The sequence below is a fragment of the Capricornis sumatraensis genome, chromosome 12 (genome assembly GCF_032405125.1).
Source record: "Capricornis sumatraensis isolate serow.1 chromosome 12, serow.2, whole genome shotgun sequence".
NCBI classification, from domain to species: Eukaryota; Metazoa; Chordata; class Mammalia; order Artiodactyla; family Bovidae; genus Capricornis; species Capricornis sumatraensis.
The window spans coordinates 35024280-35493791 of NC_091080.1; the positions used below are offsets into that span (position 1 = coordinate 35024280).

General features: G+C 42.1%; 2 protein-coding genes across 8 annotated transcripts; both read left to right on the forward strand.

The window, feature by feature from the left end:
• The first annotated feature begins 44008 nt into the window (after positions 1–44008).
• Positions 44009–82804, forward strand: SOHLH2 (spermatogenesis and oogenesis specific basic helix-loop-helix 2). Its single transcript, XM_068984352.1, has 11 exons — positions 44009–44470; positions 57207–57421; positions 66335–66396; positions 66477–66581; positions 70407–70506; positions 72187–72297; positions 76683–76830; positions 76998–77089; positions 77736–77857; positions 81160–81416; positions 82784–82804. Exons 1-11 carry the CDS (start codon positions 44009–44011, stop codon positions 82802–82804), a joined length of 1695 nt encoding a protein of 564 aa, XP_068840453.1.
• A 43523-nt stretch (positions 82805–126327) lies between these two features.
• DCLK1 (doublecortin like kinase 1) lies at positions 126328–461581 on the forward strand. 7 transcript variants are annotated; one of them, XM_068984416.1, is made up of 17 exons: positions 126328–126703; positions 149464–149810; positions 309917–310016; positions 366933–367049; positions 384815–384909; positions 400076–400160; positions 402820–402928; positions 409906–409963; positions 410964–411083; positions 414860–415006; positions 427600–427733; positions 429747–429824; positions 430216–430312; positions 432805–432885; positions 443252–443365; positions 448470–448543; positions 461417–461474. In XM_068984416.1, the coding sequence occupies exons 1-17, from the start codon at positions 126328–126330 to the stop codon at positions 461472–461474; spliced, it is 2190 nt and encodes a 729-aa protein (XP_068840517.1). The 7 variants fall into 7 exon arrangements, with proteins under 7 accessions (XP_068840517.1, XP_068840516.1, XP_068840523.1 ...); XM_068984415.1 differs by lacking the exon at positions 448470–448543 and having other exon boundaries at positions 461417–461581; XM_068984422.1 differs by lacking the exons at positions 400076–400160; positions 402820–402928; positions 409906–409963; ... (7 more) ...; positions 448470–448543; positions 461417–461474 and adding exons at positions 369722–369730; positions 385948–385950; positions 388801–388857.
• Positions 461582–469512: the final 7931 nt, after the last annotated feature.

The window sequence follows — 469512 nt, forward strand, 5'->3', positions numbered from 1 at the left end:
TTTTGTCTTCAATTATAGGCTGGTTTCTAGTTTAAAACTCTTTGGTTATTAAGTAAAATATTGGTAAATCAAAAAGTTTTTACAACTCATCTCAGTAAATGCTAAAATATGTTTTTAATAAAATTAATCTTCCTTATTAAAAGATATTTCTATTTATCTTGATGAGGCATAATACTTAATGATGGAATGCTAGAGGCATCCTCATTCCTGGAAAAAAAGCACAGATGCCACCTGCCACCATTAAAATTTAATGGTGTTAAATTTAATGGTATTAGAGAAGACTAGAGTCCCTTGGACTGCAAGGAATTCAACCAGTCCATCCTAAAGGAAATCAGTCCTGGGTGTTCTGGAAGGTGTCCTGGAAGGACTGATGTTGAAGCTGAAACTCAATACTTTGGTCACCTGATGTGAAGAGCTGACTCCTATGAAAAGACCCTGATGCTGGGAAAGATTGAGGGCAGGAGAAGGGGACGACAAAGGATGAGATGGTTGGATGGCATCACTGACTCAATGGACATGGGTTTGGGTGGACTCCGGGTGTTGGTGATGGACAGGGAGGCCTGGCGTGCTGCGGTTCATGGGGTTACAAAGAATTGGACATGACTGAGCAACTGAACTCAACTGAAGGTTCCAGTCAAGCAATAAAGTATGAAACAGAAATAAGAGTTATAGCTATTAGATAGGAAGAGATAAAATTATTATCATTTTAAACTTTTATAATTTGATATCTATAACTTTCCAGAGGATCAGTGGAAAACTAGTACATTAGTGAAAAATTAGAAAATGGTTGAATACAATAGTGGAAGAAATTTTTATTAAAAACATTTTGTGTAGCAGTAACCAGCTGGAAAATAGTCTTTTAATATTGCACAACAGTTCCAGCCTAAATCATCAAATATCTGATAATATCCTTGATAAGAAATATTCAGGATCCATATGAAGAGAAAAAAGAAGACTGTGACTATAATGAGGTAATAGCCATTCAGCAAGAATTCTCACTTATTTAACATGAGAAATTTAATACTGGAGAGAAACCCTAAAATAAAATGTAATTGGAGAAGTTATTAATGAGGTTTTATAAGAAGGATATAGACTTTTTCTATGTCAGAGAATTGGATTTTATAAATGTGCCCATTCTCATCAAATTAATTTACTCTTATTAAAACACCGAGCTGTTTTTTCTTAACTTCAATAACTGACTCTAAAGTTAATTAGGTGCATAAATAGACATGGATAACTGATAAGTATTTGTGTAGCGGGTGTCAACTGAAAAAAAGGTGTACAACTTGAGAGTTGTGAGTTAAGTTTTATTTGGGGCAAAATGAGGACTGCAGCCCAGGAGGCAGCATCTCAGATAGCTCTGAGAGACTGATCCAAAACAGCAGTGGGGGAAAGTCAACATACAAGGTTTTGGTGAAGGGGAATTCAGTGCCATGAAGCACTCATTTTACAAAAGGTTTTTGTTAGTCATGAGGATCTGATGTCACCATGAAGGGATTTAGTGCTTCTCTAGATATGAGGAGATGCAAGGACTGAGATCATAAAAGTGAGTGAAGTCGCGCAGTCGTGTCTGACTCTTTGCGACCTCATGGACTAGTAGCCTCCAGGCAAGAGTACTGGAGTGGGTTGCCATTTCCTTCTCCAGGGGATCTTCCAGACCCAGGGATAGAACCCGGATCTCCCGCATTTGGGCTCCCGCATTTGGGCTCCTGCATTCGGGCTCCCGCATTTGGGCTCCCGCATTTGGGCTCCCGCATTTGGGCTCCCTCATTCCAGGCAGACACTTTAACCTCTGAGCCACCGGGGAAGCCCCAACAGAAATCATAAAATCTGTTCCTAAAAACATCCAACTCTCTAAAGACCTGTCCCACGAGATTCCCTGGAGCACAGAGTGCCTCACTCCACTCTGAACTCCCTCAGGGCTTGTTGAATAAAGGTCAACAGCTATGGCAGCATGGGTTCAATCTCCGTAGAGGCAGATGGCAAATGCCTTTGTTCTTCTCTTGTTGGCAGTGCTCTTGGTAAGTGCCAATTTGTAGTTGACACGGGGTTGGGGGACTCCTGTAAAATAAAATAAAGCTATAATGACTAAAACTAGAAACAAATCAGTAGAATAGAATAGATAGTGTACCAGTTTGCTAAAGCTTCCATAGCAAAGTACTGTGGACTGGTTTATTTTCTCACAGTTCTAGATACTGGAAATCCAAGATCATGATACTGGCAGAGTTGGCTTCTTCTGAGATCTCCCTTCTTGGCTTGTATTCTCTGCAGTTTCAGTTAGAAAACACTTAAGTCCCAGTGGATAAATACAAGTAGAGAACATAGAGACAACTCATAAATATAGAAAAGGACCCAAATTGTTTTTAAGTTAAAGAAATGTGTTGCCTATCAAAAAAGTAGAGTTTTTTTTGTGTTAAGTGAAATAGGAATGTTATACTGTACTGATAGCAATGTAGTACTACCCTTTGGGAAAACAATTTTGCAGCAAATTTCTAATGATAAAAATGATAATAACAAAACCAGCTAACTTCTATAGCAATTTCTGTGTTTGCTGCACTGTCTTAAGAATTTCACATTTAATTAATCCTCTCAATACCCAAGAGGGTAGGGACTTTAATTATCCTCATTTTACAGATGAGAAATTGAGGCACGGGAAAGGTAACTTCCTCAGGATCACAGAAAGACACTAGTAAATGGTGGAGACATGACTTAAACCCACTAGTCCTTCTTTGGAGATGTTTTTCCTTATGGAGTCTCTTGAAAATTTGGTTAGGGGGACAACTTTACCCAAAGGAGATACTCTTTGCACCATACTTCCCATTGGGACATATTGGTATTTTTATTCATGTAATTCTCACTGTTTGAATATTCTTATTCTCTGGCTTAGAATAGATGTCATTTCCCTCAAGAAGCATTTTCTGACCCTCTTCAATCTTGATCTCATTTCTCATTCCCTTCTGCCACCTTCCAGGTTGCATGTCCTTCTCTGTGTTCCATTACATCCAATTAACCAAAGACTCTCACAAATGTTCTGGCTGTATGTCTCTCTACTCTCCATGCTTCCTAACTGTCCTACTGCTGATTGACAGCAGAGACTATGTCTATTTTAGTTTTGTATCCCTCGTGCCTTGTATAGTGCCACATAGTAAGCTCTTACCTTCCCTTGTTAACATTTTCTTATTTTACAGAGTTTTTTCAAGTTAATATAACTCCATCACTGTAATAAATATAGTGAACAACACAGACATGAAAGTGTATGTAGGGTCAAGTTTCAATTTAACTATGTTCTTTTTAACAATTAAAATATTTGGCATTGTTGTTTAGTTGGGCTTTGTTTTGTTAACATGCTATCTCTCTTTGGGGGAAAAAAAAGTCCATATTGGAAAGGTAGGCCTCCACCTAATATTGTCTTGCTTTATGAACTTCCTCCTTTAACGTCAATTTTGACCATAAATCAAATTTCCAGTATTTTTCAATTTTTGGTGTGATTTTGCTTTTCACTGTAGTGATTCTAGCCAAGATCCCTCTTGAGATTACAAAGCAGTTTGATTTTTCCCCTCCAAAGTACAGTGCTTGTTTTTTCTTTGAGTTTAGAGTTACCATAAAGGCAATGGTTTCATGGAATTATTACTCAGGGTTCTTTTTCTCCCAAGAGACACAGATGTTTCTGCTAACCTTTTATCCTCATAATCTGTATTTTAATAATGACTTGTTATGGGTTCATCTTAGGCCTTGATAGGTTGGCTGCTGTTGTGCTCAAGGTCATGGATCATCTTTTTTGGAGTCATGTTTGTTGTGATTGTTTAATGACACCACCACATCTCTTATCTGGGCTGTTTTCAGATGGCTCTGGACGTTCCTTAGTATCAAGATTATTTCCAAAATTTGCCATTTTGAATTGTTAATCTTATTTCCAGTCGAGAGCATAATTTAAATAGTATTGCATTTTAAAGACAGATGAAGAGTTATTTTTCAAGAAATTTTGCAAAAACATTGCAAACCTCAGTATATTCAATACTTTTGGCTTATCACAGAACAAAATGTGGTAGGGAAAATAAAACTCAGTGTGCTCATTTTTTTCGGAAAAATAAAACAGTTGATAGTAGGAAATTGACCAGATATTGGGGGTGAGGGCGGCAATATTGTTATGTAGCAAGAAAGCAAAAAAGTTGTTAATTTCCGGTCTTTCGAACCTCCATCCACTTGTTGAGTATTTGGATTAATGACTTTGGACTTGGGTATGGGAGGACATTCCTTCCCCATCTCCTTGTAGACTACATTTGCTTAGAGATGAGGGTGAGGGCAGGGTTGTGCAGCATTGAAGACATTGGCAGTGATGTGAGCTAATGTCTTTCTGCTTAGACTCCTCCATCAACTATTGTGTAGCAGAAATTGCCTCATATATGTAAAGAACATTTAAAGTTTAGAAACAAGCTATTTTTTTCTCTCTTTTACAAAGTATGACTTTCCAGACTCAAAAACAAAAAAAAATTAGCTTTGAGCCTTAAAGCTGAAAAGGAGCATTGTGTTTGTATGTGTGTACTTCTATTTTTTCTTTTAAGTATTTAATATTTTCTTGAAAATTTTTAAATCTCATTCATGTCTTATTTTTAAAATCTTTGGTTTATTTTTTTTAATTTTTAAAAATTTATATATTTTAAATGAAATAAGGATGAATATTTTTAATGGTAAAAATACAATTCACAAAGAAGATAGACATCATGAAAAGGAGCTTTTGATTCTAGGCTGTATCCTCCTCCTCTGCCTAGAGCAATAGGACAAATAGATGTTTTGGCCTCAATAGCCAAAGGGATTTAAAGAAAACTGCTTACAGATAAGAAAAGATGCTTGAACAGGTGGTTAGATATATAAGTAGTGTTACCATAGCACAGAGGTTAAGAGGACACACTTTCAAGTCAGAACAAACTGGGTTGAAACCCCAGTTCCTCATTTATCAGCTTTGTCACCTTAAAATGTTATTTGACATCTCAGCCTGTTTTCCTTATCTGTTGAATGGATAACTAAATGTTTGTAACTAAGGATTGAATCTGTTAATATATATAAGGCACTGTGTGCTTTTAACACAGCAAACACATAATTTGTAGTTGTTAAATGGACTCAGAATTCTTTTGCAAAGAAAAAAAAAAGAATATTAGATTGGATGAGAGGCTAGTACTTTTTAGGCTGTAACACTGGGTTTGGCGAAAAGGTTTGTTCGAGTTTTCCATAACATCTTATGGAAAAACCCAAACTTTTTCGGCCAACGAATTATAGTTATTTCAAGTTCTGAGGAAAGAAACGTGGTGCTGATATTTCCTCTAATAGAATTCCTTATAAATATACACAAAGAACTCAAAGAACAAAAAAGGGCGGAGAGTGAGCAGACTAGGAATCACAGCATAGTGTGAGGTCCAGGCCAGTGGGAACCTGTGAGTCTGCCGTCTACACAGATCCTGTCTAACAGAGAGTCCCTCCTTAGACGTTAGTTCACTCTGGTGCGTCTGTGTTACTAATAAAGCCCAGTATAGTGACAGAGTCAGGCTGAACTGATTAATGTTGTTTTCATGAATAATGAGAGATGGTGAGGTGATCTTGATCCTGCCCCCCTTTTCACTCAGGTGGTGAATGAAAAACTCATTAGGAGACACAACTTGAACTAAATTATCAACTAGAAAAGCAAATTGTTTCTCTCAAAGAGAAAATGGAAAAAAATTGTGGAAGTCCTTCAGATATGGAAGCAGCTATATATATGTATGTTTCATAAGTTGAGTAAAAACTGATAAAAGAACAATTACTTATATTTGCTTTGTTGTAGACAGGCTGTCTTCTATTTGAGTCTATGAACAGATGCCAGTGGTGAGTAAAAGATGGTTAAATAAAAGGAATAATTGAAGGAAATTATGTATATTTCCTGCCCCCAGGCAGATTCTACACAAAATTTTAAAGGTCCAAATAAAATACTTTGTTCAGTGGAGCTTTTCCTAGGATGTAAGGAATCCTATACATACGGCCTTGATCTCTCCCTTATAAACTTGAACAGAGATTCTGTTGCAAGTACAAACAAAATGGAAGTGAAAGGATCTCAGTGGTCAGGCTGCGGGAGAAACTTGAGTGTGTCTATTCCTTGCAATCTAAAAGTGCCTGTGTGCTGTGTGCTAAATCACTTCACTCATATCCAACTCTTTGTGACCCTATGAACTATAGCCTGCCAGACTCTTCTGTCCATGGGATTCTCCAGGCAAGAATACTGGAGTGGATTCCATTTCCTCTTCCAGGCATTGAACCTCTCCCAGGGATTGAACCACGTCTCTTCATGTCTTCTGCATTGTCAGATGGATTCTTTACCACTAGCGCGAACTGGAAATAGCTCTCTTCGTACCCATCAGTTCCATCCTAGTTCCTCTAGAACACACACACACACAGACACACACAGAGACACACAGACACACACACACACACACAGACACACACACACACACACTATGTATAAAATCTAACAAAGAACCCTTTCAATTACCTTACTGGGCTGCTTTACCTACTTCGTTTGTTGGTTGCCTAGTGACATTGTTTTTCCTTTGAGAGTTAATTTTCAGTTTAGTTCAGTAGCTCAGTCATGTCTGACTCTTTGTGACCCCATGGACTGCAGCATGCCAGGCTTCCCTGTCCATCACCAACTCCCGGAGTTTACTCAAAGTCATGGCAGTTGAGTCAGTGATACCATCCAACCATCTCATCTCCTTTGCCGTCCCCTTTTGCTCCTGCCTTCAATCTTTCCCAGCATCAGGGTCTTTTCTAATGAGTCAGTTCTTTGCATCAGGTGGCCAAAGGATTGGAGTTTCAGCTTTGGCATCAGTCCTTCCAATTCAGGACTGATTTCCTTTAGGATGGACTGATTGGATCTCCTAATTTTAATCCCTGATAAATGAATTTATGTTTTATACTTTACAGAGCATATTCATTTGCATTTCATTCATTCAAATATTTTTGAATATTTGTTTAAAATGTAGAGGAGGCCCATAACATGACTTATGTTGAACTCTTGCTGTTTTTATTGCAAGAATACTCAGAGAAACATGAAAACCTTGTAAATAAATCAAGGGTACTGTGCATAAAGATGAAGATACAATACTCAACTAAATTGGCAGGACTTAACATTACTCTTAATAGTAATAATAATTTGTCCTTAATTAAACATATGTATATAATATGCAAATTAATTTCATATGCATTATTTCTGTCTTGCAACCAACCCCATGTTATAAAATTTACTATTGTTATTTTAATATATGTGATTCTAAGCTTAAAGAGTTTGATTTACCCAGTTTCATACATCTGGAAATGTGGATTCAAATTCTCTTACTCTTAAACCCATGCCATTTAACTCTGCTGTACCAACAGCCCTGTGATACTGCTGATCAGAAGTAATGTGTGTTTTAGCACCTGTGGTAAGGCACTAAGTGCCTGCTGTATTCCTGGGCATTTATGGAGAGTACTCTGAATAACTGCAAACCTTTAGCGAAAGGTATAGAAAAATCGTCTACTTTTGTTAATGAATTTAGGGATAAAGTAACTTGTTTTGCAAACCTGTTATGTACAATCTAGAAATACCATTGTGACTGTGTTTTAGAAAGTCAGGAAAATAATATGATTTTGTTTGTTTGTTCTTGTTTTTTATTGTTGGAAAAGTGGCCAAGTTGTTTTCCTCTGCCATGGAGTCGTAGCTCCATCTTGTGGTATTTAGAAATTGCTGCAAGGGCTGTTTTAAGTTTAGTGTTTCTTAACTGTCGGTAGAATTTTACTACTGCCTACAGAATATAAAATATCAAGAACTGCCTACAGAATATAAAACGTTCTGGCTTCCTTCTTCTAGCTAACCCACCCCTAGTCCTAGCTCAAGAAAAGAGGGCATCTAGCATTATGGGAGTGTGACATGAGAGAAGCCTGCAGCACATCCAGGAGGGTTTCAGCAGCTTCCTCATTGCCACCCCAGACTCTGTGACATACTCATGTTCACGAAAAATGCATCTATTTCCCTTGATGAATTGCTGTTCTTGAAGAAAATGTCATTCTCTAAGAAACAGAGAACTATATTTATCTTCAAAAGAACAAAAAAATGTTAGAACCAAGAGTGGGGCCACATACTAAGTAGAAAGGAAAGATAATAAAAGTTCAGGCTGTGAAGGAACTGACGCTCTCTATTCTCTGGGTAGGTACCCTGAGTATTCTGGTTTTCTTACACAGTGGAATTCAGGAGGGGTTTGTCTAAAGAGGTGGGATTAGGAATCTAGCCAGGGAGCTGGTGCTGGAAGTAGCCAGTGAAAATGAAAGTCGCTCAATCGGTTCCAACTCTTGGTGAATTCTCCAGGTCAGAATACTGGAGTGAGTAGCCTTCCCTTCTCCAGGAGATCTTCCCAACGCAGGGATCAAACCCAGGTCTCCCGCACTGCAGGTGGATTCTTTAACAGCTGAGCAAGGGAAGCTGAACAAAGGAAGCCCAAGAACACTGGAGTGGATAGTCTACCCTTCTCCAGCGGATATTCCCCACCCAGGAATTGAACTGGGGGTCTCCTGCATTGTGGGCAGATTCTTTACCAACTGAGCTATGAGGGAAGTTGGAAGTAGCCAACTGCTAAGCAAAAAAACTTGGGATCCTAGAATCCTGCATCCAGTCAAGAAATCTCTCTTTTCCAAGGACAGTAGAGATATTGTCTTTTTATTTTATTTTATTTTATTTTATTTTATTTATTTTTTAACATGAACCCCCCTCCCACCTCCCTCCCCATAACATCTCTCTGGGTCATCACCGTGCACCAGCCCCAAGCATGCTGTATCCTGCGTCGGACATAGACTGGCGATTCAATTCTTACATGATAGTATACATGTTACAATGCCATTCTCCCAAATCATCCCACCCTCTCCCTCTCCCTCTGAGTCCAAAAGTCCGTTATACACATCTGTGTCTTTTTTGCTGTCTTGCATACAGGGTCGTCATTGCCATCTTTCTAAATTCCATATATATGTGTTAGTATACTGTATTGGTGTTTTTCTTTCTGGCTTACTTCACACTGTATAATCGGCTCCAGTTTCATCCATCTCATCAGAACTGATTCAAATGTATTCTTTTTAATGGCTGAGTAATACTCCATTGTGTATATGTACCACAGCTTTCTTATCCATTCATCTGCTGATGGACATCTGGGTTGTTTCCACGTCCTGGCTATTATAAACAGTGCTGCGATGAACATTGGGGTACATGTGTCTCTTTCAATTTTGGTTTCCTTGGTGTGTATGCCCAGCAGTGGGATTGCTGGGTCATAAGGTAGTTCTATTTGCAATTTTTTAAGGAATCTCCACACTGTTCTCCAAAGTGGCTGTACTAGTTTGCATTCCCACCAACAGTGTAGGAGGGTTCCCTTTTCTCCACACCCTCTCCAGCATTTATTGCTTGCAGATTTTTGGATCGCAGCCATTCTGACTGGTGTGAAGTGGTACCTCATTGTGGTTTTGATTTGCATTTCTCTGATAATGAGTGATGTTGAACATCTTTTCATGTGTTTGTTAGCCATCCATATGTCTTCTTTGGAGAAATGTCTATTTAGTTCTTTGGCCCATTTTTTGATTGGGTCGTTTATTTTTCTGGAATTGAGCTGCATAAGTTGCTTGTATATTTTTGAGATTAGTTGTTTGTCAGTTGCTTCATTTGCTATTATTTTCTCCCATTTAGAAGGCTGTCTTTTCACCTTGCTTATATTTTCCTTTGTTGTGCAGAAGCTTTTAATTTTAATTAGATCCCATTTGTTTATTTTTGCTTTTGTTTCCAGTATCATAGAGGATCCTGCTGAGATATTGTCTTATTCTTTATATAAAAACCAATATTTGTGAGGATCAGACATGTACCATTTGTGTAATGCAAACATTTTGGTTTTATGTTAATATTAGGTTGATAATCAGAGAAAAGGGCTTAAACTAGTTGTTTTTGTTTGTAAATTTACAGACACTTTATCCTTGTTGTAGATTGCTTAGTCTTTTGGAGTAACCTATACATGCATGCTTAAGAAACTGATGTTTCTTAGTTTGAATACTGATTTTGAGTAACATCAAATTGCAAGTTTGCTTATGAGCAACAAAAGGATGAACGCTGCTTTTGTCGTGAAGGCTACTAGAGATATATAAAACCAGTACACATAGTGCCTGACAGAGTGAGCTGCATGTTAGTTCCCTTCCTTCCTTCCTTTGATAAAAGAGAAGTATAATTTCATTGAAGCAAGTCTGTTGTGAAATTAACCTTGATCCACTTGAAGGAATAAGGGCGAGGGCAAAGCCCAGAGATGTGCAATCTGACTTACTAAGCTCTGCTGTCATACAAGTTATGAATCTTCTGGTACCTTCTTAAAGCTCTGGTAGAATTCTGTGGTTTTTTGTACCTGTCCAGATAGCAGGGACCTCTGTAGGAATTTAATGCTTCAGATAAAAAGTGTAGAACCTTTACTCCTCTTGGGCTAGCTGGGTTATACATTTTCTAGCCCCTTTTGTTTGCATCCACTGGAAACAGAACCTAGAGCCTCCCTAATGTTCCAAGAATTTTCAGGTGTGTCCCACAAAGATCTGCAGCCTTTCCCTGGAAAGCTAGAATCTGTTTTAAGTGTACCAAACAACTAAATGTTAAGGCTATTAGGCTGTTTCACCTCTGATGAGCACTAGCTAGTTCTCAGGTTCTGACCTGGCCCTCTGGGTTTCTTCATTAATCTCATTTAGGTAGGTTACGGAGCTGAGGATGCACTATGCTCTTTATCAGAGCTTGATGACCTCCTCTATGCAGCCCCACAGATGGTTCCCCAGCAGTATGCTGAGCAATCTTTCAGTGCTTTACGGTCATGACTAACATTTGGCAATGCGTGCCTTCTTTCCTAGGTTAGCTTCCTTAGGCCAAGTCAAGCTTAGTACCCATGACACTGCGCCACACACAGAAAGAAGATTGGCTCCTCTGCTTCCCAGCGTCCCTTTACTGACCAGCACTGCCACATCCTTAAGCTGCTAGCCAGTCTATCAAGTTGTGTTCTTTAAGTTTCAAACTCTGTAAGAATCACATGGATAATGTATTGAAAGTTTACGTTTTGGGGTTTACCCTAAGAGATCCTCATTTCATAGGTCTAGGGTAAGCCCTGAACACTAGTATTTTTAGCAAGCATTTCAATAGGTTCTATTGCAGAGCACAATTTGAAGGAAAAATAAAAAAGATTTGGGGAATTTATATCCCTCAGAGAAAGAGCAAGACAGCCTGTCTTGTGACAAGAGTTACTATAAAGTTTTTATCACCAAGTTTCGCCATTTCCCTATGGCCCGCTCTACTGCAAAGTGGAAGTCCTAGTCCTGACACATTTGGAATCATGAAATCAATGATCCCTTATCTCAGTCTGGGCTGCTATAAAAAAATAAAAAACACACAAAATGAGTGGTTTTTAAGCAGCAGAAATTTATCTGTCACAGTTCTGGAGGCTGAGAAGTCCAGGATGATGATGCCAGTGGATTCAGTGTTTGCTGAGGGCTCACTTTCTGGTTCATAGACGACACCCCCTTGTTGTGTCCTCACATGGTGCAAGGGGTGAAGGAGATCTGGGGCGAGGGGGTCTATTTCATAAGAGCATTAAGCCTGTGCATGAGGGCTCCACTCTCATAAGCTAAGCATCTCCCAAAGGCCCCCATCTCCTGACCACCACATGAGGCATTAAGATTTCAGTGTATGAGTTTGGGAGAGGGACATTCAGACTGTAGCACCCCTATTTCTCTCTGTTTATAATTTTCCCCCAGTGTCCTCTCCTTTGTTTTCCACTACATCCAAACAACTCGGACCCTTCAAGGAAACCTCTTGCCAACACATGTGTCTGTCAATCAGATGGTTAGAACACAGGAGATTCTGTTCCTAAAGCCAACAAGATGGGCTGGTGGTGTGAGGCACAAGGAAGGGGGTGTAGAAACAGAAAAAAACATTCTTTAGGAAAATATTTGGTCCACCTCAAGTGTTCTCTGCAGGACTCTTGGTCAGTCTGTTAGAAAATCAATTCATAGAAAGACAATTTGCCAAAATCCAAATCCTTATAATTTGTTCTTCTATCTTAAGGCATTTTCAGGAAGGTTCAATTTGTTGAAAATGGTCTGTAGAATCAATATGAGGTATTCTGTCACAGACGTCACCAGATTTGTGTTCTCCCCGAAGATCAGAATGGTTAATTTGGAGACAAATGTAACCTCAAATCAGAAAAGTTAAAACAAATTTTATATGTAAATCTATTGTAATAACAACGTTGTCCACCGGGGGGCGCATGACAAGCGTGCAGAGCGCTGTGTTCATTGTTACAATTGCCTTCCTTGAGAAGTACGGCATGTCTACAAGTTGTAATTAACTGTTTTCTTAGGGTTTTCTCTTGTAAACATTCAATAGAGTGATTTTTCAAGCTTGTAGTTTTTATATGTTCTTTAGTATAGCAATTACCATTATTTAGAAAAATAGGTGGTTAATACTTTGGCCACCTGATGTGAAGAACTGACTCATTTGAAAAGACCCTGATTCTGGGAAAGATTGAAGGCAGGAGAAGAAGGGGACGACAGGGGCTGAGATAGTTAGATGGCATCACCGACTCAATGGACATGAGTTTGAGTAAACTTCAGGAGTTGGTGATGGACAGGGAGGCCTGGCATGCTGCAGTCCATGGGGTCACAAAGAGTCAGACATGACTGAGTGACTGAAATGAGTTGAGGTGGCTAATAGAGCCTCTTTTCTACTTGGGATAAAGGAAAGGGACATGAAAAAAATCTAAGTATGTTTGATTTCAGGTGTGTAAATATACCCTGAAATTTCTTATTCTTACCCGTTGTTTCAGTCTTCTGTTAGAAGGTGACTTTTTACAAACAGATTAAGAGATGAATATAGGTGACGTATGATATTGCTTGCAATGCTAAGAACTGACTAGTTTCAAAAATAAAACAAAACAGCTCTTCCATAATAGGAGTAGAATTAATTGTGTGTGTGTGTGTGAGATTGGGGGGAGGTGGGGAAGGGGCATAATTTCTAGTGGAGCCTTCAGTTTAGCTGTAGCTTTAGTATACCTTTCCAAGCTGCAGTTTTCTAGCATGTGACCACTGATTATATAATCAGATAAAACCAGCTCTTTGGGAAGACCAAGAACTTGTGAGTTTTCCAGTGATTTGGATGTGATGCAGTAAGAGACTGTGTGCCTTTGATAAAATCATTTTTAAATACTAGTTTATTTTGAAGTCAGTAAAATAAAGAATCAAAATCTAGAATGAACCTTAATATTATTGTAGTATGACTTTATAATTTTTAAAGGATTTCCAATGTGTATAATAATTTTATAAATGGAATCGCAAATGTCTTGCATTTAGTGGTCCATGACTAATGTAGTTTTCAGAAAATCCAGTATTTGTCCTCATTTTCTCAGCTCACTTCCCCTTGCTCTACTCCCAGAAAACCAGCAGCCAGGATTACTCCTCACAGCATAGGAAATTGGGGGGTTCTTCAGTTGAGAAACTAAAATGCCCTTAAGAAAAGCAGTCAGTGTGTCCACCCAGAGAATGTATCTCACAGACTTCCCAGCACAGGGAGGTTCACTGACTGAGGACCCTTGGTGTTGGGCTTCGAAGTCCATCACTGCTTTTCATCAAGACCACACCTCCCACTGTTCCTACCGCGTGGTCAGATGCAGGGGGGATACCAACGCAGACGTATTCCTGGGAAACACAGTTACCCCATTGTTGGTAACTTTGCCAGACTTTGCTTAGGCGGCTGCCAGCCTGGGCTGCTTCCGCTTTCTCCTGACCTCTCTTTCTCCCGTTCACGGGGGCTCACACTTGCATTACAGTTGACTGCTTTCCCAGCCCTCTCCTGCCCCTTTCCTGTTTCCTTTCACACAGGCATTTCTAATAATGGACCATTTTCACATCTAATCCCATCTTGGTGTCTGCTTCTTAGAAGACCACATCTACAGCTAGTGGTACTGGGGGTGCTATGAGAAAACAGGGGTAACATGAGATTTGGGCCTGGCTCACTTACTGTGTGACAGCCAGAAGGTGCTGTCCTGATTAGTAGGTTGGTGCCAATGGGGCCTGGCTCATTGTGGCCATTCAGTTGCTAAGGACTTCGCTGATGGCAACCATGGAAAATGTTCTTGTGGAGGAAAATACTGTGAAAGAAGCCATGATGCAGGCATTTGGAAAATACAGGATTATTACCAAGTTGCATTTTCATCCTTCATAAGGATAATGAGCGTCTGAGAATAGTTAGTAAGCCCTTAATACCTAACAGTGAGAAGCAGAGAGCCTTGGTGTGGTTGTCTGAAAGAGGCTGTCTATACAGTAGTGAAAGGGCAGCCACAATAGAACAGCAGGGCTGTCCAAGCAGGCCTGCTGGGAGGGGCAGGGCCCTGATGGGAAGAGCCATGGATCCTAAACCTGTGGCAGGACATCTGGATGACTGCCCACCACGGCTCTATCCCTCCACCCGACTGGGTGAGCAGAGGCAGAGGCGGCCCACCTCGAGCTCTGGGAAGGGCTGGAGCATTCATAGTCCTGGAAGCTGCTGCACAGGCCTCTCGCCAACAGGGCGACCATCTTCCCCCTCTGGAGCTGTCCCCACCTCTTCTCCTGGCTGCCAAGACAATCAGCGAGGGTGTTGTTCAACATCTATAAGTTTTAAAATTAAAAAGTTAAGAACAGAGGAGTGGAGGCTGAGGACAGTTAGCCTAGTGAAAAGCGTGAGTCTTTCCTTATTTCCCAGAGCTGAACCAATTTTTAGATCCAGAAATCACCGACCAAAGAAGCGGCTGGGTTGCTAGAAGGAAGGACCCTGCAGTAGCAGTCCAAGTACGTATCATGACAGTATCTCCAGTCTGCCCCTAAAGAGACCTCTAACCATGTGCCCAAGTGTCTGTACACTGCAGGAAAGGAAATAACCAGGATGGGGGTCTAAGCCTGAAGTCCAAATCACAGTGGGCCATGTGCCCACAGACTCACCTAACCCCACAGTGATGATTTTCTCAGTCCCTGAATACCTAATGAAATACATGTACTTGGCAGTTGAAGTTAACCTTCCATCACGCCCTCATCTCTGAAGTAAAAGCTATCATGGTGCAGAAAACCAAATAGAAATGTGGGAAATGGTGCCTTCCCCTACCCAGGCCAAAATTGCCAAACAAAAATAATTTCTTATCCCAGGGAAGACAGCAGAGGGCTTAACATAGCTCTGTTTAATTTGCCAGTCTGACCTCTGTAAACCCTGGGTGTATCTTAGAGAAAGACTGTAGGTTACTGCAGACTCAACCAGTTAGTAGCCCCATATGTTTTGCCAGGTGTGGTATCACCGCTCAAGCAGACTAGCAGTCCTTCAGTGTAGGGTGTGCAGCCACTGCTTGGAGAGTATACTCTCCATTCTGACCAATTTGTGGCTTCTGGTTTCAGTTCCAGTTATGTATAGTGCTTGGAAGTCATCGATCTTGTCACCACAACAGCAGCAAAGATGGGTAACCTGAAAATCAGTGACTCTTCTTTACTCATTAAAAAACTGAATTTGCAGAGCAAATTCCCACCCTGAAATCTGTATAAACAGACAAATCCAGACAGGCATTGAGATCTGCTTAGCCTAGTATACAAACTGATAGGAACACTTAAATGGTAATTGTGATGCATTACTGGAGGAAGTATAGGCGCATCCATTATGAAAGTTGGAGACTTAACACCCCCCTGTCAGTAACTGATAATCAAAAAGGCAGAAAAATCAATAAAGATACTCAATAGCTTATCTGAATAGCACTATCAGTCAACTCAATCTGTTGACATTTATAGAATGTTCCATCCCACTACAGCAGAATACAGATTCTCCTCAAGCTTGGGTGTAACATTCACCAGTGTAAAGAACATTCTAGGCACCCTATTAGACTCTGAGCTCCATGAGATTAGGGTCTGAGTTTGTAAGTCTCACTGTGGAATCCCCCGCACAATGCCTGACACACAGGAGGTGCTTGATGAATATTTTTTTGCATAAAGGAATGAATTGTAAAATTGGGAGACAAGACAAGAAATCAGATCATCATGGGAATAGCACCAAGATATAGTCTTAACACAGAGAAAGCAGATGGAAAATACTTAAGCCTCAAAGGTTAAAACTGCAAACCCACACTGACAAATAACAGAAATCATCCTTTTATTGTAGAAACAACCACTTGATTAATATTCCTAAACCCCTGCTTTCATCATATCACTTCTTTAATAACTTTCAATAGCTCTGGTGTTTCGACTCCTGAACCTAGCATCCTAAGCCTTCTCTAACCAGGACCTTGCCCAGTTATCTTACCTTGCCTCTTATTAATTGCTCAGATATTTTGCTTCAGCTCTTGAATTTATCTATTTCCTATCTACATTTCTTGTATGAGCTTCTAGAGTTTTGGACCGTATCTCATTCATATCTCATTAATATGAAAATAATTTGTGTTCCATTTGTTTATTTGTAAATTAATTTCTTTCAGTATTTCAAGTGCATTTTTTCCATTGACCCAGTATTAAAAATGATTAGATTCTATTTACATCTCTAAAAATGTATTAACAAATGATGTAAGTGAAGCGTCTTACTACAGAAAGCCAAGCTGGGAATCCTTGGAGCAAGGGTCTATGTAGCAAAATTTTGGACTACATCCATCACTCCCTGATTGTCCCTTCAAAAACTCTTATTTTGGAGCATTGATTTACTTCATAAGGGTTTAATTTTCTATAGAGAACTCAGTGCATTTATGCTCTTCTACTGATAGGGCTTTCATTGATTTTCTTCTGGAGCAAGTTTGTGTTTGGAGGCATGTATGTATGTGTGCATGCTCAGTCGTGTCCATCTCTTGCGACCCCATGGACTGCAGCCCGCCAGTCTCCTCTGTCCATGGGGTTTTCCAGGCAGGACTATTGGAGTGGGCTGCCATTTCCTCCTCCAGGGGGTCTTCCCAATCCAGGGATCGAACCCGAGTCTCCTGCAATCCAGGCGGATGCTTTGCCGCTGAGCCACCAGGGAAGCCTGTATTTAGGGGTGGGGGATTGGAAACCACTTAGGACACCAGTGCATAAGTTTTGAAGACAAGTAATGGCTGCCTGAGGAACACCACTGACCATGTTTAACAGAGGTAGTCAGCAAACAGTGGAGAATCGCCACTTCTAAAGGATTTGTTTCAGCATCACTGCTATTTTTAGATGCTAGAACTTGTCCTGTTACAGCTGACCTAATTATTCCCATTAATACAATTTGTTTACACTTCTAATAATTACCAGCAAGTATCTAAGGGAAAATCAGTAAGTTTTTAGAGAATGAGCTGAATTTCAGGAGGTGGGTATGAGCTCTAAAGTAACTTGCAGTTTTGCTTTGTGGCGATTTAAATCAGCTGCTTCCATTTTTATTTGAATGTTTCTTTTAATAGATTCGGTGACCCAGATCATGACCAGCAAGAGCTGTGTAGAATTCGACTTGGAGATTTTTAAATTTAATGTGTCAGAATATGAGAAATAATGGGAGTTATTGGGAAAGATCAGTTATTAGTTTAGGAATTAACATTCTAAACCCAATCTGTGTAATGCATTATTGTTCTGGTGCTTGGCTAACCCTTTTCTCCTCTATGCTGTTCACCTATTTGTGGTGATGGGTTGATGTCGTGGCTTCCAGAACTATTCTACTCTGCCATATTTTCACAGTTCCCTTGATTATCAACTTTACTGCCTGTTCTTTTTATTTATTTATTTATGGCTGTCCTGGGTCTTCATTGCTGTGTGGGCTTCCCCTAGCTGCACCAAGTGGGAGCTTCTGTTGTTGTGGAGCATGGGCTCATGAGGGCCCTGGCTTCAGTAGCTGCGGCACATGGGCTCCACAGTTGCGGATCCCGGGTTCTCGAGCACAGGCTCAGTAGTTGTGGCACAAAGGCTTAGCTGCTCCATGGCATGTGGGATCTTCCCAGAGCAGGAATCAAACCCATGTCTCCTGCATTTGCAGGCAGATTCTCTACCACTGAGCCACCAGGAAAACCCCTACTGCCTGTTCTAACACTGTACTTTAGTTACCCTGATAGCAATTGTATGAATACACACATACAGTAATCATTTAGTGTGTATTGTCTTTGGAGTCAGATTACCTGGATTCTAGCTCTTCCATTTACTAGCTCTGTGCCTTTGGGCAAGTTATTTAAGCTCTATCAGATGCAGTTTTCTCAACAGTAAAATGAATATATTAGCCATCTCCATGGCTGTAATAAGGATTAAATAATCTGTGGAAAGCACTTAGCACAGTACATGTATTATTGCTGAAAAGGTACATATTATAGACTTTTGAAGTCACAGAATGATATGGAATAGAAGGAATTTGCCAAGGAAGAAATTGGTGGTCCTAATATTTAAAATGTGAGTGCATGTAAGAATACTGTTTATACTTTCAGAAATCCTTAAATGCGTTACTTAAACAATTAGAGAAAAAAGGAATCTTGAAAATCAAGTGAAAGACTATGCACTGAGACTGGAACAAGAGTCAAAGGTTTGTTTTTATTCTATGCTAAGAAATTCCTTTGGAGCTGCCATGATTTTTGGTATGTTATTAAAAACATACTATATAATTTTCCAGTATACTTACAAAACTATTTTGTATACTATTTTAAAGAAAATAGAGACATAAATTAGCAGTGGTCTTGCTAGTATTGTAAATCTTCTTTGATACCAGTTTCTTTACTTTTATATCTTTCACATAAGCTTGCCACAGGACCAACAATGAGCGCTGTACATACCTTGCTAAAATGTCTCAGGTAACTTTTGTTTCTTTATCTTCAGTTTTTAAGAGGTACTATAAATTATGTTTTTCACTTTTCTAGGTTTTTTGATTGGTTTGGTTTAGTAGAGAAGCAGCTGTTGGAATTAAAGGAGGAAAAGTACCAAGTTTCTTTATATGGAAGGTGAAAAAGAAAATACATAACTTTTATAAAAAGGTAAAAATAAGATATATGTTTCCCAAATTAAGTTTATATTTTGTGTGCTTGTTTCTTTAGTTGTTCCTTTAGTTTGATTTGTAATTACTAGACTTCAAACAAGTAGCTATCACTCCTGTGTCATGAAAGTCAAGGCATTACTGCTATTGCTAGAAAGTGTGTACTTACAAGCGGCAGGACAGGGAAGTGATCAATGAATTATGAAAGACATTGCACATACTTTCCACAGTTTTTCATTTCCTTTTCCATTTTATTTATGATGTTGTTGGTATATAGAGTTTTTGTTTAGATGTTGTCAGAGCTATCTTTTATTTATGGCTTCTTATGTCATATTTTAAAAGACTGTCTTTGTCTCAGAATTTCATAACATTCATCACATCTCTTTAGTACTTATATGGCTTAGTATTTGATATTTAGGTATTTAATCCTTATTAACTATTTGATATATGTTTTCAGGTTAGGATGCAAATTCAGTTTTCAATGTGCATCATTTGAATGGAAGTGTCCAAAAAGGGATAGGATGTATGAATCTAAGAGAAAAAAATAAAAGATCAGGATTGAAGCAATGGATTTAGAACTTATTAGCATATAGATAGTAAATGACCCCATGTGAATGAATCAGCTGCATCAGGGAGCATACACAGGGTGAAGAGATAGTCTGAGATACAGTCCTGAAGAGTTTCAGCAGTGATAGCCAGGGAAGAAGAGCCAAAAAGAAGGTCAGTGTCCTCAAGACATAGGTACATGAGACACTGAGGTAGAGGACCTTGAGGACTGGTTTTAACATAAAAGTAATCAGCTGACCACTGATTTGGTGTTTCCAGAGGCTCAATGAAGGGACTGGAAGGAAGGGAGTTAGTTTTGGGAATTGGAATCGAGAATGGGATGCACAGAACAACTTGAGAACGAAAGTCAGGGTGAGGGGTGAAGGCAAGCTTGGACTTCTAGTGCCAACGAAGGTAAGTAAGAAATTGAGACAAAATTATGGTCTCTTACCCATGAAATGGACAGTCAGTCCACCTTTTTTAGTCCTGAATGCTTGGCTAGAAGCCCTGCTTCCTCCTGCTGCACCGGCATCCAGGGGCCTTTCCTCAGACCACACACTCTATCTTCTCAGAATATGCTGTTTCTCCTACATTCCAGTTCTGCCTCCTTCAAGGTGTAGCAAAATGCCCTCTCCTTTATGAGTCCATGATATGATGAGAGGTCACAGACTTTGGAGTCACTGCAAACTGGACTCGAATCCCAGATTTGTACCTACTGTGGTGTGACCTTTGGGGGCCTCAATTTCTTTCCTCCTCTGTAAAAGGGAAGTAGTTGGAGTATCCTGCCGGGGATTTGTGAGGGTCTGGAGATATGATGTATATAAAGTGCTGAGTGAAATGCCTGGCGCATAATTGGTTCTAAATTCCAATAAACAGTGAATATTATTTTCCTGTTTTTCTTTCTGATCTCCCTAGCCCCTCCCTCTGTGACAGGGGCATCAGCATTTCTACTTGCCTTAGCCATCCTCCTTTAGCTTTGTTTATCTGAAAAAAAAATCATTTGGGTGGAATAACTCCTACTCTGATTATACAGGATCACTGAAATACAATCAAAGCCTATTTTAACAGCTTCCCAGGAAGATGTTAATCCTGTTTCCCTGTATAAATGTTAATAAGGATTTTTCACTCCAGAGTGAATTGTTAATCTTTATAGTCAAAGATCGTTCTGACTATGTGGATACTATAGTGACTGGAAAGGTCAATGAATGATTTGCCATTCTTTCCATGCTGAATACATAAATAATTGATTCTTTAGTAGATAACTAGAGCTGTTTGCTGAGTCTGCTATTTATATTTCTGCTGGCTTCACAGTTTTGGCTGAAACTGAGTTTCCACATCTTAGGATTCTTCCAATTTACACCATATATGGACAGTAGGGACATTGCTTTTTAAGAATATACAGGCAATCTAGCCAATATTTTATAGTAACTATACAGTATAAAGCAAAATGAAGTGAAAGTATTAGTCATTCAGTTGTGTCTGACTCTTTGCAACCCCATGGACTGTAGGTTGCCAGGCTCCTCTGTCCATGGAATTCTCCAGGCAAGAATACTGGAGTGGGTTGCCATTCCCTTCTCCAGGGAATCTTCCTGACTCAGGGATCAAACCCAGGTCTCTTGCATTGCAGGCAGGTTCTTTACCATCTGAGCCACCAGAGAAGCCTCCCAAATGCAGTATAACCTGTAAAAATTGTCAATCACTGTATTGTACACCAGTACAAGAAAGAAAGGAGAAAAAAAGATATACAGGCATACCTAGGAGATACTGCAGGTTTGATTCTTGATCATCACAATAAAGTAAAACAAATATTACAATAAAGTGAGTCACATGAATTTTTTGGTTTCTAGTCCATATTAAATTTTTTTTACACTGTAATGTACAGCAGCATTATATCTAAAATACGGTATCCATACCTGGTTAGGAAAGAGTTAGTTGAGAATTGACTATTCCTTAGGACTTCCTTGGTGGCTCAGATGGTAGTGTTTGTTTACAATGTGGGAGACCCGGGTTCAGTCCCTGGGTTGGGAAGATCTCCTGGAGAAGGAAATGGCAATCCACTCCAGTACTGTTGCTGGAAAATCCCATGGACAGAGGAGCCTGGTAGGCTACAGTCCATGGGGTCGCAAAGAGTCGGACACGACTGAGTGACTTCACTTTCACACTTTCACTTTCCCTTATCTCTGAAAGCAATCAAGAAATAAGAGGATAAATGCTCAACTATTTGTATTTCAGATCTCTGGCTCCTACCAAGTTTCTCAAAGGAAACAGATGGATCAACTGCATAAAATGAAAGAGAAGCTAGTGAAAACGTAAGTCTAGATCTTTCCTTTCTAATTAATTACATTCAAATGTGAATGGTACTCACGAAACAGGTGTCCATTATATTTTGGAAACTTAACTTTTATAGCAACAATGTAAAATAGCAGGTGGTAAGATAACTTAGAGAAGTTTGTATTCTCCATTTACTATTTATATATATCTGGTAGGTTCCAGAAATATTGTTCATCATCAAACGTGATATTATTTTCTAAGCTAAAATGATACTGTTCCCAAGTAGAGCTTAGAACTACACCATTAACAACAAATCCAATTTAATGATCTGCCTTAACATTTTAGTTGTACTACTGTGGGTGAGAATTCCTTAGATGAAATGGAGTAGCCCTCATAGTCAACAAAAGAGTCCGAAATGCAGTACTTGGATGCAATCTCAAAAATAACAGAATGATCTCTGTTCATTTCCAAGGCAAACCATTCAGTATCATGGTAATCCAAGTCTATGCCCTGTCCAGTAATGCTGAAGAAGCTGAAGTTGAATGGTTCTATGAAGACCTACAAGACCTTTTAGAACTGACACCCCCAAAAGATATCCTTTTCATTATAGGGGACTGGAATGCAAAAGTAGGAAGTCAAGAAACACCTGGGGTAACAGGCAAGTTTGGTCTTGGAGTACAGAATGAAGCAGGGCAAAGGCTCATAGAGTTTTGCCAAGAGAATGCACTGGTCATAGCAAACACCCTCTTCCAACAACACAAGAGAAGACTACACATGGACATCACCAGATGGTCAACACTGAAATCAGATTGATTATATTCTTTGCAGTCAAAGATAGAGAAGCTCTATACAGTCAGCAAAAACAAGACTGGGAATTGACTGTGGCTCAGGTCATGAACTCCTTATTGCCAAATTCAGACTTAAATTGAAGAAAGTAGGGAAAACCACTGGACCATTCAGGTATGACCTAAATAAAATCCCTTACTATTATACAGGGAAAGTGAGAAATAGATTTAAGGGACTAGATCTGATAGAGTGACTGATGAACTATGGATGGAGGTTTGTGACATTGTACGGGAGACAGGGATCAAGACCATCCTCAAGAAAAAGAAATGCAAAAAAGCAAAATGGCTGTTTGAGGAGGCCTTAAAAATAGCTGTGAAAAGAAGAGAAGAGAAAAACAAAGGAGAAAAGGAAAGATACACCCATTTGAATGCAGAGTTCCAAAGAATAGCAAGGAGAGATAAGAAAGCCTTCCTCAATGATCAGTGCAAAGAAATAGAGGAAAACAATAGAATGGGAAAGACTAGAGATCTCTTCAAGGAAATTAGATACACCAAGGGAACATTTCATGCTAAGATGGGCTCGATAAAGGACAGAAATGGTATGGACCTAAAAGAAGCAGAAAATACTAAGAAGAGGTGGCAAGAATACACAGAAGTACTGTACCAAAAAGATCTTCACGCCCCAGATGATCACGATAGTGTGATCACTCACCAGACATCCTGGAACATGAAGTCAAGTGGGCCTTAGGAAGCATCACTATGAACAAAGCTAGTGGAGGTGATGGAATTCCAGTTGAGCTATTTCAAATCCTAAAAGATGATGCTGTAAAAGTGCTGCACTCAATATGCCAGCAAATTTGGAAAACTCAGCAGTGGCCATAGGACTAGAAAAGGTCAGTTTTCATTCCAATCCCAAAGAAAGGCAATGCCAAAGAATGTTCAAACTCCTGCACAATTGCACTCATCTCACACGCTAGCAAAGTAATGCTCAAAATTCCCCAAACCAGGCTTCAACAGAACACGAACCATGAACTTCCAGATGTTCAAGTTGGTTTTAGAAAAGGCAGAGGAACCAGAGATCAAATTGCCAACATCCGCTGGATCATGGAAAAAGCAAGAGAGTTCCAGAAAAACATCTATTTCTGCTTTATTGACTATGCCAAAGCCTTTGACTGTGTGGATCACCACAAACTATGGAAAATTCTGAAAGAGATGGGAATACCAGACCACCTGACCTGCCTCTTGAGGAATCTGTATGCAGGTCAGGAAGCAACAGTTAGAACTGGACATGGAACAACAGACTGGGTTCCAAATAGGAAAAGGAGTACGTCAAGGGTATATATTGTCATCCTGCTTATTTAACTTATATACAGGGTACATCATGAGAGACGCTGGGCTGGATGAAGCAGAAGCTGGAATCAAGATTGCCGGGATAAATGTCAAGATATGCAGATGACACCATCCTTATGGCAGAAAGTGAAGAAGAACTAAAGAGGCTCTTGATGAAACTGAAAGAGGAGAGTGAAAAAGTTGACTTAAAACTCAACATTGAGAAAACTAAGATCATGGCCTCCAGTCCCATCACTTCATGGAAAATAGATGGGAAAACAGTGGAAACAGTGGCAGACTTTATTTTTTTGAGCTCCAAAATCACTGCAGATGGTGACTGCAGCCATGAAATTAAAAGACGCTTACTCCTTGGAAGGAAAGTTATGACCAACCTACACAGCATATTAAAAAGCAGAGACATTACTTTGCCAACAAAGGTCTGTCTAGTCAAGGCTATGGTTTTTCCAGTAGTCATGTATGGATGTGAGAGTTGGACTATAAAGAAACCTGAGTGCAGAAGAATTGATGCTTTTGAACTGTGGTGTTGGAAAAGGCTTTTGAGAATCCCTTGGACTGCAAGGAGATCCAACCAGTCCATCCTAAAGGAAATCAGTCCTGAGTATTCATTGGATGGACTTTTGTTGAAGCTGAAACTCCAATACTTTGGCCATGTGATGCAAAGAACTGATTCATTAGAAAAGACCCTGATGCTGGGAAAGATTGAAGGTGGGAGGAGAAGGGGATGACAGAGGATGAGATGGTTGAATGGCATCACCAACTAAACGGACATGAGTTTGGGTAAACTCTCGGAGTTGGCGATCTATAGGGAGGCCTGGAGTGCTACAGTCCATGGGGTCACAGAGAATCGGACATGACTGAGTGATTGAACTGAAGTGAACCTTTTAGTGAGCAAGTATGGACACTGAAATAAACATAGGCATCAATGCAGTTTAAACTATGTTTTCGTATGTGAGTAAAAAATAATTTAGGATGAATGAAGAACAGAGGGATATTTTAGGAGTTTAGGAGGTTATATCTACACATGCTTTTCTCTGGTCCGGTACTAAGTACAGAAGAAATACTCAGGCAATTCTTGTCTTCTATAACCTTATCTCATGCAGATAATATATTCATATATAACTTAACAGTATTAAAATTATAAGCAAAGATATAAATTATCTATAGATCAGAATTCTTCTCAAACACAGGCACTCAAAGTGCACGTAGTATAATAGGTTTCTTTGGTGGAAATTCATAGAATAGCAACGTTCTGTTCAGTATTTGGCTAGATGGATAAGAATTATTTATTCTTCCTTGAGTAATCATAAATACTTGAAGTGTACAAGATAATGAATAATCAATGGAAATACAATGGAGTTAAAGCATTTAAGTAAATTGTAGAAAATGACTTCCTTCTGAAAAATGCTGCACTTCTGTGTTGAGAGGACCCCAAGATGACTCCCGTGTTCAGCGGTTCACTAGAACGACTCATAGGACTCAGCATCTATTTGTGCACACAGCTAAGATTTATTACAGTAAGAGGATACAAGCAAAACCATCAAAAGAAAGAGGTGTGTGAGATGAAGTTTGGAGGGAACCAGGCACAAGCTTCTAAAAGTTCCCCCAGTGAAGTTTCACAGAAACAGTTCTTCCAGCAATGAGCTGTGAAGGTTGATTCCAGGGGCCCACATTAGATATTTAGTGCCCATATATTTGCTGGCCATTTGTATATCTTTTTTGGAGAAATAGCTATTCAAGTCCTTTGCCCATTTTAAAAAGCTAATGTTTGTGTTATTTTTGTTGCATTATAAGAGTTCTTTATGTTTCTGGTTATTGGACCTAATCAGATAAGTGATTTGCAGATATTTTCTCCTATTTATTGGTTTTTTTCCCATTCTTGATGATGTTCTTTGAAGAAGACAGTTTGATTTTGATGAAGTCCAATTGATACTGGCTTCCTAGGATTTATTTTCTCAGTTGCTTGTGTTTCAGGTATCATATCTAATAAATCATTGCCTAATCTGAGAACGTACAAATTTATACATATTTTCATCTAAGAGTTTTATAGTGTTAGCTCTTTTTCAATCCATTTTGAATTAATATTTGTAGAGGATGTGAGATATATCTAATTTTAGTCTTTTGCATGTGTCTATTCAATTATTCTAGCATCATTTGCTGAAAAGACTATTCTTACTGAGTTGATTGCCTTGGCATCCTTCTAAAAATTAGCCATAAACATATAAATTTATTTCTAGGCTCTCAGATCTATTCCACTGATCTGAAAGTCTGTCCTTCCACCAGTACCATTCTGTCTTGATGACTATAACTTTTCATAAAGTTTTGAAATCAATGAGTGAGTCCTTTAACTTTAATCTTTTTCAAGATTGTTTTGGTTGTTCAGAGTCCCTTTATTTTCCATATACATTTTAGGATTAGTTTGTCAGTTTCATCATAGGAATTTCACCACAGAGCTGAGGAAAGAGTGGAGTAGGGCAAGTTAAATAGCTACAGAGTTTAGTATTCTTACTGGATTTTGCCATGGGGGTGTGTGTGGGGGGGTGTGTATGTATTAAATTCTCCAGGATTGCTGCAAGCCTTTAGTTAATTTCTAGAGTTCTAAAAACTTGCTTCTGAACATTTTTTTTTGTAAATTGTCTTCATTTTTTTAAGGAGGAAATTATTTTTGGGGGGTTCCTATTCTGTTATTTTAGCTGACATCACTCCCTGAGTAAAATATTTTTAAGCACCTGCAGGAAATTAAAGGTGGCTCTTCCTTTATCAAGTGAGCACATGGGGAAGTTGTCCTTATAAAGACATATAAGTCAATGAGGGAAAGACAGTCTTGTGGAAATCCAAGAACAGGAATTCCAAAATAAAACTGGATCCACAGATACTAGAAGTTGAATTCAGAGAAGCCTTAAAGATCTCAGCAGATATTCATGGATCATCACTTTAGTGGTTTGCCATATTGGATAGTAATTCAAGGCACAGACTTTGAACTTTGACTTCATGGATTCAAATTCCAGATCTACTTACTTACTATATAACCTGTTTCTGTCTTCTGTCAGAGCTAACAGAACTAATGATAGTATCTGTATCATAGAGATTTTGTGAAGTTGATAATGAGTAAATAAATAAAATTTAGAACAGTCCTTGACTCTGATTATGAGCTCTAAGAATGTTGCTAGTATTATTTGTAGTATAATAGACCACTAGTTTATTCTCTACTTCATTTTTCTTCTCATTACCAACTGCCAATTTTACTTTCTACACTTTTACATTATAGACTCTAGTATATATCATAGTTTCAGTTTTATTGTAATTTTAGGTCACGCATCTTTGGCTTACCCATGGATTCTTATTTCCATCTTGTCCATGCTCTACCTCATGGATTGTATTTTCTTAGCTTTAACTCACATTTCCAGAGATAAGCATCAGATTAGTCCATCTCATCCCTCTTTGGACAAAACTTTCCACATTAGGCTACCTCATGGGCTACTTCTAGGCCTTTGGATTATTTGCCCTTGAAGGAGTTGTCTCTGTAACTTGACAAGATGATATGATATGCTGTAACATATGGCTGTTTAGGATTATACAGTAAACAGAAAATCTGCATAGAGAGATTTCTCTGTGAAGGACTGTGGGCTGGGGGAACTAGGAGAACTAGGTAGTTCACCCCATGTGACATACTAGTGTTTTTGTTGCATGCAATGGTAACTGAAAAATCATGATTAATGCTTATCTTATTTCAGGGTAAGATGTAATTCAGTGACTCAGAAGACAATGAATACCATGAGAGGACCAGTAAAAAAGATTTCAAGATCAAGCCGTCTTTCAAAACTCAATCTGTGATTCCTGAACTGGATAGTTTATATTTCTTCCCTTTTTTCATTTTAATATTTAACTTGTGAAGTTAACGTTTCACATACTTTTCAGGGAATGAAATAGATAAGAAAGAGCTATCAATCTTATCTTTAGCTTTCCTTCTAGAAGTTTGTTCTTTTGTCTGTATGAAAGTAATTTTCTCAGGTGACTATAAACCATCTAATAGCATTCTTATGATTTTTAAAATATCCTAGTAAGCCTTAAGGTTGGCATCATTACACTTGCTTTTAATGATATACTCATGATCTGTTCTGATAGTAACATTGCTATTTTATTTGGATTCTAGTTAGCTGTTAGCTGAAAATGTGAGTTCATCAGAACGTTTTTGCTATTTTAGGCTATATCATGTTCAGCTTTTTAAAACTCAAGGTTTAAACAAAGCTGGAAATCAAATACATTTTAGACTTTAATTTGAACTATCATGGTGTTGTGGAAATAGCCTTCAATCAGGAATCAGCTTGGGTATAGTTACCACCCTGCTGTGAGCTTAAGAGATCTGGGGCAAATTCTTTCACCTCATCTTCATTTCCCACATCTGTAACTGAAGCAAACTATACAATTTCTAAGGTTTCTTATCATTCTGGAAAGCCAGTACTTATTCAACTGCAAATCCTGCCACTTAACACATGGCAGTTTAAGTCATTCTATAACGTGTATTAATTTATGGGGATGGCCTAGTTCTTCGGGCCATACTTTGGCCAAGTGTTCACAATACTCAAGTCTAGAGTGGAAATAGAACAGGGTATGAGAAGTGTTCTTTTAAGGCATTAAAAAAATTTATGAATTTTCTTATTTATATTTAGATTGTTTTCTTACTGTCACCTATGTCTGGAAGATACATATGATTTATTCCCCCTGCTTAATAAGTTAAATTATTGGATTTTATAGAAATCATTCAGAGGTAAGTATAGTTTCTGGTATTCTTTCCTTATATCTGGTACCAAAACCTAAATTATATTCAGTATCACCAATAATGGATGCCGAATGCTTTTCTCTAACTATTTATAGATATTCACTTTCTTTAAATTAGAATACATACATTTCATATAGACAAATAATTATTCTATGTGACTTTAAAAAGTAATGCAGGGAAACATAAAGTAACTTCCTGTAAATTATTCCAAATAGAAACCATTTGGAAATATTTTCACCCGTGTTTAAGCTAGCTACAGATATATCAGGTACCATGACTCATTTTATTAAATAATTACTAGATACTACATTTTTATTTATTTACTTCTGTATACACTATTTCTAAAAAGGATTGTGTTACCTTTTACTAAATATAGAGATATATCTATAAATTGAAACAAGACCCATAAGGTGAAAGACAAAAATAAAAGTTAATTTTGCTAGATTCCCAACTAAGAAAAAGCTCTATTTTAAGCTTCCTAGTAATCAGCACAAAGAAAGAGTGAATTACACACCTCTCTCTTTCTTTTTTTTAATGGAAGGGAAAAACAAGTTGAGAAAAAGTTATACTTAATTCTGAGCTCTGAAGATAATTTGTCAATCAAAGTTGCAATTATTTACTGAAATAATCAGTATAAAATTTATACTTTGGGGTCTTTATTTAATTTAATATTGAAGTATGTATTAATATCAGTATTGATGTTTTTTTGAAGTGGTCACAATTCCTGAAGCAAAATATCAGTAAACAATGTTTATTTCAAAAATTTTAGCACCTATAAATGTATTACAAAATGTTAAAAAGTACCATTTATAAAAAAAAATGTTGCTGTAATTAAAAAGGCAGATATAATGAGTAATAATGAGGATGTGGAGGAACTGGAACCCTCACACACTGGCCAAGTGTTCACAGTACTCAAGTCTAGAGTGGAAATAGAACAAGAGTATGAGAAGTGTTCTTTTAAGGCATTAAAAAAATTTATATCCCCTCATGGGGATGTAAAACTGCACCACTGCTCTGAAAAGAGTCTGTCAGTTCCTCAGAAGGTTAAACATAGAGTTACCATGTCACCCAGCATTTCTACTCCTCTGGATACACCCCAGACAAATGAAAACCAAGGTACACATACAAATGTGTACACAAGTATTTATAGCACTCTTCTACATAATAAATATCCATCAGCCGATGAATGAATAAATAGATTCTGGTATATCCAAAGAATGGAATAGTATTCAGCAGTAAAAGGAATGAAGTACAACATGGATGGACCTTGAAAACATTATCCTGAGTGAACAAAGCCAGTCACGAGAGATCACATATTATATAATTCCATTTATATGAAATGTCCAGAATAGACAAATCTGTATGGACAGAGAGTAGATTAATAAGTTGCTGAAGGCTGATGGGGCTTCAGCATCAGCTGAAGGGGAGGGTGGGTAATGGAGAAGAACTGCTAATGTGTATAGGGTTTCTTTGGTGGCTGATGCAGATGTTCTAAAATTAATCATGGTGATGGTTGTACAACTTCATGAATGAAGTAAAAAATACTGAAAGCACTTTACATGCGTGAATTGCATGTAGTGTTATTTATACTTTAATAAAACTATTATTAAAAAACAATTAAACATATGTTAACCTTTTAATATAAACTGGCAGATGAATTTTAATAGGATTTTATTTGATCTTAGAAAATATGATCTTAAACATTAAAATGGGGTCGCTAAGAGTCGGACATGACTGAGTGACTTCACTTTCACTTTTCACTTTCATGCACTGGAGAAGGAAATGGCAACCCACTCCAGTACTCTTGCCTGGAGAATCCCAGGGACGGGGGAGCCTGGTGGGCTGCTGTCTGTGGGGTCGCACAGAGTCGGACATGACTGAAGTGACTCAGCAGCAGCAGCAAACATTAAAATGCATTGTCATTAGTGCCATTGCTGAGTCAAGAGTATATTTTACCATAATTTTCGAACGAAGAAGCTCTTTCAGATATTACACTAGTCAGAAGGACAATGAAGCTTATATACTACTTCCCAGTATTTCCTTGACTTCTTTTGAATAATCCTATCTTGTTTGATAACCTTGTAGAAATATTAATAAAGCATCTTTTGACATTTGACTAGGGTTAGGTTTTTCCCCCCTAATTTATAGAGAGCTATATAGGTTTTGTTTCAAAGACATTTTCTAGTTTTCATCATCTTCGTTAGTTTTATCATGTATAGCTGGAGATTCCAATATGAAGTTACCTATATCAATTTTAGTACTGTGATGGTCATAATCCACTGCAGAAGAAATTATTTTGGACTAAGAATTATGTCTTGCAACAGAAGCTTAACACTTTTTGCTTTGTGTACCAAGTGAGGGCCTGTCTAGACCGTATATAACATGTCATTTCTTGGATAAATTGAGTAATTGAATAACAGTTATTTCAATGTGTAAATAATATAGAGATTTTTATTTTTAAATAGCAGAATAATAGACTTGTGACAACAAAGATACTGCGATTTTGGTATTTAAAGAGAGTAAGCATACCAGAATACTAAAAGCTGCTATTAAAATCACTGTGTGATTGAGATATGAAAGTATCTTTAAAATATAATATAGGACTTCCCATGGCTCAGACAGTAAAGATCTGCTTGCAGTGCAAGACACCTGAGTATAATCTTTGGGTCGAGAAGATCCCTTGGAGAAAGGAATGGCTACTCATTGCAGTACTCTTGCCTGGAGAATTCCATGGCCAGAGAAGCCTGGAGGGCTGTAGTCCATGGGGTTGCAAAGAGTTGGACACAACTGAGTGACTAACATTTAAATAATAAAGGTGTATTTAAATGCAAGATCATACCATTTTGACAGTAGAACACTATTTTTAAAACAAGTTAACATATTAATCCAACTTATGAATTAGAAAAAAATCTTGAATTTATAGAGCATCCTTTTAACATTATAAAGCAATTTCATGTTTCTGTATCAATTACAGAGAGTGTGTTACTATCCAGAGAGCTACCCAACAGTGAGTTTATTATCATCATTGAAATTGTTCATGCAGTGGCTAGGTGTCCCTTTGTCAGGGATGTTACAGAAAGGACTCTGCAGTTGGATGAATTTGATGACTGCCAGTATTGCCTGGCAAATCCCATGGACAGAGGAGCCCTGGAAGGCTGCATTCCATGGGGTCGCAAAGAGTTGGACATGACTGAGCGACTTCACTTCCATGCATTGGAGAAGGAAATGACAAACCATTCCAGTGTTCTTGCCTGGAGAATCCCAGGGATGGGGTAGCCTGGTGGGCTGCCATCTCTGGGGTCGCACAGAGTCGGAAACGACTGAAGCAACTTAGCAGCAGTAGCAGCAGCAGTATCCCTTCTGCTAAGATACTCTGATTCCCTGTCCATTCAGTCAGTTCATTTCAGTTCAGTTCAGTCGCTCAGGCATGTCCGACTCTTTGCAACCCCATGGACTGCAGCTTGCCAGGGTTCTCTGTCCATCACCAACTCCCGGAGCTTACTCAGACTCATTTCCATCAAGTTGGTGATGCCATTCAACCATCCCATCGTCTGTCATCTCCTTTTCCTCCTGCCTTCAGTCTTGCCCAGCATCAGGGTCTTTTCCATTGACTTAGTTCTTCACATCAGGTGGCCAAAGTATTGGAGTTTCAGCGTTAGCATCAGTTCTTCCAATGAATATTCAGGAGTGATTTCCTTTAGGATGGCCTGATTGGATCTCCTTACAGTCCAAGGGACTATCAAGAGTCTTTTCCAACACCAGTTCAAAATCATCAGTTCTTTGATGCTCAGCTTTCTTTATAGTCCAGCTCTCACATCCATACACGACTACTGGAAAAATCATAGCTTTGACCAGATGGACCTTTGTTGCCAAAGTAATGTCCTGCTAATTTTAATATGCTGTGTAGATTGATCATAGCTTTTCTTCCAAGGAGCAAGCATCTTTTAACTTCATGTCTGCAGGCACCATCTGTAGTGATATGGAGCCCAAAAAAATAGTCTGTCACTGTTTCCATTGTTTCCCCATCTATCTGCCATGAAGTGATGGAACTGGATGCCATGATCTTAGTTTTCTGAATGTTGAGTTTTAAGTCAACTTTTTCACTCTCCTCTTTCACTTTCATCAAGAGGCTCTTTAGTTCCTCTTCACTTTCTGCCATAAGGGTGATGTCATCTGCATATCTGAGGTTATTGATATTTCTCCCAGCCATACTGATTTCAGCTTGTGCTTCATGCAGCCTGGCATTTCTCATGATGTACTCTGCATAGAAGTTAAATAAGCAGGGTGACAACATACAGCCTTGACCTACTCCTTTCCCAATTTGGAACCAGTCTGTTGTTCCATATCCAGTTCTAACTGTTGCTTCTTGACCTGCATACAGATTTCTCAGGAGGCAGGTCAGGTGGTCTGGTATTCCCATCTCTTTCAGAATTTTCCACAGTTTGTTGTGATCCACACAGTCAAAGGCTTTGGTGTAGTCAATAAAGCAGAAATAGATGTTTTTTTCTGGTATTCTCTTGCTTTTTTGATGATCCAGTGGATGTTGGCAGTTTGATTTCTGGTTCCTCTGGCCTTTCTAAATCCAGCTTGAACATCTTGAAGTTCACAGTTCATTTTCTGTTGAAGCCTGGTTTAGAGAATTTTCAGCATTACTTTGCTAGCATGTGAGATGAGTGCAATTGTGTGGTAGTTTGAGCACTCCTTGGCATTGCCTTTCTTTGGGATTGGAATGAAAACTGACGTTTTCCAGTCCTGTGGGCACTGCTGAGTCTTCCAAATTTGCTGGCATATTGAGTGCAGCACTTTAACAACATCATCTTTTAGGCTTTGAAAGAACTCAGCTGTAATTCTATCACCTCCGCTAACTTTGTTGATAGAAATGCTTCTTAAGGTCCACTTGACTTCACACTCCAGAATGTCTGGCTCTAGGTGAGTGATCACACCATCATGGTTATCTGGGTCATTAAGATCTTTTTTGTATAGTTCTTCTGTATTTTCTTGCCATTTCTTCTTAATATCTTCTGCTTCTGTTAGGTCCATACCATTTCTGCCCTTTATTGAGCCCATCTTTGCATGAAATATTCCCTTGGTATCTCTGATTTCCTTGAAGATATTTATAGTCTTTCCCATTCTATTGTTTTTATCTATTTCTCTGCATCCCTGTCCATTATCAGACCCAAAAATGGCTTCTGAAAATATATGTTAATTGTGTCTTATAGGTTGTGTATCTGTAGACTGTAAATATGGACTTTCAAAAATGTTGTTGCTTTACCAGTGGCCAAAACTAGCAAAATTAGGAGTAATATTATTATTGTCCATTCGTTAAATGTAAACTAAAATTAGATACCATTTTTCATCTATAAAATAAACAGTGATTTTCAAAAAGACAATTTTCAGTGCTAATAGAGCTGAAGTTAAGAAGTTCTTAACTTCCCTGGTGGCTCAGAGGTTAAAGTGTCTGCCTGCAATGCGGGAGACCTGGGTTTGACCCCTGGGTCGGGAAGATCCCCTGGAGAAGGAAATGGCAACCCACTCCAGTATTCTTGCCTGGAGAATCTCATGGACGGAGGAGCTTGGTGGGCTACAGTCCATGGGGTCGCAAAGAGTTGGACACGACTGAGTGATTTCACTTTCCTTTTCCTTTAAGAAGTTCTAATACACTGCATTTGGGAATATAAATTCATATAATTCTTTTGAAAGACAATGTTATATTGACTTAATGTTTGTATTTCTGGTAATCAAGTCTAATGAAAAATCCTGCACACAGAAAATATACAAGGACAATTACTGTGTCAGTATTGTTTGTCATACCAAAAAATGCACAATTAAAGGGAAATGCATAAGCGGACTGTGCTTCTTGCACATGGTTAAATATTCTGCATTGGTTAGTATTTGCTGTCTTATATTAAAATTATTTCTTCTCATATATCTCCATTCTGACATACTTCAGTGTACTTTATCTCCAGCACTTTAATATAATGAACTCTTTTATTTATCATTTGTCACCAGTTAGCTTATTACCTAGTATATGTGTATGCCTAGTACAGGCACACAATACATTTTGTTTGATTTCAATGGAGTTTGCAAAACAGATCATGAGGACTTAACGTTAGAAAGTTAACACAGTGATGCAAAGTCATACATAAAATATGATTTTAATTATTGGAAAATATAGGAGAGACTACAAAAATGGGGCTTTAGTCTACTGAAAGTGCCAAAAATGTGTTCTGTTACACAAATTTACTGTCCAGCTCTACAGAGGAAGATGAGGTAGGCTCCAAGTGATGATTCAGAAATAGGTGAAGAGGGAGAGTGCCTTGTGGAGTACTAGAAGGGAGCATGTTTTAACAATCTGTTTAACTTAGGAAAGTTTACATAACTTTTCTGTCTTAAGTGTCTTCTCTGCAGAATGAAGATGGAGCTAATTGATTTCACAAGAAAAATTGCTAAATTGGACAGGATGCTGGGGGAAAACCACCCATAAACTAGGACTATCACAGTCACCTTACTTATTATCCCAGAATCTCTAAAACTTCCTTGTATCATTTCTCTGTGTCCTTCCTTTTCCAACTTCCTATTCTTGGGTCAGTTATTTTACATTTTCAACCTTTGGGACATTTATTTCCATATTTTTAAATATGTGCAAACTGTTCTCTTGATTAAGTTTTAAAACATTATCGATTGACTTTGTTATTATAGTACATAAAAATTTATTTTCTCTTTTTATCCTTTTGCTACTCCCCAATATAAAAATCACAATTTTGCATAAATCTTGAAAAAAAAAAGAACTAATGGATTTCAAAGGTACTTTTATGAGTATGTGATAGGAAAGAGGAATTTGAGACAATTTGAGACAATTCTGATATCTTAATGTGGTAGAAGTACTAAAATCATGTAGCAAATCCATTTCTCTTACCTTGCTAGCTCTCATTTGATTATGGGGTACATGGAAAGTAAATCTTTCTGTGAGGGAGTGACTATGTGAAATTACTGAGATTTGGATTTTACTTGTTCAAGCAGCCTGTGCTCACTAATATAGTATCAAACAATATTTTTAGTAAAGCTTACAAGTCTTTGGATATTGTTTTCAGCAGATAATGATATCTTTCTTTGAAACTACTTAAAATAAATTCAGCCTTTTATTGATAGTGATGGCCCCTGCCCTGCCTGCATCATTGAGTCGGATTCTAGAATTTCAGTTGGTATTTTTAAAGCGATTCTAACTCAGTGTATTTTCTAGTCCACTGAACAGACCAAAATAATTTTCTTTCTTTTTTTTCACTAAACAGAATCTCTTGCTCTTTCATCCATTGGTTTCTAGGATACTGCTCTTTAAGTGAAAGTTGCTTAGTCATGTCTGACACTTTGTGACCCCATGGACTATATAGTCCATGGAATTCTTTAGGCCAGAATACTAGAGTGGGTATCCTTTCCCTTCTCCAGGAGATCTTCCCAACCCAGGGATCAAACCCAGGTCTCCTGCATCGCAGGCAGATTCTTTACCAGCCGAGCCACAAGGGAGGTTCTTTAAAGCCTTGTGCAAGTGCCAAATACAGGTTGGACCCAAACAACCGTGGAATATAGCCATCTGTGTCTGAGGGGAACCCATAAGCACTTCCACTCAGAAAAGAAGACCGCACACCATCTCTGATCCATAACATTCATGGAACATTCCATTTATGGAATCCTATTAATGGGGTAGGTTCCTGGATCAGGCTGTGATTCTGCTTCCTGATAGGAGTATCCTTGTTTATTTTTCTCAATGGCCTCTAACTCTACTCCCTGAAAGATTCTTCCCTTTCAATCTTCTTGTTCATATTTGAAGTGGGCTTTGGGGGTTAGACACCCCCTTTGGAGATGCACAGCTTTTAGAGCTCATTTTCTGTTAGAACAAACTTGGGTTCCCATAGACAGTGGCTTCTTAGTTCAAGTAGTCAAAAGCCTTTTAGTCCACGTTTATGGTTTCTTGGATAATATAGCTCTATTAAAATAGTAGTCAATTCCATGTATAATAATGACAGTTTTAGAGCAAGATTTGTTTCGTTGGCCTGTATCTCTCTACCTACCAGATGGCAGTTACCTTGCATCTATGGTTGGGCATAAGTTAATACTCACAGTCTAATCTTTGCCATAGGCTGTCCTGGTGGCCTCTTGTTGCATACAACCGTTCTAGGTCTTATTTCTTGTTTTTTAGGTCTAAAAGTAGTTGGCCTTTCCAATCCTTTCATGCCCCCAAATTTCTGGGCTCTCCTTGAGACACTCTCTATACCCTGTTCCTTGCAAACTGGGTGATGATATCCCAAGTTCATTTTTTCCTTCTGCCTTGTCAAAGGCAGCCAGTAACATCAGGCATGCATCATTATTAGTTTTCCCATCTTTTTTCCTTCACCCACAGCTTTGGAAAGCACTTAATCTGCTGTGTATAATAGGGGTCCCCAGACTTGGTGTCCCTCCCTCCCACTGTTACTGCTACTGCTAAGTTGCTTCAGTCGTGTCTGACTCTGTGTGACCCCATAGACGGCAGCCCACCTGGCTCTCCCGTCCCTGGGATTCTCCAGGCAAGAATACTGGAGTGGGTTGCCAGACCTGCTAAGTTAATGCCATGCCAGTTGTTTTAGTATTAATATTTTGTTAATACAGCACTTAATTTCAAGTTATCAATATCTGCATTATGACTATAAGAAACAACTCTAGACCTCAGGGGCTTCACACAGAGGCTTATTTTTCTCTCAGTACAATCCAATCAGGTTTCAGCAGTTAAAAAAAAAAAAAGGATAAATAATATTTATATCTTGAAAGACAAAGGAGACCAGGAATGGTAGAGGCACTTCAAAGACTTCAGAATTATTGAGTGTCTGTTAGGTTGGGTGGTAGGTGCATATACACTCATATACTTTATGTTGTACATCTATTACATACATATATGTATGAAATTTTTCATAATATATAAAAATTTCTCCAGCTGACTTTAACTCATGTTAGTATACATGTAAGTATTTACAAGGAAAGTGTGAACATCATTTTTTTCTCCTTCACCTCATCAGCCACCTTCACAATACCAGGGACTTCTTTAAGATTGTCTAGTATGTTTGTGATGTAGAAATTCCACAGGACTTTAAGTCTGCAGTCTTTGTGGCTTAAAGGAGGCTGTGCGGCTTTGTAACTACTGATCTCCTCAGGCAATAAAGCCATAATCAATGAAGCTTCTGTTAATGGTTCTGCTGTGTGGTTACCTGGAGGGACGCCCTCAGAACTATCTCTGTGGCAGTGCCTAGCCTCACTCTGGACCTTGAATGATGCAGTCCCCCTCATCCATAGTTAGAGTATCACTTTGGTTTAGCTCCACATTTCCTAGTAAAGACTTGTTCCATAAAACTAAACTCTGTTGTTGAAAGTATATTGGTATACTGGACGATGAGAAAACTGTCACATCTTAGTGTTATCGGCTGCAAGCCATCATTAAAAGTTGATCTATTCTTTGACCTTCATCACTGCCTAAGAGCAATGGTTCTTAATTCACTGGGGAAAACATATTTACTGATCACCCTCTATATGCTGCATGCTAGAATACCAAGTGTAGTAAAGAAATGGCAACTCACTCCGGTACTCTTGCCAGGAAGGTCCCATGGATAGAGGAGCCTGGTAGGCTGCAGTCCATGGGATCGCTAGGAGTCGGACACGACTTCACTTTCACTTTTAACTTTCACGCATAGGAGAAGGAAATGGCAGCCCACTCCAGTATTCTTGCCTGGAGAATCCCAGGGACGGGAGAGCCAGGTGGGCTGCCGTCTGTGGGGTCGCACAGAGTCAGACACGACTGAAGTGACTTAGCAGCAGCAGCAGAATACCAAGTGTAGTAAAGAAATCTCTGTGAATAACTATTTACAATAAAGTCAAAATGTGTTATTTTATATGTATAACTGGACCACTTTGCTGTACACCTGAAACTAACACATTGTTAAACAACACCAGTATAAAATTTAAATTAAAAGTTATTTTAAAGTTACTTTGTATTATAAAGATTATTTTTTTGTTTTTTTCCTCCTAGCATTTCAGTGGCTTAGGCAAATACCAAAGCTTTTTAAAATTGATTTTTATTGGAGTATAGTCGATTTACAGTATTATGTTAGTTTCTGTTGTAAGCAAATCAAGTAGAATCAGTTATACGTATACAGTTATTCTTTCGCAGATAACCATTATTTCCTGTGTTCTTAATGATTATTTTTTATCATATTATTTAAAGGAATGTTATTTTAAAGCATATACTATTACAGCTGAAATTAGGAAAAGAAGCAAAATGAACTGTTTTGCACCCAAACAAAACAATCTCTGCCTTATCATGCTGCTTAACAATGAATTTTAATTTTTGAAGCAGAGATGTCCGACAAAGTCGGGAATACCTTGGGAATTTTCCTGTTGTCTTCCCAAATTAACCACCAAAGGGAAGTTTGAGACAGAGAGTAGCATGGCAGAGCCCCCAAGCCAGGATGAATGAGAATGTTCAGGGGTAAGTGTACTAATAAACTTTACACTATGCAGCTGTCAGAGATGAGCCTTCAGGTTGGGAGAACCAAGTGAGCTAAACAAAGGCGGCATGGGAACAGAAAGGGTCCTAGCCTCTTTGACATAGGGATAACAGGGAGAGTTTTTAGGCTGAAATCAGAACCAAGGGATAAATGAGTCAGCAGCTGAGGAGGGTCAGAAGGGATATCCAGCATGGTGTCTAAATCAATGAACTTGGTTCACAGTGGTCACTGGCCAACGTTGTTCTGTCCTTTGAAGGTGGCTCTGGGCTTCTCTAGGCTTCAGGTGATTCATCCCTTCAGCACTGTAGTCTCAAGAAAGAGGCCACTTTGTCTGGTTGTGGGGATCCTATGCTGGGGAGAATCCCAAGACACTGTCAGGGAATCCTGTTCACTTTAGTTTAATCTAGTTAACTTGATTAAAAGCTGAATCTTGAAAGCCAGATAGGGGCAAGAGAATGTGTGCCCTAGTGCCTCACTGAGGAATGAGAAGTTAATTTGATAAGCAGAGGAGCCTTGCCCACTTTAAATGAGGAAGGGATGAGATTAGAACTGACCTATCCACATTTCCTGTGCCACCACCAACACAACTGATACCAGGCCAACTTTGAGATACCAAGCTTGTCATTTTGGCACCTGCAATATTTTTTTCCTTTCCTCTAAACCTTGTCTTTTTCTTTCCATGATGAAATGAGTGGCATTATGAAATAAAGGACTTGGAGGCAGAAAGACTGGAGTCCAAGTCAGTGTATACCAATCAACTACTGAAATGACTTTCATTCATTCATTCACATATTTAGTGCCTGCTATATAGAGCCAGGCATTTTTCTAGGCCAAGGTGATAATAGTGAATGATACAAATTTCCTCTTCCAGAGAGGGGAGAAAAAGAAGTAAAAACATATATATGCTGTATAACATTAGAAAAATTTTACAAAGAAAAATGGAGGGGTTAGATTCTAATTGGAGTATCCACAGAGATGACATCATAACAGAAATCTACATGAAATGGAGAAACCTGGGGAAGAGCATTCCAAGCAGAAGGATGACAAGGGCAAAATATTCTAGCTTTGCACTTACCTGGTATTTTAGGAAGAAGAGGTCATGAGAGGTCCTAGGAATTTTAAGAGATAAGGTTAATGGAGTCAGATGATATAAAGCCTTGTTAGACTTGGAAAATAATTTAAAAATTTTTTCTGACAGAAGGGTTTTGAGAAAGAGTTAATACTCTGACTTTTATTTTAAAAGATTATTCTAGCTATTCTATGATGAACTGCCTGAAAGGAGATGGGGGAAAATGGCAAAAGTGGAAGCAAAGGTCACCTTCCTTTATAAAAATACCCTTGTTTACAATTCTGTAATGGAACTTAACAGTCAAGTTATGGTACACTCTTGAATTCAATATTCCAAAATATTGCAGGCACAGTGTTTAAAAGTATATGTATTTTAAAAGTGAATTTAGTGCATCTTGGAAGGAAAGTTATGACCAACCTAGATTGCATATTCAAAAGCAGAGGCATTACTTTGCCAACAAAGGTTTGCCTAGTCAAGGCTATGGTTTTTCCAGTAGTCATGTATGGATGTGAGAGTAGGACTGTGAAGAAAGCTGAGCACCAAAGAATTGATGCTTTTGAAGTGCGGTGTTGGAGAAGACTCTTGAGAGTCCCTTGGACTGCAAGGAGATCCAACCAGTCCATTCTAAAGGAGATCAGTCCTGGGTGTTCTTTGGAAGGAATGATGCTAAAGCTGAAACTCCAGTACTTTGGCCACCTCATGCGAAGAGTTGACTCATTGGAAAAGACTGTGATGCTGGGAGGGATTGGGGGCAGGAGGAGAAGGGGACGACTGAGGATGAGATGGCTGGATGACATTGCTGACTCGATGGATGTGAGTCTGAGTGAACTCCTGGAGCTGGTGATGGACAGGGAGGCCTGGCATGCTGCGATTCATGGGGTTGCAAAGAGTCGGACACGACTAAGCAATTGAACTTAAGTATAAAAAAAATTAGTAAAAATGATTGAAATCAGTTAAGTCTCTGGCTTTCAATCTCTGTGGTTACAATCCTACTTATTTAGGAGAGCATTCTTTGGGCCTCAGCATCTTTAAACAGAAAGGACAACAGGTAATCCCTAGGTTCCTATCAAATTCTAAATTTCTCTGATTCTGAGAACAAGCCAAGTATAGAACAGTTTCTAGAAAATATCTGGATGGAAAATTTCCACATATTTTAAGAATAGATTCTTCACGAGTTCATTTGAGGAGACCATGTGTACTGTACTACTTACAAACCTATTTATAATTTGAATATTGTGAGAAATACATAATTATAATTTAGTTTGGGTGGAAATAATGTAATGCATATAGCATATGAATGCTAATAATTTTAAATGATTGGAAAACTTTTCTAAGAGGAATTTGAATTGTTAATTTTGAGTATGTTTTAAAATATATTTCTCTATATAGAATTATTCTATTATTTTTTGTATATTTTATAATTCTTGGTATTCAGCTTTCCATCAAGAATATGACTAGCATATTGTTACTCTAGGGGACCATAGGAAGAGTTCGTCTGTCCATTTATCTCTAGTAGTAAAAATGAGTATGATTCAAGAATGTTAATGGTGAAAAAGAAGTTAAATGGTTTAAAATTCTGTGTTATAATTCAGAAGGTTTATAGTAGAGCCTCTCAACCTCAATGCTAATGACATTTGGGGCCAGATAATTAATTCTCTGTTCTGGGAGGCTGTTCTGTGCACTGTATGACGTTTAGCAGTATTCCTGATGTCTGCTCATTAGATGCTAGTTGTGACAATGAAAAAAAAAATACCTCTAGATGTTGACAACTGTTTCTTGAGAGACAAAAATTGCCCCCAGGGAGTGTCATTTCGTTTCCATAGATGCCTGGTCATTTACAGAGTAAGCTTCTTTCTTTTAGGCTATTGGAAACTTCTCAAATATCTAAATTCATTCTTATGGAACTTGTATTCTTGTATTCTTGGTACTGAAGAGTTTTATCACCTTTTTGCTTCCTCCAACACAGGAAATGATTACTTCCTCTTGCATAAATTTTGTCATCATCCACTCAAATTTTTTAAAAAGCAATGACTGTGTCAGTTTCCCCAATAGTTTCATCACTATTAGCATCAGACTTGCTAATCTAGACCTTTAGGTCAATGATAAACTTGATTACCAGACTGGGGAAGGTGCTTAATGCTGTCTCAATTCACCCCTACCTCAATGCCTGGGGATGAATTCACCTGTGTTATTATTGGGCAAGCTAACTGCTTCACAAATGTTTAGCTGAACACTCTTAGTTCCTGATTAATTGGAAAAACAATAGAGCCAAAATTCAGTTCAGTTCAGTCACTCAGTGTTGTCCAATTCTTTGCAACCCCATGGACTATAGCACACCAGGCTTCCCTGTCCATCACCAACTCCTGGACCTTGCTCAAACTCTTGTCCATTGAGACAGTGAGGTCATCCAACCATCTCATCCTCTGTTGTCCCCTTCTCTTCCTACTTTCAATCTTTCCCAGCATCAAGGTCTTTTCCAATGAGTCAGTACTTCTCATCAGGTGCCCAAAGTATTGGAGTTTCAGTGTCAGGATCGGTCCTTTCAATGAATATTCAGGACTGATTTCCTTTAGGACTGACTGGTTGGATCTCCTTGCAGTCCAAGGGACTCTCAAGAGTTTCCTCCAACACCACAGTTCAAAGGCATCAATTCTTCGGTCCTCAGCTTTCTTTATGGTCCATTTACAGCTTTCTTAGTATCTATTGAAACTATCTTCCAAAAATTATGCAGAATGATCCCATCAGAAATTTGTCTGCATTTTCTTTGCATGAAAACCACGGGCAACCACTGTTATATTTTTGCTCGCTGTCATGATCTAAATCAGAACCCCTCCACCATCTGCTCAGGAAACAATAGGCTTGCCCAGAGATGGGAGGTGGTGGGTCAAGTCGAGCACGTGTGTATTATGTGTTCAAGTAAGATCACGGGTCTAGCCAAATACAAAGTGACATTCCCCCCACCCCCAACTTTTTAGCAATGAAAGAAACCAATAACAGTGATAAAGACAAGAGGAAGGATCCCTCAGGGGTCGGGGCACTCAGTGGATCTCAATAAAATATCTAGCAAGGCTGAACAAAGCAGGTTTCATAGCAGCCACCACCTGGAGATTTCTTGCTTGAGAAACGAGGATGATATTTGTTGTTGACTCACAGGACGTTTCTCAGCAGTTTGGAAAGAAAGCACCATAGTCAGTCTTCACCATCCCTATCCTTGGAATAGTATAGGGATCCACCATCCCTTGGTCTTGGAAAAAGAAAAATCCAGTTGCTAATTCCTGATATTTAAACTTGAAAGCATTTCCATAAGACACTGAAGACTTTTTAGACATGTCCTTGCCCCAGGCCTGAGCTGTGTGAGGTTCCGGGGAAAAGGAATGGAACTTTTGGTGGACTGCCCTAGTGACAGGCTCTCCTGAGGGCCCGCAGGGCACCTTGGGGCGGCCCATCGCCATCCCCCCGGTTTCCCGGAAGTACCCCTCCCACTCCGACCTGGTCCTGCCGAGACTTGGAGCCAGGACGGGCGGCGGGGCCACTTTAAGGGCGGGCCGGGGGCGGGCGCCCGGCCGCTGGGGGCCCAGAGCCATTGGCGCGGGGCAGGCGGCTGACGAGGCAGGCTGGCTGCCAAGCTCCTCCCGCGGTGAGGCTGCTCCAGGACTCGCACGTGCGCAACGGGCCATGGCGGCCTCAATTACCGGCCCAGAGTTCGGCCAAACCCCAGGGCAGGTAAGAGGCTTAGGAGGAAGGGGAGGCAGCTGCGTTTATAACGGCGCGTCAGCAGGCGTGGGGCCCGTCGGGCGGTACAGCCCCGCTGGGTGCAGGCGAGCTCGTCGCGGGGACGGCCCGGGGGCCTTTGCGCGGCGCGAGCCAGTCCAGGACGCCTCCCTGGCAACCCGGCCGGCTCCTGCCCACCTCGAGGTCGAGGACGCGCTCGGTCACCTCAGGAGCGGAGGCCCGAGGAGGGAAGGGGACCAGGCCGTGTTGTCGTCACAGAGTCACCCCCTCGAGCTCTCGACGCTCGCCCATCACACTCATTTTCGGGGCCCCGGACCACCGGTGGGGCGACCCAAGGGCGAGACGTCTTGGGCTAGTGACCAGATAAAACGGGAAAGGCAGTTTTTATGTTTTCACCTGAATCCTGTATACAAAAGTTGATTAAACACGTTTCAGTTTGGATATGGAGACTTTTAGTCACCATCTTGAATACGGGAAAGTTTATCTTCAGGTCTCTAGTCTGCACAACTCGGGTGCCTTCTTTTTTCTTTCACTTTGCTCACTGGCGGGGTGGCCGGAGTGTCCTTGCACGCCCCCGACCCCCAAACCAGCTGACGCCTGTCGAGACCGTTGCCATTGGTGGGAAAAGACGGCTGCCCTCTTTCCAACATCCTCCCACCATCCTCCCACCCTATTCACAAATCTGCCCCTACCCTGGCCTCGGTGGGGCCGGGGGCGCACCTTATTTACCATATCCTCGGCAGAAATGCAGAATCATTTTTGTGACTCATTTTCGATAGTAATGAAAGGCGATTAGCAGCTCACCAGGAAGGAAGCATAAGCTAAACCCCACCCCACCCTAGGAAGCAAGGCTATCTGGCGTTGACTCTCTTCTATTTCACGTCTTGATAAATGTGAGAGGGAAACCTGGGCGGTGTCGAGTTTTGTACCCCTGAGAGTGTTATGCATACTCCAGTCTCTTCACTCCTTGAGAACAAGCTTTCTGAACCGAATTACTACCACTTGGAAGTGGACCGTGTTTAAGAGGTTCCTGTAACTTTTTCAAAATGGAAGCACCTATCGGGCTTCCCTCGTAGTCTAGTCGGTAAAGAATTTGCCTGCAATGCAGAAGACCAGCGTTCGATTCTTGGGTCGGGAAGATCCTCTGGAGAAGGAAATGGCAACCTATTCCAGTATTCTTGTCTGGCAGGCTACAGTCCATGGGGTTGCAAAGAGTCGGATACGACTTAGCAACTAAAGAGAGATTTAAACTCAGGACAAACAGTATTTTGGGGGAGTGTGATTCGGCAGAGCTGCACACAGTGGAATTCTGAATAAAATATCTGATGCCCAAGTAGTTAGTACATAGATAATTGTGGCTTTCCACCCTTAAGAGACCCCGAAGCCCCAACTGCACCCTTTGAGCAGCTTGCTCATTTCTCCAGCTGCTGCTGCTGCTAAGTTGCTTCAGTCGTGTCCGACTCTGTGCGACCCCATAGATGGCAGCCCACTATCTGTCCCTGGGATTCTCCTGGCAAGAACACTGGAGTGGGTTGCCATTTCCTTCTCCAATGCATGAAAGTGAAAAGTGAAAGTGAAGTCGCTCAGTCGTGCCCGACTCTTAGCGACCCCATGGATTGCAGCCTACCAGGCTATTCCGTCCATGGGATTTTCCAGGCAAGAGTACTGGAGTGGGTTGCCATTGCCTTCTCCGATTTCTCCAGCTAGAGCTGCTTAAAGCCCTGACTTCTGGGGAAACTGGTGGCCAGCAAGCGCCCTAGTCAGGGCATGAGCCCGCCCAGTTCCTGCTGATTGTCAGCGCTGCTCCCAGTGATGAGTGACATAAATAACAGCTCACTAAAATGCAGGAGCCATTTGCTTTAAGCACTTAAGCACCTGCTGTTACTAATTAAGGGTTTAGCCTGCCACAGATTGCAAATGGAAATCCAGTGTTTTAAAAATGGCAGAGACTGGCGTGCCCTGCCTGATCTCAGTAATCAGAGTGGATGAAGAGCGTGGGTGATGATGGTGTGGCATTGTAAAAAACTGCCCACACTTAAGGGAGCTACACCAAGGTGTTTATCCCTGAGTGCTGTAATTAAATGCTTTTTATTTTCTCTTTGAATTTTCCAACCTCCCGCAATGAATATGTATTGCTTTTGTTAAAGGAGTGCAGTAAACAATTCAGATAGGAAAAAAAAAATTTCACCAAATGAAGCCCAGCATCAGTTCAGGTTGTAATGCTCACAGGTGAAAATCTTAGAGGTACTAAAGGCAGTTTTCCAGAGCTGAATATACGAGAACGTTTTATTCATTTTCCTTTTATTCTTATCAGTGGATTCTTCTCATCACCTGTGCTCATATTACACCATCAACAAGATATTTTTAACTGTATAAATATTCAAATTTAAGCTGATTAGAAGCTCTTCAGTTAATATGAGTTACCTGGGGACAGTGGGGCAGTATTCTGATCTGATTTAGGAACGTGCTGATTTTGTAGGGCAGAGACGGAAGCTTTTGGCAGGAGAGCGAATCGGTTCTTCTCAGTACTGGTTTATTTCCTGCCCCTCTGTGTCCTGTTACAAGTTACAGAAGGGCCCATGAGGGGTACTTTGCTTCCTCATCTCTTTCAGAATCTCTTTCTACCTCTCCTCAGTTTTGCCTCAGTACCTGGGTTCTGCCCATCAAACCTCGCTCTTGACTTTTCTCCACAAGACTAGCTGAGGAATTCTAGATAACTTAGAACTGAGCCTTTGAGCAGAATATTGCGGTGAGAAGCATTAGAGCTAGCCAAGAAAGGGTTCACGTTAGTAACTGATACACATTGTTCAAAACTTAACTTGCATTACCTGTGGCTTAAGTAATGAAGACAGCAGTTTGGTTTAGGGCTATTTTCACTGCTTGATGTAGACACATTTTCCTTTTAATTCTACTCTCCCCTTCCCATCTCCTTGATTTGATGAGTTCCATGTGCTCAAATTTGGTGTTACTTGGGATCATTGGGCACTACTACCACCTGCAGGGCATTGTACAAACATTTCTCCTTAACAACAATCCTGTGATTTAAGTATTATTACCCTCTCGGCCAGATGAGGACTGCATAGGTATATTACTCAGAGATGCTAGTTAGTGACTGAACAAGGCAATGGATGCTGTTATACCTACTATGAAAGCCTTTGCTGCAAACTATCAAGATATTAAAAAAAAATATGTTGTATATTACCGCATATATATGAAATCTAGGAAAATGGTACTGATGAACCTATTTGCAGGGCTGGAATAGAGATGCGGTCGCAGAGAACCCATTTGTGGACACACTGAGGGAAGTAGAACATGGGATGAATTGAGAAAGTAGCATTGACTTGTTTACACTATCATGTGTGAAATAGCTAGCTAGTGGGAAGCTGCTGTACAGCACAGGGCGCTGAGCTCAGTGCTCCAGTGGGGTGGGGTGGGGGGTGGGAGGGAGGACCGAGAGGCAGGGGGTATATGTGTGCAGACAGCTGACTCACGTTGTTGTACAGTAGAAACTAACACAACATTGTAAAGCAGTTATACTCTAATTTTTTTTTTAAAGGATCAGTAACAGCTTTAGTAGAACTGATCTTCCACTATTTGCCCTGTGTTGCAAGGATTAAAAGCCATTCTTTCTTAATAGCAAAAAGAGAAAAAAAAGATTCCTAGGATGTAAGAGAGCTGGTCTGTCTGTTCACCTTGAATTCCCAGCACAGCATCTGCCGTGGAGTAGGGACTCAGGAAATACCAATGGTGAGAGTACTTGGACATCAACTATATTTAAGCAAATACAATAAAAGTGGCAGGAGGTCTTAAAGGAGAAAAGAAACTTTACTACTAGAAAGGTCTGCAAGTGGTTCATAGCCCAGGACATCCTAGTTGATACGTGTTTTTTAGTATAATTAATAGCACCCCCTTTGTTCTCATGAGTGTCAGTTTGGAAGGTAAATTAAATGGTCACCCCATATGTAGCAGGCACGTTACTTTTGGACATTCATAGGTTGCTTCAGTTAACCTGGTTAATTGAAAAATGAAAATCTAGTTACTCATTTTAGGACCCCTTGTTAATGATTGTTTCACTGCTTGGCATTTGGTTCACAAGGGATTGTAATGGTATAAAAGAAACCCTGTGTCCCAGTGGAGATTCACAAATACTCTTCACTCAAAAGCATCATGGTGGCTTAGAGTCCCACTTCCTCCAAGTATTAATGGAAATGAAGAATGTTGACAAAATTAAAAGGAAACACTCTAAAAGGGTCCTGATACTCTCTACTGTAGAAATTCTAGATTTCAGAATTCACTTAAGAGTGTTAATGCTGTCTTCTTAGAATGTAGGAGGACATGAAGCTGGTGACATGAGTTGATATTAGGCTTTGAAACGCCTAATATCAAATAATGAATTGTTACTCTGTTTAAAATAGAGTGGGGCAGGAGAGTGGGATTGGCTCATGATGATCAATTAAGCACACCTATCGACATTCCGGCCTCCCCAGTCTACCTGGCAAGAGTTGCTTAACAGTGTGCTGATACCTTTAGCAAGTAAATATTGAAAAGACAAAAAAAAGCAGAGGTGGTATTCTAAATCAGAAGTCCATGGAGACATATATTCAGTTCATTTCAGTTCAGTCGCTCAGTAGTGTCTGACTCTTTGTGACCCCATGAACTGCAGCATAGCAGTCTTCCCTGTCCATCACCAACTCCCAGAGCTTGCTCAAACTCATGTCCGTCAAGTCGGTGATGCCATCCACCCGTCTCGTCCTCTGTTGTCCCATTCTCTTCCAGCCTGCAGTCTTTCCCAGCATCAGGGCCTTTTCCAAGGAGTCAGTTCTTTGTATCAGGTGGCCAAAGGATTGGAGCTTTACCTTCAGCATCAGTCCTTCCAATGAATATTCAGGACTGATTTCCTTTAGGACTGACTGGTTCAATCTCCTTGAAGTCCAAGGGACTCTCAAGAGTCTTCTCCAACACCACAGTTTAAAAGCATCAATTCTTCAGCACTCTGCTTTCTTTATAGTTCAACTCTCACATCCATACATGACTACTGGAAAAACCATAGCTTTGACGAGATGGACCTTTGTCAGCAAAGTAATGTCTCTGCTTTTTAATAAGCTGTCTAGATTGGTCATAACTTTTCTTCCAAGGAGCAAGCATCTTTTAATTTCATGGCTGCAATCACCATATGCAGTGATTTCGGACCCCCCCCCCCCCCCCCCGCCACAAAAAGTCTGTCACTGTTTCCCCATCTATTTGCCATGGAGTGATGGGGCTGGATGCCATGATCTTAGTTTTCTGAATGTTGAGTTTTAAGTCAACTTTTTCACTTTCTTTCACTTTCGTCAAGACGCTCTTTAGTTCTTTGTTTTCTGCCATAAGTGTGGTGTCATCTGCATATCTGAGGTTATTGATATTTCTCCCGGCAATCTTGATCCAGTTTGTGCTTCATGCAGCCTGACATTTCTCATGATGTACCCTGCATATACGTTAAATAAGCAGAGTGACAATATGCATCCTTGACGTACTCCTTTCCTGATTTGGAACCAGTCTGTTGTTCCATGTCCAGTTCTAACTGTTGCTTCTTAACTGTTGCTTCGTGACCTGCATGCAGATTTCTCAGGAGGCAGGTCAGGTGGTCTGGTATTCCCATCTCTTGAAGAGTTTTCCACATTTTGTTGTGATCTACACAAAGGTTTTGGCGTAGTCAATAAAGCGGAGGTATACCTTTTTTTGGTATTCTCTTACTTTTTTGATGATCTAATGGATGTTGGCAATTTGATCTCTGGTTCCTCTGGCTTTTCTAAATCCAGCTTGAACATCTGGAAGTTCACAGTTCATGTACTGTTAAAGCCTGGCTTGGAGAATTTTGACCCAAGCTTGTCTGTGAGTGTCCAGGAGTCTCTGGTGGAAGCGTGGGAGGGTGCTGTCCTGCTGCAGGGTTGGGGGCACTGAGTATATAGCACTGCCTGCATGGGACCTTTTGAAAGAGGTCGCCATTATCTTCATTACCTCCGCCATAGTTTGGCCTCAGGTCAAATAACACAGGAGACCCAGTTTCGATCCCTGGGTTGGGAAGATCCCCTGGAGAAGGAAATGGCAACCGGACTCCAGTATCCTTGCCTGGAAAATCCCATGGAGCTTGGTGGGCTACAGTCCATGAGGTCTCAAAGAGACAAGACTGAGTGACTTCACTTCTTCACTTCAAATAACTGGGAGGGAACACAGACCCACCCTTCAGCTGAAAATTGGATTAAAGATTTACTGTGGGTGGCCCCACCCATCAGAACAAGACCCAGTTTCCCCCTCGTCAGTCTTTCCCATCAAGAAGCTTCCATAATGGCATTCTATCATGTATACTATCATGTAAGAATTGAATCGCCAGTCTATGTCTGACGCAGGATACAGCATGCTTGGGGCTGATGCATGGGGATGACCCACAGAGATGTTATGGGGAGGGAGGTGGGAGGGGGGTTCATGTTTGGGAACACATGTAAGAATTAAAGATTTTAAAATTAAATTAAAAAAAAAAAAAAGAAGAAGCTTCCATAAGCCTCTTATCCTTCTCCATCAGAGGGCAGACACACTGAAGACCACAATCACAGAAAACTAACCAATCTGATCACATGGACCACAGCCTTGTCTAACTCAGTGAAACTATGAGCCATGCAGTGTAGGGCCACCCAAGATGGATGGGTCATGGTGGAGAGTTCTGATAAAACGTGGTCCACTGGAGAAGGGAATGGCAAACCACTTCAGTATTCTTGCCTTGAGAACCCCATGAGCAATATGAAAAGGCAAAAAGATAATGACACTGAAAAATGAAGTCCTCAGGTCAGTAGGTGCCCAATATGCTATTGGAGATCAGTGGAAAACTCCAGAAAGAATGAAGAGATGGAACCAAAGCAAAAACAACACCCAGTTATGGATGTGACTGGTGATAGAAGTAAAGTCCAATGCTGTGAAGAACAGTATTGCATAGGAACCTGGAATGTAAGGTACATGAAGTGAAGTGAAGTGAAGTCACTCAGTCGTGTCTGACTCTTTGCGGCCCCATGGACTATAGCCTATCAGGCTCCTCTGTCTACGGGATTTTCCAGGCAAGAATACTGGAGTAGGTTGCCATTTCCTTCTCCAGGGATCTTCCCTACCCAGGGATCGAACCCGGGTCTCCCACATTGTAGGCGGACGCTTCACCATCTGAGTCACCAGGACAGGTAAGATACATGAATCAAGGCTAATTGAAAGTGGTTGAACAGGAGATGGCAAGAGTGAATGTTGACATTTTGGAATCAGCAAACTAAAATGGACTGGAATAGATGAATTTAACTCAGATGAGCATTATATCTACTACTGTGGGCAAGAATCCCTTAGAAGAAATGGAGTAGCCCTCATAGTCAACAAGGAGAGTCCAAAATGCAGTACTTGGATACAATCTCAAAAATGACAGAATGACCTCTGTTCATTTCCAAGGCAAACCATTCAATATCACAGTAATAATGCTGAATAAGCTGAAGTTGGACGGTTCTATGAAGACCTACAAGACCTTCTAGAACTAACACCCAAAAAAGATGTCCTTTTCATTGTGGGGTACTGGAATGCAAAAGTAGGAAGTCAAGAAATACCTGGAGTAACGGGCAAATTTGGCCTTAGAGTACAGAATGAAGCAGGGAAAAGGCTAACAGAGTTTTGCCAAGAGAACTCACTGGTCATAGCAAACACCCTCTTCCAACAACACAAGAGAAGACTACACATGGACATCACCAGATGGTCAATACCAAAATCAGATTGATTGTATTCTTTGCACCCAAAGATGGAGAAGCTCTATATAATCAGCAAAAATAAGACTGGGAGCTGACTGTGGCTCAGACATATATTAATAACAACCAAATGCAGTGCTTTGTCCTTAATGGGATCTTGATTTGAAGAGGATCTGAACATTAAAAAAAAAAAAAAATCTGCAGGAAAGCTTGAAATTTAGAAAGCAGATGGAATCAAATTGCTACTAAAACAAAAGTAGAAAAAAACCCCACACCTTAAAAGACATGGAGAAGAGAAATAAAGCCCAGGTAAAACAATTCTAGTGACAGTCCAGGCCGAATGTTTGCAGAAAGGAACATGAAATGGGCCCAAGGGCACTTCCCTGGTAAAGAATTAGCCGTCTGCAGAACCCTGGGCCAACTGGGACCCTGGAGTTCTTTACTCGGGACTCCCCCTTCATTCCTACTACAGCCAGAACATGGGGCTTACAAGCCAAGAGCCAGACCCAGGCACTGCTTTTTCTAAAGAAAATGAACTCTATCTGAGTCATGGGCTCCTGGTATTGGTAGTTTCCAGATGTCTATAGCTGACAAGAATGGAAGGAAAGCCAGCTCTCTCTACCCCGGAGGGGAAAAAAAAACCAAAGTGCTTGGTTTTTAGAGTAAAGCCCGCCTTTATTTAGACAAATAGCCAGTCCCAGTCTCGTTGCTGTCCAGCCTTTCTTCCACCATCCCTCCCACTCACATCAAGCCCACAGTCGGTGGTTCCTTTAAAAGATATAGTAACTGGGGAAGCAGACCACCCCACCTTCAGAGAAAACTGCTCACACTGTTTCAACTGAGTCTTTGATTCATATTTATGTTTGGATAACCAAGAATGGCAGACAGCTGTTCCAGGTATAGGTGATAAAGGTGGTAGGAAAAACTTTTAAAATTTATAATTTGTATCTTTAGAGGGGATATCATATCCTAAAAATTTCAGACTATGATCAATTATCGAAGGAAAAAAATATTAGAAATGAGCAATTCACATTAAATCTGGTAAAAATCTTTAGAATAGGACTAAAGCTTGAGCTACTAATATGAACAATAAACTTAAGTCTCTCAGAAGCTGAGGCATGAAAGATCAATTTAGGATGCCCAGCATCTAACAGACTGTTCCTAAGGACAGAGACAACAGGAGGAAATGACCAAAGAAATAATAGAAGGAACTTTCTAGAGCTGAAGATCCATTGAGTGCCAAGGGAGCTGAGTAAGGCCCATACCCAGACACATCCTAGAAAACAATGAGTCCACAGCATGAGAGGAAAGCACTAAAAGGAAAACAAGGCAGCCTTTTCTTTTCATTAGCAACTCTGGATGCAAGAAGGCAGTGACCCAGTATCTTCAGAGTTTAGAGATAAAGAGATTCTAACTTGTTAGAGTATTTTGATTAGAAAACTAGCATTGAATTGTGAGCCCTAATGCCACCAAAGAACATAAATAAGAAGTTTTAACTCTTAACATTGTAGGAGCAACAGGAGGGAAAAGGAAAATTTGCTCAGCCTAACAGAAAGCTTGGGGAAAGAGAAACAAAATTATAGTGAATGGAAAACCTGAGATAACAAATGAATAAGACCATTTAACACTATCCATGTAACATTAACTAGTGCCATTAATGTAATTACTTATTAAAAACTTAGTAATTATATATAAAAAACATCTGATGGAAAAAACAAAAATTCAAATATATGTTACTTGCAAAATTCATACAAAATCAAAATGATAAGGAAAGCCTCAAAATAAGGGGTGCAAAAAACTAACTGCTGAGTATCAGAAAAAAATAAAATTTCAGATGAAAAGCATTAAAAAAATAGATATATTTTATATATAGTTTATTCTCAATATAATTAGCAATATATGATAGTTATATGTTAATACATACTGAATAAACATAGATCACTATATAGTATATATGAAGTATTACAGTTATGTATTTGTATGAATATATGACATTATTAGGAACTTTAATGTACCTAATCCATAGTTATACACAGAGTCCATAGTTATACACAGAGTCTGTAGTTAGACAAATCGATGAATTGACAAACTATATTTAGAGAGGGACAATTTATACATCTGCTTCATAAACTGAAAAATCAAGTAGACCTAAAGTAAATGAGACAGCAATGAACAAGTTTAATCTGAAAGCTATGTAAAGACTATATGCCCAACGGAAATATGCAGTTTTTTTCAAGTATCCATGTAACATTGCTGCTGCCGCTGCTATCCATGTAACATTAAGCATCGTATATTAAGTCACAGAGAAAATACCAACCAGTTCTAAAAAGAAGTCATGTTGGGTACATCCACTGATGACAATGCACTGAAACAAGAAATGAGTCCATAGCCCCCAAAATTAAAAAAAGAAAAAAACCACTAACCACCTGACAATAACTTTGTTATACAGGTGTTTAAAATAACACTTATTTTACTAGTAAGCAGTAAGGAACAAGAAAGGCAGTCTAAAACTTAACTTTATAAAGTGACTTCAAGCCGAGATTTCACAGACAAGTTTTACTCAAACTTTAAAGTGATAATTTCTTCTTTTATAAAATATTCAAGACCATGGAACAGTTTTGAAGCTTTCGATTTCTTCAAGGCTGGCATAACCTTGATACCCAAGCCAGATAAGTCAGTACCATAAAACAAAATTATATCCAGTTTTACTTATGAACATAGATGCAAAAATCTAAAATAAAATAAAGGAATCTGTTTGCATTAAGCATAGGTTTATCCCAGTAATTCAATGATGACTTGACATTAGGAAATCTATTAATGTAATTCACTAATGGGTGACAGGAGAAAAAAATACAATCATGTTGATACTGAAAAAGCTGTTGATAAATTTTAACACCCATTTCCGATTTAAAATTCTTAGCCTCCAAATAGAGAACTATTTAACTTGGCAAAGGGTATTGACCTTCAGTAGTGGTGAAATATTCCCATTATAGAAAGTCAGGAACATGACAAGCATGCTCAGTTCACTACTGCTATTTACTGTTGTTTTGAATGTCCTGTGTGTGAGTGTTAAGTCGCTTCAGTTGTGTCCAACTCTTTGCAATCCTATGGACTGGAGCCCTCTTGGCTTTTCTGTCCATGGGATTCTCCAGGCAAGAATACTGGAGTGGGTTGCCATGCCCTCCAGGGGATCTTCCCAATCCAGGGATCAAACCCACATCTTTTATGTCTCCTGCATTGGCAGGCAGGTTCTTTACCACTGCCGCCTGGAAAGCCACCTGGAAAGCCCTTTGAATGTCCTAGCCATGCTTTAAGATCAATAAGTAAAAGACATAAATTCTGGAGACAGGGATAAAGATGTCATTTTTAAAAACTATATGATAACCTATCAAGGAAATCGAAGAATCAGCTAAAAAATATTGGAACTAAATGGAGAGTACCTTAAAATACTTGAAGCAAATTCCTTATACAGAATTTGATAGTGCTTCTCTCTGTCAGGTATAATCAATCAGGAAGTATAGTGAGAAAATATATCTCTTTTACGTTGATTCTGAAATCTTGAAAAATCTGGGAATCAATGTGTGAAGACACTTGAAAAATCTATGTGAAGATAACTAGAAAAGTGAAGCTCCAATATTTTGATGATCTGATGTGATGAGCCGACTCATTGGAAAAGACCCTGATGCAGGAAGAGACTGAATCCAGGAGAAGACTGTCCTAGAAGATGAGATGGTTAGATGGCATCACTGACTCAACGAACATGAGATTGAGGAAACTGAGAGATGGTGAAGGACCGGAAATCTTGGCGTGCTGTAGTCCATGGGGTTGCAGAGTCAGACATGACTTAGCCACTGAGCAATAACAAGAAAAATGAACAACATAAGACCGGATTTCTCTGAGTCATACTTCCTAAATAGGGAGATGTAATACCATAATGATAGTCCCTAATTAATCTTAAAAATAAATGCCAACCTTAATCAAAATTTTAACAGGACTCCTTATGGAACTTGACAAGCTGATGATAAAATTCTGTAGGAAGAAACATTGTGAGAAAATATCTAAGGACAAAATAGAAAAATAGTAAAGAGGCAACCATATGCTCTAGCAAATATAAAACATAAAGAGCTAGTAATTAGTGTGCTATTAACCAGGAATAGGCAAATAGATCAATGCATCAGAATGAAGTCCCCCCAAATTTACATACATACATACTTATATAATACATATATATGGCATTTGAACTATTAAGAGAAGTTTAGCTTATTCATTAATGCTGTTCTTTGACATTTTAACTGGGTTGTATTTAATGTCCGTATAGAATAAAGCACAGAAATGAAAGGTGAAGATGGAAATTCTATTTTTTCTAACTAAATGTGCTTGAAAATATCCCCAAATGAAAATAAAGAACATTTTTTATTCCTAATCTTGGAATTTGAATAGCATGTATATTCCATTCAAAGAAAGGATTTGGTTTGAGTATTTCTTAGAATTGGGGGATTTAAATCTTTCTCTGTTCTTTGGCATGTGTGTTTCATCAAAATCAATGATACATTCCAATTAAACTGTTTTAAATGAAAAAAAAATAATATTTTCTCAACAGCACGACTGCAAAGGCCATGCTATTTGCTAAACTATCTTTCTGGAACCTTTGATGAAGTATTAATTTTCTATCTAAAAACATTTTGTTTTCTACTAATAACTTTAATTTAGATGTCCTCTAAATAGTAATCATTTAAAATAAGCATATAAACTTGTATAAACAAGCAAGAAAGTAGTATTAAGAGAGAAACAAATTGCTAAGCACCTAATAAATGCTTTCATCCAGGACATTCAACATCTTCAAGTAAAAATTTTGTGGCGAGTTCTTTCTCAAATATGAAACTTGTACATTGTAATCACTCTTAAATAAAAGCACATTTTGTACATATATACATGTATATACATATGTATATATATATATCTATGTGTGCACATGCACACACACACACATATATATACACACAAATACACACATAAATCATGTGGAAGAGGCACCAGCATGGTTCTCTCATTAATAAACAGGTTTTCCAGCAGGGTGGACAATTGGAGAACTGGACCAAAAGAATCTTATCTGTTGTTAATAGGATGAGAAAGAGACTTGTAGGACAACCACAGTAGAATGGTATTTGCAAGCAAAACTTTTAAAAATAGCATGACTTTCAAATCTGTTCAATACCTAGGTTCTAAGGACATGAGATGAATAGCTTCTGCCCTTGATGTATGCTTATAGTTGGCCATTCAGTCCAGCTGAATAGTCAGTCATTGGCTGTTTGTAACCTTTATTTATTTTCTCATACATGGTGACTTGTTCTCTATGCCTAGACATTGTGTGTCTGCTTTTTTTCCTTCTCTTTCAGGCAAATATAGACCTCTTATTAGTGGGCGATGTCACAGTTCATTACCTGGCTGATACTGTACAGAAATTATTTTCAAATATAGCAAAAGTCACCATCATCATTAGTGATGTGAAGAAGGCAGCAGCACTTGTGGATGACTGCACATTTGACATGGTTTTCCTGAAGCTGACTTCTCCACCAACTGCTGAGGAGCTGGAAGTGGTCAAATTAATTAGGTAAAATCTTGACTCTATATCTTTAGAATAGTTTTTATTAAAACTTGCTTCTATAAAAATCCTTAGAAGATGATACTATTCTACTTTAATTTTTAAGGTGAGAGATATTTTCAAGGGCAAAATCTCTATATATGCCTTTGTTTCTACGGCCAGTTTGGCATACTATTATAAGAATTGTCATTTTAGCTTCAAAAGTAATAGGTGAGGGTATAAGAATTAATTGGTCATAGAAATTTATTTGGTATATAATGCTTCCCTTAATTTGATAGGCACTCCATTTTAATAATGATGTCATTAGCATGGCATATCTTTTCAGAGTTCATGAATTGTTATAGCAGATACTAAAGCAGATGACCACTCTGGGTCATGATGGCTGTGGGCTGAAGGTGTCTCTTTCAAGAAATGTCCTGATGTGAAAGAGCCATGAGGCTCTCTGTATCCACTGAGTCCAAGTCAATACCGATTCCATTACTCTTGTTTAATCCAGCAGATCCATAGATGTTCTTCTGTTTGACCCACTTCTATCTGGAGTCTAGAGGTGAAGAGTTAGGTTCTTCCTTGCCTGATTACATATGATTTTGAGTCATTTAGGATGTTTTTAAACAGGGTTAGGTGAGATTGAATGTGTTTCCCTTCTGTGAGAAGACTCAATGAAGAGTAATTGCAAATAAGATTGATATATGTTTAGGGACTTCTCATCATTACAGGAGAGGTCTTTCTAGACCAAAGAAGAAAGTTCAGAGCAATACTGTAATCCCAGAATGAAAAGGGGCAAGAATATTACATTAGGAGAAAAGAAAGATGGGACTGGGAAAAAGCCAGAGCCGCTGGTTACTTGTTAAAGACAAGACAGAAGACAGACCCTGCTCCTGGGGTCTTGGAACTTTTGATCTTATGAATTTCGTTGGCTTTCTACTCAGAATATGAACTAAACAAACCAGGCAAATTACCTCAAATAGGATTTCACTTCCAAAACATAGTGTGTACAATCTTCTTTCTGAAGATATGCCTATTTTACTAATACATCTTTTCAAAAAGGCTCCTAAACATAGAGTACCTCTCATTGAAGGTGCATAGTAGTATCTCACTTATATAGCATTTTAAGGAATTTACAACAGCTTTATGACAGCAGGGCTTCATCCTTCCTACTCAGCAGATTAGAAACCTGAGGCTGAAGTGACTTTCATGAGACCACATGGCTTGTGTTCACACAGCTCAGACTAGAATTCTTTATTCTTCCCTTCCCGTTCTTTCTTCTAAAAGTCTGTAATGATCTGGCTGTTTACACCTCTGAGATCCTGTAAATGCCAAACTTACTCTAAACTAAACATATTCTGGAAGAGCAGTGGACCAGCTGGGTGGCTGACCTCGCTTCATTCCAGGGGCCAGAGTCTAGCCGTGCTCCTCCAAAGGTGGTAAAGGCCTCATGTATGCACATGATTGAGGCTACATTTTGAACAGGATAAGATTAAAGTTACGTTGAAGAACAGGCTTTACATCTAGTCACAGTTGTTAAAAGCTTCAGGGACAGAGGAGAGAGCCTCTGTGTGATCCTTCCCTCTGTGGATTCTTTCTCTGCTCTGAATAGCATAGCGTAAGATGTGTTAGCAGAGAGAAGAAGGCAGATAAAGGAACTATATATACAGACATGTATATGATAGTTCGGTTATTTTGCTGTAAAATCATTTTTTTGAAAAAAAAAGATAATTTGTCGAGTACACTTGAATTTGGTTTTCTCTCTCTCTTTTTTTTGGTCTCATTATGTTATTCTCAATATTCAGTTTAGGTATTGACTAATACTAGGTATTCCGTATTTTGCTCAAGGTATGGGTGTGTGAGCATACCTCAGAAGGACCATGAGTCCTAACTTTTGTGTTCCTCTTTGAAAAAGGGACAAAGCCTTCTTTATCGTAGCTTTGTGTTTCCTGATACTGACCTCAGCAGCTGGAAATGTCTCTGAAATTCCCTTTCTTGTCCTCAGAACTGTTATGACTTTATGACTTATTTATACCCTTATGGACCATGTTTATATTTTTGAGGCTATACGTTTTCTTAGGATAATGAGTCTCATGAACATCTTGCCCCATTTATAAGGCATTAAATCTTTATCTTTCCTAGAACACTTTATCTCATGAGTTTTGGGCTAACGTTAAATGACTAAGCCAAGATAAAGGGTTTCAGCTTAGCTTTTATATGCTGTATTTTGGATTTTTCCCCTTAGAGCTTTGTTGTTGTTCTGTTATATCTCAAAATCTGGATAGGTTCAGGAAAATATAGAAGTATTTACCTTACTCATCTCTCTTTGGGCACTTACGTGCCCTGCCAGTAAGTAAAGAACTGGTCCATGTGTATTTTCAGTGTCAGAGCACATGATCACAAATGTATGTATATCTATAATACATATCAATGTCTATTGAAAATAAGAATGAATGTACTCTGTTAGCTATATAAACTTCTTTTAGGATAAAATGCAAGCCAGCTTATTAAAAAGATTTTAAAATTTATTCTTACAGAACTGTGGTTTTGGCCTGGGACTAATCATGAAACAGTTTTAAATATTCATAAAAATAATAGTACTTTATACCCTGACATCCTCAAGAATGATGGCACGTCTCGATTATAGGTTGACATTTCTAGTTGAGTTCAGTTAAGTCAGTCATGTCCGACTCTTTGCAACCCCATGGACTGCAGCACGCCAGTCTTCCCTGTCCATCACCAACTCCTGGAGCTTGCTCAAACTCATGTTCGTTGAGTCGGTGATGCCATCCAACCATCTCATCCTCTGTCATCCCCTTCTCCTGCCTTCAATCTTTTCCAGCATCAGGGTCTTTTCCAATGAGTCGGCTCTTCACATCAGGTGGCCAAAGTATGAGAGCTTCAGCTTTAGCATCAGTCCTTCCAGTGAATATTCAGGGCTGATTTCCTTTAGGATGGACTGGTTGGATCTCCTTGCAGTCCAAGGGACTCTCAAGAGTCTTCTCTAACACCACAGTTCAAAAGCATCAATTCCTTGGCGCTCAGCTTTCTTTATAGTCCAACTCTCACATCTGTACATGTCTACTGGAAAAACCATAGCTTTGACTAGACGGACCTTTGTTGGCAAAGTAATGTCTCTGCTTTTTAATATACTGTCTAGGTTGGTCATAGCTTTTCTTCCAAGGAGCAAGCATCTTTTACTTTCATGGCTGCAGTCACCATCTGCAGTGATTTTGGAGTCCCCCCCAAAATAAAGTCTGTCACTGTTCCCCCATCTATTTGCCATGAAGTGATGGGACTGGATGCCACAATCTTAGTTTTCTGAATGTTGAGTTTTAAGTCAACTTATTCACTCTCCTCTTTCATTAAGAGGCTCCTTAATTATTCTTTTTGATCTTGATGTCATTTCATGAATACATTCTTATTGAGCCAGATGAACTCAGATACCACCCAGTGGTAAAGTATTTTAAGATGATCTCAAGATTCATATTCTTGGTTCCAGAATTTCAGGAGTGTTTGACCCTTGGCACAGGTCAGTTCTCAAAACTGAGCCAAATTCAGAAGGCAGACACTTGGTAATTCAGATGCATCCAGACACTCTGTCTTACAAAGGCCAGGGCAGAACATCAGTGTATGTTGCAGACTCATCCACTGTGCTTGCATCCTCTTTGGCATTGTGATATTCCAGTCCATGAACTCTCTGAGGTCCTTCAAACTGTTGTGATTCTTGTGAGCTCAGAGCAGTACAGCAATAGGGAGGGAACACAAAATGTGCTTCCATCTGCTCAGTCAGCAAATCAGGTTTGATTCTGTTTCATTTTTTCCCATATAGATCCAGTTGTCTGATCAGTTAACTTATTACTTCATTTAGGAAACCCAGTCTCGTGAGCCACAGGTTGTCCTGTTATGTTCCCAAATTCCAGGACATCCTTGACTTGTCAGTGCTGCTCAGAAAATCCGATTAGCCAGTCTGCATGACCTGAATTCTTGACAGTAAACACTGTAACAACAAAACATCTAAGTAGTTTTTCTGAAAGCATTATTCATAAACATAAAGTCATGGAATAAAAATTAAAAAAAAATAAAAACATTATCCTATAAGAACTGGGGAACATTCTAGATGTTTATTGTTTCTAGCATCACGTCATCTGGTGAACCGGACTTAGGGTTGCAGCAGAAATTCTTCTGACAAAAAGCACACTGTGAGCAGGGAACACCAGCCTTCACTATTGACTGGAAGAAATCATTGCATTTTATTGCAGGAGCCCTATTAGTAGCAAGTAAACTCACAGTTTTCATATTTATAGAAAAACTCTTAATTTTCTCACGAAAATGCTTGCTGTTTTAATTAATTAATAAATGATATTACTTGTTACAAAGACCAAACTAGACCATGCCAGGTTAATTTGATTGCATTGGGCCCACAGGCAGCATAATGGAAACAGTTCTGAGAGAGGCTGCTCCTCAAAAATGACACTGGCTTTTGTCTTTTGAAATCCTTGTGCTATAAAGGAAGTGCATTTTAAAATGTCCCCTGGCTTCATATGGACTTGAAAGAACCTTTTGGTTCTCCTATTAGACGATAGATTTCAGAGGCCAGCTGGGCTTTCCTGAGGTTCTTCGATCATCAGAGTGTACAACTCAGCTCAAAACACCTTTGTATGATCTTTTTATTTTTTTGTTCCAGCTACCAGGGACTGGACTTGGAGATGGGGACCAGACTGGGGTGGGCACTGCTTCAGGGTGAGCTTATAGCAGCCTCCAGTTGCAGAGGTTGCTGGAGATGGACGTGTAGGGATGGACACTAGAACATCAACAGCCAGTCTTGTGTACGGAGGAAGCATCATGTCATTTCAGCAGTGTATGTGGTGAAACCAGGGGAAATAAAGTATCCCCAGCAAGCTGCAGATGTTTAAAATCTCAGGAGACCTCAACTCTTAAGTGTTCGTAAGGTCTCAGAACCTGCAATTTGGCTTTGGCAAGTGAAAGAAGTGGTATCAGTTGAGGTGGAGGAAGGAGATTTTTGTTGTATTTTGGTGTTGCTTAGTTTTGCATTAAGGAACATTCATTTAGTGGAAAGAGGACCTTTTTTGGTGACCCTGGATACTAGAAACTCTTTCAGCTTATTGATTTGTACAGAATGTGATTGAGAAGCTGATCTGTGGACCAGAGTGTTGGATTCTGGGAACTCTATTGATTGCTGGAGTTCCTGTACAATTAGGGCTCCACCGGCAGGGGAAGTGTTTGGGTTGGTAATTGATTCTGTTCTCTTGACAAATCCAGGAATTCCAACTCCGTTTGTAAAGCTTGAAATTCATCAGGGTATAAAAATCCATATATCCAAATCTGACCTGTTTTCTAGTCAGTAAAATCAATTGAAAAGTAGAAATAGGATTATTTCTAAAAGGAGAGAATCTGCTTTTTAAAACTTCTCTAATTCTAGAATATTTTAACTTACCATGATGTATTTTTTCATGAACCTGGAAAGTGTTTTTTATTTCAAAAGTTGGCCTAAACTACCCACTAAGTTTCTATCTGTTCAGTCCGTTTGTGCCTCCCACCTCATCCTGTTAGCCATACCCCTGGTATACTCTACACTTTTTCATCACTTACAAAATAGATATGAAAAACTTACATCATGGCAGGGGTTATTCTCTCCTCCTCACCCCCACTGTACACACTGCTCCCCGCCGTCCACACCGTGCCCCCGCCGTCCACACCGCTCCCCGCCGTCCACAGCACACTGTGTGCTAATGGGCCTTTCTTAGTGTCACATCAGTCTGTGGTCGAATTCTACCTTCCCTCCCACACTTGCCTGTTTTGACAGTAGAACAACTTAGCTTTTCATTTCCTCATAGAAACCATATTAAGTTTCCTCTCTTCTTTCCTCTCTTCTCTTTCAGCCCACATTCTCTTTCAGAATTCATAGCAAAGAGTCAACCCTGAATAGATCTCAGTAGCGTGATTGTCACATTTTAGCAATATCCTACTTGTTTGACATAATTGACTTGGTAAATATTCTGAATCATTTAAAGAAAGTTCTTAGTATGTCTCAATAATTTTTTCTCTGTCAACTCTTGCCTGGATAGCTTATACTGTGGTCTCTCAGATGTATTCTGTGCCATCTTCTGTCAGTTCACCCCATTGTAGGCAGAGTAGTCTCCCAAAAATTCAAAGATAATCATGTTACTCCCAAGCTTAACAGTTTCCATTGTCCATCTTATTTTACTTTTTGCTCATTTTAATGAAATACCGTATCTTTAACTTGGCCTAAAAGGCCTATTATAATCAGACTCCAGCCCTGCCTCCCTGTCTAGTCTTGTCTTAAGTGTTTGTCCTTCAGAAGCTCTGTACTAGAGCCATCCTGGACTTCTTTTACTTTCTGGAATTCACTTGCTCGTTGCACTCCCAGGCCTGCACATGTGCTGTTCCCTTTCCAGAATGCACTTTGCTGCTTGTCTGCTTCCCACTCTCCCGCAGCCCCTGCCTTTCATGTGGTTGCTCCTAGCCAGCTGGAGTTTCCCTGCCTGAAGCTGCAGAGCAGGTTGGTGCCCAGGCCGTGCTCCCCTCAGACCCCATGGCTTTCCTTTGCAGCACTGGGCACAGAGTCGCCACTGAATTACTCAGCTACAGGCATTTGCTCAGTGTCTGTCCTCCCCAAAAAAGTGTTGACTCCACAAGGACAGGGACTGGTCTTTCTGTCTGTTCATGGTATCCCCCAGAGCCAGCACAGAATTTGGCACACAGTAGGTTCCCAGTATGTATGGCTTAGATCTATATTCTATGTGTAATGTAATTTGGAATGTAGAATAGAGTATGTTTACTTTCAAATGCAGATATAAGATGACCAAATATTATTCATTGGGGGTTCTTCCAGGTCTTGTTTTAAGGAATAAATAATAACCATATATATGGCCATATACTAATAAATGATGCTTTACATATTTAAGAATACTTTGTCTTCAACAGTTTTAGCTGTTCTCTTTAAAGTCAGGTTCACAGTATTATTCTTCATGGGAAATCATTTTCTTTTAGCTAATATCAATGCTCAGTATCCACCAAAATATCAGAATTCCACCTTACTGAATTCCTAAGTATAGTTAACAATAATGCCACAATTTTAAAAAAAAAAATCATGTTGGAAATCTTCAAGTGTATTAGAGAGAATAGTACAGTGAACTTCCAAGTGCCAATAATATTAATAGTTATCAATATACAGCCAATCTTGTTTCATACCTACCCTCTCCTACACCTCCTTCTCCAGCCTCCCATCCCTACTCACTGGTAGGTTATTTTAAAGGCAAGGTGGATAATTTTAAAGCAAAGCTAAGACATCATTTCCTTTTATCCATAAGAACTTGAATAAGTACCTGTCTAAGATAAGGGATCTTTAAAAAGCAATACCAATAATCACACCTAAAAAATTAATAACAGTTCCTTAGTATTGTCAAAAAGCCAGCTGGTGTTCAAATTTCTCTTGTTTATCTTATGATTTCTTTTTTAAACTGTGAGTTTTATACAAATGGAGATTCAATTTTCCTTTCCTTTTGATTTTTTTCTTTTTATCTTCTCTCTATGTGTTTTATAAAGGGGCCATTTGTCTTTTAAATTTCCCACATTCTGATTTCATCCCCATAGCATCTTAAAACAGATTCCTCTTTTTTTTTTTTTTTTAAATGTCTTGTAAACTTGTAGTTAGGTCAAGAATCTGGATAAGGTTTTGGCTCTTTTTTTTTTTTTAAGTGAGAATAAAAGTGGTCCATGTTACATTCTACCTAGTACATGAGTGGTATTTTCAAATACCTGAGCTGTATTCCTCAAACTATCCAGATCATCAAAAACAAAAGTCAGCAAAACTGCCACAGTGCAGAGTAGCCCAAGTAGCCTGATCACTAAATGTAGTGTAGGATGATGGATAGGATCCTGGCATAGGAAAAATAAGTACATTAGGAAAAATAAGAAAATTGGAATAAAGAATGAGCTTAAATTAATAATAATGTATCGATGTTGGCTCATTAATTGTAAGAAATTTGCTAAACTAATGTAAGGTGTTTGCAGTATGGAAAATTGGGTTTAGAGTATATGGAAAATCTGTTGTCATATTTTTTTCTGTAAATGTAAAATTATTCTAAAGTTAAAGGTTTATTTTTAAAAAGTCACCTCTCTCTCACTTACCCCTTGCCCAGTTTTAAACAGCCTGGCATTAGTGGTTGCTATAGAAATGAACTGTAAAAAGACTATTCTTATTAACAGAGTGAACTCCTGCTTGGAGAAGCCAGGGTTTTGACTAATGACTCAGAATTTGGATTTTCTTGCCCATTAAAAGGGAACAGAGAGGCTAAAGCATCTATTATATATAAAACTTTAAACAGAGCAAGCATGAGTTTCAGAATATCCCCTTCCCTTGTATTTTTCAAATAATCTGTAACTCTACTGCTCACCTCAGCCACACACTGCAGAGCCCTCTTCATACAATTGCATGAAATCAAAATGCAACATCTTGTAAATTGAAAGAAAAAATCCTTCTTATCAGTAGGGCTTCCCTGGTGGCTGAGGGGTAAGAATCCATCTGCACAGGAGATGCAGGAGACTCGGGTTTGATCCCTGGGTCAGAGAGATCCCTTGGAGAAGAAAATGGCAACCCACTCCAGTATTCTTGCCTGGAAGATCCCATGGACAGAGGAGCTTGGCGAGCTATAGCCCATGGGATAGCAAAGAGTCTAAACATGACTTTGCAACTGAACAACAGCAGTCTTTTCCCTCACTGATTTAAGATGCTGCTGTCAGTAAATTTCCATATTAACATCACCATTTTAAATTCTGATGAAATAAAGAAAGTCACCCTAGTGTAGTTACTTCCTAATAAGCTAAATGTATGAATCCCAAGTTTTTTAATGTTGATTTTGCTTCATTTTAAACTTCTTTTTTCCCTTTCAGATTTGGTGAGGAAAAAAATACACATTTGCTGTTTGTTTTTATAATCCCTGAGAATTTTAAAGGTATGTCCCTGTTGGGTATATTATTTGTTTTTCCTCCAAGTAGAAATCATAAGGTCAATATTTAATACAAAGATTCTTAGGTTGTGTTTCAGGGCACGGAGCTGATATTGCTTTAACCGAACCACTAACAATGGAAAAAATGAGTGTTGTGTTGAAATACTGGAAAACATATTTCTCACGTACTGGTGAGTGGAAAACAAGTTTCCAAAGGTTTGAAAACTTGTAATTAAAATTCTATGAGAACCGTTTTTATACATTTGGTTTTCCACTGATACCTTTTAAATGTTGACAATTAACTGCAGTCTCTATAGTATAAGGACCTATAATCCTTGTTTATCATAGTCTGAAGAAAACAACACACAAGAGACAACACTATACATGGGCATCACAGATGGTCAACACCAAAATTAGATTGATTATATCCTTTGCAGCTGAAGATGGAGAAGCTTTATACAGTCAGCAAAAACAAGACTGGGAGCTGACTGTGGCTCAGATCATGAACTCTTATTGCAAAGTTCAGACTTAAATTGAAGAAAGTAGGGAAAACTACTAGAACATTTAGGTATGACCCAAATCAAATCCCTTAAGATTATACAGTGGAAGTGACAAATAGATTCAAGGGATCAGATCTGATAAACAGAGTGCCTGAAGAACTACGGATGGAGGTTGGTAACATTGTACAGGAGGCAGTGATCAAGATCATCCCTAAGAAAAAGAAATGCAAAAAGGCAAAATGGTTGTCTGAGGAAGGCCTCACAAATAGCTGAGAAAAGAAGAGAAGTGAAAGGCAAAGGAGAAAAGGAAAGATACACCCATCTGAATGCAGAGTTCCAAAGAATAGCAAGGAGAGATAAGAAAGCCTTCCTAAGTGATCAATGCGAAGAAGTAGAGGAAAACAATAGAATGGGAAAGACTAGAGATCTCTTCAAGAAAATTAGAGATACCAAGGGAACATTTCATGCAAAGATAGGCACAGTAAAGGACAGAAATGGTGTGGACTTAACAGAAGCAGAAGATATTAAGAAGAAACGGCAAGAATACACAGAAAGCTATACAAAAAAGACCTTCATGACCCAGATAACCACAATGGTGTGATCGCTCACCTAGAGCCAGACATCCTGGAATGCAAAGTCAAGTGGGCCTTAGGAAGCATCACTAAGAACAAAGCTAGTGGAGGTGATAAAATTCCAGCTGAGCTATATCAAATCCTAAAAGATGATGCTGTGAAAGTGCTGCACTCAATATGCCAGCAGATTTGGAAAACTCAGCGGTGGCCACAGGATAGGAAAAGGTCAGTTTTCATTCCAGTCCCAAAGAAGGGCACTGCCAAGGAATATTCAAACTACCACACAATTGACCTCATCTCACACATTAGCAACATAATGCTCAAAATTCCCCAAGCAAGGCTTCAATAGTATGTGAACCAAGAACTTCCAGGTGTTCAAGCTGGATTTAGAAAAGGCAGAGGAACCAGAGATCAAATTGCCAGCATCTGTTGGATCATAGAAAAAGCAAGACAATTCCAGAGAAACATCTACTTCTGCTTCATTGACTACGCCAAAACCTTTGACTGTGTGGATCACAACAAACTGGAAAATTCTGAAAGAGATAGGAATACCAGACCACCTGACCTGCCTCCTGAAAAACTTATAAGCAGGTCAAGAAGCAACAATTAGACCTGGACATGGAACAACAGACTGGTTCCAAATTGGGAAAGGCTGTATATTGTTACCCTGCTCATTTAACTTCTATGCAGAGTATATCATGCAGGATGCCAGGCTGGATGAAGCACAAGCTGGAATCAAGATTGCCGGGAGAAATATCAATAACCTCAGATATGCAGGTAACACCACCCTTATGGCAGAAAGCAAAGAAGAACTAAAGAGCCTCTTAATGAAAGTGAAAGAGGAGAGTGAAAAAGTTGGCTTAAAACTCAACATTCAGAAAACGAAGACCATGGCATCCGGTGCCATCACTTTATGGCAGACAGATGGGGAAGCAATGGAAACAGAGACTTTATTTTTGGGGGCTCCAAAATCACTGCAGATGGTGACTACAGCCATGAAATTAAGGCACTTGCTTCTTGGAAGAAAAGCTATGACCAACCCTAGATAACATATTGAAAAGCAGAAACATTACTTTGCCAACAAAGGTCCATCTGGTCAAAGCTATGGTTTTTCCAGTAGTCATGTATGGATGTGAGAGTTGGACCATAAAAAAGGCTCAGCGCCAAAGAACTGATGGTTTTAAATGGTGGTGTTGGAGAAGACTCGTAAGAGTCCCTTGGACTGCAAGGAGATCCAACTAGTCAATCCTAAAGGGAATCAGTCCTGAGTATTCATTGGAAGGACTGATGCTGAAGCTGAAGCTCCAGTACTTTGGCCACCTGATGTGAAGAACTGACTCACTAGAAAAGATGCTGAGAAAGATTGAAGGCAGGAGGAGAAGGGAACGACAGAGGATGAAAATGGTTGGATGGCATCACTGACTCAATGGACATGAGTTTGAGCAAGGTCTGGGAGTTGGTAATGGACAGGGAAGCCTGGCGTGCTGCAGTCCATGGGCTTGCTAAGAGTCAGATACCACTGAATTAAACTGAACAGAACTGCAGAAAACAAGTGTGAATAAAATAAAGGGAAACATGTTCTCTACCTGTGGAGAAAGTTTGTCTTCAAAGGTTTAAAGTGTGTTGCATAAGGACAAATGCAATGTTGTAGTTAAGCACAGGGTATTTTTTTTGTTTGTTGTTTGTTTTAGTAGCTGCTAAATCATTCCTTAGTCATTTAAATGGACTTATTCATGCTTTGTCATTGTATGATTAGGTAAAAACGAGTGCCATTAACCTTGAGTCTTGTGCTTTGGTAAACACTTGTATATTAATTATTTTACTTCTTTAAGTTGATAGAGTGGTTATCCTTTCTGTTTTAGATTTTTATTGTGTGTTACTTTCTTTTTTGTTTCTGTTTTTTTTTTTTTTAGATTTTTATATACAGATAATTGGTTTCAGTGCTTCATTGAGACCTTACATTTCTAAATTCTTCATCTATACTGTATTATGTGTATTTCCAGCATCTGAACACTTAAGATAATTAAATTAGTTTTAATATGGCTTGTAAAAGGGCAGACTCCAATTTCTGAAATTAAATTCCACTGGAATCATTGTTGATCAGTGACTATTTATGGTTTTTCAAAGCCTGGGTTACAAGCAGGAATCTATTTAAATTAAGGTATTTTTCTTCAAATGGACGTGGAAGACACTTTTGGGATTGCGATGGATAAGCTCATACTCCAGATGATGCAAGATTCAGTACACCTCTCATTTTTTTTTTAATGTTCTTCATTATGGAGGGAAGATGAGTGAGTCTGTTTTGTAACATTCTAATGGCTCCCAGCCACTGCAAGTGTCAGAGTTCTTCCTTGGAGAGAAATGGTAACCCTTCTGGACCAGGGTCCTTTGGTAATCTCTTCTCATTTTGGTTCTCATTGGAAGTAGAACAGCTGCTCATCTCCACTTGTCTAGCACATTCCTGTTGGTCATAACCACATCTCACCAGTCATCTCATCTCTGCTCTGAGGATAAGCAGCTGCAAGACAGCAAAAAAAGAATAACCCCCAAACCAAAAAACAACACAACCATCAGATGCTTTATTTTGACAATCCAGCTGCTTGCTGAAGACTCATATGCATTTTCTGCCTCTGACATTTACCTGTAAATAATAAATAAGCTCAGTTGAATGCATTTTAAGCACACCTATCACTAATTAGTAAAATCTGGTTAAAGGAGGCTGCTGTGGAGTAAGCGTTATGTAGTGTTGTAATTTTGCTTTCTCACCCGAGTTGTTCATGCTTAACAGGCTGAAATCTATAAATTACTTTTTTTAAAAGCACTGCTTTGTAAAATCTATTGAGTGAAACATGACAACTGTTTTTGATTAGAGCTTGCATGTGTGATTAACATCATCCCCGCCAGTGATTTTATAATTAAAATGGTTCCTTTTTTTAATTTGCAGTTAAGAATGAAATTTCTGTGAAGCCTGAACAACCTGAGTTGCCTCTGCAGAAGTCCTGCAGTGAACACCTGGGATATTTTTCTACTAATGTATTTGCTTGGTTAGTTTTTTTTTCTTTTCCTTCACTTTTTCCTAATAGCAATTTTTACTGTGTACGTTTCATTAAAAAACGTTTCTGGAGGGTTTATTGATTGTGGAGCAGCAGCTCCAGTGCTGGGGTTGATGCAAAACAAAGTATCTGTTTTGTGGAAGAAGGATACAGCTTGTTCTGTATTTCAGAATCCTGAGCTGGCACTGAGGGTGCATGTGAAAGAAATATCCATCTCAGTATAAGGAAGCAGTCCACCACCACAGGGGAGCAGGTTGAATTGTCAGATAGTAACTTACCCATGGGGCTTCCCTGATAGCTCAGTTGGTAGCTCAGTTGGTAAAGAATCTGCCTGCAATGCAGGAGATCCTGGGTTGGGAAGATCCACTGGAGAAGGGATAGACTACCCACTCCCATCACTGGACATGTTCAACTAGAGACTGGGTTAAATAAAAGCAGTGATGTTCAGACTTTTAAAACAATGGAATCCTGAGCTGTTATCCATCGGCTGCTATGCTTTTCCCCAATGTCTTTTCCTGAACTATCACCCTGTTTATTGAAAATGACTCTTTAAAGACAGTCTCTCTGTCTGTGTCCCTCTGGGATATTAGAACTGGCCTTCAAACCTGCAGAGGCTAGGCCATTGAACTGAGGGCCATTTAAAACCCTTTCAGTTCTAACACTGAATGCTTATAAAAATTCTATATGCGTGAATTTCTTTGTTTCGCTTGAAGCTGATTTCCAAGGCGATTTTTAAATAGAGCATTTGACTATAAAGAATGGACAAAAGTGCTGAGGATTATGGGTGATGGCAGTAAGAAGTCTGAGTCACTTCCAGAATTTGTAGAATGTGACCATCTACTATTTTGTACAAGGAGGAGACTTGGCAACCAGTAAGTGTGGTTAAACCAGGGATACACTTACTTCAGTAGTGCAGAGTTAACAGCAGCTTTCTTTATCTTACTTAAGATTTTAACCTCAAAAAAAAAAAAAGAGAGATTTTAACCTCAAAGAAATTTTCTGTGTTAAACTTTTTTCTGAGAGTTGAGGTTGGGAAGGGTTTTGGAAGGCTTGTGTTACTTAAAACTGCTTTTTGAGCCCTCCTCATCTTGTATCTTTGTTTTTCCTCACAAGCCTATAAAAGTAAATTTTCAAATGAAGTCATTTGAAAGTCATTTTTTCATCTTCAAATGAAGAAGATAATATTAATTTGTAAGTTTCTTAGGGAAATATATTTTTTAAATCAATTAAAATCAAATCTAGAAAAATGGTAGAGCCAGAAAATATCCATTAAATGATGCATTTTTACATGGAGGGAAACTGCAGCAGTTGCTGATCAAGCTGGAATAGTGTATCTTGGCCTTCTCCTCCTCTGTGCTGTTTTCCTGCAGTGCACCTTTAGATACAGTCATGTAATTTGGAATACTCATAATCAGTGAGGTTAGAATATTTTAGTACTGTTTGTATTTGTTATTAATCGGTATCTTTTAGAATTTTGGATTGAATTTATGATAATCTTAATAATAAATTCTTTTGAAATAAGATATTCTGTACCAGTTACATAAGGTAAAATGCTTTGATAATTAATGCTATCAAAGCATTTACCATTTGGTTAATGCTTTGGTGATTATTTTACAATTGCCTCATAATTTTCCTTTTAAATATATGGTACAATTTTTCTCTTGTTTCTAGCTCTGAATCTCTAAGAAACAACATTGGATTTGATTTAAAGGCTCCATTGTCAAATTTTGAGAAAAGGAAAAAGATTTCTCTTCTTCATTCAAGCAAGGAAAAGCTGAGAAGGTAAATTTTGATACAGCCTCCCCCCCTTTTTTTTTTTAGCATTATTCCTTTGTAGGAAGAAATTACTTTCGTGAATTTCATAGTTTTTTATAGCATTGTTAAAAGTTAGTGTGAAGACTTCTCTTATGGTCCAGTGATTAACAATCCGCTTGCCAGTGCAGGGTACGTGGGTTTGATCCCAGTCCGGGAAGATTCTGTGTGCTTCGGAGCTACTAAATCCACGCACCACAACTACTGAAGCCCGCATGCCTAGAGCCCATGCTCCATAACAAGAGAAGCCCGGGCACCAGAAACTAGAGTAGCCCCCACTTGCTGCAACTACAGAAAAGCCTGCAGGCAGCAACAAAGGTACAGCATGGCCAAAAAAAAAAGTCGTCACTGTGAAACTAGTTTATCTGGCAACGGAAGATATGCTACTCACTCATTCTACTCATTTAGCCATTCAGCAAGTAGGTGTGAGTATAATGTGCCAGAATATGATTGGAGAATTGAGATAAGAAATAAATTGTTGCCTTCAAGGAGGTCTTAGCCTAGTGCTCAGACAGACGTCTAACAAAAATATTTAGGAACAAAAATGCATAAAATACATGTGATATCTGTACAGTGGTCACTCAAGATATTGCTATGATAAACTAAAAACCTAAGTCTTGCATTATATATAATTATGAATTAAACTATTTATGTTATTAAGACATCAGTCCTCACTAAACTGAAATACAATTCAAATCTAGGTAATATGAGTAGTTTTTTGTGTTTTTTTTTTGGGAAAAAGTTGACAATCTAATTCAAAACTGTATGGAAAGGGCTCTGAATATAAAAGACCTTAGAATAAAGCAATCTTGAAAACATCTAACAAAATTGGAGTGTGTAAGGTACCTGGCTTTAAGACCTAGTATACAGCTACATTTATCAATTATTTTACTAAAGTGAAGATGGACTGATAGATAATATAACACAATAGCCCAGTATTAGACCCACATATTTTGGTCTTTTGATTTTCAGCAAATCACCAGAGCAAACAACTTGGGGAACAAAAGTCTTTTCTGTAAATGTTGCTGGAACAACTGGACATCCATATGAAACAAATGATGAAACTTGACCGCTTACTCATATCATGTGAAAACTAATTCAGCATGGAGTATAGACAGGGCTACTGTATAAAGCTAGAGCTGTAAAGCTTCTAGAATAGGACTGTTCAGTAGAACTTTCTGCAGTGTTAGAAATGGCCTGTATCTGCTGTCCAGGAAGGTAACTGCAAGTCATATTATTATTTGAAATGTGAATATTGCAACTTAGGAAATGAATTCAAATTTTTATTAATTTTTTATGAATTTATATTTAAATAGATTAATGTGGCTCATAGGTAATGAACTGAAAGCTACAGTTCTAGAAGAAAATAAAGGTTAATGTTTTCACTAGCTGAGGGTAGGCGATTGTTCCTTATGACACAGAAAGCAATAACCACAAAAGAAACAGAATTAGGACTCCTCAAAATTTACAACTTTTGGTTTCGTAAGACCCCACTCAGAAAATAAATATGCAGACTACAGACAGGGAGAAATGATTTGCAAAACAAATATATTGATAAAATACTGATACTAGAATATATGGAGAACTCCTAAAGTTCAATAATAAAAAGACCTGCATAGGTAAAGTATTTGAACAGACACTTCACAAAGGAAGATAAAGTGCCTAATAAGCAGTGGAAAAAAATGCTGAATGTAATTTGTCATCATGGAAATGCACATTATAAAGCATGAGATACTACCACATATACCTCAGAAAGTCCAATATTTTAAAACTAAAACTGACAATGTTAAATGTTGTCATAGATTTAGAACAACAGGGATTCTCATACACTGATGGTAGGAGTGTAAAATGGTAGAATTTGGGGGAAAATTCTGCCAGTTTCTTCTAAATTTGTAAAATAGCCCATTGATTCAATTTCTGTACATTTACTAAGAGAAATAAAAATGTGCATTCACAAAAAGATGTATAGAAGATCTAGTAGTTTTATTCCTAATGATCAAAAATTGGAAATAGTGGAAGTGCTGATTTAAAAGAGCCTGAATAAATAAATTGTGGCATATTTATACTTTGGAATGCTATTAATAAAAAGCAACAAATTACTGATATAACAGATGATCTTGGATAAATCTCAAAAACATTATGTAAGTAAGAGAAACCTTACATAAAAATACACATGTGAAGTTAAAAGAGAGGCAAAAATTAATGTGAGAGGGAAAAATATCAGAAATGTGGTTGCCTTTTACGGGGGATGAGACTGACTAAGAAGGGACAGAAGGAACTTTCTGGAGTCATGAGAATGTTAATGAGGTGGTTTGTGTCACACAGCTTTGTGCATTATCAAAACTCATAGAATGGCACCCTTAAGATGGGCGCATTTTATGTGACTTTTACCTGAAAATAAAATAATTTTAACTGTAGCTCATAATATGTTTAGGGGTTTAGTGTACTGAAGTCTGTAATTTACTTTGAAATACTTCAGTGTAATGAAATGGATTGATGTCTGGCCAGTGGGATGATTCATATATGACAAAGCATGGACAGTAACTGTTCACTGTGGACTCCAGGTTATAGGTATTTAAGTGTTCCCTGTACAAATTCTTAATTCTTTCAGCTTTTAAAGAATAAGAATTTTTAATTCTCTCAGTCTCCCTGTATGTTTGAACATTTTCCTAATGGAAGAAATGTTTAATATGATTTTTCACTATAAAAGTGATATGTGCCCCACAGATGCTTGGGAAATGTAGAAAATAAAAGGAAGAAATAATATGTTCTATAGTCCAACACTCTAGAAATAATGACTAATTGACACTATTGTCTCTTTTGGCCCTAATGGCTGTAATCATATTTTATATGCTTCTTCTATCTTCTACTTATATCCTATAGAAATGCCCTATTTTTTCCCAGTAGGCTTTATATCCTTTCCACGTCCAGATAATATTCTGCTGAACTAATATCCTCTAGCTTACTTAAGCATCCACTTATTTTGTGTCTTTAGATTGGTTTACCTATTTTACTGAAAAGGAAAGTGAAGTTGCTTATTCATGTCCAACTCTTTGCGACCCCATAGAGTGTAGCCCTACCAGGCTCCTCCGTCCACGGGATTTTCCAGGCAAGAATACTGGAGTGGGTTGCCATTTCCTTCTCGAGGAGATCTTCCTGACCCAGGGATTGAACCCGGGTCTCCTGCATTGTAGGCAGACGCTTTACCGTCTGAGCCACAGGGAAGTCATTTTACTGAAAGGCTACCATAATGGATATCATTCTACAGAAAGTTTATTCTGTGTTTGTGATCCTTATAAGTGAAAGTACCCTATGGAAGGGTGTATGACCTTTCAAAGCCCTTCATCCATGTGTCAAATTGTTGACACTTCCACCCCTTTTACAGAATCATCCCTGATACATTTCCACAGAACCCCCAAAGCTTAAAGTCCAATTAAAATACCACCCACTGGTCTGGAATATTTGAGTCATTCACTGGCTATATGTCAAAGTGGATTTTTTAATCCATTTATTTTTGTCATTCTGAGGTTCAGAAAGGTTTAGTAACTTGCCTATATCCCAGCTAGAAACTGGCAAAGCTACCCTTTGATCCCACTTATTGTCAGTATGGCAGTATTCAGCACAAAACATGCTTAAGAATGTTTATTAAATGAAAACATGGATAACTGAAGGTTCCAAAGGCTTCGGTCAATTTGGTGTTACATTTCCTATGTATTTCCCTTCAGAACTACGAAATACTTAGGTTGGTTTCTTTCTGGTATGAGCCTGGATGTCGTTCTCATTTGCATATCAATTTTTTTGTTTTGCTCATGTGCCCGCCTTGTGTAAAGGAAGCAGGCTTTTGATTTTCCTTTCAGAACATATGTAAAGCCTATGTATTTCAGGATGCTAGTTGTGTGTTGTTGGAAATGTGGTCCGGATCAGAGTGACGGGACTATCCCAGGGACTCTGTCTTCCAGTTGTCTCTCGTGTGGTCACAAAAGGATTTACCTGTGTGGTGTGTGAGTCTCTCCTCTGAGGGTTGCGTCGCCAGTGGGTTTCCATAGGCAGAGGGGGTGTTCTCTGGTGTCCTCAGTGTCCGGGCATCCTGCACACCCACAGGGATGAGTGAGCTGGGTTGCCATTAGCACAGACACTATACTTGGCAGCATGTGAGCTGGTGCCCCATGAAGCTGGGATTCCAGGGGCCATGGAGGGGCCTGCTGGCTTGTGGGGACATGGTCTTTCTCTGAATCGGACATCAGAAAGGGAGAGGCTGGTTCCTTTATAAACAGACCCAGGAGGAAGACTGTTTGTCCTTGTGACAGGAAGAAAGTAGACTTATTATTCCTTACTTGTCACACTTCTCTGCTTAGAGAACGAATCAGGTATTGCTGTGAGCAGCTGCGCACCCTGCTGCCGTATATGAGGGGGAGAAAGAATGATGCAGCTTCCGTCCTCGAGGCCACAGTTGATTACGTGAAGTTTGTCCGGGAGAAGATCCCTCCAGCCATCATGGCCCAGGTATGCAACTCTCAAGCCCTTGAATTTTATCCTCGTAGACAATGCTTTAATGCTGCAGTTTCCTTTCTTTCTGTTTTATAATTGGAAATGTATGTCTGTTTGTATATTTTGAAAAACATCTATAGCTATGTATTGATAAAGTAGGTCTCTGTCTGTCTGTTTCTTAGATTACAGAAGTACTTCAGAGCAATAGGAGATTTTGTAAGAAACAACAAATGCCCATCCAGCTATCCGTCCCAGGCACGATTATGGCACAAAGGTATGACAGTCTGAATCTTGTGAATCCAAAGTTGCCTTGTTATTTTTCTCTGATATTAATGCTAGAAATAACACAGGCACTGAACCCACCCATACTGAGAACTCGGGCATCTACTAAGAATCAGTGAACTTTTCCCTTTGTTGATGTGCATCATTGAATTATAGTGGATAAAATATATAATAGTCTCAGGCCTGGGATCCCTTCATGACTTGACTCACTCTTAACTTCTTTTGTTGTTTCTTTAAACCAGACTTCACAAGTAGTGCCTGTGGTGACTGACAATGCATTTGTGGCATGATAGATTCTAGCATTCCTCTGTGACCAGGGCAATCCAGCCTCATTTTTTTTCAGTTAGGAGTCTTTAAAGAAGTTTCTAGTGTAAAAGGTGGTGTGCCAAATGAATGCTTCCTAATTTAAATTGATTAGAATATGTAATCCAAGAAGAACTCTTAACAAGGAAAAGTAAACCTTTCCTTCATGTCTTTAATCCCCATCCTGAGTCCTAGTCTATGCTTTGCTCTAATATTTAATACAGAGTTTATCTCTGTGCCTTTTAGAACTCGAATGACAGAAGAGCAGTTCAACTCAACAGTGTTCATATCCTCCTCTTTGAGAAATGCCTAAGGAATGTTTTTTGTCTTCTAAGGGAAAACAGTGCGCTGAGCAGCACTCACTCACCTGCGTCAGGCATCAGAGTCCTGACTGATGAGCACTTGAATGTGTACTCTGCTCCTGCCTCCCAGGATGCTGTGGATGAAGCTGTGAGAGGTGAGCTCTGCCCGCTGCTCTGCGGCTGTAGTATATGGGGGCTTCGGGGCGTCTCCTGCTCAGCCGGGGCTCCTGTGCAGCCACTGCCATAACCAAGGGATGAGCTGTAGCTGGAAGATTGCACCCGGGGTCCTCTGGTGCTGTCTGCTGGAAGGACACAGCTGGCCACAGGCATTTGAATAGTGTTATCCCAGAGGGTGGGCTGAAAACTGACTGTCATCACCAGAAAGTTCATGTTGCTCACAGATGACAAGCACACTAGTGACTGTGTGTATTATGTGAGTAGAATCTAAAGCGAGGGAAGTATTCATGTTAATTCAGTGCTAAGAGTGTATAGGCAGACCGCAGATATATTGTGAGTTCTCTTCCAGGCCACTGAAATAAAATGAGCTTCGCAATAGAGTCACACATTGTTTGATTTCTCAGTGCATATAAACATTATGTTTGCACCATACCATAGTCTGTTAAGTACATGATAGCATATGTCTAAAAAAGTCATATGCAGGCCTTAATTTTAAAAAGTTTCATTGGTTTAAAATGCTAGCTGTCATCTGAGTTTTCAGCGAATACTAGTAGTGATAGCAAAGATATGACACTGTCATTGAGGTTGTGTACATATTGTGGGGACATAATGGAGACCCAGGAACAAATGGGGTTACTGGGATTGATGTCAAAAGTCAAAGGAGAAAGGGGCCCAAAATAGGACACAGCCCTCCTTGCTCATGTATCAGCCTCAGGGTGTTTGTTAGTCCTTTTAGACTTTTTTTTCCTGACATAGTAAGGAGGGAAGGAGAGAAGGAAAAAGTAGCCATGAGCCATGGATAAACTGCTTAGAGTAGCTCTGGCTGAATGTCACAAAGAGTGATTAAATCAGCCCAGATTAGATCAGAGAGGGGCCAGGCCACAGGCACATGCCTGTCAGTGTTACTTCTTACACAGACAGTACTTCTGCATTTTCACTCTTCATATCCTGCAGAATCTCTGAAACACTCTCCTCATGCTGTGCATTCAGGCCTTTCTGTGCCGCTGGATCTCTTGGTTTTGTATCACCTAAAGTAACTGGTCCAAGAAGAAACAAATCCACCAGGACCATAGGCTTATGTCAGGTTCAGGCTGGAGGAGACCTTGAAGGTCATTGAACCAAACCCCTCATTCTGATTTTATTTATATACATTCTTCTGTTTGAAAGCAGTATTAGTCCTTTACTAAAAACCCGCTAGTAGTAGTCATGTACAGATGTGAGAATGGGACCATAAAGAAGACTGAGAACCGAAGAATTGATGCCTTCAAATTGTGGTGCTAGAGAAGATTCTTGAGAGTCCTTTGGACTGCAAGGAGGTCAAACCAGTCAATCCTAAAGGAAATCAACCCAGAATATTCATTGTAAGGACTAATGCTGAAGCTCCAATATTTTGACCACCTGTACTGGGAAAGATTGACAGCAGAAGGAGAAGGAGGTGACAGAGGACGAGATGGTCAGATAGCATCACCAACTCAATGGACATGAGTTTGACCAAACTCCGGGAGACAGTGAAGGACAGGGGAACCTGATGTACTGCAGTCCATGGGGTTGCAAACAGTTGGACATGACTTAGCAACTGAATAACAAAACCCAGCTAACATAATAACTTCATTTTTTAATGTATTTCTTTCAAGTCTTTATATATATGTTTATGTGTGTATATATATATATATTATATATATATTTTTTGGTAGTAGTACTATAGTAGTAATCTTCTGTAGTATTGGTCTTCCCAGTGGTCATGTATGATTGTGAGAGCTGGACCGTAAAGAAGGCAACATGCCAAAGAATCAATGCCTTTGAACTGTGGTACTGGAGAAGACTCATGAAAGTCCCCTGGACAGCAAGGAGATCAAACCAGTCAGTCTTAAGGGAAATCAACCCTGAATACTCATTGGAAGGACTGATGCTGAAGCTGAAGCGCCAGTATTTTGGTCATCTGGTGCAAACATCTGTCTTATTGGCAAAGTTCCTGATGCTGGGAAAGATCAAGGGCAGAAGGAGAAGAGGGCGTCAGAGGCTGAGATGCCTGGATGGCATCATTGATGCAATGGACATGAACTTGGGCAAACTCTGGGAGATGCTGAGGGACAGGGAAGCCTGGCCTGCTGCAGTCCGTGGGGTCACAAAGAGTTGTACACGATGGGGCAACTGAACAACAACAACATAGTAGTAATCATATCGGACCTCCAATTTTGTCTCTGACTTTTTTACTTAACGTTGTGTCCTGTACGCTTGGATTTTGTATTATGCAGCCTTTATCACCAGTTTAATGGTTTTAGTAGTTTATCCAATGATTTAGAGAATAGTTTTCTTGCTACATTTAGTGTTTCCAGGTTTGTGGGGAAAGTGATTTTATACATAGCATTTCAGAAAATGCATCCCTGTATATGGATTTTTCTCTATTGTGGACTTTGCCTTGGGCTGGATATGAGCACATGTGTAGCTGGCCATGCATGTTGCAAAATGGTTTTTGAAAGACAAATGGAACAGTTGGAATCAGTTAAGTCTTTCAAATTGCACTTTCACCACTTAGGCCAGTAAATTGAAGGTTAGAGAAGTTAAGTGGCCACCTATGATCCCCTGCTTTCTGTGATAAATCTGACCTGTAAACCAGAAGTGCTGATCTTAGTCAGCGTTTAGACTTCATTAAGTAGCTTTTACTTGTCCTTTTCCATAAATTTATGTACACTTTTGCTGAAATGATTTTTTTCACAAATATTCCAGGTCCATTTGTATTTAAAGTCTATATAAAATTATATTCCTTTATTTTCATTTCTGTTAGTGTCCAGAAGAAAATAAATATTCACAGCATACGGACTACATTGTTAACATTCACTATATATTAAACATTTTTTTCTGCCTTCTAGTTACTGTACAGAAGAGAGCGATACAACAGTATAACCCACTCACTGATGGAAAAATCAGTGACCAAACTATTTGTGGCTGAATGGAGTTTTTCTTTCCAACATTCTTCCTTGCTTCATAGAAATGGTCACTTTTTATGATGAAAGACACACACAGGCATACACAGGCAGAGAGAGCTGATGTGTCTCTAAAATCTCTGTCTTAGAATGACAAGTGAACACTAATTTATAGTGTTTGTATTACACTAAATGTCACTACCAAAAAGTTTACTTTGTGTTTTCATCAGCATTTGAGTGTAGCAGTATCTTAAGTTTGTACCGTGGGGAAATGAAATAGAGGGTGATTTATTTCAGATATAGTAGTTCAGAGTTACCAATTTGCATATACTGATGGATACTCTCTTTCATTAAAGGTCAGTCCAGCTCTGCATCAGAGAACGCTATCGGTGCTGTGTATAAAACCCGAATCCCCAGCACAGCTCTGTCTCTTAATTCCTTCCATGCTGTCAGATACTATTCTAAAGTGGTCCCTTCCTATGACGCAGCTGCCGTAACAAATCAGAACACTTCAGTGCGTTTCCCAACAGCTGTAGCCAAAGTCTCCAAGTTTCTTCCTCAGCACTGCAATTCTGTGTTGGGCCAGGCGTGCACAGCACACTCCAACTGTCTGGTAAGTCTCTTGGGATCTGTGGGTCAGACCGGGCTCTTTCATTCCAGCCCGCAGGGGCCCCTGACCTGCGTTTTGTTGCTGATGCTCTGGGTTAGAAATCTCTCGGACTGGGACCATGGGAGGCAGCCCAGGCACTGGTGCTGCACAATGGCTCTCTAGGTACCCACAGTCAGTCTGGATGTGGCCCTTGCTGCTCTCACCGGAAGTGACCTAATGGAACCTAATCTCCTTTAGCACCCCTCCTCACTGCTCCCCACCCCACCAGCCTCATCCTCTACTGGTCCCATGGCGGGGTTCTGCTTTATCTCTAGGCCCCAGTCACTTACACTTTATGAAAACCTGTTCTTGAAATGCCAACCAGGCTGGTTTCACATCCCAGGTGTCTGCATACCACAGATATTTATTGAGCACCTACTGTGTTCCAGCATTCTGCTAACCACCGAGAATGGAGTGTCTAGACCACGATCCCTGGGTTGCTGAAGCTGAGTCTCATAGGGTGCAAACATGGAAGCAGACAGTGGTGATGTGCATTGGAGCATGTAGAGGGAGACCCCAGTGTACGCAGGGTGACGCAGATGTGGGCAAGGTTAAGGACAGCATGTCCCTGGAGGGAGTACTGACTACGCTGAGATCTGAAGAGTGAGAATTAGCCCAGGAGAGCAGTTAGGAATTGTGAGTGAGGAAGGGAAAAGCATTCCAGGCAGATGGTTCAGCATATATAAACAGTGGTATCTTCATTTTGGGCAAGAATTGTCCAATTCCAGAGAAAGACCCAAACCAGACTTGCCTGCTTAAAATAGACTCTCATAACCTTAATATAACTATCAGTACTTTTGCATATTAATAATAATGTTTTGAGCACTCAGTAAGTAATGTGTCAAATACCGTACATGTTAATGTGGGTTATCTGATGAACCTGTGACAGTCATTTGAGGTAGGGACATTATTTCCATATGACATCTATAGAGTGGGAATAATAGTGACTTTCCCAAAAAATAATTATAAGAAAACTATTCTAAAGAGCATTAGACATTTTAAAGCATGAAGTATCTACAGATATAATACTGTTGCTAATAATCATTAGTATACCAGTCCAAAAACTAGAGTAAATTTTTTAAAAAAAGGGTTGCAACATTATTTTTTTAAATTGTGACCTACACTTAACTGTATGAAGTTTTTGTTGGAGAATTGTTTAGTAACTATGAATAATACGTATTTTAAAACCTGCAGGCATATTCACCTAAAGAGTTCATGGTTTTACAAATTATTTCCTAATGCTTGAGGACGTAGAACACACATTTGTGTCATTATGAGTAAGAACAGGCCAGTATTCAATTAATGTGTTTTTTGTTTTTTCACCTTTGCAGCAACAGTTTTGGGCGTATTAATAGCACATGTTTGAAATTCACTCTAGACCACCTATTGGGTGCCGTTTGACAATACAGGAAGAATGGAACAAAGAATGATCTTGAAAGCTACACCCAGAGACCTAATATCAAAAGGGTTTGCATTGTATGGCTTCTGATAAATGTGGTTAAAGCTTCTGCAGGTAGAAAGACAGGCAGCAAGAGTGCTAGCTAGCCATAGGCTTTTATTAATACTTAGCTTCATACACACTTGGATCTCCCCCAACCAAGGTGCTCTAAGAACAAATGGCCTAGGTGACCTGGACACTTTTCGTTCTCAAAACACATTCCACAATTTATGCAAAAAGTACATTATAAAGAAGATCCACAATTTATGCAAAAAGTACGTTATAAAGAAGATCCACATAGTGCATTGATGTTGCTAAGTATAGATAATGCAACTTGATTCTTATTTTTAGTATCACTGTGAGTTACTGTCACTTATTTCTAGGTGGTATCTTTTCCAAATTTGGCATTTTAGAGCACTTCCTTCATTATTCACACTAAGATACCTTAACTTGAGAGATGTGTTTACCTCCTGACTTGACTACTAATGAATAAACTGACGTGCTTATCTTTGCATTTCACCTTCCCTTGAGTGAAATGAGAACTAACATCTTTCTGGATCTTTAGTTTCAGATTACAGATTAGCAGATTTTCCTTTGTTTTCCATCTCCTTCTCCCTGTGGGCATTAGGAAAGATGGTTGGAAATAAGGGGAGAAAAATGTTTGTTTTATATTTCACTGAAATGTTCTTATGCATACGTTTTATTATTAAAGGAAATATTCAGTTCTGATACTGAAAATGATAACCAGTTTTTGTTCTGTTTAATAAATACGTGTTCCCTCTTTTAGTAGTGCTGTGTAGGGAAATTAATTTTACTAGAGTTTTGAGCAGTTTAAAAATTAGGCATAGCCTACATTTCATGTTAAAATGTATGACTTTTCTTTGAGGATGGCAAGATGATGGAATTTGTAGATATTTGGCAAACTTGATAAAGGAACTAGAAGTTTCTAACTAAGATTCTGTGCTTTTAATTATAAACGTGTGCTTGACTCTTGCTGTTGGGAATAGTAATGGCTTTGACATTGTAGGAGAACCTGTTGAGCTGTTTTGAGCACTGGGATGACTTCCTGTGTTCACAGATGGTCTTAGTTTATACTGGGACTTGTTCTTTGCATCAGCATTTCCCTCAATACATGCATGGACCATGAGACACAGCTGTGGCTTGGAATTCTATAATACCTAGAAGGGTGACACACACATCCTATCCACCTGTGGTTGGCAATCCCCCTTTTTTTTCTGTTTCTACATGAAGACGAGGCTGCCAGATTCCTTTTTTTCAGTGCTGGTCCCCATGATCCTTCATGCAAGTGTCCAAAATCACTTCCAATACATGAATTTTATTTTTAATAAATTATGCTCTTCTGACTAAATTCAGCTGTCAGCTGGGGTGGAAAGGTTAGTTGGGCCTCAGCTTGTAAAACTAGAACATAATTTTGCTTTGTAAAGTCAGGATGACTGGTCATGAGACAATTGCAATGTTGTTTTCACAATGAAAAAGGGGCAGAGAGTTTGCTGAGAAAAAGTGGCAGCGTGCAGGTTCACACTGATGGTTACAGCAGTCCCTTCCCCAGATAGGGATCAGGGGCAGAAGCAAATGTTTATTGAGCCCTTTCTGTGGCCCAGGCAGTTTAGGAGATACACCTTTGAGGAGAGGGACTTAGCTGTACTAGTCTCTAGACCCTCCATGTCAGCCATCTGGCTGGTTAGATGGATGGATGAGCAGGTACTTGGATGGGTACCTGGGGGAAGGAGGAGCCAAGAGGAAGGAGGCATCTGAACATGGGTGATGATCCTGAGAAAGGAAAGCAGAAGACATGGTCAGGCACTTAGGGACCCACTTGAAGTCAAAAGAGAAGGAAGAGTAGAAGTAGATGCTTAGCCATCTGTCGGTATAGCTTTTACAGAGAGTGTATCGCTACTCTGTTTACACTTATTTCCTGCCCCTCAGCCATGCTTTTCTAATAGATGAGTTGGATGGTCTCCCAGCTTACAGACATGGCAGTAATGGGGAGGGTTTTCAAACAAACTGTTGTCTGTTCAATGGAGAACAGTCAGATGTTGAACAACTCAAAAATCATTCCATTATTTATTAACTTTTCTCTATTTATTTGGTAGACTTTGTCTTTTTTTTTTTTTAAGACTTCTTTTTTTTTTATGTGGACCATTTTTTAAAGCCTTTATTGATTTGATACAATATTGATTCTGTTTTATGTTTTGGGATTTTTTTGGGCCCCGAGGCATGTGGGATCATAGCTCCCAGCCCAGGAATTGAACCCACACCTCCTGCGTTGGAAAGCAAAGTCTTAACCACTGGACTGCCAGGGAAGTCCCATGATAGGCATTGTCTTAAATGCTGAGAAAACTATATAAGGCATTGTCTTTTTTTTGTGTTCTATATATAGGCATTTAGAATCTGCTGGGAGGGACAGGTTGGCTGGAACTGTAGTAGAGTTTAGTGAGTGCTATGCAGGGGGAAATTATGAAGGTCTCAGAAGCATCGCACACAGCATTCTGGGGATTCACAAGAGGCTATGGAGGTGGTGATGTCTGTGAGTGTGTGCTAAGTTGCTCCAGTCATGTCAGACTCTGTGCAACGCTGTGGACTGTAGCCTGTCAGTCTGTGCTCTCCTTTAAAACTGGTAGTGAGTGACATGACCTATCTCTTGAGCTTGTTGTGAAAATTAAATGATAAAATATGTGAAAGCTCTTAGAACAGTGCCTGGCACATAGTAAGCATTTAATACATATTAATTCATCATATGATTGTCATCACCACAACTATAACAGTGACTAAGCTAAGATTTTAAGGGGCTGTAGGCATAAACTAAGCCAAGCCATGGAGATTTGGGGACTGGTTCAGGAGATGAGTTTTTAGGCAGAGAGAACCTCATTTGTGAAGGAACAAAGGGAAAAACAGTGTAACATGCCTGGAGAAGTGAAGGCGATTCTGTGTGGCAGTGAAGAGAGTTCAGGCGTGGGCTCGAGGAAGAATGGAGCAGGGAGAGACAGGCAAGGGCCATTTAACGTTGCCCTGTTTGCACTCTGACTAGTCCTCATTGTTGTCATGGTATTGATGTCATCAGATTTGCATTTTAGGGTGACCATTCTGGTTTTGGTGAGTTAAGGCCAGAATGAATCAAAGCGGGGCTAAAACCAACTTGGCAGGGGAAGGACTGGCCTTCAGACAAGAGATGGCCTGAAATAAGTCACTGGCAATGGGAATGACAAGAAGAGGCAAATTTGGTTGATATTAAGAAGGAAGAATTAGTAAGAGGTGGTAGATCATCCGATATAGAGGTTGTGAAGGAGGGCAAAGTAGTAAGAATAACACCCAGGTCCTGGGCTTTGGTTGCTGGACAGATCACACTGAGCTCACTGGGGGGACACAGGGAAACGAGCATTTGGAGGGATGGCGTTGGATGATGACAGTTTCATCTGGGAATGTGCTATGTTGGGTGCGTATATGGTATCCTAATGGAGGTGGCCAAAAAACACTCAGATCTGCGCACACAGAGAGGCAGGGATTAGAGTGAGAGATGGTTTAGGGTGTCTTCATCCTGAGGTGGGAAAATGTGGCTGGAGGTGGGGATTCAGTCGTTAAATGGTGGCCTGGGTGATGAACGAGGGCCTTCTAACCCTGCAATTCTATTACAGTTCATCATAAGAAGTCACTCGGTCAGGCCCCAAGTGTCGCATGACACTGCAAGTTACCAGTTTTGAGACATGGGTAGAATTCTAAGGCAGAGGGTACAACTTGCTTGTGGTGGCTGTGTTTACTGTTTTATTTATTTTTTCTTCTAGTTTTATGGAGGTGTAATTGACATACAACACTGTATAAGTGTAAGGTGTACAGCATAATGACTTACATACATCATGAAATGATGAGGACAGTAAGTTTAGGGAACATCCATCTTCTCATATAGATAACGAAGTAAAAAAACAGTTTTCCTTGCAATAATGACTCTTAGGATTTACTCTCTTAACAACTTTGATATATAACATACATCAGGGTTATTTATATTAATCATGCTGTGCATTATATCCCTAGTGCTTATTTATCTTATAAGTTTGTTCCTTTTGAAACCACCTTCATCCAATTCCCCCCTCCCCAACCCCAGTGAGAAATTAAATTTCTCTGAATTTCTGGCTTCTGAAAAATTTAAAACATAGGCAATACTGGATGTATTTCTGCTTTGGCAAACTAGCAGCACATTGCTCAGGTAAGTAGTACATGGCCCTTTATATTGGGCATCAGGTTCCTTCTAGTCACATCTCACCCAGCTTGCTTCCTTCATTGAAATGGCTTGCCCAGTCCCTATGGGTATTCCAGTTTGTCCCCCACACTTGCGGGATGGAGAGTGGCAGCACATTAAAATATATATTCCCAGGCAGCGTATCCCACGGTCAGATTGGCAAGCTTGGTCATGGCAGTACCAAGGAATTCACATTACAACAACACTGCTCAAGATGTTGCTGGCATATGATTACCCTCCTTAAAAACACCCAGGGCACACAAACGGATGCAGATGCCCAGAGGGGACATGAAACAGAATGTAGAAAGTGAAAGTGTTAGTTGCTCAGTCATGTCCAACTCTGCGACACCATAAACAAGATTCCTCTGTCCATGGGATTCTCCAGACAAGAATACTGGAGTGGGTTGCCATGCCTTTCTCCAGGGGATCTTCCCAACCCCGAGGTCAAACCCTGAGTCTCCTGCACTGCAGGCAGATTCTTTACCATATGAGCCACCAGGGAAACAGAATAGACATAGTAAAACGTCATCAACTTCTAAACCTGAAGCGCTTGTGGATTTATGGAAACCATGCATCTGGGGGCTCCTGTCTCAGAGGCTCTGGTTCCATAATTCTGGAACAGGGCCCAGTAATCAGCATAGAATGATTCTGATGCACTGCCAGGTTTGAGGGCCACTGTTAGATTTATTAGTCGGTTTTCCTTCTCCAGGGGATCTTCCTGACCTAGGGATCGAACCCAGATCTCCTACACTGCAGGCAAATTCTTTACCAACTGAGCTATGAGGGAAGCCCGCTCTTAGATTTATAATGTGCTAGTGAAGTGTCTTGAGAGCAGATGTCAAGGAACGAAGCAGGAAGAACACAGCCTCCCAATTTCTGAAGCTCATGGGAGAGGATCATTACTGCCTCACTGGGTGATGGAAAAAGGTTTGCTAAGGAGATGAGTTTCAGAAACTGCTTTGGTAAGTTAAAACGATGATCAGGTCAGAGCATAGCTATGGGGCAATTCAAAGTCTCCGGGAGAGGACCCAGGGATGTTTCAGTAGAAATAACTAAGAAGAGTGAAAACCACGAAAGTGAGGTCTGCTTGGCTCACTTGCGCTTATCTTGATTGCATAAAAATTTATATGAAGGGAGGTGCTTTCTCAAGTTTATTAAATGTTTATGTTTGTAAAAGTACAGGGATTGTTAAAAGCAGAAAGCCCCCTTTTCAAGATAACTAACACCAGGAAACATCTCATGTCTCTGGATACTTATTATCACAAAATCCCTGAGACCAGATCTGAGCCTTTGCAATTTTCTATCCCTGGTGTTTTCCCCTTTGCCTATCTCCCTATTACATGGAATGAGGAAACAGGAAGCCCTTGGTTAATCAGGTATCAAGAGCTGCTTTCATCGCTATGGAAACGTGACACCCCTGTGCAAGACAGAGAAACCTCTTATCTCTGTTTTTCAAGTGGGATTTTTAACATCCCAGAATAATATCCTTTCTGAAAACAAAAAACAGGAAGATACACACACACAAACACAAAACTGCATTACATAGTATGTTGTATGCTGCTGAATTTTACTCATCAAACTCAAGAAAAAAGCATTTTTCATTTTTGCTCAAAGCAAACATTGTTTGAAGAAGAGGTCAGACTGTAAACTAGGTGGGCTTGAGTACTGCAGTGAAATAGACTTCTAATGTGCACAGATAACACTGGTTCTGAAAAGATGTCTGCTAAACCTTCTATCCCAAGAAGTCTTTGCAGACAGAAATTCCTTTCCACTTCTCACTTCCCCAGATAGGCTATGTGAGGGTGTTGGCAGTGGTGTGTTTTCTAAAACACTGAATTCCCCCTCCTGTATCCTGTCTCAAGCTATTTTCTTGTGTTCTTCAAAATAACCAAAGTTTTAAAAATTCTGTGACTTAGGACTTATGAGACTCCACACCATTTTTAAATCTCCAATAACAGGTCTCAACTTGGCAAATACCGTGAAAACTCCTTGCACGTTATTTTCTCCGTAAACCTAAAGTTAATCTCAGTGTTGGGCTGAAAACTATGGGGAAGTGGGAAATCTCTCCCACAGCCATGTATATATTAGGACAGGTTCACAGAAATAAGAATAAACTCACCCCCGCCTCCGTCCCCACCATCTGTTGGTTTGGACTAATACTAGTTATCTCATGTTCTGGTATTCTAACATTCCCAAATATGTTGTTTCTAAAGCATTAAGAGTAGGAAAATCCATAGGAGTTTCCCTGTGGGATTACTAGTTTTAATACTTAAAGATTTTATTTACTATAATAAAAAGGTGGCCAGCGTGGTTGAAGCATTGATTTTCGTCACCTACTGGAGCACTGTGACTGAACTATCCTTCATGACATTTAACTAGTGAAATAATGATTTAAGTTGCTAGGAATTCCCTGGCAGGCCAAGAGTTGGGATTCCATGCTTCCAGTGTGGGGGGCTTGGGTTCTGTCCCTGATCAGGGAACTAGAATCCCACATGCCGCGTGGTGTGGCCAAAAAGAAAAAAATGCTAAAGGATTTCAGTGTGAAAAGAAGTTAAACTCTTACTGGGTTAGTGAGTCAGGACCTGGACAAAAATGCCTCGAAGCCATTGATAAAAGTTAAGAGAAAGAGTTAGATACCAATTTTTTTCTTTAGAAAAATCAATTTTTGAAAAGTTTAATTATGAAAATATCCTCTTGGCATTGTTGTTCTTACTGTTTAGTCACTAAGTTGTGTCTGACTCTTTTGTGACCCCATGGACTGTAGCCTCTACCAGGCTCTGTCCATGGGATTTTTCAGGCAAGAATACTGGAGTGGGTTGCCATTTCTTTCTCCAGGGGATCTGCCTGACCCAGGGATCAGACCTGGGTCTCCTGCATTGGCAGGCAGATGCTTTACTGCTGAACCACCTGGGAAGTCCGTCTTGGCATAAAAAGACTTTTTAAAGGGTTAATCCTAATCTTAGGCAACCAAGAAACCACTGCAGAATTTACTTGGAGCTCCAAATACTCCCCAGCTTTCTTGAGACGGGTGAGAAGTGTTGTATGCGGAGAAGGGAATTCCTTTCTTGACCACCCATGCCCTCACGCTGTGAAGCAAGAGCTGAGTTTCAAAGTAAATATTATTGCTGGCCAGGTCCTTTTAAAAAACCTCCCCACAGAATCTGACTGGCAGAGAATGTGTTTATTCTTAGCCTCAGCTATCAATTCTCCCTAAAATGGAGAACCTACAACAAAAGGGGCAATAAAAACTCAGCTGTCAGGGGCGGGATTCCGTCAGCTCCAGAAGCTGGCCCAGGGAGATCACGTGAAGGGATCTGCCCTTGGCCCTGGTCCAGTGAGGCTGGGAAAAGGATCCCACTTCTCCAGCCCAGCAGCCGGTGATGTAAATTAACTCTCCCAGTACGCACCTCCTCCGGCCTGGTTTCTGGGAGGGGAATGTGAGGGTGCTTGTAGAAATGATTTGCTTATCCGAGGCCCAAAGTAGTTTGCAAAAAGAAGGTGCCTGACTGCCTTAGAGAAAGAGAGTAAAAAACGTTAAGTCTCCGCTACTAGGATTGGCTTTCTGTCATCTGGGTATTTCGTTCAAACGCTAATCAGAGTTCAAAAACGCTAATCAGATCCCATTCGCCAGGCCAGGTCAGGCTTCCAGCTGAAAATTGTTTTTCACTGTCTACACACAGACATTGTGCTCCCAGTTAGACAAAGGCACAGCTGAACGCTGGTGATTGCGATCCTCCCCTGGCCGGGCCAGGCTCCCGAAACACAACCCTCCTGCTGCCATCTTCCTGGTCCTTATGGCCTCCTCCTCCACGCCTGATGCCCTGGCTTGCTCGTTGGCTCCGGGCACTGGGCACCTACACGTGGGCCCCTCGGCCACCCAGAGAGAGCGCTTGGCGTCCTGGGAAGAGCACGCAGTTAGACGTGCGAGCCACGTGATCCTAGCGCAGTTCCACCTCTTCTTAGCTGCGTGTATTTACATAAATTACCTCTTCGGTAAAATAGAGGTAGCGGTAATCCTTGGGAGGATGGAAGATAATGTTTATCAGGTTCCTGGCCCACAGGAGAGCTCAGCCGCCCCTGCCCGCAGCCTCCGCCCACCAGGACGGCATGCCCAGCAGGAGGAGAATCAGCTTTCTCCACGTGTTGCAGAGCATCCTTCCCAGCTGTGCGGGACGCTAAACACGGAGGATGCTGGGCTTCCTTTGAGCTGTGGGGCTCCTTTGGCCCCTGACCTGTGACATATGAGGTCCTGACTCCTCTGGGGCAGGATCTTCCCCCGCCAGCCTCAGGTGGAGCAATATAGAAGCAGGAAGGGAACAAGAGTTCATGTGGCTTCTCCTTAGGCTGCTGAGCCCGAACCAGCATTGGGGATCTCCAGACCCCAATTGCCCTTCCGTCACCCCAGCCACAGGGGCTGGCCTGCGTGAGAAGCAGCAATAGATTTGAATTGGCACCAAGGCTTCTGGGCTTTACTCAGGGATCCTGAGAAATCATTTTCCTCATCCTACAGAGGAGAGGTTGCCTGACCTCTGGGATCTAATGCCTGACGATCTGAGGTGGAGCTGATGTAATAACAGTAGAAATAAAGTGCACAGTCAATGGAATGCCCTTGAATCATCCCAAACCATCCCCAGCCCCCGCTTCTGAAACCAGTCCCTGTTGCCAAAAAGGTTGGGGACCACTGCGCTAGAGCTAATACCTAACTTGCCTAAGCTAGTTAGGCAAGAGCTAGAGCTCTAGAGCTAATACCTAAGTTTGTTCTGAGGATTTGAGAAAAGGCATGGGACCTGTCACTAAGGATAGCACCTTTCCCGTGGTCAGAGCTCAGCAAATAAAATGTCTGTTTCATCAGCCTTGCGGGTCCTAGTCCACAGGCTGTGCTGTGTCCCAATTTGCTGAAAGCTTGCGTCTCCCCTGGCGCATCTCCCCCCTAACTTCCACTTCCCTGCCTCTTCCACAAACACCAGCAACAAGCATTCATCAACGGTTTCTTTTGAAATAATATGTTAATTTGTGATAAAGTGGTTTGGGTTTATAAAATCTAAACCAAAACTATATAAAACAGTAAAAAATCCCTCTCCCTTCTTTTGAAATCCTACTCTTTGGAGGTAATCACCCTTGACAAATCGGTGAGTTTCCTTCCAGACTTACAGAAAAACGTGAGCTGTGCGAATGGAGAAACCTTGAGATTTATAGGATTATGATCATATTCTCTTGTTCTGCACTCCTCCCCACCCCCTCAACTCATTTGTGGACATTTTCATGTCTGGATATCAAGACTTCCATCCTTTTTAATACTTGACATTTTATAGTCTGTGTTTCAGACTACCTCAAAATATATTTAATTTTCCAATGACATGAATTTAGGGGGTTTCCCCCCATATTTAATTTTTACAAACATGTCAATTGTGTCTTTGCAGAATTATGAAAATATATTTGCATGACACATTCAGCCAACAAATATTTCTCAAGTACCCTCTGTGTAACAGACCCTGTTCTAGCAAACTCCCTAACTTCAAGAAGCTTAGGTTCTGGCTGGGGCGGGGGTAGGGGAATGCATAAAATAAAATGCCACATGTCAGTTGGCTGTGATACATACCTGAAGGAAGGAAGGAACCTGGGGCAGGGTAGAGCTGGGATGCTATTTCAGACAGGGAGGACACAGGAGACTCTGAGAAGCTGGCATCACTTGGAAGATGAGCAAGCCGTTCTATGATCTGAGATGAGAGCATTTAAGGTAGAAGGCACCGGGACCACTAAGGCTCCAGGTGGGAACAGGCTTGTGTGTGAAGAGCAACAAAGGAGGCTCATGAGGCTGGCGTGGAGCGAAGGAGGGGTGGGTGGAGAGCGACACGGTGTCCATCCTCAAAGTCCACTGTTAGGACTTTGGTTTCTTCCCAAAGGAAGGGAGAGCAGAGGAGGTATGGAACCCAGTGTGCATTATGAAAGGACCAGTCTGAGCACTGGGCAGAGCAGGGACCAGGAACAAAAGCCAGAGAAGATCAGTGAGATACGCTTTAGGCAAGTGAGGATGGTGCTTTATCTTGGGTGGTGAAAAGTAGTTAATGAAAATCCTGCTTTGGGAGGTCTGGTGAGCACAGAAGCTGGATTGGGGTGGTGGTTCATGGTTTTAATCACTCAGTTGTATCCAACATTTTGCAACCCTGTGGACTGTAGCCCATGAAGCTCCTCTGTCCATGGGTTTCTCTAGGTAAGAATACTGGAGTGGGTTGCTATTTCTTTCTCCAGGGGATCTTCCCTCAGTCAGTCAGTTCACTGACTCAGTTGTGTGCAAATCCTTGTGACCCCATCGACTGCAGCACCCCAGGCCTCCCTGTCTATCTTTAGTTCCTGGAGCTTACTCAAATTCATGTCCATCACATCAGCGATGCCATCCAACAATCTCATCCTCTGTGGTCCCCTTCTCCTCCCACCTTCAATCTTTCCCAGCATCAGGGTCTTTTCCAATGAGTCAGTTCTTCGCATCAGGTGGCCAAAGTATTGGAGTTTCAGCTTCAGCATCAGTTCTTCCAATGAACACCCAGGACTGATTTCCTTTCGGACGGACTGGTTGGATCTCCTTGCTGTCCAAGGGACTCTCAAGAGTCTTCTCCAGCACCACAGTTCAAAAGCATCAATTCAAGGATTTGAAAGATGGTGGACGACGTGGACCAGCAACCAACTACCAACACTGTGGAAGAGCCCCTGGATCTCATCAGGCTCAGCCTGAATGAGCAAGTCTATGTGAAGATGAGAAATGACAGAGAGCTTTGAGGCAGGTTACATGCTTATGATCAGCATTTAAATATGATATTGGGAGATGTGGAAGAAACTGTGACAACTATAGAAATTGATGAAGAAACATATGAAGAGATATATAAATCAACAAAATGGAATATTCTGATGCTCTTTGTTTGGGGAGACAATGTTGTGCTAGTTGCCCCGCTGTTGAGAGTTGACTGATATAAGAGTTTATCATGTGGAAAATGAGCGATACTGTGTGATTGCCTCTTTGAATGTGAAAGATACTCAAAAGAGATATTGATGCACATTTTGATACTAAGAAATAACTAAGAATTCTTCCACTCCTGAAATAAGTTGATTTGTAGATAACTCAGATTCTTCAGCTAAACAGCATTTTATTTTTCTCCAACCCTTCCAATAAATGTGATCACCGTGATACAGAGCTTTTTCAGGAGTTTATTTGCTCCACTGTTTTTTGGACAATTTCTGGGTTTCTTCCTTTAAATTAAATTTGTCATTTTCTTTTTTCGTTTTTTGTGTTTTTTTTAAGCATCAATTCTTCGGTGCTCAGCTTTCTTTATAGTCCAGCTCTCACATCCATACTTAACTACTGGAAAAAACCATACCTTTGACTAGGCGGACCTTTGTTGGTCAAGTAAAATCTCTGCTTTTTAATATGCTGTCTAGATTGGTCATAGCTTTTCTTCCAAGGAACGAGCATCTTTTAATTTCATGGCTGCAGTCACCATCTGCAGATCTTTCCTACCCAGGGATTGAACCTGGGTCTCCTGCATTGCAGACAGATTCTTTACTGCTGAGCCACCTGGGGAGCCCCGGGATTAGAGGGTTCCATGAGAAAATGGGAAGATGGAGAGAAGACAAAAGCAGACAGCTCTCCAAAGTGGGTGTTGAGGCCTGGAGTGGTTGCTGGGCGCGTGTGGAGTTAGAATAGGGTTTTTTAAGGCAGGAGAATTTTTTTAATTTATTTTTAATTGGAAGATAATTGCTTTACAGTGTTGTGTTTCTGCTGCACAACAGCGTGAATCAGCTGTATGTATACATATACCCCCCTCCCTCTTGAGCCTCCCTTCCCACCCACCCCCCAAACAGGGGAAATTTTTGCATGACCATATGCCGATAGAAATGATCCTATAAAGGATGAAAGATTTATACGGAAGAGAAATGAAGGGTAATTGCTAGAGCAAATGTTCTGGAGTGGCCAGAGGGTGGTTCAGGTGAGAGCAGTGCAGCCAGTGGTGGGTGATAGAGGGGAGGCTGCCCTCTGCGCTCTGGTGCAGGAGTGATTACAGATGTGATGGTGGGAGTCATGGAAGGTTGAGAGGAGAGGAGGGAGTTTGAAGTGATTTTCCAGGAGAGCAGGAGAGGGAATAAACCCTGCAGCGTGGGGTTGCTGTGCATGAAAGGGTTCACTTGAGGAACACAGTCGTGAATCTAAAGTAAGACCAGTCAGCATGTGTTTGTGTGTTGTTCTCCAAGCGGATCTAGCTACCTGGTGGCTATCTGAGTTGGCAGAGATATAACTGGACAGTTGCACTGAGCAACAGAGAAGGTGGGGGCTACGGAGTGGAAGGAACATGCCAGAATCACTCAGACAAAGAACTAGAGAATTTTGGCCAGGAAGGAGGACGGGAAGTATACCTTAACGGGACCCATGCATCGAGGTCTTGGTCCTGTCTGGTTAAAAAATCACTGGAGCCGGGCACCAGATAAAGCAGTAAGACTAAGGGTAAGGTAATAGTGAGAGCAGGTCTAGTAGAGGTGAGAGAGGGGTTACTCAGGGTCCTGAGTGGGGAAAGGGTGCTATTACTGGTGTAATGACAAGAGTACTTTCTCGTTTGTGGGAAAGTCAGGTGTGATTATGAAAGGTTATTGAGAGAGCACACACACCAATAACTGCAAGACCTCAGTTCTCCAGCCTTGGCAGCAATTGAGAATCCCATTCATATGAACCTTCCAGAAAGCAAATATGTAAAACATGTTTTATTTTAATAATTCTGATAGGATTCTTTCTAATGGCCAGTTAACTGAGTAGCTTCAGTCATGTTGCTGAGGGATATTGTATTCAGTACTTGAATAGAATATGGGCAGGGAGCGAGAGACAGAGAGGGTGAGATAGAGAATGCGTGAGCACATAAAGGAATAATTTACCATCAGCCAATATTCTCAAAAACCAGCCATTTCCAGGAAGTTAATAAAGTTTTCACAAGGTAAAAATGTTATTTTAATAAATGTAGGAAGAGGACTCAATTATTCGCTGATCTTGTTTACTTCCACTCAATAGCAATAAGCAGAAACTAATGTCTGAAAGATCCTGAAACACAGTAAGAGACTCAGATTAATGTAACCCCAGATTTAGGGCTCAGAGCCGAGGAGTCAATGCCAAGTCGTGTATGCGCCAAGAAGGAGGGAGGGAAGTCCTTAGGTTGATAGCCTGTGACTGGATCCAGATGAGCCTCCTCTAGAACTGAGTGGTGAGTGCTCTCAAAATCAGGGAGGATAAAGTCGGCATTTCAAGGATGTTACGGGAAAGCAGATTATCCCAGAAATAATGATGGGCCCACTGCTAGCTCTCTGGGAGGAAAAAAACAGCACTAAAGCTTTATTCCTACTTCACTCAGCAAAAGTAATTCCTAATAAAGATTTAGGAATTTAAAAACTGAACCCAAAAGTCATTAAAGAAAACAGATGAATGTTTTTGTAAACTTGAAGTGATGACTTCTTTGTTTTTTTATCTTATTGTTAATTGGATGATAATTGCTTGACAATGTTGTGTTGGTTTCTGCTGTAGTGATGACTTATTTTAAAGAATAGCAATGAGGTCCAGACCCATGTGATTAAACACACACACATACACTGTATAATTTTTCATGTTTCTTGAACACTGTAAATTTTCAATTATGAGTCACAAGTGGCAGGTTTCCCTAAAATAAAATAAAATAAAATAAAATAAGCACCTCTTTAAATCAATAAGGAGAATACAAGTAGAGAAAAATGGGCAAAAGTCATGTACAGCATTTCATAAAGATGAAACGTAAAGGAGGTGAATATATGAACAGATGTGTTCACTAGTCATTGATAACAGTGAGCTATTTCTCACCTACAAGATTTAGCAAAGATAATAAACATTAACACAGTGTTGTTAAGAGGGTGGGAGAAAACTGTCCTAGGTGTGGAAAGGAGCTTGAATTTGCATCACTTCTTTGGCAATGTCCATAAAAATTTCAAATGTACATGCTTTTAATCCCACAGTTCTATATCTAGGAATGCATTGTAAGTTCAAGACTTTCTTCTCCTCCAGATGGGCCATACAGAACATGAGAAGGGCACAAAAATACAATTTTCTTCCTCCTATTACAACACAGAATTGCCCCTTCTCTATAAATTGAAACCAACTCCTAAAGAGAGGTAATAATCTCTCCCACTTTTCCATGTCATTTAATACAGTCACCACCAGAAGTCTAAGCTTCCCATGTTCCTTTCCCACCGTTTTGACATCCCCAGTGGGGACCCGGGCACTCCCTTACCCTGAACCCAGGCTCCTCTTAATAGAATTCAGTCATTGTCTGATCCTTTGTACTCTACTGTGCTGCTTTCTAGACTTACCTTCTACTCCAGTCCTGGGTCTCATCCCCTCTCGATGAGGATGAGAGGCTAAGTCCCTTTAGCAAGTACCCCCTCCCTCTTGAACACTGGAGAGTCCTTCAGACAGGGTAGATCCCATAGCACAGTGAACATATCTCATTTTAACAAACCAACTCAAAAAATCTTTTGACTTGACCTCACATTCTTTCAGTTAGTGCTCCATTTCTCTATCTCTGTTAGAGTAAAGCTTCTTGAAAGAACTGTTTCATGCTTTCCATCTTCACTTCCTCACCTCCTATTCTCTCTCTGGCAACTGTCTTTTTTTTTTCTTTTCGGCCACGCCATACGGCATGTGGTATCTTAGTTCCCAGACCAGGGATCAAACCTTCGCCCTCTGCAGTGGAAGTGCAGAGTCTTACTGGACCACCAGAGAAGTCCCTCTCTGGCATGTATTTTTACTGAAGTATAGTTAATCTACTAGGAGGTGCACGTAGAGGAAGTATACAACTCAATGAATTATCATAAAGTGAACACACTACGTGCAGACCCCCTGAGCAAGAAATAGAACACTGTGCGCATGTCAGAAATCTTGTTCCCTTTTCTTCTCACTCCTCCAAAATAACTACTATTCCCTCCTCCTCCAAAATAACTACTATTATTATTTTTAACACATGGTTTTGCCTGTTTTTGAGAAAGTGTTTTGCAGTAATGCCATGCGTATTTCTTTGCCATGTTTTCTTTTGACCAACATTGTATATGTGAGATTCACTCAAGCCGTGGAGTCGAGGTTAGTTAGATCACATAGGGCCTAAGAAATCCAGGTAAGAATTTTAAAAAAATATTTTTTTTCCAAAGGGAAATGAAGCCCTTGGAAGGTTTTAATAGAGGAGTGACATGATATGATGTTTGCACAAGAAGGTTCACTTGACTTCTACCCTAAGAACAGACTGTGGGCTGTAGGGTGAACGTGAAACCAGAGACACTGGTTAGGAAAGCTGTTGCAACAACCCAATCACACTATTAAATTCTTCAGCTTTAAAAATAAAAGGCATTTTAGGTCAGTCCCTCAGAGGAGCTAAATCAAAGCAGTAATAAACGGAGCTCAGTGTTGGACCTGCAATAATGAGGCCAGCTATCACAGTTTAGGCCCAGAAAATAATTAACACCTTCACAACAAAAGTAGCCACTGGAAGCAACTGTAATTTTCAAAATTAAAATAGGATAATTTATGGCTGAGAATAAATAGAAGCATTGATATTTTGAAACTGTGGGTCTTAAAAGTAAATACTTCATCAAACATAGAAATCAAACCCAAGGCTAGAAAAATCAATCTAATTTCAACTCCAAGGGGGAAGGATGGTATAGTAATGACTCATCAAAAGCTAATTGATAGGCAGTATTAAAGCTATGGATTGCTTAAACATACATAATTGGAGATACAGTAACACCCTGTCCAGCTGTAAGGTTTTGCATATGATTTACATTTATTCTTGCTATTCTCAGCACTTATGGTATCACAGAGATTTGTCTTCTAGGTACTTGTTTTCAAATGACTCAGTTGAAATCAGGGATTACCTGTGGCTGGATTCTCAGCTATAACTGCACATTTTTTCTTGGTCCTGATAATCCTCATCTTTTGAAATGGAAGCTTTAACACTTTTACTTAGATTGAAATATTTGGTTCTGTGTTGGTTTTCACAGCACTCTGGGCAGAAAATGGGACTGGTCTTTGTCAGTTTCAAATCTAGGAACATGACAGACCCCTATCTTAAACTTATACAAAAATGTACTCAAAATGCATTAAAGACTTGAACATAAGACCTGACACTGTAACACCCTGGCAGATACGTACGGATGAGCAACTCAATATTGGTTTTTGCTCTGAGCTTTTGGATTTGACAACAAAAGCTGCGATAAACAAATGGGATTACATCAAACTAAAAAGCTTCTGCACAGCAGAGAGAACCATCAGTTAACTGAAAAGGCAACCTATTTGGAATGGGAGAAAATATTCACAAACCATATCTAATAATGGATAATGTCCAAAATATACAAGGAACTCAAAGCTCAATAGCAAATAAACAAATACCCCAATTAAAAGATGGTCAAAGTATCCCAAGGAAGATATACAGAAATGGTCAGGTACATGAAAAAAATGTTCCAGATCACCAATCATAAGGGAAATGCAGGTCAAAACCACAGTGAGATATATACTTACACCAGTGAGGATATCCATTATCAAAAAGACAAGAGATAACAAATGCTGGCAAAGATGTGGAGAAAAGGGAATCCATGTACACTCGGAAAACCACATGTGGTTCCTCAGAAACTTAACACTTGGACCACCATGTGATCCAGCACCCCCGCTTCTAGGTGTACATCCAAAGGAAATTCATTCATTGAAGGAGATATCTGTATTCCCATATTCCTTTCAGAATCATTTACAATAACCAAGGTGTAGAAACAGCCTAAGTGTCTAAGTGTCAACAGTGAAGAGATGCAGAAAATATGAAATATTTTATTGTTGTTCAGTCACTAAGTCGTGTCCAACTCTGTGACCCCATGGACTGTAGCCCCCAGGCTCCTCTGTCCATAGGGTTTTCCAGGCAAGAATACTGGAGTGGGTTGCCATTTCCTTCTCCAGGGGGTCTTCCCAGGGGAAAATCATCCCAGGGATCAAACTGGCATCTCCTGCATTGGCAGGTGAATTCTTTATCACTGAGCCATCAGGGAAGCCCTATGTATATCACCATATTTTATAACTGAAATTTGCTAAGAGAGAACTTAAAACTTCTCTCTAAAACAAAGGTAAATATGTTAAAATCTAGGAACATGGCAGATAATACCAGACCATTTCTCTGTCCACTGCAGATAATCTGTCTGGAATAGTAGCAACAAGATTTATTTTTGTGGGGTAGCCTGGGTGCCTGCCTCATATATCGACATTAAAGATTAGAATTGTACCAAATGTAGTTTTCTCACTCATCTACCTATTAAAGACTTATTTCTAATGCATATATCTGGGCATTTTACTCTCAGCTTCTACCACCTGTGAGGAAATGCTCCCCTTTGAGGCAAAACTCTTTAAAAATGTTTTATTTTTTGTCCCAAATTTCTCTTTTGAATTCTCTCTAACACACGCTTCTGCCCCCCAGAATGGTCTTGTCAAAGTAACCAAGAGCCTCGGTGTTGCTGTCTCTATAGCAACTGCTCAGAATATTTATTTTTTCTACCCACCTACTGAAGACAATTCCTTTGCCTGTATCTTCTTATAAGAAGAGTGATTCAGACAAGAGTCTGAAGCCAGGCTGCATGTGAAATCCAGCCTCCATTATTTCCTGGTGGGGACTATGAACAGGTTACACTTCCCTCTCTGTCTTGGCTTCCTGATCTGTGAAAGTGAGGAGTTCGGAGAACCAGTCTCTCAAGGTTGTGGTGAAGTTAAATGAGAAGACAGGCCTGGCAGACAGGAACTGGGCATTATGTGTCAGCTATATCATTGTTGTTGGTGGTGATGATGCTATCATTGTTCTCATCTGAGGCCAGTGGGCGAAAAGAAGATCTGTGCCAATAGATTCCTGCCCGTGAACCCTTCCAGTTGAGCCGCTGCCATTGCTTCTTCCGCAGGCTGCTTTGTCCCATTCCTTGCACCCAATAACTGTGGGCACCAATCAATACCTGTGTGTGAGATGAGGGCACCAATCAATAACTGCGTGTGAGATGAGGCAGGGGAAAGTGGCTTTAAGAGGGGGAGGGTAATCACTGAAAAATGCTACCATTAGATTGGCCTATCGTTTGGAGTCTCTAGGAACATTTTAAGCTTTGCAAAGGCAGTGAGGGTGCCCTGTATTTCTTCTGAGCCCCTGCACACCGCTGTCCTTAGGCAGCTAAGTCAGCAACCCTCAATCTCTTTTCTGTCAAATCACACAATGGCTGCCGTGCACGTCGGCTCTCAAGGGGATACTCAAGGTTCATTGAAATTCCCAACACTGGAGCGAGTGGTAATTTCATCCTGTTCTCTTGCTATGAGAGTGACAATAAGATAGGACAGGTTAGTTGGCTCCAATTCACTTTTTTTAAAAATAGATAGTACGCAAGCCTACCTTCACTGTTCGTAATAAGTTACTTTGGACAGTCCGCAGTGATCACCTCCACCATTTTAACAAGCAACTTTCTGGGTACGATCTGATGGAACAGTGATGCCAGGGAGCTACAAGGAGAGCAGAGGAGGAGAGTGATGTTTATTCATGTTTCCCAGCAAGTCTTACGGGTCCTTTCTTTCCAGCTTGACCCTCCTGCAGGACCAAAAAGTTTCGTGCCAAAAAGGGCTTAAAGGTCTTGGTCTGTCTCTTTAATAGATTGCAGCTGCATAGAAGACAATGTTCAGGTGAGAGCAGTGCTCTCAGTGGCTGGAGTCCAAGATAGAGAATAGTCCCAATGTCTTCATGATGCCAACTTTTGAAAATAATGTTGGACAAAATTTTCCTGCATAATTGGGATAGGAAGCAGATGCAGAATAATTATGAAAGGGGGAGGTTTGGGGGAAGGAGCTGTATCAAGCCAAAGGAGAAGATGGTGAAAGGGGTTGAAGATCAATGAACATACTGTGCAAAAGAACACAGGCCTAAAGAGAGGACTCAGGGTTAAAGCGAAACAAGAGTTCAACTCTTTTTTTCTTTTACGTTATGGTTTATTACAAGATATAAACAATACAATAGGACCTTGCATATCTATCTTACATGTAGTGGTTTGTAACTGTTCATACCAAATTGCTAATTTATCCCTCCCCTCAGCCCTTTCCCCCTTTTGGTAGCTGTTTTCTATGTCAATGAATCCCTTTCTGATTTGTAGCTCTTCCCTGCTGGCTCAGATGGTAAAGAATCTGCCTGCAATGTGGGAGATCCAGGTTCAATCCCTGAGTCAGGAAGATCCCCTGGAGAAGGGAATGACAACCCACTCCAATATCCTTGCCTGGAGAATCCCATGAACAGAGGAGCCTGGTGGCCTACAGTCCACGGGGTCGCAGAGTCAGCAACTAACATTTTCACTTTCTGATTTGTAGATAGGTTCATTTGTATCATATTTTAGATTCCACATGTAAGTGACATCATATGGTATCTGTCTTTCTCTGTTTGACTTACTTCACTCAGGATGATGAGATGATCTCTAGGTCCATCCATGTTGCTGCAAATGGCATTATTTCTTTCTCTTTTATAGCAGGTTAATGTCCCATTGTATGTATGTACCACATCTTCTTTATCCACTCCTCTATTGCTGGACTCTTAGGTTACAAAAGCTGAACTCACCAACCATTCCTCTTCCTCTCTCTTCAGTTCAGTTCAGTTCAGTCGCTCAGTTGTGTCCGACTCTTTGCAACCCTGTGAATCGCAGCACGCCAAGCCTCCCTGTCCATCACCAATTCCTGGAGTTCACCCAAACTCATGTCCATTGAGTCAGTGATGCCATCCAGCCATCTCATCCTCTGTCCCCTTCTCCTCCTGCCCCCAATCCCTCCCAGCATCAGGGTCTTTTCCAATGAGTCAACTCTTCGCCATGAGGTGGCCAAAGTATTGGAGTTTCAGCTTCAGCATCAGTCCTTCCAATGAATACCCAGGACTGATCTCCTTTAGGATGGACTGGTTGGATCTCCTTGCAGTCCAACGGACTCATAAGAGTCTTCTCCAGCACCACAGTTCAAAAGCATCAATTCTTCGGCACTCAGCTTTCTTCACAGTCCAACTCTCACATCCATACATGACCACAGGAAAAACCATAGCCTTGACTAGATTGACTTTTGTTGGCAAAGTAATATCTCTGCTTTTCAATATGCTATCTAGGTTGGTCATAACTTTCCTTCCAAGGAGTAAGTGGCTTTTAATTGCATGGCTGCAGTCATCATCTGCATTGATTTTGGAGCCCCCAAAAAATAAAGTCTGACACTGTTTCCATTGTTTCCCCATCTATTTCCCATGAAGTGATGGGACCAGATGCCATGGTCTTCGTTTTCTGAATGTTGAGCTTTAAGCCAACTTTCTCACTCTCCTCTTTCACTTTCATCAAGAGGCTTTTTAGTTCCTCTTCACTTTCTGCCATAAGGGTGGTGTCATCTGCATTTCTGAGGTTATTGATATTTCTCCCAGCAATCTAGATTCCAGCTTGTGCTTCTTCCAGTCCCGCGTTTCTCACGATGTACTCTGCATACCAAGCCAGAAAATGCTGTCATCCCTGACTTCTCTTTCTCTCATACCTCTGAGTTTCACAAGCTTACTAGAACCTGACCACTTCACCCCAGCTCCCCTGCACCCATCATGGTCCAGTCACCAGTATCTCTCACCTGGGTTATTGCAACCAACCTTCTAACTGGTCTCCCTGCTTCTGCTCTTGTCTCCCTACAATCTGTCTTTTTTTTTTTTTTCATAGAATAGCCAGATGACCTTGTAAATATTTAAATCAGATGTCATCCCTTTGCAAACATCCAATAGCTTCTCATCTCATTCAGTAAAAACCAAAGGCTTTATCTCGAGTCTGAGAGACCTTGTGTAACTGTGGTCCTTGTACCCTTTCCAACATCCTCTTGGACAACTCTTCCTCTCTATCACTCTGTTCCAGTCTCAGTGGTCACCTGGATGTTCCTTGAACAAGCCCACCACAGGAACTCTGTGTTTCTAGTTATTTTTGAATGAAGTGTTTTATTCCCCAGATTTGCTTGGCTAACATTTCATTCAGGTCTCTGCTCTAAAGTTCCATCACCAAAGAGTGCTGGCCCTTCTTTATGGGTGCCTCGATCCTAGGCATTCCTTCAGCAGCCAATGCCTGTGAGAAAATTGGCAATATCAAAATTTCTAGAAGGTGTTTTATCAGCACCTAAAATGGAAAGCTTCTGTCTCAGAGATTGAAGATAAAATATTTGCTCATTGTCATCAGTAAGTACATTGTTCCTTCTCTGCTTCAACTTCCTTCTTCATGGTTTTAAAGAAAGGTAATTTGGGAAATTAACTAGGGAAATTTGGCATTTAAATCCACTTTTTCACATAGCTATGTATTCTTGTAACTAAGGTCTTCCACACTGGCCCTGATTGTATTTTTATCCACTCTTAGTTCCAGAGACCTTTAATTACAAAAGTTACCCAGGGAAGCACAAGGTGAAGGTGATTGTATTGATGAGAAAGAAAACAGCAAATTAATAGAGCTAATGATTTGGAGTCTAAGATATTCAAGAAGGTATTTTTTCCTCCCCACTTTAAAAACATAGGTAGGTGTAATGTTATGTGGAGTTGGGAAAGTCTTAACTTATTCTTACAGTTTAAACTCCCAGGGCTATTTATTTATGAGGCTTTAGACATTTTGTATGCACCTCACTCAATCACGTGGTGAAAATTATGCTCGGGTGTGAATATCTGCATGACCACGCATCCCCTTCTTGTGTTCTCACAGACCTTTTGCGTCTCAAGGGAGATGAGCAGCTGTTGCGGAGTCTGATGAGCCCAGATCTGGGTGAAAAGAGCCCCAAAGAGGCCCTGATGGGGACAGAGGGAAGGCACAGAGGCTGTTTCCACATGGGAGCCTGGGGGAAAGTGTAGCACATGGTCATTGGAGCGCCTCCCACCGCTGGGGTGTGGCTCCCTGGCACGCTCCCTGGCAATGCTCAGTGCTCTGCTGGGGGCAGGGAGGAAGTGTGACCCTTCTAATGTGTCGTGCCCTCTGCCCTTGGGCCTGACAGCCAGGCTCCCAGCCCTCCCATTCCCCCACCATTAATATTAATATTAAGTTCATTGTCCACGTGTGAGGCACATGACCCAGCTCTCCAAGCAGCCTGTGAATCTACTGGAGATTCCCTTCACAGTCTGCTTTTGTATCTAGAAATCCATTAATGGTTATTAAAGTCGTAGGTTCAATTCCTGCCCCTGGGCCTGGGGAGAGTATTATAGCTCAGTAAACCAGTGCTCCAGGCTTCCCTGGTGGCTCAGACAGTAAAGGATCCGCTTGCAATGTGGGAGACCTGGGTTCGATCCCTGGGTTGGGAAGATCCTAGAAAAGGAAATGGCAAACCACTCCAGTATTTGTGCCTGAAGAATCCCATGGACAGAGGATCCTGGAAGGCTACAGTCCATGGGGTTGCAAAGGGTCGGATATGACTGAGCGACTAAGCCCAGCACAAAACAGTGGTCCAAGCAAGAATCATTTCTTTCTCTGCCCCCCGGGCGGTAGTATCATTCTCTCTCTTTTTGTTTTCCCAAATAAGGAGGCTATGACAGAATACAACTGTAGTGGCTGATCATGGCCTGACTGGGGAGACTTCCATGTTAGTTACTACCAACAGGTTGAATGCCAGCAATCTTCAGCTTCCTCAGTTGTAAAGAAAGAAAGAAAGTGAAGTCGCTCAGTTGTATCCAACTCTTTGTGACCCCATTTTGCATACTGGAGTGGGTTGCAGTTTCCTTCTCCAGGGAATCTTCCCAAACTAGGGATCAAACCCAGGTCTCCCGCATTGGAGGCAGACACTTTTACTGTCTGAGCCACCAGGGTAGTCATCAGTTTTAAAGGAAACATTTAAATAAGTTGTTGACGTTTGAGTCCCTTTCTGAACACCTACCAAATTACAAAAATTGAGGAGGTTTCTCAGACTGAGATCAGTAGCAATTCCATCTGCAGTTTCCAAACAGCAGTGTCCTCTTCAATGTCAGGGAAAATTAACTGTGGTCGATTTGGCAGGTATCTATCTATTTTGGTAAAAATTTTACCATCTTTTTTTCCCCCCCTGTTAAGTATTTCCCACGCATTTTTCTTATGTAAGCTTAAAACAGCTGTGTGAGAAGTATTATCACTTTCATTTCAGAAATGAGACAAAACAAGATTTCTATAAGTTTTCCAAAATTTTAGCACCAGTGAGTCTGGTATTTGAACACATTCTATGTGTAATTGACACTGGATAGGTTTAATTCTTATTCAGGATCAGAATTCGTTATCTAATGGACTGTCCATACTTAGTCCATCTTCAGACTTTTATTCACTTTTCAGTTTGAGGATTTGACTCTTTTATAGGTGATTGGAGGTATCAAACTATACCATTTTAAATTGGCAGACAAAACAATAAAAGGTTAAACAGGAGAAAAGGGAGATTAATGGCACTGGAAATGAAAAAAATGCAAAATGCCTACTAGAACAAAAATTTAGATCTTTCCAAACACCAAAAGAAGCATTTAAAAGAAGCAAGGAAGACACACCACATAAAGAATAGAGCAAGGTGAATGTAACATAACACACATAAAAATAATATAACAGAATTGAGATCCAACGAATCAATCAATAAATATGAGTGGGTTTAACTTACCTATTAAAAGAAAAAAATTCAAATTGGCTCCTAAAGCAAAGCCCAACACTGTACTATTTATAAGGAACATAAAGAAATGGCAACCCACTCCAGTGTTCTTGCCTGGAGAATCCCAGAGATGGGGGAGCCTGGTGGGCTGCCGTCTCTGGGGTCACACAGAGTCGGACACGACTGAAGCAACTTAGCTGCAGCAGCAGTAGCAGCAGCTAGAGCACCTGTGTTTTAAGCCAAACTTGTGGACTGGTCTGTTTAGACTCCACTCATTATGATGGTCTCTTGTAGAATTACTCAAACGGAAGTTTGCAGGTCCCCAAACAAAGAGATGGGAATACCAGACCACCTGACCTGCCTCTTGAGAAACCTATATGCAGGTCAGGAAGCAACAGTTAGAACTGGACATGGAACAACAGACTGGTTCCAAATAGGAAAAGGGGTATGTCAAGGCTGTATATTTTCACCCTGCTTATTTAACTTATATGCAGAGTACATTATGAGAAATGCTGGGCTGGAAGAACCACAAGCTGGAATCAAGATTGCTGGGAGAAATATCAATAACCTTAGATATGCAGATGACACCACCCTTATGGCAGAAAGTGAAGAGGAACTAAAAAGCCTCTTGATGAAAGTGAAAGAGGAGAGTGAAAAAGTTGGCTTAAAGCTCAACATTCAGAAAACTAAGATCATGGCATCTGGTCCCATCACTTCATGGGAAATAGATGGGGAAACAATGGAAACAGTGTCAGACTTTATCTTTTTGGGCTCCAAAATCACTGCAGATGGTGACTGCAGCCATGCAATTAAAAGCCGCTTACTCCTTGGAAGGAAAGTTATGACCAACCTAGATAGCATATTGAAAAGCAGAGATATTACTTTGCCAACAAAAGTCCATCTAGTCAAGGCTATGGTCTTTCCTGTGGTCATGTATGGATGTGAGAGTTGGACTGTGCAGAAAGCTGAGTGCCGAAGAATTGATGCTTCTGAACTGTGGTGCTGGAGAAGACTCTTGGAGTCCCTTGGACTGCAAGGAGATCCAACCAGTCCATCCTAAAGGAGATCAGCCCTGGGTGTTCATTGGAAGGACTGATGCTGAAGCTGAAACTCCAATACTTTGGCCACCTCATGGCGAAGAGTTGACTCATTGGAAAAGACCCTGATGCTGGGAGGGATTGGGGGCAGGAGGAGAAGGGGACAGAGGATGAGATGGCTGGATGGCATCACTGACTCGATGCACATGAGTTTGAGTGAACTCTGGGAGTTGGTGATGGACAGGGAGGCTTGGCGTGCTGCGATTCATGGGGTCGCAAAGAGTCGGACATGACTGAGCGACTGAATTGAAACATACTGCTGCTGCTGCTGCTAAGTTGCTTCAGTCGTGTCCGACTCTGTGCAACCCCATAGACAGCAGCCCACCAGGCTCCCCCGTCCCTGGGATTCTCCAGGCAAGAACATTGGAGTGGGTTGCCATTTCCTTTTCCAATGCATGAAAGTGGAAAGTGAAAATTGAAAGTGAAGTTGCTCAGTTGTGTCCAACTCTTCGTGACCCCATGGACTGCAGCCTATCAGGCTCCTCTGTCCATGGGATTTTCCAGGCAAGAGTACTGGAGTGGGTTGTCATTGCCTTCTCTGCCCAAACATACAGAGAGATGCTGAAATATCCTGTGGTATTTATTGCAGCATTTCCTAGAAATATTTAAGACTTTTAAAAATCCTACAGTATCCTTATTACAGAGCCCCATGGGGGACATTCCTACCTTGCTTTTATTCTCAGAATAATTTTATGTTTTTTGAGTAATGTGTTAGTTTTCATCTTACAGTTAAGCATGACTCCTGGGAAGCTTGGCCACAAGTATCTCCATTGGAAACAAATGCATGTCATTATTTTATTGTTTTAGCCTCACCACTATTTTATTTTACATTATCACCTATGCTTTTCTTTCATAATTACCAGCTCTAATTTTTTTTTAATTGAAACAGAATTGACCTACAACATTATGTTAGTTCCAGATGAGCAACATAGTAATTCATTATTTCTATACATTACAAATTGATGACCATGGTAAGTCTAGTTACCATCTGTCACCATAGAAAATTATTACTGTCACTGACTGTCTTCCCCATGCTGTACACTTCGTCCTTGTGACTCATTTATTGCATAACTGGAAGTCTGTATCTCTTAATCTCCCCCAGCTATCTCACTCATCTTCCCACCCCTCTCCCCTTTGGGAACCACTTGTTTTTCTCTGTGATTCTCCTTCTGTTATGTTTGTTCATTTGTCTTCTTTCTTAGATTCCACATCTGATGGAAATCATACGGTATTTGTCTTTTTCTGTCTACTTACTTCACAGCATAATCCCTCAAAGTCCATCGCTGTTGTTGGAAACGGCAAGATTTCATTCTTTTTACAACTGAATAGAATTCCATTGGTGTGAAGTTTTCTTTTTTTTTGACGCTTTGTCAGACAGAAATTGGTATAGAGTGATGCTGGTCTCTAGATTGAGTTGGGAATTATTCCCTTCTCTTCAATTTTCTGGTAGAGTTTGTATAGTATTAGTATTATTTCTTCTTTATCTGGTATAATACACCAGTGAAGCCATCTAGGTCTGGAGTTTCTTTGTGGAAAGTTTTTAAAGTACAAATTCCATTTCCCTCATAGGTAAAGGGCTATTTAAGTTATCTATTCTTTACAACGCTTTGGTAGTTTATGTCTTTATTGTCCTTCTGTTCTAAACTGCAGGCTTTGTGGACATAAAGTTGTTAGTAATAGTCCCTTTTTATTTCTACAGTACCTGTAAAGTCCTTATTGCTATAACCTTTTGCATTCCTGATACTGGTAATTTGTATGTATCTTCTCCCTTTTTTCTCATGGTTTCTTTAGATGTTTACCATTTTATTGATCTTCTCAAAGAACCAGCTCTGGTTTCATTGATTTTCTCTATTGTTTTGATTTTCTATTTTATTAAAAATAAATAAATAAACTTTATTTCTATTAATTTTCTAATCTTCATTATTTATTTCCTTAGGTTTTATTTTGGGAACCTAGTTAGAAAGACCAGGGGTATCATGTAGAATTTATAATGAAAATTAATTCCTTTTGTGTATATAGTTTTAGGAATAAAATTGACTTCTTAGAGAATAGGGCTATTTGCTACTTTATTAATTGCTATATTGAGAAGAAATGACAAGAAGAAGCATAGTATTGCAGTTTGTATAGCTTGTTCTAGGGTTGTATAAAGGCTATGCATACCTTCCAGATTTAGCATCCTGAATCTTTTGAGCTGCCTTTTACCAATGTGATGAATCATATAATTTCTACAATAGCTGATACTAAGAAAAAAGGAAATAAAGAACAAATTGCTTTCAGGGTTTTGGTAATTTCTTTACAAATACAATAACCGTTGTAGGAAAAATTATTTGTCATGCTGACATATTAGTTCAATTCTAGCTGTGAATTATTACATTATGTGACTCCACCCTTGAGAACATTTCTTTTTTGTTTTTCCTGCCCAGTTGCTTTTTATTCACCTTTCCTGAACTGCATTTGCTTTCTAAGTATTTTCTAGGCTTAATGGTTTAGTAGAAGGAACTCTGACTTTTGAGACAGATTTGCTCCCAAATCCTTAATCTGCCACCTTATAATTATGAGAACTTTGGAAAGTTATTTTATTTCATAATGAGTCCAATTTTCTTAATAAGTAAAAATGGAACTGAAAAGCTTATGTCAAAAGAATTGTTGTGAGGATTAAATGGTAGAATACATATTAAGTGGTTGTCATATAGTAGATTCTTACTAAATGTAATGCTCTTTTTCATTGTGTAATGATGAAAATACATTAATATAATATTTTGATTTGAAGCTATGATATAATATATTTAGAAGCTTGGATTTACTCTTTTCTAATAAATGTAGCTTCCATCATTACATGTCAATGCTTTTGTAAATTTCAACCTAATTTCAATCTCTTTGAAACTGATAATTCACACTTAAAGTTGAAATCCTGAGATGGTTCCTCATACTTGTTGCAAAGAAAGAATTTAATGTGTAAGTAGACTGATATGAAGCCAACACAGTTGGTGAATTATGCCTTCCTAATTGTATTTGTACAGTTATATCAAATATGAAAAAATAGAAAGGGGGAACATGACATTTACTTTTATATTACATGCTCCATAACTGGGAGGTAGAATGGAATTAGAACATACTCTTTTGTCAGTCCTTCACTCTTGCTTCCTGTGGTCACTTCCCAAATGACTTTAAACCTAAATTCTAACTATTACATCATTTCAGTTGTCTTCATCCATCCTTTACTGAGCATCTGAATTAGACACCCAAGCCACCAGAAATCTTGTACTTCCCATCTCTTATTGTAGCTATTTTGTTGACAGTCAGTTACAAGCTCATGGGTTTTGGCAGAACATTTCCTGTGGTTACATGAAGTACATATTTTCTTGCTAGCATGTGACTGGGGACCACTCTCAACTTTGAAAAACCAGAGTTCTTTGCACAGGTAATTCACAACATGGCTATTTGCTTTGTTCTAGGCTGGTAGGAGAGCCCTGCTGAAGCTCTAGATCTCTTTGATTTCTGTCTATGACTTCTCAAAGTCAAAGTGTTAGTCACTTAGTCATGTCCAACTCTAGGTGATCCCATGGACTGTAGTCCAGGCTTCTCACTGTATGGGGTTTTCTAGGCAAGCATACTGGAGTGGGTTGCTATTCCCTTCTCCAGGGGATCTTCCCAACCAAGGGATCAAACCTGAATCTCCCCCCGTTGCAGGTAGATTCTTTACCGCCTGAGCCACCACAGACGCCTGTCTGTGACCCCTGCTGCTTCTGCTAAGTTGCTTCAGTCGTGTCCGACTCTGTGCGACCCCAGAGATGGCAGCCCACCAGGCTCCCCCATCCCTGGGATTCTCCAGGCAAGAATACTGGAGTGGGTTGCCATTTCCTTCAATGCATGAAAGTGAAAAGTGAAAGTGAAGTCGCTCAGTCGTGTCCAACTCTTAGCCACCCCATGGACTGCAGCCCACCAGGCTCCTCCATCCATGGGATTTTCCAGGCAAGAGTACTGGAGTGGGGTGCCATTGCCTTCTCCATCTATGACCCCTAGATCCTCTTTAAAAGGAACCTAACTGATTAGGTCAAGCCAACCCACACTCAACAAGTGGGGATTATATTGAGTGTGTACACAGAGAAGCAGAAATCTTGAGTGGCATCTGAGAATTTTTCCTAGCAGAAGTTCTTATATTTATCTTTTAAAAAACTTATGTTGGTTTTATTTTGTTGTTTTCTTTTTAACATCTGATATTAGATGTTTAGTTCACTGGTTTTCTAATGTGTTTTCTAAGTGAGTGTTAGTTGCTCAGTCATGTAAAACTCTTTGCAACCCCATGAACGGTAGCCCACCAGGCTCCTCTGTCCATGGAATTCTCCAGGCAAGGATACTGGAGTGGGTTTCCATTTCCTTCTCCAGGGGATCATCCCAACGCATAGATTGAACTCAGATGTTCTGCATCGCAGGCAGATTCTTTACCATCTGAGCCACCAGGGAAGCCCCTGTCTTTTCTAAAATCCATAATTTTTTTTATTTGAACAGTGTATTATTGAAAGTATATTTGACAAGTTTTAAATGTATGGGTTTTTAAAATTAATTTCCCTATAATAACTCATTTCTATCTTAAATGCATTATAGGAGAGAATAGTGACTATATGACATCAATACTTGGGAATTTGTGAATTTTTTCCATTTTCTTATTATAATTCTGTCAATTCTTGACTTATATCATTGAGATCATATTTTGTTCATACCAGCTCACAACCAATGTATGTTCTTGATCAATTGAGTCTTCATCACTAGAAATTTTTAGCTAAAATATTTTCATCTGTGACCAACATATAATCTTATTTTATATATGTTTGTGTTAAAATATACCTTATTTAATGCATATTGTTGAAACATTAACATTGAACTCAAGCCAACAGCACTGTAATCCAGGACTGAATGAAGCTTCCTTAATATGTGGATTTTCTCCAAAGGCACATCACGGCCTTCGTGCTCATAGGGACACTAGACAGCACTTAGGCACTAAGCTTGGGGGACATTTTCAATAGCAAAATCACCAGCAAAAAGCACAAAAATGGGGAAAATGTGGTACTAAATAGACTGTGAAAGGACACATGTTTAGACTAAGAGCTGAAATTTGATGGAGGGTCATTATACTTGACCTCAGCTGGGAACATCTGTGCAGAAACTCAGATATTTTGCCATTCTGTGCATGGCCATGAATGACAATGAAATTGCTACAAATATTGATTTTGGATTACAAATAGATTTTAGGCGGTAGGCAAATTTGCAAATATGAATTCATGAACATTGAGGATCAACTGTCGTTGGTCTTCTTTTTTGGTTTACGTGTGGATTTAGTTTAAGTTTTTGATACTGTTGGCCTCATAAATCTGGGCTTAATGTCTCTAATCAGTTCTTCAAAAAGCTAACCCATATCTTCTGCCATACAGACATATCTGCCATATTGGCAGAGGATAAGATGATTAGATAGCATAACTGATTCAATAGACATGAATTTGAGCAAACTCCAGGAGATAGTAGAGGCCAGAGGAGCCTGGCATGCTACAACCCATGAGGTTGCAAACAGTCAGCCATAACTTAGCAACTAAACAACAATAACAAAATATCTTCTTTGGATATTCCTTTTCCCATTCTCTTCTGAGACTCTATTTAGATGTTTTTTCTTTAAACTTTTTACTAAATTATTATTTATAACTCAACTATTACTTAGTATCTTTTGTCTCTTCATTTCTCTGTGTTGCATTGTGAGCAATTCTTTGGATCTCATTTCCAGTTTGTTAAATCTTTCTGTAGTTGTACAAATTTGCTAACCAAGCTATTGCTCAGTTGTTAATTTCAGTTATTTTATTTATAATTTTCACAACCTGTTTTAGTACTTTTTTTCAAATACTCTTGGTCATTTTTTAATAATACCCCACTCTTTGCTTGCAAGCTGTATCCTTTCTTCTACATATATATATATTTATATAACCCATTTAGATAATTACTTTGATTCTGTCAGAAATCATTTTGATTCTGATTCTATTTTTTTCTTCTTTTTCTAGTTCATACTCACGATGCCTTCTTAACTGATATATTTTGTGATTTTTCTTTTAACCCTAAGCCTATATTCTTTGAAGTTTATCAGTGGTGATCTTTGAGGCTGACGTTGAAGTTGGATTTCTTCAATGAAGATCTAGTCTGCTTCTCCTAAGTGCCTGGGCACCATTTTTAATTGAGAACTCGAAGGCTTTGGGGGCCCTAGGAAATTTGACTTTAGGCCACAAACCTACATGAGACCCAGCTTGTGTATCTAAATTCTTAGAAAATTGTTTCCTCCCCCGTCCTTGGCCCATCTCTTGCTCCTTGAACAAGCCGCTTCCCACTCAATTTTCAAAAGACTATTTCTTCTTGGAATCAGTCTTCCACTTGTTACTGGGTAACTTCAGGTCTCTTCTTAAATGTTACTTCCTCAGGGAAGAGATGCTCTCTCTCAAGCTCTTTGTTCTTTTCCCTCATGGTACTTAGCGATATTGGAATTAAAGAATTATTTGTGTAAGGGGTACATACCATCCTACTCTCTAGAGACTCAAGGTCATGGGCGGGGGACTTGCAAAGGTACCTCGTGGTTGTACTGCTCCTTCCTAGCACAGTGTCTGGTACATTGAAGACACTCAAAAATTATTTATTGAATGAATGGATGAAGGAATGGAAACTTGTGAGTGATTTACAGTGATATCCATAGATATCCAGGATCTCAAAGTATCAACAGAGTCAAGGATATAATCCTAAATATAAAAATGTGAATTTTAGCCATCACCGGTTCTCTAGATGCTTATTTGCTGTAGAGAACATATTCTTCTTTGCTGTAGCTAATGCAGCCTGCTGTGACCATGATCTGTTGAAAGCTTTTATCCATACAAGAGGAGGATGTTGGTGTGGTATTGATCAGGTTGACGGGAGGCTGGAGGGGTCACTGGCGTGTGATGGTGACATAATGTGTCTGGAAGGATCTCGCTCAACAGGTTAGAAAGGTGGATCCAATACAACACACAGTTTAACAAGGAAGATACAGAGCACTGGACTTAGGCCCTGTGAATCTAACTGAACAAATACGAATTGAGGGCCCTTAATTTTGGGCTCCAAAATCACTGCAGATGGTGACTGCAGCCATGAAATTAAAAGACACTTACTCCTTGGAAGAAAAGTTATGACCAACCTAGATAGCATATTCAAAAGCAGAGACTACTTTGCCGACTAAGGTCCATTTAGTCAAGGCTGTGGTTTTTCCTGTGGTCACGTACGGATGTGAGAGTTGGACTGTGAAGAAGGCTGAGTGCCGAAGAATTGATGCTTTTGAACTGTGGTGTTGGGGAAGACTCTTGAGAGTCCCTTGGACTGCAAGGAGATCCAACCTGTCCATTCTGAAGGAAATCAACCCTGGGATTTCTTTGGAAGGAATGATGCTAAAGCTGAAACTCCGATACTTTGGCCACCTCATGCGAAGAGTTGACTCATTGGAAAAAACTCTGATGCTGGGAGGGATTGAGGGCAGGAGGAGAAGGGGACGACCGAGGATGAGATGGCTGGATGGCATCACGGACTTGATGGACGTGAGTCTGAGTGAACTCCGGGAGATGGTGATGGACAGGGAGGCCTGGAGTGCTACAATTCATGGGGTCGTGAAGAGTCAGACACGACTGAGCAACTGAACTGAACTGAACTGAACTGAAGAGCCAAGCATGTGAGACACACGGAGATCTTAATTAACTGGATGAGTCAACAGTGCAGCACGCCTGCAGGCACACTCATGTGGTCTTTGGCTGCTTTAACAGAAGCAGCGTGCAAAGGACAGTTGAAGTCGTGGCAGACGCCCATCACCACCCGGGTCCAGAGGCAGGTGTCGAGGGAGGTCTTGACAGCTGCCCACCACTGATGCTTCCAAGCCATGTCGTCTGGGAAACAGTTGAGGGGCTCTGGGTTCCTAGTGAAAGTGGAGCAGAACTTGGTAGAATACAGTAGGGCTGCCAAGGAGAGGCAGGGCCCATTAGATCTGTCCTCTGTAGATCCAAAGAGAAGAGCCAGAACCACCAGGCAAATTTGAGGGAAGCGATTCTAGGTTTTAACTTGAGGCTCTGCCGACAGGGGAGTGGGTTGTGCTTAGCACCCCGTTCCTAAAGGAAATCACATCGGAAAGTGGGATGTGAGCTTTGGGAGGCTCTCTGTCCCCTTTGGGAGGGCCTCTTGGGGTGGCAGAGTCCCTGGCTCCTTTGTACTGGTCCAGAACTTGTGTAGTTGGGACCCATATCATCATGTCTGACGTGCCAAGCCAGAGAGAAACGGCCAGTTAAAAAACTAGTGTTAGAGATTTTTGTCCATCATATCTAGAATCCCCTGATCTATCCTAACTCTCAGAGGAGAACCTCATTTCTCTTCTGAATGTGCCATGTTCAGAAGCAGCCGAAGGGAGGCTGAAAGGCCCCTTGTGGTGGCAGGTATTCATGCACAGGGTGGTGAAAACCAGACTGGCTGCCACAAGGCCCCTCATCAGGGAGTTGCTTTCATTCAGGAAGAAGGCAGAAGTAAGTGTTCTGTAATTAGAGGCGATTAGGGAACGCTGTGGGAAAGGCCATAAAGATCCTTTACCAGATGGGAAGAAATACAAAGGACAATTAAAACGACGATCATATTCTATAAAACTATTTCCCACTGTTGTGGTGGGCATGAATATGCTGGGTATCCCAACCCAGGAGCATGGCATGTCCCAGAGGACATGTAGAGGGCTGCATGGTCCCAGAGGAGGACTGAAGAGAGATGATGAACAGGGCAGAGTAAATTCCCCCTCCTAGAGGGAAAAACAGGAAGTGCGTCTTATTGCTAATATCCCTTATTCTGTAAACCTCTTTGAATCTGCATGATTAAGCACATTTTCTATGAAGAAGCCAATAAAAGGTATCTGAAAAAAGAAGTGTCAACTAAAAATTATTATTCTTTAGTTCTCTTTATCTTTCGTAGCCTCACCTGAAAACTTAATTTCAAGAAAGAAAATGAAAAAGCACATTTAGATCAGATTGTCCATCAACTTTGTGAACGAGCATGAAGGGCAAATGTTCTCATGAAAAGTCTTGCTCAGAGAGGACAAGCTGATGGTACCCATCACTACAGAAAGCAGTGTTCATGAAAGCAAGAGTTGTTCTCGCTCTGTTACGAAATAATAAATCCATTGGTTAAAAAATTGCATTTTTCCAGAAGAGATTACACTTCATATTAGAATTTGGTATTGCTTTATAGGCCATAGCGATTGGAAAATTGACTTGAATCTTAAACACAGGAATTTTTAAAAAATGGAGTTGGACTTGAGATTTATTAGCTACATGACTTTGGGCAAATGAAGTAACCTCCCTCTGCCTAAATTCCTTCATCTCTTAGATGAGGATAGTAACGCCTACCTTGAATGGTTCTTAGGAGGATGGAAGAAGAAAATGTACAAAAGTCCCCCAGCACAGCAAAAAGCAAGCACTCAATTAAGAGGTGCCATTGACAAAACAATGTCCAAGCCATCATCATCTTGTGGGGTGCAGCTCTGTAGCTGGTCAGAGCAGCAGCTGGGGTACACAGCTTGAACAGCATTAGTTTTAGGGAGTTCCAATGAGATCTCTGTTGCCTTCAGATTTTCATGGAGAAAAGGATGGATTGATTCCAGTCATGTCTTTGATCAGTACCCTGGTGATGTATAGAAAGTAACATCAGTTTTTGAAAATTATCTGAACAAGGAGTTTCCTGGGTTAAATTTCATTTCAATCAGGAATTATTACTGAATAGGAGTTAGATATGCCACACTGGAATAATTTAGGCACTTCTATAGTTACCTGGGGGCTTCCCGGGTGACACTAGCAGTAAAGAACCTGCCTTCTGATGCAGGGGACACAAGAGACATGGGTTCGATCTCTGGGTCAGGAAGATCCCCTGGAGGAGGCCATAGCAACCCACTCCAGTTCTTGCCTAGAGAATCCCATGGACAGAGGAGCCTGGTTGACTAGGTTGCTGCAGAGTCAGACATGACTAAAGCGACTTAGGATGCAAGCAAACCCTCTTCAGTGGGTTTTTTGCCTGGAAAATCCCCTGGACAGAGAAGCATGGCAGGCTAGTCTGTGGGGTTGCAAGAGTCAGACACAACTGCGTGACTAAGCACAGCACACATAGCTACTTCCATTAGGTTACTGGCTACCATTTAGTGCCAGCCTGCTATCCTGACTAAATGATATGACCAAAGTATAGTGGCTGATCTATTCAGTGTGCCCATCTATTTACTTATCAGTTACCCTGGTGTTGTGAAAGGGTTAATAATGCTCAACAGTTTCTAGTGAGAGCACATTACAACTGAGAGGATCAAACTCAAAGGTGTTTCTTTGGACATTATCTGCATATCCCAGGTTGAAGAGCTAGGAAAGAGGAAAGATATGGTTGAGTTACTTAAAGTGCTTAACAAATGACCCTGACAGAATACCCATAGGGGTTAGGAGAGGGAATATATTTCTTGGTTTAGCATTTTGGCAGAAATCACTTGGCATCTGCCATTGGAAAGATAAACAGAAACTCTTATTTCCCTTCTCATAATACACTTGGCTCCTTACTTTCTTCACACTTACCCCTTGGCCTCGTTTTGATTAGAATTTGAAGGAGCAGTCTCAGTACTTTGCATGTAGTTAATTTAGTGAGTTTATTGTACTCATCCCTGGGCTATTCAGAAGTTCAAAAATAAATATGCAGCACTTGTTGAATATGTAACATGCATCTCATTTGAGCTGCATTTTATAACAAATGGTAATTATTTAGTATTTACATAATACTTCGAAAGTAATTCAGAATAGCTCTTATTAATAATAACTAGTCAAATATACATAATGGGCTCAGCTGACAGAAAAAAAATTGATTTTCCATTAAAAGGTGTAAGCTCAGGCAGAGAGAGAAATACCTGTGTATTTGTGTATGTGTGAGTACTTGGGACAAATACACGTCTCAAGGGGCTTCCCAGGTGGTGCTAGTGGTAACCTGCCTGCCAAAGCAGGAGGTATAAGAGACCCAGGTTCAATCCCTGGGTTGGAAAGATTCCCTGGAAGAGGACAGGGCAACCCACTCCAGTATTCTTGCCTGGAGAATCACATGGACAGAGGAGTCTGGTGGGCTACAGTCCAGGGGGGTGGTATAGAGTCGGACATGACTGAAGTGACTTAGCTCACACACACCCACACGTCTCAGGGGACATGGCCCACGGTCAGGAGATTAACTGGACCTGAATTCAGGAAGCCCACTGAACCAGGCTAAGGTTTCACGGAAGTCTGCGACCTGATCCCACTCCTTGGACTTTTGTGCAAAATCTGGAGGAAGCTGTGAGCAGTCTGGGCTCTGAGAACATTCCTGCTCTGGGAGGGAAGGCTTATCTGAGTTCATGGGGCTTTCCAGCGCTGACCACCAACCTTGGCAGCCACGAGGTGTCCAGTAGCGAAACTTGGCCTCTAAGTTATCAAAGGCCTGCTGTGACATATTCAGCTCCAAGCAGAGGTCACAGTTTCAAGGATGACTCAAGTCCCGGGTTCCAGTGGAGTTGATGGGTGGGATCTATGCGCAGATCTGGCCCTTCCCAATTAGGGGGCCTGAGGGTGACACTCGTGTCTGTAGGTAGGGAGGGTCTGGGGATGGTCCTCGCGAGAGATGCTGCATGGATGTATCCTGGGTGAGAACTGATGACAAGGCCATCACGTTGGCTTCCACAGTTCTGGGAATGGCGTCAAACCATGAGGTCACTTAGAAGTGTGTGTACCCTGAGGGGAGAAATGCCCCTCCTCCCCCGACGCCCGGCCTGCCCTGAGGAGGACACACCTCACGTCTCCGCCGTGCACGTTTCCCGGTTCAGACCCGGTCCACGTTCTCTCTCCCTGTCCCCAGGTCCACCACCGACAGCCCCCTGTCTCCAGACACCCACTCTCGGGGCCCGGGAGGTCAGGGCGTTTGTCCAGCCAGACGCACCGAGGTCGCGGGGGCAGGCTAGGGCGCGGGAGGCGGGGGCCCGGGGCGCAGCCGTGGTGGGTGCGCCCGGCCTGGAGGGGCGGGGGCGCGGGGCGCGCGCGCGGAGGAGGAGGAGGAGGAGCGGGGCGGGCGAGCGAGTGAGCCGCAAGAAAAGGGAGCGCGCCCGCCGCCGCCGCCGCCCTCCTCCGGAGAGAGGCAGGAGTGAGGCTGTGCGAAGCGCCGCATTTCAATGAGGACCGGCCAAGGCGCATCCCTGCTCTAGCGGCTGCAGCCCAGACGCCCGCGCTCCTGCCGCCGCCGCCCAGCCCCGGCCCCGCAGCCCCGCGGCCCGGCCGCGCCCAGCCCGGCGAGGACAGCGCACGAGGCGGCCCGAGCGCGGCCACAAAGACCCCCGGCGGCGTCTCTCCGCGGACCGGTGCGTGATTTGCCTTCGCCCGGGGAAGGGAGCAGTGGGGAGGGCCGGCCGGGGCCGGGCCGAGCCTGCTCCTCCCGCAGCCGCGGGACACCGGGGGAGCGCGGGCACGGGGGGCCGGTGGGCGCCCCCTCGGCCGCCGCCGCCCCGGGCGCCCTCCGTTCCTCGAAAGGCGCTGCCCGGTCCTGCCCCGGCCGGGGGCGCTGTGTGCGGGCGGCCCCCGGGCCGCGGGCACCTGCCTCTTTTGTCTGGTGCCACCGCCGCGCTGGAAACGGGAGTCGGGCGAGCGGGGCTCCCGGCTGCCGCGTTGTTAGTGGAGAACCAGGGCGAAGGGCCGGGCGAGGTGTTGGTCATTGTCAGAACTGGCCGCGGAACCCGGACCAAGTCTGCGCCCAGAAGGAGTGGCCGGGCCAGGCCTCTTATTGTGTGTGCGCTCTCCCGTGGGCCCGGAGGGTGGAGGACGAGGGTCCGTGCATGGTGGTGGGGGAGCAGGGTGGATGTAGCAAGTACATTTGCGGGGTCTCAAGTTCCTTCGGGGACTGTGAGGCTGCCCCCTGTACAAATTAGTGCCCGCAGTGCTAAAAAGCCTGCGGAGAGGAAATGGCATTCTCCTCCTAGTGGGAGCGCACGCACAGCCCCGCATTGCCCCACAAAAGGGGCGGCGGTGGAAAACCGGGTTTGCTCCGAATCACTGCTGGATTGGGCGGGGAGATGCTTGTGGGAGATGGAGCAGATGAAAGGTCTCGTTCAGACCGGCTTCCTCTCCCGGCACCTGTGAACGTGGGTCCAGATTTAGGGAGCACACGCGTTCGGCGGCCACGCCGCAGGGTGTTCTATGAATACGTTTTATGAATGTTCCTAAATATATCTCCTTTCCCCGGGAAAGTAGGACAGCGTTTTAAGTATGAAATGTCGCATGAATGCGGGTCAGAAAGGATTCTGAGAGAGGTTATGTGTAGAACATTGTGAAAGGTACGCTCGCATCCTGTGATAGAGCTGCGTCCAGGGTGGTGCATGCACTCTGAAGGTGTGTGTGCGCCTCGTATTGCACGCCTGTCCATCCCCCCCCACATCCTAGTTCTACTGGCAAAATGTGCCTTGGAATTTTTAGGTCCAGCATCTATACAGATTTTATATAAATGTATTTAGAAACATTTATAAACACGGTGGTCTTTATGCCAGATTCTTTCTTGGTCTGTGTGATGTGTGTGTGTGTGTGAGTGAGTGTATGAGTGTAATTTGTGAACAGGAACTCATGTGCTCATCTAGAGAAGGATGAACGCAGAGGTTCTTCATGATGGTGAGAAATCCCACAGAGAACCATCTAAAACGCTGATTTCTCAGCCTGGCAGTGTTTATAGGAAAATCTCTTGATAAGAGCCAGGCTGGTGTCTTCCCCACCCAGGCCTCTATGAGCTCCCTGGCTCAGGCCATGCAGTTACTTTCATGGTATCAGGACACCCCTGTGCCCAGGCCCTTGGCCGCCTATGGTCTGTGACCATGTGGCTTAGTGCTCCTTAGCTGGCTTCCACAGAAAGCAGGGGAGCCGTGGAAGTCTGGTGAATCTTCCCCAGGTGCTCTTGATTCAAATAAATGACTAATCCATTGCTGAGCGAGGGAGAGAACACCTATTTTAATGCCACACATAATATCTGGAACAGGAGGATGTGTAGTGTGGTTTTTGACATTCATTTAGTGGTAGCTGTAGCCTTCAGAATGATTTCACTGGGAGTGTGGTTTTTCTTTGTCACCAACATCATTGCTTACTTTGGAGCAGGCTCAGTGAAGGGAAGTAAAAGATCTTGGCCCTGCTGTGGTTGAATGCTTGATCCACTTTGGGAAATGTACAAATAAAACAAAATCAACTTTTCTGTTCTAAATCGATGTTTTTTTTGTGTGGGGGTGTCTGGTGTGGAATTCTTGGTTCTAGAAGCCTTTCCCTCAAGGGGATTCCAACAATTGCTAAATCATTTGACCCTTGCCAATTACAAATCAACAAGAGCCCCTTGGAATTAGATTTGCACTCTGGCAACACAATTGTACCATCCTTTCCGCATGTCCTGTGTATTTCAGTTTATTTGGATTTGAGACGAAACACCTAGGGTAGGAAGAATTTTTTTTTTTTTTTAGTTGCTAAGTCATGTCTGACTCTTTGGGACCCTGTGGGCTGTAGCCTGCCAGGCTCCTCTGTCTGTGGGATTTCCCAGACAAGAATACTGGAGTGGGTTGCCATTTCCTCCTCCAGGGGATCTTCCCAACCCAGGGATCGAACCCATGTCTCCTGTGTTGGCAGGCAGTTTCTTCACCACTGAGCCACCAGGGAAGCCCCAGGAAGAATTATCACTGCCTTTAAAAATAAAATCTTCAACCACCAATCCGGCCTTTATACTTCACGAAGTTTGAGGAACCTAGTGGATTGGTATGACTGTTTGAGTACTGGCAGCATCATTGCCCCAACACACACTCCCTTTTGGAAGACAAAAGAACGCCTTTAAAAACAAATAATTAATAAGCGTAGGAGCAGTTATGATATCATCGGGAAAATATTTGTTCTGTTTACTCAGTTACTAGCTATCTGAAGGATTGGATAGCAACTGATACTTGTTCTGAAGTTATCTAACTTCAGAATCAGTGAAACCAGTTCATACTTACATATGGCAAATATTTTTCTGGAAAATGCCAATTTATTTTTATTTTAATAAAGTTATTTTATTATTGTTAATTAATTTATTGGCCTTGCCTCACTGCATGTATCATCTCAGTTCCTTGACCAGGGATTGAACCCTTGCCCCCCTGCATTGAAAGTGCAGAGTCTTAACCAGTGGACCACCAGGGAAGTCCCTGGAAAATGCCAGTTTAGGCTGTCTGGGGTATTAAGTGGCATGGGGTAGTTTTCATGTCTGGAGGAAAAACATGCCCTGAACTCCTCACTCCGGATTGAATTCCACTGCGATGCTCTTCCCCCCGCCCCGCCTCAGGGTGCGCAGCTGGAGACGTTGGAGGCCGATGACCTGCCTGGTCTCAAGCACACGGAGTCTCTCTGGCAGTTTAAGTGGTCTGACCAAGAGGAGCAAAGGCTTTCAAAAGCCTGCTTTACATGTGATGAGCAGCCGCTGGCAGGGGTCTAGGCCACTAGAACACAGAGCTCGGGTCAGAAAGGAGGCGGCGGGGGTGCCAGCCTCAGAGTCAGCTGGAGTACATCCGGGTTCAAGTCCCAAGGCCCTCAGTTAGGACTTTGGCACATGGATACAGCCCATACTCACCCTCAGTCACAATAACGTCCCATCCCACACTGGACTGTTGTGAGGTCTAGAGGGCATTTTTAGCATGTTACATAGCAATTGATCGCCACTTAACAGTGTCAGGCACATCACAGACATCCGATAAATGTGAGCTTTTTCCACTCCATGCATTTCAGAAGTGCACAGTCTCTGGCAGCGCATGAAGCTTTTGAGCACGAATTTTTAGTCGCTCTGAGTGGATCAGAGGTCAGTTTATGGAGGGTGAAGAAAAGGTCAGGGAGGCTTGGCAGGGCTTTGGCATTTGGGTTGGTTTGGATTGACCTTCAGAACGGCGACATCGTCGTCATGGTGGGGTTTGGGGGGCACTGATAAAGTTCTAACTCCAGGAGGCGGTGGAGGACAGGGAATCCTGGTGTGCTGCAGTCCATGGGGTCGCAGAGTCAGACACGACAGAGCGATTGAACAACAACATAAAGTTCTTGCCCCCAGTTTTCATTTCCCTTATATTCTGTTTCAGTGTGCCTGAAATTTTGTCATTAAGACTTCTTTCTTTGAATGCTGAGGTTTTCCCATCTTCTAGATTGTCCTATTAAAACACAGATCACCTGTGAAGGGCAATAGCACGAGCCTTTGTCAGCTAACCCCTGAGCAGGGGTGAAATAATCCCATGGGCAGCCTGCCCATGACCCAGCTCTGTCCAAAGTCAAATGGAACTGTGGGGGCACAGGTGTGCCTTCCAGAAGGTCCTGACATGGAAATGCTGGAGGGTCAGGGGTGGGCACTCATTCGGATCCCCCCTTGCTGGAAAGGGGAGATTCTCTTCCTACTAGTTCTTCCCGTGACAGAGTCAGGAACAGAAAAGCAAATTTTATTAATTAAAAATATAGTCTAGACATTACCCCAGGTGTTTCATGTGTATTCAGTTATTTAATAGCTGATATTAACTGTGAGGTAGGTACTATTGAGTTTCCCATGTGTGACGGAGGAAACCGGGGCTTAATGATGCTGAACAAGTAGATTTCTCCGGGTTACATACTTTGTTCTGGATCAAGTCTGGATCAGCGTCTTTAAGCCTCTGTTTCCTCCACACAAAGACAGAGAGAGTCTTAGTGGAAAGAAGGGCCAAGTGCCCCAAAGAAGAAGTAACTTTGATCCCTTTTTGGTTTTATTTTGTTGTTGCTTTTCCTTTTCTTTCTCCTCTTCCATCCCTCCCTCCTTCCCTTTCTCCCCATCTCTTCCTTTTTTTCCGCCTTTTTTAAAATCCACCTTATCTGAAGCATTAAGTATAAGTAAATGAGTTACTGTGAGTCAGCTTTTCAAGTAAATTTCAATTGACTATGTAGGAAATTCCCAGGTGGTACAGTGGTAAAGCATCTGCCTGCGATGCAGGAGAAACCAGTTCAGTCCCTGGGTCGGGAAGATCCCCCGGAGAAGGCCTTGGCAACCCACTCCAGTATTCTTGCCTAGAGAATTCCATGGACAGAGGAGCCTGGTGGGCTACCTTCCATGGGGTTGCAAGAGTTGGACACGACTTGGTGACTAAATGACCATGTAGGAAAATCGCTTTTAAACCTATAGATATGTTTGCTCTTGGTCTGGTCATGGAGACTACAAACACTGGGTAAAATGTTTACAATCTGACTTTTAAAAAAAAAATATTCATTCATTTATTTTTTGCAATATCGGGTCCTAGCTGCAGTGTGGGGGATCTTCCTTGCAGCCTGCAGGCTTCTCTCTAGTGGCGCACGGCACCTGGAGCCCGTGGGCTCTTTAGTTGCTGCATGTGAGCCTAGTTGCTCCCCAGTTTGTGGGATCTTAATTCCCTGACCAGGTATCGAACCCGCATCTCCTGCATTGGAAGGTGGATTCACAACCACTGGACCACCAGGGAAGCCCCTAAAATCTGACTGTTAAATGTTACCTGTCCTCTTTTGCAGAGAAGGCCGTGGGACCCCACTCCAGTACTCTTGCCTGGAAAATCCCATGGGCAGAGGAGCCTGGTAGGCTGTGGTCCATGGGGTCGCTAAGAGTTGGACATGACTGAGTGACTTCACTTTCACTTTTCACTTCCATGCATTGAAGAAGGAAATGGCAACCCACTCTAGTGTTCTTGCCTGGAGAATTCCAGGGACAGGGGAGCCTGGTGGGCTGCCGTCTATGGGGTCGCACGGAGTCAGACACGACTGAAGCGACTTAGCAGCAGCAGCAGCCCTCTTTTGATTCCTGGTCCACCCCCACTGCTGTGTGTTTTATATTTAGCCCTGGACTGATGTGAAGGCTCTTGTGCTACCTGCCATCAGGATTAACCTGCAGGGAGCCTTGGAGTCAGACAAACCTGGGTCAGAGTTCTTGGTTCAAGCATTTCTCAACTATATTATTTGGAGAAATTTGGGAGAAATTTTTCTGTGTCTCAGTTTCTTTATCTGTGTATGGGGTTAATAATAAATAAACTTTGAAAGGTTTGTTGTGACTATCAGAAATAAGAGCGGTTCAAAGCCAGACGTTCTAGGTGGTCAACACATACCAGCCGTATTCTAACAAAACTGGGGTTGATTAGTACTCTGTTTCCACTGCGTCTGCCTTTCCTAAATATTTGTCTTTTCTCTCCCAAGTTGATCACTCGTATGAAACATATCATCTGTTATAGCAGTGTTCCCATTGGCTGTTCTCAAGCTGAGCCTTCCCAGTCTGGATGCTAAAATAACACCTGTGTGTGGCTGTTTGTGTTTCTGTGCCTCCCAGGTTCAGCTCTAACCGCAGTCATGTCCTTCGGCAGAGACATGGAGCTGGAGCATTTTGACGAGCGGGACAAGGCCCAGAGGTACAGCCGAGGGTCGCGGGTGAATGGGCTGCCCAGCCCCACGCACAGTGCTCACTGCAGCTTCTACCGCACCCGCACGCTGCAGACCCTCAGCTCCGAGAAGAAGGCCAAGAAAGTGCGTTTCTATCGAAACGGAGATCGCTACTTCAAAGGGATTGTGTATGCCATCTCCCCAGACCGGTTCCGATCTTTTGAGGCCCTGCTGGCTGATTTGACCCGAACTCTGTCGGATAACGTGAATTTGCCCCAGGGAGTGAGAACAATCTACACCATTGATGGACTCAAGAAGATTTCCAGCCTGGACCAGCTGCTGGAAGGTGAGCGCGGGGAGAGGCCTCCCAAGGGACCCTGGAGGGTATGGCCTCGGTTCCCCAAAGTTTGTATTATTCTCAGCATTTCTTGTTTGAACTCCAAGAGCTAACATCTAGTCTTGTGGGTGTGGTCCTTGTATGTTACACATTTGGAAGTTCACATGGCTGTACAGTAGTGTAAAACAAAACAAAACCTAGTAACATTAGATCAGGTAACTTATATAATGGACTGATGGAAAAACTGTCTTAATTCTATAGCATCCTCTCTATTTTATCTCATACCCATGCTACATTAATTTTAAAAGTCCATTTTTTGTATCTTTATTCAAATGGTTCATATTCATTGCTAGCTGCAAATTGAACTTTTGCTCCCACATGTCTGCCAATACGTGAACTGAAAATAACTAATGATTCATGAAAATTTTGAGTTGAAAGGAATCTTAGATAGATATCAAAACTATTAATTTTGATCACTGTAGACCAAGGCCTGAAAATTCAAGTGATATATGTCTATGGTTACATGATAAGATAGTGGTGATGTTGGATCAAAAAATTAGGTTTGTTGGCTATTCTTTCCAGTATGATACATTTACATTTTAAAATTATTCTGAGGTTTGACTAATTCTAAATTTAAAGGATTGTTGTCTTTCGATGGTATTTGAGGAATTAATCTGCTCAGTTTATTTTTATTAAGTTTAACTGAGGTTAACAGTCATTATCTGTTTTAGACATTTCAAGTGGAAATAAGTCTTCCCAGGTGGCTCAGTGGTAAAGAACCCACCTGCCAGTGCAGGAGGCATGAGTTCCATTCCTGGATCAGGAAGATCCCCTGGAGGAGGGTGTGGCAACCCACTTCAGTATTCTTGCCTGGAAAATCCCAAGGACAGAGGAGCCTGACGGGCTACAGTCCTGGGGTCACAAAGAGCTGGACATGACTTAGTGACTGAGCACTCCCCAGTGAGAATAGGACTATCTGGGTCCACAGCTGAGACCTGGTGTCTTATGCAAGCAGAGTAGGTTTCCTTCTCTGGAGTAGTCTATTTCAGGACTGATCCCATTTGAACTGGGCGGAAGTCTCTGATCACCTTAGAAATCATGTGAAGCAAAATAATTTGGAGAAAAATACTGGGATTAAATTCATGCTGAGAGGTAAACGATCCTCTTTGGAGAGTAGATTTTTCTAAGTTGAAGTCTCAAGGTCCTGATGAAGTAATAGCACACAGGAACACGGAAAAGGACGTTGAGAAGGTGGGGAGAGCTTGATTTCACCCTGAGTTTATCCCTACTCCAGGTATATTTGCCAGGCCCTGTGGTCCATCTGGACCGTGGATGAGTGCCATGCCCTGACTGCGCACAGGCAAGCACTCTGGTCCTCCTTTGAAATCAGAATTTGTATGTGATTCAAGGCTCAGGGCTTCCTCTGTCTTGCTCCCATTTCTCTTCCCTTGATCCCATGGCAGGGGTGCCAGTCCACTCACAGTTTGACTGCACTTGAGAGAAGCCTGGGTTTGGTGTATTTATTTTGTGGGAATTCACTTCTCTTTTCGATGACTCGTCACCCTGCCAAGATGCCTGCAGACTTGGCCTTTTTCCTTCTATTCAGATGCTGGAACTTCCAGTAAATTAAAGGGGAAGAATGAACATAAAACCTTTCTGTTATCAGCTTTGATTTTTGCGCCCTGTCCTTTTCATGACCTTGGAAAAGGCAGAATAAATAATACAGTGAGATATTTCAGGGGATCTGGATAAAGATCAACTGCAAACTCAGGTGTGTGCCCAGTCACCTAAATCGTCACTTTAAGGGCTGATGGTATTGTAGGGAAGATATGCCAGAATCTCAGAGCACCTTCTTAGATATCCTGGGCTTGGCAGCCTCTGGTCTAGAGTCACTTGTGCAGCATTTCCTGGGAGGGGGTACCTCAGTCAGTTTATCACCAAGGATTGATCTGTACTCAGAAGTAGCAAAGATATTCCCATGATTCCCATCGACCAGGGAGAGGGTATGAGAGGTGGGACATGACAGTACTTCTTATCCGGGGGACCAGCAGGATCATGACATGTTGCTACCATCTTCTTGGTCAGTTTTTTAGTACAAAAGAATGCCTGCCCCAAGAGACTGCTGTCCTGAGCGGTGATACTAATGATCGCTCACAGATACGGAGCATGAGTATGGCGTATGTGAACCTATTTCATTCTTACAGTGAGCCTAGGAGGTAGGCACTGTTCATCACCCTCATCGTAACAGATGAGAAGAATGAGGCACAGTGTGCTTAAGTGATCTGTCAGGGCCACACAGCAAGAATGAATTGGGATTTGAACTCAAGAAGGCCGATGCCAGAGTCTGATCTCTTAACTGCCACTGACATAAGATACCGAGTAGGGTATTCTTCAGTTCAGTTCAGTTCAGTCGCTCAGTCGTGTCCTATAGTGGCCTTTTAAAATTGAAGTACAGTTGATTTACAATATTGTGTTAGTTTCTGGTGTACAGAAAGCTGATTGTTACATATATATGTGTGTGTATGTGTACACATGTATACATATAAAATATTCTCAGTGGCTCTTAAATGAAATATTACTGTATTGGCTTCTTCTTGAAAACAAATGTTTTTTAACCTCGACTTAATTCCAAGAGTAGCAGATACTGCTCCCAGAAACACTTTAATATTCTCATTTGCCTCCAAACACTTTTCTCCTCAATCAGTTTGAAGTAACTGCAGATGGAATAATCTGATGTTAAAAATTCCTTTTTGGAAAAAAATACTTTTCTGATTAAATAAATGGTAACATCAGTAAAGTAGGTAAGTTTGCTTATTGACTGCATTTAAAATTTTTTTCAGTTTTAATGCATTTTTTTCATCTGTAATACTGACAATTAGCAGGCAGCTGCACTTAGTGTTGAAATAGCTGGAAATTCATTTAGATTTGCCTCTTTGTCAATTACGTTTTTGCTTACTCTGATAAAATGCAAGCCATTGCTTCATATTCATCGTTAGGTTCCTAGCTCCCACTTTACATACTAATTTTATGTAAAAGTCAATGCATGTTATTAGCGTCTCATTTCTCCTTCCATTATAATGATGTTTTAAATTAAATCATTTTAGTGGGAGCAGTGACAAGTATATTTGACTTGTAATTGTCTTTTGTAAGTTTGTTTGTTCTCACTTATCTCAGACTAGAAATCCTGACAATGACATATGTGAGTTTCTTTATTTATAATGGCTAATAGTCAGTTTCACTATTTAACTATTATTGTGCTTAAAAAAATGCCTAAGTTTAGCCAGCCAGGAATGAGCTGGCTCTTAGGCTGAAGTATGATTATATGAGTAAGGGTATGTGTGTGTGTTTGTGTGTGTGTGTGTGTGTGTGTGCGCGTGTGTGTATGTGTATGAGTAAGGGTGTGTGTATGCATGAATGCAGGATTGTGTATCTATTTGTGCATGTATGTTTATGTATGCACACATGCACACACATACACTTCAGGGTAGAACATAGATGACACTCCTAATTGTTTGCTTTCAACATTGCCTTTATATGTTTGAAAAAAATCGTGATGCTCAATAAGGAAAGTTGAATTGCAGGTCTATTCCTGCAAGTGATTCAATATTGCCTCTTTCTACCCAGTTTTACAGTGTTTATATTCCACTGTAGGTGTGAGGATGTTGTAAGGATAAATGAAGGAGGAACATTTAAAACCTTTGAACTCTTAGGAGAAAGATGTAATATTATATACAACATGATATATAAATCCCAAGCACTGATTGATTGACTGTTTTTTATCTGATGCTCAAGCATCAGGGATGTGTGCTGAAGAATAGGTGCTCCCCTCCCTCACACTTTTAAATAGACTTTTATTATTAGTGCAGTTTTAAGTTGGGGGCAAAATTGAGCAGAAAGTACAGAGTTTTCCCATATCCTGGGGAACTCCCTGGTAACCTCAGCTGGTAAAGAATCCACCTGGAATGCAGGAGACCCTGGTTCAATTCCTGGGTTGGGAAGATCCCCTGGAGAAGGGAAAGGCTACCCACTCCAGTATTCTGGCCTGGAGAGTTGCATGGACTGTAGAGTCTCTGCTGCTGCTGCTGCTGCTGCTAAGCTGCTTCAGTCGTGTCCGACTCTGTGTGACCCCATAGATGGCAGCCCACCAGGCTCCCCCTTCCCTGGGATTCTCCAGGCAAGAACACTGGAGTGGGTTGCCATTTCCTTCTCCGATGCATGAAAGTGAAAAGTGAAAGTGAAGTCACTCAGTCGTGTCCAATTCCTAGCGACCCCATGGACTGCAGCCCACCAGGCTCCTCCATCCATGGGATTTTCCAGGCAAGAGTACTGGAGTGGGGTGCCATTGCCTTCTTCCTGTATAGTCTATGGGGTTGTAAAGAATCGGACACGACTGAGCAGCTTTCCCTTCCCATATGCTCTTGCCATAAACAGCCTTTCCCATTATCACCAGAGGGGTATGTTTGTTACAGTCGATGAGCCTACATTGACAGGTCATTATCATCCCAAGTCCATAGTTTACACAAGGGCTCACTCTTGGTGTTGTACATTCTGTGGGTTTGGACAAAGGAATAATGATGTGTATCCATGAGTGTGGTATCATACAGGATAGTTTCACTGCCCTAAAAATCCTCTCTAATCTGCTTATTCATCCCTCCATGCCTCAATCCCTGGCATCCATTGACCTTTCTACTGTCTCAGTAACATCCTTTAATATCCTGTGTGAATGAAGAGCCAGAGTTTCCTTTAAGCAATAGGGTAGAAACACGCAAGTGTGCTGTCTTCTGGATATGAGTAAGTTAATATGTACATGACATCTGCACGTATTAGAAACAAGTCCCTGGGTTCCTGGGCTCCCAAGCTGTGACATGCTGTGACATGCCCCCCCACGCCCCTTCCCTCCCCCACCACACCATGGGCACAGCTTGATTCCAAATCCCCAGCCTAAGGGCTTTTCCCAAGTCCCCATCAGAATTAATCTCTCAGGAATAAACCCATACTTCACCCCAAAGTCAGGGAATCTCTCCAGTCGTGATTTCCAGGGCCCCCACCTCTCTTGGCAACTTTCCCCCGACATGTTGTTATCATCTATCAGTACTTTTCCCCTCTAATTTTCTACCTGACTCTATGCCTCTCTCTGCTCTATTTAAAGATTTTTTTAAATTTAAGTTTTGAAAAACTGTAAAACATGCCTGTCTAAAATCCCCCTGTGGCCAGTAGTTAACTAGTTTTTTGAATTTCCATCCTCTCAGAGACACCAGTGTTTGTCAAGAATATGCATATCATTTGCCTATAAGTTAACGTTCCTTGCTCACACGTTGGCACTGTGCTTTACACGCTTAACCATATACCCTAACATGAGTCCAGAGCCACTGCAGTCTTTTTCCTAACCTCAGAGTATCCCTCACACAATGTGCCATTGTTTAATTTAACCAGTCTTTTAGCTATGGGCCTCTAGGTTGTGTCCGAACCTTTGTTATTAGAAACAGTTTTGACGGGAATATCCTTGGATGTTAAGTTTTCCACTCATGTAGGGGAATATGCTGTTGCTGCTGCTAAGTCACTTCAGTGGTGTCTGACTCAGTGTGACCCCATGGACGGCAGCCCACCAGGCTCCCCTGTTCCTGGGATTCTCCAGGCAAGAACACTGGAGTGGGTTGCCATTTCCTTCTCCAATGTATGAAAGTGAAAAGTGAAAGGGAAGTCGCTCAGTCGTGTCTGTCTCTTTGCGACCCCATGGACTGCAGCCTACCAGGCTCCTCTGTCCATGGGATTTTCCAGGCAAGAGTACTGGGGTGGGGTCCCATCACCTCCTCCGATATCCGGAATAGGGAAGTCTACAGGGACAGAAAGTAGATGCACAGGCTCAATTCCTAGAAGTGACATTGCTGGAGAGAGAAGTACAGGCATTAACTGTTTAAGAGCTATTGGAAAATTTCTCTTCATAGAAGTGGTACCAGTTTGTCCTCCCTATTAGTAATGTATGAGAGTGGCTGTTTTCCTATGAGACAGTGTGTTACCAAATGTTTTGTCATTTGCCAATCTGTTAAGAAAAGCATGTACCCTCTTATAGTTTTAAATTTCATCTTTCCCTGTCTATTTTTTTCTCCATAGCTTTTGTCCATTTTTTCTACCAGGTTGGGGTCTTTTGTTTTTATCTAATTGACTTCTAGAATTTTTTTTTTATTTTTAAGATATTAGCCCTTTGTGATACTAATTTCAAGTATGTGTTTTTCCAGATTGTCCTGTAGTGATTTTGTTTATTGTGGGTTTTTTTTTTGGGGGGGGCAGATTTAACAAAATTATATAATCAAAATGGATCAATCTTTTCATTTATGGCTTGAATTTCATGCTTCTTGTCCTCTGGATTCAGATTATAAGATTGTTGCTCTCCTTTTCTTCTAATGTTTTTATGTTTTCATTAAAAATATTCTCATGGAAGTTGTATTAGTATACTATTTGAAGAAAGGCTTCAGTTTTACTTTTTGCAGGATGCCTGCCTCATTTTTAAGAGTTTTAGTTTTGAAATTAATTTGGACTTAATAGAAGTGTCACGGAGATGGCAGGTCACCATGTACCCTTGACCCAGCTTCCCACGAGGGACCATCTTGCACAGCCAAGGCACAATTATCAAAGTAAAAACTAACTTGAGAACAATCCTGGCAACTAAACTATGGGCTTTATTTGGCTTTCATTAGTTTCTCCATTGGCCTTTTGTTGTTGCTGTTTCAGAATCACACATTGCATTTATCTTTATTATTTTTTTTTTGAAAAATCTTAAAAAACGTTTTACTGGAGTATAGTTGCTTTACAGTGCTGTGTTAGTTTCTGCTGTGCAGCAAAGTGAGTCAGCTCCATGTTCACACATATCCCCTCTTTTTTGAGTTTCCAAACATTGCGTTTAGCTATCCTGCCTCCTCCATCTCCTCCAAGCTCCAGCAGTTCTTAAGTCTCTGTCCTTAATGACTTGACAGTTGGAAGAGTACTGGTCAGTTATTTTGTAAAGTGTCCCTCAACTTGGGGGTATTTACCTGGCGTTTAGGTTGAAGTTACACATTTGTGGCAAGGATGCCCCAGAAGTGAAGCTGTGCCCTCCTTGGGGCATCGTTTCAGGAGTGCATGATGTGGCCTTGCCTTGTTGCTGGTGAGGTTAATCTGTTGGTTAAGGAGTGTCTGCCAGTTATTTTCACTCTAAAGTTACTCTTTTCCTCTTTGTAATTAATAAATATTTTGATGAGGAACTTTGTGGCTTTTAAAATAACTTTTGCCTCTGAATGTTGGTGTTTCTTGCTGGGTTTTGTCTATACCAATGATTATTAAGGTGTTCAATGAGTGACTTTCTGTTTCCCTCTCGACTTGCCTCACCTTTAAACACTTCCTTCACTTTCCTGTCTTTGCATTATCTGCTGTGACATCATCAACTCCATCATTTTTACCACTCTTTTAAGGCCAGTTAGGAGAAGGCAGTGTACCCCGCTCCAGTACTCTTGCCTGGAAAATCCCATGGACGGAAGAGCCTGGTGGGCCGCAGTCCATGGGGTCGCAAAGAGTCGGACACGACTGAGCGACTTCACTTTTCACTTTCATGCATTGGAGAAGGAAATGGCAACCCACTCCAGTGTTCTTGCCTGGAGAATCCCTGGGACAGAGGAGCCTGGTGGGCTGCCGTCTATGGGGTCACACAGAGTCGGACACGACAAGCGACTTAGCAGCAGCAGCAGCAGTCCCAGATCAGACCTTTCTTCATCACTTCAGTTACCTGGATATATTCACCCTCTTTGTGGTGGTTCTGTAGCTACGTCCTGCCAGATTTTTTGCGACCCCATTGACTGCAGCACGCCAGGCTTCCCTGTCCTTCACTGTCTCCCAGAGTTTGTTCAGACTCATGTCTGTTGAGTCGATGATGCCATCCAACCATCTCATCCTCTGTCGTCTCCTTCTCCTGCCTTCAGTCTTTCCCAGCATCAGGGTCTTTTCCAGTGCGTCGGCTCTGCGTTAGGTGGCCCTCTCATCCTGAGTCCTTTCATCGTGTCACATACAGATGTAATCCCATTCTTTAAGATTATTCGGAATTGCGCCTTCTTCTCATCTCTGGATCCTGTTAAATGGTGTCACCATCTGACTCAACATCACCCTTGGCTTCTCCTTTTCTTCATCCCACAGATGCAAGCTGTCGCCATTTACTGTTCATCCTTAAGACGCCTCTTCAGTTTGCTTGTTCCTTTTTTTACCACCATTATTATATTTTTGAGTTCTCGATACTGTGTTTAAAATGTACTTTTTTTTTTAACTGATGGAGTAACACATTTTTATGCAGTGAGCATTATAGAAAGCTTTGGAAGATGCAAAAGTTTTTTAAAAAGTAAGTAATAACTCCTCATATTCCTGCCACTGACTTCTGTCATCTCTTCCCTGTACTGTTAGGCCCCTAAGCTAAAAGCATACACCTTAGTTTTTCTTTTTCAGTTTGTTTTCTCTTTTCTTTTTATAGCATCTGCATTTGCCCCTGCTTTCCATTACTATTACAACCTCTGTTTTTTCTTGGAGAATAATTGCTTTACAGTGTTAGTTTCTGCTGTACAACAGAGTGAATCACACACACACACACACACACACTCACACACACTCACACACACTCACACACATATCCCCTCTCTCTTGAGCCTCCCTCCCACCCCTCTATCCGAACCCTCTGGGTCATCACAGAGCCTGGAGCTGAGTTCCCTATGCTATACAGCAGCGTCCTGCTGGCTATCTCTTTTACACATGGTCGTGTGCGTATGTTAATCCTAATCTCCCAGTTTGCCCCTCCCTCCCATTTCCCCTCTGTGTCCACGTCCTTTCTCTGTGTCTGCGCCTCTATTCCTGCCCTGTAGACAGGTTTATCATTTCCCTAGATTCCACATGCATGTGTTCATATACAATATTTGGTTCTCTCTCCCTGACTGACTTCACTCTGTATGAGTCTCTAATTCTATCTGCACCTCTGCAAATGACCCAATTTTGTGCACTTTTATGGCTGAGAAATATTGCACTGTATGTAGGTACCACATCTTCTTTATCCATCTTAGGCGAGGTCCTTTAGGACACGTGTCCCACACAGCAGGCTTCAAGCCAGTTTTCTTGCCGAGACGCCAGGCTACAGGCGAAGCATTTTCTGTCGCACTTTGCTTCGTGTCCACAGAGGATACAGCCCACGATCTTTATCATGTTTCTCTCTGTGGCTCCTGCGCTTCTGTCTATTCCGGCCTGTCTCCCGTGACCCACTGATCTGGGCTCCGCTGCTCTCTTTCCTCCTGCTCCCCCACCTCTGGGCCTCCCCACTCTCGGCGAGGACGGCACTGGTGGGTGCCCTCCTGTGGGTGCACGGCCATGCCATGGTTAAGCTGGGGGTGGCCCTGAGCAAACTGCCTTGCTCCTTGTGCGTCCGTGCGCCCTGGGAGAAGAGGTCTATTCGTTCTTAGCTCATCGAGTCATGGTGAGGATTGCAGGTCGCATTGCATGGGTTTCAACAGGATCTGCTGATGGCAAACACTCAACCTGTTCTGCTATTAGCATCTCCCTGCTCGACCCCTCAGCCAGCAGACACGCAAGTCTCTCACAGTCTGAACAGTCCTTGGCTTCGTCCTGCTTACCTCTCAACCACGAGCTCTTCCTTCATGAGGAATATTTGCATTTGCTGTCTCTACTTCCTCAACTTCCAGTCATACCTCAGCTCCTTAGTTAGCATCATTACACTTACTTGTTTTGTATCAGTGTTTCTGGACATCAGGGAGCTTGTTGGAGGCCTCCGTGTTAGCATGGTAGTGGCAAGAATGCAATAAATATCACTGAAAGAAAGAGGAAAGAGAGGCCGAATGGATGAATAAATGAATGAGAGCAACCTGGCATCACTGCCCAGCTGAAGTGGCCGTTAGGAGGCCACACATGGCTTCCTCATGGCCTGGCCGGTGGTCTGTTAGGAAACTTCGTTTTCTCCGCTGTTGCTGGAGCGTCAGATGCTGATGTCTGGGTCCCTCCCATCCGCGTCCTCACCTCCCCCTTGCTCGCCATGGCCCCAGGTATCTGATCTCTCAGCTCCCTTCAACGGCCCCTCTGTCTCTGGGCGCTCTCTCAGTGCTGGCGTTGCCCTGGACTTCACCCTGGCCAGCTGGGTGGGGTCTCTCTGAATATTTTCTTTAGTTCCCATAACTGCAGCTACCCCATGCATCCCCTTCTCATACCCTGGATCTATATTTTTAACTTCTTGCTGGAAAATCTCCAACCAGTTGGCTCCTAGGAACTTCACATTCGATTTGTGCACAACCAAATTCATTTTATTCCTTACCGTCTAACCCAGACATGTTTCCTTCTCATTTGACGTATTATAATATATGGAGAGTTGGCCAAAATAGAAGTTTCAGTGGCATCAATTCAGTGTTATCTTTGACTGTATTCCCATGAGGCTAGCATCCAGTCACTTGCCAGTTCTTCAATCATAAGTTGATTCTGTCTGCTAAGTACTCCTCATAGCAGCCATTCCTCTCTGTTCCTAATGGAGATGTGTAAAGTTTAGCTCTCCAGCTTCTTGCTTGGGCTATTAGAATAACTTTCTAACAGGCATCTTGACTTCTATCTTCCCATATCCTGCTTGCAGCCCTGCCTTCACACGACAGCCAGTGTGGTCTTTCTAAAAAGCTGGGTCTGGGGGACTTTCTGGAGGTCCAGTGGTTAGGACTTGGCCTTCCAGTCCAGGCGTGCAGGTTCTATCCCTGATAGAACATAAACAACAGAACCAATATCGTAACAAATTCAGTAAAGGCTTTAAAATAAAATAAAACCTCAATTCTGATTATGCATGAAAACTTTGGTGCTATAGCCTACTGCAGTCTTAGCCTAACTTGTTTGTCCCTGGAATGATTTTTATTTTAGCCTTTGAGAAAGACAGGTTAATATCCAACAGACGATCCCCTTTACTGTACTGTTCAGCAGAGCATATTATTATTTTATTTTTATCTGAGATGCTGTCTTCTTTTCTGCTAATGAGAATCTCACCCTCACTTCCAGGGCCAGCATGAATTCCATTTTTTTCTTTATTGATCACACAGTGGGAAGTGGGAAATGATTTCTTTCTCTTCTGGATTAGGGTTGCCTGGACCACTTCTTTACCAATTATCACTTATTGTCTTGTGGTGGAATCTTTTCATATGCACATCTTGCTCGCAAAGCTCTTTGAAGATAAGGTTATGACTTAAAATTCTTTTCAGGTATTATGCCCATCATTGAGAATTTAGGAGGTTGCTTAAATTTTTTTGATGTCATGGCTGCTGCTGCTTGCATTTGTTGCAGTGTTGCTATTTGTTGCTCTGTTATTTACTTAGGAAAAATTTTTAGCGATGAGAATATTTTCATGGTTCCAAATATAGTTTGCCATGTTGCTTTCCAAAAGGGTTGATATCAATTTATAGTGTCCCTAGTGGCATTTTCTATATTTTGTTTTTATTCTTTGTCATATATTTTAGTACCTAGTATTTTTGTAAATTATAAAAGGCTGTGCATACCATATTAACCCACTGTTGTATTATAGGTCATCCGTTTGTTTCCCTCTTTTTATTTTAGCTTCTCTAGTTTTCAGTTATATCAGTATTAAATTAAAAAATGTGTCCCTCAGTTTTTCCTTTGTTATATTTTTTGCTGCTTTATATTTGAGGAGTTGACATTTTCCATAGACCTGATATACACATTCACATTTTATTTTCAGTAAGCTTATCTTTATGTACTACCATATGATGAAAGACTTCCATGGAAGAATGGTCTGTAAGTGCCTTTGGGAATCTTTTCTCTTGCCTTTGATAGCTCCGTCAAAATCATCTTCTTAAACCAGCACCTTCCAAATAGATTATGACATGTTTTTGTGTACATCTGAGATAGGTTTATAAAATATAATATCCAGAAGGTACTTTATGATATTTTATTTCATAAATTAGGTATTTCATGTAATTTAACTCAGTTCAGCTTTGGAGATTTCAATATACAGTTGAATCTGTCCCAGATTTTACTGTAACTCACAATAGTGAATTTTAATTTCCAGAGTTTTCAATAAGGAAGTTTTTACTCTGGAAAAATGGCATGCGTTACCCAAAGCCCTCACTTAAGATACTTTTGAACATGCCACATTCGAAAGTGGCATCCTAAAGGAGGTGGCAAGCAGCTTCAATAATGTGAAAAATGAAGATTAGGTCATTTTCAGACTGAGGTCAAGTTATGTCATAGTTGGAATTTACAAGTCTCAACCCTGAGCCTGTGAAAAACCTCTACCAATAAGGAAAAACAGGGCAAACATCTAGTATCTCCTAATATGGACTCTTACGGAGAAAGACCTTCCTAGCTGACTTCATAGGCCTGGTTACCCAGATTACTCTAAGTTGTCCATAATGACTTCGAGAATTTCTCTTATGTGCAAATTCTTTAATCTTATAATGGGAGCCAGTGGCCAAGCAGCATTAACTTTGCAGATTTTTTACTAATAAATTTTGTTAGAGAAAATTTATTTCCATACTTTAAAGAATAGCAAAATATAATAATTTTAAAACGCATGTGTGATTTTTTTTTTTTTGAAAACAAACAATGACTCTTTGGTACTTTTGCAATAATCTAATATGCTTACACAGAAATTATTCTCTTTTCCAAAGTCCGAAAATACTTAAGACTTTCCAGGAAAAGTTACTGTGTTCTGATATTTTAGGAGTTATTGGTCAGATCCAAACATAATTTAATGCTTCATTTCCTTACCTTTTTTTTGCTTAACTGTTATTTTCTTTCTTTCTTTGCTTAACAGAAAATATTTGTTCTTTGGGCCTTTAAAAATACCATAGCTGTTCAGATGGATGCTGCTTCTGCAGTTCCCTTATGTTTATCACCAAATACTGAGTAGAGTTCTCTGTGCTACACAGTAGGTCCTTGTTGGTTGTTCGTTTTATATATAGTAAAAGGTCAGTTTTCATTCCAATCCCAAAGAAAGGCAATGCCAAAGAATGCTCAAACTACCACACAATTGCACTCATCTCACACGCTAGTAAAGTAACGCTCAAAATTCTCCAAGCCAGGCTTCAGCAATATGTGAACTGTGAACTTCCTAATGTTCAAGCTGGTTTTAGAAAAGGCAGAGGAACCAGAGATCAAATTGCCAACATCCGTTGGATCATGGAAAAAGCAAGAGAGTTCCAGAAAAATATCTATTTCTGCTTTATTGACTATGCCAAAGCCTTTTACTGTTTGGATCACAATAAACTATGGAAAATTCTGAAAGAGATGGGAATACCAGACCACCTGACCTGCCTCTTGAGAAATCTGTATGCAGGTCAGGAAGCAACAGTTAGAACTGGACATGGAACAACAGACTGGTTCCAAATAGGAAAAGGAGTACGTCAAGGCTATATATTGTCACCCTGCTTATTTAACTTATATGCAGAGTACATCATGAGAAACGCTGGGCTGGAAGAAGCACAAGCTGGACTCAAGATTGCCGGGAGCCTTATCAATAACCTTAGATATGCAGAAACACCACTCTTATGGCAGAAAGTGAAGAGGAACTGAAAGCCTCTTGATGAAAGTGAAAGAGGAGAGTGAAAAATTTGGCTTAAAGCTCAACATTCAGAAAACTAAGATCATGGCATCCGGTCCCATCACTCCATGGGAAATAGATGGGGAAACAATGGAAACAGTGTCAGACTTTATTTTGGGGGGCTCCAAAATCACTGCAGATGGTGACTGCAGCCATGCAATTAAAAGACACTTACTCCTTGGAAGAAAAATTATGACCAACCTAGATAGCATATTCAAAAGCAGAGACATTACTTTGCCGACTAAGGTCCGTCTAGTCAAGGCTATGGTTTTTCCTGTGGTCATGTATGGATGTGAGAGTTGGACTGTGAAGAAGGCTGAGCGCCAAAGAATTGATGCTTTTGAACTGTGGTGTTGGAGAAGACTCTTGAGAGTCCCTTGGACTGCAAGGAGATCCAACCAGTCCATTCTGAAGGAGATCAGCCCTGGGATTCCTTTGGAAGGAATGATGCTAAAGCTGTAACTCCACTACTTTGGCCACCTCATGTGAAGAGTTGACTCATTGGAAAAGACTCTGATGCTTGGAGGGATTGGGGATAGGAGGAGAAGGGGATGATAGAGGATGAGATGGCTGGATGGCATCACGGACTTGATGGACGTGAGTCTGAGTGAACTCCGGGAGTTGGTGATGGACAGGGAGGCCTGGCGTGCTGCGATTCATGGGGTCGCAAAGAGTCGGACATGACTGAGCGACTGAACTGAACTGAAATGAATGTGTGTATGTTGATGTTCACTCTTGCTGCCTCCTGTTTGACCACTTCTAATTTACCTTGATTCATGGACCTAACATTCCAGGTTCCTATGCAATAATGCTCTTTATAGCCTCAGACTTTACTTCCATCACCAGTCACATCCACACCTAGGCGCTGTCTTTGCTTTGGCTCTGTCTCTTCATTCTTTCTGGAGCTATTTTCCCACTTTTCTCCAGTAGCGTGTTTGGCACGTACCAACTTGGGAAGTTCCTCTTTCAGTGTCCTGTCTTTTTGCCTTTTCATACTGTTCATGGGCTTCTCAAGGCAAGAATACTGAAGTGGTTTGCCATTCCCTCTCCAGTGGACCACATTTTGTCAGAACTCTCCACCATGACCAGTCTGTCTTGGGTGGCCCTACAAGACATGGCTCATAGTTTCATTGAGTTAGACAAGGCTGTGGTCCATCTAATCCGTTTGATAAGTTTTCTGTGATTGTGGTTTTCTTTCTGTCCATTCTCTGATGGATAAGGATAAGAGGCTTATGGAAACCGGGAGAGACTGACTGAGGGGGACACTGGGTCTGATGGGTGGGGCCATGCTCAGTAAATCTTTAATCCAATTTTCTGGTGATGGGCGGAGCTATGTTCCCTCCCTGTTGTTTGACCTCAGACCCAACTATGTTGGAGGTGATGAAGACAATGGTGACCTCCTTCAAAAGGTCCCATGAGGGCACTGCTACACTCAGCACCCCTGACCCTGCAGCAGGCCACTGCCAACCTACGCCTCCACCAGAGACTCCTGTATACTCACAGGCAAGTCTGGGTCAGTCTCTTGTGGGGTCACTGCTCTTATATCTACTACTGTGGGCAAGAGTCTCTTAGAAGAAATGGAGTGGCCCTCATAGTCAACAAAAGAGTCCAAAATGCAGTACTTGGGTGCAGTCTCAAAAATGACAGAATGATCTGTTCATGTCCGAGGCAAACCATTCAGTATCACAGTAATCCAAGTCTGTGTCCCAACCAGTAATGCCAAAGAAGCTGACTTTGAATGGTTCTGTTATGACCTACAAGACCTTCTAGAACTAACACCAAAAAAAGATCTTTTTCATCATAGGGGACTGGAATGCAAAATTAGGAGGTCAAGAAACACCTGGAGTAACAGGCAAGTTTGGTCTTGGAGTACAGAATGAAGAAGGGCAAAGGCTAATAGAGTTTTGCCAAGAGAACCCACTGGTCATAGCAAAGACCTCTTCCAACAACACAAGAGAAGATTGTACACATGGACATCACCAGATGGTCAATACCAATATCAAATTGATTTTGCAGCCAAAGATGGAGAAGCTCTATACAGTCAGCAAAAACAAGACTGGGAGCTGACTGTGGCTCAGATCATGAACTCCTTGTTATGCAATTCATACTTAAATTGAAGAAAGTAGGGAAAACCACTAGACCATTCAGATATGACCTGAATCAAATCCCTTATGATTATACAGTGGGAGTGACAATAGATTCAAGGGATTAGATATGATAGACAGAGTGCCTGAAGAACTATGGACAGAGGTTCATGACATTGTACAGGAGGCGGTGATCAAAGACCATCCCCAAGAAAAAGAAATGCAAAAAGGCCAAATGGTTGTCTGAGGAAGGCCTCACAAATAGCTGAGAAAAGAAGAGAAGTGAAAGGCAAAGGAGAAAAGGAAAGATACACCCATCTGAATGCAGAGTTCCAAAGAATAGCAAGGAGAGATAAGAAAGCCTTCCTCAGTGATCAGTGCAAAGAAATAGAGGAAAACAATAGAATGGGAAAGACTAGAGATCTCTTCAAGAAAATTAGAGATACCAAGGGAACATTTCATGCAAAGATGGGCTCAATAAAGGACAGAAATGGTATGGACCTAACAGAAGCAGAAGATATTAAGAAGAGGTGGCAAGAATACACGGAAGAACTGCACAAAAAAGAGCTTCATGATCCAGATAACCACGATGGTACGATCGCTCACCTAGAGCCAGACATCCTGGAATGTGAAGTCAAGTGGGCCTTAGGAAGTGTCACTACAAACAAAGCTAGTGAAAGTGATGGAATTCCAGTTGAGCTATTTCATATCCTAAAAGATGATGCTATGAAAGTGTTGCGCTCAATATGCCAGCAAATTTGGAAAACTCAGCAGTGGCCACAGGACTGGAAAAGGTCAGTTTTTATTGCAATCCCAAAGAAAGGCAATGCCAATGACTGGTCAGACTATTGCACAGTTGCACTCATCCTACACGCTAGCAAAGTAATGCTCAAAATTCTCCAAGTCTGGCTTCAACAGTACGTGAACTATGAACTTCCAGATATTCAAGCTGGATTTGGAAAAGGCAGATGAACCAGAGATCAAATTGCCAACATCACAGAAAAAGCAAGAGAATTCCAGAAAAACGTGTACTTCTGCTTTATTGATTTTCAAAGCCTTTGACTGTGTGGATCACAACAAACTGTGGAAAATTCTGAAAGAGATGGGAATACCAGACCACCTGACCTGCCTCCTGAGAAATCTGTATTCAGGTCAAGAAGCAATAGCTAGAACTGGACATAGAACAACAGAGTGGTTCCAAATTGGGAAGGATGTACATGAAAGCTGTATATTGTCACCCTGCTTATTTAGCTTCTATGCAGAGTACATCGTGCAAAATACCAGGCTGGATGAAGCACAAGCTGGAATCAAGATTGCCGGGAGAAATATCAATAACCTCAGATACGCAGATGGTACCATCCTTATGGCAGAAAGCGAAGAGGAACTGAAAAGCCTCTTGATGAAATGAAAGAGGAGAGTGAAAAAGCTTGCCTAAAACTCAACATTCAAAAAACAAAGATCATGGAATCTGGTCCCATCACTTCATGGCAAATACATGAGGAAAATAGAAACAGTGAGAGACTTTATTTTTGGGGGCTCCAAAATCACTGTAGATGGTGACTGCACCATGAAATTAAAAGACACTTGCTCCTTGGAAGAAAAGCTATGACTAACCTAGACAGCATGTTAATAAGCAGAGACATTATTACTTTGCCATCAAAGGTCCGTCTAGTCAAAGCTATGGTTTTTCCAGTAGTCATGTATGAATGTGAGAGTTGGACTATAAAGAAAACTGAGGGCCAAAGAATTGATGCTTTTGAACTGTGGTGTTGGAGAAGATTCTTGAGAGTCCCTTGGACTGCAAGGAAATCAAACCAGTCAATCCTAAAGGAAATCAGTCCTGAATATTTATTGGAAGGACTGATGCTAAAGCTGAAGCTCCAATACTTTGGCCACCTGATGCAAAGAACTGACTCATTAGAGAAGACCCTGATTCTGGGAAAGATTGAAGGTGGGAGGAGAAGGGGACAGCAGAGGATGAGATGGTTCTATAGCATCACCAACTTGATGGACATGAGTTTGAGCAAGGTCCAGGAGTTGGTGATGGATAGGGAAGCCTGGCGTGCTGCAGTCCATGTGATCGCAAAGAGTTAGATACAACTGAGCACCTGAACTGAATGTGTGTATGTGTTAATCCCAAACTCCTAATTTAGCCCTCCCTACCTCTTTCTGCCTTGATGATAACAAGTTTCTTTTTGATATCTGTGCTTCTATTTCTGTTTTGTATTTAACTTCATTTGTATCTTTTTTTTTTTTTTTTTTTTTTTAGATTTCATATATAAGTGGTATGATATGATATGTGTCTTTTTCTCTCTGGGGCTCTTCTGGTGGCTCACCTACCTGCAGTGCAGGAGACCCAGGTTTGATCCCTGAGTCAGAAAGATTCCCTGGAGAAGGAAATGGCTACCCACTCCAGTTTTCTTCCTGGAAAATTCCTTGGCCACAGGAGCCTGGCAGGCTTCAGTCTGTGGGGCCACAGAGAGTTGGTCGTGACTGAGCAACTAACATTTTGTCTCTCTGGCTTACTTAGTGTGATAATCTCTATGTCCATTCATGTCGCTGCAGATGGCATTATTTCATTCTTTCTTATGGCTGAGTAGTATCCCATTGGGTAAATATACTACATTTTTTTTTAATTCATTCATCTGTGATGGACATTTAGTTTGCTTCCTTGTCTTGGCTGTTGTAAATGGTGCTGCCATGAACGTTGAGGAGTATGTATCCCATTCCTGGGATATAGTCAGAGAAAACCATAATTCAAAAAGATACATACACCCCAATATCTTGCTATTTTTGAATGGCCTTTAACACACGTACCTTATGTTAGGTCTTAAACTAAAGCTGTTGATGATTCTGTAATCAAGAAATATAATCTTGACTCTATTCCCAGTTAAGGAAGAGATTAAATCTCTTCCTTAGAATCTCTTGACTCTATTCCCAGTTAAGGAAGAGATTAAACCCTGGCTATCCAAAGCCATTTAATCAAATCAAGACTGTTTTGCCTATTCAGAACAATTGCATTTGTTAATTTCCCATTATCAATGATATTAATACATTAATTAAAAAGCTTTTTTTTTTTTTTTTTTTTTTACAAAATCAGAAGGCACACTCAAACTTAATTTAACTGCATTGTGACAGAGGCTATGTCTTCTATTGGGGAGAAGTTTGGAGTTATGATTAAAATAAAAGGACCCAAAATGTGAGTCAAGTAAATTTAATATAAATCTATTTGTATAATTTAATGGAAGCTTATTAATACACAGAACCCCATCTTGGCATTTCCTGAATTCCTGAATCATGAAATAGATTCTGAATGACATCGCTGGATACTGCGTGACTTCGAGTTTAGTGCTCACTCCTTTCTCTCCCTTTAGCTGTCACTTTCTTCTTTCGTCTTTGTTCTTGTCTCACACACTTTCCCAAGATTTTATTCCAGTCTTTGATGAGCCAGAGAAGCCCCAGAGTGACAGCACCGGTTAAACACAAGTTTCCTCTCCCTGTTGTTACTTGAACCAAGCCAGCGTTACTTTCTTTAAAATTTTTTTTGTTTTACCATGTTGTGTTGGTTTCCTCCATAAAGCAGCGCAAAGCAGCCATAGTTCTACATACATCCTCTCCTTCCCTAGCCTCCCTCCTCTCCCCGTTCCTGTCCCTCTAGGTCATCAGAGACTGGGCTCCCTGTGCTCTACAGCAGCTTCTCACCAGACGTCCATCTCACACCTGAGGGTGTGTGTGTGTCGATGCTACTTTCTCCATTCACCCCACTGTCTCCCTCCCGGACTGTGCCCACAAATCCATTCTCTGCATCTGCATCTGCCTTCCTTCAGCATTACCTTCTCAAAGTTGCCATGCTTTCAGAAATTTTCGAAGTGCTTTGTTTAAGAAGGTGTAAAAAAAAAGTATTTATTTTCTCTTTCAAAACATCCATTCCATACTATTATGTGAATACTTTAAAATTCCTCCCTTTTAACATTTTTTTTCCTAAAGTTAAAAATTATCCTTTGTTGAAATGTAAACCATTCCATATTTTTGTTTTGATTTTTTTTTTTTTAATTTGACTGCACTGTATGGTATGTGGTATCTTAGTTCCCCTGGCGGAGATCAAACCTGCAGCCCCTGCATTGGAAGAGCAGAGTCCTAACCACTGGACCACCAAGGAAGTCCCCTTTTTTTTGATTTTAATTGTTAGCTTAATACATGAACCTACACACAATCAGATAATTTCATATCTCCAATTAGCACAGAATTCTTGCAAAGACTGATTTTGTAAGCTGAAGCCTGTGTGCCTTGTTGGGGTACCCTTGGGGCATCCTCACACTGAGATGGCTCGCAGGCTGTGTCTACTGGTGACCATAGCAACAACGAACACCGTACGGTATAATACCTGCTTCCTGCACAGTCAGTGTAGCGCAGCCTCGGGTGATTCTCACTTGTGTAGCAGTCTTGCATTTGAGGTCACTTTGACCTTTCCTATCTAACTTGATTGTCACTAAAACCTGGTGAGATGAAAGTGGCCACTAGCATAGCCTTCACCTGCCTGGTGGACAGGTTCCCGCTGAGAAGACTAGGGGACGGACATGCCCGAGTCACATGCTGGGAGGCCAGGTCCCCAGCCTAGAGTTCCAGTTCCCTTCCCAGCGTGACATTCACGGTGTCTCTCCACCAAGCCTGCAGAAACAGTGCTCTTGTGGCAGCCTCCATGGAGGTGGTGTTGATAGCCACGTCATTGTTGTTTTAGTTGCTAAGTTGTGTCCCACTCTTTGTGCCCCCATGAACTGTAGTCAGCCAGGTTCCTCTGTTCATGAGATTTCCCAGGAAAGAATACTGGACTGGTTTGCCATCTCCTTCTCCATGATATCCACATAGATTTTGAGAAGAGCATAGTTGGAGCCAGTAACAATCGACTCAGTGACTGCTGCTGCTGCTGCTAAGTCGCTTCAGTTGTGTCCGACTCTGTGCAACCCCAGAGACAGCAGCCCCCCAGGCTCCCCCGGCCCTGAGATTCTCCAGGCAAGAACACTGGAGGGGGTTGCCATTTCCTTCTCCAATACATGAAAGTGAAAAGTGAAAGTGAAGTTGCTTCAGTCATGTCTGACTCTTAGTGACCCCATGGACTGCAGCCCACCAGGCTCCCCCGTCCCTGGGATTATCCAGGCAAGAACGCTGGAGTGGGTTGCCATTGCCTTCTCCAATGCTCAGTGGCTAGAAACGTGGTTTACTAAATTTGTACTATTTGTACCACTACTAGTGAGACATAATGCATAAACACATATTGGAGCAAAGTAAATGTTTGATAACGTGCATAATTGTGCTTTTCTATTTTTGAAACACTGGTTCAGTTATTTTTATGTGAATACCTATTCCATGGCCTTGGATGCTTGCACTGTTAATTTAAAAATAGGACAAGGATTTAGATAAAAGTAAATGGGCTGTGTAGGATTAGTCCTAGCTTACTTTACCTGCAATTAGGAAGGCTTTTTAGCATTTTTACATATTCCCAGGTACAAAGACTTACCCAGAAAAAAGGCCATTTTAATTTCAAAATGCTTTGACCTAAGTTTATGAAAATACATGTAGAATTAGTCATTTTATAATTGGTCATTGCTTGGTATATGTGTTAACTTTTTATGTGATCCATATCTATTTAATAGTCTGAGTGTCCATAGTTCTTTTATTCATTAAACAAACATCGGGTACCCCAAGGTGCCAGGCACTGGTCTGTCCTGTGTGCTGTGTATATATTAGCAAACAAGGCAGTAGAAAACCCTGCCAAAAAAAAAAAAAAAGTTTGAGTATCTTCATTAAATGAGTCTCTGTTAAGGAATAATTTTTAATAAAAATTTAACTTTATACATTTATTTTTTCAGCTTTGTTGGGTTATGATTGACAAAATTGTAAGATATATACAGTGTACCTTATGACAGTTTTACACATGTGTGTGTGTATATATATAATTGATATATGTGTGTGTGTGTGTATATATATATATATGAAGGATTCCTCCTATCTAATTGACACATTCGTCACCTAAAATATTTTTCTTAGTGTGAACTTTGAAGTTCTGTTCTCTTATTGAATTTTGATTGTATTATACGGTGTTGAGGCTTCCCTGGTAGCTCACCTGGTAAAAAATCCACCCATAATGCAGGAGACCCCGATTCGATTCCTGGGTCAGGAAGATCCGTTGGAGGAAGAATCGGCTACCCACTCCAGTGTTCTTGAGCTTTCCTGGTGCCTTGGCTGCTAAAGAATCCACCTGCAGTGCAGGAGACCTGGGTTCGATCCCCGGGCTGGGAAAATCCCCTGGAGAAGGGAACGGCTACCCACTCCAGTATTCTGGCCTGGAGAATTCCATGGACTCTATAGTCCGTGGGTTTGCAAAGTGTTATCAAGTGCAGTCACCATGCTGTACGTTAGATCCTCAGATCTTTTTCATCTTCTATAATTATTTTAAAATCACTTTATAAAGCTTGTATGTTGACCACCCTCAAAATGTTTTATCTGTAAACAAGTATGACATGTGTGTGGATCACTGCGCATGGCTCTGTGAAGATGGAAGAAAAGGAATGGAGATGTTCTGCTTGTTATTGGAATTTTACTTAACTTTACAAAATGTTAAGCAAACACTCCCATCAAACTTATAAATTACACAGCTATTTTTAGAAGCAGTTTTCTGATCCATTTTCTGTTTTTAAATGATCTCAGGTGGCAAATGTCGGTTCCTCTGATTTTGACGCTTTCTCCTAATATAAATTTACCTAAATCCCCCCAAATACTTTCTATCTTGAATTCAATTTCATGTGTCTCCAAGGGCTATTCAACATCGATATTTCTGTCACCAAAATGAAGATGAAGAGAGGGAGAAAAGATAATTTCTCCCCCCTTGAATACCAATCTGTTGCTGACAGAGCTAGATTAGAAGTCAGAAATCCTTTTTCATTAATTATTAATCATGCTCCCATTGTTTAAAAAGTCACAAGTCATGATCACTTCCAAGTATCAAGAGAGCAGGAAAATTCAGAGAGTGGGACAAAGGGAAAGAGTTTAGCTGAGTGTAAATTTCAATATGTCCCTCTCCTCCTTAGGAGAGAGTTATGTGTGTGGCTCAATCGAACCCTTCAAGAAGCTGGAATACACCAAGAACGTGAACCCCAACTGGTCGGTGAATGTCAAGACCACCTCGGCTTCGCGGGCGGTGTCCTCTCTGGCCACTGCCAAAGGGAGCCCTTCGGAGGTGCGGGAGAATAAGGATTTCATTCGGCCCAAGCTGGTCACCATCATCAGAAGTGGGGTGAAGCCACGGAAAGCCGTCCGGATTCTCCTCAACAAGAAGACCGCTCACTCCTTTGAGCAGGTTCTTACCGACATCACTGACGCCATCAAGCTGGACTCGGGAGTCGTGAAACGTCTCTACACCCTGGATGGGAAGCAGGTAAGTGGTGGTGGGGGGCGACAGTGGTATGGCCTTGACTTTATGCACAAGAACCAGGGAGTTGGGGGGTTTCTGTGGCATCGAGTGGGGACCTGAGATGTACATTCTACTGATATTGATGGGCTTGAGTCATCTGGTCAGCAGATACATAGCTGTTGTCCTCCAGCCAGTTCAAGGATAGAGTTAACACAGGATTACCTTAGTAATCAAGTACAAATATAGACCTCCGAAGCTTAAATGGTTACTCAGAGATTTCTACTTTTCCTATTATTAATTGCTTAACCTGCTGGTGCTTTCTCAGCCATCTGTGTTCAGTTCGGTGTGTAGTCATGTCTTTATCATCACTGCGAGTAGGACTGAAGTGTGGAGGTGAACTCTGACCAGTAGAGAAAAACCCAAGTCCTTTCTGTGACCTCAATGATATTTCATAGTTTTATGTTTCAGTAATGTTCATAAGCAAGATTTATTTACAGTTTATATATTTCTGGGTACATATCTAAGGAATGAAATATTTCCATCTGGATGGCTCTTAAGAGGCATATTTCTAGAATATTATACATCTTTTATTGAAAACATACTTTCTGGATTCAAATGAAAGAGGGGTTTCTTTAGCTGTGGAATGTACATCGGTCACTTTGGGTGAATGGACATGTTAATGTGCATTGTTCAGATGAACTTAAATGAAGGCTTGTGTGGACTTTTGCAAGGATTTAACAGAACCGTGATGGTGAGCTGAATAAAGAACACTGATATATGACATACACACAGAGAAATTTGTTGATCGTTCAAAGTTTACCAGTGTCTTTTTGTTTCGGATTACAATTTTCAGTAAGCTATCTTTACTTGAAATTTAGTTTTTATCATGGATCTGTCCACATGCATTTTATAAATTGAGATATAATTAAAATGATTTGTATAAAGAGTACATAGTAAAAGTCAAAACTAGATTCATAAATTAAAAGATTGATCTTATTAAATAGACTCTTCCAAGTTCTTGAAGGCGAACACATTCAAACTTGATGAATTAGAAATAGATGCAAATACTAGAGAGTGTTAGTCATGAAAAAATTACTCCCCTAGGGATCCATTCAAATGCTCTAAATTATAAATTCATTAGGAGAAAAAGGAAGATCTGCCAGTTGTTCATTTATATGCACCAGTCTTCTGCTTGTCTCATAAAACTTACCCCACGTGTCATGTGGGTAAGGAATCTTAGAAAATCTCCAGTCGTCTAGATCTAGGTGGGTGTAGCCTGAATGTCACCATATATCAGGGATCAAGAAGTCCGTGGCTACCTTGTAAATTACAGCAGCAGTAAGATGGCAAGGTTCACATTTAAACACTTAATCCCTTCCCTTTGTAATGAATTACTCAGCTGTCTTGAAGATCTGCATTTTGGTGATTTTTTTCAACATTGGAGTTTACCTGTTTTCATAAAAATAAAATTTACAACAAAGAATACATAACTGATAAATCTTTCTCCTCTCCTCCCGCTTCAGAACTTTTGGGTTCCAATTTGTTACACACTGAGTCAAGAAAATCAGCTTTAATTATTTATGCTAAATTTTGCCATCAACTGAGCGTTTATTCCAAGAATGAATTCCTAGAAGAGATATCATGATGTTCTCATTAGCCTTCATCTTTTTAGGATTTTTTATCTGGTGTCTGTATTTTGTAATAGCTATTTTGTTAATGCACCACATGTAGGTCTGATCTCCTGATGTGAAGCAAAGACGATCTACTGACACCAGCTTGTGGTGAAGGGAAGCGTAGCGTTTATTTCAGGGCAAAGCGAGGAGAATAGGCAGCTCATGCTCAAAAGACCCCAATGCCCTCATGGCTTTTAGGGAAGTGTTTTTAAAGGCAAAGTAAGGGAGAGGTTCTCAGGGTGTGTGATCAGCTCCTGTACACCCCTCTAATTGGTTGGTGGTAAGTAACAAGTTGGTATTTTGGAAGCTAATGTCATCAACTTTCTGGTTGCAATTGGTCTGGGGTCTATGTGCTGGTGGTAAGTTTGCAGGTAACTTCTTCAATTAGGTGGGATCTTTAGTGTCTGCAAACCAACTCAGGAATATGGTTTAGGATATTATCTATAGTCTTTGAAGAGGGATTAAAGGTTTATGACATTGTTTTACGGCTAAATTATTCTTCTTTTGTCTTGCATGACTGCTTTCCTTTGTTTCTGCGTTTTGTCACTTCTCTGATTAAATTCTGTTTGGAAACTTGGGGAAGACCTAAGAGACTAAAGCTTTTCTAAAAGCAAGAGGGAGGGGACATGGGAGTCTCTTCCTGGAAGGCCCTGCTGGGTCCTGCTGGGTTTCAGTTTTTGCTGTAGTTTACATGTAAATAATGGGAAAGAATCCAAAGTTTAATGTTAAAAGACCAGAATTCAAATCCTGGTTCAGCCACAGATTTTTTAGCAAATCGCTTAACTCAGCCTCACTATATTCATCAGTGAAACATGGATAAAAGGATCACCTCTGTTTCACAGAGTGCTGGTGGGATCAACTCTGATAAATAAGTGAAAGCTGTTTTGAACTATAGTAATAACATATATGCATGCTCAGTCATGTCCAACTCTTTGCAACCCTGTGGACTGTAGCCCTCCAGGCTCCTGTCCATGAGATTTTCCAGGAGAGAATAGTGAAGTAAGTTGCCAGTTCCTTCTCCAGGGGAATCTTCCCGACCCAGGATTCAAACCCACATCTCCTGCATTGCAGGTGGATTCTTTCCCACTGGGCCACCTGGGAAGCCCATCAGAATAGCAACCCTAGTTTTATTGAACATTGTTCTAAATGCTTTGTATGCATTTGGCATGTTTACTGCTAACAACTCAGTTATTATCCCCATTTAACAGATTAGGCCATTAAGGCACAAAACTTGTTAATAAAAAACAGGTCCAAGACCGGACAGATATAAATGGTAGAGCTGGGATTTGAACTAGTTTCTCTCCAGAGCTTGCCCTCATGGCCACTGAAGCACAGCAGATGATAGTAAAACCAGAGATGCAAGTGTACTGAAAATGAATTTCCAAGTGAGTAATCTGTACAAGGGATATCATCTGAAAGTTTTCTGTTACGAATTTTCCCCGCTTCAGTCGTCCTGCTGACTGTCGTATCTAGCTCTTTTCTCGCAGGGCTGATTCCGGTCACCATTGTGGCCTTGCCTCTGTTGAGGCATGTTCTCTTCAAAGCAGGAGCAGTGAAAAGCTGCAAAGGAATCGGATGATAAAGTGGAAAGAGTGAAAGAGTATAAAGACTTTGTGCTTGGGTTCCCAGTAGGAACAAAGCTTCCTTCCTTATGGACCCTAGGAGTCTTTAGAATCTTTTTTGTTCAAAAGAGAATCTGCCCCCGCAAGCAGATCTCCCCCCTCCCTTTGTGGGAGGGATTCTTTAACAGCCAAGGCTGTGACCAAGGCTTGATAAGCCTCTGAGAAAAAAAGCACTTCCCTCCAAGCCTTCCTGTGACGTGACACTCTGACACAGTAGGGTGGCACCCTGTGCTGCCAGGGTCTCATCCTGCCCACCGTGGCATTGGGGACCACATGCTGTCCATGGGGCATCACCCTTAAGATCGCTTGTCTGCCTTTTTTTTAAATAGTATTGGGTTTTGTATCAAAACCCAATGCCCAGTAAAGCTTTTAAAGGTTTTTTTTTCTTTTTTTTTTGTAGCAAGGAAATAGAATTGTTTAAATAATTAATACTTTGAGTGCTTTGGATAATGGGTAGAGGGGAAGATACACAAGCAGGAACGGCTTTTCAGATTGCCGTCAGGCAGCCTGCAAGTGAATTTGTGGGAAGGAAACTGGGGACTCTGGGATTTCTGACTGTGGAACGGGGGAGCCCGTGCCGGCTCAGGGATGGGCACTGACAGGTGTGGACCACATGGCCTTCTCACTTGATCTCCTTGCACATCAGCCTCTTGGCTTTGCTTTAAGCCCTAGCCTATGAGTTCATTGGCTCAGACAGTAAAGAATCTGCCTACAATGCAGGAGACCGGGGTTCGATCCCTGGGTTGGGAAGATCCCCCGGAGAAGGGAATGGCTACCCATACCAGTATTCTTGCCTGGAGAGTTCCATGGATGGAGGAGCCTGATGGGGCTACAGTCTATGGGGATGTAAAGAGTCGAAAACAGCTGTGAGACTTACGCTTTCATTTTTCATGAGTTCACTGTGCAGTGCTTTTATGAGGTTTCTTGGCTGAGATCAGGAGATCAGCATATTGGAAATGCTGTCCTGTGTAGAAGGCATTCTGCAGAAAGCTGCAGTTTCCCTGGATGGCTGTTGTGGTTCACGAGCAGCCTGTTTGTGAGTGAACTTTTTCTAATTATTTCAGCTCCATTCTTTATCCAGAGGCGTAGAAGCTCCAATTAAAGGTCCCCACAACCTCGCCACCCCCTCCACACACCTTTTAGGGGGTCTCTGCTAACCAGGTGATCAGGCACTTTTTCTGGCATAGCTGGGGAGGTCAGAGATGGTGTTGCATCTTACTTTCAGTCATGCCTTATTTATCTGGGCACTGATTAAGGGCTCCCAAAGAAGGACGGAGGGCATTTTCTAGTTGAAGGTTAAAATCACATCCCTTTTCTCCATATTCAAGGGAGGCTGTGCAGGCTGCAAGAGTCTTGCAGGGTCTGGATGTTGGGATTCTTCTGTGGGTTATTCTCTCACCCTGCTGGGCAGCTACTTCCAGAGGTCATTTGTGTGTTGTGTGCTAGGTTGCTTCAGTTGTGTCTGACTCTTTGTGACCAGATGGAACTGTAGCCTGCCAGGCTCCTCTGTCCATGGGATTCTCCAGGCAAGAATCCTGGAGTGTGTTGCCATGCCCTCCCCCAGGGGATCTTCCCAACCCAGAGACTGAACCCGTGTCTCTTATGTCACCTGGATTGGCAGGCGGGTTCTTTACTGCTAGCACCAAGTGGGAAGCCAGAGGTCGTTTGAAGTGTGACTAATTTTTAGGTGATTAAAATAAGCCCGAAACGTACACGCTTTGCTGAAAAGATGCACTTGCATGTCTCCTGATTCCTGTCTTGGAACAGCTAATCAGGCTGTCTTGAACTGCTAAGTCTTCGACATCTGTGATTACTGGATTCTGGCTTAGAAACGTAAACAACTGAGAGGCTTAGAACAGCTAGTGCCTAAGCAGCAATTTATCCTGTACAGATCATAGATAAGGCTCTTCCCAGTGATCTCCTCTCCCCACTGAAATATGGTCATGAGAAACCAGATTGCTCTTTAAGTAGGAGATATATGCACATTCCCGTCTTATCTACTCTTTGACATTGAAGATCTACATAGAATAGCAATATAATTTAGTATCAGAGGAAAAATTTACTCAGGGATATTGTATTTTTATCTTATAGGCATTTCACATAGGTCATGCACTTTGTAAAATCCGCCATTGCTGGAGTGAGCAAATAACTTATTTTTCTCCTAATATGGAAAACACTGGACCAACAGCTGAAGCAGAGGTGCTCATAAACCGGTTTAGATGGTAAGCTGAGAGCAGACATCGTAGCTCCTCTGTTAGTCCGTTAGGGCTGTGATAACCGGATGCCACGGACTGGATGGCTTCTATACAGAAGAAGTCTATTTCTCCCAGTCTTGCAGGCTGAAAGTCCAGTGTCAAGGTGCCAGCATGTTTGTTCTGATAGGAGCTACTTTTCTGGTTTTGCAGTGCTCTCATATGTTTTAAAGGGGCTGAGAGCTCTGTGGGGCCCTTTCATAAAAGGGTGCTGACCCAGTTCATGAGGGTTTCTGCCACAGGACCTAATCACCTCCCCAAGCATTTCCCCTCCCAGTTGAATCACCTTAGTGGTTAAATTTCAATGTATGAATTGACTGGGGTCAGGGTGGACCCAAGTATTCTACCCAAAGCCTTGTAAAGGAAATCCCAGTTGCTGTCAATAATGTGTCTTTTCTGCATCTTTTGATCATTTATCCCCTCACCTGCTACAAATGTAAAGCCCCAAAGATGCTTATAAAGTCATAATATTCACTGCATTTATTTTAGGTAGTTAGTATATGAGTTTATTGGCATTCAGGAAATGGTAATATCATCAATAAGAATCGATCAGTTAGAAATTCCAAAGTGGTCTTTGGTTTTTTTTTTTCCTTTTGGTTTTTAATACCTAATTCTAATCTGAAGGAAAAAATATTTGATTCATTCTTGAGTTTAGAGACTTAGAATAGTTTTTCTCTGTACAAGTCATTAGTAAAAAAAGCGGTATACATTATTACCACATCTGACCTTGGCTGTAGCATCTAATGAGCCTAGAAGATGTGAAAACCAAAAGTTTCTGAATGAAAAGCAACAAATTTAGGATGTGAAAGGATTTGGTTGGACTGGAAACAGATTCATCTGGTGTTGTTTATAATAGCAACTTTTTTTTTCTTCTAAGTTAAAACTTCTGTGACAGCTCTAAGTTTCTTAAGCATATTTAAACCCTCATCCTTGATATATAGATTTTTTTACTGTTATGATTTGGTATATTATCTGTGGTATGAAAGCGAAGTTGCTCAGTCGTGTCCGACTCTTTGCGACCTCATGGACTGTAGCCTGCCAGGCTCCTCTGTCCATGGGATTTTCCAGGCAAGAGTTCTGGAGTGGTTTGCCATTTCCTTCTCCAGGGGATCTTCCCATCCCAGGGATGAAACCCAGGTCTCCCGCATTGTAGGCAGATGCTTTACCATCTGAACCACCAGGAAAGATGCCATCTGTGGCATGAAAGTAAATGTAATACCTTTTAGTATTTTGTTTCCACAAATGATGTTAAAAAAAAACCAGTTGATACAAATATTTTAGCTTATTACAATGTCAAATTAAAATTTCCTGTAAAAAGTCAGAGCACGCATTGAGACATCCTTATGACTTGGCAGAGGTCTGAACTGCTGGAAAATCTTAACTGTTTTCACAGAAGAAGGAGCTTAAGAATCACTGTGACACTTCATTAGGGAATTAAAGTGTCCAGAATGGAGTGTGCTGTTTTAGGCTCCATACCTTTTGTTGATTTTCCAGTGCTCTTGCCTGGAGAATCCCATGGACAGAGGAGCCTGGCGGGCTGCAGTCCATGGGTTTGCAAGAGTCAGACACGACTGAGTGATTTGGACTTCACTTACTTTACAGGATTTATAAGCTACATCTCTCCTTGTGTAGCTTTTAGTTCCCCCAAGTTGGAAAGAGTTAAGTCCTTGTCTTCCATTCTTAGCTGCTCTGATGGTGTAATTAATTACGGGTGCCTGCTGTGGTGTATATTTTAAGGCTTCAGTTGGTCTGGGCAAAAGTCAGTTTTCTGGAAATGGAATTCCAGTTTGCTGTCAAATGAATTCCAGTTCCCCAGTGGCCCCCTGTTGAACTGAAGATGTGCTGAAGCCCTCCCTCCCGTGGGGGTGCTGGGCATGTTGGGGGCACTTTGGCAAGTCGGGGAGGGGGCCTTTGGGATCACCTATGCTGACTTCTGCTTTTGCAATGTCTGGGAGTCTGAGTTGGCCAGTGAGCTTCCTCAGCCCTGAGGGAGCATGTTGGAATGAGGGAAGGCACTTGGATTTTCACATCAGCTGGGCCTGAGCTCAGATTTCAGTCTGAAAAATCCAGCTTGATCCAGTTTCTCATGCAGGCTTGGAAACCTTCCTTCCAGGCCTAGATGAGAAACTTAAGTGGTTAGTTAAAAATCCTGTAGTATATATTGAATTTACTTGTAATAAGGGAATTTGCTTGCATATTGCATATGTCATGTAAGTGTAGATATATGCAGTGATATAATATAGAAGAGAAACATTAGTTTTTATAGACTCATATCAAACACACAGTTCTAAACTGACCGTCTTGTGGTCAGGTCTGCCTTGTACTGCTGGTCACAGTGAAATATGCCCTCCCACTGGGAAGTTTAATTCTCTGATACTCCTCCGTTTTCTCATCTGCATAACGGGACTGATGGTAATGCCTGCTGTATAAGTTATTGTGAGGATTAAATGAAATAATGTGTGACAAGGTTAGCATTGCCTTAGGTACTCCACTAGTGGTAGTTTATAACCCCAAAAAGCTAAAGGTAAATTGTTTTTTGTTTTTGGAAAACAATTACATTTTGAATGTGATGAGGGAACTCATTATTTAAAATTACCCTTTAGGGACTTCCCTGGTGGTCCAGGACCTACAACTCTGTACAGGGGGCCCAGATTCCATCCTTGGTCAGATAACTAGATCCCACATGCCACAATTGAGAGCTCGAACACTGCAACTAAAAACGGTCCCACAGGCCACGGCTAGGACCTGGTGCTGCCAAATAAATGAATAAATAAATATTTGAGAAATAAACAACAAAGAAAAACTTGCTTTAAGAAATAAAATTACCCTTTAATAATAATTACTTATTATATCTACCTTTGTAAATGTGTCTGTTCACATGAAGATGCTCCATGGTGTTGGCCAAAAAGTTCCTTTGGTTTTTAAGTAAAAATAAAAACACATTTTTCATTTTCACCAAGAACTTTATGGAACAACGTATTCACCATTTTGTTCCACTACCTTCTGCCATTTTTCAGACTACTTCTTAATTCCATCTTCCCAAAACTTTTTATCTTTTTGAGCAAAGACCTGTTCCAGGTTCCTTTTTACAGTCTTCCAGGGAATTGAATTTTTTTCCATATAAGAGAATTCTGTAAAGACCGAAATAAGTGGAAATCCAAAGGTGCAATGTCTGGTGAATATGGTGGAAGAATCAGAACTTCCCAGCCAAGCTGTGACAGTTTTTGCCTGGTTGTCAAAGAAACATGCGGTCTTGGTTATCCTGATGGGAGATTATGCATTTTTTGTTGACTAATTCCAGACGCTTTTCATTGAGTGCTGCTTTCAGTTAGGCTAATTGGGAGCGGTACTTGTTGGAATGAATCCTTTGGTTTTTCTAGAAGGAGCTCGTGTTACAGGACTCTCTTCCAGTCCACCCTATGCACAACATCGTCTTTTCTGGATGGCCTTTGGTGTGGTTGTTGGTGGTTCATTTTGCTTGCCCCACCATCTCTTCCATTCCATGTTATTGTACAGTTTACACTTTTCATTGCCCATCACAATTTGTTTTTAAAACAGAACATTCTTGTTACATTTCAGTAGAGAATATCACATGCAAAATACGTTTTTTTTTTTTCTGCTTAACTTATGTGGAACCAAAATATCAAAGAGATTAACATACCCAAGCTGATGCAAGTGATTTTCTGTGCTTGATTTGGATATTTTGAGTATATTGGCTATCTCCCACATAGTATAACGTTGATTGTTCTAATTTAATGTCTCAATTGGATTGTCGTCAAATTCCACTGGTCTATGCAACTGGAGCATCGTCCATCGAGAAATCTCCAGCAAGAAACTTGGCCAACCACTTTTGACATGTTCATCAGTCACAGCATCTTCTCCAGACACTGCACAAATCTTTTTGCATTTCAGTTGCGTTTTTACCTTTCTTAAAATAATAAAGCATGATATGCTGAAAATGTTGCTTTTTTCTTCCATCTTCAATATTCAAATGGCTACGCAAAAATTCACCAATTCTGATAATATTTTTTAAAATGCATGCCTATATGACAGCTGCCATAGTACAATCTAAAAAATTGTTTTGAGTGAAGTTAAAGACAACTAAGCTTCCCTGGTAGCTCAGATAGTAAAGAGTCCGCCTGCCTGCAGTGTGGGAGACCCAGATTTGACCCCTGGGTTGGGGAGATCCCCTGGAGGAGGAAATGGAGACCCACTCCAGTCTTCTTGCCTGGAGAGAATTAATTCCATGGACAGAGGAGCCTGGGGGGGCCGTAGTCCACGGGGTTTGCAAAGAGTTGGACACTACTGAATGACTAACACTTTCACTTCACAAGTGCTGCTAAAGCCATGTTATGGATGAAAACATAAGGAACTTTTTGGTCAACCCAATATAAAGAAAAGAGCATAGAATTTGAATTGAGATGCTTGTAAGATCCAATCCTGACTTTACCATGCATTACCTGTGTGTCCTTTGTCAAGTCAATGAAACTCTCAGAATCTCAATTTGCTCTTTAAAATGGCAATAAAAACAGCATGCCTCATAATATTGGTGGGATAATTGAGAAATAGGTATTAATATATAAAGCCCTAGCTTGACATAAGGTAAGTCCTATATAACTATTAATATTTAGCCCTTCTGCCTGCTATCTTCAAATTCCAGGCTTTCTTAAAAGCACAGGACACTTACAGTTGTATAATATTGTTGATGTAGAATTGATGATTTTGCATTGTTTCCATTATTTGTGCTGTAACTAAACTGCTAACTGTTCTATTTTTATCCTTCCATTTATTGTCAATCAATTGTGAGTGTAGCCTAGATATTATATTCTTCCCTTTCTTTTTAATTGTGCGTTATTAAACTTACAAACCACTACACTCATGCAGTAATATTTACATTATTATTGCTGTCATTGGCTGAACACCTTCCCCATGCCCAGTGCCATGGGCTACTTGTTGCATGTCTGTCCATCACATTGAATCATCACCACAGCTCTGAAAAGCAAGAACCTGATTATTTCTCAAGATTATTTCAAAGGTGGCCTTGTCTAAACATTTCCTGATTTCGCCATGTAGAACTGACAGCTCCCTCTCCAGGGGCTCCATCAGTCCATTGTAGACAGCTCCACAATTCTTGATGACACTGTCCTGTTGGCAGTTGAGGTGCCCACCTCTCATTTCAGAACTTATAGGATGAGGGTAGGGAAGGTGCCCTGTCAGCCTCTGAATCTCTAGGGCCTGCCCTGGTAAATGCTTGTTCAAGAAATGACTGAATGACTAGACCTTTGGCCAGTTTGCCATGACATACCCCTTTGGTGTTAGCTCATTGCATCCAGTGTTCTGCAGGGCACAGATCCTGGCCATTTAGGACCTGATCACTCACCCGGGCTGTGCTTCTGTTTAGCACTCAAGGTTGGTGCTGCCGTCTGCACTGAAACCACAGATTGTAAGGGGCTCATCACGGCTCTTGTTTTCTAGCTCCGACACCTGCATCATTAAAGACTCTAGGATAATTAGACAAAAACTCATCTGCTAATTTTAGAGCATTTTCTCTATTGAAAGGACTTTTATTACATGGGGAAACAATAGATACTCTGCTCAAAAATTTTCACCGTCTGAGTCTGGAAAATTGCTTGAAATCTTCCTGACATCGCCTTGTCCATCCAGAGCATAAAGAGAAGAGCTAATCAATACATTCTGTGGATTTCAAAGTTGGTGATAGGCCAATAAGAGACTGGCTTGAAGAGCATCTGGCCCAATTACTGCACAGACGCAAACCTGCAGTGTTCAAGGGCATTCGCGGGGCTGAGTACAATATGTCGCAGCAGATTTTTCTGATTAGTTTAAATCCTGGAAACTAAATTAAATAAAAGGAGACAGTTTCAGAAATTAAATGGAACTTTAAAAATCTGATTTTAAATATGAACTGTGTTGTAAACAAATGCCATGGAAACAAAAGGACAGATGGGAGATTTATGTTCTAATTGGCTTTTTTCCATGGTAAGATCAAGGTACGATTGTTGTAAAGAATTTTGGAGCAAGTGGGAAAATATTAAGATAAATTAAAACGACCTACAGTCTCATTGACGAGATGGCTCTTGTTGAGAATTTGTCGTGATTTTTGCTTTTTCCTTAAAATATAATTCAGTTCCTACCCCAAATCCAATTTGGTGTCTTTCATTTGTGTACATTCATGTGAGAAGGTGTCTTGAACCCGTTCCTCCTCTAACTGTGGTATTTTCTTGCCCAGTGTAAGATCCTTGGAAGGCGAGTTCTCCACGGTGCTTTCTTCTCTGGTAATTCATCAGCAGACCATCTCCCAGCTGGGTTCTGACTTACGGCCGAGTTACAGGGTTCCAAAGTCAGACTGAGAGGCAGACATTCTGTGGAGTCGTGACTCTGGAGTTGTTGTTCAGTGTAATTGGTCATTGGAGGTTAAAGTATCTCAGAATCCAGCCGCCCTGCCTAGACACTTCTTGGAAAAAAACTTATCATCACATTTCAAAACCTGTCTGATTAAAAAAAGTGTCCTGTTGTTTCATAAATATGAGATCATTCAGGCTTTTTAGGTCAGTTGGAGCTCAGTCACCAGGATCCTTTACGAGTGTCTACCTGAGGGAACAACACCAGAAATTCTCTGCCTGTGTTCCATCTGCTTGTGTTACAGATCTGAGCTTGGGTGAGACCAGAGCGTCCTGGAGAAAGGAGACAGTGCCACCCTTTTAGTTGCAGTTCAGTCGCTCAGTCATGTCCAACTCTTTGCGACCCCGTGGACTGCAGCATGCTACCCTTATTAGATGCTTAATGTTTATGAAATGATGTTTCTTGATTTTAGCTCATGGCTCACATTCTGGTACATAGAATCACATAATTATAGGACTAAGAGTGTCCCTATGAGAGATCTTCCTATTCTCTCTTTTTCTCTCCTTGGAAAACCATAAACTAAACTTATTTTAGCAAGGTAGAAAGATAAAATCAATGTTTTATTTAAAATAAGTCTCCTAGAAAGAAAACAATTCAAAGGTAAGCATTATCTTGAAAAAAAAAAAAAAGAGAGAGGGGAGACTGATGGTGTTTCACAGTAATACTGTGGGAGCTAGTAACTAGTTATACAAAAGAACAGGCTGTAGAGAGTCCTTCTGTCTCCTCAGTTGTATGCCCCATGTGTCAGTCACTCAGTCATGTCCTACTCTTTGTGACCCCGCCAGCCTCCTCTGGCCATGGGGTTCTCCAGGCAAGAAACTGGAGTGGGGTGCCATACCTCCTCCAGGGGATCTGACCCGGGGATCGAACCCACGTCACTGGTGTTGCTTGTGTTCTTTAAAACCTTGTTACCAGGAGTGTTTAGAGGATGGCAGCAGCAATGCCACCAGAGAGCCTGTAGAAATGCAAACACTCAGGCCCCATCCAAGACCTACTGCTGAATCGAAACAGTATCCTCATGGGACTCACGTTCACATGAAAGCTGGAAGGACATGGCTCAGGTGACCGGACAGTATGAACAAAGCATCCGAATCTGAAGACCTAAAGCTGAAAAACCCAGGCTATTACTCAGTAGATGGACACTCATTTTAGCTGACTTAGCAGTTTTATTTGCATCCTCTCAGTGTCAGTATTAACATCAGGTGGCAAGGTATGATTGCCATCAGCAGAGTTCTGGGTAGCAGCCAGTCCATTTGTGAAGTGAGTGCCCCCTGCAGTCTGGCCTCGGTGGGCTGCCTGCCTGTGTGTGGACGATGGATGACTTCCTGTTTGGAGAATAAATGAAAGTTAAGAGATGCAGGGGAGACTGAATGATCACTGTGGAAATGCAGATCCTGATGGAGGGTTTAATGTACATGGTTGCTGCAGAGTCCATATGTGTGCTTCTCTTCATGGGTTGAACACATTTAATATTTTCCTCATGGTCCTTCTGAATAGCTTCCATGGGGATGCTTGGAAGTCATTAAGTGATGTCAGGGTGAGTCCCTACACATGAGAAATTTCTCAATATGGAAAATGTCCAGAAGAATACAGGGACATTTTTAATGCATGCCGGAAATGGAGGGACAACTTTTGGAAATAATTTCTAGCTAGCATACCTAGGAATTTAGTGGCCAAGGGTCTTTGGTATCACAGACCCAGCTGTTGAGAACCACCACAGTGGATGGGGTAAGCTGGTGTGAAGTGCTCACCTAGTAATCAGAACTGGAGTCATTTTCTTCCAATGCAGCCTGGGAGGCCAAGAGACTGGGGAGACATATTTTACTTAATTTATCTGTCAGCTGCCCTTGACTGCACACCACTTAGGGCAGACGTGGCTCTGCGAATAGCCGCACAACATCTAGGGAGCCCATCATCAGGAAACTTTTGAACGGGAAGGTCAACTCTTATCTCTGGAGTTAAAGCTCCAAATGGGGAAAGAAAATAATAAGCTCTGGAAATAAGTGGGCCACGGAGAAGCAGTACAGATTCGTTTTTGTCACTGGTTGATGCTATGGCCCATGGAAAAAATAAAATTGTGTATTTCTCAGGCCTTTTCAGGGATTGGTATGCTGGGAAAGGAAAAGAGGGCATGTTGGCCATTTTTGTTCTTTTTTTTTTTTTGGTTGGAAACGTCGTTTTCTTTTATAGCAAAAATGTTTTCCACTTTGTTTGCATTTCATCTCAAATTGGCAGATTCAGCCACTGTGTATTTAAAAAGTATGTCCTTGTATTAAACTTTGTTTTTTTGCAGTTGGCAACAGTTATTTAATTTTATAGGACAAGAGAAAATCTAACGATATTGTATATTGATGCCTCTGAGCAAGTGGAGGAAGTCGAACCGAATCCCATTATATTGCATGGTGCCCGTGATTGATCGTTGTCATAGAAACAGAGGTCTGTGCCAGTGTCTGTTAGATGGGTAGGCTATCCACAGAGTCGCTTTTGATTTTGCCAAACTGGAGCAAGAGTTTCACGTGGATTCTATTGAAATGGTCCTGCTTTAACTGTTTAATTCAAATGCCCTCTCATATTGAGAATATCCATGTTCTCATAGATTTGTTAGATTAGCAGACATCCATGGAGCATGGGCTTGTGCCAGGAGTTGGGATGATGTCAGTTTTCTCCTGTTGGGTGGTGGGGTGGGGGAAGAATTCCTCACAATGGAGTCCTAAGCAGAAGGATCCCTTTAGGACCCCCTCAATTCGCTGCTAGAGAAACTTGCTTTCTTATGCTTGTATGTTCATAGTAAGTGTTCGGAGAAGGCAATGGCACCCCACTCCAGTACTCTTGCCTGGAAAATGCCATGGACTGAGGAGCCTGGTAGGCTGCAGTCCATGGGGTCGTGAAGAGTCGGACACGACTGAGCGACTTCAGGTTCATGCATTGGAGAAGGAAATGGCAACCCACTCCAGTGTTCTTGCCTGGAGAATCCCAGGGACCGCGGAGCCTGGTGGGCTGCTGTCTCTGGGGTCGCACAGAGTCGGACACGACTGAAGTGACTTAGCAGCAGCAGGAAGTGTGCTCAGTCATGCCCAACTCTTTGCAGCCCTATGGACTACAGCCCACCAGGCTCCTCTGTCCATGAGATTTTCCAGGCAAGGATACTGGAGTGGGTTGCCATTTCCTTCTCCATGTATGTTCATAAGTACGTGTTGATTGGTACAGGTAACCTTGCTTGAGGATGTCCTTGCATTGTTTGGAAATATGACTGTTGAGACACTCTTAAGCAGCAATGGCTTTATATTTTAAATAGCCGAAAGATATGTTCTACTTTGTTCTTTAATTAATAACACTTCTAGCACATTGAGAATATGAATAATGTTGAAAGCCTACTTCTGTGTACCAGTGTACCAGTAAATCGCTTTACATTTAAATTAGTCCCTGTCCTCAAAGCTTGTGACATATTTTAGAAGCTTTGAAAATAAATGGTAAATGAGCTAGCCCTCAGTTTCAGTAGCTGGCACTTTCCCAGGGAGGTGCACTGGCAATCAGATCTGTAAACTGACCATTCCTTTCCTTACTTCAGTTGACGTGAGAGGGGAGCTATTTCCAAGATTTTATAAGAATATCACAATGTATGAGAACCGATTTGGGCTATTTTTACTCCACATGTGCATACTCGGGGGCATAAAATAATGAAGAGAAGGACTAGAGGAAAGGTTGACGTGGTTTTGAGGGTCAGCAACAGTAATGACACCTTTTTTTTTTTTTTCCCAAGGCCTTAAAATGACTTTTTTCAGAGAGAAAAATGAAGCCTTATCCCGTGTATTTAAGTTAATGCATGTCTCTATTTCCGACGCTCCATCCTCTGCAAGGACCTCACTGTAATGACTCCACTGTAAATGGATTCTGCTCATTTGACTTTTTCTTTGTCCTCTTTGCCTAATAATTTGGTGTAACGCAAATCAAAGAAAAAGTGTCAGACCAGTCGGGAATGTTAGCACCAGCTCTGTGCCAGTTTATGAGTGATAATGCATTGTGTAATGAATCACAAGTTGGAAGATATTTGCTATTGCAACAGCTGGAAAGGGTTGGCATGAGCATTGCTGAGTAATTGGGTTTCCAGGAAGGTAAAGAGTTAGAGCTGTCCCTGGGTGTGAGACTTTGTAGAAAAGAGAATAAAATCATCTCTATATTGGCCCTAACTCAGGGGTAATAACATCAGCAAGAACACAACAGCAGCTAGCATTTCTTGAATGTTTACGCCAAGCACTAACTAAGAGAGTTCCCTTTTACCATATTGACAGTATTATATGGTAGACGCTATTGTTATCTCCAGTTCACAGATACTGAAACAAGGGAAATAACTGGTCAACCCAACTATGAAAAAGCACCTAAGACTCTTTTACAAAATGATCATAAAGATTTACATCCCTGACAGTTGGAAGAAGAACATTCTTTTTTGGTTTTCTTCCTTTCTTTCTTTTAATTGGAGTATAGTTGCTTTTTACTGTTGTGTCAGTTTCTGCTATACAGCAAAGTAAGAAAAAAAAACATTTTTAATGGAATGAATCACTCAGAAATGCAACCATTTTATAGAAAGTATTGTTGAATTTTGAAACATGTCAACTTAAAAGTTTGTAACTTTATTAAGGCATAATTTGCATACATAAAATGTACCTGCTTCAAGTGTAGCAGTTAGTGATTTCATACATTTATACAGCTCTGCAGCCATCGCACAATCCAATATTAGGACGCTTTCACCACAGAAGGTTCCCTAGTGCTCATCTGCAGTCATTCCCCGCTGGCCCCAAGACCGGGAATCACTGAGCTCCTTTTGTTGTGGTTGTTTAGCTCTTTCATGATATTTGCAAATGTTTTTTTAATTAATTAATTTTAACTAGAGGCACTACAATTTTAATATTGTAGTGCTGTGTGCCACACATTGACATGAATCTGCCATGGGTGTACATGTGTCCCCATCCTGAACCTCCCTCCCACCTCCCTCCCCATCCCATCCCTCAGGGTCATCCCAGTGCACCAGCCCTGAGCGCCCTATCTCATGCATTGAACCTGGACTTGCAATCTATTTCACATATGGTAATATACATGTTTCAATGCTGTTCTCTCAAATCATCCCACCCTCGCCTTCTCCCAGAGTCCAAAAGTCTGTTCTTTATATCTGTCTCTTTTGCTGTCTTGGATATAGGGTCATTGTTACCATCTTTCTGAATTCCATATATATGCGTTAATAGACTATATTGGTGTTTTTCTTTCTGGCTTACTTCACTCTGTATAGTAGGCTCCCGTTTCATCCACCCCATTAGAACTGATTCAAATGTGTTCTTTTTTAATAGCTGAATAATACTCCATTGTGTATATGTACCACAGCTTTCTTATCCATTCATCTGCTGATGGACATCTAGGTTGCTTCCATGTCCTGGCTATTATAAACAGTGCTGCGATGAACATTGGGGTACACCTGTCTCTTTCAGTTCTGGTTTCCTCACTGTGTATGCCCAGCAGTGGGATTGCTGGGTCGTATGGCAGTTCTATTTCCAGTTTTTTAAGGAATCTCCATACTGTTCTCCATAGTGGCTGTACTAGTTTGCATTCCCACCAACAGGGTAAGAGAGTTCCCTTTTCTCCACACCCTCTCCAGCATTTATTGCTTGTAGACTTTTGGATGGCAGCCATTCTGACCGGCGTGAGATGGTACCTCATTGTGGTTTTGATTTGCACTTCTCTGATAATGAGTGATGTTGAGCATCTTTTCATGTGTTTGTCAGCCATCTATATGTCTTCTTTGGAGAAATGTCTGTTTAGTTCTTTGGCCCATTTTTTTATTGGGTCATTTACTTTTCTGAAATTGAGCTGCAGGTGTTGCCTGTATATTTTTGAGATTAATTCTTTGTCAATTGCTTCATTTGCTATTATTTTCTCCCATTCTGAAGGCTGTCTTTTCACGTTGCTTATAGTTTCCTTCATTGTGAAGAAGCTTTTAAGTGTAATTAGGTCCCATTTTTTAATTTTTTGCTTTTATTTCCATTGCTCTGGGGAGTGGATCATAGAGGATCCTGCTGTGATTTGTGTTTTGCCTATGTTTTCCTTTAAGAATTTTATGGTTTCTAGTCTTACATTTAGATCTTTAATCCATTTTGATCTGCTTTTTAATTGCATCAACCTTGAAATGCTGACCCCGTCCTTCTGTGGGCTTCCCAGGTGGCACTAGTGGTAAAGAACCCACCTGCCAGTGCAGGTGACGTAAGAGACGTAGATGCGATCCCTGGGTCCGGACGATCCCCTGGAAGAGGACATGGACCCCCACTCCAGCATTCTTGCCTGGAGAATCCTATGGACAGAGGAGCCTGGCAGACTACAGTCCATAAAGGTCACAAATGGTGGGACATGACTGAAGTGATGCCACACAGCACATCCTTCTATATGCATTTAAAGGAAAGACTTTTTTCCACCTTTGAAGTAGTTTGTACAATTATGGGCTTACTAAATACATCATTTTTTAGCCTTTATTATGATCGTTCTCCTCTCCAGCTGAATGGCACTGGGGCTTATGAGGGTTTTATAAGTAACTTGTAGCAGAGAAGATGCTTCAGTCTGTTTCAACGCAGTGAACTGCTTATTGTCTTTGCACTTTCTGCACATATGGGATTTCTGAATTAATTCCAAACTTAGACAACTAGGAAAAGCATTTAACGTTCATGGCAGGATGGAATAACAATTATCGTCCTCTGATGCCCCAGGGGCGCTCCCCAGACGTCTATTCTTCACTCCTGCTTCTCTCTGCTCCGTTTGGAGGTACTTTCTCTGCTTCAGTCCAAAATACCATTTAGAGGCTGATTAGATTTCAAATTATATTAACATATTTTAAGCTGTATATCTTTTTGCTTTTTCATGGCTAAAATATGCTTTCCATGTGCTTTGTCTGTTTTTTTGGGTGAGATCCAATTATTTTGTAGTCTCTCCCCTTCTCAAGGCGGTTTTCCCACTTGTCCTTTCATCACTTTACTATTCAAGATCTTTGAGGACTTTTTATTATTATTATTATTATTATCCATTTCTTTCTTCTCAAGGAAGAGGACTTCATTGTGAATTTCAATATCCTGCTGTACAGTACAGCTGCACCTGGGGAAACTGTGCATTGAGCCATCATTGAGTGCCTTTGTAATTCAGTGTTCAGATACTGCTGGCTTTTGGATTCCAGAGAAATTTGTGTGTTCATTATCTATATCTATGTCTGTATCTATTTATGTCTGTGTATCCCTTTTCTTTATGTTCAAGGCCATCTCTAAGCCGAAAACAATGCTTGGTTTCCTCTGTGAGGCTTCTTACGGGGTGAGGAGATGAAGCTGGTCCCTGGCCAAGACCCATCTGAAAGCTGTGGGCTTCTTTCTAGGCACAGTGCTGAGGCTGATGAAATGCTGAGATTGCTATCGGTTCTCGCTTTCTTGTCTCCTTCTTGGTGATCTGTTCATCCACAAAACCAAGGATTGATGCTTTGCTGAGAATCATGTATAGAAGACCCTTTTTAAAACCAGTGGAACCAGTTGGCAGTTTTTAAAGCTCCCCATTTTGGCTGGTGTCTCACATACTAAAGCGAATATGTAAGTTGCTCAGTTGTGTCTGACTCTTTGTGATCCCATGGACTGTAGCCCACCAGGCTCCTCTGCCCATGAAATTCTCCAGGCCAGAACACTGAAGTGGGTTGCCATTTCCTTCACCAGGGGATCTTCCCAACCAGGGATTGAACCCAGGTCCCTGCATTGCAGGCAGATTCTTTACCGTCTGAGCCACCAGGGATATTGGTGAATGGTTTTTATCATGATTTCCTTTAGCTAAAGCTGACAACTGAGAATAACAATAACAAAATGGAAAAAAGTATTGATTCCAGTGATTTAAAGTGAATCAAAACCCTGTATCTCTTTTAAATAGATATTTTATTTTTGAAAAAGTATTTGTATTTATTTCTTTGGCTTCATTGTGTCTTAGTTGCAGCATGTGGGCAGCTTGGTGACGTGTGGGTTCCGGAGCATGCAGGTTCTGTAGTTGCCCCACGGCAGCCCCCAGTTGGGGATGGAGCCTGTGTCCTCTGCATTGCAAGGGGCATTCTTAATAACTGGACCACCACTGAAGTCCCTGGACCCTGGACCTTCAACTGAAGTTTTCTTGTTTTAGCTCCAACATGCATGCTAAGTCACTTGATTATGACTGACTCTTTGTGACCCAATGGACTGTAGCCCACCAGACTCCTCTGTCCGTGGAATTCTCCAGGCAAGAATACTGGAGTGAGTGGCCATGCCCTCCTCCAGGGGCTGTTCCCGACCCAGGGATTGAACCCACATCTCTTATGTCTCCTGCATTGGCAGGCGGGTTCTTTAACTCTAACAGTGGCTCTTAAATCTGGGGGATCATATTCTCCTTTGAGACTCTTATGAGTGCTGTGATCCAGGGAAGCTGTCCCCAGGAGAGTTACACTTCACAGGTGAGCTAACACTCCCTTTTTCTATTATGTGCTCATCAGTGTTCCATCTTTTTATTCTTGTGTCCTTTTGAAGGGAATTTATACATCCTTGATATTTACTCATCAAGTGACAGAAATGAAATCTTTAGACCTCTTAGTTTCCTGGCGTTTAGTAGTGATTTTCTTGAAGCAACCTGAAGATTGAGCCCAGAAAGAGAGATTCGAGGGTCAGTTCTGCCACCTGTGTCCTCTCATGCCTTTGATTACCAAAAGAAATTTCTGGTTCTTAACAAAACATTTCCCATGCATAATTAATTATTCAGTTCAGTTGGACATGGGAATTTGCTTTCTTTCACTGGTTTCTTTCTCAGAATAAGAGTCTGGTGCTTCTGTACAAAGGAAGCCACAAACACACGGTCCTTGTTCGGATCACCCTTACTTCCTTTTTTCTCCTCCTTCCTTTCCTTTACACCTTAATTTTTACCTCCTTAATTTGAGCTTTTAGTTCATGTGAGGTAATTTCATTTTTCTTCTCATTTTTTTTTCACTTTTAGAAAATCATATTCCTGGCATTAAATTCTCCCTTCTTCTTCATCATGTTGGCCTGGCCAGTACATTTTCAAAATGGTAGAATGCTTCCAGCTGATGATTCTCGAGCCCCTAGCATACCCATGAGTGTGTCCCAGTGGTGGCATTTGTCTTATTATCTTGAAAAAAAGACTACAAATATAGGAACTTCCCTGGTGGTCCAGTGATTAAGACTGTGATCTCGGAGTGTAGGGCCACAGGTCCCATCCCTGGTGGGGAAACTTAAGACCCTCCTTGCTAAACAAACAAAACAGAAACAGCAAATACCCCCACCCAAAACTAGAAATCTAACTGTTGCTCAAGTGTTTTTCCCCTTAAACAGGAATCAGAGATAACCTGAGTGTGTATCAAGCAGCCACCTTTGGCGGTTAGTGGAGATCAGGCCCCATGACCCATTTCTCGGCTGGCCTGTCAACTCAGCGGAACACCACAGGCTTTAACATGATTTTGATTATTATGCATCTTTAAACTGATTTTGTTCTCAGCCATATATTGTTCAATTTATATTCATAATGAACTATTGGTTAAATATAGGAAATTAATAAGGGGCAGAATACTGCCACTTTTTATTTAGGTGTTTCTGATACTTAAAAAATAATAGTAACAAAATATAATGATAATTTTTATCAAACTTAGTTTTTAATGACTCCTCACTTAGACTGTTGTTAATGAACAAGATGGTTTTGGTGCAAAGTGTACCTCAGGTCACAAAAAGCAATTATTTTTTACATTAAAACATGTATTTTGATTTGTTTACATTTTAATATATATTTGATGATAATACTACATAATATATAGTCATTTAAAAATTTTTTCATGATCAATCATGTATTTACCTTATACATTAAAATTACTTGAAGATATATAACATAGGTTGATTGGGAAGAACAGACTTCATCTTTATACTTCATAAGTATTATCCAAGTTCTATTTATGTCGTTTCCAATTTAAATGGAAATGTTTCATTTAAAATAGCTATTGTTCAAAATGTCGAAATTATTTAAAAATTCCTCAGGATATTCAGGAGTTTGAATAGTGCTATGAAGAGATTCTTGGAGAAAAATTGGAAGCCTGGATACCTGAATTATAGAGGGGTGACTGAGGTTGGGGAGCAGACAAGAAGTTTGGGAATATCTTGGATCAAAGTGCCCTTAATAACATGGTACTTGAATTTTGTCAGGCATTTGGTAAATGTTTGTTCTTTTAAGGTGTTTCCATTAAAGATATTTATTTATTTGGATGCCTCAGGTCTTAATTGTGTCACTTGGTATTTTCGTTTTGGTGGCGAGACTCAATAGTTTTGGCACACGGGTTCAGTTACTCCAGGGATGTGGGGTCTTAATTCCCCAACCAGGGATCGAACCCCATTCCCCTGCATTGCAAGGTGAATTCTTAACCACTGGCCCACCAGGGAAGTCCCAGGAGTTTACATTTCATATATGGTAGTTTACTCATTTAGCGTTGTTTTCATTTAAAAAATGGAAGTCCTCGTACAGTATATGGAAACTTTAGCTGATAACTTGTAGCTGCTATGGAACCCTCCTCCTGGAGATTCATTATAGGAAGATACTCCTTCCCCAATCCTGGGACCTAGTGTTACTGAAGGAAGTGTTGCTTTTACCCGCATAGTGACTTCTGTCAGTCTAAGTGAAAAATATGCCTACATTCTTAGTCCAGGAACCTTCTTAAATAGTTTACCGATCCATTCCAAATAAGGTACATGTTGCTGACTTTAAAAATCACTTGTGCACGCCTTCCTCCAGTCTTTCAAACAGTAGGTAATACATAAACCAGTTACATGTTTCAGGTTAGATACAGAGGAAGGAGTTTCAAAGACAGCTCACGCCCCATTGTGTTGGTGGTCTGGAACACCACGCTTGCTTCTCTTACTCAGGGAGGCCCAGTTATCGAGGATGTGAGGGCTCCTCTGGTGGCTCAGATGGTAAAGATTCTGCCTGCAGTGCAGGAGACACAGATTCCATCCCTGGGTTGGGAAGATCCCCTGGAGAAGGGAATGGCTACCCACTCCAGTATCTTGCCTGGAGAATCCCATGGCAGAGCCTGGTGGGCTACACAGTCCATGGGTTCTCAAAGAGGTGGATACAGCTAAGCAACTAACACACACACGTATCAGTGATGTGAACCACGCCTTCCTCTCTAAAGCCACTTTTTCTCTTGACGTGTCTTATTTTCAGGGTCCCTTTTATTTAGTTCATGTGTATTTTGTCTGGTCTGGACTCTTGACCAGTAGACATGGGATACTTAGAAGGCAGAATTTGTAGAATTCATTGTCTGTTTGGATGTGGGAAGGAGAAGCAAAAGTGAAGAAAATGCAAGGGAAAGAAGAGGCATCTTAGATGCAGGAGGCATGTGTTTGGGCTGTAATGTGGGGAACGGTGAGGTTAAATGTTAAATAATACAATCTGCATAAAAACTGTGGACATATCCTCAACAATTTTTGTATGTTGATTACCTTATATGCATTTTAAAATGTATTCCCCCACCAGCCTTTTGAGGTAAATTCTGTTTTTTGTTTTTCTCTTATAGATGAGGAAGCAGATTTAGAGGGATTGTGTAATATGTTCAAAATAACCCAGCTAGAAAATAATTCAAAGGCCAGAACTTGATTACACTATTGCCTTCCAGTGGGAAAAATGAAGCGAGTTTGGAGTTGTATATAGTCGACAGTATCACATGCTGCTAAGCACATCACACTGTTTTCTTTATCTGCCTTGACTCATATATGTATTTATACCTCTGGGGAAAGAAATGGTGCAGACTAACTTATAAACATACAGAGAAGCAAGCAGATGCTGCTGCTTTGAAGTTTGGGTTGTCATTTTTCTGCTTGCGGCCAAATGTAGATTGAAAGTTGAAGGTCAGGCGGTTGTCACAGGACAAGATATCGTGTGCCAGCCATTGAGGTTACAAAGATGAGTAAGGTCCTGTTTCTGCCCTGAGATGCTCCCAGGACAAGGCAGGAGACCAGCCTTCCAAGGATGGGTTACAGTGCCATATGCTAAGTGCTGAGTCCCATTACTGCAGAAGAGGGGGCCACCCATTGGTTTGGGGCAGTAAGGAGGCTGAGAAGCAAGACAGATATGATCACAATATCCTTATTCCCCTCCTCTGCTGTGTCGCAAAGTTTCCCTTTGTCTCATTAGAAACCCGAGCATCATCCAGACACCTTCCCTTTCTCTGCACTGTCCCCATATCCAGCGAGAGCTTCGGGGTGCCCCCAGGAATGCTCTGAGAATCCAGTTCCCCGCCTCCAGGCTCCCACACTTGGCCTGGCCCTTCTCAGAAGTTCCTTCAGTTCAGTTCAGTTCAGTCGCTCAGTCGTGTCCAACTCTTTGCATCCCCATGGACTGCAGCACGCCAGGCTTCCCTGTCCATCACCAACTCCTGGAACTTACTCAAACTCATGTCCATCGAGTCAGTAATGCCATCCAACCATCTCATCCTCTGTCATCCCCTTCTCCTTTTGCCTTCAATCTTTCCCAGTATCAGGCTTTTTTCCAAGTAGTCAGTTCTTTGCATCATGTGGCCAAAGGATTGGAGTTTCAGCTTCAGCATCAGTCCTTCTAATGAATATTCAGAACTGATTTCCTTTAGGATGGACTGATTGGATTTCCTTGCAATCCAAGGGACTCTCAAGAGCCTTCTCCAACACCACAGTTCAAAAGCATCAATTCTTTGGTGCTCAGCTTTCTTTACAGTCCAACACTCACATCCATACATGACTACTGGAAAAACCATAGCTTTGACTAGATGGACCTTTTTAGGCAAAGTAATATCTCTGCTTTTTAATATACTGTCTAGGTTGGTCATAGCTTTTCTTCCAAGAAGCAGGTGTTTATTAATTTCATGGCTGCAGTCACCATCTGCAGTGATTTTGGAGCCCAAGAAAATAAGTTTGTCATTGTTTCCATTGTTTCCCCATCTATTTGCCATGAAGTGATGGGACCAGATGCCATGGAGCTTTTTGAATGTTGAGTTTTAAGCCAGCTTTTTCACTCTCTTCTTTTATTTTCATCATGAGGTTCTTTAGTTCCTCTTCACTTTCTGCCAAAATGTCATCTGCATATCTGAGATTATTGATATATCTTCCAGCAATCTTGATTCCAGCTTGTGCTTCATCCAGCCTGGCATTTTGCATGATGTACTCTGCATATAAGTTAAATAAGCGGTGTGACAGTATACAGCCTTGACGTACTCCTTTCCCAATTTGGAACAAGTCCAGTGTGTCCGGTTCTAACTGTTGCTTCTTGGCCTGCATACAGGTTTCTCAGGAGGCAGGTAAGGCGGTCTGGTATTTCCATATGTTTAAGAATTTTCCACAGAAATTCCCTAGCTGATCTCTGCTTCCTGCCTCTGTCCCCTCCACGCTGTCCTCCGTGTTGCCTCCAGAGGGCGCTCTCTAAGACACAGAGCCAATGAGGTCATCACTCCCCCTATTTTTGTCAGAACGCAGCCAGTAAAACTCCAAGTTGTGGACTCGTTTTCCCTGTCCACCCTCATTTCTTCCCATTTCCCCAGGCGCACCCTAAGTCTCAGTTCCCCAGACAGCTTGTGTTTTTAACCTCCAGTTTTCGTAGTCCCATTCCCTCTGTCTGCCTGATATGCCTTCAGTCTGGTTTTTCTGGGGCTCCTCTCATAAGGCAGTTTCTCTGCAGCATTTAGGTACTTTCCCTGCCAATGGAAAAGGAGCAGCCCCATCAGGCCAGAGGTCCAGCATCTTAGTGCTGTGAGAATTTTCCTCTAGAAAGCCCTGAATGTTCAGACCTCAAGATAAGTATTTTCCTTTTTCGTCTATATCCTTCACCAGACCAAGAAATGTTGACTGATTTTTCTTACTACAACAGTAAACCCACAACTGTTAATGTCAGCCCATTCTGAGATAAAGCCTGCTTTATAGCGCATTGCCAGATACCTGACCGTTTACAAAAAGTGCAGTAAATTTTAAATGTAGTAGTAGATGGTCAGCCTAATGTCTATTCCTACCAAGTACGTGGCACATTTGGGGACTCTCGTGGTCGAAATCTCGATCACTAACATGTGTTAACCTCCCCAGTTGACCTCAGTCATGATTCATCACTGGCAGAATGGAAAGCTTTGGTCCTTTCGTGTTGCCAAGTGGAGAAAAAAGCTTGTACCAGAGGAAACAAGACTCTTTCTTGTTTCTATCAGACACAAACTGGGCTAAACCTTATTGGAGTGAGGCAAGAGTCAACGCCTCCCCAAAACAAAAAAGGTAGTTAGGGAAATTCAGTGACCAAAACTACCTGTTGTAGGTATTTTTGTGCAGAGAACAAATTTTTAAAAAAAGAAAATTAAAATACAATTAAAAAAAAGGATATCTTTGCCAGAGAGTTGAGGTGGAAAGAGGAGGCGGAGGATATGGGGTTTGGAGCAAATAAGAACCTTTGACAAATGGACAACCCTGGCTTCCTGTTGGAAGACGGTCCTGCAGAGAAGGTGTTGAGAGCTGGGAAGCATTGAGAATGTGCTGGGAAGAAATGTATGCAGACTGACTAGGAACCTGATTCTGCTTCTGAAAGTCGTTAGAGGTCTATGAACTGCATTTAGCATGCGGGCGTCCCCAGGCACTGGGCCTGTCCTGCTGGGTTTATAATGTAAACCCTGGGTCGAGCAGGGGAGAGCTTTACCTGTTATTCATAAGTGTATAAGATAACACCGAGGAGAAGCAATTTGAAGCAGGCCAGAAATCAGGCCTATTGAAGATTTTGGTAAAATTAAAACCAGTTCTTCTAGCATGGGCATCCCCGGTGACGCAGTGGTAAAGAATCCACCTGCCAATGCAGGAGACGCGGGTTCCATCCCTGGGTAAGGAAGATCCCCTGGAAAAAGAAATAGCAGCTCACTTCAGTATTCTTGCCTGGGAAATCCCATGGATGGAGGCTTCTGGCAGGTACATAGGGTCTCAAAAGAGTCAAACCCAAGTCAGCAATTAAACGGCAACATGAAGCATAAGGCTGATTTTGGTAAAAGCCATTTTAAAATGATTTCAGACCCCATCCCCCCCACCCCCACAGGAAACTTGTGTTTATAAATAGCCCCAGTGATAGTCAGTAGATTGAGAGTGTTCTTGAAAACTATAGAATAAAAATGTATTTCTTTGATTGATTATTGATATTTCATCAATTTTTTTACTGGTTATTGATGTCTCGTCAGCTTTTTTAAAGTATTCGCAAACATTACAATCCATAGGAAGCTTGAAATAGAGAGTAGAGGTGGGAAGGAATGTGATGTGCTGAGCAAATGGCTGCACTAGGAAAAAGTAAGGCTAAGAATAGTGAGCATTCTCGAGCTATTATGAGCTAAGACATAAATGGAAATGTGGTTGTCATGGGGCGTCTTAGCAGTGGGAGAAAGGAGCTGGCTTTGTCAAGAGGGACAGCTACTTTCCTAGCACTGATGTTTCAGATTCTGCTGCCTCAGGATCTCCAGGGCCTCTGGGAAGTCCTGCACGTCCGGCAGCCCCCCACTCAGCTGGCCTGGGGGCAGCTGGGGCACCGATGCTGCCCACCCCCCTGCAGGGCACACTCCCCCGTCTGTCTTCCCACCTCTTTCCCGGGCTGTGTCTCCCTGCCCTGCACCACTTCCCCCCACAACGTGGAAAACAGCTGGCCTTTCATTCTTCACAGCACAACTCAGGCCAAAAATGATATTTAACAAAAGTTTCCAGATGCCTTTTACATTAAAAAAAAAAATTTGGAAAAGCTGCTCTTGAAGGCCAGGGTCAAGTTCGTCTCTGGCACGTGGTAGCTGCCAGCTCATCTGCTCATGATGGGGGTGCTCATCTTTGGATCTGGTCATCCCCCCTGGACTCCAGCCTCAGCCCTGAGAGCCAACTCTCTAAGCTGGATCAGCCTGCAGAGGTGAATTTGAGTCTTCAGTTATGAAGAAACAGGAAAACTCCATGAAACTGTACCATTTTCCCACATCATGGTTGTTTTTTTTTTCTTTTAAAAAAAAAACAACACTGTTGTTTGGATCCAGCTAAAGCATCCTTTATAAATGGGCACTCCAGTACTGCCCAAGGGCTCCCTTAAATTTTGTGCTAAAAGCCGAAAATGCAGGTTAGGTGTTTCTTGCTCTCTGGCCTCTGTCCCCCTTCACCTTATCTCCTGGGGGAAGTTGGTCATCACTCCTGACAGAGTCCTGGGACAGGGTGTGCCCCCAACAGTATGGGGGTCTCTGGTATTTACCCTTGCCTCCGCCAGCCCAGCCCCTGCCAGATGAAAGGCAGTGAGGAGGAGACAGGAGCAAACATCATCTACCAGGAAGCCCCGCAGTGGAATAGAGATATCAGGATCCTTGGGCAGGCCCCGTGTGCCTGCATCCGCGTGGCCTCGCCTTCCAGCCCCATCTTTGTGTGTCTGTATCTGCCATTAAGCTACAGGTTTCTTGTAATCAGAGGACGGATCTTATCACGTGTCTGTGCCCACCAATGTATGTCTCTTGGAGGTGCTCAGAACTGATTATCAGTGTAATGTCCTAACACCTCCTGATTCAGTTAATCGCAATGTGGTAATCACAGGTCCCTTTATAAAGGCTTGTGTTTCTTGTGGCAACACCTTTGCTGAAGATCAGTGCCTTCTTTGGTTGCAAGCTTGGCATCCCACTTACAGAAACATGCAAACACACTCTGTCCCTCAGCATGTTTCAGAAGCTGAAGTAGAAGGCATTCAGGTCATCCTACGTAGACCTCTCTGGCGACTGATCCTCTCTCCCCACATGCTTTCTTTGGACTCCTGAGTTTAGGTGAGGTGTTCTAGAGCCCAGGGGATTAAGGGTTGTACAGAAGTGTACTCCAGAGGGCTAGTGCAGGGAGTGTTTCAAGGCAGAGAAACAGCGCCTGGCACTGACATGGTCTGTTCAAGAAGCTAACTAAGTAATGCTGATAATTGCCAAATAGTGCTGTCCGATGAGTAAACAGTGTCACTGGTTGCTGAGTTGAATGGGGAAGATGATCTGATTGGAGCTGATGAAGGGAGAGCATTTAATACCTTGCATAGAGCAATAGTAGAATTTTCTTACTAGAAGCATCCAGCCTTGTGCTAAGTGCCATGAGATTTGGTTTGGGTAGAAATTTTTCTTGAAGTATTTCTTCAAACAAGTAATGCATTTTATTACTGGATAGCTAATTGAAAATACATGCTTGCATGCATCGACTGTTTGTGACCCCACGGACCATAGCCCTCCAGGCTCCTCTGTCCATGGGATTCTCCAGGCAAGAATACTGGAGTGGGTTGCCATTTCTTCCTCCAGGGGAATCTTCCTGACTCAGGGATCAAACCTGCATCTGGTATGTCTCCTGCATTGGCAGGTGGATTTTTTTTTTTTACCGCTAGCGCCACTTGGGAAGCTCCCAACAATATGCAAATGAAATATTCTCTTTTAGGTTCCTATCTGTCTATTCAAAGTTGCCCAAACACCAGGATAATAGGAATCCAAAGGAAGAGTGAAGGGAAGGAAAGCTTCAGGAGTCTGTGCCATAGTGCCCTTGAGATGTCCATCATGTATCTCTCTCTCTGGTTTGCCCTTTTCAAATCTTCTCTAGCAGCTGGCAAGCTGACTGTGCTTAATGGCAGACTGTAGTTTTCTTGGTTTATCCCAACTGTAATTTCACTTGATAACATCAGGATATTGATAGTTGTTTCCTCAGTTTTAAAGGATAATTTAGGGACTTATTTTTGATGAACGATGGTAGGGTAAATACAGAAAACATGAGCAGATATGGGAACTTTATGGTTGAAGCTTTAAAGATAATTATAGATGGACTCTTGTCTCTTCGGGGCACTGGTACAGAGCTGGCTTCTGCCCTTTGTTTACCCTTAGTAATTTTTTCCTTTGTTAAAGCAATTTGCAAAATATGTACAGTATGGTTTCCTTCATACTTAAAAAGTTTAGGAAACACCACAGCAAATTGATGATATGTTACCTGAAAGAAAGAGGGTGGGATTGGACTCTAAAGCAGTGGTTCCCAACCTTTATGGCACGCGGGACTGGTTTCGTGGAAGAGTTTTTCCACAGACTGGGGTGGGGATGGTTTGGGGATGATTCAAGGACATTGCATTTATCGTGTACTTTATTTCTATTATTATTAAATCAGCTCCACCTTAGATCATGAGGCATTAGATCCCGGATGCTAGGGACCCCTGCACGGATTCATTTGCTTTGTATCATTTGATTTGTTCACAATGTAAACCTACTGTAAGTATAAAGATAAAAGTATCCAAAGACAACTTTTAGAGCGTGTAGTCTTCTGTTTCAAGCTCCTCCTAGGGAGGGAAATCAGTAGAATTTATTTATATAATTTTGAGATAAAAACCACATTATTTAAAAATTTTGATAAAGAATATTACTTTGGGAGCCCTCAGGCATATTAATATAGTACCCAAGTTTATCTCAAAATGGATACTTAAAAATTCAGTTATTAAGAGTTTATCTTTGGCAATAAGGTGATAATTAAACATTTATTTTCCTCCATAGATGATATCTATTTGAAGGTTTGTTTTCAAACTCTTACCTTTTTTTCTAAATGTGAACCATTTTAAGTCTTTATTGAATTTGTTACAATATTGCTTCTGTCTTTTTATGTTTTGGGTTTTTAGCCCCATGGCATGTGAGATCTTAGCTCTCTTAGGGGTTGAAACCATACTCCCTGCATTGCAAGGCAAACTCTTAACCACTGGACCACCAATGACATCCCTCAAAGTCTGATCTTGATTTATGCAATCATATGACATTTTTGTGGAGAAGCAATGGTACCCCACTCCAGTACTCTTGCCTGGAAAATCCCATGGACGGAGGAGCCTGGTGGGCTGCAGTCCATGGGGTCACTAAGAGTTGGACACAACTGAGCAACTTCACTTTCACTTTTCACTTTGCATTGGAGAAGGAAATGACAACCCACTCCAGGTTCTTGCGTGAAGAATCCCAGGGACGGAGGAGCCTGGTGGGCTGCCGTCTATGGGGCCGCATGGAGTCGAACATGACTGAAGCGACTTAGTAGTAGCAGCAGCATGACATTTTTGAAAAGGGAATGATAATTTTTAATGGGAAAGCTATATATGTATGTCTATCCAAGGAAAAGATTTTAAAAAACAAAAGTAGATTCCATGTAACAGTAGTAGGGAAGACCACTTTGCATTGGCTTGTTGTTAATCTCACATTGGTTTTCACACCTTATTTGGTTTTCATTTTTCTTAACGTGACATACTAATGGCTTGCAGGTAGTCTTTGTAATATTGATTTAGTGGGAACATAGAGAATAATAGCTGAATGGTTGTAGCTTTCATGAGTGTAATTAGCTTCTTATAAAAGTATAGTTCTGCAGAAAAGATCTGGATATAGAGTAACTATTTCCAGATTTGGGCTTTTATCCCTTGCCTTTTATAAGTTCCTTCTACTTCTGTGCTTTCAGCTTAGTGATTCTAAGATTTCTGAAGCTTCAGGTTTGTTTCCTGTCTCTCCCTTTTAGCTGTAACTCTCAGCAGACTATGGAGATTTAGGTGCATAATTTCAAAAATTTCATAAATTTTGAAAGACTTCTGTAAGATTTAATTGCTGTGCCCAGTGATGCATATCAGTCATTAGAAAAACCTGACATCCTGCTGCTGTCCCTTGTTGTCCAGTTTTAAACCAAGAATCACTAACTGTCTAGGGAGAAAGGCAATGGAGAAGATGCATCTAGCGACTGTATGGTGACCCTTGCATCTTGGCTTTTTCCTCACTCTTCATTCTGCCAGAGAACTCTCATTCATGGATGTTTACTGACATTTCTGTGTATGTTTGTAATGCCGCAAGGATTACTTGACTTTTCCTTTGTGATAGTCTAACCCTGCATGTCCATCTGCCCTTGTCTATTTTTAATGTCAGGGGACAAATAAGTTTAGTTTTCTTCCTTTCGAAAAAACAGTTGTTTGAGAAGTCTCGGTTGGACCCATCTCTGTGCTTTTCTTGAACATCCTAATTATGTTGCAAAAATAATAACAGCACAGAGACTTCAAAATCCAGGAGGAAATGAACCCATTGACTTGGAGATACATATATATGTAGATATATATATATATATGTAGGCATAGATATTTGTACACACACACACACATATATATGGTCACTTAGAGGATCAGGGGTAGAGATAAGAAGCTGCACTATGAAGTACCACAGCAGATGGCTCATAGTACATTCTTAATAAATATTTGTTGAATTAAAAAAAGGGAGAATGAGAAAATTCAAGGGAAAATGTCATTTCTGAAGGGGTTCTGTGTATCGTTTATTTGTTATATGGTGACCTTACAGATTAAATGAGATGTGGACAACGCAACTGTATGTTTCTTAGAATCTATTCCGTGTCTGATCTTGGTGAGTCACGTCTGTGATGTTTACAGCATCTACATTTTAATGATTTCAAGGGTATTAACTGACAGCACAGGCAGTAGGCTTTTATTACCATTTACAATTTCACTATTGTCATCTGGACGGCGAATGCTGCCACTCTAGGCTGATCTTCCAGACCAGGGACTGGAGTTGAGCTGACGAGGGACCCCACAGAGTCATCATAAAATGGAGAAGTTGCAGAGACTCAAATCCATGCATTAGTTAAAAACAAGCTAGAAATTCCCAGCATATTTTAGAGAACTTCCTAGCCGTTTGACATCACTGACTGACACACTAAGTGTCTGACAGAGACCATTGAGGGCTTAAGGCCACCATCTTGATCTGTTAAGATGACGCAGTGTTTTCCTCCTTAAATGACATCCTTTCTTCTTATGTCCGAATAAAGAATGGATTCTTTACTCTTCAAACTGCCCTTTCACAAGGACTTTTAAAATATCAGTTTGGAACGTGTAAGTCCATTGTTTAACACTGAATGGATGGCTGGGGAGTTCAACTGAGATTTTAGAGATTCTTATGCTCAAAGGATTAAAAAAAATTTGTTTGTGTGTGGTCAGAGCCTATTCCTTGTAACTGTAACTTTGATTCATCAGATTCTGAGCAGCTGAAGCAACTCTTGCCTGTTTTCTGATGGTGGCCATCTGCTATATTCCCTTCTTATCTGTGGGACCAAGAAAGCAAAGTGAGAGACGCAGAAGAGAAAATGCTAGATCGGTAGCTGGGGCTCATCTAGCTCAGGTGTTTGTCTAGTTCAGTGCATGGATTTCACTTTTTTTATTTTAACTTTTTAAAGTTTATTTGTCTGCACCGAGACCAGCTGTGGCATGCAGGATCCAGTTCCCTGACCAGGGATCAAACCGTGGCCCCCTGTATTGGGAGAGCAGAGTCTTAGCCGCTGCAGCCCCAGGGAAGTCCTGGATTTGACTATTTTTTATATGGAAATATTTAAGTAACTTTAGTGCTTTCTGTCGATTTTGTTTCAGTGATGTTGGGAAACTGTGCTCTCATAGGGTGGTTGAACCAAGAATTGTAACTGTTCTGCTGATATTTCAGGAGAGGAGGCCTTTGGAGAGTCCATCAGGCTGTCTTGATGCAATATGTCTGGGAAAGTGGCTCCTTAGTACATGTCTTAGTCATTGTTAAAATAGCAACGCTGGAGATAAGGTTTTCTTAAGAGGACAGGTTGCACGCTGTCTGCGCTCTGTCCTCCCGAGTTAATGCTGAGCCAGAGCCCGTTGCCGGTGGATCCTTCCAGTTCTCCAAATCATTTAGGTCTGAAGGCATTGCAGTTCGTCACTCCAGGTGACTGGAGCACCTGGAATCTTCAAGGAAAGAAAGTTTTCACTCAAGAGTGCCTGTGTAAATCAGCCTCTCTGCTTCATTTCTACAGTCTTTCTACTGAAGTTGAGTGCATGTTTGATTTTTCCTGGAAGAAGCAAGAGAGGATATTCAAGCAATGGCTCGACACGCTCCCGTGTCGTTGGTCGTGCCTTTGTGTGCCTTCGAGGTCTAGGTGGACGCAGGAGGTAGAGATGGCGGTTGGATTCCAGTGCTTTGCACCCAGGCACACAGGGTATAATTCTGGAACAATGAAACGTTCCAAGAATGCCGTTTCTGTGAAGTGAGTACCTGCTTTTTAAGACCTCATTTTCTGAATAGGACTCTGAAATTGGAACCAAGAAAATCTGCACTTCAATGCCACCCATTAGCCGCCCTCTATTCTTTTGAACTGTGGGTGGTCTTCTTAAGTATATTTCAGCATACTTCTTTTCTTTTTTAATATGTGACTTTGAATTTCGTTCTGCTTCATTACATCTTTTTTTTTATAATCTGACCAAAATGTTACTTAATTATGTGCCAAGTAGTGGGATTGTGTCTTCAAAACTCACATTGTTTTTGTAAGGCTTTATAATATTAGACTATATTAATGAGATGCTAGGAAATATTTTTTGGGAAAATATACTTACATCAAATTAAATTCTTAACTTCATTGTGTTAATAATCAGTTAATTCTGATATTTCTTTCTCTTAAAAGTTACTTTGATTTTAACTTTTTAATTACTGTTATACCAAATTTCGCTCAGTTGTGTCCGACTCTTTGCGAACCCATGGACTGTAGCCTACCAGGCTTCTCAGTCCATGGGATTTTCTAGGCAAGACTACTAGAGTGGGTTGCCATTTCCTTCTCCAAGGGATCTTCCAGACCCAGGGATTAAACCCGGATCTTCGGCATTATAGGCAAACGCTTTACCCTCTGAGCCACCAGGGAAGCTATACTAAATTCCATATGCACCAAAATGGCGATTTTGTGATGAGTGAGGTCAAACTTCTCTCAAAAGTCTATAATTATTTAAAGCATGATTTTCAGCCTTGCACTTTTGACATTTGGGGTCACATAACTCTTTTTGGGGGGTTTCCCTGATGGCTCAGATGGTAAAGAATCTGCCTGCAATGCAGGAGACCTGGGTTCGATCCCTGGGTTAGGAAGATGCCATTGAGAAGGGAATGGCTACCCACTCTAGTATTCTTGCCTGGAGAATCCCATGGACAGAGGAGGAGCTGTTCTGTGCACTGTGTTTGGGAGCAAATTTTAATTTTCCTTCCTTTGGGAAACAGAATATTTCTAATAGTCTTGTTGGATGTTGAGTACTCCAGTCTGTAAAACATGAAGTTGGACTGATGTCTCCTTTTCTCTACTTCTCTTTGCCCTTGAATTCCTCATGCTTTCTTGGTCTTCATGCATACGACCTGCAATACTCCATGACCATAGTCTCGATGCTACATCACTGCCATTTTTCACAGGAAAGGGTATCATACCCTTTCCTCCATCAGGGACTTGTTGCAGCTCCACAGAGTGACATTCTAGGCACTTCAACAGTTGCCCTCACGTGGCCTCATCTCTGCACATGGATTTTGTTAACCAGAATGGGCTTTTCTGCTTCAATGAGGCACATAGGCCACTTCATGCCATGTGTTTTGACACCCTGTCCTGTTCCTTTGTTTGCTTTCTCTCCCTGAGTGCCCCTTTCCTCAGAATGGTTGTCCATCATTGTCTGCTGTTTCATCTTCTCCAAATAACCTTCCGAAATGCAATGCGTCACATTTTGTAGAAGGGATGTGTTCCTGAAGACCTAGGAAAAATTCAAAATTCACAAAGTTCAATCCTGATTTTTCTCTTAGGAAATGATTCACATTATATAAAATTGTATGCACAAAATGACAGCCTTATTAATGTTTTATACCACAGCCTTTCACGTTAAAGTAAGGCCATTTGGGAACCCTACCAAAAGCTAACCTGAGTTCGTATCAGCACTTTGCCTACAGTTTGTGGTTTTTACCAGCCATTTGCTCCAAAACATTCTGAAAACTTTTCAGTATATCCAACTTGTAGGCTATTTGTATTAATAATTTGATTTAAAAAATCATGGTTTTCTCGTGGCCAAGATAAAAGGCTAGTGGGAGAGTTCTGCATGGTTGAAAAGAAGCTAGTGCAGATAACAGATTATTGCCAAGTTGGAGGAACTTCAGTTACATACCCCAAGTCCTGATCCTATGAGCATCATTAAGATGCTTTTAACACACTTTGATCTGTGTGTTAGGAGAAGACATAAGGGGTAGACCTAATGTCTTGGTGAGTTTGGACTGTTGTAACAAGACATGATAGACTGGGTGACTTCAGCAGCAAACATTTATTTCTTAGAGTTCTGGAGGCTGGGAAGTCCAAGATCAAGGTGCCACAAATTGAGGTGTGGTTGTTACTGTTCAGTCACTCAGTCTTGTCTGACTCTTTGTGACCCCCATGAACTGCAGCACGCCAGGCTTCCCTGTCCTTCACCATCTCCCAGAGTTTGCTCATCCTCGTGTCTGTTGAGTCGTGATGCCATCCACCCATCTCATCCTCTGTCGCCCCTTCTCCTCCTGCCCTCAGTCTTTCTCAGCATCAGGGTCTTTTCCAGTGCCTCAGCTATTTGTACCAGGTGGCCAAAGTACTGGAGCTTCAGCTTCAGCATCAGTCCTTGCAATGAATATTCAGGATTGATTTCTTTTAGGATTGACTGGTTTGATCCTGCTGTCCAAGGAACTCTCGAAAGTCTTCTCCAGCACCCCAGTTTGAAAGCATTAGTTCCTCTTTGATACTCAGCCATCTTTATGGTCCAACTCTCACATCTGTACATGACTGCTGGAAAAACATAACTTTCACTATATTGACCTTTGTCGGCAAAGCAATGTCTCTGTTTTTTAATATACTGTCTAGGTTTGTCATAGATTTTCTTCCAAGGAGCAAGTGTCTTTTAATTTCCTGGCTGCAGTCACCATGGGGAGCCTGCTTTTTGTCTCCCAGATGTACACTTTCTCACTGTACCATCACCTGGCAGAGGGGGGGAAGCTCTGGGATCTCTTCATCACCATATTTTTGGGGCACTAATCCTATCATGGGGACTCCACCTTCATGACCTTGTCTGAACCCAGTTACCTCCCAAAAGCTCTACCTCAACAGTAGGGATTAGGGTTTCAACATATGCGTGTTGGGGAGGCGCAACATTCAATCCATAGAACCTATTTACTAATGCACTGGTTGGTGAGAGAATCTGATGGTTATGATTTACTAAAATAATTGATCAGAGCTCATATAGTCATGGTAGAGTTTGTGGCTTTGCTAGTTCTCCATTTTTTCCCACTGTCAGTTATGTGATTATTGGCTCAAATTACAAACCAGTAATTCTGAAGGAAATCAACCCTGAATATTCATTGGAAGGACTAATGCTGAAGCCGAAGTCCCAATACTGTGGCAACTTGATGTGAAGAGCTGATTCACTGAAAAGTACCCTGATGCTGGGAGAGATTGAAGGCAAAAGGAAAGGGGGCGGCAGAGGATGAATGGTCTGATAGCATCCCTGACTCCATGGACATGAATCTGAGTAAATTCTGGGAGATCGTGAAGGACAGAGGAGCCCGGTGTGCTGCAGTTCATGGGGTCACAAAGAGTCAGACATGACTTAGCGACGGAACAACAGCAAAATTATTGGCTGGGCCAATAACTTGATGGTATTGATTCATGGGAAAATGACATGGGTTTTGTTAAACAAATTGAGCCAACCAAGTATTAGGACTTGTTAAAGCCAAAATAGAACAGGGACACATGTAACAAGATGTGTGGTCCTCCTGGTGGGGGTGTCGGGGGTGGCAGTTTGGGGAAGAGATTGCATTCCTCCAAGTGGCCAGTCTGTGTTTGCAATGCTGGCCCCGTCTGGCCCTCCTTCTACTTTCTTTCATTATACCTTGCTTGTGCCTTTAGTATAGTAATCTTTTTATTGTTATTTTTCTGTTTTTGTGTGTGTGTGTGCGGTAATAGACTTTTTAGCTGCCAGAGAACAAGGACTGTCTGTTCATTTCTACCCTCTCCAGTGGTTGACACTTAACATTCTGAGAGTAAACATTTAGTACATTGTCTCAGTGACCCATTTCTAAGGGGTTGCTGGCAAACCAGCATGCATCCAGAGGGGGACAAGCAGATTGCTGTGTATTCTTGAATCCCTTTTACACGAGGAGCTGATGAAGCTGGAGTTGTTTAGGTTGAAAAATAGTGGTGTTTGCGTTTTGTAGTCCAGATTGGACAACACAGAGCAAAGCATTGTGGTTAAGAATTAAAAGCAGTGCGACCTTTGGCAGGTCTCGGTGTAAATTTTGAAAATTCAGAACAGGGTGAGTCCCTCCTTGGCTGGTCGAGAAGCGCTGGCAGCTGGCAAGGTGCTGCTCCAAAGTGCTGAGGCAGCAGCCACTCTCTCCTTTACTCTCCTCCTTCCTCTCACTTTCTCCCCTTCACCCCCACCTCCCGCCCTCCATAGACGACCTTACAGGAGGATCTTACCTATCTTATAGACATGGAAGATAAGGTTAGAGGGTTAAGTGGTTTGTTTGAGATTTCTTAGGAAGATGTGAAAGAAGGAACTGGATCTGGGTGTCTGTCCATTATTCTTTTTTGGACAGGATAATTGTCTTCAGACATTTGAGAGGGTGTCATGTAGGAGGTGGAGGAGACTTAGAGAGCATCACTGAGTCTGTGTATATTTGCTCAGTCGTGTCCGACTGTTTGCGACCCCATGGACTATATAGTCCATGGAATTCTCCAGGCCAGAATACCAGCCTTGCCCTTCTCCAGGGGATCTTCCCAGTCCAGGGATCAAACCCAGGTCTCTTTACCAGCTGGGCCACATCGCATCACAGGGCAAAACCAGGGCTGATGGGTAGACATTAGCCATGTGAAGTGGAAACAGCAGAGGCGATCTGAACTTCTAACCTTGGAGCTGCTTTTGGAATCAGCAGTTTCCCATTATTAGGAAAGTGTTCCTGCAGAAACTGAGGGATCAGAATAATAGCCAAAGGGGCTGGAACAAGGGGATTTCCTCACTGGGAGAGAGAATTGTACAAGATGTCTCTAAGTCTCTTCCAAATTTAAAATCACATTATTCTTGTGTCTCTTTCCTTTCCTGGGTGGAGTCAGCCAATCACTGAATTAATATAATTACTGCTGACACAGGAACGGGAAGTCTTTATATTCCACCAGAGAGAACCAGGGTTTGAAAAGTTGCTCTCCCGTTAGACTATGTGGAGGGGGAGTTGTCAGGACGACATAATCAAAGTGGTGCTTGAGAGTAGAGATGGAAGGAGAATTCAGATGCTGTCGGAGCTTTTTTAGGATTCAGAAAATGACAACCCATGTTAATTTTCAGGTTTTTTTTTTTTTTGAGAATTGGGCAGTCAGCAGTTTTCAGGAACTGGTTTCATCCAGTAGTGCAGACTAGGGAGGTAGAGATATTTGAAATTAAGGTGTGTGATGGTTATGAATGCACCCATGATTACTTGTGTAAGTTCTGCCTGTTCCAAGGAGACAAGAGAAAGGTGATATCTTTCACATTATTAACCTACTGAACTGTACACACATCATTCGGCATTTCTTTGTATAAATTTTGAACCGCACCTTTCTCTTTGTTAAAGGTTTTGTCTTCCTACACAATTTCTATTCATTCTGTTTACTCTTAAGAAGAAAGTAGTCTTATGGATTAAAAAAAAAAGTGTAATGAAGATAAGAAATATCCTTGAAGTGAGGGGTCAATAAGACAGTCTTCACATTTATTTAATGTCTCTACTGTTCTTTGACTGTTATTCATACAGTCTCATTTAATTCCTATTAATTCTGTCCACATTTTATGGAAAAGGATGTGAGGTTCACAGGTTAAATAACTCACCCCAGGCTCTGCAGTAAGGAAATGATCCATCTAAAAAGGCAGACAAATAGATATTTTTATAGAAATGGCTCATTCACTCTCTCTAAAATCATTTAGGAGCTCTAAATTATAAGGCAGTTGGTGGCATATGGCATATGCTTGATTTCCCAATACAGTCAGTCAGATGTAGCTTGTAAGTAATCCCTGTATTTTATTAGTTGTATCCTCATTTGTATTTTCCCTTCATTGTGGGCGCCTATCTATTACTCCCTACACGAGAAACATGTGATATTCAGGAAGCCGTAGTAGTAACATTAAAAGAACTAATGGAAATGAACCTGGCAAACAGACCTACTTGTCTTACACAGGAATAAAATCAATAGAATTCTGCTTGTGAATTGGAAGGAATTTACACTTGGCAGATGATTCTAAAAAATATTCTTCACCTTCAAGAGCAAATCTATGTTTTAAAAACACAAGTTTTTGATGCTAGTCCTCCTTAGAATCTGAAAAAAGATACAATTCACCACCCTTTCACAGAAAGATGCAGAGAACGAGAGATAATTCAGTGTACTTTAAAAATGCGTTTTCTTCCTTGAACATTTAAAAATAAAATATTTGCACCATATCCCTGGCAGGAATTCAGTAGCAATGATAAGAATAGAGTCACCTTCTGTGTCTAACGTAGCCTTTACAGTGGCTTTGTTTCATAGTTTCATAAATTGGGCTTTCTGGTTTCCTTGGCAACCCAGTTGTCGACATTGGTTGCTAAGGAGCAGCTTCGGCTGCACAAAGCAGAAGGAGCTGAGTCTGCTACTGGGTGACTTCATCCCTGGCAGTGACAGGCGGTGGGGATCTTAGTGCTTGTTCAAGTGAGGCCTCCATCTTGAGTTTCCTCCTGAAGGATTCCGATGGCTTTTCGTGACTTGTGTTATTCTGACAGTTACGAGGAGGTAGAGGCGCTCATGGGAACTGAGAGTCGTGCAGCCTGCACAGCGTCTAAGTTCTCAGCTCTGTTTCATCAATCACCTGATGTCAGTGACTTAGTCAACAAAAGAGAATCTATTGCTGTAGTTACAAGATACCAAATAAGCCATCCTATCTTCTTTCTTAAATGCAGCAGAGGACACTTGAGAAAGGAAGCCAACTGTTCATCTTTGCAAATCAATGTGAGAGCAGGACACTGATGTTGGATTTCAGCTAAAAGAAGTAGAGATTTTCATGAACTTGAACCATGACCAAATGGTCAGTCCAGTTAAAAATAACCCACCGTCTTGGCTATTGTAAACGGTGCTGCAGTGAACATGGGGTGCACGTATTCTTCTGGACTACGTTTTTCTCCGGATGTATGCAGGAGTGGGATTGCAGGATGATATGGTAGCTCTATTTTTAGTTTTTTATGGAACCTCCATTCTGCTCTCCACAGTGGCTGATTGTCAGGCCCAGTGAAGTCAGAAAAAGGGAAATATTGTATGATACCATTTATAATGTGGAATCTAAAAAAGTGATACAAATGATCTTATTTACAAAACAGAAACAGACTCACAAACTTAGAGCAAGAACTTTTGGTTACCTGACAGGGGAAGGAAAGTTAAGGAGTTTACATGTACACCCTGCTATATTTAACATAAATAACCAACACGAACCTACTATTCAAAAAATAAATAAATGAATAACATTGGCTGTCAAAAAAAATAACTCCCAAACTGTAAACAAATTTTTCTTTATCAACAGGTAAGAGATACTGCAGTTCTTACAGAAATACTTTGCTAATTGGGTGTATGCATATTTTTGAATGTGACTTTATAAACTGTGATCAGCATGGTAATTTGTCCATAAATCTCTGTCGTGGTCAACGTGCCCATGTTTTGGGTGCGTGTTGCATGAGGACATGAGTGATGCGTGAATCTTTGAGGTTAGAGGTAGAAGGTCCTTGTGTTCAAAACAGGTGCTCAGGAAGAGTGTAAGCGCCACTTCCACAGGTCAGGTGTGAGCTCGGCGTCTGTCCTTCAAACTGTCAAGCCCGGAGGGCTGATGAGGGTTATGGGGAGTGTTAATAGAGTGAGGGAGTACCACTTCTCCTCCTTGCTTGGTTTTGGATGGTCACATTCTACAAGTTGGTCATCTGGTATTAATTATCTTTTGGAGATCTTCAAATACAGACAGTTTAGCTTTGGAAGCCCATGTAATGAAGTAGGCTGGTGATCCTCTTTGGACACGTGAGTTATGCTCTCTGAGCCTCACATTCATTATCTGTAAAGTGAGTTGGTAATAATACCACAGGCTCCTCTGTCCATGCGGATTCTCCAGGCAAAATAGTGGAGTGTGTTGCCATGCACTTCTCCAGGGGGTCTGCCCAACCCAGGGATCAAACCGGAGTCTTCTCCATCTCCTCCACTGAAGGCAGATTCTTTACCTCTGAGCTCACTGAGGAGCTTGATAACCCGATTCAGACCAAACCCTTTGTAAGAAGTTAGAGCTGATACTTAGAGCGTAAAGCATTGTGATTCTGTTTTAAGACTCATGTTCCTCTGAAAGGGCACTCACTTGATTCAGTTCAGCCATTTTATTGAGCATCTAATACGTTAGTGATTTTTCTGGATGTTGGGGGTAGGTCTGTGAAGAAGGTAGGAGTTCAGTTTCAGGTGCGCTAGGTGTGAGATCTCTGTTAGATGCTGACAAGGCAGTCGATTCAAGTCTGGAATTCAGATGAGAAATCTGGGTTGAAGATATAAATTAGGAGGACATTTGCATGGAGTGGTAGTATTTAAAACCATGAAACTGGATGAACTCACCGAGGAAATGAGTGTCAGTAGAGGAGAGTTCCGTGAACTGACCTTAATTTTGGGGTGCTCCGAAAAAAAAAACAGACCAAGGGAAAGAAAAGGCACCACGTGGAGAAGGCAATGGCACTTCACTCCAGTACTCTTGCCTGGAAAATCCCATGGACAGAGGAGCCTGGTAGGCTGCAGTCCATGGGGTCGCTAAGGGTCAGACATGACTGAGCGAATTCACTTTCACTTTTCACTTTGACGCACTGGAGAAGGAAATGGCAACCCACTCCAGTGTTCTTGCCTGGAGAATCCCAAGGATGGGGGAGCCTGGTGGGCTGCTGTCTGTGGGGTCGCACGGAGTCGGACACGACTGAAGCGACTTAGCAGCAGCAGCAGCAGCAGAGAGAACTGAGACGGGATAACTGGCTTTGAGAGAAAGCCAGCAGCTTGGGATATCCTGTAAGCCAAGAGAAGGCAGAGCCAAGAGGACTGAGTGACACCTGGGCGTGCACTAAGGGAAGATATGTCCCGAGAACTGATTGAATGCACTGACCTAGAGGCCATAGGCAATCTTGACAAGAGCAGCTCAGTGGAAAAGCAGAGTCAAAACCTGATGTAGGTTTGGGCCTTTAGGGAAATAATGTGAGGGGAGAGATTGGAGCAAACATAGCCAACTCTCTCAGGAAGAAATGGGGAGGAAGCTGGTGAAAGAAGTAGGATGATAAGGATGGATGGCTTTCATCAGATATTTGAATCTGCAAACATTGGGCCTTTGGTCTATGTCCACAGATTTAATTTCTTTAGTTTCTTTGCTGTGCCTGTCGTGATGGCCCATAATCATTAGTATTTTGTTTTTTGAGTTTTGATTTGCAAGTTCTCAGTTTCTACAACAAAATTAAGATATTGTGTTCCATATGGATTATTTAACATAAATATTTCCCCTGCAATGCCAAAGCAATATAGTCTAGTGGTTAACACCATGTACTTTATGTCATTCAGCTGAAATCTGAGTCTCAGTTCTCCTCCTTCTTAACCATGTGAGCTGTGAAATTAATTTAGTTTTCCTTAGCCTTGGTTTTGATTTTTTTTTTTTTTCACCTAGCAAATTGTTGTTGTTCAGTTGTAATTTGTGTCTGACTCTTTGCAACCCCATGGACTGTAGCACTCCAGGCTTCTCTGTCCTTCAGTATCTCCTGGAGTTTGCTCAGACTCATGTCCATTGAGTCGGTGATGCCATCCAACCATCTCATCCTCTGTGGTCCCCTTCTCCTCCTGACCTCAGTCTTTCCCAGCATCAGGGGCTTTTCCAATGAGTCAGCTCTTCGCATCAGGTAGCCACAATATTGGAGCTTCAGCATTAGTTCTTCCAGTGAATATTCAGGGTTGATTTCCTTTAGGATTGACTGGTTTGATTTCCTTACTGTCCAAGGGACTCTCAAGAGTCTTCTCCAGCACTACAATTCTGGTAGCAATTCTTCCCTCGTAGAGATGCCATGAGTCTTAAATGAGCTGTACTTGCTCATGCATGCTCAGTCATGTCTGGCTCTTTTTGACCCCATGGATTGTAGCCCACCAGACTCCTCTGTCCATGGGATTTTCTGGGTAAGAATACTAGAGTGGGTTGCCACTGCTTGCTCCATTAAATTAAGTAATACACTTAGAACTTTTAGGTCAGCACTAATACCTATGTAAACTTCCCAGTAAAGGTTAGCTATTATTGTAGCTATTAAGTTATATTCTGACATGAAATAACATAAGGTAGGACAAGGTGACGGCACCCCACTCCAGTATTCTTGCCTGGAAAATCCCATGGGTGGAGGAGCCTGGTAGGCTACAGTCCATGGGGTCGCAAAGAGTCAGACACGACTGAGCACCTTGACTTTTACTTTTCACGTTCATGCACTGGAGAAGGACATGGCAACCCACTCCAGTGTTCTTGCCTGGAGGGAGGATGGTGGGCTGCCGTCTACGGGGTCACACAGAGTCGGACATGACTGAAGTGACTTAGCAGCAACATAAGGTAGGAAAAAATAAGAGGTTGGGAATTGACCATACTTGGGTTTCTACTCCATTTCATTACTGTCTATACATCTTACTTAACACTGCTAAATTTGTTTCCTTATATCTAAAATGAAGTTAATAATCCTTAACACAAAGAAAATTAAATGATATATTTATAAAATTACAGCGTACCTTAAAAAGTACCATACAAATATTCATTTCATTTATTTAAAAAGAAATTCTTTTTTTAAATATATTTGATCTCTTCCATTAAATTTGTGTACTAAGAAAGAAAAAATCTTAATCCATCTTTGCAGTTTTAACTTTGTAATTTCAGGCAAAGTTTGGGTTCCAAGGAGAATGAGGGTGTCCAGTGGCAATATAAGAAGATGTGTTACCATTGTTATTTTTCATAAAAAGTTTTGAAGTGTGGAAGATACTACAAAATAGAAGAACAGAAATGGGACTCTGTTACACATATATTCAGTTATTAAAGTTTTCTCCCATATGGACTGGCTCAAGTGAACTAACTTACTTGGTGCCAAGCAGGTGTCTTTTTATCTTTCTGCCAGAATACTGTGTCCTTTAGGTGTTTCTATTAAAGTGGAGAAAAATGATCTATATAACAGCTGGTAAAAAAAAAAAGATGAAGGGGAATGAGGTCAGCTAATCATCTAAGGAAGCTTCCAAGTAAGAATAACCTAATGGGGAAAAAATGAGGTTAGTATGACCTTGCTTGATAAAAATCTCACCTGACCTCTCACAAATTCCCTGATCTTAACCGAAGTAACTCCAATCCCTTTTGAGTCCCCTTGGTCATCCCTTGGGGCTTACCTGATAGCTCAGTTGGTAAAGAATCCGCCTGCAATGCAGGAGACCCGGTTCAATTCCTGAGTCGGGAGATCCCCTGGAGAAAGGATAGGCTACCCACTCCAGTATCGTAGAGTGCCTTAAGGATGTGGAGGAGCTGTAGTAACTAGTGCTGTTACTGCTAGTTTATATGTATATACTTCTCAGATCTTTAAAAACAACAAAAACAACAACACTTCCTTGAGCTTTGTTGCCTATAAGTTTTAAAACAATCCCATGAGATCGGTTTTAGAACTAGGGTTACATCCACTTTAAGAAGAAACAACTGGTTTCTGTGATTGCATAATTACCTTTGGATCAAAGCTGGAACTGAGCCGCTTTAGAAAGTTGTTGGACGAAGTATGTTTCCTCGCTCCCGCCCCCCACCCCACCTTTCAGACACTGTGCAACAATGTGAATTGTAGAGTTCTGAGCTTCTTTTGGGTACCTGAGGATTCCATTTTAGTTTTTAAATAATACATGTGTCTTGAATCAAAATTACATCTAAACTCACTCTTTCCACCAGACACACAGTTGGTCCTTAAGAATTCTCTGTTGGCTAACCAATCACAGTATTCTGTTGCAGCATGTGGTCATCGTCTAATTTATTGTTGCTGTTGCTAAACAGAATGCGCGGCAGTTATTTTAAAGGAGTAAGAAGAAATTCTGGCATTTAGAGTTTTTCAGTTGTATGCACGGAAGGCCACTATGGAACACACATAACGTTGCTCTGAGAGCGATGGGGAAAAGATACTAGAGGATGTCCAAGAGACAGCTAGGAGATGATCCCACGGCGACATAAAAATAAGCATTGAGGTTGTGTGACATGGCCCGAGCGAATGAAAGATCGTGGTGGGTAAAGGCGGCTGATTCAGGGAGAGGCTGGACCCGTCTCTTGGAGCGGAGTCCAGGTCGATGGGTGGAGGGGGGGAAGGGCGTTTCCTGGACGGGAGCAGGGAGGATAGTATAGGGGTGGTGGAACTGGCAAGGGGAGGTGATGCCAACCTGGTGAAGGTTACACTGAAGTCATTTTCTGTCACTTGGTGATCAGATGTCACCTTAGAACAAGCTTTGTTGCTTTCACGTGGCCTAATTCTTAGAGCCTTGGGGTAAAAACCATGACAGAATTTAACAAATTGAGTCATGTTCTCACTGAAGCAAGAGTGGTAACTAGTAGACGTCTTAATTTCCCCATTCCTTGTCTTTATTCCTGTTGCTTGTTGGCAAAGCTATTTAGCTTAATTTGAATTTAATCTAATACTTGGATTCAGGAAGAGGCTGGTGTTTTAAAAGAATCAAGATCTCTTAAAGCCTCTTTCTCCATTTAAAATATAATCCAGAATATTTCCCAAGCATTCTTTTCTGAACTCTTTTCCAACAAAACCTTTTGCTTGGTTTCTTTTTCCATCGGTACTCAACTCCTACTCTATCTTCAGTTTCTTCATCTGGCAAATGGAAATTAATACTAAGCATCTCGTGTGATTTTATTGAGTTAGCCAAAAAGTTTGGGTTTTCCCCTAACATCTTACAGAAAAACCCAGAGGAACTTTGTTTTTGCCAACCCTGTTAGGAACGTTAAATTACTATGATGTAATGTGAAAACTCCATACATTGAAAGGTGCAGAAGCTACTCTAAAGTGATCTCATATTATTAAGTATGCAACTCTATAATTTGTATTTGACTAAAAAGCATAGCTTTTATCTGATGACTGTATTTGGAAATTTTAACATACATTTTATTATTTTTCCTTTTGGCTTCCCTTGTCTTCACATTATCCAGGAGTTTTCAATTCATCCAAATTAGTTTAGTGTGATTTGAAAGACCTAGTACTTCACAGCATTCATCACTCATGCTTTTGGAAAGAAGATTTGAAATGTCTTATTTTGAAACTAGTGAAATGGATTCTTTTTTCCCTGCGGCTTTTAAAAAGCATTTCAGAAGGTTGTTATGTTTAATTTGAATCACTGTGTCTTAGGACCAGTTACAAGAAGTTTTCTTTTAAAACTTTTTCTGTTGCTCAAGTTTGCTAGTTATTAAATATTAGAGATTTCTTTGTAAAAGAATTATGAAAATTTGCATGAGAGACTGCACTCTACCAAGATGCAGACAGATAAAAAGAGTAAAAATAAGAGTAAAATAAATAATAAGTAAATTTTTAAAAAATCTGAGGATTTAATTTTTGGCCTGTAAAAACTGTACCATATTAGTTTTACAGAGAAGTCATTCAAAGCTGAGTCTTAAGGTTTATTTAGAGAGGCTTATATTCACTGACTACCAAGCAGTTCTTTTCACTGTGGCTTTGTTTAAAGAGTTTAGGATTGATTTATGTGGCCTCTTATTTATAACCTGAGACCAAGACAGTGTAGCCAGCCAAAACAATGTACAGTGTCAAAAGCATTTTAACTAAACACTGAGAAATTCATCTTTGTTGCCAGCGTGAGACTAGCCAGGTCATCCACTGCCAAAATAATAGGAACAGCATGCTTTTACAGGCTTAGCACATTTGGCTCTGTTTGTAGCCATGAATTTTTAGGAATCACAGTATAAAATGCTGGAATCCAAAGCTGTATTGTGGATTTTAAAAATGTTCATCACTTTGACCATGTTTTCTAATTACATTCTTCTGAATACTTAGTTTTTCTCTTCCTATACTTTAAAAATAAGAACACTTTATGGAAGCAGTTCTTTTTGGCTCCCTAACGTCTCAACTGGGGATTTTTGTTTTCCACCTAAAGCAAATGTCCAGCGCCCCTGCAGCGCATCTGGTTTAAAGAAGAAAACTGATTTATTTTCTTTGTTGGGTAGGAGTGCTTCCCATTAAGATAGTGGTTTTAGAGGTGGGCTTCCCTGGTGGCTCAGATGGTAAAGAATCCATGCCTGCAGTGCAGGAGACCCAGGTTTAGTCTTCTGGGTCGGGAAGATCTCCTGGAGGAGGAAATGATAACCCACTCCAGTATTCTTGCCTGGAGAGTTCCATGAACAGAGGAGCCCGGTGGGTTACAGTCCATGGGGTCGCAAAGAGTCAGAATAACACTTTAGAGGTGAGAGTCCACGTCCTTTCGTCTCCCAGGGCAGAGGGGATGGCCCTCAGGCAGCAGATAGGAAGCCCCTTGGAAGGACAGAGCCCTGGCATCTTAGTTGCCCCACGACTACCCTGGAGGATGCTGTGTGGTACCTGGATCCACGTTCCTCAGACCTGTTGAGTGTGTTAATTTCTGAATTAGGATGCAAAAGAAAAAGGAAAAAAGGAAGGAGGCAAGAAGAAAGGGAGGAAAAAAAGGATGGAAGGAACAAAAGAGAGGATGTGAAGACGGAAAAGAAGAGGAAAGCAGGGAGGGAGGAAGACAGAAAATACTAACAGATTCACTATTGCACAGACCTCCCAGTTTACAGTAGAGGGGTAGCTGCCTGGTTCATTTGGCCCATGCTCAGTTCATTACAGCACTTCTAAGCAAAATGGAAACTTCCAAGAGGAATGTGCTAGAAGTTACTTCAAAGGCTAGTGTGATATCTTGTTTCCTATTTTGACAAGATCCGTTTGGGAAAGTGGTGTCATTTAAACTCATCTTACAGCGCAGGAAAATAGTGTCATTCCCAGTGATTAACACGGCAGTTACAGCCTTGGAGCCTCAAATTCCAGGTCCCGTCTGATCCGTAGCGCCGTCAGGGAAATAACTGTGAGCTGTGTCCTGGATGGCAAAGCTCTGGGTTGGTCTTAGACGCCTCTCCTTACCTTCCACGTTATTGTGGAAAAGAACTCGACCTTCCTGACATCCAGGTGCCTGGTCTGCCAGGAATGTCTTGGGTTGAACACATTTCATGAAGTTATTTGAGGTACAGGCGAGGCCATGTATGTTGGGACCGTTAAAGTGAAAGTGAAAGTGAAGTCGCTCAGTTGTGTCCGACTCTCTTCGACCCTGTGGACTGTAGCCCTCCGTCCACGGGATTCTCCAGGCAAGAATACTGGAGTGAGTTGCCATTTCCTTCTCCAGGTAACCTTCCTGACCCAGGGATCGAACCCAGGTCTCCCGCATTGCAGGCAGACTCTTTAATCTCTGAGCCACCTTAACCCTTGGCAAATTGTAAAATTCAAATTTGTGACTGAACAACAAATACAAATCAGGGGTGATAAGTTGTGCTTATTCTGATATCTGGGACATATCTTTTATATTGTGTGGTTTTTTTTTTTTCCCTGTGCAAACAGAGCATTTGCTACAAAGAGGGGAAAAAAAAAACCCAGCCATAATTGCACACCTCAAATCTTTACTATTTCTGTTAGCATTTTGATAAAATATTCATATATAAATGATTAAAAATGTTTATGGATATTCTTCTATATATTCAATCTGGCATCCTCTATGCCTTTTCCTTAATATATTGGCATATTTTTTTTCCATTTTACAATGTAATTTAAGTGATTATTTAATTGTTGGCAGTTTAGGCTTTGCAAAATTTTTTTAAATGTATTGTATTATCCAGCAGAGTCTTTGTTCTGCCTAATTGTCTTAAGTCTTAAAGATAGGTTCTTAGAAGCTGAAAGGCCTTAGGTTTCCACATCAGTCATTGGAAAGTTGTCTTTCCAAACCATCCTTCCAGCCCTGTTTTTCATCCTTATATAGGAAGAACAACTGAAATTCTGGGTTGTAGGACTATTTGCTAACATTTATTGAGAGCTTATTCTGTGCCCACTATATGCTTAATATCTAATATCTATAATTGTAACAACAACCCTAATTTAGCTTCCATTATTCCTATTATATAGGTGAGTACACTGGGGTACACAGAGGTTAAGTAACTTACTTAAGATCACACAGTAAGTGAGTGGGGAAGCGCTGGAGTTTGGGGCTAATTTCTCAGGAAGTCCTAAGTGCTACATGACACAGGAAGCCGAGAGACCATTTATTAGCCTGTCATGATCTGCATGTTTTGTTTAACTCTTTGTATTTACAGTCTGTCAGAAGTCAAGAATTCCAGAGAATGACTTTTTTTTTTTTTTTAACCGAAGATGCGAGTGTTTGCAGAATTTTTCCAACGTTGTTTGGGAGTCTGGTGAATCATTAGCACACTACTGCCCTTGCTTATGTAATTACGTGTGAGAAGAGAGAATGAGCTCAGAGTAATGGCATTGCAATCCTTTTTCTACTTGAGAATAAATTCTGATGGAAGGAGATCAGTACCATTATTATGAAATAAATATGATGGTGTTATGCAGCATTGTCATGCTCCACTTCTCTTTTCTGGTGTAATAGACTCTGTAAAGAGTAAAGGTGAGGTTACCCTTTTCCTTCTTTGTTTCTTACGTTCTTATAAACTAGAATTCAGTGGAGCTTTGTCTCATCTGTAGCTTAGTGACATCAGTGTTGAACAAAAGCACATATACGATAAATTGCTATATATATTTCCTTCTAGCCACTTGCTCTTCTGCAATACACTCAATGATGCTTAAAGCTTTGTGGATTTTCAGATTAGCAGACGCATCATTTTACCTTATTTGTTAAATCCAGATAGTGCCTTTAGTCAGAGTCCCGTTTATGGCAGGAATGTGATATATGAGCCATGTTCATCAGATTTGGTGGGACTCTTCCCCAGTGTTCTCTCTCTCTCTCTTTTTTTTTTGTGAGAGCTGTTTGGACTACATTTATGACTTTCATTTTAGTTGATTATTACAGGTTAATTATACCTGTCAACGTGCCCAAAGCTACCCTGTAAGTCATGTTTTTAAAAATGTAATAATCTCTTTAATGGATTTATGAAACTCTTAGTAGGGATTGCTTGTCACAACATCAACTCATCGTTTCACTTAATCGTGCAGTAAATATTTACTGCCCATATTTTATGACTGTGATTTGAAAGCCCTTTTAAAAAGGTTGAATTCGTAAGTAGATACTCTGAAAAATGCATATAGATATTGTTGTTCAAGGGCACAGTTGTATTTGGCTCTTTCCACAGGTAGAGAACAGTTCTGTTAGGTTCTATTCATTTTTTTAAAAAAGGAGTAGCCATGATCTTCCCTCTTAAGGTGAAAAGTGAGAAATTCCCTCACACTGACCCTGTTTCCCTAATTCTTATCTAGCAGGGGGTGAGTGCTCTGACTAGTGTAGTAGCTTCTGAAATATTGGGCATGCCTGACTCTTCTTAGGCCTCTTTGCCTTTTTCTTAAGTGACGGATGCCGCCGCTTCTCTAAAAATAAGAATCTGAGGGCATTGAAGTTGCTGGGAAGCAGTGTGCATATTTTTTCCTTTCGTATGTTTCAAAAATGGCCAAAGTCTAACTGAAGCTATGATCCAGTGACCTAACTTCCTACTGAGGCAGAGAAGTCATTTGAAGGACAGACGATACCAAATCCCCTCTGGTTTCTCCTTTCTCATCTACCCTTTGGGATGTCCCTGCGAACGTCTGGGCACACTGAGTCTCTAGCTTGAGAAGGTGACATCTAGAACCTTCCAGGCTGAGTCAGATCCTAAGGCACTTCACCGTATCCAGTGACACTGCGAGCCTTTCTGTTTAATGATTTTCATTATGGCTTAGATGATGGAAATCTCAATCAGTAGCAAAATCGTTTTGTTTCCATGTACACACGTGGTACTGTATTGGCTCCAGGAAAGTCAGATTAAACAGACCAGGCCCTGTTCTCATGGGACCTCGGGCAGCCAGATGGGCAACCAGAGGACATCAGATGCAAACGTCAGCCAACAAGTGCAGCAGGGCCTCACGTTGCTTGTGGCCATCGGAGGAAATAGCCTCATTAAGTCTTCAGCTGACGGCTGGGTCAAGGTCATTGACCTTTTGATTTTAGCTGTCAGTGTGACCTGAACATATGAAATTGGGATATCAAATTTGAATGAGGGTTTGTATCCTCAATTTTTATTTAAGATGAATCGAGTGTAATCTCAAAGAACTTTGTGCATTGACTCCTATCTGTGGTCAGTTTTCTTCTCTGCTCTTTTTTTCTTTTTAAATCAGCACCACCAGAGTAATCAGCACCACCAGAGTTTGCATTTACCGTTTATGGCTATCAACATTATCATCTTAACTCTTCCTTGGGTATCTTTGTATGTCAGGCAGGCGCTTTATACAACTATCTTTAAAGTTTTACAAATGCTCTGCTGTCAGGTCTCATTATTTCCATTTTAAGAATCAACCCACAGGCTTAACTTTCAAAGGGGCATATTAAGTAAAGTTGAGGCTCAGAATGTCTGGACCCAGCACCAGGGCTTCCCGGTATTAATTCTCCACTTGTTGGGTTGTGAACCTTGACTGCTCCGCTGGGAGGTTAGAGGTGATTCCTTTATTCAGTCATTTAGCAGCAGTTTACTGGGCCCTGTTCTCAGCATTGGCGATAGAGACATAACCGAGACAAAACCAAGACAGCCGGTCTCTGACACCATTATGGTTTTGCACATTCTAGTGGATTCCAGGCAATAGCCAGTAAGTCGTAGGAAGGCTTGGGAAAGAGGACATGGTTTAGGGTTGTCTCAGTCTTCCTACGTAGAACCGTTGACGTTGTTGTTGAGTCCCAAAGTTGTGTCCAACTCTTTGTGATCCCATGGACTATAGCCCACCAGGCTCCTCTGTCCATGGGATTTCCCAGACAGGAATACTGGAGTGGGTTGCCATTTCCTTCTCCATGGAATCTTCCCATCCCAGGGATCAAACCCTTGTCTCCTGCTTTGGCAGGCAAATTCTTTACTACTGAGCTGTCTAGGAAGCCTAGACCTTAGGTGAGTGAAATCAGAAAACAGTTCTGCAATCCTTGGGCTTCTCAGAATTACGTGCAGTGTTTCTTAAACTTCAAAGTCATTATATAAATAAATGAGGATGAAAGAACCGGTGTGTTCCCAGACAAGAATGATGTTTTATAATGACAGGGAGCTCCACTGAAGTGTGAATCACAACCAGAACGCCAGCAGAGCTGTACCTGACAGAAGCGTTCCAGATTTACAGAGTTCTCAGTGAGCTCTTAATAGATGAGAACATCTGAAAAATAGGACTTTGGGGCTTCCCAGGTGCTGTGGTGACTGACGTGGTATTTTATGGAAGATGACACTTGGGTGAGGGCATGTTGAAATTTACTGCAGTATAATTCAGTGTCAGGAAAATCTCTGGCTGCTGCTTAGTTTTGAGTAGATGCTATAACTTGATTAAATGTTTGGTTGTTTGCGATATCAATGTGTTAGGATCACCGGAAAGCACTGAATGGAGCCAACATATATTCACACGTCGTCAGTCATTTCTCTCTGGGTTGTGGTATTTAATTTAAACAAGAAACCGTTTCTGCCAATTTTTTCAGATATACTATTAATCTTATTAAGCATCTGTGGACTGTTTTACCCTACTAGAATTATTTGGAAGTCATTGTTAGTGAAAGAAGAGACGGTAGCTTAAAAAAAATTCCACGTGGAAATTTGGGGAAAATTGGGCCTTTAAAAGGTTTTAATGATAGTTTTAGGGCGCTGTTAGGTCCCAGAAGAGAAAAAGTATATGGTGCGAACAGCTGCCTATCTGCTATCCTAATTTCAAAAGAGTGTGTTTGCTTTTCGATGTCTGTCGACTTTAACAAAAAGACATGTATAACAGCGTACTTGTTTTTTAATGTGCAAGGACCTGTTTCAAGATTGGATCTCACACCTGGCTGGACATAGACGAGGAGAAATTTCAGTTCTCAGTTGAGGAAAGTTGGGGTGGGATTAATTAGTTCTCCACGGCTCTGAATTCACTGTTGCTGTGAGCTGGTGACCTCAGTTTTAAGAATTCTTTCCCTCCCCATTGCCTCACATCCCTTCCGTCAACACCACCACGGTTACCACGCACACAGGCTTTCTCTTGGTCTTCTGGAAGATTCCTTTTCTGAAATGTTGCTTGTGTTATAATCTGTCCCACATGCTTCCTCCCCCATGTGGCCTTGTGCAACTTTATACACGTCATTCCTAAGCAGATGTTGCATTCTTTATGACTGGCATGAAGATCGCTTCCTCATCTGGCCTAGGGACCATTTCTGCTGGTTCCTGCAGTCTCTGCTGCATCCGGGTATTTGGGGCACAGGATGCATTTTTGTGCATCTTCCTTCCTGCAGTCTCGGTTGCCTGAGTTGTGACTCAGTTCAGTTCAGTTGCTCAGTCATGTCCAACTCTTTGTGACCCCATGGACTGCAGCACCCCAGGCCTCCCTGTCTACCACCCCAACTCCCAGAGTTTACTCAAACTCATGTCCATTGAGTTGGTGATGCCATCCAACCATCTTATCCTCTGTTGTCCTCTTCTCCTCCTGCCTTCAATCTTTCCCAGCATCAGGGTCTTTTCAAATGAGTCACTTCTTCACATCAGGTGGCCAAAGTATTGGAGTTTCAGCTTCAGCGTCAGTCCTTCTGATGAACACTCAGGACTGATTTCCTTTAGGATGGACTGGTTGGATCTCCTTGCAGTCCAAGAGACTCTCAAGAGTCTTCTCCAATACCACAGTTCAAAAGCATCAATTCTTCGGCGCTCAGCTTTCTTTATAGCCCAATTCTCACATCTGTACATGACCACAGGAAAAACCATAGCTTTGATTAGACGGACCTTTGTTGGCAAAGTAATGTCTCTGCTTTACTGAAGAGGCATAATTCTCTGATTGACATGCTGTCTTTACTAGAGTATGTTACTCATTTTGAGGGAGAAAAATGTTTGTGGCCATCTAGTTATAAAACTAGAAATGGAAACCCACTCCAGTATTCTTGCCTGGAGAATCCCAGGGACAGAGGAGCCTGGTGGGCTTCCGTCTACAGGGTCGCACAGAGTCGGACACGACTGATGCGATTTAGCAGCAGTTATGAAACAGACATCTTTTTAATTCTTTCAGTATTAACTATCTTTTTGGTAATTTTGTTGCTCTAGGCACTTACTGAGTGTAAACTTAAGAATAAGCAACAGGGTTCTTAGAAATCTGTGCCAATCAACGCATACACACCCCTATAGTATGGCTTTGGCCAGAAAGTTCGTTCAGGTTTTTCCATCTCATCTTATGGAAAGCATCCCAATAGTATGTAAATCACAGTTAATGATTACATGTGTTTGTTGTTGTTGTCTAAGTCACTAAGTTGTGTCTGATTCTTTGTGACCCCATGGACTGTAGCCCGCCAGGCTTCTCTGTCCATGGAATTTTCCAGGCAAGAATACCATTTCCTTCTTCCGGGAATCTTTCTGACCCAGGGATCAAACCCTACAATGGCAAGTGGATTCTTTACCACTGAGCCACCTGGGAAGCCTGATTACATGTATGCCAGCCAAGTAACATATGAAGCGTCCTCCGTGTTTGATGAACATCTAGAACTCTATATCTGCATATTCAAGTAGGGCACGAGGATTAATTGATCTGATTATGAGGAAGATATAACAGGAAAAAGTGTACTTTCTGGTCATTATACTCACTGAAAGTGAGAATTTGGTATTTAAAAGGCAGACAGTCAACTGTAGGTCTATGACAGAGTAATCTGATCTGAGGAAATGATAAATAGCTGAATAAATTGTTGATTAATAGGCACTTTATTATATTCAAAATAGAATTCACCAGAAACATGTTAACACACAGATACCCCATGTGAATTGAATATTAATAATCTTTAAAAGGAGGGAATTTTGAAAAAAAATTATTGACATGTAGTTGATTTATAATACTGTACATATTTCAGGTGTACAACAGTGTGATGCACAGTTGGTAACGGTTATACTCCATTTGTAGTTATCACAGACATTGGCTATATTCCCTGTGCTTTAAATCTGTCCGTGTAGCTTATTTGTTTTATACACAGTGTACCTCTTAATCCACTACTCTCAATTTTTAAGTCATCTTTATTATGGAAATCATTATGTACTACTGTGGAACACTTCTTTGTGTGGCATTCTACAAGTCAGAAGGGAGTAACTGGTTTTGAACGATGGATAGTTTTTCCCTTATTCCAACTCCTTGAAGTCCATCTGTTTGCTGAACCTATGGTGAGTTGGGTTAAGATTGCACTGGTTAACCTGTCAAAACCCACCTTCAGTTCTTCCTTCACACTCAACAGTTCTTCAGGCTGTCTGTATTCTAGAGTTAAATCCCTCCAACAAAGATGAGTGGTTATTTTTTGTGTTTCAGTTTCTTTTCCCTGAAGCTGGCAGCTAGCCACTGGGGTCTAGTGGAGCAAACAGTTGCCTGGAGGAACGAAGCCATTGATTTTATTTCCAGGCCCACTGTGATGATTTCACTGAATGCTGGCTTAGAAAACACTCTTGACTTCTTGGGAGAAAGGTATTATTTAAATGCCAAGTTTCTAACACGAAGATTTCTCTGTGTAGGAATAAACAGTGTTTTTGTGTTACTGTGCAAAGGGGGAGTTGGATGACAAAGGGGTGCAGTGCTGTTGGGAACTGGAAGGAGAAAGGGTTCCCAGCTTTCATCTTCATTTGACCTAAAGAATATTTCTGTACAAGTGAACCCAAGCGTGTTCCACGGGCAAAGCCCCTAATTTTATTTCCCTCATCAGGAAATGAAACTGGATGGCTGCACCTCCATGACTGATGGAGTTTCATGGTAGGCTTTGCAAGACGTGAGTGTGATTTGCTGTCTGGTTTGGACAGGTCAGTCCAGCCATTCTAAATCTATGGGGTGGTCTTCTTATGAAGGTCGAGATTTAGGGGTGGGAAATTTTTTTTTCTTTTTTGAGAAAAGTAGAGGAATCAAATGAATCTGCCGGCCATGCAGGAGACCTGGGTTGGATCCCTGGGTTGGGAAGATCCCCTGGAGAAGGAAATGGCAACCCACTCCAGTAGTCTTGCCTGGAGAACCCCATGGGCAAAGGAGTCTGGCAGGCTGCAGTCCATGGAGTCACAAAGAGTCGGACTCAGCTGAGTGACTAACACTTTCACTTTCAGAGGAATCGAATACTGGGTCCCTTAGTACCTGCTTTGACCATGGGTGCTAATTGAGAAAATGAGATTTCCTAATCATGAGTAACCTATTCCTGAGAAGAATAATGGAGACCTGGGCCTTATTCCTAATCTCTCCAGAGAGGTATAGCCTTGTATCTGTGACTGACTGAATTAAATCTTGGCTTGGAGGTCAAGTGCAACATAAACAAAAAGGCTCGCCCAAGTTCTCTTAGTGGCCTTCCTTGTCGGTGAGGCTCTTGTTCTTGTAAGCCTCAAGTCCTTGAAATGATTCTTGCTGCTTCTCGTTCTCCAAATGGCCGCTGAAATACTCAAATCTCTGTCCAGTTTTATGCTCTTAAGTCTCTCCTGGCTGCAGGAACCTTATTTTAGGCATTTCTTACACCCGTGGACCTCTAACATCCTCAGCTTGTTCTCAACTTATATCTAGAATTGCTTCACCTACCTCAATTAGTGCTTCACCCCCAGACGAATTTTGGATATTAGCTTCACATTTCTTAATTTGCCTTCTGGTTGTAGTGCTCTCTCTCAGCCCTCGGTTTTGGTGCTGTTTTGGCACTGATCTCTGGTTTCATCTCTTGCTAAAATTCATTCTTGCTCCTCACACAGCCCTGCCCTCGGTTACTCTGGGAAAAGTTCCCTTTTTTCGGTCCCTCAGGCTCCCAGACCTGGTCCTGGCTCAGACACTGTAGCCAGTGTTACAGGGAGCTTGGCTCTGTGCTGTGAAGGGAGCTGGACTTTATTCCCCTCCACAGAGATGCCGCCACCCCATGTGTGCTTGTGTAAATTCCACCCTTCTTTTCAATCTGCTTCAAAGCCCATTTGCTCCATTAAGCTTCTCAGTACTGCCAACCCACAGATTTTCTCTCTCTTCTGAATACTTTCTGGAACACTTATGAGCTGTCCTATTTTCTTGATATGTACTGTTATTGTTAGGATATGTCTAGGCACAAGGGTGATCAGTGGTAAAGAATCTGCCTTCAGTGCAGGAGATGCAGGTTCGATCCTTGGGTCAAGAAGATCCCCTGGAGAAGGAAGTGGCAACCTACTCCAGCGTTCTTGCCTGGAGAATACCATGGACAGAGGAGTCTGGTGGGCCATGGTCCACGGGGTCACCAGGGTTGGACACGATAACGACAAAACAACAAGGTATAAGGGTGAAATGAAATTACTATTTATATATATTCATGCCTCCCCCCAAATCTATAAGCATCTGAAGGACAGCAGTCACACTATGCATTTTAGCACAGAGCTGGACATTTAACAGACAGGTATCTCTAAACCTTTCTCAAAGCCGAGAGGTCATAGGAAGAAAGATAAACTGACCCTGAACACTAAGTTTTAAAATTCTTCCCTTCTCCCCTCACGTCGCCCCAGTACTTTATTCTGTAAACTAAAAGTCCACACTGGCTGATGAGCATGGCTGTAATCCATTGCATGAATTCAGTATCCTGAATATGGTCCTCATATGAACTCTGCACAGGCTAAAAAGTGCAAATAATTTTTTTCACAAGTGCATCACATAAAGCAAGGCTTGAGCAGATTTTGATCCCTAAGGCAGAAAATCTTGCAGCTCATTTTCCCTGTCTCAGGAGTTTTTAGAAATTTATACTCCTTACTTGCCAACTTGACTTAATAATTGATGTTTGCCTTATATATTGCTCATTCCCAATATATATCGTATACATACGTAAGTGTGTGGTATATGTACATTTGAGTAAGCAGTTGTAGCTTCTGTTTCAGGATTTGTCAGGAGGAGCCTGGTAAGCTGCAGTCCATGGAGTCGCTAAGGGTGGGACACGACTGAGTGACTTCACTTTCACTTTTCACTTTCATGCATTGGGGAAGGAAATGGCAACCCACTCCAGTGTTCTTGCCTGGAGAATCCCAGGAACGGGGAACCTGGTGGGCTGATTTCTCTGGGGTTGCAGAGTTGGACTCAACCGAAGAGACTTAGCAACAGTCCTTGCTTGCTTGCTAAGTCACTTCAGTCATGTCCAACTCTGTGCAACCCCATAGATGGCAGCCCACCAGCTCCCCATCCCTGGGATTCTCCAGGCAAGAACACTGGAGTGGGTTGCCATTTCCTTCTCCAATGAGTGAAAATGAAAAGTGAAAGTGAAGTCACTCAGGCTTGTCTGACTCTTAGTGACCCCATGGACTGCAGCCTACCAGGCTCCTCTCCAGGCAAGAGTGCTGGAGTGGACTGCCATTGCCTTCTCCTTAGGTGCTTCAAAAACTTTCCCTATTCCTATGCCTGCAGGGTTTCATTTTGTTTTGTCCTTTTAAGAAAGTGGAGATTGAAGTGAAGTTACTTGTTTGGAAGATTAAATCCTTTTGAAGTGAAGAATAAGGAGTGGGGAAAGTTGTGTTGCTGTCCATGGTTCTGATTTATGTTGCTGCTGGAAAAGACAGATTTACTTGGCAAACACACCATGATTGTGGTTTACAAAGGGATGATGATAAAAGATAACAAGAAAGAACTACTTTAAAACAATGTTAAATTTTTAAATATTGACCACGTTTCACATGTGTGTTTGTGTGAAAGAGTGAGTCCGTGGAAGTGGTTCTTAAGTAGCATCTTTTGATGAAAGGATAATATGCCTCAAGGATAATATGCTGCCATTTATGTAGAAAAGGAGAACATAAGCACACACTTAACACATACATACACATACATACACATATGTAAACATATACACATAATTTTATTACATACTTTCAAATACATTTGAGCGTTTGAATGATGTAACTTTATTACCTATTAAACCATTAATTTTTTAAAGTTCATACTTCCTGTTTTTCGTATTTCCTATTTTAAAAATTCTGCAAGAAACTAGAATTGTTTCAAAATAGAAATGAAAGACCTCTTACTTGGCCTTCACCCCAGTGTGGTCTGGCAAGCTCTCAAGAAGTTAGAATGAAGTTAGATAGTCCTACAGATGACAAAAAGGGATGAAATGTGACATGGATATATAACATTGTGGTGTCTGAATTTGTTATACCTAATGTAAGTAGGGAAGATAAATCGAATACCAGTGTATTGGTATTCTTTAAAGACCCATTGAGAGTGAAGCACTGGGGAAATGATGCATTTTTTCTCTTATTATTATACAGTTCAAAAAAGAAAGAAAAATGTAAAATATATTAAGAAGAAATAGACGTTGATTTCACATCTCAATTCATTCAAAGAAAGGAAGCCAGTTGATTAGCATCAACCAGCACGACATGGTCAGTTTTCTTCTGCTGGTTTTCTAATAGGGTCCAGTGGCTGCGATACAACTAGAGTCTGAAGAAGATAAAAGTAGAAATAGGGGGCCCTGGTGGCTTAGAAGGTAAAGCGTCTGCCTGCAAGGCAGGAGAACCGGGTTCGATCCCTGAGTCCGGAAGATCCCCTGGAGAAGGCAATGGCACCCCACTCCAGTACTCTTGCCTGGAAAATCCCATGGATGGAAGACCCTGGTGGGCTACAGTCCATGGGGTCGCAAAGAGTCGGATACGACTGAGTGACTTCACCTTCACCTTCAGAGGGCAGAAGAGCAAAGTCCACGATATCTCAAACCTGACATGAAATTTCAAAGCCAGTTCAGCTAATGCATCAAGCTTGCTGTGCAGAAATCAAATAATTATTTCTCCGTTTACCCATCCTCCCTCCAGCCTGGCCCTCCTCGTTGATCCCGTTTCTGGTAATGGTTGTTCTCCCAGCCATCCAAGCTCAAAAGCTTTAATTTCTTTCTGACCTTTCTTAGTCTTGCAAGTGAACCCAGTAGTCAGTTTCCTGAGATCTTGTCTCTCGTTATCTTTCTTAGCTTCCCTATCTCTCAATCCTGCCGCACTCCCCACCCTTACCTCTTACAGACATGGGTAGCCTCTCACCCGGCTGCCACGCCAGGTAATAGAGTGCAGCAGTTGCAATCAGATTCCTGGGTCTGTCTCTCCACTCCACTACTCATTAGTAAGGACAGGATCTCAGTAAGATAGAGTCTCTCTAGCTTCAGTGTCCTCAGCTCTTAAATAGACATCATAGTGGTAGTCACCTCATTTTTCCCCAGGCCTCTGCTTGCATTCACCTCCTTAGAGAGGTTTTACTTGACTTCCTTCTCTGAAATAGCATCCATATCACCTTGCTTTATTTTTCTTTAAAACATTTGTGATCACCTGACATTCTATTAAATGGTTGGTTGGTTGTCTGTATTCCCCCCTCGAATGTGAGTTCCATAGACACAGTAACCTAGCTTGTGATTTTGTTCATGGGAATATCTCAGTGCTAAAAAATTCTTGGAGGATTATGAGATTGGCCAAAAAGTTTGTTCTTGCTTTTTGCCCCATCTTCTAGAGAAACTCAAACAGACTTTTTGGTCAAACCAATAGTAGGTGCCCGATAAGTACATGCTGAATGAACGAATAGATAAACATACAATCTCTTGTGAGGATTAAATGATATCTTGCATCCAAGTGCCTGCCCAGGGTGTGGACTTTCACAGTCACCATCACCATTTTCTCCTCTAGTTGATCCTAAGTCCCCACTGATAACTTGACCTTGCCAAAAATTGCTCTGCTTCAAACCCAACACTGACTTCCTGTTGCCCCTCCCTGGTTGGGTGACAGGTTCTAGCTCAGTCCCCGGCTCTCACTATGATGAAGACCCAGCTATGCTGTGAGAGTCTGAGATTTCACTCTCCTTACCCCAGATTTCATGAGAGGGCTGCTACCAAATCTTTGTCCTAGAGAGAGTTACTACGTTTATTACCTGGACCATGAGACAGATCTGCCCTGTACCTCGTAAGAGACATCACCTGTATCGTCCACGGCTATTTTGCTATACATGCATCTTTGTAAAGAGAGTTTAGGACTCACTCCATCACAAGTAGAAACTTCATGGGGAACTGCTCCTTAATTCTGTCTTTCTACACTTATCTTTCTGACTCTTGCATTTTCCCTGTATTACCCCAAACTGAAGCACATGTCAGTTCCCTTTGTATATCATGAGCTTTCCTTGCTGTTTGCTACATGTATGCTTTTCCTTCTAAGCACCCCCAGGTAAGACCTACTCTCATCTTTCAGATCCATCTTTTTTCTCCATGAGATATCTGCACAGTCTCCCCATTTGCTTCCTTGGGGCCTGTGCACTTCTTAGTGAAACCTTTCTCTGCTCTAAGTAGGAGCCTGGCCCCGCCCGGGAATGCCCGCCCCTTTGTCATTATCACTGCGACTTGCAGGTACTGGTTTATGGTCTGTCTGCCCCTTCTCGTATCTAAGCTCCTCGGGAGTAAAGACTTTGACTGTTTGATGTTCTCCTGCAGCCTCAGCCCCCTTGCCACAAAGTGTATGGTAAATCACTACTGGTTGATCTTGTGAGTTAGTTTTGTATTAGAGCCCAGCCCCCGCCCAGAAAAGTCTGAGTATCTTCATTAAACGATTCTGTTGAGGAATCATTTTTATTAAAAAATTTAATATTATAAATTTATTTTCTTTTTTCAACTGTATTGGCTTATAATTGACAAATAAAATTATATATATATATATATGTATGAAGGGTTCCTCCCATCTAATGTACACATTCATTACCTCAAATATTTTTCTTCTTTTCCTCCTTTCCAATGAGAACATTCAAGTTCTGTTCTCTTAACGAATTTCAATTATGCTATACGGTGTTATCAACCATATAACACCATGCTGTACATTATATATAATGACTGTACAACTATAGTTGTGTATAATGTATTCAGCTGTAGTTGTATGTGACTATAGTTGTGACTATATAACTATGGAGTCACCGTGATGTACATTAGATCCTCAGATCTTATTTATCTCATATAATTGTATTTGTTTTGGAGTCAGTTTATGAAGTATTTCACTTACTCCATGGCTCTGTCCAGGCTCCCTGAGGGGAATATGGTCTTTCCATCTGCTGAACCTTAATCCTGTTTTTCCTGTCCTCTGTGATGATGCTCCTGTTCTGCCTTTTATTATAGATGTTTATTCCTGATGAGACTGTGATTTAGAGGAGGACAGAGCCTTTCTCCTCCTCTGGGTAGCTTCTTGCACAGTCCCGTTAATGTAGTGGACACTGAATGTGGGTGCTCTGTATTTCGTGGTGAGTGGAGACCAAGTAGCCTGGAATTCAGCGCTCGTTTTGATAGTGGTTTACTTAGTTCTGCATCTAGCGTAATTGGAAGGCACTCTTCATTAGCATTTGGAGGAAATAACTGGTGCCAATTGGTAGAAACTGAGAGAAGAGAGATTTTGGCTAAATATAAGGGAAAACAAGGGCTTCCCAGGTGGCTCCGTGGTAAAGAACCCACCTGTAGCGCAAGAGATGCAGATTTGATCCCTGGGTCAGGAAGATCCCCTGGAGAAGGAAATGGCAACGCAGTCCAGGATTCTTGCCTGGAGAATCCCATGGACACAGGAGCCTGGCAGGTTATAGCCCATGGAGTCGAAAAAGTCAGACACAACTGAGAGCCTAACAGCAACAAGGGAAAACTAGTGGAGTTTTACAAAGGCAGTGACCGCCTCAGAGACAGTGCACACACTCTCTGTGAATAAACTCAGTCCCAGTACTCAGGCTGGGTGATTAATTAGCAGAAGCTTGGCAGCAGGTTCAAGTACACACAGGGTGTGGGGAGTGTGGTGTGGTTTGACTAGGGGTTCAAGGAAGTCCCTTTCACAGTATGGATTTTATGACTTTTTAAAATAAATACTTTTATTTATTTGGCTTCCTGGGTCTTAGTTGTGGCGTGCAAACTCTTAGCTGCGGCATGTGGGATCTAGTTCCTTGACCAGGGATCGATCCTAGGCTCTCTGCATTGGGATCTCAGAGTCCTAGTCATTCGACCACCAGGGAGGTCCCCTCTGACTTTGATGTGCTTGTAATCTACCCATCAGTCACATAACGACATCAAGGAACATATCCTGAGCCTAAAGGTACAGTGGTTTCTTTTCCATCCTTTAAGGTAGGGTGTTAGTTCTTTTGTCCTTTAAACCCCACAACATTTGGAAACTTTTCTCCTTTTATTTCAGTATTGATTTAAAATGCCTGTCTTTCTAGGAAACTGTGTACCTGTTAAGAATGGGAAGGAAGTCCAAAAGGAAGGCGATACATGTATATGCACGGCTGATTGATTTTGCCGTACAACAGAAACTAGCACAACGTTGTAGAGCAGCTGTACTCCAATAAAAATTAATTTAACATGTTTTTATAGAGGCCATATCTTGTTTAGATTCCCATTCCCAGTACCTGACCTAGAGTCTTAGTTGAAGTTCACTGGATTTTTGTAGAGTGAATGAATTATCAGTCTGAGGTTGATCTTTTCTATATCATTGATGAACAGCTTGTTTGGCTCTTTTGTGTGTGTGTGTGTGTGTGTGTGTGTGTGTGCTGTCTGTACCCTTCTGAGTGGCCCAGAAATACTGCCTTTCTTTCTCAATTGTTATCCCTACTACCTTGCCCCTTCTGAAACAAATCCATCCTTGAACCCCTGATAATAGTCTGCTGCTGCTGCTAATATCAATGCCTATCGAAGAGAAGGACAGTTCTGTTCTCAGAACAAGCAAGGATGTTCAGGAAAAAAGCATCTCAAAGTCTATGCATGGTGGGGGGGTATTTTAAAAATTAAATAGCAGTTAACTTTGGCTCTGTCTAAAGTGATAGGAATGGAGGAGCAGGTGGAATTAATTAATTTATTTTTAATTGCAGGATAATTGGTTTACAGTATCACGTTGATTTCTATCAAACATCAACATGAATCAGCCATAGGTTTACCCGTCCCCTCCGACTTGAACATCCCTCTCACTTCCCTCCCCACCCCACCCCTCTAGGTTGTTACCAAGCCCCGGGTTGAGTTCCCTGAGTCATATAGCAATTTCCCGTTGGCTATCTGGTAATGTATGTTTCCGTGTTACTCTCTTCATTTATCCCACCCGCTCTCTCCTCCCCCCAGCCATGTCCATAAGTCTATTCTCAATATGTGTCTCCATTGCTGCTCTGCAAATTGGTTCATCAGTACCATCTTTCTAGATTGCATATATATATGCATGAGTATACGATATTTGTTTCTCTCTGATTCACTTCACTCTGTATAATAGGCTTTAGGTTCATCAGCATCATTAAGTGAAAGTGAAAGTGAAGTCACTCAGTCGTGTCCGACTCTTTGCTACCTGTGGATTATAGCCCACCAAGCTCCTCCATCCATGGGATTCTCCAGGCAAGAATACTGGAGTGGGTTGCCATTTCCTTCTCCAGGGGATCTTCCTGACCCAGGGATCGAACCCAGGTCTCCCACATTGCAGCCAGATGCTTTAACCTCTGCACCACCAGGGAAGCCCTTTCCACGTCATTAGGACTGACTCAAATGTGGAACTGTGTTTCAAACCACTGGGAGCCTCAGGTTTCCTGAGAATGACACCTTTGAATTCCATGGAGGTAACGAAACTTTCCTTAAAGGTCTTTTCCCTCTTCTGTAAGATGGAGCCGGTTTTGAACAGAATTCCCTTCTAAGGTTCGTTTTTGTGTTTTTTTTAATTAATCAGTAAACATAGCTCTTAGATAGCTATCACTGTAATAAGAAAAGTATTGAAATTCAGAAAGCTGCTTTTGAGAAAAAAGAAGGCATTGTACTTTTAGTCTCAAGAAGCATGAAGGTGAATAGTACCTTAGTGTTGTTCAATCGCAACTTGATTTTTCACTTCTTTAAAGCAAGCTTACTTTTCTTCTGCTTAAATCTGAGCAGTTTCAGAGGAAAAACCAGTGTTGTGTGCTTGGTTGAGATTTAGTGAATGAATGAATAGAATTAAAAGAACAGTGGATTTCAGGAAATTGTCATGATTATTGACAAATTAGAGTGCACGTGGGTTTGGGGATGGAGATTAATAGACTCTACAAAGGCTTTTATGATCTAAACTGACAGGGATCAAGTGAGACAAGTGTTGTTAAAAAGAACAAACATTAGTTTATCCATAAATGGAAATAATCCTTTGCCACTTAAAGATGTGAATACGGTTGAGCAGTAAGATGATTCGAGGCTAGTAATTCAGTTGGAATGATTGGTGAGTTTGGCAGTTAAGGATTCATTGTTGCTTTTCTTTCTGGTGTGTTGAAGAACTGAGAATTCTCCAGAGATGTTGATAACCAAGAAAGGCCCAAAATGAATCCACAAAGATTATGCAAACATGAGCTGGAGGGATTAGTGTAGAAGGAGAGGATATTACCTTCATTTTCTAAATTTCTTAAATAGCTATTGCTTTGTTTTGTGGTAAAGAATATGAAAGGAAATAGCTGGACTGCCCCATTATTTTATTTTATAGTAAAGAATATGGAAGGAGATAGCTTGACTGTCCCATTATTTTATTTTATTTTATTTTATAGTAAAGAATATGGAAGGAAATAGCTTAACTATCCCATTAAGCACGTTTAGCTTTTGGGTGGAGGGAAACGTGTTTCTGCTTCTAGAGCACCTTTCAGGTATCATGGTTGGAGACACCTTGTGAAGCGTTGCTGTACCAAGTCTGGGGTTTTAACTTCCTGTTTTCTTAAGTGATCCTCCTCATTCAGATGGGCTCCTACCCAGTCCACTGGAGTTTCAGAGAGAAGGGTATCTGTTCCCATCATCTTTGAATCTTCAGAGTCTGACATAGTTCCTGACAGGCAGAAGACACTCAGTAAATGTGGAAATGAACTGAACTGGTTTAATCATAAGGGACAGTGGTCAAGATGGTGTGCCCCCGTGCAAATCCCATAATTTGAAGGAAAATGCAAACCTCATGCATAATGGAGGAATGGATTAACTTAATCCTTGGGTGGAGAGGGAACGTTCATTAAAAAAACAAATGAAATAATGGAGTCTAACGCTCACATGTCAAGATTGCCTGAATGGGTAGATTTCATGGCAGATAAAGGAATTGGTACTGGGATTCTTAAAAGCTGTGAACAAGATTATTATTTTGTCATCCTCTGAGGTGGGTCAGTCAGTACTTGATGGGTTAGAAGCAGTATTAAAATTAAAATCAATTTTTTCTTGATTCTTACTCAAATTTAATTTCTGCTACATCATTGCTGGTATTTAAGTCCACCAATAATGTAATAAATCCATCGGTGAACATTAGACTTAAACGCTACGCCTGTGTTGAGACTTCTGTTCTTGGATGTGCTTATTTTCCTTGTGTCTGCTCTCCAGTAGTTTTTTTAGTAAATCAAGATATTTAAGGTTGACTAAGAAATCCTATTTTTCTCTATTCCACGGACTTAATAGTAAATGGTCAACTATTCATGGGCCAGAAGAGTTTAATGATGACATGGGATATGTGGTAAATTTTATTCAATTATATTATGAAAGTTTAACAATGCATTAAACCAGTTATGTGCTGGAGCTGGCTTAAACCAGCTTGTTAGAACTGACTTAAAATTTCAAGAGTTTTCTGAGCCAGTTGTTCAACAGATGGTAGCTTGAGATTGGTCATAGATATCATGCTGGGAATATTTACACCACAGACATCAGCAGTTGCTTCAAATCAGGACTTCCTCACAGTCCCCACCCTGAAAGCCAGTTGTTCAGTGTTCCAGCTGTCCAGTGGCAGTGAGTCTTATTTTTATTAAATGATTTTTAAGTCAAGTATAATACTTCAGGGGACTTCCCAAGTGGCTCACTGCTAAACAATCTGCCTGCAGCGCAGGAGACATGGGTTTGATCCCTGGGTCAGGAAGATCCCCTGGAGAAGGAAGTGGCAACCCACTCCAATATCCTCACCTGGAGAACCCCATGGACGGAGGAGCCTGCCAGGCTGTAGTCCATGGGGGTCTCAAAAGAGTTGGGCACAACTGAGTGACTAATCAACAAAAATAATATGTTCAGTCAGTTCAGTCGCTCAGTCATGTCTGACTCTTTGTGGCCCCATGGACAGGAGCACACCAGTGACGTCCAAAATAGTATGTTCAGTTCAGTTCAGTTGCTCAGTCATGTCCAACTCTTTGTGACCCCAAGAATTGCAGCACGCCAGGCCTCCCTGTCCATCACCAACTCCCAGAGTTCACTCAGACTCACGTCCATCGAGTCCGTGATGCCGTTCAGCCATCTCATCCTCTGTCGTCCCCTTCTCTTCCTGCCCCCAATCTCTCCCAGCATCAGAGTCTTTTCCGATGATTCTGCTCTTCACATGAGGTGGCCAAAGTACTGGAGTTTCAGCTTTAGCATCATTCCTTCCAAAGAACACCCAGGACTGATATCTTTTAGAATGGACTCGTTGGATCTCCTTGCAGTTCAAGGGACTCTCAAGAGTCTTCTCCAACACCACAGCACAAAAGCATCAATTCTTCGGCGCTCAGCTTTCTTAACAGTCCAACTCTCACATCTGTACATGACTATGCCAAAGCCTTTGACTGTGTGGATCACAATAAACTGTGGAAAATTCTGAAAGAGATGGGAATACCAGACCACCTGACCTGCCTCTTGAGAAATCTGTCCGCAGGTCAGGAAGCAACAGTTAGAACTGGACATGGAACAACAGACTGGTTCCAAATAGGAAAAGGAATACATCAAGGCTGTATATTGTCACCCTGCTTATTTAACTTCTATGCAGAGTACATCATGAGAAACACTGTACTGGAAGAAACACAAGCTGGAATCAAGATTGCCGGGAGAAATATCAATCACCTCACATATGCAGATGACACCACCCTTATGGCAGAAAGTGAAGAGGAACTAAAAAGCCTCTTGATGAAAGTGAAAGAGGAGAGTGAAAAAGTTGGCTTAAAGCTCAACATTCAGAAAACTAAGATCATGGCATCTGGTCCCATCACTTCATGGGAAATAGATGGGGAAACGGTAGAAACAGTGTCAGACTTTATTTTGGGGGGCTCCAAAATCACTGCAGATGGTGATTGCAGCCATGAAATTAAAAGACGCTTACTCCTTGAAAGGAAAGTTATGACCAACCTAGATAGCATATTGAAAAGCAGAGACATTACTTTGCCAACAAAGGTCTGTCTAGTCAAGCCTATGGTTTTTCCAGTAGTCATGTGTGGATGTGAGAGTTAGACTGTGAAGAAAGTAGTTTGTTAGAGTGATTCTTTTCCATTTTCATTATAACAGTTCTATGATTATTGCTACTTTTACTGTCTTTCCATAGGATAAAGATCTATACCTTATTTTTTTGAAAAATACTTCTTAAAAACTGCAAGATTTTCTTCCCATCTTTAACTTTAGATACAATTTTCATGAAATGAAATCTGTTACACACAAAAATAATGTAAAAGGTTGATAGATGATTAAGATAGGAAGACAAGAATTTTCATTTAATCTTTAAAATAGTAGCTAGCTCAGAGTTCTGGTAGGCCACATGGGATAGCCAGGGAGCTGTGTTAAAGGACTTGGAGCATTAAAAAGTTGCCTGGACAAAGAATTGGAAAGTTTATTTTAGAAAGTAATACTTTAATGGAAGGGCTCTAGCAACAGCCAGACTCTCACAGTGCATTCAGTGTCTCCTGAAAGTTTGCTGTAAGTGTTCAGATAATCATCTCCCCTGTCAGGTCATTAGGGCTTGGGGATAGATTGGTGAATTCTCAGAAAATAATCAGAATACGCTCATGTTTCTTAGGAGACCATACTTGCCTGAAATGCTCAGGTGCACTACCAAACAATGGAAAATAATACGCTCAGCCTCTTCAAACCAGCATCTTGTAATCAGCCAGCCCGGACGACAAAGGCTTTCTTTTTTCTTCAGTGCTTTGTTACATTTCCTTGGGCTTACCATTGTCTTTGGAAAGTGGTGTGCAGGAGGATAAGATCCAACGTGAATGGAAGTTATGAGATAGAGCTTAAAGGGAGAGGGAAGAAGCAGGGGTAAGAGGAGATAAACAGCGAGGGGCAGGAAGTACATGAAACTGCTCCCAGTGCCCCTTGCTTCCAGGCCAGCAGGCCTGCTGAGTAGTTTATGAAACCGGGGCATTTCCCCAGCAGAAGGAGGCAGAGAACTGAGTCTTGCCTACAGGTACTGTGACCCCTGGCTGATAAATACTGGAGAATATTCCAGTCATAAATTTGAATGCCGTGGGCTTTTGACCAGACATGGAAAAAGAGTTGATTTCCCCCAGAGCTCACAGTTGATTCTTAGTAAAGCTGAAACGAATGCGGAGATGTCTTTTATTTCCTGACTTGGTGCTACTTCTAGTGTCTAGTGCCTTGTGCTTGTAGGGCGCTGAACTGAATGTATAACCTCGTTTTAAATCTACAAATACCCTGGGGATTGAGTTGAGTGAGACATTCTACCTCATGTCTCTAGTGGGCTCAGAGCCCCACCCTTGTGAGGGAAATACAAGACTGAGAACATACATACAATCCTTAGCAGCAGGGGAATGTTCTGAGATCAGATAGCTGAAACCGGAAACATGCAGAAGGAAGTATGAGCAGAATCATTCCATGTAATTGACAGCTACCCGCTACTATGTGCGTATGTTCTCAGTCACTTCAGTCCCAATAAGATGAAAATGTTATTCGCTCAGTCATGTCCAACTCTTTGTGAACCCCTGGGGGCTGTAACTGTAGCCCACCAGGCTCCTAGGTCTATGGGATTCTCCAGGCAAGAATACTAAAGTGGTTTGCCATGCCTTTCTCCAGGGGATCTTCCCAACCCAGGGATCAAACCCGCATCTCTTACGTCTCCTGCATTGGCAGGCAGGTTCTTTACCACTAACGCCACCTGGGAAGCCCCATCCAGAGCTATGTGGATTTTCTTGGTGACTCAGATGGTACCTCAGTTTAAAATAGATAACTAATAAGGACCTCCGTATCACACAGAGAACTCAACTCAATATTCTGTAATGGCCATATGGGAAGAGAATCTAAAAAAGAGTAAATATATGTGTCACTGATTCACTTTGCTGTGAAACTAACATTGTAAATGAACTATACGCCAGTAAAAATTTAAAAAAATAAAGATTTACTCCACATAAAGTAAAATATTGTCTTCAGGTACTTATTAGGATGTATAATAGTTGTTGGCTCCCCAAACAGTATAAAAAGAGTATTTTATCATTTTTTTTTAGTGGTTTATTTCCTGGACCAAGATGTAAACTATTCTGGAGAACTTTGGCAGTAAAGACTTCTTCCCTGGTTAATGGTTTCCAGTTTTAGCCCATATCCAGTGCTGACTATATCAGTTGGCTCCGTGTTGGCTACCACGGAATATTTAGCCAGAGAAAGCCATGATTTCAGCCGAGGAACGTGGGGTTTAGCTGCCTTGCAGAAATGTCTGTGGTTCTGGCAGTCCCTTCTGTGGGTAGATGCAGCTGTCTTTTCATTCTGACAGCTGATTTTCATGCATGTGAGCTTTGATTTTGTTTTACTCACTAACCACCACTGCTGGCCTTTTGGTGCTGTATTTATGGGTTTGGAATTTCCAATTTCAATTTCATTCTGATGGTCTGGTCTCATTAGTCCCAGTCCTTCTCCCTGAAGTTAGTTATTGCATATAATTCAAGTCAGGCGTTTCTAAAAATAGGAAGTGAAGAATCATTAACTTGAAAGGAATGGGGTCATCACATACTCCCTCGAGGGCCCTGAGTCTTGGATTTCTCTGTTAAGAAAATTTGATGCAGCCACTTTGTAGAAACGTCCCATTTAATTTTCTTTGCCATCACCTGTTCCTCACATGCTCTATGCTGGAACGGCCATCCGATTTCAGAGCAGAGGGTTAATGAAGTTTCAAGCTGCCGATTTACTTTTTGGCTTCTTTGGGGATGTGATTTATGGATCTGGGCAGTGCCACAAAGTCATGGGAGTATTTTAAGGAATGTGCCAGATTTAGCACAGTCATAAAATTACCACTGTTCAGGCACTCTGGCTTTGTATGTTATAATTTGCATTAATTTAGGTGCTGTTGAATGATTAGAGAACCATAAAGTGCCATTAAAATTACTTAGCAATTTGCATTGTGAGATTCAAGTTAGTCACATGTGTCTAGCTAAATGTTAGGCCACAGTAAAGTATGTGTTTGCTTCTGCAAGCTTATCAGGCAAGGAGGGGAAATCATTAGAAAAGAAAGTAAATATTCATCCCAACCAGTTCTAATAACTTCTTTTATCAAGCCGGCCTTTAGAATTTTGTAATGATATTTGAGGAATCTTATTTAATTACAAACTTAAGATTCATTTTTAAAAGGCCACACTGCAAAATGGACACTAGTCATCTCTTTTAGAATTGGGGTGTGTTAACCTAAACTGTGCTAAAAAAGAAGTTTCCATTTATTTTAATATGCATTTACTAGGCTCCTTTTTTGGGCAAGGAACCTGTCTCTGAGGAACAATTATTTGATAAGTTTTAAGACTGAAATGTGCAGAGTCATATATTGACTGGGAAGATTTGTACTGTTTGAAATGTTTTAAACTTACATTTTAGCCATTAATTTGCTTGATTTTTATTTCTTTTTTTTTTTTTCCTAAAAAAATGTATATGTCTACTAAAGTACTTGTACTGGTACCTGCAATCTACTTGGAAATGCATCAAAAAAAGAAGATGGATCTTGGGAAGATAGAGCAATGGCTAGGTAGATGGATCTTCATGAGACAAAATACGGTGAAACATCAGTGGCAGAACCTCAGTGCTGAGTATGCAGATTTCTTTCTTTCAACTTGACTTATATTTGAAGTTTTCCAAAATGAAATTTTAGGAAAAATAATACCCCCATTCAGTTTAGAAATAGAATACTATTTCTTTCTCTGAAGCCAGTTTAATTTTAATGTAAGGAAGATATTTCTTTTTATTTGTAACAAAGTTATAAATATAGGTGCTTAGGAATCAAATAGTAATGTAAGATGTATTACAAAGCAGAGGGTTTGTCGATCCTGCCTTTCTATGCAAGTCCTCTTCCCTAGGCTTTCATTTTTTAAAAGCTATTTACCTCCATAAACTTTAAAAATGTGCTGATTCTTCTATTTCTTGACTTATCTTCCTTATCGTTCGCTTAATTTTCTCCCTCATCCTGAGACATCCTTATCACGAATATTTATTAAGTCAGTAGTTAATGTGTGAATTTTATTGCTGAATCAATTAGTACACGATCGTTGTTTCACTTATTATACAATCTGCTGTTTTTGCTTAAGAGTTATTAATTGTTGCATTAAAAAAAATGCTTTAGTTTTCTATGTATATATCCAGATGCTTCTGGGATATATGAAACACTAATCAAATGATTTTCCATCAGAGTATGTACTAATTCTATTTCTTTTGGAAACCTTTCTTAGAAACCTCCATTCTCCTACTCGTTAGATTGGGTTGAGCTATTGTTGGCCTTCTACACGACTATCATTCCCTTCACAGTTTCCTTGGGACCCTCCTTCTGACCTTTTAACTTCTCTATGGTGAAAATTGGATGCAAAACCAACTTAACTACTTAAATATTAAGTGTGGGATGCTATCCCATTTAATTTTTCTTAAAAATTTTGATCGTTCTTTGAGGCCCATGGGATCTTAGTTCTCAGACCAGGAATAGAACCCTTGCCCCCTGCAGTGGAAGCTCAGAATCACCACCCCTGGACCACCAGGGAAGTCCTTCCATTTGATTTTTAAATTGATCACAATGTAATATGAGTAACCAAATAATATGCTTCTTTGGAAGAAAGTAACTCATCTTAGTAATTGAATATTAGATGTATGTTAAATGCATTTGAATGTCTTCTCACCAGAACTAATTTACCTCATTTACTGAAGAAGCTGATGAAAATGGAGTAGTATAAACAAAACATTTTTCCTTTTTACTTCATGCTTTGACTTCATTTAAAGTGAATGAATCTGAGTTCTATTATGATCTCCTTTGCTTTTTCCAGATACAGAATGCATCAGCACAGCTTGTATGAGAGGCTTCACTAGATGCCTCCTTGAGGGCTGTTCCATAAGGGAATTCGTCCCTCTTTCACAAGGGAAGCCCCTGACTTGGCAGTGTCGTCCTTAACATTTAGTTGTGTTTTATGGGTTCCTGGCTGGTTATGCCCTTTGGTTAGCCCTGTGCACAGCATCGTTATTTGCAGGTTCTCTCTCCTCAGTGATTTTACAGTCACTCTCACTGTCAGTTCTTTTCACAAGTAAAAGTTCATGCGCAGAAGAGCAATAGCTACTGCTTGCATGGGACAGAGAGAGAGAGGTCACTGAGGCTGGGTAATCGTGATTTTCTAAGGCCAGTGGTGGTTACGGACCTGGCCACTAGTTTCTCAACTGAGTTAATAGGCAAATATCCTTTCTCTTTTTGGAGGGGTGAGGCCGGGGGTGGGGAGAACTCCCCTGATAGCTCAGCTGGTAAAGAATCCGCCTGCAATGCAGGAGACCCCGGTTTGATTCCTGGGTCGGGAAGATCCCCAGGAAAAGGGATAGGCTACCCACTCCAGTATTCTTGGGCTTCCCTCGTGGCTCAGCTGGTAAAGAATCCACCCACAATGCGGGAGACCTGGGTTCGATCCCTGGGTTGGGAAGATCCCCTGGAGAAGGGAAAGACCACCCACTCCAGTAGTCTGGCCTGGAGAATTCCATGGTCTGTATAGCCCATGGGGTGGCAAAGAGTCAGACATAACTGACCAACTTTCACTTTGATTTCCTAATGGCTGAGACAGTAAAGAATCTGCGTGCAATACAGGCGACCCAGTTCCAATCCCTGGGTCTGGAAGATCCCCTGGAGAAGGAAATGGCAACCCACTCCAGTGTTCTTGCCTGGAGAATTCCACAGACCAGAGGAGCATGGGTCGCAGAGTCAGACAGAACTGAGTGATTATTACTTTTACTATCCTTTCTTTAAATCAGGTTGCAATAAAAAGAAAGGAAATGTGAAAATTATTTTATCCTCACTTTATGTTGTGAGACATAATACACATTTCTGCAGCTATCCAGAAGTTGTTTTTGTTTAGTCACTAAAGAGGGTTCGGATGAAACCTTCCGTAAGCCAAAGCAGCAGTAAACTTTGGAATGCGTGTTGCTCATGGGTGCACAGAGTAAATCCAACAGAAGGCGCAGATGCTCACAGACACAGTTCAAAGCTACGGCGACTTGAGGCTGAGACACCGAGTGTAGTTACCAGGAGGGAGTCTGGCGGTGCCACTGTCTTACTGCTTCGGGTGTGCACTGCCTCTGTGAGAGCTCGCTGTAGAACGAATGCAGGAACTTTCCTGGCAGTCCAGTGGCTAAGACTCTACTCCCAATTCAGGGGTCCTGGGTTCGATCCCTGGTCAGGAAACTAGATCCCACATGCCACAATTAAGGGTTTGCATGCCCCAGTGAAAGCAACAAAAGATCCTGCATACTGCAACTAAAAAACGGTCCCGTGTGCCACAACTAGCAACTAAGATCTGGCACAGCCAAATAAATAAATGCTAAATATCAGCAACAGCAACAAACGCTGAAAACTACTTTACCCTTTACGTTTTCTTCATATACGTGAAAATCCTTTATGGATTTCGCTCACTTAGTGGAAACAGAAGCTACTGTAGTTCTTTTGTAAAAGCAAAGTGACGTAAAGTGAACTTTGGAGAAAAGCAGAGCATACCTGTGGTGACTGCAGCCATGAAATTAAGAGACACTTGCTCCTTGGAAGAAAAGTTATGACCAACCTAGACAGCATATTAAAAAGCAGAGACATCACTTTGCCAACAAAGGTCAGTCTAGTAGTCAAAGCTATGGTTTTTCCATTAGTCATGTATGGATGTGAGAGTTGGACTATAAAGCTGAGCGCCACAGAATTGATGCTTTTGAACTGTGGTGTTGGAGGACTCTTGAGAGTCCCTTGGACTATAAGGAGATCCAACCAGTCCATCCTAAAGAAAATGAGTCCTGATTGGAAGGACTGATGCTAAACCTGAAACTCCAATAGTTTGGCCACCTGATGTGAAGAAGTGACTCATTTGAAAAGACCGTGATGCTGGGAAAGAGTGAAGGCAGGGGGAGAAGGGGACGACAGAGGATGAGATGGCTGGATGGCATCACCGACTCAATGGACATGAGTTTGAGTAAACTCCAGGAGTTGGTGATGGACAGAGAGGCCTGGCGTGCTGCAGTCCATGGGGTCACAAAGAGTCAGCCATGACTGAGTCAACTGAACTGAACTGAACCTGTACAGACATCCGTGTTTGAGAAATTTTGACTATGCTTGGAACTAGCTTGTGACACTGCCACACAGTCACTCTCTTCAGTAAGTATATACAACTGGTAGTCGTGGTGGTGGTGGTGGTGCTGGTGGTTTAGTCTCTAAGTCATGTTCAACTCTTTTGCAGCCCCGTTAACTCTTTGGCAATCCCAGGGACTGTGGTCTACCAGGCTCCACTAGGCTCCTCTGTCCATGGGATTTCCCAGGCAAGACTACTGGAGTGGGTGTCCATTTTCCTCTCCAGAGGATCTTCCTGATGCAGGGATCTAACCCATGTCTCCTACATTGTGGGTGGATTCTTACCACTGAGCCACCAGGGAAGCTCCATACACACCTGGAGAGAATACCAAATGACCCATCACAAGTGACTTATACTTGTTTTGTATGTCACCAGCCCTTTAAGGACTAAAGATCTGAGCCACTGAACCAGAGCTGTGGCTTTACCCTTTGTTCACAGCCCCCATCTGTCCAGTCATTAATTTGAAGTGGAAGAAGCAGAGTAGCCAAGGTAATATTACCCTTGCTTCCATTTTAGGAAGTAGCAAAAGGAGAGAAAATAATTAAAATCCTTATAGTTGCAATCATTTTTGAGAGAGTACATTTTATATTTATAGCATTTCTAAAGCTTAATGCTTAAAGCTACAGTTTATCCTGCTAGAAGTTAAACTATAAAATGTTTCCACAGGTGGATTTATAGGAATGTTCATTATAGGGGTTGGATTTAAGTATAGGTGTGTGGAGGGGGCAAGGTAGGAGAAGCATGGTGGAAAAACTCCATGACCACAGAGACTAAATACAGTCTTCAAAATACTTGCACATCTAGAATAAAATAGAATTCTGTTTTAAATATTCTGGAATTTAGATTAAGATAAAGCAGCTTGCTACATTTAATTTTCCTTTCTTTTTAAAGTTCAATGGATTGACAAAATGATTATTACCTGTGAAACAACCTCCCTAATAGAGAGGGGGAAACAGTATTTCCGTAAGTGACTTAGGAAGTTAGTGGAGTCTGTAAGCTTCAAAGCAGAGGAATCTGTCCGTAAGCACTGGGTGTAGTTGATGAAGTTGTTTCCCATGGGGTAGAGGTCAACAGTTCTCACTTGTTGGACTGGAATTTTACAGATTAAACAAGTGAAGAAGACAACCCACATGTTTATAAATTAGAGTTGGAGACATCAGTATAACTCATGCTGAACTTAATATAGATTCAGTGTGTGTGTGTGTGTGTGTGTGTGTGTGTGTGTGTGTGTTAAGTCGCATAGTTCTGTCTGACTCTTTGCAACCCCATGGACTGTAGCCTGCCAGGCTCCTCTGTCCATGGAATTTTCCAGGCAAGAATACTGGAGTGGGTTGCCATTTCTTTCTCCAATAGATGCAGATGGTTACATATATTTATAGATATGTGTATATAGATGGGTTAGCACACATATACGTATTTCCTTGCTCTATCAGATGAGAAGGTTGGAAGCAACAGCAACCCTGTAGCAATGATGCCTCTAGTGCTCAGATCTTGTTTTTCCATTCTCTGATAAAAGGAAATAGTGATCCTTGGAGAAATGGCTGATTTTAAGACTGGAGCAGGAAATATATATCTCATGAGTCTGAGGCATACCTTCTATTGCCAGAAAGTAAGGAAGTGCTCCAAAAAAATAAAACAAACCCACCCCCAGTGATAGAGGTATGTCAGAGGAACATGGGAGCCCATGGAAAGAACTCCCAGTGACCAAGTGACATCAATTTGAGCAACACATTAAGTAAAGTGGTATTGGGTTATAATCCAAGGTACAAAGTGAATGAATCCATAGTGATATAAGTAATTAATTGCAATAAATAAATAAATGGGAGAGAAAGGGCAAATTTTCCATGCAAAAGAATTCTGAAAAATTTGCGTAGATACTCTCAAGGATATGGAGCACCAGTCCCAGGTTCTTTCGTGTGTGTGGGCAGCACGTAGTGACTTCCTTCCACAGGGGGCAGCATGGAAAGGAGAATAAAAGCTGAACTTTGTGGTTGAGAAGCCCAACACACATCACCTCAGCCAGGTGATCCAGGGCAACATCAACCGTGATCAATCACCTTGATAGTATACACTTGTGATATGTGATGAGAATGGCACATTACCTCTGCAGTCTTCCTCCCTCAAACCCAGAGCCCCAGTCTACTGAGAGGACCATCCGTTAATAAATACCTAGGCAGTACCCATCAAAAATGTCAAAGTCATCAAAAGCAAAGACGAAGTCTAAGGAACTACCATACCCAAGAGAATCCTAAGGAGATCAAGACTAAATCGCATGTGATATCATGGATGAGATCTTGGAAGAGAAAAAGTAGTTAAAGTTAAGAAGAAGAAAAAAAGAGACCCTGAATAAAGTATGGACTTGAGTTAAAAATATTGGCTCATTCATTGTTATATAAGGCAGGGCAAAATACTATAATAATAGTAATAACATGGGTGAGTGGGTTAGTCACCTAGTCGTGTCCAACTCTTTGCGACCCCACGAACTGTAGCCAGTCAGGCTCCTCTATCCGTGGAATTCTCCAGGCAAGAATACTGGAGTGGATTGCCAGTCCCTTCTCCAGAGGATCTTCCTGACCCAGGGATCGAACCCAGGTCTCCTGCATTGCAGGCAGATTCTTTACCCTCTGAGCTACAGGGAAGATCTCCTTGGAGATCTTGGAGAAATGGCTGATTTTAAGATTCTTTACTATCTGAGCTACAGGGAAGATAATAACATAAGATATTAACAATCAGGCAAACTGGCAGTGGAATATATAGGAACTCTGGATACTATTTTTGCATTATTTTCTGCAAATCTAAAACTATTCAAAAAATGAAGTTTATTTTTTTAAAGGTAGGTGATTAGATATTCATAGCAAAAATCCAACCAATCAATAATAGATGTATAGGTTTAATTTACATCTGAGGCTTTTTCTCTCTCGTTTAAAACTAGAAAAAAAACTAAAAGAATATTGGGGAGTCCGGCTGCTTGCCACTCAAAAGCCAATAAAGAAGCCAGGTTGGTGAAAAGAAAAGGAAAAGACAAAAAAAAAAGAATATTGAGGAAACCCCACTAGAAATATCCCATAGATTCCAATAGGTAGGGATCCATTCTAGGTTTCTAACTGGTAGGCTGAAAGTTTTTCATGTTATATAAATGTCTGCTACTTGGTGGGACTATCTCAGTTTTAAATTTAGGGCAAGTAATGTATGCATTGTCAGACATTATTAGGTACTGAGTTCAGAAGACATTGAGTGCATGGTTCAGTCCGTGCAGCCGTGTATTTATGGCGCTTAGTCATACCTTCCGGATTTTGTGATAAAATTAGGTCTTTGTTTAATGGAATCAAAGAGTGATTTTTGGCCCTGTAACTTGTTTTGAAGCTGGAAGGGCAGTGCGTTTGTGTGTGTACATATGTGTGTACACACATACATGCTAACCATTTCTATACAACACTGTAAACAAAACATTTTACCAAGAAAATTGACAGACATTTTAAATTAAAAAGGAATTTTGAAAGACAGTGTTTGCCCTCCTGGTTGAGCTTTAGAGGAAACCAGTGCTGGAAAAAAAAAAAAAATCACCAATGTTCGCACATTTTTGAAGAGTGTGAATTTTATTCACCAATTTGCTTTTTATACCAGAGGCCAGCTGCTGCCTTTGGACGGGTGCAGCGTTTCCACCAGAATTGTCTGCAGCTCAGTATAGCTCTAATGCCAGAAGAAATCCAACCAGATTATGTCCTTTGATTTTCACAGGTTTTCTTTGGAAGATCTGGCGATGGGTTGTATTTTCACACTTCAGAAATACACGGTTGGCCAGGAGTTATTTCTGGAGTTTTCTTTTAAAGCCTTATGTGTTTGTGAGATTGTCTGTGTTCCTAAATCAATTTCCTAGTCATTCTTTACCTGAAGTGAGAAGTTTATAAATATATATGTGGTTTTTTTTTTAAACTAAGTCACTTTTAAAGTTGAAAACTGCATTTTCTAGAACATCTGAAAAAGTTCTCTCCTCTAGGCATCCTGACTAATGAATGCTAAGTCATGTAAACTACCTTCTTCCTTCGTAGACTATGGTGCTGCCAATCATAAAATGCTGGAAATAAATTCTGCCCCCAGGGGGTTACTTCCTAAAACAGTCGACCGAGGTTTTTTGCTCTGGAGCCAGAGGAGCTTCATTCAAGTCTCAGATCTGCCACATCCTGGTTATGTGAACTCGGGCATCTTTCCCTTAACTTCTCTTTGCCTCAGTTGCCTTGTCTGCAGAGTGAAAGGGAAGAAGAGTGTCTAATGCACAGAGTTGTCTTTAGTGTTAAGCAGGATAACTTTGTACCGTATTGTCATAGCACATAGTAAAAATGAAGTAAATGTCAGCTATGTTCATTATCATGACATTGACATCAATAGAAAACACGCCAGGACCTCCCTGAATAGTGCCGCCAAGTGTCTGACTTCTGAACGATCAACTGTGCATCCGTTGCTTAGGAACACAGTGGAGGAAAGCCTCTGAGACTCTCTGATTAAAAGAAATACTGTGTGTCCCAAGAAATGCCAGTGCTTCTTTGGATCTTGACGTACAAGAAAGCTGTGTCCCTTGAGCCCTCAGTATTCCATTTCTTCCCTCTCTTCTCTGACCAGAGCTGGGCTCTAGAACTCTTGTCACCGGACTTGGATCTTGGGGTTCTCTGCCTCCTTTCTTTACCCACTTAGCACACAGGATGGAAGATTCAACCACCCCAGAGCCCCAGAGTCAGCCTCGGGAGCAGGAGTGAAGCCGTGGCATGCCATCCATCCCCTTGACTCTGGTCCCTCAGGGCACGGAGCCCTCCTCCGCCTCTCTGAGCCACGCCTAAGGGCCACAAGCTCAGCAAGCAGGGTAACCTCAGTCAAGCACTGAGCTTTTCTGGGACCAGGCTTCCTCCTTTGTAAGATGACAAAGCTGCAAGAGAGGATGTGGTGATCTCTTCCCACTTCATCATCCTCTCAGATTCAGTAAATTATTGCACTTACATTAAATAAAAATAAATTAACGTCAGCTACATTCAAAAGGCTTTTTTTGTCCATGAGAACTTCCTTTCTCTGCTGCCTCAGACTACAGGTCACTCTGTCCTATAACTCAGTGTATCTGTGTACACAATTTTGTACTTTCAGTTTGTATTTCAGTTCTCTAGTTTCACGGATATAAGCCATAGTTCCTCAGTAACACTGGACCTTCTTTAAAAGTGGGGGTAATACTCTTGTTTTTTTTACTCCCGTAAGGAAACTTAAGATCCCCCAGAGAAGGAAATGGCAACCCCCACCAGTATTCTTGCCTGGAGAATTCCATAAACAGAGGAGCTTGGCAGGCTACATTCCATGGGGTTGCAAAGAGTTGGACATGAGTCAGTGAGTAACAGGTTTAAGGAAACTTAACTGAAATTATGTTCAAAATGAACTTACTGTTCACTAAAATATTAACTCTGTATGTAATATTTAACATGTATGAAGTCTGGTAGCTTAACATGTATATGAAATGTGATTTTATACACACAGACATACCCTTTTTGGTTCAAAAGCATATATAAAATATAAGGAATAATTGTTATAATCTGCAGCAGATGGTGAGGTAATGTTATGGAGAAAATGAAGGTATTAGATTTACCATTCAAGAATTCCAACAAAAAGTATATCCATGGAAAATAGTGTATATTTTATAATCTTGATATTTTTATATATGTTAGCATATGGCCAAGGAAAGAGAAGTTCCATAGCTTTTCTGTGTTGAAAATATTTGTTTATTTGTCTGTTCTGGGTTAGCTGTGGCATGTGGGATCTAGTTCCCTGATCAGGGATCAAGCCCGGGTCCCCTACTTTGAGAGTGTGGAGCCTTAGCCCCTAGACCACCAGAGAAGTCCCCGATCTATAGCTTTTTTATGCCACTTTCATATAGCACTTAACTCAGATTTTCCTGAAGTCTATATTTACTGTAACCCAACACTGCTTTTGTAGGAGTTAAAAGGATACATTAAAAAAAAAAGTCAGCGGCATAGCTACCAATTTCCTTTTGCAACCAAAATATAAAAGCACAGGTTGAATATATGATGAACAACTAGATTCAGTCTTTAATTGCTTGGACCCCCAGTACGACTTAATAGCCATATCAATGGAAAATGCTGGGAGAGAAAGAACAGGAGAATTTAAAAGAAGCCAGTTATCAAGAGTTTCATGTATGGTTATGGTGAGCAGAATAAGATTGAAGTTTCTCTCTAAGTTAAATTTTCCATCTTGGGAGGTCAATAGAGACCTGCAAAGCTTATTCAGAATATGACTTTAAAAACAGTGTCAACTCGATGTTATTAGAAAAGAAGGGAGGGACGGAGATCTAGGGGGATGTGGGTAGAAAGGAAGATTGGAAAGGAAGAGACGGAAGGAAACCTAGCGAGAGGGAGTCAGGCATAGGGACAGAAACAGAGGCTGAGAGAAAGAGAGGTAGAGAGGGAGATGAGAGTCCAGAGGTGGACAGAGGGAGAGAAGAAGGACGGATGGATGGGGAAAGAACAGGAGAGAAGGAGGGAACTGGATTCATACAACGAGGAACACCATGAAGACAGGCAGAGATGCAGTGGGCAGACGTGGTTGAAGGTGGCAGGGCTTCACACTGCTCTGTGACATCTGGCTGATATTTTCATGGTCAGAAAGGGGAGTAGGCTTCAGCTAAAGATGAAGCTGCATGGTGTTTATATTTTAAAGTAGAACCTACAGTAATTGACTGCCAACTCTCACAGGCTCTTATATATTTATCTTGCTAATACTTCACAGCAATCCCATATAGTAGGTGTTATTTACCTCCTCTCCCATTCTCTGAAGAGTTAGGTTACTTGCTCAGAGTTACTTCAGTAGTTAAGAATAAGTGATCTAAACTGTTTCATTGCAAAGCTTAAGTTCTTAAGCCTGCCATACATTATGTGATTTTGACCTTCTTGTTACTTTGGGAAGAATGCAAAGCAGGTATTATCACTGCTTTACAGGCTAGGTTTTATAAAAGGCTTAGGGGGGCACAAGTGACTTAAAATCTGACAGCTCGAAAGGTCTTCTGGCTTCATTTCCAGAGCTCCTCCCCGGATGACCACAATTATAAGCACAGTAACAAAATTAAAATGAGGTCATCATGTCTGACTTTCTGTGAAACTTTAGTAGGACATTATTGGAAATTCATAACAGCTTCTTCTGGATTTAATACAGACTGTGTATAAATGTTTTTAAGTGGTTCCTATTTCAAAAGCAAGAGCGTGGACCGAGAAAGAAATCTTCAGTTGCTGTTCCCCTGCTTCAGTCATAATGGGCTCGGCACAGAAGGTGTTCTGTTCACCAGTCCTTTTGCTTCTGGGGAATACCCAGGTCTCAGCCATCCACCCTTCTTCCGTTCCTGGGCCCCGGACTCAGGGAAAAGGTGATATTTCATTTCTGTTTGTTCATTTGTTCTTATTATTAGGAAATTATTCTTAATGACTTAAAAAGTATTTTATCTCACTCAAGGAACTTTTAGTTGCCCAAGGTGACACCTTGTATTTGCAATGAAAGGCAGCAAGAAAGTAGTAAAGGGGCAAAAATGCGGAAGAAGACATCGAAAGGGCGTTTGCCGAGAGGGTGTCCATTGATTGATATGGCTATGATCCTTGAATTTCCAGGATCTCTTGCCCCACTCTCCTTTCCTGGGGCACTTCAAGGGATCGCTAGAAAGGGGGATTGTCCCTCCCTGGGGTTTGCCAAGGCCAAGTTGGAGTCCAGTTGGCCTTTCCCCATCAAAACTGGCCAGCTAATGAAAGGGTTTGGTTAGAACAACCATTTAGAGAGTCATACTGAGTGTCATGCTGTGAATCTTCAGATTTTTTTTTTTTTCTGATGATCAGAGTTGCAGTGAATGCTGGGGCTTAAAAGCTGATTTTTAGAAACATAACACCTCATTTCCAGTTGACAGCCCACTGTTGGCTTCTGAGCCACCCAGGGCAGTGGGAGGAAGTCTCATCAGTGGGGTGGAAGGGGTTGACCCCAACCCCCGCAGACCTGTCCCTGCCTTTTGTTTTCTGCATCTGCCTCCTGCTGGCTGTAAGCGTAGCCTCCTGACCGACCCTTCAGTCTAACAGGTGGAGCAGGAGCTGAGGTTCTGTCAGCAGGGGAGCACAGCCAGGCTAGGCAGAAGCAGCATGCTGTGACAGTCACAAATTCTAACCACAACAAAAGATTGCTCTGCAGTCTCACAGCACCCAGTCACCAGCACCTCCCCCTTAACTAGCATCTGTTTGTGTCACTGTAAATAAGGCTATGGTGCCAGTATTCATCTTTACAACTTAACCAATGATATCCTTAAATTGTCTAATAAGAATAAGGAGCCTCTTTATGTTATCCAGTGTATTACTGAGAAATAATGTAGGGCTTAGTGGCAACTGAATCACAGGACTGATATTTTAAAAACAAATTTGATGACATATAGATAAAATACATGTTCTGTATACATGTGGTTCATAGATATAAGTGAAAGTGTTAGTCTCTCAGTCGTGTCTTAGACTCTTTGTGACCCCATGGACTTCTGTACCCCGCCAGGCTCCTCTGTCTGTGGCATCGTTCAGGGAAGAATTCTGGAATGGGTAGCCATTCCCTTCTCCAGGGAATCTTCCTGACCCAGGGATCGAATCCCAGTCTCCCACATTGTAGGCAGATTCTTTACTGTTGAGCTACCAGGGAAGCCCCAATATACATGTGTGCACACACATAAATCTGAGTGAGCCTGATCCCTTTGAAACCATCGCCAGTGCAGAATTCAAGCTTTTTGCAGCCACATTGTAGAAAAGCAAAGCATTTTTGAAGCCCTTCCTTTTTTGTGTGGTTGGCATTGGAGCCAGTCCATAAGCCTCATAAGAAAATTACTCTTGTGTATTTTTATTCTTTTAGTCTTAATGGAATTATCCAGTTCAGTCAGACATATTATTTGCTAATCTGATTTTGGCTAGTTTCCAAAGTCAAACCCCAATTCAGAGAATGATGAGTCAGCACTGCGCAGGGCCTTAAGGAAATGATCCTGGACTGTGAAGGCCTAGGACTCCGGAGATGGGGTCTGAGCATTGGTGGTGGCCTTGGGGATAGTGTGGAGGTGAGGGTTTTGTATAGAAGATAGAATGTTCATGCTCAAAAGTTCTTTAAAAATAAGTTCTATGGCTTTTGCAGAGCATAGAGTACCAGTTTTTCTTCTAGGTGCTAAGGGAACAGAACCTCCAAAGACATCGAGGTCCGGAATACCAAGGCACTGGTGGTGTTATAGGAAGTTTGGTGTGGTGATAGCACATGAATGATGAATTGGTTGAGCTGATTAGGTGGTGAGGTGCCCTGAGACCTGCTCCCTTCCACAAGCAGAAGGGACCTGCGCCCTTCCACAAGGAGAAAATCTGAGAAAAGAGACATAAAGATTGTCACTCAGGATAGTAACTTTCTGTAAGTCTGATCTACAGCAGACTGGCTGCCTGGGCTGTTTTCTGCAAAAAAGGGCTTGGTTTCCTGGGCAGTTTGCTGCAGGTAGTGGGTCAGAGTTCAGTTTAGATATTCGGTTTGGCCATTGTCTGTGTATTCAGTCTTTCAGTGGAACTGTCTTACTTTTTCTCTTTTCTTTTCCAGTGTCTTGCCCTGAACCAGGCAATATTTGTTGAATGAATGTGTATATCTAATATCCCATTACCTTAAAAATTTTATCACAATTATGCCAAGGTAAATGGCATGCTCATTTAAGGTAAATGTTAGGTTCTACTAAAATAGAAACTGTGTATTACTTTGGAGAGATAGAATCCAAATTATCTCATAGGAAAAATATAGGATAATCGGATTGAGAAGGAGCTGTTAGGAGGCCCTGGCTCTGTTTAGTGAAGTCGCTTAGTCGTGTCCTACTCTTTACCCCATGGACTGTAGCCTACCAGGCTCCTCAGTCCATGAAATTTCTCCAGGCAAGAGTACTGGAGTGGGTTGCCATTTCCTTCTCCAGGGGATCTTCCCAACCCAGGGATCAAACCCAGGTCTCCCGCACTGCAGGCAGATGCTTTACTGTCTGAGCCACCAGGGAAGCTGTGAGGCTACTATATTTTGGCTGTAAGTTTATTTCCATTGTTTAAACCAGTGGAAGAACAAGAGTTGCTAGATGGAATTTGCATTTCAAGTAGCATTTTAGACACTTATGTGTTTAGTGATCGCTCCATTACATTTTGTTTTTGGGGAAATATTACCTGAGTGCCTCCTCCATGCAGGCATCGCCATGTTCTGACCCAAATCGTTAAATTTCTTCCTGTCCCCACAATAACCTGAGAGATGAAAATGATTATACTAGTTTTACAGATGTGATCCAGAAAGGTTAAGCAACTTGCCCAAGATAACACAGCTAGGTCTCTGTTGAACTATGGCATTGACCCAGATCTACAAATGCAGAGGCCAAGAACTCTTTCATTGAGTTGTAGGTACTTGAAAATGGAATACATTCAAAGGAGGCTTCGCCCATTCAAAATCTTGCAAATGTTAACTGAAGCAAAGAGTTATGGCCTACATTTTTCATTATTAATCTTAATGTAGAAAAATAGGATCTGCTTGTCTGAACCATACTGTCTCTCTCTGAGTTCATGTTCAAGCATTTAAGAGTTAGTAAGTAGCCCACAGTCTCCTGCTTTGTTTCTGTTTCCCATTTCTTTCAAGTGAACTGAGTGGATATTGCTTAAGTAATAGGCGCCAGTATGTTCGGTTGTTTACATTTAGGGGAAAGTACCTCTTTGGCCCAGCAATCCCACTGCTGGGCATATACCCTGAGAAAATTATAATGCAAACAGACACATATACCCCAATGCCCATTGCAGCAGTATTAGTAATAGCCAGGACATGGCGCCAACATAAATGTCCATTGACAAATGAATAAAGAAGATGTGGTTCATATATATGTGTGTGTGTGTGTGTGTGTGTGTGTATATATATGTATGTGTGTGTGTGTGTGTGTGTGTGTGTGTGTATATATCAATTCAGTTCAGTTCAGTTGCTCAGTTGTGTCTGACTCTTTGCGACCCCATGAACCACAGCATGCCAGGCCTCCCTGTCCATCACCATCTCCTATATGAATATTACTCAGCCATGTAAAGGAACAGAATTGGGTCATTTGTAGAGACATGGATGGACCTAGAGTCTGTCATACAGAGTGTAGTATGTCAGAAAGAGAAAAAATATCATATAACGTGTGTATGTGGAATCTGGAAAATTGGTAAAGATTAACCTATTTGCAGGGCAGGAATAGAGACACAGGCATAGAGAATGGACGTGTGGCCATGGGGTAGGAAGAAGGGGAGGATGGGACGAATTGGGAGATTAGGAGTGATATATATATATATCCTTATGTATATACACACACACACACCTTTATATATACTACCGAGTGTAAAAGAGGTAGCTAGTGGGAACCTGCTGTAAAGCACAGGAAGCTCAGCTCGGTGCCCTGTGCTGACCTAGATGGGTGGGATGGGGAGGGCGGGAGGTGCAAGAAGGAGGGGATACATGCATACATATAGCTGATTCACTGCATTGTACACAGAAACTAATGCAACAGTGTAAAGCAATTATATTCCAATAGAAAAGTAAATATCCAACTCCAAAGCTACCTTGTTTATCAGAGAAAACCTTTCCTTTTTTAAAAATCCTAAAACTGTCCCATTCCTCAGCCTGCCTTGAAGTTTCTGCCAAACCACAAGCGACCCTTTCTATGTAGTAAACTCAGAATAAATCAGACTGGCTTTTCTCATTTGTTGGTCCTCTTCTGGATTCACACCAGACTCTGCTGTCATGGCGCTGATAATCCCTTGGGGAAAACAGTCACCCATGAAATAGTACAGATACATGCATAACTGTCTCTGTGATGGGTGTTATGAAGGTGATATACCCGGTGCTGTCAGAATGGGCAACAGAGATTTGTGACCTGACCAAGGAGGTTGGGAAGCAATCCTTGAACTGAGGATTGAAGAAAGGCTAGGAGTCCGCTGAGTGAAGAGAAGGTGAAGGCTTCCTAGGATAAGGGAGAAGCATGTCCCCAGGCAGGAGAAAGCCAGGCAAATGGAGGAAGCAGTGAAGCAGTACAGCCTGAGTGAAGCAGGACGAGCAGGTGGCCCCCTTGTGAAACTGGCGAGGCTGACAGAGATTGGACAGTGCGGGGCCCTGAGAAGGAGCAAAGGGAAACCACTGAGCATTTAGGCCCATGAGTGATGTGTCGTGTCAGCATTTCAGAAGACTTAAGTTGGAGTCCCCACTAAGTCTGTTCGGAAAATCATAGTAGAGTATCTGTCTTGAACTTAGCCAAACGTTAAATAATCATTCCACCATGCGGTTGAATTTTAGAGAAATCAAACCTGAATTGCATGTGGTTTATCTATTACAAATAGCCACCTAGCTGCTATTTCTGTAGTCAGGTAAGTCCGCAAGAAATGTAAATTTCATCTTACAATAATTTAAGAAAACCTGGAGGACTGAAAGATGAGTCTTTAAAAGCATCAACTTAATTAACTTAAAAATCAGATATGAATCCATATTACCACCATTGTCAACAGGAAGTAGGTCATTGATTGCCCCTGCTGTTGTACTAGGTAAAGAGATATTTTTCTTCACATATAGAAATGTGTGGCACTCTAAATACTTATGCACCTGTTTTCTCAATACATGGACCCCAGAATGCAGTCATCATCTTGGAGGGTCGGCAGCTGACACATTCTTTCCAAATAGGCACCTATTGAAGCTATAAAATTTACCCACTCATCCAAAACTCTGTAGTATTTTCAAGGTCATGTCTTAGCGATGCATGTCCCATTTCATTACATTTAATATTAACATGGAGAATAATGTTACACGGCAAATCTCACTATGTGAAAATAGTTTGAAGCCTTAGATATTAGCTGCTATTTAAAATTAGAAAGCCAATAAATATTTTTAATGCATCTTAAATTTTTTAATAAGTAGATTTTATATTGTTATCCTAAGAATAGATGTCTCTATATAAATATACCTTATTTATGGTCAGTGGAGCATGCTAGTATATTTTCTGTTATGTTATATTAATATATTATAAAGTAATGTTATTTCTAACAATCAAGTAAATTATCCTAGTTCATGATAGTAATGCCTGCAAAGCTGTTGACTAAGGAGAGTCCTGCTCATATTGAATTTTGAGGAGTTTTGTTTCCAAGGAAACTAGTTCACTGTCAGCAAAAGATGCACCTAAAGCAGTGCAAATATTTCAGGTATTTGCTGAAAATAATCAGTAAATTAGAAAATGTGAATTCATGTGTCTCCCACAGCCATAAAGCAACAATCAGAAGAGACTTACGTTTCCTGCAGAAATGACTGCATTTGATAAACTCATCATAAAATGTATTTCAAACAAACATTGACGGGATACAAAGCAAATGATTCACCTTTAGGATCTCTCCACAGGTTTGCAAATTAACATCTGAGATGTAGTGTGGATTTGCTAATAAAGAATTGATTACACTTTTGCGTTTTCTACAGATAAATTTATAATTATATGTCATGAAATTCATGGAATTGGATGTGGGTTGAGTTATCATTTATTTTTGTATAATCTATGAAGAAAGTCTGTTGATGCAAATTTCTTGACATATTTAAATACTCTTTTGCATGACTGGAATTCAATATTCGCTACTCAAGGCAAATTTATAAAAGGTTAAAAAAGAGCTAACAAGTGTTGGGTCATTTTCATCTTGGACAGTGCAGAGCCAACACGTTATTTCCTGATCAGTGTTAAAGTCATCAAAGAAAACTCAGATTACCTAGTTCACACACTCAATTCAATAGGCTTCATATTTTATCTGTTATCATATCTGTATTATGAATGTATGCATAGGTAACATGATAGTTTCATTTAAAAATGCTTAAATATAGGTAAATTAACCGATCAAATAGAATTGGTGGGAGTTTTCAAAAAAGAAGATGGCATATTCCAATTCATTTCTTTTACTCTCTCCTCTCTTGATACCCTAGCTCACACCTGAATCATCTCTGACTTTTAAATTTTGACAGTTTTTCTCCATTCTCCTCCATGTTGCTGCCAGAATAATATTTTGGAAACACAGACTAGATCTCCTTAGCTTCTGACTTTTTACAAACATTTAAAAACTTTTTAGTTCTTTAGAGTAACGTAGACAATGATGGTGTTTAAAGCGTACCCCCACCTGTCTTTCCCATGCCACTCCCTTTATCATTCTTGGCATGTCCTGCTCTAGCTGTAACCTAGACCAAAGATGCCAAACATGCCTCTTCAGGGCATTTTCATATTGATGGAATTGTAACTGTAAGTGGCCTTCTGGGTTCCTACACTTAACATATTTTCACCATTTTCTTCGTGTTATATTCTCTATCTGTACTTCATTCCTTTTTAAGGCTGGATAATATTCCATTGAATAAATTTACCTCATCTCTTTATCCATTACTGACTTGATGGACATTTGGGAATTCCACATTTTGTCTATTAGAAATTATGCTCTGATGAACATTCATGTACACATTTTTGTAGGGCCATAGATTTTTCAGTGGGAATATACTATCATTGGTATATGCCATCATTCTTTTGCATGTGGATGTCCTGTTGTCCCAGAACCATTTGTTGAAAAGATTGTTATTTATTCCATTGAATTGTCTCAGCAGCCATTTGAAGATCAACTGACCATAAATGTATTTCTTTACTCTCAATTCTATTCCATTGATTTGTATGTCTCTCCTATGTACTATTCTATCCTGATTGATGCAGCTTTGTAGTAAGTTCTGAAATTGAGAAATTTGAGTCTCTACTTCTATTCTCATTTTCCAAGATTGTTTTGGCTGTTCTAGGTTCCTTGCATTTCCGTAAGAATTTTAGAATTAGTTTGGAATTTCTCCAAAATGAAGCTAGTTTTCTGGATATTGCATTGAATCTGTAAATTGATTTGAGGGATCCCTGGGTTGGGAAGATCCCCTGCAGTAGGAAATGGCAACCCACCCCAGTATTCTTGCTTGGAAAATCCCATGGACAGAGTAGCCTGGCGGGCTATAGTCCATGGGGTTGCAAAAAGTCTGACACGCCTGAGCACACATACAGTCATCCTAACAATATTAAGAATTCAAATCCATGAACACAAGATGTTGTTTCACTTATTGACATATCCTTTAATTTCTTTCTTTCAAGTCTTACACTTGTACAGTTCATTTACACTTCTATGTAAAAGTATTTTCTTTTTTTCATGTTATTATAAATTGTTTCCATAGATTCATTTCTGGATTGTCTGTTGCTAGTTTAGGGAAAGACGATTGGTTTCTGATTTGTAATTTTATGTAGAATATATAAATGCATGTCATCTACAGATGGAGGTGGTTTTATTTCTTCCTTTCCAATCTGAATGGCCATCATATCTTTTTGTTGTCTAGTTGGCAACTTAGAACCTCTAGTCCAGCGCTGAATAGACATGGCAATAGCAGTTATCTTTGTCATGTTCCTGAGCTTAGTGAGAAGCCTTTCAGTCTTTCAGAAATAAGTATAGTGTTTCCAGTGGTTTCTTGGTAGATAGTTTTTTAGCACTTTGGGAAAAAAAGTCTAATCCTATTATTTTTTCCCTAGTGGTCATGAAAGAGTGTTGAATTTTGTCAGATGAGTTTTTTTTTTCCTACAGATATTTTGAGATGGTTAGGTAGGTTTGTTTCCTTTATTCTCTTAATGTGGTGTCTTATCATTTATGATATAATATGGTATTTATTGATATTTGGACATCAAATCAATCTTGCATTCCTTGACGTAATCCCAGCGGGTCATGGTGTATAATCTTTTTTATATGTTGCTGGATTTAGTTTGCTAGTATTTTCATGAGTAGTTTTATATCTATATTCACAAAGGATATTAGCCCGTAGCTTTCTTTTCTTGTGATATCTGTGTCAGTTACACTTTTTCAGGCCTGGCATTTGAGACTATAAAGATATATTTCAGTAGAAAGGTTCATGGCTTAAGATCTCCGTGGCCAAGATATTTGAAAATTGAGTTCTGTTTTCTAAATGGGTCTGAATGTTAACAATACAGAATGGTTTGTTTTTAATCATGGGAATCATCTTATTAGTTCCTATGATAGCTAAAAGAACACAATCTGAGAAGATATTAAGGTTTTGGAGAAAATGGCAGAAATAAATTAATTCAGAGGATGTCTTTGACGTCAGTCATGGGGAAAATGCAGCTCATTTTGATGGAGTACTTAGAAAACACAAAATGAGAATAAATTTGCATACTAATTTGATAAGAAGATACGACATAGACCTAAAGATAAATCTAAAATCCAGAAATAAGCAATTGAGTCTGCAGTGTTCTATGATGTATCCATTTGCGTACATGCTAACTGAAGTTTTACTGAAAGGAAATGCGTTCAATCAAGGTCCATATGGAAAGTTCTATAAACTATATTCTCGTTACTAAACTGAACTTGGGGAAAATTATTCAAGTTCACTTAGAATTTGGATAATGTATATGAAAGTAAACTACATAGGAACAAGAAAAAACATTTGGATGGGAAAAGAGTAAGACTTTAATTGTTTAATATTTTATAATTGTTGATAGCTTACTTTTTTTCAGCTATTCTTCCATACATTATACCACACGGGAAAACTTTCACATATGGTCATAAGAAAATGTAGTAAATTAGCATGTTTGAAACCAAAATTGAAAACAGTTGGTTGTGTATCAAAGGAAAATGTAAATTTTGATTCATGAAATTTTGTTCAGTTGTGCAGGTATCTAAAAAATAATTATAAACCTTTGACAGACTCCACTGGAGATGGCTAAAATATAATTAATAATTTTTAAATAGTCTTAGGAAAATATTTTAAACTGATTTCTTCAGAATGCTTAAAATAATGATTAGTTAAGAGTTATAGTCTCTACAAGAAAAGGATTATAAATTTTAAGCCATAAATCAATTTTATTCCCTTAAGAGAGAAAGTTTGTATCTATATTTAATTAAAGGAAAATAATATAGAATCAATAGAATAGTTACATATTGGAGGTGGTTTCCGTGTAGGGGATGTGTATAAACTCAATTCTCAGGCATACATGACAGGTTAGTTGTAATTTTCTCGTCATAATTGTCTAGTGTAATCACTGGACTGGAAGAAGTGCCCTAAGGCTTTGGAGTACTTGCTCAAATGCAAGAGTTTCTCCTGTTGAATAACATAATTTCAAAACCTTTGAATAGCTGGAAACGTTGTTAAGTTTTTCTGGCAATGGCAGAACTAGTGACCAAAGATGAACCAGGAACTTCCATTATCAGTGGCAGAAAGAATAAAAGTTGCCCAAATCCTAGAGTCAACCTAGTGAACTTGGGAAACTGAATCTCCCAGTTACTAATGACTCTCCCAAGTTAGAGATACCCCTAGCAATGGGTCCGTGTTTCAGATCTTTTCTTATGACAAAGGTGTGCGAGTGTGTGTGTGAGCTCTGGTACCTGGCATGGTGATCTCTTGTGATTAGTGAAAATTTGCCATGAGTATACTGTAGCAATAGTTTCAGGGATGGAGAATACAGTTAAATAAGTACCATAAAATGATAGGGAACAACATTTAATATTTTCATGATTCTGAGGTCATCTTTGGCTCATGGAGTACCTCAGAATAGTCGTGCCAACATCAGTTATTGAGTTATATATTTTTATAGTGGCCTTAAAGAGAATTCCAGTTTACCTGAATCTTGGATATTAAACTATACACTGAACAGGATTGTATTTGATTCCAAAGGTTGTGGACTTTTCTGATTGTGTTCCATTCTGTCTTTATCCATGCAAAATGACATTCCATTCCTGATATTCCATTTTCCTATGTCTAGCCTTGGAGTTTCATCTTTTGGTTCTCTAAGAATGTGATTACTTCCTTCTGAAATGTGGAAATCCTGACTCCATGTGTAGAACTCATAGTTTGGAGATAGTTATAGCAAGTGGCTCCAACTTTGTATTAAAAACTGCTATGACCTATTCCAGAGACTGAGAATTCAATTAAATTCTTGTAATTAGTAGTTGTCTTCCTTCTTTTTTATTATTTCTAAAATCTGTGTTATGTTTTCAAAAGAATATATCTTTGTTTTGACCCACATTCACATGTTACTTTATCAAACTTCTCCGTATTCGCTTCCTTAAGGTACCATGCAGTTGCTGGTGTTTTTCTGTAAGGCAAAAAGAACACTCTTTCTCATTTGGTTGGATGTTTTGTTTAGAGCTGCTCTGTCTGATGTGGTAGCCAGTAGCTACATGTGGCTCTTAAACACTTAGACTGTGGCTAGTCTGAATTGAAATGTAAGTGTGAAGTAGACACTTGATGTCAAAAGCCTCACACAAAAGAATATCAAATAGTTCAGTAATTTTATATTGATTACATGTTAGAATAATAACAGATATATGGGGTTCAATAAAATATGTGATCAAAATTGATCTCATCAGTTTCTTTTTTATCTTTTTAATGGGGCTGCCAGAGGTTCATGGGACTTCCCTGTAGCTCAGACGGTAAAGAATCTGCCTGCAATGCAGGAGATCTGGGTTCGATCCCTGGGTCGGGAAGATCCCCGGGAGTAGGAAATGGCAACCCACTCCAGTATTCTTGCCTGGAGAATCCCGTGGACAAAGGACACTGGCGGGCTACAGTCCATGGGGTCGTAAAGAGTTGGACATGACTGAGCGACTAACGCTACTGCTCAAGGCTCAGTGGTAAAGAACCCACCTGCCAATGCAAGAGACGCTTGCTCAACCCCTGGGTCTGGACGATCCCCTGGAGGAAATGGCAACACACCCAGTACTCTTGCCTGGGAAATCCCATGGACATAGGAGCCAGGCGGGCTACTGTCTGTGGGGTCGCACAGAGTCAGACATGACTTAGTGACTAAACAACGACTAGAAATAGCTTACAGCATGTTTCTAAGAATATCTCTGGTTTAGGAATAATGCAAACTCATGTACTCAGATTTGGGGGGGACCATGATAAAACCCATGGGTTTACCTCAATGCAGTGCACTCCCCCTGACAGGCTTCTTTGGAGAGATGAATGGTAGGGAAGGGGGAGTTCTGATAAAAACATGACTTGGGTAATTATCAGTCGTGCTCTTCTTTTCTATCATTGTGCATGTGTTCAGTTGGTTAGCCTGATCTGGCTTGTGTAATTACTGGGTTGGGGAGGCTGCTTAATAGAGGAGGGAATGGAATCACTCTTAATGACGAACTTTTGATCTTTTAATCATTGTTAGTTGACTCGTGACTCTGGGAAGCATGATGACAAAGAGGGATACAGAGGTTAGTATTAAAATATGGCTCAGTGAACTCTGAAATGCACTACATTTTAATGTAGTATGTATAGCTTCAATTTGTAAACCTTTTCTTCAGACCCTAGGTTCCAACACGAATGCAGGTATCCATGAGTCTGAATTATATGTATGAAAGAATAGGTTGACCAGATCAGTAGTTTCCTCTATTTTAACAATGACATATGTTTAATGTGTTTTAACATGAAATCAAAAAACATGAAATATGTTAACATCAATTATATCAGTTAACATCAATTATATCAGTATATAATTGGTCTGGTTGTTTACATTAATATCTTTTGGGAAGGCATCTGAAAGAAGTAAATTGTCCATGCTTCAGGCTAACAGCTGCTATGTAGATATTACCCAAATAAATATATGAAAGCTATTCAGTGTCCTAGCTACTGAGTGATTTTCTGGTTAAATGAACATTCTGACTTCTAAACCCATTTATACAGAGATTTTCAGAAGCATGGTGGACTTTATATGGCTGTGAGGGACCATCTTCTAAACAATTGATATTTTTCATTTCTAGTCTGAATAAATACACTGAAGGCCTGACAAGGCAGCAAGGGAGATGGAAATAGCAGTTGCATCAAAAAACACTTGGAAAGTAAACTCACAGCCTTTGGGGATGAGTAACCGGGTGTGGATGAAAGATGGTTGGTAGCGTTGGCTAAAGGCTGAATGCTGGTGCCTTTTCAGACTAAATGCGGCTTTAAGGCAAGTGGGATTAGAGAATGATTTGGGACAATCTCAGAGTTAGGAATGTTGAGATCATAACATCACAGAAGCTCTGAATTGGAAGAATACTTAAAGCTCATTGAGTCCAATAATTTATGATCATACTGGTAGTTTACTATTATATTAAATCCCTTCTGTTTCCAGAGTTCTGTGCCAAGCACTGGAATCCACCATTGGGGGGAAAAATAAATAAAAATGTCTCATTTGAAGGTTCTGTTTATTCCAGTACTAGCTTACTGAGGTTTTATTGTACAGCGACCTAGGATAGTCCCTCTTTTCTTCCTTCAGCACTAAGACTTGTCAGTAAGGAAGAAGTCATACCCAGGGGGCCATTCGCCCTCCAGCTAAACAGGAAGCCTTCAGAAAACACAGGCTGCAAACACACTGCAGATGAGAGGTGGCACTTCATATGTCTAAAGAGATTTGGAGGATGTTGGAGTAATTAATCTTCATTAATGTATTGAATCACTGTTAGATGCCAAAGACTGGGAGTGTGTTGCTGAATGAAACAGACATCACTGGTCCATGGATCACATACAGTCAAATAAAGAGGTGGATAAGTGTGGGTGTGTGTGAGTGAGAGAGAGAGAAAGAGGGAGAGAGAATTGTTGGACATTAGAACATTAGAATGTGGTAGGAAGAGGCGATGTTTGAGCCAAGATCTGAAGGATGAGAAGCTGCTCACAGATCTGTGTGATAATCTGTGGGTTACTGAAAAGGGATAAGGTTGAAAATGTGAGTTTTACTTGAAAGAAACATCCTGATGAGTCTGCAGTTTAAATTTAAACATCCACTTTAAAAAAATTAAAATCTAAACATGCCGTTATATTGAATAATTTGATTCTTTTCCTCAGTAGTGTTTGTTCTTTCTGGAAGACTAAAATTTTTGCAGGGTAGTAAAATGATTGAGAATTACGATCAGTTTATACCCGACTTACCTGCTGCTTTTTTTTTTTTTTCTGACAACTCCAGGAGGATTGCAAATGCTTTACTAACATTTCTCCTACAGAGAAATTTTCCGAAAACCATTTGTCAGGATTGGGTTTTCATCTATATTAAATTTATTAGTCATTCACAGATTGTTAAGTTACAGCCCTAGGTTACAAGTATTTCAAGTGTGACAAAATAAGATAAACGGCTTTTTAAAAATTATAAATGCAGCAAAATAGTTGCTTTCTGAAATATAGCTCTGAAGAATGCAAAATAAGCTTTATTTGAATTGTGAAGTCTTGCAAATGGCAAAAATTAAATTTGTTCATTCTTTTAAGCATGCATTTTTATTATATGATCTTTAGCTGTCTATAAATGTTGGGGAGATAATTGATGTTAAAAATAGTGTCCTGTTTGTTGTTAGTTAGTTGATTGGAATTGATCAAAACTGCAATTAAGTATAATCGGAAATATTTTTGTTGTCAGAAGGAACCTAAACACATACATGAGTTTTCACAAAATAATGATTTTATTAATTACTCATGAAGGATCACTTCTACAGTATAGAAGATGCAATATTTATAAATGACACTCAAAATAATTATTTCTGATTTCTTAGAAGTCAACTGAAAGTGAAAATTGCTCAGTCGTGTCCGACTCTTTGCGACTCCATGGACTATTCAGTCCATGAAATTCTCCTGGCCAGAATACTGGAGCGGGTAGCCTTTCCCTTCTCCAGGGAATCTTCCCAACCCAGGGATCAAACCCAGGTCTCCTGCAGTGCAGGCGGATTCTTTACCAGCTGAGCTACCAAGACAGACAAAAATACACTGAATATGACATAGCTGAGTATTTTGTGGAGAAGGAAATGGCAACCCACTCCAGTACTCTTGCCTGAAGAATCCTTTGGACAGAGGAGCCTGGTGGGCTACAGCCCATGGGGTCACAGAGTCGGACACGACTGAGCAACTAGCGCATACACACTAGAATTTTATTAAATTTTCTCTAACGCCAAAGTGATTGGATACGCGTGCTGTTCAGAAAAAAATCCGTTTCATTAGTTATTTGAAGGTAGTAATTGCTTCTAGTTTTAAGTGTCAGTGAGTTTTTGTTGTTGTTGCTTTTTCTCTCTTCAAGCATTTCTCTATCCACGAATAGTATGAGATTTGGAGAATATTCTACAGGAAACCTTGTTTTAGAGAGTAGAGTATACTCAGTGCTCTTCCAATATGGAATATACTCTAGTTCCCTTTCTGTAGCTCACCTGCCTTCATTTGCTGCCAGTAAGACTATTTAGATACTTCGAGTATCAGTGTTCATCTCTATTCACAACCCCATCATGTTACGAAGATTCGCAGAAGAAATATGGTGGGATTTTGCTGGGAACGTAGAACACGTGAATAGAGATATTGCAAATACAAGGTTGGATGAGTCTACCTTCAAATATGTGTTAATGCAGCCGTGTAGCCCATGAATCATATTCTAGAATATAGAAATTACATCTGCTGGCTGAAGCTCCTGCCTGTGAAATAATAGTAAGTCTCCATTAAGATTTGGTGATAAGAAGGCACTCTTGGCATTTATGGATTTGATAGTCATGATTTCATTGTCTGGGCCTGTTCCTAAAGGTTCGTGGTATATGGTAATGTGAAATTTCTCTGAGGCCCAGCTGGAATAGTGGGCAGTCAATCTGTGCTTTTACAGGGCAGCCACATGCCGCACGGTTGACAGAGGGCGCTAGCTGGATACCAGGCATCACTGTTTTCTCGATTCTCAGGGGCCCTTACTTTCCCTAAGTGGTAAAAATTTGATTTCTTTGTGTTAACTTTTCATCGAGTACAAAACTACTATGGAAGTTGAAAACAGTTGTTATGAATCTGAGCATAGGGACCAGCAACTCAGACATTTCCATATTTACAAGTAGTTAAATTTAAGAGGCGCTGAAATATATTCTTTAAATATATACAGTCTTATCTAATTCTCAGAGTATTATCATTATTCCACTTTACAGATGGAGACTTAGCTCAGAAGCTGTAGATGACTTGATGGGGTGAGCTAACTTTGTGCACCCAACCCAGGTCCCCTGGCTTTAAAACTTATACTCTTTTGTCTCCCTTTATACTCCTGGATCCAGGTCACTTCAGACAGAACGTTCTTTGCCCGAGAGGTTGAAAGTCAGTTTCTCAGATGACAAACTGAAGGAGTTTTTTCTCCTCGTAAGTGTCTGCTTTCGAGGCTCTGACCTTTCCTTTGCCATCTCCTGGGAAGCTCTGCCCTCCTGGGCCTTTTTCTTCCCAGGAAGCTGCAAAATGGTTTTTGCACAGCAGGAAAAAGAAATGTGTGGAGGGCCACACATTGTTTAAAAAGTGAATGTAAGTGTATATGCAAATCTGCTAACCTGCAAATCTGCTAATGTCAGATACAGTGTGTTTCTGGCTTTATTTGATAGAGTCTCACAAGTAGATGTGGCTCTTTGCGGTCCTTCCCTGTTTCATTTCTCAGTTTAAAAGAGGTTCCCATAGGATTTCTCTAAACTGAGTTTTTATCAGTTTGGCCCCCTTATCACTCCCACCCCTACCTTCAGTGTGCTTCCCATCCTTGTTACAGCTTCCTAGACAGTGTGCTTGCCTTTGGGCATCCTTCCTGTTTCTCTGTTGTTGTTCAGTTGCTAAATCCTGAGCGACTCTTTGCGGCCCCATGGACTGCAGCATGCCAGGCTGCCCTGTCCTTCACCATCTCCCAGAGTTTTCTTAAACTCACGTCTGTTGAGTTGGTGATGCCGTCCAACATCTCATGCTCTGCTGCCCCTTTCTCTTCTCACCCTCAGTCTTTCCCAGCATCAAGGTCTCTTTCAGTGAGTTGGCTCTTCACATCAGGTGGTCAAAGTATTGGATCTTCAGCTTCAGCATCAGTCCTTCCAATGAATATTGAGGGTTGATTTCCTTTACAGTTGACTGGTTTGATCTCCTTACAGTCCAGGACTGTAAGAGTCTCAAGAGTCTTCTCCAGTACCACAGTTCAAAAGCATCCATTCTTCAGTGCTCAGCCTTCATGGTCCAACTCTCACATCGGTATGTGACTGTTTCTTTAACCCATAATTTCTCTAAGCATTTCTAGATCATCCAAACTACCTTCCCCTCCTGCAGCCACAAGGAGTGCTGCTATGTCGTGAGGGCATTTCTGCGGTTTGTTATAACTTAGCCTGTAGCACTTAACCCTTTTGTAGTTGAATTGCATGTTTTCTTGGATTCTTTTGTAACGTTTCCAAAAGGTACTTTAACAAGTGATAGTGGATATCTTTATAAAACACCTGGCCATCTTTTTTTTCTTTTTTTTTAGTTGAGGCAACATTGGTTTATGACATTATAGGTTTCGTGTGTAAGCACTGCAATTCCATTTCTGTATACACTACAGTGTGCTCAAATTCAGAGTTGAATTTCCATCCATCACCATGCAGTTGACCTAGCTTTACCCATTTTGCCCCCACCCCTGAGCCTTCCCCTTGGTAACCACTGCTCTGTTCTCAGTACCTGCCTGTTTGTTTAGTACTTTGACATCGTTTTAAAAAGAGGATTTGATCTTTGACCTTTAAGAAGTTAGTTGACATATGCTTCTTGTGCTGCAAGGTTATGCATTGAGTTTATTGTTTGTTCTTGTCATTATGTCAGTATCTCCTGGCCTCTTTGATAGTTGCCTTAGGGAATTGCTTTTGGGAGTTCTTTTCATAAAGTTTTATATGTTATTTTTAAAATTCAGAACAAATCTCCTTTATCACAATCCTTTCATATACTTAATCTTTGCCAGTACTTTAAAATTATCATCTATTAAAATCAGCAAGCACTTAAAAAAAATCAGCAAGCACTCCAGCATCTTGCATGGATTTTATGACACATACAAAAATTATTTGGTTTAGGGTTTCTAAATAAATGTAGATCTTGAAATGTATATTCTGTTCTTCTGTTGGAAAGACCCTACGTGACGGTATTTCACTTCAGTCCCGTTGGATTTAACAGTCTCTTTGTATTAGTTTTATGCTAGCTTTCAATAATTCAGTGCCACAGTTTTGTCTATAAAGATACTAATACTTAAAAGAGTTGTTGTGACCATTATATTAGATAAACCCAGTACCTGGTATGCAGAAGACAATAAATGATAACGTTATTACTATTAGTATTTAAAATTTATGAACAGTTTTTTTCCTCTGTATTTTCTCTTTAAGAAAACAGAAAAATTTTTTGTATCTCTTACCTTCATCTTCTATCACACCCTTTAGCCCTTCTTTTTTTTTCAGCAAATATTTATTGAGCCCCAACTCTGTGAAAAGCCCTATTTTAGGATATGGAGATTTGGCAGTGAATGATAAAGCCCCTAATTTCATAGAGCTGATATTCTAGGACCAATGTGTGTAATGTTTTCATTTTTGTAGTTTTTAAAAGTTATTTGTATAATGTACTAGAAGCTATTTTGTTAAGTAGTCTGTGGAAGCCGAAAGACAATGGAAGACTTTTGTAACCATGCATGAAGTATTAGAATCAGTTCAGAAAGTGATCTTGCTTTTTAAAAGATCAGGTAATACTGAATCTCTTGCAATAATCAAGGAAAGACACATTATTAAGGCAAAACATCAGGGTAATGTATTACTTTGTTGTTCTTGTCAGTTACATGATTTTTCTTAGTTAAATCTTGAATTTTTTGTTGTTGTTTCTTTTCAGAGCCAATGGTATCATTTTTTAAAACTTTATTGAAGCGTAGTTCGGGAACTTAGTTTTTAGAGCATGCAAAGCACGCTAATAAAGTTAACACAAAGACTTAAATTTGATTACTCACTACTTTCTAATGAGGAAACTTTAATTTTTAATTTCAAAAGCAATTGTGCTCTACTAGAAAAAAAACTAGAAGCTTTAGAAACTGTAGATAGTTAAATCTTAAAAGTCATAACTACTTACATAAAATGTTATATGCTTTCAAAGTTTTCAATGCATTCTATATCTTATTTTTTAAAAAGAGTAGTGTTCACATGGTTTTGTAACTTTTTCATTTATTAATGTATTATGCAATTTTTCATGCCAACAGTCAATATTCTTAGCACAATTTTTATATGCTTTATATTTTTTATTTCAGTTCAGTTCAGTCGCTTAGTCGTGTCTGACTCTTTGCAACCCCATGTACTGCAGCACATCGGACTTCCCTGTCCATATCCAAGTCCTGGAGCTTGCTCAAACTCATGTTCATTGAGTTGGTGATGACATCCATCTATTTTTTATATAGATCTAACTTAGTTTATCAATACCCTATCGTTACCTCTTTATTTCCAGGTTTTTCTTTCTTATAAGCAATCTTGCCATGAATTCTAGTCTCCTTGCAAATATTTTGTGTATCTCCAGACACTTGCTTTTGACAAATTATTAGAGGTTAAATGATAAGCTTCTATGGTTCTTGTTTTGTATCATAAAATTGCTCTCCATAGAGATTTCAAAATTTCGCATTTCTCCAGCAATGTCTGAGAATATGTTTCTCCAAACCCTTAATAATTGGAGCAATGGCCAATACACACACAGAGAGAAAACTGGGAATGCAGTTCTCATCATCCCCTTCCTAGTCCCATCCTTTCCTCATGGCTGTCTGTGGCAGAGCAAAAGTCTTCACGGGCATTTTCTCCTCCCCTGATCTCCAGGGCTTAGCTCCGGGAACAGAGCTTGAAAAATTGAACTCATAGTCACCAAAGTCACCTGGCACTGATTGGAATCAGTTTGGCATTAGAAAGTTCATTCAAGAGTTTATACAAGTGGCTTTCCGACATCAAATGAGATCAGATTGTTTAGACAATCTGGGCAGATGGCTGAGGACACAGAGCTAGCCTGCCCGGCTCCCTGGACCACACCTACCTGCTTGGGTCATGGGGTCATGGGGTCATGTGATCACGAGGCAAGGCAGTGAGTGAGCAGAGGCCAGAGCAGTTTTCAGGGGTCTGTCCTGGTAACTTATCCTCTACCCCTGAAGCTAGAGCTTTCCTTACACTTCGAATTGTTCCTTTCTTGATTTCTTAAGAACTGTGGATCTTTTAGAATATATAATGTATCCAGTTCATCTTCCACAGGATTTAAAACAATGGATGGTGAAATCAGGCAGTTAGTTGCTACAGGGATGTTGGATTGTTGATCAGTAAATCCTGGAAGAAAACATATGCGTGGGCACGCAGACATGCACACAAACATACATACACATGCCTGCATACGTACACACGCATTTGCAGATGAGCTAAAATACAGCATTTTTCTGCTGATCTCAGTATTTTTTTTGTAATTCTTGATTCTCCAGTGAAGGATAATTTTCCTTGTGTGGCCCATAAAACTGCACTCAAATTTTTCATTTCTGTTTATTGCTTAAAATGTTTCATCGGAAGAAAAAAATTTTGTGTAGCTTTAGCACTTGAATAACTTCTCAAATATTGAAAAAAAAAATTTGTACTCTCATCTTTCAACAAGATGTTGTTGGTACTTTGAAGAATAAGCGTACCTCTACGATTATTTTAGAATGTGTTTCAAATTCATTTTGTTTCCTAGCACATGTTATTCTAGCAAATATTTTTCTCTAGGCCTTACTAAAGAAATGCTTTGACTTACATTGGATGGTACCAAGTTGAAACTCAAAACTATTTAAAACATTTAAAAGTTGTTATCTCATTTGCTAAATAAAGGACAGATCTTGAAAAGACCAAAAAGCCTATGTTTTTATATCTTGATTTTTGCCTAAAGGAAGCTTTCGGCTGATCATTGCCAAGAATGAAAATTAGATTTTTTTTTCCCACACATTATACTCGGCCTTGTGAGTACCCCTGTTGTCTTTCAAGAGAGTTTTCCCCCAGCCAACCTCATCATACTTCTTTCTAAAAGGGGATAAGGTAGATAATCAAAGCTAAACTGGTTCTTTGTACAACAAAAAGGCAAGAATGCATCCAACCTTCATCTAGCTGATCCTGAAAAGAAATGAAGCAAAGCGTCCAATTAGCTTGATTTATACAATGATGTGCTTTCTTTCCCAGTTAATTAAGAGGGATTCAATAAGATCCAGACCATGGGTTCTGACCTTTCGTCTTCTAAGAAAAAAAGTAAAAATTACCCCACCAAATGAAAACAAACTAAAAGGAAAGCTTTGTTTAGAAATTTTCCAGGGTGATGAATCTTATATATATATTTTTATCTTGTTTTTCTTAAAACAGTCCTTCTCTGTCTCATAACTTGGGCATTTGTAGAGTACACAGCATTTTTCATGCCTCACATCTTTTCCATTAAACCCCCCCCGCCCCCCCCCGTTAATGAGATGTCCCCTGGCAAACAAGGGATGTTTGCTAGAGGATCCATACAGTCTAGAATGTGAGGTTGGAGAGAACCAGAAGGGGATACTGAGTCAGAGAAGTGACATGACCAGCACAAGATCGTTGGTACTGGAGCCGGATCTGATTCCTGTCACAGCTAGTTCTGTCCACTAAACTCTGTTGCTTTGATGTTGCTGGAAGAATTAATGTCCGTTCAAAAAAGGTGGCACTATGCTTTGCTATTGGGTGTTTCTTTCAGGTTGTGTGTTGTTCTTCTACTAAAGCATCACTTACATATATTTATACTTTTATAGCTATGTGTAGGGTACATAGTTAATGCATTGAAAATATGGGTTATGTGAATAAAATTCATATTCATTCAGTTAACTAACATATATTGAATGTCAGCTGTGTGCTAACAGCTGGTAACACACACACACACACACACACACACACACACACACACACACGAAAAAGATCCTGAGGGCTTTTTGTTCTGTTTTCTATGATAAAACATAATTTGATTAACAAGATGTGATTATTCTAGATGGCTTCATTTTATTTATGACCTCTGAATTCCTCCATAATATATTTCAGATGACCTTTAAAGACTTTGAAGTTAGCATGCTTCCAAATATAATAATTTCAGCAATGGCATACAGTGGTGTGTAAATGGAGTATAATGCCAATTTACATAATGATATTTAAAGATGAGTTCTTTTTGGATATCCAGCTTGGGCATCCTTGTCTTCATGCAGCTTTGCAAACAAGAGTTTCTACAAGCAGACGGCAGTGCTGCAGTGCTGGCAGCTACGGATGTCTGGCTTAGTCAGATCAAGCCAGAGCAGAAGCCTGGATTCCTTCATCCCCACCCTTAGGGCCACCACCACCTGGGACGGCCAGAGTCTGGGCTAGGAGCTGGGGATCCGAAGAGAGCTGACTTGTTTCTTCTCTTAAGTTGTGAAGCTTTAGGACTCCCTGGCAAAAAAGAAAAGACAGTCTGTAGACATTCAGTCCAAGGAAGGCTCTCAGAGGAGGGCATCCTCCTGTGTGGGGAGAGTGGGATCCTTAATTTGGCCCTTCGGGGTGTGAGTGGCTTAAGATTCACCTTGAGGATTAAATGAAAGAACTGAGGCAGGCCAGACACTTCAAATAGAGGGACAGTAGTCAAGATTAGGTGTTTCCCTGGTGACTGAACCGTAAAGAATCCACCTGCATTGCAGGTTGGGAAGATCCACTGGAGGCAGCAATAGCAACCCATTTCCAGTATTCTTGCCTGGAAAATCCCACGGACAGAGGAACCTGATGGGCTGCGGCCCATGCGGTGGCAAAAGAGTCGGACACAACTTAGCAACTAGACAACAACAGCAGCAACAGGTCAAGGTTAGGAGTGAAGTGGGGACAGACCTTGTTCCACGTGAGGTTAACAATTACCTAGTTTCCTTCCTCTCCCAGCCCCTTCAGGTAACTCACTTCTCTTCCCGAGATCACTGTCTCAAATGCAAAAGCTTTGCTCCCTGGAGTGTAAGGCTGTGGTAGATGGGGAGATTTCAGCAATTAGTTGTTATTTGTGTACAGTCAGCGGCTCTGTAATCAGCAGTCTAGGACTAGCTGACCAGAGCCCCCGGCTCCCTGAGCATCACTGTTCCAGGCCACCTCCCAAGCAGAGAGGTCTGCTTTTACCAGTTTTCTCAGAGAAGGGTTCAGTACCCAGGCATAATAACACACCAGGTGTCCATCACAAGGAGAAAGGAATGCAGTTTATTTTCATACTTCTGTTTTTACATTCCAACCTCATATGGGCTCTCTGTTTATGATGAGAAAATCAAAGCCAGAGAGAATGGAAGCCCAAGGCCTCAAGATAAAGGCTCCGTCTCCTTGGCAGTGGGCAGGAGGCCCCGCTCGGTCTGGTGGAAAGAAGGCAGTTTCGTGCTGGGCCTGAGATGAAAGGGCATGTTTTTCTGTTTCAAAATGTCCTTGAAGGGAGAGACACAAAAGGAAGAGAAGGGCGAAAGGCTGTGGCCACTGATATCCCACTGACTTTCACCTTAAGAGAATCAGTGTTGGTGATGTTTGGGAGACGTGGGAGGCCCGGGTGCAGCTCCCGGGTCAAGCCCTGGTGGCTCCGTGGTGACAGCTGTGGCCACAAGGGCCCTGGGTCGTGCTCAGAGAATGTGGTGTCCTCCAACAGTGCTAGTGTTGGTAGCAGAGATCTAGTGGGGAGATTTAAAAATCATACCAGGAAGTCAAAATCCTTTATCACTGTTAAAATGAATAGAAATCCAACTTGGGCGTCCTTGTCTTAATGTCTCACTTCCATCTATTTTGGATTTGCTGCCTACAACGTTATAAATATTCAGTACGTTTTAGTAGTAAAACCTTGGGTGATGGCAGCTTCCTTGGGTGACTGCACCTCTTTGTATAAGACACATTTGTCTCTCCTCTGGAAATCGTTTAAAAGAGAAGGATACTTTTTCTTTTGAAGCGTAAGCACAAGGCCATTATCTTATGAAAATTTAATAATAATCTCTCAGTTTGGGCACTGCACCTTTAATAAAAATATTAATGATTTAAAAAAAGACTTATGAAAGATTTTCTTATAAAGCTAGTTTGGTAATGTTTCACTCATTCTTTCATTCATTCAGACCCTGCTCTGTGTGACTGGGTGCAGGCAGGGAGCCCCTCATGGTATAATCATTGAGTTGTGACAGAGCACATTGTAGTTCTCAAAACCTCTAGGTACTATTCTATCGCCATTTTTAATGTTCATAATTTGATGTATGCCCCACAGGGTCTTTAATCCACATCCCCAGCATACACTTATTGTGACTTTTTTCAGCAGATATTTATTGACTGTCTGCCACATGCTTGGCTGGATTCTGTTGGGAGAAAATGGTAGCCTAAAGGATAAAGAGAGAAGAAAGAACTGTCTGTGTCTGTGGAAGAGAAAGGAGGATGAGGAGTGGTGAGATGTCTCTTCCTTGACCCCCCAGATTTTCAGGAAAATCTTGGATTATCACAAGAAGCTGTTGAGAAGGCAGGCAAGGAGCAGACACATCCTCTGTAGGCACCAGGAATGCGGGGTGAGGTGTGGGAAGAAATGAGGGCAGGGGACACTTGAGCCTGTCACATGTTAGGGCCCTAGACTCAGCCCTGGTGCAGCTAGCTCGGGTGTGCAGCTCCCGGTTGATGAGGGTGAAGAAGAAGTGTTGGGGAAGCAGATTTTCAGAGGTTGAGAGGTGGACAGGTGGAACGGACTTGTGTGCTCTGCAGGTTTGCTGGAGAAATGGAAGGAGCTCGGAGGGCAGGGAAGTTTGAGAGGAGAGTTCTTTCTCAAAGTAAGAGAGATGTAGGCCAGTTCACTGGCCAAGGAAGAGAGAAAAGAGAAAGAGGACTCCTGATGGGAGACACCATGAATGAACATTGACACTTTCACTTTTGGAAGGTGAAGGACAGGCCGTTTTCCAAATTTAGAAAGAAGGAGAAAAGCAAGTCCAGGAAATAAACAACTCTAGGAGATTCTAGAGGGAGAGGAGGTGAGCTTGAGAAGACGGTGCTGAATGTTTATAATGGTGTCGTAGGTAGGCAATAGCTGCTGAAGAATGATTTGTTGTCGCCCAGAGACAACGCCCACGGGGGCCCAGCCGACATGCTGTTTGGTTCCCAGGTGTGCACAAGAGACCGGATCCAATTTTGGCTTCTTCCCGTAAAAATTTTTTCCAGCCAAAATTTTAAGATGATGCCGTTTACCTTTAACTAGAGATTATGAAAAATAATAGGTGAGAGATTCTCTGGCTGCTATGGAAAATAGGACAGAAACGGCCAGTCATGGGCCAAACAGAAACTGTGATGAAGCCATTATTATAAGGGTAGAGGACCAGTGAAGGTCAGGACTGAGGGGGGAGGAAATATGGAAGCCTGTGGACAACGAGGATCTTGGAGCTCAGTATCTACTACGTGCGATGATTCTGAGTGATTGAAGTGGAGTGAAAGGAAGAGAGGTGGAATTAAGGAGGGTGGAGAACTGGGACCCAAGAGGTAGGAAGGCTATCCATGTGGATGCTGACCTGCTGTCATGTCAGGTGATGAGTAGGGAGGAGGGCTGGCCACTTCCCAAACCCTTTTTTTAGGATGTTGTCGGTCATTCTATTCAAAAATGCTCTCATTTTAATGAGTATTAAAGTTTTTAGTATTTTATCATGGGAGGAATATATTGGGCCTTATTTTTCTACTTTATCTGAAAGAACATTTGTAGCCAACTTTTTTCCTAAGACTCCTACAATTTCATACAAATTTTAATTTTATTAAAAATTGTTTTGTAACTTTAATTCACTTAAATGCATACAAAATGTCAAAAGAGGATCAGTAACTAAAGTCACTAAGGAAGGTTCAGATGAGAGGACGATACATCAAAAGAATTTATTGAGTGATACTTCCAGAACGATGGTCTGAAGCAGTGATTGAAATAAGAGAAACTATTGACTGTACTCAGCAAGAAAATAGACTGGTCATATTTTAGATACATTTTCAGTAATAAAGCTCTTGACACAAAAAATGGTTAATGTTGGACCAGTGGACCAAACTAATGAAAACACCTTTAACCTGTGCATTTGATTAGTTGAGGCGTTTCTGTATCCTGGAACAGAATAACTTTTAGTAATTAGTTCAAAAGAAGTTTCGTTTTTTGGTTTGTTTTGCCTCTGAATTATAACCTTACTTGAAATTTTCTGGATGAGAAAGGATATTTTTACTCCAAATGACTCATTTTTAATTTAGTCACAAAACCTAACGAGGCCAACGCCCTCCCATGACCATTGGTATTGAAAACTACTGATAGATATAAACATGTGATTGGCCGTTGAGCTGTTTTCTTTTGCCAGAATGAAATCAGCCCTTGAAATCAGATCCGTGTGTGTTCCATTCACCCTGGAAAAAGCCAGGACAGTGAAAAATGTCCTTTGGCCCCAAAGCAAGTTTTCAGCCTTCTGCTCTGTTATGATTTCCCAGCACCTACCCACCTCTCGCCTTTAAAAAGAGAAATGAAGGAAGAGATTAGAGGCGATCGTATTTGTCTAGGTTTTGGTTGGATTGGGGCCTATCTTCATCAATAATATAGCTCCTATTTCCTCATCATTAAAGGAACTTGATCCAGATAATATGTGTTCATCTTCAGTGGAGAGGATCATGAGGTCATTGAAAATGGACTATCCTTGGCTTTGCATTTGTATATGGATGCATCTGATCTTGGAATTAATTTTGATTTAAAAATTTTAAATTTAAAAGCCCCCAGAGAGAGAAGCCACTCTGGAAACCAGCTGGCATTTTCCATCCCACCTTTTAATCAAAGTTCCACTAGACTCCTTTCCTAGGGAGGAGGAGACCATTTTCCCTTGTGCAAATGCAAAGAAGTGGTTACTGAGCTTTAAAGGACTTTAAATGCATGCAAAATATATAGCACAAGAATAAGTGTTCCCAAAAAAAAAAGCTCAAATTAAATACCTATATAACTTTGTGGTCAAGAGATTAAATGCTTACTCTCAATATTAAGTGTGCAAAAATAAAGTTCTGGTGTCCATACTGATGAAAGCAAGATGTGGACAGAGGATGATGCAGAGTGGATAATAACCCTTCAGGTAATCGGTGTGTTAGTCAGAGTTCCCCAGAGAACAGAACCCATAGGATGGGTATGTATAAAGAGAAAGAGATTTATTTTAAGGAATTGGCTCATGTGATTATGGAAGCTGGTAAATCCAACATCTTCAGGATGGACTAGCAGGTTGGAAGCCCAGGGAAGTACCAATGGTGCAGGTCAGGTGTGGAGGCCATCTGCTTGCAGAATTCTCGCTTGCTCAGTCTTTTGTTCTATTCAGACCTTCAGCTGATTGGACGAGGCCCACCTGCATTATAGAGGGCAATCTGCTTTATGCTAAGTTACTGATCTAAATGTTAATTCACCCAAAACACCCTCACAGAACCATCCAGAAGAGTCGTTGACCACATATCTGGCTACTGTGGCCCAGCCAAGCTGACTCAGAAAATTAACCTTCGCAGGTAGGACTAGATGGCATTGCACAAGGTACTGTTTGCACTTCTGGCACAACGGAGTGAATGCCGAGGCAGGGACGTCTTCACCTGTTTCTTCTACTTAGAGCATTGATGACTTTCTTTAAAATCAAAGTAGATGAAAAATACCGGTAGCCTTAAATTCAGGAAAGTCAATTTAGAGGATATTTTAGGCCATCTGTTTTAATCTGGTCGCTCATGTTTGAAACATTTCTGCTAGGTTTGCATTTAGAACACCAATGAGGACACACGGATTTATGGAAAATATGTATGATCTCATATACCTGGATTAATTAGTATTTTTTCAGGTTGTAGCTCACCGCTAAGAATAAGCAATCTTCTTCTGTTATTTGCCCACCTGGGATTTAGTCAGAAACGCTGATGTATTCTGTCTAATGATTTAGAAGGAGGAAAAGTTTTTGTTCTGAATGATAATTTCCTGTTAATCATTGCTGACCTTGAAGAGGCTGCCAGACTGTTCTTCAAGGTTTAAATTGGTCTCGGTGAAAGTGAAGGAAGATAAAGAAACCTATAAAAATTACAAGATTCTTATTCATTCCAGTTTTGCTGATAAAATTACCAGAATTGGTTTCTTCCTTATCTCTCCCTGAATTCTTTTCATTATCTTGTTATATTTTGGTATGTGTCTATCTCATTAAAAAAGATTATCAGCAGAAATTAACACAACATTATAAACCAACTATACTTCAATAAAAAAAGATTGTCACATATTAAAAAATTTTAAATGTATATTAGATTTAGTATAAAATGAACTTAGTTCACTCAAACATTGAGTTATTTCCCCCACTAAATCATTTTAGACACAGGAAGCTAGGTCTTATCCTTCCAACATGATATTGGAAGAAAATGAGGGAGTATTGGCAAGTTACTGTGAGAAGGGCAATCCTTAGTAGTTGCAATTGAATGTAGAAGCTTTGTTTTCATGGTCTCATTCTTCTAGGGCAAAGGTTTAAGGAAGAAACCCTATGACTACCACGCTACCTCTGAAAACACTGGCGGAGGAAATTGCTCACAACATGCGCTATTTGATAAAAAGTCAGAAATCGCTCTTCATGCTTTCTGAATTTGTAGCATATCTGCCTTTTCAAACCGAATATGCTATAGCAGCTGTAACCTGTATGCTTTTGAATGGATCTTAAAGTCAGGCTGTTTCTTCCTGCCATCTTCTTTGTCTTTCTTTTTGCTAATTTATGTCACTTGCCTTTAGCTGCATTGTGGTTTGGGGCAGTGGATGAGATAGCAGTACCATCACATGTGGCTGCTTAATGAAGCAACTGCTTGAACATTTTAAAGCCCATAATAGCTTCAGGTCAAGTTCAGAAGTTCACATACAGTTCCAGGCATTTGAAGATTGAATCAGAGCCTGAGCTCTGCCAAAATAATGCCACATTTGTCCAGCCTGGACTTGGGCAGAAGCTGCTGGTTGCCTCTTATTCATCCAAGCCAATCATTGATAATGAAGCTTGAAGAAACGTGAAATACTTTTTTCTAAAGAAACAGACAACTCCACCAGTTGGCTGCCTTCTTTTATTTTTAGTATAATTACCAGGGGCAAGCTGTCTTGAAAAATTGGTACCTTATATTAGCTGAGAGTCTGTATCCTTGTGAGCTGACACAGGGGTGTTTTATTAGTTAAGACTATGCGGCTTGAGGTCAGTTGAGCATTTTTCTTGCAAGACTTTTCTTGTGGGCTGTAATGCGATTGATGATTCCGCAGTGTGGGACGCTGACAGAGAGAGAGGCAGCTTCAGAAGAACCACTTCCCTGCTTTTACACTTGCAGTATGTCTGACTAATACATGTATCAACACACAGATTTCTGCTACATGGAAAGTTCTAGAACAGCTTGGTAGCTGAAATACCTCACCCAAGCATGCAGCTGAAATTGGAAAATGTGGGTCATTCCAAAATCACCATACCCTCCATCTACCCCCACTAAGTAGCTTAGTTTGGGGTTTGTTTTTTTTCCCTATTTTTGGAGGTGACATGCTTTTTCCCACCTCATTCCTTTTTCAAAGGGCTCGTAATACTGGTTCCAGTATCTCAAAGAAATGTTTTGCAGGTGAGAGAGAAGGACGTGTAAGTAGTCTAAAATGTTGTAAGAACTTAGACCCTTTAGTGGGGTCCGTCTCTACCTCCCTGATCTCCCTGTTTTTCATACTCAGTCAGCTGTTAAAAGACATCAGTGGTGAAAGAGGGAAATGAAATATGGTGGCCTGAACACCCACCCAGTGCCTGGCTCCTGTTTCGTGAGTATTCAGAGAAGGCAACTGAATGTGCATCCTGTGATCCCTGCCCAGGTGTAGTCAGCCCGGGTCCTCATGCTGAGTCGGAAGCATCATGTGATGTGTAGTTCTGACTAGACTATGTCTAGACAGCGTTATTGTTGTTGTTTTTGTTTTTCAGTTGCTAAGTCGTATCCTAATCTTTGGACAGCACGCCAGGCTTTCCTGTCCTTTGCTCTCTCCTGGAGTTTGTTCAGACTCATGTCTGCTGAGTCGGTGATGTCATCAACCACCTCATCCTCTGTCATCCCCTTCTCCTCCCACCTTCAATCTTTCCCAGTGTCAGGGTCTTTTCCAGTGAGTCGGCTCTTTGCATCAGGTGGCCAAAGTATTGGAGCTTCACCTTCAGCATCAGTCCTTCCAATGAATATTCAGGGTTGATTTCCTTTAGAAGTGACTGGTTATTATTATCATTGTCAAAAGTGTTGATTAACTCTCTCTGTTGTAGGACTTTGTAATTTATAACAGATTCACTTATCTGCTCCTCACAACAACCTGGTCATGAAGCAAAGGCGGGTGCTATTACCATCCTCAACCCTGTTTTACAGATGTGGAATCTAAGGATGGTAGGCTCCACTCCTCCCCTGAGGTTTCACAGTCAGCAAGTGATGAATCTGAGACAAGCCGTGCTAGGTCCCTACTTTTCCTGTATTTCTTGTCGCCTCCTGCCTGCTGTGAGCAGACTTCGGTGACTGTTGAGGACAGAGAGAATTCTAAGGTTAGGTCCTTGGTGAATGGAAGGTCACCTTGGAGAGACTGAATAGAGGCACAAAAGTGATGAAGACTGTCAGGTGGACCCTGTGAGGTGTAAATCACTGGCTCAGAGGATGCCTGCAGTGGGGCCGTCCTGTAAAAGAGGTGACTGCAGGCAGGGGACAGCAGAGAAAGCTTTAAGGAGGGAGTAGAACTTGAGCTGGGTCTTGAAAGAAGGGTAGGTCTTAGATAAGAGAATGCAGGGGTCTTCCCTGGTAGCTCAGCTGGTAAAGAATCCGCCTGCAGTGTGGGAGACTCTAGTTCGATTCCTGGGTTGGGAAGATCCCCTGGAGGTACACATGGTAACCCACTCCAGTATTCTTGCCTGGAGAATCCCCATGGACAGAGGAGCCTGGCAGGCTACAGTCCATGGAGTCACAAAGAGTGGGACACAACTGAGCGACTAAGCACGCACACAAGAGAATGCAGCAGGCACCTGGGCAAAGAGGTCACAAAACCAGGTGCGGGCATGGGGGCAGGCTGAGTGAGCCGTTTGTGGGACTTATATGTCCTGTAAGGAACTCATTGGAAACAAGGTTGAAAACACAACAGAAGGGCCAGAATGTTGAAGATCCTGGATGCCTGAATTTGCACTTTATCCATTAAATTACTCAAGGACATTAAGAGTTTTAGAGCAGTAGATTCCGGTGTGTTAGTAATAAGCGCCTGGAGATCACAGGAGAGGGCATATCCCATCGGTACAGTCGATAAAAATGGGGGAGTTGAGATTAGGGAGTGGATGACCAAGTACCACAAAGAAAAAAGCAACGAGATTTGGTGGTGAGGGTGAAAACACTCATTATATAGTTTATTGTCTGGCTTCCGGTGGCTCCATGGTGAAGAACCCACCTGCAGTGCAGAAGATGCAGGTTTGATCCCTGGGTCAGGAAGATCCCCTGGAGAAGGACGTGGCAACCCACTCCAGTATTCTTGCCTGGGAAATTCCATGGACAGAGGAGCCTGGTGGGCTACAGTCCATGGGGTCACAAGAATCAGACATGACTGAGTGACTAAACCACGACTGATTTAGTGTCCAATCAGGAGCTCTTCCCAGGACAGATACTAAACTGGTCAGGATGCTGAGAAAATGGGCACAAACTGGGACCATCCCAGGCCACACTGGACCTGTGATCATACTGGTCTAGAGAGGAGATGCTGAGGTTCTGAGACTATGGCCATGGTGTCGCTGGCAAGGGAAGGAAAACCAATAAGGAAACTTCATTTCCTTGAATATTTCTGAAACTTCATCCCAGATGGACTGTAAGGAACTCATCATCAGTGTCTTTGGCTTGCTGAAGCCCAGCTGTGCGCATTTTTCCTACATCGAAAATGTGCAGGGGATTATTTGTCTCCTAAGTGGATTCAGCCTGCTTTGAGTTTCCAGAAAAGCAGAATTGAATGTTGACTATCACTGAGGCTTTTAGGAGAAAGAAGTGTGGACTGAGAAGTATAAACTTGGGAACCAAATGATTATCTGTGATTCTGTTGTGCATTAGAAAGAATTTGGCCATTTGTTATCAGTAGCCTTGAGATGTCTCAGAGTGACAATTAAACCAAAATTAATTCAAGCGAGTGATATCCTGGCACAAAATTTTCATGATTAGAGATGTGATTTAGGTTTTTATTTGACATTTTAGGTGATCTGTGTGGTGCTTTTGGGCATTTATAAAAGCTTTATCTGTGTTATGTTTAAGATCTTCTTAGCTTTCATTCCAAATAGATGAATAGCCTATTACATGAGCTTAGCATGGGGCAGGCAGTTTGAAGCTCACAGAAGGTTCTTGAACCAGACCTGGATTTTTTTTCAAGGAGAAGATAGCCCTCTTGTCCATTCTAGACCTAGTTCATGAGGGAAACAGAGGTGATCACTGCCCTTCACAGAAATTTGAAAATGTCACGCTCCATAGTCAGGTTTTTATTCTCCAGGCCATGATGCCTAAGAGAAGCCATCAGCTTCTAAATAGATTGAAATGTTCAGAAATAGCTCCCTAAAAAATATTTCCCAGTGTTGGTTGTCTGTTTAAATACCAACAAAACCTACTAACATGTGAAGTCTTCACTTGGAATTCACAACAAGCTTGGAAACCATCTGCCCTGACTTAATCAGGGGTGGTCAGTGAGTGTAGACAGCTCCACCCAGAAGCTGGGATAAATCCAAAGTTTTTCTTTTTTCTTTTTTTTTAAAGGAATCCTGGGTTTCCACACCCAGCCTAACGTAAAACACATTTGTTGCTGTTTAATCACTAAGTTGTGTCCAACTCTTTGCAACCCCATGGACTGTAGCCTGCCAGGCTCCTCTGCCCATGGGATTCTCCAGGCAAGAATATTGGAGTGGGTTGCTATTTCCTTCTCCAGGGGATCTTCCCGACCCAGGGATCGAACCCATGTCTCCTACATAGACAGGCAGGTTCTTTATCGCTGAGCTACCAGGGAATACACGTTTACCTGAGACTATAGATTTTGTGTCTAGGAACTGGTGGTGGGTGGAAGGGAAGTGTCTGTTACAGTGAGAGCCACTGTCTGAAGTGTGAGATTAAGTTCCAACAAGGGCAGAAATGTGTGGTGGGGAAGGGCCAGGAAGAGCCTGGGGTGGAGACAGAGGCTGGGGGCCTTGTGGCTGGTGAACAGAGGGACCCTGAGAAGCCCTCCAGGCGGAGTGGCTTGCAGGGGCCAAGGAGCCAGATGCTGTTGATGTTCAGGGGCACCAGAGAGTGTCCTGTCTGTGGGAGGTGGTATATTCCCGAATCCTGCGAACTACGGAGGCTTTCTGAGGATGCTGGCCGCCTTCCTGCCTGGGCCAGGTGTGAAAGGTACTTTCTGTCTCTGTAGGAAACAAGGTCCATTTCCTTTCCTATCTGTTGCCACATGTCTTGGGTTTCTTTCAGTACTTTCAAAGGACGTTGCTGCAGTCTAAACCCCTTTCCTACCCGGAAATGGTCTCTAGCCTTTATTTATTGGCAAAACTGCTAGCTCTGGAAAATCTTAGACTGCCTATAAAAACCTAGCAGCCTTTAGCACTCTCCAGGGCAGAATGTGGGAAGAATGGTTCCACGATATGAAGAGTAGGGGCTGTTGAGCTCTGATGTTTCAAAATATAGGTAATAAACTGATACCTTAATATTCTAATAATCAGAAAATATATTACACACAGATATTAGCTCTTTAAAAGCTTATATTTTGGTATTTAATATTAGTACAGATTGTATTCTGATATTAAGTCTGTTTTTATATTCTTGAGGACAGTTGAAACATGGTTTTGAAAGAGAGACATTATTGGGAACTGGGACCATAAATGTATTTTCTATGCTTATTACAGTCTCTTTTTCAAGAGTACTGCCCTCGGATACAATTTTCGTATTTTTATTAGACATATAGAAAAGGACATAATTAAGATGGGCTACTCAAGAGTTGTGGTTTCTTTCTTTTTTTTTTAAGTAATTTCTGACTTAGACAATCCCCTTTCCTACTACAATTATTATATCTGGTGCCTATCAATTCTCACTTGCTCAAACAGTAAAGCATCCACCTGCAATGCCGGGAGATCTGGGTTCGATCCCTGGGTGGGAAGATCCCCTGGGGAAGGGCATGGCAACCCACTCCAGTATTCTTGACTGGAGAATCCCATGGACAGAGCAGCCTGGCGGGCTACAGGCCATGGGGTCGCAGGGAGTCGGCCACGGCTGAGTGACTGACTCTGGTTATCATGTATCAGTTGTTTGTTAATTTATTTGGCTGCACCCAGGTCTTAGTTGCAGTGTGTGGGATCTAGTTCCCTGACCAGGGATCAAAACCCGGGCCTCCTGCGCTGGGAGCACGGTCTTAGCCACTAGAACCTCAGGGAAATCCCGATCGGTTATTTTGTTAAGATTAAAGATTATTTTCTTCAAAGGTGAAAAATGTGAAAAAGTCCCTATAGGGTCACATTTTAAAATTTCAAAACACGTTTCTTTTACAGAAATTAAAACTCACGAACTTTTCCAGTACGCATGTACTGTAAGGGAGTCATCATTGAGAAGAGCAAGGGAAGTCAACTCAGACAAGAGCAGTACTTAGTGGGCTTTGGAGGGGGCGAAGATACTGTACCCCAGTATCCTCTAAATCAGTCGTCCACAACCTCCTGTTCATGGACCATGAAACCAGTCCCCGGTACCATAAAGGTTGGGGGCCGCTGCTCTTAAGTCATGGGATAATTTGTGAAGTTCCTAACTTACGTTGAAAATCCAGATTTTCATTGTGGAAGACATGCCGGCAGGAGAGAGCCAGTGCGGAATTTCCGACAGCTCTTTAAATCCCAGAGCTGGCGTCCCTCCTGGCCGGGTGCTGGTGATGCCCCGTGTGCTGTCCTGGGCGGCCGTGCTGACGCAGGCCTCCTGAAATGTTCTGGGCTGCAGCCACTTCCTCACTGCAGATGAATAATGAATGAGCTGTGGGTGAAAGCCGATGGCTCAGGATGCAATCGGAAGCTCGCTGCAGCATGGGTAATGTTCCTTTGTCATCTCCATGGCAACTGCTATTTATCAAGACATACTAGTACTTCAGAAGACAGCGAGGAGTAACCAGTTTCGGTCACTTAGGGCCAGCTGGTGAAAAAAAAAATCCACGGATTGAGATAGAACAAGCAGAGAGAAGGCCCTCTGTGGGTGGCGGGGGAAACCCTGTTAGGCCATTCCTAGGGATTTTCATAAATGGTAAAAGAAACAGGAAGCTGTGAGATGTAGGTTGAAAAATGAGTTAATAACTTTTTCCCCAAAAAACCTCTGACTTGTCATCTGGGAGGGTGGCGTGGGGCGCAGTACTCAGGCATCTCCCAGGTGTCCTTCCTGGGATGCAGGAGCAGGGCTGGCATTGGGTACCAGGATGCTGAGAGCAGCTGGCTGCACAGCACTGGTACCACACGGGCTCCCGGCCTCCTGCGTGAGTGACACGCCTCGCCTGCTGCCTGGGCACCTTGTCCCCACCGCGGGTGCTGATGTTAGCCTGCTGCCATCACACTCAGGGGCCAGTTCTGTGCTACCGCTTAGATAGCACACTGGGCCAGCTGATCTACCCATGCCCGGAGGACAGTAGTGCCCCAGTCCCTGGTAGATGGAGGGAGAAACACAGGGGCTGGCTGAGCTGGGAGGTGCGGGGAGAAAGGAGAAATGATGAGAAGGGGCAGGGAGTCCCTAAAAAGCAGGGCCTGGAAGTCAGTCCAGCAGAGATTGGACCTCGAGTCACCAACACAGCCAGGCCCACCTGCCTGGGGACCCCTGAGGATGGGGGATGCACTTGGCCCTAGTGGAAGAGAAGTGGGAAGCAGTGAGGGGACCATACCATAAAAGCCCTAGACATGTTGGGACATGGGAAATACATTAGAAAAGTAACTCCAGACAGTCAGCTTTTGGCCTTGGAAGCGTATAGTATTGGGTTACCCAAAATCTGCAGGAGAAGCCAGTTTTATAGACTTGGATTCCCCACTCAGCTCCCCTGCTTGTGGCTTCATCACTCAGGGCCGATGAGGCGTCTCCTTTCAGCCTCTTTCCACTTCATCTCTTAAGTGCTGGGCAGCGATCCTCCTCAGGGTCATTTTTAATATGAAATGAGACGTGTAGAAGAAGATGAAGCCCAGTGTCTAGCACCTCACCGCTGTGAATAAAAACAGAAAGGCATTTCTCTTCACCGAGATTGTCTCATAAGTCTTACCCCTCTGCCTCCCTGGAGAAGGGGGCCAAGAGATAGAACCTCAGCTTGCTGCAGGAGGCAGACGGACCAAACTGATCCTGCGGGAACGTACTTGGCGGAGGAAGGACCGTTTGGTCTGGTGCCTTGGCGCCTGCACAACTGTGTTGCCCCTGGGCTCTGGGTGACCCGCCCAAGTCCTTCTGGGGACCTTGGCCCAGCCGCCTGGCGGCACGGGCACCTGGGAGATGCCTGTCTTCTGTGCTCAAGTGAGAGGCCATTAGTTGGCCCTCTGTGAGCACGTCCCCGGCTGACGGAGAACTCACCATCAGTATTTTATCTTGAGCCAGCCTCAAGGTCTGACTCACCTCGTCTCTCACCCTGCTCAGTCAGTGAAAGCACAGGGGAGGGGGCAAGTCACTTTGAGATCTTTCTTTGCAAAATATGATTAGGAAAATGGAGCTTTCGTAAAAACATTAAACCTTCTCCATGCAAACATCAATGACTTAAAAAATAATTACCATCCAGACTTTCTTTAGGCAACAGAGCCTGCCTCCCTCCCAAGTTTCCCTGTCTTCTGTAAGGCCCCCTCCACACGCCCTGTGCCTGCACATGTCGAACTTGCCATCAGTGGCTAGTTTTTGTTGTTGTTGTTAAGCCGCTAAGTTGTGTCCTGCTCTTTTGCAACCCCATGGACTGTAGCCTGCCAGCTCCATTCTGAAAAATGAAGGGGTGGGTTCCTTACCAGGGTAGCCTGCTGCCTCCAGAAGGATATTGGTCTGTCTCTTAAGATCAGGAAGGTCCCAGTGGTGTCTGCATTTTTCCTCCCACACCCTCCCACATCATTTACTTCCAGAAAGGTGGTTGGTACAGAAAGCTGCTAGTGATCCACACAAGAAACCATCCCGAGAGGTGGTCTCAGATGAACAATGAAAGCTGCAGTTTTTTATGAAAGAGGTGATTGGTTCTGCATCTGTCCTCAGCTGTTACCGTTCAGTCAGTCACTCAGTCGTGTCCCACTCTTTGTGACCCCATGGACTGACTGCAGCACGCCAGGCTTCCCTGTCCTTCACCGTCTCCCAGAGCTTGCTCAAACTCGTGTCCATTGCGTTGGCAATGCCATCCAATCATCTCATCGTCCCCTTCTCCTGCCTTCAGTCTTTCCCAACATCAGGGTCTTTCCCAATGAGTTGGCTCTTTGCATCAGGTGGCCAAAGTATTGGAGCTTCAGCATCAGTCCTTCCACTGAACATTCAGGACTGATTTTCTTTAGGACCATTTGATTTTAGCTGGCCATTCAGATGTGATTAAAAGAGTGTATGAAGACCGAGATATAACAATGAGTGCCTACCAGATAGCTCTAAGAAAGTGTGAGGGAAATAGACTACACTAGGACTTAAGGGGTCGCTTGCTAGGCTGAGTTCAGGACTAAATCCCCAACTTCTCGGCCCTCCCTCACTTCTTGTAAAATAAGGATAATGTACTTTATCAGTTTTCCAAGTGCAGCTAGACCTTATGAACTCTTGACATCTCTGATTATATTTGCATTTCTTCATGTCTTCTGAAGTCTGGAGATACACAGGAAGAGTGATACTGCTGTGCTGAGGTTGTGAAGTTTCTGCACTAAAGTGTCTATTTCTTCCATGAGAATATATTTTTATTTGAGGCAAGTATATATTTTAGAAAACGAGCCTTTAAGGTTCTGCTAGTTGGCGTTACCACCTGGCCAGAGAGGAGGAAGGTTCTGGAAAGGGAAGACTGCAGGCCCTGTAGGAGGCAGCATGGGCCCCAACCCCAGCCCCTCCTCGGCCTGCAGGCCCCAAGCCCCTCTCCCAGGGGCCAGGCGGCCCACCGCCCTCTCCTTGGCTAGGTGGGCGGGGCCTTAACTGGGAGATACCAGGCAGGCCAGTAACCAGTTCTGGTCCCTCCAAAGCTGTCAGTTACCTTTCAGCCACGTTCCACTTCACTGATTGCCAACTAAGGGGACCCTGCAGCTTTGCTGTCTCTCTCAGCTTCCTCTCCTTTCCTGGTATTTATGTTTTAGTTCCTTTTAAATTGCATTTCACTTAAGGGTTTCTAAATGCTCCCTCTTCTCCCCTTTTGTATTTTAAGTGTCCTATTTTTTTTTTTTTTTAAGCAGAGAACAGGGATCAGTGTCAGATTTTCTAAAAGTGCCAGTGCCACACCTGCTATTGTTGATCCTCAGAACCTCAGAATCCCTAAGGATGGCTAATCCCCCTTGCAGGAGCCATTGTTTCCAGGGAGAACTGGCTTATTGGCTTTCCGCATCCTGGTTAGGAACGACGGTGGAGAAAGGGTGGAAGGGAAGTCAGCTGGCAGCAGGGCTCCATGAGTAGGTAGTCAGAAAGGTTTCCAGATCTCCCTGATTGCTGTTTTTATTTGCAGAACTTCTATTTTAAGCGTGCACACTCACATGTGGATTGACGGGCACTAGCCACAGTAATGGCTGTGTCTGTCTGTAGTGCCTGCAAACGCTCGTTGCCATGGTGATGGGAGGCACTGCAGAGACAGGGTTATGGTGCTGCTGGGACCAGGGTGCTGACACGCAGGAGCCTTCTTGAGTGTGCCTGTGTGTGTCTATGTGTGTTTGGGGTCCATCGGCAGACACAGAAGGAAGGAGCTGGGAGGTAGGATAGGTGGGCGAGGCATTAACTAGGAGAGATGCCTGGGGGAGACCAGAAAGGTGATACCTGCATCAGGGGAATTCTAGAAAACCAAAGAGGAAAGCGAGTGCAGATGGGAAAAGGGAGGGCTGCATGGAGAATTTGTCTCTTTCCCTTGAAAGGTTTATGGTGGCAGGATTATCCCACGTGGATGGGAAAGGGAGAAATCGAATTTAGCAAGCAGAGACAGAGGGCCCAGGTGGTTTGAGTGTCAGTGTTTCTGAAACTGCGGGGTCGAGGGTGTGCTGTCTTCAGTGGTCAAGACCTCCTTGATTGTGGGCAAAGGGCACAACCTCTTTGAGCCTCCACATCCTCAACTGTAAAATGGGGTGGATGCAGGTCTCTGCACCATTCCTGGCATTCCGGTGATGGCTCAGATGCTCAAAATCATCGATTTTTAACAACCAGAGACTGACAGAATAATCCCAGAAAGTTCCCTTTCAGTCGCTGACCCCAAGGGTGGGCATCTCAGAGCATCAGGGAGAGGAGCTGAACTTCTCTGTCTCACCCTTGCAGGATTGGGGTGTTCTGTGAAGCCGTGACTTGGTCTCCCCAACACTGAGGGGGAAACAGCCCCTAAGGCAGTACACACCCAAAGCAGCCTCATCCTGGTTACAGCGAAGGACATGAAGCAAAGGGTGCTTCACGTGGGTCTCACAGGGGCATGACCCTCTGCCAGAGACTTTGAGAGGAAGTCCAAAGAATCTAGAATATTAGCATCTGTTTTGTGGACACTGACTGAAGCCATCTCCTCAGCTAAAAAGACAGACGCCCACCCTTGAGGTCAGCAACCGAAAAGGAACTTTCTGAGATTATTCTGTCAGTCTCTGGTTGTAAAAGTCAACTATTTTGAGCATTTGAGCAACAGCCAGTATGCCCAAGTGGTGCAGAGGTCTGTATCCATCTCATTTTACAGCTGAGAACGTGGAGGCTCAACGAGGTTATGCCATTTGCCCACAGTCTAGGAGCTCAAGTCAAACCCAGATTTGTGGGCTGCAGTTCACTGCAGTTCACTACACTGCCTCCTTCCACTTGCAGGCAAACCCTTCACTTCCTGATGGAAGGATTCAGGGCTAGGGAATCTTCACTGAACTTGGCTCTACTCCTGGGCTTGGTCATGGAGGGTCAAAGGTTAACAGAAAGACCAAGAGGTGGTGACCAGGCCCAGCATGAGTTTGACCATGGTTGGCTCTTTGGCTGAAGTTAACCAGAGATTCAACCACCTTTGAAAAAGAGACTCTTGGAGAGAGATCTTCCTGGGTATCCCTTGACGTGTTGATATTTGGCAGAAACCAACACAACTCTGTAAAGCAATGATCCCTCAATTTAAAAAAAAAAAAAAACAAAACAGTTCTGGACCCTACAGGAAGCTTGGTAGGTAAAGCAGACAAAAAAGGCATTCACTCTAATGAATGGGCTTGGGAAGTCAGACACTCCTAGGGTCATTTGTCTCTCCCCTCAAGAATGTGATTTAGCAGTCTGGATTTAGACCTTGAAACACCATGTCCCTGATCTGAAGACTTACAGAAAAGCATTCGGTTGTATTTATAGTCATTTTTGGTTTGTTCTTTTGCTGTTCGCATTATGCTCTCATCGTGGGCCTGCTCTAGATTTAGCAATTAGTGGAACTTTATGAATTCTGACGTCACTAAGCTGGAATTCATTTAAGTTGGTTGCCCTCACATTGGTGGTCAGATTCCCAGTTCCTCCTTTTCCTTGTGGAAAGAGCTGGCCAGAGCGGGCTAGGACCCCATCAGACGGGTGCACTGCCAGTCTGACCCAGCCTCCTCCCAGAGGCCGGAGGCAGTAGCTGATTTCAATCTGGAGGAGGAAATTGCAACGTGCTCCAGTGTTCTTGCCTGGACAATCCCATGGGCAGAGGAGCCTGGTGGGCTACAGTCCATGGGGTTGCAAAGAGTCAGACACGACTGAGGGAGCACACACATTCCTCATAGTGTGCGTTTCTTTTTAAATATTTATTTACTTATTTGGCTGTGCCGGGCCTTAGTTGCAGTACGCAGGATCTTTCGTTGTGGCTCGTGGACTCCCTAGTTGTGTCATGCAGGCTTAGTTCCTCTGCAATATGTGGGATCTTAGTTCCTGAACCCGGGATTGAACCCACGTCTCCAGCACTGCAAGAACTACTGGACACCCAGGGAAGTCCCCAAGATACATTTCTATGACCATTCAGTATTACCACAATGCTTTATTAATTAGGGCCTTTTCATACAGATTCAACCTTGGAAAGAGGTTTAAAAGGTTCACCTCACAGCGGCTAGGATAACTAATACTAAAAAAAAAAAGGCCACACATACACACAAAACTCAACAATGGAAAATAGCAAGTGTTGGCGAGAATGTGGAGAAATTGGAACCCTTGTGCACTGTTGGTGGGAATGTAAAATGGTGCAGCTGTTATGGAAAACAGTATGGTAATTACTCAAAAAATTAAAAATAGATTTACCATGTGAGTCAGCAATTACACTTCTGAATGTACACCCAGAAGAACTGAAAGCAGGGTCTCAAAGAAATATATGCACACCAGCATTGTTTCACAATAGCCCAAAGGTGAGAGCAACCCACATATCAATCAGCGGAAGAATGAATAAACAAACGGGGCATATGCATACAGTGGAATGTTCTTCAGCCTCCTAAAGGAAGGAAATTCTGACAAAGGCTGCGCTCAGGATGAACCTTGAAGGCTTTTTGTTAAGTGAACTAGTTCAGTTCAGTTGCTCAGTCATGTCCGACTCTTTGCAACCCCATGAACCACAGCACACCAGGCCTCCCTGTCTAAACCAGTCACAAAAAGACAAAGATTTTCCCCCCGACTTGTATGAAGTATCTAGAAGATTCAAATTTCTCGAGACAGAGAATAAGATGATGGTTGCCAGGAGGAGCAGAGAACAGGGAGTTAAGAGTCCAGGGTTTCAGTTTTTCATGACAAAGAGTTTTGGAGATGGATACACACTAATATGAATATATTTAACACACCCAACTGCTTGAAAAAGGTTAATATGGTAAATTTTGTGTTACCGTATTTTGCCAGAAAACGGGCTTCCCAGGTGGCTCAGTGGTAAAGAATCCACCTGCCAATGCGGGAGACGCAGGTTTGATCCTTAGGTTGGGAAGATCCCCTGGAGGAGGAAATGGCACCCCACTTCAATATTCTTGCCTGGGAAATGCTGTGGACAGAGGAACCTGGTGGGCTATGACCCATGGTGTTGCGAAGAGTTGGACACAAATTAGCAACTAAACAACAAAAATTTTTTTTACCAGAATTAAAAAAATAACACACTGAAAGTTTTCTGCTGATAGTCCCAAGCATATGAAACCCCATTATATTTCCAATAGCAAGCTTTCAGTTGTGATGGGGTTGAGCCAGCCTGACAAAAGGACCAGTGTGCTCTGATCCAGCTGACTTGATGCCAGAGTCGCTCAGAGTATCCTCCACGTCTGGGAGAAGGGGGCCCGACCGCCCGCACACGGAGGCCTCTGTGGAGACAAAGATCATTTTCTGCAATCCAGCAGGGAAATGCATTGCAGACACCCTCTGCTTTCCAGCTGTTAAGACTCAATGAGGTAAATGGCCATGATCGGCCTTTCACCACCAGGATTTGTTCCCGATGAATCATCATCATTTGACCAAGAAGCCAACTCAGCATCTTTGAAAAGAAGAAGAAAAAAAATCTAGTCTGTTCCCTTTTAGCCCCAAAGGCTGTGAGTCAGAGCTTTGGCACTGGGAGTGGAAAGCAGTGAGAAACGGGCGGGCCCTTAGGGATCTAACGGGAAAGGCAAACTCTGAGAACAGTGTCACTTGTGGGCTGTCGCTGACGCATCAGCCAGGCGAGGGCAGGGCCTCTTTCAGGCTCTCTGCCCCCTCACCCGTTGGCACGTTCTCTTTCTGGATGTCTCCACTCTGAGCCCCCTGTGAGGATCAGCTGGCATCCCTGTCTTCCAGGAAGCCTCAGTGATTAGCCTCGGGTCCCCTGGTGCACGGACTTCTCTGGTGGCTCAGGCGGTAAAGAATCTGCTCTCAGTGCGGGAGGCTGGGGTTCGATCCCTGGGTCTGGAAGATCCCCTGGAGGAGAAAATGGCACCCCACCCCAGCATTGTTGCCTGGAGAATCCCATGAATGCAGGATCCTGGTAGGCTAGAGTCCATAGGGTTGCAAAGAGCCGGACACGACTGAAGCGACTTAGCACACATGCTCCTGGTTCATGGGCTGTATATTATGTGGCCTGTAACAGTCGTTGGACAGCTGCTTGACAGTTTTCAGCCCTTGCACTACTGCCTTTCCATGGATGAAGCCCGTCTCCCGCTGGACCTTAGTCCTCCAGAGATCATGGCTACTACCCCCTGCCCGCCCCCCGACCCCCCACGCCCCTGGAGCCTCAGTGCTGAGTGGAGGTTGGGCACTGTGACAGCTTGGGACGTTACTGAATTCTGGAGGACTCAGATTCCTCATTTTAAAAACAAACAGATATAACTACCATTCAAGTAAGCTAGTGCAATAAAGCTTAGATAAGACAATATGTGTAAAGCATTTAGCACGGTATCTTACATTCGGTAAATGCTGGTTAGTAGTTTATGCCATAGTTATATATGGTGTTTGGAAGTTAACTTGAGTTTATGACCCTTTTAGAAAACAATCCCATTATTCTTCTACTTCATGCTGTTCTCATTTTGTAATATTTTTATATGAAATGGGGGCATTGAAAGGGAAAAAAAGATGCAGGAGTCTGATGTAATCGCTCATGCTGAATGATTTTTTTCCTGAAGTTCTAGTGACACCTAGTGGACACATTTGTTATTACAAATTTGGCTATTTTGTGTTTTCTCTGTCTACTGCGTAGTTAACAATGGCAAATTATTCTGCTATGTATCGTTTCCGAGGTTCTCCCCCTTAATTATAATCTTGTTTCAAGGAGTAAGGTTAAAGAATGGAAAACTGATTATAAAAAAAAAGTAGTAGTGCATGTCGGCTTATTGAATCAAGGGAGTGCTGAATTGCACAGAGCAAAAGATTAGTTCTTAAATGGGCGAGTGTTTTCTTCATGTATTATTTATATCATGTCAGTACAGTGATGCATTTGAAATTGACACCAATTTATACTGAATCACTGGTAACAAGACACTAAGATTTCATTCAAAGCCAATGCCACTCTGTTTCACATTCCATGCCCCAGTCTGTCAATGGGGCCAGCATTTGAACACAAACAGAATTGCTGGCCATGCGGCGTAGGCTAATTCTGTTCCCAAAATTGTTTCTGAACTTTCTTCCCACCTTGGCTTTCCTCAGAAAAGAAATGAATGCACCTCCACCATTTTTTGCACTGCTGGGGCGACCTCTGGGTGTGGTTAGTCCTTGGGGATGGATTGTACATGTGGCTTTATTGTTACTTTATTTAAAAATATTTATCTATTTGGCTGTGTTGCGTCTTAGTTGCGCCATGTGGGATCTTCACTGTGTCATGCAGGATCTTTTGTTGCTCTAGAGCCTGCAGGCTCAGTTGTTCTGAGAAATGTGGGATCTTCGTTCCCCAGCCAGGGATTAAACCCATGTCCCCTGCATTGCAAGGCAGATTCTTAACCACTGGACCACAGGGAAGTCCCTATTACTGCTATAGCTGCTGAGGAGCAGGCCAGTATTGGTGAACCAGGATTGTCTGATCCCAGTCATTCGTTGTTCTCAGCCTCTCTCCTCATCATGGCAACACCCATCTCTGGCTGTGTTCTGACCTCATAGGGATTTCCTCACTCTTGTTATCCAAGGTGTCCTGGGGCAACGCAACAGACGTAGATCATCAGAACACAGCTAGTGGTCAGTATTAAATGCACAGATTTCTAGACTTTAATCAGCAACTATTTAAAAGTGGGACAGTTTAGGAAAATAGCCTCAAATAATAAGTGCTTTGCAGCACTTAAATTCATGAGTTTTAGCAAACTCCAGGAAATGGTGATGGACAAGGAAGCCTGGCATGCTGCAGTCCATGGGGTCGCAAAGAGTCAGACACGACTTAGCAACTGAACAGCAACAAAAAGTTGAGAGTTGTGTTTTATTCAGCAAAAATTTTTAGGAGTTAGGCCCGGGAAGCAGCATCTCAAGTAGCCCAGAGAGAACTGCTCTGAGGAGGCGAGGGGAGGAGCCAGGTTATATAGAAGTCTTACAACAGAAGGCTGCTGCTGCCAAGTCACTTCAGTTGTGTCCAACTCTGTGCGACCCCGTAGACGGCAGCCCACCAGGCTCCTCCGTCCCTGGGATTGTCCAGGCAAAAACACTGGAGTGGGTTGCTATTTCCTTCTCCAATGCATGCATGCATGCTAAGTCGCTTCAGTCATGTCCGACTCTGTGCGACCCCATAGACGGCAGCCCATCAGGCTCCTCTGTCCCTGGGATTCCCCAGGCAAGAACACTGAAGTGGGTTGCCATTTCCTTCTCCACAACAGAGGTCAGATGGTTTCAACATCAAAGGATCATTGTTAATGAAAGAAAACCAGGTATTTCAAGTTAAGGGATTTAGCACTTTTCTATGTGTGGGAAAATGAAAGAGTCTGGGCTGGCTAAAATCATTCCTTTCCTGTGCACCTCGGCTGTGTGTCCTGTGTTTTTCACATCCTAAGCTCCCTTGGGGCTCACTGTAGGGAATGGCTGCAGCCTCATGGCTGCTGATAGCAGGCATTCTTCTTCCTGAGTGCCCTGGAGGGCTGGACTCTCAGGTGACTGTGACATACTTGTTTACTGATATGGCAGGAAGTACTCCAGTTCTCAATGCTGAGGATGGAGAAGCTCCTGAGGGCTTTCCCGCCCCAATGCCCCCACCCCACCCTGCTCTGCTGGTCTGGCCATGCCCCTCCTGTTGCCCCCACTGGCCGGAACAGGTCAGGACTGGGCTCCACGCCCCCTCAGCCCCCAGTCGCACCCCTATGCTGCTCAGAAATGAACCTCTCCTGTGTTGCATCGTCTCATGACCTAGCCTAGAACCTTTAAGGAGACAGCTTAATTGGACAAACATTTTAGGCCTAGGATGCTTGGTGTCATTGACAAGGTGGTGTCCTGGTGAAGCCAGAGGTGGTCCTCTGATGGGGACCCTGGGCTGGTGGGCGTGTCCCCTCACACATTGCGGGAAGGTGTTTGCCTTGGGTTGGAGGCTGGTGGCCTACTGTGAAGTTTCCAAGTCACATTAAGGAAGTGGGTCCTGACTTTGAGAGAGGGCGGGGCTGCCTACCCTGGTGAGTTGGCACGAGAAGGGCTGAGAAAGATTGGTCCAAACGACATTCAGTGTCAAGGTTGCACTGAGTCCTTGTAGGGAACCCTTAAGGTGGTTTGGCGGTAAGTTAGGACCACGACGAAATCAACAAAAACAAACAAAAACGTAAGCAGATCTGTGTGATGCTCCAGATGAAGGTTTTGAAAATTAACTCATACTCTTACTCAGGGGCTCCAGGCCTCCGTGTGTGTGTGTGTGTGTGTGTGTGTGTGTGTGTGTTTAAACTTTGAGAACCATTTTGTACAAAGAGACAGTGTCAGAATTCTTGGTAGAAAGCGGGGCTGGGGTGGTCGAAAGCAGCTCAGGCGGTGTCCTTGGCATCACCTTTGTGCTCCTGGAGGAGGAGGGCATCCTGAGCCCTTTCACTGCCTGCCTGGGCTCATCCACAAATGATTAGCAGCCTCTTGATGTCGTCTGCCTGCAACCCTGTTTTTCTGGCGTGGCAGGCTGGTGCCATGCCCCTTAGTCTGTCCTGTGGGACAGCCCAGCACAGAGGGCTCTCCAGCCCCAGGCAGGGCAGAGCCCCTGTCTGTCTTCTCAGTCACCCCTGGCTCTCCGCTGTGGCTCCTGCGTCCCTCCCTGCACACCCTGGGCCTGTTCACCTTTGTCCTCTGCTGGGTCCACACTGTGAGCCCTGCCTGCCTTCTCTGCTCTTACCCCTGGCAGCTCGGTGATGTCCGAGAAACCATTCCTCATGGGGACTGATGCCATTCAGAGCTGTGGTTTTCTATCATGATGGGGTTGAGATAAGTCCTTACCCAGTCTCCGGCCATGAAGTGCATTGGAGTTTTGGCCTCTGGAGTGAGCTTGATGTGCTCATAGGCAGGCGCCATGTCCTTGGAGATATCACTTCCTCACTGCAGACTAAGGATGGCCACAGCAGCAGCCTCCAGGGGCTGTTGATTTCAGTGAGATCACTGGGCTCAAGTTCTTAGTACCTTACTTGTATTATTGAGCTTGGGCAACTGTAACAGTTCCAGAGACTTGGAGGCTTAAGCAGCAGAGATTTTTTTTGGTCTCATAAGTCAGGAGGGGAAAAGTCCCAGATTCAGGTGTTGGTACAGAGTTCTCTCAGTTTTACGCTCCGACCGTCTTTGGAATCTGCCTTCCTGTGTCCATCGTCGCTGTATTATTCGTCATTACAGTCTGCCCTCTGTCTCCTTGGGTTCCCTATCCACGGTTGGTTGGAACCTTGGATGCTGCGGAACCCATGGACAGGGAGGACCGACCACACCTCCTTCCCAGTCTGTGCCACCAAAGGTGTCCCCCAGCCCCTGCCACCTCCCTAAAACGCCACCTGCTCCGATCTCTGCTTTGTGTTTGTCATCCCATGGTGAGTCCACAGTGCACACCACACCAAGGCAGAGTGCCTCTGCTGGGCTGGCAAGAACCTTGTCATCTGGCCCCATCCTCATGATGTGTTTGTAAATTCATTCAGAAATGTGTGTCGAGCATGATGTGTGTGGCTCTAAGAATAAGGAGTTTGTCTTCCCCACTCCATGTCTCATGGCACATACGTGGGCTGAGCACATAGGAAGCACTTGGTTAATAGATGGACGTGTTGAGAATCTACATGGGTGAGAGGCATGCTGCTGCCTTAGTGGAGGGCAGAGGCCGTAGAAGTAACATTTGGGGAGACAACAGGCATCCAGGCCTGCGGTCAGCGATCTGTGGGCGAGAACTTTAATTCTGTGGTTGGAAAAGGAGATGCTCTTGGGAGTGCAGTCAGTGAAGGTCTGGAAAGGTTCAGTCCAGACTTTAGAAAGGCAGTCCATCGGGTGGCGATTATCAGCTGTTAGAAGGTAGGAGCTGGTGTACCCCTGTCCCTGTCCTGGTGCCAAATGAGAACGAAGGACATGGGTGGCCCTTCCTCCCAGAGTCATCTCAGCGGCTCCCGAGCACAGCGTCGGGTCCCGGGAGGGTGCCTCTGGCACAGACTCTGCCCAAGGGTGGTCTCCTGCCTCAGGTTCCAGGGAGCTGCAACAGCTCCCAGCCTCTGCTCCAGCTACGTGGCTGTCCCTCAGGCTTTCTGTGTCTGGCTCACTACCAATAGTCAGGAAATAATGGGACCTAGAGATGATCATACTAAGCGAAATCAGTCAGAAAGAGGAAGACAAATACTATGTGATGTCACTTACACGTGGAATCTAAAATAGGGCACACATGAGCACATCTATGAGACAGAAACACACAGACACAGAACATTCCGGTGGTGGCCGAGGGGGCGGGGCTTAGCGGAAGGGAGTCTGGAGTTGGCAGATGCAGGCTAATGTGTATAGGATGGATAAACCACAAGGTCTTACTATAGAGCGCAGGAAACTATATCAATAACCTGAACTATATCCAATTCCAACATAGACGAACTATAATGGAAATGAATATGAAAAAGAATATATATGCATGTCTACAATAAACATGTATATTTGTAGACAAGAATACTGGAGTGGGTAGCCATTCCCTTTTCCGGGAGATCTTCCCAATGCCGGGATCAAACCCACATCTCCTGCATTGCATTGTACACAGTTTCTTTTTCTTCTGATCCACCAGGGAAGCCGTATAACTGAACCACTTTCCTGTATGGGATGAATTAACAAAACATTATAAGTCAACTATACTTCAGTAAATTTTTTAGAGCTGATGAGCTGTGGATACTGCTTGGGCTGAGCAGGAATGGAACTCTTGCAGGTTCAGTTGGTCCTTTGAGCCACATGATGCTAACAGCTGATTTGATACTTTTTTGTTGTTAAAGGGAACTGTGTTCCTGGGCTGTTTGCTCTTATCAAGGATGTGACCTTCATAAGAAGGCAACTTGTTGCTCTGTTCCTCTGAAGGCCCTTTCCTGGTAGGATCGTTCCTGTGGCCTCGGAGGTCCCCGTGTTGTCCCGTCTCAGTTCTGTTCTGTTCTGACATCTGACAGTAACCCTGAAATGAGGCTACTCTTCCTGCTTTCCTGCTCTGCTCATTCTCCCCTGAATATCTATGAAATTAACTGGTTTTTTTGCAAAATATTAGAAGCAAGATTGTCTAGGAAAATCCTAACTTTCAAAAAGAATGCAAATACCATTAAAGGCCTGGTTCACCGAAGCCGATGGTGTCAAATGAGGGAGCTATGGGTTATTCTCATCTGATGTTATTCTCAACAACTAATTCCTGGCTGGGGCCATGGGTGAAATGTTTTAATGCCTAGGGAGAAACTCTTTTAGGGGCCTCAGGGGCCTCCATTCCCTGTTGGATCCCTGGATTCCTACTCTGTCTAATTTATTACCTGATGGCTTAGAAGAAAGAGTGGTTTCAATTTTGAGATTTAAATGGAGATGTTTCATTCCACCCCCCGCAACTATATTTTTCTGAAAAACTTACAAAACCTTGACAATTTCCCTTAGCTTAATATCTTCAAGGTTCATCCATATTGTAGCCTGGGTCAGAGTTTCCTTCCTTAAGACCGAATAATACTCCATCATGTGTCTCGACCGCATTGATTCAGTCATTCCTTCTTTGATTGACACTTGGGTGGAGTCCACCTATTGTGGATAATGCTGCTGTGAACGAGGGTGTACAAATACCCTTGCAAGTCTTTGCTCATGCTTCTGTTGAGTGTATACCCCAGAGTGAAATCGCTGGATTATGTGGTAACTCTGTGTTTAATTTTTTGAGGAACCACCAATCTTGTTTTCCACAATGACTGCACTGTTTCCTATTCTACTAGTGTTGCAGGCTTCCAACTTCCCTACATCTTTACCAGCACATGTTATTCTCTGTTGGTGTTTCTCGAAAAATAGCCACCCCAGTGAGTATGAACCAATTTTAGGTTTGTAATGAATTGTATTTTCAGAAAGTTGTTATGCTGCTGCTAAGTCGCTTCAGTCATGTCCGACTCTGTGCGACCCCATAGACGGCAGCCCACCAGGCTCCTCCGTCCCTGGGATTCTCTAAGCAAGAACACGGGAGTGGGTTGCCATTTCCTTCTCCAGTGCATGAAAGTGAAAAGTGAAAGGGAAGTCGCTCAGTCATGTCTGACTTGTAGTGACCCCATGGACTGCAGCCTACCAGGCTCCTCTGCCCATGGGGCTCTCCAGGCAAGAGCACTGGAGTGGGTTGCCATTGCCCTCTCCAAAAGTTGTTATATTCACGTTTAAATTGTCCCCTCACTTTGAGCTCTCTCTTTCTCACATACGTATTGACAAAAACAAAATTTTCCTCAATTCTATGATATTATTTCAGATATTATTTCAGACATCTATGAATTTGCCCTGTGGTCATTTCTCTTTGAAATGAGAAATTCAAATCATTTATAGTCTCCTGTTGAAAAAAAAGATAATTTTTTCATCTTTTGGTCATTCTTCCTTTTATATGGCCCTGAAGAATATTTTTAAGGTCAATGCAGACTGAAAAAAATATGTGTGATGTAAAAGTTGAGAATTCATTTTATTCTGAGCACTTTCTGAAGACTTAAGGCGGGAAGACAGCCTCTTAGATAGCTCTGAAGAGTTAAGGAAGGACCTAGGATATATAGGAGTTTTTCCAACAAAAACCAGGTAGTCCGAACATCAAACATGGAAAGATTACTGTTAAAGAAAATCTAGACAATGCAAGTCAATGAATTTAGCACTTTTCTGTGTTTGGGAAGATGCTAGAGTCAGGGCCCATTGAACTCATTCCTTCGATCTGAGCCTCAGCTGTCTGGGGCCAGTGTCCTGTTTTTCTCCATCTTGAATCCCTTCTGGGTGCACAGACGGGGTGGCTGCAGGGGCTGATGGGTTGATGCCCCCAAGATCCTTTGCTTACTGATACAGCGGGTGCATCCTTCATCCATGCCAGTCACAGTGCAGGAGGCCACAGTTTTAACAAGAGACAGAAAGTAAAAGTAAGTTCCTTCCCGACCCCCTGCCTGCAGATGGGGCCATGAAAACAGAGAGACTAAGTGTGGCTTGATTCTCGGTGGCTTCCAGTCAGTCTTGGAAAAAAAGAGAGAGAGAGCAGATGGTTTCTTAACTAGCTCTTAGCTGATTCCAAATGAACTTTCCTTCATGGGAGGACGTATCTAAGTTTCACTGAATATGACTTTTTTTCCTCTCTTTCTGTGCTTTTACAGCAGTGGGTAAACTGAGATCGCTTTAAAAAAGTAAATATTTTTAAACGTGGAAACATCACTTACTCAAATCAGTAAAATTTGGCTGAAAAAGAGCGTGTCAGTATCAGATGGAATGAAGGCCATGTGTACACAGAACAGAAGCTCCTGCCACTCGTGTGAATTCAGTTAGAGTCAGAACAGAGAAAGGGTGGAGATGGGCGTTTGCATAGACTGGTCATATGGATACAGATGGTCATTGCCTGCCTAGACTGGACCATTGGTCTGAACAGAGTACCAAGCTGTTGGCATGTATAGGAAGATTTCTGTAATGCTTGCAGAGGAAAAGTTGTGTGTATTTATTTTTTTAAAAAATTAGCATCACTAATGATACATTTGTGAAGTACCTGCCTGTTGTCACAGGACTGTAGGTTTTGAAGAGTTAACAAACTGCACCAGTGACCTAGAAACAGTGCCTTCTAGTGTGTTGATTTCATGTCAGAGCAACTCACATTAAGACTTAAATCAGAGATGAGCAAGCTTTAACTGAAAAGGGTCAGAGAGAAAATGTGTTAGGCGTCGTCATACATACTGTCTCCGCCATTGTAGTGCTAAAGCCATCGTGTGTGTGTGTGTGTGTGTGTGTGTGTGTGTGTACTCATTTGCTCAGTCATGTCTGACTTTTTGTGACCCCATGGACTGTAGCCCTCCAGGCTTCTCTGTCCATGGGATTCTACAGGCAAGAGCACTGGAGCTGGTTGCCATTTCCTTCTTTAGGGGATCTTTCCGACCCAGTAATCAAACCCATGTCTCTTGCATCTCCTGCATTGGCAGGCAGATTCTTTATCACCGAGCCACCTGGGAAGCCCCCAAAACCACCATAGACCATCCCAAAATGTGTGATCATGGCCCTGTTTCAATAAAACTTTATTCATGGACACTGAAATGTGAATTTCATATCAGTTTCATTTGACACCAAATGTTATTCTTCTTCTGGTTTTTCTCCAGTGAGTTTTCAAATGTGAAAGCCATTCTTAGCTCACGGGCTGGGCAAAAACAGGCAGCAGGGTCAGATTAGGCCTGCAAGTCTGTTTATGAGCCCTGTAGAAGTCAGAGCTTCCAGGATTGTTTATTTTGCTGCTGCTATCTTCATATGTGTAGAAAAACTCAGTTGCAGGCAAATTTAAGTATGTTCTATCAAGTTACTCATGAAGATTTGAAAGTAAGTATTTCTTGCCACCTACCCCAGTGTAATCTGGCTGGCTGCATTTGATGGCTTCAAGAAGGCAAAGATTTAGGGAACAAAGTGAGCCTGCCAGGAGAGGACGGTGGAGGCCCTGGCATTGTCTGTGAATTTTTAAATTGTGCATGCAGACGGTTGACACATTCTTTTCCTCTTTCATGAAATGTTTGCTCCTGGAATTTTTTATTAGCGTTATCCTCAGTGAAAATTGTTTCCTTTTTTTCCCTGCTCACAACCATATGTTACAAATTCTCAAAACCTTGCACTTCGTGGCACATCCCTTTTGAAAACCTTTACTTCTGCATATACCTTCCTATCTTCTGAATTTAATTCATTTCCTGAAGTTCTGCACAGGACTTCCCTGGCAGTCCAGTGGTTAAAACTCTGCACTTCCAATGCAAGGGGCACAGGTTCAGCGCCTGGTCAGGGAAATAAGATCCCACATGTTGCATGGTGTGGCCAAGAAAAATTCTTAAAGTTTTGCACAGAAAATGAGCCCTAATAATTCACAATTATTTCCAATTATCTTGTTATCATTTAATACAAGAGGATTTTACTACATTTTAAAGAGTACTTTTAATCGCAAAACATTGTTTTTCCCAAGCTTTAGTCGGTAATACAAGAGTGATTTTTGTGTCCTGGTTCTAGAAGTATTTTTTTGTCTAGACTAAATGTTTTTGTCCCCAACTTTCTATAGTGGTACAGCAATAACTGAACTATTTCATGGTTCTACAAACAGCCTAGAGCACTGAAGTTTTAATGTTATCATTGAATAGAACACACCAAAAATTTAGTAATAACCTTTTGACATTTCAGCTTAAAATCACTTCTTGACTGTCTCAGTCTTCCCATTGACAAAACATGGGAAAAACGTGGTTTTCGGTCTACCAACACATCCAGTAAGAGCACCTAATAATTTGTACATTAATCATATCTGTCCCCACTCTCCTAACAGTGAAAGTCAAGATGCCTTTTACGCTGGGACCTCAGGCTTAGCAGGCTTGCCGGAAACATTGGCCTCCTGGGTTTGTCTGCGTGTGTCCCTTTGTAAATCATGAAACAAACGAGCCAGAAGAGGCACTGCTTTGGCTCATTTAGTATCATCACTCATTTTAGAGTAGATCAAACTGGCTCTCAGAGGCATGAAGAGCCCACTGAGAACGATTTACAGTCAAGATTAAAAGAATCATTTCAGTACTATTTACAATAGCCAGGACTCAGAAGCAACCTGAATGTCTGTTAACAGAGGAATGGGTAAAGATGTGGTACATATATACACAATGGAATATTACTCAGCCACAAAAAGGAACACATTCGAGTCAGTTCTCATGAGGTCGATGAACTTAGAGCCTATTATATAAAGAGAAGTAAGTCAGAAAGAGAAAACAAACAGATTTTGTAGATTAATGCATATATATATGTGGAATCTATTAATAGAAAGTTGGCACAGATGAACCTATTTGCAGGGCAACAGTGGAGTCGCAGACATAGAAAAAAGACTGGCGGGCACATTGGGGGAAGGAGAGAGTGGGGCAAATTGAGACAGCAGCATGGAAACATATACTTACCATATATAAAGCAGATAGCCAGTGGGAATTTGCTGTGTGATGCAGGGAGCTCAGGCTGGTGCTCTGTGACAACCTAGAGGGGTCAGATGGGGTGGGAGGTGGAAGGGAGGTTTAAGAGAGAGGGGATGTATGCATACTTACGGCTGATTCACGTTGATGCATGGCAGAAACCCACACAATGTTGTTAGAGCAGTTATCCTCCAATTAAAATAAAGCAAATGCAAAAAAAAAAAACCCCTCTAGGTTTAATAGTAATCTGGTATGTCTCACACCTTTCTTCTTATCCTTTTAGTTAAAGTGAGATGATTGTGTTCTGTGGAAAATGTGTATGTTTTTCTGTATTTTCGCGTGCATGAAAGATACACACCTGTATTGGTTTGCCAGGGCCATCATAACAGAGTATGGTGAACTGAGGGCTTAAACAGCGGAAAGGTGTTGTCTTATGATTCTGGAGGCCTGAGTCTGAGATGAAGGTCACTACGGTGGTTGCTTTTGAGGGCTGTGACGGAGACGCTGTCCCCTCCCTCTCCCCTAGCTTCTGGCCACCTGCCTGAGACATTGCCACCCCTCGGCTTATAGCGGCGCCACTGTGACCTTTGCCGTTACCTCCACGTGCTGTTCTTCCTGTGTGTGTGTGTGTGTGTCCACATTCCCCCTTTTTAGAAGGCCAGCAGTCACCTTGGATTAGAAGCCCATTCTCCTTTAACATGACCTTATCTTAACTAATTGCATCTGCAGTTACCCTATTTCCTAACAGGGTCATTCATACTCTGAGCTACTGGGAATTTGGATTTCAGTCTGTGAATTGGGGGAGTGGGGCAGAGGAAGGGTACAGAGTTCAAATTATAACAATATCCTTCATGGAGATACTGCGAAGAAATAAGATGACTGGTGGCTCAGTGGTAAGGAATCTGCCTGCCAGTGCAGGAGATGTGGGTTCCATTCCGGATTCGGGAAGATCCCATGTGCCGCGGAGCCACTGAGCCCTTGAGGCACAACTATGTGCCAGTGTCCTGGAGCCGGGAAGCCACAACCGCTGAAGGCCGAGTGCTCTGGGGCCCGTGCTCCACAACAACAGAAGCCACCGCAAGGAGAAGCCCACGTGTCGCAGCAAAGAGTAGTGTCTGCTCACCACCGCTAGAGGAAAGGCCCTGCAGCAGCAAAGACCCGCACGGCCAGAAATCGATAAATAAAATTACTTGAAAAAGTAAGATAACTAATCTGTTCACTGTATGGGTTCACAGACATTTCTTGAGCTCAGAATTTTTTGATAGTTTCAGATCTTTCTTTCTTAAATTAATTCTTATTAGAGTGTAGTTGCTTTATGGGCTTCCCTGGTGGCCCAGCGGTAAGCAGTCTGCCTGCAGTGCAGGAGACCGCTTGCAATACAGAGGTCACAGGTTCGATCCCTGGGTCAGGAATATCCTCTGCAGGAGGCAATGTGTTAGTTTCTGCTGCACAGCAGAGTAAATCAGCTTTGATGAACAGTTCTTGTGTTTGAACACTGAAGGGCAGTATAGCACTGTACATAATGCAAGAAGGTTTGTGGCTCCGTGACTTTAGAAATTGAATTGTAGTGATGGTTTTGTTTAAATTCATTTTATAAGCATAGCTGTCACGTCTGGTCATCTTAACCTCGTTTATATCTGATGATACCAAATATTAGAGGTGGATTTGAAACTTTTGGTTGTCTAAATGACAGGGAGAGAACCTCAATGCTGAGGTTTACAGTGAATGGTTATACCTTTTTTATGTTTCTGAAACTTTAAATGACTGCTCATTGTGGCAGTTCACACTTCAGTTTCATTTCCTGTAACATCAAGGAAGTTATGATTGACATGGATGAATGTTTTGGCATGGGGAGAATGTTCACTTGTCTGCTGGTCAGGTATTTCAAAAGAACGTGATTTTTAGGGGCTCTGAGGAGCTAGCTTATATAGTTACTGCACTGTATTCTTCACATGTGGAAGAAAACTGGATGATAAACAGATGGAAAGTAAATGTTATTTTCATGTACTTGAGTTAGTGTTGATTGCAGTTCTAATGTCTTGCAGTTGCCTGAAGTCTGACAGCCATTAGGTGGAATAATTTTCAGTATGAAAATAGTACAAGGGGTAGACAGATTGGAAACTTATGAGGTCTCTCGCCTTCTATGCCTTGATTGTTGGCTCTTCTGAGCATAATCTTTGAAGTGTATGCTTCACCAGCATTAGCTTAAGGGATGCATACAGTCATTTGCCTTTTGCTAAACACTTGTTTTGCCTGACACATGTCCATACATGATTTTTATCAAATTATTTCCACCATTCTGGGAGATGGATGCAATAGTATTTTCATTCTCTCTGTGAAGAAAAGGAGATATCTAAATGTTGAGTAATCGACCCAGGTCACCCAGCTAGTAATTAATGGAATTGAGTTTTAAAACTGATGTTCTCTGACTCCAGACCTGCTCTTCAAACTTTTCATAACCCATCTAAAGCTACTGTTATATGATGTTTAGTACTGGTGTTTTGTGAAATGAAAATGAGACCATCACAGGTAAACAAAAACATGTCCTCATCCAAACACTGAAAGCATCCTCTGTGCATTTATCTAAACCTGTCCTTGGTAGATGTTCCCTAGATAAAAGGACTGACCCTTTCTATGCTATTAGGGACATTCAGAGAGAATCATGGGCTTCCTTGGTGTCTCAGTAGTAGAGAGTACACCTGCCTATGCAGGAAACGTGGGTTCGATCCCTGAGTTGGGAAGATCCCCTGGAGGAGGAAATGGCCACTCACTCCAGTATTCTTGCCTGGAAAATTCCATGGACAGAGGAGCCTGGTGGGCTACAGTCCGTGGAGTCGCAAAGAGTTAGGCACGACTGAGCAACTAAACAACATGAGCTAATCATGACCTTGTGAGAAAAGATCGTACCATAAGACTAGTTTCTGAAAGAAAGAATCGTGTCAACTTACTCCTCACTTGTGAACTATCCAATAACTAAAAAAGCAGCCATTACAAATGACTTGTGAAAAGCTTTGATTTTTATCCTCTCACTTTGATGTCTTAGACCCCAGATCTATTTCCCCAGATGGCTGAGTTTTATTTACTCTGTTTCCTTCCAATGAGAGCTAACATTTCTAGTAGTTTTTAATCGCCTTGGTTATTTTCACATTTGGGCAGAGCAGATGTGACCAAGAAAAAATCACTGCCTATGATTGATTCTGAGTTTTAAGAGAGACCTTTTCCTTTGGAAGGTGAAGCCAGCAGCTTTTCAAACCAAGATCAGCCCTTGTAACCAGGGGAAGACTTAAGGAGCTGGAGAGTGAGGCAGTATGCTTCTGGTCTCTATCGAAGGGATTTAGTTGTGTTCCATCTCTACTGAGCTCATAACATTTGCTCTGTAATTTCCTGTTATCGATTCTCTGCATCATCTGCTTCTCTCCTCTTCTCTCTCAGGAAGGGCGAGAAGAAAGTCATGATCAAAGATCATGGGGATGAGAGGAAGGACTCAAAAAGCAATCTCAGTTGGAAAATCCACCATTTTCCCAGCACACCAGAGTAATAAGCACATGAAGATACACCCACGTGTGCCCACGCACACAAGCGCACACAGGATTCATAATATTGGGTTTTTCATGGGCTCCAGGTTCCAGAAGTGGTGGGTCTTGAGTGCAGGCTGCCCTGTCTTTAGAAATTACAGGAGTTGGAGTGTGACAGGAAGCCTGGTGGCCTCCCTGGACCTTTGGCACAGCCGTAGGGACTGGCCCTGAGCACGTGAACCACAGCTAATGGCTACTTAGTGTGGAATTCTCTCCCAGAGAGTGAAAACTGTTTGCCTGTGGGTTGAGTCCAGGACACATGTGTGTTTTATTTGGAATGTATGGTGTTTTTTATTAAAAATGAATTTATTGCCAACATTTTAAAATTGGGGACTTTCAGATAAAAACCTGATTTCACTTTCTCTTAGGAAATCAATCAGTTTAGCCACAACTGGGGAAACCTTCCTATAGGATAAATGTTAGTAGGCATCCCCTTTAGGTGAGGGGGAGGTTGTGGTTTACTACAGTTATGTTTATTATAACTTCCTGTTGACTGCCTGTGTTAACTGCCATGTTTCACCCCATTTGCACTGGGTTTAATGGTGCTTGGCCTGCTTCAGAGTTTGTGTTACCTTCTGGGCCTCTGTAGGCTTTTGAAATTGCTCACACATTGTGGGGAAATGGCAGCCAGTTCCATGTTATTCACTCAAGTCTGTATGTAAATAAAAAAGAATTATAAAAGCTCTAATATACATAGTATAGGATGAAACATAGAAGAAATTTTGGCGAAGAATATTTTGGTCTCCATGTATAAATTTTTTAATGGCCACTGAATATGGAACATCTCCAAGTATGTGTTCATAGTTGTATACTTATGTCAGCATTTATTTATAAAAATGAGGGATTGGGGGCAGGAGGAGAAGGGGACGACAGAGGATGAGATGGCTGGATGGCATCACTGACTTGATGGACGTGAATCTCCAGGAGTTGGTGATAGACAGGGAGGCCCGGTGTGATGCGATTCATGGGGTCGCAAATAGTCGGACCCCACTGAGCGACTGAACTGAACTGAACTGAACTGAACTGAATGTTTCGAGACCAAGCTTTCATTTTGGACTATAAAATTCCTTATCTTAACTCTTGCCAACTTTTTGTCCATTTTACTTAGATTGCAACACAGTTATGCAAGACAGTATTATTATTCAAATAATTCCAGAGATTGTTTTCATTAAACATTAAAAAAAATCAGTTATCAAATATAGTTTTGGAAAAATAAGTATTTTTTTCTCCAATAATATTTTTTAATTTTTTTTAATGTGGACCATTTTTAAAGTCTTTCTATTGAGTTTGTTACAGGATTGTTTCTGGTTTATGTTGTGGGTTTTTTGGCTGTGAGGCATGTGGGATCTTAGCTCTTCTACCAGGGATCCACCCTGCACACCCTGCACTGGAAGGCAAGGTCTTTTTAAAAATAATTAATTAATTAATTTTACTTTACAATATTGTATTGGTTTTGCCATACCTTGACTTGAATCCGCCATGAGTGTACAGGTGTTCCCCATCCTGAACCCCCCTCCCACCTTCCTCCCCATCCCATCCCTCTGGGTCATCCCAGTGCACCAGCTCCGAGCACCCTGTATCATGCCTCAAACCTGGACTGGTGTTTCATTTCACATATGATATTTTACATGTTTCAGTGCCATTCTCCCACATCATACCACTCTCGCCCTCTCCCATAGAGTCCAAAAGACTGTTCAATACATCTGTGTCTCTTTTGCTGTCTCGCATGCAGGGTTATTGTTACCATCTTTCTAAATTCCATATGTATGCATTAGTATACTGTATTGGTGTTTTTCTTTCTGGCTTACTTCACTCTGTATAGGCTCCAGTTTCATCCACCTCATTAGAACTGATTCAAATGTATTCTTTTTAATGGCTGAGTAACATTCCATTGTGTATATGTACCACAGCTTTCTTATCCATTCATCTGCTGATGGACATCTAGGTTGCTTCCATGTGCTAGCTGTTATAAACAGTGCTGCGATGAACATTGGGGTACACGTATCTCTTTCGATTCTGGTTTCCTTGGTGTGTATGCCCAGCAGTGGGATTGGTGGGTCATATGGCAGTTCTATTTCCAGATTTTTAAGGAATCTCCAGACTGTTCTCTATAGTGGCTGTACTAGTTTGCATTCCCACCAACAGTGTAAGAGGGTTCCCTTTTCTCCCACCCTCTCCAGCATTTATTGCTTGTAGACTTGGATGGCAGCTATTCTGACTGGCGTGAAATGGTACCTCATTGTGGTGTTTATTTGCATTTCTCTGATAATGAGTGATGTTGAGCATCTTTTTATGTGTTTGTTAGCCATCTGTATGTCTTCCTTGGAGAAATGTCTGTTTAGTTCTTTGGCCCACTTTTTGATTGGCTCTTTTATTTTTCTGGAATTGAGCTGCAGGAGTTGCTTGTATGTTTTTGAGATTAATTATTTGTTAGTTGCTTTGTTTGCTATTATTTTCTCCCATTCCAAAGGCTGTCTTTTCACCTGCTTATACTTTCCTTTGTTGTGCAGAAGCTTTTAACTAGGTCCTATTTGTTTATTTTTGCTTTTATTTCCAGTATTCTGGGAGGTGGGTCATAGAGGATCCTGCTGTGATTTATGTCGGAGAGTGTTTTGCCTATGTTTTTCCTCTAGGAGTTTAATAGTTTCTGGTCCTATGTTTAGATCTTTAATTCATTGTGAGTTTATTTTTGTGTATGGTGTTAGAAAGTGTTCCAGTTTCATTCTTTTATAAGTGGTTGACCAGTTTTCCCAGCACCACTTGTTAAAGAGGTTGTCTTTTCTCCATTGTATATTCTTGCCTCCTTTGTCAAAGATAAGGTGTTCATAGGTGTGTGGATTTATCTCTGGGCTTTCTATTTTGTTCCATTGATCTATATTTCTGTCTTTGTACCAGTACCATACTGTCTTGATGACTGTGGCTTTGTATTAGAGACTGAAGTCAGGCAGGTTGATTCCTCCAGTTCCATTCTTCTTTCTCAAGATTGCTTTGTCTATTCAAGGTTTTTTGTATTTCCATACAAATTGTGAAATTATTTGTTTTAGTTCTCTGGGAAATACCTTTGGTAGGTTGATAGGGATTGCATTGAATCTATAGATTGCTTTGGGTAGTATGCTCATTTTCACTATATTGATTCTTCTGATCCATGAACATGGTATATTTCTCCATCTGTTTGTGTCCTCTTTGATTTCTTTCACCAGTGTTTTATAGTTTTCTATATATAGATCTTTAGTTTCTTTAGGTAGATATATTCCTAAGTATTTTATTCTTTTCGTTGCAATGGTGAATGGACTTGTTTCCTTAATTTCTCTTTCTGTTTTCTCATTGTTAGTGTATAAGAGTGCAAGCGATTTCTGTGTGTTGATTTCATATCCTGCAACTTTAATATATTCATTGATTAGCTCTAGTAATTTTCTGGTGGAGTCTTTAGGGTTTTCTATGTAGAAGATCATGTCATCTGCAAACAGTGAGAGTTTTACTACTTCTTTTCCAATCTGGATTCCTTTTATTTCTTTTTCTGCTCTGATTGCTGTGGCCAAAACTTCCAAGACTATGTTGAATAGTAGTGGTGAGAGTGGGCACCCTTGTCTTGTTCCTGACTTCAGGGGAAATGCTTTCAATTTTTCACCATTGAGGATAATGTTTGCTGACATAAGGTTTGTCATATATAGCTTTTATTATGTTGAGGTATGTTCCTTCTATTCCTGCTTTCTGGAGGGTTTTTTTTTTTTTTTAATCATAAATGGATGTTGAATTTTGTCAAAGGCTTTCTCTGCATCTATTGAGATAATCATATGGTTTTTATTTTTCAACTTGTTACTGTGGTGAATTACATTGATTGATTTGTGGATATTGAAGAATCCTTGCATCCGTGGGATAAAGCTCACTTGGTCATGATGTATGATCTTTTTAATACGTTGTTGGATTCTGTTTGCCAGAATGTTGTTAAGGATTTTTGCATCTATGTTCATCAGTGATATTGGCCTGTAGTTTTCCTTTTTTTGTGACATCTTTGTCAGGTTTTGGTATTAGGGTGATGGTGGCCTCATAGAATGAGTTTGGAAGTTTACCTTCCTCTGCAATTTTCTGGAAGAGTTTGAGGAGGATAGGTGTTAGCTCTTCTCTAAATTTTTGGTAGAATTCAGCTGTGAAGCCATCTGGTCCTGGGCTTTTGTTTGTTGGAAGATTTCTGATTACACTTTCAATTTCCGTGCTTGTGATGGGTCTGTTAAGATTTTCTGTTTCTTCCTGGTTCAGTTTTGGAAAGTTGTACTTTTCTAAGAATTTGTCCATTTCTTCCAAGTTGTCCATTTTATTGGCATATAGTTGCTGATAATAGGCTCTCATGATCCTTTGTATTTCTGTGTTGTCTGTTGTGATCTCTCCATTTTCATTTCTAATTTTGTTGATTTTATTTTCCTACCTTTGTTTCTTGATGAGTCTGGCTAATGGTTTGTCAATTTTATTTATCTTCTCAAAGAACCAGCTTTTGGTTTTGTTGATTTTTGCTGTGGTCTCTTTTGTTTCTTTTGCATTTATTTCTGCCCTAATTTTTGAGATTTCTTTACTTCTTCTACTAACCTTGAGGTTCATAATTTCTTCCTTTTCAAGTAGCTTTAGGTGTAGACTTAGGTTATTTATTTGACTTTTTTCTTATTTCTTGAGGTAAGCCTGTATTGCTATGAACCTTCCCCTTAGTACTGCTTTTACAGGTTTTGGGTTGTTGTGTTTTCATTCTCATTCATTTCTATGCATATTTTGATTTCTTTTTTGATTTCTTCTGTGATTTGTTGGTTATTCAGAAGTGTGGTGTTCAGCCTCCATATGTATGGATTTTTAATAGTTTTTCTCCTGTAATTGACATCTAATATTACTGTATTGTGGTCAGAAAAGATGGTTGGAATGATTTCAATTTTTTGGAATTTACCAAGGCTAGATTTATGGCCCAGGATGTGATCTATCCTGCAGAAGGTTCCGTGTGATCTTGAGAAAAAGGTGAAATTCATTGTTTTGGGGTAAAATGTCCCATAGATATCAATTAGGTCTAACTGGTCTATTGTATCATTTAAAGTTTGTGTTTCCTTGTTAATTTTCTGTTTAGTTGATCTATCCATAGGTGTGAGTGGGGCATTAAAGTCTCCCACTATTATTGTGTTATTGTTAGTTTCCCCTTTCATACTTGTTAGCATTTGTCTTAATATTGTGGTGCTCCTATGTTGGGTGCATATATATTTATAATTGTTATATCTTCTTCTTGGATTGATCCTTTGATCATTATGTAATGTCCATCTTTGTCTCTTTTCACAGCCTTTGTTTTAAAGTCTATTTTATCTGATATGGTTATTGCTACTCCTGCTTTCTTTTGGTCTCTATTTGCATGGAATATGTTTTTCCAGTCCTTCACTTTCAGTCTGTATGTGTCCCCTGTTTTGAGGTGGGTCTCTTGTAGACAACATATATAGGGGTCTTGTTTTTGTATCCATTCAGCTAGTCTTTGTCTTTTGGTTGGGGCAGTCAACCCATTTACAGTTAAGGTAATTATTGATAAGTATGATCCTGTTGCCATTTGCTTTATTGTTTTGGGTTCGATATTATACACCTTTTCTGTGTTTCCTGTCTAGAGAAGATCCTTTAGCATTTGTTGGAGAGCTGGTTTGGTGGTGCTGAATTCTCTCAGCTTTTGCTTGTCTGTAAAGCTTTTGATTTCTCCTTCATATTTGAATGAGATCCTTGCTGGGCACAGTAATCTGGGCTGTAGGCTGTTTTCTTTCATCACTTTAAGTATGTTCTGCCATTCCCTTCTGGCCTGAAGAGTTTCTATTGAAAGATCAGCTATTATCCTATGGGAATCCCCTTGTGTGTTATTTGTTGTTTTTCCCTTGCTGCTTTTAATATTTGTTCTTTGTATTTGGTCTTTGTTAATTTGATTAATATGTTTCTTGCGGTGTTTCGGGAAGGCAAGGTCTTAACCGCTGGACTGCCAGGGAAATCCCTCCTATTGGAGAGACTTTATATTTTTGATATAAATGTTTATCTTAGCTGCATTTGAGTTGGGGTACAATGAAAGTAATTTGTATAATGATTTTAGAATGTAATTTTCAGTTGCATTTGGACTAAATATTACTGGAATCATTATTCTCAATTAGAAGTGGTTAAGTATCCACCATGCAGAACACTGACCACTGTCAAGACACAAATTTTAAAATTGTGCAGTATCTTAGGGGCACTCCCACTTGGTGATGGTGGTGCCAGTGGTGATGATGGCCATGGAGTTGATGGTCATGGGGCAGATGATGATGGTGGTGATAGTAACAGTCATTTTAGATCTCAGATTTATGGGAATGTCATCATTTGGGGAAAAAATGTTTACTTGAGACTAATTTGAAATGTATATAAAAAATCTTTTAATGTCAAGCTATAAATTTAGACAAGTAGATTAGAACTAGAAATAGATTGAAAGCAACCAACTCTATAGTTTAATGTCAAGTAGTTTACAAATTTCTTGGCAGAAGTGTGCTTCCATGAGTTTGGGAATATCGTTTTTTGCCTGCAACCCCAAGTGACAAGCCAGTGCACAAGAACGTAAAAGGCGGAGTCTGTGTTTTTACCCTCAAAAAGCTACCAGTTCTTTGGATTGTGATTTTCTTGCATACCTTTAAAAAAACTCATGTTTTACCAAACGGCACTTGTGAGAAATCGATGTAATGATGTTAGTTACAGCTCTCTTCAGGGCCTGGCACATCTCAGGCCTTTGCACTGATTTTGGGCTCCTTCTGCACTGTTGAGAGGGAGGGTCACAGCACCAATTGATTGGCATGTGCACGTTCAGTTAAAAGAGTCCATAAAATTGCAAGAGAGCAGCTAGGTGCTTTAAGTACATTTTAAACTCCTGACCCAGAGAAGCTACATCTGAGGGTGCTGCCTTGCACAGGTTTTGTGGACTGGGTTTGGTCCTCCGGATTTGAAGCCCAACCTTTGCAATCTTAAGCTTCCTAATTTACCTGCTCACCAGGAAATCCGCCACAAAACATATTAAGCTACCTTTTCAGTGACACCTTTCCTTTGTCCTTAGTTTCATTTGCCTCAGATGTGCACCCTGTTCGTGGTATTTCCCAGGCTTCTGAACACTTAGTGGAAGCATCTCAGAACATCAGCTCTTTGGCCTTCATCTGTACGTTCGCAAAAGGTGACCACGCTCTACCGCAAACACAAGTGCATAGAATAAACACGGATGAAGGAGCATACTTTCATAAATCTTTTTTCAAAGTGTACTTATTGTCAAGGAGCTTTATGTGGATGTTTCTAAATCAAAAGGTGTGTGGACTGAATCCAACCCAGAGGAGCCTTTTGTTGGTTTATGTGGTGTTACAGATATTTTTTTTAATTGGAAGTGTTAGTCGCTAAGTCCTGTCTGACACTTTGAACTGTAGCCCACCAGGCTCCTCTGCCCACGGGATTCTCCAGGAGAGAATACTGGAGCAGATTGCCATGCCCTTCTCTCGGGGATCTTCCTGACCCAGGGATCGAACCTGTGTCTCCTGCATGGCAAGCGGCTTCTTGACCACTGAGCCACCAGGGAAGCCCTTCCCTAATCTGTGTTCTCTACCAAAGCCAGGCTGGACCTGTGTTGTGACTCTCACCAAGGGCAATTGAGCACCTCTCAGCCTTGACAGTGAGAGCTTGAGGTGTTTTTCAGACTGGTTTGAAGCTCCCATTATGCCCAGCACCTCTGTTCAGACATTAAGCAGACAACTAAGTATTAACTGTTGCGGCCACATTTTCCTCTTGGGGATTGTTATTCCTCATCTGCTTTGAAGTGCTCTGCATTCGTTGGCTTTGTGTATCACATAATGATTTTATTTCTTATTTTTCCAATGATCATAGTCAATGTTTCTGCCTAATTAGAAACCAAGTCACAGTCTCCACTGCCTACTTACATGGATCTTTTAGAAGATCCTCTGAGTGACAGCATATTAAGTTGAACTCTTGCTAGTCCTGAGAAGAATGACTTGAATAATAAGGCTGGTCCAATAATCCAGTTTTGAGGCATGGCAGCCCTCAGCTTGAACATCCATTGTCTTAGCCCGTTAGGGCTGCTGTAACAAGATACTGCAGTCAGGGTGGGTCATAAACAACAGAAGTTTTACTTCTTACAGTCCTAGAGGCTGAGGAATCCAGGGTCAAGTGTCTGGTGAGAGCCTGGATGGCCGTCTTTTTGCTGTAACCTCACCTGGTAGAAGGGGTGAAGGAACCTTCTCAGGCTTCTTTTATAAGGACCCTAATCCATGACCTCATCATGTCCCAAAGGCCCTGCTCCCCAATACCATCACCTTCGGGTTAGGATTTCAGCATAGAGATCTGGGTGGACACAGACAGGAGCAACCATCTGGGGTTGGGTGAACCGTTTGCTTCTGAGCTCAGATCAGAGATTATCTGTACCCTCTTTAAAGAGAGAACTGCGTGACACTTCCACTTTTCTTGGACTATGCTTCCCCTCCTCAAGTGGAATGGCAAATGCCTGCGTGCATGCTCAGTCGCTTCAGTTGTGTCTCTGTGACCTTATGGACCCTCCAGACTCCTCTGTCCATGGGATTCCCCAGGCAAGAATACTGGAGTGGGTTGTCATTTCCTCTTCCAGGAAATCTTCGCAACTCAGGAATCAAACCTGCGTCTATGTCTCCTACATTGGCAGGCAAGTTCTTTACCACTAGCACCACCTGGGAAGCTGGTGGCAAGTAGAGTAAGCTATTAATTTTTTTTTCAGTTAATATATTTTGGCCGCGCTGAGTCTTCATTGCTGCATGGGCTTTCTCTAGTTGTGGCGAGCGGGGGCTGCTAGAGAACTAGCAACTAGGCAACTAGCAACTAGGGCTGTTCCCTAGTTGTACCGTGTGGGCTTCTCCTTGCGGCGGCTTCTTTTTGCAGAGGAAGGGCTCCAGGCAGGCACAGGCTTCAGTAGTTGCTGCACGTGGGCTCAGTAGTTGCAGCTTCCAGACTCTACAGCATGGGATCAGTAGTTGTTGTGGCCCACAGGCATAGTTGCTTCGCAGCACGTGGGATCTTCCCCAAACAGGGATCGAACCCATGTCTCTTGCACTGGCAGGTGGATTCTTTACCCCTGAGTAAGAAACCCCCAGAGTAAGCTATTATAAAGGTGTGGTAGTCCACAGGGGCTATGTCTCACAGGAGCAACCAGACAGAGCAATGGGATTGAGGTTGCGTTAACTTGTCAAGAGGGCAGAATTGAAAGCCTCCAAGGTCAGCTCTGCTCTCCACACCTCTCTTTCCCAGATGTTCAAAGGTTTTAGTATTCTGTTCTTAAGAAATAGTCCCAGATTCCTCAGCAGGATGCCTGGTCCAGAGACCTGCTCTAACCAGTGCCAGCACTGACAGGAGCAGCTGCTCACCCCCTGTGCAGTCCCTGTGGGCCAGGCATGGTGCCGAGTACTGAGAGCCTCATCTTACAGATGAAGAAGCTGAGACTTGAGGATACTCAATAACTGCCCAAGGTCACACATCTGTTAGGTGGCAGAGCCAGTGCACCTAGTCATTCCTGGGTACTTGTCGTTGTTCAGTCTGACTCTTTGTGACCCCATGGACTCCCCTGACCAGGAGAGTCCTGGGTCCCCTGACCTCCACTATCTCCTGGAGTTTGCTCAAATTCATGTCCACTGAGTCGGGGATGCTATCTAACCATCTCTTCCTCTGCTGCCCCATTCTCCTTTTGTCTTTAATCCTTCCGAGCATCAGGGTCTTTTCCAATGAGTCAGTTCTTTGCATCAGGTGGCCCAAGTATTAGAGCTTCAGCCTCAGTCCTTCCACTGAATATTCAGGGTTGATTTCCTTTAAGATTGACTGATTTGATCTCCTTGCAGTCCAAGGAGGTATTAGATGGTCATTTTATAACTAAAAAAAAAAGAAGAAGAAGAAGAAAAAGAGATGTTAATATTAAACAAAGCAAAACAGGATATGTAATGAAAGATGAGTCATTTAGATAAGGCAACCCTGGATGAAGAATGCCTTCCGCCCTCAGAGAGGCTCCTCTGTCCATCACAAGACGTCCATGTGAGCCAGAGTCTGAGAACACACTCAAGGAATACATGCACTTTCCATTCCTTAACTGTTGGGATTTTTTCTGGTTGACCCAGCAAATTAAATTCCTTGCATTTCAAAAGAGAATGTTTTTTTTTTTTCCCCATTTCTTTAACCATCAGCATGTTATTCCAATGTTAGCTCCTAGCCAACTCTGAGTTTCAACAATATTATCCACTTTTCCAAAAAAAGAAAAAAAAAAAGAATGTTAGAACTTCAAACTTGTAGAAAGCAGTTTGAGGATCTTTCCTTATCTGTTTGTTATTTTATTTTTATTAGAATAATTTATTACTTTTTTATTGACTATATTTTTTTCTAGGGAAGAATCAGACTTTCATGAAAATATTTTTCTTTTTTTAGAAATGTCTAGCTAGAGGAGCAATTTTAAAATAAATCGCTATTTGCATTAAGTTTCTCATCAAAGAAATGAGGAGGTGATAAAGGGACTATACCTAACATATACTTAATAGCTGGAGATAAACTAATTGTAAACATGTTTCAGAACCATAAATGTATGGAATTGCATGATTTAAAGAACAGGAAAATTCACAATGGTTGACTTACAAGGCATGTGGCGTAACGATACTAAGATATGAGGAAAGAAGCCAAGTATGGAATGAAATTGGAAGAGAAACCTTCTCAAAATTAAGTTTTGGCAAGAGGAGGGGGCCTTTGTGTGCCAGATTTTCACTGAGAGCTAATTATATTGGTCACATTGTGAATTGCGTAGAAAGGAGATTGTTGCTTCTGGTACCTTAGATACACAGGTGACTGAACTTTTTTTTTTTTAAGGTATAAGCTTTCTTTTTGGTAAAGATTACCTCATCAGAACGTAGTCAACAGAGCCTTTAAAGCTATGCTGTTTGACTGGTATCAAGAAGAATGAGGAATTATAAATATTTTTTAGGAAAATAATATTAAAACAGAAAGGATAGACCATAATCAGTGATGCCAATAAACGGACTGAATTGCTTGGCTTTTATTTTTGTAGTTGCTTGTAATTCCACTGAAAGTACACTAGTGTGTCTAACACAAGCTCGTGTGGCTTCAAACGAGTAAGGCCATGGCTGCAGAGATATCCCTTATTTCATTGCTAGAGGGTGCTCTTGTAAAGAAAATCTCATCACACAAGCGCTGCTGAGAATCTCGCCCAACCTGGTGATGTCAGCGTCACCATGGAGATCTCATTCCAGTGAGGGGAAGTGGATTCCACAGTCCTGCATTGGAAATGTGTAAATAGCAGATGCTTTTATTGCCTTTGTTTGAATCCTTGCCCTTGCAGAGCAATTCAAACCGGAAGCTCAGAGGAGAGGAAGTCCATATTTTCTTCAGTGTTTGTTTGTTTGTTTGTTTTTCCCCTCCGCAAGCAGCTTGGTCCCCTGTGATGAGAGTGCATGATGGCAAGTTAATGGGAAAGATATGATTTCAGATTTCACATAAAGATTGTCAGAAAACTGAATATGTTTTCCTTGAGTCAAAGAAATAATTCCAACTTGCTTTAAGATAACTTTTCATTATACACTATAGGATAACTAAGTGGTTTTATCAGCTGTAATTTATAATATGTGAATGCAAGGGTATATGTTTCTATGCATTTGAATAGTCTTGTTTTCCTGAAACTTGGCAGGTAAAAGCCTGCCTTTGAATTCGGACTGACCTAGTTTCAAATTCCTATTGATCTTCTGTTTAATCTGGCTAAGTTTTTCTAAATCTGTAAAGTATGGATACTGTGTGTGTGTGTGTGTGTGTGTGTGTGTGTGTGTGTGTGTGTGTGTGTGTGGTCAGTTGCTCAGTTGTGTCCAACTCTGCAGTCCCATGGACTGTAGCCCGCTAGGCTCCTCTGTCCATGGGATTTCCCAGGCAAGAATACTGGAGTGGGTTGCCACTTCCTACTCCAGGGGCTCTTCCCAACCCAGAGATCGAGCCCAAGTCTCTTGAGTCTCCGGCATTAGCAGGCAGGTTCTTTACCCCTAGAGCCACCTGGGAAACCTGGGGGGGATATTAATAGCACCTAAACTGTTAGCTGCTCAGTCGTGTCCGACTCTTTGCAGCCTCATGAACTGTAGCCTGCCAGGTTCCTCTGTTCAGGGGATTTCCCAAGCATGAATACTGGAGTGGGTTGCCATTTCTTTCTCCAAATAGCATCTAACTGTTGTCTCATAGTCTGTCTCCATAGCCAAGGGGCTTAAATGTAATAATGTATATTGACTATGAAGTGTAATAATGTATATGGAAAGGTTCTTGTTGCTCTGTCACACACACGCACACATATCTTTTCTTTATATCTTCATCACATAACTACTATGGTAAAACATAGAACCATTAGAGAAACTGATAAGAGAACTTAGGTAACTGGTCCAAGTCTATATGACTACCCCAAATCTGTGCTCAGAATCTATGTATCATGACCTTCATTCAAAGGCTTTTTCCAGCATATCTGGCAATTACAATCATCCATCTTTTTTGAGATATGGATATGGTATTATGCTAATCATCCCCAGGGATAACCTCAGATGTAATAAAGTGTTTCTGTTTGGGATTGGATTTTCCACCTGATGTGAAGAGCTGACTCATGGGGTCAGACTCTGATGCTGGGAAAGATTGAGGGCAGGAGGAGAAGGGGGTAACAGAGGATGAGATGGTTGGATGGCATCACCAGCTCAATGGACATGGTCGATTTTGAGTGAACTATGGGAGATAGAGAAGTACAGGGAAGCCTGGCATGCTGCAAAGAGTCGGACGCAAGTTAGCAACTGAACAACAACATATATTCTTATAATAACCAAAGCATTAGGTAAGAACTGATAATTGATTGATGGCACCTTGTGCCGTAAACTGATTACCTCCTTTATAAATTGCATATAATGCCTTTTCTAGTGTAGGGACATTTTGACAGAGGACACTTTTCTCAGAGGAATACGCATCTCCAGCTTCCACAAAAACTAAAATTTGGCCCCAAGAGTCCCTGATTAAGACAGTGGTTCATAGAACTATATATTCATGTGGTTGCTGGTGAACATATTTGCAGGTGACTTTCACAGCATCATTTCAGTGGAAACCTGGGGCATGAACCCAACTTGCTGTCAGCAACTGCAGCCGGCTTCGTATCAGCTCCCTGATGCTAATTCAAAGTGTGCTTCGTGGGACTTCCCTGACAGTCCGGTGGCTAAGACTCGGGGCTCCCAATGCGGGGAGCCCAGCTTTGATCCCCGGTCAGGAACTAGATCCCACTGGCCCAACTAAAAAGATCCCGCATGCCACAGCTACAGATCCCACCTGTTGCAACGAAGACCTTAAGTAAATATATATTTTTAAAAGTGTGCTTTGCTCCAAAACGATTGACCCATAGGACCCCCTAGACCCAAAGTGAGAAGGGGCGCCCATATGCTACCTTTGACCCAAATCTACTTTTACAATAGAAGCCTGTTGTGCCGGGAGCTATCTGCTGCATTTTTTAAATTTATTTATTTGTTTATATTAGCTATGCATTTGATTTGTGCTTATTTGGAAGGAAAACTGTATTGGGGCTAATAAAAATAGCTAAAATGTATTGAGGGTTTATCCTCTTCTGAGTCGCAGTCAAATTCTTAAAACAACCAAAACAATAAACAGAGGCATGAAGAAATTAACATCTGAGGGGCGGAGCTGGATTAACGCAGAACCCCGGGCTTTCACGACCGGGCTGTGCTCTTGGAGAATTGTCCCAGAGTGGACGTCCCTGTTGGGCTGCAGAATCGCACTCAGGGAGGCACCATCTCTGCCCGGAGTTTAGGATCTTTAGAAACAGGGGTTTCCTGACTTGCTCGGGTCAGTGGTCATGGCAGAGCAGGAGCCGCACCCCAGCCACCTGCCTCCAGACCTGCGACAAACTGCTGGAAGGCGCTGCAGGTTCCTCTCCGCTGAATTTCCAACTCACTGCAGTGTGTTAGGAGTTCCTTGGAGTGCCAGTCTGTTCTAAGCACTGGAAATGAAGAGGTGAAGGCTGAAGGCAGTCCTGTCCTCAAGGCCTCACACAGTGGTGCCCAGAGAACGCTTATGGAGTGATGACTAGGGGTTCAGAGCAGGGGTGAGTCACTTTGGGTTGGAGTGTAGATAGAAGGTAAGGCTTAGATCTTCCATGGAGGCTTGAGTCATAGAAGGGATTTGAGTAGTCAAAGAGTTAATAGAAGGGGATACCTAATGGAAAAAAAATTGTTCCAAAGCCACACACACATAAGATAGAAGAAGTCCTTTCGAAGGAGAGAAAGTAAAGCAGATAAATTGGAACGTGTTTCATGTTAGAGCATAGTACTTAAATTCATCCATCCATCCATCCATCCAACCATTCATCTGTCCATCCATCCATCCACCCACCTGTCTGTCCATCCAGCCATCCCTCCATCCAGCCATCCCTCCATCCATCCATACCAACACTTACTGAGCATCAGGCAGCATCTCATGGCTGAAGCTACCATGAACTTGAAAGCTAGGTTCGGAGCAGATTTCGAGGATTCTGGAACGTCACGCTCAAAGATGAACTTCAGTGTGATGATAAGTCATCGGTGTTTGTGTGAGCCATGGAGAGAGAGACTGAAAGTTTACTAAGAAGAAGGAGATTAAGAGAATTAAGTAGGATCAGTGGGAGAGAAAGGAGGTGGGAGTGAGCAAAACCATGGTCCACAGGTAGGAGGCTAAGCTGTGGACTGAGGTGGTGATGGGGTTGCTGAGGAGGGGCAGGGAAGGTCTGGGTTTGGGAGACGGTGCTGGGGCAGCGTCTGTGGCCATGGAGACCACAGAGATAGATGGACACTGACTGTACCACCTCTTCTGGAGGCAGGAGTGACGGTAGACAGGGACAGGCTGGACTGGACTTCCCTTTCTCAAACGTCATCTCTCTGCCTTTGCATCTTTCTTGGACCCAGTCTTGATGGATGCTTCCAGTACCTGATACCTGTCGACTAGAGATTTCACAGAAGAGAAGGTCAACTGTCACTGTCTCTTTGTAGCAAGGAATGTTGTTGTTGTTTTAATCCATAAATGGAACTTGTTTCTCAAAGCTGGTTACCACACTGACTTTTGAGAACCTCAGACTTAAGAAGGAATAACATTGCATAGATGTATCAAATCAGATCATTACTCACAGTATTGGTTTTACATTTCTCCATCTTTTCTAATCCTTTGATGTCAGAAAATACTATAATGCCTAAAGGAAAAATCTCCAAGTATATTGGCCTAGAAAAAAGGGTTATAAATCTTCCTCTATTATCCTCTATTGTTAGATGGGATAGAATACATTTGTAGCTACCTCCAGCTCAGTGATCGAGAGTGAGAGCGCAGACCGTCAAAGTGCATAGATTATCCTAAATCCATCTTTATTGTAACCTTGTGTTTAAGCTTCCTTTGCTATCAACTCTTTTACCAAGGCTTCTAACAGGGAGCAGTTTTCTAAATTTGAACTTGATCTACTGACCCTACCCACCTTCTCTGGGTGGGAGTTTTATAAGCAGGGAAATGGATAAATGATGCCAGAGCAGAGAGCATAGAAAACATCACAGTTTCTGACAGTTAAACAAATTCTTTGATTTCACTCACTGACGATTGAGAGGTAAATGGATACATGTTGCTTGGCATTGAAAGGACTTCTCCCTGCCTTCTTTATGTGTGTGTGAGTGATGACAGTTACTTTTCCATAGCCATCACTGTGTTCCTTTTATGTTCTTGGAGTCCTGGAGTTGGAAACAACATCAAAAGTTCATCATGTTTCAGTTCCCACTTGGAACAGAATTCTACCTAAACCCTCCAGTTTGTATCGTTGTCACTCTATTTTCTGAGTCTCGGGCTGGGAGGATGGTCATCTGGATGTGATGGATGGGAGTTGGCTGGCAACCTGCTCATAACATGTTATAGTTTTGGTAGTTATTTGTTCACTTATCAGTGGCATAAAGTAGCCACTGGTAGATAGAGGTGATCTGGTTGGCCAACTGACGTTCTGAAATGCAAATGATGGGAATATGTGGAATGAAAGGGCATTTTCTTTCTTTTGGAAAACAGTATTTTTCAACCATTGGAGTTTTGTCATCATAATGTTTGGCACAGAGCCTGGCACAGAGTAGGTCCAGCTTAAATGTTTGAATGAATTTAAAATTTTCTTCACTTAACAGCTGTCAGCATAGCATATCCAATAAGGGAGCATACCATGCTGGTGAGGAGAGTTCCAGAATCAAGGAAGTCTGGGAAAGACTGTATTTTTGTGTCTCCTCTTTGGAGTTACAGTGTGCTTAGCACATTCAGGGTCTTGAGACAACCAGAAGGAACAAATGCAGGTGGCGCTAGTGGTAACTCACCTGCCAGTGCAGGAGACGCAAGAGACATGGGTTCGATCCCTGGGTCGAGAAGATCCCCTAGAAAAGGGAATGACAACCCACTCCAGTATTCTTGTCTGGAGAATCCCATGGACAGAGGAGCCTGGCGGGCTACAGTCCATAGGGTCGCAAAGAGTTGAACACCACTGAAGTGACACAGCACAAAACAAAGAAGTCTGTTTATGTTGGAGAAATATTTTCCAAATCTCTTTGGCCATAGGACCCTGTGGGGCACAAATTCTATTAATCATTCTCACTTTAGGAAATACTGCTTTTTAGGCTAATTGTTCACGTTTTTGCCTGAATAAGACATGGTTTCCCATTCCTACTCATTTTTATATGCCTGTGTGCTGTGTGCTAAAGGACAGATAGTCGGCACAGTATGGACCTACACGAGTAAAATGACAACGGCCTGGGCGGGGTTGGTTGAGATGACTCCCATGATGATCAGGAAAGCGGGGGTCGCGGTGCTGGGGTGCTGTGTCATGAAGATACAAATGAAGAGAGTCATGGTTGGAATCTGACAGAAAGGAGTGTAACAGAGAGTGGGTTCTCAGTTCAAAAGGCCTGTTATTAACCCAAGTAGACAATCAAAGCTTCTGAGTGTTGAAGACCTTCCGTTCATCTTGCTGGATGATTACAGTGTCCCTCTTAAGTCACCTGTGTTTTCAAGCTTTTAGAGACAGAATAAGCACTGACCACCATGGATGTCCCTCACTCACACTTAATGCTCACTATCAAACTGTGAGAGAAGTATCATTCTGAAGACCTCAGCCAAGTGGTTATTTGTGGGGATTTTGTTGTTGTTGTTTTTTAATTTTTATAGGAGTACAGTTGCTTTACAATGCTGTGTTAGTTTCTGCTGTACAGCAAAGTGAATCAGCTATGTGTGTTTGTGTGCGTTCCGTTGCATCTCTTTGCGACCCCCATGGACTGTAGCCCTCCAGGCTCCTCTGTCCATGGAATTTTCCAGGCCATAATCCTGGAGTGGGCAGCGATTTCCTTCCCCAGAATCAGCTATAGTATGTCTATTTCCACCCCCTTTTCAGACTCCCGTTCCATTTGGGTCACCCCAGAGCACCGAGTAGAGCTCCTTGCGCTATACAGTAGGTTCTCATTAGTTATCTACTTTATACGTAGTAACAATAGTGTGTATATGTCAATCTCAATCTCCTAATTCACCTCCCTTCCCCATTTGGCATCCATATGTTTGTTCTTTACATCTGTATCTCTGTTTCTGCTTTGCACATAGGTTCATCTGTACCATTTTTCTAGACTCCACATGTATGTGTTAATATATGGTATTTGTTTTTCTCTTTCTGACTTCACTCTGTCCAAGTAGTTGTTCGGGAATGAGGGATTATTGAAGAAAAACTATCTGATGCCTCCACAGCATTGCATCTGGGGCTCTGAACGATGCTATCCTTCCCCATCTCACTTCTGTAAGTGCTCCAGCATCTTTGACTTGTCAGGGTCACGTTACAGGAACTGACAAGGAGCAGAACCCCAGAACCCCAGCGGTGCTCTGCGGATGAAGTACCAGTGCATAAGGGAAGGGGTTCACAGGAAGCACAGACCAAAAACCTCTCACACATCAGACACAGGAAGGCTTGTCTCTGATCCTCAAATATCCAAGGGAAAATGCAATAAATAAATACGAAAGTCTGTTTCACACAGCTCTGAATGGTGCCTTCAAGTGACCGCTTTACAATCTGCTCCAAGTGGTCAAAAAAAATTGAAAATAGATAGAAATCAGAAGCATTTCCGGTGCCTTCTACTGGCATTATACATACTGTGAACAACAACAGCAAAAGTATTACCCTGCACATCCACATATTCAGAGAGAGTGCAGCAAGCTCAGAATTATTCATCTGGACTACATTTACTTGAAAAGCGGCATTTAGCTTTCAAAGTTCATGTTGGAGAAGAAGTAGAATAAAATATCAAAAGGTTGTTTTAAAACTTTCCCTTTGTGTGACCACAAGCTAGGGAACCATGGGAATGTTAAAGTTCAGCTTAGCTTGAGATGAGGGATACAGTTGCTTCGTCTCTGTAGCTAAATCTCCGAAATAACTGACTTTTTCTATTATTCCTTTTATGAAGGGCACCATTTTTGCTTTAGATAGAGGTAGACGTGGTCTTGGGCTTCTCAGGTGGCTCAGTGGTAAAAGAAGCCTCCTGCCAATGCAGAAAGACGCGGGTTTGATCCCTGGGTCAGAATGATCCCCTGGAGGAGGAAATGGCAATCCACCCCAAGATTCTTGCCTGGAGGACCCCATGGACAGAGGAGCCTGGCGGGCTACAGTCCATGGGGTCACAAAGAGCTGGGCACGACTTACACAGCACAGATGGGGCCTAAAGGAGATTGTGCTATTCCTGTTAGGGTACAGATATTTTTCTCTAGTTGTTGCCCCAGCAACCATCATCATGTACCTCTGGCATCAGTTACTAGAAAACACATTTGTTGCTAAAACCATACACTGACTTTTACTGCTCTCCAGGACGGTTACAATCAGAGGAGTGAAGGAGCGCTCCTTTTCTACAAGTTGCTGTGTCCAGTCTGTTGTGAAAATAAAGGGCTCCTGCCTCCTAGCCTATTGATATGTCAGGTCATAAATGTGAGTTACCGGTTCTATGTCCCTTTTCCCGCCTTCCTGCACCACTGAAACGGAACATGTTTCTTACTAGTAACAGATGCTGGAAAACCTCCCTTTGAAATTCCTCCGGAGGAGCGGCCCTGTTGATTCCATTAGCTGGGAAGTGGCTGTATGCAGATGTCCACTGGCGGGGATGCTTTGCTGTAATTGCTGTTCTGCTGACCCCTTGCTGAGTGCCACGCTTTTCTCTTGTAGGTGATGTGCCTTCAGGACTTTTTTGGTGATGATGACATTTTTATTGCATGTGGACCGGAGAAGTTCCGTTACCAGGATGATTTCTTGCTAGATGAAAGTGGTAAGGAAACAAAAAAAAAAGTTCAAAACCAGGGGAAATTTGAGGCAGCTTTCCAAAATGAGCTGCACTCGGGCCAAGATTATGTCAACTCGAAAGCTACCAAATCAGTTTCAGATCCTCAGCCAACATGGCTTTCCCATATCTCGAATTTCTTTGATTTTTTTATAATATAGAAAACAGATGAAATGATCATTTGAAAGGTTAAATCATTTAGAAGAATAAATTACCAGTGACTAATTTATAACCATTTTGTTAACTACATTGGTGTTCTATAGAAAAATCATGGTGCTAATGTCTACATTTTTAATTACATATTTATATCAAAACTCATAGTTGAAAGATGTGTTATCGTGAAGTTATTGAGCATGTGTCTAGACTCGGCTTTCACATGGCCTCCTTTCTCCTGTAGGTCCTGAGAAAGATGGTCTTGTGTCCTTTTCCTTTAAATATGTCAGAATTTGTGTGTCATTAGGATCTGTGAAGGATCAGAAAAGAGCATCCTTCAGTTGAAAATGAAATGTGATTTTTTTCCCCAATTGATAGAGAAGGAACCATTGATAAAGAGGGAAAGATACATCTTGGGAAATGAATGTGAAAGGTTGTAACTTCAAGAATGATGTTTTCTGATACCGTAAATCATCTCAGAATCTTAACAGCATCACAGGAAAGACAATTGCCCTGAACAGAGAGACCTTTCCTAAGTCATATGACTTCTGATTTAATTAGGGACATAGTACATATTTATTGTTAATTCAAATTGTTGCTACTTGGAAGCGCTTTTAGAAGTGATAATGAATTGCCTAGATAAATGCAGATAAATTAATGAGCTTTTGACCAAGTGGGTGGGAAATACTGGAGCTCCAAATATGGCTGATATACATTCACAAAGAATATCTATATTATATGCATATGTGCATATCAGGTACATGCATTTAAACACACTACAGTTATTTCATCATTTTAAAATGTCTTCAGGTGTATAGGGAGGGATAAAAATAAGAGAGGTTGCCCCTTTATCATTAAAACTTTAAATGCCTAATAAAAGTTTTTGCAGCTCTATCACTTGAAGAGATTTAAGTTATTGATGTTTTGGTTGAAAAGGCTGGGAGAGTGGTTTGGTACCTCTTTCCCTCTAAATAAGTTTTCTCTAAATACTTTGCATCTTTATCTCTGATAGACTCTCCTTGGAGACAAAAATTGATGCAAATCTATCATTCATGTGAAGGCCAGGGGCGGGCTCCCCCAGCCCACCCTTTTTCAGATGAGACAGCTTAGCTGTTGTGCAAAAGAAATGAAGGTTAGAAGTCAGGCAGAAGAGCCGACAGCACAGTTTTGAAAAGAATAAACTGCCTTGATTTCCAATTTAAAGAAGATAGCTGTTTCTAATGGGACGGACAGGGAGACCAGATGCGTTCTGAAATGAAAGTTTGAGTCTGCTGCTTTGATAACAGAAAAGCAGCCTGTCAGACTTGAACTGGAATCCAGCTTGGTTTCAAATCAGCAGAGCTGGCCTGGGCTTCTGCCGCCCTCCGTGTCCCCCCAGCCCCCAGGGAGACTCAGGGCTTCTCTCCAACCTTGCCTCTCTTGGTGTGGCCTTGGGGCTGGACTTTCGCCCTTGACAGTGTTCTCTCAACCCAGGTGGCTTCAGCCTACTCGTGCTCATCCGCTGTGATGGGCAGGCCGGCTTTCTGAAATGTTGAACAGCAAAATCCCCATGATTTCCCTGTAGAAGCCTTTCTCATGAATAAGAGTGCATATATATACACGCACACTCGTGCACACGCGTGCATGCACACGCGGGAGTCGGGGGATGTTGCCCATGAGGTGTGGCTTGGCCCAGTGAAGGACTGCTTCAGACTAAAACTTGAGTGACGAAGGGAGAACTGCACATCCTTTCCTATTCGGGATGAATATACCCCGAGTGTTTCTTGGTGTGAAGTACATCTGCTGAGTAACCGTGTACTCCCCCATATCCTCCGGGAAGCACGTGGCTTGGGGGTAGGGGTAGAGACGAAGTCTAAATTGAGATTTTTTTTTTTTACTTCCTGGCATGAACCTACCCCGAGACTAAATTCACACGTTGACAACTGCAGTTTCCCTGTCGCTTGTACAGCATGTTCTGGCGCTAATGTATTAACATTTGAATCTTTTTTTTTTTTAAGTGCTCTGAGCATGATTTGCTGCAGCTTATCTGTACTTGCTAAACGATATTTGCACGTCGAGGCTTCCTTTGGCCTCTTCCATAGGGGCTTCCTGAAAGGAGGGGCAACGGGGAGCGGGGGAGCCAGCAGTGACTGAATTAATATTGGTGCAGAGGCTTTGCTTGATTTAATGGCACCAAGAAGCGGGCTTTTGCCACAAGGCAGCACTTTTATTTTGTCTCTTGAAATTAAGCCAGCTTGCAATGAGTTCAGGATTAGCAAATGATACCTCCCCTGATGACTGCTGGGTAAGCTCCTGGAGATGGCTCTTAAGGTCTTTCCAGTGAGACATTGTGACTTTATAGACGTTTATTTCATGGGACTACAGTGGAGCCAGATCAATATTAGAAACGGCGAGGGGGCTTTCTTCCTCCCCCGTTTTCACAGAAAAAAATACTTTCCTTCTTCCAGCTCCAAAGGTAACCATTTTAGCAATATCGTCATCAATCACTGGCTTTTTAGCACCTTCTAGTGTGGTGGATGAAGGACTATATATAGAGACACAGGCCAGGGGATCCTTCCTCAGTCATGGCTTGCGGTCTAATTTAGAAAGGATGAAACATAGTCAAGGGAAATGCCAAATTGGAGACAGGAAGCTTCACACAGTTTCGCTTGTATGTTGAAGACAAACTGACGAATTTATAATTTGTTGCCCTTAAAAAGTGAGAGAATTTTGTTGAGAAATGCCTACCTCTACCCAGGAGGGTAAAGCAACTCCTTGGTGAGGAGCCTGTCACGGGATGTCACCTTCTGTCCACCCCTCAAAGCCAACGCCCTCCTAGAGTCTCTTGGCCAGTTTCCTCACCTGCCTACTTCACCCCTGCCAGCCCTGACACCTGCTCAGGAGTTTCAACCTCACTCATCCTCTTTTTAAAAAATTAAATTTAATATTTTTATCGAAATGAGTTGATTTACAATGTTGTGTTAAGCAAACTGATTTGGTGTTACACACACACACGCACACACATATATACACACGCACACACATTCCTCTTTATATTCTTTTCCATTATGGTTTATTTCAAGATTCAGGATACTGAGTACACGTTGCTGTGCTATACCGTGGGACCTTGTTTATGCATTCTGCATATACTAGTTTCCTCTGCTAACCCCACACTCCCAGTCCATCCCTCGCCTTCTCCCCCCTCCCCTTGGCAACCACAGGTCTGCTTTCTGTCCCTGAGTCTGTTTGGTAGATAAGCGCATCTGTGTCCTATTTTAAATTCCACGTATAAGTGGTGTCATATGGTGTTTGCCTTTCTCTTTCTGTTCGTCTTCTCTGTTTACCAGTTCCCCTGTGCCCTTGATTCCTTAATGTTAATAGGCATTAATGTTAATTCCTTGGTGTTAATAGGCATGACTCCAGACTTCATATTTTTGTTTGGGTGTTGTCTGTCTGTCTCCTAAGGTTGCTGTAACAAAGAGTCCTGTCTCTGGGGAATGCTGGTCCAGGTTCCTCCTGCAGTAGGCAGACCCATCTGGAGTCTAGTGTTCTTCCTGGGTATGTGATTTGAGAAGGGACGTTTCCTCAGCTTTCTCTTGTGGACCCTATGGTATCGGGTACCCAGGACCCTCTGGATACATGTTCCCAGAAGTATTCCATCCTGACCTTGGAAACAAGGACTCAGGTCCTGAATGAGGTGCAGCAGAAGCTACATCAGGCACGAGGCACCACAGCGTCCTCATTGCTTTCCCCAGCTCTGGGTGATGAGAAAATCGGGTTAGAACCCAGCACAATGGAAGCAATACTGGACAAGGTTAGGAGACAAAGGTCTGGCCCAAGCTTAGTGCCCTGCTTGCTGTGTGGTCTCTGCATCTCCAAGCCTGCTTTCCATTCTGTAAAACACCTTTCCCCCCTTCCCCGGGTTGTAATGGACCTCAAATGAGATAATAAATGTCAAAGCACGTTCAGAAACTGTGTTCCTTATTACTTAGTGAATGATGTTAGTGAATGGCACCTCAGCTGAAATACACCTCCTGGTGGACTGCAGCTGGACTCAGCCACATAGCTGCGTTTGCAGGGCTTAATCGGAGGCAGATGTCATCAAGATGTGCTGCCGGGGCGCTTTAGAACAAAAAAGTGACTATCTATTGCCCTTTTCCCACTCTCAACTTCTATTCCTGTGGTGGAGGTGAGAGGAGATGCAGCGACCTTTGAAGATACCCACCCTTTTCTGGAGGGAATCTCTGGAAGATTAAACCAAATGACATGTAGACCCAGTCAGATTTCTAAAACTGATGATGTTCAGGAAGTCCCAGCCCTTAGGTCCACATTGATTTGGGTTAGAGGGATTGTAATGGATCTGCTGCTTTGTCCTGGGGCTGGTGATGCCAAGAAACATCACAAGAAACAGTCCCCAAGGTCACTGGGGACACCAGAAAGACGCGTAGTGTCTGCATTGACCAGACCTCCTCACACAGTGGCTTTTGAGCTACTGCTGGCAAAAGTCATTCATTCTTTCATGAGGAGCCTACCAGGCTCCTCTGTCCATGGGGATTCTCCAGGCAGGAATATTGGAGTGAGTTGTGATGTTATCCTCCAGGGGATCTTCCCAACTCAGGGGCAGTCTCCTGCATTGCAGGCAGATTCTTTACCATCTGAGCCACCAGGGAAGCCCATTCTTTCATGCATCCATTCATTTATTCAGTAAGCTAAGCTAACTTACCATGTGCCAGGCAGTGCGCTAGACACAAATAATTGTCGACAGTAACACTTCCATGAAATAGGACCCTCCTATGACTTTTAATATTGCTTATATCTGAAGCTGTCAGAGGATCTTGGCTGCTGAACTTTGACTCAAAATATTAATTTTTGCTTGTATATTTTATCTCTTTGGAGTAATATTGTGGTAAAATATCTGACGGGTCATAACAGACTGACAATTCTTTATAGGTTTAAATTTTAATTGGATGATGTGGCCAGTTTAAATGGAATTTGTGAGCAGATTTATTTCAGATGTGTGGTACCTGATGCTGGAATACTTGATAGGTTCAATAGATTTTGATCTTAGGAATGGACAGTTCTTATTTCAAAAAAAAATTATAACTGTAGTGGTGAATAATTGCCAAGCTTCTGTGACCTTTTCTTTTTTAATAGAAAATCAGGTATGCATTTTTATTAGTTCTGAACAGAAAGCCCATTGGGTTACATGCTTTGCTCTTGTCAGTAAGTTCTCCATTGCATCTTAGCTGTAGGAAAATTAAAGGGGTTCTGGAGACTTCCTTCTCCATGGCTACATTTTAGCTCATGCATAAATACAAAGTTCCCCAGAACATAGTGGTATTTTCTCATTTGATTCGCTGCCAAGCTATGGAGACCTATAGATACTTTGGAGACATGTAGAGATGCATTTTACTTTGGAGACAGAATCTAACTCGAGTACCAGCTAGTTCCTTTTCTATGAAAATATGATTTTTCTCCTTAGGAAAGAAAGACATTGTATTAATATAACACATCTTTTCTTTATGTTTTCTCTTCCAGTCCTCATGGGCTTCTTTTTCTTGTATTCGGTAGCAGTGACACCTGAATTGTTGACATGAAAAAACCAACAAAATATAGCATTGAGAATGAATGATATACATGAGGCATCTTGGAAACCATGGGTTTGCAGTCCCTCCTGACAGCATTGCAACAGTTGTTCATCTATCCCCAACCAAAACACTCTGTTTTCACAACTTACACCTTTATAAGAAGGCCAGCTCCACTTTCCACTAGTGCTGGTTTTAAATAAGTTTTTTCTTATATTGACCCTAAATAAATCTCTCTCTGACCTGTTCACAGTGGTCCTAATTCTGCCCTCCAGAGTAGTAAAAACTACCCACTGCCTTCATTTTTAGAAGATGAACTTTCCTCATAGAGCACCAGGATGATCAAAGCCAATTCACAGTAAACTATTTTGTTTCCTTATCCTTCTAGATCAAAATGTCCCTGAACATTCACTCATTTTCTCCCCTCCTCCCATCTTTCAAAGGAAGAAGAGTCTTTCTTTGGCAATGATAACGTTCTTGACTTTGTCTTCTCTGTTCTTTGTGACCTTGCCTTTTCAGCATTCCCTTCCTGCTGTTCCTGAACATTTGTTGTTTTACCTCGGTTTTATAATCTCTTTCTTCTCAACTCCTGACCATGCTTCAATTTCCCGTCTCCTAAAAGAGCTGTTGATCATCTCATCACACCACAATGCCTCTCTGTCTCTGCCAAACAGCTTTAAAAATACTGTCCTTGAAACCTCCATTGCCTCATCTTGACTCACTTTTATACTTTTGGGTAAATGGTATGCTGAAAACACAAAAGTTTTTTTCTTTTTTTTTTAATTTACAAAATTGTCCTCCACTATCTTTTAAATTTGAATGATGGTTAAAGTTCTTCTTTTGTCACGAATGACACCTGGGAAAATCTCTCAAGACTTTTCTGTTCCCTTGGGACTTCCATGATGGTTCAGTAGTTTAGCCTCTGAGCTTCCAGTTCTGGGGGTGCTGGTTCAATCCCTGGTCCATCACCTCTTCCTAATTCACTTTTTATACCTTTGGGCAAATGGGATGCTGAAAACACAAAAGTTTTTTTTTTTTTTTAATTTACAAAATTGTCCTCCACTATTGCTTCGAAAAGTTATGATCAACCTAGGTAGCATATTCAAAAGCAGAGACATTACTTTGCTGACTAAGGTCTGTCTAGTCAGGGCTATGGTTTTTCCAGTAGTCATGTATGGATGTGAGAGTTGGACTCACACTCAGTGAAGAAGGCTGAGCGCCGAAGAATTGATGCTTTTGAACTGTGGTGTTGGAGAAGACTCTTGGGAGTCCCTTGGACTACAAGGAAACCCAACCAGTCCATTCTGAAGGAGATCAGCCCTGGGATTTCTTTGGAAGAAATGATGCTAAAGCTGAAGCTCCAGTACTTTGGCCACCTCATGCGAAGAGTTGACTCACTGGAAAAGACTTTGATGCTGGGAGGGATTGGGGGCAGGAGGAGAAGGGGACGACAGAGGATGAGATGGCTGGATGGCATCACTGACTTGATGGACATGAGTCTGAGTGAACTCCTGGAGTTGGTGATGGACAGGGAGGCCTGGCGTGCTGCGATTCATGGGGTCACAAAAAGTCAGACACGACTGAGCAACTGAACTGAACTGATTGCTTCCAGTGCAGGGGATGCAGGTTTGATCCCTGGTCAGGGAATTAAAATTCCACATGCCTTACAGTGAAAAAAACAAAACATAAAACAGAAGGAATGTTATAACAAATTCAATTAAGACTTTAAAAATAACTATTATTATTTAAAACTTATTATTGTAAAAAAATCTGTAAAAAAAAGACTTTTCTATTCTTTCCTAAGATAGTAAAAAGTGTTATGAACTCTTCTAGCTACAAATCATCATCTCAATTCAGAAGAGGAAACATGTAGTCCTATGTAGTAGTCACTCCAAATTGGAATGGTTTTTCCTTATGGATCCAGGGCCCAATGTAGTGAGTTCTTTCTCTGCAGGAAAACAAAAAGTGGGATTGATACCTTCTCTCCTCTTTACTCGCCACCTCTCTGCTATTGATCCTTCCAGGGTCGGAGTAGGGAAGGGGGCAGTGGAAGTGGGTGATGAGGAGTGGGTGGTGGGTCCTCATGACTGTGCTGTGGTGGCCCAGCCTCTCTGGGCATGAGAGCAGGTGCTCAGCAAAGTCTCTTGTTGAGTGTTTGCATCGAGTCCTCAGGGACTCTCACTGGGAACATTCAGCTCTTCTTCGATGTGGTCAGTTCAGTTTCTTCCAGTTTTGGCTACTTCTCCCTCAGTCCTTGTGTTCCAAAGCTCTGATTGTTGGCCTCAGATGATCCTCTTGAGAAGAATGTAAATTATCTTCATGCCAGCTCACTCCCTCAGATCTGTCACTGCATTCATATGTCTTTTGCCCCAACCACAGGCCACTCATTGCCAGTGAATCTCCTTTACTCTGCTGCCAGAGGTTCTCGGAAGAAAAACCAGACACTCAAACACCAGTCTGTTATCTCTCTCCATCCATGGGTGACGCTGACTGAGCTCTTCAGATCTGCCAGGGGAGCCCCAGCTGGGATGAGAGGAAGCATCTTCCCTCCTTTGGGGTTCAGAGGTTCACAGCACTGCTCTTTCTAAAGAGATCTGTCTCAGAAGTCCCCTTTCTCTCTAATGAATAAAGCCTTTTATACCTTTGAAAGTGGGTAAGAAGACTTAAGGCCAGTAATCAATTTCTTTGCATCTATGTGGACTTTTCTAGAAGCTTATCCATCTCACAATTCACTCTGTGTATCTGATACACATCCTTTTGGAGTTTGGATGAAAATCTCATTTCCCCTTACATAATAGTTTCACTGGACAAGGATGATCGTCACATCACTATATCCCGTATTCTCCATGTTTTTCCTTCCTGACTCCTTGGAGGTATTTGTTTTGTCTGTATTTTTTTATTGAAGTATAATTGCTTTACAATTTTGTGTTGGTTTCTGCTCTAGACAAAGTGAATCAGCAATGCCTCCACAGGTACTCCCTCCCTCTTGGAGTACCACTCTCCCCACCCATCTAGGTCATCACAGAGAAGTTCCCTGTGCTACACAGCAGATTCCCGCGAGCTGTTTACATTACCCATGGTAGATAGTGTATTTATGTCAAACCTAACCTCTTAATTCATCCCACTCTTCCCTTCCCCACCACCCCCCAGCCCAGCTCCTGAATCCATGCATCCAGTCTCTACATCTGTGTCTCTACAAAGAGGTAGAGATGAACATAGTTCCAGGGCAGGAATAGAGACACATTGGACATTTTCGGTGATGCCCCTCTTCCTTCGTGGTCTGTCCTGTTCTTCTGCCCACTTCCTTGACTCTTCCTAAGATTCTTTCAAGTTTATTCTAGTGTCATATAGCCCCTCATAATTGTTTCCTAAGATTCATTCCTCAACTCTTCTTTTTTCTACTTAATTGCTGTCTGTTCCTAGCCAAATTCATCTACCTTAATGGTTTCAGCACTGATGGTTATGGTAGACAGTGACGGTGACAAATGGCAACCAGATGGTATGCAATAAGCAGAGCCTTTGAAGTATGTATAATTTTCCCAATTTTACAATTAAGGAAATTAAGGCTTTGATGATAAGCAATTTGTCCAAGGCCACACAGCTAGTTAGTGTGGAAGGCAGAGTTCAAACCCAAGTTCGTTTATGTTTGACAACACATGCTTCATCTTTGAGTGTACCTCCTCTCAAATCTACGTCTCTAACCCTGAACCATATTTCCAACTTTCTCTCATGAACTGCTTTCCGATTTTTCCGCAGCCCCCTGAAATTCAGCACAGCCTGCAGCTGAACTTATCTTCTTGGTCACCTTTGTTCTCCTTCTGTGTTCCCCATTCCAGTGCCTGGCCTCAGCCTTTTGCTTAACCCCAAGGTTGTCACCGTGGAGCTGTCTGCTGTTGTCCGCTCACCTAAACTCCTCCCATCCGACAGTTTGTTCTCCTGGTTTCTGTTGTCACTGCCTTCATCTTGGGTTACTTTCTCATAACCTCTTGCTTAGACTTATAAAGATTCTTCGCTTTGGTTTCCTGACGCCAGCCGTGTTTGCACACAGATTGATTCTCCTGAATTCCCTTGACAAGCCTTCCACTGCCCAGGTCCTCCTTGGCGCGCAGTTCTAGTCCTCCCATGCAGTAAGTCAGCTTCATTGTGTCTTTGTAGAGTGTTCTCATCACTTGCCTCTTCCCATGTCTTCCAGCCACAGTACCGCTCACTTGTCTCCCCAAAGACTGCTTAATTTTTTGCATCTCTGCCTTTGCTCATACTGTCCCATCCACCGGGAATGTTCTTCTTTCCTTTCTCCTGTGTCACCCAAGACCCAACTCTCTTCTGTCCTTTGAGGTTTCATTCAAAAGTGGCCTTTGGCGTGTGGAACTCTGCTCCATGTTATATGGCAGCCTGGATGGGAGGGTAGTTTGGGGGAGGATGGATGCATGTGTGTGTGGCTGAGTCCCTTTACAGTCCACCTGAAGCTACCACAACATTGTTAATTGGCTCTTTGTGGTTGTAGTTCAGTCACTAAGTCATGTCTGACTCCTTGCGACCTCATGGACTGCAGTGCACGAGGCTTCCCTGTCCATCACAATCTCCTGTAGTTTGCTCAAACTCATGTTCATTGAGGTGGTGATGACTATACCCCAGTACAAAATAAAAAGTTCAGTGTTAAAAAAAAAGAGTGGCCTTTGTGTTAAAACCTTCCCCATCTACTTGGTTTCAGTCAATTACTAATTTCTCATTCTTTTTATCCATCTTTATCTCATTTCATTCTCAGAAAAATTCTTGCCATGTGGGCCTTCAGTGTCATTAACAGCAGATAAGAAACTGTTCAAAATCACATACTTAATAGGTAATAGAACTGGAATAAAAGCCGGGGATCCCAGACTCCTGATTTCATCTTACTTAAGTGCAGGTGCTTCAGGCTGGTCCCGTGTGTCTTTAATCTCTGTAACACAGCACCTATTACAGTGCCCTGAATATGGTAAGTGCCCAAGAAATGCTAGTCACTCCGTCGTGTCCAACTCCTGCGCGACACCACGAGTTGTAGCCTGCCAGGCTCCTCCGCCCGTGGGGATGCTCCAGGCAAGAATCCTGGAGTGGGGAGCTCTTCCCTTCTCCAGGGATGGCTGAATCCATGTAGGAGTCTGCTCCTCCTGTCAGTGCTTCAGATACTTGAGGACTGAGGCCCATTACTTCCCCCAAATTTTTATCCAGGTTTCTTAGGCAAAGCTTTCTTAAGACCACCCTACTATCCCGGTGACTTTCTCTGGGTATTTTGTGGTCAGCAATATCCTTAAAATAAACCCAGCACTGAATTCTGTACTCCTTGGGGGCTTAGAACAGTATAGAGAACATGAACTTACTTAATAAAGGCATCTAGTTTGTTCACATGCAGCCTCAGAGTGACGATGACCTCTTTAAACTATTGCCCAACAACGCGGGTTCATGCTCAGCTTGTGGCCTGCTGAATTCCCTGGGGCTTCCAATAATGATGTCAAGTCAGGTTCTCCTTTAAGTGCATATTTGAACCTCCGTCCAGGACTTTCATTGCTTTCATGCCAGCCAACATCTTATTAATGTTAGCCAATAATTCTGGCCATTTAAAAGCTTTCAACATCCGAATTCTGTCTGTGGATAAGTAATGACAGAGAATAGAGTTGAAATGAGGTCTGCCTGGTTTGCTGGCCCCTTCTCCTGCCAACTGAGTTCTGCTGCTAGGGGCCTGTCTAGCTGAAGACCGGCAGTAGCATAGCTGCCTGCAAGCTCTCAGACAAAAAGAGAAAGGCATGAAAGGCTATAATAAACTTCATACGTTCCTCGGGGGTGACAGTGGCAGACCAGCCTCAGACTTAGTGTCCAGCTTTGGTTGGGCCATTCTCTTCCTACATCTGGGTAACAGTCCTGCAGAGGAGGACAGCATGTCCTTTTGTCCCCCACCCTGGACCCACCCCTGTCCCTAGTACAGCGGGGTACAGTTCGAGCTTTCTTCTTAACATAGGTCCACAGGGCATGTGCGCTCAGGGTTTTGTTCCTGTTTGAAATCTACAGATTCAGTTCCCGCAGCAAGAGTGTTAAGAGACTTCTGTATGTCAAGGATTCTTGGAGTTTCAATAAAGTTCTGGGAAGTTAAATGTCTATTTCCTGGAAAGCAGATGAAGTCGAAATTACTAAGGAAAAATACTTGGTGTGAAGGTGATTCTAAAATCAAGTTTCAAAACTGGGTAATTATTCGATACAAGTGTGGATATAGGTTGTCTTTACAGATTTTCACTCCTGTAAGTATTTGGAATAACTGAAATATAATAAGATCCTGATATTATATGAGTCTTTGCTCCTTACAGCTAGATTTTGCCTTTCAGTGGATCTGGAAAATAAACAAATGGATAAAACTCTTAGTAAAAAAAAAAAAGGAATGACTTGTCTTGTGTATCAATAAGCAAGTGAAGTGAAGTGAAGTCACTCAGTCGTGTCCAACTCTTTGCGACCCCATGGACTATAGCCCACCAGGCTCCTCCATCCATGGGATTCTCCAGGCAAGAATACTAGAGTGGGTTGCCACTTCCTTCTCCAGGGAATCTTCCCAACCCAGGGATCGAACCCAGGTCTCCCGCATTGCAGGCAGACGTGTTAACCTCTGAGCCACCAGGAATGACTTATCTTGGTGTATCAATAAGCAAGGTCATTGTGAAATCAGGAGTCTTCACTCTTTTTGGAGACCTAAACAAATCTGGGGCTTCCCTGGTGGCTCAGTGTTAAAAAAAAAAAAAAAATCTGCTTGCCAATGCAGGAGGCATGGGTTCGAGCCCTGATTCCAGAAGATCCCACATACTGTGGAGCAACTGAGTCCATGTGCCACAACTGTTGAGCCTGCGCCCTAAAGCCCATGCGCTGCAACAAGAGAAGCGACCACAGTGAGAAGCCCGTGTGCAGCAACTAGAGAAAACTGCCTAGCACCGAAGACCCAGCACAGCCAATAAATGAATAAAATTATATTTAAAAAAATATAACAGCTCTGAAGGAGTTTCTCTAAAGTCATATGAATCTTATCAGATCATCAGAACAAAGTCCAAAAAACTCAGCAACCCTGTCAAGAAGTACCAGCAATAGAAATAAAAGACCCTGCATCTCTGGATGCAGAGGAGGGGATGAGTGAAGGAAAACCATGGTCCAATGGTCAGAGGGAGAGCTAGCATTCTTTTTCTCTCAAGACAACAATCTCTACCTTTAGTTTAATGATCAGTCTCTAGCTTTAGTACATCAGAGTCCATGGCTCAGTAGTTATCTTTTGATCACTTGTAGAGTTTCCCACTGATGTGACAGCTGGGTCATTTCTCTGGTAGAACCACAAAACTCCCTGCTCAACTATTGAGAACTGAGGTTGTAAATCTTTCGAGTTGATGATCACTGGAAAATACAAGGTCTCTCCTTTTATAAGATTGTGCCTCAACTTTAAGGACAGTTGAGCTAAACCTGTTGCTGTTGTTGTTCAGCCACTAAGTCGGGTCCAACTGTTTGCAACCCCATGGACTGCAGCACGCCAGGCTTCCCTGTCCTTCAGTATTTCCCAGAGTTTGCTCAAACTCATGTCCATTGAGTCGGTGATGCCATCCAACCATCTCATCCTCTATTGTCCCCTCCTCCTCCTGCCTTCAATCTTTCCCAGCATCAGGGTCTTTTCCAATAATTCAGCTCTTTGCATCAGGTGGCCGAAGTTGGAGCTTCAGCATCAGCATCGGTCCTTTCAGTGAGTATTCTGTTTTAATAATTTTTGGTTGTTCATTTCACAATTGATTATCTTTCAACAGAATGATTCTGAAAATGCCATTTAAAGTCAGAAGATTAGGTGACATCAGGATTAGCTTTAAAAACCTATGGAGAAAAAGGAGTACTGTTGTTTCTTCTTCCTCAAATGAGATATAAAATGTTACTATATACAGTGGATTTCACAAATAAGAAAAGTAGGATTGATGAATATACTTTGGAGGGTTTAGAGACAGCATGAATTCAACTTATTATGTCAAGGATTCTGATCTTATATGTGTGTATGCATATAGGTATAAATTCTACTGAATTTGACTGCTCTTTAGTGAATGTCTGTTGGAGAAGGAAATGGCAACCCACTCAGTACTCTTGCCTGGGAAATCCCATGGATGGAGGAGCCTGGTAGGCTGCAGTCCATGGGGTTGCTAAGATTTAGACATGACTGAGCGACTTCACTTTCACTTTTCACTTTCATGCATTGAAGAAGGAAACGGCAACCCACTCCAGTGTTCTTGCCTGGAGAATCCCAGGGACGGGGGAGCCTGGTGGGCTGCCATCTATGGGGTTGCACAGAGTCGGACACGACTGAAGCGACTTAGCAGCAGCAGCAGAATGTCTATGTGCCAGATCCCATTCTGAGCAGCAAGTATTTATCAGTAAACTAAAGTGAGAAAAAAACTTTTGCCCACATGGAGCTTGTATTCTGGGAGAGGAAGATATTTAATAAGCAAACTCATAAGTAAATTGCATAAACATCAGAAGATAAGTGCAATGAAGAAGGAAGTAGGGAGGGAAGGGAGAGTGTGTGGGGTGGGGTGCAGGGAGGTTGTGGATGGGAGTGCAGTTGTAAAAAATGTACAATTGACTCGAGCAACGTGGGACTTAGAGGCACCAACCCCACATGGTTGAAAATACATGTACTGCTCGCTCTGCCTCAGAAATAAAGACACTGATGTCTGACTCACCAAGGGTAGGCCACCAGAGCAGTCTGGATAGAATCAGGGCTCAAACCCTAATTCTTTTGATTCCACCCATTGAGATCTCTAATCAAACACGGGCCACCCACACTCTTCAGTGTGATTTCCATGCACATCATCTCATTTCATCTGACTCTGCAGTTCTCTTTCCTTGCCCCACACACCTGGCTTCACATACAAACTGCAGGTTTAGGTAAGGCATACTGTCCTTGAGGTTTCAAGCATGGGAGACACTAATGCAGAATAATTCTGCATAAACTTGAGGTTCAGTGTGGTCGTACTTATCTGGTGTCTGCTTGCTTTATTCTCAGTGCATGTATTCAAGTCTGTATACATAACCTTATCTGCCTGCAAACAGATCAGCATGATGAGAGCTATCCAAAACCACCACCAAAATACACAAAAAAGATTCTTGACTTAAAGATAATGCAGTTAATATAAAGAATGCTTTGAACAGGGAGATATGCAACTTAGACCACATTCAAATGGAGCAAGACTTTTTCTTAATCCAAGGCCCAAGAAAAGTTTTTTGTCAAACTGACTGATAGTATTATTTTGGAAATACCCTTTAGGATGTTTCTCTTTATTTGGACCAATCTTATAGACTAGCTAATAGATGGCATCATTTCTGCAGCTTGGCCTGAAAGTGGTGATAGCATTAGCATCTTTTATACAGTCCCTTAAATGCGCTGCAGCTAATTATATAATTTCTCATCTTTGGTTTGTAGCCAGCAGCAGGACTCCGAATTATTTAGAGTGATGATAATTCTCTTGCTTAACTGTCTCTTTGTTAGCAGTTTGCAAAGGAAGCTTGGCCCAGGCTCCCTGTGGCAGCGTCCCCTTGGAAGAATTCTCACTCGTCTCTCTCTCGGTCACTCCTCTGTCCAGCATATTTCTAAGGAGGACAGGAGCAGGGGTGTCTGGAGCCCATCAAGTAATCTATGAACTTGCCAGTTAGGGCAGGAAACTGATTCAGAGATTAGATGCTCACCTTTGGATCTGAATGGTGAATTATTCGCAAGCAACCATCCAAGTGCAGCGGATGATTCTAAAAAAATATTGTCTAGGGATTTCCATGGCAGTCCAGTGGATAGGACTCTGTTCTTCCAGTGCAGGGGACATGGGTTTGATCCCTGGTCGGGGAACTAGGATCCCACATACTGGGAGGTGTGGTCAAAAATAATTAAAAATATAGTCTAAATTGGGGGTCAGCACCTTTTTCTACAAAGAGCCAGATAGTAAATCTCTTAGGCTTAGCAAACCATGTGGTCTTCGTTGCTACGCCTCAGCTCTGCTCATGCCGTGTGAAGGCAGCCTTAGATAATACGGAAGTACACAAGCAGGGATGTGTTCTAATCAAACTTTTTTATCTGGCTGTGGCCTGGTTTGGCTTGCAGGCTCCAATTTGGTGAGCCCCAGTCTGAATCATTGATTTTTAATCTCCTGGGGAATATGTTCCTTCATGAGGACTTAATGAGAGGCATGGACCCTACTCCAGAGAAATAAACATTTCCATGCACAGCCATGTGTACACACACACACATGCATGTGCATACACACAAGTGCCTTCAATTTCAAGAAGTTACATATCCTCAAACCTAGGATCCAGAGTAATAGCTCTTGGTCTGGGTGCATACAGGTTAAGAATTCTTGGTTGAGTGGTGCTTTCCTTACAGACTTTCTCTCTGGTGATGTGCTGGATACCCTGGGACAGCCATCCTTTTAAAAAGAAGAGAAAGAAAAGAAAAACAGAGCTGGTTTTGTTCCTCCACATCAGAAACTGCAAGACTCTGATCAGACCCTGCAGTTCATGTGGAAATACAGAAGTCTTGCACTAGAGGGGCAGCTTGGGGCTTCATAGGGAAGCAGCCTGGACACATTGTCCAGACAGGGAAGTATATTTTTATATATACATATGTGTGTGTGTCTGTATATACACACACATTATGTATATATGCCATTTCCTTCTCCAGGGACCCCAGTATACAGTCCACTTCAGTATTCTTGCCTGGAGAATCCCATGGACATAGGAGCCTCGTGGGCTACAGTCTATGGGGTCGCAAAGAGTTGGACACAACTGAGTGACTTAGCACATATATATTGTTGTTATTCAGTTGCTCAGTTGTGTCTGATTCTTTGTGACCCCATGGACTGCACTACGCCAGGGTTCCCTGTCCATCACCAGCTCTCTGAGTTTATGCAAACTCATGCCCATCGAGTCGGTGATGCCATCCAGCCATCTCACCCTCTGCTGTCCCCTTCTCCTCCTACCTTTGATCTTCCCCAGCATCAGGGTCTTTTCTCATAAGGTGCATGCAGTGAAGCTGTGTGACCCTGCTGAACAGGTGTTGGGGGCAAATCTCACTCATGGGGTCCCGCGTCCTGGCCACCTGGTGATGCTGTCCTCTGTAAGCCAAAGTGGCGCAGCTCCCTGTGGGAGAGGAGGTGCCGTCTGAGAGTCGATATCCCAGACAGCACCACCGTGGGGCGGTGATGGTGCACACGTCCTCTGGCACATGGTCCAAGCACCGGTGGGAAGAGGACCAGTCAGCTCTGCTGGGTCTGTTGCCTGAATCTGCTTGACCTCAGAGAAATGGAAAGCAGCTCGGATGCTGTTCTAGCATCCAGATGACCTGACTACCTCCAGGATCAGATGGACACAGCCTCCTGGGAGCTTATCTTTGCCTTGAGATCATCGCTTGTTATAACTCTCGGTAATTGAAAAATTGGCCCAGATGTGCATTGCGTGACTTTTAATTAATGTGAAAGTTCGGCTTCTATTTAATGATCATTGGCGGTGGTGGCTCTTTTTGCTTCTGATGATAAAACAGCGACCTTCTGCAAGTATACGTCCCTGGCCTTTTCCAAAACACCGTCTGAGGCTGTGCTTCCTGCTCGCAGACTCTGACTCACTGGTGAATCAAGGGGGCTGAGCCAGCCCCCATCCTTTGTTCAGTGCCACCAGCTTTGTCATTTGTCTTGTAGCCTCTGCCCCCCACTGCCCCCTCATAAACCTCCCAACACCCACACGGTTGACTCTCTCCTCCCTCGCCGTGTTTCTCAGGCCCAGGGCAGCCCACCAAGGCCTGGCCGTCCTCCCAGTGACTCAGATGCACTTTACACAGCTCGGGGAAAGGAGGTGAGATAGTAAAGCTGGGGCATCCGCGGCACGGCCCCCGAACCAGGGCGGAGTCTGGTTTCTTTCCTGAGCGAGACTAGAGTGTGACCTCAAGCAGGTCATGGAGGGCCTCCCCCGGGAGCCCTGCACCCTGGATTCCAAGGTCCTCCTTGACTGTCCGCATGTGGGGATCTTAGTTCCCTGACCAGAGATCGAACCCTCACCCCTCGCAGCAGAAGCTCAGAGTCTTCACTCCAGTCCCTCCTTTCTTTATTCCTTATCTGAACACAGAATTGGGGGAGATCTTTCAAGCTGCCCCCCTTTCTTAGGCTCTTTTTCATTCTTTCGCTGGTTTATTTACTGGCGGATCAACCTCTCTTCGTGTTCCTTAAGGTCCTAGTTGACAGCAGTTACTCCAGTTCTTTAGGATGGCAGTGGGGAAGCCCAGTCATTTTCTGGAACAAAGGAAAGAGCAGCGGGCTTTCCATTTTGAGAGGCATGGTTTTCAAGCTCTGTTTCTGTATGTTGGTCCAGGCAGCAGCTCTCTGGGCCTCTGCTTCTCCAGGTCCTAACCAGAGCTTCGCAGGGCCCAGTGGGAACAGCAGGGGGCTTGGAGGTCAGATATCCATTTTGGCACCAGTTGGGCCACTTGGAGCTGTGTGACTTTGGGGGAGTGTCTCCCAGCACAGGCTTCCCCAGATAGCACTAGTGGTAAGTAAAGAACCCACCTACCAAGGCAAGGGACTTAAGAGACGCAGGTGTGATCCTTGGGTGGGGAAGATCCCCTGGAAGAGGGCATGGCAGTCCACTCCAGTATTCTTGCCTGGAGAATCCCCATGGGCTGAGGAGCCTGGTGGGCTACAGTCCGTGGGGTTGCAAAGAGTTGGACCCGACTGAGTGAGTAAGCAAAGTACAGTAAGTGGTAGAGTTGGAATCAAGCCATTTAAAATCGAGTCTAGTTTGTTTTTTTTTTTTTTTTTTTGGTCCTCCTTTCCCTAAAATATGACAAGAATCCATAGGAAGTCACTTCAAGGAGGTATAAGTACAACACTGGAAATCAAATCGACTTTTTGTGTTTCATCTAACAATTCAGTGTTTGGAGTGCTCTCTTCTGATGCATAAGCTTGAAGACTCCCCCCCTCCCACCCACCCCCGCCACCCACCCAGAGTTCTTCACTCCACGTCCAGGTTTGAACCTGTACCATCTCCTAGACAATGGTTCTGCCAGGTGTTAGCTATCATTGTGACTACCTATAACAGTCATATGCTCCTTTTATTATAAACCTTGATGCAAATTACAAACCAGGCTGTTATCGTGATGACTCCAAATCTGTTATTCAATGCCTTTGAGAAAGAAAAATCAAGATGTTTAGAGTTGGTATGAGTTACATGAGGCTATACAGTGGATTTATTTGTTTCTGCTTGTCACTCAAAATGATCACTTCTTTGTACGCCTGTTAAGAATAAGCATAGTGTGTGTAAGAATGTTTAGGGAAGATGGTTGTGAAGATCACAGGCAGGGTTTTGGCCGTGGTCTGTGTTTGTTTTCTCATCCATCTGGCTTTAAGGGGTGCGAGCTGGCAGGGTCCCTGCACTGGCCAGGGCTGCCTCACTCTCTGGAAGTCCTTCGAATTCTGAAATGTGCGTGAAGCCAGTTGTGCAGTCTCCAGCCAGCTGGAGGACGCCTCCCAGCTGGCACTCCCCACGGGAAATGCTGTGCTAATCTCTGCTGAAAATATTCTCAGGATAACTGATGACTTTAAAGATGCCACGTTACCATGGTGCTTGAAACATGTAGATGGAGGGTCATGCCTTTGGGATTCAGACTGAGTCTCCAGGTTATAAGCTTTCATTTTCTTTTCAGTGTGTATTTAATTTGAAACAATGAGAACACAACACTCCCAGGCTCAGCTGCCTTCCTTTTTTTGCTTTTCTTCATCTTTGCAGCATTGCCCTCCACCTCCTAAATTCTGGCTGGTGTTTTATTTGGAGTTTGGACTGGATTGTTTGAAAACCTCCACGTGAGGTGTGGGCACTTGGACTGGAAACCAAGGGCCACAGCCATGACAGAGAATCCCAACACAAACTTTGCTTCATCCAGCTGTTTCAGTTCAGTTCAGTAGCTCAGTCGTGTCCGGCTCTCTGCAACCCCATGAATCGTAGCATGCCAGGCCTCCCTGTCCATCACCAACTCCTGGAGTTCACTCAGACTCACATCCATCGAGTCAGTGATGCCATCCAGCCATCTCATCCTCTGTCGTCCCCTTCTCCTCCTGCCCCCAATCCCTCCCAGCATCAGAGTCTTTTCCAATGAGTCAACTCTTCGCACAAGGTTATATGCAATCCAATGGTCAGTCATGTTTTAAAGGTCAGGATAGATAGATATTCAGCATCAGTCAGTTGACCCTTGGAGAACATAGGTTCAAATGCCCAGGTCCACCTATACACAAATACATTGGAAGCATTTTTTGGAGATTTTCAACAATTTGAAAAAACTCACAGACAAACCACAGAACCTAGAAATACTGACATATGAGAAATAGCTGTGTTGTGAATGCACTAAATATATAGCAGCTATGCCTATAACATACAAAATATGTGTTAATTGACTGTGTTCTCAGTAAGGCTTCCAGTCGTCAAGTTTTGGGGAGGGGAAGTTGTACATGGTTTCTCTATGGGGGTCAGTGCATGTGGCTCAGGGGTCACCTGTACATTTACAGTAAGCCCCCTACATACAAACCTTTGAGTTTCAAACTTTCAAAGATACAATTGTGCGTCTGGTTCCAACAAGGACCTGGAACCTGTGCCATCAGGCGTGAATGAAACTGCAGCTCCCTGGTGTCTTGGAAATGTAATGTGGGCCTCCCTCTCAGCATCAGTTAACTTCCATACTGAGACCTGAAGTCTTTTTGGCCAGCAATGAGCACTTCATCACCCAGAGCCTTGAAAGATAGATTTAGAGTAAAAAGTCCCTTGACCTGCAGCTCCCGGTGACTTCTGTCTTTAAAATCAAATCCCCTTGATTTCTCGCTTGGTTACTTGTTTTAAAACACTTATTCTTCCTTGCAATGTGTATATACACATATGCCAGAGGGCTTGAGTTAGCTTTAAATAAAGGTTGCCCTCAGTGTTTATTTGGTTGTAGCCTCCCTAGGTTAGTGATAAATCAAAACGTAAATAAGGTAATAACATTTCCATGAATGCATAGCTTACTTTCCTTTATGTTGCTCTTTTGCCTTTTTTATTACACAGTTGAACTTTCAGAATTTAGCTTTGAAAATGCTAACCCCAGGAGTCAAAAATAGGGGATATTGATTGGGGACCTGAAGCCTTTGTAGTTGATAATCATATGGAGGCTATGGTTAAAGGAACCTCGGTGGATATCACTTACAAGTTATTTCCTTCAGCGTGGTTTTATTGTTGACCTCTAACTACTGAATCTCTGTGACTTTGAAAAAAAAAAAAAAACTTTGTTTCTTCAGTCTGCAGAACAATGATGTGTTCCAAGGATTAAGAAATGAATTGCTTTAAATGCTTACTATGATACGATTATACTTAGGCTTAACTTATTTTTATGTTTTCTCATTCACTGAATAGAGCACTTAACTTCCTCATGGGAAATTTGGGGGATAATTAGTAGAGATTCCAAAGCATAATGCAACAATAAATGTTTCTTTTCAATATTTATTTGCTACTTAGGGCCTCATAAAACCATTCCTAAAATCACTGGCTCTCTCCAGTTATCTTCTTCTCATTTTTCAAGTCATCTCCTTCCTGTTTATTTGATTGAATTAAGAGATTTTACTAGTTGCCAGGCACGAAACTAGAAGCTGGGGATTCAATGATGAGTAAGCTATGACCCTTGCTCTCATAGATTTTTTTTTTTTTTTAATGAGAGAAAACTCATAATCAACTCAGAATCTGGCAGCCTCAGAAATGCTAGGCTAAGATTTTCATTAACAATCATTTTGGTAATATACCTTTTTAGTCTCTCAATATTCCTTCCTCTTTCCTATACTGACAACACCAACTTGGAATAAAAGTAATCTAGCCTGGAGAAGGAAATGGCAGCCCACTCCAGTGTTCTTGCCTGGAGATTCCCAGGGACGGCAGAGCCTGGTGGGCTGCCGTCTGGGGTCACACAGAGTCGGACACGACTGAAGTGACTCAGCAGCAGCAGCAGCAGCAGCAGCAGCAGCAGCCTGGAAATGAAGGAAAAGTAATCATCTTCTCTGGTCAGTGCCACGATCAGCTGTGTTGTATCTGGTCACCTGCCAACTGCAAGTTCAGTTCAGTGCTATGAAGTCCTTGCCAGTATCTTCTTAGATTGTGCTTTCGGTGACTTTATTTTCTTAGGTGCATGAGTGTAACTTTTTCATATTCCAAAATTTCTCAAACATCCAGTACGTATTATTAGCTAGGTAAAACCGCTTACCAACAATTTATACGTAGAATTATATTTATCCTTTGTCTGCTTCATATTGTAAACAGAGTCTAGGCTATCAGAGTTTGAAGAGAAGAAACGAAAAGTGACTTAGTGGGCAACTTAAAACAATAATAGCCAAGAGGCTATGCATCTAACATTTTTCTGTGTATCTCCTTTAAAAACTGGCTTTCTTGGTGTCTCAGCTGGTAAAGAATCCGCCTGTAGTGCAGGAAACCTGGGTTCAATCCCTGGGTTCAGATGATCCCCTGGAGAAGGGAACAACTACCCACTCCAGTATTCTGGCCTGGAGAATTTGGGGTCCCAAAGAGGTGGGCATGACTGAGCCACTTTCACTTTCTTTTCATTAAAAATAATTCATTTGAGAAGATGGGTAGGGAGAGAAAGCAAAACAAATATTTTAAAACTCTTTATGGAGCAAAGGTACATACTAGATGGCCATGTGGGGAAGTGCTAGGGCATCCGTGGTTGGACACAGTTCCATGAACATACTCATGAAGATATGAAGTCAAAAGGAAATGTAGCACATGAATACTGCATCCCAAGGGGCAAAATATGTTTTATATAGGCTCTGGCGAAAGAATATGCAGTCGTTCACGGAAGAAAAATACACAGCCTTAAAGTTGTGGGTTATCTTTTATTCGGAGACCTTACTGAGGACTGTGGTCCAGGAGACAGCCTCTTAGAGAGTTCTGAGAACTGCTCCAAAGAGGTAAGGGAGGAGCCAGGATATACGCAAGTTATCTGCTAAAATAAAAACAAACATATAGTTGAACATCAAAAGATTTTATCACAAAAGCAGATATCTCTTGGGCTTCTCAGGTGGCACAAGTGGTAAAGAATCCACCTGCCAATGCAGGAGATACAAGAGATACAGTTTCGATCCCTGGGTCAGGAAGATCCCCCAGAGAAGGAAATGGCAACCCACTCCAGTATCATTGCCTGGAGAATGCCATGGACAGAGAAATTTGTAGGTAACCTCAGATATGCAGATGACACCACCCTTATGGCAGAAAGTGAAGAGGAACTAAAAAGCCTCTTGATGAAAGTGAAAGAGGAGAGTGAAAAAGTTGGCTTAAAGCTCAACATTCAAAAAACTAAGATCATGGCATCCAGTCCCATCACTTCATGGGAAATAGATGAGGAAACAGTGGAAACAGTGTCAGACTTTATTTTTTGGGGCTCCAAAGTCACTGCAGATGGTGACAGCAGCCATGCAATTAAAAGACACTTACTCCTTGGAAGGAAAGTTATGACCAACCTAGACAGCATATTCAAAAGCAGAGACATTACTTTGCTGACTAAGGTTCATCTAGTCAAGGCTATGGTTTTTCCAGTGGTCATGTGTGGATGTGAGAGTTGGACTGTGAAGAAAGCTGAGCGCTGAAGAATTGATGCTTTTGAACTGAAGAAGACTCCTGAGAGTCCCTTGGACTGCAAGGAGATCCAATCAGTCTATTCTAAAGGAAATCAGCCCTGGGTGTTCTTTGGAAGTTTCAGCTAAAGTTGAAACTCCAGTACTTTGGCCACCTCATGTGAAGAGTTGACTCATTGGAAAAGACTCTGATGCTGGGAGGGATTGGGGGCAGGAGGAGAAGGGGACGACAGAGGATGAGATGGCTGGATGGCATCACCGACTTGATGGACGTGAGTCTGAGTGAACTCCGGGAGTTGGTGATGGACAGGGAGGCCTGGCGTGCTGCGATTCATGGGGTTACAAAGAGTAGGACACGACTGAGCGACTGAACTGAACTGAACTGAAAGAGGCCTACTCATGTTCGTGAGTATATGGCCCAGAAACACTGTCCAGGAGGCCAGTCTTGGAGTGAGAGCTGGATAGGGCCAGGCAGAGGGGCCGCCAGCAGCTGTGTTGTCCATCCCACAGCCTCATTTCTTTTTCCACAGCATAAAATGGCCGCTTCTTTGTGAAATGGAGACTATGTGCTACATGTGCTGACTGACATTTTGTGAACATTCCTATGACCAGTGCTCGCGATGGCTCAGGAGCCTGTCTGGGCTTAGAGAGTTGCACAGACTTCTGGGAACAGGTTTTCTAATTCCCCAGGGCTGTGTAGAGGTGTGTTTTTTTTTGTTTTGTTTTTTCCAAAAGCTTTATGGTTTCTTGTGAGAGGAAATCTGTGCATCTGAATACTATCTCTTAGCACAAAATTGTAAGGAAAAGAAGTGTCTTTTTGTGTGTGCTCAGTCAACAATAGGAGTTGATTACATGCATCCGTGCCCCCACAAATTACACTAACAGCAGGGGTGAACTGAGGAGCCTCTGTTGTCTAACCTCGTTTAGTATTAGCATAATTCATCCTCTGGTTCTTTGTCCTGAACCTAACACAAAATGGCCTGTCCTGTTTGGGTAATAAGAAATTTTTCATCTTCTGTGGAGAAATAATAGTTAATATTGATTGAAATTTCCTTATCCCTGTGCCTTCTTCATAATGCCTTAGATCTTCTATACTAATACCTATAAAAACATTTTATTTCCTTCCGTAATTTATCTGTTCTATGTTACCCATCTTCGATTAATTCAAAACTCATCAGGAAAAAGAGAAACAAAGCTTACTCCAACCATTATTCCTTCCTGATTTGTATTACAATGTCAGCACAGCCCTATTTTAAGATCCTAAGCTCAAAAGCTCATTTGTAAGGGTGTGAATCTGTCTAGACTAAAATCTCAAAGCAGTCCTGGAATATAGAGGAAAAAAATTAATGTTCTTAGAGATGTTATCTTTAAACTTAAAAATAATTTATATAATATACCAACTTTAATTACAAGAGCGCCAACCGTTTTGATTTTAGGCTGTTCTTTTGGGAGAAAAAGTATTTTTCCGTAAAAACGTTAGTAGAGGTGACGATTAGGGCCCTAGGCTCACAGAACGCTGTTTAGCCAACATGGAGCCTGAGCCCCCATCTCTGCTGAGCCCTGGCGTGGTTGGGGGCAGGAGCAGCAGGGAGTCAGATGCCTAGCTGGTGTCCACAGAGCCGCCCGCCCTTCCCAGCTTCAGTTGCTGTGACCTCTCTCTTTACCATTCCTCAGCCCACCACCAAAGGCCACATCCGTCAGTCTTTCTTCCCACCCTGCCCTGGTTATGCCACTGTGTTGCTTGGAAGTCTTCACTGAGTTTCTAGAGACAGCTGAATCGAGAGCGAGATTCTGAGTCCTACACAGCCTGTCCCAGCTCACTTTTCTCGACTTCCTCAGTAGTTTCCTCCTTGCGTCCATACCCACCTGGGCCAGCACAATTCATCAGGTGTAACTCAGGGTCGCATTCTTGCCCTTCATCTCTCTTGTCCATCCTGAGAGTCCAGCACAAATACAACCTCTGTGAAGTCTTTGCAGACCTTCAAGTCAGAGATCACCATTCTCTCCTCAGAAGCCTCATCGACCTTTAAATATAGCTCTTGTGCATCGTTTTCATTCAGATTTGTACTCATTCAACTAAGAACACAAGGCTTTGCTGTCGTTCTTTTGTTCCATTTCAAAAAGCGGGATATTTGACCAACAAATCAAGTGAAAATTAGGGACTTCCCTGGTGATCCAGTGGCTAAGATTCTGCATTTTGAATGCAGGGGGTCCTGGGTTCCATCCCTGGTCAGGAAACTAGATCTCACATGCTGTAACTAGACCCAGCACAGCCAAATAAATAAATATTTATTGAAAAAAAATGAAAATTGGAAAACACCTCCTTCCTAAACTCATTACAGTGATTGAGTTTGTTTTGTATGAATCCCACTTATAAAGATAAAGAAAGCAGGATGAATCTGTGTGGTTGGTGGCTCTGTTTCCCTCTCTGGATTATTAGGTGAGAACACTGAAGCACATCTGTGTCTGTTTGCATTTTTAAGTGAAAGTATTCTTGCTGCTGCTGCTGCTAAATCGCCTCAGTCGTGTCCGACTCTGTGCGACCCCATAGACGGCAGCCCACCAGGCTTCCCCGTCCCTGGGACTCACCAGGCAAGAACACTGGAGTGGGTTGCCATTTCCTTCTCCAATGCATGAAAGTGAAAAGTGAAAGTGAAGTCGCTCAGTCATGTCTGACTCTTAGCGACCCCATGGACTGCAGCCTACCAGGCTCCTCTGTCCATGGGATTTTCCAGGCAAGAGTACTGGAGTGGGTTGCCATGGATTGGGGAGGGTTAAACCTAATTGATATTGGGCTTTTCCTCGGTTAATGAAATAATACCTTGCTGGGACTTATCTTGGGAAATGAGACTTCTGGGAGGGAATGTTAGCAGTAAGGGAGTCCCACCTTGGGTGGTCTTCAAAGCAAGAGTCTGAATGAGTCCAGCAAAGTGGAGAATCCAGCAGGAACCCTGAAGTGGATTTGACCAGAGGTTAGCAAGGTCCCAAGGATGTGGCTTCCTTTCTTTGAAAAGCTCTTGACCTTGTGTGTGTGCCAGCTTTTACCTCATGGGGGCAAGATGGCTGCCAGCAGCTCCTAGGGCTCCGTGTTTCCCAGCTCCTGTGGAGGAAAGGGGAGGCGGGGACCGCCTCTTTCCCCAGCCATTTTAATTTTACCAGATTATATCACATATCTGTTCTCTCCAATTGCACCAAATGGTATCATATGCCCACCTCTACACTGTGCCAGGAGAAAGCTATGACTGGCTTCATCCCATCAGGTCTGGCCTCTGGGAATGCAGATGGTATTGATCCCACCCAGAAAACACAGACATCGGTGGGGCCAACAGTGTCCATTGCGGGCTGGGAGGGAGGGTAGGACTGATGGTCACTGTCCTTGTAAGCTGGGGAGAAGAGGCAGGGAGGAGGCAAGGAATTTGTCTCTCAGCAGCCTCTTATCAAGTATTGCCATGTACCAGGCATTAGTCCAAGTGCCAGGTTGCAGGGTGAACGACACAGACCAGGTCCATGCCCTCATGAAATGTAGAGTCAGTTGAGAAAGGAAATGATAAGCAAACCAAAAAATTAAGTCAATGGGATAATTTCAGATTATGACAAGTGCTGGGAAGGAAATGGTGCTGACTCACAGAAATGGAAGGAGAGTATTTGAGAAAAGATAACAAGATTTCAGAAAGAAAAAGAGGGCAAAAAACCAAACTTTGCCCTTTTGCAGTTTTACTGGGAGCATTGACTGACTTGCCCCCAGAGAGGGTTGTCAGTGCCTGAGCTGAGGTGGCCAGACCCATTTGAAAAGTCACAAAGGGAACTTCCCCCACTTCACTGGGTCTTTGAAGTCTGGCTAAGCCAGATCAGCCTTTTTGCCTCCCCATTAAAGTGTCTCCCTTTCTTGGTCCAGCCTTTCTTTTGGAAGCACAGAAAAGAAGGAAAAAGAAATAGAAGAAAAGCTGAGAAACCATAATCCCCGGTCCAACCAGCACCTCCCCACCCTCTTTTTTCTTATCAAAGAAGCAAGTGCAGTGTTCAGTAGAGACTCCTGCTGAACAGAACTTTTAGATTTCCCTACCAAAGTTACTGCTTGTTGAAATTTCCTTATTCCCGGAAATGCTCTATGATATTTTGAGCTTCTTGAAAGGCCATTTTAATAGTGTTTGGTTAAGAATATCCATAGCTTTATGATACATTCTATACCCTCAGCACATATACACATAACTGTTCAGTTCAGTTCAGTCGCTCAGTCATGTCCGGCTCTTTGCGACCCCATGAATCGCAGCATGCCAGGCCTCCCTGTCCATCACCAACTCCTGGAGTTCACTCAGACTCACGTCCATCAAGTCGGTGACGCCATCCAGCCATCTCATCCTCTGTCGTCCCCTTCTCCTCCTGCCCCCAATCCCTCCCAGCATCAAAGTCTTTTCCAATGAGTCAACTCTTCGCATGAGGTGGCCAATGTACTGGTGCTTCAGCTTTAGTATCATTCCTTCCAAAGAAATCCCAGGGCTGATCTCCTTCAGAATGGACTGGTTGTGTCTCCTTGCAGTCCAAGGGACTCTCAAGAGTCTTCTCCAACACCACAGTTCAAAAGCATCAATTCTTCGGTGCTCAGCCTTCTTCACAGTCCAACTCTCACATCCATACATGACCACTGGAAAAACCATAGCCTTGACTAGTTGGACCTTAGTCGGCAAAGTAATGTCTCTGCTTTTGAATATGCTGTGTAGGTTGGTCATAACTTTTCTTCCAAGGAGTAAGCGTCTTAACTGTAAGCTTGTCAAAAATTTGTGTGATTGAGATCCTTTCTGTGGATTTATACCTAGCAATAAAATATATAAGACCCTGTTTGATCTTTGCTTTACTGGAAATGAAACTAACCTTATGAAGAATTCTTAAGATCTAAATATTCTTTCATATATATGTAAAATTCACTAATAATGAACAGAAAAATTGATATTGATAGGTCCATTGATGAACTTGAGGGATGTTTTGTTGTTTTTGTTTCTGGCAAAGGAAATACTGGTGACTTTATGCTTTTGAATAGAAATTCTATTATCTGTGGTGTCAGTAGTCTGTCCCAAGAGCATATTTGAAGTGTTGATATTATTTTGTTGGGCTATTAATTAAAGTTTGGCTTAGGAGGACAGTTCCCAGACATATGTATGTGTGTATAGATAGCCTGCAATATTTTTTAGATTGAAATTAGTTCTGAGAGCATTAACTACAATATCCTGTTGCTTAGAAAATATTAAAGACTCTTTGGCTGACATTAGCCATATGGTGCCAAGTAAGATCATTATAGCTTGATTTTATAACTTAACCAAGACACTCATCAAGTGGATGGCAGTGAAAGGGGAAGCAACTAGCTAAAGATTAAAAAAGAAAGGCCAAGATGAAACATTAAATGCTAAATAATAGAAAACACATCTGTTTTGAGGTTAGGAAATAGTTCAACAAGTTGCCTATCAAGGTTTGCATAAGCAGTATTCCTGCCTCTTAGTTATAACCAGACATTTTCCATGGTGTTCTGTTTAATTTGCCAAATGTGTCTGACATAATAAAATGTAAGGCACATCGTTGGGCTGATAGAAAACCTTGCATTGTTAATCTTATGCTGAAGGACAAGTGATGGAAGCAGTTCATCCAGATTCCCATTAAATAAAAACATCTTGTCATGATTAAGCACATAAAGGTTTAATAATTTAGTTTGTAGTTTTATAGAACATCTTTCATCATTCTCAGTGAGACTCAGAAGTTGTTAAAGAGCCATTTTCTTTTCACTGCTTCCCTTCTCCTATTTAAATGGAACCTGGCACATAGGAAATCAGATTTTTTTTTTTAAAATTTGGTGATTATTTGAATTATAGGAGAATATTTCTCCTCTTGCGAAATGATTCACAGCAGTGTCCTTTGAATCAAGACTTTGGAATGTCCTTATTGCATCTCTCCTAAAAGTGTTTGGCCAGTATCTTTTGGACATGTACCTTTAGGATCCACAGTTCCCATTGTTTGCGAGGCTGAGATCACCAGACCCATTAGGAGGTCCTGCCTTTTTCCCTCTGAACAGCCTCCTTCAGCTTTGACTGTGATGGCCTCCTTTCTCACTGTGAATGCAACACCTCTAAAATCACGTCCACAACGCTACAGCTCTGCGGCTGCTCCTTCTGTTAACAGTGCCGCTATCCCCCTAGTCACCCAGGTTTTAGCTTCTTAATCATTCTTTTTTTTTTAAATATTTCACATTTTTTTGGCTGGGTTGGGTCTTACTTGTGGTGCACAGGATCTTTGTCGCATCATTCAAAATCTTTTGTTGCAGCTCATGGGCTCAGTAGCTGGAGCTTGTGGGCTTAGTTGCCCTGCAGCATGTGGGATCCTAGTTTCCCCCACCCCCAGAGATCAAACCGGTGCCCCCTGCACTGCAAAGCAGAATCTTAACCATTGGACCACATAGGAAGCTCCTCCTTAGTCATTCTTAATGTACTTATATCCTTCCCTCCTGCTGGATTCACTCCCACAGCTGTGCTGGGGTGCTCAGGCATGTCTGACTCTTTATAACCCCATGGACTGTAGTCTACCAGGCTCCACGTCCATGGGATTCTCAAGGCAGAAATACTGGAGTGGGTTGCCATGCCCTCCTCCAGGGGATCTTCCCGACTCAGGGATGGAACCTGGGCCTCCCACTTTGCAGGCAGATTCTTTACCATCTGAATTACCCAGGAAGCCCACTCCCATAGCTCCCAAATGATAATGGTTCTGCCAGCAGGGCATCTCAACCCTGTCTTCTTCCTTTCTCTTGGCTAGTTAGCACAGTGCACCTCAGGACACAGAAAAGTTGATTCAGGGTAGCCCCCTGGAGCCCTGTTTTCAAAAGGATCCTGAAGCCATATCCAAGCTCTAGGTAGGAAATTGACTAGCAATGTCTGCAGTGGTAAAGCAGTGGAGAGAATGACACGTGGGCCACGCATTTGTTACAACTAATGGAGTGGATTTTGGACTTTGGAATTAAGGAGACTTCAGTTTCATCCTTGGCTCCAAAACTTGCCACTGGATTGTAGGCAAGTCACTTGTCTTCACTGGGCTTCAGTTTCCTTTGACTGATATAGATATGACAGGTTAACTTGAAGTCAATAAAATTAAACCAAACTAGTATTTGTTAAGTGTTCCCTGTTCATGAAGCAAATCTAAATGTGTTGTTGATGGTTATAAGGGATAAAAAGCAGGTATTATCCTTCAAAGTTTTATGCAAAATGTAAGCAAGAGCTGTTATGTTCAGTTCTTCTGCCAATGCCCTAACATAGGCTCTCATTACCTTTCTCTTGAAGTTAACTTCCGGGCTGTTCTCCACACAAATGCTCCCTTACCGAAAAAAGACTGCTGTGTGTGATAAAGCCGGGTGTTGACCCCAGCATTTTGCCGGTTCCCAGCCTTTAGTGTGTCCCTGCTGCTCTCCTGGTAGTGATTCTCCCCTGCTTTCTAGCCTCCATCCCGACCTCCTCCACCGGCTCATGGTCCAGCCCTGGGAGGAGGATGTTGGCAGTCTGGGTTGAAGGATGCTGAGCTCGGGTTTGAGCGGAAAGAGACTTGAGAGGAAGCGAGAGTGAGGGCCAGGAGGTGCTCCTCTTTTAACTCCTGATTGGCCTGCCTCTCTTCCTTCTCAAAGTTTCACCCCATTTCCACCCCCACTGCCACCCCACCTTTGCCATCTTATACATTCTCACTTTTTGTACTTAGGTCTCCTCTATCTGATCTTTCAGTTTTCATCTCTCTATTTCAACTATAATACAGAACTGAAGTATATTTTTAAAAATTTTATGTCCTCTGTTCTCAATTTTACAAGTCAGAGAGAACATTTCCTTATTTCTTGTGTTTTTTTTTTTTCTCACTCTCTCACCATCTCCCTTTAAAAAAATTAAATAAAACAAACTTTGTTGAATTCTTTTTCTTTTGCTGAGTTAATTTTTTGATGTGGCTTAATAATTCTCATCAAAGAAAAAGTTTCCTATTCTCCTTTAAAATAGGGAACTTGGCTAAAGCATTTCAATTATGACTACATTAACAGAACTTTTAATTTCTGCACCTTTCCCCACATTTATAAAGCAGTAGTTCCCAATGGGAGGTCAGTTTTGTGCATGCACACACACACACAGAGGGACATTTGGCAATATGTGGAGTTGTTTTTGCTTGTCATTATTAGTGGGAGGTAACACCGCTGGTATCTAGTGGATAGAAGCTAAGGATGCTACTAAACATCCTACAGTGCACAGGGCAGCCCTCAAGATAAAGACCTATCTGGCCCAAAATATCAATATTGCCAAGGTTAGAAACCCTACTCTAGGGGCTCCTGTGGTAGCTCAGTGGCGAAGAATCCGCCTGCTAATGCAGGAGACTCAGGTTCCATCACTGGTCCTGGAAGATTCCACGTGCCGCAGAGTAACTGAGCTCCTGCACCACAGCTATTGGGCTTGTGCTCTAGAGCCCAGGAGCTGCAACCACTGAGCTCACATACCACAAGTCCTGAGGCCCACACGCCCTCGAGCCTGTGCTCACAACAAGAAAGGCCCCTGCAGTGAGAAGCCTGCACTCCACAGTGAGAGGGTTAGCCCCTGCTCCCTGCAGCTGAGAGAAGCCCACGCAGCAACCAAGACCCAGCACAGCCATAAATAAATGCATTTTAAAAAAGAAAAGGAACCCTGCTGTAAATTAGGATAATTCTGTACAGTGCTCATACAGGAAAATTGGTGAATAATTTCTATTAAATGTTTTTTCATTGAACCTAAAGTCTCTTAAAGCTAAAGGAATTGGCTGATGCTGTCCTCCACATTGATTTAGCCATATTATATTACCCAAGTTTTCTAGATACTTCCATCAGTAGTACTCAGTGAGCCTTTCCTATTTATATTAATATTACTTTATTTTAATTCTTGTTAAATATTTTCCCACAGTGTTGTGTTAAAATTAATGAAGAAAAATGCTTAGTAAATGTATTTATTACTATTTATTATAGAATGGGTATCTTATTTTTAGAGAAAGCATGAGGGTATTTTCAATGGCTTTTGAATTTACATTTTAAAAATACTTGTCATATTTTTTAAGGAATTTGATTATAAAATTTTCTAGATCTTTAATGCTTCCACTTTCCCTAGACTGTCAATACATCTAAAATAAATTTCATGTAGAAATAACTTGTGATATAGAACAGTGAGTGTTTTTTTTTTTACCAATAGCCTCCTTCTTGTTCTTATTTATTGATGCCATTTTTTTTCAAAATTATCATTACTTTAAATATTCGTTTGATTCCTTCTTCACTTTGTCATTTCACATAAGCTTCCACAATTTTAAGTTAGGAACCGATGACCATTTTAGAGGAGGATAAATTATGAAGAGATTATGAAGTTTGATTATACATTAAAGTTCAACCTTGTTAAAATGAGTACAAGTTAATCAGATACATAGTTAACAATTTACGTATTCATCACTGTGCTGCCTGGAAATTAGGGCATGTGGTACACAGCTCAGAGAAATTACTGTAATCAGTATTCTTTCTACACAGCCAAACCATGTTTTTATCAGGTTGCTTGTTTGTTTTTTTTTTTTTTCTATTTGCTTAGTTTGCCAGTGTCTGTTATCATTGTTGGTTGACATTTCTCTCTCTCATAGTACTGTGTACACTTAATTATTTTTTCTTTCATACACACACACACACACACACACACCCCTCTTTTTCTCATTCACACATAATTACAGGAAGCACTAGCATGCTTAAGCTGTTCCCTCTCTTGTATTACTGTCTGGGGGGCTGGGAACATCAGGCATAAGGGAATGATTGGGAGATGATACCAATCTTTTTTTATCACTATTTTGATAATATAGTTGAAATCATCACTTATTTGGGAAAAAGGAGGGTGTGGACTGGAACCCAAGGTGCACCTTAGTGTCAGCCATGGTATATGTGTATCCCCTCATAACCAGGGAGTCATTTTTGGCTTATAATTTAGGAAATAAACTGTCATGTTCTAAAGCTTAAGAACTGTAGCTGTAGCTAGGCTGTGGCACACGAACAAAATGGCGCCAAAGGTCATACCAACCAAGGACTGACTGCCTTGGGCTTATTTTATTTTATGCATTGGACACATCTTAAAGCTATAATTCACAATTTATTTCAAGCCAGCCAAGCTGTATGATCTATTTTTCTTCACTGTTGTTGCAAATATACTATAATAATAAGACTACGGCCAATTTTGATTCTCTATTTACAAAGTTTTGTAGTATAGGAAATGTTTTCTGCTATTGTTTCCTCTTACTCATTAGTAAGAGCCAAGACTTCCAGACGTTTCTGTGTATACCTATACTCAAAAGACTTCTTCTCAAGAGCTTAGTAAACCAGTACCTAGTAAACCAGTTCTCTAAAACATCAAATACAGTTTTAACTGTTAACACTCTCCTTTGTCAGGTGTGTATGTTTTTATAGTATTTTCTAAATCAACTTGATTGTTATTCTCAGTTTTATTTTTAAGAGGGTGATTTGGAATGCTTATGTTTCAGTTACATGGGAGGGGAAGACTTAGCCCACTGCTCACCATCACCACTAATAAAATTCCCCAACTAAATAATGATAAATGTTAGATGATATACTACTTTATTTTTTAATATTTGTCTTAATTAATGTATTTATTTGGCTGTGCCAGGTCTTAGTTACAGCATGTGGGACCTAGTACGCTGACCAGGAATGGAACCTGAGCCCTGTGCATTGGGAACTCAGAGTTTTAGCCACTGGACCACCAGGGAAGTCCCAGATGTACTACTTTAAAAGTGTGTTTGTTTCTCATTTTCCTTTCTCTGGTTTATTAGCCTTGGATAGGAAAGAAAGGTTTCCTACAATATGCATCATCGTGACTGCCTGCCACAGCCCAAACAACGATGCCCAAGCATTCATCCGGCACATGGGCGCATTCATCCATTCTGAATTCTCTGCTCTTACTCATACTCGCTCGCTCCGCTGTGCCCAACTCTTTGCATTGTTGTTGTTAATGTTGAGTTGCTAAGTCGTATGTGACTCTTTTGAGACCTCGTGGACTGTAGCCCACCAGGCTCCTCTGACCATGGGATGCTCCAGGCAAGAATACTGGAGTGGGTTGCCATTATTCTTTGAGTTCCTGAAAAGTCATCTTCACTTTTCCTCATCCACTATCTGGTTCTAGCCAGTTTGACTCACACTTGGTCCCTGCCGTCCGTTCTTTTTTCTGTGGCTGGGTCAGGGTATTCCATATTTCTCATCCCCTGGCCGGTCTCTTATTTCCAGCCTTGCACTCCTCAATGCTAACCTCCACATTGCATATTAATGTTCTCCCTAAAATGCAAATCAGATCAAGTCAGCCTCTTTCTTTAAAGCATTTCAGTACCTCCTTAACTGCCGCTTTCTTATTCCCTAAGGATAAAGTCTGTGCTCCTTGTAATGGTCCCAAAGACCCTGCATCATCTGGCCCTTAGCTGTTTCTCCAGACTCCTCTTCCTTCATTTTGCAGTTGTAACTGATGACTCGGTAGTAAGTGGTTTTAGTTTTCCACTTCATACACTCCGTGCTGCCTTAAGACCTCTCCTGCCCTTGACGATGAGTTCTGGAGCCTGGAGCATCTTGTCTTGATCTGGTTTATATCCGTAGGTTCTTCAAATTCTACTTCAATGAGCCTTCCATCCACAACCAGATGGAGTGTGTTCCTTTTCTGAGCATCCAAGTCCTACACACAAGTCCCTGTCTCTGTCCTAGCACACCTGCCACTGAATGGTGAAAATGATCTGAATGGTGAAAATGTCTTTCCCTCTAGTGGGAGAATTAACCTGAACTAAGGACCATACTGCAAACCAGTCCATCTTAAAGGAAATCAGTCCTGAATATTCTTTAGAAGGACTGAAGCTGAAGCTCCAATACTTTGGCCACCTGATGAGAAGAGCTGACTCATTGGAAAAGACCCTGATGCTGGGCAAGATTGAAGGCAGGAGGAGAAGGGGACGAGAGAGGATGAGATGGTTGGATGGCATCACCGACTTGGTGGACATGAGTTTGAGCAGGCTCCAGGAGATGGTGATGGACAGGGAGGCCTGGCGTGCTGCAGTGCATGGGGTTGCAGAGTCGGACATGACTGAGCGACTGAACTGAGCTGCGTGACCATACCCCCTTTGTCTCAGTGCTAGTGCTGAGCTCATGAGAGATGAAAGAGAATTCCTCTGTGGAGATTTATTGGATCCTTTGCTGAGAAGAGAATTGCTGTTTTCCATATTCTTTCAAACAAAACAGATCATTGTCACTTGTTTTTTCTCTGTATATTGGGTTCTAATAGCATATTTCTATGTATGTATTGTTTCATTTATCTTACTTTTCTTTATGGTTGCTGTATCCAGTCTAATCAAAGCCTCTCAGAAACTTGAATATTTGAGAAGCAATTTTCTACCCTGTTTCAAAATAAACCTTTGAAGTGTTCCTTTCCCTTTGGAGCAGATGTGTGTTTAACCTCTCTTTCCTGAAGTTTCTCTGAATGATGATGTCAGGAGTAATGCACCATGTTTCTGTTCTTCTCAGGATGACCGGAAGCAACAGAACATCGTTAGTGAAGTTATGGAGGAGGAAGAGCAGGTTTTATTAAAAGAGGTTTAAGTCTACGGGAGCTAGAAGAAAATATTCATGAAAAGCTCAAGCAACCACTGACAGTGACCTGCAATTCTGATAGTCCTTTGGAATGAAGTGTCTTTCTTTTGGGTATCTGTAGAATTATTTTTAAAAATTTGAGTAGTAGATGTAATAGCCCATTTTTCATTAAAAATAATTTATCCTACTTTATCTGAAACCATATTCATTATTCTCAAAGTGAGTTTATTCTCGTTTATATAGTGTAGGCAACCCTGATTTTTTTTTTTTCTGGACTGTATAGATTTTTGTTGTTGTTTAGTCATTAAGTCATGTCTGACTCTTTGGGACTCCATGAACTACAGCACTAAAGGTTTCCCTATCCATCACTGTCTCCTGGAGTTCACTCAAATTCATGTCCATTGAGTCAGTGTTGCTGTCTAACCAGCTCATCTCTGCCACCCTCTTCTCCTTTTGCCCTCAATCTTTCCCAGCATCCGGGTCTTTTCCAGTGAGTCAGTTCTTCACATAAGGTGGCCAAAGTATTGGAGTTTCAGCTTCAACATCAGTCCTTCCAATGAATATTCAGGGTTGATTTCCTTTAGGATGGACTGGTTGGATCTCCTCGCTGTCCAGGGGACTCTCAAGAGTCTTCTCCAACACCACAGTTCAAAAGCATCCATTCTTCGGCTCTGAGCTTTCTGGTCCAGCACTTATATCCGTACATGACTACTGGAAAACCATAGATTTGACTGTACAGACCTTTGTCAGAAAAGTGATATCTTTGCTTTATAATATGCTGTCTAGGTTTGTCATAGCTTGTCGTCCAAGGATCAAGTGTCTTTTAGTTTCATGGCTGCAGTCTCCATCTGCAGTGATTTTGGAGCCCAAGAAAAGAAAGTCTGGCACTGCTTCTACTTTTTCCCCTTCTATTGGCTGTGAAGTCATGGGACCGGATGCCATGATCCTAGCTTTTGAATGTTGAGTTTTAAGGCAGCTTTTTCACTCTCCTCTTTCACCCTCATCAAGAGGCTTTTTAGTTCCTCTTCACTTTCTGCCACTAGAGTGGTATCATCTGCATATCTGAGGTTATTATTTCTTCCAGCAATCTTAATTCCAGCTGGGCATTTTGCATGATGTACTCTGCATATAAGATTGTATCTGGGACCATTTATGGAGCTTTCAGAATACTTGATAAAATTTGTGTAATTGGCCTTTTCTGATTAACATTTTCCTTAGTCTGAGGCACACAAAAAAAACCTCACCAATATATATATGGGATGGAAAAACTTGACAGTGTTTTCCAATTATGTGTTAAGGATGATTCCAAGGAATTAAATTAATTTTAGAGATTTTTGCTCATCACTGACTCATTGCATATCTGTGCAAGAGAGAAAGACTATTTACCTTGATTTTTGACTCATACTCTGGGGGTAAAAATTCAATGATGAAGGTAACAGTCATTCAAAGCTGCTGGAAATAATATACTAATACCTGTAGTTTTATTCTCTTTATTATGTCTTAGTGAAAGGTCTTCAAGAATAAAAAGCAAAAAAAGTCTACCAGTGAATAATCACTGTAGGTATTTAGGAGACAGGCGGAAGAGATTCTGTAAGAAGTAGTGATTGTATAACTAATTGTTTAATGTGTTGGGTCACACTCCCCTCAGTAAGATGAGAGCTCATGAGAGCGTGAAAGTCCCTTAGGATGTGCCCCAGCTGGTACAAGCCAGGCTAAATTCCCTTGAATCATCCAGGGCTAACCTGGATGGCTAATCATCTGCTAACCCATATTGTGGCATATCAAGTTCTAGAGCATTGATTGACTGCACTGAGGAAGAATGATAACCCCAGTGGCTAGAGGAGTAACAAGAACATAGGAGAGGAGGTCAGAAAATGCCCCTCCATCTGCCCTGGCTTCTACCCCAATTGTGAGAATTTGAAAAGAGGGCAGATCAGGGAAGGAGTCTCCGAAGATAAGCCCACTGAAAACCCGTTTCCTAATGGAACTGTGTCCTCGCTGGTACAGAAGATGCTGTGAGCAGTGAGCTGACAAACCACAGTTATTTCTTTTGCACACAGCTCCACTCAAAACTCACCACATTTAATATTTCTTAGTGTTATTGAGACAGGACTCACATACCATGCAGTTAACCCACTTAAAAAGTGTACAATTCAATGGCTTCTGGGTTGTTTACAGAATTGTGCAAACCTTGACCATGATCACGGTCAGAACATTTTTGTCTCTCTAGAAATAAACCCCCTAACCTTTAACTCAGCAGTGGCCACAGGACTGGAAAAGCTCAGTTTTCATTCCAATCCCAAAGAAAGGCAATGCCGAAGAATGCTACTGCACGATTGCCCTCATCTCACACGCTAGTAAAGTAACGCTCAAAATTCTCCAAGCCAGGCTTCAGCAATACGTGAACCGCGAACTTCCAGATGTTCAAGCTGGTTTTAGAAAAGGCAGAGGAACCAGAGATCAAATTGCCAACATCCACTGGATCATGGATAAAGCAAGAGAGTTCCAGAAAAACATCTATTTCTGCTTTATTGACTATGCCAAAGCCTTTGACTGTGTGGATCACAATAAACTGGAAAATTCTGAAAGAGATGGGAATACCAGAGCACCTGACCTGCCTCTTGAGAAACCTATATGCAGTTCAGGAAGCAACAGTTAGAACTGGACACGGAACAACAGACTGGTTCCAAATAGGAAAAGGAGTACGTCAAGGCTGTATATTGTCACCCTGCTTATTTAACTTCTATGCAGAGTACATCATGAGAAACGCTGGGCTGGAAGAAGCACTAGCTGGAATCAAGATTGCCAAGAGAAATGTCAATAACCTCAGATATGCAGATGACACCACCCTTATGGAAGAAAGCGAAGAGGAACTAGAAAGCCTCTTGATGAAAGTGAAAGAGGGGAGTGAAAAAGTTGGCTTAAAACTCAACATTCAGAAAACGAAGATCATGGTATCTGGTCCCATCTTTTCATGGCAAATAAATGGAGAAAGAGTGGAAACAGTGTCAGACTTTATTTTGGGGGACTCTAAAATCACTGCAGATGGTGACTGCAGCCATGAAATTAAAAGATGCTTACTCCTTGGAAGAAAAGTTATGACCAGCCTACATAGCATATTGAAAAGCAGAGACATTACTTTGTCAACAAAGGTCCGTCTAGTCAAGGCTATGGTTTTTCCAGTGGTCATGTATGGATGTGAGAGTTGGACTGTGAAGAAGGCTGAGCATGGAAGAATGGATGCTTTTGAACTGTGGTGTTGGAGAAGACTCTTGAGAGTCCCTTGGACTGCAAGGAGACCCAACCAGTCCATTCTGAAGGAGATCAGCCCTGGGATTTCTTTGGAAGGAATGATGCTAAAGCTGAAACTCCAATACTTTGGCCACCTCATGCAAAGAGTTGACTCATTGGAAAAGACTCTGATGCTGGGAGGGATTGGGGGCAGGAGGAGAAGGGGACGACAGAGGATGAGATGGCTGGATGGCATCACTGACTCGATGGACGTGAGTCTGAGTGAACTCTGGGAGTTGGTGATGGAGAGGGAGGCCTGACGTGCTGCGATTCATGGGGTCGCAAAGAGTCAGACACTACTGAGTGACTGAACTAAACTGAACTGAATCTGTAACAGTCCTACGGTTCATTTTTATTCAAACAGAAGGAGAAAAATCTTATATGTATAAACCTAGATTTATAATATAGTTCTTTTGTTATACAAAAGTAATGTTAAATTTGAGGGTAAGGCAACTGTGATTGTTAAACATTTTTATTATTAGGTTTTTTTATTGTAAATTTTGACATTTTGTGCTATTTTCTTGAGACAGAACTCCAACGTAGAGTCTACCTAAGTTATGTGCATTTTTGGTCATTTCCAGAACATATAATGTCACTCACCTAATGAAAATGTTCCTTGAAAATACTTTGTGACCTTTTATTGAAATTTCTTATTGGATGGGTTCTTTACAATAATTAATTCCCAGAACCTATAAAATAAAAGTTTCTCTAATTACAATGCAAAACAATTAATTATGTGAGGCAAAACACTATAAAAATGTAAAGTCAGGAGACAAATTAAAAATAGTATGTTTGTTAAACATACCCTATAAAGGACTAAATTTTGTAAAAGAGAGAGTATTTATCAAGCAGTAAAGAAAAGGACAAACAACAAAAAATAGTTGAAGGGTATGGACACGCAGTTCAGAAGCAAGAAATTTCCAATGATTTATAAATAAGGAGAAGGACATGGCAACCCACGCCAGTACTCTTGCCTGGAGAATTCCATGGACAGAGGAGCAGGACAGGCTACAGTCTATGTGATCGCAAAGAGTCGGACACGACTGCATGACTAACTTTTTTTTTCAAGCTTTCAGTTTGCTAAGTAGTAATGAACTGAAAATGAACACAACGGTGAAACCCCATTTTTACTTAAAAGGTAAAAAAAGCGTTGGGAAAGTATGAAGGAAGACTCTCTCATGCAAAGTTGATAAGAGATTGGTGAGTGCCAGACAGTACCAATTTGTAAAAATTTTAAAGGCATATCTGTCTTTGATCATTGATCTGGCAACTGTGTCTCTAGAAAATGTTGTGCACAGATGCACAGAAATATATTTATAAAGGTTATTGTAGTTTGTTTGTAATAACGGAAATCTAGAGAAAAAAGTAAAAGCTATCAGTCTAGCCAGATAAGTAAATGAGGATACTGTGCGGTCCCTAATGAGCATTAGGTCAACCCAGATGGGCCAATATTGTAACTTGTCCAATATATATTGCTAAGTAGGAAAAAAATCAAAGTATCAATATTGTGTATTATATTCTACTTTAATACAAAAGAACACATACATACTCATTTGTACACATGTACATATTTATGTGTGCTTGAATTTTATGACAGACTACCAAGAAATTGTTATCAGTTAGCACCCCTGGGTGGGTGCTGAACTAAGATAGGAAGTGGGAGGAAATAATTTTTTATTGCATGCCCTTCTTTACTATTTAGATCCATGCTTGATATTTGAATTTTATAAAATTTCAGAACATTTTCGCATTTAAAGGGCAGCACTATGTCATACAGAAAGTTGGAAATGCAGAAAAGCATAAAGAAAAAGTTAAAAGCAATTTCTTGACCTAAGATTTGGAAAAATCATTGTTAAAGCTATTCAGAAATATTTTTAAAATATTTATTTGCATGCATGTGCACTGGAGGAGGGCATGGCAGCCCACTCCAGTGTTCTTGTCTAGAGAATCCCATGGACAGAGGAGCCTGGCGGACCACAGTCCATGGGGCTGCACAGAGTTGGACACGACTGAGCAACTGAGCACACAGGCATGCTTGCACACTATGCTCTCTTTTTTTACTCATAAACATTCCTTATCATTAAATAGTCCTTCACAGTACTTTTAAAATAAATATGTCATTATTAATTATATGGCCATGATAGGTTGTTAGTGCATTTTCTCTTCATAAATTGAAAGAAAAAATATTTGAGAGAGATTGGTAATCAAGGTGGTAAGAGGTCTGTAAAAATAAAAATGCTATAGACAAGGACTGGATGGTGAGTCAGAATCAAAAGCCAAATTCCTTTTTAAAAAACAGCATATATCATGCAATCTTAAAAAAGAAAAAAGGTGAGGAAATGACTCAAAATTATAGCATGTTTTCTGCTGTATTCCTAATAAAATTGCCAAAATGTAATTTAAATAATTAAGAGGAAAATGTTAAAAATCAATAAATCATCAATCACTTTCTAATAAAGAAAGAGGAACAAATCTGGCTTATCAACTTTAAGAAGTGGTTGCCAAGGAAAAACAAAGCAGATTCTAGTGTGGCAGAGTGTGGCACAGCTCCTAACTCCTGTTTGGGATGATTTACTGCTTTCTTTTAACTTTCTTGCACTTTTAGAATTTTTATAATAGTTATAGGTCCTATTTATAAAAATAATAAATCCATCAGAAAGCATTTTTGGTAGATTATTTTCAAAGAAAGATTATGAAATTAGGCATTAAAATTTGAAATTTCTATGTATAACCATGTTTTCTCCATTAAGTGGGGCCCAGTAGACCTCTCTAGAATCCTATGGTTGCTAAGAGACCATCTTGTTAGATATCTTCTCTCCTAGCCTACAAGATGCTTTAAGTTTCTTTAAAAATAAAAATTATCAGGTACATGATGTGCCAGGAAGGATGGGGAGAACAAGCTCACTCATCTGTTTTCTAACTCGAACAGATTTTTAAAAATTATTTAAATACATTGCTGCTAATATTTTTGGAAAGGAAAAAAATCTTCTCTATGTGAAACTGAATGTCTTTAAACATGGCTTGACACTTTCCTCTCTGTTTTGGAAATAAAGAGTCAAATTCACCACAAAAATGCAAGTTTACCTTAGCTCAACATTGCAGTTTACTGAGTAAATATTTGAAGATGATAAATCTAGCCACAAAAAGCCAGTTATCTACTGAAGTGATTTAGTGAACTCCTGGGCCAGAGATAGCTACCTTGTGGACTGCAGTAATGACTTATTTGTTTGATGGCTAAGGGCCAAATGCAAAAAAATTATCTGATTTCAGGCAGCTTTCCAGCAAGTCTGCCCTGATGTCTCCCTTCTAACCAGATCCCTTTCCTTGAAAGACCACAATCCCTCTAAAATCCTATATACTGTCATATTAGAAGGCTGCCTTCATGTGACTACAATATTTATTAGCTTTGAAATACTATAACCCAGGGACTTACATAAGTACTGAACAGGGAATTCATTTCAAGCTGCATTTGACCCCTTGTTTTAAAGGTGATCTTCAAATAGGTTTAAGGGGAATAAATCAAGATTTCAACCCAGAGTCTGCCTTCTCCTAATAAAACAAAAGAAAAGAAAAGAGGCTTTAAATGTTTCTAACCTTTTTCTTCTTTTCTTCACTCTGGAATAGAAGATTAATCTCATCTACCCAGAGATGTAATTTAATGTCTGTCATTTGGAATAGAAGGGAAAATAGATAAATGGCTCGTGAAGGAGGTACTTTCAAATTAAACTATACAACCAAGGATTTTATTAGGCGGTTGATGCGAAGGATACTTCTCATTAAAAGGAAAGTCAAGTAACAAGGAGACATGAGAAACGGTAATAAATATGACACTTTGGGGCAAAAGTGAGGAAAGGAAATCTTAAGTTTTCAGAGCAGAGAATTACCCAGAAGAATTAGCTCACTCTTAAAGTGTCTCCCTCATGTTGCATGAATGTGAAAGAATTTAGAAAGAAGAAATGGTTTAGAAATGTGTTTGATCCAGGAAAACTCTGCCATTCATAACTTTACATTCTCTGAGTACGTGTGGCTGAAAATTCATCCCTTTCCTATTTGTACAGATGTCAGTTCAGTTCAGTCATGCAGTCATGTCCCCTCTTTGCGACCCCATGGACTGCAGCACGCCAGGCTTCCCTGTCCATCACCAACTCCCCGAGCTTGCTCAAACTCATGTCCATCAAGTTGATGTTGCCATCCAACTATCTCATCCTCTGTCGTCCCCTTCTCCTCCTGCCTTCAATCTTTCTCAGCATCAGGGTCTTTTCCAAGGAGTCTGTTCTTCACATCAGGTGGCCAAAGTATTGGGTTCCAGCTTCAGCATCAGTCCTTCCAATGAATATTCAGGACTGATCTCCTTTAGGATGGACTGGTTGGATCTCCTTGCAGTCCAAGGGACTCTCAAGAGTCTCCTCCAGCACCACAGTTCAAAAGCATCCATTCTTCAGCTCTCAGCTTTCTTTATGGTCCAACTCTCACATTCATACACAAGTACTGGAAAAACCATAGCTTAGGCTAGACCAACCTTTGTCGGCAAAGTAATGTCTCTGGGTTTTAATATGCTGTCTAGGTTGGTCATAGCTTTTCTTCCAAGGAGCAAGTGTCTTTTAATTTCATGGCTGCAGTCACCATCTTCAGTGATTTTGGAGCCCAAGAAAATAAAGTCTGTCACTGTTTCCATTGATCCCCCATCTATTTGCCATGAAGTGATGGGACTGGATGCCATAGTCTTAGCTTTTTGAATGTTGAGTTTTAAGCCAGTTTTTTTACTCTCCTCTTTCAGTTTCATCAAGAGGCTCTAGTTCTTGTAACTCTGTCCTAAACAAATGTCTGAGCTGTAAGAGGTCAGGGATTAAGCTATCCATACGGAGATGAGTTCCTAGGTAATTGTCTTCCCCCGGTTTGCTTAGTTAGAAACTGGCAATCTTGGTTGAAACTGTTACCAGTGGCTCCCTCTTCCCAGAACCCCTCCCATTTCCTTATCATTCTCCCCATACCACTTCTTCCTCCTGGACACTGACTCACATGAAACAAGGTGAAAGGGAAGGTTTGAGAAGTGAATACAGCATCCTTTGTGATCTGTGAGCAACCCAGATCACGCAGCCAGAAATCCAATGGGTCACAAAAACTATGGCAAATATCTTGTCTGGTTGTCCTCTTGTTTTAATGGTTCCATCCTAAATTCAAAGACCCATGTGAGCTGCTTAAAAGTGCAGGGCCAGCAACAGCTGAGAAATTCACCAGGAATGCCCATGTCATGTTGGTTCCCCCATTTTCGGGTGTTCGCCCCACCTCCTTGCTCATTCAGACAGTGTGGCACTTGGACAACCTGGAATGTCCCCCAGGCCTTTAACATGTAGCCTTCTTAGCTGTATTTGACAAGCGTGTCCCCTACGTGATTGCTAACTGTAGAAGAGCAGGGTTTATCTACTGAAGCAAGCTCTTCACTTTGTCAAAAACAGAAGCAACAGAGCATTTCTTCTCTGTAGCCGCGTTGCAAGCTAAACGGTAGGGGAGTTGCCATCAGCTGAAAACACAGTTGCCTCCTCAGAAGGATTGCAGGGATGAAGTGGGATGGCCCCAGAGAAGCTTAGACTATATTAATGACCCTAGAAAGTGGAGCACCTAGAAACATATCTCATAGTTCTATTAAACCTGTGAAACTTTGTCTCTGAGCTTTAAGTCGTTTTTATCCTATTTAATCTCTCAATGAAATAACCAGACTTGCTATTTTCCCTGAAGCCGTGGAACAGTCAAGAGTTATTGACAGACTATAAAAGTTGCCCTGTTGTGGGCAGTGTCTATTTTCTGTACTGATTATGAAAAGATGGAAGAATGTACTTCATCCCTGTGTCCTGGGTCTCTCATGCTGCTGATCTTCAAAGAGTACCCTGGACACCCACAGGCATAACTGATTCCCAGAAAATGAATTTCTGTGCAGCACTTAAGTTAATTTCTCCAGTGAATCTCCCTGATGGCACTCTTGGAATACTCTTAGCAGAAAAGTGTTGCTTGTATGGTATCAATGGGGAACTTTTACTCAGAGCTTTTGTTTCTTCGGGGTAGGTACTTCCATGATACCCCTAAGAAGTCATTCATTCTAAAGCCTGCTGATGGTTAGAACAATATCTAAACCATTGTGGGAAAACCATTGGCTGCCATGCTTCTAACTATTTCCTTGGAAGGAAATAAGAGCTTTCTTAAGAACCTAGTCAACTTTTATTATCCCGGAGAAGGAAATGGCAACCCACTGCAGTATTCTTGCCTGGAGAATTTCATGGACAGAGGAGCCTGGCGGACTACAGTCCATGGGGTCGCAAAGAGTCGGACACGATTGAGTGACACACACACACACAGAGCATTTATTATCTAGCAGCTTTTCTTTATGTTCTGATTTTTTGCGCTCTGAAATGCACATGTTTCTGTTACCTGTTCCTTCCCCGAAGCAGCTGAGTTTTGTCAACCTCTGTGATTGTCCCTGTTCCTTGAAGGCAAACCCTCTAAATTAAATTCTTTCCCACTGAGACTTTGCTCGGAAGTAGATTTGAATCGTTACTCTTGAGCATCATTAGTCCCTTCATAACCATGTAACTTCAGCTTGTCATTTCTCATGACAGTCATTCTGCCTGATTACTTTCTTTTGCACCAGAGTCTGAATCTTTATTCCTGGTCTTCTAGTTAAGACTTTTTCCCCCTTGGTTTCTCTGTTGATTTTTTAAAAATTTTTTCTCCTTGAGATGACAGTGCAGATTCAAAGATGATTTTGTTTGGATAATTATCTTCTCAAATCTTTACTTTGCCTCAAGACATGAAAGAGAGGTGACCCCTAAGTACCATTTACCTCATGTTGACATAGGTTTGAGTGTCTTTTCTCAGGAAGAGACTTAGCTCATTATTCCTCAAATGCAGGAACTTCTTCCTGGTGAAAAATCTCTGTTCCCAGTTAAGCTTGGTGTGTACTCCACAGAACATTTACATGAGGGTAGATGACTTTCTGGACTTACCAGGTGGCTCAGCAGTAAAGAATCCACCTGCCAGCACCGGAGATGCAGGTTGGATCCCTGGGTGGGGAAGATGCCCTGGAGGAGGAAACTGCAACTCACTCCAGTACTCTTGCCTGAAGAATCCCATGGACAGAGGAGCCTGGTGGGCTGTGACCCATGGGGTTAAAAAGAGTTGGGAACGACTGAGCATGCACGCATGCGTGTATATGACTTTGTGGAAACTTCTTTGGTACATGAGCCCTTCCCCCCACCAAGGACCTAGTTCTTCTGCTTTAAGCAACAGGTGGTGAGCTGGCCAGGACAGGCTCGCCTCACACGGTGCCCTTCGCAATTGTACCATGGATATTTCCCGCTAGAGCAGTGCACCCAGGGTACTAATCAGAAATAGAAATTCCCAGATCCTCATCCTGAGTTACTGCACAAAACATCTGGGGAAGGGGTTTGGGAGGTTGTGTGTTCAACAATGACCCCCAAGTGATACAGTACAATACTGCCCCTCAGGAAGATGCTGGACTATGTTACTTAATTCCTTTCTTGAGTTACTGATTATCATTTATTACCATCTATGGCCTGTTTCTTAAGTTACCCTTTGAGTGTAAGAGTCATAATCATCTGAGGTGCTTGTTCAAGATGCAGATGCCTGGACTTTGAGATCAGAACCTCTAGGGCCTTGATCCAGGGAACCTGTGTTGTTGTTGGTTTACATGCTCCCTTTGATCAGAATAGGGCACCCCTGGATAGTTCTAGAGTGGTTCTTCTCAAGCTTTAATGTGAGTCCACATTTCCAAGAACACTGGAAAAACGCACCTTCTGGGTCAGTAGGTCTGGAGTGGGGCCTGAGATTCTACAAGCTCTCAGGCGATGTCGAGGCTGCTGGTCCATGGACCACATCAGCACAAGATGCTAGCTGCTGCTGCTAAGTTGCTTCAGTCGTGTCTGTGCGACCCCATAGATGGCAGGCTCCTCTGTCCCTGGGATTCTCCAGGCAAGAACACTGGAGTGGGTTGCCATTTCCTTCTCCAATGCATGAAAATGAGAGGTGAAAGTGAAGTCACTTAGTCGTGTCCAACTCCTAGTGACCCCGTGGACTGCAGCCCACCAGGCTCCTCCATCCAAGGGATTTTCCAGGCAAGAGTACTGGAGTGGGGTGCCATTGCCTTCTCCGCAAGATGCTAGAGAATGTCCCTAAACAAGATGGCCTAAACTCTCGGACAGCACAGAGCCCGTGACTCTGTTTTGATGGGAGGAGAGTAACCCCATCTAAGCTATGACTCATCTTGATCTCATGAAGGCGGCACAGGACAGTTCAGAACAGAACCTCACCCGTTGTGAATGGCACACGCAGCATTATCAGCGTCATCACTGTGGGCTGCCCTGTGACTCTACACCTTTCCCTTTCTCAGGGAGCCCCATGGGGCCCTCCTGACCCCTGAACCACTTGGGCCTGGGCTGGAGCCACTGGACCAAAGATGTACACTTATTTCTGCAGGAGTGGGATAAAGTCAGCCATAAAAGGAGCCTTACTCTACAGGACAGAGCTATGAAATTTTATGTCGATTCACCTTCCATGTTTTTTGTTTGTTTTTCTCTCAGAGAGATTTGTAATTCACTTTTTTCTTCCTTTTGGTCCTTAGGTAATTTGTCTGTTTCCTACCTATCTTTCAGATCATTTCCATCTTGTAACTAATGATAACCAGGTGGCTATGAGTTGTTAATAAATGTGAACTGCGGTTCTTCTTTCAAAGTCTACTTTCGGCTGAGCCTCAGGGCGACAGTTTGTTGTTTTTGAAAATTTGAGTTAGGACCAAATCTAAGTAGGATGGATACTTTTTGTTTTTTCAAGGCTGATTTATCCTGCTAATCTCTCTCCTCAGACTGTTAGTTTAATCCTTTGTTCCAAACGCCACATTGCACAATTACTTCAAATGCTGAGCCTCTGTATTTTTTTTTTTAAGTGATTTTCTTTTCTGTGGACCAGAGTGGCAGAAAGTTTCTGGTCTGTGGACTGATACTATCGGGATCACCTGGGGATTTTTTTTTTTTTCTTTTTAATGCTTCAGGTTCCATCTCCAGTGATTCTAATTCAGTTGGTCAAAAGAAGGACAAGAGTTCTGCATTTTTAGAGTGGGAAAGTCTGTCCTTTATCCTGAAGGGGGACCATGGGCCTTGGTAAACTCCTGGTCTCTCCTGCCTTCAGCACATGAAGCCACTACGTTGTGCAGACCAGTCAGCAGGTCTCAGAAGTACAGAAGTATGCTGGACAAAGAGCGTGTAAGCAGGGGTGACCTGCCCACTCCCCACACCAACCCCACCGAGAGCCCCCTCAAGCCTGGGGCTGGACCACCACACTGTATGTCAAGTCCTCCTCGTCCATGCATTCTGTTTCCTGTGTCCTGGTCCAAGCCACCGCCCTTCCTCACCTAGGTTAGTCCCAAGGTGATAGCAGGAGGAGAAAGGGACGACAGAGGATGAGAGGCTTGGATGGCATCACCGACTCAATGGGGGTGAGTCTGAGCAAGCTCTGGGAGTTGGTGATGGACAGGGAGGCCTGGCGTGCTGCAGCCCATGGGGATGCAAAGAGTTGGACACGATTGAGCGACTGAACTGATCTTTCAGACTCGCAGGCCTGAACATTTCAACGCTTTTGTTTAAACTCCTCTGTAACTTTCTTACTTCAGTAAAATCCAGACGCCTCATTTACTCTTCCCAATCCTGACTCTCTCTGGCCCCTGCCTCCCTCTTTCCCGTAATCTACCGGTGGCTGGTTCCCTCCTGTGTTCGGAGCTCACCTTCAGTGGCCTCTACTCGCAGAGCCCTTCTCTGGCCCTGTACACACTGGCCCTGTCCCCCTGTAGAGGAACCACTCGCCCGCCACGCGCTGTCACTGTCACAGCGTCTTCTTTCCTTGACAGAGCGGTTAGAAAATCTGCTCTTGCTCTTGCTTTTGTGTTTTAAGGCCCATTTCATCTCCTACAGTATAAACTCCCACCAGAGCAGGTGCCCTGTCTCCTCATTCACTGCTGTATCCTGGCTCCTAAACAGCAGGAACTTGGTAAATATTTGCAAAATAGATGAAGAGATGAACAGGGAAGGATGAGCGGAAGTGAGACAGCACAAGGGTGGAGCTGTTCCTCCTGCAGGGAAATTAGTGTTCTCTAAAGGCCAGAGGCAGGAAGACACTTAGTGTTTGTCAGCAACTGCAATAGTGTGTACAGAGGAAGGAGGAGAGAGGAGCTGAGGTGGGCAGGGGCCTTACAGGCTGTGCTCGGCATGTTCTCAAGGAGCAGCAATGAGTCCTAGAAGGGCTTTAGGTGGGGGAGGAACAGCAGAATCCTGACAAAAATTTTCAAGAAAGGTTTGTCCTAAAGTTGCATCACACACACTGTGGTAGGTTGAATGACCACCCAAGAATGGCAACTTGTAAATGTTCCCTTTCTTCATGGTCCATTGTAAATGGACCATGAAGAAAGCTGAGCACCAAAGAATTGATGCTTTTGAACTGTGGTGTTGGAGCAGACTCTTGAGAGTCCTTTGGACTGCAAGGAGATCCAACCAGTCCATCCTAAAGGAAATCAGCCCTGGATATTCATTGGAAGGACTGGTGCTGAAGCTGAAACTCCAATACTTTGGCCACTTGATGGGACGAGCTGACTCATTTGAAAAGACCCTGATGCTGGGAAAGATTGAAGGCAGGAGAAGAAGGGGACGAGAGAGGATGAGATGGCTGGATGGCATCACCGACTCAATGGACATGAGTTTGAGCAAGCTCGGGGAGTTGGTGACGGATAGGGAAGCCTGGCGTGCTGCAGTCCATGGGGTCGCAGAGTCGGACACCGCTGAGCAACTGAACTGACTGACTGACTGAAATGTTCCCTCACTTAGAAAAAGCTTCTCTGCAGATATAATTAAGTGAAGGATCTTTAGATGAGGGGATTATCTTGGATCATCCAGGCGAACCTGAAATACCAGCCTAAGAAGGAGGTGAAAGGTTTTGACACAGACACACTGAGGCGAAGTACACGTGAAGATGTGGGCAGAGGTCTCCGTGATGCGGCCGTGAGCCAGGGAACACCTGGAGCCACCAGAAAGAGGAGGAAGCAAGGCCAGGGTTCTTTTCTAGAACCTTCGAAGGGATTGTGGTGGCTCTGTAGCACCTTGATTTCAGATTTCTTCCATTTTCCAAACTCTCAATTAAGAAGCCACGAGTGTTTCAGGGTCCCACGTCACCGTGTTCTCAGAGACAGCAAAGCAGTGCATGCTGATCTGATTTCAACAAACAGCTGGAAGACTCACAACATTGCCACTCACGTCATCTTCATGCAGTGAATCCACAGATACCCGAAACTACGAGTCCATGTTGGCCAAATCTACGGGATGTGCAGAATGCATTGTTTGGGGGCTTCCCAGGTGGCACTAGTGGTGAAGAACCCGCCTGCCAATGCAGGAGACATAAGAGACGCAGGTTTGATCCCTAGGTTGAGAAGATTCCCTAGAGGAGGGCGTGGTCATGTTGGCCCAATCTACGGAAAGAATGTGCAAAGTGCATTGTTTAGGCCCCCGTGCAGGTGGTTGTTGATAGCTTCATTAACACCCTCAAGGAAGAATTGAAGAATTTATTGAAGACCATTGGGAACGTTGCTAGTGGAGAGATCCAGAAATGATTCTCAACCAGGGGCTGTGGCAACGTGTGGAGACATGTTCAGGTCGTCACAACTAGGGAGATGCTACCGGCATCTAGTGGGTAGAGAGCAGGGAGTCCACTAGCGCCCAGCACTGAACAGCTCAGCTGATGTGGGAAAAAGGAAAGACCCAGATTCGCATCAGGAAGGAAAGATCTGGTGCAGCGAGGCACGCAGCAGCCTTTCCTGTCGAGTACTCGGAAGCCTTCCTCTTTTTCTCTTTTCCCCAGGGCTGAACTTGATGATGGTGCGATGAGCGGGCTGGGACTACGCGGAGAACACTCAGGGGTGACAGGACCGCAGGAGCCTGGGTTACCCGCAGTCTCCTAGAGCACCAGATACACTCAGCTGTTACGCGGGGAAAAGTGCTTTTTATCTGACTCTCAGGAGAAAAAAAGTATTTGGGGAAGAGAATCGCTCACACAGTTAAAACAGTAGATCTGAGTGGTGACTCCCGAGATGTCAGGACAGAGCATGCCAGCACAAGAAAGCCTCCTCCAGATGTTATGGAAGGGTCAGCACCCAGCCAGCAAGTGCTCCCGAGCTGATTCCTGTTAGTTTCACAGCCAGCAGCCACACAACATCACGCAGAAACACGTGTGTGCCACCTGCCATTCTGAGCTGGGGGTCCTGAGGGTTGTGGTGGGCCAGTCTAGGTGCTGGGTTTAGACACACAGAGATATATTTTTAGAAGGTGCTTTAAAAAAATCTCAGTTTCCAGGACTTTATTCTCCAGTGAAGCCACTCCAGCCGGCGCCTTTGCTTCCAGTCCAATCTGCTACAGATTTTATTTTTTTAAAACATCTATGGTTTAGGGTGTTTCTGTCTCCACTGCTTTTATGCCAAGACCTGCTGCATTCGGAGCTTGGGAACGCTGGTTCCAAACCCCACCGTCAGTAGGAATGGGGGTTTTCACTGCGGTGTCAGAACTGACTCTGAACCTAAGTGGTGCAGAAAAAAAGAGAATGGGCCTCAGTTCTCAGAGCCTTCATCCCCACCGGGGAAACGCAGCAGACCAGCCCTTCCTGCAGGAGCCTACTTTTGTGGAATTTTTTGCTTGTTTGTTTTTTGCCTTGGTGTGAGACTTTCAGGATCTTAGTTCCCCTACCAGGGACTGAACCTAAACTCTGTAGAGTCCTAACCACTGGACCACCAGGGAGTTCCTAGGAGCCAACTAAAAGACTGCCCTGAAGTGTGAAAATCATTATTTTTCTATAGGAAGTAAACTTGAGCTGTCAGTCACACCAGGAATGGCCTTCCAGCTCATCCACACTGAAAGCTGGAGGCTAAGCAGGATGATCAGAGCTTCAACAGCCAGAAGGCTGAGCCAGAAGGTGGTGAATACCCAGGCACTGGAGGTACACCAGAATGACGCTGGCCAGCCCCTCACCAAGACAGGAGGGGAGGATATTCATGAATTGAGGACAGCTTTGAATGGGTAACCATTTATAACCGTGGTATTCGCAGGTGGGTCATTCCAACCCAGAGCATCTGAACATGTAAGACGTACTTTTGTTGGACAGTTAGACGCCAGAATTGGAGGTTTTCTCTTTTGGTCACTGAACTTGCGCCATATTTGTCAAAAGTCTCTAGAACTAAATGGGCTCCCTGACTCTCTGGCACGTAGCCATGAAGAGGACGTAAAAGAAAGTGAAAGTCACTCAGTCCTGTCCGACTCTTTGTGACCCCATGGCCTGTATAGAATACTGGAGTGGGTAGCCGTTCCCTTCTCCAGGGGATCTTCCCGACCCAGGAATTGAAGCGGGGTCTCCTGCGTTGCAGGTGGGTTCTTTACCACCTGAGCTATACGGTTCCATTTGGAAGCTTTGTACCTTTGCCAAGTTAGTGGGGAGCCTGTCTTTGCTATCAGGATGGGCAAGAACGCACAGAGCATCTACTGCTGGTCTGCTGGTAACAGATGCTTCTAGATGAACGTGCCCATCTCATGAGTAGCTCAGGACAACTGAATTTAGAGTAGTGATCACTGAGAGGTCTCTGCCTGACAGTGATTTTATTCCGCTGGCTTTACAAAGAGATTAGAGGAGTAAAGAAATCTCTTGTTTAGAGGGTATTCTCTAGCCAGCTTGCAGCATGTCCCTAAGGCTGCTTAGGCATTGAGGGGACATCACCTTGTCCTTCAGGGTTTTCCAAAAGATACTATCAGGCTCTGTTGAATGCATGAGCGTCTCGGCTGTGTGAGCTCAGGTGAGCTGCCGATGTCGGTGGTGGAGTTCTGGAATTGTTCCTGCTCTCTGGCACCTTTCATTACACATCAGCCTACACTTCCCAACTATTTCTGAGTTGGGGAGAATCTGCTCTCATGGGGCAGGGTTGGGGGGAGGTGGTTCTCATGCCACTGGGAACGGGGCCGAAGGGTGTATCCTTCTCCAGTTTCCTCCCTCTGCGTTCACATCCTGGCTGTCTAAATCTGGCCGTCACAGAGCACCTGTTTCATGAGTCGGGGTCCAGGGTGAAGGTGGGAAACGTCCTAACTTCTCTTTTACCAGATTATGAGAACATCTGTAAAGCTAACATTAGTACAGACCATATGGAGAATGGTACTCTCCCCCTCGCAGAGCTATGATTATAGGGACTTTCTGAAGCAGAGATTTAATCAGACTTTGCTTGCTTACTTGCTTGCTATGGGAGGTCCAGTCATAGAGACCCAGTTAATGTATTTCATCTGATTTTCTGTACTCGGGTAAGGTGTGACCATCAGTGGCAAGAGAAATTACTGTCCTGAAGCTTCTTTCAAGTGGCTTAATACCTACAGCCCTTCAATCTCATCTTCCTCAAGAAGTGTCCCCACAGCCAAAGGAAATGCATCCCTCTTAACAGGAAGATGCCAAAAATATCAGAATAAAGTGATTGACTCCAAAGGCAAATGACTCCAGCAGAGAGGGGAGGGTGCTCTTTGCTTCCTTGCCAGACACTGTGAAATGGCCTTCGTGAGAACAAATAAGGTTTTGTACTTTACTGGCCATTTAGATCGCATTAGTCACAAGCTTTCTAAATTGTGCTTTTAAGCTGACAGAAATTTTGGCATTCTCTCCAAAGTAATGAAGCATTTGTCCTTCTCCACGGCATCTTTCACCATCATAAAATACCATTTCCATTTAAAGTAATTAAAATCTAAACTGTACTGGGAAAGATGGTTGGAGTCCTTTGTTTTTTGTTTTTGTTTTTTCTCTCTAATTTATGGCTATGCTGCAGGTGTCTTCACTTGCTTTTATTTTGACCCTGGGTGGTGGCAGGGGCGGAGGGTGCAGTTATTGTTGCGTGTCTGTTTTCTGTTATTCAATCCTAGCCTTTCAGGACTATGCTAATCTCCCTGTATGACTCATGAAGCTTCAGTCTTATCCTGAAGGCAAGTGGCATGAGATGTGTAATTATCTTTTGGACTCCATGATCTCCCAAACGATTATTTCCTATAATTCCATTTTTGAAAGAGAGTTCCTTGTTTCTTTTTTCTTCTGATGCAGTAAGCATGCTGATAGACTCACTTGATAAGACTCGACCGAGTTGATAATTTGAATTTAGTATTTAAATTTTAACTTACTGATTATGAGAATGGGTTGTTTGCCTTCCCTCGCATTATCCACCACCACCCACTTGTCTATCTGCCCCGCCCATGGTCACTGATAATTGCCAGTCTTTATTCACAATGGAACAGGCCACTGCACCAGATCCTGGGGATGTGAGGATCCGAGAGGCTGGATTCCATTGCAGACCATTTAGCCTCTGAGAGTCTCATTTGCCTTATCTGTAAAATGAGAGGTTGGATCATTCTAGCAAATAATAGTTAAGAGTTCACACAGGCAGTAACAAGATGAGTAACAATGTGGGCCAGTATTTATTGAGCAACTATTATGCGCTTTTAAATATTCCAGGACTAGGTGGTACCCAGTTCAGTCAGTAAAGAATCTGCCTGCAGTGCAGGAGACCTGGGTTCGATCCCTGGGTCGGGAAGATCCCCTGGAGAAGGAAATGGCAACCCACCCTAATATTCTTGCCTGGAGAATCCCATGGACGGAGGAGCCTGGTGGGCTACAGTCCATGGGTTTGCAGGAGTCAGATACAGCTTAGCGGCTAAACCACCACCAAGGGCGTTGGGGATGGGGAGGCAGATGAATAAATGAATCCTTTTGATGGATTAATAATATGGTGAAAAATGAGTTCAAGAGGAGCCATAGGCGCTGTAGAAGCACAGCATGAGTCCACAAGGTTTTTCCAGTACTCCGAAAATCAAACAGAACGCCTACGTTAGCTCTGGTAAGACTGAGCCGCCTGACAAAAATACCCAGTTTCTTTCTGGTGGCTGGAAACATGTCAACTTAGTGTGGTAACAGCGGTTCTATTATGCTGCTCCAGAACCCTAGCTGGTAGGTGGAGCCCAGAACTAGCAATTTCTGGCACCTGTGGCAAACAGCATGCGACAGACCCCAAAATCAACTTTTTAATTCACTTTGCGGCTCACAGATGGGTGTTATTACCAGTGTGCACCATCTGGTAGCTTTCTATTTTAACCATTCATCCCTGCTAACTAGACGCCGGGCTTTTTTAAATTATTATTTTAAATTCATGTGACCTCTAAATGTTCACGACCTAGGAAAAAAAATCCTAGTTAACCTGCCCTCCTTGTAGTCCTGGTTTTGATTTACAGTGAGAAATGTATTATTATTTTGTGCAATTTGTTTCATAAGCCAACATTTTTCAAATATGAGGCCCACAAAAGAAAAACTAGCCCTCACTGGTTAAAAGATTCTTACCAGGTGGTTGGTGTTTCTGGTTCCAAAATCACGTGTGTTCTCCACCAGGCCTGAAGAGCTCACTGCCTGGCATGGAGCGAACACTTGGGTAAAAATGTCACTGGAAGCATGCCAGTGGACAGGCAGCGTTATATCTGTCCGATCTTGTTCCTAATGTACTTCGGAGAGGCCAGACCAATGTCTGTAGGCTGGGACAGACTCCAGGAGGTATTGTCAGTGGTGTGGACAGAGCCTTGGGCCAAGTGGATGTCCTTGTCACATGGTGGAAAGATCTGTTTTGTGAATTATGTGGCTTTCATGTGGCTCAGACAGTAAAGAATCTGCCCACAGTGGAGACCCAGGTTCGATTCCTGAGTCGGGAAGATCCCCGGGAAGGGAGGGCATGGCAACATACTCTGTTATTCTTGCCTGGAAAATCCCAAGGACAGAGAAGCCTAGTGGGTTACAGTCCATGGTGTCGCAAAGGGTTGACACAACTGAGTGACTGACACTTTACTCTCTTAAAGAATCATAGTGTATGCATTTTTTTTAAGTGTCTCTGTGTGTGCATATATATATATATATATTTTTTTTTTTTTTTTGCCGCACTGGGTCTTAGTTGCAACATGTGGGATTTAGTTCCCTGACCAGGAGTGAGCCTGGGTCCCCTGCATTGGGAGTGGGAAGTCTTAGCCACTGAACCATGAGGGAAGTCCCCTGTTTTGTGAATTAAAACCTCGAGACACACTCTCAGGCATTATTAATATGGTGGTTCTGATCGTATCTTCTAATATTGTTTCTTGCTTGTGTCTACCTTTTAATTTGTGCTGATATGTTTTATGCACCCTTGTCAATCTTTAAGAAATGGGAATCTCCTGCAGGGCCACCTGGCCAGGCCAGAGCAACCACTGGGGGTGGTGGTTCAGGGCGGGTGGTTCTGGAACCAAATCCCTGTGGATACAGACGGACAACTGCATTTAGCTCGATGTCTAAGATGTCCACTGTGTCCTTTCTGGTCTTCGTCTTGGTTCTGTTGTCATAGACATGCGCTGAGCTGGCAGGAAGCACGTGTGACCGAGGAAGGCTGTATATTTCTGATTCCAAGTTTATCATACATTTCGAATGGTACGCGCCATGCCCCTCTACTCACATGCGGCCTTTCTTCTTTCCCCAGAATGTCGAGTGGTGAAGTCCACTTCCTACACCAAAATAGCTTCATCATCCCGCAGGAGCACCACCAAGAGCCCAGGGCCTTCCCGGCGCAGCAAATCTCCGGCATCCACCAGCTCAGGTAAGGCCGCGGAGGAGCCCGGAGCGACTGCTTTGTTTGTGACGCATGCTGAGCAGAAGGTGTGTGAAAGCCCAGAGCGTGAGGTTTCAACGGAGTGCAGATTCCGGTTTATAATTTTAGAACATGGTAAGCTGGGGGAACAGATTTGCCAGAGTCTAGCATGTTGGCTGTAAGAAAAAACATCGGGTTCAGGAAAACTTAATGAAAGATTCGGAAAACCCAGACTTGCCCACAAAATAGGAGTATGCTCCTGACTTGCATTTCTGCTCAAAAAAAAAAAGAAGTATTTTTTAGGCTCAGGGCCCCCGACTCCAGAAACCTCCATTAAAGCTTCTGTTCCACTTGTGACTGGCTGGTGAGGAGGCTGCTGTTTGTGTCACGGAGTCTTGATCAGCACACTCTCGCTGTGGCCCCAGCACAGCCCTGGGGCCACAGGAACTGCAGTGACTCCGGGCCTGGCTCCTGTCTGTCCTGGGCTCTAGTGCAGTGCTGGAGCAGGATGTGGACTCATAGGATGAGCGCCTCAGCTCTGCCCTGTCTTTCTTGGGCCTTAAACTGACACAAACTAGTTTGTCTGTGTCTTAGGTAGAAGATCTATTTCACGGTGGTAGGTGATTATTTACTAAGTGCTCTAAACTGTTGAATGTGAATTATTAAATGATACATCCATCAGAGTGATCGTCACCTGATTTCACAAAGGCAGGCAGGAAAGCTCTTATAAATAGAGACCAAGACCTTTAGGGTCTACATGGAGGCCTTCTTACACTCAGCATTGTGGTCCCAGAGGGATGTGAGAAGATCTCTAGGTGGGGGCTACAGGACCTCCCTCAGGCACGACTGCCCAGTGTGAGTTACAGCCTCCCTGTTTAAAAGTGGAGACGCTGTACTCTTTTTTTTTTTTTTTTTCCTAATTAAAACGGAAACTTCTGAAACGAGTCTTAGAAGAAGGGACTCTTAGTTGGCTGGAGCGGGACCATGTGGTCCACCTTGGTTCTCTAAGAGGTGCTTTTCCCTGGGGGCTTTGCTGCATGCCACAGTCCATAGGGTTGCAAAGAGTCAGATATGACTGAAGCGACTTTGCATGCACGCATGCACTCTTCCCTAGCAGGTCCTCCAAGACCTTCTTCTCACTTTGTCCCCTCCCCACAGCATGGCTACAGCATCTCAAAACACAGCTGGCCCTTGAGGTGGGCTGAGTGTGCCTCACCTATTTTCCGATGGACTCGGAGCTCCTCCCTTATTGTGTCGTTAAGCTCGCCTAGACTGGACGGAACACTGATGTCAGACTTTGTTAAAGAGTAAGGTGATGAGCTGGCTTAAAGCTCAACATTCAAAAAGCTAAGATCATGGCATCTGGTCCCATCACTTCATGGGAAATAGATGGGGAAACAGTGGCTGACTTTATTTTTGGGGGCTCCAAAATCACTGCAGATGGTGACTGCAGCCATGAAATTAAAAGATGTTTACCCCTTGGAAGGAAAGTTATGACCAACCTAGATAGCATATTCAAAAGCAGAGACATTACTTTGCCAACAAAGGTCCGTCTAGTCAAGGCTATGGTTTTTCCAGTAGTCATGTATGGATGTGAGAGTTGGACTGTGAAGAAAGCTGATGCCGAAGAATGGATGCTTTTGAACTGTGGTGTTGGAGAAGACTCTTGAGAGTCCCTTGGACTGCACGGAGATCCAACCAGTCCATTCTAAACGAGACCAGTTCTGGGTGTTCATTGGAAGGACTGGTGCTAAAGCTGAAACTCCAATACTTGGGCCACCTCATGCAAAGAGTTGACTCATTGGAAAAGACTCTGATGCTGGGAGGGATTAGGGGCAGGAGGAGAAGGGGACGACAGAGGATGAGATAGCTGGATGGCATCAGTGACTCGATGGACGTGAGTTTGAGTGAGCTCCGGGAGTTGGTGATGGACAGGGAGGCCTCGCATGCTGCAGTTCATGGGATCACAAAGAGTTGGACATGACTGAGTGACTGAACTGAACTGAACTGAAGGTGATGAGACTCAAAAGTTTAAAGTTCATGAGAGTCATTTGGGAACTTGGTATAGAGTTTGCCATTCTTACCCCCAAACTCTCTAGATTCTGACAAAGACAAAAGCCTGTTTTAACCAGTATTCCAGGCAGTTCTGATCAGGTGATCCCGGTCCCAGATTTAGGAGGACAGACATGTAAGGAAGTGGTTTCCAGAGTGTGGTTCCTGCTGCATCACCATCCCCTGAACTGGGGCCCAGCAGTCTGGGTTCTCACAAGCCTTCCAGGTTATTCTGATGTTCACCTAAGTTTAAGAACCCCTGGATTGTGGGTAACAAAAGGAGAGATAAATATGGGGAGTCACTGACTCTGGACCATCAAGGGTGGAAGACAAGGCCTGCTCGTCCTCATCTGTTGGCATAACAGAGACTTCCTTCCTTCCTACCCCACTGCTTGCCTCCGGGCAGTGGTGTCCATCTTTAGCCCTCGTAACCTGGTCCTGTGGCATGTAGCAGTGTGCAGAGGAGAGTGGCCGGCGCCAGTCTCCTTTTCTGCCTCCTCATAATGACCTGCTTTCAGAGAGCCAGTCCCCAGGGAGAAGAGAGAGCTTCTGTCTGAAGATCCCCTCTTCTCTGGAAATTGATACTGGAGAAAGGCTCTCCCTTCCGGGGAGATGCCACCTACCTGCAGATATAGACTGTAAGAATGGTGGGGTGATGACAGAAAAGCTGCTGGTTAAAGCTCCCCTCGGGAGTGGGAGCTTGTTATTAGTCAACCGACAGGTTCCAGTGGAGCCCTTTGGAGGATGATCAGTCTTGACCAAAGAGCAGTCCTCATTTTTTCCAATCAGACCCACCTGGGCTGTAGGATGAAGTCCCACAGAGCAGGAAGGAAGAGGAGGTGATGGGCCTAGCCAGCCTGTTTTCCCTAAAATCGTGGCTATTTAGTACAATCGTGAAAAGCTGTAGAGAAACAGGCCTCACATTATTTGGAATGTTAATCAATACCACTAAAAAAAAGTCTATATTGAAAAACAATATTTGTGCCCTATCCAACCCACTTTGATACTGCACAGCTTTACTTAATCTTTCCTCTCTCCTTCCTCTTAGTATACAGCATAGGGTATGGGACTTCCCTAGTGGTTCAGTGATTAAGACTCTGTGCCTCTAATTGCAGGAGTCTTGGGTTCAATCCCTGGTTAGCAAACTAAGATCCCACATGTAGTGGGGCGAGACCAAAAAATCAAAAATTCAAAAAGTACTTTAAAAATATCAGGTTTGGTTGAGGGGGAAGTATCTAATAATGAGAATGAGAGATTAGCCGAAATCTTACGTCTCTTAATATCATAGATACTTTAAGGGAATCAATATGCACTTATTGCTATTAACTTTTTGTTATTACCTTTGGGGGTGGTGGTTTTAAGAGCTGTAGGCAGTTAGAAGCTCTTTGGTTTGGGCAAGAATTTCTCTTCTCTTTGCTTGTCTCCATAGGTCACAGAAGGTAGTGGGCAGGTCAGATTCTTGTGCGCGTGTCCAAGGACCGGCTCCTGACACCAGGAGCAGTTATCGTCTGCAGCTCAGGTTTCCACTGCAGATGCAGAAGTGTCTTCATGCTTCTGTCTGTCTAATCGTGGCAGCCAGGACTGAACAGGGTCCTCCCATTGGAATATAAGGCCAAAAGAAAAGGAAGAGAGAATTTTTGCAACTCAGAAAAAAATAAGCTTGTAAATAATGACGAGCCTATTTTATTTCAAAAAAGGAATCTAAAATTTCAGTTAAGGAAAAAAAAGAGCCATCACTCTAATCTTAAAAAGATAATTATGAATACAGGAAATTGTTTCACTTTGGAATTAACTGGTCACAGAGTCACTATTCAGCATCCCTTAAGATTATATAAATCTTATAAATGTATTTAATCTTATAAATAAAGATGACTATATCATTTACCAAAAGTAATTCTGGAAACTCAAAAATGGAGATAGGCAAATGTATTAGATGTATTTGAATTTGTCACTGCCAACGTTTGGAACCATTCTCTTTAGAAGTTTAAAATGCATAGGATACATTACCTCAAAATCAATAGGTTGCTTCGAACAAGCATTTCTTTCTGCTGTTTCTCTGAATCCCTTTTCCACCAGTTAAAACCTGGTTGATTTGACCAGAAATCACCTGGAATATGTGATAGGTACACCATGCCAGGTAATTATCATTTCTATTCAGAAAGTATAATCCAATCCATCCTAAAATCAATGTATTCTTGAAAAATTAACACTTCATTCAAGGTATCTTTAAACTTCTAGATCAAAAGTAAAGAAGAACTCATGTTTTAATATAAGCCTTTTATGCATATAGTTTTCAACTCCCTGCTTTTTGATTTAGAAGATATGCCATATAATCATTTCCTGGTTATATAAGAGCTTATAATATGTGATGACTGTCTCTTGATTCTGACTTGCTACCAAATCTTCCCACCTTCCTCTGGATGATTCTTATTTGAGAGGGTTTATAGAGCAGCAACACCCAGACGCACATGCATGGATTGCCTCAAGGACCCCTTTTCCCAGGAGCTAAGCCCAGGGTTTAGAAAGTTCAGAGGCGTCTCCATGTCTTTGAGGGCAGGTGTTCTTACTGGATGTCAAGGGATTGGCTGCCTTGGTCCTCTCCACTGAACTAGCCTGAGACTCCTGCCTCTACACAAGTTTGTCTCTTGAAAACATGGAAGGGAGCAGTGAATTATCTCTGTATCGACTGCATCTGAACTTTCTTAAAATAGCCTGTATAATATTTTTCATAAATTATAGGACTGGAATGTGAATAACTTCCCTTTCATACTCCTGGCACATTGATGTCCCCCACAGCCCCCTTCCACCATGAACCTGACTTTGTAACATTGAGGACTTTTTGTTTCTCCTCCTTACACATTCACCTGAAGTTTGAACTGGTTTCTCCTTCAGTTTTAAAATTTCTGCTTCCAGTATTCACCTTCCTGCCTGATACAGAGACTGGAGCATTGCATGAAGTTGAGATTTGTAGGTCCCCATGCTATCTGTGATTGTTTTGTTGACTTTGCATTTATTTTTAAGAAGTTTTTTAATGATCTCCTTACCACTTTTAGAAGTATTTATTTATCTACAGCCGCACTGGGTCTTTGTTGCTGTGTGAGGGTTTTCTCTAGTTGTTGGGGGTGGGGGGGCCTTCTCTCTGCTGTGCTGTGCAGGCGTCTCATTGTGGTGGCTTCTCTTGTTGCAGAAAAGGGACTCTCGGTGCGCAGGCTTCAATAGTTGCAATTTACTGGCTTAGTTGCTCTGCGGCATGTGGGATCTTTCTGGACCAGGGATCAAACTCATGTCTCCTGCATTGGTAGGCTGATTCTTAACCACTGGACCACCAAGGAAGCCCTGGCCTTTACATTTAAATGAAACATCTGAGTTAACATAGAACTTTAATCTCTTTATTTTTCTCTCCCAACAACAAGCAAGATAAGACATTATTCTTTGTTATATAATATATACTCTTATCTTTTAAATGAGGAAGCAGGGCCAGGGCTGGGGGAACTGCTTGGCCCAGAGTCACAGGGATAATGTGTCTGCTCAGAACAGGCAAGTGGGGCTTCCAGTGCTCTGGACACAGCAGGCTGGCCATTCTTGATACCTGTTTCTTCACCTCTGCTTATTAAAATTTTGATCTTCAGGAAATAACTGATGCAGTACCTAGTTTAAGATTGAGATTTACAACATCATAACCCTTTGCAATAGAAACCCAAGTGTTAGTCCCAGGCAGGGGCATTCCAGGGGGTGGAAAGACTCACTCCAACTCCATGATGTTTGCCAGTAGTAGACAGAAGTCAAATGTTAGAACAAGAATGAGACTCCTCAGTAAATCTTTTCTTTGTTCCTTACTGATTCCTCTTCTCGAGACTAGAAGTTAGAGGTGATTTATTAATGTAAGGTGTTCATTTACACATTCAGAGATATCAAGTTCAATCCTGCTAGTGTCGAGCGCTTGCTAGACACTAATAATGCAGAGATGAAAGAAATAGCCCCTCCGGTCAAGAAGCCCACAGGTTAAGCCCCCTAACTAATTTACACATAGCGTAATTCACAGAGCTGTTGAATTATTATTAGTCTCCATAACAGAAAGGGTCCAAAGAAGGAAAATTGGAGCTGGAGAAAAAGTCTAAACAAGAATAAGGAGTCCTCAGACAATTGTGTGCTGAAACACTGAATGAGGTATCATTAAGAAATGGGGTAAACTTCTCCAGTAGTCCAGTGGTTAAGAATCGCCTGCGGATGGATGCAGGGGACATGGGTTCAATCCCTGGTCCAGAAAGACCCCACACGCTCAGGGAAACTAAACCCATATGCCACAACCACTGAGCCCTATAGCTGTGCACTATGGCCTGATAGGTCTGTGCACTCGAGACCCTGTGCTCCACAACAAGAAAAGCTACCGCAGCGAGAAGCCCGCATACCACAGGGAAAAGCCGAGCACCGCAGCTAGAGTAGCCCCTACCTGCCCCAACTAGAGAAAGTCCGTGAGCAGCAATGAAGACCTGGCACAGCCAAACATTAATTAGTTAAAAAAAGAAATGGTGAAAACTGGTTTCAGTTACTTCTTAAAGAAACAGATATATGTAAGAGCATCATAAAGAGAGTTTCGTGTGGATTGAAGTTGTATTCATGCGTCTCTTTGGAACATAGACATCTCACAACATGTGTAATTTTAAAGGTGACTTTCTCGTCAACAAATTCCTTTATCTGCACGAGGAAATTATAACAAAGTCTGTTTCCAAATAAGAGTATTTTATGCATCCATTCAATTTCAGTAAGAATGGATAAGCTTTTGTTTTGCTTTATTTTGTTTTCTTAATGTTAAAAGTAGAAGAAAGCTATGTTTACCTATCTTGAATCATCATTGCTGCAGTCCTCCTTAAAAACTTAGAGATTTCAAACTTTTGGTCTCTTAGATCTCTTATAAGACCTTTGAGAATTCTGTTTGTTTTAGAGTTTTATTCCCAGTCATGTGGATGGCCATTTTTCTTTCGTACATAGTGACTGCCTCTGTTTAGAAGCCAGAACAAACATAACTGAGTCCCCAGTGGATGCTTATGCTCATCAATTCAAGCATAAACTGATGCACTTTCTTGCCCTCCAGAAGCTTATCGTCTAAGACATTCATTCATTCAGTATGCACTGAAACCTGCCAAGGACCAGTGATGCGAGAGATGCAGGAGTGAACATTTAAAAGAAGGAAATGCTAGATGCCTTAGTTGATGACCTTCTACCACGATGGAAGCATTATCTTATATTTCTGAGGCTTAAAACTTACTTTAATGTGACTTTGGAAATCCTCAAGTCTTTTTTATTTATGCTAGTCAAATTTTACTTTTTTATAGTTATATAAAATATTTTATGCAACATATGCAGATAAGGATCAAAGCTGGGGAAGCAAAGAGAATTTTAATCAGCATACCGGTCCAATTTGTCAATTTTTAAAACTTATAGCAAGCACCATCAAAGGCAGATGGCTAGCTATTAATTTTTAGCTGTCTTTTTCCTTTAGTGCAGAGATTTCAGACATATACATTCTATAGAGGATCTTTTCTGCTTTGGCATTCCAAGAGAATCGTTGAAAACAAAATGCAGCAAGCAAATCCAGAGGGCTGATGACTCATTCCCTGTGTTTTTAGAATTTTCTATTGCCTATAGAGCTGAATCCCCCTTCCATTCTCCTTCCCTGCACTCATCAACTGCTGCCCCCCTCCCCCACCCACCGCCCTGCTCAGCAGGTGAGTACTTCCAAAGATACTCTTTGAAACTTTGAACCATTATCTTGACACACTATCTGTGGGGGCAGCATCCTATGGCAACTGCTTTAATAAATCCTCACTGCTACTGCCCCATGTTAATTAAATATATCCAGGACATTAACTGTGTTCCAGGCATGTATTAGGCTGTAGGGATACAAATGTGATTAAACTGCAATTCTTATCTTCAAGCTGGGAGACAAACACATATGTTACTTACTATAATAGTGTAGTAGGTGCCATAGGGCTACATCTCATTAATAGGGTCAGAGAAAAAGACTGATAAATTGGGACTTGAAGGGTCTTGCCAGGATAAGAAGGGCCCAGAGGGCATCAGCACCTGAGAAAACAGTGAGTTAAGGCACAAAAGCATGGAAACATATGGCACATTTAGGGAGCAGTTGCTAGTCCAGTAGAAATGGATGATAAAATTCTAGGAGAGGAAGAAGACGGTGGTAGCCCAGTTGGTTATGCTGAGATTGCACCATTCATTATGCCATGAGAACAATGTTGTGTGTATTAGGGGGTAAAAGGTGACTTCTAGTAAGGCCATGATTAGTTATTTATCTGAATTTATATACAATGGCACAGGGGTAGAAAGGATGGCTACACAGCAAGGACCGAGGGCCAGGAAGGCTCTGTGAAGCCACCCGGGAACGAATTGTTAGGACAGAATTTAAACAGTTTTTTAAAATGCGGGACAGTCCTTCCCTGGTGGTCCAGTGGTTAGGCGTTTGCCTTCCAATGTTCAGGGGGTGCAGGTTCAGTCCCTGGTTGGGGAGCTGAGATCCCACATGCCTTGTGACCACAAAGCAAAACAGAAAACAGAAGCAATATTGTAATAAATTCAATAAAAGATTTTAAGAATGGTTTACATTAAAAAAAAATCTTTAATAAAATAAAATGTGGGGAACTTCAAAAGGGAAATGAAACTAAGAATTTAACTGGATGTGAGGCCAGACAAAGAGAAGGGGATCAGAGGTGATTTGTCCATTGATGAGGGATGGGTCCTTGTAGCCACGTCCACGTGAGATGCTCCAGAAGCATCAGTAGGCAGGTAGGAAGGAACGGTGTGGAAGTCAGATTTGAGCTTTCTGTGTATGTACTGGGGAGACACTGATGTACAGTGTCAGTAGTGATTTAAATAATAGAAATGTAAAATGCACCTCCCCTCAACCCAAGGAGAGATTGGAACTGCAGGAACATGTGCAGTTATAAGGGTACATCAGAGGACATGAGTGAAGTAAGTCAGAAAGAGAAAAACAAGTACCTTATATTAACTCATATATGCAGAATCTGGAAAAATGGTAGAGATGAAGCTATTTCCAGGGCAGGAGCAGAGACGCAGACTTGAAGAACAGACTCGTGGGCACCGGGCTCGGGCGAGGAGGGAGGGAGGGTGGGATGAACTGAGAAAGTAGCGTTGACATATATACACTCACACGTGCAAAATAGCTAGCTAGTGGGAAGCTGGTGCATCGCACAGGGAGCCCAGCTCGGTGCTCTGTGATGACCTAGAGGGGAGGGATGGGGGGTGGGAGGGGGGCTCGCGAGGGAGGGGGCATGTGCACACACACAGCTGATGCACGCTGGTGTGCTGCAGGAGCGAACACAATACTGTAAACCAGCTAGCCTTCGATTTAAAAAAAAAGCACATCAGAAAAGGCGAGGGCCCGGTGAGTGCGCAGGAACGGAAGTCAGAGGGGGCAGAAAGTTTCAAGATGGAGGAAGAGGCCAGAAATGTTAACATGAGGGCAAGCAGAGTTGAGGACTGAGGGAACGCAGGACTCGGCAGTAAGGACCCACTGGTGACCTATGGAAAGTCCCTTTCAGCGGGCACTTTGTCCCGGGGGTCATTCCGGGGCTGCCCCCGGGGGCGGACGCCCGGGCTTTACTCCAAGGGGAGGCCGCCCTGCAGTACTTGGCAGGGTGGGACTCAGCCCCCAGAGCCCCTCCCCACGCTGACCCCTGGTGGCGCCTTTAATCACCTCATTCCTCCAGAATGACCAGCCTCTTCTGCCATCCCTGCCGACAGATTTTCATCATTTTAAATCAGCATTCCAGATGATGCTGTCTTGTGAAATTCGAGATCTCTTTCCTTTTACCGTGAAAGCATCTTTGACTCCTTTTCTCCTCCTTGTCCACCTTCAGTTTGTCACATGTTCTCGGCCCTCCTTTGCTGTTCTAGGACTCCGATTTCCTGCAGCTGCGGGAGCAGCTTGCCGGCCCCCTCCCTGCCTCTGACCTCTGCTCTTCACCTCTGTCCTGGGGGCTGTTAGACGTGTTACGGTTACTTGTGTGTATGTGTGAAGTCGCTTCAGTGGTGTCCGACTCTTTGCAACCCTATGGACTGCAGCCTGCCAGGCTCCTCTGTCCATGGGATTCTCCAGGCAAGCATTCTGGAGTGGGTTGCCATGCCTTCCTCCAGGGGATCTTCCCGGGCCAAGGATCAGACCTCCACTTGCACACGTCTCCTGCACTGGCGTACGGGTCCTTACCACTGGCATCACCTGGGAAGCCTGTTGCCATTACCTACCGTCCGCTAAATCGATTCTGAACTCTTTATCTAGGATGAAGAACTGTCTTGCATTGCCACAGTCTTCTTTCCAGCTGTATCTCTCATGTCTCCTCTGGACTTGTGTTCTAGCCTGGAAACCAATTTAAATTTCCACCAGGAACCCCTGGAGCTCTCCCACCTTTATTCCTGTCACTTTCTAGAAGCCTTTGCTCTATCATTTCTGGTCAAAAGTACGCATGCCCAGTGTGGCCCAGCTGACCTCTGTGAGGGTCTACCCCTCCTCCCCCATCCTGTGACAGTTGAGTTGGCTCCCAGGCTACAGGCGACAGGTCAGGCTGTGTCACCTGACCAAGTCAGGGTTTCTGAGGGCAGGAGTTCTTTAATGCATCCTACCGTGCCTTCAAGTTCATGGTCACTGCTGAGTAAATGTTGACTGGATGAGTGAATTGAGGAACAATGGGATCTTTTCAAGTTGCCTAGATCTCCTAAGGTTCAAGGCCCCATTTGTAAATATTAAAAAATTAGTTCACAGAGCCATGTTCCTCTCTCCAACCCCCCTGTTTCTCTTGACCTCCTGCCTTGCTGTTGTCCACAGCAGATAAGACAGTCCTTTTGTCTTTTGTGGGGGGGGGCATGCCCCGTGATATGTGGGGTCTTAGTTCCCTGACCAGAGATAGAACCCATGCCCCTCCAGTGCAAGTGCAGAGTCTAAACCACTGGACCGTCCCAGTAAGGTGAAAGTGTTAGTCGCTCAGTCATGTCCAACTCTTTGTGACCCCACGGCCTGTAGCCCACCAGGCTCCTCTGTCCATGGGATTCTCCAGGAAAGAATACTGGAGTGGGTTGCCATTCCCTCCTCCAGGGGATCTTCCTGACCCAATAAGATAGTCACTCTGAATTGGACCTACTGTCCCTGTTTAAGAAAATGCAGACCGATGGAGAAAATCAGGGTTCCAATTCATCTATGAAGTCAGCACCTACGAAGATGAAACAAGGAAAAAGCATTTTTCTCAAGAGTTCTCCCACCCATCAGACACTTGTCTGTTTTGTCTTTGCCTAGGTTGACTCCATCTGCTTTTTCCTTCTTTTTTTCCTTTCTTGATAATGTGGCAGGCAATGGACAAGGGCTGGGAAAACATATTTTAGAGTATCTACAGCCTCCTCCATGATCAGGGAGTGAGGGAAAGTCTAAGGCAAGCAGCCAGATCTCCCGGGAAGCCTGCCTGAATCACCACCCCCTGAACACACAGACGGATAGATGGACTCACATGCATGCAAACACATTCCCTCCTCCCATGCCTGCAAGTGCAGCGGCATAATTATTAATAAACGAGCCACCTGAGTTCAAAATGAAGATAGATAAACAGCAAGATAGCTTTTCAGGTCCAAAAGGTTAGTCACCTTGTAATGAGATGGTCTTGCATGGAGACTGTTTTAGCTTCCAGACCAGTTTGAGACATTCAAGCATTTGGTTTTCACTTGCTGTCTGAGCCTTTTACTAATGAAACAGTAAAGGGGAAAAATCCTTTAAGTTTACAAAGGGTTTGCTAAATTCAAACACACATGAGTTTAAAGTCATTTGAAAGGAGCAATGAATTTGAACAAGTAAGCCAAGTATTTCCTGATTCTAGACTTTTTTTCTTTTTGTAACTTTCATATTCAATTGTAAGCTTTGGGAGAACAGGGACCATTAGACAGAGTCAGGCATGTGTTAAGTGGCAGCTGCATGTGCTGAATGGTGGGTTATAGACTCCTGAATTCATGGCTGCAATGAGGGAGAGCAGGATCATCGATCTTTGATAATGAAGAGGTGAGGTCGGCTCTTTCATGAGGAGTCATGGTCTGTGTCCAGTTCAGGCTGCTGTGTCCTTGCTAGGCTCAGGCACCCCTGAGGGAGGATGGACTGGAGATGGTAGAAATCAGCCCCATAGATTTCTTCTACAGATCTTTGATGGCTAGTTATGAAATTGATCATCACAGAATATGAGAATAATGCAGCCCAGAGTTAAGCACTTCTCATTCAGGAGGTAAAAATCAGAACAAAGCATACAGCATTTAAATTGTATCCAGACAGATGTGAGCAAAGGAAACCAGAGCTGGATCTAAGACAATGGATCTGATGGGTCCTTTAGTAATTCAGATGTTAGTGACTTCCAACTGAAATAACTAATTGTTGGGCCTGCTTGGCCATTTAGAAACAACCATGTGAAGTGAAGTTGGATTTTTCCCATTCAAAATAAAGAATTGTTTAGTAAAGCCCTCTGCAGTACTATTTGTTAGTTGACTTTTAATGAGTTCTGTTAAATAAGTGAGAAAACCCTTTTTTATTGGCACTCAGGGATTTCTGGTAGGACAGGATTAAAAAACAATGGGACTCAATGCATGTGTCAACCTTACTTACGAAACAAAATTACTTATCCCAGTAGGATGAGGAGTATGATGCTTTCTGGAGGTCAAGAACCAATTTAAGAAGTTGATGGTGCCTTTTAAGTGGCCAAGAGGAAGAGTCTCTACAGAACTCTGACCTTAACAATACAGGTCGTTCCCAACTTACAAGCAGATTGTGTTCCAAAAATGTTTGACTGTCAATGACTTGTTTGGCACTTGAACTTCATTTCTCCTGAGAGATGGCAAGACAAGTAGAAGCCGTGAGCCCAGTGGCTATAAATAAAGGAGGCAGATTCAAGTGCCCCAGTGAGAGAGAAGCCTATACATCCTCAGCTCTGCAGACAGAGTGATAGGCCTGGACGTGTTCTGATGAGGCCACTCACGGGAAGAGTATGCAGCTCTTTGAGTAGGACTGAATGAGACTCATTTCTAGCTCTCTCACATTCCAGCTGCTTGTCTTTCCACAGGTTACCTCTCTGAACCTCAGTTTCCTCATAGCAAACTGCAAAAATGACACCAATTTGCAATGCAAATTTTTTCCCTTTTTTTATGCCGGCCATGTATATCAAGATACATACAATGATGCTTCAGTTCAGTATGTCCAAACTCTATGTCCTTCCAAACTCTCTCTTCTTCTAGCCTTGTTGTTGTTCAGTCTCTAAGTCTTGTCTGACTCTTTGCAACCCTGTGGACTGCAGCACACTGGGCTCTCTTGTCCTTTACTATCTCCCGAAGTTTGCTCAAATTCATGTACATTGGATTGGTGATGCTATCTAACCATCTCATCCTCTGCCACTGCCTTCTCCTCCTTCCCTCAGTCTTTCCCAGCATCAGGGTCTTTCCAGTGAGTCAGCTCTTCGCATCAGGTGGCCAAAGTATTAGAGCTTCAGCTTCAGCATCAGTCCTTCCAATGAATATTCAGGGATTATTTCCTTTAGGATTGACTGGTTTGATCTTCTTGCTGTCCAAGAGACTCTCAAGAGTCTTCTCCAGCACCACAGTTCAAAATCATCAATTCTTTGGCACTCAGCCTTCTTTCTGGTCCAGCTCTCACATCCGTACATGACTACTGGAAAAACAAATAGCTTTGACTAATATGGACCTTTGTCAGCAAAGTGATGTCTCTGCTTTTTAATATGCTGGCTAGGTTTGTCATAGCTTTTATTCCAAGGAGCGTCTTTTAATTTCATGACTGCGGTCACTGTCGGCAGTGATTTGGGAGCCCAAGAAAATAAAATCTGTCACTGCTTCCACTTGTTCCCCTTCTATTTGCCATGAAGTGATGGATCAGATGCCATGATCTTAGTTTTTTTTAATGTTGAGTCTTAAGTCTCTTCCCTGGTGGCTCAGACAATAAAAAATCCACCTGCAGACTGGAGACCTGGGTTCGATGCCTGGGTTGGGAAGATCCTCTGGAGATATGAATGGCTACCCACTCCAGGAGACTTGCCTTGGAGAATTCCATGGACAGAGGAGCCTGGCAGGCTAAGCCCATGGGGTCGCAAAGAGTTGGACATGACTGAGGGACTTTCACTTTAATCTTCTAGCCTTAATCCTTTTTACCGATTGATTACCATGTCCTATTGTTTTTAGTTTTTAAATCTCTCTGAAATGTTTCTTTTTCCCTCCACCTCCACTGCACTCCCCAAATAGAGCCACCCCATCTCTTTCACCACAAGACCCTTAAATGTGCCCCAGTTTCTCCCACTTGGACATTTGACTAAGGGATGTCCTGTTCCCGTTACTATTCCCCTCTCATTCATTCTTGACAGCTTAAGAGCTCTTCAGAGCTTTTTAAAATGCAGATCTGATCCCCTGGGTTCCAACTTAAAATCACTCAATAGCTTCTCATGGTGCTTTGGATAAGAACCAGACTCCTTAACTTGAATTTCAAAACCCTGCATTATGTGACCCCTGCCACCTCTTCCATCGGCTTTCATAAGGTCCTTCCTTCCGACTCCACTTGCTGCTATGCTCACCTGTTGAGGTCCCTTCAGAGTGCCTCCTCCATGTCCAGCCATGAAACAGGTGGTCCTCTTGCCTTGGAGCAAGGCTTACCTTACTTACCTGGCCAACTGCTACTAACACTTAGATCTGACTTCACTACCTGCTACCCTCTCTGTATAGGTTGTAGGCTAGTCTTGACCCCATAAGTGATTGGGGGCCAAGAGCAACCCCCGGTGCTCCCCCTCTCAGAATACTTTGTTGTGATTTCGAGTTGAGCTGTGTGGTTTTCCTTCAGGTTAGAGGGCTGGTGTTGTAGGGGAAGGTGAGGGTAACGAGTACACGGATTTCAGTTCCACCCTGTATTCACTGGGGCTTCCCTGGTAGCTCAGAGGGTAAAGCGTCTGCCTGCAATGTGGGAGACCCGGGTTCAATCCCTGGGTTGGGAAGATGCCCTGGAGAAGGAAAGGGCAACCCACTCCAGTGCTCTTGCCTGGAGAATCCCGTGGACAGAGGAGCCTGGCAGGCTACAGTCCACGGGGTTGCAAAGTCGGACACGACTGAGCGACTTCACTCACCCACTTATTCACTGGCCAGGTTATCATCTTTATGCCTCCGCATCTGTAGAACAATGCTGCTTGCCTCACAGAGTTACCCTGAGAGTTCAGTGAGATAACACTGTGTGTGTGCACGTGTACACGCGCAAACAGACAGTAGGTGCGTGCATGCTCAGTTGCTCAGTGGTGTCCTGCTCTTCATGATGCCATGGACCCCGGAGGGCTCCTCTGTCCATGAGATCTCCCAGGCAAGAATACTGGAGTGGGTTCCTGTGCCCTCCTCCAGGGGATCATCCCGACCCACAGATGGATGCCATCCTACATTGGCAGGTGGATTCTTTACCACTGAGCCACCTGGGAAGCCCCGTATATACGTATATGTGTATATATATAAAAGGTTTAAGTGTGTTAACTAGTCCATGGAAAGTAAGTTTTTGATAAGCTGAGATGCAGGCATAGTGAGTACTTAGGAGATGCAAACTTTTTGTTGTTGTTTTGTTTTGCTATTTTAAGTTGACTATTCCTAGAACAGTTTTACTGGGCATGCACTTTATCTTTTTTTTTTTTTTTAATGTTCCACTGGCTGAGATTAGAGTCCCAAAAGTAAAAAATGTGAGTACTGTGTTTGCTTTCCCATTTGCTCATTTTTTTCCCAGTCTGCGTAGGGGTGATGTAAAGATGTAAAGTGATGTAGAATGTGGGCAAAGATGATATTCCCAGAGCCTGTTTTCAACCCTAAGGCATCTCCTGCCTTATTAGCTGTAGATTCTGCCTCTGCCCACAGTTCCTGAGTCCTTGCCTGTTTCAGACCCCTTCCTGTTAGAGTCACCCTAGGCAGCAGGCTCATTCAACAAAGACAGGACCAGAGAAGGCACACGAATCAAAGCATTCTTGGTGCTGCCTACTTCAATCTGTTAAAAAAAAAGGAAAGTGTGTAGTTGCGTGTGTTTTAGATGGAGTCACCAAATAAATTTCAAAGGCAAAACACAAATTAGTACAGCATGAGTTCTGTGACATTTGTTAAAGGTCTTTGGAGAAGATGACAAAACAAGGAACTTCCCACATGCACGGGCCCTGAGCTTTGGTGCAAACATTGTGTGTGAAAAATCAATAAACATGTACCTCGCCACTGAATTTTCTGAGGGTGGACTTATTACCCCTTGTTCCCGGAGAGTCACTGGGCTTCGGAAGAGGTCTTGTCGTTTTGATTTTCATATGAGTCACTAGGGCTCTTGCCCCCAGAGGCACTTGGTTATGATTCAGTGTGGAGCACCCTGAAAGGACTCGGCTTCCGGGAGGCCGTGGTGCGGTGGGGGTTGCAGTGGGGGATGCGGTGGTTCCGCGTTGGCATGAGGCTTAATTGACACCTTTGATGTAGCCTAAGACAGAACCCGCACCTCCCACTGCTGCCTGGAAGACGTCAGCCTTACGCAGGAAAGGCATCTGCTGATGAATCCTGCATCTCATTCAGCCTGCTCTGGGAGCAGCCTTAGCCATCCCTAACTAATCCAGCCGCTTCCCTCCTCCCTCCGCGGTGCTGGGTTTAGTGCTGAGAAGGGATTTCGCCTCTTGCTCTTGTCAGGTTAGACACTGAAACTGTGTCCATGTTAGAACTCATAGAAGGTAAGTTAAATGCATGATCGCTCTCTCCCTCATGGAAAAATGTTTATGTTGCACCCTGCAGAATGTGTGTGTCTCACTGCTAACCCGACTTCCTTGGCTGTGGATGTAAAACATGTAACAAAAGAAAAGTTGACATTTTTATAGGCAGGGTAGTGGCAGACTTGATACATCTTTGTAGAGTCACGTCTTTAAGTGTTTTGTCAGTTCTTAGAGGGGCTGCTACAAAGAGAAAAGGATGCCTTACTTGAGTTCTGTGACTTTGACTCAGTCTAGGGATAATGTGTAGCAGTTTTGAGAGACAGGTTGATTCTGGTGATTTAAACCTATTTAAAAGAAAAAAAAAAAACAGTTTTATCTTCAACAGCAGGACAAACTAACTGAGGAGTTTGAGTGTCTGTGCCAATTACTTCGTCCTGCTGGAGTCAGGTCCTTCCAAGTTAGGCTGGGGGATGTACCGGGCACAAGTGGATGCAGAAACTTAACTAGAATCGATTTCTTAACTCTTACAAAGACAGCCATCTGCTTTCACAAGTCACTGGGAATATCGCTTATGAGCTGTGCTAATACTTACTCCCACTGGCTTGTACTAGGAAGCTCAACTAAAGAATTAAGCATGAATTTCATTGAAAAATGTCTCAGAACCACATGCCTCATATCTCTGGGCACAGTTAAAAGCATCATTAATAAATCACCAGAAAAGTTGTGCAAAGTACTTTTATATATATATATATAACCTGCTGCTATATTTAACACAGGATTCACAAAACAAGTAAATTTCTGAAGAAGGTTTCTCCCTGAAGCTAGTGTTCAGGACTGTAGATAAAAAGGTGTCTGGAATTTTAGCAAATGTCCCTCTTTAATTGTTTGTTGCTCTGTGAAGCGGATTTGTCAGGGGAATTCTTTAATAAGCCATTTTTTTTTTCTCTCTGTGATTCTCTGTGCTTCCAGTTAATGGAACCCCGGGTAGTCAGCTCTCTACTCCGCGCTCGGGCAAGTCTCCCAGCCCATCACCCACCAGCCCCGGAAGCCTGCGGAAGCAGAGGGTAAGAGAATAAGCGAGCTCCCCATTTAAGACCTGTCCACCTCTTTGTACAGATGGCACGGTGCCAGCAAACAGCCCTCTCGAGTTAGGGCTGCTTGTCTCTAAGGAAGAACCAGGTGAGGGCAGGAGGTGACCGACAGTGGGTCACTGGTTTTGGCTCTGGTTTCTCTTAGCTAGGACTTGGGACCTTAAGTTTCCCAGTAAAAATTGTCCTGATCTTCATTCCAAGAAGAATAGACAGTTGTTGCTTCACTTCTAAACACCTTTCTCTTTTTGTCCGGAACACGCAAAGACTTCAGTGGCACTGGTTTATAAACTTCCTGGGCTGTAAGGATTTTCACTGGAGGCCTGATCGCTGGTCACCAGCCTTCCTTAAGAAGGGAAAGTGCCTGGTTTGGAGAGGTAGGCGGGCCCTGGCGGGACTTGCTTTATGGCAGAGGATGGTGATCCAGAGCCACTGAGGGTCTGTGCTGCACAGATGGGTACGTGTGACCTGTGTTTTTGTGAATGAATCCCACGCCGAGCACCTTCTCTTTCATCACAACCTGCGTGTTTCTTGTAATTTCTTGTGTAATAATGGAGACACTGACTGAGTTTGGAGATGAGAGTCCCAGGCTCCCGGAAATGGTGTTAGTTTCTGCATTGCTAAGGGAGAGGCTGGGGGTAAGCTCTTCTTTCTGGATAGGAGAGCTGCTGTTTGGATCCGCTCACAACCCGATTTATCCTTTCCAGTAGGATTGAGGCAAGAATAAAAGTAGTGGGACGGGGAGGAGGCAGATGGTACAGTGGAGGCAACAGGGGGCCTTTCAGTGTCCCGAATTCACAGGCGAGGTGGGGAGGGGTGTGTGCTCATAGGAACTCTGAGGATGCTGTTCCCTGAACATTTTAATAGGTGAGGGCTCCTTGACAACTTTTGAACTCAAACCTGGATTCTTGAATTTGGTCTCTTGTCCTGTGTGCTTTAAAATGAGACTTCTACGTTCCATACATTTACACTGCCTCCGAGAGGGAAGCACCCCTTTGCAAGCCTCCTGCCAAGGTTGTGTTCACACACCCTCTAAAGTGGTGGGCAGGGGACTTGAGTCAACCCCTAATCCATTTGGAGCCTGGCCCGCCAACATAGCAGGTTGTATCATCCTGCTCCGCTGAACCTCCGAATGTCAGGTGTGCCTTGTTTAGATGATCCAGTGAGGCCTGGAGCTGGGCACCAGTTCCTCTACTAAACGGCTGTGTTATCGCAGGTAAGTCTGCGGTCCTCTCCAGGCCCCCTCAAAAAACAAAACAAAAGACTCTTTCCAGATAGAAAACGTTATCATTCTACTCCAGTTCCATCTGAGTGTTATACCTATGCTTTCTTCTTGGTCACAGGATAATTTGGCGTTTTAAAGTATAGAAATCATTAGTGACCTACTACAAAAAGAAAGATCCAGATTCATTTAATCTCCCAGATGTCTGTGGTTGAGTGGAGGAAGGGGTAATGAGTGGTTCTTTTCTCATAAATGTTCCCCAGCAAGGCCCCTGTCTATAAGGGCAAGCCATTAGAAATAGGACAGGGACTTACTTTCCTGGTGGTCCAGTGGTTAAGACTCCATGCACCCAACGCAGAAAGCATGGGTTCAATACCTGGCTGGGGAACTAACATCCTGTATGCCCCACAGCAAGTCCAAAAAATAAAAGTAAACTTCTAATTTAAAAATCAATAGGTCAGATGGGGCCCTCTCGCATAGAACAGTCTCTCTTTTGAAGTGTATACTCTGGAGAGTACGCCTGGCATTGAACTCTCCCGTCATCCTCTGGACTAATTACATTAGATTCAGGATTCAGCTCATGCTTAGCTGTCGAGGTTAGATTAGAGTGTTTGAGACTCCCTGCCAACAACCTGAGCATCTCTCCTGCTGGCTATATGGAGGAGACTTCCATCTTGGGGACATGAAACGCTTGGCACAGCTGTCCATTTGTTGGCAAATGAGGTTAGAATGTGCGCCTGCTTCCCTCTGTATTCCCTACTTCCCTACGACTGTGTCCAACTGAGGCAGAAAATTTCCATCCAGCTCCGAGCAGCTCTGTGGCCGGTGGCTTGTGTAATTAACACTGCCAGCGCTTGGGAAGTAATTATAAGGGATGGTCCTCTTAGAGAGTCTTCATTTTGTCATTTAAGCTACCAATGCCAGACCCGTACTTGAGAGGGAAAAAACAATCCCGTTTGTTTTAAGGAGACAAAGGTTTATCATCATCTGAAAACAGTTATTAAGCACATGTTGTGAGCAGAGCACGAGATAGTTTAGAGATGGTTCAGTTTCCAGGCTTTTGAATTTAGGCCATAAATGAACATCCTCCATCCATGTACCATGTCAACGAGTGGAAGCATTCCCAGCTGCTTTAGTGAGAGGAGCTTTCATCTTGGTGTGGAGGCAACTACATCAAATAATCCCTCCCAGTTAAAATGAGCCTAGAATATCCCTAAAAACTGATCCTGTTTCAAATTTGGTTAATATTCTTCTCAAATGGTTGCCTGTACTCCTATGCAGGAAATACTGAAATAAGTGAAAGATGGCAAGTGCTAAAAGAAGACACTTCAAAGAATAAATATAACTCTTTTTATTGCAAATTGGAAAACAGTAGCTACTTCTATTTTTCCTTCTGTGTTGCCTAGCAACATGGCCAGGAAAATGAGTTGGCTGCTTCTCTCACCAACACACACACTCACACACACACTCACACTTCATACCTCATTTTGAAACACAGGAATGTAAGTTGCTTTTTTTTAAGGATTATTGAAACATTTGACTGCTTTTTCACAAATTAAAAAAAACTTTATTTTTATTTATATCATTTGTGATGGTTTAATCAGCTTTTTTTCCTTCCCTTAAAATTACATTTTGTTACCTCCTTCCGTGTTTTAGAATAGTCCTATACAATAGAAATCTGCACGCCAGATACTTTTCTTGATGAAAATCCCGATGGCAGTGTACCGAGTAACTGTCCTATTTTTCCTAAACACTGTCATTTAAATTGCTGTCTAGAAGTGTTTGGTCACAGAAGCAGATCCTGGAGGATCTCTTCTATCCATGAACTTTCTGGGGTCTCATTCCTTAATACATCAGGAAGAAACGTGTTACATTGTGTAGGTCGAATGAAGCTCCCCATTATACTCCCACATGGCTGACTTTTGTAGATTATCTGATCAGTCAGATGATGTGAGGAGTGGGTGGTTCAAATTAGAAAGGAAGCCAGGATTCTAGACACTCTCTGCAGATATGAGCTGGTTGCCTGGCGACCAACAGAAGGATCTTGTAGCAGAAGGAGGCGGAGGGAAGAAGAGGGGAGGTGATGGGTGAGCCTTTGGATAACCAGGAAGAACTTTGGGAAGGGAGTAAGGAGGTCAAGTTCGCATTCTTTCTGTCTTCCACACATATAGTTTTGAAAACGCAGTGCTTATTGGGTGTATGCAGTACACAAATGGTAACCCTTGGGTTGCTGCTATGGGACCGGAATTTGCTGAATGCCCGCTGGGGCTCCTGGTCAATTATTGTGTGAGGCAAGCATGTTCCTCTTCTTCCCAGAATGGGATGGAAGTGTCTGAGGAAGAATTGCCTTGACACATAGTAGCAAGGTGGCACTGACAGACCTCAGGCTGTAGAACTCAACTGCACAGAAAGGAAGGCAAAAGCTCATGAGCAGCTCAAGCCAAGAAGGCAAAAGAGCATCCTTTGCATCTGTTTAGATGGCTTCTCAGCTATGATCTTTCCTCTCATCCAAATGTGGTGACTTTAGAAGGTCTGATGACATTAGAAACCAAGGATGCCCATTCGGTGTTGCTCCACTCCTAAGAGAGCCTCAGGGCACCTAAGAAACCCAAGTAAACAAATCTGTACCGCCCTTCGTCTTACAGGACCTGTATCGCCCCCTCTCTTCGGATGATTTGGATTCAGTAGGAGACTCAGTGTAAAAGACACAATGGAGCAGTGTATATGGTTTGTGGTTGGGTGAAGGTTTCACGTTTCCTAAGCGAAAGTCTAACAGCGAAATACACAAAAGAGTTTTGCATACCTTGAAATGATAAAGCCCAAATCATATAAAAGGAAATATCCAGGCATTTCATACTAGTTCTTGAAGGAGATTATTTTTTTCCTATTGAGAAGATTTGATTAATTTGATTGAGGAGATTGAACACAAATGGGCTCAATTGGTGAGGGTTTTGTGCCAGACCTGGCTTTAGATGAATTTCATATATGGGCCCGATCTTAGTGTCAGAACACACTAATGGTGTAGCAAGACAAAGTCATAATTTCTTTAGATGGGGCTTTCTTTTTAATCAGAAGTAGACATGTAGATACAATTTTTCTGTCCCTTTCTGTGCAGATTTTCTGGCCAAGCAGGTTCAAATGGTACTAAGCAGACATTTTCCCCTAAAGTTATATAGTCTTCTTAAAATTTGGATTGCTGATTTTTAAGTACTTTTATTACAAATTAATAAAAGTATTTGATTAGAGTTCTTTTTCTTCCTAGACAGTATTTCAGAGCTACTTATCATACTCCTCATACGTGAATTAACATATGAGGAGAAACTGTCATGTGAAATATATAACTCGTGAAGACTTACATTAAGCATTAGGAACTTTATTTTTGTTGTTAAAAGTAAATTTTACTCTTTATACTTATCTTTCATTGAAAACAGCATAAGCATAGATTAAACATGAAAAACTTGTTTAATGTCATTACTATAAATTATATAATTCCTCCTTACAATCATGTATGCAATTTTTCAAATGTATAAAGGCTGAAGTTAGGAAACTTTTTTTTTTTTTTAAACATACAGACCTAAAAAAAATGTGTCTGGACTTCCTCCAAAAAACCAATTTGAAAAGCAAAAATTCTTTTAAACAGTACTATATAAATCAGGTCCCAAATAGCCAAATCTCTATTCTGATACATGCTAGATGTTACTGGTATTTTGGAAATTTTCATATGCAAAGCTCCTTTGTGTTAAACTAAGTCTATGATTATAACCCATTGTTAAGCATTAACCTACTAATTCTGCTTTCCTAGTCCTCTATTTAGAAATTATAGTCAGCTTCGCTTAAACATAAAACATTTATTTTTAAAGCTGAATGTTAAGAATGAATTTAATGTGTATGGTCTGTTGTATTTAAGCCACGCCCTAGTGATCATTTAGTGTTACTAGTTCAAACACTAACGACGTAAGACTTGTATAGCATGGTTTTGCCATTTCACAGGCTTGACATATCTCAGTAGGTGATAAATTCACAATGAATGATGCCATTTGGAGGTTTGTACTTGTTTTTTTCCCCAAAATTTTACTTGAAAATTGAATTTAAAAACAAAATGTTTGATTCAAGATGGAGAGAAATTCAGTTGTCATATAATGTTTTAAATGTTATCAATTTATCTCCTTGATAAATTGCTCAACTATCAAATTTTACCATTTGGTTTATAGTTACATATGCTACTATCTCACTTTCCAAGTGAATAAAATACTCCAACCATAAGAAGAATATTTTTTTAAAAGTCCAGGCAACCTAACAGCATTTGAAAATTTAGCCTTGTAATAATTAGTGCCTTATTATCCTGTCTGTTGGAGAGAAAGACACTTCTCTGGCAGGTTATTTGAGAACCGCAAGCCGAACCATTCCATCTTGAAAGAACAGTTCATAATAATACCTGATCCAGACTTCAGGTTTTAAAACTGTTTCCAATAGAAATTGTGAACAGAGACTCCTGCTGAGATCAAAAGGCTGCTTTGTTTTAGCTGAAACAGTAAACATCTGTGAGGTTGCCTGTGCTGGTGTCTGTTCTAGTTATGTCTTCGTAAAATGCATTACTTAATACAGTTGAGTCCATAAAAGATTAGTATGTATTTGACTGAACTGTCAAAAACGCAAAGAAAGCAGTGAAACAGTTACCTTAAATCTGGTGGGGGTCAGATAGTCCAGAACAAAAATAAATTCTAGTAATTTTAACTTCCCTGAACTGTCAATCTTTTGGACAGCTACTGCTTAGAAAGGTCCAATAAACGCTATTTGTTCTGGGTAAGTGGCAGATATCGCCAACTGATATGAAGCCCAGGGCTTTGTTTAGACATGGCAAAAAGGAACTGGACTTGTGCTAATTGCCGATAGATATCATGGCCAAACTTTCCATTCAAGCGGTTCTAAGGGAAATGCTATTCCACGGCATTTCATCTTTTGAACATATGACTTTTATTAAAGGGCTGTTCAGAGGCAATATATATCATTTACTTTTTGAAACTAAAATCCCTCAGAGATTGAAACAGCACACCATTTATAGACTTTGAGATCTCTTTCTATGCAGAGCATAATTCCATTATACTAAAACAGAAATATATATGAAAAAATCCTTAGCATCAAACTAGATGTTTTCAGTTTTTTGGTGGAACTGAATTGATGATTTATAGGCACTTAAGAGTTACTTACTTACAGAATTCTTTGTAGAATATTAGACACTGAATTTTTAAATTGTTCTCCTGGGCAGAAGAGACCTCCAGGAAAAGCAATGCATTTTTGTCCTTATGGTAAACCTGTTCTGTGAAGACACTGCACTCTAGGTAACAATTGGATCCTTTTTTTATTCTTTTTCCTTTAGTCATCATAGAGAACAATGTAATAAATATACTCCTGCTTTTAGCATTTTAGAAAGGCAAATCCTAATCATTTATCAAGTATAAACTTCATTGTGAACTCAAAAGACTGGTTCTGAAAGCCACATGGCTGTTTCTTCTTTGCCTTGCTTAATTAATTAGGTGGGGATGGGATGGGGCAGAAATTTCCATGTTTTCATACTGTCGTAGACTTCTAAGAAGTTTCAGGTCCACCCATTTACACACACCCCTGTGTTCTTAAATTGGCTCATCTAAATATTTTAAAAAATCAAGTATCTTCTAAAAATATTTTGAACCAGCATTCAATTGCCATATGGGTTCCCTGTGTTAACCAGCAGAGGTTTTGGTTACATCCAGTGTAAATCTATACATGTTTTTTTTTTTCATTTAAAAACAATGAAATCTAAAAACCACATTTCTTAAAACAAATAAATTAATATATAGAATAATATCCTTGAAAAATAATTCCATACATTTTAGCTATTGAACTACTAAATTTTTCATATGTGGCATATATCTACCCAGGTGTGTAGGCATTCGTATAAATTTGCAAGGATCAGTGTGTATATGGGTGTGCTTATGTAAGTATTATGTAAGTATTATGTAGACCATGAATAGTAAAGTATGGTATTTGTGACACAGCCTTGTAAGTTACTGGCTCTTGTGGAATTGTATGTAAAACCTTTCTGTCATAAATCATTACACATGACATATTAATTGGGGCATGTTTAAGTTCAAAGGTAGTTTGCTAAACTAGTATGGCAAAATGGTTCCAAATAATAGGCAGATGTACTGATTTAAACAATTTGGAAACCAGATAAACAAACAAAAAATTTCAAATTCAGACAAATTCAGTTTTATTAACTATTAAATATACGCATTCATTAATACTTATATTGTTGTGACTTGATAGTCAACTATTAAAGTGATTATATACTATCACTGATGTTTCTCTAATGTGTCTGATATGTGGCAATTGTCAATCAATATTCATTTAAAAAGCTGATTTATAGGGTTGTGAGTAGCTGGGTATTGTACTGAAACATGAATAGAAGAAAATCCAAACTAACGGAGCCAGATAACCTATAAGGCAGGTCTGTATGTTCTTTCAAACATGATTCAAAACTGTTCATGTATTTTCAGTAGTAACCTTACTATACTTGCCATGTGTGTATATATCTGTATAAATATATACACACTAGAAACTGTTAACTGAGTGAATATACTATATATGCATACGTTGTCTATTTATGCCTATTTGCATTAGCCTGATTAGCATCTCTAATTGTGCATGTCAGTAACAACAGTATCCCACAGAAGTGTACTGTGAAAATTAGAGATATACTGAGTTCAATATATCAGTTGCCTGATGCAGTTTGTTATACTGTCAGCTGAAAAATACTTGTAATTTTGTACCTGTAACACATGTGGAAAAGATAGGAAATCTGAGGCCCTAGCTATAATTTTTCAGGGTGCATGATATATAGTGTCTTTAAAATGTGGTTCGTTTTAGTAAAGATGATGGATAAATTCCAAGATAGTGTAAATGATGCATGTAATACATGGGTGTTTATATTATATATGGCCACAAAATGGTTTTGAAGCTAGGGTGGAAGGTATCTGAAAGGTCACAGACAAAGAACTATGAAATTTAATTTTCTTGTGATTTTTCTTTGAGTTTATATTCATCAGTAAGCAAGGAATCGAGTTTATTCTCAGGACATTTAACTTCAAAATACACTATGAATGTTTCAAATTTGGATAAGATTTTTATAAAGAGGTTGATATATTTCCTGCTTACATTTTGAGTTGCCTGGATATGTATTCTCTTTAAAAAGAACATTTGGTGTTAGAAATGTTTTAAACAGCAACAGGTTTTAAAAATCCGTCAGTTGAGGCCATCAGCAGGGTTTATAGAGTGCAATGCTGAAATGTTCCATTGAACTACCCGGTTTTGAAAGCTCCATCAGTGTGCTGTGGTTTCATTGTAAAATGTTGTACTTTGTGTTTCCCACTGGACCATGTTATTCCTCTCAACATTAATGTTGTTACGCTTACCCCTTAGAATAACTATATAATAAACAGGAAAAACTGCCTATGTTGTTCAGTGACTTTCTTTCAGAAAACTTGGTAAGTAGACACTGAAAATGAAATGACTGTGTGGAGCAACGTTTACCTTCATTATCATATTTATGGTGTTTTGTGACGTGATGAGCATCAGTAGGTGAGACTTAAGATACTGCAGAGTGATATCGCATGACATCCAAAGTATCAAATGCTGACAGTAACAGGGAACTAAGACTGCCTGGCGAAGAACTCTGCTTTACTTGGTTAGAGTAAAATCATTCCTTTCCTCTCAGGTTTGCCTTAAGAGTGAATATATCAAACAAATTGGCAACTGTTTCTCCTGAAAAAGAAAAAAAAAGAAATTTTAAATATACTTTCTCTTAGGCATGAAGGCATTTTTCCCAAGGTTGCCTAATTTGCAGGGGGAAAAATGTGTATGTATATATAGGTATGTGTGTGTGTGAAAGTTATTTTAAAAGCACCAAATGATATTATATATTTATTATAAATAAATATGTAATGTTTTATTATATATTTATATAATATAAAAGTTAAATAACTATAATAAATATATAAGAAAATACTTGATTACCCAACTTTAATATAGAATTAAAACCAATAATCTATTTCGTTCATAATATATTATACTGGCCTTGTTGGAAAAAATAATTTACATTAAAATTATAGAAGTCTGAAATTCTATATGTTTTAAATCTAACACACTTTTACTAGGTTCATTTTAACTTTGAAAGTATAATTTGCTTTAATTGGTTCTCTTTATTGTTTCCATGGACACCAGATATAGTCAATGCTGAAAGCAGTAATTGGTACAACTGGAAGGAATGTTTGGAAGTGAAAGTGAAGTCACTCAGTCATGTCCAACTCTTTGCAGTCCCATGGACTGTAGCCTACCAGGCTCCTCCGTCCATGGAATTTTCTAGGCAAGAGTACTGGAGTGGGTTGCCATTTCCTTCTCCAGAGGATCTTCCCTACCCAGGGATCAAACTCGGGTCTCCCGCATTGTAGGCAGACACTTTACCGTCTGAACCACTAGGGAAGTCCCACTTTCACTTTCACTTTACAAATGAAATAAATTCCAAATTGTGCTTTACTTTCTGAATAAAGAGTTTAAAATAAAATGGAGCACGTGCCTGAAAAAGTAGTGACTAGCTTCCTTCTTTACAGGCTGGGAATCCAAACTGAGCAGTAAATCATGGAGGGAATTATTTTATTGGGAGGGTATAAACTAGATGGCTTCTTGGTCCCCCTTCAAACGATGATCTCACAGAGTGCCCCTTCTAAGAGGAGACCTGGTGCCAGCCAAGACCAATGGTTGAGATTCGGAGTGTATAGATCCTGGCTTTAAGTGAGCATGATGACTAGCAGCCGAACAGCGGAAGCAGAGCACACTGCCCGACAGTCATAACTAAATACCTTCACTTTTGAAATCTTGGCGCCCGTGGTTTCGCTATCATGGGTTTAATGCCAATATTCTCATTTTCTTTTTCTCTTCTCTAAGTAAACCAATTTCATGAATACCAGTTCTATAGTCTTTTAAAAACTTTATGATAAGCTTTTATATGTTTCACTGTTCATTCTGAGTTATGCACATGGTTGCCTGTGCCATAAACGTTAGGTTTAAACATACTATGGAGAATGCAGACAAAGGAATTTGGGAAAAGGAATTTCTTTTGTGCCTTGTTTCAAGTAATAGAGCCTTATTAATTATTACATATTGATGTCATCAGCTTATTGTTCTTTACCCATTTGCAAAGTAAATGTATGATTTTTCTGTATGCACACACAGTCCCTTGGGTCTCAAGCTCTCTACACCAAGATTATGAATTAATTTTGCTACATGAGGTAATCTTTAGAGATTCTACAGACCTCAAGTCAAGATCACCAAGACAATTATAAGAGTTCGTTAACTATTTGTTGGTTGTGTTTCCTTTATAAAATCGATCCAGTTGATGTTTAAATTCTTATATTGCCATTTTCCAAAAAAAAGATTACCAAGGTAATAACCATACACCAAGACAAAATATGAAATGGAAATAATACAATTATCAAGACAGAGCTAAAGTTATCTTGTGAAATTTTTCTCCCTTGCTTACATCAGTCAGATCGATTGGATATTTCTGTAACCTTTGTTTGGTGTGGACCCCAGCTGAGTAACACCAATAATATGAATACAAATGGCAGGAGTAACTCAGACCATTTATATTTGAAATGAACTTTTTTATCACATAGTCATCAGATACATCTTGGTAAAATGTGGTTAGAACTGTTATGTCAGCTTTCTCACTTACTTCAAAAAGTGTGATATGTTCTCCATCTGTTACATGATCCCAAGCTAAATAGCTACACTTAGGATGTGTTCTTACTTAGGGCAGTGGTTTTATGAAGGTGTGCCATAAAAGCATCCAGGTGCCAGCAACCTGTCCACCTGGTTCCCATTAAATCCGCTTTGAGGTGATGACATTTCAAATGTCACAGTATCTCTTAGAGCAGCTAATTGTATTAAATTCTAAAATAACTATGTTTTTCACTGTACACCATATGCCTTGGAATTAGCAAACTGACTGAAGCAAACACAAAATCTTATGATTGTGTATACTATTAAATGGTTTATGTTCTCTGAAAAAAATTAGTGAATTGATTTCATCTATAAGCATGGCAAAATATAAGTGGACTCTTCAGCTCTATGTAGGTCATAAATAAAGACTGATTCATCTCATTGGGTTAATTCTAAAGAACATGAACTACACATTTCCCCTGTATTAGGTTCAAAAACCTTCAATCAGACTTAAGGCAATAATCAAAATGTTCACAGTCTGTCTAAGGTAGTATATTTAGGAGTAGTGACGAGGGTACATAGAGGGCCATGATCTGAATGGCTTCAACTGAGAGAGTGCAATATGTTAGGTAATAAACTGAGAATCCAGAAAATAACAGGCTGGAAGGATAGGAATGTAATAAATTTGACATTAACAGGAATAATTGAGAAGTCTTCGACTCGACCCAAAATACTAACCTATCAAACACAGAATATGGAGATCTGACACCATATAGGCTTCAAAGTCATGTTGTTACCTATAAGCCAATATGATCTTAAAGTGCATTGGTATTCTATTCACAAAGAAGAAAACACTACCCTTCTCTGTTCTGTGTTGGTCAGGGCACACCTAGAATATTTCATTTGCTTTGAGCACCAGCATTAACCAGAGATATTGACAAATGGAGAATCAAGGGGTCATGGGGTCCCGTTTTACAACAGATAACCAGAGAGACTAAGATTACTGAAATTGAAAAAGAGAAGACACAGAAGGGGTTCCGTGGCTCTTTCCAAATTTTGGAAGCCTTGTCCTATTGGGAAATGCACTGTACTGGGTGGCTCTGGAGGTGAGAGATTAGAATGACAGATGGAACATAGCTCACCTTATTAACAATTAGCGGGCTGCCTCGGGAAACAACGGGTTCAGTACTGGAGCTGTTTGCACAGAGGCCGTTTGACCCTGTGGCTGGGATTTTTATAGTGGGCATTTGGTCTCTCAATGGAAGTAGGATAGAAGAAGTAATATTTAAGGTCCATTTCAGTTCCTGCAATTCTTTGAATCCATGAATGGTCATTGTCCTGGAAAGGTGTATAACGTGTAACCACTTTACTTCTTTGAGGAAAAGCAGAAGTAACGAGAAATTGAATACATTTATTTTACTGTATTTGAGCATGGTGGATGAAATGAGAACTTTCCATTTTTAGAGTACCGTATTTGTAATTAAATGTTCTCTTACAATTGTTACTTTCAGATAGCATGAAATTTGAAATGACCTGGAGTACATTTTGAAAAGTAAAGTTGAAAATAAGCAATTTTAAGCATAAGCAGACTTGTGTTAACCCTTTTTTTTTTTCTTAAACCAGAGCCTAAAACCTTGAGGGGTTTTGTTCATAAGGCAGAGAAAAACACAGCTGGCACTGTAGCAAGCGTTCAGGGCATCGTACAATTGGTGGCATTGTTGAAAATGTAATTCATTAGTTGATAAGGCAGTTTAGTGAATAATATCCAGCAAGTTTATTAAACATTACAGTTTAAAAGAATGCTTTCAGATTATTTGGGTGAGTGTTCTGTGTTGAGTGTCTGGTGTTCTTATTAAAAGAACAAGATTTTGGAATCGAGTCCATAAGTTGTAGGCATCTTTGCTAGGAAATACGCTACTAGTCTATTAATTTGAATGCTTGATTCTGAAAGAATGTGTCTTTGTATTCTAAAACACCATATGATGGGACAGCACCTGCCACCCCAAACCACAATGTGTCTGCATTATTAAACACCATTTGTGATGCTGGAGGAAGAAATTCAAGGATTGAAAGGCTCAGAAGAGAAAGTCTACATTGTAAACATTTCTTTACTGTTTTTCTGCTTGGAACAGGATTATGTCTACAGCAAAAGCAGTGACCCCAGGGATAAAAGATCTTCCTGTTCTGGAAAACACACACCTTCCCCTCGAATGTGGTAGCACTAATGTTTCTTTTCTCCAGACCTTGACCTTGTAAATCTGCCTTGTTTCAGCCTCCTATTCCAATACTATAAATACAAGGTTTTCACAAACAGACATTCATAAAAGAGCACGCTCAGAGGCTCAGACATTCACAGTGCCTTGGAGAGAGCTGGCTGTGGCTACAGTTAGTGTCAGAGCCATCTGACAGGGCCACAGTCTGAATCCCTCTTTCTGACTTGACAGAGGACGAATGGGCACTGCTGGCCACAAGGAGAGGTTGAGTGAGAGTGGATGGAAACAGCTCAAGCTACCAGGCTCGGCTGATGGATGGGGGATTCTTACGATCCTGGAAAATAAAGGGCACACGACACAGACTACCACCACACTTCCAGACTAATCACAAAACTTCTAGACTAACCACCAAACTCCCAGACTAACCACCAAACTTCCAGAAAGTCTTAGGAGGAAGCAGATGTGTCACGGCTGTGAGTTTGACTTTTGTCCCCATTATGGCAGCTGTCAGCTTGGATGAACTTGTCTCATGGAACATGGTCATCTTAACACACCGCGGGGAATGCTGTGCAGTTGACCCAAATGGCCCCACAGTGACTGAAGTAGCATTTTCCCAGTTATATTCATCCTTTGGGTGAAAACTGAAGTCTCTGAATTTGCCATGCAAGGTGCTGTTGGGCACAATGACTGTATGTGAAACTCTTCCTTCCAGCTTTGTGCACACTTAAGGCTGGAGGGCATGGGGAGGAGGTTGAAGGGAGACAGGTAAGCAGAGGAAAAGTAGGTCAACATTGCTTCTTGCCACTTCATTATTAATTCAGCTACAGATTCTCTCTCCCTTCTCTCTGCTCCACAGACAGCCGACACCCCGAGCCAATGCCGCCCCCTCACCACCTCCTGGCTCCCATCAGGCCAACCAAGTGGATAAACCCAGGCAAACAGAAGGAGGATCTTTTAGGACAAGCTGTGTTCATTACTTAGAAACAGCATCGATATGTGCACCTTGTTTTCTCAAGGAACAGATGCAGAGATGGAAAGATGCATTGTTAAAATACTGCCTCGTAGCTGATCCCAGTATTAAATATTTGGTATTATTTTGTCCTCAGAGCTTTATACCCTGTAAGAGGGCATAGCAGCCCACTGCAGTATTCTTGCCTGGAGAATCCCATGGACAGAGGAGCCTGGTGGGCTACCGTCCATGGGGTTGCAAAGAGTCACACACGACTGAAGCGACTTGGCACACGCTCTGAGCCTTATAATATAGTTGTTACCCTGTTTGCTCTCATGAATCTTGAGTCCAAATACACCCAGAATTTGAATCACAAGGCTTAGGCTTTTAGTTTCTTCTTTGCCTCAGGAAGAAAAGTAATTATGATAAGCAAATGTTTCTTGTTACATAACATTTAACGTATCAATAACTTGCTTAGTGCTTATGTCTTTATCACAAAGTGGAATTAACAAACCTACTCTTTAATCTTTCCCCAAGGATGTGGCAAAGCTGAATATTTTTTTAAAGGATATTCCATAAAAATCAAACTGAAGAAAAAATTTTTCTATGGTAAGAATAAAAAAAAAGAGATCAGACTGACCACTTGTAAGAAGCCTGTTTGGAGATAGACTATGGAAGAGTGAGGTGAGGCACCTCAAATCTGCCATGCCTAAACAGTGAGCAAAGGATGCTAATTTTGAGAAAATGGAATGAGAGTCATGGAACGTCCAAATCGACAAGGATGAGCCTGGCACAGTTAACACCACCCACCGTTGGTTAAGGAGCTGGTGGGGCGCAGTAGTCCCCCTTGAGTGGTCCGAGCGCCTCCCTTTCTGGGCGTGGAGACCAGTCCCCTCCGTGGCAGTGGGCACAGTTGCTGCCCGAGCTTCTGGGCTGGGCACAGCACCTGCAGACATGGGGCAGGATCCACAGTTTTTATTCTCTGTTTCCATTTTCCTCCAGAGCTCTCAGCATGGCGGCTCCTCCACTTCACTTGCATCTACCAAAGTCTGCAGCTCAATGGACGAGAACGATGGACCCGGAGAAGGTGGTAAGCTTGGGATGTGGTGTCTGAGGAGAAGGCATAGCTTGTATCCAGACGGAGAATGGGTTGGCTAAATTTAGTCCAGAAAGCTGACATTTCTCCAGCAGAATGACCCTGAAGCAGCTCAGGGTCATTTCAAGGGGGCAGGAGCGAACGTGGCTCTCACCAGGAGTGGTATCTGCTCTCTGGGGCTGGGAAGAGCGAGTCAGCCAAATGTGGAGACCTTTCCCACCCTCCAAAGGCGTAAGCATTCTTAGAAGGCCAGCTCTTGCCCTCCTTGCAAATAAAAGGGGCTAACTGTTGCCTTTGTTTTCCAAATTCAGTGCACTTCTATAAAAAGAGAGACACGTTTTCTCTTTGACTGAGATAGCCCTGCAGAGGCACTCAGACTTCAGTAAAGTCAATATGTGAACATCTGGCTTTACCAAAAGACTGAATTGGTGGCAAATGGCAAAAATATTCTTTGGACCTCCAGCAAATTCACTTTAGCAAGTGGTCACGTGACTCGGGTTATGGAATGGGTGTTTCCTGCTAACTCCCGAATTGTTTTGGATGAGCCTTCCCTGTCCTCTGCATCTTAGTTTTTCTTCTGTGAAATGGAGATTGTATCCTAATACATGCTTGTTTCCTCCCTGGACGTTATTATCAGGCTGAAATCAATTATGGGAAAGTGTTTAGGACCTCAGGTATAAAACTGATACAATCAAGCCACTGTTAGAGAACCAGTACCCCTTATTTGTTTGAAGGGATAGGATTTAATTTTCCAATAAAGTCCCACTTGGGGGAAACACTTCATTATGTTACATGCGATACATGACTGACCCAAGGATTATTTCCTGACTGCCATGCAATATCAGACTTTTTTGGTATTTCCAGAAGGATGAAGTTCAGCCATCCAGAAGTCTTCTTTTGTTCCAATGTGTTTTATTTACTTAATGAAACAAAATGGTCCTTGACTAAGCCCGTGGCTAAGTCTTCTTAATCAGAGGCCTAAAAGATATATTTTTATATAGTCAGGGGGAAAAAAAACAAGCCCTGTGCTCCAGAGGGGGGCCCTTCATGGAAACATAGAACCATCTCCTTCCATTTCCCATCTGAAACCGGACTTGCCTCCAACGGATCAGGATGGTTACTTTTATTATCCATGCAGGAAAGAGCCTTAAGACCGTGTCATCCGAGAGATGTTTTGTAAATTCGGGTGCTTTACAGTGGCTTTGAAACTTCTCCAACCATCTCCTGTAATAACCGTAGGCCAGACAAAAATCCCTAGGCTGCATCTTTCAGACGGATACAAAATGACAGCTTCTTTGGGGTGAGATGGAGCAGGGAGTGGAGGAAAGGCTCCAGCTCTTGCTCTCTCCGGAGACCTCTGAGATGGCTTCTAGTGGGTTAAAAGTGAAATGTCACCTTTAAAGAGGTGAAGAGGTTGCAAAATGCCAAGGACAAAAGCAGTAGCAGCAAATGTCCTACATTTATACCATGCTTTCCAGAAATCCCATCCACTCTAGCATCCAGAGGGGTGCAGGGTGGAGATGATCGCAAAAACAAAGTAAAGGTTCCTTTAGAAGATGCCTGCCGGTTGTGAGCTTCTATTGACCGTTCTCCAGCCCTGCAGACTAAACTCAATGAGAATATGAAAATCGCCCAGAAAGCCCTGTTGCCACCTAAGGTTTTAATTTTATTTTGAGAAGAAATGTTTAGTCTCAGTTTGTAATAAAGGTCAGAAAAGGAGCACATTTAGAAAGCGCACTAGGCTTCCACCACATTTTGTATTCAGGTTGCCTGAGGGAGAAGCCAGGATTTATAACTTTAAAGCATGTAAATTTTAGAGCCCGGCTATAAAAGGCTTTTTATACCCCTAAGATGTTAAAGGTTATCCACTATATTTATGTGACCTAAGTGTGGCTTATTTAGTTTTATGACCTTAGATATTTAAAGCATTATTAGGCATTTGTAAAATATTTCAAAATGCATTTTAAGGGGGAAAATGTGTTGTGTTAGTGGCACTAACATAATTGAAACTACAAAACTGTTGTGTTCGCAGACATAATAGATACTGCAATTTTAACTCAACATCTGCTACGCAGGTTGCTGGTGAGAACATTTGTCCAAAATCTGCTCATTGATACTGGGGAGGGGCGGTGATCAGTGCTTAGTTCTAACATAAGGAATTTTACGGAGATCTCTATTTCAGGATGTAGTAAAGCTAAGTGTCCAAACAGCAGGCATTTTTCATGCTTGTATGGTGTCAAGCGGTCCAGAGTCCCTTACAAACTGCATTTTCCTCCCTACCTAGGAATGTCATGTCTCTGAACACCATGGGTATTCATAAATGCTATTGATCAAATTGGCATGAAATGAAAAGCAAAATTTCCTCCTCAGACAACCCGCTTCAGCAGAAGCATTAGCTGGTCTTACATAGGTGGGAATGGACCCCATAGATTTTACATTTTCTTTAAGTTGATCATTTGTTTTAGTAGAAACAGTTGATTATACAACGTCAGCAAGGGGCTAGGGGTGGGAGACTGGCCTGCCTGTCCAGAAAATGACATATTGATTCTGAATCAGTGCCAGTCTATTAGATGATACTTCTAAACGTCTCCTATGCACTACATCTGTGTTCCCTTTTCTACCAATAAAAACAAACTAATGATTCTTTCAGAAGTGTCGGAGGAAGGCTTCCAGATTCCAGCCACAATAACAGAACGATATAAAGTCGGAAGGACAATAGGAGATGGAAATTTTGCTGTTGTCAAGGAATGTGTAGAAAGGTGAGAAAGATATCATTTGCATCGAGCTTTAAAGGAAACACTTGGGGTTATGTTTTCCGAGATTGTGTCTTTATTTGCGGTCTGAGGCAAACCATATGGAATAGGTTAATGTCTCAACTCCAGATGTTAAAAAAAAATGTAAAAGAAAGAACAGCTCATCTAACAACAGACTTGAAAAATGTAGTGATTTCTGGGGACAATCTATAAATTAAGAGCTTTGATTTTTCTTTTTAATGTACTCAGCAAAATGTTGCCAGCTCTTTCAGGTAAGTCCTTTTGTTTTTTTAAAAAAAAGCTTAGTAGTTTTTTCTACATTTTGGGGAGACATTTTGTAAATGTCAGAACATTCTTTGGTGTATTATTTCTCACATGTATATGTCATAAAATTAAATATAAGAACTTCGAAAAGCTTCACAATGCAACTGTACTGATCCGCACAAAAAATAGCATTTAATACATTAAAATGTTTTAAAATGAATAAGCCAGGCGCTCTTGTGGGCCAAAGGGGAGGGCTTAGAGTGAAAGGTTTATCCCTAGGATCTCAGTACCTAATCAAGGACAGTAGCAGGGGCTACTAGTTGGAGAAGTGACAAGTAATAGTTATAGCCTAGATTAAGGCCGCCTCAAACCCTGAGTCCAGTGTTAGATTTGGAATTCCTTACTTCAGGATGACCCGATCGGCCAGCAGCTTCTTCTCAGGGCTGGTGAGCAGGGTATTGGAGAGCCAGAGGCACGTGCCCCTCTCCTTAAGGGAGCGTGTCCGCTGGCTTCCAGGGGCTGGCTGGGGTGAACATCTTCCCCAGTGTTCTTTTCGGCCCGCCTGCCCGAGTTCTCAACACAAAGGCTCTAAGCTCTGCCTCTATTTGAAGCAGATGCCTCAGACTAAAAGTTCTAACCTGCAGAACTGGAACTTATTTTCTGCAAGGCCTTTGACTTAGAAACAAAGATTCAAGTCACCTTTGAGCTGGACGTCTGCCTGGGCCTCAGACACGAGGGTCCTGAGTTTGGCCAGTGTCCACTGAATTGCTCCCCTTCACCCTCTGCCCGGCTAAGGCAATGGAGCCCCCGTTAGGCTCCCCTGGAGCAGTGGGTCTCACACTGTGCCCCCCCAGCATACCAGCTGGGCCAGGCCACTCCTGCAGACGTGGTGGCACCCGCCTCGAGCAGCCACTCCTTGGTGGGGAGAGGCAAGAGTGGCGGGCAGCTTGAGAAACGCCTTAGCGGACCCTCCCAGGCCCTCTTCCCCTGCTCCTCTCCGCCCCGCTCCCACCACAAAGCTGGACAGTTTGCTCCGTGACTGACAAACGTAGAAAATGCCCCATTACTTTTCTGGGCCTCACGCCTCCCCAAACAGGAGCAACCACTGTTTACTGAACGTAAACCATATGCAAGGTCCTTAACTTAGGATGTTTTATTGACCTATCATAATAATACCATGGTGTTGGAACTATTTCCGTTGTATATAAAGAACGCCTGAAGAATCTAAATGCCTCTCAGTAAGCGTCAGATAGTTAAGTATTTCTATTTGTCAAGGCATGGATGCTAGTTCAGCTCCAAACCCCACGCCACTGGACCACTCTGCTCCACTGCCCCCCGCCTCCAACCAGGGCCAAAGTCACACACGTCACATTTGTCCCTGTACGAAGGAGACAGAAGTGACATCAGGAAAGCCATTCTCAAAGTAATGGGTTTGGAAGTGTGTGTGTGTATAATTTGGTTTTTCATTTGTGCTTTTACTGATAGGAAAGGCAACCCCTTTAAATGTAATGTGTGCTGCAGCAGAAAATCCCAAGTTCAGCATCGTGGTGCTCTTCCCCTACGGGGCCTGGTTCCCTGCCAGGGGCATCATCTGTTGAGTCTGGCATATGCCCGTCTTCAGATCACGATAGCATCTTAGTCCCATGGCCCTGGTCTTCCCAGATAGAAATTTCTCATTTCTTCATCCCGGATTAATTTCTTTCTTTCTGGTTTACATTGCGTCCGTTTTGCAGGAGTTCACATCTCAGGTCTTGTCGTATGCGCCTTCAGAGTCTAAGCACCAGGTTGCTCCCCGAAGTGTTAGTCTTCAGCTCCCGCTGAACCAGAACATATGGCAGCTGCCCCCTCTCCTCAGAAGTATCCTGGAGTGATCTTTTAATACTTTCCAGAGGTCCAGGAAAATAAAAGGGAGCTAAGAATGTTTTGAGCGGCACACACTGCTTGTGTGGGGACATTCTGCCGTATTTGGAAGGATGGATGTGGATGAACGAGACCAGGTCGACTCCTCCTGCTGATAGTGATGTGTCACAGGGGAGGGTTTCCTGCAACGGTGGATGTGGTGGCATCGCATCCCTCCCCTGATTCTGTGTCAACACATCCCATCCTGGGGCCTGCCAGGCCCATTTCAGTTTCCACTTGTCTCCCTGTAGCACCGTCTCCAGTGGCCTCGGGAGCCCTTAGGATGTGCTGAAAGGTGCTGGCGAACTTTAGAAGCTGTTTTGTGGAGCCTTTCGAGGCCTCAAAGAAAACTCACAAAGCTGAAATGTGCTAAGAAGAGATCCGAGGATGGATAGAGGGCTTGAGATGAGGTGCCCTTCGTCCCTGGCTTCCTGGCTCTGTGTAGATGAATTACCGGTCAAGCCACGGGTACCAGTAACGTGGCTGTGAGCAGGCATGGTGTCTCGGGTGGCTCCCGGCCCTCCTCCCCACCTGACTGCTTGCATGTTTTGGCAGCACAGGATTCAACTGGGTTAAAATTGTAGCCACTCCTGATTCCCTCTCTCCCTGCTCCACCTGGAGATGCAAAGAACTACACGTTGAGGGCTTCCCCAGTGGTCCAGTGGTTAGGGGTCTGCCCAGCAGTGCAAGGGACGCCAGTTCAATCCCTGGTCTGGGACGATCCCATGTGCCACGGAGCGGCTAAGCCTGTGCACCCCAACTACTGAGCCAGCGCTCTGGAACCCACGAGCCACAACTACGGAAGCCCCTGTGCCCAAAGCCCACGCTCTGCAACAAGAGAAGCCGCTGCAGTGGGGAGACTGCCCACCTCAGTGAAGGGTAGCCCCTGCCCACCACAGCTAGAGAGAGCCTTTGAGTAGCAACAAAGACCCAGCACAGTCAAAAAAATAAATAAAATTAATAGGATAAACTCAAAGAACCACACGTTGAAAGCACTGGCTCTGGCAGTGGTGTGAGACAGGCCCACACCCACAAGAACAAGCTGAGACTGCAGTATCGTCAACATGGGTGCACCCACCTAGAAAGTCCTCAGGCGTTTGAAGAACCATGCACCTATAATTGGAGGCATTTGCTTCTGAAGTGGGATTTGGAGGATGAATCAGTGGGAAAGATTTTAAGTGTCTCTCAGCTGACAGTGTTCTTTTCTCCCTAAGGATACTCTGGCCCCTGATAGCCACAAGGCCCAAGTTCACATTTAAAATACAGCTCCACTCCAGAGATGTCTGACAAGACACTTCTGGGGTGCCTCTGTTCTCTGCTCACAGAGGAGGCTGAGATTTAGCTTTGATTACTGGGTAAACAAAGGGTGCTGCGGATTCCCTCCTCAAGGAGACAGGGTCTCCCTGTCATGTCCTAAGCGCCATCAGCCTCTGGAGTTCTCCCAGCTCCACCAACGTGTTTGGAGGCCCTGCTAGTTCAGGCCTCTGCTGGGCATTTCTGGGGCACAGAGAGAGTCACACCGCCACTCTGCTTGAGGACCTCACCCATAAGCAAAGGATCGCCATGACAGTCAGTAAAGGCTGTGGCAGAAAAATGCCTGCGAAACTGTGTTTCCTCTTCCACATAATCTTCATAAAAATCATCAAAACAGAGCAAACGACAAAAATCCCTTTAGTCCAGAGTGCCCTTTGAATTAACATTCTGCAGCCCTCCAGGGCTGAGGGAAGGGATGAGAAGACTGTCCTGGGGCCCGGAATCATTGCGCTAAACAAGATAGCGTTCTCCCAACCATCATCAGTACAACCCTGAAAGGCTAGATTTAGTTCCAATTTGTGAAGTTCAGACATTTCTCCCTAGTAGTTCGAGCTCTAGCCTGGGGTCAAACTGAATAGGAATGTGACCTTACACACTGAGCTCCTACGGACAAGGAGGAAACCCAAGCTTGTCTCTTTAGCTGTGGCCTTTGAGGTCTCTGTGATTCCATGAGCGGTCAAGGGTGTAATTTCAGGAACATATGCGTGAACGGCCTAGATGTTCCCCAGCAACCCAGGTGTCTTCTCTCCTCCACACACCGAACTGTAGACTCCTTGAGGTCAAAGGTCAGGTCTCTTATCTCCCATGTGGCCGACAAAGAACCACGCTCCTGCTTACTGGATGCTGACACGGGCACAGCGGTCCTCAGTTTAGAGTATGGAGGAAGGCAGATACTTTGAGGTTTTATTTCTTGCCAAATGTTTTCTTTTACCGACTGAAAGCAAGCCATGACGTGTTTATTCTTATGGTGGACATTTAATCCTAACACCTGTTTTTAGTCTTATAGTCCAGATTCATCCTCTTTCCTTATAAACATGCATTTCTAGTAATTAAGGATTTTATTATGACTTTATAGTTCCATTCTCAAAGAATCCAGAAAAAAAAACAAACTTGCAGTATTAATTTTGGTGGTTCCTCCACAGGGCTCTTTGATACAAAATGTGGGTAAATCTGAGTGAGTGTTGACTCCTATTTTGTAAGATTCTGGGTAGTCAACCCACAAGGTCCTCTTCCTAGGAAGCTGTGGGCCGCTGCGGCTCAGGTTTGCTTGCATTTGCCCCTCAGCTGGAGGCTCAGCATGCAACCTGGTTGCCTGGTGTCCTGGAAGCCAGCACACTCACTTATTTGCTGAGGATTCTGCTGCTTGTGTGTCTGGCTGTAGAGGAGGAGTCAGCCTGCCTGGGTCCCACTCCAGCTTTCTGTTTTGAGTATAGCAAAGCTTTAATGTTGCTCATTCCAGGGAAATGGAGGATCAGGTGGTAACCATGGGGAAGACACAGGCAGGAAGTTTCCGCTCTTCTAACCAGCACCTTCCCAAGCACTGTCCTAGCTCTCTCGCCCTGCCTGGTACGGCTGGTTCTTATCAGAGCTTTCAGTCCTGAAGTCCAGATTCCCTGCGATCAGATGAAACATCCCAGACTAGATTCGAAACTGCTCATATATTCCAGTCTCAGATTTGCTTTATTATAATTTTGTGTGTGATCTGTGAAATGCAGAACCCAGAAACACTTCAGCTTTTACTTTTCCTCTTGATTAAATATTTTCATGGTTGCAGATGAAACTCTTCAGAAGCCGCTTAAAAAGTGCCGCTTAGAGAGTCCCTGCGATCCTTCTGGGATGTGAGTCTCCTGCATTGGCAGGCAGGTTTTTCACCACTGCTCCACCTGGGAAGCCTCTAGACTTTCTCCTTAGATACAATTATAACAGTTTGGTTAATGTTTATTTTATTCTGCAAGCTAGTACAGTGAAGGGTCCTGGAAGTGCAGTGGGAGAAGGAGCTTTGGAAGTAAATGTTACAGGAGGATTTCCCTGGTGGTCCAGTGGCTGAGACGCGACACTCCCCACGCAGGCATCTGGGTTCGATCCCAGATGCCACAACTAAAGGCCCCACATGCCATAACTAAGACCTGGCACAGCCAAGTAAATAAATCAATACATATTTTAAAAAGAGAAGCAAACAACATGAATGGTTTCTAAAATGCTTGAAACACATCGTTACTATCTGGTCTCTTAATTTATAGGCACATCACTGTCTTGCTCTTACCATAACATACGACTAGGAAATTCCCCTTTGATTCTCCAAAGTGAAAATTTTAAAACCCTAGTTTGAAATTTTGTTCTTAATCAACTTTGCTCCCATTGCATTCATTTGGATCTCTAAAGTTGGCCTTTATCTATAGGTAAGAAGCTGCACTCTCTTGGATTCCCAACTAGATCTGAAGTAGGAATGATCGTGAAGTAGTGGTTCCCGGTGCCTGTTAAGAGTGCATTGTGTCCTTCGACAGTGGACCGTCACTGTTGGCACTACAGTATCGGAGAGATGGCCACACAAGTTAGGAAGCTATTTAAAGGTTCAGTATGACTAAGCCCTCCCGCCCACACCCACGACGGAGGACGGGCAGTGTTGGCTGGGCTATAAGAGAAGCAGAGACCCCAAAAACTCAAGCTCTGATTTAGCACTGCCAGGTGGCTTTGGGAACGTGAGCTGTTTATAATCGTCACCTCCATTTAATTTCTATTGAATGAGAGGGCCTGTGGCTAAGACTCCACACTCCAAATGCAGGGGGCCCTGGGTTTGATCCCTGGTCAGGGAAGTAGATCCCAAATGCCGCAACTAAGAGTTTCCAAGCTACAACTGGAGAACCTGGATACCACAACGAAGATCGAAGACCCCTTGTGCCACAGCAAAGACCCGGCACAGCCAAATAAATAAATATTTTTTTGAAAGGCTCAAGAGGTCACAGGATGCTCAGATAACGACTGTATCCCTTGCTATACTCCTTGAACACCTCATTCATGAGTTCTCCACCAGAACACACAGAGCTGCACACAGCCCAAGTCTACAGAGGGTGAACTGCGTCTTGAATGTTATCAGTGTGACCATGAGAATCATTCAGAAAACTGTCACTTCATGGATGACCTCAAGAGAAATGGAGAAGAGGGCAGAAGCTCACCCCTATTTCATGTCCACTTTAGAGGAAGGAACAGGGCACAGCCACCTGCAAGGGGGAGTTACCCATGGGGGTAGCAGTAGCAGTAGCTTTATTACAGTTATGACAGCCTTACAGCTTGTGACGTTTCTGAGCTATCATGTTTGTTTTGTCCTTACACTTGGTCAACCCCTTAAAATTCACATATTTCTTTTAAAAACAGAAAAGAGAATTTTTTACAAAATATTTACACCGTGATGCCAGATCAATGGGGTACCAGTGAATCCTTAACAAGATGATTCAACACATCAGAAATTACATTTATTAAAAAAAAAAAAAAAACCTTTTTCTTTGCAGGTCGACTGCTAGGGAGTATGCTCTGAAAATTATCAAGAAAAGCAAGTGTCGAGGCAAAGTATGTATAAGGTTTTCTTCTTTTGAAAATATATTATTTTGGAGGGAACCCCCAAATAAACATATGTTCACCCTAGGAGTTGTGTTTTGGTAGAGTAGCATGTTATATACTTATTAGGATATAATTTTATTCTATAATATTCCTGGCATCAAAGTCAGTTGAAATGATGGGATATTATTTCAGTTCCTTCTCTGTTCTTGTATTTGCTTCTTCTCTTACTTTTGTGATCTAAGTTTCATTTCATCCTTCTACATGCAGTTATAGTTAACCATGGTAGGCTCTGAAATTACAAGCATCTTCTAAGGATCTTCAATATCTTTTGCCAAATCTAGGCTATATGACGGAGAAGGCCATGGCACCCCACTCCAGTACTCTTGCCGGGAAAATCCCATGGATGGAGGAGGCTGGTGGGCCGCAGTCCATGGGGTCGCTAAGAGTTGGACATGACTGAGCAACTTCACTTTCACTTTTCACTTTCATGCATTGGAGAAGGAAATGGCAACCCACTCCAGTGTTCTTGCCTGGAGAATCCCAGAGACGAGGAAGCCTGGTGGGCTGCTGTTTATGGGGTCACACAGAGTCGGACACGACTGAAGCAACTTAGCAGCAGCAGCAGCAGCAGCAGGCTATACGAATATCAGAATTTAAGATAGACATTATATTTTAGCAAAATATATCTCCCTTGATCTTTAAATAGTATAAGTTAAGTGTTAGTCACTCAGTTGTGTTCAACTCTTTGTGACCCCATGGACTGTATGTAGCCCACCCAAGCTCCTTGGTCCATGGGATTTTCCAGGCAAGAGTACTGGAGTGGGTTGCCATGCCCTTCTACAGGGGATCTCCCTGACCCAGGGATCGAACCAGGTATCCCACATTGCAGACAGACTTTTTACCATCTGAGCCACCAGGGAAACCCTTAAATAGTATGGCTTTGTTAATTTGAGTTAGCCCTTCATTGTTTTGCTGTGTGTCTTGATGGAGATAACTTTCTCTTGAACAGGAACACATGATCCAGAATGAGGTGTCTATCTTGAGAAGAGTGAAGCACCCCAATATTGTCCTTCTGATCGAAGAAATGGATGTGCCAACTGAGCTGTATCTTGTCATGGAATTAGTAAAGGTGTGTGTTTTGGAAAAAGAGGTAAACCTATATATGGCACCTCACTCTCCTGCAAGATAGAGCTCTCTCCTTCGTTTCCTCTCAGCCGTATTCAGTCTCACTGCTGTGCACTGGTGTAACGGTTAAGAGTCTTCACACTAGAATTATATCCCCAAAGTTCAAGTCTCAGCCTGGACCGAAATAGTCCCTGACCTTGGGTCTACCACTCTGTACCTTGGGCCCCTCCTGTGTAAAATGAGATATTGCTAAGAGTGTTATTCTGAAGGTAAAAGAAATCCCTTTCACCAGCTTCTGTGACACAAAGTATTAGATACCAGTATGATTGTTGTTACTCCAGCAGAAACTGCTAACTTTTCCAGGAACTACTCCAAAAGTATCATTCATTATCATAAAAACAAGCTCTGAACTTTTAGACTCCAGGGTAATAGAAAAACAGCACCCGTTAATAATAATGTGAATACTGCCTCTCAGTGATGGGTACAATCTCATCCCGCCACATAAAATTATGTTTTTATTCTATTCAATCATATAACATAGGAATGGCCAGATGTTGATGGTGGTTGAATCTATGTGAAAGGTAACCCACCTATTTCCTCTGCTTCATATGTGAAATTTTCTTAATTAGAAGTTTTTTAAAATTGAATGTTCTATTTTCATAAAGCTGTTCTTTGCTCAAGGCTTTTCTGTTATGCTAATCTGACCAAAGGCATGGGTAATTCCTACTTTAGTTGTGAGTGAGTCAGATGATTGTCTCCATCAGGGGTGTGCCAGTGAGCCTCCGGGGTTCCAGGAATTCTACTTAGAACCACTCGGCTGAGCTGGTGGCAGCTGGAATGTGGGGTTTCCTTCTGTAAAAATTTCAGGCCAACAAAGCATTTAATTAATCAATCATTTACTGTATAGAAAAATGTTCATTCTAGGGACTTTAAATTCTCATTCTTCAGACTTCCTTTGTTTTAGGTCTGTTGGCCTTCTTTTAACTTAGTGATTAATCTATATTTGTAGATAAAGTCTGTTTTCTTTCTACTTCAAGTTCAGACTTTTTTTCTCTGAGGGTGAAGCCTTTTTAGTTTGTACTAACACCAGGTTATGGTCATTGTTGAGATTGAGGGAGATAAAAATGTTAATCGCTTAATCCAACCAAGAAAGGTCAGTTTCATTATTCAGGAAATTTTCATATTGATGCTTTATTACCAAATAAAGTTTGGTAATTATAACATTGTAAGTTATACTTTATCTAGGACCAAGAATAATAATTTTACAATGACTTTAATTTTTAAAGCAACAGCTTCAAATCATTCCTGCTACCCCTCTGGGTGCCATTAAAAACTAATTCCCCCTGTTATTGGCTGGGTTTTGGAGAGCTAAGACTACATTAAATTTGAAGATAAGATATAAAAGAGGAAAAGGCTTAATAGTTCAGAACACAGTTTGTGGGAAAGCTTAATCCGATTGTCAGTAATATGCTTAGTCAGGTGACAGTAGCAACGTACCACTTAGCCTTTGTGGATTCTCTCCGGGTGACCAGTCTAACAAGCCTGGACTGTGCCTGCAAAACTCAGCATTGGGACTCTTCAACTGAGCCACTGGATGTGTGTGTGTGTGTGCGCGCGTGTGTGCGCATGTCTGTGTGTGTGTGTGTGCGCGTGCACGCGCGCGCGTGTGTGTGTGTGTGTGTGTGAATCGCTCAGTAGTGTCTGAGACTTTGTGAGCCCATGGACTATAGCCCACCAAGCTCCTCTGTCATGGAATTCTCCAGGCAAGAATACTGGAGTGGGTTGCTGTTCCCTTCTCCACCACTGTATCGTACCCCTGCATTTAGTCTGACCGAGAATGTCTGTGTGACCAGGTCTGGAAGCATCTCAGAAGAGAAGACCAGCCCCACATTTGACCTGAAAAGCTCCCATGACACCCCTCTGAGGAATTTAGTTTGTCAAACCCTGAGAGTCCATCAGGGGGCCCAGGATGGCCTGATGGCATTGGATAAATAAGGTCTGTGTTCCAGAAAACAGTGAAGTGGGTGAACAGTAAAACCATTCTCAAGGGTGAACTTCCATAAGTACCAATAACGGGACTTCAGACTTCTAGCTGCAGAAGCGAACGTGTGCACACTGCCTGCGTCAAGAGCAAGGAGGGCCTTGTGCGGGGGCAGCCCTTGGGCCGGCACTCAGAGATCAGCGGGAGCCAGAAGGACAAAGGGCGTGGAGGGGACTCTCAGATGAGCTTGGAGTGTGGAGTCGGGGGAGGGTTTGGTCTGTCTGGGTGAGCAGGGAAGACTCACACTACGTGGAGCATAAAGGCAGCTGCTCCAGGTGAGATAGGAGATGAGGTTAAGAAAGTTGGAGTGAAGGCTGGGGGCAGAGTGGGGAGAGCCATGGGAACAGAACGCTGACTTCATGATGAGTGAAAGATAGGAAACACTGACCTGCGGTGTGGGAGGTGACAATCGTACACAAGGTCTTTGCATAGAGAGCCTGAGACGGCCCAGAAAGCTGTGTCAGAGGCAGGTCTTAGAGCAGGACTAAGAGGATCTGTTGACTGCTTTGTGGAAGGCGAAGAAGAAGGAATGAGATTACAGGCTGTCTTGAGTTTAGACTGTGAGGACAGTGGTGGAGTCTGGCAGGGTCACCTCCTACAGCCCGACACACGGTCAGGGGTGCTGTCCACCTGGACCGCCGTGCAAACCCCATCTCCCTGGGTGGCACGGGAACAACCTGCAAAGCTGCACAACCTCGCCTTTGAGAGACAGAACACTGAGAGAGACAGTGTTCGTTTTGGAAAAAAAATGTATCTGCTTAGTTCGGGAACTGCTGAGGCTGAGGGTACCCTTCCCCCGAGCAGGGATCGTACAGGGTCACAGAGGGCCAGGTTAGGGAGTGGGATTTGAAAATGGTCAGCCTACAGGTGCTCTAGGTTGTGTTTGCTATTAAAACAACAACAACAACAAATTAAATCTCTTAGCCCTTTAGGTAACATGAACACAGTCAGCCTCTGGCGGGGGGAGCTCGGTTCTTTGGGGCCTCGTGTGCAAAAAAGGATGCACACATTGTCAGAGAAGTCTGACTTCTCTGAAAGGGCTTCAGATAAATGGATCTAAAATTGGAGCCTGAAATCTTCGCTTCACCAAATAACAATAAATTAGCCCAGAACAGTGGAAACAAAAGTTCGGATGAGTAATGGGCCTGGAAATCTTTCTTTGAAATGTCTCCGTCCTCCTCCCTCTCTTTCTCTTTCATCTCTAGGGTGACAGTTTCTGGCCCTTTTCTCTGTTCCTTACAAGGAGGCACATTGTTGAAAAAGAAGACGTGACGCCCACTCCAAGAGACCTAGACTAGAGAATGACGAGAAGCGTGTGTGTGTGAAGCTCACAGGGCCGCAGGACGTTTTGTTCAGGGTGCATCTGTGGTGTTTCTCATTCCAGGAGACTTGGGATTATGAGTCTGAGCTTCTGCTGGCAGTTGGTGTAGCACATGCCAGCAGGATAGCCAGTGCCCCAAGGTCTCTGCCCTGGAGACCCAGCTCCGCTTCCCCACCCCCAGCTGGGAGTTTAATGGCAGAATCCTCTCCTCCTTTCTTTGAGCTCTGGAGGAAATGTCACTGGCTCTTGCAGTGGGGGCAGAAACCACCATAGGGTTCCTGGGCCTTTGAGAGGGCGGTGACAGGGAAAGCTCTTGGAACCCAGAAACCCGGCGCGCATAGCGTGTCGGGTGCCTCTCCAGGCCGGGCCCCACCGGACCATCTGTTAATCCACTTTTCCTCCTGCTGTGCTCTCTCAGGGAGGAGACCTCTTCGATGCCATCACCTCCACTAACAAATACACTGAGCGAGATGCCAGTGGGATGCTGTACAACCTGGCCAGCGCCATCAAATACCTGCACAGCCTCAACATTGTCCACCGTGACATCAAACCAGAGAATCTGCTGGTAAGAAGGGTTCGGACTTCAGGGTGTCCTGAGCTCCAAGCACTCATGCATGAGTGAATATGAACACTTCTTTTCCTTCTTTTTCATTTTCTTAAAGAACAAAACAAAAAACCCTTAAAGGCTAGTTTCCAGCTGGCCTTCAGTAACTAGCTGGAAACTGGTCTTTTAAGTTGATCTGTCAGGGTTAATGTACCATTAGGAGCACTTAACTTATTAGCAAATAAAAACCCGAGGCAGGGGGACAGGAAAAGAACTCAGGAAATCTAGGGCTGTGGTTAAGACCATGGACCAGGCCAACACAGTCACAAGGAGCATTTACGCTTGCATGACTTATCGATAGCACTTTGGTGTTAGAAAGCTTTTACTTGGAGAAAAAAAAAAAAGAAAATGGAAGGCCTTTTAGACTTAGTCTCCCAATTTACATCCCAATAATCTGATCTAAAAGCTAAAAGGATAAATTTCATTGTGAGTTTTCAAGACACCAGCCCCTCAGCATAAAAATGATCATGACGAAGAAGACTGATTTTACAGATCAGAGACATTCTTACCACCACCCCCGTGCTCTCTTGATCCCATTGTTAAGGGGACGGTATTGAAAGAATTAAGGGGACAGAGACTGGGCATCAGGGAGCTGTCACTAGTGAATATGGGAGTAATATAAATTTTGTTGGCTATTCAGGGTGGAATTTTAATGAAATATATTGAATTTCTCCCCGTCTCCAGATGCTAATTGTTCTTTTACTTTCATTATCCAACCCAAAGAGTCATGTATTACTTGACTATTAGTTTGTCCATCTCTTCGGAAATCTGGGAAATGAGGATTCTCTTTCTAAAGCAGTGTTTCTCCAAGGGTGGTCCAGAGACGCCCTGGATCAGAATTACTCCCAGATGCTGGTTAAAAATGTAAATTTCTGAGCTTCCCTGCAGCCCCACCAAATCAAAATCTGGTGACTGGTGACAGGGTGCAGGTCTGCATTGCCACCAGCTCCCCCACGTGATCTCAGTGAACTTTCAAGTTTAAAAGCAGATGAACAGGAACTTCCCTGGCAGTCCAGTGGCTAAGACTCCAAGCTCCCGATGCAAGGGGCCCAGGTTCAACCCCTGGTCAGGGAACTGGATCCCGCATGCCACAAAGACCCAGCGCAGCCAGATAAATATTTTTAAAAAATACAATAAAAGCAGAGGAACAACCCAACTCCCAATCCCAGTAACGACTGCTAAGATCTGCTGCTATGGAGAATCACCTCTGTGCTCACCCCATGCTAAGACTTTACACTCAGTATCTCATTTCATCTTCACAACAGCCATGTGGGGTAAAGTCGGTTACTGTCCCATTTCACAGGGGAGCAAACTGGGTGCCTAGAAGTTGAAAGACCCACTCAAGGCCATCATCACTCCTAAGTGGAGGAATCAAGGTCACATCCTCGCTCTGCTCCACTCCACACCTCAGACTTTTGACCACTAGACTATGTAAAATGTGAACTGGGGAGAGAGGTTTACTGCTTGTTTGCCCTATGCCAGGGACTGTGCCAGGGAACAGGAAGACGCATGCCTCCGTGGAGGGACATTCAAGTAGGAAAAATAGGCATTTAAAAAATATGTACACAGGGACTTCCTTGTGGTCCAGTGGCGAAGACTCTGAGCTCCCAGTGCAGGTGGCCTAGATTCAATCCTTGGTCAAGGAACTAGATCCCACATGCTGTAACTAAGACCCGGCACAGCCAAATAAAAATAAGCATTAAAAAGAAAAGAAAGAAATACATACACAAGCAGTTAATTGCAATTAGGTTAGTGATCTTGGAGCTGCTGGCTAATGAAGGTGGCAGAGGTCAGATGATGGACTTCTGACTTAATTGGCCCTCAAATTCCACATCTCCACAGTAGCCTAAACATTCTCTTCTGCATAGCTGCCTCCATAAATGGCAGCAATTTCCCCTCGTCTGCACTCATTCTTCCTGTGTCCTGACTTATGTAGGATTGTCTCACGGGAACGGACTTACAACTGAGCCTTTGTTTAAAAATTTCTCTAAGCTCCGAAAATTCAGTGATGGAAAGTTAAAGTCTCATTTTCCTTTCCGCTTTTGCAGTTCGGTTTTCTGTACCCATTGTTCACCTGCTTCTCACCAGAGCACTGTTTCTATAAATGACATAAATGGTTACAGAGCAGTGTGCTTTTACAAATGACAATTTGCAGGATACTTTGAAAGTACTGTGCTTGTTTGAACATATTTTACTTTAAATTACCCAAAAAAAGAAAAAAAAAAATCTCTCCCTTTTTCCTTCCTAATTTAAGAATGAGAAAAATATGTATGAAATGAGAAAAATATGTATATATATAAACACACAATTGCAGTCATTCATAATTCAGGTTTAAAATATATATATATGAAAAACTAAAGTAATTCTGCTTCTCCAGTATAGTCATTCCTTTCTATAGGAAAGTAGTAAGGATTGGTGAGCTTTGCAGGGATAAAGCTATTATGGCATAAACTAGGTAGAAGAATAGAATAATTTTAACAAATTAGGATGACATTACTAATTGCCCTTGAGACTTCTATTAATTTCACATTCTGTTGACCTTTCTGTAGAAATAAGAAGAATCATCATGGGAGACACAAAATCACATACTCAGGATTTATAGTCAGATGGACAAAAGTTCAAAACCAAGGGCTTTACTCTTACACTGGCTGATCCTCTGACCTTGAACAAGATACTTAACTCCTTTGGGTCTCCTTTAAGGGGACTGTATGAAGATAAAGAGATACCATGCGACTATATCCTTCCTTTTTTATTCCCCTTTTATTTGTAATAAAAATTAAATTATCCCTAAAAATGAAACTGTTTAAAACTGTAAGTTGTAACAATCATCTTTCATCATTTTTGACATTGCTTTTAAAGTGTCACTATTTACCCAGGCATGGATTTACCATCTAATGGAAAAATGTAGAGCCAGAGACTATTTTTGGAAAAATGCTATAATAAATTTAATTCAGAGAGTTTCAATCCATTTCTAACTACCGGAAACTTAAATAAAAAAGGCCCCGCTGCACACTTTGCATTACTATTTTATGAAGAGAGCGCAAAAAAAAAACAAAAACCAAAAACCAACCCTAAATTGTTAGACTGCTGATAAATTTTTGCTTCATAAGTGTTTAGTGTTTATAATAAGTAGCAAAGAATTATGTATTACATTTGTAGGCATTTCAGCTATAGATTTCATTTTATATAATATCGTATAAGCAAAAACTTTGAGAACTCTTTTATTTTTAATTCTTAAAGAGCAATATAAAAATATTGTAGTTTGGCCTTCAGATCTGTATTGATCCTATGAATTATTTATTCAAGTCTGAATACTTAAAGATCAAGGCATTTTAATGAAAAAAAAAAAAAAAACGTGTACAGTCATGCTTCCAGTCATATTTTAGGTAAAAACTGGGAGCTGACCTAATAGAAATAGCTCTTATAATTTTATTATCACATTGTTACTAAGGCCTTATTTTATTAATTAGTATATTGTGTCAGTGATTTTATGTGATTCTTTTGCTTTATCAGGCCTGGTCCTTAGATGCTGTGGATGAGTGACAGGTGGATGAGAGGGTGGATTAGATGAAAGAGTGAGTGAATGGCGACTCCACACTCCCAATGCAGGGGCCCGGGGTTCTATCCCTGGTCAGGGAACTAAATCCCACTTGCCACAACTAAAGATCCCACATAACACAACCAAGGCACGATGCAGCCAAACAAATATGGCAAGCCTTAGTCATTTCTCAATTCATCAGTTACATTAAGGGCGCACTCTGGCTGCAGACTAGACCTTTCTGAAGGGAGGGGAGTAAGTACAGAGCTTCCCCAGCTGCGTTTATGCATAAACCATTATATGTATCGCATGTGACATGATAGTTTATGACAAAAAGGAACTTTTTGCTTTAAAACAAAACAGAAACGGTCTAAGATCAACCGCTTTCCAGTTACATGAGCCACCGCTAGATGGCAAGCTGTTTCTTGCAGTGAGCTGGGACCGTCTTTTTTAAATGTATACACAGATGCCTTCTCCTTAGGAAAATTACAGTCCTCCTGGCAAAAATATAACTGACATCACTGGTTTTTTATTAGATTCCAGAAATAAACAAAGTAATTTTCTTGAAATATAAAAAAAAAAAATTTCTGTTCAAAAATCTTTTTGCTTCCAAACTCCTAAATACTGTTTGGGAAAAAGCAGTTTCTCAGGGAAACTGCTTCTCTAGGTCAGAAAATTCCTTTTAGAAACTTTGTCAAGGTGTTTGTGCCTGTTCCTTGCTGCCCATCAAAGTGGCATGTACAGCTAAATGACCTGCATTTTCACAAAATGGGTTGAATCTAGGAATAGATTATCTTGTTTTCCCCTAGTGATAACCAGAGGTTGTGTTCCTGCTCTTCTTAGTTTCCAGTTCAGGTCAACACTGAGTTTACCAAATAATGGATTTTCTTCTGTCTTAATCCTCAAGTAAACTCATTTTGTGGTCAGATAGCTCACTCCACTGGTGGATAAAGCCAGTGCCGCAGATGGACAGCAGAGGTCATAAACAAAGACAGTTGAATAGACCTGCAAGATGGACTTGAGCCACCAGAACGGGGATGAACAGACTGGGGATCACCCTACGGAAGGGAGCCACGGCTCTCACGGGAGTCTGTCACTGGCCCCACCCTTATCACCATTACCACTGAGCTGACTTGAAGATGTAGTCTATATAGTAAATAACAGAACTGAGATCTGCAACTATCTTTGGCTCCATAAAGGTCCCAGACCAGTAAGATGGAATTTAATGAGAGTTAAAAACACAAGTCCCTAAGGACTAGGTCTGTTTTGGTGTGGTTGTTTTAATGACCATTGTGGAAAAACAGTAATGGGAAAATGTGGACTAGTTTAAAGCCTGTTCGCTGACCATAACAAGTTCGTTACGAGAGCACATGACTGCTAAAAATACCAACGTGCCCTTAGACGCTTTCCCTGAAGGAGCGTCACTCTCAAGAGAGTCCTCTGTGCTGCTGGTGAGCTCAGTGGGGAGGGACCCAGACACGTGGAGAGAGCGCAGCAGAGTGGCCCAGCAGAGGCTGCCGAACGGAAGATGGGAAACCTTTTCTGTGCTGCATATGAGACACTGAACTCAAACTAAGAAGACGTTAATGACAGATGTGAGGTTGACGTAAGGAAAACCTTTCTAACAATTATACCTGTTTGAAAAGTCAGTAGCTTTTAATCACTGAAATCCCCCAGAAGAAATGGAATGCTTGTTTTTCCAGGTGGCACTAGTGGTAAAAAAAAAAAAAAAAAATGTGCAGGAGATGCCAGAGATGTGAGTTTGCTCCCTGGAACAGGAAATGGCAACCTACTCCAGGATTCTTGCCTGGAACATCCAATGGACAGAGAGGCCTGGCAGGCTACAGTCCATAAGGCCGCAAAGAGTCGGACACGACTGAGTGACTGAAAACGTTAGGAAAGAAAAAAAGTCCTTCTATCTGCATTGGGATAAAAGTTGAAGGAAAACAGAAGAAAAAGAACATTTTCCCCAAACATGATTTACTACAGTAATATGCCAGTTATTGTACTAAGCATTTACTGAGGGCCCTTCTCCAAGGGAAAGGCTACCCAGTCCAATATTCTGGCCTAGATAATTCCAGGGACTGTATAGTCCATGGGGTCCCAAAGAGTTGGACACTACTGAGTGAGTGACTTTCATTCACTTCTGCAAAAGAAAAGTGAAGTCGCTCAGTCGTGTCTGACTCTTTGGGATCCCATGCACTGTAGTCTACCAGGCTTCTCTGTCTATGGGATTTTCCAGGCAAAGTGCTAGAGTGGGTTGCCATTTCCTTCTCCAGGGGATCTTCCTGACCCAGGGATCGAACCCAGGTCTCCTGCATTGCAGGCAGATGCTTTACCCTCTGAGCCACCAGGGGGATTCCACCTGGGGAGAGAAGACAGGAAGTAAAAGTACAGTGTCTCGGGGCGGGTCAGCATCTGTCTGCTCCTCCGCCCATTCCTCTGTCACTGTGGTGTAGAATAACATCATTCGCTTCATTTTAAGGGGCTTCGCTGGTGGCTCAGTGGTAAAGAAACCGCCTGCCAATGCAGGAGACGCAGGTTCAATCCCTGACCCAGGAAGCTCCCGCATGCTGCAGAGTAGCTAAGCCCATGCACCACAGCTGTTGAGCCTGCGCTCTAGACCCTGGGAGCCTCAATTTCTAAACCCTCGTGCCACAGCCACTGAAGCCCGTGTGCCCTAGAGCCTGTGCTCTGCAAAAGAGAAGCCACTGTGATGGGGCGCCCACACCCCGCAAGTCGAGAGCAAGCCCCTGCTCGCCGCAGCTGGGGAAAAGTCCCCGCAGCAGCCAAGACCCAGCCCAGCTATGAGTGAATAAAATGACTGTTTACATGACACGGTCTTATTGGACTAGCAAAGATTAATAATAATAATAATATGCAGGGTTGGCAGACTTAGGAAGATACCAGTCATCTCGTATGACTCGGTACAAGATTAACTTGATGGAACTCTTCTGGAAAGTAGTTTGGTAATACGTAACTACAGCCTTAAATAATATGAACTCTGTGGTCAAGTAATTCTACTTTTAGAAATGTGACCTAAAGAAAAAAAAATATCAGGTATGTATACATACAAAGGGATGGTCATCTCAGTGTTTTTTAGCATGGAAAGGAAAAATGTATATATAGAAATAACTTGGGTCAGGGCACTGATTTTTTAAAATATTGGCATAATGGGGCGGCAGGAGGACACACTGGTTAGAATCACGGACTTGAACACGCCCGAGTTTAAGTTCTGGCTCTACCATTTATTAGTTGTGTAACATTCGGCAAGTCACTTAACATCTCTGAGCCTCAATATTTTTCATCTGCAAAAATAGCAGTGATAGTACTTAACAGAGTTGTTGTGAACATTAAGTGGGATGTTAAGCATGAAGTCCTCGACATGAGGCCAGGCAGGGGCTCGGTAAATGGCAGTGGGCGGTAGTCTGGCAGGTTATTACTTTGGTGCACCCATACAATGGACTATCCAGCAGGCACTGAAAATCGTTATACACATGTATGCTTATTCACGGGGGCACGCATTCAGGGTATGCTGTCCAGTGAGAAAAAGAAAGAGAGAGAAAGAAAGCTCTGGAAGTTCATACGCCCAAATGTTTAACAATGGTTATTTCTAGGTGTCAAGATTGCGAGTGAGTTTAATTCTTTTCTCTCTGTAATGTTATCTGTCTTTTCCAGTTTTCCTACAATGACATATTGGATAGTACTTGTGTGAGTACTTGTGTGACAAAAATGTAACAGTTTTTAAAAACTGCAATGACACTGAATTCCCAGTTATAACAGCGTTCTGGGATGTACAGTCACTGCAGAGTCAGGGATGCGCATGTTTGCTGTATCTCACTGCAGCTGCATAGAACTCCTTTCTAGATAGTTTCATAACTGTTTTAAAGAATGGATGAGAGTCAGGTTTCCTGGAATTTCCATTCACTTCTCCATCTTCACAGACATCTCTAGGGTAACACTTTGAAAAGCTATTTTATTTTTTATTCTTATGTTGCCGCGCCTCTTCTGACTTATATACACATTTTGTTATTTTTATTATTTCACATAATTTTTGTTTCATAAAGATTTTACATTGGTATAAAGTGAATTTGTTTTTTTAAGAATGAAGTTTTTTTAGCAGGCTTAATTCTAAAGTATGTGGAGCATAAAATACATTTTGCCAAGTAATTCCCTGCATAAATGTTGTTATACTTCACTTCTTAAAGGTTTAAATTTAATCCACTGCTTTTAGAAAGTGTCATAAAGGCCATATTCTGTGGCTAGAAGAAAAATCAATGTCTTTTTTAAAGGATACCATATTTATTAAAAAAGTAAATTCACTTTTTTGTCATGGCTTTGTCAATTTCATGCCAGTTTTGTTAAATTCTATCTGGTGAAGTAATTTTTAGTACCTATTGAGCTCCTCTGTGAAGAAATCTCAGTGGTTCCTGACAGTTCATTAGCCAATATTTCAACAGGGTTATCCTTGAATTCATATTATCATTGAAAATTATGTTTGTTCCAACACATCTGTTATATTAGTCAGCTTTTAGTTCTCTATTATGGGAATCTCAGAAACCATTTGACTGGGTTCAGGTTATCTGTGAATTTTCACATTATTTTATGGCCACCGGCTGCATTTTATGACTCTGCATCAAACCTTTTAGTTTTTCAAATAACTTTTTCAAATGGTCTTAGTTTCTCATCCAAGCGAGATCAGACATATGTCCCAAATCTACTGTTCAGCAAGTTACAACTACTGCAAAACCCCAAATAAATGAAAAAGAAACAAAAACCTCTCCTTTAAAAAAAGAAAAACCTGTGTAAAATAGCAGAATACCAAAAACCTAGGTACCTGACCTTTCACTAGGTCTATTCTTGGTAGGACATGCCTTCAGCTTTTAATTGGAACCTTTTTCATAATTGTTGCCATTTAACACATTTAGTCTGTCAAATCTTGGGATGTCTTTATAGCCATATAATAAACCCTAGAGAACAACTTTTCTGACTGTAGCCATCTGCAATGATCACAAGAGTAGCTTACAAAATACTGACAGTCTTTATGGTAATAGGATACATATGGCAACCCACAATTATGTGTGGCTGCATTCAATTAGTGTTGTGCAATTACACAGTTTTATTGCTTAGTTAAAACAGTGAAAGCACTACATACTGGGTAATTTGCACTAATCCCCATCTCTTTAATAGCCCCTCGGTGTTTAAAATGTGGAGGAACATCTATAGTATTTAAAGGGCCTGGATGAACATTAAATTATATCTCATGTTGTGAATACTCTTTGACAATTAATGCACCCCCACCTCATGTGTGGGGCATGTTTTATGGAGACTTTAAAATACAGTTACAGCAAAAAGTTCTTCAACCAGAACCCCACTTGCTGGGTCAGGCTGCCCAAACTTATACTTGCAGGCTGTTAAGGGTCTTTCTGAAAGAAGGTCAGGATGAGGAGACAAGCTAAGGAACTCAATTCCGAGAGTGGGAGACGCCATGGACACCATGTTTTTGACGTGAACATGTTAGAAGCTTTTCCGACTCCTAACGTTTAATTAAAAACTTAGTTCAAAGTGAATTTATAGCTGCCATTTGGTGAAATACTTTCTGGAGATGGTTTTGTGAAGATTGTGTGTGTGTGCTCACACACACACACATTTGAAACACATGCATTTCACAATCGGTGATTTTTAACAGAAGTTTTGACTACATTTTAAAATGGCCTCATTCCTGCCCTGCTCTGAATGGCTGGGGCAGAGGTGAGGAGAGTCCAGCTCAGGCAGCAGCAGGAGCTCTCGGGAGCCCAGCTGTGAGACGCCCGTTGGGATGGGTTGGCCAGAAAGTTTGCTGTATGTTCCTACGGAAAAACACGAATTTTTTTGGCCAATCCAATAACACTTAGGGAAGGCGCTCTCCAACGGGAGGAAGGGAGACACGACAATATATTCTATATCCTTCTCCCCAAGTGTTGACAGAGAAAAACCCAAAGCAACCTTGTTTCCTGCCCTGCCTGAAGGTAAGTTAAACAGAATTCCAAACGAGAGGCCTGGACATTTATTCACCTGCAAAAACATTTTGCTGAAGCATTTCAAATGTACTTGGGTCTATAAATGTTTTCAATTACGTGGATTAGGCCTTTGTCTCTTAGCTCTTATTGCCTTTCCTAAACATCACTTTAATCTCTTTATGTGTTCATGAAAATTCTACTATATGGTTTTCAAAGTTAAAAAGAGAGAGAGAGAAGCATAGTAGTGATTAAAGAGAGATGAAAACATGAAAATGATCGATTCTATGTATTTCATTTAAACGATGCCGGTTTACTTTTATATTTATCATTAAATAATCTTCATTTTCTTTATTTTAGGTAAGTCTTTAGTGGTTTTGCTTAGTTATTGAAGCTTTGAACTTTATTGCTTAGCTATATTAAATATAATTGGCATATGGCTATATGTAAGATGGAATTCCTATTAAAATGTAGATGCTTAAAAAAACCCTTTGGTACATGGAGGAAAATTACATGGTCATATTCAGAACTAAAATGTTACTTATGACTGCATCTGCCAACATCTGCCTTTGTCCAACTTTTGAATAGAGTTGGGTGATTATGGATAGTATGTTTAAAAACAAGCCACAAAATCTCTGTGTAAATGGAGTTATGTAATTTGAAATCTGCACAACCTCACAAAACAGGCACCATGAATGTTTGGACCTAACAGAACATCAAAGCAAGAGGTTATTTTGCATTTCGAAGAGATTGCTGGTAACAAAATGGAATTAGGGAAGTAAACAATTCTGCTCTCTCTGGGAATTAAGCTAGACGATCTACTAGGTGTTTCCAGCTCAGATTTCTTTTCATGAAAAACATTTGCTTGTCATTTGGACGACCTGAATGGCTGACATGCTAAGACTACAATTTAGGGATTTCTTTTGCCTGAGAGCGTTTAAGTCAGGGAGGACATTATGTTTTGCATCTCTGATACTTCAAAGGCCATGATTCAAACTTGCTGATGCCGACCAGGGCTGGATGGCTGCTTCATTAAAGTAGGGATGATGGTGTCCATCTCAGAGGACCACTGGGCAAAGCCACATCCTTGGGGGACATACAGCTGTCCTTGCCCTAACAGCCCAAGTGCAGGTGCCCCCCCCGCCCAAGCCTCTGGATACCTGCCTAAGGGCAGCCCTCACTTGATTGTGGCTGAGCCCTCAGGGAGAGGACTCGGTGTTCCGAGTATGGAGAAAATGTGAACAAACATTTTCTGCCCAGAAAAGACAGCCTCTCCAGAGAGGAGGCTCTGGCTGCCTTTTTTTCTGCCAGAACAGTTAGATCCAAATGATCATTGCTGATACTGCAGCTTAGCTGGCCAAACATCTGCACTTGATGCTGCAGTAAATGAGAAGTGAATCTTTTTCCAAAGGAGGGCAGATGCGGTGTGTGAACGGTAGCCATGCTCCTGATGGGTGGAGATGTGCCTTGCTGTGCGCGAGGTTCATACCGCTGTAGCAAGTACGGATGATCACAGAGCAATAACGGGGGCACAGGCAGGCCTCGATGGGCTGGAAGAATTATTCTGATGGACGTGGAGAACTTCACCGTTCCCTTGAGGCATCTCCTGGCGACTGCCTTCTCTGGGAATACTAGCCTTTTACTGTGGCTCTCTTTTCTGTATCTTATTGATTCCGGTGGAGGGCTCTGAATTAGAATTCTGAATGTCCTTTGATACTATCTTTAAAATAACAGACGTTGTTTGGGATACTGTTTAGAACAGATCCATTTTGTTTGATTGTGGGCTACAATTAAAGAAGTTAAATACTTGCCTGTGGTCACATGCATCCTTTTCTTGATTTGTTGGGTGAAAGATTAGAGAAAGACTATAATAAGGTGAAAGGCTTATTACTGCCTTAATAAGGAAAACTGGACAGAATGCTGACTCTGCACCTGATAAATCTTTCAAAATTGCCACAGGTGAAATGAAATGTTAATGCCCCTTTCAATTATTAATAAAAAATATAAATAGATCTTGTTGGAAACATGGGGCACTGAAAATAAAGTGTTTTAATAGATGTGTAGTTTTTTTGTTCCATTTACTAAAGAACTGCATCTTTAAAGCTTCTGATACATTAAAATGAAGACATAATTATTTTCATAAATGGAATATTTTGCACTAAACACAAAATCTATATTTTTTGGTTTTTAGCACAAAATCTATATTTCTATATTTCATTGTGTTCTGCAGATCAATTTGAATTGCAGCAAACATCAAATATAGAGAATCAAAAGGAAAAAAAAATCTCCTATAATCTTACTACTCGGAGACAGACACACTAATATAGTGTCCTTCCAGACATTTTTCTTAGTACATATTTTTTTCTTCAATAAACATTTTATGCAACCAGTCAGAAGTCTGTCCTCACTTCCCAAATCTAACTCATTTCAATAAATGTAAACTCACATCACCATTCAAACAGTCTATAGCCTCCCATTGTATGACCATACCGTAATTTAATGAACTTTCATTTCCTGGGTGTTTGCCATGTTCTTAATTCTGCAGTAATATAAAGATGTTCTTGTATGTATACCCCTGCATAGTTGCCTGAGTTTTTATTTTATGAAAAATAAATGTTAAGAAATTGATCAACCGAAATCGCAATTATTAATAGTCAGCGGACCAGAAGGGGGAGCTCTCATGTCCTGTGACCATAATTGAGCCCAACAGGAAGAAGAGAGATTCCTCTTCTTTCCTGGCAAGGACTCAGCCAATGAAAAGCCATGGACTGTTTGTTTCCATAGTCCTCCCACTTCCTGTTCCTCTCTGTAAATGTATTTCCTTCCCTTGCCATGTGGGGACTTGGAGGTAACTTGCCGTGGGTACAGACTTCAAATTGTAATTCTCTGCGGATCCTGAATAAATCCATGTTTGCTAGAGAAATATCTGGCAGTCTGTTTGTTTTAGGTCAACATATATTATATTTACACCACAATGTCCTTATTTTTAAAGGCATTTTCACTTTTAATTTTTGTTTTAGGTGTATGAACACCAAGATGGCAGCAAATCGCTGAAGCTGGGTGACTTTGGACTGGCCACCATTGTAGATGGCCCCCTGTACACCGTGTGTGGTACCCCGACATATGTGGCTCCCGAAATCATTGCAGAGACCGGGTACGTGCTTTTCATGGGTTTATTGCAGTGATGTGCTTGCAACATAGTCTGCTTTGAGAATAGATGACATAGTGCTGTGTTCCATCCAGACAGAGCTAGCTATCATCTACTTTTCACTTTTTTTTTTAGCTTGAAAAGTGGAAGCCATTTTTTCTGTTTTCCCAATCAAGTTGCCAATTACTGCAGTCTTGCTTAAGCCTTCCTTTTGGCCTTTATTAAAGGTAGAACAGCCATTATTAACCCCTTAGTAAAAAATATTCAACTTAACAGAGAACCATAGAGTGGTAGTTAACTAGCTTTGGGAGATAAAAGTAACAGACATTGCTGTGTGGGGTGAGTATAGCCCCTGCGGTTACTTCTTCTAGGCTCTCCTTATCCTCCAGTTCCAGTCCTACTTTGGTCCACTTAGCAGCTCATGGACCGTCTGTGCGGCACAAACACCCTCAGGCATCAGAGGGCCGCTGGGAGTGCAGCCAACAGAAATTAAAGAAAATCTCTAGAATCAGGGGAGATGGTAGGGTCGCCTAATGCTTACTAATGACCTAGTACCATATGCCAGGTGCTAAACTCCTTTATTTAATTCTTACTCTTCTGGTAGATGATATAATCCCCATTTTGCATATTAAAAAACTCTGTCTCTGATGACTGATACAAGCTCGTGACAGTAGCTGAGTCAGCATTTGAACTCCAGGTCTAGGTGGGCAAATGGCTCTTTCGGTAAGCCCCATTTCTTGCCGAGGATTACTGGCAGGGTTCTCAACGCTGTCCTTAAACAGAAGGAGGGGGGAAGGGTGGGAGAGCAAGAAGAGACAGCCCTGCCATTTCTTCTCATGAGTGGCACCAGCCCACACCTAGCACTCTAGATAGTATCTTCCCCTGTGACGGCTGGAGGTCGTTTCTACTTGTACTATAGATGCATAGACCGGAAAGGCAGAAATACAGAACAAATGAGAAGAGAAATCCCCAGTGCAGGGTAGTAAGGACTTTATTAATCATCAAATTTGACTGGGAGCCACATCTGTGGCCACGCCTGACCTCCTCCGAGGCACCACCTCAGGCGATGCTCTGGCGGGTGCTCTGATGGCTGCTGGGGAGGAGTGGTGTGGGGCAGAAGATTTTGGTTGTATCCTGAAGACGTTGGTTGGAACTCAGCTGTGCCACCAATTGTGTGATCTTGAGCCAAATTGTTTACACCTCTGAACTTAGGTTTTCTTTCTTATAAAACAGGCAATAATACTTGTCCTGTACAAGTTACAGAGTTGTTGGGAAAACAAAATCAGATAATGTATGCCAGTGCTTTGTAGATTAGAGAATGTCTTATGTGTAATTATTATTTCTAAAATTTGGGAGCTAAATCGCCTCATGGGTCTGTCTCTGTCTTAAATCTGATATAACTAGACATAGAGAATGGACTTACAGAATGGACTTACAGGGGATAAGGGAAGGGTGGGACGAAATGGGAGATTAGAATTGACATATTAATATATACACTACCATGCGTAAAACAGGTAGCTAGTGGGAAGCTGCTGTCTAGCAAGGGAGCTCAGCTCAGTGCTCTGCGATGACCTAGATGTGGGATGGAGGCAAGGTGGGAGAGAGGTCCAAGAGGGGGGAATATACGCATACATACAACCAACTCACTTCATTGTATAGCAGAAACTAACACAACTTTGTAAAGCAATTATACTCTTCATAAAAAATAATTTAAAAAACAAACTTGATATGACTATAATAGGCATTGTTACTGAAACTGTTCACTTACTGATATTTAAATATGACCCTAGCATTACTTTGATTTTTAATCATGTGCCTTAAATTGTCTCTTTTTAAATTATTATTCTTTTCTTGAATTTTGTTTAGCCAGTGAGTTGTATGTTAGTGCTAGTTGTGGCTTTTTAACAATTTTTGCTTGGTTTGCTGTTTGGTTTATGATAGCAGAATGATCCATTTGCCCATGCTCCATGATTTGTCCTGGCCCAACTTTGCTAATGGCGGCGTCACTTACCGTTTCAGATATGGCCTCAAGGTGGACATCTGGGCGGCTGGCGTCATTACTTACATCCTGCTGTGTGGTTTCCCTCCGTTCCGTGGGTATGGGCAGTGATCCTTCATTCAGCACCCACAAGGCATTTGTCCATTCTCTGAATGATCCATTCAGCCTCCATGCATAAAGCAGCCTGTAGCAGGAAAGAACGGAATGCTGTGTTAAAGAACATAACTTTACTACCTTTTGCTTAATAAGGACTTGTTATTTTTTCCATGTTGTGCACGCTAGTTTACATGCCTTCCATAAATCTTTCTCATATAATTTAAAAACTCATTCTTTCTTAATTTGCCAAAGCAGTTCCATACTGACATTTTGAATTGCTTAAAAACACACATTTTACACATTTACGGGGGAAGGAAGGCCTCCAATGCATAAGGATACCATGAGGTGGCATTTTCCTGTGTTTATTCCTGTTATTGTCTTTCGTCTAAACAGAAGTGGTGATGACCAGGAGGTGCTTTTTGATCAGATTTTGATGGGGCAAGTGGACTTCCCTTCTCCATACTGGGATAACGTTTCGGACTCTGCAAAGGTAGGTTTCGGCTTCCAGTGCCTTCCTCTTCCTTTTAGCCTGTGTCTCTGTGCAGTTATTGATTCTGAATCATCCTGTGCGAAGAAACGAATGGTATGGTGAATATGCTTTCTGTGTGTATGTCCGTCGTAATTACTGGCCTCCCCAAGCGCTCCCAGTCTTCAGGTCGTCCACCTCGCCGGGTGCCTCTGCTTCCCTGGCTCATCACTCGCTGTGGCCGCTCCAGCTGCGCTGTGGCAGCCTTCAGCTGTGCTCTGCCCACGCCAGGCTGGCACCCACCTCAGATTCCGTACAGGTTATTGTTTCACCTCTTTCAGGTCTTGGCTTGATGTCATCTTCTCAGTGAAGCTTTCCCAGAACATCTTATTTCCAGCTGCAGCTCTGAACCCCTGCCTGGCTGACGTTACTGTCCTTTGCTTCATATCCCTCTGTAACACTTACACTGTTACCTCCATCTGGTCTACCGTCTAACTACCTGTCTGTATCTGCCTGCCTGCCTAGATATCTACCCACTCCAGTATTCTTAGGCTTCCCTTGTGGCTCAGCTGGTAAAGAATCCACCTGCAATGCGGGAGACCTGGATTCAATCCCTGGGTTGGGAAGATCCCCTGGAGAAGGGAAAGGCTACCCATTCCAGTATTCTGGCCTGGAGAATTCCATGGACTGTATAGTCCATGGGGTTGCAAAGAGTCAGACATGACTGAGCGACTTTCCCTTTCACTACCTAGATATAGATAGGTGGATATATCCTATTTATGGAGTTCATTTTCTAGCTCTCCTCACTAGGATGTAAATTCCATCAAGACAAGGATTTTTGTCTATTGCATTCATTACTATACCTCAGTGCCTAAATAGTGACGTAACTGATACTCAGCGTATACTGAATGAATGGATAAAAGAATGAGGGAATTAAATGATCTGTTAGACAGTCACAGTGAAGGTGCTCAACATGAGTTAAAATGACCAAGAAAGACCCCATGGGGAAGTTATGGTGTGACTTGGACCTGGAAGACAGCCAGGATTTAGACGCGAAAAGGAACAAAGCGTATTGTTTTTGTCATTAAAAGAGCAAGCTCTAAGAAAACTATGAAACTCTTACACAGAGAAATTAGTAGACTCTGAGATTAAAAAAAGAAAACTTTTTAGTTGATTCCTCAAGTATATGTCTCTAAGCATTGACTTAAATTTTTGCAAAACTGATGTTGGCAACTAATTATCTTTTGATTATTCAGTGTACTTGTTTTCTTCTTTGGCTGTATCCTGAGTGTAAGTTCAATTTTAAATCTGACTCCTTAGGCCTGGCCACTTTCCATAGAAAATGGTGCACAGTGGGCCCGAATCTCTCATTTTCTTCAACTATCCAGGAATCGACCTCTGGACATAGGAAAATGTGTGGAGTTGAGAGAAGTGTCCAAGAAGAGCCACAGAGGTGGAAGGAGATGGGATGATAACGGCTGCAGAGGTGGGGGTGGAGAAGTCTTCACCTGTGAGCAGGCTCTTTAGCAACGTGCCCAGGTCCCAGTGCTGTCACTCCGTAACTGGAGGGCAGAGGGCATCTCCTGCACCCCCTCAGCACCCTGCAAAGAGCCTCACACACACAGTAGTCACTTTAGTTAAGTCCTGGCCCAAGTTAGAGAGTACAGGTTGAATCTGTACATCATTGGGAATAAATGATTCCCGCTGTGCCGCAGTACTCAGAGTCTGTGCAGGTGAGGGACCAGATAATACGTTATCTAGCCATTTTGTTGCATGGGAACTTCTAATCCAGAGGAGACAAATGTCTGACAGATTTCATCATTAAACCCCAAGCTGTGCTCTTCTGGTGCAAATAAATTTGAGCTCATGGCAGAGATGCATTAATTTCAGAACCATTCAATAGTTTGTTTCTTAATGGTTCTATTTTACTTTTATTGATTGTTCTGGAAATTTATGAATCATTTTTAACATATTTCCTCTGAATTCTTTGGCTGCTAAAGAACAGTTTCTGTTTTACCAACTGGCTGTTGGCAATCCCGTACGTCTTTCCTCATTCCTTTCTTTCAAACCCAAATATGCTCTTGCAGTTAGGAGAAAAAAATCCATTTTTTCTTTCAGCTGGCAAAGTGAAAAGTTAGTTAAGAGGTTTCTAAAATGTGATTTCTATATTTAAGTAATGTTCGACTCTGTCTTTAAAGTGCAAAATGCTAGACGAAGAAAGGAATATTCATTCTTTCACTTGTCTACTTTATTTCCTTCTACTAAAAACATTTTTATGAAATTAATTTTAAATATTTCACTTTATATTTTTCCCTCAACTACAGGGTGTATGTTTTTAATTCCAAATATTCACCTTTCCTTTAAAAGGTGGCTACAGGTAAGTTGAGTTGATATATTTAAGGTTAGAGCTTTTACAAATGGTTTTCCAAGATAAAAGAGAACCTCTGCATTTGAAAACACGCCATTTTTTACTTTCAGTGTTAGACACAGACAGCATCAAATGTTTCTGTTCACAGGAGCTCATTACTATGATGCTGTTGGTGGATGTCGATCAGCGATTTTCTGCCGTGCAGGTCCTTGAACATCCCTGGGTTAACGTAAGTGACTCCCTCCCTTCCCTGTATTTACTCCTAAACCTCCCTTTCTCAAATCACAACTTTCCTAATGATGTTGCCTCCTGTTTCAAGTGTTGTGTTTGCGTCTGTTCCTCCCCCTCAAACATGCCAGAACAGTTCCAGGATCTCAGCCTTGTTCCACGAGGGCCTCTGATGTATCTGTGCTGACATGTGTTCTCACGGTCCCTTGCACAAAGCATTTCATTTGATTCAGATGGGACTGCCTTCCGTGGGGGTGGGGGTGGGATTGCACATGGTTGCCACCCCAGACCCTGCAACCTACGTTCTCTGGTCCAGATTAGAACTGAGTCCATCAATAAGACAGAGCAGATTTTCTGAGTCAGTGCTGCTTTTGCATCATTTCTAACCAAAAATGCCAGTGACCCAAGGGTCTCTGCACCAGCCCCGGGGTTCTGCAGTGCAGCACTTCTCAAACCTGCCTGTGCTCACAAGTCACCTGGGGGTCTTACTAAAATGCAGATGGTAATGTCGGACATGTGACGCTCTAGATTTCTAAAAGCTCCCAGATGCTGCTGCTGCTATTTGAGTATAAGGATCTGATGACATTCCTTTAGCTGTGAAAGAAGTCTCCAGAGTAGAGTCATTATTTTTTGATTCTCTCCCTCTAACTGATTGATATGGTTTGTTTTGAATCATCATCATAATAAATACTAACAGAGTGTTTAGCTTATAGTGTCTGCCCAGGACCATTTTAAGCATCTCACATAGATTAATTTATAACCCCGTGTGCATGCTCAATCAGTCGTGTCCAACTCTTTGCAACCCCATGGACTGGAGCCCACCAAGCACCTCTGCCCATGGAATTTTCCAAACAAGAATACTGGAGTGGGGTACCATTTCCTATTCCAGTGGATCTTCCCGACCCAGGGATTGAACCTGCGCCTCTTAACGTCTCCTGAATTGGCAGGCAGATTCTTCACCACTAGCACCATCTAACCCAGGGGCAGTTACAGCCCTTATTGACATGTGTGGAAGTCCATTCTTGGGTCTAACGATTCTTGCGGTCAGAACAGAAGACAGACATAGATTTGGGTATAGATGCAGACACAGGCAGGTGTAACATCATCAGTTCATTGATATGAATTTTGCCAGCTGCCTTGAGGGATCTGGCTGTAAAATGAAGGCAACAAAATGTTCCATTGCTCTGAATTACCACTTTGGTGATTGGTTGGGTATGTTTTCCCAAGATAACTAGTGACTGAGGATGAGGTTATGATCGAAAGCACAGTGTTGAGACAGATTCTACCCGAGGTGGACAGGAGCTTGGGGTCCTGTTCATTTTCTGCCACTCTATGGCCATGGGCCTAGGTTCAGCACTTTACACATCTGAATCTGGCTTCTCCCACCCCACAGGGAGGATTTTGCTGTTTTTTTAATTGTATTTACTTATTCTTTTTTCTTGGCTGTGCTGCACTTTCCTTGCTGCACATGGGCTTTCTCTAGTTGCGGCAAGTGGAGGCTGTACGCTCTGGTGGGTGGTACACAGGCTTCTCATTGCAGTAGCTTCTCTTGTTGTGGTGCACGGGCTTAGTTGCCCCGCAGCATGTGGAATCTTCCTGGACCAGGAAACAAACCCGTGTCCCCAGCATCGGCAGGTGGATTCTAAACCACTGGACCACCAGGAAAGTCCTGGGAGGCTTTATATCTATGGAGAATATATAGGAATGTGAGCTTGTGTGGGTATATGGCTAAGATTTGTTAACTGTTTGGACACAGCAGAGCTTCCCAACTGATGTACAGATGTGTAAAGATGCATCCTTGCAGCCCTTGGTGGGGACAGTCAGACAGAGTCCAGGAGCCATTATCTCCAGCTTTACAACCTTAGGATTTACCCCTGTGGTGCTAAGCAAAAGTTCTCCTTTTCCATGAAGCTGGAAAGGTTAGGAACCACCTCATGCAAATCTAATAAGGAGCCTGCAAGAATGGCAGGGTGGGTTTTATTATGCCCATTTTACAAATGAAAAGACAGAGGCTACGAGGGATGACTTTCCCAAGTAGCTGGGCTTGTGACTGAAGCACGATTCGCAACCAGGCATCCTCACTCCAAGTCCTGCACCACGCTGCATCTGCCCCTCTCTCTGTTATACAAGAAAGCACTGTGAATGCCGCAGAAGAGTGCATGCTCTAACAGTTGCTCATGCAAGGTCGCAGTCTTTCCAAAGTGGGTCATGGTGCCTCTCTCTTAGCTGTCCAGGGTGGAAGAGGCACAGGCCAGCTGCAGGCTCTCCTGGTGGCAGCAGTTGTTTGGGACTGATCTGTGTGCTAATTAAAAGCCCATGGTCCTCAAACTGTCACCCTGCATGTTAGCACTGGAAACATTCAGAGTGTGACCACACAGAATACAGTGGAAAATCTGAATTTGAAACACCGCCTTGGAAGGCTCACAGAGAGCCATGCAGGAAAGAGGTTCATAGGTTACAAACATCCATTTTAGATCCGAAATACATTTTCATCAGAGGACCACCACCTGCCAGGCCAGCCCTCCAGGAGCTCAATCTGATAAAGCTTGGCAGTGGGAGAAGGACCACCCCCGCCAGGCTCTGTGGGGAAGTTGGATGGAAAGCTTCCCTGAGGACACAGAGTCAGACCTTCTTCCTGGAGGAGGCTGGGAAGAGACATCAGGCAGTGCCAGCTGAGGCAGGACATGGATGTTTGTTCTAGGAGAACTTTGTGAATGGGAGCAAATTTGTCTTTGTGAATGGGAGGCACATGTGAGGTGCCTGAGATGCTACTGGAAACAAAATAATCCCTCACCCTGATTGCAAAGCGAATGACCCTACATCAATATATTCCAACTCAGTTGGGTAGAGAAACGAAATTAAGACTTCCCTGGTGGCTCAGTGATAAAGAATCTGCCTGCCAGTGCAGGGGACACAGGTTCCATTCCTGATCCGGGAGGATTCCACGTGCCTTGGAGCAGCTAAGCCCGAGCACCACAACTGCTGCGCCAGTGTTCTAGAGACCGGGAGCTGCGACTCCTGAAGCCCACTCGCCCTAGAGCCCGTGCTGCACAACGCGAGAAGCCACTGTGATGAGAAGCCCGCACTCCACAACTAGAGAGGAGCCCCTGCTTGCCGCAAGTAGAGAAAAGCCCAGGCGGCAGTGAAGAATAATTAAAAATAAACACACAAATAAATAAATTTTTTAAATAAAAGGAGGGATAACATTTAAGGCATTATCTAGGAGATTTAAAAATTTTACATACCTTTTAATATAATTCTAACAGATGTTAAATTCTAACAGAAAATAGCAATTTTAGCAAAAAAAAAAAACAAATGTGTAAAGTTTTTGCTTAAGTTTTGAAATTATGTAGTAACTAGTAAAAGAAACTGATTCTTTGTCTCACAATAACAAGTGAAAAAAATATGTATCCAAGTGTTCACAGCCAGCATTTAGTATTTGTTGGGGTCTCTGAGTACAATGAATGAACAACACCGATCGAAATAAATAAATTAGGAATGTAAAAGGAAGCCCAGTTAGCAAGACGTTTTGCATTTGAAGGGTTTTCGTCCTTAATCCAGTTTCTCATACGCCTGTGCTGATCACAGTTTGCGTTTCATCAGTACGTAGCCACAGATGATGGAGTCACTGCCTGCTTCAGACTCCAATGCATGAAAACGAAAAGTGAAAGTGAAGTCGCTCAGTCGTGTCTGACCCTCAGCGACCCCATGGACTGCAGCCTACCAGTCTCCTCCGTCCCTGGGAGTTTCCAGTCAAGAGTGCTGGAGTGGGTTGCCAGTGCCTTCTCCTAGGTGACTATAATGTGGGGCTTCCCTAGTGGTTCAGTGGTAAAGAATCCGCCTGCAGTGCAGGAGATGCAAGTTCCATCCCTGCGTGGGGAAGATCCCTTGGAGAAGGAAATGGCAACCCACTCCAGTATTCTTGCCTAGGAAATTCCAAGGACAGGGAAGCCTGGCAGGCTACAGTGCATGGGATTGCAAAAGAGTTGGACACAACTTAACAACTAAACAACAACAACAAGTTATAATGTGAATCCAAGATAGAGACCCTCTTGTCTAGAGGAAAGGGCAGGTTTAAATAAGTCAAGGGTAGTTACCTAGTCCATGCAAGACTTCCTATCACCTTCCTGGCCTTTAAATTTTTACCTCTTTTTTTTCTCACCTTTCTTTTGAAAAGATACTATCTTGCCAAGATATTCAGAAAGAAAAAAAAAAGAGGAAGGAGAAAAAACCAAGAACCTAGATAATATGTTTTTTCTTCTCTGCTCATAAAATTCAGTACTACCCATACAAAGATAAATAGGCATGCATCTAATTGTTGCTAGAAATTAAGATGAGTCCCCAATTATACAGTAATAATAAATAAAACCACCTGTCTGTATTTGTAAGTTGTAAATGAGGACATGGAATTCTACTTTCCATTTGGGCAGCTTACCCTCTCCTTCCTCCAAGATAGATATTAATTTACTTCACATTTTCTCCCCAAGAGCAGTGTGAACTATGGACACAGAGGATACAAAGGGCTGAGACAAGGGAGTCAGAATCCAGAGATGTCGTCCAGCTGGGAATGGTTAAGAGTCAAGGGCTGTGAAATGGACCCACTATTGGAGAGTGCGCTAATGGACTTGGGATTGCTTAAAACCAAGTCAGGATATTCTGGTAGTGAACCACTCCAGACTGCCACCCTTCTCATAAATTTACAGGTATTATTAATAATAGAGTCTGGCAGTGAGTAGGCCGAGAACCAGATCCGTGATTCAAAAACAAAACTCCGTGAAGGAAGGAAGGTTTCTACAGCACGACCCCTGGAATGGTTTCCCTCGTAGAGAGAGGAATTCACTTCACTGAATGACTTCACGACTGAGCCCCACACCCCTTCAGACAGCTCCTCCCCAACATGAGGAATGGAGAGCAGGAGGCTAGGTCTCCTGCAGACAGCTGGGGGAGTTCATTTTCCATTTTGCAAACTAATTTTGTTCTTGTCAGTTGCAATGCTCTGCCAAGTAGTGGACGGGAATTTCTAAATCAAAAACCACTAACCTCAAACCACAACCAGCCCGTGTCAAACTTCAGAAACTACTCCTGGAGACTACATACCAGAACTTATGGTAATAATACTATAACTATTCGTAGCATACTGCCAGGCTTGTCACGTTTGGGAAAATTCATAGCACATTTTTTGGCACATCATCTATTCAGGATAATGGCAATGAAGATATATATATTTTAAAAATGTATCTTTTTCATGGCCCTATTTATTCTACTGATGCAAGATAGTAAGTTAGCTATATCTCCATCATCAATCTGGATGCCTCAGGTGCAGATTGAGGGCTCTGCAAAGCCAGTTGCTTGTCTTTTAATCCAATTATGCTCAAAGCCTTCAAAATTGATATAGAGACTGCAGACTTTTTAGTTGTGTGTGTGTGCACTCGTGTGTGTGTTGTTCCTTCTCTAGCGGAGACACCTTATTTCACTGGGGGGAAAAAAAAAGCAACCCTGAAAATGTTTTAAGATTTATGAAGTCAGAAGCTTCCCTGACAGCTTGTAAGGTTGTGTCACTACTTTCATTGCTTCAACATGAACTCGTAACCCAAGGGAAGCTGAAACCTTCAGCAGAATTTAAAGCTGGAGGCCTGGACCCCCAGGCCCCAACATCTGAAAGAGTTGCTAGGAGTCTGACAGGGGATTAGGACCAGGACAGAGCCGGGAAATGATCACGAAGCCCACTGTGTGCGTGGTGAGAGAGTCAGCTCTTAGCTGGAAAACAGGCAGGTTAAAAGAAAAAGAAGCCAGGTAGAGAAGTTTCTGGCAAAGATGGCAGTGGTGGGCAAGTGAGGAGATGAGACTGCAGTAAGGCTGATTCTCCCTCGGGAAGTTAAGTAGAGGCTGCTCCCTTGAGTCCCCACTAGCTGTTTCCTTCATGTTTGCACGCACCTGTCACAGGCCCACACTGCGACCCGGGGCACCTTCCTGTCACCCAGGATCAGCTAGGCCTTCCAGCGCTGCCTGCTCCACAGACGTTTCGAGAGCTCAAGGGATCACCTCCCCACATCCCAGCTGAGTGGATGCCCAGTGTCCCTAGACTTAAAAGTTTCGAGTTTCTAACTACATTCCTCTGGGCCCCCGGAAGTGCTCAGCGTCCTGTTTACTGACCTCCATCCAAATTTTTCTCAGCCTCCACTGAGCCCTGCCCACGTGCCCTCTGGTGTCTTCGGCCCCTGATGCAATCCTCCTTACCTTCGTACTACTTTCATCATGGAAAAGCTGACTCACTGAGCCCTTCCATTTAAGAACTCGGGACCTCTGTCTGGAGCTAACACCCTGGATGCCTTTGAATGCCCTTGACAATGCAGCGCAGTGTGGTGGGAAGACGACAGAGTTCCAACCTGGGTCAGGCTTGAGTCAGCCAGTTTCTAGCCCTGTGACCTTGAGCAAAATTTTAACCTTTCAGAGCCTCAGTTTGCTCATCTTCAAAATGGGACTAACAGTGCACAGTGTAGAAGGTAATCTGGGGACTAAGGAGATCCTAGATGTAGAGAGTTAGCACGGGGCCATGTCATGGTTATCTCTTGTCACCTTCCTGCCTTTCTCTGTTAACTCTGCTCGCTCCTTATCCCTTTCTTTCCTTACTGTTTTATAATCTAGTGCTGTGCTTAGTCCCTCAGTTATGTCCAACTCTTTGCACCCCCATGGACTGTATCCCACCAGGCTCCTCTGTCCATGGGGATTCTCTAGGCAAGAATACTGGAGTGGGTTTCCATGCCCTCCTCCAGGGGATCTTCCCAACTCAGGGATCAAAACCAGGTCTCCCACATTTCAGGCAGATTCTTTATTGTCTGAGCCACCAGGGAAGCCCAAGAATACTGGAGTGGATAGCCTATCTCTTCTCTAGGGGGTCTTCCCAACCTAGGCTTCAAATCAGGGTCTCCTGCATTGCAGGAGGATTCCTTACCAGCTGAGCTACCAGGGAAGCTCATTTTATCATCGGAAGCTCATACAAATGGCCTTGCTTTACATAGCCTGGAGCTCTATTAAGAAATTACTGGAGGGACTTCCCTGGTGGTCTAGTGCTTAAGACTTCACCTTCCAATGCAGGGGTTGTGTGTTCAATCCCTGGTGGGAGAGCTAAGATCTCACATGCCTTGGGCCAAAAACCCAAAACGTAAAACAGATGCAATACTGCAACCAAATTCAATAAAGACTTTAAAGATGATCCACATTTAAAAAAATCTTAAAAAGGCAATGGCAAATCCACTCCAGTACTCTTGCCTGGAAACTCCCATGGAGGAGGACCCTGGTAGGCTGCAGTCCATGGGGTCACTAAGGGTCGGACACGACAGAGTGACTTCACTTTCACTTTTCACTTTCATGCATTGGAGAAGGAAATGGCAACCCACTCCAGTGTTCTTGCCTGGAGAATCCCAGGGACGGGGGAGCCTGGTGGGTTACCGTCTATGGGGTCTCACAGAGTTGGACACGACTGAAGTGACTTAGCAGAAGCAGAAGTACCCATATAATTTGGGAAGTGACACTCAGTGAGGTACCACTCCATCTTGCTTCCTCTGTCCCTTCAGGCAGAACCTCAGATTACACCAGAGATAAGACACTTGTAAGACTTTCAGTAAAGACACATCATTTCATTTCATCTCATCAAATGTTTAAATCCTCCTCAGATTCTAACTTAGATTCCAAGGCTCTTGTTTCATTAACCAAAAAAGAAAAGCTGTTTTCCATGTATCTCTGAGTTTGCTCTTGTGTTTAAAACTCTAGAGCCTCTAATCCTAATTCTCTGGGACTGTCCCCCAGCTTCTCTTTCACCTGTTGAGCTGGGAAGTGAATAAAGGGAGGGTGGTCCTCCATGCATCCTGCATTTGCACCCCTCTTAAAGAGCACTGCTTACTCCTCATTGAGACCAAGGCTTCCAACTCCAGATCTTCTGGGCCTCATCCTTGACCAGTCCTCCCCTGCTCTTTCAACTTGCTCGCAGTCTCTCTTCCACGGAAAACTCTTAACTAGAAGGAGAATAGTTGACTAATTGTTTGGCAGACATGCCTTGTGACTTCCCACTCAGGCCCATCTCTGCACCAACATCGCCCCACCACACACACACCTGTCAGGACACTCTTACCAGCAGGGACCTAGTGGGATCCTGGATTCCTTGTGAAGTCGGTGCTCACTGGAAACTCATCCTCTCTCCCCAAAACTCCTTTGGTGTTTCTCGCTGAGCCACGTGGCTACACTGCGTGCTAATAGCTCTTTTCTTACCTTATTGGCCTGTTTTACTGTTTGGCGTGGTGTGTGACCTCTGCCTCCCAGTTAGCCCGGGAGGGTCGGGCAGATGGCAATGCTATCTTTTCCCTGCCTAACCATCCCCAGCACAGCCCTGCACAGAGTGGGGACTGCACACAACACTGTTTCCATTCAGGTATCATCCCACCTTTACTCCAGGCGACCTTCACTTCATATCTCTTTCCACAATACAGAATTTAAAAAAATTTTTGAATTCACCCTGCATCATTGGAAAGCCCCCTTCGTCTAGATTTGATTTCAGATGTGTCTTAATAAGCAGGATAAGTGTTCTCTCTCCTAGCCATTAATAAAGCAGCACAAGAAGGGCATAAATTGAGCATCCACTGTGTGCAGGGCGCTGAGCCAAGACTTGCACTAAAGATTACAGAAAACATGAAAGATGTGGTACAAGAGGGCAAAGATTCAGTTACACATAAACTTACCTGTGTGTGTATATACACACACTCACAGGCACACAAACAAGGTCACCTAACACCAAAGAGAAGAGAAACAGTGCATAATGAAAAAGCATTAGGAGCGTATGGAAGAACTGTTGTAATGAATGGTGCTTAACAGATGGGAAATGTTTTGGAACAGGTGATTAGGACTCAAATTTTGAAGAAAGAGAAGGACCACAGGGTCCATGAGAGCAAAGCCCGTGCCTGTTTTTGGTCACCGTTATTTCTTCATCACTTACTGTAGTGCCCGGCCCATTGCAGGCATGCAGTTACTATTAGCTTAATAAACAAATAGCTGGATGCTGAAAAAAGGAGTAAATCCCATGTGGAGGGACCAGGGAGGAAGCTTGCTGTGCTTGGAAAGCAGCAAATTTATTTTCCTGGGTAGAGCCAAGAAATTCCATGCAAAATTATGGAGAGGAAGTAGGGAAGGAAAATGATGAATGCTGCTGAAGTCTTGCCAGAATTGATAGCAACAATTGTGTATTTATTCATTTATCCCACAAATATTTACTAAGCATCTGCTATGAGCCACGGTACATGCTAAGACCTGGGGATTCTATAGTGCACAAAACACACTTTCTGTCTTCAAGGATCGTGCAGTCTCTTCGGCACGCACTAGTAAATGGTGGCACATGATTTTGACCCTGGTTCTTATTATTCCAACAGTAGTTAGCAAAGGAGAGAAATCAGTCCAATCTTCATTGTAAATGGCTCCGGCAGAGAGCAGAAGCCTTAGTTCAAGTGAGCTCCACTGTGGAGTATGTCAAGGGCAGCAAGGATTAAAAACGTAAGGAAGGGGGCTTCCCTGGTGGCTCAATGGTAAAGAATCTGCCTGCCAATGCAGGAGACACAAGTTCAATCCCTGATCTGGGAAGACCCCGCGTGCCATGGAGCACTGAAGTCCGAGCACCCTAGAGCCCGCTGCTCTGCAACAGGAGAACCCGTCACAGTGAGAAGCCTGCGTGTCACAGCTAGAGAGTAGGCCCCAATCTTCACAGCGAGGGAAAAGCCTGAGCAGCCAAGAAGACCTGGCACAGCCAAAAATAAGACACATAAATGCACACAATTAGAAAACGTAAGGAAGAACCTTCCCCCTGGAAAGCTGCCTGGGATTATGGAGTGGCTGATCAAGTGGCTGTGGAACCAGACTGAGTTTATTTAGGGGTTCCTGCCTGAGCCCAGGTCCATCAGTTTCCTTTGGCTGCAGGAAAGAATTATGGGCTAAGAGAATAAAACTCTTGTGTTAGGGGGGAAAATTTTTTTTTAGATTTTTTTTTTTTTTTGGTTGCCCAGATTAACTTGCTCTTTGACATATGTCTCTAGAGTGATGACTGGAATCAATTTTACTAATAACCAAAAACAGAAAAATTTTATTTAGGGACAAAGTAAGAGGGTGAAATGACAGAGCAAATTAATTTCAGAGCAAATGTGAACATGAGGGAGCCCTTGGAGCAGTACTTCCAACAACATTGTTTAATGAGGGGACACTGGTTGGTTTCTTCCTGAAACATTATGAATTTTAAGATCACTGCCTGTTACTGGAATATCTTGGCCTCATTTCCCATTTATCTCATTTTTTTTCTTCTCCTTTTTTTTTTTTTTATTTCTTTCCTCCAGGACGACGGCCTCCCAGAAAATGAACATCAGCTGTCAGTAGCGGGAAAGATAAAGAAGCATTTCAACACAGGCCCCAAACCGAATAGCACAGCAGCTGGAGTTTCTGTCATAGCAGTAAGCATCTGAAATATCCACCTATAACTTTTTCAAAGCAATCCACCTAAGAGACAGGCATTACTCAGGAGATTCCACCCAGAGACAGCAGAATGGGTCATTTCTTTAGACAGCTCGACCATGGAAAGCACCGGGGGAGGTCTGGGGCTTATATATATATGATGTGTTTTTGCTGATCATTTCCACGGGAGTTGCATCATTATCCAACACCTCCAGGGTGCCTTGCAGTATATATTAATTTCATGATTTATTTTTTAAAGCAGAAAACCTCCCCCACACTGGACTCTGTGCCAATGCAAACTTCTGGGCTCTGAGAAAAAAAGAGTTCCTAGTGTCCTTTTTCCAGGACCTGGGAGGGAAGGGGAGCTGAGACATGGCAGAGAGAGGTTGGAACACTATAGATCTTTGTACAAGACTTAAACGAAGGCCAAAAACATGGCAGGATTCTTACCCACTGAGATTTTCAGTGAAACTGAATTGCTGTGAACACCCAAAGAAATCACGATTTCTTGCTCCTTAGAAATGTCTGTTTTCAAAGTGGAGAGTCTTTTAATATTTACCATTTTGTTGATGCGGCTGCACAAGGCTTTTTTTTTTTTTCTTTCCCTCTGTTCCATACATGCAGACATATACTACACGCAATTTGATAGCAGCTCTAGGCAAAGATTAAATTGGGCAGAGAAATAATGAAACCTCATACTTCCTGGTGTCATATTCCAGAGTAAATATATTCAAGTCCCAGACTACTTGAGTTTTTAATAATTTCCTTTTTTTTCCCCCCAAGTGTGTACATTTTACCAGTGTATTCATTGTGAAATCACTTGAGCTGTTTTTCTTTTCCAAACAAACAACTTAGGCACTGTGTCAAATTTTTAAAAGTTTTTGTGCTACTAAGTACACATCATTCTTGTCAGCAATACTGAATATTTAACTACTTCTACCGGTGTTTTTCTTTCTCTCTCTTTTCTGTTTTTGGTTGTTTCAGAACTCCAGAAAAGAGACAAAGATAAATGAATGACCTATTAGATACAAGCAGTCTCAGATCTGGGTTACTGAATATTTGAGAGGAGCTTCCAGAATTTGCAAGTGGCACGAGGGCATGCATACACTTCCCTGGACTGTTCGCATATCATGATTTTTGACTGAACCCTTTCAGCAGGGAGTTACATGACTATGAGTCAGTGGCTCACGAGCATACTGACAGCGCTAACTAGAATGCGTCCTCTTTCCTGGTGCTCCTCTGTGCTGCTGGGGGTTTAGTATACAAGCCCTTGTTCTGGCCCTATCTCTCTGGTTCTTTCTAAGGAAATTCAGTGTAGAAGCACAGTGTCCTTCCTGTCTTCATCAGTGTTCTTTGTTATCAGCTAACATTCAGTCAGTAATTTTTGAAAGTAACAATCTCATGGTGCTGCTCAGGGAAACCAGACATTCTATCCTCTGCTTTCATCATTCATTCAAGACATAAGTCTATTCCGAAATGTTTGCTTCCACAGTTTCCTTTTGGAATGGACTGCCAGCACGCTTGTCCATGAAAAGAACTGCTTTTCTGCTCCTGCTGAGGGCTTACAATCGCTAGAGAGGGTGCTTTTCCCACCTGTCATTCTGGGGTTTGTTTTCGTTTTTCCTGGCCTTTTATTTTAATTAGTCTTTGGTTAAGTTTGCCTTGGTTGCTCAAGAATGCTTTGTGCACAGTATTCTGGGAATCTTATGGAAATCTTATAATGACTGAGAGCAGGAACTTCTCCAGTGGACAGATAACACAGATAGGAGGGGAAATCCTACTTTCATCAAATATGGATAAATTTTGAAACCTATTCCATATGAGTTTATTAAAACTTCATCTAAGTAGATCTCCCCCAAAACCTTCTGTTAGTATTTGAAGATTAAAAGTCCACTGATACCTTTCTAAATATCATGACTGGACCATTTTGAATGCAATTTAGTATCAGTTTCTCAGTTCATCACTAACATGTTTCCATGGAGACTGTACCAGCTGGTAATAAACTTATAAACTGTAGAATGGGCTGTGTGATGCTGAGTTGTGCATTAGTTGCAAGCTGATTTAATCTCTTTATCCACTACAAAGTTGTGAAAAAAATCATCCACTTAACTCAGGTTCAAAATAATTGACTTTTTAGAGAAATAACTGAAAAAGTGCCTTGTCAAATTCTAAAGCACAATTCATATGTTGACCACTATGATTAATATTTCAAATGAAAGAGAATATGGCTGTAAATTTCAGAGAGTGTTTCAGGAGGCGCTCACGGGCCATGGTCGATGCATGTGTGCATCTTCTCCAGAGTGCTTCTCCCTCATATACATGTCCACACCCTCCACAGAAACCTGAGCTGGGTCACCAGGTACAGGATGGGAGTTAGAACCAGCCAGTTTGACTGCCTTTGTGCTTAGCTTTCAAAATGGCACTGGATAAGTTAATGATGTATGCTCCATATCCATGTTCCCATTCTTAAAGTGCAAAAAATTAGACTCAGGGGACCATCGCCCGGTGAAGGAGCCCTGGCATTAAAAATATCCCAACTCAAACTAAAGTTTAATTGCAAAGGAATGACATTCCGCTGTGAGGCAGAATATAAGTGAGAGGTAGAAGGAATAGCTTTCATAAATGATGCGTTCTATAAAGATCATTTGACAATTTAATAATGAATATAATTATTGGTTCACCCACATGATAGAAATTTCTGTAATAATTACACTGTAATGACTTCTATTTGATAGGTATAGGGGAAAAAGAAACTGATTTCAGCATAGATTTCATTCAGACAGAATTTTTTTCTCATGGGCATGTATGCTTTTCCTAGAGGCTATCAAATGATGTATTTTCTTTTAAACTGCCATGATTATAAGACTATTTTTTTAGAAATTATATGCACCCTTTAAAATTCAAAAAAATATATACTGTCTAGAATGGTGTATCAATTGGCTTATTGTTTTTTTTTTTTCTTCAGAAAATCAGCAATTAAACTATTGGTCTTTAACTGGTAATTCTCTTCCCTTAGTTAAAAACCTCACTGTTAGAAACCTCACTATCTGCTCATACAGGGATTCATGACACTTTTTCTCTCTCAGAGTGACAAAGGAAAAAAGAGCATATTGTCATAACAAACAGACTCTAGTCACAGCTATCATTTATGACATGAGGGTAGTTTAACACGCATCCATGGTTCGAAACCTTAATGTTTTCTGTTCGTGTTGTCATTTTCTTCTTCTCTGCCTCCCACCCCCTACATGATTAAGACCAAAGACAGGACAAATGATAACTTTATATTAAGGTCCTCGAGTTGGCTGGGAGAGTAATTGCCCACTGGAGGCTCCCGGGGATCGCAGGGCCCTTCTCGGAGGAGGAGAGGTGTCTGGCATCTAGGTGAGATGGCGTGGCTGCGTGGAGCCCACTGCTGCCCTTGTAACTGCAACACCCCGTCTCCATTGTTCCCTGCTGCCTCACTACCTTTCCCAGTAGTTGGGGGATTGAAACAAAATCAAACCAAAGAAGCCCAGAACAGACCAGAGAAAGGGAAACAAAAGGTTATTAAAGTGCAATTTATAGACGTAAAATGGAATTAGAGATGACATTTTAACGGTGGACTTCTTGAGAGCCGAGGGAGGGGAGGGAGGCGTTATTAGATTTGCTCAGCTTGATGAAGAACCGATGACTCAGATGTCAGTTCCAATTTATTTTTCCTCATTTAAGGCTGTTTATTATTTTAACCGGTAATTTTCCTAATGCTTTCAAGTTCTTATTTTGCATTTTGCTCATGCAAATAGAGAATTTCAGTCTAATTGAACAAATCCATACTAATCAGTGTACTAGTAATTGTGATAGTGGGCAGCTTCCTTCTGAAGGCGGAGACCCCTGCGCTGTGAGCCATTTCCGAATGCGGTGTCATGGGCCGCCTTGCCTGTAGGTGGCAATAGAGAGCCAGTTATTGAGTAGCTATCCCTGAGCTGACACAGAAATGCAGGCCTTCATCTTCCCTTCCAGTACACAGCAAGTGTACTTCGATTTTTTTTTTTCCCTAAATAAAACGAACTGTACTTTTTTTTTTTTAAAGATTAAAATCTCACAGTGCTGTTCTGTGAATACTGGAATAGCCTAGTTTGTCATCAGAATACCAAATCTTCTGAGCAGTTTCTAGTTTAAATGACGGGTGCCCTGGCACGTTTCTGAAATGCCTTTGTGAATTTTGTAGTAGAAACTGTCCTCAGCATCATTGCAGTACCACACTTTAAAGCACTCATGAGACTCTCCAGAAAGAAAAGTGGTCAGTTTGCTTCCTCTCATGGGCAGAACGGGGAGTCGGACATAAGGCGTGATTACTGTTTCTCAAATTTGGGGGATTGAATCTTTTCTTCCTAGGAAGCCAAAAGCTACCATCTTATTCCAGGAGGGACAACCTTGAGAACTTATCCTGTCTTCTATTTATTGTACCTTTTGGCATAAGCACTTACCTGTACATGTGCATTTTTAATATACAGTGAAAACTTTCATTTTATTTTCTATAATTTCTTAGAGAAAACTTACTGTTTTATACTGTATCTAGTTTAGAAATGTAATTTAAGAGTAGCTTTGCTTTTGAAGATTAACTCTGAGAGAAATCCAAAGTGCTGTGATTCAAAACTCGATTCCTTTCATCTTTTATTTTTTTTATGAAGGCCTCAAATTTAAGCTTGATGGGGTAAGATTTTTTGGCGGGCGGGGGGTGGGGGTACCAATCTGCTTTCTCTTAGGTGGCTAAAGCTGATTGCAACACTTTATGGTAAGGCATGTAACACTGCTCTAGAATATGAAGAGGTGTTTATGTCTTTTGAAATTGAGAGGATATTATTAAATGTGCATTCAAAAACTTGTTTGACAAATTAGATCTTTTCTAACAAATTGGCCTCCGAGATACTCATGAGGGATTAGTGTCTTTTCTTGCCTTTTTATTTTCAATGTATAGATTTAGGGTATTAGCTAGTCGCCCTGCACAAGAAGCGTCGTTATTTCTATATACATATATAGTCAGTGAAGAACAGCTTGGTCTGGAGTCTTAATCCTTTAGCACAATGTCGATCCACTGAGTTGCCCCCATTTCTCTCTGCTCAGCTGGACCACGGGTTTACCATCAAGAGATCAGGGTCTTTGGACTACTACCAACAACCAGGAATGTATTGGATAAGGTATGAGATGGTGCAGCTCAAGTCAGTGTTTCCATGGCAACGTGCTGGCAGTCTCCATTAACCAGTTCCTTCAGTGGATAAACATGCTTTTGATTTGTTATCCAGTCCATATGCTGCTTTATCAGTTTCATTTTAATCTTGATTGAGATGCCACACCCCCTCATTCCTTTTTTTCACCCATTATTCACACTGACATTTGCCAGCTTTCTTTCCATTGCACATGCTCAGTATCAGTTCTCCTTACAGTTAAAAGGACAGTATATTTAGTGTTAATGTCAAAGCATTTTCCTGATGTTGCTAATTAAATCGATGATTTCTAGTGTTCTTCTGTCCCTTAACAAATGAAAGAAAAATAGTACCTTAGTATATATTCTATAGAAGTATATACTGTCATTTTAAAATCATCAAGCCCGACCTTGACCTTAGTAGATGGATGAAACAATGCATTTACACCTTAGTCATAGAAGCTCCTCTAAACACAGTGAGCTATAGAATGCATTGTGTGTGTTGGTAAGCTTGTGTTTTCAGATTCTCCACCTTTTTGTTTCGTTTTGTTTCTGTTTTATTGTTACCTCTCTCCCCTTGGAAATCCCTCTATGTACTAGCTATTGCATGAATTTATTTTTCGATATTTTGTAACTGTCAGATTACTTAGCTGGCTTATCTGCTCAAGCAAAAGGGACTATGGGAGGTATTGATTTTTTTTTTAACTGGGTTAAGAATTCTATCCAATCGTTTTCTATTCTGGTCAACTGCCGTGGCATTTCCTTCAGAGGGCATTGTTTGTGTCTCTTTAAGTTATCCACAGGCAGGATGAGTTTTGATGATTTGAGAAATGAACTCTGAGAAGTCCTAGGCAACTTTTCTCCTCCATCTTAATGTTTCTGAAATGATCTCCAGGTAAAGCTCCACATTTTAGCATTTGCTAAGAAAAATTCTACTGGGTTTGGCATTTCCCCTCAAATGACGGTGCCTTATACTGTTTCCAGAAATAGACTAACTCATTAAAAAAATAATATGTATAATAATATATAAATTTAACCCCCAGTTATTACTCTTTTTTCTACAATTAGACAATAGGATCAAAGCCCTTAGAGAAGCAGACAAAGCTAATCTTTGACAAACTATCCAACTATCTAAGATTGTGGCCATTTCTAAGCCTGCTGAAAACAAGAAAATACTCAAATTTCAAGAAGTGTCTTAAAGTCAGTTTTACACAGCAGGCATTTGTATCTTCTGGACGGATGTACATGCAGGAGTTGCACTCCTTTTTATTTACCTAATAGCTTTATAGATACAGAAAGAACTTTGTTTTATGTTTAACCTTTTTTTTTTTTTTGATGGGCGGATGACTCAGTCATGATTTGTGCAGACTCTTTTTACATGGAAGATGATGCATCCAGTTTTTTACTTTTTCCTGAAATGTAATATACATTCTGAAAAGTGCACTCGAGTGCACATCTCAGTGCATTTTCACAAACAGCAGCCCCGAGATGAGGCACAGAGCATCTCTAGCCCCCCCAGAGGACCCCTGCCCCCAGGGCTCTTCCAGGAGGGCCACGCAGCCCCGAGGGCAAGCTCTGACCTGGAGTCTGTCCGCATTAATTAGTCTTGCCTGGTTTTGTTCTTTATATAAATCGAATCATGCGCCACCCTTTTTTTAATTGTGTGTCTCCTAACCTCAGGGATATTAACCAAACATATATGAGTATAAAGATATACAGTTAAAGATAGGTATCAAATGTGTCTAATTACAGTTGTGCCTATTTGTATAACAAATGACAATATATATACATTAATTTTTTAAAAAAATCTCCAGATAATTATATTACTAAATTTGTGGGCTTGAGGGTGGGTGCAAAAACCCCAAATAAACACAATAATTAATAGATGTAGCCAAGGCTAGAGAAGGCCATTTAACTGAAATCCTAGCAGTGGTTCCCATCAGCAGACAAAATGACACATCCCTGAATAATGGGCAGGAGCAGATGGGAGATAATCTCTTTTTCCTTCCACACATAAACTGCTCTGTTTTCCAGCTGGGGGCAGTAACAACAATGTTTATAGTTAATGCTGTACTCAACAGCACACCCAGTATGTAAAGCTAAATTGGAGAAATGATGCTAAAAACTCATCTGCGTATATGCTTAATTAGGAAGTTTTATAATGCCATTTAGCTCCAGAACGAACACACTCCCCTCACTGATTGCAAATGCTTGCCTTTTATCTCCACGGAAGTGGGAGCATTTGTCTAACCACGGTGGCAGCCAACTCGCAACATAAACAATCATTTCGGGCGGAATGTCCCCGCTCCCAATTGTTGTGTTTACAAGTGCTCCTGGCTGTTTTCACTGCTCTGAGCAGAACACTCAGAGATGGGCTTGCATTTGGTAAAGCAGCTCACATCAGGGCAGAGGCTGAGCGAGCATCTCTTCAAGGTGCCCAGCATTGGCAGTGTCCCTCTTAGGAGGCTTATTGCTGATGGTGGAGAAATGGGGGAGGGGAGCTTGTTCCTCCTCCTCTCATTCGGTCGCCTGCCTTGAACACAGAGATGCTTCCAGGCTGTGGCCAAGGGAGCCGCATCCTGCAAGGCTTCTTTCTCCAGGAGACCTTACTCCTGTCCTCCAGAGCCTTGGATGACCCTCTCCCAGGAATGGGCTGCCTGGGCCATTCCACCTTCTCATGGAGGGGACTCCAAAGGCCCTGGAAAACACTGACATTCTGTTCCGTTTTTTCCTGCCTGAAAATGCAACCTTATCCAAAGGGGAAGCAGTCATCCCCATCCCTGCTTTTCAAGGGAAGCTGCCCCCTGGCAGGTGCTGTGCCCAGCAGCACATGAAGAAGAATTCCTGCGTCTTCCGCACACAGAACGGGGCAAGAGCCAGAAACCAACTGAATGAAACAAGTAGCAAAGCAAGACACACGCTAAGAATGGCACATAAGATAAAACGCGGAGTAGAGCTAGGACGATAGGGGGCTGGAGTTCCAGCCCTGACCTGACTCATGTGCACCCTGGATTCGAGCGCCGTCCTACAACAGTGAGTAATGAGGCAGAGCCGCGGCAGCCACGCAGCCCTTGTAGCCTATTCAATGCTGCCGTGCGCTGCTAAAAAAGGAATGGGTCAGTTAAAGGCATTTTGCTTGGTGTAGGTTTGAAAGATCAGTTCCCACGAAAGCCAGAGAGAACTCCTCACAGGGTGAAGTAAGTAAGTAAGTGAAGTTGCTCAGTCGTGTCCAACTCTTTGCGACCCCATGGACTGTAGCCTACCAGGCTTCTCCGTCCATGGGATTCTCCAGGCAAGAATACTGGAGTGGGTTACCATTTCCTTCTTCAGGGGATCTTCCCAACCCAGGGATCGAACCCGGGTCTCCCGCATTGGAGGCAGACCCCTCCAAAGACACATGGGAGGTTGCAATAGGTTGCGAAAGTTGGCTTGACCTTGCTCTGCCCTTGAGAAAAGTACCATAGCCCCCAAAGAGTGTCAGAAGTGCAGTAGGAAGGAAGGGCAGGGGTCTTAGTTCTAGCAAAGGATTAACCACTCTCCCCGCCCCTGGCCTGGGCCTCCCTCAGCAACAGAAAGTTTAACACACAGAAAAGGCACAGACTTAAACTTCGAAGCCACCCAGACTGTGATTACAGAGAAAAGTATAGAGAAAGTATGAGGTCTGGTTCTACACCTGTCCCATGATACTAAAAAGTGAGTTATTAGGTTCAAAAGCTGAGCAACAGTACTTGGTCTTCTATCGACAGTTCCACAAATGGTCATTAAGAGAAACACAGAGCTAGTGAGAGACATCTGCATTATTTTACCAAGTCAAACAGGTTGCTCACTATCTGAGATTTTATTTTGTTTCATTTTATTTTCAGAGAGGATCCCTATCTATACATACATACATAAAGTTTTTTTAAAGCTTAATGTATTTTATATTAGAAAAGAGAAATTTGCATGGCATTCCAAGACTTACTGATTGTGTATAAACTGAAGTGAAATTTTATATGTTTTCCTGAAAGTCTTGGTAATTTGGTATTAATGGGAAATGTTGTGGTATTGTACTTCTTTTAATCTTGCCTCAGCACCTCCTTCCCTCTTGATGATTTAAAAAGCCATAGACCTCCTTTTATATGTAGTTGTTCCTGAATATTTTGATTCCACATGTGCGCCAGTGATTTCACTGATAGAATGTAGGTTTTATGGGGTATAAACATGTAGGAAAGAATGATCGTAAAGAACTTAATTGAAAGTATTGACACACTGTTATTTTGTTAAGAAAGAGTGCAAAATATCCATATGCTGAAGTCAGACAATTCTCAAATACATGTCAGACACGCGACACTCCTAGAAACTAAGGAGCCTTGAAAATTGAGATGATCGCAGCTCGATTAAAGATGGGCAGCTCTGTGCATGGAGAGCCTGTGGCCTCGGTGTTGAGAAGCCCTGTTTTGGATCCAGCTGGCAACCCACTCCAGTACTCTTGCCTGGAAAATCCCATGGACAGAGGAGCCTGGTAGGGTACAGTCCATGGGGTTGCCAAGAGTCGGACACGCCTGAGCGACTTCACCTGTGCTACTTCCCTGTGTTGTGATCTCAGGCAAGGCATGCGTTCCTTCTCTGATCTTCAGTTTCCCCACCTATAAAAATGAGATGGGTATTATCAACCTTCCAAATCTGTGGCAAGAATTAAATGAGCTGCCTGTACAAAAAGTGCCTTCACAGACTCAGCCCAAAAGAAGAGTCCAGAAAAGACTGCTCCAAGAGAAAGCCATCCATTCTACACAAGAGAGAGATTTTCCTGAGAAAACTCATCTCTCTCCAGAGCAAAGCATTTATTATTAAAGTAGAACCATGACCTTTTTTGATGCTGTGATTAGAACAAACTTGAATAAGCTATATGTTAGATTATTCATGAATTGAGGGGCATTAAATTTCACTTAAAGTAGTCTATAGCCCCAAATCCTGATGAAGTATATGTTTTTTTTTTTTTAAGTATATGTTTAATTAAAAAGTTATCCTCTAGGACAGAGATTGCCATGTTATAGCCAATGGCCTGAATCTAGTGCACTGCCTGTTTTTGTAAATAAAAGTTTTATTGGAACACATTGGAATGGATTGGAACACATCCATTCACTTATAACCAACCTATGGCCACTTCCACTCTACAAGGGCAGAATAGAGTAGTTGTGTCAGAGAACTATAGCCTGCAAAACCTGAAGTATTAATTATTCACCCTTTCCAGAAAGAAATTTTCTTCTCCTATTCTAGTAGGAAAAGGTACCACCTGGTGGGCTTGTTAAAAACTGTATAACCACCACCTAGTGGAATAGAATGCCTGGCACAGAGTAGGTGCCTCAATAAATATTTGCTAATAAATAAATGATTGAATTTTGCAAGGAGGGGACCATTAATAGAGAAACCTTGAGTTTTTGAGAATCAATGTGTTTTTTAAGAGTTTGGGATATCTGAGAGCCTAAACAATCAAATCACATATGAAATGCTCCACAATTACATCAACCCAGGAGTAACAAAAAATTCTAAGAAAAGGAGTTACCCCTTAACCCACTTGCTTAGTAAGTTCTAAATTTCCATAGATTTTCTTAAGATAAACTATGCCTGCAGTTGTCCTTTAGTTTATTAGCCTGATGAAGGAAGAGCAACATGGCAGCCCAGCTTAACTTCTGCTGTGAGACAGTCAGGGGTCATAGAGCAGAGGAAGCATGTGAATTCACCCTCTAGAAGCCCGAGCTCAGCAAGGGGCTATCATTTTAACCTATTGATAGGAGGCCACTAGAAACCCTCTGCAGAGCTGGACAAGATTCTGTTAAGAACCAGATCAGCGGCAGGAGCCTGCGTTTATGAAGCGGTAGAGAAACCTGGGGCACCCCTACCCCAGGACATGAGAAACCCCATTTAAGAGGCTGGTGCCTAGGAAAGAGCTTCAGAGGCCGACAGTTTCATTCCATGAAGCCCCATGTTGTCTCCTTCACTTCAGGGAAATACCATGTCTCAGTCCAGATACTGCACAACGCCTAGCGAGACCCTCAACGGATATTAAAGCAAAACAAAATAAAACTGTAATAAGTATGGCCACACCCAAAAAAAGAGAAACGAGTAGGGTGATACATCAATTGAGGTGTCAGCTTAATTTTACTAGCAAGCAAAACATTTCCAAAGTGGCAAGCGAATCGTAACTCAGTCCCCACAGAGTAAGGGCGAGCGAAGGAGAGGGTTCCTGAGATTAATGCCCCAACAGCTGCATCCCCGGCTCACTCTCCTAGGTGGTATGAATAATGGATGGGCTCAAAGGCAACATGCACAGTAATGTTCTTTTATTAATGAAATGAAGACTGTTTGTGATAGCTAGCAATAAATTTAGAAATGTAAAAAAGGAGAAACAGTCACTGCTTGCCTCTGAAAAATGCAGTTACTTAAATCCAATAAATACTGCCACATCAGAAAGCATCGCCTCCAAACTTAAATGAGGTGTATCTTGCAGGTCTGCCATGACAAATATTTTTGATCCACAGACAGAAGGCCTGTTGTTGACCGAGAGAAAAACAGAACCCGTTCTAGTAGATTGATGGTGATATTAAGCATATTCATGGCATTTCATAGGTGGAAGTTCCCCTGGGGGTGAGGCACTGTAGCACCTCCCATCATTCTCTGCACTGCGAAATAGCTCAACCGACGTGGTGGTTAGGAAATGTGCCCAGGGTCACACAATCAGCTGAGGCAGGACAGAAGGCCGGCTCTCCCCACTTCCCCCTGCTGCTGCTACCAAGGGGCTTAGGCTACAGCTACCAGGCAAGGCAAGCATTGCACAGATGTGGGTGACTCAGCCTGGCAAAAACAAAGTCACGCCCCATCTCCTGTTCTCACTGCATTTCTGACCTTCCGCCCCCCCATGCTGTATTTTTCCCATAACATAGGCCAGGTGGGTACAGCCTAGGTGTTCATGTTGCTTTCCAAATTCGAGGTCAGAAAGAAGGATTTCAAAAATCTGAGTACTGTCTAGAGTAGTTTTACTGTAATAGAAGCCACCACTGGCCAAACTCATTCGGTGAATCTGTTGTTAGAATACATTTCCTTGGTCTTATTCAAGCACTGTCTCTCATTTGTGCATGCCTGGTGTTACCAGGCACCAAAACATGATCAGTCTGAATTTCTTTAAGAGCTTCAACTGCTATGTGCGTCTGCCCATGAGCTGCTGAGGTAACCGGCATGATTTTACCATTCCTCGGGTTTCACATTTCATCCAGCAGCTCCTCAGGACACCCTGATCAGCAGGGGCTTGTAGAGTCTCTTCTGTGTAGAACCCGAGTACATTTGTTACTCCGTCTCACTTCCTTTGGTCCATTGTTGGTTCTGTTTATCAGGATCCCCCAGTCCGCTGTTAGCTGGCTGTAGCCCCGTGCACTACAGCCGTCATTGTTGGGTTCACGTGTACAATAACTAGATCAGAGCTTCCTATGTGGTTACTACTGGTCAACTCCAGCATCTCAAGAGATTGCTTGCTCACCTCTAACCTGTAATAATTAGCACCAAAATGTGATAATGCAGGCTTCAGATTTTCTTACGAGCGCTTAATGAAGTGATAACTTACTGAAGAAACACTTGGGAATTCCACAGCAAGTCCATTCATGTCTATTGCACAGAGCTGCAAACTGTGAGCAAAATAAACTCATGAAATAATAAATCCGTTAGAAAGTCTTAAGTTTTAAAGGAACATCAAGGCTGGGGACAACCTTACCTTATAAAGACAGGTGTTAGGGAAGAGAGACCCTATTTGCTTGATATCTGGGAAATTTTTGTGATTGAGAAAGAGGAAAGCAGGCTTTCAGAAATGGTTGAAAGAGCCTGGAATTTAAATCTATGAGGCAGCACTTCAAAGGGAAAATTATGAATGTTTTCTGGGGAGAAAATTACCAATTGGATAATAAATATTTTTGTAGCATTATTCTTAAAAATTACGTATTGGCATATTATTCTTATTCTTTGCAGAATTCATCTGTCCTTAACTACCTGTAGGGGCTACAGAACTTAGCTGAAAAACTTGAGCAACACAGATTTTAGAGGAAAGTTAATTTTATAGCCACAATTAAAATTCCAAAGAGATCATATATGACAGAGCTTATTGTGATAAGAAATTGGACCACGACCCAAGGTTATTTAGTAGATAAATAGGAGTATAAGAGATTATTAACTTTATCTGATGTAAGCATTTGATCATATCTAAAACATAAACTGCATTCTTAAATAGTAAGACTCACAATATTTTTAACTTCTTACTCTTTTATACTATAGAGTTGCTTGGGGTTCTGTTTTGTTGTTATTCAGAAAGTACATAATCATCTAAAATAATTTAATTATGTATTAGCTAAGAGATATTAATATACCCTTCAATGTGTGCCACAATTGGCTAGGCAGTCTGGAAAATGCAAAGAAAGCTTGTATAGGATTTGAAAACGATGCACAGAAAAGACCTGGGTGTAGTAAATGTCAAAAGTCTGGTCAAGCCAATACTTTCCTGAGGGATTTAGAAAGAAAAAAGTGTGATGTAGAAGGTGAGATTTGATGAAATCTTAGAAAACAGAAATGTGAGTGGGCAGGAAGCGAGAGAGGGTGATGTCAGGTTGGTGAAGGCCTTAAGCCAAGATGCAGAGACGAGCGTGACTGAAGCATCTGCAGAGAGCTATCAGTTAGCACTGTTGGGGTCTCACGTAAAGAAAACCCAAACCCAACTGGCTTTCAGCAAAAAGGAGAAGTATGATTTTATACAACCTGAGAGGTTCAGATGCGGCTGTGGCTTCAGTCATGGGTGGACTCAGTTGTCAGCAGGCTGGCTCTTTCCACCCCTCCTCTTTGCCTCCCTGTAATGGCTTCAGTCTGGAGCTTCACACGGTACCACCTCCAGCCTGGCCACCCTCTCAGCTGGGAGTCACTGTGAGTCCAAATCATTCGGTAGTCTCCTCTGGCCTAGGAACTGAGTGGGGTGCCCATCCTGAACCAACCACGGGTCCTGGGGAACGAACGCAGTCAGCACAGGCTTGCTTCTGGGTCACAAGCAACCCTGCCCCGCCCTCTGAGATGGAACCACAGACTGCGGGAGCGGGGGGTGTCTGAAGGGAAACAGATATGGTCAACTACAAGCAGAGCAAGCGGGTGCTGCATCTGCTAATGGGGACACTGAGTGTCCTGATGTCACGGGATCATTCTGAGTAATATTGAGAACTAGACGCTGGGAAATTTATTGTAAGCACATTGTGACTGCTAGGACAAGGAGTCTGACTGTACGAGGAACTGTAAATAAATCAGTCCTGGGCAGACTGACCTGTCAGCTGGGTGCGGGACGGCCCGGGGTGTGCAGGAGGAGGGGAGTGCCAGGACCTCTCTTATACTCCCCCACAATTAAAAAGCTGCACGTCTGAGAGCATCTCCTTTGTGCTGTGAACTGTGGAGACACAACAGACAGGATGCCCAGACCTGATCCTAGCGTCCGCAGCGTGGCAGGGAAGACAGTGCTTCAGAGTCGGTCACGGTGCGGGCAGGGTGCGCGGTGATAGCTATGCTGGGCTTCATGGGAACGCGGAGAAGTTCTTAAAGTGAAGCTCAGTCCCTCGAGGTGGAAGCAGAGTGAGCAGAGGCCCAGGGAGCAGAGGCCTGGGGGCAGTGGCGTCCTCTGGGTCATCTCTCAGAGCAAGTGTGTTGGGAGCCCTAAGCCTTGCTTGTGGAGCCTTTGAGAATACTGAGTAGACCTGGGTGGGCTGGAAACTGCCCGCCTGTCATCATGCCCAGGTGTCCCTCAAAGTTCGCAGGCCCAGAATGGGACTGCATATGCGGGGAACCCTGGCCTGCTGTCCCTGAGAGAGTTCTCGGGTCTCTGGCATGGGAAAGCCCTGGGCTTTTGGCCTTGGATGCTGCCTGTGGTCTGTGTCTCCGCCCCAGCTCACTGTGGCTGGGGACTGGAGAAGGCAACCCCTGGAGTGCAGCGGCTCCTTCGAGTTCTGTTTCAATAGGCTTTAGAGTCAGCGGGAAGGAGCTGCCCGAGCCCGGAGGAGAACCAAGTTCTGTCCCTCTTTGGTGACAAGGGCGGGTCTCTCTGCATGTCTGGGCCCAGGCAAGGCCCCAGGCAAAGAATGCTTTACAAATGCTTTCTCTAAGTGGAGTCTATACATCCAGCAGAAACAATCATCACACCCTTTTCCATGACCTGTGATCATGACATGCTGTTTTCAACAATAGAAAGTGAAAGTGAAGTCATTCCGCTCAGTCATCTCAGACTTTGTGACCCCATGGGCTGTAGCCTACCAGGCTTCTCAGTCCATGGGATCTTCCCAACCCAGGGATCGAACCCAGGTCTCCCGCATTGGAGGCAGACGCTTTAACCTCTGAGCCACCAGGGAAGCCCAGGAGCTGCTGTCAAGATCTTGGAGACTCAGCACAACTGAAAGCCCAGCAGCATCTGAGCACCAGGGCCGAGCAACAAAGGCCAGCGTTTAAAAGCTGCTCACTAGGGAAGGTGGCAGGAGGGGCCAGAACTGACCGCTTAAGAGGGACAAGCAAAGGGCTGGCCAGGCAGAGGGACAAGGAAGGGAGAGAATATGATTTGCCCCTGAGAGCATCTGGAGGAGTGAACGTAAGGGAGTGGTGCCATCCGAGCTGTGAGCGCACAGACGGGGCATTACGGTGTCGGCGGGGAAATCGCCTGTCAGTGGCTGCCGCCAAGAGCAACTTGGAGTGGGTTGAGTCCCTGTGGGGAGATGAGGTAGACGTGGAGAAGGTGCTAGTGAGGGCGAGAACGTACTCTAGGTTCTAATGTGAGCTGGGTTCTGCACCGCTTTCCTCTGACCTGTGCAGTGCCTTCATTTTAAAACCTCTTACATTGAAAAGAGAACAAACAAGCCACCACCTTATTTTCCTGGGAGTCTTTGCTATTTCTATTTTTACCTTTTAACAGTGCAGGAGGGCGGCAGGGGCACGGGGTTATCCTTGCTCCTTATTTACCTGAGAACTGAGTAAATGGTTCCCACAACCCGCAGTGGACTGAGCAGGACTCCAAATTTCTAACAAAACCCAACATGCAATTTTCTCGGCAACACTGGGGAACCTCAGTCTGCTAGTCAGTATTCAGTTTGATGCCAAGTGATTTTTTTCTTTCTCAAGAAGGTAGAAATAGAAATATTTTTTATTACCAAGAGAAGAATTTATATTACTCTTGAATTACCTACAGGGTGGTGTTTATGTACATCAGACTAAATAGACTCCTGCTTTTTTATGTTCAGCTCTACACAAACACAACATTTTCAGTTTACTTTGAAAGCAAAATACCATGTGTTGTAACTTTACAATGTTTTAAATAAAGTTAGGAATTTAGGTTTATGATGCTGAAAAATATCACAAAATCGGCGGGTATAAGACCAAGAGGGCCTCACGTATAAGTACGTGAGGGCCCTTAGAAATTCAAGAGGTCGGTGAATCAAAGGTAGGCATTTCAACACACCAGTTATTGAATTATTGTATTAATAAGCCAGTGAAATGAGAAGTGAATTATTAAAGTTTATCTTCCTTATTGATTTGTAACACTGTTACTCAACGTGTGGGTAGTTTTTAAAGCCGAGCCGTTCAGCCTAACGAAGCCATTTACTGTACTGATTCTTCACACTGCCTCTCTTTCTCTCTCTATTACTTCATTTTGTAACTTTGATTGCCCCCTTTTAGATTTAAGATTGCTCTAATGCTACATTGCAGTTGTATGAGGGGCTTAGTTTTCACTTTGTTCTCAGAACCCGGCTGGCTATAAATTTATCTCTGTTCTTTGAAGAAGTTAACAGTAAATTTCCAAGAGGAAAAATGGTGGTATATATCCCTGTAGAGGAAAAGTAATCTCTTAAAAGCAGAATAACCTCCAGGCTACATCCTTTTAAAGAGGGACTTTCAAACAAGGATGCCTTCAAACTTTTATGTGTGTTCTGGATTTTTCTTCAGGCTTTGTACCTGCTCTCTCTGTAAGGTCTCTCTGTAATGAGCCATCCTGCTCACACCCATTAAATCTGTAATGAAGCCATGCCCTTCCCAATCCTGATGTCATAATCACTTCCAGAGCACATCCTGGAGACGATCTGAGGTTGCCTCCGGAAAAGGAGGCAGGAGTTGGAATCCTTGACGCTGAACCTCAGTTCCGTAGATTCCCATGTACTACAATGAAAATGAACTTTGTAGAGGGAAATCCATGGGAAGGTTTCCATCAGGTTTAATTGCATTCAGAGCAGTTTTCAACGTCAGGCGCTGGTTTATTCAAATTAAACCCACCCGTCCCACACTCCCTCATCAACAGATAATAAGATCATTTAGAATGAGGAGGTGCTAAAATCACGGGATGAGCTTGTGGCTCTGTTTCCGAGTCTGACAACTTCATCACCTCTCATCTTTTATTATACAGCTGCCTGGAGCTGCATGTTGATGAACGAGGCACTGCCCGGTGTCCTCGCATGTCAGACGCACAAGCCCTGGGCTCCCCTTTACCGGCGGGGCTGGGGGAAGGTGGGGGGCGGGTGTGTCTCTGGATAGGCTGAGAGCAACCAAGGGTCACAGATGTGGAGCTCAGGGGAGTCTAGGGAGGGCGGGCGAGAGGCTGAACCCCCACATCATCCATCCTGCCTGTGCCTGCGATGTCACCACGAGGGGCTCGCAGGAGCTGCGTCCTGGTGACTGTGGGCACCATAAGTGAGCCATTGGGGACGGTTAACTTTAGCCAGCATATTTTTCTGACCTCAGAAAGTTCCATCAAGTATCGTGTGTTTGTGTGTGTCTCTGTGTGTGTGTGTTTGCCATTTCCTTCGGCCTAATTGTCCTCTTTCTCATTTTATGCCCCTGCTAGACCACCGCTCTTGATAAGGAGAGGCAGGTTTTCCGACGAAGACGCAACCCGGATGTGAGGAGCCGGTACAAGGCCCAGCCAGCTCCGCCGGAACTCAACTCGGAGTCGGAAGACTACTCGCCGAGCTCCTCCGAGACTGTTCGCTCCCCAAACTCGCCCTTTTAATAAGACCCTTTTACTCGAAGTCCTAGCTTAACCCTTTGAGACTCTGAGGTTTGTTTCCCCCCCACCCCCAAATTTATGTCAAACAGTTTCATCTGATCTACCTAGCACTCAATGCTTGAATGGCCGAGCAGAACAGTGTGTTTTTCTGGTATCCTTGTAGCGATTTCCTTTTAGCTGAATGAGACTGTGATATGTTGTTGGTGAAGATGACAACTTGCTGCTAATTGGGTCCTCAAAGGGTTAAGGCTATTTTGCGACTTTTAAAATGTATAAGCAATGAATGTTTTCATCAGTGGAGCTAGGCTCTGCAGTATGTAACATAGCACGTGTTAACCCTCTGAGTGCATGGGATTTTATGGAGAATGCTTGAGGGAATCTTTCAGGCCTCTGGAGTTATATGCACATGTTTCTTGATTTTGCTAAAGATTAAGGGGTTATTAGATGCTGAGATGTCCAGACAGGAAGAGCGTCTAGCGTGCTGTCTTGCTTGTCCTTTTTTTGTGGGTTTAGAACATGTCAGGTTTATAACTTAAGCATCAGCATCCCTTTCCTCTTCACAACCCTATTAAGAAAGGGGCTTTTTTAAAGAAAGAGGTCTAACTGCCAGCTGCCCTGAGTCCTGCATCCCAAGGGAAGGGACCTGGGTCTGTGGCCAACAGCCTGACCCAGGATATAGACGGTGGACCCCCTCCCCCAAATCACCTCCATACGAAGACGTGCTGATGACGCCCCGGAAATGCTGCTTCCATCTCAGCTGCTGCTACTGCCAGTGCAGACCCTCAGGAAGTCACCATAGCTTGCCCTGTACATGGTGAGTCAGGGTCTGCCTGCTCAGCATGAAACATCTACAGGAAAACAATAAACAAACTGGTGGAAAAGCAATAAATTGCCAGGTGCTCTACAGGGCTGGAATGTCAAACAGGAAGAGGCAACAAGACCCTGTTCTTTGTCTTATCTGCTTTTTTCACACAGTTCAGTCTTCATTGTGAGATCCACACAGAGTGTGAAGTCTATACACAGAATATGAATCCATACACAGGAGGAGCGCCTGGGACTAGGCGCCCAGAGGCAAGTGCTTTGCAAGGTGGCCAAGGAGAAAGCAGAGTGGACCAGCAATCTAGAATAGTCTCAAAATGCTTTTTAACGAAATAAACCATCAGTGAGATGATTCCACGTGCACCTTTAGGTTACTTACATATAGTCTCAGGGAGAACAGGATGGGAGAACTAGAGGGTATCCCTGAGGATAAAACCTCCGCTCCCTAGGATGACCTTTATATAGCACTGTCTTTAGCTGTCCAGAGAGAGATGCTATTTTCTTTCTTTGGTCCAAGTCCTGTCCAACAGCTGTATTTCACTCCTGTTTCCAAATCTTTCTCCCCAGCCCTGTGTCTCCCCTGGAGTGTGTTATGCTTGGAATGGGGGCCTGCAGCAGCCTGCGGTCACTGCTTAGGTGCTTAAGGAAGAGGCTGGCCGGGGTGTTTGGCAAGGCGGGGTTTGTCCCAACTCAAATGTCCTCCTAAGGTTTGCTTCGCTCCCTGGCCCGGAAGACAACCATGATGGCTCATGAAATTTGTGTCTAGATGGCTGGATAGCACTCACTGTCTCTGCTCTGAGGTGTACTTCGACACCTGAAAGTCTTGAAATGTGTGTGCGGCACTTCCACAGTCAGTTCAGACACAGATCGGTCTTCAGTGACCGCCTTTTACTCTTCAGCTGATAAATCTATGGTCTCTATTACTATCGATTTAGAAATCACAGCATGCCGTGACTTCTGCACCATGGTCCCCACGCCCCCTCGCCGCCCCCCGAGTTTTTGACTCTTTCACGTTTAGGTTTATCTCTTCTGTGTTGTCTTGCCGTGTAAATATTAGGTCATTTACTGAGAGCACCCCACCTGTTTTTTAAGAGAGTCCTGAAATCTCACACACACCATCACAAAGTAGCACAAATCAGTTGGGTTTTCTGGCGAAGAGGGGGCGGGCAGGACACCAGGAAGGTATGGTGTGTAGGCAGATTCCAAACAGAAGAGTGCTCAGAACTGGTCAGAAATCACTGCTTTCTCTAGAACTCTAAAGCAAAGCACTATTCAAAGTAAGACGAAGGAACAGCTTCCTAGATTGGCCTCAGTTAGAAACGTGTGAATATGAAGAAAGCCTGTCTGCGGAGACCTACCTGCAGCAAGACTGTGGTTTTCCTTGGGCCTCCCTGGTAGCTCAGTTGGTAAAGAATCTGCCTGCAATGCAGGAGACCCCAGTTCTATTCCTGGGTCAGGAAGATCCCCTGGAGAAGGAATAGGCTACCCACTCCAGTGTTCTTGGGCTTCCCTTGTGGCTCAGCTGGGAAAAAAATCCGCCTGTAATGCGGGAGACCTGGACTTGATCCCTGGGTTGGGAAGGTCCCGCGGAGAAAGGAAAGGCTACCCACTCCAGTATTCTGGCCTGGAGAATTCCATGGACTGTATAGTCCATGGGGTCACAAAGAGTTGGACACGACTGAGCAACTTTCACTTTACTTCCCTTTCTTTCTCTGAATTACTGCTTTTCCCGTGGGCGTTGTGTGTATGATGCCAGCATCTAGCGTACAGACCTTACAGTGCATGGCTCAGGCCTTTTCCACCCAAGTCTTGAAGGACTGTGGACTGTGTAAAGCTGTGGCGTGTTTCCCACGACACTGCAGAGGGGCCGCTCGGAAGAATGCAGGGCCGTTCAGCATGGGGATCCCAGCGCATCGCTGCAGAATTTGAATGATCTATGCTGAATAAATAGTGGAATGCGACCTGTCAAGTAGAAATATTGAGTAATCAGATGGAATGCAATCTTTTCAGCACTAAGCTATCGAGATCCTGAATGTCAGAGATGTACTCAGAGGGTTAACAGACAAGCACAAGGCATGCTGATTACGTGGGTGTACCCAGACTGCTTTTGCTTCTTAGCCAGTGCTAATTTTTTTCACGACATTCTTGGGATAGTTCAAGTTTGAAATAATTAAGTGGTGGTGTTCTTTAAGGAATTTCTATAACCAAATTGATCTTATTTTTTATTTCACTTTATTAGAGAATAAATATGTACCATTATGGCAGTGTATCTCTGTACTTATCAATTTACTCATTGCCACAAGTGTCCCCATATTTTTCTTTTCTATGTATTTAATATAGCTTTTATGGTGGTGGCCTGGTGATGGGGACTGTCTTTCCTCTACTGATACATGACCAACCATATGGTATTTTCAAGGGGAATTTTAAGATTCCTTTTGTTTCAGTTTTGGTAGTAGACTAGTTAAGGAAAACCTCTTTCATTACTTGCATCCTGTAAACCATCTCTGTAGATGAGAACCGTTCATATTGATGAACACATTTTTTTTTTCTCAGCACTGTAACAGAAACCGTTTATTCTCATAATCAATGCATATGTGATTTGCTCCATATCGTTAGAAGGAAAAGTAAGATTTTGGTCATTGAAAATGTTTCTTCTGTAGCCCTCATCTGATTTTACACGTGGTGCATACTAAAATAAGCAGAGAAAAAAAATGCAAATAAACTACTGAAAATGCTTGGTGTTCTGTATTCAGTGAGACCTTCCTAGAACCTGCTCAGCACCCCCATGGGTGGTGCTCAACAGGCCCGTCAGATATTGTTGAAAGAAAGCAATATATCCATAAATGAAAGCTAAAATTGCAATCCTTTACCCTTTGAGGCATATTTCAGTTGGAAAAAAGAAAAGAAAAGAAAAATTGGCTTAGCTGAGAGGGTCACGGAGCTACTGTGTGGCCAAGGCTCACCCACATTAAATCATGGTTGTCTGCTGGCTAGTGGTGCCCATTACACAACTCTGTCCCTGTGCTGAAGGGCAATTGCGCTTGAGGGAGAGCTTTCTTCATATTATTGTGTTGCCCGATAGCCCTTCTCTGGGTCAGGGTCTGTCAGCATTTCCATGATAAACTTCTGATTTCAAAGGTTTTTAATTTGATCATAAAAAGGTGCCCCAGGCTGAAGTTTGCTATAGAGGGCCTGTTCCAAAGAATGAAGGTTCACTGCCTTCTTTTCTCTGCCCAATTCTGCAGAGAAAAGAATAACCAAAAATAAAAAAAGAAAATCTGGTATGTCTCCCCTCTTTCCTTGTAATTTCAGAATTGTGGAAAGCACCAAGATCCAAGATGGCAGTTTAATATAATTATTCATTTGGGTGTGGGTTAAAAAAAATTAATGATTCACTTGGCATATATTGTAGATAACATATCTTTTCTATAATTTGTAAATCATTAATTTTTTAAACTGCTACATGATTTGGGAGGGGTGGGGGTGGGAATCCAATCAAAGATTTTTTTAAAACTTGAAGTTGGTCAGTTCAAGGGTTAGCCTTTCCTGTGTGTTGTCTGCCATTTCCATTAGGAGTTTGGGGAAAAAATACTCTCAGACCCTTATTTTGCATGCAGTGATAGAGGGTCAGATATGTGCTTCTTTGGGAGATATGGATTTCTTTAATCAAGTTTCATGAAGCCATTCTAGTCTGTTGGGGAAAATAGTGATTAAAAGCACTTCCAAAATTAACATTTTTGTCAATTCAGATATGATAAGGCGTGCATCAATGGACACACTTCACACATTTTTTGGTTTTAAGACAAAAAAAAAACACAAAATCAACGAAACTTGAGAACACATTTGATCACTGCAAATGTGCTTTAAAAATTGGCTCAATGGTGCTTATACATGAAACAGTAACAAATGGGGTCCCTAGGACTGTCAGAAGGAATCTTTCATTTGTATGTAATTACATACTTGAGGAGGAGGTGCTTTTAAGGCAGTCTTTCATTTTTTAATCATCTCAAATATGCAACCATCCGTCCAGTAACATTAAGGGTCATAAACTGGTGGGAAACAGGAAATTCAGTGTAGAAGCTTAGGATGCCTCTGGGTGAGGTGGTCTTTATTTCCCCCTTCGGTTTTTTTTGTGTGTGTTGCTGTTGTTGTCGTTCAGGGGCTTCAATGCTGAAGCTATGCGATCATTTTTCAGTGAGTGAGCTTCTAACTGGCAGGTGTTTTGATCATGGGGTTTGCAATCTCTTGCCCTTGGAGACAAGTGAGGGCCCTAGTTTCATTCTTTTTCATAAAGGAAGTGCAATCTCTGTAATTAAACCCTACCTGTAAATTTCCTCGACATTCTCTTTTGGTCCACTGACATGAGACCCTTAATGTTGCTTCAGTGTAAAATTGTATATTTTTGTCTGTGATATACTTTATTAACTTAAATAATAGTTCTAAAAGCCTTCACTGTTGGTATTAAGAGAAAGTAGGGTTTTAAAAGTGATGATAAAGATGCTATAATGTCAATTCATTCCAGTCCAATTGAATGCGGTAAGAAAAAGACCTTGAATAGTTCTCTAGGGACAATTTCTCACTGGCCATTGACATTAATCTTTGATGTATTCTTAGAAAAAAATTTTAAAAAACTGAAACTGGTCCAAGGTTAGAGTCATATCCTCGATAACTATTTTTTTTAATTTTATTAGGAAATTAATAATAGTCTTTTTCATTCTGGGTGAAAGAAAATTATTAAAAGATTAGTTGAGTGTGAAATTAAATAGCATTTTGCTCATGCATACTGAAAAGGTGGGCTCGGAACTTGATGCATTTAAACAGGTTTCTGAAAGGTTTCAATTTGGTGCAAGAAAAAAAATTCAATGTTTCCTTTGAAAATGCTGAATTTATCAATTGCTGCATGGATCAGATGGCACAGGTTAATCTTTGATTTTCAGAATCTTAATGAAGTAACTATCAAACGATTTGTATCCATGATTAAAGCTGGAATGAGATCTGATTTTTTTCCTAATCTCTCAGTTTAAGCTAATAAATGTAGGTTAATGTGGATGAAATCATCTGTGATATATTATGTTCATTTATCAACTGAGCTTTTTTGATGTTGCCTGTTTTTATGTAAAACATGTTCTTAAAGGTTAATAAAAGAATAGTACTTGGTGTATGAACTACTACGTAATACCCGAGCTCCAATGTCCACTCCTCAGTTCACTCTGCCATAACGGAGTAAAATTTCATTTTAGTTCAGTTCATAATTGACACATTCAGTCCACGAAGGAATAACCCAGCTGTGTTCTTGGGGGGAATTCTCTCTATGCAAGGCTTTAAAAATTAGTCATGCGGTCAGAGTGTAGCTTTCCCACATGTCCTTCGTAGCAGAGTGTCTATTTCATGAGCATAATTCAAAAACAACTATTCCAAAAATGTCCCGTTTCATATATTATCTTCCCGCCTGGGCCAGTGACTCGGATATACACAAAGAAATCAAATACCATTCAGCCTGATTTTATCCTTCCACCTATCTGCCCCAGCTCTCCAGAGTAGAGTGTTGTTTTATCCGCTACCCTGTAACTAGCTGCTGTTTTTTTTATAGTGATGTCCCATTAGGCAACCCACGTGTGATATTGACCTGAGAGAAAATTGCAAAAATGTACAGCGGAATCAAGTTCTTTCCTATGTGAGTTGTTCAGAGCTAAGAGATTGAAAAGTCGGCCAGCAAACGTGACTGCAGGTCCCCTGGTGTCCTATGAAGGTGCCAGAGGATCTCGGAGCACTTGTGAAATTAGCGATCCCCTTCCCGGCCATCTACATGCGGCCGCTGCCGCTGCGGCTGTTGTTTCGCCTTTCGCTCCTCTGCAGTGAAATTGCTGGGTCCTTTCTAGGCTTTCGGGGCACCTGCTGTGAAACAATAGCTAAAGTGATTGTTTCCTAAGGACCATTACCTTGTTTTATGAGGCTGGCAGTTTCCCCAAAAACCTGCCATCAGAAAAAACAAAAAAAAGTGCCCTGACACAGAAACATCAAACGCTACTGGCATCTCTGGGACTGAGGAGGATAACACTGCCATGTCAGGAAACTGGGAGAAGAGCGTTCCAGCGGGACGGGACTAACGTTCAATTAAGGAAGTTTTGCACACGGAAGTAAACGGGTAACAGGGAAAGCGCCATCCCGGGGAATTCCTTACACACAAGAGAGGCTCTGCTCTGTCTTCGAAGGTAGCCAGCTTCCCCAGCTCCAGAAGGGGCACCGAGGGAAGACGGGGAGCCCCGCCCAGCCAGCTGGACCAGCCAAACCCACGCTGGCCGCCAGCTCAGCGACAGATGTCCTTGCCAGCTTGCCTGCACATCCAAATCGTTTATTCAAATGTTTCTTGAGTAAGTGCCAACACCACACTTACTGGGGCACTTCACTGGGGTTTAGAAAAGAAAAGGGAAACTCTGTTGTCCGTTTTCATTTTTACTATGATCAGAAGATGTTTAAGACAAGGACAGGGGTCTCCAGAAGAAAGCTTTGCTATTTATTCTGAGACTCCTGGTCTGGGGTTCAGACAACCCGGACATCACATCCCATCAGACCCTGTGGTTACGGCAACTTGGGTTCTCTCACTTGAGGATGTGTTTGCCATCTGCCTGTTTGGTGGTGCCCACCCTCTGTGATACCCTTGGCTCTGCTCCTGGCCCTCTGAGGTAGAAGGCCTCCCAGAGTCCTCTCCGCCCTTCGTAATTAGCACGCGATTTACAGCTGTCCTAAACTAGCACATTTATTCAGCAAGCATTGTCCAGAACCTACAGTGAGTGGCGCACCGTGGAGGCGGAGATGAACAAGACACAATTCCTGTTCTTGAGAATCTCAGATCTGGTGAGAACTCTTCTTTGGATGCCCACAAGTTGGGGCACCTGATTTATCACTCACAGATGGCCGAACTCCAGTTTGTTGGGGGCCGAGGCACCCCTACCAGCCTGAGACTGGCCCTCGCAGCCTGCTGAGTCTGCAGGCCAAGCTTCAGTCATGCGCACATGCATCTGTGGCTTGCTCTCTTATAACAATTCAGAGATCTGTGTGTTGCCCTTAGAAAGCCCCTGGAAGGAGGCAAAGAAGGGGAGGAAAGCGGGGAGCGA

Excerpts from the sequence above, each read along its gene's own strand:
- SOHLH2 (XM_068984352.1), top strand. The coding sequence starts at position 44,009 with ATGGCGGCCTCAATTACCGGCCCAGAGTTCGGCCAAACCCCAGGGCAG. Across the intron at positions 44,471-57,206 it reads TATGTTTTCACCTGAATCCT|GCAAATATAGACCTCTTATT; the intron begins GTATACAAAAGT and ends CTTCTCTTTCAG. Across the intron at positions 81,417-82,783 it reads CAGCACACTCCAACTGTCTG|CAACAGTTTTGGGCGTATTA; the intron begins GTAAGTCTCTTG and ends TCACCTTTGCAG.
- DCLK1 (XM_068984415.1), top strand. The coding sequence starts at position 126,328 with ATGTCCTTCGGCAGAGACATGGAGCTGGAGCATTTTGACGAGCGGGAC. Across the intron at positions 149,811-309,916 it reads ACACCCTGGATGGGAAGCAG|GTGATGTGCCTTCAGGACTT; the intron begins GTAAGTGGTGGT and ends TTTCTCTTGTAG. Across the intron at positions 367,050-384,814 it reads TCCGGCATCCACCAGCTCAG|TTAATGGAACCCCGGGTAGT; the intron begins GTAAGGCCGCGG and ends CTGTGCTTCCAG.